At 40.7% G+C, this 552,500-nt stretch overlaps 29 protein-coding genes, 3 long non-coding RNA genes and 13 other non-coding genes across 67 annotated transcripts in view; 18 read left to right on the forward strand and 27 right to left on the reverse strand.

Moving 5' to 3' along the window:
- ubald1a (UBA-like domain containing 1a) overlaps window positions 1-11,675 on the reverse strand; it is a 21,416-nt gene extending 9,741 nt beyond the window's left edge. Inside the window, exons 1-2 of the mRNA XM_031291349.2 lie at window positions 11,397-11,675; window positions 10,643-10,702 (exon numbers count right to left, since the gene is read on the reverse strand). Coding sequence (XP_031147209.1) covers window positions 10,643-10,702; window positions 11,397-11,504 — 168 coding nt within the window. The 5' untranslated portion in view covers window positions 11,505-11,675. The remainder of the gene's footprint in view (window positions 1-10,642; window positions 10,703-11,396) is intronic.
- Window positions 11,676-15,882: 4,207 nt separating this feature from the next.
- foxj1b (forkhead box J1b) lies at window positions 15,883-19,208 on the forward strand. The gene is made up of 3 exons (XM_031291450.2): window positions 15,883-16,286; window positions 16,444-17,106; window positions 17,775-19,208. Exons 2-3 carry the CDS (start codon window positions 16,519-16,521, stop codon window positions 18,651-18,653), a joined length of 1,467 nt encoding a protein of 488 aa, XP_031147310.1. The 5' UTR covers window positions 15,883-16,286; window positions 16,444-16,518; the 3' UTR covers window positions 18,654-19,208.
- Window positions 19,209-73,506: 54,298 nt separating this feature from the next.
- rhbdf1b (rhomboid 5 homolog 1b (Drosophila)) lies at window positions 73,507-126,626 on the reverse strand. The gene is made up of 20 exons (XM_031291299.2): window positions 126,288-126,626; window positions 93,708-93,843; window positions 92,962-93,095; window positions 92,433-92,579; window positions 84,677-84,905; window positions 83,470-83,676; window positions 82,531-82,653; window positions 81,909-82,051; window positions 81,503-81,757; window positions 81,277-81,388; window positions 81,067-81,141; window positions 79,241-79,402; window positions 78,833-78,933; window positions 78,597-78,660; window positions 78,313-78,407; window positions 77,298-77,373; window positions 76,807-76,907; window positions 75,840-75,993; window positions 74,953-75,176; window positions 73,507-73,906 (listed from the first exon to the last, which is right to left on the reverse strand). The coding sequence occupies exons 2-20, from the start codon at window positions 93,813-93,815 to the stop codon at window positions 73,711-73,713; spliced, it is 2,706 nt and encodes a 901-aa protein (XP_031147159.1). The 5' UTR covers window positions 93,816-93,843; window positions 126,288-126,626; the 3' UTR covers window positions 73,507-73,710.
- Window positions 74,023-74,094, reverse strand: trnap-cgg. Its single transcript has one exon. It is a non-coding gene; the product is annotated as a tRNA-Pro (tRNA).
- On the forward strand, window positions 77,046-77,139 carry trnai-uau. Its single transcript has 2 exons — window positions 77,046-77,083; window positions 77,104-77,139. It is a non-coding gene; the product is annotated as a tRNA-Ile (tRNA).
- trnay-aua lies at window positions 95,087-95,180 on the reverse strand. Its single transcript has 2 exons — window positions 95,143-95,180; window positions 95,087-95,122 (listed from the first exon to the last, which is right to left on the reverse strand). It is a non-coding gene; the product is annotated as a tRNA-Ile (tRNA).
- Window positions 97,099-97,192, reverse strand: trnai-uau. The gene is made up of 2 exons: window positions 97,155-97,192; window positions 97,099-97,134 (listed from the first exon to the last, which is right to left on the reverse strand). It is a non-coding gene; the product is annotated as a tRNA-Ile (tRNA).
- Window positions 98,643-98,736, reverse strand: trnai-uau. Its single transcript has 2 exons — window positions 98,699-98,736; window positions 98,643-98,678 (listed from the first exon to the last, which is right to left on the reverse strand). It is a non-coding gene; the product is annotated as a tRNA-Ile (tRNA).
- Window positions 126,627-128,902: 2,276 nt separating the features above from the next.
- trnai-uau lies at window positions 128,903-128,996 on the forward strand. The gene is made up of 2 exons: window positions 128,903-128,940; window positions 128,961-128,996. It is a non-coding gene; the product is annotated as a tRNA-Ile (tRNA).
- A 4,027-nt stretch (window positions 128,997-133,023) lies between these two features.
- Window positions 133,024-133,117, forward strand: trnai-uau. The gene is made up of 2 exons: window positions 133,024-133,061; window positions 133,082-133,117. It is a non-coding gene; the product is annotated as a tRNA-Ile (tRNA).
- Window positions 133,118-134,005: 888 nt separating this feature from the next.
- trnai-uau lies at window positions 134,006-134,099 on the forward strand. Its single transcript has 2 exons — window positions 134,006-134,043; window positions 134,064-134,099. It is a non-coding gene; the product is annotated as a tRNA-Ile (tRNA).
- Window positions 134,100-137,253: 3,154 nt separating this feature from the next.
- Window positions 137,254-137,347, forward strand: trnai-uau. The gene is made up of 2 exons: window positions 137,254-137,291; window positions 137,312-137,347. It is a non-coding gene; the product is annotated as a tRNA-Ile (tRNA).
- A 2,091-nt stretch (window positions 137,348-139,438) lies between these two features.
- zgc:163057 (uncharacterized protein LOC563335 homolog) lies at window positions 139,439-145,892 on the forward strand. The gene is made up of 3 exons (XM_031291473.2): window positions 139,439-139,792; window positions 142,110-142,314; window positions 145,050-145,892. The coding sequence occupies exons 1-3, from the start codon at window positions 139,701-139,703 to the stop codon at window positions 145,176-145,178; spliced, it is 426 nt and encodes a 141-aa protein (XP_031147333.1). The 5' UTR covers window positions 139,439-139,700; the 3' UTR covers window positions 145,179-145,892.
- Window positions 145,893-148,084: 2,192 nt separating this feature from the next.
- Window positions 148,085-149,385, reverse strand: LOC116044342 (hemoglobin subunit beta-1-like). The gene is made up of 3 exons (XM_031291468.2): window positions 149,099-149,385; window positions 148,412-148,634; window positions 148,085-148,309 (listed from the first exon to the last, which is right to left on the reverse strand). The coding sequence occupies exons 1-3, from the start codon at window positions 149,188-149,190 to the stop codon at window positions 148,181-148,183; spliced, it is 444 nt and encodes a 147-aa protein (XP_031147328.1). The 5' UTR covers window positions 149,191-149,385; the 3' UTR covers window positions 148,085-148,180.
- A 3,789-nt stretch (window positions 149,386-153,174) lies between these two features.
- Window positions 153,175-154,901, forward strand: LOC116044343 (hemoglobin subunit alpha-like). The gene is made up of 3 exons (XM_031291469.2): window positions 153,175-153,427; window positions 153,869-154,076; window positions 154,688-154,901. Exons 1-3 carry the CDS (start codon window positions 153,333-153,335, stop codon window positions 154,814-154,816), a joined length of 432 nt encoding a protein of 143 aa, XP_031147329.1. The 5' UTR covers window positions 153,175-153,332; the 3' UTR covers window positions 154,817-154,901.
- trnai-uau lies at window positions 153,703-153,796 on the reverse strand. Its single transcript has 2 exons — window positions 153,759-153,796; window positions 153,703-153,738 (listed from the first exon to the last, which is right to left on the reverse strand). It is a non-coding gene; the product is annotated as a tRNA-Ile (tRNA).
- A 170-nt stretch (window positions 154,902-155,071) lies between the features above and the next one.
- Window positions 155,072-183,128, reverse strand: aqp8a.2 (aquaporin 8a, tandem duplicate 2). Of its 2 annotated transcripts, none has more exons than XM_035997852.1 (5): window positions 182,804-183,128; window positions 180,895-181,021; window positions 179,462-179,676; window positions 178,185-178,319; window positions 155,072-155,379 (listed from the first exon to the last, which is right to left on the reverse strand). In XM_035997852.1, the coding sequence occupies exons 1-5, from the start codon at window positions 183,061-183,063 to the stop codon at window positions 155,376-155,378; spliced, it is 741 nt and encodes a 246-aa protein (XP_035853745.1). In that variant the 5' UTR covers window positions 183,064-183,128; the 3' UTR covers window positions 155,072-155,375. The 2 variants fall into 2 exon arrangements, with proteins under 2 accessions (XP_035853745.1, XP_035853744.1); XM_035997851.1 differs by lacking the exon at window positions 155,072-155,379 and adding an exon at window positions 177,403-178,096.
- Window positions 167,835-170,358, forward strand: LOC116044345 (hemoglobin subunit alpha-like). Its single transcript, XM_031291471.2, has 3 exons — window positions 167,835-168,061; window positions 169,247-169,454; window positions 170,139-170,358. Exons 1-3 carry the CDS (start codon window positions 167,967-167,969, stop codon window positions 170,265-170,267), a joined length of 432 nt encoding a protein of 143 aa, XP_031147331.1. The 5' UTR covers window positions 167,835-167,966; the 3' UTR covers window positions 170,268-170,358.
- On the reverse strand, window positions 169,070-169,163 carry trnai-uau. Its single transcript has 2 exons — window positions 169,126-169,163; window positions 169,070-169,105 (listed from the first exon to the last, which is right to left on the reverse strand). It is a non-coding gene; the product is annotated as a tRNA-Ile (tRNA).
- On the forward strand, window positions 174,795-177,244 carry LOC116044344 (hemoglobin subunit alpha-like). The gene is made up of 3 exons (XM_031291470.2): window positions 174,795-174,954; window positions 176,142-176,349; window positions 177,025-177,244. Exons 1-3 carry the CDS (start codon window positions 174,860-174,862, stop codon window positions 177,151-177,153), a joined length of 432 nt encoding a protein of 143 aa, XP_031147330.1. The 5' UTR covers window positions 174,795-174,859; the 3' UTR covers window positions 177,154-177,244.
- trnai-uau lies at window positions 175,965-176,058 on the reverse strand. Its single transcript has 2 exons — window positions 176,021-176,058; window positions 175,965-176,000 (listed from the first exon to the last, which is right to left on the reverse strand). It is a non-coding gene; the product is annotated as a tRNA-Ile (tRNA).
- Window positions 183,129-185,239: 2,111 nt separating the features above from the next.
- On the reverse strand, window positions 185,240-195,956 carry aqp8a.1 (aquaporin 8a, tandem duplicate 1). The gene is made up of 5 exons (XM_031291467.2): window positions 195,527-195,956; window positions 195,005-195,131; window positions 193,990-194,198; window positions 187,667-187,801; window positions 185,240-186,107 (listed from the first exon to the last, which is right to left on the reverse strand). Exons 1-5 carry the CDS (start codon window positions 195,790-195,792, stop codon window positions 186,065-186,067), a joined length of 780 nt encoding a protein of 259 aa, XP_031147327.1. The 5' UTR covers window positions 195,793-195,956; the 3' UTR covers window positions 185,240-186,064.
- A 623-nt stretch (window positions 195,957-196,579) lies between these two features.
- Window positions 196,580-207,162, reverse strand: lcmt1 (leucine carboxyl methyltransferase 1). Its single transcript, XM_031291407.2, has 11 exons — window positions 206,760-207,162; window positions 206,228-206,319; window positions 205,207-205,328; window positions 204,962-205,038; window positions 203,461-203,522; window positions 203,234-203,336; window positions 201,194-201,314; window positions 200,881-200,982; window positions 200,603-200,694; window positions 198,014-198,111; window positions 196,580-197,249 (listed from the first exon to the last, which is right to left on the reverse strand). The coding sequence occupies exons 1-11, from the start codon at window positions 206,843-206,845 to the stop codon at window positions 197,227-197,229; spliced, it is 978 nt and encodes a 325-aa protein (XP_031147267.1). The 5' UTR covers window positions 206,846-207,162; the 3' UTR covers window positions 196,580-197,226.
- A 2,348-nt stretch (window positions 207,163-209,510) lies between these two features.
- On the forward strand, window positions 209,511-246,450 carry arhgap17a (Rho GTPase activating protein 17a). Of its 5 annotated transcripts, XM_031291331.2 has the most exons (22): window positions 209,512-210,114; window positions 218,533-218,572; window positions 227,139-227,243; window positions 227,470-227,502; window positions 227,957-228,033; window positions 228,654-228,765; window positions 229,553-229,629; window positions 229,801-229,918; window positions 230,915-230,983; window positions 231,189-231,270; window positions 232,390-232,517; window positions 234,654-234,765; window positions 235,133-235,214; window positions 235,375-235,455; window positions 235,572-235,685; window positions 236,440-236,531; window positions 239,074-239,221; window positions 239,573-239,851; window positions 240,743-240,891; window positions 241,887-242,387; window positions 242,486-242,507; window positions 244,353-244,594. In XM_031291331.2, the coding sequence occupies exons 1-21, from the start codon at window positions 210,062-210,064 to the stop codon at window positions 242,488-242,490; spliced, it is 2,457 nt and encodes an 818-aa protein (XP_031147191.1). In that variant the 5' UTR covers window positions 209,512-210,061; the 3' UTR covers window positions 242,491-242,507; window positions 244,353-244,594. The 5 variants fall into 5 exon arrangements, with proteins under 5 accessions (XP_031147192.1, XP_031147191.1, XP_031147188.1 ...); XM_031291328.2 differs by lacking the exon at window positions 242,486-242,507 and having other exon boundaries at window positions 244,353-246,450; XM_031291332.2 differs by lacking the exons at window positions 239,573-239,851; window positions 242,486-242,507 and having other exon boundaries at window positions 209,511-210,114; window positions 244,353-246,450.
- grid2ipb (glutamate receptor, ionotropic, delta 2 (Grid2) interacting protein, b) lies at window positions 246,409-299,649 on the reverse strand. Of its 7 annotated transcripts, XM_035997668.1 has the most exons (27): window positions 299,542-299,649; window positions 298,249-298,397; window positions 294,740-294,993; window positions 293,781-294,110; window positions 292,118-292,272; window positions 276,985-277,263; window positions 274,533-274,618; window positions 272,431-272,500; window positions 270,554-270,706; window positions 270,188-270,343; window positions 269,354-269,505; window positions 269,027-269,161; window positions 268,004-268,089; window positions 267,586-267,736; window positions 266,377-266,717; window positions 265,912-265,956; window positions 264,634-265,407; window positions 263,344-263,496; window positions 262,928-263,015; window positions 262,250-262,339; window positions 258,220-258,416; window positions 257,672-257,827; window positions 257,248-257,334; window positions 257,027-257,156; window positions 256,160-256,278; window positions 249,067-249,231; window positions 246,409-248,795 (listed from the first exon to the last, which is right to left on the reverse strand). In XM_035997668.1, the coding sequence occupies exons 3-27, from the start codon at window positions 294,983-294,985 to the stop codon at window positions 248,724-248,726; spliced, it is 4,416 nt and encodes a 1,471-aa protein (XP_035853561.1). In that variant the 5' UTR covers window positions 294,986-294,993; window positions 298,249-298,397; window positions 299,542-299,649; the 3' UTR covers window positions 246,409-248,723. The 7 variants fall into 7 exon arrangements, with proteins under 7 accessions (XP_035853561.1, XP_035853560.1, XP_035853559.1 ...); XM_035997667.1 differs by lacking the exons at window positions 298,249-298,397; window positions 299,542-299,649 and adding an exon at window positions 295,914-296,384 and having other exon boundaries at window positions 262,250-262,327; XM_035997666.1 differs by lacking the exons at window positions 298,249-298,397; window positions 299,542-299,649 and adding an exon at window positions 295,914-296,384.
- Window positions 296,382-318,515, reverse strand: mlst8 (MTOR associated protein, LST8 homolog (S. cerevisiae)). 2 transcript variants are annotated; one of them, XM_031291339.2, is made up of 10 exons: window positions 318,402-318,515; window positions 317,920-318,097; window positions 317,039-317,090; window positions 316,765-316,927; window positions 316,604-316,679; window positions 316,300-316,452; window positions 315,043-315,167; window positions 314,789-314,952; window positions 313,327-313,452; window positions 296,382-296,407 (listed from the first exon to the last, which is right to left on the reverse strand). In XM_031291339.2, exons 2-9 carry the CDS (start codon window positions 318,046-318,048, stop codon window positions 313,334-313,336), a joined length of 981 nt encoding a protein of 326 aa, XP_031147199.1. In that variant the 5' UTR covers window positions 318,049-318,097; window positions 318,402-318,515; the 3' UTR covers window positions 296,382-296,407; window positions 313,327-313,333. The 2 variants fall into 2 exon arrangements, with proteins under 2 accessions (XP_031147199.1, XP_031147197.1); XM_031291337.2 differs by lacking the exon at window positions 296,382-296,407 and having other exon boundaries at window positions 312,729-313,452.
- Window positions 299,130-302,304, forward strand: zdhhc4 (zinc finger DHHC-type palmitoyltransferase 4). Of its 2 annotated transcripts, XM_031291335.2 has the most exons (7): window positions 299,130-299,287; window positions 299,594-299,720; window positions 299,849-299,922; window positions 300,349-300,527; window positions 301,133-301,258; window positions 301,375-301,619; window positions 301,735-302,034. In XM_031291335.2, the coding sequence occupies exons 2-7, from the start codon at window positions 299,598-299,600 to the stop codon at window positions 302,032-302,034; spliced, it is 1,047 nt and encodes a 348-aa protein (XP_031147195.2). In that variant the 5' UTR covers window positions 299,130-299,287; window positions 299,594-299,597. The 2 variants fall into 2 exon arrangements, with proteins under 2 accessions (XP_031147195.2, XP_035853564.1); XM_035997671.1 differs by lacking the exon at window positions 299,130-299,287 and having other exon boundaries at window positions 299,598-299,720; window positions 301,735-302,304.
- Window positions 304,838-307,614, forward strand: LOC116044275 (phosphoglycolate phosphatase). Its single transcript, XM_031291341.2, has 2 exons — window positions 304,838-305,696; window positions 306,535-307,614. Exons 1-2 carry the CDS (start codon window positions 305,102-305,104, stop codon window positions 306,858-306,860), a joined length of 921 nt encoding a protein of 306 aa, XP_031147201.1. The 5' UTR covers window positions 304,838-305,101; the 3' UTR covers window positions 306,861-307,614.
- Window positions 307,733-312,663, forward strand: bricd5 (BRICHOS domain containing 5). Of its 4 annotated transcripts, none has more exons than XM_031291342.2 (6): window positions 307,733-308,260; window positions 308,701-308,838; window positions 309,060-309,236; window positions 309,319-309,426; window positions 310,750-310,903; window positions 312,132-312,663. In XM_031291342.2, exons 1-6 carry the CDS (start codon window positions 308,207-308,209, stop codon window positions 312,224-312,226), a joined length of 726 nt encoding a protein of 241 aa, XP_031147202.1. In that variant the 5' UTR covers window positions 307,733-308,206; the 3' UTR covers window positions 312,227-312,663. The 4 variants fall into 4 exon arrangements, with proteins under 4 accessions (XP_031147202.1, XP_031147203.1, XP_031147204.1 ...); XM_031291343.2 differs by having other exon boundaries at window positions 310,753-310,903; XM_031291344.2 differs by having other exon boundaries at window positions 309,060-309,209.
- Window positions 318,516-319,051: 536 nt separating the features above from the next.
- meiob (meiosis specific with OB-fold) lies at window positions 319,052-325,739 on the reverse strand. Of its 2 annotated transcripts, none has more exons than XM_031291334.2 (14): window positions 325,507-325,739; window positions 324,985-325,096; window positions 324,724-324,781; window positions 324,396-324,527; window positions 323,966-324,038; window positions 323,588-323,783; window positions 321,881-321,981; window positions 321,608-321,660; window positions 321,322-321,417; window positions 321,068-321,160; window positions 320,611-320,755; window positions 319,804-319,990; window positions 319,493-319,579; window positions 319,052-319,409 (listed from the first exon to the last, which is right to left on the reverse strand). In XM_031291334.2, exons 2-14 carry the CDS (start codon window positions 325,039-325,041, stop codon window positions 319,296-319,298), a joined length of 1,392 nt encoding a protein of 463 aa, XP_031147194.1. In that variant the 5' UTR covers window positions 325,042-325,096; window positions 325,507-325,739; the 3' UTR covers window positions 319,052-319,295. The 2 variants fall into 2 exon arrangements, with proteins under 2 accessions (XP_031147194.1, XP_031147193.1); XM_031291333.2 differs by having other exon boundaries at window positions 324,985-325,099; window positions 325,507-325,559.
- A 3,699-nt stretch (window positions 325,740-329,438) lies between these two features.
- Window positions 329,439-346,875, reverse strand: LOC116044306. Its single transcript, XR_004103652.1, has 3 exons — window positions 346,798-346,875; window positions 335,896-335,901; window positions 329,439-329,450 (listed from the first exon to the last, which is right to left on the reverse strand). It is a non-coding gene; the product is annotated as an uncharacterized LOC116044306 (long non-coding RNA).
- A 2,729-nt stretch (window positions 346,876-349,604) lies between these two features.
- Window positions 349,605-374,186, reverse strand: si:dkey-121b10.7 (heparan sulfate glucosamine 3-O-sulfotransferase 6). Its single transcript, XM_031291227.2, has 2 exons — window positions 372,978-374,186; window positions 349,605-351,152 (listed from the first exon to the last, which is right to left on the reverse strand). Exons 1-2 carry the CDS (start codon window positions 373,505-373,507, stop codon window positions 350,534-350,536), a joined length of 1,149 nt encoding a protein of 382 aa, XP_031147087.1. The 5' UTR covers window positions 373,508-374,186; the 3' UTR covers window positions 349,605-350,533.
- A 21,025-nt stretch (window positions 374,187-395,211) lies between these two features.
- Window positions 395,212-399,149, reverse strand: msrb1b (methionine sulfoxide reductase B1b). The gene is made up of 4 exons (XM_035997803.1): window positions 398,951-399,149; window positions 398,030-398,172; window positions 397,773-397,890; window positions 395,212-395,968 (listed from the first exon to the last, which is right to left on the reverse strand). The coding sequence occupies exons 1-4, from the start codon at window positions 399,003-399,005 to the stop codon at window positions 395,952-395,954; spliced, it is 333 nt and encodes a 110-aa protein (XP_035853696.1). The 5' UTR covers window positions 399,006-399,149; the 3' UTR covers window positions 395,212-395,951.
- A 1,948-nt stretch (window positions 399,150-401,097) lies between these two features.
- neurl2 (neuralized E3 ubiquitin protein ligase 2) lies at window positions 401,098-403,535 on the reverse strand. Its single transcript, XM_031291228.2, has 2 exons — window positions 402,540-403,535; window positions 401,098-401,729 (listed from the first exon to the last, which is right to left on the reverse strand). The coding sequence occupies exons 1-2, from the start codon at window positions 403,324-403,326 to the stop codon at window positions 401,614-401,616; spliced, it is 903 nt and encodes a 300-aa protein (XP_031147088.1). The 5' UTR covers window positions 403,327-403,535; the 3' UTR covers window positions 401,098-401,613.
- Window positions 403,536-406,318: 2,783 nt separating this feature from the next.
- tex2l (testis expressed 2, like) lies at window positions 406,319-423,081 on the forward strand. 3 transcript variants are annotated; one of them, XM_035997737.1, is made up of 13 exons: window positions 406,319-406,584; window positions 411,002-411,080; window positions 411,117-412,397; window positions 415,858-416,058; window positions 416,480-416,810; window positions 417,745-418,022; window positions 418,957-419,106; window positions 419,198-419,297; window positions 419,908-420,040; window positions 420,932-421,069; window positions 421,524-421,733; window positions 422,217-422,337; window positions 422,431-423,033. In XM_035997737.1, exons 2-13 carry the CDS (start codon window positions 411,036-411,038, stop codon window positions 422,605-422,607), a joined length of 3,165 nt encoding a protein of 1,054 aa, XP_035853630.1. In that variant the 5' UTR covers window positions 406,319-406,584; window positions 411,002-411,035; the 3' UTR covers window positions 422,608-423,033. The 3 variants fall into 3 exon arrangements, 2 of the variants coding, with proteins under 2 accessions (XP_035853630.1, XP_031147076.1); XR_004896400.1 differs by adding an exon at window positions 423,067-423,081 and having other exon boundaries at window positions 406,320-406,584; window positions 411,002-412,397; window positions 422,431-422,855; XM_031291216.2 differs by having other exon boundaries at window positions 406,320-406,584; window positions 411,002-412,397.
- A 22,055-nt stretch (window positions 423,082-445,136) lies between these two features.
- On the forward strand, window positions 445,137-449,652 carry LOC116044224 (NADPH oxidase organizer 1-like). The gene is made up of 8 exons (XM_031291246.2): window positions 445,137-445,354; window positions 445,463-445,543; window positions 445,654-445,726; window positions 446,072-446,255; window positions 446,343-446,545; window positions 446,651-446,758; window positions 447,814-447,931; window positions 448,180-449,652. The coding sequence occupies exons 1-8, from the start codon at window positions 445,280-445,282 to the stop codon at window positions 448,847-448,849; spliced, it is 1,512 nt and encodes a 503-aa protein (XP_031147106.2). The 5' UTR covers window positions 445,137-445,279; the 3' UTR covers window positions 448,850-449,652.
- Window positions 449,653-454,597: 4,945 nt separating this feature from the next.
- LOC116044201 (NADPH oxidase organizer 1-like) lies at window positions 454,598-458,425 on the reverse strand. Its single transcript, XM_031291225.2, has 8 exons — window positions 458,126-458,425; window positions 457,917-457,997; window positions 457,742-457,814; window positions 457,185-457,368; window positions 456,895-457,097; window positions 456,682-456,789; window positions 456,177-456,294; window positions 454,598-455,928 (listed from the first exon to the last, which is right to left on the reverse strand). Exons 1-8 carry the CDS (start codon window positions 458,198-458,200, stop codon window positions 455,226-455,228), a joined length of 1,545 nt encoding a protein of 514 aa, XP_031147085.1. The 5' UTR covers window positions 458,201-458,425; the 3' UTR covers window positions 454,598-455,225.
- A 12,494-nt stretch (window positions 458,426-470,919) lies between these two features.
- LOC116044208 (glucose-induced degradation protein 4 homolog) lies at window positions 470,920-477,027 on the reverse strand. The gene is made up of 6 exons (XM_031291231.2): window positions 476,602-477,027; window positions 476,159-476,218; window positions 475,624-475,731; window positions 475,427-475,528; window positions 475,203-475,333; window positions 470,920-472,413 (listed from the first exon to the last, which is right to left on the reverse strand). The coding sequence occupies exons 1-6, from the start codon at window positions 476,791-476,793 to the stop codon at window positions 472,350-472,352; spliced, it is 657 nt and encodes a 218-aa protein (XP_031147091.1). The 5' UTR covers window positions 476,794-477,027; the 3' UTR covers window positions 470,920-472,349.
- Window positions 477,028-477,134: 107 nt separating this feature from the next.
- atpaf2 (ATP synthase mitochondrial F1 complex assembly factor 2) lies at window positions 477,135-484,141 on the forward strand. Its single transcript, XM_031291229.2, has 8 exons — window positions 477,135-477,537; window positions 477,622-477,666; window positions 477,832-477,980; window positions 481,053-481,150; window positions 481,581-481,661; window positions 481,805-481,917; window positions 482,170-482,285; window positions 483,209-484,141. Exons 1-8 carry the CDS (start codon window positions 477,426-477,428, stop codon window positions 483,353-483,355), a joined length of 861 nt encoding a protein of 286 aa, XP_031147089.1. The 5' UTR covers window positions 477,135-477,425; the 3' UTR covers window positions 483,356-484,141.
- A 121-nt stretch (window positions 484,142-484,262) lies between these two features.
- Window positions 484,263-502,356, forward strand: tom1l2 (target of myb1 like 2 membrane trafficking protein). Of its 4 annotated transcripts, XM_031291220.2 has the most exons (16): window positions 484,263-484,508; window positions 484,914-484,998; window positions 485,654-485,732; window positions 486,047-486,196; window positions 488,009-488,143; window positions 488,279-488,425; window positions 489,673-489,789; window positions 489,961-490,094; window positions 490,676-490,727; window positions 491,651-491,659; window positions 492,489-492,657; window positions 495,204-495,330; window positions 495,625-495,700; window positions 496,970-497,029; window positions 501,468-501,504; window positions 501,616-502,355. In XM_031291220.2, the coding sequence occupies exons 1-16, from the start codon at window positions 484,457-484,459 to the stop codon at window positions 501,762-501,764; spliced, it is 1,578 nt and encodes a 525-aa protein (XP_031147080.1). In that variant the 5' UTR covers window positions 484,263-484,456; the 3' UTR covers window positions 501,765-502,355. The 4 variants fall into 4 exon arrangements, with proteins under 4 accessions (XP_031147080.1, XP_031147078.1, XP_031147083.1 ...); XM_031291218.2 differs by lacking the exon at window positions 491,651-491,659 and having other exon boundaries at window positions 492,474-492,657; window positions 501,616-502,356; XM_031291223.2 differs by lacking the exon at window positions 491,651-491,659.
- On the reverse strand, window positions 492,266-500,197 carry LOC116044212. Its single transcript, XR_004103640.2, has 2 exons — window positions 500,143-500,197; window positions 492,266-492,465 (listed from the first exon to the last, which is right to left on the reverse strand). It is a non-coding gene; the product is annotated as an uncharacterized LOC116044212 (long non-coding RNA).
- A 7,507-nt stretch (window positions 502,357-509,863) lies between the features above and the next one.
- Window positions 509,864-515,452, reverse strand: foxl3 (forkhead box L3). The gene is made up of 3 exons (XM_031291230.2): window positions 515,208-515,452; window positions 513,657-513,825; window positions 509,864-512,314 (listed from the first exon to the last, which is right to left on the reverse strand). The coding sequence occupies exons 1-3, from the start codon at window positions 515,312-515,314 to the stop codon at window positions 511,841-511,843; spliced, it is 750 nt and encodes a 249-aa protein (XP_031147090.1). The 5' UTR covers window positions 515,315-515,452; the 3' UTR covers window positions 509,864-511,840.
- A 13,971-nt stretch (window positions 515,453-529,423) lies between these two features.
- The window catches only part of fam20cb (FAM20C golgi associated secretory pathway kinase b), a 51,989-nt gene continuing 28,912 nt past the window's right edge, over window positions 529,424-552,500 (reverse strand). Inside the window, exons 4-11 of the mRNA XM_031291217.2 lie at window positions 537,325-537,417; window positions 533,830-533,945; window positions 532,948-533,128; window positions 532,432-532,541; window positions 532,202-532,283; window positions 531,019-531,078; window positions 530,661-530,811; window positions 529,424-529,772 (exon numbers count right to left, since the gene is read on the reverse strand). Coding sequence (XP_031147077.1) covers window positions 529,656-529,772; window positions 530,661-530,811; window positions 531,019-531,078; window positions 532,202-532,283; window positions 532,432-532,541; window positions 532,948-533,128; window positions 533,830-533,945; window positions 537,325-537,417 — 910 coding nt within the window. The 3' untranslated portion in view covers window positions 529,424-529,655. The remainder of the gene's footprint in view (window positions 529,773-530,660; window positions 530,812-531,018; window positions 531,079-532,201; window positions 532,284-532,431; window positions 532,542-532,947; window positions 533,129-533,829; window positions 533,946-537,324; window positions 537,418-552,500) is intronic.
- On the reverse strand, window positions 534,485-534,557 carry trnar-ccu. The gene has a single exon. It is a non-coding gene; the product is annotated as a tRNA-Arg (tRNA).
- Window positions 540,049-552,500, reverse strand: part of LOC116044211 — a 20,837-nt gene continuing 8,385 nt past the window's right edge. The window contains exons 2-3 of the long non-coding RNA XR_004103639.2: window positions 545,604-545,606; window positions 540,049-540,163 (exon numbers count right to left, since the gene is read on the reverse strand). This is a non-coding gene — a long non-coding RNA (uncharacterized LOC116044211). The remainder of the gene's footprint in view (window positions 540,164-545,603; window positions 545,607-552,500) is intronic.

The following is a 552,500-nucleotide window of genomic DNA, read 5'->3' on the forward strand; positions in this document are numbered from 1 at the left end:
TCTCTCTGCTAAGAACATTAGAATGAACCTATAAGATGTTTGGTTTTTTTTTCAATTTTCTTTCTCTCACTTCCCACTCCCGGCCCTTCCTCTCCCTCCTCCTCCGGTCTGTGGCTTCACACACTGTAAGTCAGCACTTAACAGCAAACTGTGCTGAGAGATCTGTGAGACACGAGAATCACGGCGAAGCATGCAGTCCCGAGCTTGCTGTTTCTGGACAACCTGTCAGCAGATTACTCTTCCCCATAAATCTGACTACATGCAAAATGACACTTGTCTTACACCAAAAACAAATTAAGTTGTTGTCAACATCAAGATCAAGATTAACTTTATTATCCAACAAGGTGGGACATTTGTCTTGAGCACTTAACCCCTGTTGCAGCCATTAATAAAAACAAACACAGACAACATGTACAACAAACAACATGTACAACAGATACTGTACAATACCATGCAAAAAAAAAAACAACATAGTATGGCCCTAATGGTGTGTAAAACACAACATGGTGTCACACAGTGCAGTTAAAAGTTACTCAAAAACAAATAATAAAAACAAATAAGTATCGGTGCAGAGATGACGAGCACAACAATAACAATCCGCAAATCCCCATCGTCAACCCAGGCCTGTTATGGCTTTTATCTGCAGCTATTTAGGAGCTTAATAGACAAATGAATAAATTAATTTTGGAATCGGTTTATTCCTGTGTTTATCAATTTGTGGACTTGTTTTAAGCCAGTTCCCAAACCTTTGAAGAAAGTTATGAAATTTGATATCTGGAGTTCAGGTATCAAAATAACACATGCTGACGGTGACTGGTCAGAAATTGTTTCTTTACCACAGCTGGTCTGTCAACATGCAAAATAACACATGGTGTACAACTGCAAAAACAAGACGAGAGGTCTCCATTATAGCTAACAGGCATGCACACTTCAAAATCCTTATTTGGTCATCTGGTGAACCCCAGGGCAATGTATGGTTTGAGGAACTCTGTATTTTGTTTGTTGCTTAATATAATTATGTTAATAATGTGGCAAAAAAAAAAAAAAGAATAAGAGACAACCTGGGGTCACAGCTCTACATTGTGCTGTACATATATCAAAGCATTCCTCTTCTCATCTGACAGGCCACGTCGTTACCCTCAACTCTGGGAGCATTTTTACTCAATGCTGATGGGTCCTCTCTGCTCGTCTAACAGCAATGTTATTGGAACTGACCAATAGCACACTGTCCCACTGAAACTGTGACTAATAATGGGCAGCTCAGGGGTGTGAAGCTGTACAATACTTAAAAAGAACATGGAGTCAGGTCTAAATAAAAAAAAGAAAAAAAGAGTAGCAAGATGTGGACAGGAGAGGCAAACAGTTGAGTGCCTCTTTTAACTGGTGCTAAGTGCTGGTTGTGTGGGAGGAAGCTTGGGTTTCACCAGCATCAGGTCTGCACCCAAGACTAGTCTTGGGTGCATTCACGTCATGAATGTTTATATGCATCATGAAATATACGCTCCTTTTGTTTGGGCATGTGAAAACAATGCCATTCAAACCTGACAACACTGACAATGCAGGTCTCTGTCCACTTTGAAGAGGGCTGCAATACAGTATGTTAGACATGAAAACAGACACAAACACCAAAAAGCAAAAAATGTTGTATTGGCCAAAGAGTATGAATGTTGGCCAAGGTAAGATTAACAAGACAAATGGAGGTTAAACTGATGATATGAAATGCCTCCTCAATATATCAAATTACTGGCAAAGAGCACAGACAAGTCCATCTTGTTTAGCTAAGATTACGGGAACAGGAATTAGATGCTCGGATGGATGTGCTTCCCAATATATGTAACCTCAAAATATTACCAAGACTCTGTCCAATAAACAAACAAACTTGTGAGTTCGTGTGGCATTCAATTACTGGCATTCACAGCCGGATTTACTTGTAATCTGGCAGTGAAAACCTCAATAAACCACAACAACTAAAATAAACTTTTCCCATTCATGGATCAAACAAATGGCATACTGTAGATGTGACTGCAGTTTAATGCTACTGTTCCTGTAGCTGACTGTGCAGTCATTAATGTAATGGGAAGGCTGAATCTGACTGATGCCCTGTGAGGATTGTGGAAATGAGGGCAAAATGGAAATGCATGACAGATTAAAGTTAATAGGAGTACAAAAAAAAAAAAAAAATAGTGAAAGAAAAATAAAAATTAGGTGAAACCAACAGAAAATGAGAGATGGGGAATGAGGGGGCTATTGGCAAAGCAGGAGGCAGAGCGAGAGATGGAATAAAAGGAGAAAAGGCAGGCTGAATAAACCATTGCTGAATTAACTGTACATGGTTCTGCCTGCCTGTTAAATGTTTAAATAGGGTGTGTATGTAGCCTAGCACTGCTTTTGTTTTGGAGCTGCAGGTCTGCAGTTGAATCCCAATGCAACTAATCTACTACCAAGTACTACTACTAACTATGCTAGCAATGAGTGATTAAAATAAATATTGCAATGTTTTTAATGATACTTGCAATTCAATTAATTATTAATTAATTAATCAAAAATTAAAATATTAACAATGTCAGGCAAACCAGCATATGCTTTGCATTAGTCTGCATCACCAACGAAAACATCAACGCTTAACAACAAGCTGAAACTCTGTTAAGCCAGGGGAGCTGCAGACTCAGGATCATTCTGTGTAGATTCATCACTGCAAGCGACCCCTTTTCACGTTATTTGATGCACTGTTATCATCAAAAAGTCGATTGTAGCCTCTTTAAGGCCTTAAAGCAAATTATTTAATTACATTTTTTTGACCTTTAAAGAACCTGCAAATTCACTGTTTCAACAGATGATTTGACCATGTGTTATAAAGGGAGCATTAACCGTTCTTACGGCAACAACTGATAATAGAAAACTAAAACAAGTGAAACAACTGCTAGCTTAATATATTGACAACTTGATAATACTTCAACAAATGCCACAAATACTTCTAAATATTTCAGAGGTATCCCATGCTTAACTCAGGGGAGGGAAAGAGGGAAAAACAACTAGACCTTCATCAATCTGTTTGCCAACATCCTCCCTAAGCTGTGCATGGGAAACTGCCATTCCTTCACACAACAGTAGACAGTGGAGATTTGGCACTAGTTAGTGTCCCCAAATCAGCACAACAACATCATATCTAAACCAGACATGCAAATATGTGTCTCTGTTTTTATTATTCCATCACATAGCTCAATAACAGTAGGTTTTTAATGGGAGGGGCTGGAACCTAAAGGAGGTTGACAGGTGCTGCTGAACGTTTCAAGTGACCGTCCCCTCCCTTCCTCACCCATGAACCCTCACTCCTTCGTCCTCACCCAACGTCCAGCAGCTGAGGCCCGAGTCGGTGTATGTCTATGTGTGAGTTAATATTTTATACACACCGAGACGTTGTTGGATTTGTGCTCACGAGGGACTCAGTTGATCATTAGCCGGGCTGTGTTCTGTTTTCAAGTGTGTTATCGCACTGTATGGGAAGGAGAATTAAAAAACTAAAAAAAGATAGGAGCAATGACAGAAAAAGAACAGAAAAAGAAAGCAGCACTTGACAGAAGATAGGAGAACTGGGACTGAGTAGAGCATGTGTTCTGTTTGAACAACTGTACACACTGCCCTGCTCACAACAATGGCTAACAGGCTAACAATAGGTGTTCAGTGGCCCACTCATATCTAGAAAAAGGAGTTTGGCCCTGTCGACTGGTAACAGTCTGGCAACAGAAACTACTAGGCCAAAGGTCATAGTGAGGGAGAAAAAAACACGAGTGTGATGCAAACACAGCTTGCCAAAAGATATCTTTCGCTAGGCTATGCATACACTGTAGAACAAATTTACTTTTTCTTTCACTTCACTGCAGTCCATGTATAGGGCTTGGGTGCCACATTGCATTCTGGGACGTGGCGGCCATGTTGATGGCCTTACGAATGTAAACATACAGCAATTCGAACGAGGAGAAGAAGCAGAGTTGGGAGAAAGAAAAGAAGAAAAAAAAAAGATGTTAAAACAGATGTTAAAACAGATGTTTTCAAAGCATCGTTTTGCTTACTTGAAAGCAACCTTAGCGTGATGTTGGCCTTTTTAAGGTAACAGCGTGGTTGTTGTGAGAGCACGATTTCACGCCAATCTGTAAGCAAAGTCACGTTAGATCTAGCTTCACACAACTAGCTTAGTTAATGCAGCAGTTTTATAGTAGGAATTTTTGCTGTCAGCAGAGGGATAGCAACAGAAAGATGAATGTTGAAATTTTCCCGTATTTTGGGTGAGTAACCCGGGAAATTTCCCTAATTTTCAATGTTCACTTGACACACGACTGAGAGGGACGTTACGTCTATAAACAGTGCGCAGTAGTCCGAGTAGCGGTAAAGGAGGCAATCAACATGGCGGCCACGCCAAGTAGTGACGTCACGACGCCCAAGCCCTATTAGGTTTTCTAATCAGTGTCAGCTTCCATTCAATCTGAACCACTGAACACTATAACATAGGATAATCAAAATCAATATTTAGAGATTTAAATGTAGGAATTGAAGAGCAGAGCTGTGAAAGGAGGATTAAACAGGGACTGGTTATAAGTCAAGGGTCATGAATGTGAGTTAAAAAGCAGGAAAGGGATGGATAAAGCTGAGGGAAGTGACAGCACAGAAATAGTAGGACTAGGTAGCAGCAGTAAGGTGAGATGAGACTGGCTGCAGCACAACAGCTAACCTAAGAAAACAGGCCAGGGAGACGCAATGTGACAACACTCCCTTAATGCAACAGACAAGGTTCCCATGTGCTGCACTGCTGCTTGTCATTCCTCCGCCATAGGCCAAACCCCTGTGTGTGTGTGTGTGTGTGTGTGTGTGTGTGTGTGTGTGTGTGTGTGTGTGTGTGTGTGTGTGTGCGTGTGTGCTCAGTGACTCCAAGAATCAGTGTGAAACTCAATCTAACTCCAATGCTCGTAAACACATCTGGTCCTTACAGCCATCCCACATGGATTCCCATTCCCAGAGTCCCTTGAGCCAAGGTTCCTGTGTGTGTGTGTGTGTGTGTGTGTGTGTGTGTGTGTGTGTGTGTGCGTGGTTAAGGTTCTGGGAAGTCATGCTCCTGGAAACATGCAGGGCAACACGCTGGAACATGCAGAGCACAGGCCAAGCCTCTTCAGATGTGGCTAACTGCTTGGCATGGCTGTACAACACACGGGTACACACACACACACACACACATACACACACACACTCTGGCACAGATGCATGCATGCACACCCATTCACAACAGTAACAGATCTAGACATGATTGAATTTGAGAAACATTGCTGCGTGCACACCCAGGGGATTTAAGTGTGCACACATAATGAAACAGACTTATAGAATATACAAACAATGGGAAGAAACAACCTGGATGTCATCTCATTCTGCACTTAATAAACTTCTTTAAGCAATGGCTGCAGCTGGACAGAGAGCACCTTGTTTCTTTTGTGGCAGAGACACAAAGCAGCACTGTGTTATTGTATCTTCTACCCAAATACCTGGCATTGCCTTGCTATTAGCCTATTTCACCTTATGAGCCAAACCCTTCCTCACTTGTTTCCATTGATTCCTCACTGCTAGTTAGACAACAATCCAAGTGTCCTTTATATACTTTGGTTAGCCTTCCTCCATCCCTTTGCATTGTGATGATGAGCGGATAGAGGCTGAGACAGAGAGAGAAATAGAAGCAGACAGTCTTCTATGTTATCACATGATGATTTATGAAAGGTAATTATACCTCTGCTCTTCTGCATGGGCACACCACACACTTCAAATCTCAGTGAGATCTTACATGGATGAGAAAAGTTAGGATTCCTAAAAATCTTTCTTAAAGCCACACCCGAACACCAAAACCAAATGTTTGCAGTTACCAAAAACACCCCCTCAAACACACACACACACACTACTTTCTCCTACGGGGTTTATATTGCCAGGAAACAGTCTTTCAACAACCACACGCCCACTTTTATCACTGCCTTGCAGTGCCCAATGCTATTCTGCTACGTCACTGTGCCCGGTCAGTTGGTACTGAACGTTGCCCTTCATAAAATCCTAGTTTTATTTACCTTGTGCGTGATGCCAGTGACGAACCGTAATTACAGCACAATAAATAAATAAAAGGTGATCATTAAAAAAAATAAATAAATAATTCAGAATTCTGTGGGTTCAGTATGTAGGCCAGGCTGCGCTGTGCCTGGCAGTAGCAGTTCTTTAAATGGATACAGAACAAGATCACACACTTACTGCTTATATGTTCATTTCAAGTCTACAAAGGCCAAGACCAGATCTACAGAACCATGACAACATTTTACAGTGTAATACGACTTTCCAAGAGAGAGCTAAAAAAGTAAAAAGAAACGGGAGCTAAAACAAGAACTAGAAGTGTTTTTCTTTCTTTTTTTACACCAATATGAAACATAATCAGAGTGAGAACCGGAGGGAGATGTACTGTACAAGTTGAGATGTGATTCAAGAAGAAAAGGAGAATGTGAAATATTCTGGAGATAAGACAACATACTTCAACATAACACCACAGACCTGACGTTACTGCAGGGCCGTCCCATGAGGACCTCACCGTATACATTTTTAATAGCTGTACTACTGGCAGAAATTACACAGATGTGAAGCAGGCTTTGTGGCTTAGTTAGGTTGTTTCTTTGCTTAGTCACATGACGGGGTCACATGTTTCCAGACAGCAGTGGAAGTCATCCAGCTTGGCTACTTCCTGCTCTGTGCTCACATGAGGATTCATTCACTTTATTGTGGCTGGATGTGCCCCACATGGAGAGATATTAATCATGGAAACACTGATATAGGTGTAAAGCGTCAGTATTAACACTGTCCAGATCTGATCATTCAAAAGACCGAAATATTTCCCAAAGCTGCTCATGGTCATCTAGTTCCAAGAAAATTTTTCTTGCACTCAAGAAAACATTTTTGCTTTCACATGACCAATGATTGTCTGTCTATTATTATTCTTCACTGAGGAGACAATGTAGAAGAGCATTTTTTTAAACATTACTTTTGGGCTTTTTGGCCTTTATTGGATAGGACAGCAGGACTGAAGACAGGAGGGGGGGAGAGAGGGGGGGGATGATGTGCCGCAAAGGGCCGTGGGTCGGAATCGCACCCGGGCCACTGCAGTAGGGACTGAGCCTTTGTACATGGGGCACGCTCAACCAGGTGAGCTACCAGGGCACACCAGAAGAGCATTTTTGACAATTGGCGTTCCAACTATGTAAGAAGTATCAGAAATAGCTCAGACTTTATATGCACAATTAGTTTAAAAAAGGCCTTAAAATGAGGTTGGCACATTCCTAGAATATGTATGTATGAAAACAAAAAAGGCAGGGGTATAAGAATGTGTGCATAATATTTGCTAAGTGTGATTATCATTAAACAGCCAGAAGCAACGCAAATACAGTAGTACTCATAAGTTTATGAACCCATGCTAAAGTTGACTAAAAAGAAGAATAAAAAAAATCATCTTTTGGAAATTGATCTTAATGCCTTAATTAAAAAAATAGGAAAAATCCAACCTTTAAGGACACCAATTTTCTTTGTGAATGAATAATGGCCTTGGCCTTTGTAATTAAAATAGCCCCACATCATCACAAACCCTTCACCATACCTAGAGACTGGCATGGGGTACTTTCCATAAGATCATCTCTCAATGCAAATCAAACCAGCTATTAGGCTAACTGAAATAAAACCATGCCAATCTCTAGGTATGGTGAAGGGTATGTGATGATGTGGGGCTATTTTAATTACAAAGGCCAAGGGAACTTTATCAGGATGCATAGTATCCTGGATCCATGAAATAACTGGCCTTTCAAAATAAAAATCTGCCTGCCTCTATGGGAATTTAACATAGGGGTGTACTTACTTATGCCCCCTGTATTTTTCCTATTTTTTTTTTTTAATTAAGGCATTAAGATCAATTTCCAAAAGATGATTTTTTTATTCCTCTTTTTAGTCAACTTTAGCATGGGTTCATAAACTTATGAGCACCACTGTACAACTCATGCATTCCAAGTGTGAGTGAATATGCCGATATGCTGTTCTGGCGGTTAGTAACTGCTTTGAGATTAATGCAAAAATAATGATGGGCAGGGCATGACTATAAAATTATCTAACAGGAAACATAAACGACAGAATTGAATTCTAGAGCCTTATGTTTTGTCTATTTCTGTAAACAGAAAGAGACAGAGTTAGCGAGGGAGGAAGGCAAGAGGAGTGAGAGCGTGTAAACTAAAGAAAGATACAGGGTGCTGTGTTTTTAGTTACAGCGGCACCCTGTGCTGTGAAAGGGTCCATTTTGGGCCGGTGTGAGCATTGCATCCTGTAGGAATGTGTTGTGGTTGCAGTGTTAGTAAAGGCAGTGTGTGTGTTGAGGAGAAAACTGGGAGTAGACGGGGAGGGGTTGCAGAGTTTAGAATGATAGAGTTTAGGTGTCTGAGTGTCAACAAAAACAGAGATAATTGGACAATCTGTTCAAGCGCCATCATCTGGCTGTATGGCTTTAACTGAAACGCATGTACTTTACATACACAACTGTAGACAATAACAAACAGAGTCTAAATGCGTGTCTGTGCAGAGATTGTAGCTCTTTTACATTATGAGCCAAAGCACAGGCACTCCCCTGTGTCTGCGATCGCTACTAAAAGGAAATACAATGACAAGAGCTTTATCTAAATCCTCTGCCCTCCAGGGCATTATACAAGACTTTACTGATGAGTAGGCTAGCTCACCTCACCTCACTATTTGATATTTGATACAGAGTATAAACCTCTGACATACAAAGCACAAATGATGTATTTCTTTTACAACAGTGCTTTTGTACCCAAGATAGTTTATTATTTCCCATGATGCCAAAGTTAAATGGGAAAGGTATTTGGTACAGCACATTCAGCTTCATACATTGTTGGGCCTCAAAAACAATAGCATAAACAAGCTCATTGAACAGTATCCATAAACTAACTGACCCACATGACGTACTAAACCTGCCATGCTGCCAAGAACTGCATGTCTACAGGCAATCTGTTGGGGCCATTGGGGCTGGAGCAAGGCTGCTAGCCAAAATAGCAATCTCAAGGATGAGTTCAGTTTGTGTTGCAACACATTGACAAAACAGCATGTGCAACAGAAATGTAACCAAATGTTGTTCACGTTTACTCTAAACTGAAGAGAGAGACAGTGTGTGAGAGTGGGAGCAAAGTGGATTAGATCTGTAAACCAACGAGCACTGTGGCCTGATAAGCTGCAGGAAGGTTGGACACGCTGCCCTATTGTAGTACTGTTGTGACTCACACACATACACACAAACACCCACTCTGTGCACGCACAAAATACAAATGCATGCACGCTAGGTACGCAGAGGCATGTGCATAAAAAGGAAACGTGAACTTGTGATTGCTCAAGAACATGTCTATAACAACACCACAAACACACGTAGGTGCTCTGCGTTCCGACTTCCATTATCCAGTGTCTGCAGCAATCAAGCTCAGCCCTATTTGGCAGACAGAATAGAACAGCTCTTGGCAGATTGTTTACTCTCTAAATTAAAGTGAGACATTTCATGAGCTAAATAGAGAACGGAGATGCTCTTATTTACTGATCAGATGAAGAAGGACTGGCTTTTTTTTTCTTTTAATAAAGCGGCTATAAAAGTGATCCAGATCAGTGTGAGACGTTTTGATTCTGACTGCCGATATTGCACTACTCAGGGGCTATATCAAATCCGCTTTTATCTTAATGTTCCTCACTTTCCTTTGCTACACAAACAGTGAGCCAACACATACACACACAAACAAACAGTGTGAGCTTAAAAATTATCAACAGTTATGCCCCAAATCCCCTCACGTCTATGTCAAGCTCTTCCAAAGGGCAGCTATGGCTGGATGCTGCCATGCATGCAGCTGCAAACAAAGACTTGTGGGCTGCTGCTAAAAGCCCAAATAGTGCTAGTGTTTCATAATGTTCAAGCCCTCTGTGTGTGTATGTCCAGTGTCCTAACGCCTTCCAGTTTACTCTCCTCGGGTTTGTCTGCCCCTAAACGTCCCCAATGTGTTGTGTCAGCGGCAGCAACAACCCAATCAGGGGAAATGTCTGAATAACCAGAGGCAAATGCAACTACATAAGGATCTCTATATTTGTGAGCGGCAGCTGTCCTCTTCCAGGAAGGAATTTTTTTCTGTCTTACCCAGAAACTGAGGGGCCCTTCCTTCCGTTATGCACCTCAATTGATACAATGACAAATGAGGAATTTCATAAATCTGCATCTATCTTCCTCTCTCCCTCTTCTTTGCACACGTACACTACACACACATCTCTCTCTCTCTCTCTCTCTCTCTCTGTGTGGCTGCTGCTGCTGATGCATGCCTGCCTGCCTGTGTGTTTATTTCTGGAAGCTCACAACATGGCCGACATGTGCTTTGTTATTGTTAGTACAACATCATCCCTCTTGGCCTATAAGGGCTGTTTATCCTCCCCCATCCCACCAAAAACAACACAGTATTCTTAAAGATATACTAGCTTGAAATTAGGTTTGTTATTATTAGATAAACAGAACGAACAAGGATATTATCATCACCCCGCTCCTCCTCACACTCACCATTTGATGATGATGGCCGTACGGAATATTTGTTTCTTGAAAAAAGGCACTGAGGGCAGTCTATAATAAAAACACAGAACATGAATGACATTTTGGTGACAATGGTTTTGGTTTCAGGTAAATGCATTGAGTTAGGAGCAAATAAGTCGTCCAAACATGCTCATTTCTGTGTCGATATTTAATAAAAATTAAACAACACAGAACAGAGAGCTTGCAGGGAAGCCCAATGAAATGTTACATTACTAGCAAAATCTATATTCCGTTCACCGCAGACTAAACAATGAAGTAGCCTACTCTTTCGTAACGTTAGGCTAGTCAATACAACACGACGGTCATCTTTATTGCGTAACAACACTCACTGGCCTCGTCTTTACATTGCTGTCATGTGTCGGATTATAGTATTTAATCTAGACTAAAGTCTAGCTAATTGCATATGCTAGCTGTACGCGTCGCCCTGTGTATTCCCTACTGGTTTAGTCTGGCTAAAGCACGTCTATAACGTTAACGTTACTTTAGCTAAATACGGCAAAAGTTCTGGTTAGAAAGTGGGTCGACTTCTTGCGACCTAAAAGACATAGCTTACACTAACGCTTTGTTTTGTGTTGAATTTCAAGAGCCTGAAAAGTGGCGAGAGGCACACAGGAAAGCTCCAGTGAAAACTAACGGTCGGTCAGACATAAACGTTGGCTAACGTTACCCCGCCGACTCTTAACGTTGAAGCTTTTACAATTTTCTCTTTTTCTTTTAACGTTACCTCGAACTGCCAATGTGCCGCTTGCAAAAGCTGCTTCGCTTGGTCTGCCGCACAACCCGCCGTCAGGACGAACTGGTTAATCATGACTTGATGTTTGAGTTCATCCATTTTCGACGAAGCCCGTGTCCTACTCGCGGCGACTGGCTCTAAAACAAACGTTTTTTCCTCTCTTTCTTCACTCTAGTTGTATTCCGTTTCTCTGCCTCAGTCGTCCACCATTACAGCCGGTTGAGCAAACACAAATATTTACTGTAGGAGCGGTAGTGGAAGGAGCATTACGTGATTGACAGAAGGGCGCAGCCAATCAAATGAGGACATCGCCGGTGGGATTTGTATGCTGCAAGCGGAGGGTCTCGGAACAGCGTGTCTTTAACCGTCTGATGCGGGTTTATTTTTATACTTAAAAATACGTAAAATGAAAAAAAGTAAAGCACAATCCGTGCAGTTTAAATGATGGAACATATGGTGTTAAAATCACAGCAGAGGAGGGAAATCCCCACTCGAGTACTCTCAGAGAGGGTTTGTTTTGGACTACAACTCCCGTGAGCACACGCTTTGTTTGTAAAGCTCCAGAAGGCAGACTTTTGTGAATGACGGTCGCTCTCGTCCAATTCCCAGGCGCGCTGTGTCACTATCCTTGCCAAATATGGTAAACAAATCCACCATCGCCAATTACATCGCTCGGAGTTAAATTAGGGACAACCGATAGTACATATTCAGAAGCGACGTGTCTGCTCTGCGCACTTCTTCTTATGAATTACATCTCCCATCAGTTCCGCAGCTTGTGCGGCAGTATACAACCTTTTCGCCTGTCTCCTGACAGAGTGAGCATGGACTTTGTTTACGCTTGCTCAAGGACACTACAGTCGGGTGTTAGGTGGCCTACGGACGCATTAACGACTTAATGACTCTATGAATTACTACATGACATTGTGAATACATATGAAATTAATGAGCATATAATAATAAATCGTTAAACAAAACAGGGCCATTTTTTACAGCAGGAGTAGCATCCAGAGCCAGTTTTTCTCTATCACTCTGCACTTGTCTACCTCTCGAAATGCACGGCGTTGGTTATTTCCATGTACAAGTATTCATGGATGGATTAGGGTCAGTAAAGTAAATATCTAGGCCACTAAATCAGCAATTTTAGTGCAGGCTGTGTGTAAAATGAGCCCTCTGATGTCAACACACACCGCTCAGAATTATGGGTAACTGTAAACTGTAAACATTCTTTATCAATGGCATGTCTGTAGCTGTGTCAATGGTGAGAGATGATAGGAAGGATTGGAAATAGCGACATCTGCTGGTGGAAGGAGGCACCTGAAAAACAGCATAACTACTGTAACACTGGATTGACATCCATGGTTTTTAGATTACACAGAAACTTTGAGGTTTCCCAATATATATATATATATATATATATATATATATATATATATATATATATATATATATATATATATATATATAGTCCAGTGTGACCTTTGATTGGCTTACTCTGGTTTACAGTTCTATGTTACATACAGCTCCCTTGGTGTCATTTAGCCATACGTAACTTAAACCAGGAACCCATTGGATGAGTCTTTAAACCAAATCAAACTGAGGAAAAGACACATTAAGGTTTTGAAGATTACGGTTCTATACAAGCAAACTTCATTTTTTTTTTTCAATTTTCCGATTTCAACTGTTAACCAGATCAAATAACAGGTTGGTCAAAGTTCCATCCATCCTTGTCATCCGCTTATCCGGGGTCGGGTCGCAGGGGCCAGCAGACCCAAACTTCCCTTTCCCGAGCCACATCAATCAGCTCTGACTGGGGGATCCCGAGGCGTTCCCAGGCCAGGGTGGAGATATAATCTCTACACCTAGTCCTGACAGAGTCAGGCTAGCTGTTTCCCCCTCTCACCACTTTTTGTGCAAGCTAACCTAGCTAGTTAGCCTGCTGGTGGTGGTAGCCTCATATCACACATACAGTATATTAATGAGTGGTATCAATCTTCTCGTCAAGCGAACAAGCATATTTTCATATTTATAAGTGTCTAACTATTCATTTTGGGTTTAAAATCATGTAGTGTTTCCCCCTATTTAATCAAGTGTGTCAACATTTGCTAAATTTGAGCTGTAAGCAGAGATCAAACAAAATGTGGCAAAAAATAACATCTTAAACTTACAAGGGGAGTATTCAGGACTTTTATTTTCTGCACAAGTTAGTTTAGTGACCAATGTCTAGTTTAGTATCTTGTATCAGTTGGTCCTCCACCTTTCCCCGAAACTGTAGTTGTGAGTTATAGCCAAAGGGATTAAATGCAAGGACTTTGCCATATATTATGGGTTTTCTGAATTGAAACCCCTCCAAAAGGTTAACTGTACTATTAACATGATATACATAGCCTGGTGTAACAGTCCTCCTTAGCACCCTCTTTCAACCCATTAGATGTACTGTAGCCATACTGTAAGCCTATGTGTGCTTCGTTGCTTCTGAAGGACAGCGGGAAGCCGGGCAACAATAAGAACAGCTGTTCAAACATTTGCCCGCCTCACCAGCAAACCCTTTGTCAAGAACCTGAACAAACCTGGAGACATTTTTAAAAATCAAGCCTCCTTGACAGGGAAAGCAACAGCTGGTCCGACGTATCCAGGATCTTTAAGTGTTGCAGCATTGATTTTGTCACTCATCCATCCTCGGTGCCCTACACTGAATGCCAGCCCTTCTCAGCCTCTGCACTCCAAATCTTTAAGCACAGGAGATGTCTTGACACAATCTGTTTGGGGGAGGAAGCGAGATGGTTGGCACTGCATATTGTAGGGAATCTCTTCAGGCTTTAAGAGAAAAAGGCATCATCAATGCATGTGGGCCTCAGCTCTTGTACAATTACTTCTGTAAAGGCTTTCTCAATGGCAATATTGACAATGATTGTTTTAGTATGTAATCTTTGACTTACCAGATGTTGGCTTTCAGCTTTGTGTATCACATATATGTATAGACAGCAGGGACCATTGAATACCACACAACCAGGTGGTTATAAGGTCATAAATCCACATCTTTTCAATCACATGCCTGCTGCAGTGTTGGCATCTCAAGTGTGTTTGGTATAGTCAGAGAGTACTGAGGCCATGACAAGGCCTGCGGTATGGATGTAATTAGAGGAAGGTACAAACAGCATGAAGCTGTAACAAGTAACTTCTGTTTGTCTAAAAAATGGTTAGTTGCATTCCCTCTTCAGACAGAAAATTGAGCAAACATGCGGAATATGATGGAAAGGTTTGATTTGACATTTGAAGTGATCGGCATCCCTTATTTTGGGGAAAAATAATACTGAACACTGGTTCCCATTTGACATGCAGTCTGATTTGCTTAAGTGCAGCCCTACATTAAACGATCAGTGCTTTCTACAGGTTCTAGAACGTCTTTCTCACCTTCAGGCAGGGGCGTAGCACAAAATTCTGGGCCCTGTAGGAAGGCATTTTCTATGGGCCAATTCCCCGCATTCACAGCTATTCATTCAAGCATATTTTTGGGCCCTCCTCACAGTCATTAGTGGTTTGGTACCCTGGTGTGGCTGCAATGCAGTATTGATCCACTGGGTAGCAGTGTTGTCTCATAATTCACATTGCCTCTGCCATTCACATCTACACACACAGAACTAACGTTGGCCAAATTTCTGTTTTACGTGAACCTGTGTAGAACATCACCACTAACAGTGGCTGCTTTAATGTTGTGATTGTAAATGACATCCCCTTTACTTTTATTAATTTGTTAAAAAATATTGTAAAATGTAATCATGTTGCTATTGTGGAACTAGCAGCATGACAGGGCCTACTTATAGGGCCACATGAATATTTGACAGTTTTGATCACATAGTTTCAGAAGTTCAACATCATCATTTCAGTTCATCATTTTGTTTTAATGCATCTTTGCTCTGCTGTTTTAAATCTTGCACATCACTGATCTGACGTGTTTTTACATTGCCATTGGATTTCGCAGTGGCTTGAAATCCAATGATGGGCAAATTTATAATGAGATTAACTATAGAAGTTAATCATTTAATTGTGCAAAACTGATATTTAGGCCAAATATTCAATCAACATTTGCCTTTTCACGGTTGAAAAGAAAGAATAATCCCTGCAGTGAAAAGACATGGCAAATACAGGCTTATCAGTTGAAGTGGGCTGTTTTGCTTGCAGGTGCAAACGTGCGCTCCAAGCGGGACCTGTGGCGCGTCTTTTTCAGCGCCAGCGGGGGGGGTTTCGACGCGCGCCACAGAGGTCACATTTCAGCCCATTTCCGGGATGGAGACAAAGATTAAACGCAGCGAAACTGACTGTTCTTACTGCAGCGAACCAATGCACTCACTCGACATTCATTTGATTGTACCCCCCCAGCCCCAGCCCCTTTTTTGTGTGTGTGTGTGTGTGTGTGTGTGTGTGTGTGTGTGTGTGTGTGAGTGTGTGTGTGTGTGAGAGAGAGAGAGAGAGAGAGAGAGAGAGAGAGAGAGAAACCTGGAGAAGAACAAGGATAGCGCCAGCCAATCAGAAATCCCCTCAGGCGTTTAAAGGGATGGTGGGCAGTCTCTCGGGGCTTTATGAGCGACTTATTTTACAACCTCCACATATTCTCTCGTCTTGACCTCCCACGGACACTCAAACAGAGCCGAGCGTTCGGATGACTAACAGCCCGTTTCACCTGACTCGGCATGGCTCTGTCCTGAGTGGCGCTTTTCTTCTTTTTCCTCCATGTGAGCTGCTGCTGGATGCTATACTCGCCCTCCCCCCGCCGCACTTGTTGCGCAGAGACTGGATGCGCCGCTGAGTCCTTGGAGAGGAGAGGCAGGGACGGACGGCAACAGGTGCACACAGAGAATCTTTCCTAAAAAGGCTGCACCGGAGGTAGGGAAATTACGCATCATTTGTGGCATTAATATGTTGCTGTTTTGTGACATTTTTAACCAAACAACATTTCATCCGTGGTGATTTATTTGCGTATAAGGCTGATTTGTATTCATTCAATTAACTGTGTTTTTCTTTCACTTTTTTTGACTTTAAGATAAAACACAACTTTAAATGCCGATTTGAAGATCTTTTGTCCGTCTTCAGCCTTCACCGCGCGCACAAAACCAGGATGCCGGTTCTGACGAGCCCCGACATTGCCAACAAGTTCAATGAGAAATGGCTGGAGGTTTACCCCGAAGATCAGGTCACCGGGTCCGACTCTGTCCCCCTGGACGACAGCCTCACTAGCCTCCACTGGCTCCAGAATTTCTCCATCCTCAACGCGGATCCGGAGCGACCCAACGGAGCTGGACCGGGCTGCCCGTCCTCCCAGCAGCACCTGTATCTCAAGCGGCTCGGCTTCCCCAGAGGTGGCACCGACTCTCCGTCCAGCCCGCCGGCCGGGGACACCGCCGCCACCGGGATGCCTCTGTACCTCGGGAGCCCCGTCACCTCTGGCAGCGAGTCCACCGCGGAGCCGCTGTTCGCCAACTGCGCACATCCAGGGAACGGCTACGTCCAGATCCCCATCCAGGCCAGCCCGCCTGTGGAAGTCGACTACAAAAGCAACCCTAAAGTCAAACCGCCCTATTCCTACGCTTCTCTCATCTGCATGGCCATGCAGGCCAGCAAGCAGCCCAAAGTGACTCTGTCCACCATCTACAACTGGATAACGGAGAATTTCTGCTACTACAGACACGCGGAGCCCAGCTGGCAGGTAACCGAGACTGGCAAACTCCCCCTTTCTATTATTGATGAGTCAGATAAATGGCGAGGTGAGGGAGAGAAGGGTGAGCGATTGATCCCAGTGTCACCATCAGACACCACATCTGTATGGTACAGGACATCAGAAAATACCTTTTTTTTTTTATCAACGTGGGGAAACAAAAACCCATCAGATGTAGTGTACATTTTAAATCCTTTCTATTTCACTGGATTAGAGACTAATTTCAGCCTTTGATGATTTCCATGACAAGTGTTTCTTAATGCCAGTCTCTCCATGTTCCGAGAGAGTGCTCATACAGGGTTTTTGTCTAAGGGGAATGGTGATGGGGTGGAGAAAGCACTCTAAATGTATGTGTGTGTGTGTGTGTGTGTGTGTGTGTGTGTGTGTGTGTTAATGAGGGCTCCTGAGAGAGATGGCAGCTAAGCACAGCTGATCATGTTTGAAATGCACAGAGCTGCCTGTTACTAAAAAGCCTCATTAGGTGCATTTGCTTTCCAAACAACAACAATACAACCCCCATCCTCCGCCTCCTCCTCCTCCTCTCCTCTCATCTCCCTACAAAGACAAACTGACACATTCAGTTTTTGCATGACTAACTCATATTTGCTCAAAGCCAACGAGATTATGTTAAATATCCTTTTTTTGTGTCTTTGTCACAGAACTCGATTCGTCACAACCTGTCCCTCAACAAGTGTTTCAGGAAGGTCCCCAGACAGAAAGACGAGCCAGGGAAGGGAGGCTTCTGGCAGATCGATCCACAGTATGCAGATATGTTTGTCAATGGCATCTTCAAACGCAGAAGGATGTCTGCTAACAACTACAACAACAACAGCAGCAGCAGTGGCACTCACAGACAGAACAAACTGGTTCAGGGTTATCACAGCACCCAAAATGGCTGCCCTTACCAAGGGCTGGGCGGCAAACGGAAGCACCTGCCCTCTAAGAACAACAGCAAGGCAATGAGGGCGACTGAGTCCCCTCTTTTAGCTACAGAGGCCCACAAAGCAGACATCCTGAGGGGGGACTTTGACCTTGCGTCCGTGTTCGACGACGTTCTCAGCGGGAACTGTAGCACCTTCGAGGATTTGGACATCAACATGGCGCTGAGCTCCCTGGGCTGCGAGATGGAGGTTTCCATGCAGGGGAGGCAGCAGTCGGCGGGGCTGGGGAGGTGGTGCGGCGGAGGGGACGTCATGGGTCAGAGCCAGCAACTGAACCACCACCACTCCTACGGTTACATGGATTGCACGCTCAATATGGGAGAGCTCCACGTGCCACCGCCGCCGCAGCAGCATCCTCAGCATCCGCAGCATTTGGACCAGGATCAGCTGCTCCAAAGCCACCACCACCACCTGCAGCAGTTCGACGAGCCCTCCGCGCTCTTCCCGGAGCAGCCTGAGGAGGCGGTGCTGCAGCCCTGGGAGGAGATCAAAGAAGAGGCGCAGGCGATTCCTCTGACTCTGGATCAAGGCTTCGGACTATGCGAGAGCTTCTTCACAGAGATGCAGCCATGGGAACGAGTGGAGGCCTATCTGTGACCTTTGACCCTACACGTCATTGACTCCTACTTATCTACTCCCAATGCCCTGAAGTCAATCATGTCTGATTACTGATCCAATATTAACCCCCAAAAGATTACCACCGGTTAGAAATACAGCCAAGCTGCGTCTGCATCCAATCATTCTGCAATACACTGCATCTGTAATTTTTTTTTTTTTGTAACATTTACTTGTCCTTTTGTTAAAAAACAAACATGATAAAGTCGAAATTGTCTTAAACTGTGAACCCAGTTAACAAAGATTCTCTTACCAAAAGACATTGATCTGACTATAAAGTTTGTTGGGCAACGTGATTGGGGATTATTCCCTGGCATATAATCCCATTTCTTCATAAAGGGTGCCAGGAGATTGACAGTAGTGTGTATCATGACACAACACTGATATATCAGGCACAATGAAATGACAATACAACAGAGAAACTTTTATAAACCAAATTAAAGTTTCATGTGGACTGCGGAGGATTATCGCACTCTGTAGAATGTATGGCAGCAAATGTTTTCATCAGAAGGAAGAAAAATGACGAGACTGCGTGCAGAAAACAGGACAAATTATTCATCCTTTAAGTTGGATTTTCTGAAACTATAACTGCTCAAATGTCAGGCAGCGGGTGATGAGAGAATGTGTTCAAATGAATTGGACTGAACTGCAGCTATTTGTCGCTCCGGGTGATGAAATGATGACAGAAGAAAAGTGAAGAAAACCCCATTACCCTCCTTCAAAGCACTCTCCACAAACATGCACTGTCACTATGGGACTGAGAAAACATAAATGATTCTATTTTGCTACATTAGCATTACACATTTTTTTACTAACATGCAGCGAAATCAGCCATTCATCAAGTTATCAGAGCAGGATGGAGACTTTAAACTCATAGGCTGAGATAATAAAATCAGTCATTTATAACTTTGTTATATAGTCAATTTAATATATATATATATATATTCATTAAAGTATATAGCATGAAGCTAGGCAGGAATATTTGCCATTTGTCTACAGTTATGAGAGGAGCAGACCTGAGAAATTGATCGCCTTCTTGTCAGTCATGAACATTATGCACTTTGATAGGCAGCAGTTTAAGGAAAGCAAGAAAGCTTTTATTTCCAGGATGTTTAGTTTAATTTTTTGTATTGTATTAAAATGGTGTTTTCTAAAAGTTTACTGACCATAATGAAAGTGATGCATATGCTGTAATTGTCCATATCAGTTTGTGTTAACAATGAACTCAACACTGCAATAAGTCGACTGGTCAAGTTTTTTTTGTGGTTTTTTTGTTGCTTAAATATACGGTTTTCTGTACAAATATAATAAAAAACAGGGCATTTGTTGATTATATTTCGCCAAATTTGTTAATAAGGAATATGCAGTTTATTGGTGTCTCTGTGTTGATTAATGATAAAATAAGAGAGTTCTGTTTTCTGTCACTGGGTGATGGATTTGTCCTTATTGATTACGTTGGTGTACGTCCTTTTTTATTTGTATGGGTTGTTTTCACAAGTCTTGAATTTCAAAATGTGTCTGAGAATATAATAACTCTGTTGGTTTGAGGGGACAAATGATGAGCAGATACATACACTCAACTCTTAAAAGGCCAGCTTTTCTTATTGTATCATATTGATCAAGTTTGATACGAGCTCTTTAATCCTACCATGTTGTTTTCATTTGTACTTTTTTATGCTGTTTAAAAATGCAATCATGCCTTGATGCAATAAATGGTGTCAATTAAAGAAAGAACAATAACAAAAACATGTATTGTTTGCTTGTCATTGTGAAATATCAGCGATTAAAACACCCACACATGATGAAATGCAGTATGAAGCTCTAGTCAGGATTATTGAGTTAAAGCTCTGTGTGTGTGCAATGAAGAGATACAAGGTCTATCAGAGTTTATCATTAATCAGCACGGGCAGGTCTGGACTTGCTTAGTATTTGAAACATTCAAGGGCTCCTATAATAGCATAAACAGCTCTACAATATAATGCTATCTGATACATTAGACAATAGAGAATTGGACCTTCAGTATGAGCTTTGATTGTTAAAACTGTGGGTATTCAACTCTATTATAGTCTTTGAGACAACAATACTGTGCTGTAGGGATGACATATTTTTGTTGGCCAACCCGGAAGTTAGCATTGGCCTGGTCCCCTTGACAAAAGGCCATTGCGATTTTTCCATTAGATTTTGGATTACTGCAGGATTAAGATATGATATAGTTATGATACTTACGTGTTTTGTTCAGCAAAATAATCTGATTCTTAAAGCGTAAATGCAATCATCAGGTCAAGTACAAAGCTAACGTTAGGTCATAAACAAACTATACCATTGTCACATGACTACAACGTCAACACAACTAGCTTCCAACTTATTTTGCGTGCTCTGCGTTGTGATGTCTAATGTCACCGACAGACCTCTGTAGTCTCATTTAGTCACTTCTTAGTAACCGCCTTTTTAAACCCCTTTAAATTCACGAGTGGGATTTTTACTGACATATTTTTTGTTGTAGAACAAAACATGAAAATCTTTTAAGATTGTGTTAACCACAAACATTATTTCAGGCATTGAACCAAAAATCCATTTAAAAAAAAACAATCGACTTCGAGACAAGGGAACCAAAAGTGCAAAAATGCTAACTCATTTCTGGGTTTTAGGATTCGTTTCTGCAGCACTCTATTGACAAGGGATGAAGGAGCATTTCTCTTTTTTCAATAACTTGTTGCAAAGGGTTTAATGAACAAGAACGTGAACAAGACAAAGAGCCACAGCCATGCTAGCAGCTCAGTGAGGCTAACTGCTAACATCAATGCTAACATGCTCACATGTTGATGCCAAGCAGGTATGTTTACCATGTTTACCATCTTAGTTTAGCGTGTTAACATGCTAACTATTGCACTAAAGCAATGAACATTTTTGTACAAAAATGTAAATTGCAATATGCAACATCAGTTAGAATCCAAAAGTAACCAGACTAAGTATCTACTGCCACGCTAGCAGACTGAGTGGCTGTTCTTATATAGCAGTGCTTTGGGCTAAATGCTAACATCAGCATGCTAGCACACACACAGAGACAGTTAAATATGTTTAGCAGGTATAATGTTTACCATGTTCACCATTTTAGTTTAGCATGCTAACATCCCTCCAATAGTCATTGAGAAGCTTCACTCAAAACCACAAATGCCAATCTCATGGCGGCGCTACAGGAAAAGTGAGGGGATCATGTGCAAACAAATGTCTGTAAAATGACAACATTTCACGGTAATCTATCAAACTGTTGTCAAGATATTGCAGTGTGAACTAGACTGTATAAAAATAGGTCTGAACTAAAGTGGTGGACTGACCGACTGACCCAGGGGCGGAGTGGGACCAAAAAATCTACCGGGACATTTCGTAGACCACTGGCCCTTTGAGTGTTAAACACTTAATTTCCTGCATTCAGGTGAATTTCTGTGGGACCTATTTCTACCTTTTTCTGAATCAGTTTATGCTGGAAATATCTTTATGTAAAGGGAAACATAGGGGACAATTAAAAATATAAAACCATAATGGAATATATTGCGATAAGGCTCTCAGGCATTCTGTATTGCTTTCAACTATTTATTCTCCTTTGGATCGACTTTTCTAATTATATCTGAGATGTACACACATGTAGCCTAGGCATAATTTACTCTTCCCTCCTCTTTTGTGTATTTTGTTGAAGCAATAACCTCCTTAAATGTGCATATGACCTTACAGAGGCCCAAGACTCTGGGTGGAATGGTATTGCGAAACTTCCTTTACTATTACTGGGCAACAAACATTAGAAATCTGAACTATTGGGTTAATTATGGAGATATTGCGGTGCCTCCATCATGGTTGATCCTGGAAGCAAATTCTGTTCATCCGGTATCATTGAAGGTCTTACTGTACTCACCCCTGTCATTTTCTATTTCTGGTTATACTAACAATGTGATGGTGGCCTCCAGTATTAAAATATGGACTCAATTTAGACGTCATTTTGGCCTGCAAACACTTTCTGTTGGTGCTCCACTTGCAGCTAATCCTTTTTTCCCCCCATCGTTATTGGACAGCACTTTCTCTATATGGACTAGGCTGGGTATAAAAACTTTTAGAGACCTGTATGTTGGTTCTATTTTTGCTTCTTTTCAGCAATTGAAAAATATTTTTTTGCTTCCTAAAGGACATTTTTTTAGATACCTTCAGGTTCGAAGTTTTATCCGTAGCTCAATCCCAGAATTCCCTGCTCTTCCTAAGTCCTCCGATTTCGAAACGTTTCTGAAGCCTCTCTCTTTATTAAAGGGGGTAATTTCTTCTATTCATTTAAATATTTATAACCTCTGTCGAGGCTCTTCTACTGTACAAACAGTTTGGGAGACAGATCTTGCAGAGGTGATTCTGGATGATGTTTGGGAGGAGATTTTACGGAGAGTACATAAGTCTTCAATCTGTGCTGGACACAGCTTTATGTAATGTCGAATTCTCCATCGAGCTCACTACACTAAAGCTCGGCTTGCAAAAATATTTGATACAGTGTCTCCCCTATGCGAACGATGCCAACAAGCCACAGCAAATTATTCACACGTTTTGGAGCTGTTCTTCTCTGACTAGATTTTGGTCTGAGATCTTTAGTACTTTATCCAAGGTAATTGGAAGGGATGTGACTCTTAATGCCTTAACTGTTCTGTTTGGTGTATGGCCTTTCCCACTTTCCCCAGCTAACAAGGACTTGATAGCATTCACAACTCCGCTGGCGAGGAGGTTGATACTGCTAAAATGGAAATCCCCAGTCCCACCTACCTTTACAAACTGGGTTAGGGAGGTGCTTTATTTTCTTAAATTAGAAAAAATAATACTGACTTTGATTGGTAAGGCTGTCTCATTTGAGAAGTCCTGGAATCCCTTCCTGTCTTATGTCAATAGCACAAGGTGTTTGATCTCTATGCACTAAGTACTGCAATGAGTTGAGCCTGTGAGTGGGTTTTCTTTTTTTTTTTCTATTTTTATTTATTATTATTACGGATTTATTTTTAATTGGTGTGTATGTATACATGTGTGTATATATGTGTATGCATGTATATATCTTTATGATATGCCAACTTAGATGGTAGTTTTTTTTGTTTTTTTGTTTTTATTGATCCTATTTCTCTATTTATTTGTTTATTAATTTATTTATTTTTAGTATTATTATTTATTTTATCTATTCTTTTTAGGGCTGTCAAACGATTACATTTTCTTAATCGCGATTAATCGTTGAATTTCTATAGTTAATCGCGATTAATCGCATGTTTTATCACATGATTAAAATTCTATTATTTTGCATTTCAGAACTGTTTTTAAGTACATAACAATGGAAAGCCATTCTTACCAGTGTATCTTGATTGGGAATCAAATGAATGCATAGAAAGCGACTTTATGATCATGATTTTAAGATTTGTATTTGTTTATTATATATTTACTCTAGTCACACAATTGAATTTAACAAAACTTTGAATGCACCACGAGGCTGTAAATTACCACTTTCATTGAACGCACCGTCTGTGTTTTTCCGACAACAGCAGCTGCAGATTGTTACATCCCGGTGGAATCCTCTACAGTGAAATACAGTCAAACTTTACACTGTTTAGCGTTAGCTGTCAGCATTGTAACCGTGTTTAATCCAGCTACTACCTAGCGGTAGGCTAACGTTAGCTGCTGTCGAGTGTAGTGTTAACTAGCGTCACGTGCAGCGATGTTTCTGTTGCCTGTAATGTCTGTTTCAGAGCATCATCTGTCCTGTGATATGTTGAATTTACATCTGCAATTACTATTGTATGGAACAGTATTGTTTGCCTGTTTGTTTTATAACTATGTAAAATCCAATAAACAGATTGTTCAAAAAAAAAGTGCATATGACAATTATTCACCTCAATGATACATTAGTTCATTTTAATGAATTAATAAACCCCTGGACTGTAATATTTCAGATGTTTGAGCAAGATTTTTGCTCATGTCCAAAACTTTGTGCACATTCAAAATATAACTCATCCCATCTGTGTTCTCTGTGATTTGGAGGAGTCATGGTATTTTGAGAAATATAAAGTGATAATAGGCTATTACAAGAATACAGTCACTATATTTCAGAAAATAATCTACCTGCACCATAGTCTGCTATGCATTACGTGATTGGTCTGCTGATGCGGTAGATCTCAGACCTTCTGACAGACTCAGAGCCCCGTTTGGGTTTCTGGTCTCTGAATGAGACAAAGTTTAGCTAGGGAAGTGGCTGTAGCCTGCGCTGCTCTACATCGGAGGTGGAAAACTGAAACTACTGCAGAAATACATGGAGCACAAACGCGTCACATCTGCCGCAGCATGTCCACAGCAGACCGCGTCCTTTATAAACCTGAAGCTGCACAGACCACGGAAGCCATGCTGCTCATCGCTATCAACTTTTCAAAATACATTCGGGGCTACAGTGCCATTTGGGGAGGGGCCGCTCACTGATCCCCCTATATATCTGAAAATCCTAGACATGGTTGTGACCTGCACTTCATTAGTGCTTTCTGATTAGCCTGTGCTGTGTTTGTATTGAAATAAGAGACTGCTGCAGCCCGCCGTATGGGATTGAGCAGAGGCTGCATAGTTTGACCAGAGGGCAGCGGCCGCACACAAGGCCGCTGGATGGTGTTGCTAAGAACTTGCAATGTATAACTATTATCAGATCAGATTTTCAGACCCTCACGGCCTCAAAACACTACCGGCCCACCGGGAAAAGTCCAGACTCTCCCGATTGCCCCTCCGCCTGTGGACTGACCGACCGCCCGACTGAGTGGTTAGCCTATCCTTATTTTTACGGTCTATGCTGCCATCCATAGGACCACGCTGCTAGCATGTTTAAACCTGAAAAACATAATATAAAAGTAAAGAAGTTTTAGTGATAAAGAAAATAGAATACATACATTCAAGTTTTTCCTCAGGCAGGATGCCCAAACTGTGGAGCTCTTAGTTCACAAACGTACAGGAGATTTCTGCCCAGAGGTTCATAAGAGGCCAGGAGTTCCAAAAGTTATCTCAGCCACAGAAAGTAATCACTATGTCTGAGTGTAGTGAGTTCACGTTCTTTACAGCTGATTAAATGTTTTGATTGTGCTCCACATGTTGACCTCGTATCTATCAAAGACATGTCTCATAGCTGTTAGTAAATGCCCTCAAAAGTCACCACCACACCTAAGATCACCCTTTTCCAGGATTTTGGTTGCATGCCCTGTATGAAAATGTGCTTTTCCACCTCAAATCTCTTTTTAATTGAAGTTGTTAGATGAAAAAGGGGAGAAATGCATAAGGCTTATCCCTGTCCCTCTGGCTCACGGCTCCCAGCCGCGACAGGTCATGTGTGGAGATCTCCAGGAATGGGTGGAATAACTTAGATTCCTAAAAACAGCAGGAACTGAAGCCTGATTCCAGGCCTGAGGCGTGTGACCACTGGCCACCTTGCCACCAGAAAATCACTCCAGCTGATGGAGAGGCTGATCCTGTGACAGCTGCAAGTCATTTTATACCAGTTATAGGCCTATAGGTGACTTCTATTTGCAGAGGAAATGTGAGTAAGTTAGAGAAGCAACATCAGTGTCACTATCAAGCTCAAGTTGAAGGCTAAAGAGGCACCCTTTGTACCCAAACATGTGTGTGTGTGTGTGTGTGTGTGTGTGTGTGTGTGTGTGTGTGTGTGTGTGTGAGCGTGCGTGCGTGCGAACTTTTACATTTGTCTCTATTTGTCTGTTTGTCTGTGACCGTGTGCACATGTGCGCTTACATTATATACGCCAATAATGTTTGTGTTGCTCCACAGGCTTCTTTGTCTGCACTCGCACTGATGTGTGCGCTGCCCGCTGAGTGTGTGTGTACACGGGTGCGATCGAAGCCCCGTGGCGGCCCAGATAACACTATCTCTGTGGAGCCAGAGTCCCGTGGTTCTATTCAGTGCTGTGGATGAGAGGCTGGGACTGCCCAGCACGCGGACCTGCTCAAAGAAGGAGGAACAAGCTGGCCTGTCACTGTAGGCTAACCTGGCTTATAATGGTTTATAACCTCATCGTTGGTGACCCTCTGGGGGGCTCTGCATCATGTGTGTTTGTGTGTGAGTTTGGGAGGGTTATACAGAAGAGGGCAAGAGACAAGAAGAGGGTGTATTTGGTGTTTTATTGCCATCATGGCACCCTCTGGACAGCTCCTGATTAGAGTCAGGCATGAACAGGGTCAACCAGCTTTGCTAAAGAAGCACCCCTCCCAGCATGACATAGACAGAGGGTTCAGCTTTCCATTTATTGTGGATAGCCACAGAGCTATTCTTTAAGGGAAACGGCTAATAGAAGACACATGATGGGGGTCCCACACTAATTAGATCCTTCATTGTGGCACAGAGCAAAAAGTGGCAGTGGGAAGGCCCTAAGTCTGTTTTATAGCCCCTAAGGAACCCCTGAGAGTGAGTGATTACATGTACAAATAAGTCTTGGATCACACTGATAAATGCAATTTCCTCATGAATCGACACACATGTCAGGAAAGGACCTTCATCAGGAATAACCTTCACCTCTCTGAATTGGTGGGAAATTGTCGTCCATCTCTTGTTTCCAAGCCCTCATCACATATTGATAAGGGAAAAAGACTGGGATGATATTCAGCAGTCTGACCGTCCGTTAATGCTTCTCCAGACTGGCCCGAAACAAGAGGAGGGACTTAGGCAGGAAATACACCTAAATAGTCTTTCCAAAAGCCTGTTGTTTATGTATGAAATGCTAATTAGGTTTCCATTTAGATTGCCTGTTCCATTTTTGAAAGGAATTGCGGATGGTAAATTAGAATAAAAGGACTGAAGTGTGGTAGGGTGGGTGGGGGTTTCTTTCATTTACAGAGATTAGTGGTTTACCTACTTGCATAATTGGTCAAAGTGTACACATGGCCATGTTTACATCCAATAAGAACAGGATCATTACTTGAAGAACTGAATGTTTCCTAGCATTATCCATCCACATCAGTGGAGTTTTTTGTCCAGAAAAGCCTTTATTCTTCCAAATGTGGTGTTGACTAACGAAGACTGGATCGCCAATTTGCCAACACCACATGAACCCACACAGAAACCCTCTAGATTCTGTTTTGATGTGCTAATTTTATTTATTCGGGGCATGTAGTGCAGACAAATGCAGGTGTGCAAATGAGTGCAAACACGACTGCACACACACAGATGGCAATTAGGTATATGTATAGCGGTTATTTAAGGCCAAAGAGGCTCTATTCACCTTTATATGGGTTGTTCAGCGCTTATTTGTCGAATCCCCTATTGTGTTCTTGATGTCTCTCCAGAGATGTAGTTGGAACTTGTGGAACATACACTCGGGATTCGGCATTCGCTGCAGGGTGCAAAAACATCATAAACCATTTCCATTACATCTGTTATGCTCCTGAGTACTCAGAGTGCCTTTACCATGAGGGCCTTGACCTTTACATTTTTCTCGTACCCCACAGAGTAGACTTTCAATGACTGCCTCTTAGTGACAGTGCTGCTGCTCGTTAAGATAAGGAACTCCAGTGAGGTCAACCTCGTGGAAAACACACTCAGTGCCACTGCGGAGCACACTGCACATCTCCGATGCCATCACTCAGTCAGTCAATCATAGGGATCATTTGACTGTGAACGTTGGCCACTGTATACTGTTGCTTTGTGTTGGTGTTGTTTGGAAGATGATGGGTGTCGTATGTCCTATTGTTTCCCATTAGCTCTTAACATGTGATATTTGCACGTGTACAGCTTTATTATATAGTATTGTGTTTTTAGTACAATGCATATAATTGCATCAGTGTGTGCCAATGGTTTTGTATCATGAAATCACATTGCATGTAATTATAACTTTTTATTTCAAAATAATATTTATGTGGTTTTATGCTATTTTGTGTTGTATAATATATCATATTGCATATATAGAGAGAGAGTGAGAGACTTTTTCCTATTGACTTAAATTGTACAAGAGATGGCTATAACCCCTGCAAATGACTAGTTTCACTATCAGAATTTGATACATTTGGTCCAATAACATTTTCTAACAGTGTAAAGAGCCTTTCAGACAAAAGGTGGCACGGGAACCGCTGCGCTCTGAAACCCATTGTTTGCAGGGCACAGCGCGCTGTAGATGTACGCTGAACCCAGCAGCAAGCGCAGCACAAACCACGTTTGGTCTGAAGGTCCTTTAGGAACACAAGCAGTAACATGATCTGACAGGTTGAGGAAAATGGCACCCAAAAAAGGTAAGTTCTTTAAGGCAGTGCTAAAGACCTACTCACAAGAAAGTGGCAATGTAAAGTTTGTCTGCACCTTCTTGTGAAATAGACTGTGCTAGAGGCTTGGAGACATAGGGACTACTTGCAGGGCTAGTTGGTAAACTACTGTAGCTGGAGAGCTAACGGCTAACCTAGCAAACCAGAACATGCTAGTGTAGTCAGTGATAATGTCCTAATAAAGCACCTTTTTATTTTCCCTGTAATGTGCCTTTTACTCCCCCCTTACATTTTATTCTTTTCAATAAAGAGTTACTAAAGAGTGGGGAAAAGCTTTATGAGTTAGCAGGCTAGGCAACGCTGTAAATTTGTGTAAAAGTTCACCAAATTCTAGCGTATCTGGGCCTAAAGAATATGCATTCTTCGTAGCATTCGCCTGGAAAAAATTAAGCTTTCTAAATGAAGAACGCCCATACGCTTGTGTAATATTCATAATATAATTGTATGGATAAGTAAGAAAGCAACCTATGTGTATTAGCATATATGTGTGTTCTTTTGGCTTATGTGTGTGTATGTGTGCATCTTGGCATCCACCACTCGGTCACTGAAAGACATTCTTGCCCCGTGCCTTCGGTCTCTATGGTCGCAGGGAGCGGCTGATTGTCCCACAGGCAGACAGGAGGGGGGCACACAGCTGCCATACATACAAACAAACACACATGGCACAGAGACAATTACGCACACAGATTACTCAGGCACACTGACACAACTGCACGAACCCTTACACTGTCAAGCGTTTGCACACACTCAAGCCCACACATAAAGGGCTAGCCAGAGGGCAGCGTGTCAGGAGGGTGAGCACGGTTGAGAGTGTAGAGAGCGAGCCAGGACAGCGCTGGAGCTCTGCCACTCACACTGCGTCAGTCTTGGTGCCAAGGAGCAGAGCAGAAAACAAGCCTGGACCAACCTTCTCAATCTGGCCTGCTGCTCTGCCTGAATCCCAGCCAGAAAACTCTCGCCAGGTTTAAGTTACGATGTGCAACCTTTTGTACTGTCCTACCTGACTTGTTGATCGTCTAGATCCATGGATCCCAACTTCTTTTTTGTCTACATCCCTATCAGATAAAGTCCCCCTACACTGAACAAACCATCTATCTATCTATCTATCTATCTATCTATCTATTTCAACCATTTATTCATATTTTTAGCTAACTATTTTAACTGGTTATCCATTACTATGAGCTAACTATTTTAACTGTTTATTTATTACGTATAGATATTTCGACCGTTTATTCATAACTTTAAGCTAACTGTTTATCCATCACTTTTAGTTAACTATTTGGTAACACTTTACTCGAAGGTATCTACATAAGAGTGACATGACACTGTCATGACACATGAACCCTAACCGCAACTCTAACCCTAACCCTAACTTGTAATCCTGTATGGATGTTTATATTCTTCCTATACACAAACAAATATGTGGATCTATAGTCTTTCATCAAAATATATATTATATAGCCGTCAGATATAACATGAATTTAGTGAAAAGTCTTTTACTATTTCAGCATCAGCATTTCATTTTTCTCCCAACAATGCCGCTTACAAGTGACAGAGAAAGTCAAGGATATTCAGTGAAAAGCAAAGAAACAGATAAAACATACAAAAGATTCTAGATATGTTGCACTTGAATGCTTCATTTATGTATCTGCTGTCTGTCTGTCTGTCCATGCGTGTGTGTCTTTGACAGCAGTACAAGGTTGTGTGTGTGTCCTTCCACCCCCGCCTACTATCCAGGACCTCTTCAAGCTACTAGACTGCCTCCACCAACCCCCTCCTCCACACACACACACACACACACACACACACACACACACAGTTATTCCATTCTTCTCCTATGTCTGCGCACCGCTGAGGGCTCTTATTTGATTAGCTGCGATTTGCTTTGTGAAGCAGTGGAGCATTTGGCTCACCGGGGGAGCTATACACAGCAAACATACACTTTCACGGACGCATGCAGGGGTTCTCAGATAAAACACACACAAAGACACTTACAGGATACATACACACAGAACATTTCGAATCCAGTTTTTCCTCAAGAGTGCCCCAATCTTGTGTTCCTTCCTTTATGTATGCAGTGCAGTGAGGATCAGAAACATGCAATTATGCACATAAGCTCGTATGATTGACAAATGCATATCCTGACAACAACAACTCCACAATCTCCAAACATGTGGACCGACATGTGAGCGTCACAGGCTTCACTGTAAACAGTTCCTTTAACAGTGACTAACCAATGTCTGTTTACTGGCCATGACCTCATCTCGGCCTTCACAGGACATCACCTCTGATTACAGAAGGATGACTGCGGAGCGACACCCTATCTACCAGGCCTTAGTTGCACTAACCACCTCCTTCAATAATGGATGCGAGGTCAATGTGTTGTGGAAGGCGCGTGTCTTTGGGAGGCGCTTGAAAAAGACACAACACAAACAACGGTGTCATTGTGTCAATGTCAGACTATCTATGCATTTGTGTTCTCTTCATTCATCAGGGAAGATGCAAACAGGGTGACAGATTAAAGGAAACCAATGTTAAGCGTTTTAGTAAGGTGTTGTGTCAGGTGTTGCAGTAGCACTAACATGCTGCTTGGGTTGGGGTTTGTGAATGCAAGGACTCATGCTTTACACCAGCGGTGTAGTCTACGTGATACGCAGGTATACGCAGTATACCCACTAAGAAAGCTCCAGGATTTCCATATACCCACTTAAAAATGCCCAATGACACGCAACAACATACTTTCCATTATATTTATGATATATTTTGAATTGTCATCTGTGTTTTTCTTCTTCACATAGGCCAATTAAAGGTATTTCCAACGTAAATTGGTGCATAAAAGCGTATCTGAATACAGGAAATTAAGTTGTTGATGCTCAAAACTTCCCTGGGGGAGGACAACCAGACCCCCCACTTTGATATTCCCCCCACCCTCCCCCAAAGGCAAATCCTGGCCAATATACAGTACAGTATACCCACTACAATACATTAGACTACACTACTGCTTTACACCATTTTCATACTAGTCAGGATCAACGGAAGTACATTCCCAGGATAAAGCCTGACATCCGGTGATGTCAGGCTTTGCCCCTCACCTTCCGCTCTCTGTGTGTTGCCGTTCTCAAAATCCCTTCGCGACGGGAAACGACGACAACAAACTCCAAGCCAGCAAGATACACACTAAAAATGGCAAGTTTGGAAGAAAATTTAGACCGTGCAGGCCTGCTGTGAATAATTGGTAAAACTTACAAAGAATATGTTTATGGCAGTTGCTCTCTAACTGACGTTTCGGGACCGATTGGCAGGATTGCTGTTGACAAAGTACACACGACGATATACTGGTAAGAGCAAATGACGTTTAACCATGTAACCAGCTAATTTAAATAGCTCACATTACTGTATTGTGTGAACAGTTAACTTCATTTAATATTTGATGTGACGTTTTCTTTTGCAGGGTGCAAATGTTCCACCACAACAAGTTTCTTTCCGAGAGCATTCTGCAGAGCCCCCGTTTCTGCGTCCGGAACTTAGCGCCGCCCAAGACGATTGTGATTGGTTTAAAGAAATGCAAACAACCCAGAGTGTTTTTTTTAATTCATATCCCAGAATGTACCGGTATTTGTGGTGTAGCCAGATCTTACTCTATCTCTGGCTCAGCTGCATCAATTTTGATAGTGATCTTTTTTTAAACCCAAAGTCCAACAATGACTAAAGAGACTGCTAAGGATGAGATATGCAGTCAATTGTGTTCTGAATTTGAAAACAGTATTTTCTGTTATAAAATGCTGGAAAATTAGCCTGGTTGACACCAGACCCTTCTCAGTTGTAACTGAGAGTGGGTCTGTGCAAGCTTCATTCACAGCCCATTTCCAAAGGGGCGTCACCAACAGACGCCGCTCAAATGCCTCTGGGCGTAATTGGATAGTCCTTCAACCAATCAGACCAACAATCCGGGTGACGTAGCAGCGACAGCGGCATCAACGGGTTGCTGCGCTTCGGTGGCCGTCATGTTGAATGTAAACAAAAAGCTGCTTGCCGTCGCTGCGCTATCGTTATCGTGTAAAGCCCGCCTCAACGGTTGTGATTGGTGCCTCGATTTGGAAAAATTGGAAATGGGCTTGAATGGGCTCTTGGCCAGACTGACTTGCAGAGCAAATCTCAAATTTGCTGGAAGTTTGTCAGGGTTTTCCCAGGCTACTGGAAAGTCCCAATTCTCCAATTTTACACATGGCAGATGGTTTATGATCATCCATGTGTGGTCAAGCTGGTTTGAGATTCATACGCACAGCTATGTTTCAATATGTTTAACCAAAGTCTTATGACATGTAAGTAAGTGCAGTGTCATTACAAGAGACACGATTCAAACGTCAAACGGCAAAGCCAAAGCCAAAGCCAAGAGCATTTCAACAGCCAACTCACCAACATTTCGGTGTTTTAGATGTGTGGAAGGATTGCAAACGGGATGATTTTAACAGCACAGAAATTTGGCCCAGTGCTAAGGATAGGTTCTGATAGCGGGTTCCATTTTGGATCTGGCTCCAAGTTGGTAATCATGCATCTAACCAAGCACAAACATCTCTTTTTTGGCTAATTCTGGTCTGTCCCTCATTGCTATTATTGAGCAGTTTTGGGAACGTAACTTTAAAGAAGTAATTAGTTATAGTTACTCACTACTTGTTCCAAAAAGTAACTGAGTTAGTAACTGAATTACTCTATGATAAAAGTAACTCGTTACCAGGGAAAGTAACTGTTTGCGTTACTGTTAAAAAAAAAGTTGCTATATGTCAAAGAATTTGGATTTTTTTGAGCAGTTTTTTTTGTTGTGAGGCAAAAAGATCTAGCTTTTGCTGCTTGGAGGACTTTGCTCCGAGTCCTTCTTTGCTAGTGGATGGCGAGCTATCATCTGTGGTGGAGGTATCGGTGTTTTTGGCCACTAGCTTTGTAGATGCGTGTGTCTATGTGAGATGCTTCATTGAATTAGAGTTGCTTACAACAGATGTCGACAAATTCTTCGCTCCTGGACATAATGTACACATTACATGCACGTTCTTGCCTTTGACCACAATGAATTTGAAGTAGTGCTTATATCTCCACCTTGAAAATGCCAACTTTTTATCGGATTGCTCCTGACTCGCCATCTCTACTGCTTCTTCGAATCTCTGTTTAGATGTTGTGTGTGTGTGTGTGGCGCGTGTGCTGGCATATGTGTAAAAACACTGGCTCTGATTGGCTACCATGAAACATGACTCTGACTTAGCCAATCATAATCGCTTACCTCGTTATTAACCCACCTCCTCACTAGCTGTGAGCCAGGGGTGCGTTCGGATTATACAGTTTATTCAATCAATGCATAGTAACGCACCGCATTTAACGTCCAGTAACGTTAACGGCGTTGTAACGACGGGAAAAGTAATTAGTTAGATTACCCCGTTACTGAAAAAAATAACGTTGTTACCTAACGCCGTTCTTTTAAACGGCGTTATTCCAAACACTGTTATCGAGCCCAAGAATAGTGTCTGAAAATGTGAATGTTTAGTGTTTTATTGAACCTTTACATATTAAAGTAATCATGTTTGTCAACCTTCCCTTTCCAGTAAAACTAGATCTATGAGATGACCCACAAAATCCTCTAAACATCTTATCGATGACAATTTTCAAGGAGAGGTCGCTGTTTTGTTTTTATATGAATTCCCATCTCTCACCCATGTCTCCTGCAATGACAAGCAGAAATGTCTCCTCATTTGAGTTTCTCGTTCTCTACTCCAGATCTCCTGTTTCTGTCCCTCTCTCCTCCACCCCTCCCCCATGCACCCTCCACCACAAGGGGTTAATTAAAACTGATTGGGTCCTCTGAGACCACACCTGCCTCTGACAGGTAAGGTATCAGGCTCATATGAGCCCTGTGCATTTGTGTTTGCACGGATATGTAGTTAGCACCTCAGTCTGTTAGCACATCATGTGCTCTGCTGCTCTGAGTTCAGAGCGGCCCCATTAGAGCACGATGATAGCTATCAGCGTGTACGTGACGGTCGGTTTATACATATGCATTTGCGCCTGGCCTCCAGTATTTAACTCTGCATTTGCATGTGATTTGTGGTGGTAGATATGCATTTCATTTGTGTGTGTGTGTGTGTGCGTGTGTGTGTGTGTGTGTGTGTGTGTGTGTGTGTCCGTCCCTTCTTTTCATAGCCACTTAAGGGTCTCACTTTTGATGTACTGATTGGACTCTGCTGGCTGGAACCAATCGCTGCTATGCTTTAAGTACACGCCTGTCTGCCTGTCTGTCGTGTCGAGAGCCATTGGAGGAAGAGATGTATATTCACTTTGAGTCTCAGATCATCACCTTCGCCATCACGGAGATCACACACACACACACACACAAAATAAAGTATCATCAGTTAGTGTCATTACAGTTCACAAGGATCCTGAAGCTAAGCAGAAGCCTGGACACTATGTAAACAGTCAAATGCATGAATGAAACTGATGAAAAACATGATGGCCCACATTAAGGCTGTGATTGTGTGCATGTGTGTGTGTGCGTGTGTGTGCATATTTGCTGGCAAATGAGGTGTTTGTGTGTAGAGGCAAGAACTAGTGTTGTATAACAGTAGCTGGCAGGGGAGAGGTGCTGCACACACACACACACACACGCACACACACACACACGCGCGCACGCACACACACACACACACACACACACACACACACACACACACACACACACACATCCCGCTGCTTGGTTGGCAAGTAGAACAGTCAAATTAGCCACTGGAGAACAAACTGATCCAAGAGCTCTGCAGGGAAAAGGTGAAGGGAAAAAAAAGCAATAGAACGGGGAGAGAAAGAGATAGCGCAATGGAGATGTAGGAAGAGGTGAAGAAAGAACAGCACGGACATGACAGGGAGGAGGAAGATAAGAGGCAGCACCGTGAGGCGACGGCACGACTGAGAGTTGTAAATGAGTGAGAGAAAATAAGAGTGGAGGGGGGGGAATGATGGAAGTAGAGGAGGTAATTGAGGGAGGGAAGACACTGAGACCAATGCAGGAGGAAAAATGAGCCAGTATGAGCGAGGAAATAGGGTTAGAGGTGGTAATGGTGGTATAACAAGGGGAGATTGACACTATGAAGACAGAAAGACAGCACAAAGGGGACCACTTTGATGATGTAAACTTCAAGTTAAGTTACTTTAAGTGAAGTAATAAAAACACAAAATATGATGAACTTTCATCTGGAAGAAAATGGAGGCACCTACAATTGCTGCTTCAATCGAGAATATGGCGCAATGTATGTCCATGGAGAGATTAACGTATATATAAAAAAATGAATTGGGGGTGTATTAGAAAATATGTAAGCCATGTAAACCAATTTATTAATAAAATGAGACATAGGGGAGCTTCTACAGAGGGAAAATGTGGTACAGGATGCATAAAATTTAAACAAGTGGCAAACCACAGAAGGGGAAATGACTGAGGCATGTCTTGGAGGGTGATAGAAAAGGTGCAATTTTATTTTACTTTAGTATTTATGCATATCATAACTTTGCTAGAGGTACAAATGTTCTGTACATAATTGTACTGTCATATACTATTGTTTATATATATATATATATATATATATATAATTAACTATTAGTGACAAGCTATATAAAAGAGTAGAATATTAAAATGAATAGAGGCGACACAGATCATACATATAGAATTATATATTCCACACTTATGGAATTGTGCATATCACAGATATATGAGAATGTCCTCAGTTATCAGCAGAATAACTTGAGACAAAAACACAAGGTGAGAGTAAACACGTTGTCCCTAATGGTGCAGTATGCCCTTCATGGCCAATTAGTGGCCCAACGAAATGTAACATCGCTGTGACCCGATACTGTAGTGCACCCTTGGGTCAGTCATTCTATTTTTCAACACGCAGCGGTGAATTGCATTACTCATCAAAACTGAATCCAAATTCAGAGCGGGTTTGCATAACGCACAAACTGATCCACATCCTCAAAAAACATAAAATTAATCTCACAGCAAGTGAGCATTTTGCAATGTCAATCTTTTTTAGTTCTTGACTTCACACTTTTGTCAATTTTATAAAGGTATGTGAGAGGTGGTGGTAGTAGTGGTGGTGGTGGTGGGGAGCACTGCACACGTTTTCAAGCATACGTTTTCTGTCCCTCAGCTGCTCTCGCCAATAAAGTGGGTTTGAAAGCGACATGCCGACAGTCAGGGGTGAACAGTTGTGAATGAAGAGAGAGACAGGTTCGAAATGTGCCGGACCGGCCTCCTTAATGACACAGAAGTCATACAAAGTCCACTGTGATGGCATGAAAAAGACACAGTTGTTTTTTCTCAGTCTGTATCAAAGCCCTCCATGCATGGTTACACGCTTTGTACAAGTCCAAGAATAAAAAAGAATTGTCTGTTTCTGTCCTTTTACCATCGGTTTGTCCCTGGTTACATTCACAGACCTCCATGCTCAAATAATATAATATACGATTAGACCATTAGGGAAGGGCTTTAGCAAAGTGTGAATATGTTCTGACTGTCTAGTGTGCAGGAGTAGAGGTAAATGGCTAGCTATTTGAAGTATATTTCCATCTTGTTTCACACACTTCAACACCAGGAGCAATTGCCAGGAGATGAGTTTTCATTAAAGCAAAATTATGACTGGTGTGTTAACTGCATGCCAAATTAATCAGAGCACACAAGGCCAAATTGCAAGTCACCGTATGACCGGTGGCTAACAAGCATTTAAAAAGCTTTTTTTTTTTTTTAAACAGAGTCCAACGCAGTCACTTGACATAAAACACATCAGGGCTACATTCTCTTCAGCCAGGGGCGGGTCTACGGGGGGGCAAGGGGCCTTGCCCCCCAGCTGCCCCCCTAACTTTGGTGTTAAAAAAACTGTACTTGTAAAAACAAACTGCCACTATGCCAACAAGCTTCTTAAAACATTGAAACAATTAATTTATATGTGACGGTTTCCTGCATGTCTTCCCCCTCTCTCTCCCCTTTCACATCTGAGCTGTCCTATCCATTAAGGGCGGAAATGCCCCCAAAAAAATAATCTTTAAATCAAAGGTACAAGATCGTTCCGGCCCACTTTAAACCCTAATCACAGCCAATGTGTCCATGTCTCTGCCTTTGATCCCAGAAAAACTTGATTGTGTCTTTTTTTACCATTTGAATCCACACGTTCACCCGTATAGACCCTGAGAGAAAATAGAGGCAGAGGAGGAGAAGGCGAAGGCGACAGGACAGACATTTTCTGTATTCTCTGTAATGAGCCGGTTTGAGCCTGAGCCAGACTTGGACCAGACCCGCAGCAGCTCGGTCCAGCTAATTATGCAAGGCTGCAGACAGCTCTGGCAGATAGAGGGGGGGGCACAGCGAAAAGAAGAGAGGGGATGATGAAATGAAAGAAGAGAAATGAAGGGAGGGAAGATACAGACAGAGGGAGACTGACACATATAGAGGAAGCAAATGAAAGACGGGAAAATGCGAGAGATGAGGGTAGACTTGCACAAAGAGAGGATGAGAGGGAGCGGGGGAGGGCTGAGGTCTGTCCTCTGGCCGATGGTCAATTAGTGGTGGGGAGAGTAAAAGGCCACGGCGATCTGTGTGTGTCTGCGGCTGCACCGAGCTCTCAGCTTGTTTACTCTTCTACTGAAGGAGACAGCTGGGGCACCTCTAACACTGAGGCCGCACAGCATCATTAGGGGAAATATTAATGAGGTGAATGTGAGATGAAATGTTTCTTGTATTTCAGTGGAGTGAACAAAGGATGTTGCTCTAAAATTACATGACCAGTACTTGAACAAACTGATGTATCTTAGGGGAATATAATACAGAGCTATGCCTAAGGGGTTGCAGGGGTTTGTAACAGTGGTGTAGTCTAATGTGTAGTGGGTGTGCTGTATATATATATATTGGCCAAAATCTGCCTCTGGGGGTCTGGGTGTCCTCCCCCAGGGAAGTTTTGAGCATCAACGACTTAATTTCCTTAATTAGGATACACTTTTATGCACCAATTTACGGTGGAAATACCTTTATTTAGCCTATGTGAAAAAGAAAAACACAGATGACAATTCAAAATATATCAAAAATATAATGGAAAGTATGTTGTTGCGTGTCATTGGGCATTTTTAAGTGGGTATATGGAAATCCTGGAGCCTTCTTAGTGGGTATACTGCATATACCTGCGTATCACGTAGATTACACCGCTGGTTTGTAAGTTGTAACTAATGGCATGGAAAAAACGTGAAGAATCTTGACCAAAATAACTTATAACCAAAGACGTGTCGGCGACAGTGTAAGACCCACACATATTTATTGATAGATTACCAACATTTATGACTGCATTATTACCAAAAAGAAAGGATAAACACCAAGGATATAGCTCATACTATTGGTTGTTTTCCTAGGTGATCTACAACTAACCCTATTGCACGCAAAATGTCCAAGTAATGTAAGTGTTAAAACTTTGGGTAGGTTTCAGACACTTGTTCGCGTTCCAGCATTTTCTCTTTCAGACTTAAGAGTCAGACGATGAAAGAGAAGAAGAAGAACAAGAAGAAGAGAAGCCCCATTTTACTATTTCACTCCTGCAGGGCCAGTTTATGCGTTCCTGGCCAATCTCTATTGAGGGCCGGCTGATGTGGGCAGGCGTACGGTTTGCACCATCCTCTCCCCAGCATTCCTCTGTCTGCCTCTCCATTAAGGACATGTAGTCTGGCCATTATGTGTTTGTGTGTCTGGCAGGCTAGCTGGCTGGCACGGGCTGGGCAAAAGGGATGTGTGGGCAGAATGCTAACTCAGTCTGATTGTTAGTTAGTATCAAAGCGTGTGTGTGTGTGTGTGTGTGTGTGTGTGTGTGTGTGTAGCCATGTCTGAGGACACCAAGGTCAAGATCATAATAATTTCTTTAAAAAAAAAAAAAAAAACTGCATCACATAAATTGTGTTGCTGCATTTACTTTCTATAATTCAGCAAGCGGCCCTGTTGCCCCACTGTGCTTGTATTACTGCATTTTGTTTTAGAATCCCCTATAGTCTACGTTGGATGACTAAAAGAAGCAAACACAAATGAGGCAATGACAAACAAACCTTCTCAAGCTTTTCAGGAAGACGTGAAAGGGTGATGTCAGTAGGCAATTTGGGACAAACTGTTGGGAAAAAAGAGAAGAAAAAGGACAAACGTGTGACGTAGGACAGCGGGGTAAAAAGAGATAGACAATCACAGTTATATGTCTGGGAAATGAGGTCTTTGTTCTGGCTTTGGTAACAGCAGTGCATCTCTATTAATCTTCCATGTGTGCGTTTGTTGGCATACTTTTCGCAGACATTTGTGAACTTGTACCGGTTGCGTGGACGTGCACGAGGTTCCATTCATACTACAATTGAGGGTCCCTGTTAGGTCTGGCGTTCCACGAATGCACATTTTCCGATCCAGAGAAATGCGCGATTTCTCGTCAGGAGGACAAAACACCGTTTGGTTGTCTTTGTATTCCTTCAAAGATGAATGATATATATATGATGAATGATGTGTGTAACGAGGATCTCCCTACACAACCTGTCTCCAAAACAAGCATCCATTTGTTATCTTCTTCTTGGCAAAGCAGCTACAACCCCAAATTTTGAGCTGCATGCGGTTATCCACAAAGGGGTAGAACTGCAAAGTTGAATCGATTATATGTCAACTGTTAAATTAATCACCAACTATTTTGATAATCGATTAATTGGTTTGAGTAATTTTTTATGAAAAAAAGTAAAAATTCTCTGATTCAATGAAATAAGTAATAAGGACAAAACAAGACATTTGAGGACGCGTATTGTGGGCTTTGGAAAACACTGACTGTGTCACGGTTAAAACTGAATTGAACCCAAATGCAGACCATAACACTGAGCCAGAGAAGGTTTAACAGGTTTATTATAAAGTTAAATTGTTCAGGTCTCCAACAATAGGGGAAGAGCAGGTCCAGGTCTACAGAGTGGGAAACAGTTCCAGAGTTCTGAGCAGGAGTGGTACCGTACTGTCCGAGTGTCCGTGGTGAATCCAAATGACGTCCAGTAGTGGAAAGCAGGATGATGGTGGCAGGAGTGAAGCGGAGGCAGGAGTCGGGTTCCGAATAGCTGTAGCACAGGAGAAGATATAAATTGAACAGGCCAAAAACACGAAAGGCAAACAAGCAGGTTTGAGTCAGCAGCGAGACTAACGTGGAAATCTTGGCTATGATCTGACGATGAGTGGCAAGGTTGACCGGGTATTTAAGGCTGAGGTGATTATGGTGAATGAGCTGCAGCTGGAACCCTGACTCCCGCACACCAGACTTCACTCCTGCAATAAAGAACAGACAGAGGGGAGGGGAAGAGCAGAGAGAGAGCTACCTAGCAGCAGTAGGCCTAACAGACTGACACTTTTCACCATTTTCTGACATTTTATAGACCAAAAAACTAACTAACTAACTAATTGATTAATCGATAAAATAATTGACAGACTAATCGACTTTAAAAATAATCGTTAGTTGCAGCCCTACACAGGGGTCCACGCGGACATTGTAGGATGACGACATTTACTTCACCCGGAGGATATATGGTGTGACATATGGATATAAATCATATATTTAAAAATGCAGCACATGTAATCACACCCTAAATATTAAGGGCATTTTCACCACTGCACGTAGACATGGAAGAACCATCTTTCTATTCAGCAGTTCTGTGCATTTACTTGGTGAAACACCGCACATTTCATGTTCTCGATTTCCTGTCAGCAAACAAAGGGGAAACCTGCTTTGTCAAAGCTCCAATTCCTCCGCTACACCCCTTCTGTGCTTCCCTGTGATTAGGTTCAGAGCACATCATGGGGGTGAGGGGCGTGAAATCATTTGTGGTTGTAATTATGGGCTCCCCTCTCCAGAGTAATCATGAGCTATTAAAAACCACCCTCAGCTCAGCCCCTCATCAATGCCAGTTAACATCTATGTTCCTCTGGGAGGCTGAGGGGAAGAGGACAACTAGCCACAAACTGCAGTGGGCACAGAGCTGTGTGTGTGTGTGTGTGTGTGTGTGTGTGTGTGTGTGTGTGTGTGTGTTGTACTTTATGTGTGGAGCCAGCACATACTTTAGACTTTTGTGTGCTTGGAAAGACATGCAATAATACAAAAACTCTAACTCTGAGCTAAAACCCTTAACACACTTTAAAACAAAGAAATACTAACGTAGCAGCCTTTGTGTCTGTACACGGCTACTTCTACTTTCTACTGACTTTGTATGTTACCGTGCTATCGCTAGAATTCACTTTGTTTTTAATCTTAAAATGCTAGACAGACTAATAGTGCTGATGTAAGGTAATGGTTGACCTTGATTATAGCTCACTAATGGAACTTAAGTTGCCTTTTACAAACCTATAGCAAAAATATTAAGCCTTAAGTCTTAAAGTGCCCATATTATGCTTATTTTCAGTTTCATAATTGTATTTTGTGGTTGTACCAGAATAGGTTTACATGGTTTAATTTTCAAAAAACACCATATTTTTCTTGTACTGCACATTGCTGCAGCTCCTCTTTTCACCCTGTGTGTTGAGCTCTCTGTTTTAGCTACAGAGTGAGGCGTCACACTTCTATCCCATCTTTGTTGGGAGTCGCAAATGCGCAGTAGCTAGGTAAGGACTACTAGCTAGAAGCTAGCGCTGCTAGTGGTTAGTTTGTATGCATGTGGAAGCACCAGAGACACAAAATAACACCCCAAATCCCAGAAAAAGTGATTTTTTTCATAATATGGGCACTTTAAGGCGGCAGATACTGTATGTTACATTTTTGGATGAAACCATTTTAAGTTGACTAAAAACATGACCAGGTTTAACTGATGTAAATGCAATGATTTAGCTCATCAGGACATGGAGCTTCAAAGTATGTGGAGTAAACAGAAAGCTAAGGGACTGAATGGAAATTACTGGGGTGGGGAAAGAGATCTAATACAAAAGAAAAGCCCTCCCCAGCATTACTGATATTTTCTTTGGACCCTCCCCTTAACTTAAAAAGAAACCCTGCAATGTAATGTATTGTGTAGTGGTGTAAATATTTCATCATCTTAATTTTTTTGAACAAAAAAAGGAGTGAACAAAATAAAATATGAATCTAGGATAAGATGACGTAAAAGACCCTCCCATGCTCTCCCAAAAATTTCAGACTATGCTTCATTCAGCAAAAAGTAATTTACCCCTCCCTCCCTGAATAATTTTCATACAGTCCCTAACTCAGACTGCTGAAAACTCATATTAGCTTCAGTTGAACTTCAGAAGTTAAGATGGACTTTTTTATAGCACATCATTTTTATAACTTGTCTAAATTGCTTACTTAAATACCTACTATGGAATATGTTCTATATTAGGAATGAGGTCAGTGTCTCTCTTTCTACCCCTCACTCCCTCCTTCTCTCTGACAGTTTCATAGGCTTTGTGCCACCCCTCGCAGCACCCTGGTTGAATGATCACAATCCCATTATCGGTGACAGTCAATTAAACATCTAAATGCCAAATTCTGAATACTTGATGCCGCGACACAGAGGGCAATTGAAGATCGTTGGCCAGAGACTGATTGGCCCATCTGAGTCTGGGAGGGGAGTATTATGGTGATGACAGTGTCTGAATGGATGTTTAGTGTGAAAAATCTAAATATTCAAAAGGTGGCGTTTATACTGTACAAAAGTATTTCCTCAAAGTTCGTTTTTTTGTTGTCCACACTACAATTTAAGTAATCTCTGCATTTAACACACATATGTGCAGTTTTTTTTTTTTTTTTTTTTTTTTTTAAACTTTGTAGCGTGTAACACATTTTTACTTCCTCATCTAAAAGATTCCACGTATACTCCTTTTGCTGATATACATCTTTGTTTTACATTTGTTCTAATCTTTATCTTTGTGAACATGCACATTCCCCTCAGTTCATATTTGCTCTCTCCAATCTGAAACTGCTTCTGGATAGACTCTGGAACCATCCTATTTTTGACTTTATACATTATTTGCACTGTTTTGGCTTCCACCAAGTCTCTAAATTTAAGTTGCTGTTTTTTTTACATACAGTATGTGCACTGGGATTAATGGAAATGTTAACAACAGCTACAAGTGGGTTGCTCTACTTTTTAAAATGTGCTAAAATGTTAAAATAGCAGCATAATGCACTTTCTAGCTAGCCTCTGTGCTAACATAACTTGCAGTTCTACTGAGCTACTTTGAGCCATCTCTTTATAGAAATGTTTCTCAACTCCATTCTCACGTCTCGGTTGCTAATCGGACTAACAATGACCGATGGCGTACAGAAGAAGACAGATATCCGTTATCCACTGGCTACACCGGACCCACAGAAATATTGCTCGATGCCCCCAGAGTCTGAAGTGTCGTCAGACCGATAGCCGATGGGTTCTTTGATCGCAACTTGGGAGCTGTGTCTCACAAGGTGGTCCTACAGCCCACAAAGACTACAGCAAACAACGCAAGTAGAAAAGAAAAGAAGAAGACGACAGAGGAATACAAGACTGGGAAGAAAGGGAAAAGGTCATATCAGCCATGTGTGTGCATGTTTGCTTTATTGAGAGGGAACTAGTGAACATTTCTGTCACATTGTATTGACACAGCAGGGAGCTGAGTGAAAAAAAAAAGAGAAAAAAGTGAGAGGAGTGTTTATTCTCTTTTCCTTCCCTCCTCTACTCAGTCTTTTCCCTCCCTTTTTGTCCATTCAGTGGTGTATGTGCTTGTGTGTAACTGTGTGTGTGTGTGTGTGTGTACTCTCTGGCACACTTGAATCTTTTACTGATTACCTCACACACATCACGTCTTTCTGGAGGGCTTTTACCGGGGGAGGATTATCAGGCAGCCGGAGCCTTTTAACCCTTTCTCTGCCCTCCCTGCTTAGACCAGGCAGCTGACAAATGCTTCCATCATGTCTCCATCTAATAGGTGCAATATGCAACGTTTTTACCTTCTAGTAGGCAGAATGAGCCAGAGGTAGAGAGGCCGACTGGAAATGATGTCATGAGGTCGCTGGTTCAATCCCTGGCGACCAACAGGAGGGTGTACTTCAGTTGTGAGCTAAATTATTATGGAGTACACTTTCGATGCATGTTAGCAGAAGGAAAACCAGTGCCATTCATGCTCCTTCTTGACAGACCTTGAAGGGGAAGTGACAAAGAAAAAAATAGTATTGCTATATGTAGGGCCTGTTGAGTTTAGCCTATCGGAGGGGTGAAAGTCCATGTGTCATTCAGAACACAAGGCAAAATAAGAGTTCACTTGCAAAACGTAATGTTCAAAATAATTGGGTTTTTTTTCTCGATTACATTGTTTGTGAGATCATTAGGAGCCAAAATCGAAAATGTTATTAATTGCACAGCCCTACTTTACATTTCAAGGGTTACTGGCAAAAATTGCTTGTGTGGGTTTGACAACATTTTCATAAAATCAGGCTTATTTTTGCTTATCCTCACTCGTTCGGAAGAAAAGTGAAAGGATTGTACCATGGCTTGTTGGAGGTTTGTGTTTTAAGTATATGCCAGTAAGAACAGGGTGAGTGTAATATATGCCTGAACTGAAGTCCCTCATAAACATAAATGCACGTTATGTGTGCCATCTCTGAGGTGGTCGGGTGTTTGTCTCTTCTCCCTCCCTTCCTCCCCTCCTCATGTTTTCCTCTGTTTTATGTGTGTGTCCTGCCCATCCTCTTCCATTCAATCCCCCGTTTACCATGACAATAGGTGCCTGCCGAGACACCTCTCCCATGTATAGCCCTGGCCACCGCTGGCTACTGGCAGGGGCCCATTCACTGCCGCAACCCACCCTGGACCATAAAGAGCCTGGCAGGGCTGGCTAGCCCCTGTAAACAGCCGACACCACACTTGTTGTGTCTGCCGTCTATACTACCGGGGAAGGATTTAGGATGGTTTATGTACTTGGTTTTGTCAGGGGTAAAAGAGGAGGGGTTTGGTTTTTATGTACCCAATAGGATAGACCTGCACTTTGAATGGACAGGAAAACTGTTAAGGACAAATTGTTCGACGTTTAACTTGAGAGGAAGAATAAAGGAGATGGTGAATGACCAGATTGTTTCAAGACCAGACGTGGTAATAGCAGTCTGAGTGCTACCTATCAGCATGTCCTGTGTGTATTTCATTTTTTTTCATCCAACTTTTCCACCTGTAAGAAATCCGTCTACTGTATAAATCCGTACTTACAAAACAACAATGATCAAAAAGAAGAAATTTGACTGAAAAAACAGCACTCCTTACGTTGATGTTTTCCAGGGGGCATGGATTTTTAGTTTGGGCCGACGATGTCTATTCTGGTAATTTGATTGAATCTATCTGTGAAGGTGGACACTAAAAATTGTTTGTTATCACTTAAGACGGCCACACCGGATGTAACAGCTGGGGACCAGCACTGTTTGCTGTTGCTTCGTGTCATGATTTGAGCTTTCCGTATGTTACTTCATGACTCAGCACATTAGTCACTCCATGTCGTGTTTCAAATCATGGCGTACTGCGAGTGTCGAGGTTACAGGACTACTGGGAGTTTTGATAGTATGGTCATTTGCCATCACCATAACTCGACCCATCAGCTAATGCTAGTTAGACCCTGCTCTTATGCATAATACAGGACGTAGTAGACGAAAGTAGAAGGAGGTGTTAAAATAACATGGACGATAAGCAACACCTGGTGGGAGTCAGTTCAAACTTCAGAAAGCTAAGCTAACAAGATTTAACTTTCAGAGTGGAAGCTAGTCAGCCTAGCACATAACAGCATAACAGACAGGCCCCCAGGAACAGCGCTCAGCCTTGCAGCCAATTTTGTCCAGTGGCCACTTGCAGTATTGCATCGAAAATTCGATCGGCTCAGAAAGGATTTTCCCCATAGGCCACCATTGTAAAAATGATGCCTGTAAAACTTCTGCCAGGACACCTTGGACTGAAAACAAAGTTGGTTACAACTCTTTCTATTCTTAATTTTAATCCATGGACTTTTTATATTTGAAAAACTCTCCTTAAGCCGAGAAAAGCGATTGAAAAACCTGTGACGTCACCACAATGAGCCAGCGGGAGAAACATTACTGCACTCATTGCTCAATTCAAACGGGATCAAATAATTATTTGTCCATCCCCATTCACTACTGTGCATATTTCTTCTGAAATAAGGTCCCATTGTGGTTCCCGCTGGAAAGAGAGCCACTTCGCCTCTCTATGGCTTGCTGCACAGATTCTGGAGGAGATTCTGTCTTGTGCTTATGATTGCCAAATTACGGGGGACAAAATACTGCCACAAAACATTGCCCCCTCTCCTTGGCGATGGCTGGAGGTCAGACGGGTTAGCAGGCGACTGTACTGTAGCCTCTTTAGTAGAAGCCACACATGATTGGCCTCGTCTCAAGAGCTGCGTTCTCTCCAAAATCAGCAATTTAGTTGTGGGGCATTCACGAGGCTTTGATGTGATTGGAGGAGAGGTTGTGTGTGTGTGCGTGTGTGTGTGTGTGTGTGTGTGTGTGTGTGTGTGTGTGTGTGTGAGTGTATGTGTGTGTGAGAGTGTGAGTGTGAGTGTGTGTTTGTGCATGCCTCAGACCTTGGGAGGGATGGCTTTGCAAGCCCAAACTTGCCCGGGCGATGCCACAAAGCCTGTCAGAAATGAAAGATGATGGGAACACAGCGCCAAGAAGCATAAGAGGATATTCACCAGTAATTCTTATAAAGACAAACACACACCCAACTGTCACACAAAAGCTGATATATGATCCAGCCACACTTATTGGAATTTGTCTGTTACTAAATCTGTGCTTTTTAATCGCCCCATTGACAAAGAGATCAGGAAACAAAGAGCGAGGTGCTTATCTTATACCCCGTTTACACGTACATGGTAATTTTGAAAAACGGAGACATTTCCCTTCGTTTGTGCCCTTCGCTTACACGCAAACTGATAATTCGCTTCTGAAAACGATTCTTTCTAAAAACTCCGGCCAGAGTGGAGATTTTGGAAAACTTTGTTTGCATGTAAACTGAGAAAAACTGAGGTTTAGGCAGCTGTTGTTGCTATTTTCGGGATTCTGATTGGCTAACGTGGGCTTGAGCTTCTCGTTACACTGCCAAGTACAGGTTTGGCATGCTCTTGACGGCATATATACACGGGTTTGTGGGTTTGTGTAAACGAACACTTTTCTGAAAACTGACAGGTATGCACAATGTTATTTTTGAAAAACGGAGAGGGTGAGATGTCAGTTTATGAAAATAGCCGACCACATGTAAACGTAGCCTTAAAGGGAAGAGCTGCATCCAACCGTTATTGACGCAGGTGACCCACAGTTAACATATAAAAAGATAAAACAGATGATTATTACAGGTTGTGTATATAGCAGTGTGTGTGTGTGTATTCTCTCTGCCTCACACAGGCAGAACTCCTATGAAGAAACATGATTAAACAACAAACTAAAATGGAGTTTACAGTTGTCTCCTGATAAGCAATGAGAGGAAAGCGCTTGCTGTTGATTTAACTTTAATCCTTTTAAAACGTATCGACAAGAGCTGTTGCTGTTGGCAGCGATTTATTGGAGGTGTGGAGTCACTTGTGGAATTTTCCACTGGTTTCACACAGTACACACAAGACTTGTTCCTCTCACGCCACGTTATCTATAAAGTTGGACACTTCAGACTGATTCCTGACTTATCAGAGGGGGCTCAGCTGATTAAAGTTCAAGATCAATTTCAAACTCTCGGCGAAATGTCTTTTTCACAAAGGAGGGAGACCAATGAACACTGTGGCCCATCAACCTCAGAATATTCACGCAAATTTCAGAAATGGAAAGTCAGGGAGAAAATTGCACTTTATATGGAGTTTTGAAGATTATAGCGATAACGTTGATGACAGTGTTTAGTGTAGGCTCATCTTATGGTGCACCAAAAATATTCATGAGACATTGATTTGGTTGTCAAATTGTATCTCAGACAGGGCAGGCTCTGATTTGTTGCTCTGGAGGGAAACTGAAGGAAAGAATGGGATGTAAGATGTTTGGAGAACTGAAACTGAGGTTGATTTGCATTGTGATGAGCACAAAAAAAATGCAGGATAGATGCTTTCTCTTTGCATAAATTTGTTTAAATATTAATCGAGGCAAACATACAGAATCTGATTCTATTTCACGGTTGTCTTGTCATGGAAAAACGCTGATGATTGACCAGCAAAAAACAACGTCCCTCAGCCATGCTCGGGGAAGTGGAACACCGTGTCCTGCTGTGAGATGAGAAGAACTGTGGAACCTGTAGTTAATATCATTTAGTAGCCTACTGGGGGGGAGAGTTTATGTGTGTTTGCACGTTTGTTAATGTGTGCAAGAGTGCAACAATGCACTCCAACAGTTGTGGAAGAAGTATTGAGATCCTTTACTTAAAGGACAATTCCGGCGCAAAATGAACCTAGGGGTTAATAACAATATGTCTACCTGGTCGACCGTTCTCTGGGATCTGTTTTCATGCTAATCGAATGCGTCTCTAGCTTTAAACAAGCTACCGCAAACCGGTGGTTAGCTACTAACGCTAGCTTTCAGGGCAGAGGGTAAATCGCTATTTCTATATCATTAACAAGGCTCAAAATAGCACCACACTTCCACGGTAGCATAATGAGGGTCCCTACATGTAAACCGAAGCATTGAGAACTTTGTAAGTGTACAGAGAGTTTATTAAAAAGATAGATTATAAAGACAGTATTGTTCATGCTTACATGCGGGCGCCATCTTGGAAAACAGCAGTCAAATCACAAACACTGTGTTTGAGCTATGTTACTGGTTACTGGTTGCACGGCGTTCGTCGGCCTGTATATTGTTGGGTAGTTTAATTTATAATAAAACATCGTATTTCATAAACGACAGTAGTAGAGTAAAAAGCGGCATGAAAAGACCCTAAAGTAAAGTAAGTACCTCAAATTTGTACATAAGTACAGTACTTGCATAAATGTACTTAGTTACATTCTACCACTGGTGAAAAATCAAGTCACTTCAGGCAGCGACTGGCCAGGTGTGCAAAGGTGAGAAAATAGGGCATGATTTAAAACTTTTCATTCTTTATAAAAACAACTTCCATAACTTTTTGTTTGTATAACCAAGTGCAACAACACAAATGCCTTTTATCCCCATTTGTCAATTCATCACAGCTTGTCCCTGTGAAAAGTGTTTTTGCTGTACTTAAAGCATCAGAGTACTAAGTAGTAATAATACAGTCAATGCTCAACTCTAGTTTCAAAGAAACCCAAGTACATGGTAACTGAGATTTCACTTTCACTGTGTGTGTGTGTGTGTGTGTGTGTGTGTGTGTCCTTCTCGTCCACCTGTGCCGAGTCATCCTGGCCCATCACACCATCTCTAGTGACTGCTAACAGCCTCTGTCCAGGCAGGCCCAGACCTGCCTTGTACAATGATTAGTCCTGCTTGTCTTACACCAGACACAATGGCCCCTTCCTCACAGCCATGCATTGCTATTGACCCATCGCTAACTAATTGGAATAGAATGAAACAGAAAGGGAGAACCGGACCGTTTCATTGAGAACAATAAGTAGAAGGGCAATGTGGGAGAGTCACATTCCACTGATGACTGTAATGACTGGAAATGTGACCGTGCTCATTCACTTTCCTTTTACACTGTAAAACTATATGTGTTTCAGATAAGAAATGTAGTTGGAATTCAGCATGAAAGTGTTATCAAGATACTACTAAGCAATATCTGACTTAATTCAAAAAAATATTTCTAACTGGGAATAGAGCTGGAACAATTCCAAATTTTGCTGTACAATTAATTGTCTCAGAAATAATTGCGATTAACAATATAATTGTTGGTCAAATTTTAAAATAGTTATTACTTTAAAAAAAAATGTAATAACTCAAATACACAGCCTATGAAGTAAACAACGCCTCTTTATTTCCCCACATGTAATTTTGTTGCTATGATGGTCAACAACTAACAATTGAAATAATAAAAATATTATAATTACAATTTGGCATATCTAAACTATTTGTTATACGCCTTAAGACCTTAGCTAATGTTAGCAATTAAGTGCAGTTAAACAAAGAAACAGTGATTATGTAAAAAAAAGGACAATTATAGACAATTATGTAATAATTGTTACAGGCCTATCAAGGGAAATGTCTGTTAAAAAAGGCATCACTGGCTATCATTTTGTAGGTTAATAGAGTCCAAAAAGTATTTTTCAACCCAGCTCCAGTAGGACTGGGTATTGTTGAAAAAAAATGTCAATACCAATACCATGACTTCCGTACTGGTTCCTAAACGATTTTTACCAATATTATAAAACAAAACAAAAATTACAACATTACACATTATGTATTTTTCAGCTCCTACTACGTGAGCCCCGTCTCTGTGCGTAACATAGTTTTTTCTGCCTGCTTCGACGACGTGTAACGTTAGACAGCCAATCACAAACATTATTATATCTCGGCAGAAGCATGCTGCGGGCTTATTGGCTCACTGGCGCTGATGAGATTTACTCCTTAGGTATTGAAATTGGGTATTGAATGACGAGGCATTTTTCGATACTTGATACTTTGGACGCAATTCGCTACTTTACAAACTCGCTAATTTACTCATCACTTTTAAACGTTTCCAACCAGCAGGCAGCCTTTGTTTTCTTAACTCACTGAATTAAGCTGCTGTTCAATCTGTGAAATGCAATTTGATTGACCAGGATTACCTTAATTTTGAAGCAAACTTTCAAGAAATAAAATTTCTTTTTTTGGTTTTAAAAGAAGACAGAATAACGCAGATTGGTCCAATAACATCAAGAGAAGTTACACTTTAATCTAGAAATTCTTTGAAACAAGTGTCTGTTGATATACAGCTAGTGATCGACTTGTATTCAGGCTGGTATGAGATTGACCTGCCTCGTGACGCTACCTCATCTCTAAACTCAAGAGACACTTTCCAGTAAATGGAGCCCTGCACGCAAACCCAAATATTACCTGTTCAGTCACATTTTTGTGTGAGACTTGCAATGATAAGATAAATAGCAAGCATTAACACACCTGCATTCCATATATCTTATGATGCATATCACATCATATAAAAACAGACTGAACACACACATTGGACACAAATCATCTTGATTTCTGCACCAGGTATGTAATGGAACAGCAGCATTGTTGCGTATTTGTAAAAAAACAACTGCAAGAAAACTAAACTATTTTCGTTCCTTTTTTCCAAACGTTTTCCAACTGCACTTAACAAGACAAAATGAGTGAAAGTAAGTCTCTTTGATCGTTACATTTCTTATCAATGCTTTGGAATAGTTTTCTGTGCATTCTTTTTTTTGACAATGATTTAGTTCATGTCTAATTTCTCGTTTAATTAGCACATTTTTGACTTTTTTTTTTTTTTTTGTCCACTACAGGCAACCAAAAGGTAAGTTTGTTTCCTTACAGTGCTTTAGGCCTGTGACTAACCGCATGAAAATGTGCACTTATGAAGCCGTTTCCATCTCTTAGTACAAAATGGGAAAGGGACCGAAGCAGGAGGAATCCTCAGGATCTGACTCAGACGGAGTAAGACATCTTTCATCTTACCTTCTCCCGAACTGCCTGAACCGTCTCCATACTCTGAATTATCATGACTTTGACACTGGTAGTTGATCTAGGCATAAACATGGTAATGTGACACAAACCCGATATAAAATAGGCCTACTCTTACACTCTTCTTTAAATTGCAGCCAGTCGATGACAGCGAAATCACACCTGCCGGAGAAGTTGATGAAATCACTGAAGGTGTTGCTGGTAGGTGTTCAGACTGGGAGTGGGGATTGAAACGAGTTCTTCAAAACGCAGTAAATTTAATTATTAGTAAAAATCTGTGACAGAAATAATATGACTGAAATAAAATCACTTACGGCAACCTCCTTACTTACTCATGAACTGGCTTTATCTACCTAGGACTAAATCTGCCTGAGGACACAGAAGAGATGGTATGCTATAACACACCGTTTACACATTATTATTATTAGTGTCAGTAGGAATAAGGCCATGAGTGCAGTTCTACAATAGACTGTATGTAAATGTACCTTTTAGCAATACAATAAATGGAATGACAAGCAAAACATGTTCTTAATTAGACTAATGGTTTTTGAAAAAGTCTGGTCAAATAAGTTATTTTTCTCGGCTGCCTGAATTTACATGTTAACTGAATTGAGAGCCCCTTTAGTTATAAGAACACTAGTTGCAAATCTTCCAGATTTTTGTAATATTGTTGATGCCGTCAATAAATCCCTCTCAGCTCACACCTTCGGAATTTCATGTTCTCTGATTCAAGTTTTCTGTTGGTAGTCATTCTTGTACTACATAAATTCACCTGTTTTATCAAGGTAGTTCTTTTTTTTTATCTGTTCTTACAGATCTGCTTTCCCCCTAATCTATGGATACCAAAGTCGGTTAATGAAAAACTCACAAAACAAATCATGGGCCTCCACACTCAAAAGCTGACTGCATGTGTCTTCACCAAGGAGGAATTGGCAACATCCACCCTGACTCAAAGATCTCGTAACAGAGAAAGACAACAACTTGATGAGGAGAAAGTCAAAAACATAATAGGTAACCACATATTTCTCTTCTTAATAATCTTTTCCAATGTATCTTAATATTTATCTTATCATTTCAGTTTAAATGCTTGTGATACCAATACAAATGTCATATCGAACAGGAGGCTCAGTGTAGGGATGCACATGCTGAGGAATTCATTGATACCTCTCTAAACAAACAAACCATTCAAACCCAATTGTACAGGTGTCTGTCAAGTGACAAACAGTCAGATGCCAATATCTTTGTCAGGGATGGAGCAATACCATTATTTCACAGCCAATACCGATAATAATGTATAATACCGTTTCAGAGTTTTGAAATTAATGGAAAACCTTACCCAAAAACCTTTACTAGATAATCAGTATGTCATGACGTCATCTAATGTTTTTTTTGTTTTTTTTAAATCAGAGATTTAGCATTCCTCTGCTAGTAAAAAGTAGAAAATTAGCTTGTTTATGATTCTTTGTACAGGAAATCCTCCCTGTTGTATTAGGGTCAAAGACGAATAAGGATTTAAAATCTGAAAATAAATGAAAGTGTCAAAATATGCCAACTCAAGCACTTTTTATTTTTATTAGAGAGTCTCAACAACAGGAATTTAATTTAGAAATGCAACTGAATTTTTTTTTGATGAATCATGCAATTTATTCCATGAAAAATGTCCTTCCTGGGTAACGGGAATGGATTTAAAAAAAAAAATTCAATGTCTACCTTTTTAGCATATAAATGTTTAGGCATATCCATAGTTACAGCTAACCAAACACGCACTGCTCAAAAAAACTAAATTTTTAACACAATTAATATGATATATTTGGGTATTTATAATTAAATGGGCTCATCGTTTGATTTTGGTCACGCAATATTTCATGCCAAAAACAGAAAAATGATAGAAGATGTCTTAAAATGCTTTACAGTAAAGGTTATCAGGTTTGTATTGTATACTCAGCTCAGGAAAACATGATTGTGTACCATGAAAATCTGAGTTAAATGACTTGTGTCATTGTTACTCGGGATGACATAATGCAAAAATGCCATCAAAGATTAAATAAATACATATTATTTTATTAATATAATCTAACATTATCAACACAATGCTTGAAAAGTGACAAATACTGATAAAAAACTATTTTCATTAACATGTCCAATCTGGATAACAGAGGACATGTCCTGGGTAACAGAAGATCTTCGTTATCCAGGAAGGACAAAAACATGATTTTCCCACCAAAACTCTGTCAAACATTGCATACTCAGCTAAAATAGATCTTAGCCTTTAAAACATTAATGCCAGATTTCACATGAAATAGGCATTTTTTAAATATCAAAACATCAAATACGTTTTATTAGCGTTGCACCAGTGACCGAAAAAGCAAAATAAAAACTTTTTTAAGAGAGAATTACTAAACTCTCCAGATGTTTTGGGGTTCTCCAAAATCTTCTTTATGATGTAATATCATATTTCATGACTATGCAATTGCATTATGGGTAATTTACCCAGGAAGGACATTAGGGAAATCCAAAAGTAAGGACAAAAGTATTTCTTGAGTAACATTTTAAATACTTACTATATTTGTAGGTATCACTGCAAACATCAACACAATTATGCCAAAGTAGATAATTAATGCTCTTATTATTTTTTTTGACATTTTTGTCACATTTTTATACTTTTATACTATAGATTTTAAGCCCGGACGTTACCCAGGATGGACAGTTTGGCACTTCTGAGTTCAATAGCTCTTTGAATTTTATTTTTTTGCAATAAATACCTATAAAAGTGAGTAAAGTGGGGAGAGTTGAGTAATATGATGTAGTTTTTTTAAATTTATATTTATCTTTTGCATTATGAATATGCTTTGGACACCATAATTGACATGCCACGTCTTTGACCCATTAACATAATTCTAATGGTTGAATACTTGTTCAGCTTGTATTTGTACACTGCATTGCTTTTTTAATTCAGTGCTTGAAAAGTGTAACCAAATGAAGCTGCTTGATCAAGATTTGGCGCTAATGCTCAAATAATTTCTCATCCATTAACTCCTACAGACGCAATTAAGGAGAAATATCCTGGTACAACAGACGAGGAAGTGAAAGCTGCAATACAGAAAAAATGCAACAATGAAGAGGGGAATGCAAATAAGCCTGCAAAGAGGGCTGCCAAGAGGGATGAAGAGAGGAATGCAAAGAGGGATGAAGAGAGGGATGCAGAGAGGGATGCAGAAAGGGATGAAGAGAGGGATGCAGAGAGGGATGCAGAAAGGGATGAAGAGAGGGATGCAGAGAGGGATGAAGATAGGGATTTTTGAGAGGGATGCAGAAAGGGATGAAGAGAGGGATGCAAAGAGGGATGAAGATAGGGATGCAGAGAAAAAGAAGACCGGTTAATTTGGTTGATATGCTACTTTTTTTTGTGTGGATTTGACAAACAATGAAACAAGGATTAGTGATTGCCTTGAGAATATGCTTTGTTCCTAAAACATATAACAATTGTTTTTAGTAGTTTTCTTTTAATGTTGAGTCAACTCAGGTTCTATTTGTACTGCTTAAAGACCAGCATTATTTCTTGCACAATTAAAAGCCTTTGACACACAGTGTTCAGTAGAAATGCTCATTTTGTACAACTAGTGATGGCATCATTTGAATATATTTTACACACTTAAAGGGGTGATAGAATGATTATATAGGGTATTTCACACTGTTCCTTAAGGTCTTCTAATAGGGTATGTAACATTGGTTGGGCTGAAAATTGCTCAAATGCTATTTTATGTGTCCTTAACTACCCTGTGAAAATGGCCCTATTTGGAACAAGAGCTTTTCTTCCAAATATGGTATCCACGCGTTCCCTGGATCCAAATGAATCACGTGATAAACTTTTATGCGTGAAAAATTGAGATTTATCAAAAACCTACTTTTTCGAACTCCTCCTAGACCGTGCGACCGATTGGGAAGGAATTTGGCAGTTATCATCTCCAGATGGGCTTGACAAAAAGTTAATGAAAAGAATTTTGATAGGATAAAAATTGCGCATATTACACACAAACAAATTTGTGTAGCTAACTATGAAAACACCAACTTTGCCATATCTCGGCCAAAATAAATGCTATCAACGCCAAACGCCAAGCTCACACTTCTCAATATTTACTGATGTTTGCCTCCTACGTTACGTTTTGGTTTTCACTTTTGCGTGCTCCTCTGGTTTTTTACAATAAACAAACTTCTTAAGCCACTTGACAAAGTTTCCACAACCTTCACAGTGGACAAATGCAACTCTTTTCGCTCACTTTTTCAATCCAAAATCAACACCATTCATAGGCGCCGATGAAAATACTGAGCACCCATGTGTGCCAGACTGCCAGAAGGCTACATTCATTTACAATTAAACATTGCAGTTGGTGCTAAGTGGAGAGTCTGTCATTGGTTATGTCGGTGGCATTGATTCTTAATTTCCCACGAAGCTGATCGCGGTAACTTGTCAGTTGAACTTTTCATCTCCAATCCTATCCGTATATCATTGTTAAAGGTAGTCTGTATATGCATGGAGGTGAACTGTTGACCGTTACGTTTGCCTCCCCGCCGCCCGGCTTCGGGTTCCGCTTTTGTGCGCTCCCCGGGGCGTCGGGGGCGCCTGGCGTGGGTGGCTTGGGCCCCGTCATAACTGCTTGCAGTTCTAGTTACAGTTTGAATTTAGTCATGCCACTTATATAACATCTAACCCAAGGTCTTATAAAGCTAACAATGGTGTCCAATTTCAATTTAATGCATTTTTGTGAACATTAGGAGTTTTGTTAGCTGCTACTGTCCCTTCAATCCTATGTGTACAGATCGCGGCTAGTTACCTTCAATTTCGGCATAACTAGTATATTTACAGTTTGTTGACGTCAACTCGGTGGCTCGTTGAGATTTGCCCGTTTTCAGAGGCAGTTTCAAATTGTGAGATTTGCAGAGGAAAGAGGTGTCAATGGGATTTTGAGGTTCTATGTATGTCCTATTTACCCACTAAACTGTCATTATTCAACTATGACAAGGTACAATCGGTTTTGCATTCTATCACCCCCTTAAAATGTCCTGTGTATGCAATGTAAAAATTAAGTAAACTTTATACTTTTCTGTAAATAAAGTTTACTAATAGTAATTAGAAAGTAAGACGTAATACATGACTTACCTCAGTGTACTTACAACACATTTACAATTTGCATATGTATTTGTAATATATTATAAAGTGAGTATATTGAGGTGTATTTGTTGAGCACTTCCAATTTTCCCTTATAGTGTACTATTGTACTATACTACTATTTACATAAACACTAAGCTATTAATCTAATATAATTATTTGTCCATAGAGGGAAGAAAACATGTCTTTCGTCTCGCCAATATTGAAATTAAGACATGACCGATCAAACCACAAATCTTATACATTTTTTTTTTATAAATGCTCCCAGTAAAGTAAAATACACAATAAAGCCTTGAGATTGACTAGTTGCTACCACGGCAACCAGGATAGGCTGAGCAGTGTGTATCCATTGCACTGAGTACATTTAAATAGCTGTGAACTTGTTTTTGGGTGTTACAGGGTGTTTCCCAATAAAAGCTAATTTTAACAATTCGGTCACCTAAAAATGTCTTGTTCAGCAGTAGGTTGTACCTACTAACCGGTCGGCCGTTCATTTATTCCGGTAAGTACATTATGTTTTAAGTCTGTTTTCCGAGCCAAAATTAGCATTCCCATAATATATCACAGTGAACGTGAATACAGATGCACCTTGCTAACCAAGCTAGCGCTAGCCAATAACTTGACTCCACTCTCTCGTCCATATATGTTCAGGTCTGGTTCAGAAAAAAGTCAAGTCAATTTTATTTATATAGTCCAATAGCACAAATTACAAGTTTGCCTCAGAGGGCTTTACAATCTGCACAGCAAACGACAGCCTCTGTCTTTGTCCCTCGCATCAGACAAGGAAAAAAGTCCCCCAAAAAACTCCTTAATTGGAGAAAATGAAAACAAAAACTCGCGAGCAACCAAGGAGGTATTCCTCTCCCAGGATGAACAGACGTGAAATAGAGTCTTGTTTTCACAACAGACCAGCATAATGAAATCACAGTAAACAATCCACATGACAAAATGATACATAGAAAGTGAGGATAGAGGCACACACATATATGCACAGAAACAACAATAATAGCACTAACAACTATAATATTAATAGAAATATGACTACTGGTAATAGTAAACAACAAAATAAGACGTGACAGCCAAATTGCCAAACTCAGGGTAGTCCATAAACCAATGGGTGGCGTTACGGTGGCCATGTCCACTTCCATACGGCTTACTTATTTATGGCCTAACATTGATCCTTGAAGTACACCTATTGTGCGCTTCATGTTACTGGACAGTCTATCGTTAAATTTAACACACTTGGGGGACCTGCTCAGAGGCAGCTTGGATCTGGAGACAGTGTGAATATCACATTTACTCTCTTCCCTTGTTTTTGTTTCTTTTTTCTTTCTTTTTTTACATTCTCTTCTCTTTCCTCTCTGGATCCCAAGTGTGCTGCGTGAATATCAGATAACAATTCCATGACAATAAATCCAGTGAGACGTAACCCACACAGAGGGGGAGAAAGGAGGAGGTCGCGTGCACAGGGTGAGCGAGAGAAAAAGAGAATTACCAACCATCAGAGAGATTCTGAGAGGGCATTCAGGGTATTGTTAGAGTGATCGCTAATGAGATGTGTGCACCTGTGTGTGTGTGTGTGTGTGTGTGTGTGTGTGTGTGTGTGTGTGTGTGTAATTAGTGACTGGGAGCCAATGAGTGGAGGATAAGAGCAGGTCTTTAGGACGGCTGGAGGACACATGGTAAGGAAGAGGAGGATTGTCCTCTGGAGATGACAAGGAAATGTGTGTGTAGAGGGAGGGAGGGGGGAACTCAGGAAGTATAAGACATGTCCCATGGCCTTCCCCCCCTGTTAACGCAAATCTCCAAAGAGTATAGTGCAACCGCTTGGTGGTGTTGCTTATGACAAACTCCGCATATAGCTACTTTATGTCGAACAAAGCCTGCACACCCAGTCAAAGCATGTTCGATCAAGACGTATGATTTCAAGATGTTGTCTTCCTTAGGATTAAAAGCCCTTGTGTGATGTGAGGAAGAGACGCTCACTCAATAGATCCTCTCACAGTGTCCAAATGGACGCTGGTTGACTTAAGATGTAGCAAATGAACTGCAACTGAAATTACAGTAAGATAAGATGGAACTACAACGATCCATTTCCCTGACAGGGCAACGGTTAGAAAAAAGGTATCCAAACACCACAACAAACAAGCTGGAATCATATATGGGTTATAACAGTATGGAGTTTGTATTCACATCTACTCATTTCAACCTGATTGATATTAATCATTTATGATTTATTTATAATAGTGAATGACAAGCGCATGGAAACAGGGCTGCTTTGTTCACCCTTATTAGAAAATGTAGAAAATTAGATTTATCTGCAGATATTTGTTTAGATCTTTGTGCTAGATCAATCACATGAATTATGTTATTGTACACAATAAGTGTGGGTTTAAAAAAAGGATACTGTTAAAGCAACTCCTGAAATTCTGTAAGCGTACCTTAAGAATTAGTATGGTTTATGGGAAGCTGGGAAGATTCCCACTTTAAGCTGCAGTGAAATTGGTTATTGGCATCTGTGGGAGGCTGCTAGAAAGTAAAGACACTTATATACACACACACACACACACACACACACACACACATATATATATTCCATTTATTTATAATAATATTATAATAATATACTGGATATTATATAATAATAATAATAATAATAATAATAATAATAATAATTATAATTATAATAATTTATAAGATGAGATGGTTTCATCAAGAGGCATGGCCAGCAGTACATTTTCTTTGTCATGGCACTTTCAGTCAGCCAGCTAACTGTCATACCAGGAGAGCTGAAAGGACCTGTTACTTTGCCCTATCTTTTGCACTAAATCAATCTTACGTAGGTGTTGATCTGCCCTTCCTCGTAAGGAAGACTTTCAAATGGCTTTGCCAAAATCAGGTCGACAATATTAGCTTTAGGCTCGTTTGAGATGAACTGCGCCTCGCCTGTAAAGTGACAAAAATCCGCTGTCAAGTCGGACAGCTTCCAGCCGATTCCAGCGGCCTTCGGGCTGAACAGGAAGTCACAGAAACACTGTGGTCCGATTCCGATTTAATAAAATGTTATCGGACTCATATATCAGCTTGTACACAGTCTCCAGTTGTTTTAATTATGACAGAGTAGCTGTCAAAATTCTCTACATGCGATCTGTTGCTGATTTTAATTAACAACAGACTGTAGATGATCTGTAATCTGAACGGATTTAGTCTCTCTGACTTCTAAACGTAAATACCAGCCACACAACATGTGGATTTTACAGAATAAACCTTTAAATCAGACAAATAGCAATTAAAATCCCTCCAATTCAAAATAAAAGAAAGTTTATATAAAACGTCATCATGTTGAGTCGATTCTGAACCAATCAGCTGTTAGATCAGCTGAGAGGCTGGCGTTTCCCAGCACGCCCTGGGCCCATCCGGGTCTTGCAGTCGGTGAAAAGCAATTGCGCTGCCTGCGTCTCAGAACTGCGGCCGCCTTGATCTCGTGAGGTTATCGTTGCCCACGCGTGCATGACGTCAGAGCAAGTCAAGGCTCCATTACCTCGTACCTCACGTTATGGCTCCGTAGCAGACGTTTTTGTAAAAATAGGCTAATGATTGTGTCATAACCACGGGACTTACTGTCGCATAGTAGAGGAATTACCATATAGTACAGGAGAAGCGCGCAGGCAGTTTCGTCTCACATTAGCTGTTTAAGTGTAATTACTAATGTTAATTAGCATTTTAGTTAGCAATAATTAGCCTGTGCCTATGTTATCTCCTTACATATACTTACGCTCTCTGTCTCTGCAATATTCGGAATGATTGAGATTTCTCTTGGCACAGCTACCAGAAGACTAACAACTTTGACAGGTTGCTCACGACACATTTACATCGTCTCTCTCAGTTGGAGGCTGCGCAGTAACGCTAGCCATCACCAGAAAAGTGCTTCTAATATCCTTCACTGGTCTCCGTCCAGAGCAACGGGATCTGTTGGTCCACTCTTATATACTGTCTATGGGATCAAGTCGTACACAAATCTAACCGGCATGCATTACGCGGCGATCGCTGGTGATCGATTCTGCGCAGACCTGGCTCATCTCGAACGAGCCTATTGTCTGCCATCGTGTGCAGTTTGCTAGCTGGCTAGTTCATCCCTAGGACACTAGCCTAGCCTACTGCATGAATGAATGAATGAACAAACGATCTAACAAAACAATATTAAACTCGAAGGAGGAAATGTGGGACTTAGGTTCAACTGAAACAAGGAATGTGATGTATACTTGTATGAAATATATGATGAAAATTGGCTAGCAATTTCGCTAAGTAAATACCAAGAAATAGGTTGCAGCAGTTCGTCTTTCGACTACACTTGCAAAATCCGCGATGGGACTGAGCTGAGCTCTGCTCAAACAGCTTCAGCGACTTTTTATAGTACAAAATCGCTGTCAATCAAAAAGGGAGATGCAGTCTTTCGACAGACAGACCCTCCAATCATCACGCAGAAGCCCTAGAGTCCAGGCCAGCCCACTCCTCCATTGACCCCCACAGACGCCCGTGGGCATTTATCCAATGACCGTCTAGTTTCGAAGCACTGAAAAAAACTGCTCAAAGCAGCCCCATTGAAGTCAATGGACGGCAGGCTTCAACAGGGAAGTGCACTGTGACTCTACGTTAATGTATGAGAAGGAAATCGAGTCAGTCAACCTGCTATATGTAGCTGATTCTGAATGAACTCATCTTCAAGATGAATGTGTTCTAACGCATTTTTTGTCTATAAAATGTTAACACAATAGTACATATTTGACCATTCATTTTTTGACATTTAAGGGGAAGCTGATCTCCCCTTGCAGTCTTAAAGAAATCGCCACTGATATATATATACACATACATACATACACACATATATATATATACACATATATATATATATATATACACATATATATATATATACACATATATATATATATATATATAGATATATATATATATATATATATATATACAAATATATATATATATATACACACACATATATATATATATATATATATATATATATATATATATGTGTATGTATATATATATATATATATATATATATATATAGTTTGCAGGTTAAGCAGATACTAAACATAAAGGTGAGATTTATACTTGATTTGATTTTTCAAGAGGAAAGAGACTGGTTGGTTTGGCTAATGCACATGTGATTAACTTCCCCACCTCCGATCAAGTGCAGCGCACAGCAGCTTCCCTGAGCTTTTCTATGGGAACCATCGACTGGATGGCATCCAGTGCACTCTGGCCTAAACAGGGTTACCATTACAATACAATACAATTTTCCCCATGATAAGACACTTTTTGTACCCATGTTTTTGAGTCAATGAAATCAGAATCTGGAAAAAAAAAAAGAATGGATGCGCAAGTGTAGAATATGAAGAATACATATAATATGATAATGAACGTAAAATATGAAAGATTTGTTCGGAGTATGAAGCGATAAAATACCTCAAATTATAAAAATAATGTCATTAGACTTAAATACATAGATCTATGCTTAAACTTCAATGGACATGGACACACACACACACACACACACACACACGTTTGTCAGTGTCAGTCCAGGTGGTGTATAGGACTAATGTGGTTTCAGGGGGGCCTATAACATTACTCACCATCAACTCTGCCATAGGTGGGATCATCAGACAGGTGCTTGCTAGGCCTGGCCCCCCCCCCCACACACACACACACACACACACTTTCACACGCACACAAACACCCCTCCCCCCCTTTTGGTCAGCCTCCTTTACCTGATGCCCTGGGTGCTGAGTCTGAGGAGAATGTGCGTGTGTGTGTGCGTCTTGGTTGTTCTAGGCACAATGAAGAGAGAGGGTCTGTCAGTGGCCACCTGTTGGCCAGCTGTCAGGGTCCCATTTCAGGGTCGCCTTTCCATGCAGACACAACAGCAGCTACATCTATCTATCTATCTATCTGAACCCTTCTCTATCTATCTATCTATCTATCTATCTATCTAAACCACTCTCTGCTTTAGTCTATGCCTTAAACAGTCTATGGACTATGACTGCTATTGATGTGGGAAACCTTAAATTTTTTTCCCAAAAAAACAACCATCCATTAAAAGATGAGTTGAGGCGATGAGGAGAAGAAGGAAGAGGGGGAGGTCGGTGGAGTATCTGTGGGGCATCTAAGTGTGTCTCGTTTGATGCCGATCAGTGGCTCGTAGATACCATCCTCTTCATGTCACATTACCATCTCTATGGAAGCTGTGATGGAGAGTCAGGGCTGCAGTGGGGATTGGAAAACTCAAATGATGAATGGGTGATGGAAATTGGGAGGCATGACATGGACAGGAGGAGGAGGACGTGACAGGATGGAGTTAGATTGGAGAACAGACAAGTGTGTGTGTGTGTGTGTGTGTGTGTGTGTGTGTGTGGGGGGGAGATAATTTCCTTTGAGGAGTCTGCAGAGGATGGGGGTGGCTGTGAGTTGGGGGAGGGGGTCTAATGACTCTGGGTGCTGCCTCTATTAGACCAAGCACCCACTAGATGACAGAATGAGAAGTCCTGAGATGATTGGTCGGGATCTATATGTTGGCAGGGTCATTAATTTGTCACTATTAGCTGCTCCGCCAGATTTGACGGAAGAGAGGAGGGGGAACAGAGAATATTAGATCATCACATAGTGTTATATGTGTAGTCTATGACATATATGTATACTCACATGTTGAAGGAGCTGATGGGATTTCATTTCACTGAAACTGTACCATTTTCATGTGACAAACAAAATCGATTGATTAATTTAAATCTCACTTAAAGCTGCTATGGTTGATATTTCTATTATTACAATGTATCCCTTGACAATGTGAAAGGGCTCAAAATAAAGCTGGAAAAAAACTATACACTACCTGCTGAGCACCAAACAGCAGACAGAGACAGTTAGCGACTAGCCGTTGAGCATAGTGGACGACAAAAAAGCCAGCTATTCCCCTCAGGAGTTGGTGGAGACCAAAAACAGAGCTAAAAGCGAGTAAATATTGGACTTACATTCACCAGGTCACCAGAAACACGACTCCGAACAAATGTTAAAATTGCTATTATTACTATACTAGGCAAATGTATGCTAAAGTTTGTCGTATAAAACATAAAAGGTGATAATACGTCAATGTTGTTTTTGCTGGACAAAAACAGTTAATTTAGGTTTACAAAAGAATCAGGCCAGTCACGTTTAAGTCGAAAGCTATGACATTCACACACAGAGTAATGCTAATCTGTCAGTTTATTTATTTTGTCATACTACTTCAACCTATAGTCCAAGTCTATTGATTGTCTGTACATTGCATACTGTCTGTGGTAGTGGTAAACTTTAAATAGAAGGGAAAACCTGGGTTGTCAAAGCAGAGAAGACAACATGTCATGTCTGTGCACTAAATATGTAGCTGGAGCCAGAAGCCGGTTAGCTTAGATTAGCATAAAGACTGGAAACAAGGGGAAACAGCTAGCCTGGTTCTGTTCAAAGGTAACAACATCCACTTACCAACATTCATGAACTAACTAATCAACACATGATCTCATCTTTGTTTAATTAGTACATAAACAAAACGTCTTTGTGCTGACTAAGCTAACTCTTTATGCTAAGCTAAGCTAACTGACCGCTCGCGCTAGCTTTCTTACACTAGAGACACAAGAGTGGTGTTTATCCGCTCACTGAACTCTCAAAAAGAAAGTGAATAAGTGTGTTTCCCAAAATGTCAAACTATTCCTTTAATAAGTCCCATTGTTTCTCTTTTTGATTTCTCGGTCAGTAAATGTTTAGCAGTGTAGGCTACACACTCTTCAGCACACACCGATGATAAGACTTCATAAAAAGGTCACCGCAAAAGTTGGGCAGAAATTCCCGCTCCCCTTAAATAACCTGATGACCAAAATGTCAAATGGACTGACAATCAATAGCACTGGCTAGCCATGGCAAAGGTCTCCATCACTCTCTCTCTCTCTATCTATCTGTGTGAATGTGTGTGTAGAAGAGAAGGAAACACTGCATGTATTCCGTTTTCTGCCCGAATTCTGAAAAGACGATATTCCAACTAAGCTGTTTACATGGCTAATGAAAGTCAATATTCCACTAATATTCCCGTTTACATGTAGCCATACAAAATATGATTTTTTCAATGTTTACCAGCGGTGGCGGACTTGTTGGACCATGCGAACACAGCGTCCCTCTTTCATTCCTTTAACCAGCTTCTTGAAAAGGTTGGCATAGCGATGTGTACGCATTTCCAAAAACCTGTTGATATCCAAGTCTATGATCATGTTTAAAAGTAGCTGTGTTTTTCCTTCTTACGGGTCTGCGGCCTTGCAAACTGTTGGCTGGTTGATTTGTGTACAGCAACAATAGTAATGCACAGAGCTGACCGTAAGCCTGCAGTAAAAACCCAGATTGAGGTGCATATTCCAAATGCGCTGTATACATGTCCAAAGAATGCCTCTAAAACCTGAATAGTACCGGCATATCCCACATGTCTTAATCGGAAAATGGTATATTCGGCAAAAGGCCTTATTTGGAATATCCAACCGGAATATGCTGTTTACAGGACCTGTATCAAATTCTGAATATTGTCATATTCGGAATAATAGTGGAATATTGGTGTGCATGTAAACGTACTGCTGGTTGCAATGTTTTTACACTTTCTGTTTTTTTATTATAACATTTTGAGTGTGTGACCTCTGACCCTGTTTAGATGGAAGGGGACAAGTATGTCCTTTGGATAGATTGTTACAAAATTAAAATCAAATTATTGCAGCATTAAGTGTAAATAAAGAATAAGTTCCGCTGTCATGTTTTGTATGCAGAATGCAGATCAGTGTTGTCTGTGTTTTTGCTCTCACAGCTCCTATCCAACATAAGTACACACTTATTTAGACTCAATTACAGGCAGGACTTAATGAATGCCAGAGCAATCGTGTGTGTGTGTGTGTGTGTGTGTGTGTGTGTGTGTGTGTGTGTGTGTAAACTCAAAGAGAAAGGGAGAGAATGAACAGTGGTACAGTGCTCAGGGAGAATCAGGGATCATCACAAAGAGTTCTGCACGCTAATAAACCTCCTGCTTGAATTAATGACATTCCAATCCCAAACAGCAGCCCAGCAATGTCGCAGTAATTCAAGCTGTATGCCCTAAACAGCAGCCTGGTACCAGGTTCAACCTGTGAGTTATTGGTCTTGGGTTGCCATCTAGTGGATAAAAAGACAAAAAGCCTCCTTGCTTTTCTCATTTCTCTGTTTGTACTGAGTCATATGGTAAAAGAAATGCAGGGGCAGATTGACGTTCTCAGTTATGTAAGATTGTTAGGGGTTCTCAAAAAACAATTTTTATGTTTAGCTGGTACTACTATCCACAGTGCCTTACAAATGCTACAGCAGAGTTTACATTCAGAAATAACAAAGAAGAAATGGAAATAATAATAAGTTTGCAGCCACTGTTCTTTATTTAGGCTAAGTAGCCTACCTACTTTTAAAAGTAAAGCAGGAAAAAATGCCTCAGCTATTGTTCTTACTAACTGTGTTTTCCCACTTGGTCCGTTTCAGCCCTCTAAAAGAACTCAGACCTATTAGTCAGCATTTTTTGCGCATATGCGAACACTCCAAAGGGACTCAGACCCCTCTGGAACCAACGGTTCGCTTCAAGTCCGCGTTACGGTTCTCTTCCCCTGTGCATTGTGAACAAAACATGCTTCAGGTTCGCTTTGCCCTTTTGCATTTTGCCAATATATTTTAGCCCTGATGTCCCATCAGAGCTGAAGTGGACCAGAAAGACAACTGCGTCCTCTTTCAAGTAAATTGACAATGTAAACACAAAAAGAACTGAGTCCCTTTTCTGTTGGTCCACCTTTTGGTCCACTTTAAGAGGACTGAGTTTGGTTCGTTCAAAGAGGACTATATGTGAAAACACCCTAAGCTAATGATTAAAACCACAAGTTACTGCTATGGGCCTATCACTAGTCTATATCCACGACCTTCCACTTCCGGGATTGCTCCGTTGCCACCGGAAATTCCCCCGTATGTCCATATTTTCGGCCAGATGTCCATTACCTTCCGCTTTGTTTGTGTTGGAATTCTAAATTCCGGAGGATTTATGAGGACTATGGTTAACTGCTCCTCAGATCTCTGCAGGGTAAATCCAGACAGACAGCTAGACCTATCTGTCCAATCTGAGTTTTCTGTTGCACGACTAAAACTACTTTTGAACATACACATGTTCCACCAAGTTCCTTCCCGAGGTTCAGTCACGACGATTGTGATTGGTTTAAAGAAATGACAATAAACCAGAGCACGTTTCTCTCCCATCCCTGAAGCAAAATTACGAATCCCACTATGGCCACGCCAAGACCCGCCCTACGAAGCAGCCCGATTGGTTAAGGTTAGGGTTAGGTGATTGGTCGGGGGATAGGACCTGTACATGTAAGCATGGATGCCTGGCCAATTGTAGTGTGTGAATGCTATTGAAGGGCGGGTCTTGGCGTTGCCATAGTGGGATTCGTAATATCGCATCCCTGAATGCTGTGTGGACTAGCCAGGCCCTCCTTCTCAGCGCTGTGGAGGAAGGTCTGGCAAAGCGAGACTAGCCTGTCACTACACCAAACTCAAATCACTTTGCTTATGACTGACAAGAAAAACAAAATCACACATTTAGCTGACCTCTCTGAGAAGATTGTGTGCATACATATGGCTAGTTTTAGCAATCAGTATAGTAGGCTAGGCTATAGCTAGCTTTAAGAAAACCTTGTTTGAAGGAGAGCATTGACAGCAGTTTTCTCTTTCTTGAAAAGCACACACATGCACACCTTTTCTTTAAAAAAGTAGCTGCTGCATAAAGGCCAGTACCCTGTCTTTGTTTTTGTATTCATTATTAAGCCATTTAAACAAGCAGTGTAATTATTGGGACTTACCCGTTTATATGTCATACTCGTCTTGTGGTCAGTGTGAGCTGTCACGCATTCTACAGGTGTGTTTTTCAGAGAATTATTCTTAATCAACCACCATGGTAAAACTACGGAGCCCGGGAGGTGACATGGACGTCTCCTAACAAAACGCGCGACGCTGTCCCGCTGCTGCCCAACGGCATTTCAGTGTCAAGCCAGCCAGCCAGCCAGCCGCCGTTCGGATTTTGATGCGCGTCTATTCGCGCTGTTACGGTACCGGTGCTTCCAAATTTGACGGGTCATTCTAAAATTTCAGCTAACCAAAGTTAAAAAAGAAAAGAAAAGACAATTAAGTGAGCTTACTTTCCCTGTGCAGTTAACGTTTTAGACTGTAACACGATTATTAAATAATATCAACTTGTAAATAATAATTTATATTTGCAACTATATTCACCAATAATCTGTGTGCGTTTTAATTTGTTTTCACACCACGTCTCTGCTGCTCAGTGATACAGTATGTGTGTGCTGTTGGAGTTTGAACTGTAACAGCAGTTGTAACAGCAGCGGCCAGACTGGAACGAGACTCTGTGATCTCATCCACCAGTAACCGGCTGAAAAACCAAACAGTCACTTCCTGCTATAATCACAGCTGCTTTAGTCACACCAACAGCAACATTAACTGACATACTGGAGTGATGTCTCCTTCCTGGACAGATGTTGCAGGGTTCCAACATGGCAGATTTAAAAGTAGGCCCTCAAAACTAGAGTAGGTTTTATCGCGATACGATATTATACCGATCCTTTGGGCAACGATACAATATCTGCTGATACCTGTTTGTCACGATCAGTCTTGTATAAAGTACTTGAAAGCAATACTTGAGTAAAAGTAGAAGTATCTTACCAGAAAATGACTTTGATAGAAGTTAAAGTCTCCTTTTAGAATATTACTTGAGTAAAAGTCTTAATATCTGATATTTACAGTACGTAATGTAAGTATCAAAAGTAATGTTCTGATATAAAATGTACTTAAGTATTAGAAGTAAAAGTAAAAGTAAAAAAAAAAAACTTTGATTATGAACTTTATAGCCAAAGGTGTGTAACGTTATCTTCATCACCACTGTCGTCGGGGTGGTCATCGTCTGTTACTATGGCGGCAGAGCCTGCACCAGGAACTTCCATAACACTATCAGATCAGTCATTATGCTTCCTCCTCTTCTTCTTTAGTTTTGGCCTATGGTTGTTGTTTTTTTTGGCGCTTGGCAACAAACATGTAACAAGCATTACAGTAGGTCACCAACTGGAATGGAGCGTGCAGTATCTTGGCAATTAAGGAGCAATGATTCGCCAGACGTGCTTTTTTTCCAGTGTACTTTCCAGTTTCCATTAACGAGTAACCAAGATGCTTAGGGGAAATGTAGTGGAGTAAAAGTAAAAGTTTCCGGAAATATAAATAACCAAGTAAAGTACAGATATGTGAAAATTCTACTTAAGTACAGTAGCGAAGTATTTGTACTTTGTTACACTACAACACTGGTCACCAAGGGTTAAATTGGGATTTGTTATGTGGGGGGGGGCTCTCCCTAGGGGGGTCTGGGGGCATGCCCGTGTTCCAATTGTTCTCATCTCAGCTCCGCCGAGACAAAATAGACATGCCATTTCAAAAATCTTTCATTTATTGTCAGAAATATCATTTTCAAAAGCATCACTTTCATAAAATTTTAGGGACATATTTCCAGTAACTGACTGCAAGCAGGCACATCCGGACACAAACGAGCAGGCTTACTGTATGTGCCGGAGAGCCCTGACCCAATTTACGATACAATGTCAATTCGATTCAATTGAGGGGCGTGCGATAGATATGAGACCGTATCATATGCCCATTTAACACAGCTACATTTATAGCAACTCCAAAAAAAAAAAAGATTTGACAGGCAGCTCTTCCAGACATTTAAATTAAAAACAAACTATTATTTTTATTAAAAAAGAATAAATATAAAGTGGGAATCTAAAATAATGGGAATCTTACAGACGATATGCATCGATGTTTTCACTTTGCATCGATAATATTGGATCGTGGATCATTGAAACGATATATCGATCCCGATCGATGTATCATTACACCCCTACTCCCAACTACTTGACTGGCTCCAGTGGTGCAGTCGGTCAGCGTGCGGTACTTGTAAGCCAGTAGCCAGCAGAGTGATGCTGAGGTTGTGAGTTTGTACTGTAAAAAAAAAAAAAAAAGGGCTGGACTCTGTTGTTTCTTTGTTGTGTTTATTGTCAGGTGGCTAAAACGCCACCACATTGAATAAAAACACAAATTCACCTTCATAACAGCTATTCACAATGAAGCAGATTAACATACAAGTGTGTTCTTTACAGATGTGACACTGGGCCAATTTTCAAAAAACAATCCATTTGTGATTTTAAGTGCGTTAAAGGCTCGGGTGGAAACTTAGGTTTCCAGTCTGGTGAAAAAACAAAACAAAGTGGTAATTCAGCCACTAAATACTGAAGTAAGTTTACATGAGTTTGTCAGATTGTGTGATGCCGTTTCTACAGAGGTTAAGTAACATCAGAAACTGCCGACACATACTGATACATGGCACAAAAAGACATCGTGTGTGTGTGCTTTTATGTCAATAAGGCACATTTCAGAGTCTCATTTCTTGGTGAGTGTTACCCTTTAGAGATATCCAGTAAATGGACAAAACTGTTTGGACATCAGTGAAAAAGTACAAAACAAAATTCATCCGCTCATCCATTGCAGCTGTCTCAGGTTGTACTGTTCCTCTTGGCCACATAAGCGGTGCTGTTAGTGCCATTTTTTTTTACCACAAAAGAGAGGTAAATTATTTGGCAGGACACAATTGTCTATGAAACTCTCCTCCACTGTGACTGGTCATTGATTAGTCCAGCTAGAGATCAATCACACATACAGTAAGTCAATCGTTTCAGTCCACTTTACATTGATAGTTTTGTTTCCCATGCGCGTGAATATTTTAATGAAATGCCCGGAGGCTTTCATGCATAGCCTTTATTCATACCGGGTCAACACATGATAACCTGAAATACTGGTCATTATTCCAGGAGAAGTTGCACTGCAGCTCCATATGCAACTTTCGTCTTCATTAACATCGAGGCTGCGGTCGAAAAGTCAAAAAAATAACCTTTCCTAAGGTGTGAAGGAGAATTCAAAAGGAATTAGGTAAATACAACAGCGGTGCGAGGGGAATCCGACTGCCCTTACACTCGGCTGCGTAATAATTGCGCCGGCTGATGTTATTGACGAGGGTCTGCCGGTGAAAGTACACTGTTCTGAAGGTGGACTACAGAGAGGCATCTGGATACTTCGCCACCGTGGTGTTTCACGCTGGCTCAATAAACGTGGACAACCCGGTGGAAAATATAACTTCATCACCATTTTATTTCCCATTTTATTCTGCATTAAATGTTGTTTCATGTGAAGCACCCCCTGCGTGTCGTTTTGTTATTATAAAACACTGGGCTGTAGGCTGTTTCTTGTATGAAAGATGCTCAGCAAATAAAGTGTATTATCGTTATTGGTTGCTCAGCTGGGAGCGTGCCTATGTTCCCACAGCCCTATGTTCCCACATTTCTAAGATTGTTTTCCAGAATTAGGCCCTATGTTCCCACATTTCCTTTTTCATGAATTTGTATCAGATTTTATCCCCCTTTCTCTCAATTTGGTAGCCAATTACACCCAACCTATTATCCAGTAGCAATGGACTACAGATGAAATGTAATCCTAACCCTAACCCTAACCCACATTCCCACAAAAAATGTGGGAACATAGGGCTGTGGGAACATAGGGCTAACCCCGCTCACTCACCCTCCTTCCCACTCATTTTTATCCACATGAGTCACATGAATGAGTCACATTAGGATTATTGTATGGAAGTAATTGTTACATGTATGCAAGGTAAGCAGAACGTGTTAGACCTACAGATCTACTGTAGGCTACATATTCTATGTTATAAGGGTTAGATGGTTGCGGGTGGGCGAAAGAAATACATTATTAATGAGGACAACATTCTCTAAACCGTAAACACAGCGGAGCTGTGCGCAATACTGTGTGCGTTTACGCACGAGGACAACAGTCGACAGCGTAAATCCATTGACTATTTCAGAAGCTAAAAGTCGAGTTATGTTTTTTTTGTCAAGTTTAGAACTACAGCTTTTCTTCCAAATATGGTATGCTCATGAATATTTGATGAGCTGTGCGCTGATTGGTTTGAGCAAACCACATATCAACCATAAACCAACTATATAAAGCTCAAATATGGGCTGTTTTACGAAAATTGATGGCTAATTGCAAATTTGGTAAGACGTGTCGGACTTTAGGAGCTCCACACAGTCTGACAAGAAAACGGCAACCTCCATACCCAGTGAAAGTCACCGTTTCTCGGTTACTGGACTACCGGGGCTCGGGGCTCTGCGGAGTATATTTACAGTTTGAATTTCGTCACGCCACTTATATAACATCTACCCCAAGGTCTTATAAAGCTAACAATGGTGTCCGATTTCAATTTAATGCATTTTTGTGAACATTAGGGATTTCGTTAGCTACTACTGTCTGAACTGCGACACACAGTCGGACAAAATTTGCAATTAGCCATCAATATTCGTAAAACGGCCCATATCTGGGGCGTGACAAAGACTAGGAGTTGAGATCATGACGTCAACTTTTAGCTTTGTTCAGATTCGCAGCAATTTCAAAATGTGAGATTTGCATAGTAAAGGGGTATCAATGGGATTTTGAGCTTCTCTGTATGTCCTATTTACCCACCGAACTGTCGTTATTCAACTATGACAAGGTAAAATCAGTTTTGCATTCTATCACCCCTTTAAATATTTCCTACGATATCAGCTACAGTGACAACTCGAACGGCTCTTATCATGGCAGCCACCTAACTACTTCCGGGTCATTTCACTCTGTTAGGAACCGTCCCAAGCTAATTTGACTATTCGACAGCAGCCCCAGTCCAGCATCAGAACACATCCAGAAACAGTCCGGCTGACCACCGTTCAGAGGAGATGTGCGTTCAGGTCGTACTTCTCGCAGAACTTGTCGGTGATCGGGATGCAGGTGAGGTACTCGCACCAGTCACACTTCACAGGGTAGACGTAGAAGAGGACAGCCAGGGCGGAGAGCAGAGCCAGGAAGACCAGCAGGAAGACGCAGATCTGGACCCGCTTACGGTACATGTCGGATTGCCCAAAGCTGAAGAGGAAGAAAGCTGCGTTACTCATCGTCTTATAATGGAAACACATTCAACTCAACATCATTGTACAAGTACTGACATTGTGCTGTGCATTAATATTAACAACGAGAAAGACGGGCTCGTCCGGGATTTGAACCCGGGACCTCTCGCACCCGAAGCGAGAATCATACCCCTAGACCAACGAGCCACATGCCTATTAACAGAAGATATGGAAGATTATGGTCCATAGTGAACTAATTCTACAATCAATACATTTGAGTTAGACACCCCTTTTAGCAATCTAAGGTAATCATTAATATAGTCTGATTATGCTGACTTTTTAGGGAATAAGCTAATTTGCGTACTTGGCAAGAGTTGATGAGAATATTGATATTATTCTTGTATATATGTTCATAAAATATAAACTTAGGCCAGGAGAGTGAGGTTGGTGTAGCCGAAGGCCTGGAGGCAGCATAAAAGGGAAGCCAGGGGAAACAAATTTGAGCTTTAGAGGTGCTGGGTGGGTAGACCTATTTTTCTTCCATTGGACAAAGCGAGGCTAGGTGTTCCCTACTGTTTCCAGTAAATGCTAAGCTAAGCTAACCGTCTATGCCTATGTGCCTATGTTCCCACAGCCCTATGTTCCCACATTTCTAAGATTTTTCTTATAATTAGGCCCTATGTTCCCACAGTTCCCACATTTCTAAGATTTTTTTTCCAAAATTAGGCCCTATGTTCCCACATTTCCTTTTTCATAAATTTGTATCAGATTTGATCCCCCTTTCTCCCAATTTGGTAGCCAATTACACCCAACCTATTATCCAGTAGCAATGGACTACAGATGGAATGTAACCCTAACCCTGTTGAAATGTGGGACCATTGGGCTTTTTCAGAATTTTCAGTGAAAAAAATATTCTTCGAAATGTGGGAACAGAGGGCTGACCCCCCCCGTCTACTGGCTCTAGCTTCCTATTTACCATACAGATACAACAGTGGCATCGATCTCCCCGTCCACCTCTTGGGAAAAGAAAGCAAATGAGCGAGACACATCCCTTTCTTCACTTACCTGATGTATGGCAGGAAGGCAAAGGACAGGAAGAATCCCGAAACAAAACCGCAGATGTGGGCGAAGTTGTCGATCCATGGAAGCAAACCGAAGGAAAAGAAGAAGACCGAGATGGCCAGCAGCTTGGCAAAAGCCCGCCATGGTCGCTCGAGGATCTGCCAGCTCTGAAACAGCTCCACAAACAGACAGGCCAGGATGCCGAACTGACTGCCTGCAGGACCCACCTGAAATAGAGACAAAGCTTCTGGGTAGGAGGGTTTCAAACACAACTTCGGCTACATCCACACTAATACGTATGTCTTTCAAAACACCTCTCTTTTGCTACGTTTAGACCTCGCGCCCACACTACTACGATGTTTCAGAGACCCTTAAAATGAAGACATTTTCTGATGACCCCGGGGGTCACGTTGTAGTTTGGACGGGCAGAAACGGAGACCTTTACTAACGACGCAGACACCCACGTCACTCTTATAGGTAAGGTAGGCCTACATACCTTTCAGTAACGGATCCAACTCGTCATCAGTCCAAGCAAATAAAACCCTGATCTTACTTTTTGCTATTGTTGTTCTGTCTCCAAAGTATTTTCTGTATTTTCAACTCATATCTCCAGGATTTTCCACCAAAGGTTAACGTTAGACAATCTGCTTCCTGTTTACACAGGCACACACATGCCCAGTGTACGCGAATGGTCATGTGATATGCATTTTCAGACGTGATAATACAGACAAAGATCATTTCTGATATGGAGCCTAAACACTGGTGTGGACAGAGATCCTTTTTTGTTTCAAAACTCTGCTAAAAAAAAAGGAGTGTGTAGTAGTGTGGATGTAGCCCGAGTCTCAGATACAGCATCTTGTATACGGTTGGTTGTGAGGCTGACAATGTACCTCCGCTCTGTAGGGCAGGAAAATGGCTGAGGCCAAGTTGCCAGTGATGCCGCTGAGCATGTAGATGATGGAGATTCTCAGCCAGCCAGCCAGCTTCTCTATGTCCCTCAGCACCGTCATCTGGAAAACCACTGACACCATGCAGTGCAGGAACCTACAGACACAGACACAGACAGGCCAAATCCGCCTGCTATCTTACTACTGACTGTTTTAACGAATAAAGCAGATCTGTTTTCACATGAAAATCTTCAGGGTTCCCCCAGGATTCTCCTAAGTTAAATGTAAGACGTAAGACCTTTTGTTATACCACCTAGGATGTAATTTAATGCCAACTTCACGGCCAAATAACGGAAAATCAGTGTGGATTTTTAACCCGAGAAAATGTGCCAAGTAACGTTCGGGGATGGCAGTAGCTCAGTCCATAGGGACTTGGGTTGGGAACCGGAGAGTTGCTGGTTCAAGTCCCAGTATAGACCAAAGTACAGAGTGTGAATTAGTTCACTGCCAGGTGCTCTTGAGCAAGGCACTGTATGCCCCCCCAACTGCTCAGGGTGCTGGTCCAGCAATGGCAGCCCACTCCCTCTGACATCTCCCCATTTTGTGCATGAATAGGTCCTGAGCATGTGTGTGTATTTCAGGTCTGTCTGTTGATTCTAACAACAGAGTGTAAATTGTAATTTCCCCAATTTTTTGGGGGGATCAATAAACAGTATAAATTAATGTTACCTGAATACAAAATAGAGTCAATTTAAAATGTTACCCACACAAAACATGTATTTGAACCTACGAAGGACCTTTGTAAAGGAAATGTTTTCAGAATATTCAATTTAAGACTTGTTTTAATACTTTTAAGACCCTGTAAGTACCCTGATCTTTCATAGTGCTGCTTCAAATTCTGAGGCCTATTGTCAGATGGACAAAAAAAAAAAAAAGAATAGTACTATATTTATTTTAAGACTTTATTCACCCAGCATGAAGAAAAAGAGACAGCCAGAGTCGGGAGAACTGGTCTGGGATCTCCGGGTTCAGGAAAGGCAGCAAACCACAAACGTCATCCATGCAAGCCACCTGGAAAAGACACAGTGAAAAACAACAGTCAGGGCTGAAAGGGCCATCAGTCAGCCTGATGAACCACTGCCACCCTGTGGAGGAAAATGAGAGTGTCAGATTCAGTACAATGTCCTTTTGAATCACAAACAACTGCAGGCTCCAGTGGCGCAATCGGTCAGCGCGCGGTACTTATAAGACAGTAGCCTGCAGAGTGATGCCGAGGTTGTGAGTTCGAGCCTCACCTGGAGCAGTGACCTTTTAAATTCCATCCGTATGCATCTCATATACCCATTGAAATACTGATTGGTGTCTGAAAGCCTTTCGCCGTAAGCAAATATAGCAACTGTTATCGAGTTGGTGAATGAAAAGCAGCAGTCAGACTGATATGAGGAAAAGAAAAGCTCCTACCTGTGAGCAGAGAGTGGCCTCTTCGTGAAAGTAGCCACGCATGAAATCACAGTACTCTCTTGAAGTGATTTCACATCTACAACATGAAACGCATCATCAGCTTCATCAGCAATCACTCGCAGGACAAACCACCAATGAGATGGATACATCTTTGTTTTAGTGTTCAATAAGTGTGATAAAATGTCCAGTATTTTCACCCTGGTTACATAGAAACAGTCTGTTGATCCTGACATTGTACTTTCTATGCACTGTGTTCTATGTCATATTCTTCTGCAGTTAATTATGCAGAAAAAAGGTCTAACATACTTAAGATTTTCTATATCATTTAACCCTTGTGTTGTCTTCCATTCAACCATGCATGGTCCTCTCGGGTCAAAACTTCAAAATCTCACTTTTTCTGACGTTTTTATCTCTTATTTTTTGACACTTTTGGCGCTTTTTTCAATGTTTTTGGCGTTTTTTTTAACGTTTCTTTTCACTATCATGTATAAACACCACTAACACCAACTTATTACCAGTTTTACAATTATTTTTGGAATTCATTGTCAATAAACCTCATTTATAGGAAATTGTACCTAATTATTGATTTAAAAATTAGAAATGATGAATTATTTAGATGAATATTAAAGGAAGGATAATCACAGAAGGGTCAACGTTCAGTTGGGATACTGTTTCGAAACATTTCAATTTTTTTTCAATTTGCTAAAAAATGTAATAAAACTCCCAAAATTCAATGAAAGTAGAGATCCGATCTTTTGTTGTACTTGCGTTGTATGGAATCACACGTGTTAATTTTGGGTAATCAAAATTAGGTATAGTTAAAAAGAAACCTTGTTTTAAGGAGCTGCTCATCTAAATATTTACCGTTTAAGCATAAAATGAGTCCAATTAAAGTAAGTTATTACTAGCACATACTGTATGCACCAACTTCAAATGAATGGTAATAGCTTTATAAAATCTATACTAGCTCTGTACTAGTCGTAATGGCGTGCAGTTCAGTGCCGTTGCTCCTTACCGTCCTTTGGTTCCGATGCAGCAGGGCCGGCCTGTTATGGTGCAGTCTATGTGGGGAAGGTTGGTGTGTTTCCCAGAGTTGTACCTTGTACAAACCTACAGATCATAAAAAGAGGAAACATTTGTTTTTAAACGTTAAATCCAGCCATTATGTGTAGAGGAAAGTGCTGCATTCAGACCTCAGTGTGTTCAAGTTACAGTAGACTTGTATTTACTTACTTTTGTTTTTAAGACAAGTGGCTGACAGCAGCAGAAGATCAACTTAAACGCTTAAACTGTACTTACCGGCCACTTGGTGATGTCATCAGGCCATTCATGAGGCGAAACTGAGGCTGGCTCCAGACAAATTCTACAAAATCAAGAGCCAAAGTTAAAAACAAAGTACAGTTGACATTCCCGTCTTCTGTTGGCGCGACTGAGCCCCAACGATACAGTCCACACGTGCAATAGTGGTAACAAAATGTGTGCTCCTTTAACACACGAGGATAACAATCTCACAGAGAGTGTTTTGGTGAAGTCACCTGGGGTCCTGATGACAGACGGCACCATGTTGACGTAGCGTACCATTCAGATTGGGAGCACTGGGGTGCTGAGGCCACTTTACCCACAATGCCAGGGTACTCTGCAGTAGAGGACAAAGAGGCAGAAGGGAGAGAAATCATTGTTAACATTATGCTGTATCTCTATTCATTTTGCCTGTGCAGTGGCAACTACAGCTATGATAAATGGTGCAACAAAAGCTGCCTAAAGGTGCTCCATGACATGTAACACTTCTATTCAATATATCTCAGATGAATCAACTGTGAAATCGTATATGATACCGTGAACAGTACTTGCGATAAATTATAAACCATAAAACCCTTCAGACAAGAGATGTGCTGGCGACAGACACATTATATGAGTGAACTGGTCAGGTTGCTTTGACTGACCGAACACTCCTCCTGTAAAGTCTGCAGGCAGCCGGAGCGATCATTCCTCACGCAGCAGCCGGACTCTCTCTCTCGCGCTCTCTTCTCCTGGATCATTTTGTGAATCTCTTGGTCTTGACGCATGCACGGGGAAAACTTGGCTCCCAGGTGGATCAGCGCCTCCTGCAGGACAGCGGGGGATGACATACAGCTTGGTGAGATTGTGGATCAAGACCGGTGGTTCCCAATTTTCCAATTCATTTTTTTTTCATCGACACCACTGGTGATTATAAACTGGATGTTATTCATCACTGATCATTATTAAAGTGATATTTGTTACATTTTGTACAATTTAGAATTTTTGTTACAATTTATTAGTAAATGTTTAGAACGGTTAGATCAAGTTTGCATAAGTACCATTATCACTTAGAGAAGTTATATTTATTCATTTATCCTGTATATTATTATTGAGCACTTTTAGCTAACTATTTGAACCGGTTATCTTACTTTTAGCTAGCGTTATGTACTTCAACTATTCAATCCAATCCATAGTAATCCAATCCAGTTTACTATCTCTTTTTTTTTAGCTATTAGTCTATTTCAACTATTCATCAATTATCTGTTTATTCTATTTCAACCATTTATATATTTTCGAAAAAACAAATCGATTCACATTCGAATCATGATTCAAGCGCTACCGATTTAAAAATCGATCCATACAATTCCAAAAAAGTAATTTGTAATGTTTGTAATTTTTTTTTTTTATTGTATGTCTACTACAATCACACGGGAAAACTAACTACATTTACATACTGTGAATCGTTTTTTAATTGAGAATCATTTTTGAATCGAAAATCGATTTTGAATCAAAAATCGATTTTGAATTGAATCTTAAGCGTGAAAATCGATATTGAATCAAATCGTGACATTTTCTGAATCGTGCACCCCTATTTTTTAGCTAGCACTATCTTATTTAACCATTCATCCATTGCTTTTGATAACTTGTCTCTATCTATTTTTTAGGCTATTGAACTGGCTATTATCAATTACTTTAAGGTAACCGTTTAGAGAACTATGTGAACCATTCTCTATTTTAGCTATTTCAACTATTTATCCATTACTTTTCAAGATTATTTTTGGGCATTTTAGGCCTTTATTTGACAGGAGGAAAGGGGGAGAGAGGGGAATGACTGGAATCGAACCCTGGCCGTAGGGCCGTAGATGAGGTGTGTACTCAACCAGACGAGCTACAGGGAGCCCTTTTACTCATTACTTTTAGCTAACTGTTAAGACTTGCTTGCTAACCAGTTACAATTTTTTTCATGTACTCTTGAAATTGGTAAAGTCAGATCTAGACAACTAGAGTTTAATTCACTGGAGCTTTTCCCATGTTGACCCCCACACTTAGAGGTGCACTATGAGTTCCTGCATGGTTTCAGCACGATTTCATTTTTTATCTCAAATCGTAGGCATCTCTCCTTGATCCGCTAGCTGCCTGCCCCCTGAATACACTGTGAAACAGCCCGGTCTCGGGAGACAACACAGGGGTCGTAAACGTCAAACAAACACTAGAGGCACAGGATAGGCACCAAAATACAACAAGCCACTCCAGCCAATCACTGACAAGATGGTTGGAGGAGGGGGTGGGGGTTAGTGACAGTTAGTCAGTTAGTCATGACAGTTACGGAAACATGGGGGGGGGAGGGGGAGCTTGCTCTGTTTTGTTTGGAATTTACTTGGAACTTCAACAGAAGTGACCATGCAGGAACTCATAGTGCACCTTTAAGAGCTGAGTAAAAACACAATCTTAGACAAAAGATGCCAAATGGAAGATAGAACATACTTACTGAGCTTGGACCCACCCAGAAGTTTTGTTGTTGCACAAACTTAACGTTTTCATAAACTGCCTTGTTCCTCAACACCTAAAAACAAAAAAAAAGAAGCAAAAAAGCTGTATTACTAATATTTCTCAGTCATACATTTTCATTGGAAATTCAACACAAAGTATCCACAGACACTATACCAATCTAATAATAAATGCTGTAAAATATACTTACAGAGTCGACAGTTTCATGTTGTGAGAAGCCCAGAGGGGCAATGCCGTAGATGGTGATAGCCAGAATGGTGACGAGCAAATGGACACATGTGATCCAGTAGGTAAAAAAAGGCCTAGGGAGGACAGAGGGACAATTCAGGCTCCGTTATCTGGGGCATTAGCAACAAACTCAATTTAATTTAACATCAGAGGAAAGTCATCCTCCAAAGAACATGGAGGATGTTTACCTGTTATCGTCCATGTCCTCAATCTGCCTTTTGACAAAGCTGTCAATGCGCTTGCGGTACGTTCGGTTTGTGAGACGACCGACCATGCCAAGGCCGTACGGCCTCTTCTCTCGGGCAAACAGCTTCTTAACAGGAACCACTATCCTTTGTCCCCGCTGCTGATGGTTGCTGACGCTCACCACTTCCTGTTTGAGACGAACCTTGGGTTGGACCAGAGAGCCATCTTTTGCCTTCCGCCATCCTCGCTCTAAGGGCCTAGTTTGAGGAAGTGTCAGTCAGGTTAATATAATACAGTACGAAATATCATAAGACAGAAACTTCAGCGATGCAAAAGTTGTGAATTTGTCTCCTCACATCAGAGGTTGACGTGTGCATGTAAATAACACTGTAGACAATATAAACCCACAGCATGAGGTGACTCCTCTCCAGTTCGTTCCTATCCAGCGCGCTTCCTGTGAGCTCGCTCTCGTCCAGCTGTTTGAGGTCGGCCTCCGATGGCGTCTCAAAAACTTCGTCAGCATAGCTGGACAACTCATCCTGCAGGCCGTCCTACAAAGACGAAAACTAAGTCAATAAGAATTCAAAGCTGAAGAACTCAGAATATACTGTTTGAAAGAGGGCACAAAGGGTCCTGACACGGTAAAAGCCAATACCCCAAAAAATAAAGTATTCAGTATACATACCAGACTATATATCAGAGTACAAAAAAAGTGCTTTAAACCAACATATAAGTGACTTGCCTACGAAGCATTTTTGTGAGTGCAGGCAATAGGACATTAAGAATGGCTTTTTGTGCTTCAAGCAAAAGTGGTGATAATTTTGTGCAAACATTTGTAATTATTTTCACGGCCTTTATTTGATAGGAGAGCTTAGACATGAAAGGGGGAATGACATGGAGCAAAGGGCTGCAGGTCTGAACTGCATGCTCTACCAAGTGAGCTACCCAGGCACCCAAATATTTTGAATTTGATACTGTTATTTTAAAAGTTATCCTGGCAGTGGTGTGTGGAAGTGTGTCCACTGCTCACTCTGGTAAAGAAGGAAGTGTCGAGTTCATCAGGGAAGTCCACGGTGTCGTCTTCAAAGAAACTAGGGGGCATGAAACTCCGCCTGCGACGTCGCCCATAGGTGCTGTCGGCTAATGTCCGACCCTAACGAACACAGTCATCGAACACCACAATAACACAATCACACAAACATCATCATTATTATCGTCAACAGATTGAAGTGCAATGATGCCTGACAGTTTATCTGGGGGGAATCCTCTCCTTAATGACAGAGTTTGATGGTTGTGTGTCAGTGGATTAGCTCTGCAACTCTGGAATATCCCGTTTCAGCAGATAGCTGAGCATTCGGTGTGTATTATCACGGACCATCTGCTAGAGAGACCCTGTAACCCCCGGCCAACACACACTAGCAGATACTCTCACTGAACATCCATTCATCCCTTTGTATGTGCGAGTCTGTAGCCAGTGGCCACATGCTTTAGAGAGTCATTACTGTAAAATATTCCGCCTGAGTTTAATCTGCAATAAGACAAGCTGAGCTCATATTTTATATAACATGCCTAAACACACACACACACACACACACACACACATGGATAGAGATAAAACCTATCCATTTATATGTGGATGAGACAGGGACACATTAGACTATAAATGTGTTTACAAAAACATAAGATAATGGAGATTAAAGTGTGCGCATGATAACTTTGCCCACAATGGATTACAAATGCCTTTGTATTGCATAGTTATAGCTGGTCCCAATGTGCGTTCACACTATGCAGAAAAGACAAAGTAATCTCAATTTCAGAACAGTGGCTGCCAGTAGCTTTGAAGTTTAAAAAAAAAAAGAGACAGGACTTCGAAGCACAGATTTTGCAAAGCACAGAATATTTGGTGACTAAACTTAAAACTAGGGCATACTAATAAATAAATAAATAAACAAACTTGAAAAATGAACACCTTCATTAGCGCTGCTGCAGCCTTGAGACTCATGACTGCGACAGACTCCCGCTTGCGTCGCCGTGGCAACCGGTTGAGGGCGGAGCGGGAGCTGGAAAAGGAGCAGAGGGAGGCGGTGCCAGGCGTGATGGGAGTTTGCGGGACACTGAAGCCGTCTACCTCTTCCACCATGCGGAAGGCACGACCCCGGGCCAGGGGGTCTACGATCTGCGCGCACACACATGCACACATACACTGTGTTGGTTCACCGCAGTTTTTTCCATACTCAATTGTAAAGCCACATACAACAGTAAACACGCAGCGACAGAATAGAAAAAGCAGGGATAACATAGATCTAAACTAGGGTTAGATTGATGCTCCAGGTTTCAGAAAGAAGCTTTTTTTTTAAAGAGAACCATGCTTAATTAGTAGGTTTAAGTAATATAGAATTTATATCAATATTAGACAATTAATACACATTATTGTTTACTTGTTAACTTATGCTTCAGAATAGCAGCAGATATGTGTCCACTCTAGATTCCCACCCTCACCCAGTGCTGCTTTCTTAAACATTCAATAGGCTGGATGAGGACTACACTTCATCTGAAACAATTATAATTTAAAATGCTCACATCATACTTATTGTATTGTAATCTGACTGTAATCTGATTTATGTAGTCATGATAAAATTATTATAAAAAGTAATACGGTAAAAATAAAGCCCAAGAGTTGAATTTGCACGTTACTTTAAAACAGCATTTTGGGGCTACTATAGCACTTCCTTATGCTAGCATGCTAAACAGAATTTTTAGAGAACACAAATATTATTTTGAGACTTATTTGTTTGTATACTGTAATATGCATTTCAAATGTCCGCAGAGTAAAATGCGTCACAATCAAAGTTTGCACTAACAGTGCTGCAGTAGTTGTAATGCGTGCCTGTGTAGTAGCATTGTGGGTTTTAGTAGAAAGTTATTGTGGGAAATCATGCATGAATTACTTGAAACATATAAAAAAAACCTCAACACAATTAAATTAGCTTTATGTTTCAGTCTTCAGCCATCAATTAAACCCTAGGCAAGATGACAAAGCAAAGAGGTTAAGCAAGCGCCGAAGATCTAATGTGAAATAAAGAAATAGAGTGAAAAGAGTGAGGGAGAAAATGTGATGGAGGAAAAGGTCAATAAGCCTCATCTGTCCCTCTAACGTGGCCCTGGAGCTGGCCTACCCTCTGCATGCCATAGTGGTGGTGACTGGGGTGGTGGGGGGGGAGGTAGAGGGGAGGAGGGGTCTCAGTGCTGGCCAGGGAGAGGTTGTCCTGGCTGTGGAGCTCCATCTCCCTCATCACCTGCGGCTTCAGACCCCCGTACAGATGGCTGCAGTGCTGCAGGCTCTTCCTCCTCCATCGCTGGGTGCTGTCGCTGTCTTTGCTCACCCCAAACCAGTCAGCCGTACCCCTGCAGAGAGGACGGACTCTGGTTAGTAAATCAGTGAAAACTGAACATTCTAATGTATTTGACTGGACAGACGTCTGCCTTTGGCTGAGTGTCGTTACAAATTTTCAATACCGGTACCGATTCCAATGCCGTGACTTCGATACAGGTTCCTAAACGATACTTTTTTCAATACCAGTTTTATAAAACAAATAGAAGTTACAACATTCCACATTACGGCACAAATCTTTTTAGATATTTCTCAGCTCCTGCTACGTGAGCCTCTGTGTGTAACGTAGAGTTTTTCCTGCGTGCCTCTAAGACATGTAACGTTAGCATTATTAGATCTTTGTAGAAGCATGCTGCATGCTTTTATTATGGAACCCACGCAACTTCTAGGCAAGACCCTCCCTTTTACTACTATTGGCCAGGCATCCATGCTTACACAAGGTAACGGAACCCAATTTGTCCAGGTCCTATCCCCTGACCAGTCGGCTATCCTAACCTTAACTACTCAAGGTTAATGCCTAACCCCAACCAATCGGGCTGCTTCGTAGGGCGGGACTTGCCTAGAACTTGCGTGGGATCCATAATAACGCATGCTGCATGCTTATTGGCTCACTGACTCTGATGAGATTTACTCCTTAGGTATTGAATGACGAGGCATTGTTCGATACTCGATACTTTAGAGGCCTAAAAAGTTTTGAATTCTGTACCCAACCCTATTGCCCAGGGAGCTTTTAGTATAATTCAGGTAGCTATCAAAGAATACATAATTATAGGCTGTCTTACCATTTTATTGCTCTAAGGCAAAAACCCTCAATAAACATATAGTTATTTTTGCAAGTCATGACAACAGGCTGAGCCGCACTTTCATGTCAACTATCAAAGAAAATGAAATAATAATAACCTTGCTGTCCTTGTTGTCTATTTCATTTTTTTTTATACATAATCTGCTTCAGCCTTCAGAGAATCTCGGCCACACTAAATATTCTTTGACAGACTGAGCCGTACATCCTCCTGATTAGCAGAACAATATGCTGATTCCTTGCAGCTGGTTGTTGGGGATTAGTTGACTGGTTCATTTGTTGATTGCTCTCTTGTCTATGCTGTCTTTAAATGTGGAACCTTATCAGTCGTTGGCCAAAATGAACAAACCCATCTTTTTGAATGACTCTTTTTATTGTCCCCTCTGTACCGGGTCAGCTAGCCAAAGCAATGAAGCGAGTGCTTATGAATCCCCAACCTTTCCCACTCATACCGGCCCCATACTCGTAGTGTTATCGTAGGGTACTGCTCACGCTGCCTGCTATGATGGTGCAGTCGCTCAAAACCTAGGAAGCGGGACAACCAATGAATGAACGGGAATTATTGTCTTAAAACGAGTACGTCAACAAGTGACTTGAGTCGAGACAGCCTGGCAGCTACTTGGTGAAGAGATCAAATGAGCCGTTCTCCGAACTAGGACTACTCAGTCAGTCAGTGACATTTCTCACCGTATTCAGCTTACGTAGCCTACCTTCATACAATTGGGATGCTGAATCAATGCATTCAAATGAATATTTTATCTTTATTAATGTAAACGTATACATGATGACTGGTAATGTGTTGATGAGAAGTTTTGCGGGGCGGGCAGCACTAGCTGTCGAACATAAAAGTACTACAATGTGTGTTAAGGAGAAACTGACTAATCATGTTTGGCAAAAAGTATCAAAACTCGAAAGGTTCGATACATTTACATGTATCAACTTGTCTGCCCATCACTAAATATTACACTTTCTTTTTGGTACCTTAAATACTAAATAGAAAGCAAAAATTCATAGTTGGATACTGTTAATACAAAAAATTATTTTAAAGGCAACAAAAAGGAAACTTTGACCAGTTTAAACTTGTTTTGGTATTAAAAAGAAAGACTGAGTGGGGCAAATGTGCAAAATTAGATTTATAACAATAAATCGGCTTGAACTTTATTTAGACAACGAAAGATCAAATATGGGCTGGCATCAACAACACACAGTGAGCAGGTCAGTTTATTAAACTAATGTCTCTTGTGCAACATATCAGACAAAGACGTCATCATTGATTCAGGTCCCTTCTGTTATTTTTCTCTTTCTGTGTGTATGTGATCATGTGGACGCTGCCAACTCAGCTTAGACAGCCTGAATGAAAAATACTGTCTTGATCCTTATACGGCCTACTGCCCTCTGTTCAGTCAGCGGTAAAGAAGCAGATGTTGCCTGATAGTCCTGCAGTTCATAAACTGACTCGGCTGTGTGTGTGTGTGTGTGTGTTTTTCTAAATAAATGTGCATCCAGCATCGAAGTCCCCTTGAAACAGTGCCTGCGTGCCAGGCAGCGTGTTAACCGAGAGGTGGGAGGGGGAGGCCACACCGGGGGAACTGTTTGGAGAGCAGAACACTCAGTAATAAACACTCATCAAGAAAGACACCAGCTGGGGAAGCCTTTTAAGGCTGCACAGGGGCAGGGAGGGGGTTGACTGTTGTCCTTCCAGAGAGGAATGTCTTCGGTTTTGGAAAGCAGAGAGAGATTGGAGTCAGATTGTTGGGCCTCTGACAGAGCGAAGGCGGAGGATAGGCGGTCATAATGTGTAAATAAAATATTTGTTAAATACAGATAACAATCACGCTGAACATAACATCCACTACTGATGGTAAAACGTGAAGCCAACGCCCGCCAACTTTGTGACTGTTTCAAGATAGATGACATTGTTTGTGTGTGTTTGTTAAGATAAGCGGGTGTTTGTCTGTGCGCACATGCAATGACAAGCATGCATGTCATATTCGCCAAAACAGAACCATAAATAAAGTTTTCACAACTGGTTGACGACAGCACAAATCCATCACCCATCAAAGATTAAAGCTAATGTGAAGCCACATGAATTAGCGTTCATATCCTCAAGGTAAGGCTGGTTACACATGGAGCAGCAATCTACTGCACGGTAATTATAGGCTTAGACAGCATTCATTTCATCAGGGAGAAAAGGCAGAGAGGAAAATCTACAGAAATACTATCACCGGAAAAATGGAGAGCAGAATAATAGAGAACATAACTATGAACACTGATGATAGGTTTTGAGTTTTCTCTCGTTTTACCTCCGAGTAATTACCTCTCCTTGGATCCACCAATGAGAGGTATTATTCACCACTGAACAAAAACCTGCAAGGACATAACCCAACTAACTACATGTATTTAAATACTATCCTGAAAAACAAAATTGATGAACTTCCAATTGCTTCTTCATACTTCTACTCCAGTTAATTCCAGAGGCAAATATTGTACTTTTTACTCCAATTGATTTACCTAACAGCTATGGTTCCGAGTTACTTTGCAGTTTCAGATATTACACACTAAAAAAGAATGCAAAAAAAACAACTATACTAAGTAGTTACAATTCGCTCCACCTTGACCAGCTTTAACAGCTTAACAGACAGTAAAGGCATACAGAAATATACAGTAAAATATACAATGTAACCAATGGGCCATTCTGCTGCATAGGTACTTTTACTTGTGATAATTGAAGTACATTTCACAGTGCTAATACTAATATGTACCTATACTTTTTTACAGTATTTTTACACTGTGGTATTGCTAATTTTACTGGTGTTTTGTTGGTGTCGAGTGGTATCGGTCTTCTCATGGTAAGCAAGCAAATAAGCCTATTTTCAAAACTATTCCTTTAAGTATCTGAATACTACCTTCCCGACTGATAAAAAGAGAGGGCCGGCAGTATTACATGCAATCATAAATCCCAGTTTATCATTGTTCAGAAAAACACAAGATTCACAGCTATTTAAATATGAGCCACCAGTCTCAGCTAAATCTTATATTCTATTTCAAGAAAACCTTAATCACTCTGCAATAACTGAAAAACATCAACAAGGGCTTTGTTGAAATTGACTGAGAACTCACCTGTCCAGAGAGCTCCCTTCCAGGGTCTGGGTCATACCTGAGGGGGGGAGGGACTGTGGAGCTGTATATCCTCCATCATAAGCATCACAAACATACTGTCCCCGCTTACCCCAGGACCTGTATTAAACCCTGATCCGCTGAATGCAAACTGATCCTCTGCAGATCACACATACAGCGATCCATAAGGGGATTTCCCAATATCCAGGCCAGCAGTACCTTGCCACACTCGCTGTTACGCAAAGAGAGGATGATCACAACATGTCCAGACTCCGTGTAACATCCCTGTCCGGCTCAGTGAGCTCCTGGTTAATCAAAAGTCAGAGGAAAGCCGGCGTTGATTTCCCCGGTCAGACGGGAATCAGATCTCTACACCGTGATGTAAAGAGGACTTCCAGTCTTCCAAACAGCTAGAATTGCTCATTCAACACTCTAATGAGCGGGAGGATTTTACATTTTCTGACCCTGTGTCACCCCCAGCACGCAACTAAAAGTTCCCATACGCCTGTGTGTGTGTGTGTGTGTGTGTGTGTGTGTGTGTGTGTGTGTGTGTGTGTGTGTGTGTGTGTGAGAATGTGTCAGTGTCTGGCAGGCCTCCCAGTATCCCTCCTCAAGAGTTTTTGCATAAAAGGATGTGACCAACTGGGCAAAAAAGACAGCAGCTCTGGTCCTTGTCGAACTAAATAACCCTCCCCCCCCTCCATTCAGAGCCCCAAAGATCACTTTCAATGTGACCCTTCACTCTCTTTCTCTGGCTTGTTTTGCAGGAGTGCACCAGTTCCACACCAGCACTCCACAGGAAATGGGAGATTAGAAGGAGGGAGAGAAAAAAGATGGGACATCATACACATTAGGAGGGAGGAGAGACAGAGGGAGGGCACTGAGACATGCCTGGACATGACAGACACACACACACACACACACACACACACACACACACACACACACACACACACACACACACACACACACACACACACACACACAAGTACCACAAAGGTTTACCTTGAACCCCACCTTGCTTTGCACAGCGATATATTCGTGTCAGCAGTTTAAAAAAAAGTCCAATGGAGCATGTGAACCTTACTTTAAACACCTATCATTAGGAGCATCAGCGTGACTGAGACAAATGATTAACTCTGTGGTCTGATCTGTCAAAATGAATGGCTCCTCAACATGAAAAGCTTTTTTTCTGTTTTCCGCCAGATCAACAAACATCAGGGTGTCCTCCTTAGTTTCCCTACAAGCCAAAAGTTTGCAGCAAATCACCCTCTGACATGCACTTTGTTTGAAGAGTAAAGATTTATGTGCACTCTTTTGAGGAGGTAATTCCTCTATCCTCCTATGTAAACACACACACACACACACACACACACACACACACACACACACACACACACACACACACACACACACACACACACACACACACACACACACACACACACACACACACACACACACAAACTTTCTCTGAATCCCATTAATTCTCTCATGAACATCAAACGCATTAGTTCAGTTTCTCGCATACACACATATAAAGGCTAGTAGAACCTCGGCATGATAAAGTTAAGACATTAAGACACTCCTTTGAAGACAGTGTCTCTAGGTTTTAGTCTTGGCTCCCGTGTTCCAACATTTACATTGAATTAAAGGCTTTGATGTGGCCCACATGCTGTGTTAGGCACATAGATAGTGCGTATGAGTAATTGTGTTATTTTGTCTGCCTCAAACCATGTGGTCCTGTGCGCCACCTGGACTGATACTGATACACTGTGTGTGTGAAAGAGCTTACTGTATGTGTCATAGTCTGTGTTCAAAGCGTCACATCTGTGGCACAAAGAGACTACAACAGGCTAAAGGGACTTTGTGCAAAACTCAGTCAGTATAGACATTAAGGGGAAAAGAAATTGTAAAGAAAACTGTATTTTTAAACAGTTTAAGGTGTATTTACTTTTCCTCAACCTGCCTTGGGGGCAGCAGAAACAAGCCGTAAACATTGACATATTGACATATAACCTTCTAAGTCAAAATGGCAGACTTAAACTGTTGATTATTTACACATCAAGCAGATATGAAGCACATTCAGAATTGATTTGGAGTCATGTTTCTGGCTACTTGATGAAATTGAAGTCCAATATTCCAATAAGTCCAATACATTTTAATCTCCACCAAATACTTGGCTCTTTAGCTGCTCAAGTGCTCAATCTAGAGAGAAATGTACACAGGCCGTATTCAAAAACGGTGCCTTTAAACGAGCCATCATGACTTCCGTACGGTTGTGATGCCACAACTATACTATACTGTATATTAGAGCTGGGTGATATGGAGAAAATCAAATATCACAATATTTTTGACGAAATATATCGATATCGCAGTGATATTGTAGGGTTGACTATTGGTGCGTACACAAAATATTAACACAATGATATTTTTGATAAATAATCATCAGTAATGTGGATATAATGACTAAGTGGTTAAAAGCAAATAACAGAACAGCTTAAACAGTGGTAAGTTCAGAAAATGATATCACTTTACTGTAATGCAGCCTCTAAAACCAGGAAAAGACAACACTTGTGTCATATTACAATATCCAAAATGTAAGAACATTTTAGATGATATCAAGCCTCATATATCAATGTTGATATAATATCGATATAGCCCAGCCCTACTATATATATAGGTAGAAAGTGCTGCTACAGTGGCGTTACAGTCATTCCCTGGCTGCAATGACGGTGCAGAGACTCCGAGAGCGCAGAGTGGAAGACCCAGAAAAGCTGATTAATCAAAGCAGACTGGGCTTTTCGGCAGGGGGGCTTTAAATAGGCGCTAAAACTGAGCGTTTTAGACAGAGGGTAAGTACAGATATATTTAAGACAGACAATATGAGAAAAATAATGTTGCTTTAACATTAAAGTATATAAACATGTTCTAGTTGAAACCCATAATACAAGTATGAATCTCACAATAATCACAATGTGTCCGCTTGTATAAAAATGTTGCTTATAGCTGCTTTAAAGTTGGGCCATATTTCCAGTTGAAAATGTGGTCAGTTAAATGCCACCACACAACCAAAAAAAGCCCAGAGATGTGAGCTTGTATACATTTACTTTAGCTGTTTTGGCCAGTGCTTAAGTACATTTTATTCTCTTTTACGTTTTTGGGTGTTTTTCCTTACATATTGTAGGTGCATCTTGATGGCTGGAATATATTTATTTTATTACCATAACATCCAGTTTTCCCCTTTAACTTCCCCTTAAGTAGCTTTAAGGTTGGAAAAATCCTCTTAGTCCACTCTGTCCGACAGCATTATATAAATTGTCTCATTTGACCTCTTCATTGAAGCGGTATTTAGTGTACTGAAACATGCAAAGTGAAGACTAGTGCACCATTCCATCCATATCACATATTTGATATTTTTGAAAACTTCTGGCTCGTCACTAGAATTTAAAATAAAGTGCTGTGGGTTAAAAATGACTGGCCCAACCGGTGGTTGAAGAATTTGTGACAGCTCCAGGTTAGGCCAAAAATAATTTTAACAACATACTGTTTCAACTAGAAACATCAGTACCAAAACAGAAAACCTTCAAACTGTTATCAGCTCCCTGCTCCACCTCTCCTGTACCTGATTATCTGTTTGGGTATAGATGAACGCCGTCGGGTCAGTATTTTGGGGACGCAGGACCGCCTTCGGATGGTTGACACCCTCCTGGGCCCCCTCTTGCCCTTTGGGGGAACTGTGTTGACCCGCTCAAAGCGCACCCTTTTCTCACTTTACGCACAGTGCAGCATGTGGAGAAGAGGACAGGGAGGCAGTAGGGGAAAGCCAAAAGATGAAGGAAGAAGAAAGCAAAATCAAAGAAAAAGGACAGGAGAGAAGAAAAGAGAGCAAGATTAATTTGTGTTAAATCAGAAAGGAGGCTGCAGCTTAAAATTGTTTTGTTAAAGATTTATAAGTGGAGAAGAATTATTAAGATTAGAAAGTATATGACAGGCTGAAGTCATAGGGAATTAGCAGCTGGAGGAAATCAGCAGAGAGGAATGAAGAGAGCCTCTTATGAATATATGTGTGTGTGTGTGTGTGTGTGTGTGTGTGTGTGTGTGTGTGTGTGTGTGTGTGCGTGCGTGTGTGTATTTGTGCGTGCATGTCTTACCTCTTGATGGACTGTGTAAAGGAGGGCAATCTCTCCAGAGGAGGTCTGAGGTAGTTGTTGGAAGTTTCCAAGGCAGCGATGCGTGTCTGGGGGTTTTCACCTGGCATGCTGACACTGCGCAGGCGTTTTACTGGCTGCAACACACACACACACACACACACACACACACACACACACACACACACACACACACACACACACACACACACAAACACACACACACGCACAGATGATGCCCTCTGTGCCAAGTTATGTAAAAGTCTGAGAAAAAGAAAAGCTTTTTGTCAAAACTGAGAATGCTTTCATGTTTACAAAGTTTTAGTTACACACCAAATTTTACAATTCCAAGAATTCAAGATTATGCATTGCTTCTGTTGGACTCCCTCCAGATTGTTCAGACTTGGTTTGAAAGACACACCAAATTGTTGGAAATGTTAAGACAGTGGACGGCCAATTACTTCATGTCCTGTGATAAGGTCCAGGAATTTTGGACTGGGATACATGTTAACCTATGTCAGATTGCAGGGAAACAGGTTCCATTCAGCCCAAGATTATTTGTTCTGGGAGATGGGTTAATCCTAAGCGGGATAGATAAGCACATAAAAAGGTGGGTCCAAACTAGTTTAATGATAGCCAGATTGTTTTAAGAGGATGGAGGAATGAAGGGGTGCCATCAATCCAAGAGTGGGCTTGTGAAATGGCTAGGGAAAAGAAAAGATGTATTTTCTTTTTCTTTTTTTTTTCACCTGGGTGAGTGTGTCGTCCGGCGTCAGCTGTATGGTTGGGATGTCCAGTTTTAGCCATGGTGGCTTTTTCCTCTGCAGGCTGCTGTTCCTGCTGGCGGGCTCATCCATGCTCGCTAGCTCCCCCTATGCCTGCCAGCTGGACAACACAAACAGAGGAAAATGTCAGAATACATTTCACAGAGACATGATGGGCAAAATGATTCCAACCATCAAAAGCCAAACAACTGACCAGCTTGAGTAATTACAGACACTGGACAGAGTGAGCAACAGTAATCCCCGTCGCTCCACGTTGTTGGCTCAGACAGATCAGCGTGGAGGCAAAATGCCCAAATAAACAAACTGCTTGAATCCAAACGTTTAAAGGTACAAGTCTGCCAGCCGCCCTCGGCATCTTTTCCAAATAACCTGCATAACAAGGCAGAGTGACTGGTAAAACTAACTGCTCTGACATGACAACAGGAACGAAGCAGTCACATCAGTATGAGCTGCCATGTACCCACAGCTGGTGTTTCACAGTATGAGCCAATGGGTAAATAAAATGTGGATTGAGCCAAATGTGCTGTGACTCAATAAAAAGAATGTCTTTAATAATTAAAAATTCACAAAGATGCTCTTGTTTTGAAAAAGTCGATCATTTCACAATGTGGAAATTAAATAATAAATATAATTTAATTTAATTTAATATCAATCCAGGTGGAATTAATACATTTAAAAAGCACCAGCGCTGCATTGACATGTGTTTGGTCTAACTCAACAATGACAAGTCCTGTCTGCTCTTGATTCATGTTGAATAATCTCACAGAGACGATCAGCATGTCTGACTCTACTCGCCTTTTTTGGTTTTCCATTACGAAAAAAAGTCCCTGGTTCCTGCCAACAGGTACTTTTTTTTTAGTATCACCTCCGTCGAGGTTCCAAGCGAGCTGAGCCGATACCAAAAGGATCACGTGAAAACCTGCAGACTACTGATTGGTCGGACAGAATCATCACTAATCACTGCGTCATCATTGCTAGCGACAGACGGGGGTGTCCTGAACAAACCCGCCATTTTTAAATAGTTTAGCCAGCTGTGTTTTTTTTTTGTGCTGCCTCCAGCTTCTTTTGAAACAAAATTTGTCTTCTGGCAACAGCCACATGCCGAGAATCAAAAACAACACACCTTCCACGTTCTGTGTGTGTGTGTGTCGCATTAGCTCACGGCAGTTTCCTGCGGCGTTGCTATGTCGACCAGCCACGCTCGCCTCAGGCATGAGGCGGTACTAAATCTGCAATGGAGGATGGGGCACCACGGCCGAGTCGAGCCGAGTAGAGTAGAGTAGAGTAGAGGAGGTACCATGTAATGCAAAAACACCTTTTGACAGCCTAGTTTAAAAATGTTCTGCTCCAGGTGAGGCTCGAACTCACAACCTCAGCATCACTCTGCAGGTTACTGTCTTATATGTACCGCGCGCTGACCAATTGCGCCACTGGAGCCTGCAGAAAGTGACTAATTAGGGGTAGGGCTGCACAATGGGAGGAAAAAATGCGTTATGCGATAACATTGTTGAATATCGCGATACCGATGTTACTTGTGGAAAAATTTAAAAAATATTAGAGTGTAGTCAGTTCTGCGTTTCTGCTGCTTTCAGTATTTTGCTTAAATACAACAAATTGCTTGTTGAATTTAAAACAAATGAATTAATATTCTTTTATTGAACAAATTAAACATTGAATTGAATATAAAAGGCACTAAAAAAGAATGACAGTTACATTTTAAAGTGCAGTTTTCTACTGATATTTTCTTTCAACTAACATAAAAAATCTCTGACTGTCTTTCGCGATACGTCGCAGCCTTTTGCGATGGGTTTATTGCGACAGTTGATATCCCGATGACGATAAAAAAAATGATTTATTGTGCAGCGCTAATTAAAGGTAACTTGTGAAGGGCATCTTTAGCTCCACAAGATGGCATCAGGATTCTCAAAGGTAAGGCTCTCTTCTTACACTCAGACACACACACATACAGTATGTCCTCAATGAACAGACAGGCAGAAGAGGACGGGATACTAGTACTCGCTGATGAGTTTGCTCATATCCTCTTCAGACAGACTATCTACAAGTATAAGTGGTCTGAGTGTAGCGGGCACCTACTAACAGACAAAGATATCCTGATAGATCGAACAAGTGAGCTACACACACAGAGGGAAAGGCCAGAATAATCGGCCAAAGCCTCCACTCATCCTGTTGTTTACTGGTTAATGGGTCTATGGGTAAAGGAAAGCATTTGGAGAGAGAAAGGGGTTTTCCTGCTCAACCATTTCAGTGGAAGTATAAACGCGCCATCTCTTCATCTCTGTAACAGCCAGCGAGCAGACCAGTGCAAATGAGGCAGTTTGCAGTGACATCTTTTAATATGAAGTGTCAACACAAACAATAATCATTTCTTTTCCCATGGGGTTATGCATTTGACTGTAAAGCTGCTGAGCTGGTCAGGTGAAGCACAAACTCAAAACCTCAGCACGTTTCTGCTTCTTACTGGTGCCACATAGCAACAGTAGCACTTCATCATGCACCGAATAACTCCTTGCCTAATTGTATTATGTGCTGAGGCTTTGGAATTCACCAGCACAAAAAAAACCTCTCTTTTGATGACCAACACCAAGTCAAATTGATACCTCTCCGTTCTCACGCGGCACACAATGCTGCTTACAAAGATCATGGGGGCACATTTACCACTTGGAATTCATGGTAAATTTTGAAACAATGGGTCATTGACTTTACTCAGATTCTAGATACATAAGCCTGAGTCACAAGGCAAAGTGTCGCCATGGACACTGAACTTGAACCTGTGCTCGTCTGGTGGGAGGGGTTTCGGACAGAGAAGGAATAGATGCAGGAGGAGGGCTGTACTTTCCCAATCTGGTGGTTGTTTAGCCTTTTCCCGAAAACGGCATAGCCCAGCTTTAATAGACCAATTGTTTGTTCTCTAAAAGGTAATTGCTCCAAGTGAGGCTCAAACTCACAGCCTCGGCATCAAGAAAAAAACACAAAGCTAATGGTGGCACATTTAGCACTTGGAATTCATGGTGATTTTTATAACAATGGATCATTGACTTTAGCCAGAGTCTATACACAGAAGCCTGCGTCACAAGGCAGAGTGATACCAACAATATTGAACTTGCCCAATTTAACTCCATACAATAGATGATTTGTGCCTATTGATCCTCCAGTCGTTCCATAAGTGCATAAAGCACCCAGGGGCTTTATCCTGAATGGTCAATGTTTTTCCTTTTATTTATTCATTAAAGCAAGGGGTACAGTTTGGTCTTCCTCAACAATGACAACGTTGGATTCTAATTCATTCTCATGTCTGAGTATCTCCTGGGATTGACAGCCCAGGTTAAAACTTCACTGCTCCAGGTGAGGCTCGAACTCACAACCTCGGCATCACTCCGCAGGTTACTGTCTTATAAGTACCGCGCGCTGACCGATTGCGCCACTGGAGCCTCTGCAAAGCAGCAGATTTAGTGGTCTCTTTTGGAGGGCAGTCATGCATCTTTAGCACCACAAGATGGCGTTAGGATTCTCAAAGGTAAGGCTCTCTTCTTACACTCAGACACCACTCACACACACATACAGTATGTCCTCAATGAACAGAGACAGACAGAAGAAAAAAGGGATGCTAGTACTCGCTGGTGAGTTTCCTCACATCCTTCTATGTAGGGTCTATGGGTAAAGGAAAGCATTTGGAGAGAGAAAGGGGTTTTCCTGCTTAACCATTTCAGTGGAAGTATAAACTAGACATCTCTGTGAAAGCCAGCGAGCAGACCAGTGCAAATGAGGCAGTTTGCAGAGACATCTTTTAAGGGATGCTGTGATAGCACTTTTTTTTAAGATCAAGCACAAGTACAACTACTTACATTTGGGTACTTGCCGATATGAGTACCGATACGAGTACTTAATAATCCCTCTGGGGTCCGAGGGTGTTTTCAGACACACAGATGATTTTGTCCTCTGATATTGTTTGTCAATTAGAACAAAGCAGTATTTTCAAAGTGCCATGCCTTTATTTCTATTCAAAGCTCAGTGCCTGGGCCTAGACATGTCCCCAGGCTAGTGTCAATCAAATAAATCATATAATTCCTAATATCAAAATACTGAGTGAAGTTTAGAAAGAATGAGGAACGCAAAGTCCGATGACGTCATTCACGTGCATATTAAGTACCCATGTAGATTTACCGATCCAGTGGAGAGGATGGTGTGTTTACGCCAGCAGCGAAGTTCACGAGATTTTGTCCAAAATGTAAAGACTTGCGGCAAATTATAACAGTTAAAACAGTTAGACTACACACCGAGAGCTTTCGTTTGTGAAAAAAAAGAGCTATTTACAGAGTAGCACTGTGGTTGTTAAAACAGCACTGTGTAGAAACTGCATGCAGACGGACCAGAATGGAAATATCACTTTCTTCATGTTTATGCCCGTTAAGCTGATGCGAGACATTGGGCTAACACCGCTACTCCAAATATCAGTGGTGAAGTTTACGGGCAAAAGGCTGCTGATGTGCTTTGTTCACAAAGCAGCTTAGGAAACACGGTTTCTGTGATGTGGTGACGGCTGGGAATCTCTCGGCTCCAGTACACCGAGGAGACATCGAAACCCAGTATTATTAACGACTGACAATGGCTGGTCGACAAGTGCAATCATGCATTGGGCAAGAGCCTAGTTATTTTTTTACAGCCAAAAATCTCCAAACGGGTGGCAATGCTCCTCTTCCATCGCCTATATCGCCTTGATGGAGAAGTTATTGTCACATTGCTATGAGGTGGTATCGGGTGTGGTAGTATCGGAGTAATTTTATGACTACAAGCACGAGTACATGCTCACGGCATCGGACCGATAATTCATTCTCATGTCTGAGTATCTCCTGGGATTGACAGCCCAGGTTAAAACTTCTCTGCTCCAGGTGAGGATTGAACTCACAACCTGGGCATCACTCTGCTGGTCACTGTCTTATAAGTACCGCGCGCTGACCGATTGCGCCACTGGAGCCTCTGTAAGGGTGTAGATTTAGCAGTCCCTCCAGAAAAACGCGATTATGCGATCACATAATTCAATGCATAATCAGCCAAAGTCCTACTTTTTTAAATTGACGATTTCCGCGAAAAATATGCGGGGCTTGCATGATTTCATAATCCCCGCATTTTCGTTGCAAAAAAGTCACATACATCTTAGCAGAAATTTGAAAAATGTTGCGTTTACTTCACATAAGAGCAGCCATTTTCCCCTGTTGCCATGGGAACGTTATGAAGTGATGTAATTACGCGACGTGAACATCATTGAAAAGCTGCACACCCCGCGATGAAGCCAAGATGAAACCTCAGTTTTTGCAAGTTCCCGCAATTTCATGGCATAAAATTGCATAAACATCCTGCATATTCCATCGCATTTTTTAAGAAAATGTGCCGCATAATCAAGGATTTTTGCCCGCAACAATCACAAAAAAACTCACCACAAGATGGCGTTAGGATTCTCTAAGGTAAGGCTCTCTTCTTACACTCAGACACCACTCACACACACATTCAGTATGTCCTCAATGAACAGAGACAGGCAGGAGAAAAAAGGGATATTAGTACTCTACGCTGATCAGGGTCCATGGGTAAAGGAAAGCATTTGGAGAGAGAAAGGGGTTTTCCTGCTCAACCATTTCAGTGGAAGTATAAACGAGCCATCTCTACAAGAGTACATGCGCACGGCGTCGGACCGATACCCGAAACTGGCATTGGTATCGGTGCATACATCTTTTAATATGAAGTGTCAACACAAACAATAATCATTTCTTTTCTCATTGGGTTATGCATTTGACTGTAAAGCTGCTGAGCTGGTCAGGTGAAGCACAAACTCAAAACCTCAGCACCTTTCTGCTTCTTACTGGTGCCACATAGTAACAACAGCACTTTATCATGCACCGAATAACTCTTCACCTAATTGTATTACAGTTTTTGCAGATTGCTTACACACTGAAATCAACTATCAAAACCTTACACACACAAGGAGCAAAACATTGGCCCAGATGTGCACTACTATAAGCACAATGTCAGCCTCACACTGTTTGCAAAACAATACACACAGTGATTTGCAAAACACTAAACACACTTGTATACATTAGACACAGAAGTATATCATGATATCACTTCCTTGCCATTCCAAAGCACTGACTGTCAAATTACCACAACTATGAGCCGATCTGTGATTGCTTACAGTTTCTTCTGATTGCTTACAGTTTCTTCTGATTGCTTACAGTTTCTTCTGATTGCTTAAGCACTATTTTGAAAGCAGGGACCGGTTTTTCAGAACAATACACACAATTAGCACAACCACACACAATTAGCAGAACACCTCAGACCCTTTGCAAAATGAAACACTCTTTATAACACTAATTTATAAAAAACATATTTTGTTATATGAAACACACACATTTCATATGACTTAATTCAGTTTGAACCAGTTATACACTGCTGTTGCTAACCTAAAACACTTAAAAAAAAAAAAAAAAAGATCTGAAAACAAACTGAAAATACAGTACAGAAAATACTAGACTTACCTGCTGCATTTTGATAGTGCTTAAACCTGATTGGTGTGTCTACAATTAAGCAATCATGTGTTTGGTCACCTGATGGCTGTGTTTCACAGATCGGCTCATAGTTGTGGCAATTTGACAGTCAGTGCTTTGGAATTGCAAGGAAGTGACATCATGATATACTTCTGTGTCTAATGTATAAAAGTGTCTTTAGTGTTTTGCGAACAGTGTGAGGCTGACATTGTGCTTATAGTGGTGCACATCTGGGCCAATGTTTTGCCCTTTAGTGTAAGGTTTTGATAATTGTGTAATACTTTAGATTTCACTGTGTAAGCAATCGGCAAAAACTGTAATTGTAGACACACCAATCAGATTTAAGCATTATAAAAATGCAGCAGGTTTTTTTTTGTACTGTAATTGTAACCTGTACTGGATACAGCATATTATGTTTGTCTGTTGCTGAGCTAAGTGTTATGCACACTACTGTAGTACTGTAGCACGAAAACTGGGACATGTTGTTGTGATTCTCCATGTGTGTAGTGTTTGGTGAGCTTATTGTATATTTGCACTTTCTTCATTTACAGTACTCTAATCACTAAGAAGTAGAATTGCTAAAAGTGTTTTAGGTTAGCAACAGCAGTGTGTAACTGGTTCAAACTGAATTAAGTAACAAAATATGTTTTTTTTTATAAATTAGTGTATAGTTTTGTGTTAGAGTGTTTCATTTTGCAAAGGCTCAGAGGTGTTCTGCTGATTGGGTGTGTGGTTGTGCTAATTGTGTGTATTGTTCTGAAAAACCGGTCCCTGCTTTCCAAATAGTGCTTAAGCAATCAGAAAAAAACTGTAAGTGCTGAGGCTTTGGAATTCAGCAACACAATCTTTTTTTTTAATTTTTAATTTGTCATAACCAACAAAAAGTCCAATTGACCGTTGCCTCTCTGTTCTCACGCGGCACACAATGCTGCTTACAAAGATCATGGGGGCACTCTTACCAATTTTACAGTGGAAGTGCTTTTGTGAGCAGGGCTGTTTTTACTGTAACGTAACCAGTAAGCTCACAAAATGTTAATAGTTAACTAATGAAAGGTTTCTTGGTTTCAAAAGTAGCACTCGGTTACCACTGTAAGCTAGTTAGCTAGGCATGCTAACATTTGAAGCTTACGTTCAAGAGCACATCACTGCATTACATTAGACTGAAATGGTATAGGTATCTGCATCCCTGGGACTATTTTGAGGCCAATAACAATACAGTATCAATATTACAATATATCGGCCAATACTCATTTGTTATTCATTTTAACACGTATCATAAAGAAACATTTTCCGATGCCTTAAACTTGGTTATTAATGGGTTGTGACAGTGTTTCTAAATGACCTCAAATATTTCTGGTACTTGTTATTTGTTTTATCTGTACTACAGTTTCCTCTTAATAATCAGCTAACATTTACATGGATACCAATATACCTGCAATAAGCTAAACTTGGCTGACACACAATTATTATCATAATGTTTCCTATGTGCTTCAAATTGCCCCCCGTGGACATATACATAAAGTCTTTTGAATTAAAGTGAATTGGCTTTCAATTTAGGCTACAAGACAAATAATGAACAAAGTAATTCATTCAGTAAATGATTTCTCTTGAAGGCAAAGTAGGTATCATTAACCAGGCAAAAGGAATAATGGTCTACCTCTATTAAAGGCCTGTAGAAGTGGATAAAGGCTTTCATTGGTTACAGCATGTCTGCTTCTCTCTATCATCCATCTATAAACTTGGTCTTTTCCAAAAATGTATTACCCTCATTCACTTTACTAAAATGACATTTAGTGTGAAGAAATGTGTCTGTGCTGCAGCTCAGCTTCAGACAACATGAGTAGTTCTTTGGGTTGTAGCTCAGGCCAAGGGGAAGTCATTGAGCAGGAATGGAGCGACTATTACTGGATAATAGGACATCTGCATGGGGCTCTGGAGAGACGTAATGAGCGGCCACCAACCAGGAGCTGCTTTACATCGCAGCTGTGAATCATTCTGTCATTCATTGCTGGGAGTGAAATTACTGGCTGCCACTCTCTTTCCATAAAGCCATCAGCCGAACAATAATCTCCTCCATCATACGTGGTGCTGGAGTCGATATACAAACTTCTGGCCAAAGCCGAGTCTAACGAGCTGAAAGATATTCAACACCGGCAGCTGGATCACTTCTTCATACATACTGGCTCGGACAGAACGGAATGTGCTTCCAAATGTCCACACACACACACACACACACACACACACACACACACACACAGAATAACAGTTGCACTACATTATTAAGGGACAAATCCCCCTTTGGTTACTCTCATTTGTCAAATGCAATCAGTTTGGGTGCCTATTTTGCACTAAATTATATCATTTTCTATTCTGGTGTATCAGTTCTCACGCAAATGGCTTTGTCTATTTAGCTAGTGAGCTCCTACATTTCCCAGAAAGCGGTGCACAATGCCTACAGAACAGGTGTGAACTTGTGGCTCTCAGCGAAAGGTAGGTGTTGGGACAAATCAAAAGTGTGATAACTCAGCTATATATGGGAGTAGTGGCACACAGCAAGAGCACATGTTTCCATGCAGCTTAACAAAGATGTCAAACACATCATGGCTTGTTCCTGACATACTGATCTACTGAGGTTACTAGGGGTGTGGACGTTTGTATTTTTGTCTCCTACAATTTGACACTGAATTTAAAATTAGAGTCTCATACTGAATCGCTTTATTTTTACAGTAGACAAAATCTTTTTAGCTTCCTGCAGTTCATCACTTTCTATATAAAACAGGTGTAGGTCCCCAATATAGGCAATATTGTCCTGAAATGTCTTGACAACTGTTGGATGGATTGCCATGAAATTTGGTACAGGCATTCATGTTCCCAATAGGATGAATCCTAATAATTTTGTTGATCCTTTACATTTTTCCTCTATTGTCATCATCATTACCTCCGCCAAAGCGGTTATGTTTTCGGCTGGGGTTGTCTAATGGTTTGGCTGTCTGTCAGCAGTATTACGGAAAAACTACTAGCCTAATTTTCATGAAACATGGTGTAAAGGGTGTAGCATGGGATAAGGAATAACCTTTTAGCGCAAATCTGAATCACGGGGTGGATACGCTAATTATTTTTCACTTTTGTTAACATTGCGAGATGAGGTGTCGGAATAATCGTAAAGATAAGTTCCGAATGGAATAATTCACACTGCATTTACATTGTGAGATGAGGCATGCCTTGGCGAAGGTCTGCGCTCTCCCAGTGCCATTCTAGTTGTCCAATATCTTTGACCAGTTATCTGACAAAATTAAAGACATTCCCATGAGCCTCAGCTGTACTTTGTGTTTAGTGCTGATTATCAAAACTAAACTAAGATGGTAAACATTGGAAAATATTATACCTACATAAAAAGGAATATGCACAGTAACTTTAAACTCTGATCCCTGATCTAAACAAATACTTTTTAATGAGACATTTGTAGCATACATTTGTTCATACACTGTATATATTGTTTAAATACACACACGTAGACCAGCCCTAAAGGCAGGTTACAGAAAGTTGACTTTGATTCCTTTTGCCTCTCAGTTCCCCTTGTCAGTGTGTGTGTGTGTGTGTGTGTGTGTGTGTGTGTATGTGTGTGTGTATGTGTGTTTTGGTCTATGTGGTAGCCAGTGTGTTCTCTTACGGTCACAGAGGATAAACACACCCCTGCAAATAGAAACCTTGCTCAGAGCAATCTATAACCACATCCTTTGCTCATTCTGCAGTGACGATACTCAATGTGTGTTTGCGTGTGTGCACGCTGAAAGAAGCGCAGACTGACATGTACTTACAAAATAAAGCATGATGCACATGCAAACCCGCACACACGCTCACATGCATGCAGTATAGACAGCAAACACTCACTTGACAGCCTTTGCTCCAGCTTCACACGTCTCGGTTCACACGGTTTTTGCAATTCTCCATAAAGAAGAGATGCTGCGTGGTCCAAAAATCAATCTTTCTTCATCTTTTTTCCAACATCCGACATTTGTTATTCCATGACCTCTCTTTTTTTTTCCTCTCTAGTTGGGTTTTCATGGCAGACAGATTAAGGGCTGTAATCCCTGTGCTGTACACCACACGATATCGCTCCTTCTGTCAGTCCACAGAGGCTCATGCCGACCCCTAATTGGACGCCTATATCGCAGTGATGGTGTCATCAGCACCCAGCAGGAAGTTATTCATCTTCAAAGCGAAAGAAGTGAAAGTCATCACAAAATCGTCAACTGCTGGGCTTTAACATCAGGAAAAAATGTCGTTTTGGATTCTACTTAGGTTGAGATTGATCAGCCAAGGATCACACCACTATTATCTTATGAAAGATAAGATATCTCTTGAAAAATATCACAGGAAATGTGGACTTTCTAGCGCAGCGCTGAAGCCCTGACGTGCCTATAGGGGACTGTGGCAGAACAGCGGCGTAATTGGATCCTTTTTACATAGGGTGACATTTCCTGACATGCCGAGACAGAATGAAACAAGAGCATTCGCTTGGCAACCAAGCAAGACTTGTCCTGACACCCCTCTCCGACTCCGGTCTTTGAGGCCGAGGCACCCAGTTATTGTGGCATGGAAACTCGCTGTGACTGCATGTCAATAAGCTTTAATATTCAGTAGATAGATGAATGGATCTTTATGTTAAGCAGTCCAAAACCTAGTCTCTGCTCTGTCTCCTTTCATTCTCTAAAGCTCCCTCCCTCCCCCTCTTTCTTTCTTCTGTCTCTTTCTGTCTTCTCTTGTTTCTGCTCCTTCTTGCAAACTGGAGTTTTTTTGTTTTGTTTTGTTGCTTAACATTTAATGTACTGCCAAAATGATGGTTTGACAAATCGCTGCGATTCAACTGGAATTAATTGAATAATAATACCAAAATTACATACTTTGTACTGTGGGAAAGCCTGACAAAACAACATGTTGATGAAACAGATTTTTTAGGTTGGCTGAGGCTGGTTTCATTGCAGCTTTTACTAAATGCTCCGTCTTAAACTATTTCGTCATTTAGTAAGTTTGCCACTGAGCAACAACCGCTGCAAAAATCTGTTCACTTCTGAAAAGCTAATCTTGGCCCTATATGAGCCAAAGTTAGTCAGAATAACCATGGTTACTTCATTTGTGCATGCTCTGTTAAAAAAAGCCAGGTATCTGCTGAATTTGAGGTCCAAACAAATATTTATTGTCATTTGGCAGGTAAATAGTATATTGAGGGAAGAGTTGTGCTCTTTTCTCTGCTCTTCAAGATGAAGGTGCTATAAAACGGACTGCAGTAGATTAATGCTCAGACAGTCCAGGTAGGTGTGAACTTTATTACGCTGCATCGCTCTGCTCTAATAGGCACTTACAACCTGCCCAACAGCACCGCTGGGTCCAATTTAACCTAGTTAATTTTCGGGACAGTGCTTTCAGGCTTTGTGGTCATGGGAACTGACCGACTGCAGCCCTAAGAAAATTGCCTGCTCCAGGTGAAAGCTGAAGTCTTGAAAGCTTTACAGTGGTAAGCACGCTGCATGTAGCATGCACCAAAGTATTTAAAAGGAAAAAAAATGTGAGGCAAGCTTTCAGACATGTGACTTGCTGGCTTTTTAGGAGATGGTTTAAGAGATGGTTTGTATGATCCTCTTAAATATGAATTCATTACTTCCTGTGGACAGAGAAACGACCATATTTTACACCAGAAACTGAGCAGGGCATAAAGAAATAAATCTAAAGCTTCTGATTTGGAAAAAATGATCCTACAATACCCTGCTTCCGGAAGCTTAAAAAAAAAACTGTACATCTGCATTTTTTTTGTTGGTTTCCTGTGATGTAACAAAGCAGAAGTAGATCTCATAGATTAACAGTGAGTTCCGCGGTGCGCTTTTATTCTCCACCCCCGACCATAGGACCACGTATGCTCTGGGCTCTCATCTGCGCCAGATGTTACAGTCGTAACACAGTAGGTCCTTTCGTTTCTGTTCGCAGAGTCCTGCAAACACTAATGAATGATTAAACATCTGCCCCAACAGGTCAGTTATGGAAATCATCATCTCAGAGAGAAAAACAATAAATGATAAATGGCATTGACAAAGAAAAATTCGACTTTGACTTCTTGACTTCGAGGCTTTCACACTATCATCCTGTTCATTGTATCACCAACTGTTTCCTTTGATCACACCAGGATGGGTTTGGGGAACAGTATAAGGGAATGAATGAAGCTTAACTCCACTGCAAATTCCTTCATATGATAAACAAAAAAATAGCCACCGACTGTAGGGGTGGGAATCTCTTGGCACCTCACGATTCGATTGGATTCCGATTCAGAGGCCAACGATTTCTTTTTATTTTTTTTATTTTGTAGTCATTCCATGCTTAAGCCTTAAACATGCTTGTGAAAGTCACCTTCTCTCCCTTTAATCTTCCATGTCAGAGGCTCAGTCATGTTTAAAGGTGGACAATTGGCTTCTTAAAACAGGAAACATGTCAGATGTAATGTGATAAAGTAGATGAACAGCCTATATGTGTTTTGCCTAATTATTTAATGTGTGTCTTATTAGAGCATGTGTATATATACAAAATGTAATTTTTTTCTTCCTTTTGGCCATTTTTGTGTGTTTTTTTTTTTTCTACACTCTTGCCTAAACTCTAAGTTGTTGTCCATTATCCCATCCTCTTTCAGTCACTCTGTTTTCTGATTTGTACTTGTCTGGAGACAGTAACTTTTAAATAAAAATCAACACTTTTTTTTTTTTTTTTTTAATCGGTTACTAACTTATCTGCATCGAGCATCGAATCGTTCTAGAGAGAATCGCGATGCATCCAAGAATCGATTATTTTTCCCACCCCTAACCGACTGTAGATGATAAAACACTGGCTGCTAAAACATCCATCTGTAGTTTAAAGGGTTTGACAGACTCACACTGGGGGGGGGGGGGGCCCTAATGACTTGAAGCCATCTGTCTAAAAGACTGCTTTGATTGTCTTGTGTTGTCTGTCATTCATCTCGTTACTGCAAATTACACGAGAATGAGCGATTCATTAGTCAGACAGCCGCTGGGCTGCTACGACTCGAATCACATCGGTGTGCAGGAATTCTTGACACGTGTCCCACCCACTTTGACACACATACTTTACAAAACCACACACACACACACACACACACACACACACACACACACACACAGGAAGTAGCTACTTAAAGCTACTGTATATGTAGCATTTGCATAATGTCAACAAATCTTCAAATCTGACATTTATATATTTCTGTACAAGCCAGTATCTTTGTCGCAGCTTCTTAAAATGAAGACCCCTCTTACTTCCTGTCACATAAAGGCCTTTGAAACCTTGTATGCCCTCCCGGTTACCTGGTTTTCTCATTCACTGTACTAAAGTGTCTTTTCCATCTGTCTTCCAAAACCATTACACCATCTGCCATTGTGAGAAACTCTCAAAAGCTTTGAATCCATTTTAAGTAGAAAACAAGTGCCCTCACCCTGTTTCTGTAAAGCAATCTCCTTCTGTGCCATAAAACGGTAGAAATTCAAACGTGATCTTGTGGCATTGTAGGAGATCCAAGTCAATTCATCGGCGGTCATTTGTCATGGTTTACTGATGTTTAGATGCTACATGGAAGCATACGAAAAAGCTGCAAGCTAACAAGAGTAAAATGCCGTCTGCTATGTCACAATAGGTCAGAGTGTGGTACCTCGGTTGAGTTCAAGCTTCCCTTGACAGCCATCAGTTATTTACCCTGCAACATAATGTGATGATGAGTAGTTGTGCAAGTTGATAACTTCTCTCTGCTTTCTTGCTAAAGTACTAGAATTAAAATGCGCTGAGATTAGCTCAGCGGTTAGTTGCAAAATATGTTGCTTTTTTTGAATTTGGGTGAACTGCATTTGAAGCTTAAATGCTTAAGAAAGATGATTTTTCTCCTCTGGTAGAATGTCCTTTGGCCTTAATAAATAAGGGAACAGCATAAAAAGCTGCTTAACTATACGGAGATAAAACAGTAGCGCAGACAATCAGAGCAGATCAAAGGTCAGGCCTACATTCTTTGTCTGCCTCTAAGCGCAATCATCTCTCTCTTTCTCTTTCTCTCTCTCTCTCTCTCTCTCTCTCTCTCTCTCTACTCTAATACTCAGAATTGTCAAACTTCCACCACTCTCGGTTTTACATAATCTAAATTAGCTCTGTGGCCGATCATCGATTCCTCATGTGCTGCAACCTGTGTCCAACCTGCCTTACTGTGTGCCACAGTAGGTAGGAAATACCTCACATTCCTGTAAGGTACCTTGCATCCCATTTCACTGTGTTCACTCCTGCCTGCTGCAGCATGACAGACACGAGAACCGTGATCGTGGAGGTCAGGCTGGTTGTAAAACAGTATAGCCCCTGAATCTATCCCCCCCCCCCCCCCCACACACACACACACACACACACACACACGCACTTTATTATCTATGGCTTATTTATCCAGCGTACAATGTCAGTGACTTCATCTCATGAATGTTAGAGACCTGCTTACTTTGGTTCCTATGTGGCCAAGTGTGTGTTGTTCAGGTTGTATATGAAGCCATACAGTGGCGTAATGTATGGGTCCATCTGCGACACTTGCCATTGAATAATGAATGATGAAAAGTATATGAAATATTTACACCATGAGGAACAAATCACACATAAACTGTAAGCAAACTGTACCATATATATATATATATATATATATAGGGTTGTCAATCGATAATTTTAATCTAATTAATTACATACTCTGTGATTAATTAATCGAAATTAATCGCATACATAATTAACGGTGCCTGAACCGATACTTTTTAAGAAAGTAAAAAAAGAAAAGAAAAAAGAAGGGTACTAAACAACAGTCGGTGACATTAAAGAACGGCTTGTTTATTGCTAAGGCCATATGGTCAAAATTAAATGATTTAATAATAATGTATAACAATAACTTATTTCACTAGTAAATTGCTGTTGAACGACAAAACCAACCGCCAGATGGGAAAAGGACATTTACAATAACATCAAATGCACCACGACGCTGTAGTTTACCAGTTTCATTGAACGCACCGTCTGTGTTTTTCCGACAACAGCAGCTGCAGATTGTTACATCCCGGTGTCGGAATCCTCTACAGTGAAATACAGACAAACTTTACACCGTTTAGCGTTAGCTGTCAGCATTGTAACCGTGTTTAATCCAGCTACTAGATAGCGGTAGGCTAACGTTAGCTGCTGTCGAGTGTAGTGTTAACTAGCGTCACATGCAACGGTGTTTGTGTTGCCTGTAACGTCTGTTTCAGAGCATCAGAGATAAGTGCAGACATATAAGTGACACCAGATTTCGGTAGCCAGGGTTGGCAGGAAGAAGATTAAGTAAATGTTCCAATTAATGATCCAGGCAGCACATTCTCATCTCCCTCCTTAATTTTACAGTCCTAGAACGGCTCCAGGTCAAACGTCAATATGGAATGGATTAATCTGCGTTATTATTATTTATTTTTTTTAATGCGTTATTTTGACAGCCCTAATAACATAATAATATATATATATATATATTTGCAAAATATAGATTTGCAAACAGCTGCCTAAGAAAAGCCAATGCATAATTCAGTCAGATAATCTGGTTCAAAACACAGCAGCTTAAACACATTCAAACGGGCAGCGGTGAAATGTTAGAGACCGTAGGATTGCAGTTTGAGTACTTGTAAATAAAGCTTTTTCATTCACCTCCCTAGGTAAAAACATCTCCAATCTGAGAATTGTGAATTCAAATGGAAGTTTGCAGATACATTTTATTTTTTCCCTCCCCGTTTTATTCCATTCAAGCAGTAGTTTAAATGCCAAATAATTGACAGTCCCAGTGCATTATCTGGAGTAAACAGGACAAGTCTCGGGGACAGATGTCTCAAAACCTCATCACATATAAAACTGAATGTATGTGCATGGCTAGATACAGATAAGAGAGAGAAGCTGTGGTGAGTCAATGATTGATTAGTCCACTGACAGGAAATTAATTGGCAACTATTTTGTTAATAGATCATTTTCAAGCATAAAATGCCAAGCATTTCATGCTTCCAAAATGTGAAAATGTACTGCTTTTCCTTGTCTTAGGTTATAAATATATAAGTTGAATACCTTTTGGTATGTTGGTCGGACAATACAAGACATTTTCATAATTTTCTAATGTTTTAAAGACCAAACGATTAATCGAGAAAATAATCGGCAGATTAACCGATAATGAAAATAATCGTTAGTTGTATGCTTTTTAAAATTTGGGTGAACTGAATTCAAAGCTTAAATGCTTAAGAAAGATGATTTTTCTCCTCTGGTAGAATGTCCTTTGGCCTTAATAAATAAGGGAACAGCATAAAAAGCTGCTTAACTATACGGAGATAAAACAGTAGCGCAGACAATCAGAGCAGATCAAAGGTCAGGCCTACATTCTTTGTCTGCCTCTAAGCGCAATCATCTCTCTCTCTCTCTCTCTCTCTCTCTCTCTCTCTCTCTCTCTACTCTAATACTCAGCTCTGCCAGCAGGAGAGATATAATTGGCAACTTGAAACCAGGGCAAAAGCAGAAAAAGTTCAAATCCTCGGCTAAACGTCCACCACACCCTGTTTTGCATAATCCAAAAGTCTCAGGTCTTGCTTACAGTGACACATGTCTCACATGAAAGCCATTTTTAAGAGATGATTAAAGGATTGGCATAGGCTCCTGCTCGCAAGTGCTTCCGATACTCTAGATTGACGTGTGGCCCGAGGGAAAGCAGCTTTTGAATCTATAATATTCAAACATTGACTCACTGAACTTCACTTCACGCCCACACATTTCTTACAAAGCAGTCTGCACAGGAAGACAAGAAAGTCAAAGTGTTATGATCTTTGAAGGGCTTGCTATCAAATAAAACCTCAAGGTAACTGCTGCTGGCTTCTGTAGAGATCTTAAGACATCAAAAATGTTGACAGTCAACGCTGGTGACATAAAAAAAAAGTACTCAAAAAGTTCTGTGTGCATGTACGCTATGATTGGAAATGTTCTCCCACAGTGTTAACACGACACTAAAGCTGTGGCCACAAGCCTCAGGCTGCCTCTTTTCTGCAGATGATGGCCTAGGGCTGGGCAGTATATCGACTTTTTAAGGTAACGATATATTTTCAAACGAGATATGGGATGAGACAATAACATTTACATATAGGGGTGCACGATATTGAAAAAATGTGATATTGCGATATCGATAATGAATATTGCGATATCGATATTAATTTCGATAAACATATGTAAAATTACCAAAGTTATGGGAAAACGCATCAAAATAGATTTATAACAAATAAAACAAGTTTTCTTACAACACAAGGTTTATTTCAACTGACAGTCATATTGGACTGGTCCAACATGTGTCTACAGAACAGGACATGTTTTACTGCTTGGACAGTATAAAATAAATAAATAAAGAGCATGTCTATAGAACAGGAAATGTTGTACTGGTTGTATATACACGACTACAGTATAAAAAACAATGCAATGCACATCTGTTGGCTTAAAACCAAAGTATTTCCAAGCTACCGAGGAGGAGGCATTACCCTACAGTAGGGCTGAACGATTAATTGCATTTGCGATAATATCGCGATATGTTAAAACGCGATTTCCTAATTGCAAAGGCTGCGATTTGGTCACATGACTCGCGAGAGCAAATCAGTCTGCACTCCGCAGAGAAAGCATCAACTAGCACGCTAACGCTACACTGTACCTTGAGCTGATTTCTGTCATTCAAACAACTCTGAGTTGTAGTTTAAAACTTTTACAGCCATTTTAATAAAATGAAGGGTTTTATTCTGGTTCGAGTCCATACGTGCAGTTAATGGATACAGATACGCAGAACTGAAGGCTCGGTTGGCAACTATTAGCTAGCTCTGATTAGTGGTTAGCTCCGTTATAAAGATATGGAGTGGAGGAGCTGCCACTGAGAGGAGTAACAACCAGACTCTGATAAATGACGTTTGGGGAGCTTTCACAGCAGCGTGGCCGCGGTGTTTCAACAGTTTTATTAGTACAGTTAATCCCACGGAAAGAACACCAGCAACTAGCTAACGCAAAGATAGCCTCTCTGAACAAGTGCACACGGCAGCAACTTCACGAGGGGGAGGGGCTGGAGGCAGCTCCTCTCTGTGCACTGTAAAAAAAAATACACTGTTGTGTGTGTGTGTATATACTATATTTTTACTTTTTTAACTGTCTAGTGTGTAATTGTGTGTTGTTCATACTATAAAATGATTTATTGTTTGTCTTTGTTGAATAATACAGAAGACAAAGAGCTTAAAAAATAATCGAATCGCAATCGCAATATTTGGGAAAAAAATCGCAATTAGATTATTTTCAAAAATCGTTCAGCCCTACCCTACAGTCACATTAGCTACAAGAGACAGCTACTATTCATTTTTAATGGGAGTGGCCGTTTGGCCACGAGCGACTGCCAATCAGAGTGAAGTCGAAGAAAATAATTCAAGATGGCGGACAACGCTTCAGGACATCGTATTTATGTATATATCTGGTATGTTTGGCATTTAATCTCATATATTGTGTTACTTTTATCGAGAAATAAATACTTTTAAATCCAAAAACATCGTTCTTGTGACTTAACAATACCTCTGAAGTAACTTTTAAGACGTGGTTTAAGGTAGCACCGGAGAATTTCTGTTTACTGTTGCCAAGCAACCAGGGGTAGGCTAGGCACGCCCAGGAGCACCCACAAGCGAGTGAATGTCGCTCTCTTTTGTAGCTAATGTGACTGTAGGGTTACTTTTGGCCTCTAAAGTTTCCTTTCAGTCTCTGTTATTTCGTCGTCTCCCAGAGCAACACTCATTTTCTTACTTTTGTGTTCTTTTTGCTCCACTCTTCGCTCTCTCTTTAGCTCCTTTCTTTTCTTTCGCTTCGTTTTATGGTTCTGCGGAGGCTCCACGCAGCTGATGTTTATACGTGCTCTGGTGTGTGCGTCGAGCATGTGGGTGTGTGTGGGTGTGTGTGGTAGAGCGAAGAAAAGGTGAGAGAGTGACGGCGATTTTCTTCGGAGCGAATAGTGACCCTAGAGTGTTAGTGAGAGAAACTTAAGTGTCTCCTCTGTTCTTTCTGACCACGGTGGAAAATCTGTAGCAGGAAAAGTGAACCCTCTCCTTGATTTCATGTTGTTTATGGGGAAGGAGAACCAGGAAATGAGTCGGGGGAAATACAATGCTACCAAGTGTATTTTTCGAGAGGTGCATCAAAGAGTATAGACGTAACAAGAGGAGAAACTCAATGGAACTGCAGCTCCGCCATCTTGGACTGAATGTAACACAACGTTCTATTGAGTTTCTCCTCTTGTTGCTTCTATACTCTTTGGGTACATGTCGGGCGGGATGCAACGCAAACAAAATATCACGTAATTATCGCAAGACTTTCGGTATAATATCGAGCAACGTGATATCGCGATAACGATATTGAGTCGATATATTGTGCACCCCTATTTACATATATTAAATATATTTTCAAACAGGGAAGGAAACCCTGTCTTTGCATTTTATTTTGAAGACAGTCTATTTTAATAAAAGTGCTTGTGATGGGGCGACCTCTAGCTCACCCAGTAAGAGCGTGCGCCCCATGTCTGAGTCCTTTGCAGCGGCCAGGGTTTGAGTCCGACCTGAGGCCCTTTGCTGCGTGTCATCCCCCATCTCTCTCCCACCTTTCCTGTCTATCCATTTGACACTATCAAATAAAGGGAAAAGCCCCAAAAAAATAATCTTAAAAAAGTGCTTGTGATATCTCACATGTGGCTTTGACTTGACACTGTGCTATGACACTGTGTAGAGGGGAAAAGAGAGATGGGTGTGCAAGAGACACATTTTCTATCTAAATCAAAAACAGCATGGGACAAACATTTGCGCAGTTTCACAGTGTGTGCTTATTGCGTCGTTGAAAAAGCCACGACTATGTGTGTGTATGTGTGTACACGTTTGTGCTTGTTAATTTATACCTCTATGCATGTGGTGAGTGTGTGGGTCTGCGTGCATTTCCATCTGTCTGCTATGCCAAACATCTGCATTAGTTTACCTGTTTCTGCCACTGAGCCGAAGGCTAGATTTAGTTTAGGGGGAAGCTTCAGAGACAACAGTGCAAGTAACCCTGCACCAGGCTGTGTATTAAAACGAGTGAGTGCTGACAGATAATTCAGATACTTTTCTAGACACACGCCTGCAGAGCAATTGTTTTGGCCACATGGAGGGAGCAGACACAAGCTGTTAACACATCGTTGACACGTTATTATGAATCCCACTCGGTTTCTTGGCAAGACCTGCCCGGCGTCCATGCTCGCATGAGGTCCCACAATTTTCTTTGGGTCCTATTCTCTTACCAGTGAGTTATCCTGACCATAACCACTCGAGGTCAACGCCTAACCTCAATCCAATCAGGCTCCTAGGGCGAGTCTTGCCAAAAAACCAAGTGGGATTCATAAAAACACACCGTTGACATTTATCACCCTTTAATTTGATATGCTAAACTTGTTAGCAAATAGTTGTTTATTTACTATACTATAACTCATTGTCAAGTTAAACAGTAAATAATGACTGGCAAGTGGAAACTGCAGGACAATACAACATAAATGACTTGATGGAAAAACTTCTTAAAGAAAAAGCCAGCATTGCCATTCGTCCCTCCAACTGTTCCAACACCTCACGGCACATTTGACGGCCAAAAATGCCAATGGAGAAAGTGAAACGGTTTCTCAGCTACTGTGCCAGGTATAGGACTTGAGAGGATAGAGCAGAATTTTCTAAGAAGAGAGGACGTCTGGTTCCTGTCTAGCCGCTAGAGACTGCAGGATGATGTGATGGAAGATGAGGGAGGAACGAGAGAGAGGACCAGAAACAGGCTCTCTTTCACTCTTTTTGTTTCTGTGTACTATTCAAATTTCTTTGACTGGACTGTAGGACCAGCACTACAACCTCAAAACTTGCTCCGTTCTACAATTGGTCGGAATGAGTGTGATGACGTCAGTCGGCCATTGCCCTTTAAACTGCATTGGACTTAGCAGCACGGGCAGAGTAGGCTACATGCAGATGAATAGAGCACTCATAGCGGTGTGTGTGTGTGTGTGTGTGTGTGTGTGTGTGTGTGTGTGTGTGTGTGTGTGTGTGCGTCTGTCTGCTCCTCTCTGTTGCTCTCTCTTCAAACATAAATGAATTTGTGGAACAAGTAGGCCCTACGTAATTTAGAGGAAAGAAAACAATCACAAACAGCAGTGGCATGAGGCTATTTCTGAAATGAATATAGTGGATGGGCAGGTTTTTAATATTTCATCATGTAAAAATCAGGGGAACTGAAACTCCAGGAGAACAGCAGGGATAGAGGCAGGAACATCAAAACGGTTGTCAAGCAAGGGATGCATATTTGATCATATATCAGAATCAGATCATTTATATCATATATAACATGTGTTCTATATCATTTTATTAGTGTGTTGTCCTGCAAGATTCACTCGCACCTAGCCGAAAAAATTGATGATCGCTGCAACAGCACAATTGCTCAACATGAGCGCCAACAGGAAGTTTGCGGGCAGCGGTTCGGCAGACGGTGAAATATAAATTACTCAAATAACAAAAAGGAATAGGCCTACAAATTATAAAAGGAGTAATCATCTTTAAAATAGAATCGCAAAGGAAACGATGCCATTGGGACTTAAGTTTAAGTTTAACTTTCAGTTTCCAGCAGAAACTAAATGCTGTTTGTAGACATCAGGCAATATCAGTCATTTATCCTGTCCTCCTCCCTCCGCTGAGGTCCGATGATGCATACAGATTAGCCATGTGGATTTACCGCTCAAAGAGGGAGGAGGGGCTGGTTCTCAGCAGCAGCTAAGTTTACAAGAATTGGCATATGTTAAGATACGTGGCAAACTAAGATACAGAGTCAGACATCTTTTGTTTTAGCTTTTTACAATTAGCAGAGCTAATTAGCTTTTAGCAGAGCTAGATAGGTTTTGACCTAGTCTTGTTTTTTTAGTTTCCCACCCATTATCTTGCCCAATCAAAACAAGAATGGCCTTATCAAGCATGAAAGATACACCTGTGCTGACACAGCACAGAGTAAAAGCAGGTTCATACATGCATGCTATTTTTACTTCACCCCAACTCAACTCATTTTCTCTTCTCCTGTTGCTACAACTGGGTATTTTGCCTTAAATAAAAATGAAAGTTACTGTTTTAAAATATTCAAATTTTGGTACTTACTTCCTGTTCTGGGAATATTTTGCAGCCACAATTTCAATTTTTTTTCACTTTTCACTCAGCATGTATACCTTCCTATAATAAAGGGTGACTGAGGCCAAAGTGTCCGGTGGGGAATTACAAGGCATTATATATTATATTATAGGTGCAAATTGAATGACAGTAGAGTCTTTCCTGTGTAATACGGCACATTTAATGGACATTGTGAAGAGTGCATAGCTGCTGAACTCCATGTACAACCTTCTGGCTGGCTGCTCTGCCAAGAACTACAGAAAAACTGACTTCCAAAACATCCACGAAGAACACTAAAAGGCCAAAACACTTTTGTAACAAAACAGGGAAAACTAAACATATAATTATGAGGTTTAGGCTATGTAATTAAGTTCAAGTCTTTTTTACAGTCTGAGCATTACCATGTTTGTGCTAAAGTCTAACATGACTATCAAATCAACAGTATAGCAACAATGTCATGTTAGTTGACTACAGGCATTATCAATCTCAAACTACTGCAGGTAAAACAATTCTTAGCCAAAATGCAAAAGAAGATAACACTAGAGGAGTTGATTGGCCACATGTTGACCACATCTGTAGAATTAGGAACATTGTAGCCCCATGAGTCATTGAGAAACAATGTTCTTATATTCTTATATATTAACACCTGACTTTGAAAATCCACTCTTAATTGCATACTGCTCATTTAAACATGTTTTATCCAATAAAGTTGCCTGAGCAACGTAGCAAAATCTCCCTCATCAACCCTGTCTTCTAGAAATCCTGTTCATATACTATAAATATATAAGTATAAATATATACTATAATATTTTCTAATTTGGAACAACAAATGTGCAATATGTTTTGAGAAAAAATGCAATGCCACGCACGTTACTTTTTTTTGTCAACATGTTCTTGCAACACAATATCTGCTTCTGGCAACTAAAACATTTTTAAAGGTTTTTGTGGTTAGGTTCAGGCACTCTGGCAGCTCTTGGTTATGGTTAGGGAAAGATCATGGTCTCAGTAAAATATGAAAAATCAAAAATGACTTGAAGCTAGAGAAAGGATGTATTTATTTTATTTACACTTAACCCAAAACCAGAATCATTCTTTAAAGTGCTCATATCATGCTTTTTGGCTTTTCCCCTTTCTTATATATCTTTTTTTGTGCACGGTATAGGTTTACAAAGTGAAAAAGCCCAAAGTCCACCCCAAAGGGACTTACCATCTCCAACAGAAAACACTGTTCACAAACTGCTCCAAACAGCTCTATTGTAGTCCAGCCTTTACTTCAGAGACAAACATGCGTCACTTTGTAACACGTTATAATGCTCGCCTAGCTGCTAGTGTGGCACTCCCTCATACTCTGCTTCTGACTGGCTAGTAGTCCTTACCTAGCTACTGCGCATGTGCAACTCCCAACAAAGATGGAATAGAAGTGAGATGCCTCACTCTGTAGCTAAAACAGAGAGCTCAACACACAGGGTGAAAAGAGGAGCTGCAGCAATGTGCAGCACAACAAAAATATGGTGTTTTTTGAAAATTAAACCATTAATTAAACCTATTCTGATATAACCTCTAAATACAATTATGAACCTGAAAATGAGCATAATATGAGCACTTTAACTATAAAACGACAACAAACCATGTACCTATTCATAGTTACAATAGATCACACAGTGCTCTTGCGTCTTTCAGCTCAGTGTTTTGGTTTTACGACCCACAATTGCCAGCCATGCAAACCGAGCGACATAATAAGGCCACTGTAACAAGCATTCCGTTTAACTACATCATAAGTAACGTAGGTCCATTTTAGCTAAATGTCTACAGCGTTGTCTCAATTAGTCTCATGTTCCAAAACAAACACAAAACCAAATTGCTTAATAATGTCTTAGTTATGACATTATTAGCCTAGCTATTATTATCTTAGCCTAAAGTAAATGGAACCATCATGGGCTAACGTTAATGTTAAGTTAGCTGGCACTTTGGCTGAGGAGCTCAATGTCGTAATCATCGGCAAAATGATAACGTTAGTAATGTTTATCGAGTAGTCCCAGAGCTCTTATGTCAGTAACGTTATACAAGTGGAATTTGGAATAACAAGTACGTATCTTCTAACTAACGTTAGACTCCATGACAATAAAACCTAACCTTACATCCAAATTGTGATGGCCAGCGTTTGCTAAATCAACTCATACTCATATCATCAAATCATATCAGGCTGAATAACAGTCCCAAGCTTGACATATCGTCATATACACCAATTAGGGTTATCATAATGCAAGATACTAAGTATAAGAGATTCTTACCTTAAGGCATGCATGCAGTCAAACACTGACCTCAATTCATTCCATGTTACTCTGTCCTTGCAGACCCAGACCAGCCCAATAACTAAGCCTTTCCTCATCCAAAAGAACTTACTAAATTTAAAGTAAATAAATGTAATTTCTAATATACAGGTAAGCCATCGTACATTTTCACACAGTCTAACACTGGTTACTGTCTGATATGATCCACTGCCGGTTTCTCAAGGACACAGTAAGAATGGTAAGCATCTCTAATTGGCTTTCCCACTGTAGTCATTTCTAGCCAAAGATTTAAACCAGACTACTGTGCACATTGGACTTGGCTTTTGCTGGAAGTGACAGGACATCCTCTGAATATCACACATAAGGTTAAAGGTCATGCAGCTACTCCTCTTGTCACAGCGTGAATCTGAATATGAGCCGTTTCAGCCATAAACGCTGTAATAATCACCTCATCAAGGTTTTCCTTTGTATTTTATGGGTCTTTGTTTTGTAATGCAAGTCAGTAAACCTCACCGTGCTAATTTGCTTCAATCTGTCACTGGAGAATTATAGATGTCTGTTTGATAAATAATGAAGAGAATTCAAAAAATGAACATTTAAACCACACAGTGAGTAGCGACAGACATGGAAAGAGAGACAGAGTGAAGAGCTGACAGAAAGGAAGAGAAACAAAGAGAGCAGCTCAGCTGACCCTCACGAGGCTGCTTTGTGTTAGCTGCATGGTGACAGGAAGGTCACCGCCACAATAAGAGTCTACTCAAGTATTGCCTCGCCTGGAGACATGAATAGACCTCCTCAGCAGCCATCCCTCACCCCCACCATCCCTCCTTCCTGCCGTCCCTCCACGCAGCCAGCACACTCATGCTGAGAGCGCCAACACAACAGCTTTCTCTGTTGGCTGGCCTTGTATGAAAACGTAATGGTAATTGCCCACAGATGCCACATTAGGGTAAGATAGTGGGTGGAGAGAGAATTGGCTCTGAAAAGAATATTCAAAGGGAAAAATGGAGGTCATAATTGCGGTTTCAAGGAAACAGAGAGGAGTCATTCAGGATCTTCGTGGAGAAGTCTGAAGTCCCTCAAGAACTCTGGCCGAGGGACAGCATTGTCATCAAGCGGGCATTGAATTTTTGGAGGCCAGTATATGCCGCATGATGGGCTGATTAAAATTCCTTTTTGATGGACAGTATGCTATTCATCCAGACTTTTTGTTACAAGTTCAAGAAAAAGAAGATCTGTTCCTATTCAAGAATTTCTTATGCAAAATTTTAAATTAGAAAGGCTTAATGGAAGAAATCTGTCCAATGGATACAGCTGTCATTTATTGCACGTATTTTTACACAAATGTCAGGAAAACGCTCAAACCAATAGTTGGTCTACTTCGTTTATCCCTCTACAAACATCTGTGACTGGCATGTAATTTCCACTGGACAGTGTAGTTACTCAAAGACTCCAGATGCAGATTAATATAGGATTGGTCCTTAAAATAAACTAGTGTATGTGTTCATGGTAGTGAAAAGAACATGTCATGATTGTGCAACAATGTGGTTCATTTATGTCAAGCTTCAGGCAGCTGGGATCAATTCATTGATGGTTTTTGGTCTTGTCATGGTATTTGCTAACAATAAGTACATTTGGAGAATATTTGTTTTGATTAGAGCTGGGCAATATATCGATATTATATCGATATCGTGATATGAGACTAGATATCGTCTTAGATTTTGGATATCGTAATATCGTAATATGGCATAAGTGTTTTAAAAGCTGCATTACAGTAAAGTGATGTCATTTTCTGAACTTACCAGACTGTTCTAGCTGTTCTATGTTATATGTTGTTTGTATATGTTGTTTGTATACCTGGAGTGGTAACAAAAATAATTTCCCCCTGGGATTATTAAAGTATTTCTGATTCTGATTCTATTATTTGCCTTTACCCACTTACTCATTATATCCACATTACTGATGATTATTTATCAAAAATCTCATTGTGTACATTTTTTATTGAAATCACCAATAGTCAACACTACAATATCGTTGCGGTATTGATATCGAGGTATTTGGTCAAAAATATGGTGATATTTGATTTTCTCCATATCGCCCAGCCCTAGTTTTGATGAAAAATATTGTTTAGTTTGTTGCAGAACACACAAATGGAATTGTACAATTGTTCAAACTAGCGATTTCAAACTAGTGATTCAAGGTGACACTTTTGCAGTTGTCGGGGGTAATGGAAAGATTGTGAAGACGGAAATTACAGAAATCACTGAAAAATCTGCATATCTGGTTGCCAGATTCATTTGAAGGGCGTTACAAAGTACAGTACGTCTGCCCATTATTCCTTACTGCTATCATAACCATAATTCAGTAATCCACTCATGACCGCTCAGCGACCCATCATGGCGTACTTCCACTGTACATACTGTCACTGATTCTTCAGTTGAACCCTGTTGGATGTACTACAGTTCTATTTCTGTCTCTATCTCTAAGCTGGAAGAGGAAAATTAAACCAAACAACAACATTCACCACAGAGAACAGATAAAAGTAATTATGGGTGGGTGTTGAAAAGATGATTAGTATAACTGCAAATGTATAGTTATGTCCCAGAGAGTAACAGAACGATCCCCCATATAATCCCTGAAATATAGCGATATATTGTTTGGTTCTCTATTATGTTCTTCTGTAATGCAAAAAAAGCATGCAAGTATGACTCTTTTCTATCATCTGTGATTGACTGAATTGTTTGACTTAAGTATGTGTCATGCTGATAAGGCCATGGTTTACATTCAGCGCGACAGTGTGAGGGAAAAAACTAAAAAAACTGAAAGAGAAAGGATGAGAGAGAGAGAGAGAGAGAGAGAAAGCTGGCATGTGATCACACAGGAAACATTCAGCTTTATTTTAATCATGGTATCAATGCCAGAGAGAATCCATCGAGATTAATAAGTGAGTAGCATCTGTCATCCACGACAGCTATACCATAGTGACGGCCTTTCCTTTACACATGGTGTCTCTCTTTACAGCCATCTGTAGACAGCAGTTTTCTTTTCCATCTGTTCTCCCTAAATGCACTGATGTTGTCACCGTCAAGCCACAATTAGGCACGGCGGATCCGCTGGTTACATTTGTGCAACCAACATCTGATAGTTGAAAAATAACCACAGGCTTACGTACGGTATATTACAAACTTGTTGCAATGAATTGTTCTGCATAGTTTTCTGCTGCAATGTAAACCAACAAGCATGTTGGAGATGGAGACTGATAAACTGGAAACAGTCCCACGAGTCAATTTAAACTTCCCCCTCCCTTAGGGCTGCAACTTACGATTATTTTTATTGTCGATTAATCTGTCGATTATTTTCTCGATTAATCGATTAGTTGTTTGGTCTATAAAATGTCATAAAATGTTGTGAGTGTCCATCAGTGTTTTCCAAAGCCCAACATGACAGCCTCAAATGTCTTGTTTTGTCCACCAATTTAAAGATATTCACTTTAATGTCAGAGAGGAGTGAAAAAAATATTCGCATTTAAAAAGCAGAAATTCAAGAATTGTTACCTTCTTCTTTTTTAAATGACTCACACCGATTAATCAAATCGATTACCAAAATAGTTGTCGATTAATTTAATAGTTGACAACTAATTGATTAATTTTTGCAGCTCTACCCTCCCCTAATAACTCCCTCAGGACTCTCCATGACCATACGCGGACTGGCAATCTGGCAGTTCCGGCAAATGCCATACGGGCCGACGAAACACTATCCTTTCACACTAGTTTGACAAAAATATGTAAGACTGTACGGCTGCAGCCTGCAGCCTCCTGTCTGGTGCCGTCGGGCTTCTACTTTTCAAAATAAAAGCTTGTGTCTGGTCCGCTATGTCTTCGTAGTTTGGTGTTTTGGGTGTTTAAGATGTACTAAATATGCAAGCATTTCCTTTCTATTCTAAGATGGTGCCATGGTAGTTCATTTGAAGGTTTTTATGAATTGCTCCAGTGTGTGTATTATTTAATTATGAAAACCTGTAAGTGCGACTCATGCTGCTGTTGCCATAATCTCACGTGAGACTTTCTTTTGCAAATAATGGCCCCATCTGAAACCGCAGCTTTCCATGACAGTGCCATCTTCAAGTTAACCATCTTAGGTTAAAGGTGCACTATGAGTTCCTGCATGGTTTCAGCGCGATTTCATTTTTGTCTCAAAACGTAGGCATCTCGCTGAAACCATGCAGGGACTCATAGTGCATCTTTAACATGTAAGAATGCTAACATTTGCCAATCAGCACTTAACACAAAGTAGACTTGTGCCGATTGGCAATCACATCGTATATCGACGACTGATCAACGGAATGATCATCGATTAGTTTTTCCTACGCCGATATTAAGGTGATTTTAGCTAACTTACTATCAGAACAGAGATGTTCTGAAACAATCTGTAGAATCTGCAACCTACTGTGCATTTAGAGACGTTTCCGGTGGAGCAGCATGTCCGCCCGCTGAGCCCCGTTAAACAAAACGAGTGACAATTGGTAATTTCTAAATTTGCCCTGATGATCGCGCTAAAGGTAAATAAGGTGTCAATTATTACAATTCATCCTTAGGGGAACATAAATGTCTGAACAAACTTAAATAGCAGTCCGTTCAATATTTAATGAGATATTTCACTTTGGAGCAAAGTGGTATACCGACCAACAGACCGACATTGCCTTCCTTACAGCCGCGGCTCTAGCGTGGCTAAAAACGTTTCAAAAGACGTTCCCTTGGATCTGCAAAATTGTGATGGGCATTTTTTCCACTGTTTTTCACTATACACAAGTTTTGACAGCTTCCTGCTGTGGATGTGAAAACTACTTGCGCAGTGACAAGTAGTGGCATAAAACACAAGCAGGAAAGATAAACAGTACAGCTTGTAGGCATTGGAGAAGATCCACTCATGGGCAAACTGCCATGAAAAATGCATTGTGAAAATGCTGGAGGGCTCCTGGAAAACCAAACCAGTTTTCCACCCTGATGCACCCGTCGGAGAGCTCCATATAAACATGAAGGTGCATTCAACTCCTCAGAGCAGCGGCCCAGAAATAAACCAGCTATTGTCGCTGCAGCTTTTCTATCCAACCTGTTCAAACACGCTTAACACTGTGGTGCTCAGTGTGCCAAGAGAAAAAGACAAAGAGATCAAAAAACCCACCTTCAAAATGCCACCATGCTCACAGATACCATCAGATACCATACATTCACGCTTACAGAGTGGTTGTCAGCTTCCTGTCTAGAGCTGTGTTTGTGTGCGCGTGTGTGTTCCCCTTTCGTCTTCAGACCATGTGAAGCAATTTCAGTTGTAATTTGACAATGTGTCAAAGTCAGGACATGTTTTATTGCGAAGCAGTTTACAGTTAAAATAATCAAGGTCAGTTTTAGGTTCCGCTATAGGGACGGTTAAAGGTCCATTTCAAACCTTTAGTGTGTTAGAGTTTTTTTTTTGTTTTTTTTTATTTAAACCATTATCTAAATCTTTCTAAATGTTAATTTTGACTAAAGCTGAAATGACTGGGCGATGTAACACAAAAGCAGCAAGTTTTTGTTTTCATGAAAAGTACTAAACATTACCTAGTTCCAGTTCTTAAATGTTTGTTTGTTGTGTTTGTTTACATGATAATAAACTGAATATCTTCTGTAGATCAGACAAAACAAGACAACTGAAAATGACGCCTCGGGATTCAGGAAATTGTAAAGAGTATGTTTCACTAGTTTAAATACCTAACAATTAATTGATTAATCGAGAAGATCGGCAGCAGGTTAATCAACAACAGAAAAAATTGTGAGTTGCAGTGTTAATTGTAACACCTTTTGCATGCAACCAAACTGACCCTCTCAGGCCATTCACCCCCATTTAGTTCCTAAAAGCAGAAAACAAGTGGAGATTTAGTTCTATTCATCACTGACAATGGAAAGCCAGCAGTACAGTACAGCCAGCAAAGTTTCAGAAATGTGAATACTCAACATATAACAAGACGCTTTCACTACCACCTGTGGTACGGTGAGAAATGAAAAACAAAGCAATGCGAGATTTTTTTCAAGTTATTGCTTCTTTGCTGGAAGTAACTATTTTGGAGCAAGAAACATCTCATAATGAGATATTGTAGTGTTGACTATTGGTGCTTTCACAAAATATTTACACAATGAGATTTTCGATAAATAATCATCAGTAATGTGGATATAATGACTAAGTTGGGTAAAGGCAAATAATAGAAGAGCTAAAAAAGTCTGGTAAGTTCAGAAAATGACATCACTTTACTGTAATGCAGCCTTTAAAACCAGGAAAAGAGAGCAATTATGCCATATTACGATATTACAATATCCAAAATCTAAGACGGTATCTAGTCTCATATCACGATATCGATATAATATCGATATATTGCCCAGCTCTAGCTAAAAGCACGAGAAATAATCTACAGTCACTAAAAAAAGTCAAGCAATGCTGGTCATGAGTAGAAGAATAGAGTCTGGAAGGTCCTTGTACAGTCTCAAGTCTCCATGTAGAACTGCAGGCCGCAGGTTCAAACCCAGGCCACTAATCCTGTTTCCCTCAGTAGGAACTCTAAACGGGTGTTCCAGGTGTGTGTGTGTGTGTGTGTGTGTGTGTGTGTGTGTGTGTGTGTGGTGCATGAGATTGTGTGTCTGTATGTGCTCCTGCCATCTGGCCCAAAAGTCTGTTTCCTACCACCTTTCCAAACAGGAAGTCAAAACAAGTCCTTGATGACAAGGGTCAGTAGTTTAATTGTCTCAATGGGATTTCTGTGCAGCCAGCAACCAAAACTGCCCCCTTTCATCTCAACAACACTCTCAAATCGATCTATCTCTCTTATAACCATGCGTGGGTGTGCGTGCAATGCATCATGTAGCCTACTGCACGCGCATGCAACTTTGACTTGATTTACTACAGCATTTTGGAGTGTAATATATAGAGGGAATTTTGCCTGTTGGTTATATTATAATTTAAGTATGCATGCCTCTTTTCTCTCTGACACATACATGCGTTAATAAAACAAGGTGAATCATGGTAAGGAGAAACATATAAGTTTTCATCTCAGTCTACCCCTGGAAATAAGACGTTATGGTTGGGTGCATACACGCACGCGCGCACGCGCGCGCACACACACACACACACACACACACACACACACACACACACACACACACACACTTTAACTGACTGTCACCCATGGCTCTCCCATGTTAGCCTCGGTTGGGAGACCCACCCAGAGACCCCTGTGTAGTGTGTGCTGCAGCGCCGTTAAAACCCTGCATACCTGCACTGTGAACGAGATGCTGACAGCTCGTGGTCCCGCCGTACAAACAGCGACATGTGCACACACTGACAGCCTGTGTAAAAAGCGGCTCGGTATGATAGCCTATCCAGTGTTTCCTCCCTTACCTTCCAAGTGAGTCCGGTTCCTGCAGCCCAGCAGCGACGGCTCCACCGGTGAGATGCTAACACCGGGTCACTTCATAAGTTAGCCCTGCCACACATCACGCGAGCACGAAAAGGAGTAGTTTCACTATGAAGCGCGAGCTCCAGATGTTAGTGAGGGCGGTGTTCGCGTCCCATAAAGATTTAAAATATCAGGCGAATGAAACCTCTTTTCTCTGTATGAAGCACACCGGGTCCTCTGCAGCTGTCCTCCCGCCGCACTGGTGAGAGTTTCAGTGTCAGTGTAGTATTCTCCCGTTCCGCACAGGCTGCTGCCGCCGCCGATAGATGAAAGGACACTGACCGATTGACTGACTGCCTCTCGCTGCCTGCCTGCTTCTCCGCCGGGCGACCTCACACCGCCGCCTACCGGTGATACAGAGTAACTGCAGGTATCTGTTAAAGTAACTGTAACCTGTAAATCTGCAGGCTTGTTGTAATTAAAAGGTTTTACATAATTGAGTAATAACAGAGACATCCATCTGGTCACACTGTTATGTAAGCTGTTTGTGTTTTTAATTATTAAATACACTCACAGCTATTAAAGAATAAAAGCCAAAACAATGCCAATTATCCAGATTACCCTGTATAATGTTTTTGTTTTTTGTTTCTTTGTTTCTGTATTTGCTCATTCACTTGTTAATGATTGAGTGTTTTAGAATATCAGCTCATGTAACTATGTTTGTTTTTTTTAAATAGTGAATATTAAGATATTTTTATTATGGATTACACTTTTTTTTTAAAGGATTATTTTTTGGGGCATTTTAGGCCTTGGATTCCACAGGACAGATGAAAACACAAAAGGGGAGAGAGAAGGGGAAAGACATGCAGCGAAGGGCTGCAGGTCGGAGTCGAACCCCCAGCCGCTGCGTCAAGGAGGAGACCTCTGCCAACTGAGCTAACCCGGCCACTAGATATTGCACTTCTTGAAATATGTTGTGTAAGGTTAATGTTAAACTTTCTTGTATTAAGAAAGACAAGAACAGGCCACCTGGTGTTCGTTTATTTCCCACATCCCATTATTCCCAGTCTGTCACAAAAAACATTCTCGCAATACGATACATTTAATTACAAATATGTATAGGCCCTATGTTTTGCGTCATGTTTGCTCTGCATGACAACATCATGGTAATACTTAACAGTTGAGCATGCGCAGGTGAAAGTTGGGCACTTTCTAGTCAGATGCCTAAGGAACTGAACTGCTGCACACACACATTTTGACACATTATCTGTCATTTCTGTCTTTCTCAAGGACACTACGGCAAGACAACCTTGTCAATATGAGGTGGTACCCTTACTTCTTTGACTGACTCTTTGAGGAAAATTTACCATTGCAAAAAGCTCGGGAGGAGTAGCTGCTGCTGATATAGTGGCATCAGTATTGATGTGGGACAGATTTAGAACCGGTTAAAAACTTCTTTGTTAAATAGTGGTCTACTTTTGTTTTGGTATGGTTTTTTTCCCAAGTGGACTCGGGCACGGATCGACCAACTATGCTACTATGGTACGCAGTGTTTCAACTAATGAAACAAACTGGACTTTGGGGTCAAGTGTACTTGGATCCGGGCCCAGGTCCCTAATGTAAAAGCCCCCTTACTGCATTTTATTCCATTGTATTTTATTACATTTTGAATTGTCACCTGCCTCCTGAGTTGTTTTCCACCATATTTTGGTGCATAAAAATGTATCAGAATGCAGGAAATGAAGTATTTGGCGCTCAACATTTCCTGGGAGGACCCTTAGCTTGATGTGTGTGCTGAATGCTGACAACGCTGAAATATGCATATGATAGGGAAAGAGCAAGATTTTCACTCATTGCATCATGGGAGCTTTGGCCTCATAATGACTGAAGTACACAAGGTAACTGAATGGAGCGTTATCATTGAGAGTCATACTCTTACACAGGCGAGTGAGCTGGACCTGCGTGATAACTAATGGCTAGCTGGTGTACTTACTTACTCTTCTTCATCCCCTATGGGACATAATGCTTCAATGAGCACTCACCATTGCATTCTGTCCCTGGCAGCATGTTGGGCCTCTCCCCATGACAGGTTCATCTGTTCCAGCTCTTGTGTCACAGTTCTGCGCCAGGTGGTTTTGGGCCTCCCAGGTTTTCTTTTGCCAGGTGGTGTCCATCTTAAGGCGACTTTTGTGATGCGGTCCTGCTCCATCCTCAACACATGTCCTAGCCATCTCAGGCGTCTGTGCATAATCTCCTTGGTGATGCTCCGGCTTCCCGTTTTCTTGTACAGTTCATTGTTGGAGATCTTATTAGGCCAAACGATCTGGCATATTCATCGGAGGCATCCATTATGGAACACTTCCATTCTCTTCATGTCTGTTTTGACAACTTGCTAGCTGGCGTGGGATGATATTAATCTTTTCTAACAAACATTGTGTTGTCATCTTCTTCAGAGATGCTAAGGTCTGTATACAAATTACTCAAGGGAGGGTGATCTGAAATGTTTGCGATAAGCAACCTCTTTACTCAGGCTGTAAGACTCCTCAACTCATCCTTCATACTCCACTAATAAAGTAATCAGTCAGATTTTTCAGGAACTGAATATGGGAACATGCAGGCTCCAGTGGCGCAATTGGTCAGCGCGCGGTACTTATAAGACAGTAACCTGCAGAGTGATGCCGAGGTTGTGAGTTCGAGCCTCACCTGGAGCAGCATAGTTTTACCATAGGGGTTGAGTTAAAGTTATTTGTACACAAACAAACCCTGATAATCAATCTACTCGTTTGAATAACTAAACTACTCTAACAACAAAGACTACTACAGGCTTTGTCCTTCAGGCAGCAGCTGCTTTGATTATATGAAAGGTGTGCATGTGGTTGACAAAAAATGTGAAATTTACTTTCATTCATTCAGTAAATGTGCCAGTGTTAGCCAACTAGCTAATTTACAACTGCGGTCCTTTGGCGATATGTTTTGAAACCAGTGATCACACGACTCAACTGACACAATCAAAATCACTGGTAAATCCTGATCATCACATTAATTTAAAGGGATACTTCACCTCTGTCTTCAAAGATAGAGAGTCTGGTGTGGGGAACGGAGAGCAGGCCAGCGTCTGAGGACCGCAGGTTTCGGGGTGGTGTGTATGATGTGAAGGTTCTCAGTCATCCATGTCATAGTTATCCAAGGAAGGTTAACAACCAAGGGTAACTGGACTTGGTTAAAGGTGCTCAAAGACGTTTCATCTCTTCCCAGGAAACTTAACAAACGCTCACATTTGAATGCCAACGATGGTCGTTCAGACTTGGCCTATGGTGTTTCCAACGACCATAACCACTGTCGTTACAACAGCCAAGAGCACTAACGAAGGAGGCGGTATCGATCATCTTGACAACCACCCCACAGAGGTTCCCTCCCCTACCGTTCAGTCAGAACTGATCAGTCTCTCGCATGAGAGACCAAACTTCTTCGAGCATCTTTAACCAAGTCCAGTTGTCCTTGATTTTTAACCTTCTTTGGGCTTCGGTTGCATGTTATAAAAAGTGCATACTGTTTTGGTGTTCTGCATCCAATACTGGTCATATTGTAATGTGTTCAACATAATAATTAAATTTTCGCCTGCTACGGAGACCAGCACCTCAGCCTGCGGTTTTGCCCGATGCCGCTAGCCGGGGAAAGGGACCTTGACAGCGGTGTGCAGGAGTGGAAAACAGCTAGGTGGAAAGCTAACGTTAGCCGGCCACCTGTTCCATCAATCCTGCTTTCAAGTGTCCGCTCATTAGACAACAAACTGGACTACATCCAACTTCAACGAAACTCCCAACGCGTGTTCAGAGACTGCTGTGTTTTTGTTGTTGTGGAAAAATGGCTGAACAACAGTGTACCGGACTGTCCAGCTACCTGCTGCTCTGTCGCCGGGTAAGACTAGTGGAGGTGGGCTGTGTTAACACAGACAGGTGCAGAAATGGGGTGCTTGTATCCAACTAACTGCTAACTGCTGGTGGAGTTGTGACTGTTAAATGCCGACCATTCTCCATTCCACACAAATTTACGGTTGTGTTTGTACTCTGTTTTTACAGCCCACCAAGCGCTAATGCTAGCATGTGTTAACTGAACTTTAGGGAGTCTATGTGTGTGCATTAAATGTAGCCTGTTTCGTTTTTATATAATGTTGTTTTTATATATTTTAAATGTGTAACACCACTAGAGCCACGGTGAAACGTTGTTTCGTGTATATGGTTGAAATGACAATAAAACACACTTGAGTTGAGTTGACTGTCTCACTGTCTGTCTGTCTGTAAACGGTAGGCGTGGCTTGAGAGTGGACTCTAAAGCAGCGAAGCATTCTGGGATTTGGTGTCTTTCATCCACTTGAGCAAAAAACACATTTTCTGTCTTTTCTCGGCCTAGAAGCCAACAATTTCTAAAAAACAAATCACATTTCTACTACATAAGTGAACCAGTTAAAGATATATTCATCCTTCCAACGGTGAAATATCCCTTTAAGTTAAAGTGGAAAAAATAATTTGAAGTAAAAATCAGTTTAGCTTAAATTGGGAGAAATACATAATTCATGCTGTGTGGAACGTTTCAGAGGGCAGACATGTCGCCTTCATAAAAAGCACAGCTGGTGAATCTTTTTGAATTATTGGAATAAGTTACGTATATGTTGCATTTCGACTTGGGTGTTTGCACATAGCACATTTCCTCCTGCTGCCTGTTTAAATTGCTTACATGCACCACGTCACTTTAAAGCTGATTTCCTCCTGGTGCAGTACTGCTCCTGGGACAGGAAGCAGTACTGGTAAACCTGACAAATGGGCCTTTGTTGGGAGGGACTGGGTCTGAGCTTGTTATACATGTGAGTTACTAATAAAGACCGGAGGAAAGAAAATTGAATCTCAGCTAGAATTTCTTTAGAGATTTGGTGCATTTTTGTGTCAATTCGTTGTGTCACTTGTACTTTCAGTATGTTTAGCATGTTGGTATTTAAGCTATTTACAATTCACACATTTACACAGATACATATACTCACAAATATCTGCCTCCATGCAACCTACAGTATACGTGAAGGCTCGTTTCTAAATACTATTAACTGCAACACCCGTTGCTCTTTGTTGTGTTGCACACTGTGAGAGTCACATTACGTGCAGGACATACAGAGAACTGCTTTTGTAAAAACTGATTATAATGCGTAGCTGCAGGAAACAAGCTTTAAGGATAAAAAGGATAGAAAGGATAGAAAATTGAAAGGTGTATAGACTCTACAGGGAAACAAGTTAATTCAAATGAGGAATTAATTACCCTTTTCAACCTGCTGTCCTTTGATTGTCATTTTTTGTCACATAAATGTTGGTTTAGGTTGTGTGCAGAGGATTTAGCACAATGGGAAAATCAGGCTGTAATGCTGTCCAGTTACATTAAAAGGACCATACTAAAATGTGTTTGCATGTTGCAGCTAATTTTCAGCAAATTATACACTTTACTGCTGACCATTTAACAAAAACAAACATTGTTGTTTTAAAATGATAAATGGTAATTGGTGCAGACTTTTGTTTTTAAATTAAACAACATTTTGGGGAGTAAATGTTCACTGCAACGGATTAGAGCAATTGTTATACCTCCAAATGTATGGTCAAATCAATATATCAAACTAAATCAAACTTCATTTCAAAAAGTATCATCAGTATCAACATCAGAAGAATATATATTACAGAATCTGAATACTGAAAAAACACTGGTACTTGAAGAATCTGTATTTTCTTATATTTTCTACCTCGTAGCTCCACCTTGTGGAGTGATAAAGAGATTACAATTAGGAACATATTTTACAGGGGTTGGGTTGTATTTGTTTGAAATGTGATGAATGAATCTGTCCATTTCTTGTGGTGTTCTTATGATGCCAGTCTGCTCATAGAAAGAGAACTTTCAGAAAACAATAACTTCCTCATGAAGACCAGCTGCTGCTGTTTAGACATGTGGAGACCAGCAGGTGCTGCTGTTCCTGTGAGCAGCTGTTACTGAGATGATAGGAGCCAGGAGGTGTCATCAGTTCCTCACCAGTCATGGTTGCTATGTTACTGGTTTGCTTTCCTGGCCAGTTCCTGATGGATGAGATCATAAAGTCTCTCTACAGACCGGCCACTGCTTTTATAACTTCTGTTAGAACAGGAAGTGTTTCAACCATGGTACGAGCAGGCATTAGTAGTGTTCTTGGCGTGGCAGGAGCAGCAGTTTTTTGCAATAGCCCCGAGGGTACACTGCACTACAACTTAGGAAAACACATGCAAATAGCCCACAACACAACACATTAAGAAAGCACATGCAAATAGACAACCCAGTCTCATGGAAAAAAAAATGTGCTGACCATCACAACAAAAAACAGATCAACGTGTCCGTGTACACGAATCAATATATTACATTACGTGAAAATTTTACGAACTGCCGTGAGACTGGGCTGAAATAGACCACAACACATTAAGAAAACACATGCAAATAGACCACAAATCAACGGAAGTGTTTCCACAGGACACTTCTAAGTGATGCACACATCTCTTCCACGGCTGAACTTGCAAGATACAAGTTCTAGAGTTTGAGTGCAAACCTGCCCAATGCATAACAGAAGCTCTACTGTATAATGCTGTGTCATGTTCATCAAGGTTTGGCAAGGGGGACTAGATGGCTGAAGCATTGCTTTCATGTGTGGGTTTAGTCAAGATAGTGATACACTGTATAGGAGCTCCAGTGGCGCAATCGGTCAGCGCGCGGTACTTATAAGACAGTAACCTGCGGAGTCATGCCGAGGTTGTGAGTTCGAGCCTCACCTGGAGCAGCTGAATTTTACCTGCAGCAGGTGAGGTGAACACATATACTCAGACAAATCTGCCACTCCGGTCATTCGTTAAAAAAAAAATCTTTCATGTGAAACAGCTTTAGAATGAATTACAAAATATCAATCGACCTTATTAAATAATGTTAGGTCACATAAGAGTCTTTTTACTAAAACTGGGTAACAATGCTTTCCTTTTACCCGCCTACCACATTGAACCATAAAGCATTTTATGTTAAACTGCATAGCAAGAGGCCATGAGATCCCCTTGTTATGCTGAGTCAGCCCACATCACTCTGGGTAACAGTGAAGGTCTGGCAATGTTTGAAATAAATAAAAACCAAGTGAAAACTATATTTCAAGGATAAAACACTGCATGTAGACCACAACACATGAATAAAGCACATGCAAATAGACCACAAAGTCTATGACTCTTAACCTGTGCTTTCTTAAGTTGCAGTGCAGTGGCCTCTCATGGCCACCATAGTTTTTACTGTTTTTGATGTGGTATTGTGATGTTTTCACCTCAGCACAAGGAATATTTGTATTATTACTACCATGGGGAGAGCAGGAATGGTCACAGTTCTTGTGGTAGGGCAAGCAGTAGTTTTCCATGTTTTTTTTTTTTTTTTTTTTAAAGATTATGCTTTGGTCATTTTTAGGCTTTTATTTGACAGGACAGTTGAAAACATGAAAGGGGAGACAGAGGGGGGAATGCCCGCTCTACCAACTGAGCTATCCGGGCCCCCATAGTTTTCCATGTTTTTTGCCCAAGCTGGAGCAACCACTGTGGAGAGACACAGCTAAATGTCTTTCTCCTGCCTTTTTATTGACCTGTCTGGCCAGAGTAATCAGTCTGATTTCCCAGGAATTTGATAGCTGCTTTGTTGTGCTCCAGTGGCGCAATCGGTCAGCGCGCGGTACTTATAAGACAGTAACCTGCAAAGTGATGCCGAGGTTGTGAGTTCGATCCTCACCTGGAGCAGCTAAGTTTTACCACATAGGGGATGACTTGAAAGTTCTCTGTTCCAAACAAATCAAGCTTTGAATAACTGAACTGCTAAGTAAGCTGACTTAAACTACTACAGTCCTTGTCCTTCATGCTGCAGCTTCCTTGATTATAAAAAGATGTGCATGTTGTTGACAAAAGTTGTGATCAATAGCTCACCTTCATTTATTGATTTGTGAGAACCTTAATCAAAATGTCTGAAATGTGCCAGTGTTAGACAGCTGGCTAATTTTCAACAGCACTCCTTTGGCGAGATGTTTTAAAGCCAGTGGTATATCTCTTCAACGGCTGAACTTACAAGATACAAGTTCTAGAGTTTGAGTGCAAACCTGCCCAATGCATAACAGAAGCTCTACTGTATAATGCTGTGTCATGTTAATCAAGGTTTGGCAAAGGGGACTAGATGGCTGAAGCATTGCTGTCATGTGTGGGTTTAGTCAAGATAGTGATACACTGCCTAAGAGCTACAGTTGTGCAATCGGTCAGTGCGCGGTACTTATAAGACAGGAATCTGCGGAGTCATGCTGAGGTTGTGAGTTTGAGCCTCACCTGGAGCATCTGAGTTTTACCTGCAGCAGGTGAGGTTAACACATACACTCTAACACATATGTCACTCCAGTTATTCATAAAAAAAGAAATATTTCATGTGAAACACCTGTAGAATGAATTACAAAATATCAATCGACCTTATTAAATAATGTTAGTTGACATAAGAGTCTTTTTTACTAAAACTGGGTAACAATGCTTTTCTTTTACCCGCCTACCACATTGAACCATAAAGCATGACTGTGCATTTTATGTTAAACTGCATAGCAAGAGGCCATGAGATCCCCTTGTTATGCTGAGTCAGCCCACATCACTCTGGGTAACAGTGAAGGTCTGGCAATGTTTCAAATAAATAAAAACCAAGTGAAAACTATATTTCAAGGATAAAACACTGCATGTGTTGGGGATGTGCCCTAGATGTTACATGTTTTTAAATAGGCCACTACATTTTGAAAGTCTTTTTTTAAAACCTGTTACTGATGTAATCATTATGCGATCATTGTAAACAGTAATAAACAGTCATTTTGTTAATCTGTGAGATTGTACGACATTAAACACAACTGTCCAAGCATCATTACTGATATAAAATCTCACAGGAGCTTTAAAAGAAAAAAACTGCTGCGTGTCTTTGGCCCATGCATGGATGGGGGGGGGGGGGGGAGTCATGCAAGGTCACCATAATTACTAGATCCTTCTAGAGGCGATGTGAGGTGCACCACCCACTCTCCCCCACCACAACCTTTTACTCTCTTGTTTTTTGCACGGATGACCTTAGATGACTTTCCTCTCGTGAAAAACAACTGAAATTAGTTGTTTCTGCAACTGTTGGAATTGTTGATGATGTTTTCGGCTCTCTGTAAAACTACATTTAAAGGCAGAGCTGACCCACTGAGAAACAGTCACAGACTCAATAATCCATTTGTATAGTCCAGAATCCGGATGAAAGAGGACTCAGCTTTCTTAATTTCCGTTGATATGCGTGTAGTTAAACATCAAGCAACATCGAGCTTCAGCTACAGCAAAATCAGTCCAGTCTGTTTAAATAATGTCTTCAATTTTTCATTCCAGCACTGAAATACATTTTTTATTTTACATAAAATGTCCTTTATTGTGTTTTAATGTAGTCTTTGAATAGTCCAAGTGACAAAAAGTGGTTCATCAAATTGTCACATTCCTGTTTGGTCCAACTCCAGACAAACCGGAGCCTATAAATCAAGGCTGAATCATCAATGGAGCAAAGTGGGCAACTGCGTTGGAGTCTTGCTTCTTCTAACACTGAAAAACCTCTGCCTGCTCTCTGGCTCTGGATGCATGATGTATGATGTCGGTTCAAATGTATTATAAAAGGCACATGATGTGTCACAGAAAAGGTAAAGTCCTCTGGCCAGTGCAGTTCCATGGTTCTTCACACAATAGTATCTGATGGTATCTGTGGCCTCACGCCCACTGTCCCTTGACCAGCAGCGCATGGAGCTGCAGATAGCAGCAGATGAACAATTATCTAAAAAACCTTCTCCACACTGCAAAATATATTCCACTGTGAAACCTCTGACTCACATTTAACATGCTTTTTTTTCTCTTGCCATGGTGTGGAATAAGAAATGGTCAAGAGTTCTATATAGAGAAAATAATGAAAAATAACGTCTTTATAGTTTGATTTGTATTCACTTAGTTAAGTGTAAGCAACTCTGGAGAAGATGAGCACCTACACCTGCTAAAATACCCATAAACAAACAAAATAAGAATAATGTGAAGGCCCCGAAAGGGCCAGCATCGGACACTGGTGGAGGAACTATTCAGATTCTTTACTTACTAATATCACACTGTAAAAAATCAATACTCCACTGCAATTAAAATGTTACTTAAGTAAAAGTACATAAGTTCAATCAGAGAAACATACTTAAAGTATTGAAAGTCAAATGACTTAATGCAGAGAAATGTCCCCTGTGACTGTTATACTATATCATTAGGTTATTGTTACACATTCATGTAAAAGCAGGATTTTACCGTTGTATTTGGTTGGAGCTCATTTTGAAATAGTTTGTATCGGACTGCAACTAGGCTACTGATTATTTCCATTGTGGATTCATCTGCTCATTATTTTCTCAATGAATTGATCGATCAATTAAAATTAGAGAGAAATGTCATCACAATTACCCAGAACCCAAAGGAAAGAAAAGATTCAAGAGCCTCAAAATTGTACTTAATTACAGTAGCCCAGTGGTTCCCAAACTTTTTTACTTCAAGGACCCTTAAACTGATAAATTTAGGCAAAGGACCCCCATTTACATGAATATGTCCTATGCAGGGTCCCCCATCTGACAACAACCTCTATATATGGGCGTCCGCTCTACCAACTGAGCTATCCGGGCCCCCATAGTTTTCCTTGTTTTTTACCCGAGCGGGAGCAACCACTGTGGAGAGACACTCACCAACTGTGGTCAAACTGGTCAGCTTGTTACTGGTTGACCTGCTGGACCAGTTTTTTGTACTCCTGCTAAATGTCTTTCTCTGCCTTTTTATTGACCTGTCTGGCCAGAGTAATTAGTCTGATTTCCCAGGAATTTGATAGGTGTTTTTGTGTGCTCCAGTGGCGCAATCGGTCAGCGCGCGGTACTTATAAGACAGTAACCTGCAGAGTGATGCCGAGGTTGTGAGTTCGATCCTCACCTGGAGCAGCTGAGTTTTACCACGTAGGGGATGACTTGAAAGTTCTCAGTTCACAAACAAATCAAGCTAACATTTGAATGACTAAACTGCTAAATAAGCTAACTTAAACTACTACAGTCCTTGTCCTTCATGCTGCAGCTTCCTTGATTATAAAAAGATGTGCATGTTGTTGACAAAAGTTGTGATCAATAGCTCACCTTCATTTATTGATTTATGAGAACGTTAATCAAAATTCACTTATTCACTTAGTTAAGCGTAAGTGTAACATAGTTGAATGGGTTCAGGTTAAATTCTACTAAATTGGCACAACTACGCCATCTACTGTTAAAAGCCGTACCTGCTTCGAGTAGTTGTAGCGCAGCATTATGGGAAATTCCTCACAACAACGGAGGATTTCCAACGAGGTAACATGTCTGTGAATGCTTGTGGACAATATAGTGTTAACTACTTGAAAAGCACTTAAAAGTTGCCCCAGTTTGTTTGGTTAGATATAATAATTGTCTGAAGCTAATTTGGCAATGGTTGTATTTAGTTACCAGCTGTTTTATTCATGTTTAACCACTCGAAAAATATTTTCTGCATGCTAACTAGCACCTACATGTGCCGTCTTTCCAGACAGAGCATGCTAGCTGTTGTCCTTTGAGATGAGCATTCACACACTGTTGACTTCCATTGTAAATGCAGGTACGTTGCAGTATGTTGTATATTGCTGTAGTCTGTGGTGAAATGTTTTGTATTGAGATATTTACTGTTGTTTTATACTGTGGGAAAAGTCCAGTACATAATTATTATTGTTAATGGTTAAAATACTGAAAAGGATATAAAAAAACAGTCCAGTATGAAGAAGCCATATTGTAATTTTGTTTATATATTGACTCCTTGTTAATTTGCAAGAGAACTGCTTCAATTTTGTTTTATTTCAATTACATTTATTATTCATGTATATTGCTTTGCTAAAGTAAGTGTCAAAGTTTTGCATAGAGAAAATTTGGTTGTAGAGATGGGAAATTCCTCACAACAACGGAGGATTTCCAACGAGACAGAGCATGCTAGCTGTTGTCCTTTGAGATGAGCATTCACACACTGTTGACTTCCATTGTAAATGCAGAGGCTGAATAAACTGGCTGTTACCAACTCGACTGGCTCCGAGTGATACCAGAGACATCTCGCATAGGTCACATAAGCAACTCTGGAGAAGATGACCACCTACACCTGCTAAAATCCCCATAAACAAACAAAATAAGAATAATGTGAAGGCCCCGAAAGGGCTCATTTTGAAATATTTTGTATCGGACTGCAACTAGGCTACTGATTATTTCCATTGTGGATTAATCTGCTCATTATTTTCTCAATGAATTGATCGACCAATTAAAAATAGTGAGAAATGTCATCACAATTACCCAGAACCCAAAGGAAAGAAAAGACTCAAGAGCTTCAAAATTGTACTTAAGTACAGTAGCCCAGTGGTTCCCAAACTTGTTTACGTCAAGGACCCCTAAACTGATAAATTTAGGCAAAGGATCCCCATTGACATGAATGTGTCCTATGCAGGGTCCCCCATCTGACAGGATCTTTACTTTTAGATGCTTTATTATGGATGATACCCATGATCAAAATAGTCATGCATTCTGTCATTGTGTTATGGATGGAATAGACTTTTGCTTTTGATGCTGCCTTTTTTAAATCAAGTGATTGTTACTTTCTTACACTGCACTGTAATTTGTATTCTTGTATTTTATACCTGTCTTATTCTATTTTAGCTATATTAATAAAGCTTCTCTTTAATGAATGTTTGCTCATTCATGTTTTATGTAAATCACTCTAAATTGCCTTGTTGCTGAAATGTGCTTTATCCATAAGGCTGCCTTGCCTTATAGTGAACATAAATGATTCCCCCTTTCTGGGGACCCTCTGGAACAGGATCCTGGGTCCCGACTCCCAACTTTGGCAAACAACGCAGTAACCAACTGCACTTTGTGGTCGACCACATGAATGTGGTGTGAATGCTTGTTATGGTGGAAAAACCCAGCGTGACGCACGTAAAAGCAGCAGATAGCGCAGTGGCGTGGAGTCCCCACCCCACCCTGCCCTGCTGCTGCTGCTGCTGCGGCTGTCTGATAACACCGGGCAGGGAAACAGCACGGCCGTGGACACCTTCAGCTTCACACGTCGTCATCTTCACACAGAAGTAGCCTAATTTTTAAAAAATTCTTTAATCTTTTACTCGCCTTTTTCGCGTTTTGGTTAACGGCGTTAATGTGGTGTTAAGATGGTTTTAGGCTTTAAGATGTTGTAAAGTCATCTCACACTCTGGATATTCGACTACAGTGAATTCTCTAACGTCCAGTGCGAGAGGCTGCGATGCTCTCAGCGAGGGAGAAAGAGCTCATTTCAGAGATATGGGAAAGACTGACTCCCGTGGCAGAAGATATTGGAGCAGAGGCGCTTCTTAGGTAGGTCCATACTCTGTTGTGTAGTCATCTCCGCATTACAAAAACGTCTGTTTGTGTTTAATGTAAAGGCTTGTAAAGAGATTTTTATCTTAGCTCTTCAGTCAACTTAGACTCACGGAGAAGCTGTGGTATGGTCGGTGACCATACTCATACTTTGGGACTGTCCGAAAATACAAATATTTTGGAAAAACGTTACAAAAAGAAATGGAGAAATATCTGGAAACATACTTTCCCCCATGGCCACCTATTGTTCTTATTGGAAGTACCACCTAAACACCTTTACTACAGATCAGTGGTATACATTGTAATTTTTATTGATGGTTGCAAGAAAAATAATTACTAGGCTATTTATTGAATGAAGCCTAACCTTCCAATGATTGTTCAATGGCTACAAAGAGTCAAACATGTTTCCATGATGCAACACATGACTGCCCAGCTGTGTGTGTGTGTGTGTGTGTGTGTTTGTTCTATATTTCCTGTGAATGTGTGTTAATGGCAATAACGTAGATCTAAGCCCCTTCCTTATTAGAAAGTGAAAACCCTTCATCAACATGTGTTCATGAAGAATTGATGGTGTATTTATTATTATTATAAATGAGTAATTGACATTTATAACGGTATACATTATGGCCATAAAGCATTGGTAAATGATTTATCAACTATCAGGTGGCTATTAGTTACCTTTTAAATTCTATATAGGATATCATGGATGCAAGCAAATTGAAATGACTCTAAGGCTATGTTCACACTTGGTGCCTTTTTTAAGCTGCCAGCATCTGTTTTACATTATAATCCTATGGAGTAAACCCTGTTTCCAAAAAATTCGTGAGCGCTTTTTTAAACGCCAGCTTCAAATTTCTTTTCTGCAGCTTGGAGCGTCTTTTTGAAGTTGGAAGAAGTTCAACTTTTCTAAAAAAAAAACGCCCTACGTCAAGCACTTTTTTGACCTGCCGTTTTCATAACAACAAGAAAAAATGGAGTTCCTGTACAGGGAGCGAAACATTTTTTGCAGGATGGTAGGGGAAGAACCCGCCCTACTCTCCCTCTGAATGGCTAGTACTCGTTGCCTGCTCTGGTGGGATTGGTTATGTTTAGGCTAGAGGAGTGGGATTGGTTATGGTTAGGGTAAGAATGTCAGGGTTAGCCAATCAGGGATGAGTTCCCTAATGAATATTTATGAGTCTTCCCTACCATCCTGCAAAAAAAAAAACTTGCGTATAGGGAACTCGCTTTGTTTTATGTAACGGTAGTAGCACCGCTCTCTCTCTCTCTGTTCTTTCTCTAGCTCGCTCCACCACTTTGTTTTATCTAATGTTAGCACTGCTCCACATATCGCTCTAGGATACTGTAGCAGTAGCTGTTGTTATAGCAACAAAAGACGCGCTCGGCTGCTTTTTGGAACCAAAATACGCTGCCAGCTTCTTCTTTTTTTACTACAAAAGTGCAAAAAAAGACGCCAAGTGTGAACATGCTGGTGCATTACTCAGAATTTGCTTAGTCATCAAACTTCGGACAGTGCTATGATCCAAGATCAGCGAAGTGCCATGTTTAAATGAGTGGGCCGTGTGTTCACACCAGGGATGATGATGATTATGATGATGATGATGATGATGATGATGATGGCAGAAAAAGGAGTGGCCAGTATCAGTCTCCATATCTCACCCACTCTGATCGTCGATAATGTTTTCTGTGACTACATTTACAATTAGTTTTGTTTTAAAAATGAATATCTTTTGCTACGTTTATGCCTTCACACAACTCCGGCGTTTCCAAGCCCCTAAATCGGAGAAATTTGGAATCACCGCTGCCCCGTTTTGGTTTGAAAACTCAGTGGTTGCTTTGTAGTTTAGACGAGCATAAATGGAGACCTTTGGAAATGATGATGCACGTCAGTCAGTCTTATTGGTTAGGTAGGTTTAACTACCTTTCAGTAACAGTTCCACCTCGTCGTCGGTCCAAGCAAATAAATCCCTGGTCTTACTTTTTGTCATTGTTGTTCTTTCCCAAAAGTATTTTCTGTATTTTCAGCTTGTACATCCATGATTTTGAACCGCTGAGTAACATCGGACAATCTTCCTGTTACCACTGTCACACGCTTGTATGCGAATGGTCATGCGATGTGCATTGTCAGGCGTGTTAATATGATTGGAGATAAGTTCAGCTATTGTAGCTAAAACTCTTGGGTGGACAGAGATTGTTCTTGTCTCAATACGGCGCTTAAAAAATGAAAACATAGTAGGGTGGATGTAGCATGTCTTTCAATTACGAATGTGCATCATTGCAACACTACTGACAAGAATTCCCAATTCCTCCACAGGATGTTTGCTACTCAACCAGGTTCCAAGACATACTTTTCCCATCTTGACATCAGCCCCAGCTCTGCTCACCTGCGCTCTCACGGACAGAAGATTGTTCTGGCCATCGCAGAGGGAGCCAAAGACATCAGCCAGCTGGCCATCACCCTGGGTCCTCTGCAAACCCTGCACGCTTACCAACTCCGGATAGATCCCACCAACTTTAAGGTGCCTTTACAAGAGCAACAGTTCTACTGATGGATCATACTGAGGAGAATAACACTTGTGAATGGTTACTGATTAATTGTTTCTTATTAACAGTGATGGGGGAGGTATATCAATAAAAGTACTACTACACTGTAAAGAATACTTTGGGTTTTTAATAGAACATGTTTACATACTTATAATATTAAAAAAAAAACTTTATTTTTCTCATACTGTCTGTCTGAATATACCTGCATTCACCCTCTGTCTGAAATGCTCAGTTTTAACACCTGTCTCTTTAAGCCCCCCTCTGATTGGTCAGTGTTTCCGGGTCTTCTGCCTCGCAGAAAAATGGCCCCTGTGACTGATATAATATTATATATTATATTAGATTACTATTACTTGTGCATTAATGTAAAAACAGGATTTAACTTTTAAAGCAGCCATATTATGCTCATTTTCAGGTTCATAATTGTATTTTAAGGTTGTACCAGAATAGGTTTACATGGTTTAATGTTCAAAAAACACCATATTTGTGTTGTACGGCACTGCTCTCTCTCACTGCTGCAGATCCTCTTTTCAGCTGGTCTCTGTTTTAGCTACAGAGTGAGACCTCTTTTCTTCTTCTTCTTCTTCTTCTTCTTCTTCTGTACTATCTTTGATTGCACTGCACATGCCCAGTAGCTCAGATGTAGATCATGTCAGCTAGCTAGCTCCATAGACAGTAAAAGAAAGGCTGTTTCTACAACTTTGGTCAGTTACAAGGCAGGATTAGCTGAGAGACTTCTAAATTAGGGCGCACATGTAAGTAGTTCTTTTGTAGATTATGGTGAACTTGTGTGTGTTGTAGCAGTGCTTTGCTATTGAGAACGAGGTAGCATGCTAGCGTTAGCATGCTAGCGTTAGCCATAGCGTTAGCATGCTAGCGTTAGCCATAGCGTTAGCATGCTAACGCTACGAGCTAATGGTTGCTAATTAGCTAATAGCCTGCTCGTTTCGGCTTGTGACGTTACAAGCCGTGCCGATTTTGAACAGCTCACCCAGAAACTGAAGGCAGGACACATTCAGAAACCGTATCTCACTCTAAACAGCATGGATGGATTTTTTTCAAAGTTTGTATATGTGTGGAAGCACCAGAGACACAACATAACACCCCAAATCCCAGAAAAAGTGTTTTTTTCATAATATGGGCACTTTAATTCAGAGGGTGGGGCTCATTTTTAAGTATTTTGTACAGGATTGCAACTAATGATTATTTTTATTTATGGTTTAATCTATCAATGTTTTCTTGATTAATTGATGGATTGGTTTGGAAAAATTCAGAAAATAGTGATAAATGCTGTCACAATTACCCAGAGCCCAAAGCGACTCCTTTACAATACTTGTTTTGTCCAACCAAAAGTACGAACCTTACAATTATTTAAAAAAATAAATAAATACAATTAGAAAAATAATTTAAAGCAGATAATTGTATTGTAATACAATATTTCCCTCTGAATTGTAATGGAGTAGAAATATAAAGTGGCATGAGAAGAAAAAACTCAAGAACAAGTTCATCAAACTTGTACTTCAATACGGTACTTGAGTAAATGTACTTAGTTACATTCCACTACTGCTAATTAAAATGTTTTAAGGTTTTCATGGCAGTATGGTATTGAGTTTTGAGTGGTGCCAAAGTGACACCATCTCAACTCCATATCAGATCAAAGTCCACTGACGTCAGCAGGAGCAGCTGTTTCAAGCTTCAAAACCAAAATGGCTGCCATATTTCTCCCAACAGCTCAAGTAGCTTAACACATACTGTTGATGTTTCTGCAACACATATATATTTTCCATATATGGAAAATAAAATATTGTGGAAATAACCAAATAATATAATATAAATAATAATGTATATGGAATCTATTTATATGTCATATCTCTCTTAACACATTATTTAAAATATGTGGCGTATGATTTTATGTTTATGTTAGATTTAAAGCTAAATGCATTGAGTTTTCTTGGATGTATTATTTTCATCATAATCTCGAATATGATTTGATATGCATGATGAGGCGTGTTGTGCCGTGTTCTGCACCCCTGCCGAGAATTGCATCCACTAGGGCAGCAACAATAATTTCTGCCTAATAATGCGTCCCTTTACACTCATCGCTACCGAAAATTGCGTGCACCTCGAAGGCAGCATGAAATGTTACTACTGAGTCTAATAAAACATTGATGACTCCAAACATTCCAAAAATACAGACTTCAGATCATTCATCATCATTGATGAACAAGACAAAGAAGTTTATTCAGTTTTTAAACAAATGTGAAGGGACTGTATTTATATAGCACTACTCAAAGGGCTTTTACATATTACAGGTACCATTCCCCATATTCATACACTGTGGCCTGTGGTATCAGATAAACATTCACACACCAATGGCACAGCATCAGGAGCAATTTGGGGTTTAATGTCTTGCCCAAGGACACTTTGACATGGGACTGCAGAGAAAGGGGATCAACCCACCAACCTTCTGTGTGATAGGCGACCGCTCCACCACCTAAGCTAAAACTCCCTTTTCCTTGCGTGTGCAAGTCTCGGCAGGGATGCAGAACTTGGCACGACAGGTGTTACTGAAAGGACTTTACTTTGAACTAGCTCCATGTTTATTGATATCTGAATAAGTTGCAGTGAATTTTATATTTTCTTTATTTTAAATTAAAGGCCCAACTGGAATCAGCATTGAGTCAATAACGATTCTTTATCTCCTCTGCAGTTCTTCTCACACTGTATGCTCGTCACCCTGGCAGCTCACATGCGCAAAGACTTCACACCAGTTGCACACGCAGCAATGGACAAGTACCTGTCGGCTTTCGCAGCCGTGCTCTCCGAGAAATTCAGATGAGACCCAGCCACGGGTTTTTAGGAAGTATGTGAACCATTTATGATGCCATATGATGTGAGGTATTTATTTATGTATGTGTTGTTGTTATAATGCAATATTTTGTAATAATAAAAATGTGAAACTAACAATTTTCCTGTTGTGTTGTACCATATAAAGTCCATATAAAGGACCAACCATGGGCCAAACCTGTGTTTTTGCATGTGTTATCCCATTTATTACAAATGATGTAATGATGACCATTTTCAAAACATAACGTACATTATTAGATTGCAATACTGTGTGTAATTCAACTCAAAGGAATTTGAAATCCCTGCAAGTTGATTTGTATACTATACTAGCTTAAATAGAAAACAATGACAACTTGAAACATAGGGAATCTGATGTATTTATTTTTCAAGATGGGCAGTGTTTTTGAAAATTATTTTTGAGTAATAACGCCAGATTTTTGACCATTTTTGTCTTTAAAATTGTAATCATTTTTGAAATTTAAATTAAGCAACAGTAATTTGTATAAACTTAAAACAATAGGAAAGCTGCAATGCAAGAAGTCATTGTGGAAATGTGTGAGGCACAGTAACAGCATATCTACATCTTGTTAGGGTTGCAGTGGTATACGGTTTTCATGTATACTATAGTATAAAAATTGACGGTTATCATTTTGTGTACATTCTCATAGAGCTATCCCTACTGCTGAAATAAATATCTAATACATTAGGAGCTGTCTGTGGTGCTGAAATAAACAGTATGGGGTGATGCCCTCTAAAAAGTACCATACTTTTAATAACTTTTTAGTATGTTATTTCTTAGTTTTCCTAGAATTATTGAGTTATCACAACAGGATAAGAAACCATATGAACCAGTGAAATCGGATGACAAGATGGTGTACTGGGATTTAGTAGGCCTGCATTATTTTGATTCTGTGATAGCATAGGATACATGTCATACTGCAAAAAGAAATGATGCACAAATATTCCTTCTTTAATTTTACACCTTGGGTCCTGCTATTGGAATGAGTCAAATTGACGAACTGCAGTGTGAGATAGTCGATGTGTGTGATGAATTCAAGACGAAAAACAAGACCTCAAGACTGAAATCCACTTTGTCCTCACATGAAACCAAAAACCATATTGCAATCATGGGATACCTTTAGCCCAGTGGTGGACTCAGACTGTCTGAGGGGCAAGGGTGAAAAAAAATAATGAACGGTCATGATGCTTTTATGGTGAAACTACTCCAAACCCCTGGTTAAGAATACATTTTTTTTTATTATGTGTCTCAGATTTGAGTAGATTGCACCTTATCATTCACAGAGGTCATTCAAAGTGCTTTAAATTGGGCCAGTACTCACCAGTACTGAGAACCAGCACGTCTGATTTTTGTCCACATGAGTACCCTTACTTCTAATTGTTATTAATAGGCTGATTTTTATGCTAAATAAGCTATGTATCATGATTTATTAGGAGAACATCAGACATTCAGCGCCCCCATATAGCCCGAATAGATCAATCCTTTGTTTCATAACCACATTTTCAGACAATTAGGCTGTGAGATTGGTCGAATCAGGCTCGTTAGATCTAATAGTCGACCCCTACAAGACATATGTATGGATATAAATATATTCAAGACACTGCAATGATCATGCCATGGAACTGCTGAATCAGGGTACTGGCACCTGTTGTGGTCCAATTCAGGCACTGGATACATGTTTTTTACAAAAGGTGCAGACAAGTTTAAAACCTAATAAATAAAAATACTAACTAATTAAAAACTGTGGAAAAAGAGAACAGTCTTTAGCTTAGTGTTTAAAATGGGTACAGCTGGGGCATGTAGTTCCAGGGGTGCTCATGATTCCAGCAGTGGACAGCATAACGGCTTAAAACCGTTTCACCACACTAACTGACCAGTCCCTGCAGATCTAAGAGATCCACCCGGCTTGTAATCATGCCTGCAATACGGGGCGGCCTCCAGTAACAGCGTTCGCCCCCATCTCTCTCCCCCTTTCATGCCTATCCACTGTCTCTATGTAATAAAGGGAAAAGCCCCCCAAAAAAACATGCCTGCAATATAAGTCAAAAACTGTTAGTAGTCAACATGATTTAGTGAGGTATAATCTGTCAAATATAACCATCATGAGTGAAATCATATCATTTTGAGACAGAAAAATCCTTTCAGTCAATAAGGAGAGGCCTCAATCACCTTTTGGCAAGTAAAAAACTATAATGTTACTACTTATATTAGCCATTTAAATATTTTTCAGAAGGTAAACATGATTTGCTGAGCTAACAATTTGTTAAATATAACGCTCATGAATGAAAGCAAGTCATTTTGGGCACAGAAAGAACCTTTCAGTAATAAGGTGGGAGCTGCGATCACTTTTTGGCAAGTGGAAAACTGAGTTATAGGCTATATTTTATCTGACAAAAATGGCTGGACTGGTTGACACAAGTAAAAAAAATCTTGCACATTTGGGCCACCGCAGAAGGCACTCTCTTATGTTTTATTTACCATATAGGGGCATCCAAGAGGGCACTTTTGAGGCGTTATTTTCGAACATTGAACCCACATGACCTCAGTTGGGTCATGCAGCACGTGAGAATAGCCTAGGTGCTGTTCTGTTTACAGAGAGGCTGAGCCCATGCTTGGGTCTGAAATGAACTTGTATGTATCTGGAATCCAGCTGATTTGGTCGCATGTCAATTCCGAATTAACATTCCTCAATGAATGATCTGTTAAGTGTAAACTAATCACGTAAAGTCATCATTTGTTAATGGTGAGCAACAGAAATTCATGAGTAATCCTGCATTAATTCATCAATTTAAGCAGCTAACAGAGTAGCATTAACTCAGTACCAAATGTAATATGATGCCGCATGCGTAATTACGCACGCACGAAAGAAAAGAAAAATAGACTTTTCTTTAGTTTGACTTTATTTCTTTATTGAGGAGACATGTGAACAGACGTCAGATCTCCTTCATGGTATCCAGGTGCGGAAGCTGCTGGGTTTAGTGGTACTGCTTTCCCAGAGCGGACACCACCACGCACAGGAACTTCTGGAAGATGACCTGCGTCGCCGCTGTGAAGGATTCTCCCATTTTGGCGGCGATGGTAATGGTCAGGCAGTCAGCCAGCAGCTATACGAAGGGAAAACAGTCAGTAAAGTTAAAGTCCTTACATTGTGTGTGTGTGTGTGTGTGTGTGTGTGTGTGTGTGTGTGTGTGTGTGTGTGTGTATACCCTGAAGTTGTCGGGGTCCACGTGCAGCTTCTCCGAGTGCAGGATGCTCAGCTCGGTATAAGTGGCCTTGATGTTGTTCATGTTCTTCAGAGCCCGGTCCAAACCGTGCAGCACCTTGGTGCCGTGGGCTGCCACTTTTTCGTTTTTCATGATGGCAGCGGCTGTGGTGAGGTCACCGAAGGAGCTGAAGTGCCTCTGGGTCCATGGGTACACGACCAGACACCTGCAGGGGGAGAGACAGGTAGGGTAAGACCGGAAGGATTCTGTCGGATTAACTAGAAAACTTTATTTCAGACATATCAGTATGTAAAACACAACAAAACAGGCAAGAAAACATTGAAGTTCATAAGATCAAAGTGATTTAAACACATACAAACATGCCAGTGTGTGGGGTCAGTTAAAGCCAGTTAAAGATTTTAAATAACTTAAGCGACACATTCATTTGTATACTATTCCTCAACATAGCATGAAAGGTGGGATCATAGTCACATATTGCCCTTGTCCATCTTTGAGCCAGTCCATCTATCTTGTCCAGTTTGAGAAAGATTCTGAACGCATCATTAAATGCCACCTAAAGCTTTTTCATGTTTGCCCTTCTGTAGCTGCACCACAATTGGGCTATTTAGAGGGCTTAACTTTACAATTCAGAGCAGTTGGGTTTTAGTTTTTTTTCTTCCTGTAGCCTACCTGCGCAGAGCCTTGGGGCCGATGTCATCATAGTCCAGGTTGGAAAAGATGCTGCTGATGACTTTGCGCTCCTCGTCAGTCCACTTAACCATGGCGCCTCTTTTTTTTAATTTGTGTCCAGGCTTTACAGAAAAAAAAAAAAGCTGAATAGTTTTCTGGCTGCTGCTTCAGCTCGACCCGCGTTTATTTAAGCCAATGCCCCCCCCCCCCCCACCCGCTCCCCCAGCTGTGATAGGCTGGAGATGAGGGTTTCAGATAAACTGTAGACTCCTCCAGGTGTTTCTAGAAAGTTGGACAAGTGTCCGGCTGCAGACCCTCACATGCACGTCACCTGAACCTGTCCTACGCCCATCTCGCGCGTCACCCTTATAACCGTCACCACACTTAGGCTACAGTAACTGGCCATTGCAAAATGGGCGCGGCGCCAGGAGACTCTCGAGGTCGGCGCAGCCTATTAACACATTTACAAAGATCGACGTCGATTTTTCAGGCTCAGATAAAATAAGTCAATATGAGCTATTTGTTTTCAGCCTCTACCTTTATAAAGATGTGAATGACTCTTGTCGTACGCGATTTTAGGCAAGTCAAAAAGGTGTGCTGGGAAAGGAAATGTAATGGCCTGGGTGGTCATGTGGTAGAGCGCTCGCCAATACATAGTGGCTTGGTCCTCGATGCAGGTCCTTGCTGCATGTCATTCTCTCTCTCCCCTTGTTTGTCCAAGCTGTCACAAAATAAGTGCCTAAATGCCAAAAATAAAAAAAGAATCTTTAAATAAAATGAAGGTGTGAAATGATTTCCACTGTTCTGATTTAGCTAATTTAACCTGGACACGTTGGGCCTTGTTTCCAGCACAATCCCTAACTGCTTATTAACTGATGTCTTTTGACTGGTTGCCTACCACCCATCATTAATACATAGTAAGTTGATATTTTAGTTCAAAGCTATAATGTTAACAAACACTGAAATGATGATGTATAATAGTTTGGTGCAAATAGTTTGTTAATAAATTTATATATAGCCTATACTTGTGCTTATGCACATTCGTTATGAATTAATAAGCGGGTTATAAAGCTTCAAGTATAACATTAATAACATGAATCTGTACGGGGCCCAATTTGTTTTGTGATCTATACAAGCGTTGGTTATTTCATTATTGGGCACTGATAATAGCTATCTAAATCATGTTTATAGATGCTTTACAGAGTATTTATTATTAACCATTAACAAGGTATTATCATCATCCGTGGACACTTTAATAGCCATTCAAATCATGTTTGTTGACAAACCATTTCTTAAAGGTTTACAAATCATTTGGTAATCATTAAGAAATACTTGATATATTAAATGATGTGTGCAATTATACACCGTTAAAGGTAACACTTATAAAAACATTCATTCAAAAATGGTGTTATATATTGTAATTATATATATATATCATTTGGCCTAGGTTGACCCCCATTTTGGCTTAAAATGACTGGACTATTAAGCTAAATTATTAGGCTATTATTTTTATTTTTTATTTTATTGTTCTTTTTTTTTTTTTATTACAAAAACAGTATGAAGATATTTCATACATAAATCTCATTATTCATATTTCAAGTCCTTCACAGTAGGACCAAACAGACAAGACATGCAAGAAACATAAAAAACAAAACAAAATAAATAAAAACACAAAACATAAAAAACAAACCCATCAAACAGATCGAACAACATAATAGATAACACTTGTGTCGTAATCCCTAACATTAATGTAAAAATTAATCAAATCAAATTCTTTATAAGACTGCCATATCTTCAAAAAGTCAGAGGTTCTGTCTTTACTCTTATAATAAATTCTGTCCAAAACAAAGTAGCTTGAGAGTTCATTCCACCAGTGGACTATTGCTGGGGGGGTTTGGAAGCATTCCATTTTAAAGCTATGCATTTCCTAGCTGCCATCAAAGCAAGATCTATGTACATACTTTCATATTTATTCCACTTGTCAGACATATTAATTCCCAAAAGACATAAACGTGGTGAAAGGGGAACAGATACATTTAAACACTGAGATATCAACTTGGTAACAAATTTCCTAAATAACGAAAGTTGTTCACGTGACCAAAGCATATGAAAAAAAGTACCTTTATATTTCTTACAACGCCAGAAGAGGAATGATAGCTCACTGTTCATTTAATTTAATGTGAACAGTAACCTGTGCATTATCTTAAATAGTGCTAATTTATGCCTTAAATTATAAGAGCATGTATGTACTTCCCTGCAAATAAAAGACCAATCTTCTTGCTGTATTTCCATACGAAGGTCTTGTGTGATGTTCTTTTCGCGTTCTCTTCCTTCTTTCCATTTTGACATTTCACATGTACTTGTATATAGCACCTTAGTGCTTCTTTGTACAGCCCTTTGGTCGGCCTAAACTGTGTTTAAATGTGCTCTGGAAATAAACTTTAGTTACTCACTATTAAATCATTTTTAAGTGTTAAGTGTTACCAGCAAAAAATGCAACAACAAAAAAAGAAATACAAAAGTACCTCAGTAATATTCTTGGATAAAATAGGAAACAGGAATAAAAAAAAACGAGTGTAATTTCTGATAAATTATTACTTTATTTATGTGTATTAGACTTCATGTAAAAACAATGTGACCGAATTTGCAAGAGCAGCTGGAGAGTGTTTGATGCCAGACCGTTATCTAGAAAAGCACGCGCGGGTTATCTGCAGCAGCCACCACACACGTTATGAGCGAGTGACTCCCGAAGTCAATAATTAAATATTAAAAAAAAAAAATTAATTTAAAAAAATAAATAAAAATGCAATCACTGCTAAATATTACACGGCTTTCACAGCTGCAACACCATAACACTGTTTGTTTATTTAATTTCAGAAAATGATCCATCACATCCTGTTTACAAGCATATAGGCTAGAACGTCTAAATGAACTTGTGTTACTAAATTTGGAGTCATTTCATCAAATTCATCTCATCTGATTTCTTAACGCCATCCTTAAAACACGCATTATTTCTCCTACTTGTTAAATCAAATGCTTTAAATAAATTGTGAAAATTAAATTAACCCTTGTGTTATCCTCAGGTCAAATTTGACCCATTTTCAAAGTTTTTTTATATCAGAAATATGGGGTTCTTACAACTACATTGCCCCAAAAATAACTTGGATACATGCATCATTCATTTTACCTGCGAAGAATGTTGCATGGAAGCCATACAACATTCTTCGCAGGTAAAATGAATGATGTTGTATGGCTTCCATACAACATTCTTCATTTTACGCAAAATTAAAATGAATGATTATTTCCATTGAATCTTGGGTGTTTTATTCAATTTCATAGCATTTGAAAAATGTTTTTAAATGGTTTTAAAACAGCATCCTGACTAAACTTTGACATAAACCAGTCTGTGATTCACTCAACATCCTCTGATCTTAACTATTGGTCATCAACATTTCTGGGGGTTTTTTAACTCAAAAATTAAGTATAATGTCATTTAAATTAGGTTTCTTGACCATGAATAAAAGAAAGCGTTGAAAAAAGTGACAAAATCATCAAGAATAGCAACAAAAATGTCAGGAAAAGCGCCAAAAAATGTCAATTTTGAATTTTGACCTGGAAGGACAACAAGTTAATGGTCGACAGGAAGACAACACGAGGGTTAAAAAAAAAAGGCCTGATTGTGTCGATTTTAGTCTCAATCTAAACCTATAGGCTACTGTCTTGTACAGGCCAGCGTTTGAATAAATAAGCCTGCCAAAGGAAAGTCCTCACACTGTGCAAAAACAAATATCGAACTTTTCTTCTGCGGTGCGAGAGACCATCTATTTCTAACATCAGGGTTATTGATATTAACTTGACGTCACTCATCCTTCCTCCCTGCTCCATTCTCCTGTGACCTGATATGTCTTTGCTCTGCACGTGCTCAGGGTAATCTTTTCTTCATCCTTCGTCAGAAACAAACCACAGCAGGACCCCATGTGGGGGGACTCATTACGCATTCGTTTTACGCAATTGGCCACCAACTGACGCCCAATGCCTCAAGCAGATACCGCCTCGCGTGCTGGCATGCGTCCATCGAAATTTCTATCAGGCCGGGAGGGGGGCTAAGATAGGCGGCTTGGCATCAGCCCCCGTGGGTGCGGCTCTCCGGCCACATGAATTTAAGTAGAAGTCCAAACTGACCGAGGATCATCATCCGACTCTGGTAGAGAAAGAGAGTGAGAACCAAGCCGACATGAGTTTGAACAGCAAAGACAAGGCTGCCGTCAAGGCCCTGTGGGGCAAAATCGCCAAGTCAGCAGACGTTATTGGCTCTGAAGCTCTGAGCAGGTAAGTGTCACGTTTACCCGTGAGTTTTCAACTCCATGTTAGAGAAGAGTTTATGACGTGTTTTGACTTTATTTATGATGCGGCCGATCCGGTCCGTTTTATTTCAAAGCGTAGTTAGGCCTACCCCGTTTAAATGTAACGCAAAGTAGGCTTAGGTGACGTGTTACAAAGCGGCCTAACTTACAAGTGAGACTGCTTTTCAGAACACAGACGTATGCGTGTCAATTTAGAAATGGTTCCAGTGCTTGTGGAGCTTTACCATCCACGTAAGGAGATGCTCCAGGTGAGGATCGAACTCACAACCTCGGCATTACTCGGCTGCATACTGTCTTATAAGTACCGCGCGCTGACCGATTGCGCCACTGGAGCCTTTCTTAAACTCGCTCAACCACGGTAAATCAAACAAATATTGAAAGTCAGACGTCTTCTCCACCTCCACAGGATGCTTGTCGTCTACCCGCAAACCAAGACCTACTTCACCCACTGGCCAGACATGAGCCCCGGCTCTGAGCCCGTCAAGGCCCACGGAAAGAAAGTGATGGGTGGACTAGGTCTGGCTGTGTCCAAAATTGACGACCTGACAACGGGCCTGATGGAGCTCAGCGAGAAGCACGCCTTCACGCTGAGAGTGGACCCGTCCAACTTCAAGGTGAGACACCGTTTATTAACATAATGTAGCAAACATTATGAGATCATGATATGTGCTGAGATTACTTTTTTTTTCTTCTTTTCTTTAAATATTTTAAAAATATGTAGGTTCTTTTGCAAATTGGTGGCAAATATGTACAGCTGTCTTTAATTTCACTGTAAGGTGGGTTCCTTTTACAAGCCCTCAAGTTTATTATTATTATTATTATTATTATTATTATTATTATTATATTTCTTAGTTTTTATTTTAGTTGAGCCTATATGCACAAAGAAAGAAAGAAAGAAAGAAAAACTCTTTAATTCGCTCACCGAGGTTAGGATGACTTGTGCGTACTGTTACGCACGAAGTTATTTTCGCATGAATTACGCATGTGTGCTTTACAAAAACTTGCCGTCTGAAAATCTTAATTTCTCTTAAATCTAGTTAAAAGGAGACATCTTTGTTTTCAAAGCCGCTTCACCAGTTTTGAAGCATCTTTCTTTTGCAATACACTGGCATTTCTGATGTTGGAGCTACATGGGAGGACAGTGAAAATAGCCAACTCTTCTCTCTTTTTTTTTGCAGTGTTAAACATCTATTTGCTTTATAATTGTGTCCGCTGTCATCCGCAGATCCTGTCCCACTGCATTCTTGTGGAGCTCGCCACCATTTTCCCAAAGGAGTTCACCCCTGAGGAGCACCTGTCCTATGATAAATTCTTCGCCGCTGTGGGCCTGGCTCTGTCTGAGAAATACCGCTAAGCTGCCCGCAGTGCGAAATGCGGTCTGCCACCAGCGATCATGTAACTCATGGTGCAAAAATCATAAAATAAACAGCATGCCGCCATTTTTGTTATTTATTTATTTATTTTTTACTTCACACACACACACACACACACACACACACACACACACACACACACACACACACACACACACACACACACACAATTAACAAAACAAGCATTTATTTGATCTGCATGGGTAGGGCGAACAGATGAAGAGATCATCTACATATTTTGTTCTTTATCTTTTTAATACTGAAACATTCACAGTGATCACAGTTTGGCATGGAAGAAAACCAAAGAGAAGTACAACAGCATCAAACCGACCACACGTCACTATGACGCCACATGAGCCAAGAGTGTAGCTGATATGGTGGGACAGAAATGTTCTGCTGCATTGCAATGGACGAACAATAGAGGCTGTAACCAACTTATCATCACCCAGAATGAGCCTGAAAGAGAAGAGATACATTGTGACTCTTATCATGCCATGGTGTATTATTTATTTGAATTCAGCCAATCATATCTGGCTTCTCTCACCTGAGCAAGGCAGCTTGTCATGACAAATTATGTTTAGGGTTAGGTTTGGGTTAAAACGCAACGCCCGGGATGGCCGCTGCGAGGGGCACGGGCACAAGGGGACAGGGGCGCAACTACCCAGTGTCAGAGGGGTATGCAGCAACAATTTTGGCGCCCCCCCCCAAAAAAAAATAAATAAATCAACAACAAACAACAACAAGTAAATAAATAAGTGTGCCAGACATTATCATGTATGGGGTTTAAATAATAAAGGTTTATTTTAAAGTATATCAGCCACTGTAGGCCTAGCATAATTATAAATAATTATATGGTGTATATATATATATATATATATATATATATATATATATATATATATATATATACATATATAAATGTACTTTAATTTCATTACAATAAATAAATCATCATTGATGGCATTCCAGCATATGTGTTGCGGATGTTTAAATTAGCGTTCTGATTTGTTTACTACGTCCCCGCTGTCAGACATAAGCTAATTGTTGTATTTCCCACATGTGCCGGGTTTTGATACAGAAATGCATTTTTCATTCGCAATGGCAAGATTAGCCTAATAGCATATAACAAAACATGTTAAATTATTTCGATTTGGCATTAGAAGTAATCAGACTTCATCTGTAAGCAACACTAACGTTAAAGTGCAAAATGAAACAAATGTGAGGAGGACTCAGAGCTTGAACTGGACATTTAGTTTTGTGTGGTCTAACTAATAGAACTCCTACCTGATGTCATCACTGGTCTCATCTCTACGTGATGCCATTGCCGACCTCATGTCTGTCTCATTCACTCCTTGCCTGTGTTCTTCTCCACTAAGACATATTGTCAAACAAACGTAATATATTTTCTGTATTAGTTTTTTACGGTGGCCCTGAAGTGCAAATCACAACAGCAAATAGAAAAACGCAACAGCAAATCATAAAACACAACGGCAAATAGGAAAACATTTCAACAAATCATATAACACAACGGAAAATAGGAAAACATTTCAACAAATCATAAAACACAACGGAAAATAGGAAAACAAAATGGCAAATAGAAAAACATGACAGCAAATAGGAAAACACGACAGCAAATAGGAAAACACTTCAACAAATTTTAAAACACAACCGCATTAACTTCTATCGGAAAAGGTAGGGCCTATCTAGCAGAGGACGGACCCTCCTGATTGGACAGACGGACTGTCTGTCTTTTAACAGGAAGGAGAGGTGAAAAACATGGAAAAGCGCCTACTTTTAACAGACAGTCCATCTGTCCAATCAGGAGGACCCGTCCTCTGCTAGATAGGCCCTACCTTTTCCGGTAGAAGTTACAGTTTTTTTCAACTGCTTACACACAGAATCTTTTCATGTCACACGATTTTTGAAACCTCTCACTCAAAGTGCAAAATTACACACCAAATCTCCAAAACCATAAGCTATTTCTCAGCCTTTCACTCAGTTTTCAATTGCATAAAACACTTTTTTCAAAACATTACACACAATTCTCCTCCTAAGACACAAAAATCTAACAGGAAGTGACTTGCTTTCCTTTTCTAAACACAACCAATCAAAATGCTACACTTATTTATCAGGGCACACACACTCCTCACATTTGCAAACATATTATGTCATAACTGAACACTAACCAATCACTGCTTTAGTATAGGCCTATACATAGGTCAAAGGTCACATTACCTGTTTTGCACAATGGATGCCAACAATAGACAGAGAGCAAGGGGAGTAGGAGGGAGAGACACGGGACAACAACGAGGAGGAGGAGGAGGGAAGAAGAGGAAGGAGGAGAGCCATCTCTGATGAGATCAGGGCCACACTTATTCAACATGTGATCAACCACGGATTGACCATCAGACTAGCCCATCTTGAGTAGCTTTACAGTGGTGTCCATACTGCATGCAACTATCTAATGACTATTTCAGCATTACAAATCAATCAGACTTTGTTTTTCACAAAGTGCATACAATCCCCCCCTCCCCCCTGCCCCGACACACAAGCACGCACAAACACACACACACACACACACACACACACACACACACACACACATATTCTTTATTCTAAAAATGATACCTTTGGTTTACATATGTTTGTACTTTTGTTTTCTTGTTTCATGCTACTGTATACAACACTGTGCTGCTCTTACAAACGTGATGTTTTGCCCAATAAATATTTTCTGTTTTACTGTAACATTACATTGTTTTTTACAGGGCACTTTTCAACCACTTTCAGCAGATTACTTTCTCTCTAGAACATTGTAAATATAGATATAGGCCTTATGAAAGACAAAAGAGCTTTAGATTTATAACAACAGTGTGTACGTGGTATAGCCAAAAATTTACTATTATGAAAAAAGTGTTTGTTTGATGCAAATGCTTCATTTTGAGATGTGTTTATGGTATTTTGAATGCAGTGTTTCATTTTGAAGGAGATGTGAGCCATTTTGCATTTTGTGTGTGCAGTTTTGGGAATTGTGCGTAGAGTTTTGAAAAAAGGAGACATAGTTTTGAAAACATGTGTAAGCAGTTGGAAAAAACTGTAATGCCGTCGTTTTATGATTTGTTGAAGTGTTTTCCTATTTGCTGTCGTGTTTTCCTATTTGCTATTGTGATTTGCACTTCAGGGCCACCGTAGTTTTTCCATATTAATAATATTAAGAAATTAATCTGTTGGTATCAAGTGGCTCCCCCTAGACTTCAACCTAATGTTAGACCTTCCTGTTGCCTTCCCCGTCTTTCCTGATCCACCATCCTCACACCTGAATGAAATGAACTCACTGTTAAATATAGCAGCCTAAATTCAATTCTTATCAGCCTAGTGATGGCATCTGATAAGACAGCTATTATGCAGTAAGGTTATGCTGCTGTTGAAATTACATTCACATTTTGGATTTTAAAGCAGCCATATTATGCTCATTTTCAGGTTCATATTGTATTTTAAGGTTGTACCAGAATAGGTTTACATGGTTTAATTTTCAAAAAACACCATAGTTTTGTTGTACTGCACCGCTCTCTCTCACTGCTGCAGATCCTCTTTTCAGCTGGTCTCTGTTTTAGCTACAGAGTGAGACCTCTTTTCTTCTTCTTCTTCTGTACTATCTTTGATTGCACTTGCACATGTGCAGTAGCTCAGATGTAGATCATGTCAGCTAGCTAGCTCCATAGACAGTAAAAGAAAGGCTGTTTCTACAACTTCGGTCAGTTACAAGGCAGGATTAGCTGGGAGACTTCTAAATGAGGGCGCACATGTAAGTAGTTCTTTTGTAGATTATGGTGAACTTGTGTGTGTTGTAGCAGTGCTTTGCTATTGAGAACGAGGTAGCATGCTAGCATTAGCATTAGCATTAGCGTTAGCGTTAGCATGCTAACGCTATGAGCTAATGGTTGCGGTTAACCTGCTCGTTTCGGCTTGTGACGTCACAAGCCGTGCCGATTTTGACCAGCTCACCCAGAGACTGAAGGCAGGACACATTCAGAAACCATATCTCACTCTAAACAACATGGATGGATTTTTTTCAAAGTTTGTATGTGTGTGGAAGCACCAGAGACACAAAAGAACACCCCAAATCCCAGAAAAAGTGATTTTTTCATAATATGGGCACTTTAAAAAGTACAAATATGGAGAGCCACTTAGCATAGACCTTTAAAGAGAAAGATGTGACCCTGTAATTACAGCTTCCATGTCACCCAACAGATGTAACGATAGCCTGTATGTCTGACACCACAGCTAACATCAACAGCTAATGGTAAAACTAAATCTACCATGGTAAACCAGAGTTATTGCATAATTTATGTTTTCCAGCTTCTTGTCATTTATTGCGCATGCTACCTTATATTTACCAGTTGTTATTTTACCTTAATAAAATTAAGATATGTCATGCATGGGATTGGTACATATAGAAAATACCCCCCCCCAAAAAAAAAAAGACAAAAAAAAAAAAAAATATATATATATATATATATATATATATATATATAGAGAGAGAGAGAGAGAGAGAGAGAGAGAGAGAGTTATGTAAATAAATAGCCCAGCAAAGCAATACAAAAGAAATTCTATCCCAATATTAAAGACATATTATTTAACCTCAAAAAATAAAATACTATAAAATACTGTCTGAATTACTTGCCCTTGAGGTTAAAAAATACACATACCATTAAAAATTAGTAATAAGTGCTGTGTTTAAAAGTGCTTAAAAAGTAAAAAGTGCCACACAATAAATAACAATAAATAATTTAAAATACATCATAGAATAAAACCACACTGTTAGAAAAATGCATAAAACCAATAGCATGTGTATTATCATGTTAAAATCTTGAGGCAAGTAATTCAATGTGTAATAATAATAATAATAATAATAATATTAATAATATTAATAATAAATATTAGCAATAAAGAAAGAAGCACAATCAAATTATTAAAATATAGATATGGCAGAATAAAAGTTATAAAGGACAACCAAGGCATCTTTAAAATATTTATTAAAAAAACGCAAAAACATATTAACATATTAGGTAGGACCCCCCTCCGCAGGTAGAAATTAACCCCCGAAAAGGAAAGAATAATAAAATCTGACAAGCATGCTATAAAAGACATAAATATGGAAATTTTACAACAAATACAGTTATTATTAATCATAAATATGGATTAAAGCAATAAAAAAGTCATATAAAATTGAAAATGAAGGAAAAACAAGGAAAAGAAAAGAAAGCATGCAGGGGGGTTAAAAGGTTGGGTATGATGCGCTGCAGAGGAGGTCCAGATAAAACCTGAGGAGAGAGGAAACCAGAGCAGTGGGAGGTAAGTATTTCTAAAAAATACCCTGTAAAACTTAGATTAAAAAGAGAAGCGGATCCATTTCAGTATTTTTCATTTAGACCCATAGGGTCTATGGTTTTTAAAAGATGGATCCACTTCCTCTCCGCCGCCCGACGCTGAGCCGTGGTCCAGGCTCTGTTGCTCTCCAGGCCCACGCTCTGAACATTTGGAGTTTAAAATGTGCATATAAAACAGTTGTGGCATTGCCCTTATTTAAAATATATTGGTGTTGCTTGATGCTCCTACACTGTAAAATCCAATTAGTTAACCTTACTTAAAAAAAGCATGCAAACCGATTGCACTTAAAAAACTAAGTACAGTAGAATAGGTATTGCGTGTTGTATTAACAAATCCCTGTTTAGTATAGTATACTTACTCTTGAGTTTAAGTAACTAAAAACAATTTGTGCGGTGTACTTGACAATTTACTTTAGATGTGCTCCTGACTTAGTATAGACTACTCAGAATTACTATTTCAAACAACTAAGTAATGTCATGTGGACTTTACTTTGTGTGTACTCTTAACACAATTATTTAAGTTGGGCTAACTAATGTGCCAATTCCTGCAACTTAGAATTTCTTGTTTTTAGTTACTTGAAGAGCGATTCTGATTTACTTGTTTAAACCATGCAAACCGATTGCCTTGAAAAGACAAAAGACCAAGTAACTGTTATTTGTGTAAATTAAGTACTTCAAACATTCATTTTACCTTATTCCATTTACAGTAATCAATTAGACATTGCACCAAATGCTCACCTATATGTTAACTCTGTTCTGCCAACTCACTATACACTTACATAAATGTACCAGAGAAGAAGTATAGAAGTATCATAAAATAGAAATATTTAACAGACAACCACATTATAGTTGAAACAGGTTTATTCCTTGAACCTCAACCATTTATTATATAGTTATTTAGTTTACAATGTTAAAATCAAAGTCTCTAAACCCTTTGAATCTGGTATAAAGTACGCATTACCTTGACATTTGTAATTTTATTCTGATTGTATTTTATCATCTTAAAAATTATTATGGTGTGCTTGGCCCAGATAAACCTTGTTATTTCAATCAATCAAATTTTGGCACAGGATTTCACAATTTTGAATTCTTGACTTGGCTGATAAGTAATTTTATTGTTAATTTTTTTTTTTTACCAGATTATTTATAGTATGAATTTTGGGGTAATATACTTGATTTTATGAGTGTATCCGGTACAGAGATGTTTAGTGGGAAAACACAGTCAAATCTGCACCTTAGACAGCTGATACTAATTAGTTTCGAGGAGATTAAAATGTTAGTCATTACTATAAGTGATCACTACCACTTGAAGACAACATTCAGACTAAAATGATCAATGTCAAGGTATTAGCGCCAACCACAGAATATCTCTTCTCACAGAACCAGAATGCGCACACGCGCTTATTACACTGCCATAAAATATAAAAATAAAAACATTCTTCAAAAGTACAGAGTGAAAGCAACACCAAGGGGTGTGAACAACGGACTCTGTTAGACTGAATGTTTGCCTATCTGCCCATATACATCGGTACCAAAATTGTTCTTCAATAATCTTCCAGTAATAATTGGCAGCCTTTTATAAAAAGACATACATTTGTCATTTGTGGAAAGAAATTTCCAACCCTGACCTTTAATTTAACATAATCCTGAACAACTGCTTTACTTTTGAAATAACAACAAAGTTTAAAGACCAAACTGCTGACAGAATCAACCTGCTGACAAGTACAAGTGACATCCAGTTAGTGTACAATAATGACTATGGCAACCGATCACATGTATGAATGACCATACGCCTGCAGCCTCTTAATGTAACTTGCTGATGAACCAAGTGGCTGATATAAAACAATATGAAAGGAGTGCCTTAATTTAGTAAACAATTAAAAGCAACTGGACCCACTTTTATAAACAAATAAGATTGTATGACAAATGTCACTCTTGATTTTTACCATTCTAACTCAACAGGAGATTTTTAAGAGTTTGAAGTTTGGGGGGGGAGTTTGTTCTCTCCCAGGCCAAGCATCACTCGTTGAATGAAGTTGAATGTGTTCTTCATGGCTTTAGGGTAGTCCAAGTGTAGTGCATAGGACAACCCAAACAAGAGGCAAAGTGCTTGAGGTAGGTTCTGGAGATTGTCCATTACAATACCTCCTTCAAGAATGATGGCAGTAGACACTGGGTCAAGATGAGATGATTTGGAGAGAGACGCACATCTTCACTGATGACAGTCAGCAACCCAACAGATACCTGGGCCCAGGCCTCATCACTGTCAGAATCCTGTATACAACCAAACACAAACATTACAACAGGTAAATGTTGATTGGCATTATCAATTGTCATCAAGTCATCTGTCCTGCCAACACTTCCCTCCAGACTATTTTTATTAAGTTTTCACTTTACACCCAGCTTACAGACATCCACTAAATAACATGAATGAAATTAAGCTCTGATGTCTGTCCTAATATAAATGTATTCAGATGTTATTGCTGTTACAGCTAGTGCATGTGAGGGAGAGAAATGTTCTACCTCTTGTGCAGCATGGCAAGTGGGCTTAGCATTGTTGCACTCAGCAGTGCAACCCTGTGACATGGACTACAAATGGAGTTAGTTGAATGGCTGCTTCATCGTTTGTTTAGGGTTTTTGTTGTTTTATCTCTTTTTTATCACCCTGCTGGCATACACTGAACTGTCACAGTTAGCATGCAGCCCATCTTTGTTCTGAACTCACATATACTCGATATACAGTATGTGCTCTATTAAGATATGAGAACTTACAAAGGAGGTGTTGTAGAAGTTACTGGGGTCATCACCAAGCAGAACAGGGATGCCTTGGAGAACAAGGGTACGCACTGCTGTCACATCTGGTTTCTAGAAGTGGATAGAACAAATAAAGTTCAAGATTATGCCACATTCAAAAGTTACAATACAAACCCATTTTTAAAAGCGCCTATGAAAAAGGTGTCACCCTGTATGCTTAACAGTGCAGAGAACAGTTGCCGATTGGAGTAGTTATTTGAAGATCTAATCCACAGCTAAAACTTAACAAGTCTGTAGTCGACTGACCCTTGAATCCATTTGCTGCACAATCTCAGCCAGTTTCTCTCCAACACTTCCTTTCTTGGACTTGACGATTGTGACAAAGCGTGGTGTGTAGCGTTCAACAGCACCAAAAAAGTCATCATCTTCAGGTTTGTCGTAGCTATCCTGTTGAACTCAGCAAACACCTACAAGACAGAAAAAAAATGTGAGCAAGTAGACTGGCTTGAGCCAGTGTGGAAATTTTGGAAAACCTTTGTTTACCAGTCCTAAAACCTAAATGCACACTTTAGCATAGGAGAATACAAAAAAAGTATATCAATATCAGTACGTACTTGTCTCTCTGTAAAAAGAGCTGGCCAGCGCTCCTTCAGGGTTTTCACTGGAGGTTCAGCCTCCACAATCTCCCGTCTCCGCAGTGGGAAGGTCTAGTCCATCTAAAACCAAGAGTAAACCCTCCATGTTTTAGGCGATAGTGTTTTAACAACTGTCCTCTTTTGTCTGTAGAAAAAATACACTGCTTACAGGTCCACTGCATCTGCAAGAAATTATTTTAAGTGGAAATTTTAGGTGTAAGTTGTAAGTGTGTGTGTGTATATATATATATATATATATATATATATATATATATATATATATATATATATATATATATATATATACCCAAAATATTGTACTGAGGCCCACTAACAAAGCAGCTGTGAAGAGCCCTCAAGGCAGTTGCCACAAGCACTTCTGTAGGACAATGTAGGACAAATAATGTCTTAGTTAAAAGAAAGTTCCACTTATAGTGATGTGATTTGTAGATTAAAGACACATATGTGCATACTTTACAAGCATTACAGGAGAATGCTTGTTTTCCAATATAAATATAAATCCTTATAGATATATCCTCTTATATGAATATTTTAAGATTCTGATTGAGTCATAAAAACAATTCGAAGCATAATTACAGCAACATTAGCAACTGCATTTACTTAAAGTGCCCATATTATGAAAAAATCACTTTTTCTGGGATTTGGGGTGTTATGTTGTGTCTCTGGTGCTTCCACACATATACAAACTTTGAAAAAAATCCATCCATGCTGTTTAGAGTGAGATACGGTTTCTGAATGTGTCCTGCCTTCAGTTTCTGGGTGAGCTGTTCAAAATCGGCACGGCTTGTGACGTCACAAGCCGAAACGAGCAGGCTAACCGCAACCATTAGCTCGTAGCGTTAGCATGCTAACGCTATGGCTAACGCTAGCATGCTAACGCTAGCATGCTACCTCGTTCTCAATAGCAAAGCACTGCTACAACACACACAAGTTCACCATAATCTACAAAAGAACTACTTACATGTGCGCCCTCATTTAGAAGTCTCCCAGCTAATCCTGCCTTGTAACTGACCAAAGTTGTAGAAACAGCCTTTCTTTTACTGTCTATGGAGCTAGCTAGCTGACATGATCTACATCTGAGCTACTGGGCATGTGCAGTGCAATCAAAGATAGTACAGAAGAAGAAGAAGAAAAGAGGTCTCACTCTGTAGCTAAAACAGAGACCAGCTGAAAAGAGGATCTGCAGCAGTGAGAGAGAGCATTGCAGTACAACACAAATATGGTGTTTTTTGAAAATTAAACCATGTAAACCTATTCTGGTACAACCTTAAAATACAATTATGAACCTGAAAATGAGCATAATATGGCTGCTTTAAAGAAATAATAGGGGAGAGGGGACGTTGAAACACTTTTCAGATATATGTATGTTATTTTAAAAGAAAACGTTACACACAAAAAATATTTGTTGTTGTCATCAACAACTCACGTGTGTGTTCTATCAATACCTGAGGCCTGTACTACGAATCCAGATCAACATGTCCTGGATTTCTTTTAGTTCCCCGGCTTCACCTAACCTAACAACCGCGGTCCCGCATAACCTGTGTCACGACGCTGGTTATCAACTAGTTCAGTCAATCCAGGGTTTTCCAATCTAGAGACGCGCACGTTCACATAAAAGAGGCGGTGTTTGCGCACCACGACCAATCACAAACATCTACCAGAGCTGCATATTTTACATAACAAGAGCAAACTATAATTCTACATAAATATGAAGAACACAGACACGGTTTTACAGGCAAAATGCAGGAAGGAAAGCTGGCAAAAAAACCGACGCTGTTATGCGTAAATCACAACGCTTAGCTTATCAATATCCAGTGGTGTAGTCTACGTGATAGTAAGCTCCAGGATTTCCATATACCCACTTAAATATGCCCAATGACACGTAACAACATACTTTCCATTATATGTTTGATATATTTTGAATTGTCATCTGTGCTTTTTTCTTCACATAGGCTCAATGGAGGTATTTCACTATAAATTGGTGCATAAAAGTATCGGAATGCAGGAAATGAAGTCGTTGATGCTTAAAACTTCCCTGGGGGGGGGACACCCAGACCCCCCACTATGATATGCCCCCCTCCTCCCCCAAAGGCAGATTCTGGCCAATATACAGTACACCCACTACAATACATTAGACTAAACTGGTCACTTCCCCATCAGTCAGGCACAAGATATGACCATATATAATTACACTTTTGCTTTCCATAAACTGTCGTTGCTTTAGGCTTTTATTTCAATTGCAACCCCAGCAGTGGTATACGATCGTGAGAGAAAATTAAAAAAAAAACATAAAAACATAATTTAAACCGATGTGCGCATTGGCAACACACGGCTCCAGAAGCCAACAAATAGCCTATATGTAAATCCCTCCGCTGAAAATCTATATATTTCATAAAAATACCCATCAGGGAATGTTAACGGGGTTGTCGGTCTCTAAACGTTTTAACTTTTCTGAGCGCACCTCTCTCTCTCTCTGCCCACCGAGCTCCAGCTGATCTTCTAAGAACAGTGAAGCAGTTATCAGTCGAGTACTGATTGGTCAGTAGGCGGTGCTTTAACACCAGTTGATCTCTAATCTCCAACATAACCTGCTCCCGACCAGGTTAGGTGTTCAGCATAAGTTACCACGGCCATTAAACCCAATCACAAGTGATCCACCTTCGTAGTACAGAAAACCCTGGGTTGAACCTGAAGTTAGCTCGTTAACGCCAAATCTCGCTTCGTAGTACAGGCCTCAGGTGCTATCTTGTAAAAATATGGAACGACTTCGGTTTAATTTGACTGTGACTGAAAGGTGCGCATGTTCCATCCGCCCCTACTGTGTGGGACGGATTAGCTTATGTTGAGGCAGCAGACATAAACACAAATTCACACACACATATTAACCTAACTTGCTTGAAAACTTACCTTATTGTTCCAAAAGCGATGAAATCTCCAGCAAATGTGTTGGCACAGTCCGATCGGCACCACTCATGGTCCTGAGCAGGAGACTGAACGATGGTGGCTTCTACTGCGCATGCTCACACCCAGCCCTGATTGCTCTTAGGATGAGTTCCAAATAGTCGCTCTAAGCAAGTTAAGATAACTTCAAACAAAGTTATATTCACTCAAAACAATACGTAAATAGCTTTTTTCACCATGCAATTAACCGTTACTTTGTAAAACCAATTAAGAAGCACATATTATTGATACCCGACTACAGCTAACTCATTTATGCAAGTTATGACAGCTATTGGAATTTACAGTGTAGACATGCCCAACCGGTCTACATGTGCTTTGTGGATCTGGAGAAGGCGTATGACCGGGTCCCCTGGGAGATACTGTGGGAGGTGCTGCGGGAGTATGGGGTGAGGGGGTCTTTTCTCAGGGCCATCCAATCTCTGTATGACCAAAGCGAAAGCTGTGTCCGGGTTCTCGGCAGTAAGTCGAACTTCTTTCAGGTGAGGGTTGGCCTCCGCCAGGGCTGCGTTTTGTCACCAATCCTGTTTGTAGTATTTATGGACAGGATATCGAGGCGTAGTCGAGGTGGGGAGGGGTTGCAGTTCGGTGGGCTGGGGATCTCATCGCTGCTCTTTGCAGATGATGTGGTCCTGATGGCATCATCGGCCTGTGACCTTCAGCACTCACTGGATCGGTTCCCAGCCGAGTGTGAAGCGGCTGGGATGAGGATCAGCACCTCTAAATCGGAGGCCATGGTTCTTAGCAGGAAACCAATGGAGTGCCTTCTCCAGGTAGGGAATGAGTCCTTACCCCAAGTGAAGGAGTTCAAATACCTTGGGGTCTTGTTCGCGAGTGAGGGGACAATGGAGCAGGAGATTGGTCGGAGAATCGGTGCAGCGGGTGCGGTATTACATTCAATTTATCGCACCGTTGTGACGAAAAGAGAGCTGAGCCACAAGGCAAAGCTCTCGATCTGTGCTGCAGGACCTGTGTTGTGTGCTGCAGGATCTGCCCCGGGTTAAAACCAACTCTGCTGTGGGGGTTAAAAATGTGGGGGAGACTCATAAAACCAACATCCGAACCTCAAAGCGCCTCGTCAGAAACAAACCACAGCAGGACCCCATGTGGGGGACTCATTACGTATTCGTTTTACACAATTGGTCACCAATATGGAAAGCCAACCGACGCCCAATGACCTCAAGCAGATACCGCCTCGCTTGCTGGCATGCGTCCACTGAGATTTCTATCAGGCCAGGAGGGAGGCTCTGATAAGCGGCTTGGCATCAGCCCCCGTGGGTGCGGCTCTCCAGCCACATGAATTTAAGTAGAAGTCCAAACTGACCGAGGATCATCATCCGACTCTGGTAGAGAAAGAGAGTGAGAACCAAGCCGACATGAGTTTGAACAACAAAGACAAGGCTGCCGTCAAGGCCCTGTGGGGCAAAATCGCCAAGTCAGCAGACATTATTGGCTCTGAAGCTCTGAACAGGTAAGTATTTTTTCAACTCCATGTTAGAGAAAAGTTTATGACGTGTTTTGACTTCATTTATGCAGCCGATCCGGTCCGTTTTATTTCAATTTTATTTATTTTAGTTAGGCCTACCTAGTTTAAATGTAACACAAAGTAGGCCTAGGTAATGTATTGTAATGGTACTAGTTTGTTTAGCGGATTGTTACATTGTGGGTGTGTTAGAGTCTGGGGATGAGTTCTAGGGCCAGAGAGTATCAATATGCGGGTGGCCGACAGGTTGATTAGTGAAGCTCATGTGTTTCTGGACAGTTCTGCAATATAGAGTCCGGATCGGGCCGAATTTTTCTGTCCGAGCCCGGCCCGCGTCCGACAGAGCCGTGACCGAACCGCCCGAGCCCGACAGGCATTAAGACATTTGTGTCCGAGCCCGACCCGAGCCCGACACAGTTAAAATCTCATTTTTTTTCTCATACTAATGACACATGTACGTTTGTTTGTGTGGAAAGCTTTTATTAAGCAACTGTAGGAAGGCATTCGGAAATGTCAACAGATGAGCGTATCAGCGCACGGGGCAACAAGCGCATGTTAATAAGCTGTTAAAATGTTCAATGTGTTAACCTTTCCTGATTGCTTGGTTTCCGACCGTGATCAGAAAATCAGGGGAGACTCGTTACCTCAGGGGCCGGCGTTATAAAATGAATAACGTGGGGGTTAAAATCCCGTTTCTGGTGAGCAAATGAATGAACTTGGCTTTCAGTCTGGGGTTCATCTCGGACACCACTGTGTACAAAACTTGTTCCACCAACTCTGCTCGGTCGCATCTATACGTCTGCATCCTCTTTTCTCTATCTCTCTTCTGCTCTCTTAAAGGAGCCACCACACCATTTTACAACAAACGCCATATCGCGCTGATGTGACCGAGCCCGAGGCGAACCCGACCATAATTTCTAAATATCTGTCCGAACCCGGCCCGTCGGGTTCTGTTCGGGTATCCATGTCTTACTGCAATAAAGTCAAATACATACATGCTCCAGGTGAGGTTCGAACTCACAACCTCGGCATTACCCGGCTGAATACTGGCTTATAAGTACCACGCGCTGACCGATTGCGCCACTGGAGCCTTTCGTTAAAGGAGCTCTCAACCACGGTAAATCGAACAAATATTGAAAGCCAAACCACTTAACGTCTTCTCCACCTCCACAGGATGCTTGTCGTCTACCCGCAAACCAAGACCTACTTCGCCCACTGGCCAGACCTGAGCCCCGGCTCTGAGTTCATCAAGGTCCAGGGAAAAAATGTGATGGGTGGACTAGGTCTGGCTGTGTCCAAAATTGACGACCTGACAACGGGCCTGATGGAGCTCAGCGAGAAGCACGCCTTCACGCTGAGAGTGGACCCGTCCAACTTCAAGGTGAGACACCGTTTATTAACATAATGTAGCAAACATTATGAGATCATGATATGTGCTGATATTACGTTCTTCTTTAAAAATATTTAGGTTCTTTTGCAAATTGCAAACGTACGTGTACAGTTGTCTTTAATTTCAATGTAAGGTGGGTTCCTTTTACAAGCCCTCAAGTTTTTTTTATCCCACCTGTGCATTTGATTATGTTATTGTATGTGTTGTATGTTATTGTATTTGTTTATTATTATTATTATTATTATTAGTATTAGTATTATTATTATATTTCTTCCTTTCTTTTAATTTTTGTTGAGCCTATATGCACAAAGAAAGAAAGAAAGAAAGAAATAAAGAAAGAAAGAAAGAAAGAAAAACTCTTTAATTCGCTCACCGAGGTTAGGATGACTTGTGCGTACTGTTACGCACGAAGTTATTTTCGCATGAATTACGCATGTGTGCTTTACAAAAACTTGCCGTCCGAAAATCTTAATTTCTCTTAAATCTAGTTAAAAGGAGACATCTTTGTTTTCAAAGCCGCTTCGCCAGTTTTGAAGCATCTTTCTTTTGCAATACACTGGCATTTCTGATGTTGGAGCTACATGGGAGGACAGTGAAAATAGCCAACTCTTCTCTCTTTTTTTTGCAGTGTTAAACATCTATTTGCTTTATAATTGTGTCCGCTGTCATCCGCAGGTCCTGTCCCACTGCATTCTTGTGGAGCTCGCCACCATTTTCCCAAAGGAGTTGACCCCTGAGGAGCACCTGTCCTATGATAAATTCTTCGCTGCTGTGGCCCTGGCTCTGTCTGAGAAATACCGCTAAGCTGCCCGCAGTGCGAAATGCGGTCTGCCACCAGCGATCATGTAACTCATGGTGCAAAAATCATAAAATAAACAGCATGCCGCCAAAAACAGTTTGTCTCCTGGAATGTTTTTTTTATCATTTATTTATTTTTTACTTCACACACACACACACACACACACACACACACACACACACACACACACACACACACACACGTGTATGGACATGGGTAGGGCGAACAGATGAAGAGATCATCTACATATTTTGTTCTTTATCTTTTTAATACTGAAACATTCACAGTGATCACAGTTTGGCATGGAAGAAAACCAAAGAGAAGTACAACAGCATCAAACCGACCGCACGTCACTATGACGCCACATGAGCCAAGAGTGTAATGTAGTATATGAACATTCTATAACTTTCTATAGACTTTGACTTAAGAGTTGGTATAAGGAGATGCATGAACTTTATCCCTCTTTTACTGAAAACATCTGGAAACTGTTAACATGAGCAGAGGGTCCCTCCAAGACAGAAGAGTCCTTTTTTGGAGTTATGCCAGATAAAAGGCATGATTGGTCAGTTCCCTGCTCCAATCATATACTTACATATATATTGTCTTATGTTATGTTAAATTGATGCTGAATCTTTGATTGTAATAAACCTTTTTATAATCAGATCAGTGTCAGCGGATTCCTCTTCATACAGCATCACAGCATTACTATTAAATACACTACAATAGTGTAGCTGATATGGTGGGACAGACATGTTCACTGCCGTCTGCATGGCAATGGACGAACAATAGAGGCTGTTATGATTTCATAACGACTCGTAACTTATCATCACCCAGAATGAGCCTGAAAGAGAAGAGATACATTGTGACTCTTATCATGCCATGGTGTATTATTTTTTTGAATTCAGCCAATCATATCTGGCTTCTCTCACCTGAGCAAGGCAGCTGCCACCAGCCCCCCCCCCTATGGGTCCCACCCAGTAAACCCAGTGGTAGGTCCAGTAGTTGGTCATCAGAGCTGGCCCGAAAGCTCTGGCAGGGTTCAGACACGTTCCGGATATGTCACCCCTACGCCGGCAATAAAGTACAAGTTTAATTAGCCTAATAATTAAGTTGAATTATTAAAACAATTTGAAATTGTTGTTGGTTCAAATCTGATACAAGTGATACAGCAAAACAGAGAAGTGGATCCATTTCAGTATTTTTCATTTAGACCCATAGGGTCTATGGTTTTTAAAAGATGGATCCACTTCCTCTCCGCCGCCCGACGCTGAGCCGTGGTCCAGGCTCTGTTGCTCTCCAGGCCCACGCTCTGAACATTTGGAGTTTAAAATGTGCATATAAAACAGTTGTGGCATTGCCCTTATTTAAAATATATTGGTGTTGCTTGATGCTCCTAGACATGCCCAACCGGTCTACATGTGCTTTGTGGATCTGGAGAAGGCGTATGTATGAAGGTAAATATGGTGCAAAAAGGGAGAGCTTGTAGAATACAATGTGAGAACTTGCAGAACAAAAAATCTGAACTTGTATGTTAAAATTTGCACTTGTAAAAATTTTATTTGCACTTGTAAAAATAAAATTTGCACTTGTAAAAAATATTCACACACATGTGATCTGAATTTGAAGTCATACAAAGAAAAAAAACATGAGAGCTTGTAAAAAAAATCTGAACTTGTAAGTTGAAATTTGCACTTGTAGAAAATGTTCACACACCTGTATTCTGAATGTGAAGTTACAGAAAAAATATTCACAAATGTGTAGATTGATATTTACATGAACACAACGACAGCTGCAAACTTATAATGCAACATTTACTCGTATACTTTTTTTTTTACTCTGGTTCATTTACCATCACAACCACAACTCAGTGATTACAACCTCTCGAATCTGTCACTGCAACTTCACATATGTGCTCTCTCGCATCACAAAGTGGCCAATCTGCGCACCTCGACTTTCACAACACTCTTGACGATACATTTGGTGCAAAACTAATTTGTACCTGTGGACTTAGGCTGTGGAGCTCTGAGCTAACAGAACGGGAAAAGCCTTCTTATATACAGTCTATGGGAAAAGCAGGGTTTCTATCGCCAGATGAGGGACAACTCTGTCCGGCTTATTTATGTAGCATGGAAACTTGGTGGAATAGAATGCTAGCGTTAGCTTGCTAACTAGCAGCCAGCCCGCTTCTAAATAAATACCTTTTAATTATCTAAACACTTTTTAACAGTCAAACTAAAACACTGGCGGTGAGCTCCACGGCCTGCAGCCGCAGACGGACCGTCATCAGTGGGGATCGACCAGCGTAGCAACACTGCTTTTGCCAGAAAGCTTCGCTGCCGACCTCGACCTGCAGTCGGAGCTCCAGCGGGACACGGAGAGCCCCACATCCGGTAGCAGCGGCCCATCCCCCGGCCATGACCAGAGCTTGCTTTGCTGATGTTGTGCATCCCTGCTAAGAATTGCACCCGCTTGGGCAGAAACAATAATTTCTGCAGAATTCATTGCTGCCGAAAATTGCATCTAAGTAGCAAGGAAATGCTACTACAGAGTCTGATAAAACATTGATGTCTCTCTAAACCTTCTAAAATCCTAATCATTATTGATGAACATGACAAAGAGATTTACTATTGCCTAGTTTTTAAACAGTACATTGCCTTATAAAATCATTATTTTCCCTAGTGGATGCAATTCTCGGCAGGGATGCGAAACTTGGCACCTGTTACCCACTGATGACGGTCCGTCTGCGGCTGCAGGCCGTGGAGCTCACCGCCAGTGTTTTAGTTTGACTGTTAAAAATGTTTAGACAAAAGGTATTTATTCAGAAGCGGGCTGGCTGCTAGTTAGCTAACGCTAGCATGCTATTCCACCAAGTTTCCATGCTACATAAATAAGCCGCACAGAGTTGTCCCTCATCTGGCGATAGAAACCCTGCTTTTCCCATAGACTGTATATAAGAAGGCTTTTCCCGTTCTGTTAGCTCAGAGCTCCACAGCCTAAGTCCACAGGTACAAATTAGTTTTGCACCAAATGTATCGTCAAGAGTGTTGTGAAAGTCGAGGTGCGCAGATTCGCCACTTTGTGATGCGAGAGAGCACATATGTGAAGTTGCAGTGACAGATTCAAGAGGTTGTAATCACTGAGTTGTGGTTGTGATGGAAAATGAACCAGAGTAAAAAAAAAAGTATACGAGTAAATGTTGCATTATAAGTTTGCAGCTGTCATTGTGTTCATGTAAATATCAATCTACACATTTGTGAATATTTTTTCTGTAACTTCACATTCAGAATACAGGTGTGTGAACATTTTCTACAAGTGCAAATTTCAACTTACAAGTTCAGATTTTTTTTACAAGCTCTCATGTTTTTTTTCTTTGTATGACTTCAAATTCAGATCACATGTGTGTGAATATTTTTTACAAGTGCAAATTTTATTTTTACAAGTGCAAATAAAATTTTTACAAGTGCAAATTTTAACATACAAGTTCAGATTTTTTGTTCTGCAAGTTCTCACATTGTATTCTACAAGCTCTCCCTTTTTGCACCATATTTACCTTCATACGTATGACCGGGTCCCCTGGGAGATACTGTGGGAGGTGCTGCGGGAGTATGGGGTGAGGGGGTCTTTTCTCAGGGCCATCCAATCTCTGTATGACCAAAGCGAAAGCTGTGTCCGGGTTCTCGGCAGTAAGTCGGACTTCTTTCAGGTGAGGGTTGGCCTCCGCCAGGGCTGCGTTTTGTCACCAATCCTGTTTGTAGTATTTATGGACAGGATATCGAGGCGTAGTCGAGGTGGGGAGGGGTTGCAGTTCGGTGGGCTGGGGATCTCATCGCTGCTCTTTGCAGATGATGTGGTCCTGATGGCATCATCGGCCTGTGACCTTCAGCACTCACTGGATCGGTTCCCAGCCGAGTGTGAAGCGGCTGGGATGAGGATCAGCACCTCTAAATCGGAGGCCATGGTTCTTAGCAGGAAACCAATGGAGTGCCTTCTCCAGGTAGGGAATGAGTCCTTACCCCAAGTGAAGGAGTTCAAATACCTTGGGGTCTTGTTCGCGAGTGAGGGGACAATGGAGCAGGAGATTGGTCGGAGAATCGGTGCAGCGGGTGCGGTATTACATTCAATTTATCGCACCGTTGTGACGAAAAGAGAGCTGAGCCAGAAGGCAAAGCTCTCGATCTGTGCTGCAGGACCTGTGTTGTGTGCTGCAGGACCTGCCCCGGGTTAAAACCAACTCTGCTGTGGGGGTTAAAAATGTGGGGGAGACTCATAAAACCAACATCCGAACCTCGAAGCGCCTCGTCAGAAACAAACCACAGCAGGACCCCATGTGGGGGACTCATTACGCATTCGTTTTACACAATTGGTCACCAATATGGAAAGCCAACCGACGCCCAATGACCTCAAGCAGATACCGCCTCGCTTGCTGGCATGCGTCCACTGAGATTTCTATCAGGCCAGGAGGGAGGCTCTGATAAGCGGCTTGGCATCAGCCCTTGTGGGTGCGGCTCTCCAGCCACATGAATTTAAGTAGAAGTCCAAACTGACCGAGGATCATCATCCGACTCTGGTAGAGAAAGAGAGTGAGAACCAAGCCGACATGAGTTTGAACAACAAAGACAAGGCTGCCGTCAAGGCCCTGTGGGGCAAAATCGCCAAGTCAGCAGACATTATTGGCTCTGAAGCTCTGAACAGGTAAGTATTTTTTCAACTCCATGTTAGAGAAAAGTTTATGACGTGTTTTGACTTCATTTATGCAGCCGATCCGGTCCGTTTTATTTCAATTTTATTTATTTTAGTTAGGCCTACCTAGTTTAAATGTAACACAAAGTAGGCCTAGGTAATGTATTGTAATGGTACTAGTTTGTTTAGCGGATTGTTACATTGTGGGTGTGTTAGAGTCTGGGGATGAGTTCTAGGGCCAGAGAGTATCAATATGCGGGTGGCCGACAGGTTGATTAGTGAAGCTCATGTGTTTCTGGACAGTTCTGCAATATAGAGTCCGGATCGGGCCGAATTTTTCTGTCCGAGCCCGGCCCGCGTCCGACAGAGCCGTGACCGAACCGCCCGAGCCCGACAGGCATTAAGACATTTGTGTCCGAGCCCGACCCGAGCCCGACACAGTTAAAATCTCATTTTTTTTCTCATACTAATGACACATGTACGTTTGTTTGTGTGGAAAGCTTTTATTAAGCAACTGTAGGAAGGCATTCGGAAATGTCAACAGATGAGCGCATCAGCGCACACGGGGCAACAAGCGCATGTTAATAAGCTGTTAAAATGTTCAATGTGTTAACCTTTCCTGATTGCTTGGTTTCCGACCGTGATCAGAAAATCAGGGGAGACTCGTTACCTCAGGGGCCGGCGTTATAAAATGAATAACGTGGGGGTTAAAATCCCGTTTCTGGTGAGCAAATGAATGAACTTGGCTTTCAGTCTGGGGTTCATCTCGGACACCACTGTGTACAAAACTTGTTCCACCAACTCTGCTCGGTCGCATCTATACGTCTGCATCCTCTTTTCTCTATCTCTCTTCTGCTCTCTTAAAGGAGCCACCACACCATTTTACAACAAATGCCATATCGCGCTGATGTGACCGAGCCCGACGCGAACCCGACCATAATTTCTAAATATCTGTCCGAACCCGGCCCATCGGGTTCTGTTCGGGTATCCATGTCTTACTGCAATAAAGTCAAATACATACATGCTCCAGGTGAGGTTCGAACTCACAACCTCGGCATTACCCGGCTGAATACTGGCTTATAAGTACCGCGCACTGACCTATTGCGCCACTGGAGCCTTTCGTTAAAGGAGCTCTCAACCACGGTAAATCGAACAAATATTGAAAGCCAAACCACTTAACGTCTTCTCCACCTCCACAGGATGCTTGTCGTCTACCCGCAAACCAAGACCTACTTCGCCCACTGGCCAGACCTGAGCCCCGGCTCTGAGTTCATCAAGGTCCAGGGAAAAAATGTGATGGGTGGACTAGGTCTGGCTGTGTCCAAAATTGACGACCTGACAACGGGCCTGATGGAGCTCAGCGAGAAGCACGCCTTCACGCTGAGAGTGGACCCGTCCAACTTCAAGGTGAGACACCGTTTATTAACATAATGTAGCAAACATTATGAGATCATGATATGTGCTGATATTACGTTCTTCTTTAAAAATATTTAGGTTCTTTTGCAAATTGCAAACGTACGTGTACAGTTGTCTTTAATTTCAATGTAAGGTGGGTTCCTTTTACAAGCCCTCAAGTGTTTTTTATCCCACCTGTGCATTTGATTATGTTATTGTATGTGTTGTATGTTATTGTATTTGTTTATTATTATTATTAGTATTAGTATTATTATTATATTTCTTCCTTTCTTTTAATTTTTGTTGAGCCTATATGCACAAAGAAAGAAAGAAAGAAAGAAATAAAGAAAGAAAGAAAGAAAGAAAAACTCTTTAATTCGCTCACCGAGGTTAGGATGACTTGTGCGTACTGTTACGCACGAAGTTATTTTCGCATGAATTACGCATGTGTGCTTTACAAAAACTTGCCGTCCGAAAATCTTAATTTCTCTTAAATCTAGTTAAAAGGAGACATCTTTGTTTTCAAAGCCGCTTCGCCAGTTTTGAAGCATCTTTCTTTTGCAATACACTGGCATTTCTGATGTTGGAGCTACATGGGAGGACAGTGAAAATAGCCAACTCTTCTCTCTTTTTTTTGCAGTGTTAAACATCTATTTGCTTTATAATTGTGTCCGCTGTCATCCGCAGGTCCTGTCCCACTGCATTCTTGTGGAGCTCGCCACCATTTTCCCAAAGGAGTTCACCCCTGAGGAGCACCTGTCCTATGATAAATTCTTCGCCGCTGTGGCCCGGGCTCTGTCTGAGAAATACCGCTAAGCTGCCCGCAGTGCGAAATGCGGTCTGCCACCAGCGATCATGTAACTCATGGTGCAAAAATCATAAAATAAACAGCATGCCGCCAAAAACAGTTTGTCTCCTGGAATGTTTTTTTTTTTATCATTTATTTATTTTTTACTTCACACACACACACACACACACACACACACACACACACACACACACACACACACACACACACGTGTATGGGCATGGGTAGGGCGAACAGATGAAGATATCATCTACATATTTTGTTCTTTATCTTTTTAATACTGAAACATTCACAGTGATCACAGTTTGGCATGGAAGAAAACCAAAGAGAAGTACAACAGCATCAAACCGACCGCATGTCACTATGACGCCACATGAGCCAAGAGTGTAATGTAGTATATGAACATTCTATAACTTTCTATAGACTTTGACTTAAGAGTTGGTATAAGGAGATGCATGAACTTTATCCCACTTTTACTGAAAACATCTGGAAACTGTTAACATGAGCAGAGGGTCCCTCCAAGACAGAAGAGTCCTTTTTTGGAGTTATGCCAGATAAAAGGCATCGATTGGTCAGTTCCCTGCTCCAATCATATACTTACATATATCATGTCTTATGTTATACAATGCACAAGATATATACCATGTGTTAAACAGCAGAACTTCAGAACGACTTATTGGAAGAATTCGAGTTGGTCGTCCTCCAAGCTCTCTGCAGGAGTTTGTAAAATTGATGCTGAATCTTTGATTGTAATAAACCTTTTTATAATCAGATCAGTGTCAGCGGATTCCTCTTCATACAGCATCACAGCATTACTATTAAATACACTACAATAGTGTAGCTGATATGGTGGGACAGACATGTTCACTGCCGTCTGCATGGCAATGGACGAACAATAGAGGCTGTTATGATTTCATAACGACTCGTAACTTATCATCACCCAGAATGAGCCTGAAAGAGAAGAGATACATTGTGACTCTTATCATGCCATGGTGTATTATTTATTTGAATTCAGCCAATCATATCTGGCTTCTCTCACCTGAGCAAGGCAGCTGCCACCAGCCCCCCCCCTATGGGTCCCACCCAGTAAACCCAGTGGTAGGTCCAGTAGTTGGTCATCAGAGCTGGCCCGAAAGCTCTGGCAGGGTTCAGACACGTTCCGGATATGTCACCCCTACGCCGGCAAGAAAGTACAAGTTTAATTAGCCTAATAATTAAGTTGAATTATTAAAACAATTTGAAATTGTTGTTGGTTCAAATCTGATACAACTGATGCAGCAAAACATAAAGTTATGTCGTCGTATTATTTATATGAATGTGGTTATTAAAAAGAACATTTTTTACATTAGTAAAAACAGCCAGAGTTGGAATTTCATGGTTACACCATTTGAAGTTTTTAGGAGATAAGGTCAGAAATGTTAATAACAGATGAGGTTAAAAAACAAACCCAATATGGAAACAACCATGGACTGTATAAACCAGATAACAACAGTGGAACCTAAATTAATCTACATTGACTTGCATGTGAAAACTATGTATTTCATGTGTAGATTCAAGTATTGGTTAATCGATTCCAAAATGATGATTTAAATAGTGATTTTTCAAATGGGCTATTAATTTGAATTTCATTTATATTTTTATAATGGGCTAATTTTGTTTTGAAATCATTCGACAGGATGGAAACTAGGCCATTTGGTAGCCTACAACAAGCCTGGATTAGTATTTTTAAATGGTATCCAAAAAGTAACTTTCAAATAAAAGAAATAAAAACATAAGACTACGTTAAGAAAAAAAATAACAGCAATTCTCGGCGCCCGGCTAGATTAGTTGGTAGAGTGCCCTGGTATTGTGCATGCTGACTCACTGAAATAGCTTACTGGAACACTTGATGGAATTGAGCCATCGTTAAGGTTATCAATTTCAGCAGTGCTTTTCCTACAATGACAAGTCAAAATGTCTGCTGTGAAAAAGGCCCAGTCCCCCTTGAATATCTAAGCGGTCCCAGTGATTAAAAGCAGAAAAGCCCCAAAAAGTTATCTTTAAAAAAAATAACTGCTGTCCCAAAAACATACGCTGACTTCCATGTCAAAGAAACTTCAAATGTAAAATGAATTATCGTCACTTTTATCATTACAAGTGTTTTTTCGTTATACCTTTTCGTTTTGGAGAACTTTATTTTGAAACTTGTTTACTTTGAAATGCCAGTTATTATCACAGTGCTCAAGCTGGATCATGCAGCTCATGAACGAGCTGGTCACTTCCAATTCGGTGTAAATGTTTAACAGTGTTGGCCATCGGCCTGTTTGTTTATCTCACCCTGCCAGGACGTTGATGATAACAGTAGAGCCCACCAGGAACGGAGCCAGCGGGGTTTTGGTCTTGTTGTTGACCGCCACCAGCAGCACCACCATGGTGATCAGGCAGGTCATGGCCACCTCCCCAAAGATGGCTCCAGACAGCTGGCTCTCTGACTTGAGGATATCAAACGCTGCTCCCGTTGCGTTTAAGTAGCGGTCTGCAGGGGTCATCATCTATGTACAGAGGTTCTCAATCTTTTTTTTCAGCCAAAGACCCCTATACCTAACTGGATAGATAAAGAACACACTGGGGACCCCCTCATGTACTGTATGTCCTTTGGAATAAATTGACGTAGCTATTTTGTTACACCTATATAGTCTTATTTATGTTATGTAAAAGAACAACACAAGAGAAATGCCTATTAGACATGTAGGCTATTAAACATATTTGCAGAGTCTGAGAGTTAAAGATAGACTAGATAGAAACATTAACAATATTTGTTTAATTATGAAGCCTTTTGTAAAAAAAGAAAACAAAATATCATGATAATGTTAATGAATGAATCTGAAAACTTTTCACAGACCCCCTAGCAAGTGGTGGAAGAAGTATTCAGATCCTTTACTTCAGTGAAAGCACTAATACCACACTATATACTCTGTTACAGTAAAAGTCCTGCATTGACATTTTTACTTAAGATAGAGCATGTAGGTATCATCGGAAAAATGTTAAAAGTAAATTGTACTCAATGCTGGAAACGATCAAAACAGTTATGTGTTTAATGGTCTAATCATTTCAGCTGTACTTGTAGGCCGTTATATTGTTGGGTAGTTTCATTCATAATAAAACATATTTTATAAACTACATGTGTTTTGTGTGCCAAGATCTTAACTAAAATAATGTAAAGTAACCAGTAACTAAAGCTGTCTGATTAATGCAGTGGAGTAAAAAGGACAATATTTGCCTCTGAAATGTAACCGAATAGAAGTAAAAAGTGGCATGAAAAGAAAAGACTCAAGTAAAGTACATCAAATTTGTACTTAAGTACAGTACTTGAGTAAATGTACTTAGTTACATTCCACCACTGTTTGCAGAGTCTGAAAGTTAAAGATAGCCTATGTTAGATTAGAAAGTAATCTATGAACTACTTTAGATAGAAACATTAAAAATAGTATTTGTTTAACTATGAAGCCTTTTGTAAAAAAAAAAGTCAACAACAAAAAATTATCATGATCATTTGAATGAATGAATCTGAAAATGTTTCACTAACCCACTAGCAGACTGCCACAACGCCTGCGGGTCCCCGGACCTTACTTTGAGAATCACTGATCTATGAAATGCATTTTTAAGGATTTGATTATTGGATTTTACATGTTTAAGTGTGAGCAAAAAAGGACCTACGCATGCATCCTTTCAGAATATTGTGCACTTGAAGTAGTTCACTTTCAACACACCTTGGCCATTCCAGCTCCCAGCACTCCTCCAATCAGCTGGCTGACCAGGTAGGGTCCCACCATCATCAGCTCAATGCCTCCACACAGGTAGATGGCGATAGTGAAGGGAGGGTTGAAATGGGAGCCGCTAGAAAAAAAGAAGCAGCAGTGAGGAGCTGGGACGCGTTCAATCTACGGTTTCCGGGTTGAACGACCTGTTTCCTCAGATCGTTGTGCAACTGTGTGCAACAGGCTTTGAGGTATGTTTCCTCTAGCTCGGTGGGTGTGTCACAGGTGATACCCAATCAGCAGAGGTGTGTATGTAAACTCATGGTAATAAAAAGGCGCTGGCACCCTGTGTTGCTACGTTTTGTCAGGGCTGAACGTGGCCCTGAGATCAGATGAGAAACGGTTCTTGCGTTCCAATACATACTACCATACTATTTAGTATGCCAGAAAAAGATTGGTTACACTTTACTTGACACTGTCATGAACGTGTCAAAAACATTATAAACAAATCATAAACGTTTAGAACATAACGCTTCTTTTAGTGTCATTTGGTTTTTGTCATTACAAGTTAGAGTTAGTGTTCATGACAGTGTCATGTCACTCTTATGTAGATACCTTCAAGTAAAGTGTTACCAAAAGATTTAGTGTGTCCCAATACATAGGGTGCATCCCACTTCCCTTATTCGAAAGATTCTCGCTCCTCAATCCTCGGTTGAACCGGAGGTTGTTCTGTCCCTCCTTCGTGAAGGCAACTAAAATCTCTTATTCCTGCCCCGAGCAGCGAAGAGCGAGCTTTGAGGAGGGATCTCTGAGGAGCTATATGAGTCAGGATACACGAGAGCAGCCTTCCCGTAAACTGTGCAGCTGAAAGCCGTGCCTGGGTGGCCTAGTGGTGTAGAGTGCACCCATATATAGAGAGGTTCAGTCTTGACAAAGAGAAAAAAACATGCGAAAAAGACGTGAGGAAGGGTAGCATTTTGTCGCTCAACATGGGGGTGGTGATGGCGCAGTGTATATGACACATGCCTTTGGTGTGGGAGACCTGGGTTCGATTCCTGCTGCGATACATCAACCAAAGTGTACCTGAGCAAGACACTTAACCACTAGTTGCTCCAGAGGCATGTGGCCTCTGATATATATATATATATATATATATATATATATATATTGTAAGTTGCTTTGGATAAACACATCAGCTACATGACATGTAATGTAATAATGTAACATGGAAACAGTGGCAAAACAATGCTCACCGTTTTGAGATTGAACGTGTTACAGATTGTAAACTGTTTCTGCATTCCAATACCAATACTACCATACCATACTATTTAGTATGCCAGAAAAAGATTAAGTATGTCCCAATATATAGTGTGTCAAATGTAGTATGCCAAAAGTACCAGGTCGGATTTTTTAGTATGTACGCCAGCATGCTTTTCTGGCTATTCTGACCCACAATCCTTTGCTCAGCATATATGAGCAAGAGGGTGAAAGTGGTTGTGGCTAGAATGGATACAGCTACAGACATAAATTAAGCAATATCTCGCAAAATCTAATCTAATCTAATAATATAATTTTAATTATTTCACCCAGGAAAACAAATGTTTGTTCCTCAGGTGGGTTTTAATCCAAACCATGACCGAACTAGTTGTTTGGTGCCTAATCTTAACTGCTGTCGCCGTAGCTGTTTACCTTCTGCCACAACAGGTCAAAGTTCAAGGCGCAATGTTATGAAGTGTCCCAATTGTATTCATACTGCATACAACAGTACATACTTTGTAAGGGCAGCTGCAGTACATACCAAAAGTGAAAAGAAAACGTATGCAATTTGGAACTCAACTTTTTTTCCTTTTACCTATTCCACTCAAATATATATGATTCTGCCAAATGCCTGCATCTGACTTTCTATTCTTTACACCTTTACCTGATGTTATCCATGACCGCCACCATCACCGCCACAGCCAGTCCATGCACCAGGGCTGGCTGCAGCCGTCCAGCCGCCGGCACATTCTCAATGACAGACACACAGCCGACAAAAACGAAGAACATGGTCCCCACTATCTCGGCCAGGCAGGGCTGGAACAGAGTCTCATATTTGTTGGGAGGTTTGGGCGTGGGTGGCTTCCGTCCCTTCTTCATCAGAGTAGAGTCTGTGTCTTCCATTTCCATTTTCTCCTCTCCCATTGCGGCTTTCTTTTTATTTCTGCCTAAAGGAAATTCTGCACCTCCGGCACCTACACCTGACCAAGACTGCACACTAAGTCAAGGGAACTGATAGGTGCTGTGGTTATTTATATTTATCTGCAGCAGCTGGCACACTGAACTGGAATTGCATCACAGGTCATAAAACAACAAAGGTGAAGGATATTCTAAGATTCATCGTATCTATATAATCCCCACCCCAAACCCTTTGATACATGGCCAGCCCCATGTAGGCGTTCTCAAGGGAACTTTTTGTAAAGGGAAATAAGGTTTCAAAATAAGGCCCAAGCTGTTCAAGGTTAACCTCAGTCAGTGGGGTGAGATAAGTACTTGTTATTAATCATCATTACTTCTTTACTTGGATGCAGGCATGCATGGAACAACAGTGGCCATATAGATAAGATAGACCTTGACCATAGACTTTACACTGCTCCATATGGGTTTGTGCCTTTGTGCACTCTACACACCTATACAAATGGGATTATATCAGATCAGGTCAGGTCAGGTCAGGTCAGGTTACTTTATTGGTACCTGTAGGTAAACTAGGTTTACAGTTTAAGAGGCAGGACATCCTTACAACTTTGTAGACCACCACATAAAATGCAACACAAAAAAACATTAAAACATATAAAACATAAAACATGGAATAAAAAACAGTACATGACCAAAGTGCTTGTGCGTTGTGTGCAAGTAATTCTACAGTTTGTTTAACAGAGTGATTGCTGCTGGGACAAAACTGTTTTTAAATCTTGTAGTTCTACAACCAGGGACTCTTAGCCTCCGTCCAGAAGGGATATACTGGAATTCCCTATTCAAAGGGTGTAGGTTATCTTCTAAGATGGCCATAGTTATCCGCTGTACAGTAGTTGTTTAGCATACAGGGATGTGAGATGCAGCTGGGACTCACCAGTCAGCTTACTTGACCATCTTACAATTTGATTTAGGCTATTCTTGTGCTTAATGAGACACACCCAAACCATGACACTAAGGAAAAAGATACGATGGATTCGATAAAGGCATGATAAAATAATGTCATCATGCTCTTGTCTATATGAAAATGGTACAATTTTCTCAAGCAGTATAGACGCTGTTGTCCTTTTTTACAGACAGCTTCACAATTCTTTTTTTATACTCGAGTAATTAGGTTCACCAAGTAAAAACGTTACTTGAGTACAGCAGTGTAAAATACACTGCTGTACTCAAGTAACGTTTTTCTTATATTTCCATTTTATGCTACTTTATACTTCTACTGTGCTACTATTGAGAAGGACATGTACTGTTTTACTCAACTACATTTATTGAACAACTATAGTTAGCTATAGTCACTTTGCAGATCAAGATTATTATTTTTTTTTAAAGGAGTACAAATACAACACATTCTTACAAAAGATAAAATCCAGTGCTTCCTAAAATTTCTGGCTTTTCCCAAGATGACTTTTTTAAAGATTACCTTTTGACGCTTTTATGGCCTTTATTTGATAGGATAGCTGAAGACAGAAAAGGGTGAAGAGAGAAGGGGGATTACATGCAGGCCGTTGCCTGAGTGTTTTTTCCCCTATTTATAGTATTAGTAATAGTAATAGTATTTCTATTTGATGCTACTTTACTCTTCGTGTCAAGTCGTGTTAGTCTTAATTGAGTCCTTGTAGTCTTGTTTTATTTTCTATAAAGAAAAGTGAAAACATCTGCCAGTGCCATAAAGATATCTGTAATATTAGATATTTTTTCAATGCAAATCCCTTTCCCTTTGACTACTTTCCAAAATAAAGTTTTTCATAATTCTAATGCAGCTAGCTACTTTGAAAATAAGTAGTCAAACTTAGCTCCACCTCAACTAAGTACAACAGTAAAAGGCTACTTACACATTAATACATCAGTAACCCTATAATAATGCAATATGTATCATACAACATGTAACAATGTATCATCAAACGAGTCATTTTCCTGCATAAGAAGTACTTTTATTTTTTAAGTACATTTTGGCTGATAATAACACTTCTTTGCTTTTACTTAAGTACACTTTTGAATGCAGGTATGTAGTATATTTACATTGTGGTCTTCTAAAGTAAAGTATCTGAATACTTCCTCCACCAGTGACACCAGATAATATCCCGTGTAGAATTCATCCCTCTGGAGGCCGGTAGTGGCCTAACACCTTTTGTATGTTGGTTTGTCTTTGTCCATCTGTTTTTAACTATGTGCCTTTTTATTCATATTCATAAATATTTTTTGTACTGCAGAACCTTTATATGTTGTTTTTGTAGGTATATTATTCAAATCTCTTTTTTGCCATCACTGCATGCATTTGATCATACTACTTCAAAGAAATAAAAAATGTTGTATGAAGTTTCTATGTGTGATTTCTACTTTCCTGTGCCTGCACACTAAGTACAGTGCTGAGCTTCCATCTTTATCATTGTTAAAACCATCATCATCCATTATTTAGGATGCATATGTATAGTTTTGAAATCCATTCCTGTTTTTAGAAAGCTATTCATTCTACCTTACTGCTTTGTTTCAGCTGATCCAAGGACACCAGTTTATGATTCTTTTTTGTAGTGAAGTGTCCTGGCCATGTTCCATCTTTTAAGTAATAATTCTATCAAGGTCAGGGTACTAAAGTATAATCCGTTTTTCATCAAAGCATGGTTTTCCACTGAGTACAAAAAGACTGTTAATAGATAACAGAAAGTGTAATCATTTGTATGAAACTTTTTCCAGCAGTCATCGAGCATGTAAAGTAAAGTTAGAAGTAGCTATCAGATCCCTACCATCAAACACTTTTTTGAATCTTGTAATAAAAACATGTCATTGAATAGGTTTCAATAAGTATAACTGGTTCAAGGACGAATATATTTGCACCCATTTAGCTGACCAATTGAAATATTACAGTCTAATTGTTGAGTAATGTAAATCCAAATGGAAACGCTGTCATCATGTCAGCCGGGACGTCCTGTCTCTTCCTCCTTTATAAATAACACATTCACTTCAACACAACTCGAGTCTTCTGGTCACCAAACAACAACCTGCAAAAGAGTGATATGTACGTCAATTATTGGTCATTCACAAAAGTATGATTTAATATCATGTTAAGAACATGGATGGACTACTGAACGGGCCTATCGGGCACAGGCAAAATGACTATAAAGACACAAAATGACTACAATTGTTTTGTGCCACTTGAAGTTTTTTATTCATGTCTGTGGCTGTGCCCAGGGGCCCACTGTCTCATAAAGCTATAGTGCATAGTTTCTGTCGCCCCCATGAGGAATTCTAAGTAATGACAATAACACTGTCAACACGATGCAATCCTTCCGTGGTCGCGCACCACCCCCACTCCACCCCCACCCCTCCACCACCAGTTGCTAGTAGCTCATGGAGGAGTACACGGTGGATTAAAAACATGATGAAGTCTTCAGAAGAGGTCATTATCTTGCAGTTTTTATGTCCTCTTCGTCTCCAAAGCTGACCGTTAACTATTGTTCTTTCTCAGCTGTGACGTACAGTAAAACGCAAGTCCCTCCAGAAAAACGCGATTATGCGATCGCATAATTCAATGCATAATCAGCCAAAGTCTGCATATTTATGCAGGGGCAGCATTTTTTCAAATACGCCACACTTTCGCCACATTAATTGCTGATTTCCACGCAAAATATGCGGGGCTTGCATGATTTCATAATCCCCACATTTTCGTTGCAAAAAAGTCACATATATCTTAGCAGAAAGTTGAAAAATTTTGCGTTTACTACTTTACTACACACAAGAGCAGCCATTTTCCCCTGTTGCCATGGGAATGTTATGAAGTGACGTAATTACGCGACGTGAACACCATCAAAAAGCTGCAAACCCCGCGATAAAGCCAAGATGAAACCGCAGTTTTTGCAAGTTCCCGCAATTTTTGCAAGTTCCCGCAATTTCATCGCATAAAATTGCATAAATATCCCGCATATTCCAACTCATTTTTTAAGAATAATAATCAAGGATTTTTGCCCACAACAATCACAAAAAAACTCAGCATTTTTCTGTAAGGAAACAGTTGCACGCTACAGGTTCAATAGTAATATCTGGACTGAACTAAAAGGCAAGTAGTTGGGAGGTCAGACTGTAATAAAGCTAAAGCTCATTGGGTGGAGCTACAGGAGCACAGTTTCTTGGTTCTGTGTGAGGTTAGACTGAAATCCAGTGGAAAAGGAGGGGAGATGTTGCTAATAACTAAAATAAATCAATTAAGTAATGGAGTGGAAAGGTTTTAATCCAGCCCCTCATCTATTCCCCTGTCTATCCCCTGCACTGCTGACCTTTCAGCATCACATGTGGCATATACATTAAAAAAGAATTCACCATTGCCATCTCTGTATTCTTCATTTATATGCACCATTATCAGGATGGGAACCATAACCCCCCACAAAATGTCAACCACTTGTAAAAACATTGCTCTGTAGCACCACTAGTGTTTAAAAACTCTACAGGGTACCTTTAGGTTTCAACAAAGGTTAACCAACTTAAGGTTGTATCACATTCACAATAATCTAGAAAGCCTTTAGTAACAATGAAAAACTACCACTGTGTTCTTAACTATACATACCTGATGAACATGACAGTAAGCAGTGCACCAGAAGCGGGTCCCACCCAGTAGATCCAGTGATGGTTCCAGTGGTTGGCAGCCACTGCAGGACCAAAGGCTCGGGCAGGGTTCATACAGGCCCCGGACACAGTCCCTCTGAAACAACAGCAGGCACATACCAACACTGTCACACAGCTGGGGACCACAGTGATGCAGCTCAACAGTATGTATGGAAGTGGCAGTTAGATTTTCAGCAACAGAGACACCCAAAACAGAAGTAATGCAATAGTAATTTGATTGTTTAAATGCACTTTAAAATCTCAAATTCTTCCCATGATTTGTTATTTTACAAATTAGAATGTTCATTCAATCAAAATGTTCCCTAGATAGTTTATATGGATACATGAGATAATGAGACCTTATGAACTATACTATGAAGGTAATACATTAACCTTGGCATCCATTTGATAACTGATCATAATAATAAATACATGTGTGGAGGAGGGTTGTGGCCAGAGCTGTAGCTAATATTGCCCTCTGTAGCTTTTTAACGGTAATCTGGGGGGTTAGCCGTCTGCCTGTTTACCACCTGTATTCTTTTTATGCTGATTCCAGTATTTACAGACTTAGTATATTTAAATTTGGATACTTATAGGCCACCATAAATGTAATCTATTTTTATGGGTCCATAAGTCTCCTGGAGAGAATTATATATCATCTACTAGTTAATAGTGGAGATAACCATAACAATTGTGCATTTTATGAGAAAAGAATGACATTTTTAACATAGTTAGTGCATAGCCTAAGGTTTATTTTCAGATGTGGAGGGAAGTCAGATTTTACCTCTGAGGACCATTAAAAGGTCAAATCCAAGATGGCCGGCAGTCCCCCAGGTCTAATGTTCAAAAGCGTTCAATTTCAATCACGGCACGATTTTGATGCTTCAGGGAGAGTGGTTTAAAGTGGCTGTCACCCAGTTGTTTCCTTTGTCCAGCCCCAGTCAGATGGCTCTGGCATCTATGGACCATCGCCTGGTTCCAACAGTTGGCCTGGTAGCAAGTGCACTTGATGTGCTGCTTAAGTGCTGCCTGGGTTGGAGCAATGTTTTCCAGAGTTCTAGACTGCTATGTGAAGAGCTGTGTCCTTGCATCGCTCCCTTTTGTGGTCTCAGTGGTTTGGTCGTACATTAGCACTACAAATCACTCTAGCAGTAACATCAATCCTTTACTGACCTCACTTGGTATAGATAGGAGTTCATTGAAAGCAGCAGAGAAACTCCACTCCCACTCTATCTGTCTCTAAAGATTCATTCAGTTACACAGAGGGCTGGTTAACACTGTTCAATCTGGGATTGTGTGTATGTGTTTCCCATGACAGGCTGTTGCAAATTACATCAGACATTGCCAATGGTGTCTGCCTGTACTTAAGGGTGGAAGATGTAGTGTGCCCACCAAAGTTGCTTCATGGACTGTTCACAACAGGAGCTGTGGACAACATTGACCACAATCCAAGTCCCGCTACAAAGCCAAAGATTCCTTCCATTGCACTGGAATCTCGCTTATGCTGCATCCATCACACACAAATGGCGAAACTGATCGTGGTGTAACAGTGAAAGGTCAGGGTGGCTCTTCCACCAAGTCAGTGACACCTCTGCCATCAGCCTACACAATTGTGCCACCAGCTGCTCCAACGAGCTTACTGTGAAGACTGCACATGATGATTCTGACGCCATGCAACCTGATAGTCTGCCCTTTGAGGAGTGTTGCATACAGCAGACAAAGTCGAGTGTCCACTATGACTACTGGCGTGAAACTTCCAGCTGCACGTGGAATCCCTGACACAGATCATGCCCTGGATTTTTGCCCTAGATCACACTCACTACTCCAGATGACTTCCAGTACACATCCATGCCATTGTAACCAGGTTAAAAATACCAGACATTGTCATAAAAATTATGTTAACCTAAAGGTATTTGATAAAATACAGTATGTGACTTGGTTAAAAACCAAAACTAGGCAGTGTTATACATGGTTAAAAAAGTTATTTCATGTGGCTGGGTTGGTTCGGTGGGTAGAGCAGGCGTCCAGGCTGAGAGGCTTATGCCTTGACGCAGAGGTCCAGGGTTCGAGTCCGACCTATGACGATTTCCTCCATGTCTTCCCCCTCTTTCTCACCTAGCTGTCCTATCAATTAAAGGTGGAAAAGCCCACAAAAAAAAGTTAAAAAGTACAATGTAATAAATAAGTTTAAAATACACAGATGTATAGTTTTAAATATCTTGTTTTATTTTGAAGAGTTCATGGTTGTAAGACGAATTGGTATTCATGAATGATACTGGTTAAGGTGGGTGGAATCATCACACGTAAACAGGAAGTAAAAGTGTGAGAACGTGTGCAAATGGTATTAAGAGTGACGGCTTGACTGAAAAAGTAGGAACACGAGGAATGTAAACGTTTTTACATTTACGTTTTTTTTACGTTGTTGTCTAGACTATCTATTCGTCAGTCTTCACCCAGATATTCAGTCTACATATCTTATCTGATATAACAAACTCAGGGCCCTCCCCTGACTAAACTGGGGATAGGTGGGCTATAACTCTAGCTGAAAAACACCCAGACGTCCTAGCAGAATTCAAGTCTGGAAAATTTGTGGTGCACAAAACTAGCAACAAGTTCTCTGCCATGGCACTTGACCAGTGCCTCCAGCAGAACAATGCAATTGTGAAAGGCTCTGGTAGGGCTATAGAACTGACTGGCAATCCAGAAGCACTCAGACGCTGGATGCTAGCAGGACCAGAAATTGCCAGGATCACTACAGATTTTGAGCAACAGGCAATAAAGCAACAGCATGGTGCTAGTGACACTGGACATCATCACCATGACCAGCAACCTGGAGTGCAAGCATTATTCCTGAAGGTTAAGACACTTGTGACAATGCTTGAAGAGCAGTGTTGGGCAAGTTACTTCCAAAATGTAATACATTATAGGTTACTAGTTACTGTCATTTGAGAGTAATTAGTTATATTACTGTCTCTGAATTGTAATGCTTTACGATACTTTTGCATTACTTTTGAGTTACTTTCACCAAAATAACAGCAGAAATTTGAATGTATCTGTCTCTGCAGTTATCTCAACCATCGGATACAGCAACAGGAAATAATACTCACGGTTTTTTTTTTCTTCCTGTTAAGAAATGTTTCGCGGCGTTGGTGAATTCTTAAAAAAAAAAAAAACACCACTAAATGTTGCGTTAAAATGCGTTGTAACTCGCGTTACTGATATTGTAATGGGTATTACCGGAATTTAATTAGTAATGCGTTATATTACTGCGTTACAGCAAAAAGGAATACATTACTGTATTACTGTTGTGTCATTGACACAAGGGACATCATGGACACCCAAGTGGCTGAAACTGTGAGAAAGATTGAGACCCTTGGTGAGGAGAATATCGTGTTGCACTTTTCTTTTTTTGCACTTCTGGTTGGACGCAAACTGCATTTCGTTGTCTTTGTACTTGTACTCTGCACAATGACAATAAAGTTGAATCTAATCTAATTTAGAAGTACACCAAGTTTGTAACAGAAAGGCTAGAACAGTTTAAAACACTTGTCACGCAAACAATTCAAAAGAAGTTGCCCTTGTTCAGTAGGCTACTGTTGAAGATTAATTCAAAACAGAAGGCACAGCTCTCTTTTTGAGACTGTACATCTTCTGTCAAACGTGAGATGGAGACATCGACAATTTCTTCTCCCATGAAAACCATGCAGAGCACAGCCAGCTCTGTCAGCTGGAGGAAACATTCTGATTGGGGTTAAAGCAGATTTACTTCACTTCCTGGAATCATATCTCCTCTCAGGCTGTTGCTGATGCAACAATTCTCGATGGTGTGCCTTGGTTCAAATGCTAAATCCTGGAACATTGTGACGGTATAAACCAACCCTGTAGCTGTTTTCTCTCATTGTCTAGGATTTTACCAGAGATTGGTTACAAAACGCTTGAGCTCTGCCAATGGTGGGCGCTATTACACCTCACACCGGAAATCCCTTCTTCTGTTTCCTTGTCATTTTCCCTGTCGTTTTTTGCCCTTCGACCCAAGCAGGACCACACCTACTCCCCAGTCAAGACCGTCAAGTAAACAACGGTTGGGTCATAACATCACAAAATCAAGAACATTTGTGATTTACAGTATGGAGAACGAGTGTTTGCACCATACATCTCTGCTCAACTTGAGAAAACCAGCCGCATCGATCTTGTCTGGGATGCACTGTATGTACATACCTGCAAACCTAAAAGCCTCAACCAGAGAGAAAAGGGGAAATGGCATCAAGAAACAGGTGGGTTCTTCGACTGGGATGCCAAAGAACTTCCTTTGATGCAATCAGAACAAAACCACATTGTTTGCTTTCCTTACACACGGAGCTATTCATCTTCCACTAGCAGAGGGCAAAGAACTGTACAGCAACAGATGGAAGTCCTCTGCTCTCCTGCGGAGTCATACTTGGCCTGCCATGCCCCATGTTCGCAAGAGGAGTCTGACACTCGTCGTCTTCTGTAAGTGGCAGATGCTGTGCAAAAGGGCTGTAAAAAGGTGACCATATGTACTGTTGATACTGATGTGGTGGTCCAACACATTGGTCCAGCACAGTGTCTGACTCTCCCAGTCCTTCATGCTTTCACCATGTGTGACACTGTATCTGCATTTGCTGGCAGAGGAAAGAAGACTGCCTGGGAAACTTTGAAATCTTTCCCAGAAGTGAATGATGCTTTCAATGAGTATGCCAAGTGAGGTCAGTGAAGGATAAAGGTTACTGCTAGAGCCATTTGTGGTGCTAATGTACGACCGACGAAGTGAATGATCAAGTGTGCCAAAGCTGCACTTAAATGCAATGCACTGTGCTTCTGTTCATTACTATTATCATCATTACTGTTAATATAGTATTAACATAGACTAGCACCGTTGGTCTATTCCCTTAATTGTTTTATTTTATCTCTATAGTGTTAAACTAAAAGTGAAGTTTCACTATATTGCATAGGTCCAATTTGCAAGCAAAAATAAACGTACTAGTAAAAGAATGTGAAGTTTTTAATGTAATTTGACCTTGATATAAATGCACTTCCTTAAATTCTGGTGATCTCAAAAGTATCACCAAATGAATGGGCACCCCCAATTTGGTTGAAAAATACACCTTAAAGTGCCCATATTATGAAAAAATCACTTTTCCTGGGATTTAGGGTGTTCTTTTGTGTCTCTTGTGCTTCCACACACATACAAACAATCCATCCATGCTGTTTAGAGTGAGATACAGTTTCTGAATGTGTCCTGCCTTCAGTCTCTGGGTGAGCTGTTCAAAATCGGCACATCGAAACAAGCAGGCTAACCGCAACCATTAGCTCGTAACGTTAGCATGCTAACGCTAATGCTAACGCTAGCATGCTAACGCTAGCATGCTACCTCGTTCTCAATAGCAAAGCACTGCTACAACACACACAAGCTCACCATAATCTACAAAAGAACTACTTACATGTGCGCCCTCATTTAGAAGTCTCCCAGCTAATCCTGCCTTGTAACTGACCGAAGTTGTAGAAACAGCCTTTCTTTTACTGTCTACGGAGCTAGCTAGCTGATGTGATCTACATCTGAGCTACTGGGCATGTGTAGTGCAATCAAAGATAGTACAGAAGAAGAAGAAGAAAAGAGGTCTCACTCTGTAGCTAAAACAGAGACCAGGTGAAAAGAGGATCTGCAGCAGTGAGAGAGAGCACTGCAGTATAACAAAAATATGGTGTTTTTTGAAAATTAAACCATGTAAACCTATTCTGGTACAACCTTAAAATACAATTATGAACCTGAAAATGAGCATAATATGGCTGCTTTAAGTGTTTTACTACAATGTTTGGGTCCAAAATTAAACACTTTTGAACATTAGACCTCAGGGACTGGTGGCCATCTTGTCAAATCTGACTTCCCTCCACATCTAAAAAAAACAACAACCTTATGCTATGCACTAACTATGTTAGAAATGTCTATGTTAGAAATGTCTAACGTAGTTGATGAAATATGCTTTTCTCATGAAATGCACAATGTTTATAATATGAGAGCTTGTCCGCTGTACTATAAGGAAAATTGATAATGTTATGAAAGTTATTGATGGCCAGAGGAATAAGAACAGCTTCATTTAATTAAACTTGCAGACAATCTAATTGAACTGCTAAATAAACAAATTAAATATGGAAGATCCATTTTTAACACTTTCTTTTTGCTGTCATGACCTCAGTATTTCAAAAGTTTTGGCTTCTGCTCTGGCTGTGATCTGAAAAACTTATAGACATGGACGAATTTCTTACCCAGCAAATATGTTGGCTGTCACAGTGAGGCCGATGCAGAATGGAGCCGACGGTGAGCGGGTTTGGCCGTTGACGGCCCCCATGCACACCACAGTGGTAAGGAAGAGGGTCATCATCACCTCTGCCACGGTGGTTTTACCCAGATCATCGTTGACAAAGTTAAAGGCCCCTCCAAGGGAAGCATTATACACATCAGTGGGGTAGATTACCTAAAAGTACAACCAATTAAATATTTATCATCCAGTGCAAGATAAAATTGACGGACGGCAATAGTTTTCTTTCGTTTTAAACCTTTATTTTCTTTCTACCCAACAAAGCATGCCAGGAAACCAAGACCATCAAGGGTTCATATCCAACCTGTGGCAATTTCCTGCATGTCTTCCCCCTTTCATGTCTAAGCTGTCCTAATGATTAAAAGCAGAAATGCCCCAAAAAAAAAAAAAAAAAAATCTTTAAAAAAAAAAAGCTACAAATTGTGTTTTATTGATACACAATTTCAACAAAAAGTCACAATAATGAGATAAGTCACAATTGAGATATGTCAAAACGTTTACCTTACTAAGTCATAATTGCAGATAATAAGTCAAACATTTGACTTGCAGTACTGAGTTAAAATTACAAGATATAAAGTCAAAATCTTGAAATACTGAGTCAAGATTTTAAGATATTGCGTACCTTTCACTTACTAAGTAAAAATCATGAGGTAGTAAGTCAAAATTTTAATTTATTATCTAACATTTTAACTTATTTCAAATGTTGGACTCACTATGTCAAAATTTGTATTTCTGATCTAATATTTTACCTATTATTTCAAATAAAAAAAAAAGAGAAGTCAACATTGCAACTTACTAAGTCAAAATTACGTAATGGTAAGTCAAAATAATATTTAAACCTATTATCTCATATTTTTGACTAAATGAGTGCAAGTTAACATTTTGGCTTACAATGAGTTTTATTATAACTTTTATATTTTGTTTTCCTTTTCTTGGCAGAGTTGGGCTTCCATAGATTTCACCTTGGTCAAACCAGCACCGATCATGCCTCCACACATCTGAGCCAGGATGTACGGCAGCAGCAGGGAAAGCCCCATCCCTCCACACAGGTAGACGCTCAGAGACACCGCAGGGTTAAAGTGGCCCCCACTGCAATAAAAATAATGAACTTTACTCTGTCTCTAAATGGTGTTATAAACTGATAACGGTGACACCTATCCATAGAACATGGGGTGAAATTAATTTGCAAATGATTCTTTTGTATCTGTACTAACTTTCTTGTATCAAATAGAAGTCGGTGACGGTGAAGCTTAGTATTGCCTACTTTGATATGGTTGAATGCTATCTTAATCTCAGTAAACACACTAACATGTTATGGAAAAATCACTTTAAAATAAGAATTATACTTTAAATAAGTCAATGTATGTTATCTTTGGCTCCACACATGCTTTTGGGAGGAAATTAAAACCTTTCTGATATTGTAAAAACAAGACATGATCAGTCAGCTCAAACACATACAATATCAAGCATTTAACATTGTTTACCTGATTTGCCCGAGGACCATGATCAGCACTCCCAGAGCCAGTCCATGTGCCACAGCGGGCTGGATGACGCCAACGTCTCCCACATTCCCAATAACAGACGCACACCCCACAAACACAAACAGGCTGGTCCCGAACAGCTCAGCCATGCAGGGCTGCACATATTGCTCAAAGATGCATCTCTTCTTGTTGGTGTCGCCTCTCTCTGCTGACGGCTCTCCCATCTCAGCTATTGTGAAGACCTCTGTCTTGGTTTTTGTCCCTGCCATAATGAAGAAAAACAATTCTACCCTGTGCGCCTTGTTTCTCTGGTGGACCACAGCATGCACTGGGTGGTCTGATGAGTGTACACTTATCTATATGAGTTGTTAGGATGATCCATAAAGGACATACGCACATCCCCATTTTTTTCTCTGATGCCCCACCTTCTTGCAATTGTTTTATACTCCAAGGCAATCTGGAAAACCTCATAAAATTATAGTACTGTTAGTTAGTTTTAGCAGAACAACAACACATAGTTAGTTTTAGCAGAACAACAACACAGTTTTCTATCTTTTAAATCATTGTAATACACCTGAAGAGTGTAAACTTGTTTTTTCATGTTAAACCTGCAATAACTGATTTTTTTCTTTTTCTTTTGGGGAGCGGAAACAAGCTATATACACGACACTTGATACGTTATCATTTTTAAGTTGATATGGTGAACATAGTAGCAGTGGTGAAAGAGGTATTCAAATATTTTACTTAAAGCTGCAGAAGGTAGAATTTAAAAAAAATAAATAAAAAAACACCAGAATTGGATCCATTAGTATAGTATAGTATGGATTAAAGCTGCTTTGAATTCTGAGAATAACTGAATATAAAGATAGATTTCTATATAAATGTAGGGCCTTACAACACAATCCAGTTTATAGCACACAATTTACCTTAACACACAAAAGCATTCACTCAGTGTACATAGTGATATCAGCGTGTCCCTCACACTGCAGATAACCCAGCTGATAGTTAGATTAAAAGTCCATGAGAAAGTTCATGAATAAACAGAGCTACACAATCTTACACAAAAGTACATTTTTATTCAAGTACACTTAAACCGCTATGATCAAATATATTCTATCATAAACTAATGTGTCATGTCCTCTTGCAATGTAATGCATTTCTTGCAGTTTGACACTAGTTCTATCGCATGCATGTATGTGTGTTTTGTAAGAAAATGAGTCTGGAAGTGCAATTGATTAATAAATAAAAACAAAATGGCAAATAAAACCCAGAAAAGGACAGATATATGACATCTGAAAACATCATACATTCATTGACATCCAACACAAGCGAGCAGATTTTGAAATGATACTTTTGTTTAAGTGATTGCGTAGTCACAGACAAAATATGTCTGTAAGCAAATTAATAAAACACACTTTCCATTTTACAGTTGGTAACTCAGTGCCAGTGTAAAGACACACCTCTTCACAGTTCTTAATCTAATCATCTCTTATCTTCCAGATGTATGGGGTTACAAAGGTCGCTTATCAAATCACATTCTGCTGATGCTGCGAGTTTTCATAGCGGAACAGCTCCCCGACAAGGGCTTGATGGAGAATACGGGCTTCCTTTTTCCCCAATGTCTCCTTTCGCACCTCTTCTCCGGTTGTTGATTTTGGTGTACATACAGGTAACGCATGTCCAACAGTGGGGCAGTTTCACACTCAAAATGCCAACTGTGACAGACCTGAGGACACAGAACATGACCCGTTCTTGTAAATGACCACACATCAGACATTCCAACTGGGAGGATGGGTGGAAATATAAACATTTAAGACATGTAAGCAGGGCTGGGTATCGCCGCTGATTTCCTGAATTGATTCGATTGCAATTCACAAGGCCCCTGTTTGATACAATATCAATTTGATTAGGAATATTTTAGTTACAATACAAATTTTGCTTGGATTTAAAAGAGATTCTTATAAAACTAATGTTGCAAATTATACAAGGAACCCTCTAAACCTGGTGCATTATTAAAAAATATTAATAATAAGAATCGACCCCCCAAAAAAGTTACATAGAGACAGAAAAAAATTGTACAAGGGCTTTCTTTCGGGCAAGGTGTGATGCAGAGACTGTGAAAATGGCCATACCAGTTTTTCCCTCACCAAAATGTAGCCTAACTTTCGTGCGTTATTTAGCATAATATGGATTCCTTAGATCATCTAGTTTCATGATACCAATATCGTCACTCTAGATTTTTTTTACGGAGCCTCTTGAAAGATAGATCTCTATCTCTCTCTATCGATATCGCATCATTCAAATGAAGATCGATTTGAATCAGAAAATGGATTTCTCAAACCCAGCCCTACATATAAGTAACGCAAAGCAAATAAACCAACATACTGTATGGCGCAGAAGACCCTGAAACTGACTCATAGTTTCTTCTTTCCTACTACAGCTAACGTACCCAATTCATTTAAATGGAAGTGTAACATAACTGTGCATTACCCAGATTGAGTTTGTCCTTGGTGGCCCAGCAGATGCTGTAGTGTTGAAGCAGTTGTTGCAACAGCTCCTTCTCATCCAGGAACTCCAGACGCTCAATTCTGCAAGAAATAAAAGAAATATTTCATCATCTGTTCAGGATTGTGATCTTTCATGTCAGGCTATATACATATATGACATAATCATTCGGCAGGGTTTGCAACTGATGCACCAACACTCAAGCTTCTAAATTACCAGTGTGAAAATATATTTTGTATTTTGTTTGTTTCACCAAAGGGGATGTTTTAGTGTTTCAATTTCTACTGGTTGTTGATCAAAGTCAGTGCAAGTCATCAATCAGTAACACTAACTTTAAGGACTCATATTTAAAAAAAGTGAGTGTGCTATATAAATACTGTTAAAGTATCAAAACACTTAATCCACAGAGAAATGCACACAGCCCGTATTCCGAATTGTTGCCTTAAAACATGCAGTCAGGACTTCCGTACAATTGCGATGTCACAACTTTACTATATGTAGGTAGAAAGCGCTGCTACAGGGCCGTTAAAGTCATTCCCCAGCTGCAATGACTGAAGAGACTCAAGGCAGCGCAAATGTGGAAGACCTGGAAATGCTAACCAATCAGGGCAGACTGGGCTTTTTCGGGATGGGGGCTTCAAGAGACAGGCGCAAAAAAAAAAGGTGTTTCAGACAGACATTATAAGAAACGATAAGAAGAAAAAAAGTGTTTTTTTTAACATTAAAGCATGTAAGCATGTTCTAGTAGAAACTCAAAAGTGTGAACATTGAATGAGCATAATACGACCCCTTTAAGTCTGAGATACAGTATATAACTCCATTATTAAAACATTCCTAAATCAGAGTATAGGGGTATTCTAGCAATTTAGTTTATATTCCAGTACAGGACTCTCACAAATTTGGTGAGCTAGCGAGAGACAGATTAAAAAAAGAATAGCCACAATTGATGCAACAGAGGCTGAGATATTCTGATTTTTAGTTCCTATGGTTCAAGCTCCAAAAATCCAGATGCTACACTTCCCATAATGCAACTCTGTAACATCTTTGGTTGGACCCTCCGCCTGGTATATGCCCACTTCCTTTAAACTCCACACCCCCAGTTAATGACGCAGCTTTTATGTTAAAAACGTTTCTCCAAGCCAAAGCTGAGATACATCTGATGACTCTTAACAATCACACATGATACGATTTGACAGCAGGTGGTGAGAAGATAAATCTAAATCTAATGCATAAGACGATAATGTGTAGATGTGCAAAATGTAAATCTATCTATAAATTGCAGGAACATCTGTCTGTCTGTCTGTGTGTGTGTGTGTGTGTGTGTGTGTTATGCGCATATCTCTCTCGCTCCCGTTAGTCCGATGGATTTCAAACTAGGTGTCTTGCTACGGGCACGAGTAAGTGCAGTGCCAAGTTTGACGTTGTTTGGATTAGAAATGCAAAAGATATCGTTAAATATATATCGGTAAAAGAAGCACACATTGGCTTTTGCCCTAGCCGCTGGTCACTCCCCCTCTCGCACTGCACACTGTTTGAGCAGAGCGCAGGACAAGAGACAGAGAGGGTCGAAGAAAGCAGCAGAGCTTTGGCAGCTAAAATGTGAAATACATCTCATTGCGACTGTTGTGTGGAATAAGGTTGGCGAAAAAAAGGCGCTTCAGATTATTCCTTCACAGCGCTGTGCAATGCGAGAAAATCTCAGAGCTTAACTGGGCAGCCACAGCACTTTTCATCAGACTCAACCCGGGTTAATTAAGTCTTAAGTCTACTGCTAACTAATAACATTACCGTCGCCAAAATGCCCCCGCGAATCAAATCCCCTACTTCACCGTTAACTGTCAAGCCACTAAACCTGTATGGAAATTAACACCTCTGCTGAAATGTTAAATTCGTTAATGATCATACGATCTCTCTCTCTCTCTCTCTCTCTCTCTCTCTCTCTCTCAAAACACACATACACAGTCCGGTTCTGGTGGTTGATTAACGCAGATATGTGCTGTTTAGCTCTCATAACGGCCCGGGTGGGTTGCGCACTGCCATGAGTCTAATGTGTGATTACTACACATTTTCTTTTTTTAAAGATTATTTTTTTGGGCTTTTCCACTTTTATTCGACAGGACAGCTAGGTGAGAAAGGGGAGAGAGAGGGGGAAGACATGCAGGAAATCGTCACAGGTCGGATTCGAACCCTGGACCACTGCGTCAAGGCATAAACCTCTAATTATATGTGCGCCTGCTCTACCCACTGACCCAACCCGGCCACATTACTCCACATTTTCATTGTGATATTTTGTGATTACATTCTGAATCTGCGTTCTCTGTCAGGTAAATCAGAAAGTTAGTAGTAGGGTATACAGGGGAGTTGCATATGAAGTGGTTTGGGGTCCTTCTGTAAGTCATTTTGGGGTACAATTTGGTTTTGATGAATTCTACAAGCAGCAATACCACAGGCCAAGCAATCGGCCCGTTCCAAACAGGCACATTTTCAACGGGCACTGCACTAGTCCGACAAATACTGCCGCTTCTGTAGAACTGGATTAAATGGAGTACTAAGTAGTATTTTGGCCTGCATTACCTTCCCACATCATGCTGGGGGAGCATACTGTAGACCGTCATCATGTCCAGAGCATCAGCATGCTCCCAGCCTGTCTTAAGAAACCGCTCCTTCTGCAAACACACATTAAAACACTTTACTGATCTCTCGAACATCAGACCCTCCAATCATTCTTACAGTTTGGATATGACAGTTACTGGTCTCACAGAGCCGCTCAACTCATCAAAAACCTCGGAAAAACTATGACTTAATTGTTGATTTGGTTGTAAAAAATATTGCGTTTGAGTATTGGGGGTTACCTGAGATTCCAGAGACTGGCAGGCCTCCGCTCCTGCCAGGATGCACTGGCGACGCTGCAGGTTCTCGATCATCACCTGGCCAAATCGATCGCTCATGTTCAACTGGACACAAAGATCATGTTGAGTGGATGAAGCCATACGTTAGGCTGCATTATTAAATCTCAGCTCAAATGCACACGTTCTACTTCTGTCCATTTGAATACCTTTATATAAATATAAAACCCAAGATACTTGCATAAGGTGTCACATGAATAACAGAAGGCAACAACTGTGTTCTTTTGCTGTACGGGATGAAGTCACTGGTCTTGTTTACCTGTTCGTAGTTGATGAACATGGCGGTGTGGAAGGTTTCTGCAGCCCAGTGAACTACATTGGAGGACTGGGCGGGCGTCATGTAGACCAGCACACACTCAGACAGGAGCAGTGTGGGTAATCTGGGAGTGAGAACAGTAGTACACTTAACCACAACAACATAATCAGAAAGCACTCAGAGAGACTGTAACTCTACCAAGGCCAAACAAGCCTCTAAATCTGATATTTTAATTATTTGTTTTCATTTTTATAATCTTTTATTCTGTTATCTGGATCCAAACACGCATCAATGTTGAACATAATGCACATTTTCTTATTCAGCTAAGCACAGTCGAAAATAGTGAAATTGTTCATAAATCTTGCAGTGTTGAAAACATAAATGGATCAGGAGAGACTTTAAAGCAGTTCCCCTTTGCACCAAATTCCATTGAAATTTGTAATGTTTTTGAGATGTCTTGCTAATTACTAACAAAGAGACTAAAAACAACTGTCTCCTTATCATCTATGCAAAATCTATCATATCCACAGAGGAATATTACATTTTCACTCCAACCTTTAGTGTGGGCAGGCAGAACACAAACAAGTCTCTCGCTCTTAAACAATCAGGACTAATACAAAAAAAAAAAAAAAAAAAAAAAAACTACATTTACACATTCATTTACACATTCATATCTGGCAGCTTAATGAAAAAGAGAGCCTCACTCTTAGTCAAACTTCCCTGGATAAATAAAGGTAATAATGTGTGAGTTACGAGCTGGGGCCATAGAAAACATCCCATCATACAAAAAAAAAGGATATCTGTGCCATCCAACTACTTTAAAATAGCCATGTGGATTGGACCACTGCCACCTAAAAACATTTAGGAATCCAAACATTCAGCCCCTTGAAGTTTAAAAGGTGGCTTTAGGATGTTTGTCGTTTGCTCCTTCACAAATAACTCAATCCATGTCAGTTACGGTGGATTCTAGGGGTGTAAGAAATCGCGATAGTATTGCGATATTTTATTTTGCAATACTGTATCGATTTTCAAAAACGCAATATCGATTTAAAAAAAAAAAACAACTTTAAGTTTACGTTAAAAAATATTCATGTAAGACAGTGGTTCACGTTATTTTTATGTTTAAACCCCCTACCGCTAGATGGCTATGCTGAGACACACCACTAGTGTCCCTGCCTAACAGTGCCTAGCAGTGCCTGACTTTTTGCTAGAAGCTAACAATGTAGCTATGGCTGAACTTTGGCCTACTTATTCCTAGCATATAAAAAATTGCTCACTAAGAACCTGTGAACCACAATCCCAAACTGACAGTTTGATTTTCTGTGTACTGAATTGTTAACCTAAAGTAAACTTCTTTGACTTTCATGAACATCATGTCTTTTTTTTTTTAAATATTAGTTTTTCTAAAATTATACTTTAAAGAAATCCCAATATATCACCTTACGCGAAATACATTGCAATATATTGAATCGTGACCTATGTATCGTGATACGTGTCGTATCGCCAGATTCTTGCCAATACACAGCTCTAGTGGATTCCAATAGTTTCACAATGGAACAAATTATCAAAACCTCCACAGAAATGTCTCAAAATGTGCTTGAATACACTGCTTACATGTCATGCTACCACTCTCCTTGAAGTCGCATATTTAGCAATATCTTAGCCACATTTCAGGTCACCAGGAGGTAGAGTGTTTGATACTCATAACATACATTTTCGGTGGGGTATCTTTTCAAATTGGGCTCCAGACGTCAGAAATGATACAGTATCTGCATTACAGCCATACAGACGCTCACTCGAGTGACTCGGTTATCTAGAGTTACTCACTGTGAGAAAACACAGAGATAAGCTTCAATTCTTGGATTTCTAAAGACATGCTGGGAAAACTGATAACTGACAGATGGACTTAATCCACCAAAATAAAATATCAACCTCGGGTTAGTATACGCTTTCTTCCAAAACTGAAATCGTTTGCCTAGCATGACTAGTATGAAGCATGAAATTGAGATAAAACTAAGATGAGAAAAATATATCTTCACATACTCTGGATTAAGCTGGAACTTTTTCAGTTTTTCATCCAAATTAGAGATGTCTCTGAGGTCTGCTCCAATGATACAGTAACGGTCAGAGTCAAGGCTGTGGGCATCTGAGCGAACAAAAAACAAAAACACACATTGTGAGGACGTTGGAAAAGATACTAAACAGCCCCACAGAAAGAGTCCCTGACCTAAACCACATAGATATTAATGATTGTAACTTTTGTTCATTACCTAGTAGTAAGGAGTCTGTTGAGTGGGTTTCGATGAGAGGTTTGGATAGGGGCGGTTTTGTCCTAGTTAAAGAAAAAAAAACACCATTAAAATTCATAACCCAAACTGCAAAAATAAACTTGGCTAGCTACACTACAATCAGGCATTTTACATGCTATACTATCTGTTGATAGTTCAATGCTACTAAAAGCATAATATACAGTGGCTTGCATAAGTGCTAAAGTTGACTAAAAAGAGGAATAAAAAACAATCTTTTGGAAATTGATCGTAATGCCTTAATTAAAAAAAATATGAAAAATCCAACCTTTAAGGAGACCAGTTTTCTTTGTGAATGAATAATTCACAATGAATTGTATGTGCCATACATGAACCAGATCAGCCACAATCTACATCGTAGAAGATCTGGTTTTGATGGTTATATATTATGCAATACCTCACTGCATTCAAAATGCATATTGATGAGGAAAATCTCATTTGAATTTAAGCTTTAGGTAGTTAGTATAACTGTCATAAAGAAGTACAAGTGCACAAGTGTTTTTTTTTCCTTCTTTTTTGGTATTGCAATGTCGGGTCAAGATCAGTAGAGGGAGACAGAGCTACATGTACAGCTGCTGTACGAAAAAAATCAAGGAACAGTGGCAGTGTGTTTATACTGCATGTTATCACATGTATGTAAGGATGTCTATTATATATTATATGTAAATTCACATTAAGCTCAACATAACTTAATAATATCCTAGCAACTGAGTGTATGTAATCTATACATACAGTGGCTTGCATAAGTTTACACACCCATGCTAAAGTTGACTAAAAAGAGGAATAAAAAAACATCTTTTGGAAATTGATCTTAATGCCTTAATTAAAAAAATAGGAAAAATCCAACCTTTAAGGACGCCAATTTTCTTTGTGAATGAATAATGTATCGTAAATAAATAAATGTTCTTCCTTAAAATACAGGGGGCATAAGTAAGACCACCCTATGTTAAAATCCCATAGCGACAGGCAGATTTTTATTTTTAAAGGCCAGTTATTTCATCGATCCAGGATACTATGCATCCTGATAAAGTTCCCTTGGCCTTTGGAATTAAAATAGCCCCACATCATCACATACCCTTCACCATACCTAGACATTGGCATGGGGTACTTTCCATAAAATCATCTCTCAATGCAAATCAAACCAGCTATTAGGCTAACTGAAATGAAACCATTTTTACTGATCTTGACCCGACATTGCAATACCAAAAAAGAAGGAAAATACTTCTTTATGACAGTTATACTAACTACCTAAAGCTTAAATTCAAATGAGATTTTCCTCATCAATATGCATTTTGAATGCAGTGAGGTATTGCATAATATATAACCATCAAAACCAGATCTTCTACGATGTAGATTGTGGCTGATCTGGTTCATGTATGGCACACGCTATGGGGGATTAAAAATAAATTAATAATATTAATAATAATAATAATAATAATAATAATAGTTAGCATGGTCGTCTTACTTGATATAGTGTATTTTCCTGGCCACAACTGTTGGAAAGTCAACTTCAAAGAACTTCCGTGGCATGAGGTTTTCATCCTATAAAACACACACACGCACACACGCACACGCACACACACACACACACACACACACAGAGTATTACTTTGAGGATAGTCCAGTGTATGTGCTGCAAAAAGCCACATCAGACCAATGGTGAGTCACATTTACAGCAGAGTCCTGGCAGTGAGCTGCAATGCTGCAAACCTTAAGTCTCCAAAACGTGGTGTCCAGCCCAGCACCCAGGTTGATTACTTGACAGTCACACTCTGCTTTCCTTATAAACGCGTCAAGGAGATGGTTAACTCCTTGAACACGGGCATAGTAACCTGTCAAATGAGATAAGGAGACAGTAAAATAAGCTAATAAAACACACACATGGGCTACGTCACATACAAATAGACATTCCTTAGACCATTGTGCAATGCAGCTCAGCAATGTAGCATTTTAAATACTATCATTAGGGGTGTTGAAGTGAATTGTATCGATGCATTGCGATGCAGACCTGGACGATTCTGCATCGATGCAGTGACAGACCATAATCGATTATTGCCTAATGGTGTTTCTTGTTTTCGGTCACTGCCTTTTTTTGTTTTTGCCTATTGTCTGTCTGCTGTGTTCAGACTTTGAGGAAGTGTCTATTTTAAGAGCAGATACGATACAAAGCAGAGTGTCCCCAAAGGAAAACATCTGTTATATCTAAAAAAAAATATTTGCTTATCTCACCCCTGCAAAATGCGATTGTCAAGCAGATTTTATTTTTTTTTGTACGAAAAAGTTAAAATTCTCACGTGCAATTTATATAATAAAAGATCGATACTTGTCTATCGATACCGTACTTGACATGGAAAATATGGTGATACCATGCTGTATCGATTTTGATCCCCGCCACTAATCACTATCACTAATGAGATCACAAACATTACAGCTGACAACTTCTCACCAACCACACTGTAAAGGGAGGTGTTTATAGCTGGTCAAATAGACAGTTGTCATCACTACTTTATGCACTGCCTGCACACGTTTTTTTTAACCTTTAGTATGGCGCTTATGAGGGACTTGCTGCAGACGAGATGTTCATTTCATGTACTGTTGATCTTGTGACTTGTAGTTCCACCCTGAAGTAAATATGATGATGACATCATGATGACAGGACTCAAGTTACCAAGTTAATGAGTTACTTAGGAATAAAGTAAAAATGTGTGTGAAAGAATAGTGTATCACTCACCTCTATTGATTTCAGGTGCCTTCCGCTCCCCTACAGATCTTACAAAATACTGGATATAGGGGTCCTTCCAGTAGCTTTTACTGGTAGCAAACCTAGTATATGAATTATAAATGTGATGAAGAGGGGACATACATATTTCAAGCTCTAATGAAACAACATTTTTATTATTATCATTTAATCAAATTACCCCTTGAAAGTTCTGCTGATTGCACTAAGGATTTAAGACCCAGCTCTATTATATCTGTGTACTTTTCTGCTCTATTTTTGGTTTTGCTGTCTGTGTGGTATATGTGGTATGTGGTCATACTAGTAACTTACATAAATTACAACTGAGATCTTTCATTTAATGTTGGAAAACGTTACTTGATTACTATGTACTATAACGTTAAAGTAGTAGGTTAATTGTTTCATGCAGCATTACCTTAAATATGCATTTACTACTTCACTTCTTATCTTAAGTCACCTTAACATGATGCAATTAAAGCCAAAGGAATGTAAAGTTAAACTTTGCTGCTGCATATCCTGCTGTTACCTTTTGCATATAGTTGCATCGTCACAGGTCGCCCTCACTGCTTCATCAGCAGTATCCGAGTCTGTGAAGGGTTGCCGAGCCGCCATTAATGATCCTTTTTCTATCGTTATGTAGTTAACATTAAAACTGTAAGCGTTGTCTAACCTCGTCCCCCTGCTTTACACTGGCTAGCTACAACAAGCTAACTGGCTAGCTCCATTTTGACAGGTGCGTGTTATTTAACGAAACGGGGAAGAAGAAGAATAAAACTATGAGCGTAGTCGGGTTGCTCAACTACTTGTGTATAGTAAACAAACTACGAGTTGGGTGGAAATACGCAGAATTTAAAGAGGGAGTAATATTTTTCCTAATAACAACTCGTAGCAAAAAATGTAAGAACACTTCCGCCCATATGATAAATACTTCCGGTTCGTATTTTTCAGATTAAAAGTATCACAGCAAAAGTTCTCATTTTGCACACGAATAAAATAAACCTACCACACAATCCCAGCAGTGTTTTTTTAATGTAAAATATGTGTCTAAATTATAAGCCAATTGCACCTCCATTTATGTCTGAGGTGCTCATTACTGTTTTGCACTAAGCATCATCTTTTGGTAGGCAGAAATAAGCGGTTTTAGCCTTGCAACAGTATTGACCTGAAATTGACCAATATTGTCATTAAACCTGCCAAAGCAAAGACAGATGGTTTGTGGAGTCTGTCTTATAGATACTTACCATGTGTATGTGACGATAAAGTACCTTTACCTTTACCTTACATTACTTGCTTAGGGTCACTTTGGTTTCTGAATGGCATTTACATTTAAGCCATTATTTGTAATGATTATTTACCCTCTTCTTGTCTCTGTTAGTAGGTATCTTAACCAAATTCAGAATACAGAAAACGGAGGTTAAGAGATTTTGCTGTCAGAAATCTACTAAACTAGTAAACGATGCACCAGAATCAGCTGACCACCTCCATCTGTTTTATTCTGAAGAGAGCAAAGACAGCAAGGATGATATAAGTGAAAACACAAAGGGGGAACACATTAAAAAGGCGCAGAACAGTGACAGGACATTCATCAAATCCCATGTGAAATATAGAATTCAAAGTCACTCTGGCACATTTCCTCGCAAATTTTGTGGGGAAATCCTGCCATTATAAAGCCAACCTCATTGAGGACGCCTTGTGTCCCTCTGACAATCAAGAATTCCTGTGTGGCATCTGTAGAGTGTGTCTGAATCTCTCAAGAGAACATGCAGCATGTACAAAGCCACATGAAAGAGAGAGAGACCTGTCCTTCTTGTGGAAGAATCTTCAGCAGCTTTATTAAGAATACATTTGAGGATCAACACGGGGGAGAAACCATACAGCTGCAAAGCCTGCGGCAGAGAATTTTGTAAGACCTCAGCTCTGAACAGCCACATACAGAACCATACAGGCAATGTCATACGTGCTTCATGGACTGTTGCACATGTTGGCTGTACACAAAATGTGTGTCTCCAATAATATATGAAATCTGACATTGCATTATTTTGACCCAAGTAATTGGGAAGCTGACAACCAGCTTCAATCTTCCAGAGGCATAATGCATTTGGCCTCTGACAGAAGCCTGTCTGAGTCATTTTACTGCATGCTATCAGTGAAAAAGAGTGTACTGACTCTTGTTTCCAGTAAAATGTTTTCACTGGTACTTTGTCTTTGAAATCATCTGATTTGATATAATACCATAATTTCCAGAACATTGTATGGCCATATTAAGAATGGTAATCTGGGTTTTTGGTCTCAGATAAATCAGTGTTCAAAAAGTGTCCAAAGTGTCAAACAATTTGTTCCACATAATATCAACACATTGGAGATGGTAAAATGTTTATCTTTAGTCTGGCATACTTTATAATGGATTTATATAGGATTAACAAATCAAAACAGCTACTGTAAGTGTTTAGAGGTGATCATTGTGTAGTTTGTAGCTTGTACTGGGGACTATAGCATATTGTAATATTAAATCTGACTTTCTTCTCTCGTGGCCCATTATGCTTTTTGAAATATAAAGTAGCCTACTGTTTCTGAATTTAAATGCATGATATATTTTACACATATTTGATAATTTTTCTAGCATTGCCACCGAGTGTCTGCAATCAAAATGATTTGAGCTCATATTATTATTCCATTTTCCACTTTTCAGGTGTGGATCTCTGACAGATTTTCTGTATGATGCTGCTGACTGTCACACTGATGCATCAATCATTACAATTGTGTGTAGAAATCTAACAGAAAGTCTTCATTATTCATTCAGAAATGATGGGTAACTTGATTCCAGTGTGTGCAAGCAATTATTACCAATTGTTGCATGTTACCAATACACTGGCAGATAAAGTGTGCACCCCTACCTTTTTTTTGTACAATTATAATGTAATAGTATAATTTTGAGCTATGCTAGAACTTTTATTTAGTATTTCCTTGTCAATGCAAAATATGTTACTTTGCTCATTATCTGATATGGTATGCACTTTGCAAAACAGGAGCTTAAGCCTAGCTTTTTACATTTTTTTTAAATTTTAAACTTTTTACACTAATTTAAAAAAACAACAACTCATATGCTACTTTGTTAGAGTTCAACCAACAAAATAAGCAACATTAGGAATGCAGGATTTTTAATTCGGCAGTATTTTTTATGATGCCACTTTTATTTTATTATCATTGTAGTACAGGAGTTTTTCCATCAGTTCTACAGTGCTCCATATCTGAGCGGGGTTGTCCTGTCAGTGTCCAGGGGGAGGTGGTGCTGTCTGGCAGATGCTGCTGTGCACTAACGTTACTTCCTCTGCTCTCTGTGTGCTGGCAGTGGCAGAGGTGAGCCGCTGCTGCCTGCTGTTCACTCGGCCCCTGCTCTGCTCTGCTCTGGTCTGGGAGAAAGCGGCCGACGGATTATCCAGTTCGGTAACGTTAGCTCGTTGGCTAACGGGTCAAGACCGCAACCGAGAAGAGCCATGAAAAGCCGCTGGAGCCAGTGAAAGCTATTCAGGGCTTATTTCGGGACTTTAATGTACGGAAATATACAAAGAAGGAGGTTCGCGGATCATGCCGTCGCCCCCAACGGGAACTTTTCTCTAGAATTTCCACTTGGGAAAGGCTAGCTCAGGGGCTAGCGAGGCTACAAACTATTTTTAATTGGCTTTGGGCTCAATGGCTCCAGCTTGTTTTTCCCTGTCATAGCGACAGCTTGGGAAATTAAAACAGGGAGAGGCCCTGTGAACTTCATGACAAACCAAAGCCCGGTTTTGAAGCGTAACTTCGGAAGACTAGACTGACAAGGGACCGAAAATGAAGAAGCAGTTCAATCGGATGAAACAGCTCGCCAATCAAACAGTTGGCAGGCAAGTATTGAAGTCAGCGTTGTTTACTGTTCTCCAGAAAGCTAACGTTAGCAAACGCACTTTCTTTTGGTCTTTCTCACCTGACCTCCAAGGCTTCTCAGTTCAATTTAACTGTTAAACGTCCCCTATACTTTTCCTTAGCTTGCTTCCTATCAGTCATGGCAATGAAATGAAAAGAGAAAATCACATTATCAAATGTAACAATCTAATCAGTTGGCTGTGTAGACAGACCGTCTTTCATGTATGAATCACTTGATTTTAATGGCTGAAAACAAGCTTTAAGGACATGCCACTTAAATTAAATAAAAACTTGATGTGGGAATGCTTTCCTTGATGTGTGCAATACTCCACACTGCTCTCTGAACCCAGATGTCCTCAACAACAACACAAGTATCACAAAAATGCTAGTTACCCAACAGGCCAAATATTGTCAAAAGTTACAAATATTATAAACCCCTTTTCACGGCAGACATTTTGATATGTGATATTAGGAAAAGCACAGGTGTATTCAATAACATTAATGATAGCTGCATTCCACTTAGGGGAGGTCCTGGTATTGTGCATGCTGGCTCACTGGAGTAGATACTGGGACACTTATTAAAACTGAGCCATCTTTAATGTTATCTTTTCCTACTATGAGAAGTCAAAATGTGTACTGTGAAACAGATCTATTGGGATAACACTGATTAGATATAAGCTGATAACAGACACCAAATTATGACAATATATTGGGGCCAGACCTTTGCTGTCCAGTAAATGGGGGGGGGGTGTAACAGGACTAATATGCTGCAGAAGTGGATGAGCTGTTACACTATACTCTGCACCATAAAGAAAGGTTCACTTTGAATCCGTGCTTATAAAGTTGCAGTAAGAGCCTTCTCCATTTGTGAAACACTAGACGCTCAGCTTCAACCAGACATCAAACTTAAAACATATAAAATGGATTAATGTGTGTAAGTGATGGATAAGTGTCTGTCTCCACTCCAAGCATTCTCTCCCTCTGAACTCATAACACACTGCTGTGTCTGAGCTATTAAGTGAATGAATCCACCCTCTGAAAATATATAAATCCGAACAATGATGATGCATTCAGCAGTGTTTAAGCTTATTAACTAGAGCCACCATGCTGCTGTGTGATGACACACAGTGTCCCTCTGTGACTGGATATCTAAAGTAGCATGGCTTCCAGCCTGGCCTTGTGTGGACAGGAGGGCGAGACACACCAAATGATGTTTTCATCATGACAGTTTGGCTCTCATGATGTGTGGCATTTTGTGTGTATGTCTATTTTGTTGTTGTCAATGACAGTGTGTGTTTATGGTAGCCAACAGTGTTTGGCACCTCAGGCGGACAGCGGGTGCGCCCGAGTACTGTCTGAATGGTAACAGATAAAGCTACCAACAGGCTGAAAACAATAATGTGTCATTTCGAATTAGGCAAAGGCAGCGTTGCCACATAGATTATAGTTTCCACATTTAAAAAGCATGAAATATTTCCGTGTTAACATAGAATTTCAGTTGCCTTTTATAGGTAGAGAAAAGTTGCTTTATCTTTGAGGACAAGATGCTGCTAGAATAAAAAGGCATAACATTTGCAATGTAAAAAGTATAGCTCTATGTATTTATTAAAGCAGGATGTGTGGGCTATGGCCTTTCATCAGCGGTACAAACTTTTTTAAGAAATTACTTTGGGCTCTGGTACTTTGGGGCACAGCTGGAATACTCATAATTTCCTCACTGCAGTATACCAGCAGTAAATTAGAACCGAAGACAATGTAATGCAGAAAACAGACGTGTGTGTGTGTGTGTGTGTGTGTGTGTGTGTGTGTGTGTGTGTGTGTGTGTGTGTGTGTGTGTGTGTGTGTGTGTGTGCGTGTGTGTGCGCGCGCAATGCATGCAGTAGTGCCTTGCTCGTGTCTCTTGTATACTCATATAGGGTTAAACCCTCATGCACTCATATACATGGCCTTCTGAATAAGCGTGCATACTCTGCTTTGTCCATTAAGTTTGTGCCTGCTTGTGTATCTGCATCTGCAAAAGTTTGGAGTGCAAAGGCCCTCTCAGCTGCCCCCTGGGTTCCTGTGATTGTGCAAAGCCAGAACACTGTGTCCAGCATGCAGCCGCTCTGAGGAAGTCTCTCCTTCTTCTTCTGCAAACAGGAAACTGCCTCCCAGAGACGGCGCTTTCTAGAGAACAGGAGAGAGAAATCTGGGGAGATTGATGTGGAGAGAGAGAGTGTAACTGAAGTGCAGGGAAAAAAACAGCATGTGACTCATGCCAGGGAACATGTCAAGGATTTTTATGTCTTTGTGGAAGCAAATTTCAGTTTGCCATCTTTTAACTCTCTGGCCCTATAAATGCATGTTTGCTGCAGGTTAACATGGTCAGATAGTTAACCCCTTTTAAAGAAGATGGCATATACGTAGGGTATCATAGGCTATAACCGATATCTGCATAAAGATAAACTAACAGTCATGTTCCACAGACTGAGAATAAGCTCATTATTCTGCACTTTAAATGTGATGTTACGTTTGCTTTTAAATTGTCTCTGTTTTGCTTGTGACAGTGACATCACCACTGACTATCCGGAAAACCGCCTTAGATAAGTTTTTCTGTAGCTGAGGAAGGTGTTTGATAATCTTCCAATCAAGAAGTATGGACAGAGGCTTCTAACAATAGGTGGTCCAAAGGTAAAGGGTACAATGGTCAAGAGAAGGAGGAGGCCTTATAGCTGTCGGACCTAATAAGGTGAACCAACAAAACACATATCTGAGATTATTTGGGGCGCCTGAACTGTTAAAATTGTCTATCAAGCTTAGTTCATTATCTCGCTTTACTGGCAACTAGTAGAAGTCACTCTGCAGGTTGGTTGCAAACATTTCAGAGTGGCATTTTGTGATAAATTGCGTTTCCCGCCATGTTCTATAATGGAGGTTCCCTGCCTCGCCTGAAATAAGGAGGGCCTCCATAGTTTTTAATTTTCAGGAAAATATGACGCTACAGCCACTTAGCATAAAGACTGGTAACAGGATAGATGCTAGAATGGAGTCACCAAACAAAACTAGCATACCGTGCAAGTGTCAACACTTGGGCCTCAACTTGATTATTTGAACCCTTTTACAAATGCTTTGAGTTTAGCTGGGTTGGTTGCCACGTTAGAGTAACGCCAATCAATTCATCAATACAGACATGAGCTTACAGCAATGTGATGAATGAATCTCTTTTAACTACAGGTGCCCCGTTCTGTAGCTCAGTGGTTGCCAAAGTGGGGTCAACAAAACCACAAATGGTTGAATTATCAAACCCCTGTACTTCAACCGAGAGATGTGACAGAATATATACAGTTGCATCATTTTGCCATATCTAATAGGGGTGGGGGGAAATAATTGAAAATTGTATATATCGTGAATTCTTTACCCTAGAATTTGAAGTTTTTTTGTTTGTTTTTTTCAACCAATGATTCACCTAAATACTTTCTGTTTATACGGTACCGCTCATCATAGACGGATATGATATGATGTATTTTGTGCATTTTCTGCTTTCGGTCTGTTTTGCGAAAGCAGAAAATGCAGAAAATATATGTTCTGTACTTCTTTACAAATGAAATCAATTTCAGACTGACTGACATGTGATGTGCATTCTTCTTAGAAAACAATTTTTTTTAGAAATGTCTCATGATATATTGTTTCTAGAAGTGTATTATTCAACTTTTGTTTTGGTTAAAGAAGGAAAAGAAAATCTCAATACTATCGAATGGCAAACCTTCTAGAATCGCAATAAATGAAAATCACAATACAAATCGAATCATGAAAGAATCGAATCGGGACAAAAGCATATCGTCCCAGCCCTAATATCTAAAAACAACAAGGTTCTTTCTGGCACAGTGTTGTGCTATCTAATGTGGACCTATTGTATTTGGAAGTCCTTGATTCACTCAAAGGGGAGTTGTGTTGAAAAGCCACTTTCCCCACAGGGATCAGCACAATGTCACTGTTGAATTAACCAAGACAGGTGACTCTGGGCGTTCTCCCTGTGTCTCACCAGGCCAGTGCCTCAAGAACAAAGATGCGTGTCAGCTGGGATCCCTTTGTGGTGCTGCTAGTGATAGACGAGACCTACAGTATGAGCCAAGGCTGCTGTTGTCTGTCTGCTGTCAAAGTCACTTTTGCTTTCCTTCTAATTTCTAAATTAGTAAGGCAGAAACATGTGGCATGACTATGGCAAAAATGAGGATGTTATAGTTATTATAATCATGATAACATCAATATGCCTCAGTTACAGGAAGCTAACGTACTATTGGGCTGTCTTCCAAACCAAAGTATCCTCAACAAATGGTGACAGTGTTTATGAAACTGAACACATCTCATGTTCAAAGGATTTTTTAAAATAATGTTTGAGAAATTGTCACGATAATAGAGCTGAAACTATTTGATTAAAATGAGTTGCCGACAATTTTGATAATTGATAAATTATTTGAATCATATATTACACAAAAATGTGAACTATTTGCTGATTTGAGCTTCTCAAATGTGAGGATTTGCTGCTTTTCTTTGTCTTATACGACCGTGAACTAAATATCTTTGGGCTCTGGCTGTTTAAGGACATCATGGGGTGTTTTGGGAACGTATTATCGACTTTTGTTCAATTATATCAGTGTTTTCCCTAGTTTTGTGGAAGATGTATTTGGCATAGAGTTTAGAGGTCCTTCCCTTAAGAAAATGTTAACATTTGTCAAACAAAAGAAATGCAATTACACATCATTTTGGATACAATTTATTATCATCTTTGTGTCTAAAATGTTGGAAAAGCTAGAGCAGATAATAAATAAATAACACTCAAAAAGCGTAAAGACAAAACATGCTAAAGAAGTCCACTGGGGAGCAACCGCAATCATTAGATCTAAATGATCAATGAGTTTTACATTCATTCAGCTTAGGTGGTGCCCAGAACGGCTTTGGTGCTGCTCCTAAATGCTTTATAATGGAAGGGAAAACCCTGTATATATTTATTAATTGTTAGAACATTGTGCCAGGAAGCAAGCAGCCTGCCTTGTACTGATGCACAGGTTTAGCTTAGCCTCGCATTATCTTTAATCTTTTGCTCGTTCTTGCCCAGGTCTAATGTAAGAGTAACAGCTCACATAATCAGCCGCATTACGGAGGTTGTATGACTTGAGTCACTCTATTATTCTCCCAGCTCCTTTTATCTGGGTCCAGTATCCATTACCTTATGCGTTAAGCTGCCAACTGTTGCAGCCATGAGAGGCAGACCCTCCCTAATTTTCAGCCCGCTGATTGTGTTGGGTGGCCGCTAACAGCCGCTCTATTGTGCTTATGGCTGCAGTATTCACTTACTCCCCTTTCCACTTTAATAGTAGATCGCCATGGTTACCATTCTGATGTAGTTGCCGCGGCTGTGCAGCGAGGATCTCATGTTGTTAAGAAGTCACATGCGGTGCACAGTGACACACTTTCTGTAAAGGCTGCTGCTCCGGTGAGGCACGATGGGGTCAGCTCTATTCGCTCTAGGTCAGCTGATGGCGGCAAAACAATTGTTGTTTGTTGTTGCTCGTCATCACAGCCTATTTTTATTTTTTGCCTCTGTGACACAGTGCTTTTTTGTGTTTTTTTTTCACACGAGTGAAAGCATAATAAAAGTGTTGCTTTTATTATGCTATTAATCTAAGTGTCTTCACGTGTGTTTGGATCATTCAATTACATCCAGGTTAGGGCAATATTTGCAGATGCCATGGAAACACCCACACCAGGTTCTCTTGCTCACATTAACGTCCGTAAGCAGAGCTCAATTAATAGTGAAAAGCCTGTTATGTTAGCTCCATTATTCTGGCATAGTCCTATTTGCTTGTATCCTGTAGTCTGTTAAAAATCCCCTTGGATGTAAGATCAATTAGCAAATAGATAAGTGAAGTTATTTGTGTGCATATAAACATACTCAATGAGCAAAGTGCACAGGCGGTGTATGATCCATGGGCGTGCATTCATGACAGGATAAGTCTGCTTGATGTATGCACTGGTTTTTAAGATTAGGTTCATGACAGGACCACATAAAGAGTTCATCAGCATGTAGACTACACCAGAACATGGATTCCATATTGTGGCTTTATAATAACGCTCTGCATGCGTGTGTGCATTACAATGTGAGTGTGGCTCACATTTTTTTTTCTGCAGCTAGCTGGAAGTCTTGTCTGTAGGTTTTTGTGGGTTATAGGTCCACACTCGCTCACCCACATGGCTGTGGCTGTCCTCCAGAAAAAAATCTTTCCATTCATTCCCGGCCGTCTAGATTATTCTGGTTTGGCACTTTTAGGAGTCTTTAACCCCCCCCCCCCCCCCCCCCCCCAAAAAAAAAAAATCTCTGTATTTGTATTTCTTTCCTTCGAACCCCCAAACTATCATCTCGTCTCTTTCTGTTTCTCCCGGCTCCCTGCCGCTGTGTTTTAAATTGAAAGCAGCTGTGACAAGGTTACTATAGTTCATAGAGAGCAGTTTTTGGAGGAGGGCCCAAGCTTCGTTTAGAGCTCAAGTTTCCCAAAATGCAGGCAAGCCACTGTCTACACGTCACTTCAGTCGGAAGGCTGAACTTGCACTTGGAAAAGTTTGCACATTAGTTATACACAACAATACCTGCATTGTCTTCATTGTGCGCAACAGTAAAGAGAGAAAGTTTGTTCTACGCTATACGTTTAAAAATCCATGTAACATGTGGCCGGGTTAGTTCAGTGGGTAGAGCGGGCGCACATGTACTGAGAGGTTTATGCCTCGATGCAGAGGTCCAGGGTTCGAATCCGACCTGTGGCGATTTCCTGCATGTCCTGCAAGCCCAAAAAATGATCTTTTTTAAAAAAAAAAAAAAAAAAAAAAAAAAAAAATCTAATTATTATGTGGAACACTTGACTACTTCTCCAGGTAATTTACTTACACATAATTTTATACACCGTCTGATGTTGTGTGCATGTCTTGTACCCCGACTCGTGTTCGGGAAATTATTCATCTTTAAATCTTTGTTTAGCTGTGATGCAAGTCCTCAGGATGAACTGAGATATCTGAGCCAATACAGATAAAATTAAGTGTTTCCACCATCAGTTCATTACAGAACATTCATTAAGTTATGGCTCACTGTCAACTCATTTCAGCTCCACATCAATCTTTGGCCTCATGTTATATTGGCAGTTACCCTGAGTTGAAGTATCAGAATTGGCATCAATGGAGTAAAAGTTGGATCGGTGCATCAATTCTCTGATGAACAGGCCGATAAAATAAGTGTTTGCCCTCCTGCATGTGCACGATTGATGTAGTAGATGTATTTGCTTCATAATATAACATCTGTACCTGCAAAAAATAACAGTACAGCAGCTGTTAAAGTATCCGTCTGCTAAACGAGTCTGTCTTATAGTTAGACAGTAGAGCTGGCCAATATGGAGAAAATCAAATATCAAGATATTTTTTACCAAATATCTTGATATTGTGGCGATATTGTAGGGTTGACAATTGGTGCTTTTACAAAATATTTACACAATGAGATTTTTGATCAATAATCATCAGTAGTGTGGATATAATGACTAAGTTGGGTAAAGGCAAATAATAGAACAGCTAGAACAATCTGGTAAGTTCAGAAAATGACATCACTTGACTGTAATGCAGCCTTTAAAACCAGGAAAAGACAACACTTGTGTCATATCATGATATTACGATATCCAAAATTTAAGACGATATCACATACTGATATGATATCGATATATTGTCTCCAGTCACCGACCATCTTGACTGCAGAGTTGCCCCCCAGTAGCAAGGAGAAGGTGTTGATAAGCAGTAGGAGCTGAGTCTGTGTTTTCCCAGTCTTCTCCCTTTAAGTGAATATAATCTGTCTGGCTTCTTCAAGTCTAAGTATTAGTTTGCTATTAATAGGCTCAGGCAGTACAGGGCTGCTTGGCTGCCCTGTGCACCATGAGCCTTGCTAGCTGTAGCTTAAAGAAATCAAAAGTCGTTGTGCAGCAGAAACCATGCCTTCTGTGTGATTTAGTTTACCAGATTCTTTGCGTTTGTAATGTTTTATAATGATCAAATATAATTCAAGCTTGTCAATTCATGACTTTAAAAAACAACAACAACTTCATGCAGCAGTGTAGTCTGAAGAGAGACATGTTTCCCCCCAGCCTGTTACTAGGCTGGTTGAGCCATGGCAACAAACTAGAGAGACTCACCCTCTCTGAAAACATTCCCACGGATGCCCAGGTCAATACCTGTCACTATTTTAGTGTTCAAGCTTGAAACCAGTCTTTCAGGCGCGGTGTCATTTGTCTCGCAGATATTTTCACAGTGAAAGGTGTACACAACTATGTGCTCTGGTTGTCTGTCAGTGCTAATCTGTGTGCTCTTTGTTGTTTTTTTCTCACTCACAGAGCGGAGAAAACAGAAGTCCTCAGCGATGACCTCTTACAGGTAAATCATTAATCTGACTGTAGAGCTCTGACCAGCTTAACAGTGGAATGGCTGCATCTGTTGGGCAGTGGCTATGGGTACATGGTACAGATTTTGTCCCTTCTGAATCAAACCAGTTTGGTTGACAAAGCTCCCAAAGTATTTACATGTGGGATTAAATTAAGTCATTGGAAAAGTCATCAAACTGTTGACAAGCAGTCCCCCATGCCTGTTTTTTTACCACCTGTAATTTTCTGTTCCCAAAATTTTCTTTTTTCAGAGTTTTCTTTTTTTCCCAGGAAATTCTGCATTTCAAATTCTGCACTCTGCATTTACTTGTCCTAATATTACAATATGACCAGTATTGGATGCAGAACACCAAAACAGTATGCACTTTTTATAACATGCAACAGAAACCCAAAGAAGGTTAAAAATCAAGGACAACTGGACTTGGTTAAAGATGCTCGAAGAAGTTTGGTCTCTCATGCGAGAGACTGATCAGTTCTGACTGAACGGTAGGGGAGGGAACCTCTGTGGGGTGGTTGTCCAGATGATTGATACCGCCTCCTTCGTTAGTGCTCTTGGCTGTTGTAACGACAGTGGTTATGGTCGTTGGAAACACCATAGGCCAAGTCTGAACGACCATCGTTGGCATTCAAATGTGAGTGTTTGTTAAGTTTCCTGGGAAGAGATGAAATGTCTTTGAGCACCTTTTAACCAAGTCCAGTTACCCTTGGTTGTTAACCTTCCTTAGATAACTATGACATGGATGACTGAGAACCTTCACATCATACACACCACCCCGAAACCTGCGGTCCTCAGATGCTGGCCTGCTCTCCGTTCCCCACACCAGACTCTCTATCTTTGGAGACAGAGCCTCGTCCCTCTGGAACACCCTCCCTGCAGATATCTGCAATGCTACATCCCTGGACATGTTTGAAAAACTCCTCAAACACCACCTGTTCACCACAGCCTACAACCTCCCTTAGTTTAGCTTAGCCCCAGTAATTCTGTAAAGTGTCCTTGGGTTTTGTGAAAGGCGCTATATAAATAAAAGAATCAGAAGATGCAACATTTAGTCTAGATTTCAACTTCAACTTTCAACTTTATTATCCCAAAGGAAATTTGATCTGCAGCAGGCATCAAATCACATCAAGGATCGTGACAAACATAACATTTTGACAACAGCAACAAATAACAGAAAGATTCCACACCACAAATGAAAACAAGGTACACCTGCCATACTGAACCAGAAGCTACAAAACAAGCTAAAAACATTAGAAACAGCACAGTAAAACAATGCATGTTAAGTGCTGTACAGAGACAAGTAAAAAAATTGAATGGCATAAATGAATAAGCAATCCAAACTAATCCATCTAACACGGATACACATAAAGCAAGCAAGTTAATGAAGTAAATTAAGCTTCTCAATGGCTACAGGGATAAAAGAAGCCCTGGCATGCTTTGTGTTGCCTTCTTGTTCTGGGCATTCCTTCTTTAGGAAAGAGTCAGATTGAAGCCTAAAGAGCAGCAGGACCATGTGCTGAAAAAGCCTAAAAGTATGCAAGTTTTCATGCCAATTAAACAGCAGCTGATTAGATCTTATAGACTTATTAGATCCTCCTCTCAGGTTGAAGATCGCTAATCAGTGGGTGTAGCGCTTGGTTCAAATTTGCGCTCATGGGAATGTTGCTGACACTTCTATAGCAACAATTAGGGCTCAACGAGCTGCACCGAAGTCAGTGAAGCTGTGGATGTACCTATGCACGTATGTCTAATATAGCTCCATGTGTGTGTGAAAGTCACTGGTGCAGGGATTTCCCCTGGGGAAAATCTCCAGCCCCTGAACCTGTCTGAGGTACACAGCAGGTGGGGTTGAGACAAATTATTGGCTGCTCAGCAAAGACATTCCAGGGATAAAGATTGTCTTTGTGTTTTAAGTATGAATGGGAGGTGTCCTAGATGTTAAAACAAACTCCGCTGGCTTTGCATTACTCTTTGAGAACAGCCAAGGCCACAATGTCCGACACCCTTTATTGTTGTTATTCTTCTCCCCATCCTCTTTTGTAGCCTGTGCATAAATAGACAGCACTAACATAACATTGAATGCCTTATTCTCTCTCAGGTGTTGTGAATATGGGCCGTATACGGGCAAAAATATATTTGAGCGACAGCTAGAACATCTGACTCAGAGCCAGCATGAGTTGTGTAATGCAAGCGGACAAGCAGTGACTAACCGCTTAGGGTGCTTTTCACCGAGGAGATGACGTTATATTATGACTGACAAGTGACTTTCACTGTTCCTCAGAGACACAATTGTTCTGCCTCTGTCTGGAAATCAGCCTGAGACTGAGACGTTTCTCATTTCATAGGAACATTGCTGTCAGATGAAGGTAAAGGGAGGGAGGGAAAGAGAGATTGAAATCACTCGACCCCTTAATCATGAGACGGCTGTGTCGCTCCTCGCCCTCAAAACCAAAACTCTGTTTACACTGAAGAAAAACTCATCCTGGAATATTTGTGCAGTGTTTGTCTATGTAAGCTATTTTTGACTTTTAGTTTAAATTTAGTGGCCTCACTTTTGCTCAGCCTCCCCTTTCTTTTCCCACTTTTTCTTCAACCACACTCCACAACAAAATATTCTTGGTTTCAATTAAATTTTATTATCAAAATAGTATCAAAGTAGTAGTAGTATCAAATCACAACAAGAGTTAATCTCAAGACACTTTACAGGTAGGTCTAGACTCTAGACCATACTCTATAATTTACAAAGACCCAACAATTCCAGTAATTCCCCCAAGAGCAAGCATTTAGTGCGACAGTGGCGAGGAAAAACTCCCTTTTTAGGTAGAAACCTCGAGTTGTGAGGAAAACTTCCTTTTAGGGAGAAACCTCGGCCAGACCCAGGCTCTTGGTAGGCAGTGTCTGATGGTGCCGGTTGGGGGTGTGATGAACAGTGGCAATAATAGTCACAATAAAGATAATGGAACTATGACTTGAAATAGTAGTTGTAGTAGTTCGTGGCGTAGGGCACTGCAGGGCATTACAGGGCGTAGCAGGGCATTGCAGGGCGTAGCAGGGCACGGAGCAGGACCATGGCGACAGCTGCAACCATGATTTAGGTGCCACCCTAATCCAAGGAAAACTGCGTGGCGAAAAAACATAAGGACTCAGGGGAACAAGTGGAGCTAAGTTAGTAACAAGCATTTCTGGGACATGGATGCACACAGATGGAAAGAGAGAGGACAGAGGAGCTCAGTGTGTCAGTCTAAAACTATAACAGCATAACTAAGAGCAGGTCCAAGGCAAACCTGAGCCAGCTCCATAAGGGTTGGTAGATGAATCTGACGACTGAAGAGAAGCAGAGAAGAGAAGGGGTGCCGTGTCTGCAGCTATCCACCCTCCCCCGCCAGTCTAGGCGAACGCTGCAACTCATCACTCCCTAACTATAATCTTTATCAAGAGGAGAGTTTTAAGTTTACTCTTAAATGTGGTGACGGTGTCTGTCTCCTGAACCCAGACTGGGAGCTGGTTCCACAGGAGAGGAGCCTGATAGCTAAAGGCTCTGGCTCCCATCCTACTTTTAGAGACTCTAGGAACCTCAAGTAACTCTGCATTCTGGGAGCGTAGTGCTCTAGTGGGAAAATAAGGTACTATGAGCTCTTCTAGATATGATGGCGCCTGACCATTAAGAGCTTTGTAGGTCAGGAGAAGGATTTTAAATTCAATCCTGGATTTTACAGGAAGCCAATGCAGAGAAGCTAAAACAGGAGAAATATGATCTCTTTTCTTAGTTCTTGTCAGCACATGCTCTGCAGCATTCTGGATCATCTAGAGAGTCTTAAGGGACTTAGAGCAACATGATAGTAAGGAGTTACAATATTCCAGCCTTGAAGTAACAAATGCATGGACTATTTTTTCAGCATTGTTTTGAGACAGGATGTGCCTAATTTTGGCAATGTTATGCACATGAAAAAAGGATGTATCCTGATCAAAAGTAACTCCAAGATTTCTGACAGCAGTGCTGGAGGCCACGGCAATGCCATCCAGAGTAGCTATATCTTGGATAATGAGGTTCGGAGGTGTTTAGGGCCCAGCACAATAACCTCGGTTTTGTCAGAGTTTAACATCAGGAAATTGTAGGTCATCCAGGATTTTATTTCCTTAATGCGTGCTTTAAGTTTAACTAACTGATTGGTTTCGTCTGGCTTGATTGATAGGTATAATTGGGTATCATATGCATAACAGTGAAAGTTAATGGAGTGTTTCCTAATAATATTGCCTAGAGGAAGCATAAGGTGAATAGAATTGGTCCAAGCACTGAGCCTTGTGGAACGCCATGGCTAACTCTAGCGTGCCTCGAGGATTCATCGTCAACATTAACAAACTGAGATCGATCTGATAAATAAGACTTAAATCAGCTTAGTGTGATTCCTTTAATCCCAATTAAATGTTTCTGTAACAGGATGCTATGGTATTGTAATATTCACAAGTACAGTCTCTGTGCCAACATGCACTCTAAATCCTGACTGAAAATCCTCAAATAAACTATTGTTATGTAGAAAGTGACATAACTGATTAACGACTACCTTCTCAAGGATCTTGGAGAGAAAGGGGTTATTAGATATTTACCAGGATTTTCACACAGTACTCTTCCTTTTAATCACTCCCATTAAGGACTGAATGATTAATTGCATTTGCAATTAAATTGCGATATGTTAAAATTAGATTTTCTAATCGCAGAGGCTGCGATTACACCCTTGTCACGTGACACGCGAGAGTAAAACAGTCTGCAGAGGAAGTTTCTGCAAACTGTCACGTATTGTGCAAAACGTGCCTTGCTAATGTTGCTACCTCACGGGGCAACACCACTAACCTGTATCACCACTTAAAAAAACACCACAAAGCCATGTACGATAGTTGCATGGCTAAAAAGCCTAACACCAGGGTGTCAACTGTCAAGTAAGTGAAATACCACCCGACAGGGATCACTGACCGCGTAACTCCATATGAACATACTTCAGTAACAGAATGTGGAAATTACTCAAGCAGTAAGTTTATCGCGAAAGAAAGGATGCACATCAGTACTGTGACCAAGCCTGAGCTGACGGCTTTGATAAATACACTGGATAAGTGGTACAACATGCCCTCCGCACATATTTTAGCCAGGTCGCCATACCGAAGCTAAGGTTGCACAAAAAATGTAAACAGAGTCGCAGCGGAGCTGAAAAAAAAGAGTATTTTCCGCTGCTACAACTGACGTGGTCAAGCCTTAGGATCACTGCGTCTGGCACTGCCATACTCGTTGTGCACATACATATTTAAAGACTGTCCAGTAAAGTTCACAGACACAGTCACAGTGTTTAAAAAGTGCTTTTCTGCAATGCGCTTTAGTAAGTGTGATTACTGACTTTAATATTAATGTTTACACCAGGCTTATTTGTCAGTGCTTTATGTTGTCATGGTAATTATTACATGTCATTGTATTATAAGGCTGAACGTTCAACAAATCAGTCACTGTGATTAAAGTAGTTTATAAATAAATGTCATTCATATAAATTCATGCATCACCTAATTTAATCAATATAATAACAGTGAAGAACAGTTTGTTTAATCCATCTAATATTGTGTTAGTCATACAATAACTTTTTTGTCTTTGTTAAATAATACAGCAGATAATGAGCTTAAAAATAATCGCATTTTAAATCGCAATCGCAATATTGGTGAAAACAATCGCAATTAGATTATTTTCCAAAATCGTTCAGCCCTACTCCCATTAGATCTCAAGACATTTTTTGTATGTGGTCCTCCAGGGTGCCAAAGAGCCCCCCAGCATTCTTGTGCCAGCTGTCCGTTCCTTGCTGCTCCTTTACATAGCAGCTCATCCACAGTGGGGTTACCACAGAAATGCTCCAGAAATACCTGGGTGCCTGCTTGCCCTCACCCATCTAGTTGGGTGTAGCTTTTTTTTTTTAGGTCGCAACCATCTGCTTTTAACACTTCTGCCATATATCCCTTATGCAAACTTTATTAATTTGTCACTGCATAATGACACACTTTATCAATGCATAATTCCCCCCTTAATGCGTCATGTTATGCTATTTTGGTTCATTCTGTACTTGTCCAGACATGTAACATCCTCTCTTAGGAACCAATAAACAAACACAGGCCCACAGACAGACACCCTCTCTGTCTGTTATTGTTGGGATTCCCTGCTCTATGACGCATCATGGGATTGACCAAGTGTTGACCTCATCACATAGCAGGAGGAAAAACACACCCTGCTGCCTGTGTCTGGAGTTCTTGGTCTAGGTTCTCCCAATCCTCCGCATATTTTATTTTTTGGCTGTATGGCGTTTCTAACCCCATTTTGTTACAATGAAAGGAAGAGGTATACTCCCAGTACCATGTAACCAAAACATTTCCAATACACCCACACAGGAACTTCGTTCCTCTTAGAGCACAGGGAGGGGAATCCCCTGCTTTTTTTGTGCCAGGTACTAACTGGGCTAAGTGTGCAACGCCCATAGCTTATTGAAGGGCTATGAGGGAATGCATGTGTTTGGCAAGTTTATATGTGACCTAGCTGTTTTGCGAATGCCAGGGGCCACCAAGGGTCGGGAATGATGTAAGAGCGCGAGAAAAGAAGAAGGGAAAGGAGGGGAGGGGGCGACCTACGGAGGCCGATATCTGCTGTGGAATTCCTGAGTTCCCACTCCATTCTGTTTTTGGAACACAATTGTCTGGTATTTGGTTGATCCTCCCTCTGCATTTGTCTCACTCCATTTCTGCACATTTTGCCCTCCAGACCTCTGTGTTCCCATTTATATTTGGAACATTGTTTGTCTGAAGTCTTGAGTACATGTTTGTCCGTTTGAGACACTTAAAGACTCCTACTTTCTCTCGTCAACTGCGAGGTTTGGTATGTTTAAAAAAATCGAAGACACACTGCTTTGGACTTTCTCACAAGCGCTGCCAACTTACACCAGTTGTTTGCATCGTCAGACTTTTAAGTAGACCTGAACAGTAACTTGCAATCATCAGTTCTATTCACGGACTAATGACAGCCAGCCTAATGTTGACACTGACTGTCCCAGTCAGGCACCTGGCCTGACAAGGACAGTGAATAGTCATCCTGCAGAGTTTCAGTTGGTCTCTGTCCTTAAGCCTGAATAGCTGTGACTCCCATCAATGACAGTATTATATCTTGTGAGGCTAAAAGCACAGAGTGGATCTGTGTAGTTAGGCTAGCAGACAGGAGAAAGCCTGTGTAATCAAAAAGGCCTTTTTTTAAAAGCCAAAGAACCCCTCACTCTCTGTCACAGCCCAGTGATTGTTGCCCTAGAGACACTTCCGATGAGTCATGTGTTTTTAAAGATAACATTCCAGCGTTGTTCCGCAGGGACAAGCCTTATCAATCATGCATGAACTTTGACCCCTGTCTCAGTCATGGACCTCATCAACCATCAACACTGCAGGCACACTGTTGTGATGGTTCATAGAGACACAGAGTCAGTGGTTGTGGTAATAAAGACTGCCTGCCATGTGTGTGTTTTCGTGTACTTGTTCTTTGTACAGTACCTGAACAAACCCAGCAGGATGTAGTCCAGTTCAAGTACTTAGCTTTATCAAAATAAAGCTTGTGTTGTGATTTAATTTTTAAAAAGCAACATTTCTGCAACAAAATGACTTATGATGACCTATGACATGTACAGTGTTGGGGAAGTTACTTTTAAAAAGTAGTGTTTGCTCGTTACTCTTTACTTCTTAAAAAAGTAATCACTTACTTTACTTGGTTACCCCCAATGGAAAGTATCTTTTTACTTTAGTTGTTACTTTTACGTTACTTTTAAAAGCAGGGGTCTCTGGCAGAGACTGAAGTTAACTATATAAAAACTATCTTTGACCATAAAGCCAATCTATGGTTTATCAGTGAAGTGTCTGAACTACACTGCAGACTGGATTCTCTACTCACAGAGTGACGGCTGATTGATTATGAATGAGTCCAGCGCGGGTTGAATGCACGTCAGCAGGTCATTGGCGTTACACGGTGTTAGTGTATACTATGTAATGTCTGTATCGACTTGTACCGGTTGGGCAGCCACAATGGTCCGTGCATTGTTGTAGACACATGTAGCCTCTTTTCTGGAAATCCTTGCCTGTCCATGCAACCGACATGTACCGTGTATGTATGAGGCCATCTCCACCGCATCCATCTGTGAGGTTGTCAGCTTTGTGTCTGCCTGGCTCAGAGCGCCGTCCAGCAAAAAGCCACGAAGCTTAAAACGCTCTCAAAAGTTAGCTGTGGCTGCTTCTCGCTTGCCATGATTACTCTGCTACCAGCCTCTGTCACGTCCTATGTGGAGCTTGTGAGCGCGCAGCTGAGAAGGCAGCGTCGCTGTCAAATCTGTTCCTGGGAAAAGTAACGTTGCGCCGAATTGAAAAAGGAACTACGTTTCGTTACCAAATTTTCAGTAGTAGCGCGTTACACTACTTTTTACCTGAAAAAGTAGTTAAGTTACTTTGTAACGCGTTACACGTATATAGTAGATATTTGTTGAAATTGCATTTCTTGTCTTCTGCACAGATTGAACGGCGCATGGAGTTGGTGCGCGTGGTGTCCCACAACACACACAAGAGGATGGTGTCATGTCTACAGGGACACATCGGCGCAGACGCAGAGAAGAGACATGTAAGACATCAAGAGTGTTACAATAAAACCTTTGTCAAAGCTCCAGTCCTTTTACACAAACAAACTAACCAGGTCAATGAACTGTTGCAGGATGTGTAATAACTTTATTTTTTTTTATACACACAATTGTTGAGATGTTTTCATTCAAAGTGTCCACAGTAGGCCTACAGTCCATGATTTCTCCCTTTGTGTTCTTTACCCCACATCACCCAAAAACGCACTACAGTCCGTACCACGCCTCTATACAGGAAATGGTCAGGTAAAAACACTGATTACTTATTCCTCCTCTCTGGTTCTCAGCACCACTTGCTCCATTTCCCATTCAGACATCTGTCATCTTTATTCACTATGCATGGCACTTTGGGATTCTCTGGTCAAAAAACAGGATGTTGCACACTCATAAATGTTTTGCACAGATGTAAACCGTGTGACAGTAAAAACGAGCTCCGGTGGTGTCCTCTGATAGACGTCTCACTTCCCTAGTTTGCGACTTATTTCCCATTTAACATCTATGTTTTCCTCCTTTGCTCAGAAAGCTCTCTTCCTGACTGTATATTTTCTCCTCAATGGAAAGTCCTTGAAATTCCAAATACTGTCAAACGTCAAATATTGAAACTGCTGTATAGAAATTAGTACATTTCTGCAAATTTTGAAGTAGTTTATGTCTCGATGTAAGCCTAATCATTGTCTGCATCTGTCCCTGTTCCACACAGAAAAAGCTTCCTCTGACTGCACTATCCCAGGCAATGGTGGAAGGCGGAAACCAATTGGGAGAAGACTCCTTGATTGGGTGAGTTTGTAATTGAATGACGGGCCAGATAACCAATTGCTCCTCCTTGGCAACTGTTGTTAATGGAGCAGATGCACCCCAGAGAGCATGAAATATGAGGCCACGTATCCAAGGGCAAGCAATCTGCCCAGTTTTGTGTTGACGACACTTTCACTAGTTCCCTTTATAGATCATTCATCGTGACCGAGAGAAACACACCAAACAGGAGCAGACAGTTTGTAGTTGAGGATCTAGAAAGTGAATGCCTCCAAATCTTCACAGCGGCAATGTGTCTGTCTGGAAGTAATGAGGAAGGGAAAGTACGTCAGTTGTTCTGCTAGTAAATGTGATGCATTCATGTCGACTATCAGCCGAGACTTAGGGGTCTTAGTCTTAGGGGTTTCATTCCTGGGAAAACTGTGGCCCAAAACCCTGATTCATGATGGCAGATGAGGTGTCACTAGGCCACTATGCTCCAGGCTTTTGCAGCTGGAAATAATCACATCACAATAACCTGGATTTGTTTTCATTTATTGACTAGGAACATATTGTCTTCCTTCTCAGTTGTTATGTTTAGTCAGGAAGATTGAATGCTAATTTGACCTCTTTCTCTTTCTTTGTGCTGATGTGTGTGTTAACAGCAAGATGATGGAAGTGTGCGGCGAGGCAGAGAATCGCCTGGCATCTGAATTGATGCAACATGAGCTGCAGATAGAGAAAGATGTTCTGGATCCCCTCAGCCAGTTAGCTGAGGTAAGAAACCTCACACCTGCTGGACATAACAGAAACAAAACACAAATTAAATATTTAAAGTTATTTCAAAGCGCTTGGCTTGTTTTTTTTAGTGCAGTCACACACACACACACACACACACACACACACACACACACCCCCTAGTCTCGCTTTGCCAGACCCTCCTCCAGCGTGCTTTGGAGGTGGTTCGACGAGCTGGTTCATTAACTACATTTATATTGTGCTTTTCTAGTCTTAACCACCTCTCAAAGAGCACCGCTCTGTCGATTACATCAACTAATCGATTAATCGACAAAATCATATAAGTGTTAGTCGACTAAGAATTTCTTTAGTCGAGGACAGCCCTACTGTTAATACCACGTTTTTCAAACATAAGTAACTGTTGGCTATCTGACATCTTTTTTTGTATCTACTGTATAAACCTTGCATTTTTCGGTTGTTTTTTGTACAAGCTACACTGTTGTTTGGTTTGGAGAGGCCAAGATCTCTGTTACAGGTGTCTTGCTGTAATCATTTTGTTCCATTTAAGTGTAAATGTCATAATATCACTTACTGTACTCAACAAACTGAAATAAGAGTAAATGTCCCAAGAGTTTAAATCAACCTTTCCAAACTTGCAAATAATTGTAGGTTTTTTCTTTTGTTTTACTGTAAAAAAAACAGAAAGAAAGGCTAATCAGGAGAAAAATACTAGGAAAGTCATCCAGGAAGAACAATCACATCTTCACTGTCATTATAACTTGTCAGGCTCATTGACTTGTGGGTGTTTTGGATCAAATTTTTGTAGGTGGACATTCCCAACATCCTGAAGCAGAGGAAACAACTGGCCAAATTGGTGCTGGACTATGATTCTGCCAGAGCAAGGTTTGTCTGTCTACAGCTCGCTCTCTTTCATCAGGTTCTATGTGTGGAGTTTTAATGCCGTGTCAGGGCATGCATCCAGACAGAGTAACAGTTTTGTTTCAAGACTTAAAACAACTCCAGGTACTAGTCTCATTCCCTTTTCCAATGTGCCCTTGTATTTCTCAACTCAAGATGGTTGCAGGCAACCAAGTCAATAATCTCAGGAACAAACACTCAAGCACTGACGGCCAAGGCTGACCTACTCAAGGAGGAGATGGATGAAGCCATGAACAAAGTGGAGCTTTGCAAGGTAACCAGCGTTGATATACTGTACATCACTCATCATCAGTTTGTAGAAGCTATTGCTTTATTATAGTCTTGTTTAGCAAGATCATAGCAGGCCAGGAAACTGGAGTTAGGTCTCATCAGAAGTTTATTTGGGAAAAGAATAGCCACAGCAACAACTGGACTTCCCAAGACCCTTGGGCCCTCTGACCTAGTTTGCTGACGCACAACACTGAAAATGCCCCGTCAGCTCAGCGTCTGTGTGTGTGTGTGTGTGTGTGTGTGTGTGTGTGTGTGTGTGTGTGTGTTGAACTGAATCACTGGATAGTTTTAGTGTGTAGTAGCTGCGTGATGCGTCAGGTTTTCTATCCAGTAAGGGTCCAGTCGTGTGTTTCCCCTCAGAAGTTCTCCCTCCCAGTACCACTGAGTCCTGCCAACAGGAGGATTAATGACTCATGTAGCGCACAGACCAGCGGCTTAGCTGACCGCTAACGTCTGTCCTTGTGCCACCTGAAATACACATTCATTTGATGGATGCCACTGTGGAGAGGGGATGGAAGATCTTTAATCTCTATAATTACTAAAGAGTTTACAGACTGTCTGTGACTGTGTTATGATTATGGCTATCATCTTTGATTTGATTTTTTTATTCATCTCGAACAAACAGTATGTTGTAAAAGAAAAAACAAAAGAAAAACACAAAGATAAAAACACAAACATAGACAAATCAGCTTTTACCAAAGTCCTGCCCCTACTTCACAATATCCTATTATTATTATTATTATTATTATTATTATTATTATTATTACAGGAAAGAATCCAATAGATATGCATATACAGCATACAAAATTGTAGGTCATACAACACTTGCACTTACAACAATAAAACGACAACTATACACTTACATAACATTTCAGTTCCTATATTCAGGTCTCCTCCTTTCTGTATTGGTCAAGTATTGTTTTCTATAATCTATTTTTGAATTGCTCTAACTGTTGAAAATTCTGCTTTTATCATCCAGGATCAACTTGCTGCAGACATGTACAGTTTTTTCTCAAAAGAAGGAGACTATGCCCGCTTCTTCGTAACAGTAAGTACAGCGTGTCATCAGCAAGCCAAAAATGTGTCTGCATGAGTTTTTTTTTTGTGAGAAAGCTCACAGCTGCAGAGTAATGGGGGGGGGAACACAGATGTTGGCCAGCCATTTTATTTACTTTGCTGTCATGTCTTTCACGGCTGGTCTTATTCGACTCACCCCCCTAATCTATTTCTCTCTGTGGTTTTTGTTTCTGTAGCTCTTAGAAGCTCAAGCTGATTACCACAGAAAGTCTCTCACTGTTCTGGAAAATGTCTTGCCAACCATCCAGGATCAGCAAGGTATACTACATGCAAACGCACCTTTATGCAAACATAGTCATTTAACACTACAACTTTGTAAAAAATAATTACGTACAAGAAGGCTCTGTGCGGCACATAATATGGGACCTCCTTTTTACGCATTTCCTGAAGAAAGCACCTTTGACTACCCCTGTTTTTCTTTGCTTCCTGTGTTGTTCGGTCCCTTTTAAACAAACCTTTTCCTGTTAGGCACCGAGACGTTTGAGAAGCCGTCCCAAAGGTGTGCCGACATGTAGTTGCTAGGAGGAGAAACACTTTTCTTATTCACTCTTCCAACTGGCTTGAGAAATTAAACCCAGCTACTGTACCTTTCAATTACATCACTCTGGTCTGTTTCTCTAACTACCAGAAGTTACATCAGCTAATTGGCAAAGGCCACAACTGAGGTCCAGATATTAAAGAATAGCCTTTTGTTTCCACCGCTCTGCTCTCCAGAAATAATCTGATTTTCTTTTTTACAAATGTAACGTCTCCTCTCAGAGCCTTTTTGCAGTCCTGACGATGTCTTATTCAAGAGCTTGTTTGTTTTTTCTGTATTAAAGGCACGTGGTCTAAACCAGACAAGCCTGGTCTCTGTGTGGCGATGACTCACGAACTCCACAAACCCCCCCCCCCCCCAACCCTTCTCCCATCACACCCACCTGGGTTTTGCAAGCTCCCCCCCTCCTCGCCCCCCTGCCTCCTTGTTCACTAGCAAATTAGCTCACTCACTCACTCACTCACACACACACACACACACACACACACACACACATGCATACAGAAAGAGGATTGAACAGTCACCCCTGCTGACGAGGAGCATGTAGTTATTATTTGACAGCACCCTGTAGGGGGAGTGAGGACTGGTTAGGAAAGTGGCGTGAATGAGAGTTGTTGACCCAGAAATCTGCCATCCAGACCAGCAACAGGCTTGTTCACTGAGTCCTGGGCCAGTGCGGTTTTATTTTTTTGTTCATTAAACGGGTCCTACAAATAATCTGCAGCCTCTTTATTACAACACTTGATTTATGTCTCTTCAGATTTGAAACCATGCGAATGAAACTACAGTCTAGCATCGCTGCCACTCTCTTCACCATTGATTGCTCTCTTTGTGTTTAGACTCGTGGACAGAGAAGCCTGCATTTGGCACTGGGCTGGATGAACACCTGAAAAGGAGTGGAAGGGAGATCGCCCTGCCACTAGAAGCCTGCGTCATGATGCTCCTAGAGACTGGCATGAAGGAAGAGGTAAGGAAGTTAAGAAGTGAAAAGAGATTAGACAGGAACAGTACAAGGAAACCTGCCCTGTTCGTAGCATCCGACATGATTATTCTACTGTGTGGGTAGTAGGGCTGAACGATTAATTGCATTTTCGATAATATCGCGATATGTTAAAACGCGATTTCCTAATAGCAAAGGCTGCGATTTGATCACATGACTCACGAGAGCAATCAGTCTGTACTCCGTAGAGAAAGCATCAACTAGCATGCTAACGCTACACTGTACCTTGAGCTGATTTCTGTCATTCAAACAACTCTGAGTTGTAGTTTAAAACTTTTACAGCCATTTTAATAAAATGAAGGGTTTTATTCGGGCTTGAGTCTATACATGCAGTTAATGGATACAGGCACACAGAACTCAAGGCTCGGTTGGCAACGATTAGCTCTGATTAGCGGTTAGCTCCGTTATAAAGATATGGAGTGGAGGAGCTGCCACTGAGAGGGGTAACAACCAGACTCTGATAAATGACGTTTGGGGAGCTTTCACAGCAGCGTGGCCGCGGTGTTTCAACAGTTTTATTAGTACAGTTAATCCCACGGCAAGAACACCAGCAACTAGCTAACGCAACGATAGCCTCTCTGAGCAAGTGCACACGGCAGCAACTTCACGAGGGGGAGGGGCTGGAGGCAGCTCCTCTCTGTGCACTGTAAAAAATTACGTGTGTGTGTGTGTGTGTGTGTACACTATATTTTTACTTATTTAACTGTCTAGTGTGTAATTGTGTGTTCATACTATACATTATTATATTATTCTTTGTTGAATAATACAGAAGACAAAGAGCTTAAAAAAATAATCGAATCGAAATCGCAATATTTGGGGAAAAAATCGCAATTAGATTATTTTCAAAAATCGTTCAGCCCTAGTGGGTAGAAATGCAGTAGAAGTATTGATCTGAAGATCTGTAAAATGAAATTGATATGGATCATCCTTAATATTAATATAGCAGCAAACAACTTTTTGCAAAGCAGGGCTGTCACAATTTCGATTTTAAATTGGGAATCGTTCAATGTGCACCTCGTTAAACTCTAAGAAACTAAAACATTATTATTGCAAAGTAACCTTCTGCCATCTAGTTGGTCTTATTGTGGCATTGCTGTCCCTGTTGGAAAAAAAAATGTTTAAATAAAAAAATTCTAAGTCAAATCGAATCCTGCATTTGGAGAATCGTGTAAGATATAGTTGAGTAATGGCATCCTGTGCAGAGATTGAAGTCCCACTTCCTCTTTGTGTATTATTCAGTATTTTGAGTACAGCTCCTTTAAATGATAACCAGCAGACATTCATGCTTCAGAGGTCTGTTCTTATATAACGCCAAGCTATTTTCTCGCACAGTACTTTATAGCATGACTTGACTGCTCCTTTGTTTTCCTTGCCTTACCATGTAAGTAAAAGAAGTGCTGGCGTAGCTCATTAAAAGTCACATGGAGCTGTGGCTGCGATTAGCGGCTCCGTTGGTTATTGACATAATTGAAACCAAGACTTAAAACTGTTTGTTCACATGCACATCTTAAGACTCAAGGAGATGGGCAGGAAGGAGACAAACTATAAACATCTCTGCAATGCTGTTCCAAAGAAACTGTTGCCCTTTATGCTACAGTTAAGATTTATGAAATGTTTGTGATGCCCCTCCCCGATACAAATTTAGAATACAATGGAATCTACTTGTCTCCTGTTCATAAATCAGTTTCATGTTGGTGTGTGTACGTGTCTGTGCAAAAAAGAGCGAGAGAGAGAGTGCTAGTGTTGACTGCAAAGCACATTATTTGCCGGCCTATTCATTCCCGGGTGAGTCCAGTCTGTGTCATTATGGTGTGAAGACGGCCTTTGTTTATGTGTCAAAGTAAAGAGATCGCTCTGCTGTGAGTGGTGGGTGTGTTTGTTTGCCTGCTTTTAAGGTTTCATTATTTGCAGCTGGCAGGGGGAGTTTATGTTGTGGATTCATACCGAGTCTATCTGTAATTGAGTGTTAGGAAAGTGTGTACAAGTGTGTAGGTTTCAATGAAACCACAGTGTCTTGTGTGCACACTGAATGCCTGCTTGTATTTTTGTTGTTTGCCGGCAATGTTACAGTGATTTTTGGCCTTGCGCGTGTTTGTGTGTCAGGGTCTATTCAGAATCGCAGCAGGTGCGTCCAAGCTAAAGAAGCTGAAGGCAGCACTGGACTGTTCCACTTCCCAACTGGAGGAGTTCTACTCTGACCCCCATGCTGTCGCTGGTACGTCCCAAACCAGAATTAATTTCTGTATTTCTTGATGTATTACTTGGACAAATTATCTGATTTATTTTCATTTGAAATCTAGAAAAAACAACGGTTGTTTAACTTAGGGCAGTAAAATGAATTTAAACGTCAGTATTTGTGTTGTCATGTCATCTCACAATGTACTAGCCACTGTCTCAAACCTGCCCCCTAAAATGTTTGAATGGCGTAGGAATTCCCAATTAAAAATGGCTGAACTGTATTTGATATTTTACTAAATTAATTTGATAATTCACCAAACAGTTTGAATGCTATAATGCTATTTGTTTGCCTGGAAAAAAAGTGGTTAAAATAATTAAAAATATCTGTGGATTTGTGGTTTCAGGAGCACTTAAGTCCTACCTGAGGGAACTCCCTGAACCTCTAATGTCTTACCAGCTTTATGATGAATGGATCCAAGCATCCAGGCAAGGCTCATACCATTTTCACTGGGAATAAAATGTACCAATAATGAATGGGTCTATCACTGTACAGCAATGAGAAACAATGGGATGATTCATCTGGGGCGTTTAGTCATCTGGAGACTGGACTAAAAATGTGCACTGCTTTAATTTTCTATCTCTCCAGTGTGTCAGACCCAGACAAGAGGCTCCAGGCCCTCTGGGTTGTATGTGATAAGCTACCAAAGAACAACAAAACCAACCTGAGGTTAGTTGTTTAAACCTACCAGAGAAAGGTCATGACGGCAATGCTTAAATTCCCTCGGTTGTATGAGACAATGTTTACACCTCCCACAGCTCATTAAATACGTTGTTTCCCTGCAGGTATCTGGTGAAGTTTCTAACCAAACTGGCTCAGGACAGCGAGGTCAACAAAATGACTCCTAGCAACATCGCTATTGTCCTGGGACCCAACCTGATGTGGGCCAAGACTGAGGGGTGAGAGGGGGTCGAGAGGAACGGGACGATAATGTTGCTAATACTGTATTACATGTAGTGACTGTTTAAAGGTCCCATATTATGCTCATTTTCAGGTTCATAATTTTGGGTTTCCACCAGAACATGTTTACATGCTTTAGTGTTCAAGAAATACTTTATTTTTCTCATACCTGTATTCACCAAACGCTGAAACGCTCCGTTTTAGCACCTGTCTCTTTAAGCTGCCCTCCTGAAAAAGCCCAGTCTGCTCTGATTGGTCAGCGTTTCCGGGTCAACCGCATCTGCACTCTCTGCGTCTCTGCACCGTAATTGCAGCCAGGGAATGACTGTAACAGCACTGTAGCAGCATTCCCTATATATATATATATATATATATATATATATATATATATATATATATATATATATATATATATATATACACTATAGTATAGTTGTGACATCACAACCGTACGGAAGTCCTGACTGCTCATTTAAAGGCAGTGTTTCTAAATACAGGATGTGTGCATTTCTCTGTGGATTGAGCGTTTTGATACTTTTACAGTATTTATATAGCAACTCGACCTGATTCATAATTTAAAAACATGGAAATCTCACTTTTTACAATGTGGGAGCTTTAAAACAAGCAAATCCAATAAACTCTTAGTTTCTTTCTTAGTCTAGGGTGGTGGAGAGGATAGCCTGGTATTTTAGCCTGTCCCTCATTTTGTTAGAAACCATGTCATTTTTGCTCATCTGTACGTGTCCACCCTAGGAGTCTGGCTGAGATGGCTGCAGCTACCTCTGTGCACGTGGTGGCCATCGTGGAGCCCATCATCCAGCACGCTGACTGGTTCTTTCCTGAGGGTAGGTTCTGTGTTTTCTCTGCAGCAGTCGTTTTCAGTCTGAGCTGCTTTGTTTTGTTTTGCTCTGTAGCCAATCAGGGCCTATTTTACACCAGGGATTCACGGTGGATATGATTGATTGTAACTGCCGAGCAAGAAAGAGAGTCAGCAGTAATCAAAGCTGCCTAGGACCAATTAAAATCATTGCTGTGTCTGCCCTGGCTCCAACTGTGGTTTGCACTTTAGAGGGTCAGCTCAAAGGCTACAATGAAAACTTACAAAACAGATGTCACATATTCCCCCTAATTCAGCTTCAAGAAGTCATTCAAGTACCACTAAGCTGCCTTTTTCAAGATATTTTCCATAAATCCAATTTGTTTGTAACCACCATTATTGGATGAAGACTGTTTTTTGTTTTTTTATACCAAAGCCTGCGTGCTCTTCTATAAATTTATCACAGGCTGCAAATTACACCTTCACCTCTTTGGCCTAAACATTTTGCTTTATGTCATTTTGTATCTAGCAGGCTAATCAAAGCCAGTGTGCCTTTAGTCCCTGTATGTCAGGCCAAGGTGATGATGGACCGTCTGGTGCTCATACAGAGAAATATGATTTGTCAGTGGCTTGTGCTGTCATGTTAAAACAATAAGAACCTCAGTTAATTACTGGCTATTTCTGTGTCTGAGATTCTTTCAGTCTCTAGACCATTTCAGGATGTGAGCCTTATAATTGGTATGAATCTAAGCATGTCTCTTCTGTGGTATACTGTTGACCTGTGACGGATATTTGCACAAACAAGAAAAAAGGAAAATGAAGGAATACATAGTGTTCATGCCAGTTAATAACAAAGATAAAGCTGATGATGAACATCTGTCAAGATCGTGACTTGACTGCCTGCCCAGTTTTCATTTAGTTTGAACTCTAACTGGCCGTCTGATGTCAACTCATTTTACCCAGAAAACCTTGTGTTTTGGGGTTTCCTGAATTTAGACACACACGCATGGTCTAGTGTTTAATAATGAGTTGCCAGTGCACCCCTCATGTTGAGGTGTCCTTGAGCAAGGCTTTAAACAACCCCAATGGATCTGAACATTAACTTAAAATTAGGGCTGTCAGCATTAACACGTTAATCGCGATGCGATTAAGGGCCGAGCATAACGCGTACATTTTTTTTAATCGCATAAACCGCATGCCGCCATTTATTAATTTATTTTTCACTTCACTCGGCAACGCCCCTTAGCTGTTCTAAAATCACTAGAATCTAGCTAGGCTACTATTTTGACCCTTTGCAGCACCGTTACTTATCATCAAGCTGCCACTTACTCGTAACACATCCTGCTGCTGCAGGCTGCAGGCATGATGGAGAAAGACAGCAGCAATGAAATCCTAAATGGAGCTTTTTATTTTCCAAAACTCCCAGACGGCTCGTAGACAAGTCGAAAGCCATATGCACATTGTGTAAAGCCAAATTAAAATATCACGAAGCACGTCAAGCTTGAGCTACCACCTACGGAGCTAATCATAGTAGTACAGTTAACGTGACTACATTCCTTATTAGAAAAATGTAAAGGTTACAAATGTCATGCTGTAGCATCCGTTTTTTGGACCATTTTGTTTGTATAAGTGTTAGTGTTACATCTCAGTTAATTGCTGTGGTGTAAGGATAGGGTTTTTTAGTTAGGTACTTGGAGGAATTGTGCAATAATGACAAATTCACACATTTTTCTTTTGTTTACAGTAAATAAATAATAAAGAAATACAAATCTTAAAGTCAAGTTCATAAAGTAACTTTCTTTGCATTCATTTGATTCGCTATCAAGATACACTGGTAAGAATTGCTTTCCAATGGTAATATGTACTTAAAAACAGTTCTGAAATGCAAAATAATAGAATTTTAATCATGTGATAAAACGATTAATCGTGATTAACTATAGAAATTCAGCAATTAATCGCGAGTCAGAAAAAAATATCGTTTGACAGCCCTACTTAAAATATCATCGTTTGCAACAAAAGGAGGCTATCTAAGTTCCAAGTCCATGGTCTTTAATGGCACACTCGATTTACATATGTAGCGTGCTTTTTTTTGCGACGATTTTGAAAATTGATTATTTTCCCTAGAATCAATATTTTTTATTTGTTTATTTTTTACCAATGATTCACCTAAATATTTTCTGTTTATACGGTACTGCCGACGACGACTACATCATATCCGTTTTCTCGCAAAACGGACCGAGAAAATGCAGAAAATCCATGTTATGTACTACTTTACAAATAAAAAAATGTGATGTGCATTCCTTTTAGAAAACAATTAGTTTTTTTTAGATATGTCTCATGATATATTGTCTCTAGACGTGTATTATTCAACTTTTGTTTTTGTCAAAGAAGAAAAAGAATATCGCAGTACTCAATACTGTCCAATCGCAATACTTCTTCTAGAATAGCAATAAGTGAAAATCACAATACAAATTGAATCGGCACCGATGTATCGGGATAAAAGCCCATCATCCCAGCCCTAGTATTATAGTAGTTTGTATTGGTTAAATCTCGTCTTCTCTTTCCTGCAGATGTGGAGTTCAATGTGTCCGGCATGTTTGCAATGCCTACACCTGCATCCAACCACAACAATCACCTTGATTATGACTGCAGCACCATTGAGAGGAAGAGGCCTGGCAGTATGGTCGGACCAGAGAACGACACGACGCGCAAAGACAAGTAATCAACCTGCAGTTCCTTAGAACAGTTAACCTCTTTGGAAACCTCCTTGTTTCTAAGACTTCTCTGCCCCCCAGCATTTCATTACTTACTCCAATTAATTGCTTTAGAAATAATTTTGCCTTTAATCCAGTTGCTTTTTCTGACCCCGTTTTTTGCTTCTTGTACATTTTGGGGTAGATTTGATAGAATCCTTTTAATGTGATTCTTAACACTGTTTTTATTTGCTACTCTCTGTATGCTCTGGACTTACGGTGATTCTCTTTCCTGGTCTAATCTGTGACTTTTTGATCAAAGCGTTGGTGTTTTTGTTTCTTTTTCTCCTTCACTGTCTCCCCGCTCTCCGTGTAGCACCCCTAACAAGCACTCGGACCACACCCTTCGTAGAGGCAGTAACACCTTAGGTAGAAAGCAGCACACTTCGCCTGCCTTCCAGCCTCCTTTACCCCCTGTGGAGGCTCCGGGGCAGGGGCACGGGGCTGCGCAGGTCCCCCAGCCCTCAGCTGAGCCCCAGCCACAAGCTCCATCAGGGGGTCCGGGGCCTGATGCTGCCCAGCAAAGCTTGGCACAGAGTCTGGCTGCTCTGGCAGCCGCTCAGCAGCTTCTAGCCCAGCACACAGAGGAGCTGAGGTAAGGGCTGCATCTCTGCTGCTGCTGCTGCTGCTGCTGGGGGATGACACAGCATGCCATACAGACACACAGACACACACACACACACACACACACACACACACACACACACACACACACACACACACACACACACACACACACACACACACACACACACACACAAACATGCACATTTATACTTTCAGTGTTGATGTTCTAGGAATTAGTGCATTCTCTGTGAGGTCAGTCTGATCTGGCTTCTTGAAGTATAGTGGATTAATAATGCATGTTTCACATTCACATTTCCTCCTCTTGGTCACTATGGTTTAGCTTGTTTTTTCTCTTTGCAAAACCACAAGTTTTCTTACACCACCACCAGGTCCAGCTATGCAGACTTGTCTGAGTTCAGCCCACAGACACGGCACAACAATAGCTGCTGTCATTCTTCTAGTAGTCACTCCCAGGGCCTCTCGGCTTCCCAGTCCCTCTGCTCTCCTCCCCAAATCACTGGAATCAGCAGGAACCTCACGCTAACTGGTCCAAACTGCTTTGAAAAGCCTGGACATTGATGCCTGTTATGCAGCGACTGAAGGGTGCCTTTGATTTAGCTGGTGAAAGGGCAACCTTCATATCCCGACAGATAGCATAGCACTGTCCAGTTCAGCATTCTTTTGGTCCTACAGACTCTGTTGGGAAGGTAGATTTAGATGAGACACCCAGATTAGATTTGTGAGGTTTATCATTGTAGCTGTTTAACATCGGGCTGTATCTAATGTACCTCTAACCTTGAGTTAAAAAAAAAAAAAAACATTCAGCAGGAGATGATGTTATATAAGCAACACCCTGAATTTCAGAAAGCTTGCCGGTTTTAAAGACCTTATTTTTTTTTTCTTCCTTTCTTCTCTAAAGCAACCCAAAGCTACGTGACTCTACACCGGCCCCGACCCCTCTGCTCCAGAGGAATGGCTCCGGAGGAGGGGGCCCCGCTGCAGGGCAGCTGGGCGCCGGGACCCCCGGGGCTGGATCCATGGGGCCCAGTCCGCATATGATGCGCAGAGGTAAGAGTCCATTTGGCAAATCTCTCCGCATGTTTTAGCATTTTTATTAGAACCTTGGAATGCTAATCCATCATTTGAGTTAACCCCCGATGTTCTGCTGGAACTCGACACTGCTCTTAGTCCCAAAAACCTCCCCACACGCCGAGCTAGTCCAGCACGTGGCTGCCAGACCCAACTGCTCGGATCTTTTTTTTTACTTCACCGTCACGTGCACTTTCTTCCTCTTAAAACAGAAAATTGGTTCTAAAGCCTTTTTGATCACTTACAATGCTATACTATTGTATATCCCCAGCCTACATCTGTGAACTCAGAAGACCTTCTGACACACTTTTTATTTCACCATTCATTTATTTATTCACATTTGTCTTTTTCTTTTTTTTAAGCTCTTAAAGAAATAATTTGACATTTTGGGAAATAGTCTGCCACCTTGGTGAATTGTTTTTACACTTCAGTTTTTGTACGGATTAAACAAACGAGATGTAAAGTGTTAAGAAGTGAGCTTTAGAGGTGCTGGTAGGCTGATTTTTGGACAAAGAAAGGTGGCTGGACAGGCTAGCTGTTTCCCCTCTGTTTCCAGTCTTTATGCTATGCTAAGATAAGCTAACTGGCTCCTGATGCTAGCTTCATAGTTACCGTTCAGACATGTATGGTCAATCTTCTCATCAAACTCAGCAAGGAAGTGAAAACTCAACATGTCAACCTATTCCTTTAACACAGCTTTTATTGTTGGCTTCAATTCAAGTTATTGTTGTATTATTTCATTTTTTTTAAATTCTCATAAACAAACAATTCTCCCTCCTTTTTTAGTTTGTATTCATATTTCTGGTGTTGGTATTAGTATTACAGTGGGAGCTTTGTATGTAAAGAAACCTGTCTTATTCATATAAATATTCTAAATTGCATCTGGTAACATTTACAGACGGCTGCATGCTGTCGGAGAGCATCTTTGTTAATGTTTTCCACCCATAATCACAAGGTTGCCCATCAAATTTCAGGTACCAAGAAGCAGGCTCCTGCTCCTCCCAAACCGATGAACCCTCCCCCCAGCCAGCCCTGTAACTCCTCCTCCGGCTCGTCCCTCAGCCCCTCCCCCAGACCCCTGTCCATCCACTCGCCCAACTCGCCCACCTCTCCCACCTCACAGCCGTGTGCCACACCCAGACGCCACTCCAGCAACCAGCCCCCGATCCAGGCGCCCAGCCACCCCCCTCCGGAGCCTCCGTCACAGGCCAGCCCGCCGCCCCAGCCCGGCGCGGACCAGCAGAGCGCCGAGCCCTCGCCTCCAGGCACCCCGACCCCTCCAGACACCCCTCCGCCCTCCGCCGCCACCCAGAATGTCGCTCCTCCCTCCCCGTCTCCCTACCAGTCGGGCTCCCTCCCCCGGCCACGGCCCGTCCCAAGACCCCGGAACAGGCCCAGCGTCCCACCCCCACCGCAGCCCACCGCCCTGGCGGCCGACAGCAACGGGATCTGCCCGACTGCGTACAAGATGATGGGTGAGCGTTTCTCGTGTAGTTATCGCGTGTAGACTTTTTTTTTTCTGTTTTATTCACTGCTGAATACTAACCGTGTTGCATTGTAATACCCTCCGCAGGTTAAAGAGGCACTTGTGAGAGGTTTGTGGTTAATCGGCCTTTTCACGAGCAGCACCTTCACCGTTTGCCTCTAGAAATCATACCAATCACCAAACAGCCATTTTGTTCTGCCTGCTGCCTCTATCAGATATTGTGTACCCAGCCCTGATGCACGACTGTCACACTGTGTATCACAGTGCTGGATGGCTAACCTGTTTCTGATGTTTAGTACTACTCAAAGTGTACAATGGAATAAGCCCCATCCCTTCAATGTTTGTATTGCTTTACATACTCCTTACATTGATGTTATATCTCCTGAACCAACGCCTCCAGTGGGTTTAGAAAGCAGCCGTCTAATACAGTCCACCACATGCACTATGACATGTCTTCCATCAGGGCTATCTATCATTTATGGTCAGTGTAACGCTTATCAGTTCAATTTTCAAAACAGAAAAATGGGTTCAAATATCCAATTTTTCATTTTTTTCCACCTTGACAAATTAAAAAATTGGATCTTTAAACTATTTTTCCAATTTTCTGTTTTTATTCAGAGGATCAGAAATTTTGAAAATTGCGTCTGGGCTCCAATTAATCAATACTGCAATGGTATTCTCTCCCTCGTTCCGCCTAGCTACGCCCCGCCCCCCCACTCGAAACCATCACTTGCAAGCACCTCTGACCCCAAAGTCTATCAGTTTTTTGTTTTTTTTGGTCCATATGCAGTTAATGACCTGCATATTCCGCAAAGTAGAGGAAGAGAATACCATTGCAGTATTGAATAATTGGAGCCCAGACAATTTTGTAATTTTCTAAATTTCTGATCCTCTGAATAAAAACAGAAAATTGGAAAAACAGGTTAAAGATCCAATTTTTTGTCAAGGTGAAAAAAAAAATGAAAAATTGGATACTTTAACCCATTTTTCTGTTTTTCCAAATGTCTGTTTGTGCTTAGAACATTGAACTGATAAGTGTTGCGCTGACCATTTATCATTCCCAGTCACTGTAAGCGTTTGAAACCGAGACCAAATCCAGGTTTCACATGCAGAACTGAACTTACAAACTGGTCATTTTCAAACCCCGTTTTTTTTTTTTTTTTATATATGTGAAGCATTTCATATTGTTTGTCCTTGTAGGTATTGTGATGATTCTGATTTTTAAAAACCAGTGTCCCCGTATGGAGTATGTGTAACTCTGACAGACATGCATGTTCTCGTCTCGTCTTGCTCAAGATGATGCACATATTCCGACTGTACAACCAGCTTGTATCCAGCACGCACGTTCAAAGTTTTAGCTCTTTTGTCAAGCAGTGTATTCCAATGTAAACCGGGGGGGGGGGGTTTCCCAACACCATTTCCTCTATAATTCTGATCACATAAATTCAAAACTGGTCCCTTCAAATTACCCCACACTTCACATTTTCCATCCACATTACCCTGCTTGCCTGGCCAAACGTCGCCACCTGCTGTTCAACCATTGGCCCTGACTGCGCTGCTGTTTCACTGCTGAGCCCCCCCCCCCCCCCCTCCCCCCTGCTGTTTAAGCTATGGAAAATATTACACAGCTTCATTGGCTGCCATAATTGCAACAGCTTTAAATGTTTTCATACACCAGGACATGTTTGCCATTACGGCCGCTGTTTGTATAATGTGTGCTTAAATAGTGCACTTATCTTTTGAGGATGTTTGTGTCGTGTTCTGTGTGAATGCCTGCAAGCATGACAAACATATTAACCGTTACTTATACTAACACTAACTGAACCGGTCTTTTCTAGTTGATTTGATCACATTTTTTTCCGAGTGCAATTAAGAAAAAGAACATGTTCATGATAGTAGTCCCTGTATACTCAATGTGACTTATCTTTTCCTCATCTTTTGTGTCGCTCTCCAGACCCGGCGATGTCTTTCAAAGGGCTGAGTCGAGCTTTGGTCCCTGAGCTCGCTGTAGAACAGCAGCTGGCGGCGGCGGCGGCGGCGGCCTCCTGCCTGCTTCCTCTCAAAGACTGTGACCTGGACACGGAGAGCACTGTCCTATAGGGAGGAGACCACCACCACATACCCCGCCCCCCCCGCCACTCCTCTCCTCATACACACACCTCATTTAGTCTGCTCGGGTTGTCGTCCCAGCCCCGTATCTGCAGCCCTCCTCTGCCGCTACCACGTTCTGCATGACGGACTTGTATGACAAAATGTGACAAAATGCACAAAATGCACCTTGATGGAGGTCCGCTGCTCCTGTTAAACAATGGCTATGTAAGTAGATTATGTTTGTAGGGCCGCCACGACAAAATTGATGGAAACTGCTCACTTTCCTACAGTAGTTACAAATCTGATGATTTATGGGTTTAATTGTCAGCATTTTAACTGGAAAACCAATTACTGCACATATTACCATCACTAGCTAAGTTAGTTGGATTCCAAAGTCAAAAATCCATACCTGTCAGGTTATCTTTATATTATATATGTTATGTAACTTATGTAAGTCGATAGATAATCAATCTGCAACAATTTTGATAATAAGACATTTTTAGGTGGAAATACCCCAAAACATGCAGCTTTCATATGTAAACTTGGATTTTGGGAAATTGTGACTGGCATGTTTCACCATTTTTGGACATCTTATAGACCTAATATTTAATTGAGAAAATAATCAGCAGAATAATGTGAATTGCAGCCCTTCCCATCACATCACCATATTGGGCTTACTTCACCTGTAGCCACGCCACCACGTTCTACAGCTGTCTCCCATTTCCAGTCGCGCGGTTGAAGCGGTCACTAGCCATTGTTGACGTACAGAGAGTCCTCCTGACCTCCATGATGGTGCCAGATGTGGTCATGAAGAGACTTGTGACACAAAGCCTCGACACTGCAACTCTCCCCACGCCACCGCTATCTTTATACCGCGCGCCAGACAATCACACGGCACAGGGCCGTCAGACAGCTGTCCTATAAAGCACGGGAACTGGCCGAGGGAATGCCAAAATATGGACTGACGAGACTCGTTTGGAATTTGGTGTGAGGTTTAGTATTTTTCAATGTTGAATAATTGCCTTAGAACAAGAAAATGAAAACGAGGGAGGGGGAAAAGGTCAGCAGGTGACGTAGAAACCCAAACTGTTGCTTAAAGTGTAGCTGGTGACTGCAGGTTTCCAGTCGTCTCCCAACACTTGATTTTTGTATGGAAACCCCATCTTTTTTTTTCTTTTTTTTTTTCTTCCCCCTCCTGTATTTATTTACCGAGTTAAAAACACACATTCCCTGTGGCTTGACATAATTAATGCAGTCTTTAAATGTAAATCATGCCTTATGGGTTCCTCCCAGAACCGTGTAATAAGCATTATATATTTACTGTATGGAGGATATACTTGGCTCCTAGTACTACAGTATTTCCAAGAAGCTGTCTTGGCAACGAGTTTGTTTCAGGGACGTAAGGAAGGTGATTTGACCCTCTGCAATAGAAGTCTTGTATGGTTCTGTATTGTTCCACAAAGGTTGTGTATTTAAATGTGTTTTTTGGTTGATTTCTTTGGGTTTTATAAGCAGAAGTAGCAGGGTTAACCACGCGCCCAGCCTGAACACAGTCAGTATTTTGCCTTTCTGTTTTTTTCCATCGATCTTTGTGTTTTCTCCGGTGTTCGCCGGGGAGGGCATTAAACGCAACAGGCTGTGTGTGAGTGAATGTAGCGAAAAGGACAGTTCTTACCAGCCTGAACAGAAAAGACGCATAAACAGCTGATGTTGCACTTGAGCGCAGGCCAATGAGTGGTTTCCCAGTGAACTGGTTCAGAGGATTGTTTTGTTGCAGTCTTTCCCACTGAGCTGAGAGCACGCAGCGCTGTGAAACCTCAGTAGTGATGTGGTGTTAGATTTTTGCCAGGTCAAAAGATAAATGCTTTGTTGTATTTTCTGTGTAAGCTTTTGCTTTTTGGCCTCAGATGTAATGCAGAGTGTGGTTCCCAGAGAACTGACCCAATATGGTACCAATGGAGGAAGTCTTGATGGATGCTGCAGTTGCCCTGAAAACAGGGTTTTGTTTTTCAGAGTCAATCAAGCAGTTTAATCCCCTCCTATCTCTCTGCTCTTGTACCTCGCTGCCTTATCCCCGTGCATCAAGCGAGCTCGGTATCTCGAGGCTCTGTAAGACGAACAAACGGCATTAAACTAGAAATGATAATGCTGCATTTTTAAGCTCCATAGTTTTGTATGTATGCCGTCTGGTGAGCTAAAATATGGAGTCAAAACATGTTATATGAATGCTTGGTTATACCCCCTTTCCAAAGAAAATAAAGTATATGAAGAAATTAATCCTGATTTATATTTTTGTGTACAAACTTCAACAGCAGTTTTTACTTTCAAGCATGATATTTTTATAGATCAAAAACATAGCCTTCATTTGAAAGCATTGAACAAAACATAAAGGTCAAACAATTTCAAAACATGAGTAACTTCCCATGAAAACATATAAAACGAATATAAAAGGGAGCCTGTAGGCAACCGATACATAAACCTAACTAGACCAACAGAACTGTATTTATTTTAAACTTAAATATCCAGGGAGGGGCAATGCTACCAGCTGCACATCTTAATACATGAACTGCACCAACATGCAATCGATTTGGACAAAAAACACCATTACTACACTAGTAGCAGCTAGAATTGCATTTTTACGAGATCAGTCACCTCGTAAGCCTGACTAAAGCTGTGCATAAATAATAAATAAAATGGTACATTTCCTGATGACACTCTTGAATAGGAAAATAAACTAGGACTTGTAGGACACACAAGCATACAATACAAAAAAATGATGAGCAGTGCATAGCAAAAACTGTAAATTTACAATCTCAACAATAGTTAATTGACAAATAGCAACACAGCTACAGGTACACTGTACTGTAGATGAGTCAGGGGATCACCATGACGACTGGAAAAGCAGGAAATGACCATTTACAGCAGGATGTTTTTTTCTCTCCCTACATGCATTTGACATTCATTCAGCAGCTAGATACTTGCTGAAGCCAGGCTGTGTTCACAACACTCGAGAGATACTTGACAAAGTGCAGAACTATTAACAGAAGCAAACGGCTCAGCTGCCTCTCAACTTTCTGTACTGACAAAAACAAGGCATTCCACCCACACGGTCTATTAAACAGATGATTCCTAAGCCACATTTCACCATGTGCTGATGTAGTCAGTGTTGCCTTACTGTGAAAAGTGTTCTAAATGATGTTTTGCAAATAAATATGTGCTATTGGATAAATTTAGAGTCCTCGCAGGCAGAAAACTTACAATGCTGATGCTGACTCAAACCTATTGTTTAGAGGCTTTCCAGTTGATGCGCTGCAAACTGGCCTGATTGGACAGATTTCAGTGGCTATGTATGATCAGGATGGAGTCCAGTTGGGATGTGATGACTGGAGTCTAAATCTTAACGGCATTGTTTTACTTCCATAGAAATGACTGACTGATCATCAAAGAGAATTTAGAAATGTAATTTGCAAAGGACAAAGGTGAACCAGAGCTGGTTGCGGATTACTTTTATCTCCCTGTGTATGGAGATGAAAACTATTATCTTTGTGTTTTATTATAACTCCCATAATAGATGCCTTTAAATTCACAGTAGGTTAGATGACCACATCTGTAAGTCCAGACCAGCAATGTTGGAAAAAACTCAGATATCTACTTTTTTTTTTTTTTTTTTAAATCAAATCGTGCTGTATGGGAGGCAGTGAGCGCACTACTGTATGAACTGTCTGGCTCTGTACACACTAACTAAACTACACCTTGCTTCTAGATAACTGTCGTCTGTCTACGCTTAATCTTTACAATTTTCAAATATGATCTGATAGAAAATATAAACTTTATATAGTCATGTATTAAACATAGCAGGTAATCTAAATATCCAGACCAATTGATTTCATGACTTACATCTCATTGTAATGCAATGAAATGTATATGGATGGCTTCTGTAATGTATCTTTTACTGTGTAATGTTTGTGCTAAAAAGATGTACATAATGTAAAGCCGGCTCTACCCAGCACCTGAAGTTACAGTAATGTAGCACACGGGGCACTCACTAGCCGTGATTATCTACAAATAGATACAGTGCATTTCCATTCTGTTTGCTATAGATGACGTGGTCTCTGTTCCCGTTGGTCCGAGTGTCTCTGTGTGTGATCTTGGCACTTTGGTTGTGGAGAGCAGAGTGAAAATGGAGCCGACCGGCCTGTCGGTTTGGCCCGACGTCCGCCCGCGGTTCTTGCTTCTACCAGGCCAGAGGGGAAGATAGTCTGGGGCTTCTGGGGTTTTCTGGAGTCTGGGTCTCACTGAGAGCTCTCTGCAAGACCAAACCCATAATCACATGAGATTTATACTCATTTTACCATATTATTTTCAGATTTGGAGCACATTTAGTTATTCCACAGACGGCAGCACTTTGCAGCTTAATCATTTTCTAGCTGCAGGCTGCTGTCAGTCTGTTTGAGAGCTCCAGCTGAATACCTGCTGCAGATATCCAAATATAAGCTGCTCACCTGCAGGAACAAGTCAAATTGATCCAAGCTGCTTCCACTGACAGAGCTGAGGAGAGCAGTACTGTATTAGCTCACCTCAAACTTGCACATGAACTCCGCAAAGATGCCGAAGAAGGACTCCGTGTTGGCGGACTTGCTGTCCTCTCCGAAGAAAGAGGCCACCTTAGAGAACTCCTCCATGGCTCGGGTCTGCAGGGACTCCAGAGACTGGATTGCAGGGTGGCTGTTCTCCAAAAAGCTCTGTGGTGCAAAAGATCACAGATCAAAGAGGCACACCGCCCATGTTTAGTCAGTTTACATGAGGAGGAGTTCTACTCAGCTGGTATAAACAAATGTCTCCTATGGCTCTGAAGGAGCTTTCTAAAGTCGGAGAAGAAATAACCCTGATGATATCATCAGATTATGTCATCAGGGTTATGTCTTCTTATCTTGGGTTTGCAGACCAAAAATCAAACAAATGTTATTGAGTTGCATTATGGGAAATGTAGTATCCAAAGTTTTGGGGGCATGGCTCATACCAGGAACTAAAAGTCAGGATATCTATTGTTTGCTTTAATTCTTACCGTTCTTTAAATATATAGATATACATATTATTAAATATATTATATTATTAATATATGTGTCTTGTGATTCCCTCAACTTTATGGAAGTGCAAAACTAAATTGCTGAAGAACATGACACCTGAACTGAACATGTGCTGAACTGTATCCCATCTCATTTACGTTGAGTTACGTTGAATTGTTATTCAGAACAAACTTAATCATAAAACTTTCAATCGGTTTAAGTGTCCTATGATGTTGTTTTAGAGGCTTTTCCAACCTTACAAGAATATAGTTTGTAAATCCTTTTTATGGTAGCATGAAAAATGGTCAAAATATATCAACAAAATAGTTTATATAGACATTGTGCGAAATTCGCTTATTCTCTTTCTTTACTGAGAGTTCAGTGAGAAAATGTATACCGCTCTCACATCTGTCTGTTAAATATGAAGCTGGAGCCAGGAGACAGATAGCTTAGCTTAGCATAAATACTGGACACATACTGTGTCTTGTTTGATTTAAAAACGACAATTCAGTTTATTACAGAGATGTGAGAATACACTACAGAGTAGTGAGAATAGTTGGAAAAGTGGGAATGGTTTTAATTAGTATGAATTTCATTGAAAAGTAAAAAAAAAAAAAAAAAACAATCATGTAAAAATGTGGAATATTTAAAGATTTTTTGAGTCATAGTATAGCGTGTCGAAAAAAGTAGAAAAAAGTCATAGTATATTGTATGTCGAAAATTGTCATAGTATAGTATGTCAAAAAAAGCAAAAAAAAGTCATATTATGGTATGTTGAAAAAAGTGTTAAAAAAGTCATAGTATAGTATGTCGAAAAAAGTCATAAAAAAGTCATAGTATAGTATGTTGAAAATTGTCATAGTATAGTATGTCAGAAAAAAGCCAAAAAAGTCATAATATAGCATGTCGAAAAAAGTCATAGTATAGTATGTCTAAAATTGTCATAGTATAGTACGTCGAAAAAGCCAAAAAAGTCATATTATGGTATGTTGAAAAAAGTGATAAAAACGTCATAGTATAGTATGTCGAAAAAAGTGATAAAAAGTTATAGTATGTCAAAAATTGCAATAGTATAGGATGTCGGAAAAAAATTCATAAAAAGTCATAGTATAGCGTGTCAAATAAAGTCATAATAAAGTCATAGTATAGTATGTTGAAAATTGTCATAGTATAGAATGTCAGAAAAAAAGCCAAAAAAGTCATAGTATAGCGTGTCGAAAAAAGTGATAAAAACGTCATAGTATAGTATCTCAAAAATTGCAATAGTATAGGATGTCGGAAAAAATTCATAAAAAGTCATAGTATAGTATGTCGAAAAAAGCCAAAAAAGTAATATTACGGTATGTCGAAAAAAGTGAAAAAAAACGTCATTGTATAGTATGTCGAAAAAAGTGATAAAATTGTCATAGTATAGTATGTCAAAAAAAGTGATAAAAACTCATGGTATAGTAGGTCAAAAAACAGTTATAGTATAGTATGTCAAAAAAAGTGATGAGAAAGTAAATGTCAAGGGAAGTCTGAAAGAACATTCAAACTCCACAGCCTGGACTGGGCATTGAACTAGAGTCTGCAGTGCCTATTTTCTGGTGCTGTTTGGAGCGTTGGTAACCCCTACACCACCGTACAACCAAAAGATATTTGCTGAAAAGAGTCATAAAAAAGTCATAGTATAGTATGTAGAAGAAAGTCATAAAAAAGTCACAGTATAGTATGTAGAAGAAAGTCATAAAAAAGTCACAGTATAGTATGTCGAAAAAAATCATAAAAAGTCATAGTAAAGTATGTAGAAAAAAGTCACAGTATAGTATGTCGAAAATAGTCATAGTATAGTATGTCGAAAAAAGTCATGGTATAGAAAAGTAAAAAAAAAAAAAGTCATAGTATAGTATTTAGAAAAAAGTCATAGTATAGCGTGTGGAAAAAAGTCATAGTATATAGTATGTCGAAAATTGTCATAATAGGTCATAGTATAGTATGTCGAAAAAAGTCATAGTATAGTATGTCGAAAAAAGTCAAAGTATAGTATGTCGAAAAAAGTGAAGAGAAATTCAATGTAAAGGATGTCAAGAGAAGTCTGGAAGAACATGCAAAATCCACAGCCTGGATATTGGGTATTGAACTAGAGTCTGCAGTGTTTATTTGCTGGTGCTGTTTGGAGTATTGGTAACCCCTATACCACCGTACAACCAATTTATGTGTGCTGAAAAGAGTCATAAAAAAGTCATAGTATAGTATGTAGAAAAAAGTTTAAAAAAAAAGTATTAGTATAGTATGTCGAAAAAAGTGATAAAAAAAGTCAATGTATAGTATGTCAAAAAAAGTGATAAAATTGTCATAGTATAGTATGTCAAAAAAGTGATAAAAACTCATGGTATAGTAGGTCACAAAAAAGTAATAGTATAGTATGTCAAAAAAAGTGATAAAAACGTCATAGTATAGTATGTCGAAAAAAGTGATAAAAAAAGTCATAGTGTAGTATGTCGAAAAAAGTCATAGTATAGCGTGTCGAAAAAAGTAAAAAAAGTCATAGTATAGTATGTAGAAAAAAGTGATAAAAACGTCATAGTATAGTATGTCGAAAAAAGTGATAAAAAGTCATAGTATAGCGTGTCAAATAAAGTCATAAAAAGTCATAGTATAGTATGTTGAAAATTGTCATAGTATAGTATGTCGAAAAAAGCCAAAAAAGTAATATTACGGTATGTCGAAAAAAGTGAAAAAAAACGTCATTGTATAGTATGTCGAAAAAAGTGATAAAATTGTCATAGTATAGTATGTCAAAAAAAGTGATAAAAACTCATGGTATAGTAGGTCAAAAAACAGTTATAGTATAGTATGTCGAAAAAAGTGATGAGAAAGTAAATGTCAAGGGAAGTCTGAAAGAACATTCAAACTCCACAGCCTGGACTGGGCATTGAACTAGAGTCTGCAGTGCTTGTTGTCTGGTGCTGTTTGAAGCATTGGTAACCCCTACGCCAACGTACAACCAAGACATGTTTGCTGAAAAGAGTCATAAAAAAGTCATAGTATAGCATGTCGGAAAAAAAAGTCAAAGTATAGTATGTCAAAAAATGTAATAGTATAGTATGTCGAAAAAAATCATAAAAAGTCATAGTAAAGTATATAGAAAAAAGTCACAGTATAGTATGTCGAAAATAGTAATAGTATAGTATGTCGAAAAAAGTCATGGTATAGCATGTTGAAAAAAGCAAAAAAAAAGTCATATTATGGTATGTTGAAAAAAGTGTTAAAAAAGTCATAGTATAGTATGTCGAAAAAAGTCATAATAAAGTCATAGTATAGTATGTTGAAAATTGTCATAGTATAGAATGTCAGAAAAAAAGCCAAAAAAGTCATAGTATAGCGTGTCGAAAAAAATTCATAGTATAGTATGTCTAAAATTGTCATAGTATAGTACGTCGAAAAAAGCCAAAAAAGTCATATTACGGTGTGTCGAAAAAAGTGAAAAAAACGTCATAGTATAATATGTAAAAAAAAAGTGATAAAAACTCATGGTATAGTAGGTCAAAAAATAGTCATAGTATAGTATGTCGAAAAAAGTGATGAGAAAGTAAATGTCAAGGGAAGTCTGGAAGAACATTTAAACTCCACAGCCTCAACTGGGTATTGAACTAGAGTCTGCAGTGCTTATTTTCTGGTGCTGTTTGGAGTATTGGTAACCCCTACACCACCGTACAACCAATTTATGTGTGCTGAAAAGAGTCATAAAAAAGTCATAGTATAGTATGTAGAAAAAAGTTTAAAAAAAAAAAGTAATAGTATAGTATGTCGAAAAAAGTGATTAAAAAAAAGTCATAGTATAGTATGTTGAAAAAAGTGATAAAATTGTCATAGTATAGTATGTCGAAAAAAAGTTTGAGTTTAGCTTCTTATGGGAATCAAACTCCCAATCTTGGACTCCCAAACCAAAGTCTTCTTACAGACTGAGCTATAACAATTGCCAAAGTATATTATGTCGAAAAAAATCATAGTACAGTACGTCAAAAAAGTCATAGTATAGTATATCGGAAAGAAATATAATTTTAGCTCCTGATAGGAATCAAACTCCCAAACATGTCTTCTTACAGACTAAGCTATACCAATTGTCATAGTATAGTATGTCGAAAACAATCCTAAAAATTCATGGTAAGTATTCTTACAGACTGCGCTATAACAATTGTCATAAGTCACAAAACATTCATAGCAGAGTATGTTGAAAAATTTCATGTATAGTATGTTGAAAAAAATGCATAAAAAGTAATAGAATAGTATGTCGAAAAAGTCTTCTCACAGACTGTGCTAAAAGACTGACAAAAAAGTATTCTTACAGAGTGAGCTGTAACAATTGTCACAAGTCACAAAAAAGTCAGTATGTCGAAAAATTTCATAGTATAGTATGTTGAAAACAAGGCATAAAAAGTAATAGAATAGCATATCAAAAGGAAACATGATTTTAGCTCCTGATGGGAATCAAACTCCCAACCTGTCTTCTTACAGACTGAGCTATACCAAATATCATAGTATAGTATGTCGAAAAAAAATCATAAAAAGTCATAGTATAGTATGTCGACAAAAATCATGAAAAGTCATAGTATAGTATGTGTCGAAAAAAGTCATAGTATTCTTCCAGTATAGTATGTGGAAGAACGTGATAAAAGTCATAGTATAGTATGTCAAAAAAAGTCATAAAATGTCAAAGAAAGTCATAGTATGTCAAAGAAAGTGCGGAAGAACATGCAAACTCCATACAAAAAGCCCCAGCCCACATTAGGGATTGAACCAAGTGTCAGAGTCTGCAATGTCTACTTGCAGCAGATTTTATTGTCTGATGGGAATCAAACTCCCAACTCTGGACTCCCAACCCTGTCTTCTTACAGACTGAGCTATAACAATCGTAACAGTATGTTGAAAAAAAGTCATAGTAGAGTATGTTGAAAAAAGTCATAATGAAGTATGTAGTATAGTATGTAGAAAAAAATCATTAAAAAGTCATAGTATAGTATGTCGGAAAGAAATATAATTATGAAGAATTGTAAATGTCTTCGTACAGACTAAGCTATACCAATTGTCGTAGTATAGTATGTAGAAAAAAGTCATAATAAAGTCATGGTATAGTATGTCGAAAAAAGTCAAAGGATAGTATGTCGAAAAAAGTCATAAAAATGTATAGTATGTCAAAGAAAGTGCGGAAGAACATGCAAACTCCACACAAAAAGGCCCAGCCCAAACTGGGGATGGAACCAAGTGTCAGAGCCTGCAATGTCTACTTGCAACAGTGCTAACCACTGAGCCACCTTGCCACGAAAGAAAGTTTGTTGAAAACAGTCATAGTATAGTATGTTGAAAAAAGCAAAAAAAAAAAGTCATATTATGGTATGTTGAAAAAAGTGTTAAAAAAGTCATAGTATAGTATGTCGAAAAAAGTCATAATAAAGTCATAGTATAGTATGTTGAAAATTGTCATAGTATAGAATGTCAGAAAAAAAGCCAAAAAAGTCATAGTATAGCGTGTCGAAAAAAATTCATAGTATAGTATGTCTAAAATTGTCATAGTATAGTACGTCGAAAAAAGCCAAAAAAGTCATATTACGGTGTGTCGAAAAAAGTGAAAAAAACGTCATAGTATAATATGTAAAAAAAAAAGTGATAAAAACTCATGGTATAGTAGGTCAAAAAATAGTCATAGTATAGTATGTCGAAAAAAGTGATGAGAAAGTAAATGTCAAGGGAAGTCTGGAAGAACATTTAAACTCCACAGCCTCAACTGGGTATTGAACTAGAGTCTGCAGTGCTTATTTTCTGGTGCTGGTTGGAGTATTGGTAACCCCTACACCACCGTACAACCAATGTATGTGTGCTGAAAAGAGTCATAAAAAAGTCATAGTATAGTATGTAGAAAAAAGTTAAAAAAAAAAAAAAAAGTAATAGTATAGTATGTCAAAAAAAGTGATTAAAAAAAAGTCATAGTATAGTATGTTGAAAAAAGTGATAAAATTGTCATAGTATAGTATGTGGAAAAAAGTGATAGTAAAGTTTGTGGAACCAAGTGTCAGAGCCTGCAATGTCTACTTGCAACAGTGCTAACCACTGAGCCACCTTGCCACGAAAGAAAGTTTGTTGAAAACAGTCATAACAAGTATGTCAAAAAAAACATTAAAACACCATAGTATGGTTTGTCGAAAAAAGTGATAAAAAAAAAGTCTTAGTATAGTATGTGGAAAAAAGTGATAAAAAAAAATCTTAGTATAGTATGTGGAAAAAAGTGATAGTAAAGTTTGTGGAAATAAGTGATAAAAAAGTGACAGTATGATAGTATTGCCCGGGAAGATTTTCTAAACTTCAGACTGAGCCAGGCTATCTGTTTTCCCGTTTCCAGTCTTGATGCTAAGCTAAGCTAACCGGCTGCTGGATCCAGCTTCATATTTACTGTACAGACATGAGAGTGATATCGATCTTCTCTTCTAACTCGCAAGACAGCAAATTTCCCAAAATATTGAAACTTTTTCTTTGATGACACAAAATATCAGCAATCAGTAGCTTCCATGAACATGCGTGTGTACTGCTTTGTGTTTGAAGTGTATTATATTTAAAGCTGTTAGCGTACGCTCATGACGGAGGCAAAGTGGTCTTCGGAGGTGGGCGGGATCTTAAGACAGGCCTTCCTGATGTCCAGGATGGTGGAGTGCAGATCACTCAGCTCTGCTGTGATGGCCCTTTGGTTCACTGAACAAGAAATATTAGGTGATGAGTTACCAAAACATTAGCATTAATGAAACACCCATACACGGTTTAATGAGCAGGGAAATGTGAAAATTAGAGTTTTTAACAATAAGGCTATTATAAAGACATACAGTACATTAAAACAGTCAATTGAACAATATAAATCAACATTCAATTAGATGCTTTTAGCAGAGTCTGCCTGCCCTGCAGCGACACCCAGCACACTGTGTAGAAATTAGCATTTCAAAGGATGGAACGACTACATTCTGCGAAGCACTTGGGCGGAGTGATTAACACAACACCTGAAAAGCATTGCTGTTACTCTCTGCTCCTCACCACGGGGTTTCTCAGGTGCTGCGAGCAAATCACTCCGCCCAAGTAGCAGAAGTAGCAGTGCTTCACCTTCTGAGAATATAGTTCCCAGTTTGTATACGGTTAGAAGATGGCTGTGTCTCATGTGACCTTGTTATTTGTACATGCTGTGACTATACAAATCACAACATGTAAATAGGAAAATGTTGGCGTTATTTTGTCAGTTATTGGGAGCAGTAGGCTAGATGGAGCCGGTTACCTCCAGGATCTGTGCTAAACTAGGCTAGCGGTGGGTGCGTCAGACAGAGTTACGACACGCACGGCGATGAGAAGGGTATGTATGGACTTATCTAACTCTGGGGGATATGGTGAATAAGCTGAAGTCCCAATAAGTCAGCGTGTTCCTTTAAAGAGCTCTGCTGCTGTAGCGGCATCGTACCCTTGGCTGCCAGAGGCACTGTTGTCAGGTCTCTGGAGAAGTTGAGCAGCTCAGGGAAGTGTTCGCACAGAGACTTGGCCAGAATGTGCAGAAAGGTGGATTTCCCGTCTACTGTTTTGGTCGTGCTTAACTGCGAGATAGAAAATGAAAAGAATGAATGATTAAAAAAACCCAAATTAAGATAATATAATGTGGTTGAAGTACAGGTGTTATTGCTGTACCTCAGTTAGGAAGTTGATTTTAAAACTGGTTGTCCGGTGGCTCTTGGGCTGACCATTGTTAAGGTAATTCCCCATTGCAAGTACAAACTGTGGGCAAAACAGCACTTAATAACCACTATTAATATAAAAACTGGTTTAGTAACAGCTTCATGGGTAACACTTGAAGGTATCTACATCAGAGTGACATGACACTGTCATGAACACATGACACTGTCATGACACATGAACCCTAACCCTAACTATAACTTGTCATGACAAAAACCGAATGACACTTGCTGAAAGAAGCGTTATGTCATAAACGTTTATGACTTGTTTATAATGTTTATGACACGTTCATGACAGTGTCATGTCACTCTTATGTAGATACCTTCAAGTAAAGTGTAACCGCTTCATGTTCTTTTTTTTCCCTGCTCTGGAACTTTACCTCCAGTATTTTGGCCAGTTTCTTGCTGCTCTTTAGCTCCACCGAAGCCTTGTAGATGTAATCGTACGCAACCTTCATCTCCTCCGTCCTCTCCTGCAGGGTGGTCTTGAAGTGGAGGCTCCGCAGACGGGTTTTATACTCGGGCACCGTCAACATCTGAAACACACAAAACAACCACTCAACTCAAATCATTCCATCGTGTAGGGCTGTATTAAAAATGTTAATCGCGATTAGGATTTCTTCTCCTAATGATCACAAAAACAGAGTAATCGAGAAAAACGATTATTTTGCACATTACAATTTGCAAGTAAACTGTTTTTGTCTTGTGTTGTGAATGAAAAAGGGAAGGGAATTTTCACAGTTCAAGGGGTTTCACTGGTTTATAAGTTCAATAACATATTTCCAAAAGACAATGAGTAACCGTGGTAAATAATCATGATTTCAATATTGACCAAAATAATCATTTATTGATTATGATTTTTTTCCATCATCAAGGTGCCCTACCATCTTGTGTTTTTTTTCAAAGTGTTTTAGTTTTCTTTGTGTACCTGGAAAATGAACTGGTCGGGCTCGCTAAGTTTGGCCGGATCCTGTTCAAACTGCTCAAACTGTTTGACCTCGTCGTCGTCCGGGGCGTAGAGCAGCAGCTGCTTGATGTGAGCGGGCTCAAGCCGGTCGGTCGTCATGTTCAACAAGATCTGACGCAGCTCGCTGGTGGAGAGCTTCAGATGGGCGATGAGGATGGCTGCCGAAAGAAGGGGGGGGAAGAGAGACGCGGAGGTTTTAGGTCTGTTTTTTTCACGTTACAAAGAGGATCACTGTGTTCCCGAATGCAGACAAAACCTTACACCCCCCTCTGATGATGTGTAATTTCCCACTGTGTGTTATTCATAATTCTTACTATGTTTCTGTGATGCCAGATTAATTATTAAATCCAGAATCTCAGTGTAAACCTGGTAATTAACAACAGCAAATCAATAAAAAAACAAACTAATTATGGGTGTGATAATAGCAGAACAAATCCTTCTTACACAGAGAAATGAACCCATCACCCACAGTATAATGTAGTATAGTCTGCATAACATAACAGGGTCACATCTGATTATCTTGAAGAGAAGTGACTTTGCAAGCAAGATCTTTTTTTGCCAAAATAAATAATTTTGTTATATTACATAGTATGTTATTTGTACTCCCTGTATAAAAGGGCATTCAAGATATTACCACTAAGAAATAAATCCTAAAATTAAGATATACCACTTTTATACAACTCTGTTGTTGAAACCTAAATAAATTAAAGAGAATATGTTTTTTACTTGTATTACAGTATTTTACTGTTGCTTTGGCTTCAAATTGTAAACCTCTTAACACACTCTTTTTTTTTTATCAGAGCATCATGTGTTTCACTCAATTTTAATCAGTGTTGCATTTAAAAATAGAATGGTTTATCTCATATAATGCTGGTAATTAATGTTCATCAAAACAGTTTTATTTCCTCAAAGAATGTACAAATAGTGTAGCAGAGTTAATGATTTCACTTGCCATTACTGTTAGATTAATGTATTACTCACTGTATTTATATTAGCCTCCCATCTGGGCCCTGTTCTTTAAAGGCCTACCTAATTCAGGCTAACATGCTGTTAACAGGCTAAAAGAAAAAATCCTGCTTATTTTTATTTAGCTAATTAGGTTCATTGAGCACAGTTTGAGGACTGATTTGTTAATCGTGGATGAAATTATCTTGAATAACAGTGCGCTCTTATTTTGAAATAAAGGTAAAATGAAGTTGAAATCATGATCAGCATTTATGAGTGGCTGAGTGCTGATCATTTGATTGCACTTACACAAGGTAGGTGTGATGGGAAGCCTCCCAGCATGCATTGGGGCAATAGATTCAACATAACATAAGTGTCATTTAATGTGTTCCTGCATTGTTACTGTCATCACTGTTAAACGGATATTAACCTGTAAATATGCTTAGACTATACTAAACTACTACTGATGTTGCATTATCGATCCCATGGATGTATTAAGAGAGAGCCTGGTACAACTTTGTAATGAGGCATGAAGAAAATGGTAAAGAATAGGCTCATTATTATTATTAATTATAAAGTGGAACTTGTTATTACTCTTGTTTTTGGATCACCAAGTGAAGACACGTTTTCATCAAGAGAACATATTTATTCTCTCAATCACAGGAAGAAGAGGATGACAGCAGTGAGTAGGGCTTTGCCGTTCTCAATATGGAATAATGAAAGACATTTTACAGTAGAGGAAGAAACTGATACAGCAGGTCAACCAGTATCACAGACACAAGTACAGCATTATTGACAGTTATCTGGACCATGATCGGATCTCCATACATGAACTCATTTTCAGATACAGATGGCTCTCCTTCTTAGATTTATAATGAAAGAGTGTTGATGTAATTAGGATTTTAAATGAGAGCATGCAGGTTATTGAAACATCATCATAATCTGTTGGTGAATTATCACAATTCAATTGTCATAATATAGATGCACCTATACCTATACACGATAAAATACATAGAAATATATTAAACAATATATAACAAAATAGAGTCTGTGATATTGTGAGCAAAAAGACATGAACTCAACTGAAAGATTCAGACTGTTTAAAGACCAATGGAGGCACAACATCTGGCATTTCATTTGACATTAAAATGGGAGTTTGTAAACTAAAAGTTAATAAATAATTAACTGCAGAACTGAAAATAGTTTGTGCAATTAGAGCAGCTTTTCACGAGTTTAGTTTAGTGGGTTTCATTTTTATAATAGGCTTATGATTATCACTAAAAAGTATCTTTCATGTTCAATGGGAACCTCCACCTATCTTGCACCAACATCACTTGTTGTCTGACCACATTCACTGGTAACATCTAACTGTTTACCAGTGATGAACGTGTGGAAACTTTGTGCAGCACAACGTAGAACAAAATAACACCAGTAACAATGCAGGAACACATGAAATGACACTTGAATATATTGCCCCAGTGCATGCTGGGAGGGTTCCCAACACACCTACCTCATCACATGATGTGCAATCATATGAACGCTGATCACGGTTTCAGCGCTCTGCTCATTTAGCCTTTATTTCAAAATAAGAGCACTTATTTAAGATAACTACATACAGGATTAACACATCAATCCTCAATCTCAAAGAACTAAATTAGCTGGTTGAGAATTAACAGGATGATTCTTTTAGCCTGATAACAGCAAGTTAGCCTAAATTAGTTACATTTGAAGAACAGTTTTGAAAAAACTCCTCAGTCAAGACAGCAAAATGACAATAACAACCTTTTTTTTCAACACAGTGCATCTAGTTCAAACCTGCAGTCATGTGGTAGTTATAAACATAATATAATTAACAAAATAAGTGTTTGTTTACTGCTCAGTATCTTTAATTGTGTTATGTCATTTACATCAGGTCATAGATTTTCATCCGCATCACACCTAATGTAATATGTTTCCTGTACAGACACCTTGAATAGAAAAACTTTGTGTGACAAAATCCAATCTTGTCAGGACTGCAGTGATGTCACCACAAGCCATGACCTATGTGTAACCTGAATTGGAAATTGCATAGTGTTTGTAAATTTCCAACACTGACAAAAATAGTCTCACTTTCATAGAGTAAGATTGCCAATTGTTGTTGTCGGATGGGCTTTGAATCTCTCCTGACATGCTGCACTTCACTCTGTTTTCATTGAGATTAAGAATATTGTGAGCCGACTGGACACTTCAGAGTTCAGGGCATGCACTTGTGTTTTGTCAACCATTTTTCTATGTGATAGTTGTGTGGAAAGAAATGAGAATTGTGTGGAGAGATCCAGCAAGCATTACAAGTGAATGTATTTGAACTTGCAGTCTTAAAGGTCCCATATCATGCTCATTTTCAGGTTCATACTTGTATTTTGCTTTTTTACTAGAACATGTTTACATGCTTTAATGTTCAAAAAACACATATTTTTTCTCACACTGTCTGTCTGAATATACCTGTATTCACCCTTTGTCTGCTAGCTCCATTTTAGCGCCTGTCTCTATAAGACTCCCTCCTGAAAAACCCCAGTCTGCTCTGATTGGTCAGTGTTACCGGGTCTTCCGCATCTGCACTCTCTGCACCGTCATTGCAGCTGGGGAATGACTGTAACGGCACTGCAGCGGCACTTTCTACCTACATATAGTATAGATGTGACGTCACAACCGTACGGAAGTCTCATTTGAAGGCACAGTTTCTGAATATGGGCTGTGTGCATTTCTCTGTGGATTGAGCGTTTTGATACTTTCACAGTATTTATACAGCACATCAACCTGCTTTATTATCAAACAGACATGGACATCTAACGTTCTACAATATGGCACCTTTAAAACATACTGTAGTTGGCAGAAGTGCATCAAGTCAATGGAGAAAAAGTAGTGTTTTGCACTTTAAGATTTTAGCGATTCAGTGCGGCTTTATAAAACAATCGTAAAATACTGTAATATGTGTTATTTCGCGGTCACAGCCTTGAGCCTAGACCTTTTTAGGTGTGACCTGCGGCCATGTTTTTGTGGTACTCACAGGCGTTGTAGGCTTTCTTATGAGACAGAATCTCCACCACGTCTTTCTTTTTAAAGTTCTCTGGCAAGAAGGTTGGCTCTGGAGGAGAGACTGATAATATTAACAACAGTTTAAGGATGTGTTCTCCAGGCACCGGGAATCAACAAACACACAAACACACACACACACACACACACACACACACACACACACACACACACACACACACACACACACACACACACACACACACACACACACACAGCTGTCTATGTGGCAGGTTGATGTGTTAATAACACAGCTCTTCCATTTGAGTCGCTAGAGGCCAACATGTCTGGGAGATCTACAATAAATAACAGTGAGGTGTGTGTTTCCTCTGGCAGAGCTGTGTTATTACTGAGCTCTGTCAAGACAGGAGAGGAGTGGGGGGGGGAGGTATGGTGCCTTATGGAGAATGGATTTGATGAACAGGTGAATGGAGCAGCTCCAAAACAGGTTATGGAGAACATCATAACTGTAAAGGTACAAACAAAACAGGAGATGTCAAACGATAATCACATCACTTTCACGGTGAAATAGTCCTCTCATAATCCATTTGATGGTATATTGTCACTGTATGACATCCAGCGTGATGTAAGTAAAGATATGACGATGATGGTGCGTATGATGAAGGGTGATCACATGTACACGACTACTTACTAGATCGGCGTTGAGTCCCGAAGTGAAGATCGAGGTCCAAGAACTTCACCATGTCAGTGAGCTTGTCATAGTCTGAGTCCTCTCCGAGCTAAACATAGAACAAGAATACACTCTGTACTCTTCAAAGACACAGTCAAAGTTTTGCAACTTACAAGTAGCTGTCGAAGCATTTGAGATTTGTGCTTCTCTGCTGCCATGACTCATCAGAGACACAACAGACTGGATGAGTAGGTCTTTCCAAATATGGGAAGAGAAATGTAGGAGTGAAAAAATTCACAGCCAAGGTGGGAAGATTCACAAGTCATGATATTGTTTACTGTATTTACTGTATGTAAGGTTTTTTTTTAGGCAGACCCATGCATGCTTTTTTTTCTTCCCAAATCACATCTTATCTAAGACTAATGTGACAGACTCACCTGACCCCATATTGTTCCCTCGGAGTTCTCCACCTGCTCCCAGCGCAGCCTCTTCACACTCATGTGGTTGGTGTCCGAGGCGTGGTTGCCTGACTTAGGAAGCGGAGGCGGGTCACAGGGTGGGGGCAGTGGTGGAGGTGGGGGCGGAGGAGCCTTGGGGATCAAAATATATATATAGAGATTTTTTTAAATTACAAGATATTTAAGTCAGTAAATATTGTTCAGCTCACAAGCTTTCACCAAGAGAGTTGGGAGCATTTTGTGTGGTAGAATTATCTCCCCACTACACGCCAAAACGTCAGGGGATGCAGTGCACTCATAGTTTGTTTTGATACTCTCATAAGCAGAGATCGCGTGGGTGCATTGGTGCGGCCGACCCAGGGACCCCGACTGAGTAGGGGGCCCCCGTCAAACTTACGTCACTTGATGAGACCCCTGCAAGAGTAAAGTTGCAGATAGATGGCTTAATGAAGCTCATTACCGCACAGGATAATACGTTACGACAATTTAGCTGTTCTTATCAAATGTAACAGTCACTTAACTCATGGTTATGATGGTAAACCAGCACAACAATGACAATTACCAACAAAACACTATATTCTAAGCAGACACATTTAAAAAAAAAATCATAAAGTAACATTTGTATTCTGAACAAGCGGCCAACTTATCAGCAAATTTTAACACAACTCAGTTAGTTAATCAGTTAGTTAGTCAGAGAGTTGGGAGCATTTTGTTGAAACGGTGTTGGAATCATTTCCCCACTACACGCCAAAACGTCAGAAGATGCAGTGCATTCATAGGTCGTTTTGATGCTCTCCATCAGTTGCAGTAAACTAAATTTACAGTATGTCCAAGGTGTGATCATGCTCAATACTGCACACTGATGTTTAAGCAGATGCTGATGTTTGCTTGCTTTAACTTCTTTCTGTAACACTTTTCCTTTTTTTTTTTTTTTTTTTTTTTTTTTTTAAATGTAAGATTTTATCATGTTGGGGTGAACTGCCAAAAGATGCAGTATGGTTTTTGTCCTGTCCATCTCAACATCTTTCATTTGCATGCACATATTGTATGATGCCAAATATATATTTCACCAAAACTTGAAAAAATTATAGCTTGCATGATACCAATTCTTTTCTGTGACACTTCTGTCACTCACTGCTGTGTAATTGCTGCACTCCCTGTGTTTCAAGTTTCCATGATTTTTCTGTTCTGGCTGAAAACTAGTCAGGTTGGAGCAATATTTATATTACTCATAAATGTTTTAAAAACTACAGTAAATGCAGATGTTACCTGCTGTGTCTGCTGTTCCTGCTTTGGGGTTTCATAGGTTTTAGTGTGACTGGGGAGGGTGGAGTAAGAGGCCGGAGGCTTGGAGTGCAGCGGGGAGCCCCCAGGGCCTTGGCTCGGACAGTGGGACGAGCTGTGATCCTGGAGGGAAGGCGGCAGCGGGCCCTGATAGCTGTGTTGGTGGTGGAGCTGGTGATGCCTCTGGAGGACGAGCTGGCTCGGTCTCAGCGGCTGAGGGGAGGGCTGGGGGGACGGCTGCAGGATAGGCTGGGGCTGACTGAACTGCCGGGGGAGGTAGCAGGGGCGGGACGGCTGGGAGGAGCGCAGGGTGCTGGAACCCAGGGCGCTGTGGCCGTGCGGGAGGCGGGTGGTGGTGGTGGTGATGGTTGTCTGGAAGCGCTGGTGAGTTTTCTCTACTTCTTCTCTGGCGGGGAGCACTTTGTGCAGAGGAGAGCGGTTGGACAGGAGGGACCTCGGAGGGGGCGGCGGAGGAGGGATGATGGGGTGCTGCGGCTGGAAGGGCATCCGGCTGCGGGGGACGTGCTCGGGGGAGAAGCGGACTGGCGGCACGGGGTCGGTGAATTGAACAGGGGGCGGTATCAGAGACTGGAAAGGTGGGGGAGGCGGGGGGCTCTGGGTGGGAGGTGGGGGGATGAGTTCCGATCCTGAGGAGTAGCAGGGAGAGGAGGCCTCGTCGCTGCTACTGTGATCCTCACTGCTGCCACTGCTGAGGCGCCGGGGCATGAAGCCCATGTCCTGCTCCTCCTGGAAACTCATCTGGAGGGAGGAGAGGGGCACCATCACACTTGATAATCACAACTTTCCCCTCCACATGCTCTAATACAAATGAAAATTAAAAAAAAATGCATTGTGCCTCTTTGTAGTTTTACACTTATCAATCTGCAATCTTTTTTTTTTTTAACCTACTTATGGGAGAAAAAAAGCCACACAAAATAAACTAAATAACCTTATTTTAAAACACATGCACTTAAATATGATCAGTACTCCAGCCAAATCCATCTATTTATGGACCACAAGAAATTTAGATGTAATATATGTGAAGTTTACTGTAAAATACTGAAAAGGATACTCAAAAAGATCAGTTTTAAAATACGTGCAACCAAGTGAATTAAGTACAATACGCTGCATTCCCCATAAAACCAACACAAAACAAAACCGCCCTGACAAAGACGGAACATGATTTAACGTCATCCAGCATCTTATTATAACCTTAGATAAAATTAGACTATACTGTATAACTGAGTATCATGTTTTACTTACAGGCATCCCTCTTCTTCTGAAACCATGACAACCACCTTGATATATCTGTTCATGTGACACAAGTGTTCATTGTAGCGTACATTAGAGCTGCTCTAATGTAAACATGCAACACTACAACGTAATTACTTTAGTGAAATGTGAATTTGCTTATTATGTGATAATAAGCAAATGCACAACAGTAAGACTGTCTAAAAATGCTATATTTTATACTTAATAAACTTAATAAAACGTAACTATGAGACAGTAGTACAGTTACTATGAACGCCATTACAGTAACTATCCGCTTCTATAGTGCATCTTACATTGTCTGCAACTGGGTCAGACTGCACGGCAGACCCAGGGTATTTGCTCTACAGCACACACCAGATTAACTCTACAGTAAAAACAAATAATGCTCAAAAACAACTTGAAATCACCTTAAAATAAAAACATGTACTCTGTGTGTGTGTGTGTGCGCATAATTACAGCTGAGGATGCAGTAGATTGGAGGCGGGTCTTCCTCACCTCCTCATAGTCATTCTCTCCGTGTACAAAGTCATCCACCAGAGTGACCCGGTGGCCCAGCTGCTCGCTCAGAGAGTCCAGGAACTTGTCTGTGTCCCGGCTGCGAGGTGGGCGGGAAAAGGTGAACAGCTTCTTGCGGCGGGTCAGTGTGTTGGGGCCGCCATCCGAGGGCTGAGGGGAGGCGGGGGGGCTTTCCAGGCTGACGTAAGGGTTGGAGTCCACGCTGCTCTGGTGGTGGATCTCATACACAGGAGTGGGGAGTGGCTCTTTCCAGGACAGGGACAGGCCGGATTTACGGCTGCCTTTAAAGAAAAGAAATCAAAGATGGTTGCTGTCAGCATGGTGGTGCGTGCGTGCGTGTGTGTGTGTGTGTGTGTGTGTGTGTGTGTGTGTGACGCTCACGCTGCACATGTTTCGACCTGATCATTTTTAATTGGACAACATATAGCCAACATTATGCTACCTATTCCCTCAAGAAATTATGTGTGACATTCTTGGCCATGTTGTCGCCTTGGGTATCCGTTCTTCTGAGGGGTTACCATGGCAACAAAAAGATAAACTGCAGATAAACTGCTCATGGTCGCACATTTTTAGACTGTAGATTTCGAATGAGTTCTAACCTAAACACATTCAGTGGTTCTCGTGTTATGTTCACATGATTAGATTGGTAAAACCAACTCATTTAAACATTCAAAAGTTTGTATGTTTTCATTAATGTTAAATCAACCATAAACACAAGGCTGCAGATGAGAGGATATGTATTTCCGTAGCGTGGACTTCTTCACGTGAACATTACTAAAACATGTGCCATTTTTAGTAGGTCAGTGGATGTAATGCCATGCCTGTCACCTTTAATGACCAATGTCCATCACATTAGCATTGTTCCCTATTCTGCAGCTTGTATTTACAGCAAATCAAATGTGACTTGAACATGGCTTCAGTCGTGTGCTAATGAGGCTCAAAGTGATGCGGTTGTCATTCCTGCCAAATACCACAGTATATCTGAATTCAATAAGTCATTCTGCAAATGCATCAAGCCTAAATGGAAGCGACTGTGAACCAATGATGAGAGCATGCGTCTGAAAGCATGCGCACACTGTGTGTGTGTATATGTGTGCATGTGTGCATGTGTGTACGCGTGTTTGGGCGTGTGTGTCAGCCCCAGAGTACCTGTTAGAGGGGGGAGTGTGAGGGGGGAGAGAGAGCGCCCGTAGGCCTCAGTCTGTCCCGGCCTCTCGGGCTCTGCTGAGGAGCCCCCCCGCAGTGGTGACACACTCTTCCCCGCGTACACGTTCTCCAGCTCCGTGTACACCCCTGTCATCTACGGGTGGAGGTATGATCAGCTGGTTAGCACACAATCGCTGCGACACATTCGCTTTGAAGGCCGGCTGCTTTTCAAGCGTTTCAGGAACAATTTGCACACCGCAGGTTAACTGCAGCCACGAATCAAATTGAATATGTTTTGAATTGCGGTCATCTCGAGCAGACCTTCAAATGATGTGAGGCCGGAGAGCACAGATAACATAACTAGCATTCATTGTGCCAGTTGCTTAACAGCTTGGTGCTGAAAAGCTGCCGTTATACCTACATGATTGAGGTCAGGGGACTCGGGGAAGGAGGTTCCATCTCCTGACTGCCTCTCCTCCGGGCTCCCGGATTCATCCACATGAATTCCTAAAGCACAATAAGGCATGAACAGTGACACATGGACGTAAGCCTCCTCCTTCCATCCACCCCCAGCCAAGAGGGGAGAGAGGATGAAGCAGAGAGGAACAGCGTGGAGGAGCAAAAGCTTGGCTCCTGGTGGAGGAGTTAGCAAATGGTTGATGTAAAACAGGGGATGCCCATGAATGAAATCTGCTGGAAATAAACACTGTATGTGTTTCCAACCTGATAGCTTGGGGACACTATCAAAAGCACAGCTGAGATATGGAGTTAATGTATGAATGTAGAATGGCCATTTCTGTCTTATGTAGCCTTCAAATATCCACAAAGGATTTGCTGAGCACACATCTTTTTCAGCAACAGTCTAACAATTACACACATTCCCATCTGGGAGCTGACCAGTGCGTACGCAGCCTTATTACCGAGCTCTGAGCAGTTCAACTGGAGCGACTGGGGGTTAGATTGCCTTTCCCAAGGGAATATTATTAGTACAGTAACTGCTGAAGGAAGCACATTTACAATCTCTACCCAGACTTTCATTGCATGTCCAGGGATCCCAACCCCAAAAAAGATGCAACAATACTGAATTAATAATGAAGAGGAGATTTCATAAGAAAAGCAAAATAACCCACTCACTTTACAGTTGTTTATAAAACCTGTCATAACTTTTTTTGTGTTTTCTTGGTGCCGCTTGGGGGAAGCAACAAGATGTGAACACAATGCTGACATGTCATCACCTTTTAAGGTGATGATATCTGTTCAACTCCCATTCTGTAAATTCAGGAAATCTATAAACACCCATTTGGGTGACAGGTTTTTGATCCAGAATTGAGCAGGAAAGCGATAGAAACCTTGGTGTAAACCGAACCAACCCTGTGGAGATCACACTGATTTTGTGCTACAGGGCAGTAAATCCTTGTTGTTGTTGTTGCCACGTGCAGCGTACCCATTCCCAGGTGAGTCCCGATGATGCAGTCGTCAGAGCTCCTCTCTCGGACGATGCCGCGATAGGACGACCCCGTCACGCGCATGGAGCTGCTCCGCCGGTGGTGCTCCGGGCCTACGTCAGGCTCCAAAGCGGCTGCAAAACACACGCATACAGCATCGCGTTTTTTGTTATTTACAAGCTAATTGCTCTTTTGTGCTTGTGTTAATCTATTGCCAGGTGGTTAATAATAAAAGCTTGATATTCAATCAAATCCAACAAGCAATTTATTGATTGTGTGCTCAAACTGTATGTGAATAATTTCCACGTTGTGTGTTTTTGGCTCACCACTGCTCTTGAAACCCAGGAAGCGTGACAGCTTGCCCTGGCAGCGCTCCTGTTCATCGTATGTCAGTAGCTGGGAGATGAACTGCCAGATCAACTGTTTGGCCGGCGTGTCCAACACCGGAAACACGTCTACTATCAGAGTGTCCACATTCCTGCAAACACACACACACACACACACACACACACAAAATGCATCCTTAGCACACATCTTTATATAACCAAACCAACCCCTGTTTACTGCTGGGTAATTGGTTAGCATATGATGTAAGGATTTAGTACTTAGATTTAGATTCTTTGCATCTGTAATGACACGTATAGCTGAGAATGAGATACAGGATGAAAAGAGATGATGAAAAGGTGGGAGGATAACAGGGATGTCAGTTACGGTACAGTACATTAGGAGGCCTTCGGTGGTTTATAGTGTATGCACGTACTGTAGAATTCAATGGGTATTTTGCTCATAATCCTGCAGCATCACATATCTGCATCATCTGCAGAGATATTGCTCCATCCATCTTCCTGCTTTGTTTTTTTTTACTGCTTTTTCTCTCACTGTCCTATCACCATCATTAACTCCACGTCTCTCTCTTTGGTATGCATTAAGCTATATTGAGTATGGTAAAAGAACAGTTTCCCAGGCAACAGCTACACCTATGTCAATAAAAGCTAGCTAGTTAACAAGATAGTTTGACAAATGCTGAGAACTGAACTTGTAAGCTACATTATTTTCTGCTATAGACTGCAGACCTTTGTGTTTCTTATTCCTCATACATCCTTCCATGTGCTCTGTCTACTACTTTTTATAGACCCTCTCTCTCCCTCTGTCCCACTGACCTGTGCTGGAAGAAGGTCTCCAGGGCCTTGCAGACTGTGTATCTCTCCTGGATGGTCAGCAGGTGCTCCAGCTGCTGGCTGAAGGTCCGCCCGTGGACTTTGATGCTCGGCGGAAGAATCTCTGCCACCCACTGCAGAGAACTGAGTGCTGGGGACCTGCACAGCGGGCAGAGTGGGAGATTACCATTATTTGGTTAATTCATACATATATATATATATATATACATACTTACTAAAGTATTGTTTCTCCTTTGACATCTTTATTGAAAAATGCAGCGTCACTAGACAGAGGGGTCTGATGATAGTTTGCTTGTAGCTATACAGACCATGAGCTGCTGGAAATGTCAGGTTTGTTGGTGTATTAACCTGGAGCGCGGTAACGTGGTGGGGGCCAGGCTCGGAGACTCCTCCGGGTCGGTTTGGTCTGAGGAGTACTCAGACGGACCCTCTTCCACCACCAGAGTGGGCATTGCCCCACTGCCCTGTAGCATGGACACCACCTTCTCATGGGAACAGTTCCTACAAAGAGACAGACAGAGAGGGAGGGGGAGAGAGAGAGAGAGAGAGAGAGAGAGAGAGAGAGATGAAGAAAAGGAGGGACAGATGTAAATATTGGAGGGTTGATGGACTTTTAGCTAAAGCAGATGGAGTGGAGTAATGAAATCTATTGCATGACTTCTAACAAACGGAGGAAATAACGTAATTAATATAAGACTGGTTGTTCTTTATACCCTTTAAAACAAAGATATGTCTCTAGTTACAAAGGTAGATCCCATACATACACCATACATATGTTCCCTTTGTAAACACAAAGCTGAAAGCTTCAATATATCTTGTACTTTATTTTCTTTCTCTCTCTGGTGAACTACTCCCACTGTTTTTGCTGGTTACCTCCTACTGCTGCAGGGCTGTGTTATCAGGGAGAACAGCGAAATTATACGGTGCCAATCAAATCAGTACATTAGGCAGCCATGGGAACAGCTCTTCTTCTCTCAAATGGCTATCAGAGGGGGGGGGGCAGAATGAGTAAGACTGTTTTCTTCACACAGCACTGGGTAATCTAGGCTTATATTTCACTCAGTACACTTTATTTGGTCAGTGCGTATATGTACAATTCAACTTCATCCACGCTGGATTTCTTATCTGCACTCCTACACTCACTCTCAGAAAATCAAGAGGCAAAAGGTCAAGAAGTTGTAAAGTCCACACAAGACAAGGACTACTCCCACAAGAGAAGATTACATAAAGGCACGTGCATCGGCCCATACATACATACTGTGCCTGCACTGACACACATGCCAAGGTTCAAGGAGAATACAGCGACATTCATAGTTTATTGAATAATTAAATATTCTGGGTTAAACGAGAAGATGTCAAGAAGTAAATCTTCAATATCATTTATATTACGGTTAATTACTTTTGCTATGTTATTTAATTACATATTATTCGATCTAATTTCACGTCAATTACTTACTTACATTACAAAAATTTTCGTACTATGGCCACCTCACTTTACTTTACAATACTTTTTATATAATGCCACTTTACATTCATTCAGTACTTTTTGCACATTGTCTGTTGTTTGTTTGGTTGTTTGTTGGTTTGTTTTTATTGTGGAAAAACTGCTGCTGTAACAAATGAATTTCCCCATTGTGGGATGAATAAAGTATTATCTAATCTAATCTAATCTTATCCTTATATATATATATATATATATATATATATATATATATATACCTTCTTAGCTTCAGCCTATTACCAGTACATCTGTCCATGTGTTCAACTTTTCCCAGATTATTTTCCAGTTAGGTTCAGGATGTAATTAAGTTTAAAATTGTACTTCATCCCATCCAAATACTCCCCAAAGTAAAGCTACATATGTTTGAGGGTTTATTTCATAGCTGAGACTTTCATTTCTCCTGACGATGACTGACCTGCAAGCAGCTCAGCTCAGAAACAGTAAAATCATCATTAAAGGGAAAACTACAACCAAAATAAAAGCGTCATGTGTTCTGTGATGGATTATTTGGCACTGTGAAATATGTTTTTCATGGTAGCAGCAGATGGATTCTCCTGGAGGAAAACAAGCTATCTCTAAATATACTGCCTCAGTTCAAGAACTTGGACAGTAGGCAAAGACAAAATACTACTACAACTGCTGCTGCTGCTAATAATAACAACAATAATATTAATATTAATAATAATAATAATAATAATAATAATGTTATCCATTAAAGACAAACCTCATGTCCAGTCCATTGAGAAAGAGGATACGGTCGCCTGTTTTCAGTCCACATTCCTCAGCAGGGCTATCTGATAAGGGGGAAAAAAGATGGCAGCAACTCTAAATGAATCTGGGGTTGACAAAGTGATTCTGTCACAACCTCACCAGCTAACAAGGTCCACTGAACAGAAGGGAAAGATGGTGACTAATGTGATTCTGTCAATCTGACATCCAACAAAGCCCATCAACAAATGGGATGGTCTCCATGCTAAATTCTTATTAAGTAAGGAAACTGTCAAAACAAATCCCCAGTGGAATCTGTTCTGACTACACTGTACCCATCGACCATCGCCTCCTCATCTGTCAACTCACTGCTACATTTTCCTCAAACTGAATGTCATGTCATTGTTGTTGTTTTTTGAACACGAAGTTTGGATGTGACAAACTCTGCACATTCACGGGCCACGAGACAGACTTTGAATCACGGGAGTTTATCAGTGAAGGATCTGCGTTCAGATCACGATGAGAGACATGCTATCCGCCCCCACTATCTCCATATCAACCTCCATAAGGCCCACTGAGTCAGTCGGCTCGGGCTGCTTCAGCACATGATGGTGGGTGATGATGGTGGGCGGGAACTGTGCTGTCATCATCCGCACACACACACACACACACACACACACACACACACACACACACACACACACACACACACACACACACACACACACACACACACAAACACACACAAACACACATCTCCCTTATCACTGGAGGAACCTGGCAAATTCCCTCAACAGTAGCTTCACAGCCTCTCTTGTCTGCTACATTTATTTGGAAAAACAATAACAGTTAATTAAGGAAAATCACAAAATGGAAGTAATTAACATTTTCACCAAAAGGTCTTAGTAGCAGTTAACCCGACAAATACACTTTACTGTAATGCAGCCTTTAAAACCAGGAAAAGACAAGACTTATGCCATATTACGATATCCAAAATCTAAGACGAAATCTACTCTCATATCACGATATCGATATAATATCGATATATTGCCCATCTCTAGAATATACCTGTATTCACCCTCTGTCTGAAACGCTCCGTTTTAGCGCCTGTCTTTTTAAGCTCCCCTCTCAAAAACCCCGTCTGCTCTGATTGGTCAGCCTTTCCGGGTCTTCCGCATCCACACTCTCTGAGTCTCTGCAAGTCATTGCAGTTGAGTAGTGACTGTAACCGCACTGTAGTGGCACTTTCAACCTACCGTATATATAGTTTCGTTGTGACATCACAAACGTACGAAAGTCCTGATGGCTCGTTAAAAGGCAACATTTCTGAATACGAGATGTGTGCAATTTTCTGTTAAATTGAGCATTTTGATACTTTCACAGTATTTGTATAGCACCTCGACCTGCTTTATAATAAAAAAAGACATGCAAATCTCACTCTTTGCAATACGGTAATATGGGACCTTTAAATAAATTATTTTGATATCTCTACATAATGGCATCTTCTATTATATCTTGGTTGTCTGTGAATTTAAGGTTGTAGAAGGATTACAGAGCATGTCCATGAGTGTCCATTAGATAAACCCAAGAAATAAAAAGGTAATCAAGCTGAAAACTAAAAAGCTTCTGAGATTCTGTGAAGAAAAATCACAAGTTATGTGATGTTTATAGAACATCTAATTTGTTGTATACGTCATTTGTAAAAGTTTTGAATTTGTATTTGCTTTTCTAAATGATCAATTTCTACAAAACAATAATGCACCATGTGAATGTGATCATCATTTTGAACATAAAAACAAACGTGAATGTAACTGCGTAGCACTGACTGCTTTTAAGTGCCTGTTCCTGCACAAAACAGCCTGTTCTAAGTGTGTTCCTCTTAACATTTCATTGGTGAGTCAGACTAATCCACTTCCTGGTACACTCATAGTCACACACACACAAACACCTCCTGATCACCTTTAACCCCCAGCGGCTGGCACCACAACGGGCTCCCCCACATAAAATACATCTGCCTTCGCCAGCCAACGCAGAACAATGTTTGGGTCAAACCACCACACACAGAGAGGAGGCATCTATTAGGAATGTACTGTACGGGTTTTAAGATAGAAGCAGTACCTGGGATAACCGAGTCGATGCAGACGGGGGCGTGACCTCGAAGCGTGAAGCCAAAGTTCTTCTTCCCTCGGTAGACACGAATTATCCTGAAAAAAGACCGGAAGTGAGATGAACATTTAAACAAAAGATTTACAGACAGCGTCTTAAGTGTAATTCTTGACTTTTTGATACCAATGAAATAATACATTTGAGTACATTAGTTCATTACAAAAAATGTTTTTTTCCCAACTTTAGCCGACACACAATATCACAAAGTTTGTTTTTTGTGTCATATTTGGTCAATAAAATGTCAGAAAAGAGTGAAAAAGACCAATCAAAAGGTCTCCAAATTACTTGATTTGTCCAACCAACAGTCCAAAACCCAAAGATATTGGGTTTACAATTATAGAAAACAATGTCTCACATTTGAGACACAGGAGCCAGAGACTGTTCGGCATTTGACTGATTTAACCAATAATAAGTTATAACAATTGTTGTCATTAATTGTTTCAGCGTAAATTGTGACATCATTTATCTATGCTGATGCTTCACAACCGTTCTGTGAATGGACGGGAAGCCCAGCTGTCTCTGGATGACGGAAGATTCGCTCACTGCTGCTCACAAAGCTGTTTGTTCTTCACTTTTGTTTAGATGCGTCACTTCCTGTAGGTGGGAGTCTGAACAAGTGGCGGCATGACGTCTGTCTTTACTGCAACCCAACTTTGTGATTTAGGCTGATAACCTGGCTTTTTTGACTTTTTTTACACAACAATCCCAACTAGTGCCACCTCGACTCCAGATCACTCCACACATCTTTCTGTGTCTTTCATTCTCCGGCTTCCGGCCTAAACAAAAATGATTTAGGATATACTCAACATTTAAAAAAGCTTTGACATTTTGCTGATGCTGGTGCTCTGCTTTAATTCCTCCCAGTGGAGGAGTACACAGTGGAGCCTCCCGTAACATCAAAGATGAGACACTTATGGTGTCTATCCACCAGTGTGTTGCCATGGAAACGACTCAAGGCAACACTGCCTCGATATGTAAACAGAGGGAAGACAAAAAAGACTAAAGTGGGGGGGGAGGGAGAGAAAAAAAGACAGATCTGTTCTTTGATAGCCGCGATTACTGGTGTGTTATGTAAGTAGAGCTAAATGCAGATCGGCGCATTGTGTGTGTGTGTGTGTGTGTGTGTGTGTGTGTGTGTGTGTGTTGGGCTGTGCAGCCACAAAAAGAGGCAGCATCAGCCTTGAGCACACTTGACAAACTGATTCCCATAAGTCAACACCAGCTGCACTTAATACTTTGACATGATTTCACATGAACTATGCAACTATTGTGCTGCGGCACAATGAACCAGATGCCAATTTTCTATGTAGGCCAATATTGGCTTAAATAGACAACTGGCAATCTATAGTGACTGATTTTGAGTATCTATATCAATGGGCCATTTTGTAAAAATGAGTAAATGTTATGATCTATCTATCTACCTATCGATCTAGTTTGTTACTGTGGAGAGACAACAGTGTAACACAACACTCTTGAGGGGTATTGTTTAGCCCAGGGAAGGCGTGTAGAAAAACTTCCTATTGTGACTGTGCCATGACGTAAACCCCCCCACAAATCAATCAGCTTGCATCCTATTGTTGTGTGACCTGCCAATATGATTAGACTTCACATATATCATGCATATTCAGCCACACATTTTCGTTCGATGGTGTTTTAAGCCCCCAACGTCTCCTTCCAGGCAGCGCTGCGACCGTTGACTTCAAGGCACCTAACCCTAACCCTAACCCTAACCATTGCCTAATCCTAGTGCATTCCAGGTAGCGCTGCCTGGAAGGAGACGTTGGGGGCTCAAAACACAGATAAACCACATTTTCACTCCCATGTGGATGCAGGAAGATCTTGGGATTCAGTGTGTGTTGATTCTGTGTGGGATCGTGGGAGTGACCTGCCACCTCTGTAATCCTGCACTAAGTCCACTGTGGTGTTATTAACTGGAGAGTCGTGTAATCAGCATGTTAGTGGGTGGAGGGTCAGCGGCCAGGGGCTCGAAAACAGCTCAGGATTGACATGTTCAATAGATGAGGAGATGCAAACAAGCAGATGGCAGTTTCAGTTTAAAGGAGACGTGGTTATTTGGCTAAATAAAAACTGCAACTGGGCACTTCCTAATTTATATTTTAGGGTGTAAAAACATCTTAATATACACAAATTTAGGGTTTTCTTAGTTCAGCTTGGTGATGAGACTCAGAGGAAAACACGAGCTTTAGGATGGAAGAATCCGGAGATGACAGGAAAACAGCAAGGATGGAAAAAGAGACACACTTTCATCTGTCTTGTACACACTTTCAATTCAATGTCTGAATAATAAAGTCAATTTTTAGCTGCTGCATTATGTGTGGTATCAGGTAACAGAGCCAAAGTGACTCCTTTAACATCATATCTCATACTGTACATGTGTGCTCACCTCTGATTGGGTCCGATGGGGGGATGTGCGGGTATCCCAGAGACGGACTTCCTTAAGCCTCTGTCTCTCTCCCCCTCCCCCCTCCCCCCGGGTTCTCCATCTCTGGGCACTGAGCTGGCCCGTTTGGACCCGTGGTGGCGCTCAGAGTGATCCTCACTCCGACTGCGCCGGATTCTGCCATGCGGCTCGCTGATGCTCTTGCTGCGACACAGTCGGTTGATCACGTTCTGGGACACGGCCTCGTCGAAGCGCTGTCGGTGCTTCTTCGGAATGAAGATTCTGGCGAACATGGTGGCATGTGAGGGAAATAAAAGGTTGTGATGTTAGTTTTTGTCCACAAGAGTCCAAAAAAAGAAAAAAGGGTAGGAAAGAGGATGGAGCTACATCACAGATCCACCTCGATCCATTTTGAGTCCAGAACCAAAAACTTTGGATTCCAGTGGAATAACAACAGTAAGTCAAACCTCCAGCATGAGCAGAGATTACAAAGTGACGTTGCTGAAATAATCTTCACAATCGCAGTCCACACTAATTTAAATCAACAGGCTCCATCTTTCAAGACTCAAAGAAAAAGGCTTATGATGGACAGGTGAGGGGTCTTTCCCTCAGAGATGTGACTGCTGTCCCCAGAGACGAGAAGGAAAAAAAGAGAAGTTGAAAGGGAAGCCAGAGAGAAAAGATTCTTTCTCTGAGGAGAGAGAGCGCGAGGAAATCTTGGCGTCACTCCCTGCTTGCTGGTGTCTCACTGCAGCGGCGTGAGGTACCAGAGCCAGAATACAGCAAGAGGAAAAGGTGTGGGAGTGAGTGAGCGAGCATGGGATTCCTCCTCCGCTATCTCTCTCTCCCTCTCTCCATCTACAGTATGTCATTCTCCCTCTCTCGCTCTCCTACACTTCCGTCCACGCTTCACCTCTGTGTCAGCGCAGAGCAGGACGCTTTCATCATCTAATCGATCTCAGACCTTACCATTTTGAAAAAGACACTCAACGCACTTTTGTTTGTTTTTTGGCTTTATGAGGTAAAAGACCTAATCAAAGTGGCACTCAGTAGGTGGATAGAATTTAATTAAATTGATCATTCCCATTTAAAATTAAGAGTCCAGTATTTTTCCAGCGGCTTCATATCTTAATAAAAAAGCTCAGCTGATGAAATTTCCATTACATACTAACAACAACAAGGGGAACAAACGGCTCAAACACCAGACTAGAAGCTTCATTGTGTTATATTTTCTTAAAGAGGTAGTCCAGAGATTTTGTATTGCACATCCATACCTCACAAGAAACACATTTCAAAACAAATGGTCCAAATTGGTACAGCAGAGCCCGAGACATGCTGACTTTTAGTCCATTGTATGGGTCAAGCTCCAAAAATGCTGGAACCTACAATTCACATAATGCAACTTCACATCTTCCAGATCTTTCATTACACCCTCCCTGCTTTTTGTGCCGAGAGTTAGATAAGAAGATTAAAACCAGTGGTATCAATCTTTCCTTGCCGTGAGTTAGATAAGAAGATGTATCAATCGTTACACTTTAGTTGAAGGTATCTACACTACCGGTCAAAAGTTTGGGGTCACTTAGACATTTCCATTCAACTCCATTATAGACAGAATACCAGCTGAGATCAGTTGCATTGTTTTTCTAACCAGGGCAGCAGTTTTCAGATTACATTATGTGCTTACATAATTGCAAAATGGTTCTCCAATGTTTTCTCAGTTAGCCTTTTAAAATGATATCAGATTAGTAAACAGAATGTGCTTTTGGAACATTGGATGAATGGTTGCTGATAATGGGCAATGTAGATATTGCATTAAAGATCAGCCACTTCTTTCTACAACAGTCGAGAACCCTTTTGCAATTATGTAAGCACATAATGTAATCTGAAAACTAGAGATGGTCCGATACCATTTTTTGCTTCCCGATACCGATTCCGATACCTGAACTCGCGTATCTGCCGATACTGAGTACCAATCCAATACCAGTGTGTCATATATTTTATTATGTTTTAACAGCTGTATACTACTATCCTTGTATGGATGTGATATGATTTCTATCTTTGTTGTCGGTCTGGCTCAGGTTAAACTCTTTGTTAAACATGAACAAACTCAAACAATGAATGCCACAGAACTTTCTTTTATTATCCAGTTTGACAGTCAGTTATAACGGAAAAAGAACATAAATAAACTACTTTAACGTAGATTTTCTTTAGGGCTTTATTACGTGGTATCGGATCGGTGCATAAACTCCAGTACTTCCCGATACTGATACCAGCATTTTAGGCAGTATCGGAGGCAATACCGATACTGGTATCAGTATCGAAACATCTCTACTGAAAACTGTTGCCCTGATTAAAAAAACAATGCAACACCAATGAGCTCAGCTGGTATTCTGTCTGTAATGGAGTGGAATGGAAATTTCTAAGTGACCCCAAACTTTTGACCGGTAGTGTACATAAGAGTGACATGACACTGTCATGAACATGTCATAAACATTATAAACAAGTCATAAACGTTTATGACATAACGCTTCTGTCATTAAGTGTCATTTGTTTTTTGTCATGACAGGTTAGGGTTAGGGTTAGAGTTCATGTGTCATGAAAGTGTCATGACAGTGTCATGTCACTCTTAAAAGTAAAGTGTTAACCAATCTTCTTATCTAACTCTCAGCAAGAAAGCAGACAAGAGTATTTCCCAAAATGTCAAACTACTGTATCTGTCAGTAGTCATGTTTCCATCAACGTATTTTTATGCACATTTTGAAGTATCGCATTAGAAAATGCTGATGGAAATGGCAAAATTCTCAAAAAAAAAGTCCTCAAATTCTCAAAAAAAAAATGTTTACGCTCTCTTGAGGTGTTTTTTGCCTTTTTCGAAAAAGAGTTCATGCGCAAAATGGGAGATGGAAACAGCTTTGCCGAATAAGTTGTGACGTAGCGAACATGTAACTCACATGACTATAGTCATCCATCGGATGAGGGAAGGATCGGGATACGGGTCCCATCCAGTGCGCCGTACACATGTGGCACAAGGTGCTTAGTGGAGTTGTGGTGCGCTATAGCCTGTGCCTCAGCCACGTCGGTTAAATTGATGAATTGGTTCAACAGCTTAAATTGTATGGCGCTGCACACCACATATACACAGCGGTGAACGGTTGTCTCGCTGACATCAAATGTCTCTGCCTCAACCCTGTATTCTGCACAGGTGGCTAACTTGTACGATGCTACCTCTCCCCATTTAGCCAAAGAACTTAGCTTCTAAACTCTTTGATTTAGCAAGTCGGTTTGCAATCTACAACCATGCGTAACGTCTACTTGTGACGAGACTACGCTTTGCGGCTTTAAACCAGTTGATGGAAACACTTCTAATTCGCATTTTCTTTTTTTTGTCTTTTTTGCGACATTTTAAAAGTTCGCTTAAAATTCGCTTGACAATTAGATGGAAACATGACTACTGACAGTTTAGCCAACAATTGGACAAAGAGTTTGAATATGTTTCCTGACAATTTGTGATATTGCAATGTGTATGTTCTTTTATGTTTTTCCAATACCTTACTTTGCAGAAAGCCAAACTTCTCAAAAGTTGCCACTTTTTTATTTAACAATAGAACCCAAAATTCTAATGTTAAATCCTGTCTATACACAAGCAGCCAATGTGAAAACTGTCTAAAATCGGCAAAATTAAGATTTAAATTACAACTATCTGATTAAAAACTATGTAAACAAGGCAACAAATCTGACTTGAAGTTCTCTGAGACACTATGTTACAGATACATTCTGTTCAAAAAGTATTGATGTTCGATACCAAGCCCAGTAAACACACTGAAACATGCATTTTGTGGCACCATAAACTAGCAAAATGTCGAAGAGGGTGGATGAATGTGGACTGTACTGTTTCATACTGAGGCCTGGCTGTTTACCAAACAACAGAGCAGACTATGAGAACAAAACAAAATGAGTCGTCCCACGCACACAGGGACTCAGCTGACAACAGAAAACAGTTCATTCATGTGATCACAACTGCTGCAAAGAGACAAGGCAACCACCCACACATGCATGCACACACAATATTTATAACTATACCTGTGAGGACATTCACACTCTACCACTCTAACAGTAATCTTAATTTCTTCTAAGGCATGTGTAACCTTAAATCAATAAATTCACCGTTTTTTTTATGGTGGGCACAAATAGTGATGTAACTGCATTTCTGGGTAATTAGTTTCATCAGTAGCCTAATAGACAATATTGCAATGTAGACGAAGATATGATTCCTGAGTAAAAGGTTACAGTCATTCTGGGAAAATAAATCCTGAGCTGAAAGCCAACAGAGTAAAACACAACATAGGGTGGTAATGGCGCAGTGGATAAAACACGTGCCTTTGGTGTAGGAGACCTGGGTTTGATTCCCACTGTGACACATCAATGTGTACCTGAGCAAGACACTTAACCCCTTGTTGCTCCAGAGGCGTGTGGCCTCTGACATACATAGCAATTGTAAGTCGCTTTGGATAAAGGCGTCAGCTAAACGACATGTAATTCATTCACTATCACAGACTGATGATAGATGGTATGAGAGGACAAGCTGTTGTTCTTTAACCTGAACTTCTTTATCATTCATTTCAATATAAAAAAAAATGTGACATTTTGAGACATTTGCTTTTTTTGCCCCGAGTTAGATGAGAGTCTGTACTGTAAATATGCAGCTACCGCCAGCAGCCGGTTAGCTTAGCATAAAGACTGGAAACGGGCAGAAACAGCTAGCTTGATAGTGGGTGGATTTTGTTATCATCGGACAGAGTTGTTCCTGGGTCTTTATATGCTAAGTTAAGATAAGCTAGCTAAGCTAACTGTATGAGGGTGGTATTAATCTCTTTCATCTAACTCTTGGCAAGAAATGAAATAAGTACATTTCCCAAAATGTCAACTATTGCTTTCAGCCCACTCAACTAGCCCCTTCAGAAAGTGAAAACTGGCTAAAAATCACCTAATTTTGTAGGATTTATTAAAACAATGACGTGTTCTCCTAAAAAGGGAAATAACAAGAACATGTACAGTAGCCTACACATAAACACACAGCATGTGCGATATATCAACACCATGTATTTTTCAAACCAAGACCTAAATGAAATGTGAAAAAAAAAAATTGAAACCAGTAAATAATTGTTTATAAATTATTAAATTACTCAAATGTAATCATTCTTTTCACTGGTAATGTGAATTAAAGAGAACCCAAAATCCCAGCTGATACATTAGTCAGAAGTTAATTATTTGATTCCATGTTTGTTGAATCACAGCTGGGTTAAGTTCCTGCTGAGATCGGAGCCCCAAACAGATTTGCACAAACTGTTTTGAGTTACACCTACACTAGTCTGCTGTGTTCTGACTAAGTTCATTTGCTGTTGAATAGATGAATCAGCCATAAACAGACAGGATGTAGCTCGGTCTGTGAAGATAAACAGGACCAGTGGAGTAATTAGCAACAAACACGCTGATAGAGACAATAGAGAGACAACAGCTACCACTGTACATGTCTTGGAGAAGCTAATTAAGCCGCATAGAAACAACTTTGACAGCTAAATAAAGCGTAAAGTACAGAGAGAAGGAGAGAAAGGGGGAGAGAAAAACTTCACAGCATTTTATCATCCAGAATTGTATCAAAAGGTATTCAGGTAATACTGTATAAAGCACCTCCAGCCCTGTGCTGTTCCTGCCGCGTATAATGAAGTCTCAATCCCACGTGGAACCTAAATGTCACAGCTTCTGTTAACAACACTGGTCGCCTGTATGAAGAGCTTTTTTTTTTTAAAGAAGCTGTACACCAGATTTTCACTCTTTAGTAGCTGTATCTCTGTAGGCCTATAGAGATAGAAAGGATGTACTTAGAGCCTGAACTATTGTGTCTTTGTGAAGCCGATACTGCTCACTATGTTTTGACTTTGAATGATAGTTTCCTTTTTTTATGTACCAACTAACTGATCTCTTTATGCGATGTATGTAGATGCTGCCAAAAGGTCTGATATATTCATAGATCCCATAGATGATGGACTATGCAAACTGAAGACAACTCCTTCTGCTTGTCACTGCAGCTGAGCTCAAGCAAGTTCACTTTTATTAGATGCTGAAGGTAATCAGACAGAGGAGATACTGTACCTTGCAAAATGCTACATTACAGATCTGTTGAGGGAAAATGTGCAATATTCCATACCTCAAAAGCATAGAGAATGTACAGAATATAGATATTTCTGCCTGTGGGCCCCCCAGTGGTAGTATTACTAAATCCACTGCGGTAGACAACAATGTGCTGCTCCCCTCTTTGCAGAAGCTTTCCATTCAGCACCACAACAACACAAGACAAAAGATCAGCAAAGCAGCAGCCTATTATTTCTGACACGTTTCCCCTTGCTGCTTGAATTATGTATTTTTTCTTACTTTACATGACTCACAGCAGGCCCAGTGTAGTGCAATATGATTAAAGGAGCCAATTAAATACTTATGAAAGGGGCACTTCACCAATTGTACACATTAAGATCTGTGAAAATGTCATGGGGAGTGCTACTCTTCAAGTGAAATCGTTATGTAATCTGCCTCTCATAAGCCCCATAAGTGTATGGAAATGCACCTTTGAAGAGTAACTTAACACCAGGCTTAAAGACAGTGTTTCTCTGCCTACTCTGGTTTAAAGTTTAAAGGGGACATAACATGAACTCACTTTTTCAGTGCTTGTGCACATATATTTGGGTATCTGGAGTGCCTACCAACCCACAGACTGTAAATTAAGACAACCCGGTCAGTTTTTTGGTGGACTGCCTAGTTCAGAAAACATGGGATTTAACAAGCCATTCAGATTTGGCTTCCCTTCCTCTGTCACATGTAGGCTCATTAGAATATACTGCCCTCCATCTGAGTATCTCCACCCAGGGTTTGAGAACTACCTTTGCAAAGGTGCTAGGGCTGAACGATTAATTGCATTTGCAATAATATCGCGATATGTTAAAACACAATTTCCTAATCGCAAAGGCTGCGATTTTTTAAAAAAAAGAAGATGATGCGCAGCTTCAGGTATTGTGCAAAACCTGTCTTGCTAACGTTGCTACCTCAGGGGGTAACACTACGAACCTGTATCAGCACTTAAAAAAACAACAACACAAAGCCATCTACGACAGTTGCGTAGCTAAAATACCGAACACCAGTTTGTCAAGTAAGCAAAATACCATCCGACAGGCATCACTCACCGAAACGTTAACTCCGTATGAACGGAAATTGCTTTAAAACGAAACGAGGAAATTACTCAAGCAGTAACGGAGTTCATCGCCAAAGACATGATGCCCCTTAGTACGGTCACCAAGCCGGGGTTCACGGCTACACAGAGCGTCTGTTTGGCACCGGAGGGAATATAGTGACTTGCACTCGCTCGTCATCTAAACCAGCAAGAGTGGATATGCTGGTTTTCCAAGCAAAAAAACCTGTGAGCTACTGAGAACCATACAGTAATAATAATAATAATAATAATAACTTATTTATATAGTGCCTTTCATGAAACCATATGAGGGTTTCTGCCAGGGAGTCAGAGAGTGATGGCCAGAGTCAGGAGATGTTTTTAAGATGAAAAAAGGCGGATTTGGTGATAGATTTGATGCGAGTATGTAGTACACTGACCGTAGCTGGATCGGAGCGGGAGCATGGATGTATTGAGCGGGAGTTGCTAATGGTGAGAAATTGCTTCCTGTGTGATCAGGATCACTATGGCTGGTAGTGCCATACTCACTGCACTTTTTTAGTCTGCGCTGTGTGTTGCTGTTACTGACTAGAGATAAGTATGATTAATATGTACATATTAATGTTCAGACAGTGATTACATTTAACTTGAGTTACCTAAATATTAATTTATATTATAATAAGAGGTACAGACAGATATTTCTCTCCTTTTATTTTCTGCATTTTTGTTTTTTTACTGACTGGAGATCAGTATTATATATTATACACTAAATACACACACATACACATATATATATGTATATATATATATATATATATATATATATATATATATATATATATATATATATATATACATACATGTATATATATACATATATATATGTATATATATACATACATGTATACACATATATATATATATACACATACATATATATATGTATATATATATATATATATATATATATATATATATATATACACACACACACACACACTATATTTTTACTTATTTAACTGTCTAAAGACAGTGTTTAAAAAGTACAATCCACATGTCTACTTATGTTTATTACAGTAAACAATAATCTAATTACTACTAAGTGTGGTAAAGCCACATATTTGTTTTTATATTTTTGCAATCTGCACTTTAGTTTGTGTGATTTGTTTCTGACTTCCATATGAATGTTTACACCAGGCTTGGTCAGTGCTCAATATACTACTGTGACTGAAGTAGTTAAATAAAAGATGTCATTCATATAAATTCATGCATCACCTAATTTCATCATCACATACAGGCCTGGCCTCCAGGAAAGAACAGTTTGTTTAATCTATCTAATCTTGTGTTGTTCATACTATACAATGATTTATTGCTTGTCTTTGTTGAATAATACAGAAGACAAAGAGCTTATTTTACCGCATATTAAATCGCAATCGCAATATTAGTGAAAAAAAATCGCAATTAGATTATTTTCCAAAATCGTTCAGCCCTAAAAGGTGCACCATATTTAACTACGACTAATCTGAAAGATGCTAAAATTACAGAATCTGCACAAAGTGGCCAATCGCCAAAAAGATATTAAAATGTCTATTGTATCTATTTTTCTATATGTTTCTATCGTGATGTTGAAAAAAAGCTTAGTTTTCAGCTATCCCTTTAAAACATAAACCGTTTATTTAAATTTAATGCTACCACTCGTTTTAGAATAGCTGCCACTTTTTTTAGAAATGGTGGGCATTATGTTTTCGGAACAAATCTGTTCAGTTGAAGATATAGGCCACATATTCTTAGCCTGCTGTCACTGTCTCTGCAGATTCTGATTTGAGGTGTTGCATCTGACTGCAGCCTGAGACAGTGTTGCCTGAGCACAGACTACTGGCCACAATCAGCAGACTCCTGAGATATAAATAAATGTTCTGTCGTGATGTAGGTGTAGCAACCCACATGGCTCCTCTTTGTTTTCTATCTTCCCTTCTCTGCTATTTGTCATTTATTCATATCACAGCACTATTATTGTCTCTGTCTCTCACACTGATACAGAACCTGTCTGTGAAAATGTGTGTGTGTGTGTGTGTGTGTGTGTGTGTGCGTGCGTGCGTGCGTGCGTGCGTGTGTGTGGCTGCTTCTATCAGCATTATGCTTTCATAAATGCAGATATTCATCCACCTCAAAATGCACAACCGTCAGTTGAAACAGCCACCTCATCGCAAAAAGTTTTTCCGCGTCAACTCTTGGAAACTAAATGAGTGCTCTGATTTGACCTCATTTATAGAGAATAGAGATCTATAATTATCTGAAGGAGGGTTGTGGAGGAGGAAGCAAGCAGGGAGAAAGGGACTGATTTCTCAAAAGGGAAGAATGACAAGCAGAAAACCACAAAGAGGAGACCTCATTTCATTTCAACTGTCCAGATGTGGCTTAAATGCTTGTGTAATGCTAAAGTGTGAGACTGAGACCATGTCTAAACACACATAGAGATGTAACTGTGTGTGTGTGCTTTAAAAAACAATGTAGAATGTGTTGGAAGGAATCTGTATAACATGATCTATTTGTTATGCTTCTCTTGAACACTGCCAAAAAAAGCCCAGTGGTGGGTCCCATTTAAGGATGAAGCCAGTTGAATTAAAAGATAATGATATGATTTCAAATCCGTTAGGAGCATCGCTGGGTGCCTGGTCTGTGTCCAGGAACTTATCAAAAGTAGATGATTAAAAATTGTGCTAGTAAAAAAATGTCAGCCATATCTGATCCACTGAATAAACATGACCACACTGGATAAATAGGCTTAACAATATGTGTGATCAAAGTATGAATTAAAAAAGAATGAAACAGAAAAACTTTATCTGAAACTGAGACTGATGGTGGCGCTAGATGAAAAGTCAGAGGACCATGAAAAGTTATAGTAATTAATCCTGAGGGTGACATGAACGTGTGTATACGTGGCAATCTATCCCTTAGCTTTCAAGATATCTGACTGAAATGGATTGAGTCTCCGTCTGTTAGGGGTGGAACGGTACACTGAAGTCACGGTTCGGTTCATACCTCGGTTCAGACATCACGGTTTGGTACGATGGAGGGAAAAGCATAACAAAAATGCAGAAGGCAATTTTTTTTATTGTGCATGTCTCAGGCTGTACCACCTAGTGTCATCCAGTCTCTCCCCTGAGCTAGCTGCAACAGCCTGAAGCGTATAAAGTAAGATGTAAACAGTAAACAATACGTAGGCTACCCCACATCATCTCCAGACTCCATCTGGAACTTGTAAACAAAATAAGACAATCAGCTAGTAGTGTGATATGGGAGACAAGCGCTGCTCTCATATGTGAATGCACAGAGCAGGGGTGTTAAAAGAGCAGCTTCGGTTACACAGAGCAGTTGGCGAGTTGTGGCGTTAGCTTCACACGCTAACAGCGGAGCTAGCAGCAAACAGCGAAGCTAACGGCGGAGCTAACAGCTAACGGCGGAGCTAACAGCTAATGGCGGAGCAAACAGCGAAGCAAATGGGCCTGGAAGCCATTTGTGGTCGAGGCAAGAAGGGATACAGCTACAGTACATCCGTGTTTGGTTGTATATGGAAGGGACTAGTTTGCTTCGTGTGGACTCACTCATTGACATATATATAAGGACTCACTGGACCGACTCGACATGTAGGCGGAGCTTGGGAGCTTCAGAGCTAAGGCGGGGCTACAGATTAGATGTCCCTAAGAAACGCGTATGTAACAGTAGTTCCACATTACATTAATTCATTTGCACATGAGTTTCATTTATTTTTATACCGTGTATTCTCCGTGTAAATTCATGTACCGAACCGAGATGCCCGTACCGTTTCGGTTCAATACGAATACATGTACCGTTCCACCCCTACTGTCTGTCCTTTGATTTTCGACTTTACACTTGGCGGGTATATCGCTTAGGACCAAAGTAGATGCAGTGTCAAGCGCGAGCTCTTTAGATCTACGAGAAGTATTTATTAGTAGTGCGTTATGTACACACTGTGTTGTGTATTGAGAGGGGACCCCTATTAACGAAGAGTCACTCGCTACAGTACATTGAAGAACAGATAAAGAAAGAAAGACCGGAGATGTTACATTGTGGCAAAGTCAAACGTTTCAAGCGTCAGAGATGTAACTTTTGGAATGAACGCTTTTGTTCCCGGAAATAGCCTGGTCCCAAGCTAGTTGTTTATAGATAATAGGATTGATGACTAGCATCGCTAGGGGACACTATGTCATGGCAGGTGTAATGATCAGGACCCAAGGAAGTGCAGTGCTGAGCGTGAACTTGTTTGGATGAGCGGTTCTTGAGAAAGCAGCAAGCAGCATTACCGGAGGCCTAGCAATCGACCCGTTCCGAACAGGCACGTTTGGAACAGGCACTGCACTAGTTTCCCTAAAAGCCAAATATGTCAACCTCGTAGTGGCACTAGATGCAAAGTCAAAGGCACAACCAATGTCAGTAGGATTCATCCTCTGGGACCATAATTACCCAAACAAAATTGAAAGGCTGTGGCCGGGTTGGTTCAGTGGGTAAAGCAGGCGCACATGTACTGAGAGGTTTATGCCTTGACGCAGAGGTCCAGGGTTCGAATCCAACCATCAGATTTCCTGCATGTCTTCCCCCTTTCTCACCTAGCTGTCCTGTCAAAAATTAAAGGTGGAAAAGCCCAAAAATGCTGCACAATATGTCTTTTTTTTTTTTTATCGTTATAGCGATATCAACTTGCGCAATAAACCCATTGCGAAAGACTACGACATATCACAATAGACACTTAGAGATTTTTTGAGTTAGTTGAAAGAGACTATCAGTAGAAAACGACACTTTAAAATGTAAGTCATTCTTTTTTTTAGTGGTGCATTTTAGGTTCAATTCAATTTGTTCAATAAAATAATGTTGGAAATTATTTTCCTTCGGTTTTTGAATTCAACAAGCCATTTGCTGTATTTTAGCAGAATACTGAAAGCAGCAGAAAGGCAGAACTGAGAACATTTGTTATTCGTTATTGCAATGTTCAACAATGTAATAGCACATCGCATATTTTCCTCATATCGTGCAGCTGTAGTAGATTTATAGTCTGGACCACAGTGGGGGACCGACTGACCGACAGACAGACCTGCATTGCCGTCCATAGAGCCACGAGCCTGGCTGAAAAGCAAACTGTCATGGATGATGCATTGTGGTTTTTGTTCTTCCTTCAGTCTGAACAAGCTGGTCACAAAAAAGCAGCTCCTTATGTCACCAACAACCATAAAAGACAACCTATTCCACTCCAACTTATGAATGCACTGGCTCTAGCACCGTTTGTGCTCATCATCGCCCACTTTAATGCAAGCCGTTTGTGAGCTACTAATGTTTCTCATCTTGTGCAGTTTGTAGCAGCTCAGCAGTAGTTGCAAACAAGCTCCACCGACTCCTGCAGTTAAGATTAAACACCATCATTATCAGCACTATTGAAGAAGAAAGCTTTGTGCACAGCGTGCACTGTCGGATCAAGTGGAGCTGATAAACACAGATGTGGGGATCATTTAGACCCACCATGATCATACTGTAATCACTCATTTATTTTATATGGAACGACTATCACTGACTGTAGTAATAAAGATAGTTAGTTGATTTCTACATAGCTCAAAAGGTAGACCTACACCAGTTACTGGCAGACATCATGTTGGATACAAAAGCCAAACGTGCCAGACACAATCACACACTTATACAGGCAAACAGAGAAATTTCAGCTCCAAAGCAGGCACAAACATACACAGATACACACACTCAAACACGTGGCGAGAGATTACATCCTAAAAGCAGAGAATCACTCAACCTAATGACTCCAATACCTTAAGAGAGGCAGGGACAACGAAATGCATTTGTATTGCTAACTAGAGCAGTGTCCATCCTAGTGTCCCTTAAATTCATAAATTATAGATTTAAAGCCTTAAGTTACCTTGAAGAAAGTTTAGAAAACAACTACTGTAGGGAATAGAGGATTTCGGAGCTAAAAACATCAAATATCAAACATCCACAGCAGCCATTGTCTCGTTCTGTTTCGGATTGCGTTAAATATTCACTCATTCCCCACATACATAATTACACTGATGGCAAAATCGGTGCAGGTGTAGACCCAAAGGAGCTGTTAATATGCACAAATTCTTTCAAAAAAATAAACAACCAAACAAAACCACAGAAAAGCATTCATTCAATTAAAACAGAATGAAAAGGTATACTCACCCCAGACAATTCATGTTCGTTTTAGCAGTAACCCATAGCTCAGAAATAAACTAATCACTAAGTTGACAGCATCTAATAGTAAGCAGAATGGCAGACACACCTAGTGCTTCAGCGCTGCCTGAGGGGCATAACAGATATGGTGGGACCTTGGTGCATGCAGGAGGCTGTCTTCACGAAGTGTCAGGGGAAAACGGTCACCACAGAGAGTGAGCAGGAAACAGCCCGAGCGCTGAGCGGAATAATGAGAAGAAATCCCATCAGAGAAAAAAAACAGAAAAAGCCCCTCAGAGAGAGGGAGAGAGAGGGAGGTAAGAGAGTTGTGAGATGGGTGGGGGATGGAAAAACCGAGAGAGAGAGAGCATCAATTTTATTACTGGGGCTCGTGCAAATAGGAGCGTCCTTTATTATACAAATACCAATGAGGAGTGTTTGAATTATTCATAATAACCAATTTAAAGCAGAAAAATCCCGTCGTCATTTCAGGATAACGAAAACTACCTCAACACTGACCGCACACTGCTGGAAAGTATTCTTACAGTATATTAATACCACTAAAAATGGTTCAAAGTGGCGTAGTAGTGGAGGGGAGCCAGTGTAGTAAGAGAATAAAAGGCTTGATTGGCTCTACTTGTGGAAGAAGTGCAATCTGTGGACAAACTGTCTGGGGGTTTAGAGAAAAGGCAGGAATGCTGGTCATTTTGGCGCATAGACAACCACTTACAGTAACTGGCTACCTGAGTGGTTTTTCATGTTTAGTTATCTGGCATTATTCCACTTCATGGAAACACACACCTTAAAATAAATTTAAAAAAACCTGTTGGGTGTAGCTCCAGGTATTTTTTTATATTTTTTTTTGAAGGAGATACAGAGCGGCATGGCTACCGCTATTAAATTATGTTTTCACAACTAAATCTGTCTGTGGCACATCATCACAGACACCTCCATGCTGGGAATTCGGTTCACGCTGCCAATCCTCATTTACCACTAAAAACTCTTAGCTCGGGCCTCTCCACGTCAGTTTAGTCTCTCAGTTTCACTAACACTTTAAGCGACTTGGAGGGGTCACTGTGGATTTACCCCGGGTGGCAGATGGGGCCAACCTAAAACCTAAAGCGAAGCTCTGAAATGGCTGGCGGAAGCCGAGACCCCCTCTAATCCATCCTGCAGAATGAGCAACAAGAAAAGCCTGTTTACGCACTCATTATGATTTAAAATCCCCGCAGATTATTTTACTTTTCACTGGGACTTGAAAATGACAAAATGGGGATGTGTGTGTGTGTTGGATACAATACCAAGAGTGGGAGTTATAATTGAACAACACTGGAAGCTTTGCAGAAGCACAAGCTGTCCTTGGCTTTAATGGACAGTTTGGCAGCTAAGAATAACAGGAGACTAGGGGAGAGACAGAGAAGGGGATAACATGCAAGAAGGGTCCTCCAACTCCAGAAATATTCAGACAAGGGATGTCTTGGCTACATTACATGTGCCTCAGACTGCCCAGAATAGTTTCTTTTTATAGACAATGGTTGGCCACTTTGATAAATTTCCACATGGTTTCAAAAGGTGGATTAGAGAGGCCGGGCCAGAAACAAGCATGCAGCTATCTTTCATGTCTTTCCTCTACTTTGTACCAGCAGTTTAATATATACTATGTTTGGCAATCCAATGAAATTGGGAACTGAAACGCCTGGCTCTTACCTGATGCTGGAGATGAGCTGCCGATGCTCATCAGTGGTGAGTATGTCGGGCAGGACCGAGGCCAGCCACTCGACTCTCTTCTCGGCTGCATACTGCTTCAGCACAGTGAAGAGTTTCTCTTTCACTTCGGGGTCGTCACCTAAAATCTGGTCAATCTGATGGAGAGAGGACAACGATGTTAGAGGCTGGGAGGAGTTTGAGGACAAGTCGGGGAAATGAAAAACAGGGTAGATGCTGTCACTTCATAGTTTTTACACAGTGCCACATTGTTACCTTAAAAGTCCCATGGCGTGAAAATTTCACTTTATGAGGTTTTTCAACATTAATGCGAGTTCCCCTAGCCTGCCTATGGTCCCCCAGTGGCTAGAAATGGCGATAGATGTAAACCGAGCCCTGTGTATCCTGCTCTGCCTTTGAGAAAATGAAAGCTCAGATGGGCCGATCTGGAATCTTCCCTTTATGACGTCATAAGGGGAAAGGCTACCTCCCCTTTCTCTGCTTTGCCCACCCAGAAAATTTGGCCCACCCATGGGAAAGAGAGAGATCGTGGCTTGCAAACCAGCGAAGCATGGCAGTTGGTCAAGGCCCCCCCCCTCTCCTCCTCAATAGCATTTAAAGCTACAGACACAGAAATGGCACGTCCTAAGTAAAGCTCATTGTGGGACTCTAGTGGCTGTAATTCTGCACCAAGGCTGAATTTCGGGAAAGAGACTTCAGATACAGTATTAGGGGACCACTAAGGCCTATATAAAAGCATCCAAAAAGCAGCATGTCATAGGACCTTTAACACTTCATTTGCAGTTCAAAAAAGAATATAGCCTTACTCAGTTTTATATTCGTATAATTTCCCATCCATGCAGAAAGTTTCAACTTTGTGGGCCTCTGTTTTTTTTTTCTTGCACTATAAACTTTTTAAAGGCTCACACCTGTGCATTGTATGCATGTCTGCACATGCACTTGTTAAATGTTGAAGAATTTAGCAGAGCTACTGTATTTTAAGGAAACTCCAAATATTGCTATAACATTTGCCCCACCACCCCAACCCCACAACCCATGCTGTGTTCACACCAAACACAAAGTGAATTTTCACGCAAGTTTGACCGCAAGATAGCCAAAATAACCATTATCACTGCTTTGTACCTGTTGTGGAAGTCCCCGATACGTCAGAAAACCTAAAAGGCCTTCGTGTCTGGGTTCATCACATCATCCGGAGGCATAGAGCTCAGGGTGCCCACAGACGGCTACACTACATTTTTCCTCCACGTTTGATTGAACACATTCAGGGCGTCAGGAGAATCACTGATAGGATTTCGCGGCACATTTCTCGCACCAACATGCAAATGACGTGTTTTCGCATCTTTGCATTGACTTTGTACAGATTCAAATACAGTATAGCTACATTTTGATTGGTGCTCAGAAATGCCCCTTTTCTAACTGAGCCCCGCCCACTTCAAACCAGTAAGAGGAGCACAACAAAAACCTTGTGAAATAACCAAACTGCTCTAACTTTGGTAGAAAGCGTGTTTATGTAGGACTCCATTGCTCACAGTCAGAAGGTGATTGAGAAAATGTGTATTCAGGGCCTTTAAACTGCCCAACTCAACTGGACCAGGTATAGGAATGAACCTGGACTGAGCTGTGATTGTGTATTATTGAAACATACCCTCCTGTTGAACTCCAGAGCTTTATGTTTACGGTCCAGTCTCGCCCCCTCTCCTCCCATCTGACTCTCCTCTACGCTGATGCTGCGTTTCTGTCTCGGGCCGAGACACAGCACCCCCAGACGGAGCGTCCTACCCTGTGAGGCCTTGATCAGCGCCGCGGCCGTCTCGTGCTGCCTGACGGGGATGCCATTGACCTCCATGACGTAATCCCCGGCCCTCAGACCTGCGCGGCCGGCTGGAGAGCAAGGCGAGCAGTCCTCCACCAGCAGGGGGCAGTCTCCCACGATGGTGAACCCAAAACGACCGTCCGGACCTGGTATGATGTCCATCTGCAGGAAGAAATAAACATGAATATTATTTAATTTAAGAACATACCCGCAAAAGGCTCTGGATCAGTCTGGATGTGAAGTTACAGCACTATGACATTTGTCTGGATCGACGAAGGATTAGTTCCGGCACCGGTCCGGTTGCATCGAGGAACATTAACCGCAACCTCCAAGAACCTGGGACGTTTTGGGACCTATTGGCGGGGATTTGCTATGGACAAAGTACACACGGCGATACACGGGTAAGAACAAATTACGTTTAACCATGTATCCAGCTAATTTAAATAGCTCACGTTGTGTGAACAGTTAACTTCATTTAATGTGATGTATGTGGCGTTTTCTTTTGCAGGGTGCAAATGTTCCACCCAAACAAGTTCCTTACCGAGACCATAATGCAGAGCCACGCTCGCTGCGTCCGGAGCTTAGCGGCGCCCAAGACGATTGTGATTGGTTTAAACTAATGCAAACAACCCAGAGCGTTTTTTTCTCCTATCCAGGAGTGTATGCTCCTGTTGCCATACCTTCCTCCGCAGCGCTGTGGAGATAGTCTGGCAATGCGATATGACATGAAACTCTCCAGGCATTAACCCACATATGCATTATTGCTGTGATGGATTCAAAAGCTGTGAGACCTGCTGTATGCGGGACACCACTCCGATACTGGGAGGGATGTTCTTCTGAGTCTGGGCGATGGCGACGACAGCTTGGGGACCCAGCGTCGACACATTGTGGCCCTCGATCTCCAGGACTTGGTCCCCAGCCTGCAACCCCGCCAGGTGGGCGCTGCTGCCCTCCTCCACAGACAGGATGTAGCTGGGTCCATTGCCACCCAGCTGGAAGCCAAACTCCTCCGGCCAGCCCTGGTTGGACGACGGCATGCTGAGGACTTGAGGGATGAGAGAATGGGATAAAATAGGTGAAGATTTGATTTTGATGGGGGACAAGTAACTACTCATAATCCAAGGACTTCACAGAGTGGGGTCCTGCACTTTGGAGCTTCACTGCAAACAGAAATCTGTGAGGTTAGGAGACATTATGCTAAAAAAAAAAAATGGAAAAAAACACAGAGACATTTAAAACACAAGCACTTACCCACTGTGGCCAAAATATTCAAGTCTATTGACATCGCAAAAACACCTTTGGATCAAATCATCCTTTGCATGTTTTAAAAGAGCTCCAATTCTAAGAATTCCTGCCCTGTCTCTTCTCCCTCCTGCTAACTCCCGTGTCTCAAGTTGTACTATCGAGTGTAGCTCTGTAACCCTCTACCCTGAACCATGACACACTCAGGGGGGCCGTGACCTGGTTCACAAACTCCAAAGCAGCCAATAAAATGAAAGTGTTGCAGAGATTGTGAACCTAATTAGCTCGAGTGACTAAAGTTCCTCCAGCTATTTTTTTTTTTTTAATCAGTGCACATTCAAGTCTATTCTGTTAAATGGTAATTATGCAACAGAGCACACCACTGGCTGCACTGATGATGTCTAAGCAGGTAAGAGATACAAATTGGCATCAAATAACAACCATATATGAGTTAAATTGGCAAATACAGAGGCACTTTTGGCACTTCAAGGCCAAACTTTGGAATGAAATATTAAAATGAGAATGAACTAATCCACATGTGACAGACTAAAAAAACATCTCCAATATGACAAATACTGAATTACAAAAATGGACATGTTGGCTTTTGCAGAATATAATCAACTATAAACCCTCTGGCTAACCCCTCTGGAAGCTAATGATGTGCTCCACAGGCCACAACGCAGCAGGATTCACACAGTGGACCAAGCTGACAAAAAGACTTACAGAAATCTTTAGATGGACACCGAGAGCCCCGCCGGAAAGAGTATCTGCCTTTTTTGTTTTGCAAAAATCTCTTCATCTTGAATGTCAAATAGCAGGCGGCCTGCTAGCAGCCTGTTATCCAATCCAGCCTTCTCAAATGTAACGTTTAAAAAAGGAACTAGAACCAACCCAAAGTCAAACAGAAAGGTTGACGAACTTAAAACATTGTCCCATTCTTCCACCCTTAAACCACAGCAGTGTCCACATGAGCAAAGGGTGAGTGTGCATGAGAAGCGAGCGCAGTCTCTGTGTGAGTGTGTCAAGGAGTTAGTCCTGCGTCTCATCCCAGATTCATCCTAAGGCCAGCCTGCTTGCACAGTGTTAATCAGAAAACTGGGACGCATGCACCCGCGCACCTCAGTTCCATAATCATTCTCTCTCCAAAAAGGGTATTGTGAGGCCTCATTTTTCTATAAATACACCAATGTGTCTTTTTCCTCCTCCTCCTCCTCCTCCTCTCTTGGCTAGGTGGCTCTCGGAGGGACCGCTCCTGGCCCAGAATCGCTCTGCGTCGCTGCAAGAAAGCCTGATGAGTACTAATTGGAGCGTCTGCATGCCTGGAATGCTGTGTGTCCATGTGTGTGAGCACACTGGAATGTTCAGTCCATTGAGAAGGAGCAAGGGGCAATCTGAGACTTTAGCCTGTAGGATTAGTAGGATTATGAGCTGAATCTTCAGTGTTCCTCCAGCCCCCCTGTCATTAATACTGCAGGAACACATGCTCCCCTGCATTAATGAATAAAGGAATTGTGCATACAGCATGAAAAGTATTACCTGGTGGTACGTCCGAATGAATGACAGAACACGCACAGTGTGAAGATACAGTCTGTATCAAAGGCTGAGTTTAGGTCAAAGCTGGAGAGTAAACATTCACAATTTAAGACTGACAGCACACAGCAGGTGCAACAGAAGCCACTATGTGTATTAGGTGAGTATACAGTAGCATCATCCAAATTCTTCTGATTAAATTTGTTTGTAAAAAAAAAAAAAAAAAAAAAAAATAGAAGACCCTGGTGAAAATTGGTGGAGTCTATGCGTTGATTTCAGCCTGTTCATTCTGTATCCCTGAGTTGGATTTGTGAGCTGGTAGCAGCTTTGCATTGTTGTCTGACTGACAGCCTCTTTTTTTAACTAATCCTTCTAATCCTTGTGATTTTAATGTTGTAAATTACCAAATATTGGGGGCGCCTGGATAGCTCACCTGGTTAAGCGTGCACCCCATGTATGGAGGCTCGGTCCTTGCTGCGGCCGCGGACCTGTTGCCCTTTGCTGCATGTCATTCCCCCTCTCTCTCCCCCTTTCCTGTCTTCAGCTGCCCTGTTTAATAAAGGCCTAAAGTGCCCAAAAAAGTATCTTTTTTTAAAAAAAAATTACAAAATATTATACAGAACAAATAATAAGGAGTGAAAGAGTATAAGCTGTAGAGCCCTCACAATATCCCTGCGGTAGTAAAATCATCATGTCATAGAAAAAGAAATTAGTTAAAATGAGATTTGTTTCTTTTGGCAAGGTGGTGGAACAATGTCACAATGCCCTACTCAAGAAGAAATGCTTTAACCTTATTGATATTTTACTTAGAGCTCAACTATCCTACCTCCACCTTTAAATATGAGCGATTATGTAGAGGGAAAATATATCAAAAACAGGTTATATCATGTTATTGTTAGGGCACCTCAAATACACTTCTCCTATGATGTTAAGTCAGTAGTAGGTTTGTCAATAAAAGCAGTTAACATGTTGCAGTCAGTAATTCATTTAAATGGGAATTCATTACAGCTGAAGAGAAAGTCCTAAGGAAGCACGCAATAAGGAGCAGGCAGTCTGGTACCATCTGAATAATTAAACACAAATGGCTGTTTCTACAAACAGACACTGCTCACTCCAATCAAACGCTTCTCTTACACTACAGCCAAGACAGTTACTCATGTGTGACCAGACAGAAAACTGACATTTCACAGGCAATAGAGTCTGATAAATCATTTCACTCAGTTCGTAATAAATAAGTTATTCATTCTTCCTCAAATACATCAGTCATACATTTGAGCATATCTACAGCATAGTTGAGATGTTTTCATAAAAAAACAAATAAAAAACAAAGGGACCTGAAATAATGTATCTTCATACCAAGCAAAACTGGCACTTCATTAGTCATAAATGGGCTATTATTTTGAAACGCTTCTCAACCTCAAACTGTAACTGCAAATACACTCAATGCATTGTGACCAACCACAAATCTAACATAAGGAAAATCTAAAATGATCAACACGCCCCCGCAGCACATGCACACCTCTCATACCTTTTTAAACAGCATCCATAGATGTCCATGCACAGCTCCAGAGTAATGCTCCCCTCTCCAGCACTGCGAGTTGTAATATGAGTGCTGGGCCATGTCGGCAACTAGATCCAACAGGTGTCTTGTGATGCCTTGTTGCATTGTGTGGAGCACTGGATGGCAGTGACAGAGAGAAAACAATACTAAGTAGCTGGAGCCAAAATGCTGCTGGATTTTAAGTCTGACTTGGAGGAAGTAATGTGATCTTTGCAGGTAATAAACTGAACTCCTAAATCCAAGTGTAAGCTTACAGTAAGTGCATCAAATCTCCTCTTTATTCAGAAAACAACCCAATTTTTCGATAAACACATGGGAGACTGGCCACTTTTGGCTGTGATGGTGAATATGTGATGGTTATAGTTGAAAGGGGTTTTTTTAATCAGAGAAAAGGCTTCCAAGACACTCTAAAATGGGTGAAAACATTAGTCTGACTATTCATTATGAATAAGGTTTGAAAAAGAATGCAGGGTTATGTAATTAGTGTGGATCTTATTAGCATTGTATACAGTATATAAGGAAAACTATTAATATTTGGACATACTTCACATGTATATCGACTTGAAGATAGATCATACTGACCAGGGTTCAAAATTAACTTTTTCGTCCACCAGCCAAATGGCTAGTCAATGTTCACATTTCACCAGCCACTCTATAGATTACCAAATAGATACCATTGTTTTTTTGGCTGGTGAGTGTAGTGTGTATAGCAAATCTACCAGCCACTTGCATATTTTACCAGCATTTGGCTGGTGGATGGTGTTAATTTGGAACCCTGATACTGACACATCCTTTCACCCACCCTCCTGCAGCTGTGTCAGCCTCAGAAGGTTAGCACAACCCCTCAGCTGTTAGCTTGGAATTTAGCTACATCGATGCTAAGGAAGTAGCGTTGTTTACAGAGCAGCACCAAAAGTGATGCTAGTGGTCCTAGCGCTAACCAAACCTACTATGTTGTCATGAGATAAAACACTAAAAGGCAGCTATGCGTGACCTCGACTAGAAGGTAATGGGGGAAATGAATGAGTTTATGGCTTCAGGAAGTAAAGAAAGCGGGAATGGATATGCAGCTTTGCTAACGTAGGGGTTGGGTACGGTTGGGTACTGACATAGGTTAGCTGCTAACGTTAAACTTGTTCATCTGAGTAGTTTAAGAAGACACCCTAAGCTACATTATTTCGTGTACGAGTCTTTGCCGTGTTTAAACAAACACAAACCCCTAATAGTAACACTACTATAGCTTCTTGTTGAGTTTGCTACCTGTTCGTGGTGAGTTTGTACCATAAACACCTGTTGTGTCGTCTCTCTGTAGCCGCATGGATTTCCTCACTCTGTTCGCTGTCTACGTTGTAGTGGTGCTGACATGTATAGTCCTAGTCTGCAAATACTCAGGCCAGCAGCAGACTCCCTTTAATATCATCTTCAACTATGTAGGAAAGGTAAGAAAAGAAGCAGTTTAACTGTACTTCCACAAACTGACACTGTGTGGCGCAGTTAGACTAATTAATCACAATACAAAGACAGCATGTCCACTGCAATTAAAAGCTGCTGACACTTCTCTTCACAGGTAGTTGCACCATTCACGCCAAAATGGCTCCAAAAGTTTTCACAATGGACCTTGCACAGGCTGTTTCATCAAAGGTTTGTAGTTGAAGTGTTTCCAGAAATAAATACACTGTTGTAATATATTTTAAGTCTGTATCAGAATCAGTTTTATTGGCCAAGTATGCATACATACACAAGGAATTTGACTTCGGTAGATGTTAACACTCTATATATTCAACAAATAGACATGTAGTAGTAGTAACATACTGTACAATAGAGACAACAATATACATATAGGCACATATCAACATAATATACAAAAGTACAAATATACAAATAAGACATAATATCAAGACAAGTACACATGGAGTGGGATGTAAAGTGCAAAAAGTAATAGTGCAAAGTAGTGTGCAAGATGCATATTGGAAATCTGTATAATGGCCTAATATTGTATTTTTCATTACAGTATCAAACAGTCCTGTATATTTGCATTCATTCTTTGTCATTTGCTTTTAATTGCAGGAACAACATGTTCATCTATCTGCATATCCTGCTCGAGGTTGCTGTGTGTGCAGAGTTCACCTATGAGGTGTTTGGCTTCTGCAGGCAGATGGACACCACTCTGACCAGCCTGTGTGTGCCTTACGTCCTGCTGACCATCAAGACCTACTTCTTCTACCTCTGCATCAAGAAAGATCCAGGTTTATATTATATGTGCTGAAGTATATTCAAACCTACTTGTTATTGGCTGCAATGTTAGGACATAGTATATGTGGCTCGTTGAGGTGTGGCATATGTAACACTTTTACACTTTGATTTGAAATGTATTCTTTGTCTGTGTGATGCCATATTTTAGAGCCTTATGAGTAATAACTAGGTATGTTGGGAATTACATATCACCCATGTACATCAGTAATTTCATTTTGACACGTGGAGGGTAAAACTGTGTTTTGGAGGAGTCTGGTAATGAAGGGACAGGTATACACAGCATCACCCATGGTGCAGTTAAATAGGCTGGGAATGCCAGATGCAGTGTGCTCATTTCCACTCTATTGAATGTTTTGTTATTGGCTAATAATTTCCCTACAAGGACCATTTAATTTAGTCTTGAAGAGTAACGCTGGTCTGCCTTACAACTGGTTATAAGGCCCTTGTAGATTGTGGGGATTCAGAAAAGCAGTAAAGTAGATCATTTCAACTGGTGTTTTACAAGAATAGCCCAAAAGAAGAATCACCGACAAGTTAGTTCTCAGACAGTGTTTTAAGTTATTACACTTATTCTTTTCTCTCCTCTCGGCTCTGGCAGGCACAGTGACGAAGAAGAAAATCGCTGGACAGCTGCACATCTATCCGTATGACAGGAGACTGTTTCACCCGGGAGTCTCCTGTGAAACCTGTCAACTCGTCAAACCAGCTCGCTCTAAACACTGCAGTGAGTAAATAAATAGTAATACACATGCATCATAGTAAATAGTGTGTATTTTATAACACACTGTAACACAGAATCCTATTCGGTGCTCACTGCTGTAAACGCTGTCTGTATTTCAGGGGTCTGCAACAGGTGTGTCCAACGTTTTGACCACCACTGTGTCTGGGTGAACAACTGCATCGGTGCTCAGAACACTCGTTACTTCTTGCTTTACCTCTTTAGCATGTGCGCCATGGCGGGAGACATTGCCGTACTAACAGGAGACATGCTGTTACATGCCGTACTGCAGTCAGGGCTTCTGAGGGCCAGTTATCTAGATGAGTATGGCCAGCAGCAGCCAGCAGGGCCTCTGTTTGTTGTACAGGTGAGACTCAGCACTGCTGACATATTGTGTATCAAACGCTGCAACCATGTTTATTTCCAAGTTTAATATCTCATGTTGAAGAAAACTTATGTTCTTTTTCCTTCTGTCCGTCCAGCATCTGTTTCTGACCTTCCCCCGAATCATCTTCATGCTGGGATTTCTGGTCTTTGTCTTCTTCCTCCTGGCGGGTTATGCCCTTTTCCATTCCTACCTGGCTCTCGTCAACCAGACCTCCAATGAGTGGTACAAAAGTCGAGGTTACGTGTGTCAGCACTGCCACCCAACTGCAACAGCAGACCATCTCTCTAGCCCAGCGCCAGACCACTCTAAAAGGTACTACTACAGCAGAGGGCTACTCCAAAATCTGGGAGAGATTTTCTTTCCTCTACAACCTGTTAAGAAAAAAGACAACTGAAAAAAAAAAAAAAAAAAAGATACTGCCGTCTGTGTTGTTATGCTGCATTTACTGTACATCCCCTTGGATTCCCTGGGGTTTATTGTCCCTAAGAACTGTTGCTGACTGAAGAAATAAAGTTTACGTTAGCGATTTCTTTATGGACTCCCATGTCTATCTCTCACAAGGTGTCATGTATTGGAAAGCTCAGGCAACCTTGGCAGCAAATACAAAATAATTCTTGTTGGATCAAATCATCATCGGTAATTAAATGTTCTAACCGTAAGCCTTTTTCACTCCTTTTTATTCTTTGCCTGCCATCAACTAAAGCATGAACGCTTCCAAAGCTGTAACATATGTCCACCCATTGTCGTTTTCTCAATACTTGATCATGGCATTAGGACTCGGCTTTCGAATATGTTTTACTTTATGTATTTTTTTTTTTTATCAGGGATGGGTGTATTTTAAGGTTAGGTAGGGATTTAAAATAAATTATGTATTGAAATAATTTCTAAAGTTCAAATTCTGTGTCAGGGGTCAACAAAGCCAGCAGGGGGAGCTACACTGACGTTCATTACAATTCAACAGTGTTATTAAACAGGTGTGCTAGTTGGACAGCCCAGAAGCAAAATGGTACTCTCATTTACATGCTACGGGATAGGGACGGTGGCCCTGAGATGCAAAACACAACATTGAACAATACACTGACAAAATAAAACAATATTTTACAAAAGACAGCAACATTACAGAAAACACATTGACATGTTGAGGTGTTGTCTAATTTGTTCATGTGTATATTCTTTTTTTGTGTGTTTTCTGATATGGTTGTGTCATGTACTACTGTGTTGGGGGTAGCAGCTTTTTTCTTACATTTCTTTAGCATCAAACATAGCTTCCATTGGGTTTTGAACACTTGCCCTTAAGACTTACGGGCAAGACCGGGTGGTAGCTAGGGGCAGGGGTGGGCTCATCCCACCTAAACGTGAGTCTTGCCCACCCAATCAAAAAGTTAAGAAAATGTGTTCAGCCAATGGAAAAAATAACACAGAAAATACAGTTTTTAACTTCTGATTGGGTGAGCAGCCTTCGGTTTTGTGGAAGTCATACATGCAAAAAAATACTATAACTGTGCTTGGCAGGACTTGAAAAGAAGTGTGGAACCAGAAAAACAAGCAGACCACACCCACACAGTGCGTCTCACTATCTTTGTGGGGACCTGTCATTGACATAATGCATTCCCTAGCCCCTTACCCTAACCTTAACCATCACAACTAAATGCCTAACCTTAACCCTAACCATAACCTAATTCTATCCCTAATCCTAAATCCAAGTCTTAACCCTCAAACAGCCCTTTAAAGTTGTGGGGTCCAGCATTTTGGTCCCACAAAGCTGTCCAGACCCCACAAGTATACTGTATTCCCAGTTTTCAGACCCCACGAGTTAAACAACAAACACACACACACACACACACACACACACACACACACACACACACACACACACACACACACACACACACATACACATACACATACACACACACAAAGTGTTCTTTGGAAGTTCCACCTGCAAAAGAATAATAGTTGAAACACACACGCACATTTATAGTACATATCAAATCCTAGCATCATTTCAATTTTAAAGAAGAATTTCAAAATTACTGCATGAACTTTCTTCATGCAACATTACTGGTTACAATGATACATAAAAAAAAAAACTTTCGTTTGTACATTCAAAACAAAGCATTAGCTTTAATATTGTGATTTTGAATGTGCCGTGTGGCATTGCATTAATAAAGGGAAATAACAAAAAGATGTATGATCTGTTTGCCCTCCAGCTTGCTAAGGTATGATGAGATGACATCATGCCTTGAATAATATGCTTTTAATTCAACCCCCCACTTCATGTGTCCCCACCAATGTTGAAATGAAACCTACCACACTATAGGCCGGCTGTCATTTAAACCTGCAACCTTTGGACTACTAGTCTGTCTCTCTAACATTTGGGCTGCCTACCGCCCAAGTTGCCCACCTAGGATTTCTACCAGCCCACCCTAATATAGCAGCTTAAAAGGGGCCCTGCTTATGGGAGCTGTAGTTTGATGCTAAGAAGATTACTTAAAGTAGTAGCTGTGTAGCTTAGAATATTATTCATTCGGAGACTTGAAAGCGGAGGAAGTACACGGGCCTCTGTAAAAGGGGACTGTGTGATACCACTTAGACGCACCACTTTTGGACAAAACGTATTGTCAATAATAGGAGGTCAACTCTGGAATAGCTTGCCCCTCCCAATAAGAGTGTGTCTTTTAAAACAGTGGCTTCTAGAAAACCAGAGATGCACTCACTTTTAACAGTCACACATTTCTTTACCCATACACTTTCACTGGTAAATCGAATGCAGTATAGAGGTGGATGAATAACGTCTTTGTCATATATCATGCATCATGTATTTGTGTTTTGTTTTGCTTGTTTGTTTTGTCATGTCACTATTATGTGTACCTTTTTAATGTATAGTGAATGAGTGCTGTATGACTGCTGGTTGTCTCGGTTAGTCTTATGTTACCTGCCTAGGGACTGCAGATGGAAAGTAGTTATTTTAACTAATTCTGGCATATTTACATGGTGTTTTTATACAACAATGTTCATAAATATGCATGGTCCCTATCAAATAAACCAATAAAATAAAAGGTCTCAGGGTTTTTTTGGAAAGAAAAATACAGGTTGTGATTGTGAGAATAGACTGTAGAGTTGTGAGCAGGGGTTAGTGACAGAATCTTGACCGGAAGTGAGGACTTGTTGGTATGTTGTTCCTGCCCCTTTAAGCCGGTGCGGAAGTAACCGCAGAAACGATGCAACCAATGATGCAACCAACCTACATCCAGGGATGTAACACGCAGTGGAAGGTCAGGTTTTTATCTCCGTTGCATTTCAACACTTTAAACTTATTAAACCAAACAACTGCTACAAAAGGCAAAGCTAGGCGTTTTCGCATACAGTAGTACTGAACTTTATGACAGCTCTACGTGCGTGACTCCTCGGACAGCAGCTAACAGTTATTCATTGTTAAATCTGACAGCGCGTCTGCCCTGATGTCTGGGTCAAAATGTGCACGGCTGAGCGCGGCGCTCGCTAAACAAGTGCTGGACTCGGTGGACAGCGTTCTGTTTGACTGCGACGGGGTCATCTGGCGGGGGGACCAGGCCGTCCCCGGCGCCCCTCAAGTCATAAACCTGCTCAAGGAAAACGGCAAGAAGGTCTTCTTCGTCACCAACAACAGCACCAAGACGAGAAAGATGTACGTCGACAAATTGTCTGTGTTGGGGTTCAACGCGAAAGAAGACGAGGTGTTCGGGACGGCGTACTGCTCCGCCATGTACCTGAAGACTGTGTGCAAGCTGGAGGGCAAAGTGTACCTGATAGGAAGCAACGCAATGAGAGAGGAGATGGAGGCGGTGGGGCTCCAGCAGACCGGGGTGGGACCTGACCACGTCCTCGGGAAGCAGACCGACTGGGCCAACGTGCCTCTGGATCCCGAGGTGAAGGCTGTGGTTGTCGGTTTCGACGAACATTTCAGTTACATGAAGCTGAACCGAGCCATGCAGTACCTGACCCAGCCGGGCTGTCTGTTTGTGGGAACCAACAGGGACACCAGGTTGCCCCTGGAGGGAGGCAAGGCTGTCCCAGGTAGGAATACTCATTATGGATGCACACACATTACAGATTAACACAGTCATTAGCTTCTACACACTTAAGGCTAAGACTCAACACAATTGAGCAACCACTTGTAGCACCCTTCCCCCTGCTATATACTCTCAAACCTGCACAGACTCTCAAGGAAATCATGCTGAATACTCAGTCAAACTATAAAATGCCAAACACTTGTCAGATGCATACTTGAAAAAACAAAACTAATAAAGATTAAGTCTTATTCCTAGTACTTCCTAGTTTTATTATTATTATTATTATTATTATTATTATGATGATGGGGACCCACAGGCCTATCTGTAAAATGTGTAAATGATTTGGCACCTACATGTCTGAACCTAAATGCTCCACCCATCCAAAATGCTCTTAATAGTTGACACTTCAGTATATAAAGTTTTTAACTGCAAAACAAAACAAGGCCTAATATCTCACCCAAACATATTCAGGAGCCTTTTTAAGGCCAATTGGAATTAAATAGATTTTACGTTTTGAGCTCTTATAGTTGAGGTGAATGAAACATAATGTCTGCACCACAAGCCAAAATTAAGTTTCAAAACTTATCAGAAATTTGAGCTTGATTTGATCTACCTGATGCAGATGCTGTGAGCTCAAGACAAAGCAAGTATTAGATCGCCCGACCTAATAAGTTGTAAGAAAGTTCAAGCTCCACAAGAACTTATATATGCATCTAAGTGGATTGCTTTCCTCTTCACAGGTTAATGAAACTGTCCATTAATAAAACAGGTAATGAGGTCAAATAGCTGGGATGGGTAGGGGGAATTGAGTAAAAGGTCTCCTCACCTCCCACTCCTCCCAGGTACAGGCTGCTTGCTGCAGGCTGTGGAGACTGCAGCCCAGCGCCAGGCCCAGACGGTGGGCAAACCCAACCACTTCATGTTTGACTGCGTGGCCTCCCAGTTCGGCGTGGACCCCGACCGCTGCCTGATGGTGGGCGACCGCTTGGACACGGACATCATGCTGGGCTCCAACTGCGGCCTGAAGACCCTCCTCACCCTCACGGGGGTCAGCACTGTGGCGGACGCCGAGGCCCATCAGAAGAGCGGCTGCGCGGAGAGGCAGGGGATGGTGCCGGATTATTACGTGGAGAGCATCGCGGAGCTTCTTCCAGCTCTGCAGGGATGAAACTGCTGTCGGGACCGGAGTGTAGCTGCGTGATGATAGCGTATCGGTTTCAAACCTGAGGGATTTGGCTAGCCTGTCACATGCCACACTCCACTGTCTTCTAAAAGGGAATATTTTTCATGAAGATTTATATAATTAAAATGATTTCTATAACAAAGTCACAACCATGCAGCTGGCTGATGCGCGACAGATGAGAAAAAGACTAATTTATTTAACTAAACCATTATTAAAACATGCTAATTTAACACGATATAAATGATTGATTTATCATAAATAACATAAGAACAATGATTTACAGTATTGTTTCAATCGTTCCTTTTTTGAGGAAAGGAGTAAAAAAAAAAAAAAAGTGTACTTTAAAGACCCAGTCTGTGATGCAATCTCCCCTTAAGCAACTCCAAGTCAAACTCAATGAGGGAAATGAGCACACAAAATGTGCTAACAGTTTGGTAATATACTATGTGTTCAGGTTTACAGCTGTTTTAAAGTCTAGAAATAACAGGCACATAACTTGAGCTTTCTGTTTTTTTATGTATTTACACACCTCAGCAGAAAGTGCAAACATTTGCAGTAACATTCATGGGATGGTGCAATGATACCCAGTTTTGTCATGTCAGTACACTAGTAAAAACGTGATTAATAGAATGGCATAAATGTTTTTAAGGTAATCCAGTCTTCCTTTTACCTTTCTGTGTTCTCTGACTTGTCCTTGACTCACCCAATCACTGAAAGCAATGCTTAAATCTGTAATAAAAAACACAAACTATCTTTACTAAAAATCAGCGTCTGCTCTCTGTGGCTTTAAGTTCAAAGTGAACGCGGCAAACTTCCTTCTAAGTCCCGTGCTTAAAGTCACCCTGGGCTGTCATCGGCTGGATGCTGCAACAGTCAGAACCGAGTATCACCTCTCACCTGATGAGAGAGGCTTTCCAAGTTGCACCTGCCTCACCCCTTTGTCCATTGTCTGGGCCTGGGGAGGGAGGCCAATTCCTCTCCTGTAAGTGTGTGTTTGAGTGAGGGGGGGACCCAGGGGCTATGGAAAGATGGGTACTGTTAGAGAGGCATATTAAGTCATATTAGACTTTTTAAAAAGGAGGAAATTGCAGGAAGACCAAACCAGAAAATTGAGTTTGGCAAGATTCAGAGATTCTGTGTGAAGTGGGTGACTGTTTTGGTAGGGAGACAGGGAGACCAAAGGAGGAGGAGGAGGCGGGGGGGGGGGGGGGGTCTGCAGGGACAAAGACAAGCAGGCCAGGTGTATTGAGTCTCAGTCATGACCACAGCTCAATGCCGGTAGCTACGACAAGGGAGCAGACAGAGTGAGAGGAGCCGTCAAGGGACACAGGATGGTGAGGTGTTGGAAACATTCAGAAAACCGTTTGGAGGAAGCACAGTGCACGGTAAGCAGATGGCTTTTAATTTAACTTCTCTGGCCGGACTCTTTGTTTTTGGCTTACAAACTAATCCATCCAGTGGGGTGGAACTTCCAGATATTGCATAATGTAAAAAAAAAAAAGTTACACTTATACTTGAAGGTATAAACATAAACAAGTCAAACATTTATGACATAACGCTTCTTTCAGTAAGTGTCCTTTGGTTTTTGTCATGACAAGTTATGGTTAGAGTTAAGAGTTCATGTGTCATGACTGTGTCATGACACTTATGTAGATACCTTCAAGTAAAGTGTTACAAAAAAAAAATCTCAGCTGCCAGTCAGAAAGCGCTTAAATCCGGCTGGTGGCTTGTGTTGGTTTCTCACCCTGCTACAGTTTGACGTTTTATGTCGAGTACTGTTTAAATAGCCTGTCACTGGTTCTTGCGTGTGAACACTTCTCTTCAGGATGGGGGCTCTGCTGCGTCCTCCCAGTCCCACTTCCCACACAAGGCATTCTGGGTCAGCCTCACCGCCTCTCTGCTCCTGGTCATCATCGGCCTCGGTTTGACGGGGCACCTGGGGCTGTCGCAGCCTCACTCTGAGGTATGCTCACGCTAATGTACTACTTCTGTGGGATTCTTGCTGTTCTGAGTTTGTACCTTCGGGGCTGAATGCACTTATTGGAAGTCACTTTGGTTAAAAGCATCAGCTAAATGAGAGATGTAATGTATACTGTATGACTGTCACCACACCAGATATTGCCTACATCATTTCTGACCTAAGGTGGTCATTGCTTGCATTAATCAGAGTCTGCTTTTTTGAAGTCTTTACAGATTGTCCGAATCACAGTTCCAGATCAGACCGGGGTTCTGATTAACCAGTCAGCCGTTGTGGACCAGCAGAATGACCTGGTGACTTTCTCTGTCACCTCACCTGCAAATCAGACGTCCACTGTGCTCTTTGATGTCAAACGTGTACGTCCAGGGGATATGCACCAGATTGTAATGTGTTTTTATTGGTAATGATCTTTTCTGACTGTGTTCACGACGGGAGAGATGTGATTGTCTTGCTGTCCTGTTGCAGCGTTTGATATGTTACAAACCTGTCGACCAGGACAGCTGCTTCCTGCGAACGATGGAGAAGTCCGACTACGACAACGTGCAGTCCCTCCTCCACGAGTCAACGCACAAGGTAACGGCGACATTTCCACACGAGAGAACTGAACGCTCGTGTTATATTACAGGGCCTCCTTCGCTGCGTTCAGGACATGCGAGACTGCAAAGCTTAAGATTGAAAAAAAAATGCACCTGGGCTAATGAAGAAAAGGGAAAGTTAAGGGCTTTGCCCTTTTAGCTGTGCCAGGTGATTAAAAAGCCACTGCCTCACTAATGTGTGAACTGGCATTTTTGACCGTGACTCATAGCTTTGTCCCAGAAGCACCACTGAGCCAGGACCTGTTGGGTTTCAGAGGTTTTGCATGACTTCCCCGCCGCCCTACAAAGAGAGGGGTCAAGCATACACTGCCGTATGAAGAGTCGTATAGTCTCCCTCTCTCGCCTTCCACGGCTGAATTCCTCAGCACATTTGATCCCTCCAGGCCCCCCTCAGCGTGCCCGGGATCTGCTTACAGGAGGCAGCGAGCCTGAGCCCTGGAGTGGGCACAATGGCCACTCTGTGTGAGGGCTTTTTAGCTTTTTAAGACTCCTCTGTTGGATTAAAATACAGTCTGAAACTGGTTAGTGAGGGAAGGGCCTGTGTGTATCTGCTCTGTGACAAATACCTGGATCTCTCAAATTGATTCGGTTCTGAATTAAGCCCCTCAGATATGATCTGTGAATAGCCACGATGTGGGGCCTTGCAAGAACGCTGAGATGAGATTTCTGTTTCTCTGCCTTATCATCTTTTTTTGCACAATAGCATTATTTCCACCCGGGGTTGAGTCTCTTGAGCATTTTTTTTTTTTTTGTGATCCTGTCTCGTGGTGTCACATATCTCATACAGCTCCTCAGTGTTGATGGCGGTCATTTAATCTATGATAAGAGGGGAAGGGCCCTTATGGATGGATGGAGAGTAGATGTGGTCTGTCCCTCTATTCTGCAGCACAATGGTCTTCTTGGTTGTTTTCAGCAGAGGAAAACTGGTTGTTACGTGACCCACTCAAGCACAACAGTGCTTTAAGTGGTTCACTATCAGAGCCAATCAGAGGTGTAAGTGGTGCAATTACACCCAGGCTTTGTGGCGAATAAGAGGGCAAATGTGCGGCCGTGTTGATCTCATCAGCGAAGATGTCAGGCTAGCAGCAGCTCCAGTTTCAATCTTGGTTTTCTTCTTCATGTCTCCCTTGCTTTGACTCCAATGTATTCATTTTGCGTTGTCACTGTGATATGATTTCTCACACTTATTAAATGACACGGCAGCTCTGGAGTCGCCATTCAATTCCTGCAGGGGACAAAACTCTTTGGTCTGTTGTGGATTTTTTTTTTTTCTGTTGAGATGTTGTGATACTGTCCCTAGCAGAGTCAGTTCCAGCTGTCGGGGAATGAGACCCGGAGGCAGACGGAGTACCTGGGAGTGCTGGCAGCCAGTCAGGTGGATGTGTCCACGCTGGAGGAGCCTCTCCAGGCTCTGTGTCAGGACAGCTCCATCCACTGGACCCGCAGGGTCGAGGGTGAGAACAGCCAGACTTGTATTCTGGAGAGGTTTGCTCCATTATTGTTGTTCAAAAACAAACGAACACATCAGTGAGTCACAACATTGCAATGGGTGTTAGTTCCTTCAGTAGCATGAACACGGCCACTGTAAGTCAATCCCACATACACCATCCTGCTGCCGTACTGTAAATACTCATGAAAGAACCAAATGTGTTTGTCCGCCACTGAAAATAGTCCCCAACAAATGCCCTAGTTACTCCTGTTTAACTGCTGTTTGCTAAAAGCTAGAGTGCCCAGCTGTCTCATAAGCCTTAGTCTTTTTAAAATAATATACTTTATATGTAAATATAATATATACTATATATTTTGACTTGTTTTCTTTGAGATTTATGTATTTAGTAGACATAAATTGGTTTCATGTTGACTGCTAGAGAAGTCAGAAAGTATTTGGAGATAGACTAACACTATGAGGTTACAGTGGGAACAATTATGATGATATACTGTGTTTTTATTTTAGCTGTACACTGACATTTTGGAGAAAAGTGTCGAATGGCATGTTCTCTTAATTATCAGTAAAGTATGCGTGGTCGTATTACGCAGCAGAAGTTCAGGATTTATTTGTCAGTACAGTACCCACTGACACTGTATGACGGGAGCTTTTAAAATAAAATGAGCCAGCTGGCAACTCCATAACGAACCAACTTGTCAGACTGAAACCTAAAACTAATTTACAGTATGACGTACAGTGACCTTTCCACTGCTGCAGTAAATGAATGGCTGGTAAAAACATTATACCTACAGTATACTCACTCAACAATCTACATGTGGTCACATTTTTCAACATACAGAAGTAGCATTAATATCATACTTTAATCAGGCTGCTGTTAAGACCATAAATTGTGTGTCTAAATCGTAGGGGACATGACTTTCGTGAATCTGTTATATAATTTGTATAAGCTTTACTGCCAAGAAAAACAAATGTATTTTCAATTGTTATTCATACCTTAAAGTTGTGACAGATAATTTAATGTGTCAAGGCAAGTGGGGTACGCTTTTCTCTATAAAGTGTGACATTTGGGTAATGTTTGCAAAATTAGATAATATTTTGAATTCAGGTTATTCCATCATTCATAGTTTTCTACCATTCAACAGTAAATGCTGCGCTGCATCCACAACAGTGACCTGCGTATTGTCAAGGATTCTGTCATGTTCTTTTAGTCACTGTGTTCTCCGTCTTGTTTTCAGGCCCGGGGAAACAGAGGCTGGTCTACTTCTGCATCGACATCTGCTTTCCCAGCAATATCTGCGTGTCGGTGTGCTTCTACTACCTGCCAGAGTGACTGTGTATTCTCTTCATCTCCTCCCAGCAAGAAGATCAGGGAAACAAAAGTTGTCTTTTAAGCTCCCTCTACAAGAAAAAAAAAATAGAAAAAGATAGCAGAACAAAAGCCAGCTTTGACTGTTTCCTCTGTGCCATACAGCTGCCAGTAAACCAGTGAAGCAGCCAACCCTTCCAGTCCATTTCCATCCTTCCGAGAGAGAAGAGATGGAGACAGGCTGTCATGGTTATTGCCAAAGCCCCATCGTCACTCTCTTCATCTGTAATACCCTCTCTGGTGGACACTTCAGAGATTACAGAAGAAAGATCCGCTTTTTTGTTTTGGTGTACGTGCCTCTAATTGTATTTCCTGTAACCCGCTGCTGCAGTATAATTATGTGTAACCGTTCCAGTCGCAACAAGAGTGTTTTGATCCGTCTAATAAAAGACTGTTGTGTATTTGTGGGCAATTCTTCTTCAGTAGACTAGATAGAAAAACAAAAAGAAAAGAGGAATGACTAAACTCAAAGACTGTAAGGACTTTACTGCGGAATCAATTTCTGTACATCATTTTCTCTTGACACTTCCTAACGCACATGGGATTATTAAGAATAGCACAACCTAACTTGGAATAAAGAGTATCGAATGAATTCTACATTATCACACGAGGAATAAATCGATTCCGCTGCACATCCAAGATGAAGTGAAACGTGGTTAACACAATAAATATGGTGCACTATAAAAACAAAGAGTTGAGAGGCTCTCCTATTGTGCACAGAGTGATGAGGTTAAAAACATGAAGGGTTGTTGATGAATACTTCATATTTGAATCCGACTTATACCGATTTCTACACCCTTGGTGCAGACGTTTTCCCATACAACGGCTTAGATTTGGTGCAAAATGGTGTGCTTGGCCCTTTAAGATTTTCGACTTTGCTGCTATGCCGAGTACTTAAGGGCATCTGGCATGAAAGAGCACTGTAGAAATCTTGGAACACACAGCTGAGATTCATCGTGATGTTCCCAATTGAGGCACATCCTGCAAAGAGTCCACACTTTTCTGTCCTTGTTTCACCTCTGCACAGACTGCCTGCAATCTCCGGTCTCTTCATCTCTTTCCTCCTCCTCGTCAGCCCAGCACGCTGTCATTGAAGGCCAGACACACCACGGCCTTCTGGTGGCCGCTGTATTCCCTCTTGATCTCCCCGGTCTCCACGCACCACAGACGGGCCAGGTTGTCTGAGGAGGCTGTGGATGGAAACAGGAGTCAGAAACCTGAAATTCACCTCAAGTGTATTGGAAGTTTTCAAACATTTACCTGCTTCTCTCTAAAAGGCTCTCATCGTCATTTAATCTGTGCCTAAATACACAGTAGTATTTATGGAAAAAACATCTATATTGATGAAATATAGGACGAAATATAAGACATTTTCACGGCAAATATACTGTGCTGTACTGCAAATATTCATAAATTACATTAATGAAAGCAATGTGAGGTTATATGTGCATGCCTAACCCTAACCCACAAAAAAACTTTATGACCGAAAAAGACTTCATTAACTTACAAACTGTTCCAAGGCTTCCTCATGAAAATCTTTTTCAATTGCAACTTTAAAGACAGCAAATGCATATAACAGAACTCAGTTTGCATTACTGCAGTGTAAAGGCCGATTTATGCTTCTGCGTTAAATCGACGGCGTGGGAACGTATGTGTTAGGGGTGTGCATCTTTCCCTTATAAGACGATCCGATACGTATCTAGGTATATGGGCTACGATACGCTTCACGGACAATACATTTTAATAAGGAACGATGCAGTGCGATTCGATTCCATGTTGGAACGATTCGGTGCGATGAGATACAATTCATTCTGACAGATAGTTAATATTCGTTTTATGTACACACATTCATTTCCAATTATAAATAAAAAAACAAGCATTGCCTATCTTCAAATAAATATATACAGTGCTCAGCATAAGTGAATACACCATGCTAAAGTTGACTAAAAAGAGGAATAAAAAAAATCATCATTTGGAAATTGATCTTAACGCCTTAATTAAAGAAATGAGGACAAATCCAACCTTTAAGGACACCAATTTTCTTTGTGAATGAATAATGTATCGTAAATAAATAAATGTTCTTCCTTAAAATACAGTGGGCATAAGTAAGTACACCCCTCTGTTAAATTCCCATAGAGGAAGGCAGATTTTTGTTTTTAAAGGCCAGTTATTTCATGGATCCAGGATACTATGCATCCTGATAAAGTTCCCTTGGCCTTTGGAATTAAAATAGCCCCACATCATCACATACCCTTCACCATACCTAGAGATTGGCATGGGGTACTTTCCATAAAATCATCTCTCAATGCAAATCAAACCAGCTATTAGGCTAACTGAAATAGAACCATACAAATGACTTTTATGACTCTTATGTGTGATCCTTGCGTTTATTGTCTCACGGCGAGTAACGCTGCTCCGATTGCGAGATGATCATTTAGGATCTCATTGTAGAAATGGTGTTGACGCGAGCGTATTGACATTGCCATGTAGTGATAAAAAGCCATTCGCCAGGGCTCATGTACTGACCAGTGACAATATACTGGGAGTCTCCGGAGAAGGCACAGTCCCACATCCAGCCTCTGGACGTCTCTCCGGGATTGTTGCTCTTGATGCTCAGCTCCGTCATCAGGGAGAAGTTGGACGTCCTCCAGATCTTACAGGTCTGGTCTGCTGAGCAGGTGGCCAACAGGCTGGAGATGACGACGAACACAACAAGTTGGGTTACGTCGGCGACGGCATCGGAGAACAATTCATACTGTGTAGCGGAGGAGGGCACTCACGTGGAATCAGGGCTAAACTTGCAGCGGAGGGAGTAGCGTTTGTGTGCGGGGATCTTAGTCTTGGGGATGAGCTGAGTCACCTCATCTCCGATGCCTCCAGCAAGGTTCCACACATAACAGTTTCCCTGTTAAGGAGAACAGAGATCATGTTTTAATCATTTCATATAATTCTTTTTTAGGGCTTATTCCCTTTATTTAGAACAGCTGAAGGGAGTCAAGAAATGGGGGAGAGAGAGGGGATATGACACGCAGCAAAGGGCCTCAGGTCGGATTCAAACCCAGAGTTTCACCAAGTCAAATTTAAGAATTTTTAAGACCTTTTTAAGACCATTATGAAATGTAAGACCTTTATCACATCAACTAAACCCTAAATTCAGGTTTTTTTTTCAAGCCAAGTATCGCTAAAGAATAAAATCTGTTTTATGTCTGTGGTACAATCCGAAAGAGACTCAAGCCAATTACACGAAAGCTGATTGGCTGCAATATAAGCTGTATGTTGGTCTCATTTGTAGTCGTAATACAGAAAAAATTATATTTGGACTATCCGAAGGAAGAACTACAACACCACAGAACTGAAATAAAGAGCATTAGAGGTAGCGCTGCACGGACGTAGGAAATGTAAGACCTGTTTAAAATCATTTAAGACATAGAACACAATACTTCAACGAATGTAAGACTTTTTAAGACCCAGTGGAAACCCTGGAACCTGGGCTGCTGGCAAGGACTGAGCCTACATGGAGCGCGCGCTCTACCAGGTGAGCTAGAGGCCATCCCGTTATTTAATATAACTTAAAAGGTGCTCTAAGCGATGTCACGCGTTTTTTAGGCTACAACATTTTTTGTCGCATACAGCAAACATCTCCTCACTATCCGCGAGCTGCCTGTCCCCTGAACAAACTGTAAAAAAAAAAAAAAAAAAAAAACGTGGTCTATGTAGACAGCCCAGGCTCTACAAACAGAAACAAAAACAAACTGCGGCAACCTGCATCACCAAACATAAACAGTGTTCTAGCGTTCCAGCCAATAACAGACAAGAAGGATTTTGGGGTGGGGTTTGGGGGGGGAGGGGGGGGGGGGGTTAGTGCGCGGAAGGGAGGGGACGGGATGAGGAGGAGGGAGGGGCGAGCTAGTCTCAGTTTTGTTTGACAATACTTCGAACGTCAACAAGAAGTAACCTCACCCAACATCGCTTAGAGCACCTTTAACACACCAAAGTATCAATACACAGCACTCTTTTCAGACTGTTTGGGTACTGACCGAGCTGTTGACAGCTGCCATGTAACTGGCATCTGGGTCAATGTGAACTGAGTTGACCGAGACCTCTGGCTCAGGAATCAGCTGTTCGTTGTGGTCAGTCTTCAGATCCCAGACATGAATCACTCCACTCTGGTCTCCGACAATGAGCTCTGCCTGAAAAACACACAACGCTGACTGTTGTCTTGACATTTTCCAGCAGTTTGCACATACTCTGACTTATAATGAAACATATCCTTTTCCACTAAAATAACAAGTAGTAAACAAACATATTACAACCAACTGATGAATCAGTTTAATGTATCACCTGGTTGGGATGCAGGCATACACAGTTTATTGGAGCATTGACCTGGAATATCCTTTGACACTGTAGGTTTCTTGACCTGGGAGGAGCAGTAGGGATCAAAGTTAGGTTCGTTGAACGCAGAGCGAATGTGTTTTTAGCACAACGAGCGTCCTTTGCAGTACCTAAGGTCCCATATGCGAGCCATGCAGTCCTCTCCTCCTGTGTACATCCAGCGGCCGTCTTCGTGGAAGCCCACGGACGTGATGTTCTTGCTAACGCCATCGTAGTTGATCACCGGGTTGGGGTTGTTGGAGTTCAGGTCGTACATGCGGATGTGCTGATAACCTAAAAAAAAAAAGCAGAGTGGAAATCACTGTGATATACTGTATAGCAGCTATGCGTTTAATTATCCAATCAAGGAGAAGGAGAAGGTTTGAGAGAGAATTCTTAACCAACCTGCAGCTGCAATCATGCTCCTGTCAGGTGTGACCTCAAGTGAATTCACTTGCTGGGAGCAAATGTTAAGGAGTGGATTGTTTAGGTTATTTCTATAATATTTCACAGCTTGGTTACAAGTAGTCCTCTCCTTATACTTAAAACCAGAGGGACACACTGTAGTGATGATGCCATCTAAAGACACATCCTGGAGCTGCTCCAAAGACAGTAAACAACAGCTCCTTTGAAGGCATCCATGTTGATTTTTACACAATAGTAGAAGGTTATTTTATATAGTCTCTTTTCCCGCTGTTAATTCATAAACTCCAAAGAAATATGTCAGTGGAAACTTAAATCTTCGTTTCCAACTAAGCAGCGGTGTAGTCTACGTGATACGCAGGTACACGCAGTATACCCACTAAGAAAGCTCCAGGATTTCCATATACCCACTTAAAAATGCTCAATGACACGCAACAACATACTTTCCATTATGTTTTTGATATATTTTGAATTGTCATCTGTGTTTTTCTTCTTCACATAGGCTAAATAAAGGTATTTCCACCGTAAATTGGTGCATAAAAGGGTACCTGAATAGTATTCAGGTACACTTTTCCTGTATTCAGTGAATACAGGAAATTAAGTTGTTGATGCTCCAAACTTCCCTGGGGGAGGACACCCAGACCCCCCACTTTGATATGCCCCCCCCCCACCCTCCCCCAAAGGCAGATTCTGGCCAATATACAGTACAGTATACCCACTACAATACATTAGACTACACAACTGCAGCTAAGACAACCATGTATGTGTTTGTATGATCTGCCAACTGTCCAAATCATTTAAATATCACAGTATAAACTCTGTTCCAGATTGCATTTGTCAGAGCGCACTGTTTGAGAGGATACAGAGTCCTGGTGCTGGACTGTCCTGGTGCAGATCCCGCTGTGAGCCTGCCAGAACCGGACAGTGTGGTCGTATCCAGCCGTGGCCAGAATGACCGGGTCGCTGCCCACCGTCCCCGGGTTCACATTCATGGTTGACTGCTGGCTGTCAGTGCTCAGAGTGAGGCATGTAGCTATGACACTGCAGGGAAATACAGGAGACAGTCAGCTGCTGCAGTTTTTCGAACGTTAAATTAACATTTTAAACAGGAAAGTGGTTTATTTTATTGTCATATTGTGGACATAAAAGATTCAATGTATAACGTGCAGGCTAACATTAGCAAAGTAGCCTAGCTAACGCTATGTGTAAGGGCCATGCAATGCAGGCAGTTAGCTAACGTTTCTACTTTACAAGCTAACACATTGTGACTGTAAGGACATTTCACTGCAGGATGTTACGACCACTTCGACTGCTCAACAGAATAAATCGGACAATTTTAGATTACCTTTGGTGTTGACGACAAATCAGTACGTCCCCGTAAAGTTTCCCTTAGCAACATACGACGATATTTCAATTGTTCCGTTTTGATAACCAGCGCTTTGCAGCCATCTAGTGACTTATTTTATCATAGCAGGACAAATGGACCACAGCCATGTAACGACTACTTGGGGGTTAAAATGATGAAAGTGTTATTCTAACTCATACATAGTCTGATTCAACTCTATATAATATTCTGTTGTTTATTGTGCTGCCATGTGCATTAGCGCCCCCTGGAAACAGGTGGATATGACATTGTATGATTCTCCTGTTGGTAAAAGAAGTACCAAAATATCCAGGTAAAAAAAAATAAACGTGTTGCTAAACTGTTGCCTTCATTTACAATTGGTTAACTTACTGGTGTAATGAATAAATAACTGGTGTTGTGAAAATGTTGTCTAACCATACTGACATAGCACTAACAAAGTGTGTACTCTAATGTGGATACTATTTTAAATAAAAAACATGGTAAACACAGGATCTCATTATAGATGGTAAATGGTAAATGTAACAACAGTAACTAATAAGAACAGTCTTATCATTGTCCTATTATGTGTGACAGTGGCTGCTTATTAAATATCCTTTCATGGAACAAAAAAGGTGGATTGATACATATTGATACGTACAAGTTAGTTTATTTAACAGTTTTAAAAGGCAATCAAGCCAACAGCACATTCTTTAATATATGCACTGAAATAAATAAGTATAATAAATAAATAAATAATGCAGATTTACTATTCACAAAACAAAGCATGTATAAATGACTACTGCCTTTGTTAACACCTCAGAACAGTACAGCAGAGCAGGTAAAGCAGCCAACTGCAACATAAGTGCTTTCCTGCTCCGTCAGTGTGTGTTGTGATCACAGCCGCTGCAGCAGGGCAGACATGTGCTGTTTCACCTCTCCGGGGTCAGCCACTGAGCAGGCCAGGATCAGGCCCCTGATCCCAGTCCTCATTTTAGTGGAAGGGAGTATCTACAACATATTCAAAGAACATTTCAACTTGTGGTTTGCTTTTAGTGCTAACACACACGGCACAGAACCAAAAGCTGCAGTACCTTCACATGTATTTTGCATCTCTCCAAAAGAAATTTCCACTTCATTGCAGTCCGCTCGTCATCAGTCAAACTGGTAAACTCCTCTGTCTGCAACAGATGAGATGAAAACGCTGTTTTATCTAATCTGAAGATGCTAAATCTTTCATCAAATTCAATTTAAACACATATACACGGTGTAGTGTTGTTTGTATTATTTTCAACCTGTACTGGTATTCATGTCTCTTCTCTCATGTTCTTTAATTCCTTCACACAGGGGCTACTGCGTGTAGAATTGAGGCTGAATAAACATCCTTGTGTGAAGTGGTACTGACCGTACAGCCAAGTGTCTGTTCTGCCACTGGGCTTCTGAGCGCGCAGGAATGCAGGGTGCCGGTGTGGTCCGTGATGTCCACCAGCAGGTCAAAGCCTGTGCTGGATGCTAAGGCCTGATCCCTCCCTGGACACAACAGGTTGGTGCAGCTCTGCTTGTCCTCAGTCACCTGAAACTTACACCTGGAGCTGAGACAGGAGAGAAAACAGACTGATCGAGGAACTGTTCGTCAGCTATAGCTCATCATGAGTGGCAAACAAAATCATTTGAATGTTGTGTAAGAGCCTGTTTGTGCCCTTGGTATAAACAGTAACCAATCTTTGGTTCCTCAGGTGCAACCCGGAAGCACATACCGTTTTACTGAACCAATGGTTTTAACTGCAAATATGATTTTAACTTTCATTGATCAAAAAAGATTAAAAAAAGAAGTGTGTCAATAACTTTACCCGTGGAACAGCACCTCAGGGGCTTAAAGCTCAGGTTTAGCCTCTACAGTTAATGTTCAAATAATTGAAGTGCAACATCAAAGTTGTGAGGGGAAAAAGTTTATACAGCAACTATTTAACAATGCATCCAAAGTCTCTTTATTAGTCTCCCTAAGGAGAAATTTGTTTTGGACACAGAGAAATTGCTGCAAGAGTAACAACAGAGACACACATCAAACACAGGGTTAAAACATCTAGGCTACTCAAATAGCTGTGCAAATTACAAATTACCATTTTCTAAAGGCCGCTAGTAAAAAAAAAAACATTAATTTATCCATTTATAAATATAAATATCCACTCTATGCACTTGTGTGGGAACTTACCACCGCGTCTTGATGACTTTTGAAACAGAAGAGTCGAGGTCGAGCTTGGAGATGAAGCCGTACGTGATGCCAAAGAAGACCTCAGGATTCTCCTGGGTCTTCTGCTTCACCTGGCTCACTGTGTACACGTCAGTGATGGAGTCCACTGCAGAGACAAAAGCAGCACTACATTTACATGCCTGCAGTCTTTTTTTAATCTTAAAAACAACTACAAAAACTACAAGACTCATTTTACAGCAAAAAAAACAATAAATACAGTACATAGTGCACCGTCTATTAACATTATGACCCAAAAGGGAAATTTAAAAGAGGAAGAGAAAAGACAAAAATAAGAGAAATAAAGAGGTGAGGCCTAGAATACAAAGAACATTTTACATGACAGTAAGATATAGCAGGACTTCTACTCATTCTATTACTCACAGTATCGGACTGAAGGGATTTCTTCACTATAACCTACCAGGCATGTCTTCTGGCTTCTCATCATGATCCAGAGCACCAGACTCCGATGCTTCTTTTGCGTAGCTGAACAGCAGACTGGCCTCTCTGGTGTCTGAAAGCACATTGCGATTGACTTGGACAGCAACAAACTTGACAATATTCTACTTACACTGTACACCATGGCTGCTTGGTTTGTTTCAACCAAGCTTGTTTTTGGTCAATTGCAGTTATAAGATAGACTATGTTTATGTAAATGTCGCTGTGATATCTTACCGGGATTGACAGTGATAATGGTTTTCGAGTTAACGGATGCTGTCATGCCGTTGCGAAAGCTGTCAAAGCTTATCTTTGCATCAGCGATGAAGAGCACTTTGAATGAAAAGTAAAAGTTAAAACAACAGTGAGCTATCTTTAACATAAACGTGCAGTTAAATCTCAGATATCCACTTCCATGTTTCTCTTCAGTACAGTAGGGTGATGGGACGTGACAGGCAGGAATAATTGTAGTTAAATAAATATTCATTTTGTGGTGGAGAATGAGCAGCAGCTGCTGACCTACCCGTCTCCTTGGGTATCAAAGTTTGCACGAGCTGAATGGCTTCTCTGTCCCAGCTGTGAGTGAAACAGAGGTCAGGGAGTTACTCAGTGAAAATCAAACACACATGGAGTTCAGCAAGTTAATCTAAAGCTTCATGTCACCAAAGTAAATTTGTGGTCACCTAAAGATAAAAAGCAGTGATCCGAAGGGCCAATAAGATGGAACATGACACAAAGGCAACAAAACCCATAAATCTTTATTCATTTTCCAAATGAATAAAGGAAAATGACGCACCAGACGAGAGGGAAGGAAGAGACAGAGTCATCAAAGAGCTTCACTTCCAGCCTCTGCCCTTTGCGACTGTCTGAAGTGGTGAACTGCTTCAGCTCTCCAATCTGTAAATGTAAACAGAATCATCTAAAGTTCCTATCGCAATATCTCCCCTTCTTGTAAAAAATGCAGTGACGTTAAGTGCAGGGTCTGGCCTCTCTCTGAACTCGGAGGCATGTCTTCGGGGCCATTATTAGACAAACAACAAGCATACCACCATAGAACCACAAAGACAAAACAAACACAATGTAGTTTATTGGGACATTGATAAGCTATGAATTCAGTAAATTTAGAAAACCAAAAACATTTTTGCTCCGCATCCACACTCATTGTCAAAAATGTCCCACTTCATGCTTATCAGGCTTTCCACCGCGGCCTGAGTGATAGGTTCCGCCACTTTTCCACGACTGACCTTCATAATGTTACATCAGACCACCTTTTAACAACCCTCCCCTTCTTGGTAAAGTTGGTTTAAAGTTCAGGAAACTTTAACAGCCTACTTTCCACTATAGTTAAGCTTACTGTGGAGAAAATGGCAGCTATAAAGCCACCATCTAATGCAACCAGTGTGTGAAAAAGTTGGAAAATATATTTATTGTTTCTCAACGAGTTTATGGATTTTCTTCTCATTCCCTGTTTAAAAAAACACCTCTTGAAAATCAATGATATACCAAGAATTTCATCACCAGTGTGAACTGTGATTCATTCGACAAGCAACACTAATTTGATAGCCGAGAAAAGCATTCTAGGAAATGTAGTAAATAACTAACATAGTAAAACTAAACAAGACAAAACAAGTAAAAAAAAACCAAAACTGATATATCAAAGTGTGAATGTATTCAAAGGTGATCTTCTCCTTTAAAGGAACACGCCAACTTATTGGGACTTTGTCTTATTCACCGTATCCCCCAGAGTTAGATATGTCCATACATACCCTTCTCATCTCCATGCATGTCGCAACTCTGTCTGACGCACCCACCACTAGCCTAGCTTAGCACAGATCCTGGAGGTAACTGGCTCCATCTAGCCTACTGCTCCCAATAAGTGACAAAATAACACCAACATTTTCCTATTTACATGTTGTGATTTGTAAAGTCACAGTGCTTACAAATAACAAGGTCACATGAGACACAGCCATCTTCTAACAGTATAACTATATTCTCAGAAGGCGAAGCACTGCTACTTCTGCTACTTGGGCGGAGTGATTAGTGCAACACCTGAAAAGCACCATTGTTACTCTCTGCTCCTTACCACGGGGTTTCTCAGGTTCTGCGAGCAAATCACTCTGCCCAAGTAGCAGAAGTAGCAGTGCTTCACCTTCTGAGAATATAGTTCCCAGTTTATATACGGTTAGAAGATGGCTGTGTCTCATGTGACCTTATTTGTACATGCTGTGACTATACAAATCACAACATGTAAATAGGAAAATGTTATTTTGTCACTTATTGGGAGCAGTAGGCTAGATGGAGCCAGTTACCTCCAGGATCTGTGCTAAGCTAGGCTAGCGGTGGGATGCGCCAGACAGAGTTACGACATGCACAGAGATGAGAAGGGTATGTATGGACTTATCTAACTCTGGGAGATACGGTGAATAAGACAAAGTCCCAATAAGTCTGCGTGTTCCTTTAATACTATTTCAGGCTGAAAGACTGCGACCTTAAGGTGCCCTACCGATTTCACTGCAGCCAGTATATTTATCAGTGTGCCGTCCAGGCTCTGCCCGTTGGCCATAATGTCTCCCAGAGAGTAGAAATCTGCACAGTCCTTCACTGGCAGGTGGATGAGTGGCAGCAGCCTGTCGATGGTGTCCATGTCAGCACACAGACTCACCTGGGAATGAGCCTCCGTCACCAGCAGCCTGTAGAGGCTGAGACAGCAGATACAGGCCTTTGAACCAGCAAGTCCTGTGACACTGTCATCAGACATTGCACACTGTTACATCATGTTTTACACAGCATTACACTGTGTTCACCTTCAGCTGTTTAAAGCACCACAGGGTAAGCAGGACTAACTCTTCTACAATATCTGTATTAAAAGTGGTAATTTTACCTTGGTGTTGTGGGACAGAATTTGTCCCCTTTCTCCGGGTCTTTGTTGGTGACTAAAGGATTTTCAATGATGACTGGAAAAACAATAAGAAACCATTTTATGCACAAAGACATTAAGTGTATCTTTTTGTTTTAGATTCAAAACATGTTTTAAAATAAAAAAATATTTTTTTTTCTCGTACTATTAAGATCTTTTGGGTAACTTGACTATTATTCTACAACTATGCCTAAAGATATAGGTACATCACAAGCTGGACATGGCCAAAGCTTAGTTTTGTTCTACTGATATTGATTAATCTGGACACTAGATATTGATAAAAAATAATAATAATCTAAGCACTTCTGTGTCAATCCATCGAAAAAACAAAAATCCACAAATTCTCAAGGATTTTTTAGGCTGCGTTCTGGGACTTTGAGGGTAACTTCCTCACCACAGTCTCCGGTGCTGAAGCTGCTGGAGAGCCCGTTGATGTATCCACCATTACCCCAGGATGTCACATTAATGAAGAAGTCAGGTGAGTCCTTAATGGTGAAGCTAAAAGTGAATCTGTCTTCACCAATATCTGAAAATCAGATGTATAGGTTCGGTTAGTGTTGCCGTTCTGTTCAATGGAAAGGAAGAGGAGCAAAAAAAGCTCAGAGAATGGATATCAAATCTCCAGCAGAGGGAGATGGTATACAAGACACTGAGGTGCAGTGATACAAAAATGAGTCATTGAAAGTAACAGCTTAGATGCATTAATATAAAAAGCTACTAACTTTTTCTGTCAGGAAAGCTTCTGACATCAGTTTTCCCAATAACGATGCCTGCCACTTTCTGAAAAATATTACGAGGGCAATGACAGACATTTGCAGTTCAATACAGCTTACAAAGCCAACAGAAAAACAGGCCTGAAATACATCCTGAGTTCCACAATTGAAGAAAGGTATTTCTGACTATTAGACACTGATTTGGAGGGCTGCTGCAGGAACAAAACGATATAACATTGCTGTAATTGGCTGAAAATCATCGGAACTCACCGGATGAGAGAAGTTGGGATGCAGTTCAGAGATAGCAATGAAGGTCTGAGCAGCCATGTTAATTCATAACTTAAATCACTATCCAGTCCAGTTTTAATTCCATGTACAGACTCTGTAAAATGAGGAAAAACAAATAAAACAATGAGAGTTACGAGTTATGAGTGTCACGTTAATTTTATTCCACCTGGATAAGTAGAAGTAGAAGTAGTAAGCCTATTTCTCGTTTTCTAGCATTAACGTTACCCCAGACCTAGCTAATACTGTAGCTTAAAACGAATACACAAAGAACTTTGTTAGCTTTTTTTATTAGCTAGCTAAGAGTGAAGGCTAACTTAATGTTAACTTCAGCTAACGTTAGCTAGATGACGTGTTCACTGTTATCACACCTCTAACATTAACTGGCAACATGGTGTGAGTTTTTGGAGAGATTCTACTTTGTCGTAATTCATTATTGATTAAAATAGCTTCATTTCAGCTATACCTAAGACCTTTTTTTCTGTTTTAGCTAGTTTTTTTTCTTACCTGCTCTGTTTTCCTCACAGTATATTCGAGTTTATCGCGGCAAAACTGCCGCACGCGACAGAATCTGTGGAGCTCAAATGCTGCCTTCAAATGTAGTTCGGAAAAAGAAAACACAATTTTAAATCGGGTTAATCAAAGAAAAAAGGTCAGTATCGCAGTAAAAATGTCTGACAATGACAATATCGTGGCTTTGTTACATAGCCCTACTGATGGACATTTTTTAGCAATATATTGTATATGGTGATTATGGTCATTAGATCTATGGTTACGGTCCTTAGGAGCTAGTAGATATTGCTATTATCCTACAGGCAAAAATAAACCTCCATAACACAAGATTAAGTAATTTGCATCTCAACTTCCCTTCTAAAGTAAAATAAAACATCCACCACCAGTTACTATAATTACTTACTTACTAAACCATTACTTCTCTTACAATATTATTTTTGCATTACATGCTCTGAGCTGGAGTTCACTCATGGATGGAGCAAGACATTTTTGAGAAGCACACAGAGGGAAATATGCTTTCACTCATTTTCCCAGTTAATCTATCTGGAAGAAAAAAATATAGGGGTGTAGTTTATGGAGTTATATTATTTTTGTGAGAGTGCATGTATGAAAATCAATTTTTTTTTTACATTTGCTAATATCCTAGTAAAAGTGCATAATTTGCCCTTGCTAATTTAGACATTAGAATGTACTTAATTGGTTAATTGATGAGTTACAACCTACAACTACGATCACTTAAAATGTATTTTCTAATCAAAAGAGAGAGATCCAATGTTTTGGCAGACTTTACATGATGTTGCCCAGGATGGAATCGACAATTTCAACACACATTCAGTACAGTAAACATCTGTACAGCTGTGCAAACATGCATGATATGGGACTGAACAATACAACTGCTATCACTGACTGCTATCTGTCAATTATACACACATTAACCTCACAGACACAAATTATATTTGTACACTATGTGAGTCATCTCTTTTAAACTCTCTACTGTGAAAGGTATCCCTGCAGCTCAGACTCTGATATCACCTTGCTAATCCATCCCAGTCATCATCCACAGCATGGGATTTGTTCTCAGACAGCTTTGCTGAGATGAATTTTACAGTTTCCTGGTTTGTTTTGATAGCACAAAGCTGTATTTGAAGTGAGATACTGTCTCATACACCTAACCAGGAATCAGATGGTGTAACAGTAAACCCTTATTCAGCTTTGCACAGCCTTGTTCCTCTTCCACTGTGACTAATCCTCGCAGTCGGGCCTTTGGATCTGATATCTCATCCCTGTGACAAATGTTGATTTTCAGGCAGTAATATGTCTGTTGATGTAATTCTACAGTCAATGTGTTCCTAATCGCTGAGGGAGCACAGTGCAGTAGCAGCAATAAAAGCATTTTCAACACAATAAGACAGCATGGTGAGATTATTTATCAGCGGACAGCCTGGTGTGTAATGTTCCATCAATGTATTGATAGACTTTGTATAATGTTGTATAATGTGAACTGATTAAATACATTGAACATGTAGCTATACGCTGAGGAATCGATTTGCTATTTGCACCAGTGCCTGGCTATTCAAATGAAACCAAATTTCAAATTGTAATTTCATTAGGTTTTTCTGACTACAGTTTGTGAGTCCATTAATCACAGCAGCACTGTAAATCCTTATCAGATAAATCAAGTGAAACTCACTTTTGCTTCAATGACTTATCCATAATGAATTCACGGCCTCAGTCATCAATCACGCTTTCTTCCGATATTCAGTTGGTTCCTTTGAAGTGATTTGAATAAACTATTTGAATTTCTTCATGATAAGCAAGCAGCCACATCAGGTCTTGCTTGTCGCTTCTGATGGCTTGACTTTATTCAGAGCCAAGCAGGAAGTACCTGCAGGGTGGCGTATCTGCAGGGCTGCAAACACATGCAGTCACTGCAGGAATGTGTTCTGATTGGGTGGCCTCTTTGCCACAGGTCGGCTCCCTGGAGGGCCTGCAGCCGTCTGACCACTCCTCGGCTATTAATCCATCATCTCACTGTATGTGTGTGTGTGTGTGTATATTCTTTTCCATATGCATGTCAATGCATAAGGTTATGTGTTGTGTGTAGACCTACCAACCATGCTCACTGTGACACAGGCATTATGAACACAGGGCTGTTTTTAGTCTCCATTGAACGTGAGCCAAGTATGATAACTGCAATCAGAAGTGATACTTTTTGAAGTTGTAAGATTAAAATACTAGTAGTCCTTAGAATGTACATTAACACACCTGCAGGCAGCCATATTGGAGGTCCTAAACACTTAAGCTGATTGTGTTATGTAGCTTGTCCATCTCAACTAAACTAAGTAGATATCTGTGCTGTTCTTTTGAGGGAATTAAATATTATGCCACTGATACATCAATCAACGTCTTATTGTGAAAACTGCATTGTGCGCTGCACACCCTGGGCTTGGAATAATAAGATAAACTTTATCTGGGAACGAAGGCATAATACCAGACATTTAAACACCACATTCAAAACATGTTTCATGAAAAATATGGTAGTTTTGTAACAGTTAAGTTCTCTTCTTTACACCTTATCTTATTGCTTTATATGCTTGCTACATAGCCTATAAGTAATTTTATTTTTATTTTGTTAGGTGACTAACTGTACACTGCTTTTTTGGTCCAGCCTCTCTTGTAAAAGAGAAAATGTATCTTCCTCACCTGGGTATAAGAAATGTTTTTAGAAAATATAACATAAAAAGTATAGCCAATGTCAAGCCTGCCTTCTCTCCAATATAATGGAACTAGACGGCACTCGGCTTGTGGTGCGCAAAGCGCCAAAAAATACACTTGAACAAATGAATAGCAATGTCTCTTTCCAGAAATCATGAGCCGGTTACTCAAGTTAATTCACAGACCTGGTTGTGAGCAGTTTCATGAAGGAACTATAAATCGGGGTTAGTGCATCAGTAGTAAAAACACTGACAGGTCTGTATCGGCCACCAGTGAGACTTAAAGTAAATTTTGCTCATCATACATACATTCTTGTAAATTTTAATGTAAGAATTTTACTTGTAATGAAGTATTTTTACATTGTGGTATTGCTAGTAAAAAGTCTAAATACTTCCTCCAGTACTGTTCATATTTAGCAACTGTCCATTGGACCTCCACAATGGCACCAGACAGGAGATTTGTGGTTCAGCTGCACATCCTGTGTAAAACATGAGAAGAGAGAAGGAAGCAAAGACACCAGCGAGTGCTCAGAGGCATGGCAACACAAAGACAACACAAAGCCAAGTCCTTTTAGAGCTGCAGGGATTGAAAGGATGTGACAGTTACATATTCCCTCTGTAGTCTTCTGTGTGTTCGGTCATTGTCTAACAACCGAGCTGCACAGACTTATGGTTTGATCTAAATGACCATTTGTAATCAGGAACTCTACAAACCGGTGTTTACATTACATCCACATGTGATGTACCAAAAAACCGTACACAGGAATACAGGTAGTGGGCAGACAAGTTGTAGTATTTAAGTTGGTGAACCAAAGGGTTTTAGTTCACATGCAATGGACAATAGAGCTGTTGTTTAATAATGAAATACGTTGGTTTTTTTCAGTGCACCAACTCTTAAAAGAGATATTCTGTACGGATCTAATGGAACCAATCGTTATTATTTTACTGAACCTGATCATTAAAACATATAGTTCTGAATGGTGAGCAATACCTTGGCATGGCCCAAACCTCTACATCCAAGTATAGCTTTTGCAGTCGTTGGCAGCAGTCTGTGCAGTCTTTATTGGCTTCCAGAAGTGGAAGACGTCCAAACTACAAGTATGTGTGTACACTGTAATTTCCCTGCCACCTGTGTGACTAACTATACTGTAGCTGCTGCTGCACCGCTGGGTCTGCTCACAGCCATTGAATCCAGCTGGGCTCTGGTGGAACAATGCAGTCTGTCTCCTCATCCCCGTGGCCAGTGAGAGGGGGTGTGTACCACTGTGGAGGAAACGTTAAATGATGTTAATAACGTGCTGTTGAAAAGCAGGACAAAGACAGAAATCAGTGGCATGCATGATGTCAGTTTCCATTATTACTGTATGCCACCATATTGAGGTAATGTTAGGAACACTGGCATTGGTCATGTTACAGTATTGCTACGAGTCTTAACCCATGAGACTAAAGTGAGACAGGAAACATTTTACATGACATAAAATAACGATAAACTAAATGAGGGGGAAATGACATTTCTGTCGCAAAACATGACTGAAATGATACAACTCTTTTCAGTTGTAGTGCGTTTTCAGTGAACATTCCCACGCTGTAACTGAATGTTAAAATGAAATGAAAAAGAGAAATTCAGTCTGGCATTGCTTTACAAACCTTTCAGCAACCACTGCTAGTGCCATCATGGAGTCAAGAATTAGCTGTGTAAAGATAATGGAGAAAACAATGTAATCAAAAAAATGGCTATTGAACTCATTGAGCTCGCCTGCATGCATAAGTCATAAGCACATCAACACTGTTTGTGTAATTACTCTCACTGCCAGACGGGGGAAACAAAAGTTCTACACTCCAGATTTAAAAGGAACATGCCGACTTATTGCGACTTTAGCTTATTCACCGTAACCCCCAGAGTTAGATAAGTCCATAGCTACGCTTCTCATCTCCGTGCGCGTTGTAGCTCTTTCCGACGGCTCCACCGGTAGCTTAGCCTAGCACGGATCCTGAAGGTAATCGGTTCCAACTAGCCTACTGCTCTGAATAAGTGACAAAATAACACCAACATGTTCCTATTTACATGTTGTGATTTGTATAGTCACAGCGTGTACAAATAACAAGGTCACATGAGACACAGACATCTTCTAACCGTATACAAACTGGGAACTATATTCTCAGAAAGGCGAAGCACTGCTACTTCTGCTACTTGGGCGGAATGATATGCTTGCACCTGAGAAGCACCGGACAGAGAGCAGAAATGCTTTGCTTTTCTGAGACTATAGTTCCCAGTTTGTATACGGTTAGAAGATGTCTGTGTCTCATGTGATGTTGTTATTTGTACACACTGTGACTATACAAATCACAACATGTAAATAGGAAAATGTTGGCGTTATTTTGTCACTTATTCGGAGCAGTAGGCTAGTTGGAACCAATTACCTTCAGGATCCGTGCTAGGCTAAGCTACCGGTGGAGCCGTCGGAAAGAGCTACAACGCGCACGGAGATGAGAAGCGTAGCTATGGACTTATCTAACTCTGGGGGTTACGGTGAATAAGCTGAAGTCCAATAAGTCGGCGTGTTCCTTTAAGGAATCACCAAAGTAGTTACAATTCATCCCATCGGGAACATGAATGTCCGTACCAAATTTTAATGACAAACCATCCAACAGTTCTTGAGCGTTTCAATCTGAACCACAAATGTCAACCTCATGGTGGCGCTAGAGGAAAGGGAATCACTAAAGTCATTAGGATTCATCTTCTGGGGATCATGAATGTCAATTCATACAATAGCTGTTGAAATATTTCAGTCTGGACCAAAGTGGTGGGCCTGCGGAAAACTATAAAAAAAACTACGGATCTTGAAGATAATATATATTTAAACAGATGTGTTTTTTTCACATATGTAACACTTTCCACACACACACACACACACACACACACACACACACACACACACACACACACACACACACACACACACACACACACCTTCAGCTCCTAGTACAGTATATCATTTCTTTCCAATCTGAATTTGGAACATGATGTTTGGTATGAGATATTTTATGGACAACAGTGGGGTATGGTTTACTCGTCCTGAATTAGACTTTCGGTGTGCATGTGAGTGTGTGCATTTTGTCATCCACATTATGTTTTAAATATGTGTATGTGCATGCGTGCACATACATAGTTTTCGGTATCACTCTATTCAAACTTTTTATCCACTTGGACAAAAATCCTGCCTGATATACTGCCACTGTCAATTTAATGTTACCCAGAGAAGTTTTCACCCATTCATCATTTTTAACTGTGGAAGGGCCCAGAGCTGTATTTCAGCTACATCAAAGCCCGCCCTGCTGTCCCAGTCTATCACAAACGCCTTCACAACATCCACTGTTTAGGTATAGTTCCCCTCTGACAAGCCCTGACAGAAATATCTCGCTCCACATTTGACCCCAAGAGTCTTTTTTTCCTCAAAATTAAAATAAATAAATCTTTGAAGTGTTTTTTCTTCCTCAAATGAGTGGAGAAACACATTTCTTCAATTATTACAGAATGATATATGAAACAGAAGCTTTCATTTCTTTGCCGCATGTGTTCCACTGAACAATGAAATCATTATATTCTGGAGCATCGCTCCTAAAAGTGGTAGAAAGCAGGTCACATTTCGACACTGTAAGGACATTTATGAGCTGAGCGTTAAATGATTTCAGTGTTGCTTTGTTTAGGTGCTGATTTTATGGTATGTGGGACTGATGTTCTCTGTAAAGCATCATCTGTGTGGCCTTGACATATGCAGACAAACGTCTTTTCTATTATTTATAATGGAATATTGCCTTGTGAGAGTTTCATTAGAGAATAAAGTATGCAATGTTTGAATAACAGTGACATCAAGTCTAGTAAAGTGCTTACTGTTTGTAATATAAAACTTATTATGGTGCATTATTGGACTTATTGTACGAGTTTGACTATCCAACCAATTTCCAAAGAATGAACACTGGAATTTTTGTCCTCTAATTTTCTAATAACCCAGTGAGAGGTTCAAGAATATCATAGTAACAATATAAAACAAAATATAATTGATCAGATCTGTATGTTTTATGCAGATCCATTGTTTATGTTCATAATGTGGTTAGAAGTGTCTGTTTTTCTCTTCTTTTGTCTTTCCCTTTTACTTATCATATCTGTTTACTGAAGGATTTACTGTAATATGTAGGCTAGTAACAGAGACAACCAAATCCGTGGATATTTTTGATTTCTCAAGATCTCAAGCTTATTCTGTCTATTAACAAGATATCTCTGCTGTTTCTTCAGTACACCATGCCCTGCAAGCTCTCATATCTGTCCGTTAAATATGAAGCTACAGCCGGCAGCCACTTAGCTAACAGTTAGCACATAACCTCCCATACAACCACAACCTGTCACTTTTTCACTTAGTTTTTTATAAAGTCTTAAGAAGTAAGCTAGCCAGGCTAGCAGGTTTCACTTTGTTTTCAGTCTTCTAAGCTAAGCTAACCCTCTCCTGACTGTAGCTTCACATTTGACAGACACATATGAGAGTGGTATCCATCTTCTCTTTGATATCTCCGTAAGTAAGCATTATTCTATTTTAATTTATTTTATTAGATATAGCCTAGTTGTCTTGCCTGTAATAATACAGCTTCACCTGGTTAGCTTAGCATTAACTTCCCACATATGCCCCTATAAAACCACAGCTTGTCGTTTTTACACTTCTGTTTTTGTACAGGTTAAACTAATCAGATTTAACGTGTTTAGTGAGCTTTAGAGGTGCTAGTAGGCAGACTTTTTACCTTTGGACAGAGCCGGGCTAGCTTTCCCCCCTGCTTCCAGTCTTTATGCTTAGCTAACTGGCTGTAGCGTCATATTTAGGGTGTGGCTTGACATGGTATCTATCTCCTCATCTAACTCTCGTAAAAAAAAAGCTAATACATGTATTTCCTAAAATGTTAAACTATTCCTTTAACACCTATTCCAAATAGAGAAGGAAGTGAAGCAGAAAAGTATTGTAAAGTTTAGCAAAAAATATTGATGTCACTAACAAAGTCTATTTTTAGATCAATATTTAAACATTTTTAAGAGTAACATGGGAAAATAAATGTTTTCTCGTTTTCTAAGACACCACAAATTCTGTAGCAGTGAGTAATCTGAGAGATGTGTTACCTTCGCTAATGTGGAAGTACAAACTGTAATTTAATACGATTGTAAGACAGATGCAAGTGCAATGCATTAAAGGCACACTTCTTTAATGCCAGTAGGCCTATGCCACTGCAGAAATGTCCATAATGAGTCTTGCATTGCAGTGCTGCACTCAAGCATTAGACGCCTGTAAGAGCGAGCCATGCCACTCCGAACCCATATCCTGTTGGATGTTACTTAGACCTTCTTCAAACCAAACTCTGCCATTAGAGGGAAAAGGCTCCGTCTCATCTGTCTCTCCCAGCTCTCTCCACTTGGGATGGTACTAACATCACATATGGAAGACATCATGCTGTTAAAGAGCAGCTCTCCTCACCAAGCACTAATAACAGTGTGGCTATGGGTTTAATAAAAAGGAATGGAACGAATTATGGCCCCATCCCAGCCAGGGCCATCATGTACTGCAGCGCATTAGCGTGACCTAAGCAGCAGGATGAGGGGGAGAATGTGAATGGGACGGGCCAAGTTCCCCAGCAATAACCAGTAAGGCTCTATGGGTTCGATGCTGTGGTGGAGAGAGGGGGAACACACAGAGAGATATGTAGAAAGAGTAAGCCTGTGGGCAGTACAGAGACAGGCTCTGCCAGGGGTAATGAAACGTCAACAGCAGTTTCACAAAGGATGTTAAGCCGAATCTTGATTAAAATGGAAGTCAGAGTATGTCATGCTCAGCTAAATAAGTGAGTCGCATGGAGTCTCTGGTGATTAAATAGTGTAGAACCCACCGAGAATGAGAGGAAGATGTAGAGCTGCAGGAATGTAAAACTGGAGACAAGACATATTAAACTGAAGGCGGAGTTGATTGACTTGCTGAATAAGTCATTGATCAAGAGTGACTTTAAATAATAATAGTCAAAAAGAAGAAAAGAACGGGATCTACTTGCTTTCATTTAAAATCTCATAGAGTAGTGGTTCGTGTTGAGTGTATTTGTATTATATAATATATATATAATTATAAATCATTTCTCAACATGGTTTTTCAAATACTTTAAATCCTGCTTTGTTTACACCCATATTGCGGTACTTCTGGTCAAACACTCCACAGGGTACCTTTATTATATACCATGCTAAACATGTAGATATTGCTTTGTTTTAAAGGGAAACACAAGCCTTAAATAGTGGGAACCACTGCTTGTCATCATGGGCTAAGATCTACTAAGTTCATATACAAGTAGGGTAAGCACTTACAAATCTCTTCTTGCAATTTTCTTCTGACTAAATCAAAAGCAGCAGCCCACTTACACCCACAAGTGGGACAGGGACACACATATTCACATAAAAATGTAAAAGTATTATCTGAAGTCACAAGTAAGCAGGACAGGCACTCACAAAGTTCTTCTACAATTCTTCTTTTTATTAAATCACTAGCAACAGGTCACTTGCACACATACAGTAAGTGGACTGTTGCTAATGTTTTAATACAAAAGTAAAATGCATAAAGAAAATTTTGCGAGTGCTCGCCCCTACTTATTTGTGAATTAAAATAATATTCAATGACATCTGGATATAAATTCTGCATATACCAGTTTGGCAGCCCACAAATGACAAAATAACAGAAACACCTCATAATATAATACAATAACCATGCAGTAAATACCAGTTAAGACAATGTAGTTTGTGGTGTTCACATACAAATTGCATTTCATTTAGTGTAGGCAAAATCATCCTTTTATTTTATTTGACACAATTGTCTTTGCCACTTACAGTGAGCGTCACCCTGACATTTCACCTCTCATGGGGGTCTCAACCCCACCACCGAGGCCACCTCGGAGTGTCACCCCACCACCTTAATGACCGTATTGCCTCTTGTCTATTTATGTATATGTGAAAAGTCAATCAAGCTTGATTAAGAGAATGACAGAGCAGATGAAGACATGAGCGGAGCAGTTGGCAGTGAAAGTGGGTGCTGGTGCTTCCTGGGTGGGCAAACCTGGCCTTAACCCCGGGCTCAGTATGCAGTGACACGTCTGTCCTTAGATTGGCTGCCAGCGCAGGAGATGACAGGTTAGTTCAGACCTACAGCAATGCAGGGAATTCTAATGGCTCCATCAGGACAAGTGCACTGCCTGTTATGTTGTATTTTCTCTGAATTTGACCTGTATGTCACCATTTCAATCTCTGCCTGAGATTCAAGGCGGCAGGCTTATATTTGGCCGGGGACTGTCTGGGCTATTTTGGAGCTCAAATGCAACAATTTTGCTACTGTCTCCTTCTCCGTCACCCTTTCACTATGTTTGGTCACTTGATACAGACCTCCATGCCAGCTCATCGTCTCTGTCTGTCTTTAAAACGGGTCTGTTTCATTGAACCTACACAGACGTCTGTTATAGTTGGATTAGAAGACACCAGCTCGCCTGATTTGCTTTCCCACTCTCTTTTTGGGACATTTATTTTGACCTCTAAGTCGTTTTCCCCTTCACTGTCAGTGACGTTATACTCTGGACCACCAGAGTCGGACTTCTGGTATTTCACTCTGGCCTTGGGATTACATACAGTATATGTAGGAATAATTACAACTAGAAGGATTTTCAATCAAAGCGTTCATTGCTGCTCAGTCCTGCTATTGCACACTGTTGTGATGAGAAAATGATACAGAAAATGTTAAGGAATAGTCGCAGATTGTTGTATACAACTGAACATTAGTGACTTGAAAGCTTATTCTTCTTTAACAGATTATTTGGGAAATGTCCCTGCTTGTTTATTTTTCAATAACAACTGATATCTGTGTAAATGGGCAATCATGTGCCATGCAGTCCTGATATTAACAGCACAGTCGCTGTATAATTGATTTCCTTTAGGCTTCATGACAACTCCAGTGTGTCAGACTGATCAGCCCCAGCGAGCTGCAGCCTGGAAAGTAGCTGCTCTGAATGCATGTCTTGGCATGTCAAGTTGGCTAAAGATACATTTGTGTTGTAAAAAGATATATTAACTCAGACACACATATGCACGCATTGGCGGTTACAGAGCTACCACATACACACAGACATAAAATCACATACATCTGCTCCCCATCCTTGTAATTGTGGCTCCGTCAATATCATATTACCTGTTCCTTTAGCTGCCTATTGATCACGCCTGCAGCGGCTGTTCATGTGCTGGTTACGATGTGCTCTATTACCTGTGTGTTAGTGTCAGCCTCTCAGATCGGGGTGGTGGGATTGAGTGTGCATCATGGGAGGGCTGGAGTGGTGGGGGTTGATGGTTTGTCCAGCCTACACATTCATCTCTGGGAATGTGTCTTTTGGTGCAGATGGACGCCTTATGGCATTTGGAGCATGTTATGGTGGCCTGTATAGGATGTATGGATTAGGTTTTGACCGGTATGGATTTCTAAAGGCTCATACTAAAAGAGATGGCTTTGTGTGGAAGGTGGCATTCAATTCTAACAATTATTATATTTTAAAATGACCATTACAATACCGAAAACAACGCAGATTACAGCTGTGTCTGAAATCCCCCCCTTGCTCACTAATCCACTATTCAAACCATGTGAGACTCTCAATACAGTTTAAGGAGCAGTAAATTAGGGTTTTGGACACATTATCACAGTTATTTTGTAGTGTCACCGACAGGTACAGTGTTGCATGATAACATTAATTTATATGTTAAAAAAAGGAAGGAAGAATTACATTATAGGGTTTAAGTAAAACCCTAAAGAGTTCGCCATTTTAGTTTAGACTGTATGCTAGCAATTGCGAATTTGCCCAAAACAAAAAGTATAGCTGACGCTGATGGGAATGTCACTAAATCTGATTTGGTACTACATTAAAAGTTAAGGGATAACCAAAGTTATTACAATGCATCTAGCAGGAGGCATACATGTCTGTACCAAATTCCATGGCAAACCATCCAACAGTTAAGACATCTCACTAAAAAACACAAATGTAAACCTCATGGATCACCAAAGTCAATAGGATTCATCCTCTGGGGACCAAGAATGTCTGTTCAAAATTTCATTGCAATCCATCAGATAAGAGCTGAAATATATACCGACCGACTGATACTGCCATTCCTAGAGCCATGCTGCTAGTGCTGCTAAAAAACTTGTACATGCTAACGGCACTACATTTTATTATGGTTTCAGGGCACTATATATGACACTATTCCAACACTCAACTAAAATGGTGGAGAGTACATATGGGGCACTAGATAGCAAGGAGAGAGTGACTTCAGAGAGGAACAACCTCTTAATATTTTGTAAGATTGAACAGCCCACTAAAACCAAACTCTATTGATTAAAATCTTGATTTTAGATTACTCTGGCACATCCTGACCGAATGAGGACTTCATGACTTCTTCCAAACAGCTGAAAAATTAAATCTTAACCACTATCATATCAGTGAGGAATGACAGTCACTTGCCAATATCAAATTTGTACTGAAAGGTCTAACATATGTCAGGTCTTGTGTTTTTTTCCAGACCAGACTTCAAGATATATAACATATCTTATAGTATGAAAATTAACCTTAATTGTGGAACATGTGCAGCGGTATCAGTGCCTAGTGTTGTGGGCCTACTGATGAATTAGACCCGAGTTGACCCTCAGTAACCAGTCATTTTTAATGAAAAAATAATATCAGTAGTAATGTTTGTCTTTCCAACCTTTTCTTATTTGCTAAGTGCTACTTAAAGTCATTGGGCTTAATGGCAGAAAACATGGCAATGTAATTTTGATCTTTGTTAATTTTTTGTTTGTCTTATTCCTCAAACCAAAGGATGTCCCCAGAGTAACACCAATAACAAAACTGCAGTGTACGGCCATTATGGCTGGAAACAATGTGATATTTTCGAGTAGATGAATAGTAATTAGGTTGATATGATAGGTGACTATATTGTCAATGCATTCATATTCTTTTTTAATAATTTAAATTGTGAATGATGACCACATCTGTTTGTAGTTATAGTTGGTGATTTTCTATCTCAGCTTGTGTGTTTCTTATTGTGAAGGGAAGGGAAAAGAAAGATGGAAAGTGTGTGTGGCCAAGCATTTCTATTTTTCTTGGGACCTCTCGTCTCATTTCTCTCCCCGGTGTTGAAGGCCTGACCTGGACACTGGACTCATTCCCCCTTTCTCCATCCTTGTCTTATCGCCCTCATCCCATCTTTTTTGCCCTCATCCCATGTTTTTGCTCTGCTTCTCTTTCTCAGTTTACCCGTTTGTGCTGTCTTGAATCTGCAATAATCTGTAATAGTCTTTCTCTCTATCTCGGTATCTCTTCGCCATCTCTCAGGCACAACTAGTTTCTGTAAATCATAGGCTGGTGTGTGTGTGTCTGTGTTTGTGTTTTCTCATGTGTGTGTGACATGCTTCTTATTGAACATTGACAATACATCTCTGACCTCCTTGCAGCCTCTGAGTAAAGCACTCTGATATTAAATAATGAGACTTGGGGAGGTGACCTGGTCCCCTGTCAGGCCCCCGAGGGATGAGATGTGATATTGTTCCCATCTCTGGCTCCAAAATGGGAATTAACTGCAGCTTGGCTCCCAGCAGTACACAGGAAGAGGACACTGTCCTCTATGTGCTCGGGAAATCACTGGAGATAATAAAGCTTCATAATCTTTTCTCATACTGACGGGTAATATTTACTCTGACTGAGCTACTGACATTTAGTGAGTACACAGTGAGTCAGCATAAGAAGCCCTACACTTTGACCAATATGGGAAAGGTAAAATAATACTAATATGTATTATAAAAAGCACTGATAGACAGTTGTGGTCTTGAAAACAAGAGACATGCACTTGAAAATGGAGATAATGTTATGAAAATGGAGTGTTGGTGAACATCCAAGTAGCGTTAGCTAGCTAACGTTAACTTTGTAAGTGTTAGCTTACTGGCTAAAATACTTTAGTTACTGGTACAAGAGTTGTAATGTTGTATGCACTGCAGAACGCAGGATACGGATGAGTAACATTATGTGCATTGGCTGGTGTAGTTTTATGACAAAAGTTAACTTCAGCTTGATAGCTAGCTGAAAAGGCTAGTCCTTATTGTGTTTACTGTAGTGTTTTCAGTTAAGCTAGCTAACCACCCACTCTTCTCATTGGTCGACTGATATAACACACACACACACACACACACACACACACACACACACACACAAAGTGAAAATAAAGTGAATTAAATAAAATATGAATTACTAACCCTATCAACTGCTTAGGAGTACAAGAAACAAGATAAAACATATTTTTTTAAGGAAAAGTATGAATCCTTACAATTGATTTTATACTCTATTTTAATTATCCAACCAACACTATTATTTACTGATGTATTCAGTATTATGGGTTTGAGTTGCCTGATGACCTTTTACTGCATTTTGTCAGTTTTAGGACCATATTTTGGGGCTCCATAGCATAGCATCTGAAAAAGCATTTAAACCATCATGGGACACTAAATCCATCATCTGAAATTAAAACATACTAAAAAACTAAAATCCTAATTCAATAGAAAATAAACTAATGACAATTGGTTAAAAAAACTAAACCCTAAGACAATTAAATCAAACATTAAATGAATTAATAAATTAAAAGATGGAAGTAAAATGAAAACAATTCAATCTTGTTTTTACCATTTCACTATTGTCAGGTGAGCCTCTAATAACATACATACATCAATAACAGCAACAGCATATTTTCCGAACAAGTAGGAGTTTTTAGTTTTCCTCTCTGCAGCTTCCCCCCCGAGCTGCTGAAAGACGATCAGGTCCTTAAGGACATGCTACTTCTCCTCAGTGAGAGGGAGAGGAAACTCCATCTGACCTGAGAGAGCCTTCAGAGAGAGACTTCAGCGTACAAGAGCAAACCTGACTCCCCAGACATCTGTTATGTGGAATGGCATCTAATTTACCTTTTGGTGCAGAGGGAAAAACAAAGGACAGTAGGGGAGGGAGGGAGGTGGAAGGGAAGTATAGGGTTGGGAATGGGAAATAGAAGTCTGTATGTGTGTGTGTGTGTGTGTGTGTGAGTGTGTGTGTGTGTGTGTTAGACTCCATCTTTGCTACTGCCTAATGCCTGCCTTTGACATTTATTATAACCATGTATGCTCCATAAAAAGTGATTAAACCTACACAGGAAGTGAGATACAATAATGTATAGAAAGAAATGAAACAACACATCACAGCCCACACACGTTCCATTACAGTCCAGAAACACGACTCCAATGAGCACTTGGCACTGAGAAATGTATCTTGCAGTGTGTGTACTGACTAAAACAAAGTCTCCCATGTTGTCTGGGAAGTAAACTGGAGTGAGCAGCCTGTTGGATTGTCCAAGTGCAGCCTACAGAAACAGCTGTGTAATGGCAGGTCCCTCACATGGAGTAACTCCCTCACAGCGACACAGCAGTCTAATGAACACTGAGTAAACTATAGGGAAGAAGAACACTGAGCAGGCGAGGTGGGGGGTCATTCAGGGTTCTTAAGTCTCACATTGATTCAACTCTTCTGTTATTCAATTCAATTCAATTAAACAAAAATAATAGATTAAATGTAATAAATCTGAACATTCTAACAATTAAGTAAATACATTATTAAGTATTTATTTAACAAAACTTTTATTTAAGCTTAAGTTTATCTATAGCGTTGTTTTTTTTTTTTAAGATATTAGTTTCCCTTTCTGGACTGTCTATGTCAAGCTGAACATGTAGAATATTTTATTTTACGTATGTTATGACTACATATCTTATAGAGAATAACCGTATTATCTTTTCCTATATGCTTCACTTAAATTCTGGCTTTGATCAAAGGGCTACCGCACTGAAAATATGTATTAATCATATTCAGTTTAGTATGCAAAACATTGTGTTGTTTTAAATTATTTTATTTTTTACACAATCATTCTATAATTTCAGAAAATCACCAGTAATGACCAATAAATCATTAATTATTAATAGCCATAGTTCATTATCAAAAATAACTGCATATTCCCAGTGGGACAACTAGCCTTTCTCTAAGAATTTGCCTGCTTCAGGAGTTTGACATGCACTTTAAGGGTCAAAGGTCATCCATAGATACCCACTATGGGGTCAGCTTCATTAGGTGTTAATGACCCTCCCTGAGGGCAAGTTGTCAGCTGTGCTTTTATACCTATACATTATTAACTCAGCTTCTTTCTTTTTTCTTTTTTTTTTTTTTTATAATAAAAGACAACCTGTTCTCTGAGATCTCTTCATGTGGCTGTTTCTCCATCTCCTTCTTTTCCTGAGACGTTAAATGACTAAACCACCAAACATCTTGGATCCCAAACAACACAAAACCTCAATGAACTGGCTCTGCTGAACATATGGTGGAATCAATGAGAGGGCCCATTCATTAAGCAAACTGTCATCAGTTCAAATGGAAAATAGCATATACCAGCATGTAACACAGGAACTTGGATTTGTTCCCAGTGATTTGTAATTAATGTATGGTACGTGTCTTTGTTCCTCCCTTGATTTGTTAATTAGAGAGGAAACACGGGTGCAAATCCTCTCCGCTTCGCTGGAGGAATGCGGCTCTTGCAGCCAGAGAACCAAGTGTTTGCTCCTAATTTGAAGCTTGCTTGTCAAAGCAGAGAAGGCCTCATATTAAACCAATCACAGGCTGTATGATTTGGCGTCCATTCAGTTCAGTTATGATAAACAGACAACAGCAGGACTGAGAGTTTGAAGGACACCTTTTTGATGTTCAAGGCTTTGATTCTACTTCCCTCTGGAGCTGACCAAGTTCTTGTTTGCAGGGTACGAGCGAGATTCAACAGTCCTCTTTCACAGAACTGGCCTCTAATTCAATCACTTTACCGCCAGTGTGGTCCCTCTAGGGGTATGTTTAAAAATCTTTGAATGTAGAGCACATTTTTTAAAAGTAAAGAGTAACTATGTGTTAAGACTCAAATTTAAATCCCTTGTTCTTGACAATAATAAACTGTACTTTATTAAACGTTTCATTGTTCAGTCAAATAAATAAATGCCAAGTACAGTAAGCAACTTTAAATATTCTAATATGAAACTATATAAATAACTAGCTGCTGTTTGTTACCCCAAATACCTTACAGACGTAGACAGATAATGAGACCATGGGCCCCAGACACATGTAAAACCCACACCCCTCCTGCATAGGAAAGAGAGACAAAATGACTACTAACGGCTGTGTTTGTAGTCGCTTTGCATATAGCTGTACGTCTTTGTAGTCATGTTGCATCTTTTTGTGGTCGTTTTGCATCTGTTTGTGGTTGTTTTGTGTCTCTTTGCAGTCATTTTGGGTCTCTTCGTGGTCATTTTGCAAGTATTTGTGGTCGTTTTGTGTCTCTTTGAAGTTATCACGCATCTTTTGTTGTCACTTTGCATCTTTTTTAGTCATTTTGCACCTCTTTGTAGTCGTTTTCCAACTCTTTGTTGTCTCTTTGCTGTTGTTTTGCATCCCTTCGTGGTCATTTTGTATCTCATTTTGGGGTCGTTTTGAGTCTGTTTGTAGTCATTTTGTGTCTCTCTGTAGTAGTTCTGAGTATCTTTGTGGTTGTTTTCCATCTCTTTGTAGGTGTTTTGTATCTGTTTGTAGTCATTTTGTGTCTCTAGTAGTTGTTTTCCAACTCTCTGTAGTCTCTGTGTAGACATTCTGTATTTCTTTGTGGGCATTCGATTGACTGTTAAATTGGAATGGAAATGTTAACAGTCACTTCATACAGAGGTTCTGGTCCAGGCCCATATAAGTAATCCACCCCTAATACTAACAAGCCAACTGCCTATCACCTCCTGACTCTGGTAGGCGGGGCACGGCATAGTTTCTACAACAGAGATGCATGTTTTGATGTTCGCTTCTTAGCCAAGATTCCTTAAACTTTTGACAGAAACTTAGTAATTATCTGAGAATTGTTTCAGTCTGTGGTCAATCAGTGGCCGGTGGTATATCCTCAGAAAGATCCTTTGGTTTCTGGCAACAATACTAAATAGAGGAACTGGATATTTAATGCTTAGCACTGAAGAATTTGCCAAAATCAAACAAGTGTCAGACAAAATGTGCTACATGTTAATAAAGGATCTTAGTGTTGAGAGTGATAGAGTTAGGTGTCAGACTAATGTCTGGCTGACAGCAGACTTTCCTCTTCCTCACACTTCCATACTTTGAGGTCAAAGGGCAACAGATGACTCCTCTATTAAATGACCACCATACACACCCGAGCCACAGAGAAATCACTCTGGTAGGCATTTGTTTCATTGAATCTCTGCTTCTTTTCAGGTTATGTTTCATTGATCTACATTTCAGATTGATATATTGTTGTAGCTGATTGAAATCCAACCACACTCACACTACAATCTGGCAAAACATAAGGGATCATACATAATAATATCAATAATGGTACTCCCTGAGCAATTTCCACAATAATGACCAATTTAGCTCTATCATTCACAGTAAATGAGTCCATTACACGGGGACGGTAACAGATCGTAATCTCTTTCCCCTCATCAGTCTGAGAATAACCCTCTGCATATGGGGGTCAAATGACCATAAGCGACCCTGGTGGTAGAATGCACTTTGAACTCTGACCTCTGGGCAGGCCAGGGGGCTGATCCTGACCTCCACAGAGAAGAGCAAGCGGTGGAGCGGAGCAGTGACCAGTTGCTCAAGTCACTTCAGGAGTGAGAGGAAATGTTGTTTCGGACATTAAAGAAGAATGTGGACAGTAAATGGGAACAAAATAGGCCTGTTGTCAGTTTGGTTACTGAAAACAAGTATGGGCATTTTAGTGCTTAGTGGGGTCCGGGGACCGCCAGGGGTCCTTGAGCGGGTCCCAGGGGTTCCCCAGCAAAAAGGGGAATCATTTGTTTTTACTATAATTCCATCCAGAAAATAACACAGAATGTATGACTTTTTTGGGTTATAGGTTTCGTTCACTTTCTGTAATAAAACATCCTAAAGCAAAAACCCTACCAGACAGGGGACCCTAGGACATCTTCTCAAATGGGGGTGCTTGGTCTAATTTGTATCAGTTTAGGGGGGGCTTGACCTGAAAAGGTTTGGGAACCACTGAATTAAAGAACTTGGAGTCGCACATTTTCAAAGAACACAGCTGCCACTTTATTTCCCTTACACTAGTGTTTTATCAAAATTGTATATTCAAGTCCATGTTTACATAAACTCTGTTTTACATTTATTTTATCGCCCAATTCAACTTGTACATTTTTTGCCACGGTAATGGGATGTCTGTCAATCTGTTGGTCAGACAGTCCAACACTTTGGTCCCAACTGAAATAGCTAAACTATCTAATGAATCGCCCTGAAATTTGGTACATATATCCATGGTTTCCAGGTGATGTATCCTTCTGATGTTGGTGATAGGTATTTCAGAATGAATGGTGTAATTTCACCAAATGAAATAAAGATTAATTTGCACCAGTGTGGACATGCATAGGCACTGTGGTAAGTTGTGTAACTGCCTGGCAAGTGTTGTGGTTTCCATAAACTTCCCCCTGTCCTCCAGCTGTTCCGTGCCTGATTAAACCCATGCAGTGGCCTGTAAGCAGGCTGGCAAACTGGCGGGCAGTCCTCAAGCAGCCATTCCTCTCCCGCCCGAGTGAGGACACTTGACCTACCCAACAAGGGTCACCAGTCACTTTCATTAGGGGTGTAAAGATCTGAAGGGGTGACATTCGCCCATCCATCCCAATATCCGGGTTTGGTCTAATCCATACAGGTTTGGATCCCATGCACCCTCAGTGGAGCCAGACGCTCACATGGACCATTGACAGGGAGGTCATTGTGTGAGCGACAGAGAAATGTATCAGGAATGGAGCCTGGAGTGGAATGGAGGCTGTCTGGATAAAGGCCTGTTTTGCAGACCAGCAGCTGAACCATCCTGTTTGCATATCAATACCTTCAGGCCTGAATAACTTCAGTCAGCTGATGAATGAGAGATTTGCTGCTATCTCAAGTCTCAGAGCTCTTTGATGCAGAGAGAGACATAAAGGAAACTTTTCACCAGCGGGAAGCTCAGCGACACAGCTGGCTGGTTCCCTTTACGCACTCCTCACCCATGAATGGGGTTGTGTGATTTGAAGATATTCTATAACTGGAGAGTACGCAGGGTGGAAAATGAACACCATCCACCTGTCAAATGCAAGCAAGTATTAGTAAAAATTTACCTGATCATCATCTAAAGTCTATTTTGAAAATGGAGTTGGCTGTAAAAGTGGCTGCTGAGTTCTGAAATAAAAAAGTTACTTTTCTTGATGTGAAGCTATGTTGATATTAAAGGTTTTCTGACCCTGCTTTCAGTTATTTTGCTCTTTGGGGGCAGCAGGAACAAACAATCCAGAATTAGCAGAATTAACATTAGCTGTCATTTGGAGTCATGTTTCTGGACACTTGGCAAATGTAAGTCCATTATTGACCCTCCTTTTAGCTCTGGTTTTGGTCTCGATTAAATAGCTATCTAGCTCTTTCGGTGCTAATGTTCCATTACGTTCAACAGCTAACGTTAGTTGCTAAATTTGTCTCCTGTTTGATGCTGGAAAAGTAGTATACAGTGGGTTCATCAGAGCTTTTTCTTTGTACTTTTGGTAAAAACAGCTGCCTGCTGCAGCCGAAAACATCAAAACTGCAAAGGTTTGAACTGGAAAACCAAAACAACAAGCTGAAACTCGCTACAATGCTCTGTAGTGCTGAGGGGAACTGGGGAGTTGGGTAACAATTATAATCATTTATAATTATAATAATAAAACTAAACTAAAACTGATACCTCCACTGATATGTAATGAAATGAAACATGAACTTCAACAACGACATAAATAGCAAAGTAGATGGATGGAACAGAAACCATGGAAAGATTAAAGTCATTCCCTGGTCCAGCATCCATGTGCGCTCCCTTGTGTGCATTTAGGCCCTGCATCGATTACCGATGTATGGAAGATATATCAGGTGTTAAATAATATTTTACAAATGTATGATAGCGACCCACGCTCGACCCCTGAGTTAAATCAAAGTGACAGTGGGACATAGTACGTATAAGCACATATCCCCGCCGCCTATAAACTAAACAGGCAGTTATTGATCCGGACCATCTCCCTTCAGTGGAGGTCCCAGAGGTTGAGCATGCAATATTAATGGATCAGGGTGGAGTTGTTATGTGTGTGTGGTTATTTGTGTGCAAGTGTGTGCATGTGTGTGAGAGCATGCATCCACGCTCATAGCTCATGCAGGGCGACTCCATTACCCAGCGTTGTGGTAGCGGTCAGCAGTTTATGGCGGCCAGGCTCACAGGTCAAAGGGGGAGCGAAGAGGTCAAAGATTGTCCAGTCCCAAAAGGTCTCCAATCACCCCAGTGAATTGACTGCTTACACATCGGAAAAGCCACTGTTCTATGTTAACTTCAAATTTAGCCCCTGCAGCCATACGGAACCTGCCATGTCTGTATGACAAAACCAGCCCAATGGCCAATCAAAACCAGCCCAATGGCCAACCAAAACCAGCCCAATGGCCAATCAAAACCGGCCCAATGGCAAGTAAAACCAGCTCAACACCAGAACTAAAAATATGCCCCTGCCAAAACATATACACTGCTTTAAAAGTCCAACAGCATTAGAGATTAGATTCTCTGCCTGAGCGTGGGGAGAAAGCTATGCCATAATCATGCGCAGCGTCTCCTCCACTCGCAGGCATCACTCGGGGCCTGCTGTGCTGTATTGTGTAGTTTAAGTGCAACATGGAGCTTGAAGATGAAAAGAAAAAAAGAAAAACAGGAGAATTAACTTTGAGCAAGTTTGGAGGAAAGTCGGAGGTATGGAACCATTTTAAACAAGTCGTGGGCAGTGACAACGTGTTGGCTTTGTCGAGTGCATTAAGTGCGGCACGCTGCTCGCCTATGACAGCGAAAAAACGGGGACTTCGACGATGAACAGACACATGAAGCAGGCTTGCCATGGCAGAAAAGATGATAGTCATCCTTCAATGTCCTCTTTTGTTACTTCTCCAAGCATACCCCTTCTAAACAAATTTCTGCAGTTCAAACAACTCGGAATTGTAGTTGAGAACGTCAGTTATAACGGCCCACGTATTAAAACATTGTCGGGTTTAAATCGGGCTCGGGCTCATAATTACAGTTAATGTGTCAGGCCGGGCCGGGCTCGGACACAATGTGCACGGGCTCGGGTAGGGTCGGATCTAAGCTTTAAACAGCATTACTAGAGTTGCCAAATGTATTGTAATATCTACAAAGTAACACCATAAATGTTTAGTGTACCAGCATTAAAAGCAGTTTTCTCTAAACATTAGTTCACCTTGGTCCTCAATGTGTCTTGTGTAAATAGATACAGACAGTATGTTAACATTAATAAATTAATATAGCTCTGTACAGCATTTCACTGACCCAAAACTAACCTGTTGCTGTAGCTTTGCTAGCTCAGTTGTCCTCCGTTATCGGTCCGCTAGTTGTAAACTGCTTACTAGTCCGTTTGCCACCTTCGCTAGAGAGGCAGGACCCGGTGCTGTGCGCTGTGCGTTTGGTCTACCCAACCAGCGGACAAAAAAATTCAACGCGCAGCAACACTTCAAAAGTAGCCCAATTAGCAGCCCTGCCTGACATTTAGGTGCTGGTTGGCAGATTTTGTTGCCTTGGTAGAGAGCCAGGCAAACTTTTTCCAGTCTTTATGCTAAGCTAAGCTACCTGGCTGCTGGCTCTTGACAAGGGCGGACTGGCCATCTGGCATACACTTTCTCGGTGGGCTGACGTGTTTTTTTGGCCAACCGCCGACACTTATTTCATTTTTTTTTATTTAATTTTTTTTTTTTGCCCGGCCCATGAACCAACCCATAAAAGTGGTAGGTCTAGATCGGCGGCCCATTGTTTTTTCACTTGACACTGGGCTGGCCCAAAACACTTCAAAATATCACATAGGCTAGGTTTTTTTTCCCTGACAGACGCGGCCCATGAAACACGTAGCTCAGCGGCCCATTGGTTGTTTTCTTAATTGACACTGGACTAGCCCAATCATATCTTTAAACAGCACCCTCTTTGGGATTTCTGCCTGCATGCAGTTTCAGTGTGCATCTGCCAGGCTAGAATAGTGATAAAAGATCATGGAGAAGAAACGCAAAGGAGGTGCAGAGACAGACATGTTTTCGGCAGTAGCAGGACCTTCATCACCTCCCGTGGCTGTAGGAGACTCAGGAGGAGAGGGACAGAGGTGAGGGAGTGAGGGTAGAACCTGCGGTAAGCAGAACTCCCCTTAAAACTCCCTTTATAAAACAAGACAAACCAATAAACAATAAAAGTAGGCATGCTATACCGTATGATTTCATTAGTTTGGCTAATGAAAGCCATAATGTCAGTGTTACAAAAGGTCGGAGCAGCTAGTTAACAAGAATCAGTTGACCTTTAAGCTAGTTCTTTTATATCTTCCCGGCTAAGTAAAAGTAAGTACAAAAATGTTTAATATATGATGATGATCCGTTGTATTATTGTGAAAGCCGTGTCAACTCTCACTGATTTTTGCTTACTCAATACATGGCGTTAGTAGTTTTAAGGAGTAGGAGTTGGTATACATATTCAGGGGAGCGCAAGGACAGGTGGTATTTGTGATCTTATGTGGTGGGCCGGTCTGGGCCAATATGCCAGGGACGATTTTTGGTCCCAATCCGTCCCTGGCTCTTGCTTCAACTGTTGATGTGAATAATGTTCTTTATTCATTAAAATCCTTAAATAACCTCTTTAGTCATGCTGTTTGTGAACTTAACACTTGCTTTTATAAATACGCAAAGACTAAACTTTAAAGTAACAATCCATTGCATTTTATAGCACTGTAAATAAATATCAGCTTAAAATCACGCAACAGTGATTAGTTCCATTTTCTTTTCTAATAATCCGATGTCTTGTAGGTCGCTTTCAAAAAAAAAAAAAAATCATCTGCTAAACAGATGTATTTTAGATTCCCGGCAGCAGCAACATCGGTTTGTTTGGAATAAATACAAAGAGGATGAACTAAGTGCCTCTCAGAAATGCAGAGCCAAAATGAGCCCAAAACACATGTTTCAGAATACAAGTTTTAGTCAGAACTTCCAGCTGAATTTCAAATACAAAAGTCTTAGAGAAAACATCTTAACAATAGTTTGTCATCTTATAAATTAAGCTTTCAGAAATATACAGTTGCATGTAAGTACCGTTTGTGGAGGTGAGTGTTGTTTAAATGAAGTAGAAAACAATCACAGATGTACAGGTGTCGTCTGTAGAGAACATTTTATACAAGCGTTGTATTGGCAACATAAATAACAGCAAATTTACAGCACATAGTGGACTGTATTTTACATTTCTTTTTTCACCAGTACCAGGTATCCTCCTGCATATGCTACATTTTCATTTTTTATTAAAGATAGCCCAGAAAAGGAGCTTGCATTAAAAGAACTGAAGAAAAAATAACTGCATACACGGTAAACATGACAGAGGCGAACTGTACAACGCTGATGGAAATTAAATGATTGTGAACAATTTATTTGTCTCAAAATCCCACTTTTACATTTATTTTGATTGTGCCATTGTGCATAATTCAAAACCCTTTGCTTCTTTCCTTGCAGTCTGTGTTGTTGTTTTTTTTAGCAGAGCTCCCGTGTCGTGTCACTCTCAAAGCTCCAATATGTCATTTGGTTTATCTTAGCTTTGCCAGGCTGTCGAGGCTTGTTACTCTTTTGCCATTTGGTTTAACTTTAGGCATCTCTTTGCAGTGTTGGCATATTTCTGGTGTAATTTTCAACATAGAGGCTGTGCTGTTAAGTGTTCTGGACAGCAATGAGAGCTTAGCATACTTCTGGCACTCGGGGGTGCCAAGTGCAAGTATGCTTCAATCCGGCTTGCGCCCATCACATTGCTGCAGCAACCAGCGCTTTTCACAAGCTTTATTTTAGCATTGTTTGCTAAAGTGACTCAAATGGATTGAAGCTCTCACAAACTGTGTTAGCATGGATGGCTGTTATCGATCTGGAGGAAGGCAGGTGCTTTCATAGCTTAAGAAATGAAGGAAATGCATATGTTGCAGAGTAAAAGCTTTGGTAACACTGAATTTCTTCGAGATATACCTGGCTGGTTTTGGCAGTTGGCTGAACAACAATGCTACTAACAGTTTGGAAGAACTTTGGCGAGTAGCCGTTCAGTCCCAACCAAAATTGTGGCCGGTCATTTGGTAAAACTTTAGATTGAAGGGTCTGTAGAAGTCTCTGAGTCTATGCAGGACCTCAGAGGAGATCTGGGGATGGGGCCTGCCCTTTGACTTCCCCAGGCAACGCGGCCTGCTGCTCCCCTCGGGCTTCTTTAGGCAGGGGAAACCTTTGGTCTGGTTGAAGTAGAAGTGCTTGTCTGTTACCACCCGTTTGAGTCCCAGGAAGTCCTGAACCCGGCCCATCTCGCCTGCTGGGTCCGTCACAAGGCGTTCGCCGCTGACAAAGAGGAGGCGTGAGAGCGGGAAGAAGCGCAGCCAGTTCTCTAGGTGCTTGGCGTAGATGCCGATACGCACGGCACTCCAAGATGTGTCAATGAGGCCTGTGGTGGCATTTCGGAAGGCCAGGCTCTGGAAGGACGGGAGCCCGGGGGATTTGGATAGAGTCTGGGTGTAATCAGAAACAGCCCGGGTCACGGGGTCACGCACCACCACGATGAGCTTGGTGTGGCGGCTCATGGAGAAGACGCGGCGAGGGGCTTCTTTGGTGATAAAGTAACTGGGCGTCTTCTCCATGGTGATCTGACCCTCCAGAGTACGAGGCATCAGGTTCCTGCATGTCAGAGAAAAAGAAATTCTGCCATTAATAAAATATTCCATGAGAGTATACTTAAGAAAATGCCAACATACTGTATGTTTATTACAAAAACACCCTCTATATATTAGAAGAAAGTAATACATTCCCTTGATTTTCTCATAATTCCATAGCATTCCTTTGATGATGCCTTACTTGCCTTGAAGGCTTTTTGATTTTGCTTTGTAATTAGTTGGCTAAATCTGTGATTAGAGGGAGATAAACATGACATTAGCTACTGGCACTGATGGAGTGACCATGTCAGCACAGACTGGGAGGGAGTCTGTGAGCGGCTACTGTAGGAAAACTGCATGGCTATATTAACCTCAGGAAAGTAATTTCCTCACATCCGCTGCCTCCTCCTAAACAGGCTGGACTCTTTCTCTGCTTTTAGTCCTTGAAGCTGGGGGACCATCCCGCAGGACTGAAATAATAGCCCCATTACTGTCATACCACTGGTATTTGTAGTCTTACAGCAGGGTTGTTACTTTCAATGTACTACATTTATTCACTTTAATTCCTTCTTTTCCCCTTTTGTTTAGCTAGCTACAAGCTAATCCGTATCACGAGTGTTGATGCGACAAATTGCTTGAAAAATGTAATAAATGACCCATGACATTTTACTCATTGAAAAGGTATTTATGCTACATTGCTAATTACTCAACAGGAAAAATAATTAAAGTTAGCTACATTATATGTTAGCCCTGCTCTGCCTGAAGTGCCTTTGAACAACTCCAAATCCTCAACATCCATCACATATTCTGTATTATATTTCCTATCATATCAAAAAGACGGAAAAACAGCAGTTAGTAGTAGCAGTAACCTACTTAACTACACAAGAGTTGATTAAGAGTAGGGTTGCAAAATTCTGGGAATTTTCAAAGTTGGAAAGGTAATACTTAACCCATTGCTGTTAACCTATGTGTGTTAATTGTATAGCCCACTTGTTCTTGATAGGCTGGAAACAATAGACAGCGCTGCTAGCACGCATATAACCATAACCCGAACCATAGTAAATCAAAGGCAGCATGCTAGCTACCTTCATATGTTAAGCTAAAGGTCAATGGTTTGGGCTTCTACTTAGCCTACTGCAGGGCTATTTGAGGCCACACCCACTGCACAGATCATTTCTAGAATCCAACATTCTACAGCAGATTGAAGCTGACTGAAGACAGTACTGCATTTGCCTGTCTGCTTATTACAAAACAAAATGTTTGTATAGAGATGGAGTTTGTATGAATTACCCAACATTTCCAGCAAATAAATTTCCAGTAATTCCCATAATTTCTATTAATTCCCATTAAAGTTTCCAAATTTGAATGTTTCCAAAATTCCCCAGCTTAACTTTCCCTTAAAATTCACTCCCCTTTGCAAACCTAATTAAGAGTTTTAAGAATAACTCTGGTTTATAACAGCGAGGATCCTATCTTATTCTTGTAATTTTCCTAGAATTGGTAATAAAAAGAATGTTCTCCCCAAGCTGGTCGGCCTTTTTCACAGACATTTTGACTCGTCATATAGTAGGGGAAACCACAGTGTTACAACGCAAGGATGGCTCTGTTCTATCAAGTGTCCCCGTAAGCCATGACAGGGTGACAGAGCCAGCATGACCAATGCCAGGACTCTGAAACCAAAGCAGAACATGGAATTCAGCCATTATTTTATTAATTACACCTCTGCTTTTCCTGGTGTCAAAATGTCTTCAGTGAAAAGGGTTCATTGCTGACATATGGATGCTGAGGAACATATTGCTAAAAAGAAGTCAGGCAAGCAACATGAGTAGTCAGACAATCAGGCAGCTTTTAAACAAATCCCCGGCCAAACTTTGGAAGAAAAAACACTTTAAACTCCGAATAAAGTGGTTTAGATGATTTGGCAAAACATTTGGCTATTGATAACCTGTCTGATTGTCTGACTGCTTGTTTGCCCCATCGTATTTTGTTACAGCAAAATGCCACCCTTCCAGAATTAATGTAGTGAGTACAATGTTATCATTGCTGATTTAGGAAAATAAGACCAAATGCAATACATACACAACATTTTGGCTGCAGTAATTCCTACTGAATTAACAGGCAAAAGTCCAAAGGTATTCTGTAACAAACAGGTTAAGTGAGTATTGTCTTATGGTAGCCATGTGTTCGCATTCAATCCTGGCTGTTGCCTTTGGCCCACAGATTGTTATTATCATCAGTGGTAGAGGTATTCTAGGCGCACTTTGGCTCTAAGAGGCCATGCTGCCCTCTTCCTTTAGATCTTTAGCCCTACTTAGATGACTCAGAGGCTGAGAAGACGTAGTAGTACCTCTAAAAATTCAACAAACCCTGACCAAAGCCTGCGCTTGACTCAGAGTCCCTATAACGTGCCAGAGCAGATTGTATATACGAACGAGGGAAATGGAAGGGAAAGGAAAACCTATTTGTCTTGTGTCCTTTATTTCATTCAAATGCTACTGTAACGCTAAAATGGAATTTAATAACCTCATTTGTAAAAAAACATATCCTGCCACTTTTCCTCTCTTAAAAACAAAACACAAAATATAGCCCATTTTGTTGAGTTTAAAGAAGAGATTCAAATCTCATGCTCATTTTGTGTTATAGAAATCTAAGCAATGAGGAATGCCAGTGTTGCAACTGTGAAAGATCCCTCAGCTAATTTCCATGCTTCCCTCCTCCCTCCTCAGCAGGCATGTGGTGACAGTTGGGTCGGAGACTAGTCTTCGTGGTTGGTCTGTACTCTAAGTGAAGGGCTTATGGGGCTCTGAGCTCTGGTGTGTGGTGATGGAGCCGACTCCATTCCCCTCTCTCTCTTTCATCCAACACACACAGTCAGATCCAAGTTCTGCATGTCCCCCTGGCATGAAACTACAAGGGTAACACCAAATACACAATTTATGGTATTCATAAAAAAAAAAAAAAAAAAAAAAAAAAAAAAACTGAGCTTTGTTTAGCCTGGGCTATACAAAAATGGAGAGAAATACAGCAAATACCAAAGGAAGCAAAGTTTGGATACTCAATACTGTTTCTATGGCTAGTCTTAACATTGGGATGTATTACAATGAGCATTTCAGGCCAAAGCGTAAGCTGCAACCTATCGCTCTGAAGCCAAGTTTCTGAGACTGTGGGTCAGGGGCTTACTTCAGGTCACCACATGACGTGAGTGGCAACATAGTTCTAAAGTGAATCTAAAGCTACATTTCTCATTTGGATCCAAGAGCAGGTTTGGCTTTGAGAGGGAATTCCGGCCTTGGATACTCTCCAACACATTCTCACTCCCAGCGCGTCAAAAAAACGATGCTTGGTCAAGCGCCTTTTGCGTCATTATTCAATGCCGTCAGGTGCCTTTGGTGACATTTTTTGCACTTGGTTGGGACTGATTTGGCGTCATTTTTTACCGTGCAGGGTAAATCCACTTGGTTAAGGTTTGAAAAAGATCGTGGATGGGGTTACAAAATGTACGTTTCAGTGACACGCGGGACAAGAACAGGACACATACCCCGGTCTCCTGGGTGAAAGTCCTGTGTTGTTTGACCCATATATACTACCTGCTACCATAGTTGCTCTCAACACTATAGGCTGTTTTGTGCTTCTGCGTCGAATCGACGGCGTACCCCCGCAGACCCCTCTGCGTCGCCGCGAACCCCTCTCCGAGCCCTCCGCCGTAGCTCGACGTGCACCTCCAAAAATATGTAACTTTGCGTCGAGGCGACGCCGACCGCAAGGACTGTGATTGGTCAACTCGTCCTGTGTGGTGATAGTCGGTGTTTCAAGCAGCCTACTGTGGGGAGTAGCAACATGCTAGTTCACTGACATAAGCTTTGCAAATTTTGGTTACAATGACAGGGTTATCCGTTTGTAAAGTGTCTATATGTCAGTAACGTTTTGAAATTAGCACTTCGCCAGCAAGCAGTACTTTGTGGGCAGTTTGCTTGCTAACATAACATAAACTGGCTGGCAGACACCTTGCAAATAACCTCAGACTTATCACCCCCTAGCGTTATGGCGGTGAAATGCACCGCGATGCAAAGCAACCCCGACGCAGAACTCCGAAAGGGTCACGAGTTGACGCAGAAGCATAAAACAGCCCTTAAGTCATCTCACAGCGCAGTGGTCACGCTGCTGCTCTGCCCGGTGCGGCCCATACAGAGGCTAAAGGGTGATTTTTGCGTCTGAATCTGACGCTGAGAGCCACTGACCAAGTGGCGGTATTTGACGAGTTGGGAACGAGAACGGTTTGTACTCTCATGTGTCATCAATCTAGGAGGTTACTTTGTGGTAACTGCATGCTGGTTTGGTTCACCTGCTTCTGCTCTACCTGCCTCGTCTACCTGTGTTTCCTACATTTTAGAAACTGACTCCCAACAACCACCGAGAGAACATGCCTAAGCAATTAAGTATTTCCAGTACAGCAAAAGGGACAGTTGCATCCTTTAATCAACATATTTTTGGCTGCGATGAACTCGGGTCCCTCAATTTAACTGTCAGTGGACTCTCAGTGCTTAGTTTATGATGAATTTCTCCCAGTATGACTCGTGTGCATCAGTGCAAAACAGTGGCTGCAGAAATAATCTCTCTGGTTTAAAGGGACTGGAAAAACCTCGATTGGCATCATCTGTTTTTTTATCCAAAGGAATGCAAAGAAAAACACACTACAGAAGAACAATATGGGCCCAGATATGCAAGGTATTTTCAGTATTTTTGTTTTTTTCTGTGGTTGCATAATGCAGTGACATCCGAAGCCCACAACCAGATCTGAAAGCAAACACAACTGAAGTGCCGGTGTGTTTGCGAGTGTGTTTATGGCACTAAATGGATGTTTGATTTCATCCAATCAGTCTAATGGAAGCCATGGTGTTCCATTCGAGGCCGAGTGGGGCTCCCATTGACATCATGTTTACATTTTGAACCACTAGCCTGTAATCAACAGAACAGCCCGGCTACAACAGAAAGCCCAGGAGGAGGCCACACAGTGGTGGACTAAAGGGAGGAGGGAACAGAGGGATAGAGGAAGAAGAAGAGGAAAACGAAAAGAGTGGGCATGAATAAAAGGAAGGAGGTAATGAGAGGTAAGAGCACAGATGGAGAGGAGAAAAACAGCAGTAACTTAATCCTCTCATTAACCTGGAGTCGCATCTAATCTCATTTTCTCTTATGAAGATGAAAACATAGTGTTTGTTCTTTTTATCTGATACCAGAGTGTTTAGGGAAACCTATTGACCTGATGTTTGTTTTCATCACACCTTTACCGTTAGCATCTGGAGCGGGAATGCGGTCGGCTTTGAAAGTGCTCAGATGTGCGTTTATCTGTGCATACAAATGTGTCCAGACACTCTAACTGTGCTCTGTGTGGGTGGGCTGAGCTTTATTAGGGCCTGTTTAAAACATGGCTGGCTAATAGGCCACTGTTTATGACTAGAATATGAGTGAGCTGTGTACACTGACCCGCGTCTGCCTCTCAACAAAAGCAACATGTCAGGTGACAAGCAGGGGCTATTTCATGTGATGTAGACAGATTGTTTGAATAGCATTTTCCATTTCTGCCCTACAAGCCAAGTTGAGATAACTACATCAGGGCTCTTCACCGTTTTTTAAGCCAAAGACCCATTAACTGAGAGAGCCAGATCAGGTAGATTGTATAAAATTAAGTTGCATATTAAACTTACAGTACAATAACGTGTGGGCGGCCTAAAGCCTTTATACATACCCTTTTAGTGCATAGAATACTAAGCTATTAAAATAATAATTGTTGGCATGATTTTATAAATCATATTTTAATATTAAACATACATGTTGCACAAGGAATCTTCAGCATTAACTGGATCTGTGGGTGGCTACCTTAGTGACTACCTTACCTATAGGCTAGTAAGCACATCATTAATGTGTTTGTTTTTTACAAAAAGATTAATTTCTATTTGCTAATAATATGTTGGATTCATGTTAAGAATTTTTTGTTTTTGAAAAAAACGTACCAAAAATTACAATAATTTGGTGCCCCCCCCTCCCCTGCAGAAACTCTGAGCACCCCCTAGGGTTCCCGGACCCCCTGTTGAAGATCTCTGAACTACATGGTTAAAATTGAGTTAGACGGGTTTTTTTTTCTCGTGAAAACACATTTTTGAATTTGCAGTAACTACAGTAAAATACAATACTGCACTCTGGCTTGGTAAACTGCGGCTATATCAAGTCAAAGCTAGCGAGTGGCGAGATAGCCACAGCTAGCCTTAGCTAAAGGTATAATTAGTTTATTTGCCTACCACTAGCTGTTATCTGTAATTGAAGAATATCAACCTTGATGAACTGCCATCTTGATACACGTGCAGTTGCTAAATTCAATCACAACTGAGAGAAAAAACAGCTAAAGTTTAACTAGTCCTGCTAAGGAGTAACTAGCCTAGCATAGCAGAGTATTAGTAACTGCTGGCTCACCTTCTGGCTTCAAACTAAATTCACACAATTTGATCTTGTTAAAAGGGGCATTCCATCAGTTCTAGGGAGTACTACTCAGCCGAAAATCCCTGCAATTCACTTCACTGATTCTGTAGTTATTGCTCTATGGCTTTGCAGGGCATAAAAGGGTTCACCCACTATAGTGCTTCTCAAATGCAAGTGTGTGTGTTTATTTTAAAGTAAAAAAGGGCACCTGCAGGTACGAAAACACGGTAGCTATTATCTCTTCTCTAGTGGGACACACACACACACACACACACACACACACACACACACACACACACACACACACACACACACACACAGCTACCACAGGATGGTTCCACATCTGGGAGTAATGAAGTCCTCAGTTTGAGTGTGTGTGCGTGTGCGTGCGTGCGTGTGTGTGTGTGTGGGGCGGAGATGAGGGAAGTGTTTCTGAGTTAGGAAGTTTCCCTCTGGTGCCGGGGGTTCGGCGCTCCGAAATCTGTGATCCATACCAGCTCTGCTGGGCCGAGGCCAGACCCCCGGACCCTCCTAATCCCCACCAGTCTGCACTGCGCCGAAATGGACTCCTCCACCCTGACGGTCAGAGGCAGATGGTTGTGATTCAGAGGGCGAGACCACCAGGGATCACAGGGGATCATGTAATGCAACATGTCATCATGTGCAGATTTCTCTCCCGTACATGCGATGTTACCCCCTTCTTTTCCTTCCTCTATCCCTCCATTTCTCCTTCCCTCACCTCAGTTTTTTTCTCCACTTTTCTACATCTCCCTCTTACAATTTCAAAGCTTCCACTTGGCCTCTACTGTATCCTTCAAAGTAAGATTGTTATGAATACATTTGACACGTCTGAAAGAATTTTACTGTAAGACACATCGACAAATACAGTTTGCCTGTATGTGTTCAAAGATGTGTAAAAGCTGCTGCGTGGAGGGAGAGGTTTGTCATTACTGACGACAAATACAGGGCTGAGGAGCTTCTGTGGGCTGATTAGAAGTCATCGGGGACTGTAAGCAACTCAATAAAAGAGGAGGTAAAGTACAGTACTTCTCTTTGTGTCTGTTGGAGTCGGGCCATTACATTAGGTGGATGATGTTTCTGGCCAAAATTTAGCTTTTTGATAATGTATCCATTGCTATGTAAAAATAGAGGAAAACGTCTTTCTTGGACATTTCTTATTTTTTCAGGTATTCTGGTTAAAGTAATTAATGATAAGTAATTGCATCTGGTTTTCATTGCAGAGTTTTTGTAACTACCTACAGTTTCAGAGGCTTTTCTTGTAAAGAAGAACACTTAAATGAAAATGGTCTAAACTTCAAAATTTTAGGAATGAAGAGTCAACTTTTTACAAGGTTTCTGCAGTGTTAACACAATTAAATTTAAGACTTTTAAAACCTTTTAAATACCACATAGAATGCAATTTCATACCATTTTTACGGTCAAAGAATAACAGAAAGCCAGTCACGACAATAAGGCCTACATTCATTTATTAAGTATATTAATTGATGGACATACATGTCACATCTGTGTTAGTACTTCCCAGTGCTGTATGACAATAATTCCTAGTAATATCATTAAACAATTCACGTGACCTGGACCCAGATAAGCAGCAGAAAATTGATAGATTGATCAAAAATAATGTTACTGTCTATAGCAGGCTTACACGGCCTTATTTGAGGGAACTGATGTATTTTTATGTATTTTATTTATTTTTAAGACTTTTCAAGACCTGCAGATACCCTGTTCTACACTGAATATTGGCACAGGATATCATCCAACAGCCCCTTACATAATATCTGTATTACATAAACCCATATTGCCCACAGCTCATGTTACTGTATCTCGCTTCAGCGTGTGTGTGGCGGACCATTATAAACTCCGAAGGTTACCGTCTGGCTGACGCACCGGGGTGGTGAGGAGTATTTTTACTAGAGGAGGTTTGCATCACTGGGGTAGGTCGGTAGGAAAGAGATGAAGAATGTGTCTGGCTGAGGGGAAAAATAGAGGCGTAACGGTTAATAGAGACATCACAGGGCCTGAGAGCCGTTAGTGAGTGAGAAGTGGTCAGTCAGAGTTTCCTCTGAGAAACCAGGACAGCCCTAATGACAGAGGGAGATCTATGTGTCTGTGTGTATGTGTGCTTTTGTGTGTGAATTTTAACAAAAAAAAAAAGCTAATTTTACGCCATTTGAACCTTCAGTACAGCTTGCAATTGTTCGAACGATCTCTTACTTGCTGACTGATGTAACACAATAATGATTTGTCTTAAAGCTTTAGTGCGTAGCATTTTTATATCAAGGAATGTCCGTTACATTCAAGCCATTGCCAAATGAGTTGATACAAAGCTAATTAAGCCTATCAGCTCCACACAACTCTCTCTGTATTTCTCAGTATGGCTATGTTTAAAAAATTATGTCGTCCGGTGACTTTGGCGCGCAGCAGCTCGAGTGAAGATAATTACCTAGTCCATCATGGTTTTTTAATCATCCGTGTCCTCCATAAACTACTAGCAACTGTGTGGAGGAGGGGTGGGGGTGGAGCGCGACCACGGAAGGCTTGTATCATGTGGACGCGCCGACAGTGTTGTTGTCATTACTTAGAATTCCTCATTTAAAGGACATGTTTGACATGTGGGCAAATATGCTTATTTGCTTTCTTGGTGAGAGTTAGATGAGAAGATTGATACAAATCTCATGTCTGTAAGCGAAATATGTAGCTGAAGCCAGCAGGCGCTTAGCTTAGCTAAGCACAAACACTGAAAACAGGGGAAACAGCTAGCCTGGCTCTGTCCAAAGCTGACACGTTATATTTGTTTGTTTAATACAAAAAGTAAAAACAGCAATTTTCCGTACATAACCCCCATAAAACTGCATAAAACAAGATATAAAGTGTTACCATAAAAAGTAAGCCTTAGAGGAGCTGTTAGGCAGATTTTGTTCTTAGGACAGAGCCAGGCTAGCTTTCCACCCCCTATTTACAGTCTTTATGCTATGCTAAGATAACTAGCTGCTGGCTGTAACCTTATATTTACCATACAGACATACAGTGATATCAATCCTCTCATCTAACTCTTGGCAAGAAAGATAATATTATTTATCATCCAAATATAAATTATGATTAGGTGGCAAGTTATCTCTGGGAAGTTAAGAGCAAACATATCAACGCAATGATTACGAGCATCAAACATATTACCAGGGAACTTTATACTTTAAAATTACCACAGTAGGAAAAGAAGATAAAATGAAGAACAGGAAGAGGGGATGCAGTGATTTTATCTTTCTGATAGCGTAACAACCTGTAATGACAGAACATGGAGTAAACCTGTAATGTGTGTAACATAGTATAGTGCACAGTGTATATGCCATATGAGCGAGTGTAAGTGTGTGTACAGTATGTGTGTGTGCGCACTGGTTGCTCCCCCCCCCGGTCCTTACTTATCAAATGGGAAAATCTGCAGTCGTGTTCCTGCCAGGCCCATAGTGGCCTACTTGTGTGGCTTTATCTCCGAGAGCTGCCGGGGGCCCCGGGGGCCCCACCCTGCCTTCATCCGATCTACCGAATACAGGATGGAGGGAGAGATAGATCGGGTAGATCCTGACCCCAGTGATGTCACAACGTCCTTCCCACAGTTACATAATTGGGCTGTTAGTAAGATGAATGTATGTGGACATTTAAATTTAAAAATGAATCAGGAAGAGGTCTTTTGAGATACAAATATTTAAATGTACCCTGAAATCAACACATTAAAGCTGAAGCAATTAGTCAGTTACTCAATAGTTGACTGACAGAAAATTGATTGGGAATTATTTTCATAATCGACTCATTGTTTAATTCATTTTAAGCAACTTGCTTAATGTCAACTTGGGTTCTTGGAACATGTAATGGCCATTTCTTTTACATTTTATGGACCAAATAATTGATCAATTATTTGAGAAAATGTCACATTTGTTGCAGCCAGAGCACATGTTCATGTATTAAACATATTAAGAATCTTACATAGCAGCTAGGCTATGACAGTATACTGATTGTACCTCACTGTTTTTTCTTAGATTTAAATACTTTAGTTATGAGGAATATGGAATAACATGTAATACATAGTACATGACAAGTGGGAATATTCTGAAATATACACATATTACGTTCGTTGCTATTTATATTTGGAGGAACTCACCATATTTTGTAATACACACAGATACATTGTCACCTTTCAATATGATATTATTTTATTTTATTTAACCTTTATTTTACCAGGGAAAAATCACATTGAGATTGAAATCTCTTTTACAAGTGAGCCCTGGCCAAGAATTAATAGATAGTTAGATGGATAGATAGATTGATTGATTTTGCAGATTAAACCTGAGTCAACATGTACATACTTTAATGTTTACCGTCCTCTCTGAGTTCGCACAGGCGACAGAAAACAACCAGCTCTTCACTGTAATCAACTCAATATGGACTTTTGCACGTCTGGCAACTACTCAGGTCCCGACCAATAAGAACACTCGATACTGTCCGATGCTGAAAACCAACTTGCGAGCAGTTTCAGCCTGCCACTTCTTGTGGTTTCTTAGCTCATTGTTAGCAGTGTCTTAAGCTAAAAACGGAAATAACTGCTGGCAGAGGCACAGCTTTTACAACTGGAAACAGTCCATTCAGCGGTCTGCTATTAGTGCCATCTATCACACTCATCAGAGTGGACTCAGCAGGCCTTGGCTACGTTTACACACATCAAACATACAGGACACAGTCAAGTTTGGATGGACATGAAGCGGGAGCTGGTGTCGGTTTCCAGTTTTCCTCCCATCACTGCATGTTGTTTGATGTGTTGCTTGTCCTCGAATTCAGCTCCAGCTCTCAGTGCCAGAGTTTCAGGCATAATTAATCTCATTTCCTCTCGAAGCCAACACAGGCATCACTGACAATTAACCAGTTCAAGTTGGTTGAGTCAAACCGATGGGAGTTTTCTAGGAAGGTTTTATAGCAGACAAAGAAAGGTGTGTTTTTTCTGTCAGATTCTCAGGGTGGCTGCCAGGTTCTCACGACCCCCCAGCCACCCAGCCAGCCAGTCAGACATTAAACAGAGATAGACACCAGTGAGAGGTCTACGGCCACACACACAACACACAACACACACACACACACACACACACACACACACACACACACACACAATAATTACGTGGCTCTCCAGACAGACCAGATCAAAACCAACCAGCAGTAAGTATGAATGTAACTGTCAGTTATCTATCTCTTTACAGTCATTTCAAAGTAATTGACGTAAATGGAGAAAGTGAGTTTGATATTGTATAAAAGGTGCTCTAAGCGATGTTGGGTGACATTACTTCTTGTTGACGTTTGAAGTATTTTCAAACAAAACGGAGGCAAGCTCGCTCCTCCCTCCTCCTCATCCCGTCCCCCTTCCCTCCCTTCCGTGCTTCCGTGCACTAACCCCCCCAACCCCCACCCTCAAATCTTTGTCGGTTATTGGCTGGAACGCTGGAACACTGTTTGTTATGTTTCGTGGTGCAGGTTGGCACAATTTGTTTTTGTTTTAGTTTGTGGAGCCTGGGCTGTCTACAGAGACCGCGTTTTTTTTACAGTGCAATTTATTTTAATTTGCTGGTCTACCGCCGCCTGGATCGGTTAGTTAGTTAGTGATACTGTGTGACTTGGTAATCCGTACTAACCCTTTACAGTAAAACACCAAAGTCACACAATAACTTCTACTGTAGGTAATACACTGACATATGGAAGTACCTGATACTACCCCATTTAAAGAAATCTGAACTATCCCTTTAGTGGCCAGAATGATTACAGTGATCGATAACTCTTACATGAACATGCGAGTATTGTTTTAAGACAGACTTAAAAAAATGTACCCTTGTGTTGCTCAATCAGGACCAGAGCTATACTGCTATTTGTTCAAGTTCCGGAACGCAACTATGACGCACATGCATACATACACACGCACGGTTAAATTGTGGCTTGTTTGGAAGGTTATGTTACTACTGTTCCTACGGTGGCATACAGTATTTACATATATTAGTCAACTATAACTATTAAATGAAAGGATGTGTTGCTGCCTTGTCATCTTTACTAGTTAACAGTTACAGTAATAGCTATAGACTGAAAAATAATTTCATATCCGGCAGCCACCGGTAACTTTTAAGGTGGAATGTTTTCTTGCGTTGTTACTCAATGCATGAGCAGATGTCATGAATCAACCAACACACCTGACATATGACAACTTTGATCATTCCATTTGTTTTTATTGTCCCTCTTGCATGACATACGCTTTAGTGATGACTGGATCGTAAGCGCTTTATAAAAATATGAATTGTAACCGTATAATGCGATCGGAGAATATTCTATTTCCTCACTTCACAGAAAAAAAAAAGTAGCAGAGAGTTGTTCCGGTGTGCTCCGGCAGCACTACAACCCCGATCAGGACATCATGTTTTATTATCCGATCATCAGTATTGCAAGTATTCATTTGAAAAAGTAGTAACTATAGTATAGGAGTCAAATAAATGTATTGGAGTACAAAGTTAAAGTGACAAAAATGGTACTAATAACTGTACAACACTTTAGTCTGTTACTGTCGTGTAACATTTTTTCCCCATTTTCTATTCCTCTTTCACCTCGTCTTCTTATGAGTATGTACTTACTTACTTTACTTACTACTAATTTCTTTATAATCTTTACTCATTTCCTGTACGCACACTAATCCAAAACAAAAGGCTGATGACCCAAAGCAAAGAGAAAGAAAAAGAGAAGAAAAAAAGAGGTTTAGAGGAAACGAAAGCAAACGACATCGACAAGACAAGATGGAGGAAGTAGACAGAAGATCATTTTGTTGTGGTCCATTTAACATTGGTGGCTCGTCAGTCATCCTGATCTCTGTCTGTGTCACATAGAAAAGGCAGGCTTTGATGAGTTTGTGGCTCAAACAAAAGTATGTAACAGCAGTTCTTGAGTCTTCTTTAAATGCCTCTCAGCCTGACTGTCTGGAATTAAAACCCAGACGGCTGAAATTGAAACCAGCCACAGTGATGGGCGACACAAACCGTCCCTGCGCTCTATAACTGATTGAAGTGTGGTGAGGTTTAGAGTTACACCAGTGGTCCTCTCACCGTGCATCTGATTGCATTACTTCTGATTGGACGAAACGCCGCGTGCTGGGAGTCGAAAGGTCAACCAATGACGAGCTGTCAAAATATTGATGACCGAGTTGGATCAGACCTTTTTTTTTTCTCCGAGTAAAAATCCATATCTGTCTCACACCAATTTATCAAGTCATGTTTGAGTTCATCCTTATAGTTTTCCAACTTCATTTACATATTTATTCTGGCAAAAAATCCCTTTACATGTAAATAGCAGCACGTGTCATGTCATGTTTATTGCCTCTGACAGACATGCCGTATAGTGCTGCTCATGTTCATGCATATGTATAACCGACTAGTTTTCCCTTCCTGCGCTGATGCGGCTTCAAATACTCGCAAAGCATTCAACCCTGTCTTAGGCACAAAGCCTTCTTTCTTCCAGCAAGATCTGTACATTTCCCATTTTTCCAAATTCTTGTCTGGAAACCTCTCTTCTTCTCCAAAACACCCTTTGTCAGGCTGAAAAACACTCTGCAACATGCAGCTTCCAAGAATGCGAGCACAGAGGAATTCAACTGGAGAATCCCCCGTGATTGGTAGAAATGTCTGACAGGATATAAAACCTGGACATTCCTGTGTAGGTAGCTGAATCATACAACGTGCTTCCTGAGAGAGAGGAGACTATGAGGCATAGAAAGGAGTCAATGAGGAAAGAGATTTAAAAGACAAGAGAGAGAAAAAAAACATTGACTCTATAGCTAACAGGAGCGAAGACACGTCCAGTGGCTTTGCGTTACACACTTTGAGTAACCTGAACAAGCCAATAAATCCAGCCCCAGCAACACTCACACTGTGGGGTATAAATGTCAGCTGTGGAAGGGAATAACAGCTCCTTGTCAACAAGATTGAATATTCAGAAGTGAATTCATCTCTGCTGCAAGAGCGTGATAAAGGCAGAGAGAGAGAGAGAGATCAATAGAAAGAACCTATTTTGGGTGATCGATATCGGGAAATGACATTTATATCTCCTGGATATTTATAGTGTCAAGAAAATGCGAAGCGACGCCGAGAAGAACGGGGGCAGCGGACGGACTTTCAGGTAGAGCTGGAGCAGTGTGAATGACTCCGACCTCACACACACACACACACACACACACACACACACACACACACACACACATATATGCTCACACTCACTCACTTTGCACACCATGGCTGTCTAAACCCTCATTCTCCACCACCAAACCACACAATCGTTTCCAGTAGATGGCAAAGCCAAGGCTTTTCCACATATAAGCATTTTTTCGAAAACAATTTGCCAAATGCTTCCTTTAAGGATGTCCATGTGTTTTACTTGGTTACCAGCTAAGGACAGGGGCCAAGGATCACTCTCTCTTTCTCTCTCTGAGCTCAAAGACACAGACATGATGCATGACTTTGAGATGAAGAGCTCTGTCAGAGAATAAATGTTTAAGAGATACTTTCCAGCCCGGTTTCAGATGATATTGTTGGCTTCACATACAGCGATTCTGTTTCAAATTGATATATGTGAATCATTGGGTACTTAACATGTGATTACACTAAATGAATAATATTTTTATAACTGTGATATCTGGAAGTACGGGATAGACAGTAGGGCAGAAGGGGAAGGAAGAAAGGACAGTAGGAAGGCACAGGGAAGTCTACTGTGCCGACTGATTGTTGATTAGCCACAACATATGGGGAGCCAATGTTGAGATATGCCCGTCAATACCTAACACAATATTAAACTAAATTAATACTATTGTTACAACTATGTGTGATGGGTTAGGTCATGTGATGCTAATAATTACTTAAGCTAACTACTTCAATCAATCCATTTATTTATTTGTCACTTGAAATCATTTAAAAATACAAATTCAGTAAAATGCGATCTGTGACTACTTTGTTAAGGTTTTTTGGACCTTCGTTGTCATGGTTACAGTAATAACTACAGGGTTAAGTGTAGAAAGTGGTTGTGGTCATGCTTAAAAAGAAACCAAAGTTGACTGTCGGAAGGAATCGGGAAACGAACAGAGGTCTCTCACGGAGACGTCAGGCGTTCCGTGGAGCCATCGATCCACCCCGACTACATCCCTCTGTCGACTTTATCCTCAGGGTCTAGAGTCACAATACCTATGGCCGCTGGAGGGCTCTGGCACCTGAATGAAATGGCCGATTCTGTCCTTGTCTTGGGAGGACAGTCCTTGAGGTTACATCTGACTCTATATCCACGACGTTCCACTTCCGGGATTGCTCCGGTGCTGCTGGAAATTCTGCCAGATTGCGCTCTTTTCGCCCGGATGTCCGCTACCTTACTGCTTTCTTTGTGTTGGAATTTTAAACTCCGGTGGATTTATGAGGACTATGGTTAACTGCTCCTCAGATCTCTGCAGGGTAAATCCAGACAGCTAGCTAGACTCTCTGTCCAATCTGAGTTTTCTGTTGCTAAAACAACTTTTGAACGTACACATGAAATCCACCAAAACAAGTTCCCTACCGAGGCTATTTTTCAGCGGCACCGTGGCTCTGTCAGGCGCTTAGTGCCGCCCAAGACGATTGTGATTGGTTCAAAGACATGCCAATAAACCAGAGCACGTTTCTCTCCAATCACGGAATGCTGTGTGGACTAGCACAGACCCTCCTAACAACAGACCCTCCTCCACAGAGCTGCAAAGGAGGGTCTGGCAAAGCGAGATTACATCTGACTCAATACGTAGCTATAGTTTAAAAAATGAAATCATACAATAGTTTCAGTTTTATTTTCAAGTAAGTTGAGCCCATTCCACAATCTTTCCACGTAGCCCCTGGACCAGAGCCGCGGGAACATATTTTGAATTGGGGGTGCTGACAAACTTTCCAGAGTGAAGTTTTCAGCCAAAGTCAACCACCAAACTGCATCCATCACAATTTATTGATAGAGATTCAATTCATATAAATAGCCTATCCAAGACCGTAATTAGCCTGCCGTGGGCTGCTGATCCTGAAACACCGGGAAATAATAGACCGTTATCGCTATTTAACCAAGTTAAATTTCTTTCATACCCATACTGTCAAGATGAAGACAAAATATCTCTACTTATTAAAACAAAGGCACTTCGTGGTGTCAAAACAGTACTAAGGCTTCGGTAATAAAACTGGAACACAGGTACACGCTCCACAAGCGAAAAAACAAAAACAAGAATAAAGTCCAAAATCCAACACAGAACAAACTAGGCACGGGTAACGCAGGATATAGGCACAAAGCTACGACAATGGTACAGAATATGCCTACTACAAGCTCAAAAACGGAGCCACAAAACACAACACATCACTGAATAACAGTATATTAAATCAAATCAAAGTGAAGCAAGCGAGTCAGTCCTGACACAAACACTGAAATAGAGAAATGCTGCCTTAAGTTTTTGTAGCACAGCAATAGCAAATTAAAGGCATAAAGATATTGGGCATAATGTATCAGAAGTTATTAACGCGCGTTAAGCTGGACCTAATAATTTTATAACAATACAGTAGGATAATAAAAAATAGGTGTGGCCTCATTCTGGTTTTCCAATACGTAGACTAAGAAGGCTTTACACAAGTGTAAAAAAACACAATTATCTCCAATAATTCGTATAAACTTTCAGTTGAAATGTTACTGAACAATTGATAAATCATGCCAATTTACTGCAGCATAATAATAATAGTAAACCAGCGTTATTACCTTGTGTTGCAGTCATAACACACAAAAACAAATCCTCATCTCCAAAACGTCTACCAGAAAAGTGTGACCCCGAGGCTGGCAGCACTGAGTTGATGTTGATGTTCCCTCTGCGGCTACCCTGGTGCTGCTAGCTTGGTTTACAAGATTAGCTCCCTCGTCGTCTGTTGCTAGCAGGGTCGCTACTTCATTCAGTTACAGTTGCTGAGTTTTCTGCCTCCGGTCTTTTACGCTTTTTAGCTTGTGGTTGATCTATAAAGAAATCCAAAATGCGCTTTTGTGCCATGGCTAGCTAACTTCTGTACTGTTGTTGACCAGCCGGGAAAGTTTCCACAACTATCTTCACCACTCATGAATGAGCGTCAGAGGCGCACGGCGCGCCTCGACACTTGGCAAAATCGGCAGATTCATTCTAATCACAAATTATGTGTTTATTTCTTACTTACCAAATTTTAAAATGTATTACATTTAATTTGTAATGAAAGGGATTAGGTTTATATTAATAATCAAAGTATTAAAAATAAATGTGTGGTTTTTTTTTTTATTATTATAGTTGTAGTAGTTTCTCCTTTCGCTAGGGGGTGCTGCAGCACCCTCCACACCCCTAGTTCACGCGGCCATGCCCTGGACTATATGTTACTTGTACATGCTTCGAACAATTCCAACTGTCTCATATTAAAATAAAAAAGTCCCAGTGACTCTTGTTGATTGTCTTTAAGCCAGAGAACTACACAGCCCCTGGGTACAATAACCTTCCCCTATAGCACTAAAGGAATAGTGAAGCGCTCATCCTAGCCCAGTGCTATACGAGATGAGGATGTGGCTGGGTGGGGGTCCTGAATAATACTTCATAAGGCCTTGTTTAACTGCGACTGGGGGCCTAATCCCTCTCAGCCACTCTGCATGTCCCTGAGCTGTCCATATTAATGCCTGACCTGTCATTACACCGGTCCAATTCACACAGTGTTGACAAGAGCTGTCGGCGGATTAGGACAGAGCAAAAACACACGTTTCATTAAGCCTTCAGAAGAGAAAAGGAGAAGAAGAGAAAAAAGAGAGGTGAATAAATCATGTCTGTGCCAAGAGAGTACAAGGTAAGGTCAGTTTAACATCAACACAAAGCCATAAAATGAACACGTAAAGGTTGCTCGTCTTCTCACCTTTCACTTCTGCTTTGTCACCTTTCAGATAACTAACTACAGATCCTAAAGAGTGTTGCTTCAGCTGAAAATGCATGTCATTGTTTGGGTATTACCGTCACACACACACACACACACACACAAAAAATTATATTTTGTCACCGAAGATCATATGTTATGCATTTTAAAGTTTCTGTTTGCAGTCGGTCCCCTATACCTTTAAAAAGTACTCGTATAGCATTGTGAAAAGCAAAGCCGTTAAACCCGATGGAGAGAGTGGCAACGCAGGCCTTTGTGGTGAGCACCACGCCGTTTTTCCGACAGGCCAAATTTGAACTAAATTGAACTTTGACCCATGCCGACCACAACATGCGTCCAATGGGATTGTGGTATTACTGTAAAAGGATTGGGAAGTTATGACGGCAATACTTTTTACTGAAGAGAAGACAGTGGAATCTCTGAATTCACAGTGTTCTGTAAATCTACTGTCCGACTTGAGTTTAAATCTGAAGCCGGGCGGAAACTATTAGAGAGGATAGGGATCCAAGGTTCAAACATTTATTTTGAGATTGTTTAATATTATGATGTAGTCCATGGTACCCTATAGTTACTGCTTTGTAGGATTATTTCCTGTCGGTTATGTCAGGAGAGACATAAAGGACAACTAAAGTCTCACAGTTCTAGTCTCTTGAACCCTTAAGTTTCCCTAAATATCCCCTTACATCTGCTAAGAATAAGAATAGGACAGCAATGTTATAATAAAAGGGCACATTAAGTAAAAAAATAATTAAAGAGTTCTCCTTCAAAACAAATCATGCTTGTTTGGGGTAAAACATGCGCATTCAGGAACACACTTTTTACAACTTCAGGTTTATATTAAATGTTGAAATTAGAGATGGTTTATGCATCATTTTATGAGTTATTAAGTTATAAAGATCCAAAACAGTCTATTAGAGCTGAAAAAAAATAAGTCAATTCATTGATTAGTTGATACACAGAAGATTTGATTATTGATAAATCATTTCAGTTATTTTACCAGCCAAAATACCAAACATACTCTAATTTCGGTTTCTCCAATGTGAAGATTTTCTGCTTTTATGATAGTAAACTGGATATATTTGGGTTATGGACTGATGGTGGGATAAAGAAAATAATTTTGAAGCTGTCATCTTGCATTCTGGGAAATGATGATATCCATTTTTTAAACACAATTTTCTGACATTTCTTTAGACAACAGTTTGCTAAAATTAGTCGGTTTCTTCAACGCTTCGTCCTGTATTCTTGCATTTTCGCCTCTATGAAAACTAATTGTGATGAAAACGGCTGTCTTACAGATGTTACAACTACTTAATATGATATGATAAAATGTACGTGTGTTTGTGTCTGTGTTAAGAATATTCCAGGGGATACAGTTTTAGTAATTCATCAACTCAAAGTTAAAAACTGCCTTGAGCTGCTGCTGTATCATCGCACATGCAACGGAAATGTTGATATAGCTTGCATGCAAGCAGAAAAACCACAGCCTCCTACTCCTCCTGAAAAAAAAAAACCATACTGAGTAATAAGAACTAACACACACACACACACACACACACACACACACACACACACACACACACACACACACACACACACACTTTGATCTCTGGTGTCACTTAGTGCTGTTCCACCTGAGCCTCACAGAGAACCGATCATTACCCGGCTCTATTGATCTCTGCTTCTCCTCTCACCCGACATTTTACTGCCATACCTCTGTGTTCTCCTCTCTCTTCTACTTGTCACTTTATCAAACCGTCATTTACTCCACCAGATCTTTTTGACTCATCCTTCCTCTGTAATCCCACGTTCTATCTCATCTCGGTGCAGTCATGTCCACCCAAGACATGAAGATTCTTCTAACAATAGCTACTAAAAAACACTCTTAACATTGCAACAACAACAAACAAAAATCACCCATTTCATTTATCAGTTTAAACATTTTAGTCCATAAATTCAGTCTCGTGTCTCTCTGCGTGCTGCTATCCCGGTGGAAAAAAGAAGAAGTCATGTGTCTGGGTTTCATTGGAAAAATTAAAACGGAGGCTATTTGTGACAAGAGAAATATCGTGGTCAGCCTTCAAAAGCCCATTTCGGCTGATCCTCAAACAAACACCTGACTGCGGGGTCATCCACACTACCACCATCCACAACAACCCATCCTCCCTCTGTGATCAGGCCAGCGGCCAGGCCCTCAGGGGACCAACATGGGACACTTAGGGAAGCAGCATGTCAGCTCAATAAACAGCAATTTATTGGCAGGGGACTGAATACGCTGCCATCCTTGGTAGCTATCAGCAGAGCCTCTTATTGGTGCTGAGGGATATTAATGAAGAGAGGAGAGGGACTGATCACAGCACGCATGAGATGATGTGTTGGCCTGCACAAAAACATGCTTCATGTGGACTGATACTGTAAGTGGGGAGTGTATTTGAAATGTTGCTGTTTTTGTTACATCATGCTCAGTCACTATGGCCTACGTCATTCATTATTGACTGTTAAAAGGGAACTAGAAAATACATAATGATCTGACGACAGCACATGAAAATGCCACCTTTTCTTCCACTGTGGCCCCAGATTGGTTAAAAAAAAAAAAAAAAAGTATGACAAAAAGTCATTTATACATATGGCACTTAAAAAGTGTAAAAACTGCCCACTTCTCAATTTGTAGTCTTAAATTCTGTATCATTTATTTCTACATTTTTAAGTCTGAAGATCAAACGGATTCCAAAGAAACTAAATGAGATGGAACTTTGTGTACATCTGCCTGATCACACACCTCAGCATCCAACCCATCCGACGGGATCTATGAAAAACATTTATACAGTGACTCAGTATTGAAGATAAAAGATATGTCATGCACGTTTTGCAGTACAGAGCGAAATTCATAATAATCAAAAAGAGAAGAACAGGGGACTTTTTTTGGGCACTTGTAGTGGGGGCCGTCTTCTACTTGCCCTGCGTGACCTGGTTTTACTACTGCACATTAACACTACTGGGCCTATACTACAATGTATAACCCAACACATTAATACTATCATTACATTTTCTGAGTTAATTCATCTTAAATCAATGCCTTGGCTTAATAAATGTAAGATACAAATGCTTTGTACATGTTTATACGCATATTGAGGAAGAAAATAAGAAAAGTCTGGAGCTTCTGGAAAGGGACAGTAAGCAGATACCTTTAATCACGCGTCCATGACTTCTGCCCTGAACTTTGACCCTTCCAGTTCATTACTATTTCAGTCACTTCCCCGTTTGCGGAAAGCAGGAAAACTCGTTTTAATTAAATGTAAGCCTATTATTATTCTATTTAATGACTTGTTGTATCATTAAGTTAAAAAAAAAACAAAACAAAAAAAAAACAACCTGCTTACCTGTACCAGTCCAGTCCCTTCTCGTAGAAGCGGTCAAAAAAGTGCGGCTCGGAGCCGACGGCTCTCACGTCCGGATGGATGCGCAGGAACTCCAGCAGAGCCCGGGTGCCACCTTTCTTCACCCCGATGATGATGGCCTGAGGGAACTTTTTGCTGCCGAAATTATTCGCTATAGAGATGTTGTTAGATGGAGCGTCGCTGTTCGACAGGTCCGACAGCTGTTCCCGGACAACCTGAGACGCGTTATACGCGCCGAGCTGCTGCTGCTGCGGCGACGACGCTCCGTGTCCATCGTTTAAGAGGATTTTGTTTTGAAAATGACTTTGTTGGTCATATACTGGCCTGGGCAATGAGTCACAGTATCCGTTGAGGCAGTAAAAGAGGTAAGTGAAGAGAAGGATCATGGTAAAGAAGACGGACAGCTTGGACTGCACCCTCAGGTGTCCAAAGTTGAACGCAGCTCTCCATTTACTACATCCCATGAGTCGCAATCCTGAGCACGGGGACACAACGCAGGAAACATGCCACATCAAAGGACTGCATACTTTAAAAGTCACTCAAAACTGAGAACGCTTTTTAAATAATCACCGCGCTCGTGCCACAACAGCAAGTGGCGCAAACCTTGGCCCCCGCGCGTCAAAAAGCTCCACATGTTCCTCGGCTTATCGCACTCGCCCTTTGACTCTCTCTCTCGCCAACTCCTCATCAACGCACAACTTGTAGATGTTTAAATAACTTGAGCCAAGTCCCAGCGATGTTTTAGTTGAAAGGTGTCTGTGAATAACTACGGTAACGTCCCGCAGCGCTCCGTGCCTTCTGTGCGCTCCCGTGCGGCTCCCTGGCAGCAGCAGCAGCAGCAGCAGCAGCGGTTCTATAGGAAACCCTCAACTACCCTTTCCCATCTCACTGCCAAATCCACGCCCTGTTTATCAAACACACGCCCCTTCCATCCTCAGCCCGGGCCACACTAAAATAACACCGAGGAATAATTGACAATGCACCCTCTCCAAGCTGTCAGAGAGGGAGAAACTCTCATGTCAAATTGTTGTTATTTTAGAGAAATACAGTCATTAGTTTAATTGTATTCAATGCATTGGAAGAGGAGGGGAACATGATGAAGAGGGGGTATTAGTTTCTGATTGCAGACCGAGGATGCAATTTCCCCTCATTTCCCCCTTTAAATCACCACTTCTGCTGCCTTACCGGTCTGCATGAGCTCCAGGTTGTGACTGTCTTTGCCCAAATTGTTTGGCTGTAGATGGGGCTGGTAGTGGCCACCTGCTGTCTGCTAGCCCTCCTGACCACACACCCCAATGGAGCCAGCTACACACACACATTTAACCTTTACACTCCTGCTCAACATGGACAGACAGGTGTCATTAGCTTTCTCTAATTCCTTTCTCCCTCTCTGTGTGTGTGTGTGTGTGTGTGTGTGGTTGTGTGTGTGAGTGTGTGTGTGTGTGTGTGTGTGTGTGACCACAGTTCTAACAACCCCGGCTCCATGGTTATAAACATGAAGTAATCCAGACCACCCTCATTTTCTCTCATCACTTTTTTTTTTTTTTTTTTTTTATATATATATATATATTGTTCAATCATTAAGACAAAAAAAGAAATAAATAACCATTTTTTAAAACAAACATTCGTAACTGATTAAAACCGTTTTAGCTGTCATTTGAGGCTTTTGCTGATGTGCAGGTTTTTGGAACAAAATCTTTGTATATGGCATTGAAATCTATCCATTTGTTCCTGAATCTTGCCAAGAAAGCCTGCGGACACAGATAATATTTTCAGCAATGACACAGACAGATAAAAATGTCCCGATCGCTCCCTGGAGGTGTAGCCTACTGCTGCACTGATCATCCTCACACTTTACAGCTGTTTTAGTTTATTGTGAACCCATATGATTGCAATATTCCCCCCTAAAATCCCCCCTTCGAGTGGCTTAAAAGCTGTAGTAACACAAGTAGGCCTACAAGATGCCATGCTGCATGGCTACACTGTTACATCCATTACAAACACTTCTTTGGAATCATTTTGTGCACATATTTTTGTCTTTGTTCTGTTGGTTTGTCGAAAGTTACCAATTCAATCACTTTAAATGTTGCCATATCATCTGTTGCTCCCCCCAATTGTGAGATACAATATGAAGTCATAATTGAGATTTGTGTTCCCAAGGGATTCTTGGCACTTACAGACATATGTATCCGGAGTAGTGGTCACATTTCGCACTCCCTGCTGCAGCAAAACAACCAATAGACAGCTAAAGCAACAGAGCTACTGTATGTAAAGTGTTGAGAGTGCCCTCACCCGAAAAACTCCCACATAAGTCTTTTGTTTAAACCCTTGTGTTGACTTCGGGTCACATTGACCCGTTTTAAATTTTTGTTTTATATCAGAAAATATGGGACGTAGAAATAAGCGCTGAAAATGTGTAGAAGAAAAATTTAAAAATGTAAAACGTTGGAAAAAGCAAAAACAAACTGTGAAAAAAGGCGTCAAAAACATTGAAAAAAAAAGAAGTGTTTTTTTCAAGGGTGAAGGGAAGACAACACAAGGGTTTTAAGCAGCAATTACGAACCATATTTACGTTTGTAGTGGTGGCGCCCACTAGTGGCCATAGTAATTATGACGGGAGAAAGCACAAAGTAAGGTGACAAGGTATAAGAGCACCTAGTATCGCTTTGCCAGACCCTCCTCCAAAACTGCAACTGGAATCTGATTTGTTGTTAGTGGAGTGCAAATCTCTGTTGTCACATAGATTTTCAGTGTCGTTCTCTCTACCGTACATAGAGAACCATCTTTGGGTCCCTTGTACTGTCTAGGGAGATGACATTATGTCTGATGTACTGTGGAATTCCAGGTAAGATTCATTGTACCATAGTGGAGTAATCCTAAACTGACCAAACCCATAATGAGCCTTCAGTGTCCATGTCAGACTGTTCTGAAATGGATGCTTCTGGATACTAAACCCATTTTCCCAATATAAATGTGTTACAGTATAAATCACAATTTATTGACACTTTCACCCTATACGTATGTTGAAATATAAGTGAGGTGCTACATGGCAACACATCCATATGGATGATAAATCTGAAGGGGATGACAATATCTATCGACCCAGGCCTCCTCCAACCTGGCAGTACGTCAATTTCCCCCAAGTCTCTAAACAGAGAAGGCATCATTTACCCTTCATACTCTCCGAGCACTCCTCCATATTGATCCGCTGGGATGTTGAAAAACAAATCGGAGATGTGCCACTCTGTAGTCAACGTGATCAATAATGTGGGCGTGCGTTGTTTTGTTTAATGTGTTACAGAGCTGTGTTCTCTTTACTATAGGTGCCGGCTCAAAGGATTTAGGTGTTTGAAGGCAGTTTTACACTCATATGTGTTTGTTTGTCTGCAAGATCATTTTAAGAAGGGCACTCTGTAATCTATATGGGATGCAAGCCGAAAATGAAAATCAACAAAAAAAACAAAAAGTGTTTTGTCACGCTTGTTCTCCATTTTCTTTATTTTGATTGTATTTTGATTTTGTATCACACTGGTCATATTTGAATTTTCATCCTGAGTTGAAAATATTTACTTCTATTTACTTGATTTTTGTTTGATTAATTAATACTGAGACATTTTAGTCAAACTAAATTTGTATATCCACATGTGCAAAGGGGTTGCTGGTTTATTGTGTTATACTATATTGTAGCTGCTGCGGACATAACGAAGCCGTCATATCTGCAATGCGTGTTGTATATTTAGGCCAAATCAGCCATCATGTACAGTATCTGTCTAATCCTGAATGACAGTCTAATCTCTAATGTATGGGAACTTTGCTCTTTGTGGCAGTTTACAGTGGAACACACACACACACACACACACACACACACACACACACACACACACACACACACACACGTCTGAGTGACATCCTCGGTGCGGAATACCTGTGTCAGGTCTGTGGCTGTGGGAAGGCAGACAGCTGTACAAAGCTCAGCAGTGACTGTGTTCTGTAATCCTCGGTAAAGTCCCTGTGATGACCCGCGGCGGCTGCTTTAAAAACAGAAGGCCTTTCTCAATACACATACCAAACAACAACAACGAGCAGGTGTTACAAATATAATCTCAACTCAAAAGTCCAACTATAAATGACTTTTTTAAAACAAAAAAAAAAAAAAAAAATTTAAACCGTGAGTTGCAGATGTTGTACTGTCCAACAAAAACCTGTAGGCCAGGCAAGGCAGCTTTATTTGTACAGCACATGTCAGCAAGGCAATTCAAAGTGCTTTACATAAAACATTAAAGGTGCACTATGAGTTCCTGCATGGTCACTTCTGTTGAAGTTCCAAGTAAATTTCAAACAAAACAGAGCAAGCTCACCCCTTCCCCCCCATGTTTCCGTAACTGTCATGACTAACTGACTAACTGTCACTAACCCCCACCCCCTCCCCCAACCATCTTGTCAGTGATTGGCTGGAGTGGTTTGTTGTATTTTGGTGCCTATCCTGTACCTCTAGTGTTTGTTTGACGTTTACGACCCCTGTGTTGTCTCCCGAGACCGGGCTGTTTCACAGTGTATTCAGGGGGCAGGCAGCTAGCGGATCAAGGAGAGATGCCTACGATTTGAGATATAAATGAAATCACGCTGAAACCATGCAGGAACTCACAGTGCATCTTTAAAGAGCAGTTAAAAACAGTTACAAATATAAAAACAGCTTGACTTTACCCCCAGACAAACCAGTGTGGCTGCAACAAATATATTTCTACCTCTGAAACCGAAACCAAATTTTATCTTGTAAAAGAATTATATCATTTATCAATGCTACTTTTTTTAAGTTACGGTCTGCACTTTAAATTTCCGGGGCGTAACCGTTAGCGTTGGGATAGCAGAGATTTTCCTCAGAGGTTGAGAAATGTAATGCATTTTAAACCAATGCATGTATTTCCACTGGTATTTTGCTCTGTCTCTTTTAAAGTTTATTTTTTGGGGGGCATTTTCAGGCCTTTATTTGACAGGACAGCTGAAGACATGAAAAGGGAAGAGAGAGGGGGGGAATGACATGCAGCAAAGGGCCGAAGGTCAGAGTCGAACCCAGGCCCGCTGCGTCGAGGAGTAAACCTCTATAAATGGGTGCCCACTCTACCAACTGAGCTACCCGGGCTCCCCTTTGTGTCTCTTTTAAAAGGCTTTCTGTTTTGTGTTCCCTACAATAGCTAATCCCCTCACCGTTTCAGGTCAAAGTGAGTACACCAGGCTTCTCAAGTTGTCCACAAGGGCGTTGCAGTCATTGTCCTGCAGGAGAATACAGAGCATTGTCCCAGCATTGCACTGGATCACTGAGGATACAATACATGCGACTATCTACTGAAGAGCTGCTCTTCAAATGGCCTGTTAAAACACACACACACACACACACACACACACACACACACACACACACACACACACACACACACACACACACACACACACACACACACACACACACACACACACACACACACTTTTAAAGGCCAGCACGGATTAAAGGAATGAGTTACATGCAGGCTCTTTTTTTTCAGTCCAAGTGAATTAATCCAAAATTCAGGAAAAGCTGTTACACTTTCAAGGGGATTTTTTTTCCAAGTGATTTTACATTTCTAATCTGCTGCTACATTATGAACCACCCAGACCTCTCTGGTCGTCTGGGACACGTCTGCTTTCTGTCTGCTTTCAGTCTGCTTTCAGAGTCAGAACTAAATAGGGGGAAGCAGCGTTCGGTTTTTATGCTCCACATATCTGGAACAAACTCCCAGAAAACTGCAGGTCCGCCGCAACTCTCAGTTCTTTTCAATCACGGCTGAAGACTTTTCTTTTTGATGCTGCCTTTCTTGAAATACTTGTTTATTTCTTATACTGCACTGTAACTTTTATTCTCGTACTGTATCCGTTTTTATCTGCTCTTTATTGTTTTATGTTAAGCACTTAAGACAGGTTCCATGGAAGCAGCTGCTCTCACCTTTTCCCTCTGGAATGACTCAGCTTTAAACTGATAAACAGATTTTATAATTAAACATGAATTAGCTACGCATTTGAAACAGTTTGTTAAACAATGAAACCAGAAATACTGTTAAGTGTGTAGCTTTTTTTTTTTTTTAATTCACTGAATTGATTGTATTAGTGATAATTATGGGTTTCATATGGTGTTGGCTTTTCAACGATTTTAACACCAGTTTGTCGACACTACTTCTTTTCACCAAGAGGGAGATAAGCTGTCAAAAATTCCTGATATCGCTGACGTAAATGATTATTCCCTCTTTGGAAGAAGAAACTTTACTATTTGTACAATCGTACAGTACAATGAAGTGAAATTCAATATCTGCATCTAACCCATCCTGAGCATTAGGTGTGGCAGTGGACAGCTATACATACAGGTCCGGGGGCACAACTTGGGGTTCAATGTCTTGCTCAAAGACACTTTGACATTTGACCGGAGGAGCCTGGGATCGAACTGCCAATCTTGTGTAAGTGCCATAAATAGGCTAAAGCCATGCTAGCGGCTCAGACTGACATTGCTGTTCCCAGAGCCATGCTGGTAGTATAGATAAAAATAACACAAATTAACAATAGAAATACAAAATAACAATATAAAAGACAAATTATTGACCTTGTTTGCTGTTTGAGGTCCACCCTGTCTTTAGAATTCTGACCTTTTTGTCCAAACATTTTTTTAACGTTTTTTAAGTCTAATTTTTTATTTTTTATTCTCAGAATTCGGACTTTTAACTCAGAACTCCATACATTTTTTCACATGTGGCCCTAATCCTCATCCGTACGAACGTGATTCGCGAGCACGGCTTAACTTTCTCACTAAGGTATGCTGTGTTCAAGTCGAGTTAAGCTAAATTACAAAAATTGTCAGACTGATGGATTTATAGGCACACCCCCTTCCACGCATCATAGCTACGTCAGCTTGCTTAAAACACCCTGATTTGTAGGCAAGTTTTGTAAAATTACACATTTATGCCCATTTGTTCTTGTGGTTATGTCTCGCATATGATCATTTTCGTTCAAAATACGATCATTTTAAGTCTCTGGTTGTATGATAGTGAACGCTTGTGCTGCTACAGTGCTGAGCCACTCCTGGGACATAAACTAGTCTGGACACACCTTATACTTCATCAACAAAACTTTAGAGGTATAAAATGTTGCAGGAACTACTGGACAAAACTCTTTGATTGATAGCTACTCTCGTTCAGCAGAAAACACGCAGGGATTTGTGCTTGGCACCAAAGATGTCAACATGAAAACAAAGCTCCGGCTGACTGCCATTTTAAAACTCTACACACAAACACAGCGCATGCACCAGCCAATGAGAGAGCCCATACAGTAGCATCTGTGCACTGTTAGCCTGTGTGTTGTGTGAAAGCCAGTGGCAGGGCCATATACTCTGCCTTAACTGCAGGGCAGAGCTCTGCGGCGAGCTGGGTAAGTATAGGGCACGGCAGCACTGTGCATTATCACATGGGTGTGGCTACGAGCCCGCTGCTCAAAAAATGTTTTCAATTGAGGAGTAAAGAAAGAAAGAAAGCACGTAAAGTGCCAGGCATGCCTGCACAGGATTCATCACCTCACTGTGTGTGACATGGGGAAATTTGAGGTTAATTATAAAAACTGTTTATCAGTTTAAAGCTGAGTCATTCCAGAGGGAAAAGGTGAGAGCAGCTGCTTCCATGGAACCTGTCTTATCATATTTCCACATTTACTGCAGGTCGTTGTGGTTAACCAGTGGCCATTGTCTCTAATAAAAACCACTCACAGGTTTTCTGCGCTGGTTGTTTACAGGGAGCAATAGCAGCTTGCTGTTTATGTCTTGTCTGATTGTGTAAACTGTGAAGAAAAAAAAGGACCTTGGATGAGAGAAAAACTGGACGGGAACAAATGAGCTTTAGATGGTTCCTCCTTAGTGGAAACATTCTGGTTTTCCACTAAAACAAATATTTTGACTCTCATTTAGAGCTGCAAAGATGACTCGATTAGTCTACTATTAAATGAATCGCCAACTATTTTGATAATCGATTAATCGGTTTAAGCCTTTCAAGAAAAAGTAACAATTCTTATTCCAGCTTCTTAAATGTGAACATTTTCTAGTTTCTTCACTCCTACATGACAGTTAATATATCTGAAATATCTTTGAGTTGTGGACAAAGCAAGATATTTGAGGATGTCATGTTGGGCTTTGGAAAACACGGATTGTCATTTTTCACCATTGTCTGACATTTTAGAGAACTAATTGATTAATTGAAAAAAATAATCGTTAGTTGCTGCCCTACTGTCATTCAGTCATTTTAAGTGAAATCCATAATGACCAGGGGTCTCATTTATAAAACTGTGCGTAGGATCCTTACTAAAAGTGTACATATACGCCCAAAAGCCAAAAATGGCGTACGCCAAAAAACTAAATTCAGATTTATAAAACCGTGCGTACGCACATCTGTAAGCAATGTTCCCTTTATAAATCACAGATTACCCACAAGTGTGCGTACGTGAATCAGCCTCTTATCCTGCCCTGTACACGGCCATTTTTAACCATAAAATAGTAGGGGTGTGCAAAAAAAATCAATTCATATTCGAATCACGATTCAAGCTCTACCGATTCAAAATCGATTCATAGAATTCCAAAAATCGATTCATATTTAAAAAAAGTAACTACATTTACATACTGTGAATCGTTTTTCTTTTTAAATCAAGAATCGTTTTTGAATAGAAAATTGATTTTGAATTGAATGGTGACATTTTCTGAATCGTGCACCCCTACTAAATAGTCAATGCAAAGCACCTCATGAATGCTGATCAGTACGTTAATGACCCTGGCAGTTGTTATTTCGTTACGCCGAATCATGACGACTGGCGGGGGAAAAGCAAGGTTTTTTTTTTTTTTTTTTATAAATAACAACCTTTGTGTGGGAAGTGGCGCACGCACATTTTCAGCCCCGTTTTGTGCGTACGCCACCGTTTATAAATCAGACCCCTGTTGATCTGTGTTGACAGCATGCTGACCAATCACATGCTTCCAGCTTTTTGGGCCCAAGTTCCAACCTTGTGGAGAAACAACGCAGGACGAGATAGGGCTGCAGGCGTGTCATGCAGTGTTGCGAGGCAGACAAAACAACATGGAGAGAAATCAGCTTATCTCCTGACATCTGACATCTCTGTTGCTACAAGATCGAGAGAACGGGTGAAACCAAATGTTACATTCAGTGAGATGACGGGTCGTTTGGGAAAGGGTATACCTGTGTTTCGCTAATATGACAAGGTTCAAAAGTTATATTTTCTTCTCTTTTCTTTTCTTTCTTTTCAAACAAAGATTCAAGAGACTTCTGTTTACAAGTGGTCAAAGGCTTTCAAAATGTCCACTTTTCAGGAACTGTGTGCATGTTTGAGGCTGTTGAGTTTGAAAAGGTTGCGTGCGCCAAAAGCTTTTAAAAGTCCTTCAATTAATAAAAACACAACTATTTCTAAAACGGGAATTGCAAAGGCCTTTATCTGACTGCGTTACCAGGAACTGATCCTTATCTGCAGGAGCAGGTGGTACATTTTTCAAGTAGTTCAGTGTTTCAAATCTCACTCTCTATTCTTGAAACTAATCCAGGGAAGACGGGTAAAAGAAAGATCGTTTTGGTACGTGTGGACGTGGCCTCAATCACACAGGTAGTCTGGCTCTATCCAGAGGCAAACCCCCCCCCGCCCCCCCAAAAAAAACATCCCTTTATAAAACCACAAATTGGCCTGCTCCCCTAGATGGAATGTGTCTCACACACACACAGAGAAACATGTCCGAGTCTCAGCAAGAAAGCTAATAAATGTATTTCATAAACTAGTCCTTGACCTGAAAACCCTTCTCTTAAAGTTGGACAAAAACAAGTTAGGTCATCAAACAGCCAAGATCTAAACACAGGAGTGGAGTTACAGCCAAGGTGACGTCAGGCTCTTTTAATGACAGCAGAGCTATCAGCTGATCTGTGCTGCACTTCACAGCAGTAAGCAATCAGCTTCCTTGATAGCTTATCTGACAGCTGTAACTCACGGTAATAAGGCCACCATGTAAAATGTGCTGATCAGCACTCCACTATACTCCCAGGTTATGTGAGTACAGTACACGTGTGTATGTGTGTGTGTGTGTGTGTGTGTGTGTGTGTGTGTGTGTGTGTGTGTGTGTGTGTGTGTGTGTTCTTGCGTGCAGGCATCCCCTCATTGACCTTCCATTTTCCTCTGCATCAAATTCAAACATTTAGCCAAGAATCTTGGATTGCACGCTACAGCTCCTGTGCGATTTACTGCACCGTGTATAGAGGATTTCCAAAACCATACGATTCCATGATCTACAGTCATGATGTCATTCATGCAACAAAAACTGGCCTATAATCATTCTGGTCCCTTCTTCTCTCTGCTATGAAACTCCACAGAGGAGGATGATATATCAGATACTGGATGCGGCTGTAAATATAGACGCACACACAGACACACAGCGCTGGTAGACCGTCTGATAGGTACTTGCAGAACCCAAGGACAGAACAAATAACTAATGCCAACATCGGCCTCTGATACGGCGACTGTGTAGATGCCGAGCTTTTGAAAGTTCTAACTTTCAAAAGCTATAACTTAAAGATTCGTCAACATGTCGTAGAATCCTCCATTTGATTTTATTTATTTTTTGACAATTTAAGCTATGGAAATCAATGGACTGTGGAGCACGAAGGGCTTCGGGAAAACTCTGAAAACTAGTAAGATCTTCAGCAGTCTCACCACAGGATTATACCTCTATGAGCCTGAGCCTGACCCACTGAAAGAGACAGGCAGCCTAAACAAACACGACCCCCTTTAACCACACAAACACACACACACACACACACACGCACACGCACGCACACACACACACACACACACACACACACACACACACACACACACACACACACACACACACGCGCCTGCTTTCAGAGCGTATCACAGTTCCTAGGTCTGCAGCTGAGGCCAAGAGAAAAGCTCCTGATTAAATAGTTTGGGAGCGTGCGTCGCTCAGCAGCTTTGAAGCCAGTCGCTGTGTTCGGCTGTTATCTGCTCTCGGGACTGAAGATAACGCAGTTAGACAGAGCTCAGAGACGGTGTTTACAAACAGTCCGCAAGGCTGTCAGGAGGTATCCACGGTGATGCAGAAATGTGGCTGAGCAGAAGGCAAACCAGACGGTGATGGCTGGGCAGATGTAGCTTTAAGCCAGGATGTGCTTCTACCTGCTGCTGCCAGACACGACATAAATCACTTTGTGTAAACTTTGAATCGGCTCGTAGCTGTCCCTGTTTTGCATTTGATGTCTGTTAACGCAAGTTACGTAGAGACCTATTTTCTCACTATATTTCACCGATTTTACGACGTCTCTGAAGTTTCTTCTTTACCCCAATTGAGGTTAATAGAACTTAATTTCTGTGGCTCAAAGTATTAAAAAATGACATTTACAAACTCAAACAGTGGGTGGCCTCCGCGTTAGGCTGCATGCACACCAAATCCGGCGATTATTGCAGGGTTGTGCGGTGGTGTGGGAGTGTCACTTGGCCTTTTAGTGTCACCATTTTGTTCCCCACTTCATTGTGTTTTGCCTGATCATAGGTTACGTCATTGGCCACCGCAGCCTGACGTCGGGTTTTGTTTCTCCAAAAGTGGATTCTGTTTCTACTTTCAGCATCCCCTGCGATCCCCACCACCATGGCCTAAACGCATATCCACATTCAAATGAATAGGAAGACTGGGATTTTTGCAGCAACGCCTGATTTGGTGTGAATGCAGCCTTACAGCTGGAACACACCGCACGCGTAGCGTAGATACGTGCCTGATCGTCACGATCGGTTCTCTCTCTCTCTCTCTCTCTCATAGAAAGAGACAAAAAAACTGAAACTGTGGTAATTGTAGCCTATATGCGTTTGTGTGTGTGTGTCTCTCTCTCTGTCCATCCGTTGGTCTCTCTCTCCTTCTGTGCCTGATTGTGTGTTTCGCTGTGAGAAGTCAAGACAGCCAAAATCACCATAAACCTGGCTGTTTTATTTTGAAATGTGTTTATTTTGGTAAAATATCCGGCTGCACTGTGGTCTTCCTGTATGTGATTACCTACCTGGCTTGACACATATGGTCGCGTATCACGCAAGAAATAGAGGAGACACCGAAACTATCGCTGAAGCGCGCGGGCCTACGCGGACGCTATGCGGACGCTACGCGCCCGGACAGATTGGATAACCTGGGCGCCGAAATAAAAATAGCTGCGCTGCGCTACGCTGCTATACGCGACACTTAAACGTGGGGTATACTTGCCGCAGCCAGGCTGTCGAGCGCCAGTGTGACGTCATTGGAGCGCCGTAACTATTTATACTTGCGCTGGTGGTCGCGACACTAGTTGCAGTCTTCTCCTGAACAGAGGTGGCGCTAATGAGGAAAGCCTACCGACTTTGCTATTTCTACGGACTAGAAGAAAAGAAAAAGGTAAACAACGGCAGAACTGGCAGCAGCATTGACGTCAATGCTTTGATTTGATTCGATGACCTACTTCATCGGATCGAGCCTTTCATTCACCATAAAAGAACTCATCTTAACCCAGTAAGTTTACAAGAGAGACTTGCAGTCACTCTGAGAGTCCTGGCATCCGGTTACCCTCGAGCTCGTTCATGCTTCCTGTTTCTGCTTTGTCGCGCGCCGCTGAAAAAAATAAGAGTGGCACCAATGTAACGTCAAAATAACGTAGATCTTGCTGGCGCGCCAGGATTTTGAGTGCGCGACCAGAGGGCACACGTGCGGTGTGTTCCAGCTGTTAAGGTGTCAATCATAAACCCCACTCTGGTAACTACACTATTGGTTTTGTAACTCTCGAGTATGGTCATTTGGGATTATGCTAATAGACATGGCTGGATGACACTTCGTACTAACTAGTTTGTGTCAAGCACACCTGGATATACAGTAGTGTGGTGGCTTAGAGCCTAGAGCATTGTAGCCTATAAAGACACATGTATAACATTTAAGACTAACACTGTTTACACAAGCAGAGTCATTGTGAGAAATAAAGGCAATAAGTCAGTAAGTCCCTTGTTGCTTTCTAACTCAAATCCCATCTATAGCTAAAAGGTGTCGATACCTCGCTGTCTGTGGCGCCCGTTAACTGGCTTATTGAGCGGCAGCTCAATGCTCTGGCTCTCCGAATATGATGCATGGCGATGCGTGCGTGGGGCCTGCAGGGACACGAGAGATGCCGCTGACACTGGGGACACACAGCAGACCTGGCGAGCTAGGTGCTGCAATCTACAGGCACCACATGTCAGGACATCAAGATAGATGGTCGATATTTGCTCTGTGTCCAGAGGACGCATAATTTAGCCCAGATGTTAAGTGACTCTTGTCCCACTGATGGACTGGTTACTTGTCTGCGGGATGATGGTGGTTGCAGACCACACAATCCTCACACATCAGAAAAGGATGACAGAACACACTTTTCAGACGAATTAACAATTAAATTTGTTTTTGTTTTTAAAAAAAACCCAATTATTGTACTAAAGTCAAGGCTAGCACTGCCTGAACACTGTAAAGAAACAGCTACTGATGAGTGACCTTGCAAGTAGGGGCTATTTTTTCTCTTAAATTGCCAATAACATCAACAGTTCAGGTGTCTGAATCTTTGGAGATTTTACACATGTAGGTCAGTTTACTCATCATTTGGAATACTACTACTAACTCTAACCCCAAACACATGGAGAGAAAAGAACATACAACAAAGGCCCCAGGCTGGAATCAAACCAAGGACGTTGTGGCTGTGCGAAGTGGAAGGAGCTATTTTGGGTGCCCCTGGTTCCCGGAAGTAAAAGTCCAATTCGTTTTTTGTTTTTTTTCCATAGACAGTTTTATGGGACTCACATGTGGAGCTCTTCTACGGCATGAAAGTCTCCCAGTTAAATCATATATATATATATGCAATATTAACAACTGGTTAGAAATGATCTGGTTCTATGATTAAAAAAATCAAAGGTACAAGCTTGAGCAAAGTTGAGAAGTTAATTCTGACTCCCAAAGTGCAAGAAACATCCAATCACAGAGCTTATATTTCTGTCACATGCAGGGACGTGCACAGTGGAAAAAAGGCAATTCCCCCCCCCCCCCCCCCTTTCAAAGATGGAGCCATTCTATAATGTAGCTTTAAATTAAGAATACTATTGTCCGCAGCATCTATCTTTCTCTTTATCACACTTTTACTGACGTGGCCCTTTTATTGGAAAACTCACCACCCTCATTATGTACCTGTTTCATTTGTTGTGCGATGCTCCACATGCTCTCCCTCCCTCTCTGGTCTGGAGCCCTGTGGTAGGGCCTCATCTTGAATAGACATTTTAGAATCTAAATTAAGCAACATACAGTACTATACTGTACTTTTCACTGCTAAAAAACGCACTGACAAGACACACTGAAACTAGTGCGCCCAGTTGATTTGTCATAAACTGTGGCTCCACTCAATGATTCTGGTTGAGATAACTATTGTTATTGTTAGGGCTGCAACTAACGATTATTTTAATAATCGATTAATCTGTCGATTATTTTTTCGATTAATCGATGAATCGGATAAAAAAAACAAAAAACAAAACAACATTAACTTACATCAACTCAATACATACTTACATGTATGTTGTTTTAGTTAATAGTTGTGTAAAGGTTATACCCAAAGAGCAGATACAGACCCCCCCCCCCCACACACACACACACACACACACACACACACACACACACACACTTGAAGCTTATTCATTAAATTATTACCATCATTGTAGTAAGTGCGAGTTAAGTTCATTTGTACACCACATTTAAACACAGCTTAAGATGACTAAGTGCTATAAAAGAACTTTAAAATGAAATTAAAAAGTACAACACACACAAATATATACGTCAACAATAACTGATATGGGACAAAGCACAGAATATATACATGACAATAGATTGAAAAATGAATGGGCCAAAAAAGGCGAGTGAATAAAAACGTGTCTTTAGTCCTGCCTGCTTTACTACTGTTATTAACGAGCTAACGCTAGCTTGTCATGCTTGTCAAGCTGGATAACGAGTAAACACCACACCAGCACCAGAAGAGGGTTACGTTCCTCACTTCAAAACGGAACAAAAGTAGGATTCTGTAGTGACTTTACCCTGCTGTTGAACTCCCTTCCTCCTCATCAAGGACTCCAACATGTTTACGTTTTAGGTGCTGAATCATCACCGTGGTGCGCCCGTGCCATGCCGTGTCGCTTTTGCTTATCTTGCAATTAACATGTTTTTGATTTATTTAGTGTGAATGCTCCCACACCTTGGATGACTTAGGTCGTACTGATTTCTCTGCCTCCGCCGTGTGTTTCAGAACAACGTTAAGGGTCTCTCTCCGTATTTCCTCTACCCCCGCTCTGCTCTTTTTCTTTTCTTTCGCTCAGCGCCACTCCGCACGGCACTCAACTCAATTGCTTTTATTTCCGCGACTGAGTGGCGTGTCGCAACGAATCGATAATGAAATTCATGCCAACTTTTTTAATAATCGAATTTTATCGATTTTATCGATTCGTTGTTGCAGCCCTAGTTATTGTTACTAATATTTATAATATTTATGTTTATATATATATATATATATATATATATATATATATTTATATTAAAGAACAATTACAACTTGACTACAGCTAATAAAAAAGAAGACGGCTATTCAAACAGGCTTTTAGTTAGACAAGAGCTTTTATGGCTGTCTGATTTTATGTACCTATGTTTTCCTTGTATTCTTATGTCTTCTATTTATCATATTCCAATTTTGTAAAGCACTTTGTGATTTTTATCTGTGAAAAGTGCTATATAAATAACTTTACTTACTTAAGTATTTTACTCGATCCCCAGTTTCTCAAATGCTCTGTGAACTGGAACTTTTGGGGTTCGCCCAATACATAAAATAACTAATTCACAATGCTATGGACAGACACAATGTACTGTGCATTTATTATTGAATGAAACATTTGTTTTTAATGAGTCTACTCTAACTTAAAGAAAATACTTCTGATAAAATAGGCCTGCTTCACATTAAATGTATAATGTAGGATGGTTGCTTGACATTATCAAATGCTTCACCTGCAGCTGGCCTGCTGACAGTTTTAATCCAGCTCTGCAAAGCTGCTACTTTAAGCTTTCTCTCACTTCTTCAGTCGTCTTTGTTGTGAAGGCATACTTAAGCACACACAACTAACATTAGGCTATATATTTATTTAAAAAAATGCAAAGCTTATTACATTAACCAATTGGGACATTAATGTATAATCTCATAACAAAATAAGCGACATCTATCAGCTTTCACTAACGTTACATCTGCTTGTTGGTTGAAAATTCTCGTTAAATATTGACTGTAAACAATGTTTAATCTAGCATGATTCAATAGGCCAATCCGATCCCATCCCTGAGCCCCTCTTCCCTACGAGCGCACACTAATGTAAGTTAATGGACGTAACGTGCATGGCTACGTTAGCCTGCTGCTGCTACTGTCATTAGCTTTAGTTGATAACGTAGCATTATACGTTAATATTGCAATGCTACACGACGTGATGCAAACGTTACAAGCTGAAGCTGCACATTATTCGATGCTCAATCGGACCAACTACTTGGTCGGAAAGCGGCAAAATATGTTGTAATTGACATTTTTGATGTATTTTGTCTCTCAACCTGTTATGTCCTACATTCCCCAGGCCTCAATTTGCTTTCACTCAAAGATATGTGATGTAAAGGCAATGTTCACAAAGGCAATTATATTCTGCTTAGCTTCTGTGGGCAGCCAACTAGTGTTTTAACAGCAGGTTGTGTCTGCCGCTTTCTGACCAAGTAGGTACAGGAACGTAGTTATAGGAAAAGTCCACTTCTAAACAGATCTACTAACTACTCTCCCCCAAAACCGTTTTTTCCATTTGCATTCGCACTGGCCAAGTGGCCATAGGGACTAATAGGAGGGGTAAGGGAGTGATGCAAGCACAGCAACATCTATATAGCGTTAAAATCTGAAAACAAATTTTTGCCTACACCAAAAAAAGTATGAACTAAATACTAAATCTAATGTATATAGCATATTTGTCATAATTTAAACAAGTCTCCCAAAGAGAAACAAGTATCTCTCTCTCCCCCGCCTCTGCCTGCTGCGCTGTGGACGTGTGTGTGTGTGTGTGTGTGTGTGTGTGTGTGTGTGTGTGTGTGTGTGTGTGTGTGTGTGTGTGTGTGTGTGACGGCTGGCCAGCCACAGGACACACTTGTGGACAGTTAACCACAGGTTCCCGTTAATCTTATGATGGACATGTGTTGTGATATTTAAACAAACGAACCGTCAACGGCGAAATAAAAGCCTCTTATTTACGAGAGCGGTCTGAGAAACCTCCAGCTTACAGCGGGGTCTCTGAGCATAACTGGCCGAGCAACGAGCTAGCGGCCGGGGCAGGCTGGCTGTCGCCTCACTTCATGGAGCTTCTCAACTCCGAAAACTTTGAAGCAAATTGTCAATTCGGCATCAATTTTCGCAAGACTGCCTATATTTATTTATTTCTATATTTGAAATCTAAACAGTTAATTTCTCGCCTAAAACGTTGCCAGAAGTGAAATCAGTGATGAATAAGATGGCGAAAATTGTTAAAATTGTCCCGTTGTTGGTCTGTCTGTACCGGAAACCCGACCCTCGTTGACCTAGGTTCATATGCTGAAAAGGGAAAAGAGAAAAGACCCTGCCCTGAAGTAGGAGCTGAAAGAGTTACAGGAACTGTGGCCAGAGGAACTTAAAAATCCCCAAATTGGTCAAGTCGGAACACGAGAAAAAAAGGGTTCTAGGAATTTTATGTTCTAGGAACTGCAAAAATCCCTCTGGTCGGAAAGCGGCTGACATATCTACCGAAATAAGATGTCTTCCTGTTAAGACATTCAAAGGCCCATTAACCGTTGCTGAGGGTTGGTGAGGGAGTGGTGGCCATTTCATAATAACACCAATAACCTGCTTAACCAGGTTAGATTCTGTATAATACTTCTGAAAAAGGAGATTAGACTAGTCTTCCTGTTGGACAGGATACCACTAACATGCCCTGATGCTGGTGTGGTAAAGCTTTCAGTGTGTAGCAGTTGCCCCTATGAGTAGGCATATACATGAATGTTTAATGGTTTAATCTTAATCTAGATCTAGAGAATAGTGCTCCACTGTCCCATAACAAAACCATTGTCTGTGTGTGTGTGTGTGTGTGTGTGTGTGTGTGTGTGTTTTGGCACGACATCCTGCTCTAATATGCCTTAATAACCATGATGTCACCCACCTGTTTTTTGGCTCCGGGGCCGTGATGACTGATGGGACAATTTTGAATAATCATCTTATCTGATCAGGAGCTCATGAGCTGAAACCCAAAGAAATTACAAACCATAAATGTGAAAAGTCGTCTATTCCGAAATACCCCGGGGGTTTATCCACTTTGGGGATAATGGTACACCAGAGGGTTTTCCATCAGTTTCTCTAAAATAATGTTTATCAAGTCTGAAAAAGTGTTTGTTTTGTAGACCAAAGCATTTACTTTCGTAGAGTACACTAATTTGGTTTCATTTACCCTTTCAATCATTTTGTGTAAAGGGGGACTTCCACCTGAACTGTTCACTTTTAATGGAAGATTCACCTGTACAGCTGAGAAAAGGAAAGGTGTGGGTCCTTGAATGCAACAGTGCAATGAAAATGACCTTTAAGAAGATGCAGCTGTCCTCTGATTACCCTTTCTTTTTATAACATTGTGTATATAGCTCTTTCCTGCCTATACTCAAACATTTCCCCCCATTGAATCAAACATTAACCCCGCTTTAAAACGTCTCAGGGCAGCTGGGTTAATGCAGTGCCCATGTGACCCGGCAGCGTACTGTCTGCCCTCTGCGGAGATTCCCCATTAACCTCAATTTCAGCGGTACAAAAAAAGGTGTCTTGAATTTACACTGCATTGACAAAAAAGACCTCTCTTCTGTAGATTTTTTTCATTCCATCAAGGGAAAACACAATGTGAAACCCAACATGCTGCTGAAAATAAATATGAGTCATGCAGTGGGTAATGTCAGTGACGAGAAAATATCACTGATGTATTTGTTTCGTAGTTCAGCATAAAATGCACGGAGGAAGCATTTTATGAACCGCATCTCCGTGCAAATCAGTTGGTAGTCAACATATTTATGGTCCTGACACATGCCACTTTGTTATTGCCAAAACAGTGGTTTTCTGGGAAATAGAATTATAAAGCACTTGACAGTAAGGTGACTATAATTTACCTACATCAACCTGAAAGGAAAAACAATTAAGCACAGTCTCAAGGTGTGTTTTCTTTACCCCGAGGATAACATTATTTCATAAAAAATATAGCCAGGTGTCAAGTCAGGCAAAGAAAGAAAGAAAAGGAAAACCATTTGAAGGAAGGTTCAGTCTCTGAATACAGCAACAGGTTTTAATCATAGTGGCATGAATGAATCTTCACAAAAGTACAGAGCTGAGAGGAGAAAGTAGAGACTGGCGGGAAATAACTGAAAGAACAATAACATGCACACACACACACACACACACACACACACACACACACACACACACACAAACACGCACGCACGCACACACACACACACACACACACACACACACACACGGTCATGTTGCTAGCTAGCTTACAGCTAACATCGGTACAGTTGGAAAGCTAATGTGGGAAGCATGGTTGAAGTAACCTAGCATAAATGACGAGTGCTATTCCCTAGCTCAATATTGTTTTAAAATGACACATTAAGGAGACATTTTAAAGGGTTTTATGTTGTCAGCAATGTTTTTTTTTTCTCAAATTTGCGGCGCAAGACATTTTTCTTGACTTAAGATATCAATATTTCCACAGTGGCTGAATGTATTGTAAAGGACTGTGTTTAACTCTTCCCTGCTTATTATTTAACTGTTCCCTGCTTATTGAGGGACATTACCATATTTTTACCATTCAAACTACATTTAAAAAGACCATCTCCCTTTGTTCTTTTGCAATTTAAACTGTGAAGATAGCCCTTACCAATCTCACAATGTCAGGTTATATCAAGTACAGACCCTAGGAACATAGGACCCTAGGAACATGGGGACGACCCCATAACGGACATGTTAAAATCAAAAACATCAAAATTACCACCGGAATGCAGCAAACCTCACGCAGACCGATGTAATAACAGTGCAAGATGATCCAAGGGTTGTTTCTTTTATTTAATTGGAGTTCACCTCACTTATCAGACGTAGCAATCACATTCTCATCTCCCTGTATTTGTTTTATGCTTATCAGACATAGACACTCTTGCACAGTTTGACGGGCAGAGGACTACACAACCACTGCCAAGGCTGTGGGTTAGATTACTAGCGGGACCACCTAGCTCAAACTGCACGCACTCCCAGTAGCCTACAGTAAGGAAGCTTGGGTAAAAACATCCACCAAATGTTAAAAGAATAAACTGCTGAGCGTTTGCCTGCCAAGACAACATAAGAGGAAATTTACTCAGCCATAACAAGCTCAATGCAAGGTCAGGCTTCTCCACCACACTGAGGGCTGAAATTCATTTTGAGTACCTTTGGCAGCGCTTGCAGAAGCGCAGTTAGATGGATGTGGAGTGGTACTCCAGAATATTCAAATTGTTGATGATGAGAGTTCAACGACATCTACGACTGTTATGATGACCTCTCATAATTGCACACTACAAGAAGTGATGTTTTGAAAGAAAATAAGCTTCAAACTTTACTTGTCTGTGGTGAGACCATGAGACCAATAAAATAGAGGACAGTGTGTGTCTTTTTGTTTGTATTTCGGCGTGTGTGAATGCTGTATGCAGTGTGTAAGAGATCAACCCATGTCATAACATAAGGTGAAAAGAGACTTGTGAGATGTGTGTGACATTCAAGAGCAATGTGTTGATTGGCACACACGTCTGTCTGTGTGTGTGTGTGTGTGTGTGTGTGTGTGTGTTGTGCGTGTGTGCTTCCTTTGTAATGACAGCCCTCATTCTTTCACCAGGCAGCCAGCCTACTTTTCTGAACCTCATGGTCTTTGCCAACCCCTGGGGCCAGGGAATATGGCCTGCAGCTGGGCCACAGAGAGAGCCTAAGCCCCTGTTATAGGCCTGCACAATTCGGGGAAAAATATGAATCACAATTTTTTAGCTTAGAATTGATATCACAATTAGTGTAATGTTTATTGCACACATGAACCATGACAAAACAAAACAAATTAGCAGTACCAAACATAGATTATTTTGGCACCTATTGCACATTGCGCATCACCACAAGCCTGTAAACATAGAGGCTTCAATGAATAAAGAAAATAAAGTAAATAAAGTACATACTGGCCATTAGTACAGTAGGCTACCAAAAATAGTGACATATAACACATTGAACTAAATATGGCCCTGATACAGGCTCTATCTGAACTCCTTGAACATGTCTTTATATAATTAAAACATGTTAATGTCAATGTCAAATGCTTTCAATAAATTAATTGAAGAAGAAAAACAAAATTAAATAAAAAAAAATCAATAAAAAAAAAAGTCGTAGTCATTTAAAAATTAAATCGTGAACAGGGGTCAATCAAGATCGCGATTTTATAACAATTTATCGTGCAGGCCTACCCTGTTAGCTACTGAAACAACCAACATTCATAATTAATGCAAGACAACAAACATATAAATACATACAGCTTGTGTTCATATCAAGCAAGCTTTTACATGTGCTGGTAGTAGGCTACACCACAGATAGTATCACTAACTGTATATGGTTAACATCAGACTAACTGGAGAGGATTGAATGGGATCCAGCAGGATGACAGCTCCATCTACAGGTCCGTCTGGGGAACAAGAAAAATGGTCCCTTATATTTTGGTATTAGGTTATAATTACTGTTAGAGTAGCATTTTACTGTTATAGTAGACCCTGACATTAATAATTAATCATACTGTTGGTAACAAAGACTTGTTTAATCTACAACAATGCATCATGCTTTAAACGTTCATATATGTTTGGAATGTAAAACATATATTTCCCTCTGAATTGGATTGAATTAGAAGTTTAAAGCAGCATAACATAGAAGTACTCAAGTATTTTACAAGGTTAAGTAGACTTGAGGTTACCCCGCCGCAAATAAAAAACAAAAGACAAGAGAAAATCTATCAAACTATAATTTACTGTTTGTTCTTTCATGTGAGCATCAATATCCTGTATGGAGCATACATGTGCAAAATGTGCGTTTGTCCACGAAACTCTTGACTCTAATGTGAGCTTTTCAAAATAAAATGCAAATGTACAAAAGTTCTGAGACATTGACTACTTTTGCATTTTCGTATCTGTTCATGTACACTGGCTTAGAGTAAACAAAAAAGGAGGGAACATGCTGATTAAAACAGTTAGTTATTAGTTTCTTTGCTGTTGCATCATCTTAAAATAAACATACAAAACAGATCATCAGAAGAGCAGACTGACTAAAAAATGTGAAATTCTTCAGTGCATAGATAATATGGTTACATTTGCCCTTGGGAAGTAAATAGGAGTAAAGGATAACAGCAATATAATGTAAAAATCAACAGAAACAAAAACCTAATTCCTTGCTAAAATGATGTGAATCTACTTATATAAGATATAAGATCAAGAAAATCATAACCACAGAGTTAAGATGTTTTAAAATATGAGGTATTCCAGGAATGTAACATTTGTTTTTATGTAAAGGAATATTTGCAGAGGTGTGGTCCTGTCACAGTGTCACAGGCTGGTCAAAGATTCCTCAGTGGACAGGATGTCCCTGTCAGGCCTTTGCCCCGTCCACGTCACGCACTGACCCGACCTGTTCACTGGTCCTGGACTGAGCAGCAGATACAGCAGCTGGAGTCAAAACTCATATACCTCGCTCTTTACTGCTTGTCCTTGCCTGGGAGAGAGACAAATGAGAAACATACTTATGTGAAGCCAGGAAAATGTTGATTCCCAATTACACAAAAACTTGCTATCAGTCAAGCAGTACAAAAATAGATGAATGTGTAGTGTTAGCAGAACGTTGCATTCATGGTGAGTGGACAAATTGGAAAAGAGAGACACAAACTTTTCTTAGTTAAAGGAGAATTCCGGCCAATTTTTACATTAATCTTGATCGCTATAAATATGCGAGTACAGTCGATAGAGAAAGTATGCTCAGATGTCACAAATATAGAATATAATGGAAAGTTTCTGAACACGTTTACTTAAGCTTACTTTAAATATTCTGCTGATTATTATTATTAATAATAGGATTTCATAGAAAAACATTTGATCTGCTTCTAAAATATCATGTAGTGGTCAGTGACAAAAACAAAAAAATCTCCCTCTAGTCAAGTCATTTTACTCTGGAAGAAGTTGTACTTTCTTATAAAAAGGTAAACACATCTGCCATTGTAGGAGAAATAGTTCAACGTTTTCAATGCAAATCCACTTTTATCAAAAGAATAAGAACCGAAACCTTCTTTTTTTATATACTTCTGGTGCAATTATCCACCTTGTAATAATATTGATAATCATCCTATAATATACTACAGTATATACCACTATGAAAGTGGCCATTCCGCATAATGAGTACTTTTACCTTTGTTACTTTAAGTACATTATGCTGTTAATACTTACTGTATTTTTACTTCAGTACGCTGTTGAATGAAGGACTTTTTTTACTTGTAATGGAATATTTTTACACAGATGTATTCATACTTTTACTGAATACTCCATCCACACCTACTAAAATGTCAGTGAACTTATATCTTTTACTTTACCCTCTGCCCCGAAGGCTAGCGTTATAAGCTAATCACCGGTTTGCGCTAGCTTGTTTCAAACTAGAGACACATTCGATTAGCATTAAAACATATCCCAGAGAATGGTCGACTCTGTACACATATGTTATTAACCCATAGGTTTATTTTGCACCGGAATTGTCCGTTAAATCACACAAAAACACTTTTTCACTTGCTCCCAGTCATATTTAGCCATGTATTTTGATATTTGGTTTTAAGGCCTCTGCCCCAGAGAAATGGAGGTGAATGGAATTCCATTTATGCTTTCTGCACACAAAAAAACACACCCTCAAAATAGAATAGAATCCCTTTATTGTCATTGCACAACGAAAGTATGTAGCAATGCTGACAGTGCATTTACACGTTTCGAAAAAAGAATTAAAAATAGAGAAAAATCAAAATATATTTAAAAAAAATATGTATTTGCTGTGATCTATAAAAACAGTATAATAGCTGGGAAATTGCACTTCTGTATATTGCACATTTGCTGAATTGTAGTGTAATGGTACCCTGGAAATCCAGAGTTCTCGCAAGAGCACAATTTGAATTTGCTCAGCGAGTCACTCTGGCATTGAGCTCATTAACTATGCCCTTGTAGCCAAGCTGCACCAATCACATCGGTGTATCTGATATAGAGGGCCAGAGGCGAGCTAAACAGATGACGACAGTTTAATCTACCAGTTAGCTCCGCTAGTAGCTAAGCGTATGGGGCTCTGGATACGTCACCCTGTGTATTGATGTGATTGGTCGTAGTGTTATCCAACTGCGTGCAGTGAGATTTTCAAATGCATGCTTGGTGCCGCCCCTCGAGTTGGGCCATTTTCATTTCTCAATGCCAGACCCTTAATCTTTCGGATTTGGGTCTGGATTTCCAGGGTAGTGTAATGGCACAATCGCTCATGTCTGTGTTCATCTTACCTTTGTTGGGGACAAACTTGAGCGAGTGACTGAATATTCAAAAGCGTGAGACTCCTTCCTCTGGGCCGTCATTTACAAACTCATGGCCTAGCCCACTGCCACACTTCCCACACAGAACCTGTGTACGTGAAACACAATCTCATCAACCTCCTGGGTCACGTGATGATGGAACATAAAAAGCAATAGGGTGAAATGTTTGATCCGTGTGCATGATGCAGCAGCAGCAGTAAATCAAAGAGGGCCCAGAAGACTCTGACCTTGTAGGCAGTGAGAGACTCCATCATCCTGGTGACGCTGTCCTCTGTGATGGTGTCAGTGAAAGCCGGCCAGGGAGACGAGTGGGCGAACTTGGACCGACTGGAGAACAGTGGATGGTTACACTTGGAGCACACGTACATACCTGCAGGGGACAGTGACTTATGATTAAGTCATCGCATTGTTGTTTCATTTCCAAGCTGAGAAACAAACTTAAAAAAAAAAAAAATGTAATTGTGCAATGAAGCTAAAGGTAAAACTGAGGAGGCCACAGCCATTATTAAAGGGATAACACAAAAACAACCTAATTAATTCATTGTTTTCTTATTTTTCTGTCACTTTGCTTCCCTTTCTTTGAAATGTTCAATACATATATATCAACTGACTAATCTGAGACTGAAAAATCACACTTTGGTTCAACAGCTGAAAACGTGTGTCAACACAAAGGCTATAATATGTGATGAGGGGGTCCCGAATTGCTTTATTTTAAGCAGTCACAAGACTGAAAAAAAAGGTTGGAAGCACTGTAATAAGGTCATTTTACTTAATTATAGTACAAGTTGATTTCAGTATGACACAAAAACACTGCTGTGTTTTACCACAATCATTAACAGCACCTTTATTATGATTATACTTACTACTATTTCGATTATAAACTCCCCTTAAATCTTACAAATCTGAAATATCATGGAATAATACAAAGTATGGCCAATAATGCCACACCACGTGCCCTTCCTCTCTACCCATCACTGTGATATTACACAATAGTTGAATAATAATAATTGTCCATTGAAAGTGGTTCATCTGAAGGCAAACCTAGGCCGAACATAAAAAGGGAATGTTAATTGTGTCCTGTGTAATCCAGACTAAAAGGGAGGCAGGTTACATCACAGCACTGCTCTGAGCATTTAGCTCGTGCTTACCTGGTTTGAAATGATCCTTGTAGACCTCCCCGCCGGAGAAGTGACAGAAAGACATGCTGTTGTGTCTGCACGGATCAGCTGAAAGCCAAAATGACTCTCAATCGGATTCAGTGTTTCTTCCAACGGCAGTGCCAGATGATGTGACGCTCTTCTGTTTTTCTTCCTCTCGTGTGAAGAGATTTAACGGGAGCTCCGCCCACTGCAGTTACCTGCATCCACACTAGATGGCGGTGTCGGACAACAGGAGTGCACGTGGACGCACTGGGCTCTGTCTGGGCTCCATGGAGGCATTTTACTGGCCACAGCAGTAGTTCAGTCAAACACTGAATGGAAAGTTGACCCTAAAACAGATTTTCTACATGGCATCATCACCACAGTCTGTCACATTTGACATATCATGGGCGATTTTAGACCCTTTTTAGGGGGGCTCAAACCCCCCTAAAAAGGGTTATTTTTATTTTATACATTTTTGTGCTTCAAGTTAGAGCTTGCGAACTTGTCTGTTAGTGATAGAGGACAAACAATCACAGGTTCAAAGGGCTTGAAACAGGTTTAATATCCTGTGTGTCTGTAGCCGATGCTAAGCACCTGTAACCCAGTCAAGGAAAGGGTTAACAGAAATGTAGTTTGGGCCTATGGGAGGTGGTTGTGCCAGACTTTCACCTTTGGCTGAGTCTCTATGTAATCTGTCAGAGGGAGAGCAGGAGACGGTTGTGAAGTTTAACGTCGGTAGTCCCCGGAGAAGAAGTTGGTCATTTCATGGCGCAGATTAGAACCCAAATTGAAACGTAAGCAACTAAAGGCAAGGCACTGTATCCGTGTCCCATTCTCATTAGGGGCTGAGCTAAAGGTCTGATCCTAGACTCGCCCCTGGACATAGTCTCTAGCCTATACATTATACTTTGCACATTCGTGCATACACAGCTCTTAATTTTTAAAACAGACATATAGTACATATTTTTTTGTACAATATGTTTTTCATTTTTTTTTTATTGTTAAAGGTACACTGTGTAGTGTTTTAAGTATTTTATTAGCTAAAATCAATGTCTTCATTTATAAATATGTCCTCATTGGTGTAAAATTACCTCTGCCAATGATCTGACTTATCCTCGTAAACGAAGAATTTCTTATCTGTATTTACATTGGACGGGCAAGTCCAAGGAGGCTTCCATGTCGTTCCACCATTTTGAAAAACTATAATCGCCTACCTGTCCGGCTAATCCACAACGCGTTTTCATTCAGAGCCAGCGTCACGTGACTGAAACCAGCTGAAACGGAGAAGGAGATCAGTGAGAGGCGCTTGTCACTGCCCCGGCAAATTTGAAAGCCTGCACTGCACTTCAGTTCATAATGGAGGATCATACTTATGCCGAGCCACAGGAGAAGGGAATCCTCGTCACCAAAAAAGCGAAAAAGGAAATTAAAAAGGCAACGTGACACATAACGGCTACCGTAGTTGCAACACGCATTTGAAAGTATTTGCTTTTCTCTTTAGTTTTCTCTTACTGTGTTTATTGTAACACCAATACAAATTCCTTGTATGTGAAAACCTACGTAGCGTAAAAACCTGATTCTGAGTTAGGCGGAAGAGAATGCATGTTCAAATGGAAATGAATGAAATGAAAAGTATCAAAAGATCTCAAAGAAATAAGTCTGTTTTTCCTCTTAAGTCACCGTTTCATCTCACATTCTAACAACCGGGACTTTGCTTCGTTCATACACTATTTTGTAAAAACCCAAACTCAGGGGACATCCCAAAAAAAATGTCAATTTGGATTCTGTCGTGTTGAGGTTTTCTGATTTTTCAACTCCTGAGAAAATGTATCGGTGTGATCCCAGTAGACACATAAGACTGCAGTTATGCGTAATCTGAGGCGAAGCCATGCCCATTGCTACAACTTGGATGATTTATTTGTTAAATTATACAGATCGTTTAAAATCACAATACACACAGTAGACAATTACATGGCTCACTTTTTTTGTAAACTGGTGTTCATCAATATATCTTTTCATTATCATCATGTAACTTACAAGTAACGTGAACTCTGTTCTTGAGGAAGAGAAAGTAATGACAAATCATACCATAGTTCTTCCTAACACTTACACTGTGAGGAGAAAGAAGATGCACAATCACACGGAGAGACAACTTATGAAATAGTGTGAATTTATTTTAGTTAGCAGTTGCCATCTCAGAGAAATGATTCCAGCGTTATCAAGTATCTGGCAGGTATCAAGAGCATAACTGTCAAAACACTTTTAGCTTTGTTTTATAAATGAAACACAGACTTCCATCATACAAATAAATGTCCTTTTCATAGAAGAAATTGGGAAAATTTTCTTTATTATTATTTTACCTTCACTTTTAGGTTCATTAAGAGAAAGCCTCTCTTTTGCAGGATCACCCTTATCACATTCACAAAGTTACACATTCATACCCTTACACGAAGCTGCCCAGTACAACTACAGTCTGAGAAGCTCCACTGGAGCGGTTGGGGTTAGGGATCTTGCTCAAGGGCACCTCAGTGGTGCTGCTCTTTCACTTTCCCCACCCAGATTTTATCACGTTGGTCTGTGGATTGAACCGACGACCTCCCGGACACAAGCTCGCTTCTCTAACCTTTAGGCCACCACTGGAGTTTCTGTCCACTGCAGGTCTGTATCCTTTATTCATACTTGCAGTAGTGCTTCAGTGCCTCTGGCAGCTCCAGCCAGTCAATGGCCATCCTGTGGACAATGTGCTTCTGGATGGCCTTCCTACACAACGTCTGCAAGGATGAGACTGAAGCAACAGAGAACGGAGACAAAAAAACCCCCACAAAAGACTGGATTAGTAGAATAAAAGTACTGAAGAGAAATTATGAAGAAATATGCATTAAAAAAGCATGGATGGATGGACAGGTCCATTGGCCAGAATAAATTAAATAAAAGATAAAAAAGTTAATATTTCTTGTTGGAAAGCCAATCAAACGGCCACAAAACAATGCAAAACGACCACAAAGTGAGGTAAAGCGACCACAAAGAGTCTCAAAACTATTGCAAAGAGACACAAAGTGACTACAAAAGACTCAAAACAAATACAAAGAGATGCAAAATGAATACAAAGAGATGCAAAACAACTTTAAAGTTATAGTGCGTAGTTTCTGTCTCCCCCATGAAAAATTCTAAGTAATGACAACAAAACTGTCGCCGCATCCACATGATACAAAAAACATGATGGACTCTTCAGAAGAGGTGATTATCTTGCGTTTTTGCGTGGGAAAGTCGCTGGACGACACAATCTTCTGAACATAGCCATACTGAGAGATACATTGAGAGTTGTGTGGAGCTGATAATCTTAATTAGCTGTGTATCAACTCATTTGGCAACGGCTTGAATGTAACGGATGTTCATTAATATCAAAAAGTTACGCACTAAAGCTTTAAAGAGACTCAAACTGATCACAAAGAGGCCCAAAATGACTACAGGCACTCTAAGTCGTTTTTGTCTAGAGTGGATCACCTGCAAAATGTTACACAGTTACATGCCTGTGCCTGGGGCTCCCTTTGTTTTACAATCCACCTATGATTAAAAGTATCACTATGACACTTACATCCATACTCCACCTGGACGATTCGGACACACTTAGTAGCAGCAAAGACATCGACCACAGCATGGAGAGGCTGGGTGGAGGGGATCCCCTTTGCAGAAGCTCCCATGTCCTCACCGTTGATGACCATGTGCATATCAGCCAGGTCTTGCCCTTTAGGCACATACAGTACTCCTATTCGGCTGCGTCTGGCCGTGGGAGGCAGGCAGTTGGTCTTATACAAGTCATCCAAAATGTGGCTGTAGCGTCCGGGCCTGCTCCTACCCACCAGCTTGTCTCTGGGGATCCGAATATTTTCAATGTGCAAGTGAGAGTCAGTGAAGAAAGTCTTTGGTTTGTTGTTGTTGCCGCCTCCTCCTCTATCTCCCTCGCCTACAGCTCCATCTTCAACCTCGCCTCGCCCGAGCCTCCGGCCCCCAGCCAGTCCTCCGTCTCCAGCCTCTTGACCCCCTGCTCCAGAATCCTCTATGATCTTGTTGTGGTTGCGGGTGATGGCAAAAATCCAGCTATCCCCTGAGTCTGTCAGGTCTGGGATGGAGTATTCAGGTACCTCCTCTAAGCTCCTGGGGTCCTTGGCAGTCAGGCCAACTCGGAGGTGGCCGCACCAGCCCAGCTCCTTATCCTCGATCTCTATGAGAAAAATCTCCCCGGGCTTCAGAGGCCGTTTGCTGAAACACACACCATTTGCGAAGCTCTCCACCCGGGTGGCCTGGGTTCCTGAGTGGTCCAGTCTGACATTTGTACCATGGATCGGGTGGAATTCCATGAACTGATCAGGAAAGGGCTCCATTTTCAGTTGGATAGCTGTCAAAAAAAAACCCAGAACAAACAGGCTTACTGAAACTTGCCAATCAAATAGTCTTGCAGTGGTGTCGAAGTATTGCCGGCCAACACGTGGTCATCGTAGAGACACATCAACTTGCAATGCCACATGGAAATAATCCTGCTCTGCTTATCTGTGGGCCACTCAGGGAAGCTTCTGGTAGAAGGCTATTTTTAAAAGTTGCACATGTCAACAGATGGCAAGGTATGTGTTTGTGAGTGTGTGTGTGTGTGTGTGTGTGTGTGTGTGTGTGTGTGTGTGTGTGTGTGTGGGGCAACATGCACATGCCCACAGTCACTCACTCACACCAGACATGCACAGAGATTGAAGTGGGGTTAAAGGGAGCGACAAAACCCGCCGGGCCCTGGCGCCCATTCAATTTCACAAACCCATGTGCTGAAGTAATAGCTGCCTAATTATCATAATACCATATGCCAGGGAGATATATTAAACAGCAGGCTTTTCATAGCTGCACTCTAAATATAGTCATGCAACGCAATATACAGTCTGGATTTCATTCTTATGTAAAGCAGCAATTAAAGTCATATACCAGGATAGAGAGGGCTGTGGAGATTTATTATGATAATGGCATTATAGCATAAGAATATGAAGAGGACTTATATTTAAACCCTCAGCAGATTCTTTTTTATATTCATTATATATGAGTGACAATAAAGGTTCTTGCACCCCGTGTCACTTTGTGCTGATTCACATTAGTTCATATCATTTCAGTCCAAAGGTATCAGTCATTTTAATCGGCTCATATTAATTATCCAGTATGTTAATTAGGAGCTATGGTATGGACCTCATTAGTTACATAACACGTCTAATTAGAAATAATTCTATGCAGGATGTGCGACAGCGATCACTGATGAAGATTGGGGCTTTAAAATGAGACTACATACCGGTAATAAAAAAAGAAATAAAAAATAAATAGGCTCAGCCTCGTCAGAGTCCATTATCACTATGCAGGTGTCAGGATTGGAGCTCTGAGGGAGGCTGCGAGTAAAAAAATGGATGCTGCAAAACCTCTAAGAGTTTGATCATCTATATTCCGACCAGATCTAGGAATATAGATGCTGGGCCACAGTCCATCTTCATCACCTGCACAAGTTCACCAAGATGCTTGAGCTGGAGGTATTTTGTCTCTTGAGCTCATAATGAAACTGCTCTCATTTTTTTTTAAACTACTGTCTGTTCCTTTTCCATGGTCCAGCACATAGTCTGCTGGCTGGCCCTGAGTCTCTACGGTAAAGCTCAGCACGTCATAATCCATCTCCCCAGGATAGAGCGGGCAGCCAGTAGCCAGCTCTGCAGCTACTATGCCCAGAGACCACATGTTGATGGCCTCATTAAATGGAATATGCAGCGTGAGCTATGGTGCTCTGTGCTAGGTGGTCTGCGCACAGACACCAGACTGAACAGCAGACACAGGACGCACCAGGTCAATACGTTTGACTTTCAGTGGCTGCTGCTGGCGGCCCACATTGTCCGGTCTGAGGTCAGCATGTACAGGGTCGCAGCTGTGCCATGGGAACACCCTGGTTGTTTCTGTGATCCATATAGGCTTTGATCCATGGACCTTGAAGTTGAGGCAGATATGATCTTTGTTGAAGAAAAAGCCATTCCTCCTCACGATGTTGCAAGTGCCGACAGTCAGTGTGAAATCTCTGCATATTTCAGTCCTCTTTTCTTAACATACTGGAGTGACTGTAAGACTGTGTGAAGCTCCCACTGTGAGGATATCAAAGATTTTAAAACATGAACACTAGCACATGTCAAATTTCCAGTAATTCCAATAATTTCCACTCCAGGCTTTTTGAGGGTCTCCTCCATGTTGGGGCCCTGGGTACTTGGTTTCCCTATCCCCTTGCTTTGACACAAATAAATGAATCTATTGATATAAAGGCAAATCAGCAAAGTCTAATCATACAAAGGCAGCAGTAGGGGTGTAACGATACATCACTCTGGATCGATATATCGATTCAATGCCCGACGATCCAATATGATCGATGCAAATTGAAAATATCGATACCTACATACATATTTAAGATGCGCCTTTATTTTGAAATTCACACTTTGTCACACTTTACTGCTTCTTCTATTATCTTTTACAAAATACTTTGTTTTTTTTATTTAAATGTCTGGAAGAACTCAGTAATAAAATTGCAGGCTACTGCATTGAATCAAATAGAAATCGTAGAGTGGCAGACTTTGTGATATCAGCAAATATTGTATGGTGTCCAAAGAATCAACATAATATTGTGCTGTATAATTTGCGATTTACACCCCTAGGCAGCAGATAATAAAATAGGTATAATAGAGGGTGTTCTGTAAATATACAGTAGGCCTACTTTACATTCCCATATCTGGTCCTGGGCAATATTGTCAGTCATGCAGCCAGGGTGTTCAGGAACTCCTCCTCCAGTCAGTGATGGATGGGGGTTATTGTCTCTCACCCCAGCTGCAGCCTGCACACCACAACCCTGTTCTTTATTTTGTCATTTCTAGGGCTTCCGGTATGTTTTATGTAGGCCAAGATGGAGGGAGGGAGGGAGGGAAGAAGAGCGAGAGATGTGGGGTCAATTATTATATCCTCTTCTTTATCTTTTTATTGTCACCAGAATATTTCAATTTATTTACCATGGGACACAATAATGAAGACAATAGGAGAAAAAAAGTAAACACCTATTAGTCAAAATTTGGATACTGCTGAACTTGATTATAAATTGAGTATAGTTTTTGTGTGCTCACCAGAAGAGAAAATAACACTATTTAGCCTACTCAGGCTGAACTTTTGCTGTCGCCATGTTGTGTGTTTGTACAATTAGACAACACTCTGGATGCACAGTTGTGTGGGTGAATTCCATGCTTCTGTTGGGGCTGCAGGACTCTTAATCTGGATTATCATGCTTTTCATAATCAGTTTGGCGAGCTGTGATTCTCGGCAGCGCATGACACATCTGGATGCAGCAGGCAGTCGGTGAAGGGGAGCTGTGTGCGTGAGGGACTGTGTGTGTGTGTGAGAGAGAGAGAGAGAGAGAGAGAGAGAGAGAGAGAGAGAGAGAGAGAGAGAGAGAGAGAGAGAGAGAGAAAGAGAGAAATAGAGCGTGTTGAGACTCCTCACTCCGCAGTCCTTGCGCACACAAATGGAGAGGGAACCAGCAGAAGACATCCCTGACCGGCGGGTTTAGTCACATTTCCATGCACAGCATTATTTTTCGTGTAAGTAATATATTCCTCATCTCCATTCATGTTGCCATTCTTTTTTTTCTTCTCTTTTTTGTTGTTGTTGCAAAACATCATCAGTGCTGCACACATTTGCTGTTCCATTCATTTCTATTGGCCCGTAGCGCTTTGCAACACTTTCTTACTCACTTTAACTTCTGCTGTCATGTCTGCATGTCACACTTGTCTTGTGCATGTCCAGAATAGAGAAAGAGTGCAGCTCTGGAGGTAAAGGTGGAGGTGTTACACTACATTCTGTGACCTGCATTTTGCTGTAAATAGTCACTGCACAAGTTGAGGGGCCACGTGCTGTTTTGTGTACATTTATATTGTATGGCCTAATGACCATATTTGATTTTGGATCGGGTCACATATTTTGGCAGTTGTGACAACATACATTTTGTTTTGAGTAGCTTAGAGATCTGTCTCTCTGCCCATACTTTAACCCTTCTGGTGTAACTAGGGCTGCAACAAATAGTAATTATTTTCATTATGTATTCATCTGTTGATTATTTTCTCTAATTATGTTGTCTATAACATGTCAGAATATAGAGAAAAATGCCCATTACACCTTACCAGAGCCTATGTGTCACATTTAGTTGCATGTTTTATTTGACTTTATTTGTCTTGTTTATTTCTCTAATATATGACAAAGAAAAGCAGTAAATTCTCACATTTAGTGAGATGAGCAAAGATTTGCTTGAAAAATGACTGATTAGGCATATCTCATTTTTCAGAGTAGTTGCAGATTAATTTTTCTCTTTCTCTCTCTGTTCACCTGATCCGAGCTCAGCTTTTACATAAAATTACAGAATATATATATACCGTAAAAATAGTATAGGAAAAATAGTATAAGCAATTCTGATTTAGCAGTTAATGTGCTTTGAGAGGACCTAGGTATAAATGACACTGGAGGTTTTCTTAAAATGACCCAGTACAAATTAAATAGTTAGGGTGCTGATGGGGGACTTTCTATACAATACGATATAATGACTTTCACTGTACACACACTCAAAATAATAATAACTTTTATTTATAACGTGCCTTTCATGAAACCTAAGGACCGAATTACTGGGGCTAAGAAAAGCTAAGGGAGGCTGTAGGCTGTGGTGAACAGGTGGTGTATGAAGAGTTTTTTAAACATGTCCGGGGGATGTATGTATGCATTGTGGATATCTACAGGGAGGGTGTTCCAGAGGGACGGGGCTGCAACACTACAGGCTCTGTCTCCGAAGGTACAGAGTCTGGGAAGGGGAATACTTCTCATGGTCCTTCAATAATAATAATGTAGTATATGTTTGATAGTAATATGTTCCCAAAACACTATTGAAATATATTTTCAAACTCATCAAACCATTCACTGACCCCCCCACCCCCGCATCCTGTACATAAGCATCTGCATCGGACCTTAAGCATAAAGGAATAGCACTGATAGCAAGGGACTCTGGATTGTGATGTTACTAATAACTACAATCAACACTGGGTCACAGAGATGAGCTAGCTTGGAAACACACCCCACCAAATGTTGGCTTAGCCCATAATCCGGCTGTGTGTGATTTGTCAGATTTCACAGTAAAACCCAGCATTAAATTAATCTGAGATTGTTAGTCTTCGTGTCTGATCAGAAGGTGGCAAACAAACACACACACACACACACACACACACACACATACTCTTTCACTGATTGAGAATGTAAAGATCGAACACGTTGCAGTGCACTTAGAGCAGATGTGTGCTGTGTTTCGTGCTACAGTCCTCACACATCACTATGTACTTCACATGCAGCCTTATGGCACAGTTAACAGCTCTCTTATAGGCTATTACAGTTTATCATTAAGCATCACATGCTGCTTGACCCGAAATGACTCCCCACAAATAGAAGCTCAACCAGGCGACAGAGCTCCAAAATTCTAGCAGATATTACTAAAATAAACTGATAAAAAAAATGCAGATTTAGCTGAATGCTTGCTTTCAACAACACAGTTAAACCAAAAACCCAAAGGACAGTTGGGGGAGTCAGCCCCGGTAACACACACACGCTTTGCAACATATTAGGAGTTTTTGGGTGGATATCTTTAAGAAAGAATTCTGCTAATAAAACATTTTAAAAAAGGACCGGTATTCTATGCATAACATACATCGACTGGCAGCCAATCAAGTATGGCTATATGACTCATTCACTTACTGTAACAACCTTATTTGGATTATATTTTTAGCTATGCTAGCAGCTATGCTAGCAGTAGCCTATGGCTCTATGGATCAATGAATTTTGTACACACATTTGCGGTCTCCAGAGGGTTATTCCTACTGACTTGAGGTTTGTGGTTCTGAGTGAAATGTCTCAACAACTATTGGATGGATTTCCATGAAATTTGGCACACACATTCATGTCCCCACAGGATGAATTATAATATTAGTGATCAAGCTGCACCATCTTGTCGAAACTTTGTTCTCTACTATTGCTTATTATCAAAAACTAATACCATTCCCTCAGTTTTATCATGTGTTAGTTCGCAAAGTTATTTTAGCATGCTAGCACGCTAAACTAAGATGGTGGTCATGGTAAATGTTGCTAAACATTAGCATGTTTACATTGTCCTTTTGAGAAGTATGTTAGCAAACTGATTTTAGCATTTAGCTCAAAGCACTGCTGTACATAAGTCTCACAGAGCTGCTAGCATGGCTGTAGACCCTTAAGGGCCTTGCAGACCACAGGCTGGAACCCATTGTTTCAGTGGCTTGCGTCGGGCCACGACGGCATTTCAATGCCTCGAGCAAAGCGTGGGCACAGGTTCACTACAGGTCTGTTGAGCTCTGTACCTAGGGTGCTGTAGATGTGTGGTGAACCCAGCTGCATACACAGCGCAAACCGCGTTTGGTCTAAAAGGCCTATTTAATTGGTAGCTAAACCAACATGTTAAGTTTAAAATTCTCCACAGTGGATATTATACCACTCAATGCCAAAAGATGCAAATCCAGTTGCAAAGAGGTTATGCAAAAAAAGCAGCAGTTATTTGATATATGACCATTTGGATTAGTGAAAAGAATACAGCAGCATCTGGAGTCCAAACAGAGCTTCCAAACTGGCTTGATAATATGACAACATGTCCTCTTAGTGTTCTAAAATTAGCTTGGACAAAACATTGTTAGCTTAACAGTGGTTTAGCCTGATGGCGTGTGAGTGCATTTGTGTGTTTTCGGACACTTGTTTTCTTCCCACCCTGTGAAAAGCTGTAAGGAAGGTCTAATGTCGCCTGGCTGCATGTGTGTCTGTGAGGTTTATCTCCCCACCATCCATTTTGGGCGAGAGCAGATTAGTCAGAACCCACCAGCTGCTGTGGAATTGCTTGAAATTGTGCCACACAGCACTGTAATACAGTTACATAAATGCGACCAGTCAGAGGTGGGCTTTAACTTGCATAAAGAGCAGGGCACTTGACCCAGAGAGACAGCGAATAAAAGAGTCCCTACTGGGCCTTTGTGCTGTTTCCCAGCTTGTGTCCGGTGAAGCAGAGCTGCTCTTTTCTCCCACAAAATGAGAGTGGATAACACACATCGCCTCTCTGTTCTATGTTAGCATCATTTTGACAAGCCAGTAGGTGATGGCTGTATAATGTGTTAATGCTACTGACACTCAAAAGCCACAAGGGGGGGAGGGCATCTTTGAACTCCCCTCACTATTTCTTGCAGGATTGAATAAGTAACTCTTTAAACAGCTCGAGAAGACACCAGAGGGAGTGTTGTGGCTCGTCTGACAGTTAGCTCTGTAGAGGCTGAGACTGGAAGACACTGTAGTTGTTTCCTTGGGGAGATGGCGTGCTGAATACCAGTTCAGGGAGTGAGTGTGGTAATGCCTTTTTCCTTTGTTCGGAGATAACAATTTTGACAAAGACAAAAATAAACTCTCTTTGTTTAATACTGAAAGGTCTTTACTCAAACTATGCCTTTTTCATTTCGTATTCATGTTCACAGAGGGCACAGAAATTGACTGAATTCTATATACAATAGACATCCAGTCAGCCCCAAAAGACATTAGATCCAAGCTGCACTAGTTTGTGCAACATTTGGGGGAGACTATCTTGTCTATTTTTGCATGCCTCTAAAGCCCATTTACTATGTGGAGCGGCAGCTATGGGAGAGGTGCTTATTTGGATCGGAGTCATTCACTAGGCTTCGGATTAATGTAGATTCCACCAACTCTTCAGAGCCAAACTACGTGACATTCACACAATAATACGGAGTTGGCACTGGTAAGCAGTTTCTGTAATAAATGAGGCACAACTGTAGAAAAGATGCCCGTCCTCTCTTTCTCTCTCTATGGCTCATTCCCTCAAAGCTTTTATTTGTTCCGCCTCCGAGGCTTAATAATGTAGCTGACCGTGTTCTTTATTTATTCTCTTTCACTGACTCTTAGGTGCCTTGGTGCACAGCCGATGTAAAGTCAAGAAATGGCAGAGCTTGGAACAAATGGGGAAAGAAGAAGTGAGGATAAAGGAAGAGGAGATGGCGGACCTCTCCAGGAGCCCCACGGCTTGGCAGTTGGCCTCTCCCCAGTGGGTGGGACCAAGAGGCATCGAGGGATTGTGATCCAGCTGACCAGGACAGAGGGAGAGTGGAACAGTCTGGATGACAGTGAGCTCATCTTCTCCATCGACCACGATGACGACTACCCCTCCATATCTCTCTCCAAGGAGAGGCAGCTTTCTGTTGAGGATGACAGAAAGTTGCAGTCCCAAGCTTTCCACGTCCCGCTTTCCCCATCGTCCCCTGGCTCGTTGGGCAACTGCTCCACCAGCGGCTCCAGCTTCCTCTCCCCTGGCACTTCTTCACCCACCCACCGACCCCTCGCTAGCCTGGTCAAGTCTCTCTCCACAGAGCTGGAGCTTAAAGAAGGCTCCACCCTCAGACCTAGGCCCCTTCTCAACCTCGTAAAGTCCATCTCCACGGAGATCTCCCGCTCAGAACCCGAGGTGTCGCAGTCTAAATCAGACTCCCGCCTCAACCTCCACCTGTGGAAGCAGCTCACGCAAACAAAAAACCGCAGCACTGGGGACTCTCGCACCGCTCCCCCTTCTCCGAGCTCACACTCCCCTAGTGGAGAGAGTCTGAAAGGGAGCTTCTTCAAAATGGAGTTAGAGGACACCAAGAGGAAGCTCTCGGAGGCCGTGCACGAGCCTCTGAGCAGCATGTTCAGTAAGATCATGAGAGAGGAGAACGCAGGCAGCCCCAAACACCAGTGTAAGAGCCATGGGGCTCATCATGTCAGCTCCAGAGCTTTGGGGCGTGAAGGTAGCACCGACACGGTTCTCTCTGAGTCTCCGGTGAGGAACACGAGAAAAGCAGATGCGGATGTTTTGCCTGTGTTTGACTGGCCTTCTGTCAGACATCCAGGGAGCAGCCATTGTGGCCCCTGCCCTGTGCATCACAACAGGCAACATCACAGGGATGAGGAACTGGAAATACGTACAGACGGTGACGTGATGCAAGTGTTAGCCATGGAGAGATCACCTACCCTTGCAGCGCCCCTGGTTAGGACTTCCCCTCTTTCTCAATCCCCTCATCCTCTGCCACGCATGAGTTTATTCTGCGTGGCAGTGCTGTCCTATGGCTATTTCATCCTACCTCTCAGTCCATACTTCTCTGGCCTGGCTCTGGGATTAGCACTGGGCTTCTTGTTAGGACTGTTGCTCATTAGGATGGGTTCCCGCAGGACTCGCCGCTCAGCTCCTCCATACAGATCAGCACAGACTCTGTTGGGTGAAGGCATTCTGACAGGTGGCACTGTCAGCACTGAGCCTGACACCCTCAAGGTAAATCTGAGAAAGAGCGCTTATGCAGAATCATCAGACTTTGAATTTAATGTTTTTGTTGCACCCAACCCTTATCTGTTAAAGCAATAGTTTGCATTTTGGGAAATACATGTACTCGCGTTGTTGCCGAGAATTAGACGAGAAAAATGTATACCACTCTCATGTCTGTCCGTTACAGACAGTTAGCTAGCTTAGCACCATAACGTCTGAGAACAGGGGATAAAGAGCTAGAAACTTGGTAAAGGTAACTCACTTCTAAATTAACTTAAGCATGTTTACTCCAAATACAGTAACAAGGCCGTGCTAATTTGTTCTAAAAGAACAGTGTCAAGTTAACGAGTGACTTAAGCACCTCTGCTGACTGTTTCCCTCGCAGAGTAAAGCTTCTCAAAGTGGCACGCCACTACATAAAGATGCCCAGAATGCAATTAAAATCTTCAATAATAAAAGCTGCCTGAGCTGCAGTGCAATTACTGTTCTCCTACTGGCTACTGAGCTCGACAAGGGGCAACCGGAGAGGACGGCTACCACCCAGACACTGTCAGTTCCAGAGGCAATTAGTGGGGAGACAGGCAGGAGGAAGCTGTAATTTGTCAGGGCGCGAGGCAGGGTAGGGGGAGTGAAGAGTGGTGGTGATGGTTGGAAATGGGGGTTGTACTGTCTCAATGTTTGGTCATTAGCAGGTTTGGTTTCAGTCTCATGGCTGTTGACATGTGAAAGTCAGAGCCGCAAGGTTTGTGAGAGAACAGCAGAGGCTAACACTGCTGTATGAATAAAGTACAAATCCAATTTCAGTTTAAATAATAGATTGTTTATTAGTTAATTGGAGCATTAGGAGGCAGCATCAAGCTCTCAAAAGGGACCATACAGTATGACACCATTCAGCACACATGCAGCAGTCCTAACAGGGCCGGAGTGGGACTCACTTTCAGCCCTGGAGTTTCTTGCCTTAGACTGGCCCACTTTACTTCACGACTGACTATATTAAAATAATGTAATTAAAACCTTAGTATATAAGTTTGCAATGGCGCACTGTTCTCTTCAGCCTTGTAATTCAGTGTATTTTTTGTAAAATATAATTTCCAATTCAGTGCAAATACAGTAAGTGTTGCTTCACAATGTAGATTTATTAGAAAAGTTAACGGTATTATTCTTTACAACACAATGTAATGTTTAACAATATCAGAATCTATTTTCTAATAATCATTTTAAATACGAGTTCACAAATATCCAAACCTTAAAATAAAATAAAATAATGAAGTAAAATATAAAATAAAAAGAAATTAAGAATTTAAATTATATTAATATTAATTAATATATTTAATATTTCATTTAACGTTCTACTGTATTCCCTTGTAATCGTGGGCTTTGTATATTTGCTATCCTTATTTCAATGATAAAAGGCATAATGGATCAATATTCACACACACACACACACACACACACACACACACACACACACACACACACACACACACACACACACACACGCTCTTTCACTGATTGAGAATATAAAAGATTGATCGAACATGTTGTAATGCCGAATAATCTGGCATCATTGATTATCTCAGGGCATGTTATGGTATAGAACAGGTCTACACCATACTCTTCATTAATATTAATTGTAGTTATTATAATATTCACTCAATAAGCACTCCTACCTGCCTACTCTGGAGTTCTGGGCTCATGGCTGGTGCTTAGTAATGACTCTTCATTGTCACCACAGCAAACTGTCTGTGGCTGCAGCTGCGGAGCTACAACAAAAAGTTTGATTCATAAACACGAACATGTTGTATTATGTTTTGTACAAATGCTAGCATCTTGCACTGCTCCTAACTAGCTTAGCTTATCAGTCTCATCGTCTTCATTTGGCATTTCACTCTCGCTGGTTTTAATGAAAAAGTTGCTCAGTTTAGCACATCTGGCCACGTTATTTTCTAGAGCTTTCCTTTTTTAAATTGTCGCCTTTTCAGTGCTGTTTTTGCGCTTTCTATTATCTGTTTTTATAGTTTCTTTTAGCTCGCGGTGTTTTTGTTATTTAGCTAGCAAGGTGCTGTAAATACGTCATCATTAACCAGGCTACACTCTGCGAGTGGGCTGCATGAATGTAGAGAGCTGTGGGCTGCAAGGAACAATACATAACTAAAAAGAGTGGGCTGCGAGTTCAGGCAGCCTAGAGACATCATCCATGATTTTCAACTTTGATTTCAAACCAGTGCCTGCCATGACTGAACACCGGCCCTCACGACCAAAAAAACAGACCGGGGAATTCTCCCGGTGCTCCCGATTAGCCAATCCAGGCCTGAGTCCTAATGAACACTTCAGCATATACTGAAAAGGCATAAAGTTTTATGTTTTAATGCTTCCTCATTTTTTAATTTCACAGGATTTTAAAGCCAGCAAATTTATACTAATTATGCTTTTATGTCTATCTGATTATAGAGTTGTGTTCAAGCATATGTTGACCCAATGTAACTCCAGATATTAAGTAATAGTTTTGGAAAATGTACGTTCTTGCTAAGATTTAGATAAGAAGACTGATATCTCTCACAGTTTTGCACACTAATTATTAATGGTAGAGCCAGGAAAGGCTTAGCATAGCATAGCGAAACGATTAGCTTGGCTCTGTTCGAAGCTCAAAAATACAACTACCAGCACATCTAAATGCTCACTAATCAACACATTAAATATTGTTTGTTTAATTCATACATACACAAAAATGTTAAAAACACTGATTTGTGGTTTTCCAGGTCACTGTGCCATTTCTCAATACATATAAGCTGTAGTTAGCTCAATACTTTGCATACAACTTAGTCGATTAAGCTAGCTTTGTCAAGCAAGAACTAGAATCTCTTAGCCATTGCAGTGACATTGAATGTATCATGTATATGATGCTGAGGGGTGGATTTGCTCTGATTTCATTTTATTAGGATCAGTTTACACACTAACCGAAGACCTGCATCTAATTCAACCTTTACCATCTGTAACCTGAAGTCTGTGATTGGTGGAGGTTGTTGACAGCAGCATGAAGCCAGAAAAGGCACGTTACCTTGAAGGCCAAATCCAGGAAACAATGTCCCTTTAAACTAAAAGCTATTTTTTTGTTATATTCCAGAATATTCTCGATTACTAACATTATTATGGATGACTAATCCTCTTACCCCTCAGCTTGCAGACTCGCCTGCTGTACTGCTTTGGTTTCATAACTAATTCAGCCATATTAAAACATAATTTATGTTGAAATCCATGAGAGGAGAATTTACTTAATTTATTTTATTTAAGTATGATAGTTTGGACAAAAAGACACACTTACAATCACATTTACTTTTCGCTGTTTACTGCATTGTTAGGCTGATTACAATCATCATAGCATTATTTTCAAGATCTCGTGTTTATAACTCACTTGAAACACTTGTGCATGGTGTTGATTGAAATTAACACTCACTTTCTGCCTTTCCAGGGCTGGATGAATGAGATACATGATTACGACCCAGAAACCTACCATCCAGCTCTGACTCACTCCGTGTTTGCTGCCCTGGAGGGCTCTTGTCTCCGTCTGGACTCCCCGCGTAACAACATCAGCCGCAGGGCCACGTACGATGAGAGAGTTCAGGAGACCACCTTCGTCAAGTCACGCTCCTTTCAGCTCGCAAAGAGCAAAGTATGATGACTAAGTAACTGTGTTATGGGAACATTTGTTTTGTATTTGAGGCTGTTTTAAAAAAGAAAATTGGGATCTACAAAGGAAATTGAAGGTCTGATATATTTTGATGTTCTGGGGATGTTCTGATGGTGTATCTAGGGCAGAGCTGCAGTAAACTTAGTCTAACTTTATGTATCATTCACTGTCTTACTAATTAATGCATAGGATTTAGTACATTGCTAGTAATACCTGAGAGAAAATAAACAAATATAGTGAAAAGCAAATTTGAAATCAAGTTTAATGGCAAGAAACAGTTAAATCAACTTCTAATGTTGGTTCAGCTCTTTAGAATTCATTTCATGAATCTGACTGCATTGCTCATTTAACGGTTGCCTTTTGCTTTGACACAAAACAAAAACTCCGCCACTGTTCCCCAAAGGTATTCCTGCTGCCATCTGTGTTGGCTCGGAAGCGGATGTGGAACCCAAAGTATCCCATCTGCATCCAACTGGCCGGGACAGAGAACTCCCAGGAGGATGAGGGAGGAAGGTCGGAGGAGAGTCAGGGTGAGGAGCCGGGCGCTGAACCGGCAAGTCCACAACAAAGTTCCTCCAAACACATCCATGACCTTCCCACCACTCTTTACCTCTTCGGCCGCACAGGAAGAGAAAAAGAAGAGTGGTTTCGTCACTTCCTGTTTGCATCTGTGGAGACAGAGAGGGAAAAGGAGAGGGACAGACAGAAGCCTGGCAGATGTGTGTCCAGATTGGGTACGAGAAATGTTAATAATGCATTAGAGAAGAGAGGGCTTCCTGATAAGGCATCTATACAAATGCTATATATGTGTGGATTATGGATTACATGCTCCAATTCTTTGCATTTCAAAGCCAATCCCTTTCAAAAGAACATGCGGATCTCATAGTTGTTTCATGACAGGAAAGGGCTAAGGCATCAGACAAAACAGCTTTGTTTTTACTGTATTTTATAGAAAATTACTAACATATATATATATAACCCCGTTGTGCAAATCTGACATTTGATCTGGCATCTGTCACACCTCCTTGTGACGTCGCCACACTCTTGTTTATGGCATTGGTTAGAAGTAGCACTATATATAAAAAAAAATAAAGTTGCTGCGTCACATTCTTGGGAATTGCTGGCGATTGATAAAAGTGGTTTAGTGATTTTAAGGATTTTAGTTTGACATATTACCTATATTTGTTTTCTTTTTTGTAGAGAGTTAGAGGAGAAGATTGATAATTAAGATTAAGATTAATGTGGATTAAGTATTAAGCAGGAACAGCGGGTTAGCTTAGCTTAGCATAAAGACTGTAAATAGGGGGAATCAGATGGCCAAAACTAATAAGCTCACATAGTACATTTTGTATAATTTCCACAGCACTAATTCACCATACCAACATCAGAGACATTTCATACTTACCACTCTGCTGCGCTTAGCTTCTCTTTTTTAACAGAAATATTTTCATACAAAACTTAACGCGTTCCTCACATTAAAAGTGTACCTATGAAAAGAATGCTGCAAGACTTTTAATGTGAAAATGAAAGCTTCATTCATAGTAGCCTAACATTGTTTGGTGAAACCAAAATGGAACGCCATGACTCTTGCTGTGCTGATGGAATGAACTTATTTTCTGTGAATGGTCGTTATTACCATAACCAACAATGCTGCCTGTGTTCTCCCAGGTGACCCAGCATTGGCACAGAGCGCTAATGCCCAAGGTAATGTCCTAAGCAGCAGAGGATCCAGCGGAGTGGACAGCTGTGAGCATGACGCACCCTTCACACCTCCAGTCCCCTGCATCCCTGCAGCTCCTGTCAGTCAGACCTCCAGTAGCACTGGGGGCCTTTCCCTGCTAGACTACCCCGGATACATGGCTTGCCTCCTGGCCACAGAGGAGTTCACCCCCCTCTCCAGATCTGGAGCCAGCAGCACAGCAACAAGCCCCACCTTTAAGGGAAATGTAAGTCATGCTTGCAGATACAATTAAGTGAATCAAATGAAGCGAAACTGTAGGGACATTCCAGAGCTGTACAGTTTACATGTTATCTTAAAGTGCCCATATTATGAAAAAAACACTTTTTCTGGGATTTGGGGTGTTATGTTGTGTCTCTGGTGCTTCCACACACATACAAACTTTGAAAAAAATCCATCCATGCTGTTTAGAGTGAGATACAGTTTCTGAATGTGTCCTGCCTTCAGTCTCTGGGTGAGCTGCTCAAAATCGGCACGGCTTGTGATGTCACAAGCCGAAACAGCAGGCTAACCGCAACATTAGCTCGTAGCGTTAGCATGCTAATGCTAATGCTAACGCTAGCATGCTACCTCGTTCTCAATAGCAAAGCACTGCTACAACACACACAAGTTCACCATAATCTACAAAAGAACTACTTACATGTGCGCCCTCATTTAGAAGTCTCCCAGCTAATCCTGCCTTGTAACTGACCGAAGTTGTAGAAACAGCCTCTTTTACTGTCTACGGAGCTAGCTAGCTGACATGATCTACATCTGAGCTACTGGCATGTGCAAGTGCAATCAAAGATAGTACAGAAGAAGAAGAAGAAAAGAGATCTCACTCTAGCTAAAACAGAGACCAGCTGAAAAGAGGATCTGCAGCAGTGAGAGAGAGCGGTGCAGTACAACAAAAATATGGTGTTTTTTGAAAATTAAACCATGTAAACCTATTCTGGTACAACCTTAAAATACAATTATGAACCTGAAAATGAGCATAATATGGCTGCTTTAACAGAGTAAAGTGACACAGCACAGTGGTATAAAATGGCATAATTATTCCACTGTTCTTCCTCTGTTTTTAGCTCTAAATTGGACTAAACCAGCACTTTTCTTGTCCTTGCTCAGCTTTTACTCAGGTGTCCTTTTTTCTCCTTTTTCTCCAGTGTACCTGTGATCTAGCAGAGCACCCTGGGACGAGCCAGACTGCGTGGGCTAACGCTCTAATTGGTCGAATCTTCTGGGACTTCCTGCGAGAGAAGCACTGGGCAGATGTGGTTTCCCACAAGATCCAGAAGAAGCTGAGCAAAATCAGAGTGCGAGGAGCTTTATTTAAAGTTACAGTCAATTTGACCATAAGTGTGATGCATTTTATATCATTTAAAAACTATGCTATATTCTTTACAGCTGCCTTACTTTATGAATGAGCTGACTCTGACTGAGTTGGACATGGGCTGCTCTATGCCGCAAATCACCACTACCTCCAAACCAGAGGTCAACCACAGAGGTTTGTACAAAATGGAGATGAAACACGGAGAGATAAAGAAAACCATACACATACCCAATATGCAAACGCACACATATGCAAGACATGAGTAAGGAGATGGCCTGCTCATGTGATTACAGCTGAGTACTGCAGAGCATCAGATCAGAAGTTGTTATCCTGTTGTAATCTCACAAAGCAGGAGAGCCATTACGCCACGGCCTTCAGAATTTGGAGCATATTGGCTTGTGTGTGTGTGTGTGTGTGTGTGTGTGTGAGTGTGTTTGTGTGTGTTTTAAAATCAGAGAATCTGGCAGACAACACTCCTAATGACGAGCGAAATGAAAGTGTGTCAGCATGCGTCTGCGTGTGCGACCTCATGGTTTTTCCGTTTCTCCGCCCAATTCGCTGTTACACAACTGCCCGTCAACAAATTATCCTGTTTTCAGCTCCTACAGGGGATTTATAATCCCTCGTAATTTGTTAGAAATTTAATTTCAAGGCTTGATAATCACTGTAAAAGCTGTTTAATCTGCCCACTAAGCAATGGGTGTCCAGATTGAGCTGTGTGTTAGTGAGTTTTGTCTTGATTTCGCTGGTCTGATGTTGACCTTTTCCCACCACCCCCCTGCAGGCCTGTGGGTGCAGATGCAGCTGGTCTACACTGGCGCCCTACAGATGACCCTGCAGACAAAGTTCAACCTGTCCAAGCTAGGTAAGGAGGGCGGTCAGGATGCAGACTGTACGGCTGAAACCGGTAGCCCACGGTCAGTACCACACACACACACACACACACACACACACAATGCAAACATGAACAAAATAACCGTTTGGGAATGTCTGTTTTCAGCTAATCCAGTGATTGAAATACCTGCAAATAAAGATTCCCTGAGAGATATTACAGGGTTTTTTCCAGTGATTTAGTATTGCAAAAATAATCTTTAAAAAAACCCCACCGAAGCCTCCAATCCCCATCATGCAACTCAATAACACCTATTGTTGGACATTCTCCGCCTGATGTCATCATCAGGGGTATTTTCTCTCTTTTGAGAGCTCCCTCCAAACAACCAAGGAACACATCATACAGCTGTTTTTACAGGCTGAGTAGTACTCTTGGTGATGAGTGAGCTGCCCTTTATGTGTAAAATCTGTGGAGTGCCCCTTTAAAAAGAAATCATTTGAAGGTGTATTTCATCATATTGCCCAGGCCAAGTAGCAGGAGTGATAGCCCACATAACACAAAAACCTGTATTTTCATTCTCATCATAGCATGAATATAACCACCTACACAGCCCTCTTTCTATCCCTTTATCCCTCTGGTCTCTCGGCTGATATTTAGAGCAGAGCTCCACATTACACTGATAAGCGTAGCCCTGCCTGTCATAGACCTGCAGCGGTGGGGATTACAGTCCAGGCAAATCTTTACATTAGCTCTCTGTCATGCATCTGAAGCTTTACACAGGGAGAGAAAACTTGTGTTTGTTCATCTGTTCACTTTTACAGAAATTGCAAGATTTGTTCTTAAACAGAAGTCAATCTGATGGTTAAATGTCACTTTGTTTTAATGCAAAAAAAAATATTTTGATGCTTCCATGCATGTCATACATTTTGTCACCCATTCGCCCGTTCCTAACTTGTCTGCCCGTGCATCCTACCAGCTGCAAGCCCATCTTCAGCGTGTTGGCGGACAGTGATGAGGAGTCCTCCAGCGCTGGTTCATCTGATGAGGAAGAGCTGCTTCTTTCTGAGCCTCAGGGTCCAGTGGGGGAGAAGGGATCCACGCCAGCTACTGATGGGTAAAGTAGTGTAATAAAAAACTAAATTCTGGCCATGTGTTTCCTTAGTACAAAAAAGGCTGTTTATTACAATGCTAAGTACTTATTTGACTCTTTTCAAAAGATGTTCAGAGTAGGTTTTGTTAATTAAAGATTACAAATGTACCACCAACTGCTTTTGTATGATATGCAATTAAAAATACTTTTACATAAACAGCTACTGAAAAAGGCAGAACGTGTAACCTTTAGTAAGCAACACCTTCAAGTGTTACTTCTACCCTTCTGTGTTGTGAATGCTCATTTTTCCAAAGCAGAAAAGAACCTGCGCTGACATCACACTCCAGATGGCTGCCGCTTTCCTTTTAATTTCCATTTCAGACTCTCAGCTCCCCTCAAATTTAGACTTAGCATCTAAATACTAAATCTCTCCTCTCCTCTCCTCTCCTCTCCTCTCCTCTCCTCTCCTCTCCTACAGCACAGGGGGCGGAAAGACTGGACGGAAGATTTTGAGATTTGTGGACAAAATCGCTAAATCCAAGTATTTCCAGAGGGCGACAGAGAATGAGTTCATTAAGAAGAAGTTTGAGGAGATGTCCAACACGCCTCTGCTGCTTACTGTGGAGGTTCAAGAGCTGTCAGGGGCTCTGGTGGTCAACATCCCACCGCCCCCTACCGACAGGATATGGTAAATACTGAGGCATTAGAGCAGTTTCTGTCCAGACAATGTAACGGTGACACTGTAAACTACCTCAAACCCAGTGTGGCATTTCTGTTATGCAATTTCTTGCTGCCATAAGCTCAAAGCAAAGCTTGGTCTAGCTCTCTGGATATAGACACTGATATCACCTTCCACATTTCAGACTAAATTGTGGACATTCATTTCACTCGGTACCAATTAATGCATGTCATAAACGCACCGCAACTTCAGAAACAGAGATTTTCAAAATCAAATCAAATCACAGTGTTCAGCAACATGTTGTGTTTGTCACCATTTGCGTGTGACTCATTTTTCACACCTCATCTCCTGCCAATTTAATTATTCTACCAATCCATTTTGAGTTGAAGCCCATTTCAAGCACTGAGGCAACAAACAAGACAAAAACGTGACTGAAAACAGCAATTCAATAAAGATGTGATAGATTTGATTCTGTTATGATGTCCTCTGTAGGTACAGCTTCTGCGTGCCCCCCAAGCTGGATCTGCACGTCTGTCCCAAACTAGGGGAGCGGGAGGTGACTTTTTGTCATGTAACCGAATGGATTGAAAAGAAACTACAGGATGAGTTTCAGGTAAAAAAAAAAAAAAAAGGGATAACAACATCTACTATCTACAATGCTGTCATTCTCTTAGCTTTCCTTACAATCATGTTACTTCTTCTCCAGAAAGTGTTTGTACTGCCGAACATGGACGACATCTACATACCCCTGATGCATTCTGGGGTGGACAACCCTCAAGCCTCCCAGCCCCTGTCCTCTCAGTCCCAACGGTCCCAAAACTCCTCCACGGAGTCCATAGAGAGGATCCCACCTGAGGTCCCTGGGGCAGAGCCGCACTGTTGATGATCAACGGAGCGCTGACCCTGCAAAATGGATTCAGTACGTCATATATTCACAGTGAGAAAAGGGGCAGAAGAAAGAGAGCATAGTTACATTAGCCCCTATAGACTTCAGTAGCAGACTCACTAACCCTTGTGTTTATCTCTTAACCAGGAGTTCCTGAAGCTCTGATGTTCAGCGCTGCAGGCCGTGTTGTAGTCGAGTCCCCAACTGTCGAGTCCGAGTCAAGTTGCGAGTCCCCAGCGTTCTGAGTGTCTGAGTCCAACTCACCAAAGAAGAGTCTGAGTCGAGTCTGAGTCGATTCTGAGTCGAGTCTCGAAACCAGAGAACAGCGACTGGAGTCCAAGTCCAGGACTCGAGTACTCCATCACTGCCTATTACACGTAAAAGTAGTCAGAAACTTCATCCAACTTCCTAGTCCTATTTCATGAATGCTCAAGTCTGATTTCATAAATCCTCGAGTCCGAGTCCAAGTCATGGTGCGTGAGTCTAAGTTAAGAAACTAATTCTGAGAATAGTGACTTGAGTCGCAGTCCAGGACTCTAGTACTCCATCACTGGCTGCAGGTGTTCAGGTGACTGATGCAGAGAGATGGAGGTTTCTTTACTGTACAACCAACTACAATGAATACCTTTTTGCAAATGTTTACATGTGAATGATCCCTATGAGAGCATATATATATAATATATATATGTATATATATTCATTCGCTGCTTTGATGTTTACAGCTCAATGTCACTTTGGATATAAGATGATAGACATTAAATAGAAAAACACTTGCCAGTTTTATTCTCCTTGCGCACAGAGTAAATGTGAACTTTCATGAGACACAGTGTTCTCTATAAATCTTTTATTTCCCTATGAACTCTTTTATAAAAAAAAACAGAAAAAATGAAATCTTTGAAAGAGACCTTGTTTCAGTTCCTTCACCTACTTGAATTAATACATGTGCAGAACGTTCATAGATCGCTCTGTCTCAGAAAATCAATTAAACATAACATTGCTGTATATTCAAAGGCATCGTTAGTGTAGGCCTAATTCATTTGTTGCTTATGATTTGCCATCCTACACTGTCCTCATACAAACATACTGTTCACAATGTTCATTTTCCAATGAATGCCAAAAGCCAAAAACTAGGGATGCACCGAATCCAGATTTTGATGTTTCGGCCGAATACCGAATCCACTGGTTAAGATTCTGCCGAACCCAAAACCGAACCGAATCCTACTCCCATCCTCACTCCATTAACACAGTAAACACATTAATGAAGTAAACAACGTCCACAGCAGTGCATTAAATGCCAAAGCATGTGCTTCGGCAATGTGTGCTTGTATGCGGGAAGTGGTGGACTCGTACATTTCAGGGGTGATTTTGTCAGTAAAAAAGCACCTGGAGGGGATTTTGTAACGTGACTCAAGCAGATGGAGTAGCTTGTTGACTCCAGTGTCTTCCACTATGCTATAGGGCTGCAAGTCAGTGGCTATCATTTTCCCAGTTGCTGCATGAATAGCTTTGGCTCGTGGGTTATCTGATGCCCACTGTTTGTTCGGTGTAGGGCTAGCAAAACTGGTAATGGTCGTCTGGTTAACACAAGTTTTTAGCTGTGACTGTCCTTCCTTTGCCGTACCTGAAGTTGCTGCATTTTGGCTGCTGTCTGTCGATTCCTTCATGCACAACTCGTATTCTTACGGATGTTTCATACGCAAATGTCTTAACAGCGGCGATGTTGTGTATTGTTTTGGGTCCTTGCCACCACGAGAAAAATTGGCATTGCAAATTGAACGTGTAGCGCGACTTGAATGGCCTTCTTTTGACTGAAAGTACTGCCAAACAACACTTTGAGTTCCATTTTCACTTTCTCACAGCCTACTGCATTGAACGGTCCACCTACGTAAACACCTTCCCATAATCAACAGTGGCATCATTACGTCGACCAGCGTAGCGCGCATAGTGCAAGCGTAGGGTTCGGTTCGGTGGAAAAAAATTCTAAGATTCGGCCGAATCCGAACCCAAACCCTGGATTCGGTGCATCCCTACCAAAAAGCTGTGTGACAACTTCTGGACTGATGCTGGCTCCTTTGTTGGTTAATATCTACAGTATGCATATGCATCTGCAAAACGCCTAACAATTTAACCCTATTAACCATCATTAACAAGGCATTATAATAATCGAAAGAGATGGGGGAAACAGCATGTAATCTATTATCAGACTCTTAAAAATAAAGCAGAAAGTAATTCATTTTATTATACATTTTTTAAATGCAATATTAAGGCTGCATTAAGAAAGGGTGGTATGATCTTAGCATTCATTGGAAGGGAAAAGCTTTCATCTTCCACGCAAATAAATAGTAAGTTAATTTCGCGCAATATGATATACTGTATCGTTGGGGATTTATTGTACAAATGCTCCGAAAAGACACTGACGTTCCAGTTGGATTTAGAAGCTTCTGGAAGGCCTATAATTGCAAGAGACACCTCATTGAAATGCCGCAGATCTCAGCGCCCGGATTGTCTTAATTTGGGATTTTCCCATATAAACTGGAGAAAAAGACGTGTAAATATACTAAATATGATGAACAGGAAGTTGTTTTTCTGGGTTGTTTAGGATGAGTAAAAGAAGATCATGGCTCTGGATCACCTGATCTAAATAATATTAATATTATATTATTCATATTATAGTATGAACTGACGAAGTTTGGGGTAGAGATCAAATGACAGTCCTCCATCATCCCATAGGCCCAGCCTCATTTAACAGGAGAGAGGAGGTGAATTGTAAGAAGTAGTCAGTCAAACAGAAAAGCTCGTAAAAGAGAATATATAAAGAGGTCTGGCTGGCTGGGATTGGTTCTAGCATCGGATATTGCAAATACATTATAGTAATGGTAATAATGGTAACCTATGCTCATCGATTAAAGAACAAAAAAAGTAAATCAATGACACAGATGTCAAGATGGAAAGCAAAGATTCAGATTAACTCTTCGACAAAACGACAGCAGAACATGAAGGGAAAGCAGCCTGTACAAAATGCAAGGTCCTGATGCATAAAATGAAATCACATGGGAAGGAAGTGCGACAGCGTGTGGGAGGGTATGTGTGTGTGTGTGTGTGTGTGTGTGTGTGTGTGTGCACATATATGTGCACACGTCGCTCTGTGGGACACTGTCGAGTTATTTGCGGTATGCATCATTAGACAGGCCCTAGGTTTGTGTCTGACGCTCTTATGAGATGCAAATTCGTTGCTGCAGTGCCTGTTATTATTCCACAGTGGAAATATAAAGTCATTTATTGTAACGAGTTAATAACCGTATTTGCTGGTATAGTATGGCCCTCTGACTGCTGAACATGATACAAAACGAACTGCACCATAGCCATATTATTATTTATTTGTATGTCTGATTACATCCAAGGTTTTATTTGATGAACACTGAGACATGAACATATAGTTAAAGCAGCATAATGCTGTTTGGATAAAGAAGAAGTTTATGAAACGGGCAAATCTGTGCAGGCCTTCTCCTTCAGGCTGTATGGTGTGTGCTGTAAAAATACATTACAGTAAACTGTTGAACATGTGTACTGATCATACATCATGTAGATTCTCCAGGGAAACATTAGAGGGCAGCACCTGTTCATCATTTAGCAGGGACTTCTACGGCTCTGCTGTACCTGCCAACAGCATACAGTATGACTACCATCTCACTCTCATCCTTAAAGCATTTCCAAGGTAAGTCATGGGGGAGCAAAAGTGCCTATTTTCAAACTTAAAAAGACAGTAACTTTGGAAGATATGAAGTAGATGTTGTCTAACTAAGACTTCTGAAGTGTCAAATTATCTTTACGATACGACACGCGGTACGACTTTATTATCAATTTACACTAAAATTCATTTTGCGTTCCCGAGCAGCTCCACTCAAATGAAAAAAGGTACACACGGAGTTAGACAACAATTACTCATATAGTACAAAAGATGAAAGCGCATCACCAACCATGACAAAGTGACAAAAACATGTTTCATGATATCCTCGGATCCAGATCTTAGTAATTGACAGAAGACTGATTTTGATTTAGCATCAGGATAGACTGATGTATAAAAGAGTTATTGGGCCTGTTGTGTCAAAACGAAGGGACTCCAAATCGCTTGTTAGAAGGCACAGGTTGGTATTTATAGTTTTAAAACATGCATGGAGTCAGAAGAGATGCTGTTAGCAAGCCTGAGCATGCTTTTCTTGTAGGTTGTTGTAGAATGTGTTGTTTGAAAGGAGTGTGCAACAAATTGACCAATGATCCAAGCACAAACTTTGAGTTCATTATATAATGAATTGTGCAGATAGGCTGCTGAGCCAGGCTGTACTGCAGTACAACATGACACTCTGAATCACTGAATAAAATAAATAAATGCATTTTTCACAGAACAAGGACTGTAGATTTTGGCATTGTGTAATAACAGATGTACAAACCAAATGACAAAACTGTGATGCATGCCTTGTTAAGGAAAACAACATGTAGTTCAAGTGAAGAAACCAAATCACAAACATAATTAAGTGCTGAGATCAAATTTGATCTCAGCACTTAATTATGTTTGTGATTAAGCTGCAGAAAGAGCATTATTTTTTGCAATATTAGAGCTAATAATCATGCTAATCTTTGAAAAGGCTGCCATTAAGATCTATGAGTCTATGCCAAGTACCTCTTAGAGAGCAGATCACATAAAAATTGTAGAGTTAGTTGAATCTGCTTGGTTTCTCAAATGCAAAAATGATTCTTAAGACAACAGAGATGAAGATAAGTTCTGCAATAAATCTTCCCGATCTAAGGGACTATGAAAATTATGAGTGGGGGTTTAGAACATTCAGAGGGCTGTAAGTACTGTACTGTAAGTACATTTTTTTTACATACCTTCTTGACTCTGTAGCCTTGACGCTGTAGTTTTGTGCTGGATCCTGTGCTTTTATTTCACTAAACATTCAGACTAATCAGTGCTGACAGGCGTGTATGGGGTGTTTCGTGCGTTTCATAATGTTGTTTCATCATTGTGAATTACCATCAGAAACATTTTTGGAGCTTATCCTTGTGGCAAATAAAGAGGCAGTGAGTGAGACTTGGTGTAACTGAGATAATAGTAATGTTTGACTGCAGGGGTTGACTGTGTTGCTGATCCACGAGAGAGAGAGAGAGAGAGAGAGAGAGAGAGAGAGAGAATATTTCCATGTCTGCTTCCTACCAAATATAGTATATAGTATATACTTTACGTGAGTTTTGTTTTACGAGTGAAGTTTTTGCCCTTGTTTAGTTTTTTTCCCACCTTTTGTTCTGATTTCTTCCCATGCTATAGCACTGTGACTCAGGGCCAGGGTGGGACTCGTTTCCCAGCCCTGGAGTTTCATGCCTTAGACCGGCCCACTTACTTCACGACTGACTATTAAAATAATGTAATTAAAACCTTTGTATAGTAAGTCTGCAATAGCGCACTGTTCTCTACAGCCTTGTAATTCATATAACATTCTAGTGGTGTCAACAATAATCGATTCGGCAATGCATCGCAATGCGGGGCATGCACGATTCAGCATCGATGCGGCAAAGTGCCATAATTGATTATGTCACTAAAACCTGCCACACTAAAATCAAGCACGTTGGCAATACAACTAACTTCACGAACCATGTTGATCGTTGGCATCCTGAATGGGCTTCAACAACAACAAATCATCACTCATTCTAAGCACTGAAAGCAGTGATTTATGTTTTCTTTTTCAGGTTTGAAAATGCCATATCCAATACCCTGTACCATTCAATTTTATTTTATTTAATGGCATTTATGTCAAAGATACAGATGAGTGAAAATACACACATAGCAGCAAATAAAATCTGTTGTTCAATATCTGACTGCTTGTATTGCCTCATGACTGATGAAAAATTTGCCTTGTTGTGTGCAGTAGAATTTTGATGCATTGCAATGCATCGTAGAATCGAATTGAATCGAATCGTTACCTGGTGAATCGTAATCGAATCGAATTGTGAGGGCAGTGCCAATGCACACCCCTATAACATTCTATTACCTTAGTCATGGGCTTTGCGCTGGTTTTCAGGCAACGTTGTAGCCTATTATGTTTTGTACAAATGCTAGCATCTTGCACTGCCCCTGACTAGCTTAGCTTACCACTATCATTTCACTCTCGCTGGTTTTAATGAAAAAGTTGCTCAGTTTGCACATCTGGCCACGTTACTTTCTAGAGCTTTCCTTATTTAAATTGTCGCCATTTTCCCGCCATTTTTTGCGCTTTGTATTATCCGATTTTATAGCTTCTTTTTGCTCACGTTCACATCCTCCAACAAGCACAGCTGACTGAAGTGTACAGGTTGTAAATACGTCATCATTAACCAGGGACGTCTACGGCTCTGCTGTACCTGCCAACAGCATACAGTATGACTACCATCTCACTCTCATCCTTAAAGCATAACCAGGCTGCACTCTGTGAGTGGGCTGCATGAATGTAGACACCATGAAGTTGACATTCGGCAGGGAGGTAGCCTGGTTAACATCAGACCCTTCTCAGCTGTAACTGAGAGTGCAAGCTTCATTCGCAGCACATTTCCAAAGAGGCGTCCCCAACGGACATCGCTCAAATGCCTCTGGGCGTAATTGGATAGTCCTTCAACCAATCAGACCAACGATCCAGGTGACGTAGCAGCGACAGCGGCATCAACGGGTTGCTGCTGAAGCGGTGGCCGTCATGTTGAATGTAAACAAAAAGCTGCTTGCCGTCGCTGCGCTATTGTCATCGTGTAAAGCCCGCCTCAACGGTTGTGATTGGTGCCTCGATTTGGAAAAATTGGAAATGGGCTTGAATGGGCTCTTGGCCAGGCTGACTTGCAGAGCAAATCTCAAATTTGCCAGAAGTTCGTCAGGGTTTTCCCAGGCTAGCAGGGAGGAGATTTTTGGCACGAACACCGGTAACGCTAACAGAGGTGTAACGTTACGAATGGCCGCTGTTCTGACTCGGGTGCCTGGGTCTGTTCCCCGACGGTTCAGTAAACCGTAATGCCGTTAGGGACCGTTTGGTATTTATGGAATGGACCACCGGAGGAAAATAGGGGAGGTTCATGTCTTTTTATTCTTTGTTGAGGGGAGGGTCACCCAACGTTTTTTAGTCCAACTTTTGTATTCATGAAAACAGCAAAATTTCAAAGTGGCTTGTTTGGTGCATATTTTTCCCAGTGGCGTAACAAGCCAACACCGGGCCCTTATGCAGGATTATCAAGGCGGGCCCCCCTACTACAGCATGTGATGACAGCGCAATGTCCACGAGTAGGCTACCATGAATAGGACAGGATAGGATCATAGAGACACAGCATATAAGAGATGAGATGACTGACAAAATCAGCCTATGTGCACCACAACAACAAAAAAACACTGGTGAATGCGTACCATAACACATGAAAAAACACACAAGGGCAGTCCCTCCAGGATTTTGCGGCCTTTTTTGAGATTGTTTTGTAAAAAATTGCGATAAAATTTTAGATAAAAATTGCCCCGGCTGTCAATCAATATCTTCCAGTCACGCGGGCCCCTGATTGGTCCGGGCCCATAAGCAACCGCGTACCCTGCTTACCGATAGTTACGCGTCTTCGGCCCTCCATCGCTAGCAGATGGGTCTGACCTTGTTTCACCTGTCGGGTGAGGAAACATAAACGTAAAATTTGTGCTGATCCTTCCAGTCTGAGCCTTTTATGAAAAGATAAAGAGAACATATGAGTTTGTGACTGAAGGAGGCTCCACTGTCTGCGTGCTGACGCACGGCACAGGTGCGCACCCGCCCAAGCAAAACACGTTTGTCTTTTTGAGATTCTGCAGTCCTCCTGAGTGAAGCCGTCATGGAGAAATTGAAAAACTTCCGAATTGACGACCTGCTTGCTGATGAGACCAACCGTGTGAGCCGAGACCTCTCCCCTGGTCTGAGCAGCGACAGCCCAGCAGGCAGCCCGTTATCCTGCCGTCGCGTGGACACCCCGTCTCCGCATGCCGCACAACTTCAAGGAATAATACACAAACCGGGTGTCCTAAATCTCCCGCATCCAGGTCTCGCTTCAATTCCCGGCATGTATCATGCCCCTATGTACCCATTATCCACGTTGGGTGGACATACACCGTTTTCACACAACTAACACAGACCTACCCAGAGCACCTAAAGGCAGCTGCCTTGGTGGGATCCACGCCGGTATCAACATGATGCCACGACTTCCAGATTACAACAGTAGGCCTATATGATGAAATAAAATGATTTTATAGGCTGAAAATATCCAGACTTTAAAACACAAGAGAATTAGTACATACATATTGTTTATCCTGACCAGATTTAATTTTCCAAACACAGGCACACATCTGTCACTCAAGAACCGATTTCCGATTTCCGTTTTCAGAATCAGCTAACATTATAGACCAAGCATTAGCATTAGCTACTTGTCAACCAGCACCTTTATAGTAGGCTAACCTTAAGCTGGATCGATCGATATTGAAATCAATCAACATCAATAAAAGGTCTCTATTGTATTACTGTGTTGCAAAGTGGCATGTAATCAATGACAAAATGATGCCATGTGGCAGAAAAAAAACCCCGCACCCCCCAAATAAATAAATTAAAAGAATTGAGGTTTGCATCGAATCGTGGGTTTGGTGTTACAGCCCTACTATAAATAGATTATTGGAACGTGCGAGACATGCTTCCTTCAAGGAATCACATTCACGTTTGAACAGGAAAAAAGGCTCCTTTTTGTACCTAACAATAGTCTGTTATAGTCTGTTATTATAGCTGTAATGACAATACTGTGACAAAGCTGCAGTCTGGGAATTTAATTGTGATGGGAAATAAGGTGTTGTTCGATTGGAAAAAAAATCCATTCTCACGTGAAGATTTAAAATTCAGATGGGTGTTGTGATGCAAAAGGCAATTTAAAAGTTTGAGCTTTTGTTGAGTAAATGCCTGAAATTAATGTAAATGGATCCAACACTTTGCTTTATGACCAAATACCAGCAAAGCTAAGAACAGTTCCATCAGCCTCAGCTGTACATTTTTGTTTAGCACTAATTAGCAAATGTTAGCATGCTGAAATCAGAATGATTAAACATTATATCTGCTTAACGTCAGCATGTTCGCATTGTCAAAGCTTAAAGCACCACTGTGCAGCCTCAGGGATCTGCAAGCATGGCTGTAGACTCTCATTCTAGAGTCTTGTTTTGTATAAAGTGGAGAAATATATAAATATATATGATATATACTGTACACATGAACATTTAAGAGTTTCTTCAACCTTCCAGCCTTTCAGGACTTAGTCTTTTAGTCATGCAGGTTTGCAAAGCCATTCCTCAAATGCAGAACTCGTCAAAATAGTTGGATGGAAACACGGTGACGTCAGAGGAATTGGATTTCAAGTCAAACAAAGAATCTCAGCTGAATGGTGAGCCGTATCCAATCCTTTTACTGTAAACCTGTGCAATGATTGGAAGATTGAGCCACAATGAGCCATGGAAGCATTACCTAATGCCCCTTTAAAACCCGGTCACAGTCAAACAGCAAACACAGTAGACGGCGTTAGATAACATTTGACAAAGGGATGATATTGAAACGTGTGATTCAGCTTTAGTTTCGTTTATTTTGGTTTATTTCAATCAATCAATTACATAAATACACAACATCACTTACATAACATAAATGGTGAAAAAAAAAAACACCAACCAAAAACAAAGTGTCACCTTAGTTCGTTTATAATCAATACTGATCGAAAAGATGTAGGTTGAAGCATTTGCTTATTACACCTACCCTTTTTACATTCTATTTTATTCTTCTTTTGTTCTTAGGTACCTCAGGATATTATCAATTTATATAAAATGTATTATCATTCATTTCTGTATTTTATATACATATTATCACACATATGTGCAAAAGTAAAAAAAATAAACAAAACAAAATGCATTCCCATTCATATACACATTACCATTCATGCCTCGCTTTTATATTTGTTAATCATCCTACTTTTTAGTATTTTTTTTTTTTAATCTTTGTAGCGTGTGACACATTTTTACTTCCTCATCTAAAAGATTACTCCTTTTGCTGATATACATCTTTGTTTTACATTTGTTCTAATCTTTATCTTTGTGAACAGTTCATATTCTCTCTCTCTCCAATCTGAAACTGCTTCTGGATAGACTCTATATATATATATATATATGTATATAGGATAGACTTGGATTCTGTGGAAACTTTTAGAAAACACCTAAAGACACATATGGTTTTGTATTGTATTTTATGTGTTGTTGTGTTTTTGTTTTTACTGTAAAGCACTTTGTGACCCCTTTTGTCTGTGAAAGGTGCTATATAAATAAAGTTTACTTACTTACTTACTTACTTACTTACTCTGGAACCATCCTATTTTTGAATTTATACATTATTTGCATTGTTTTGGCTTCCACCAAGTCTCTAAATTTAAGTGTGTGTGAGTTTATAAATAATCTGTTTGTTGGTTCAAGCTTCAGGTCAGACACAGTGTTTTGGGCTTCCCCCACTTTCTTCACTGATCTGTAGTGAGCTAATCTACCGGCCCCCAAATAAAAGGGATTGCTTTAGTGCTTATCTGCTAAAGGCAGAAACGTCTCTGAGGAACAGATGTAGTGTATGTAGTGCCTGTTGTTCCTGTATTGCACACAGTATTACTGTAAATCAGTTTTACATTTATACATGCATGAAGATTTAGTCAGACTAGCATATGCATACATCATTATATTATGTTCTGTTGGTTCAATAAAATGTGGCAGCATTTTAAAAAAAATATTTTTTATTTTATTTTGCGTAAACAGTGTAAAGATATTTCCAACATACATCTCATTATTCATATTTCAGATCCTTCACACTAGGACACAATAGACAAGAAATGCCATAAACATAAACAAACATATTAAAATAAAACAAACTGAATAAAGACACAAAACTACAAAACCTACAAATCAAACAATATAATAAATGCACTCAAATAACACTTTTGTCGTAATCCCTAACATTAATGTAAAAATGTATAAAATCAAATTCTTTATAAGACTGCCATATCTTCAAAAAGTCAGAGGTTCTGTCTTTACTCTTATAATAAATTCTGTCCAAAACAAAGTAGCTTGAGAGTTCATTCCACCAGTGGACTATTGCTGGGGGGGTTTGGAAGCATTCCATTTTAAAGCTATGCATTTCCTAGCTGCCATCAAAGCAAGATCTATGTACATACTTTCATATTTATTCCACTTGTCAGACATATTAATTCCCAAAAGACATAAACGTGGTGAAAGGGGAACAGATACATTTAAACACTGAGATATCAACTTGGTAACAAATTTCCTAAATAACGAAAGTTGTTCACGTGACCAAAGCATATGAAAAAAAGTACCTTTATATTTCTTACAACGCCAGAAGAGGAATGATAGCTCACTGTTCATTTAATTTAATTCCTCTGGACTATAATAAACCCTGTGCATTATCTTAAATAGTGCTAATTTATGCCTTAAATTATAAGAGCATGTATGTACTTCCCTGCAAATAAAAAAACAATCTTCTTGCTGTATTTCCATATGAAGGTCTTGTTCCTTCCTGTCTTAAATAGTCTGTATTTACCTTTGAGTTTGTAATAAGAACACTATAAATCTTTGAGATAATTTTATCCTTATTTTTCTCCGTATTGTTCATTATAAAATCAATCTTTGATGGTTCAGGTTCTTGCAAAGAACCGTGCTCTAAGTTGGCTACATGCCTTATTTGAAAATATCTAAACAAATGGGAAGAAGGAACTCCATATTTCTGCTGAAGCTCAATAAATGAAAGAAAAATCCCCCTTTCAAACAAATGTTTCTCTTATACCTTTATCATACCAAAGTTTAAAAGTATCATCCCCACAACAATAAATACCTGGATTTCTCCAAATTGGGTAATGTGGCAGCATTTTTAAAAATATGACACTAGATATGACTTTTATTACAGTAATATTAATTTGCCACGCAGTAAAAGGAAATAGATCTGGGGTTTTTCTTTTTAACAAGAATCACAGGAAGAAAGAAAGGGTTTGTTTTGTTTACAGAGAAAGACAAGGAAGCCAGGGGGGTAATAAAAGTCAGATAGGAGCTGCTGATGGGAAAAGATAAAATCCCCAAAGAAGTTGTATGGATGAATGACTGCGTGTTTGTGTGTGTGTGTGTGTGTGTGTGTGTGTGTGTGTGTGTGCGTGTGCGTGTGCGTGTGCGTGTGCGTGTGCGTGTGTGTGTGTGTGTGTGTGTGTGTGCCGATCCGATACAAGTGTGTCATATAATTTATTATGTTTTAACAGCTGTATACTACTATCCCTGCATGGATGTGATATGATTTCTATCTTTGTTGCCGGTCTGGCTCAGGTTACACTCTTTGTGAAACATAAACAAACACAAACAATGACGACAACAAAGAACTTTGTTTTATTATCCAGTTTAACAGTCAGTTATACGGAAAAAGGAACATAAATAAACTTGAACGTAGATTTTTTTCTTTTTAGGGCTTTATTATGTGGTATCGGATTTGTGCATAAACTCCAGTACTTCACGATACCTTATCTCTAATAAGAACAGGACGAAAAATATTACCACAGAAAGAATACAATTCCTTCATTCTGTACAGAATACGTATTCAAGAGCTGACCTGTAAGATGTCTGTAACACGTGCAGTCAATCATGTAATCCATGATGATCTTATTAATGGATTATTGTTCAAACGTGGACATAACATTAACACAAACTCGGTGGGGAGATATCACAACAAATCTGAAATGCCTCCTTCCTCTTCTCTGACTAAAGGCTGTTTTATGGTTCTGCGGAGGCTCCACGCAGAGCTTTCGCCGTAGCCTACGTAAGTGGCCTGATGTTTATACTTGGTGGTGTGTGCGTCGAGCCGGCATGTGTGTGTGTGTGGGGGGAGTGTGTGGTAGAGCGAGGGAGAAGTGAGAGAGTGACAGCGATTAGCTTCGGAGCGAGTACTGACTCTAGAGTTATAGTGAGAGAAACAAAGTGAGTCGCTGCGACGTGTAGTTACATTTTTCGAGAGGTGCACGTCAGGCTACGGCGTAGGGTCCGGCATAGGTTTGTGTCTTCACGTACCTACGTATGTAGCAACGGCGTAGATTTTATGCAGAAGTATAAATCAGTCTGTCACTCTCTCTGAACTCCACGGCAACCCCTCGAGTCATACAGAGCAAATAGATCCACTGATGATCTCCACAGCCCTCCACACTGCTCTCAGCCACCTGGAACATCCATCATCGACATAGAATGCTCTATGTCGACTACAGTTCGGCCTTTAATACCATCATACCGACATCCTAGTGGACAAGCTGGCTGCCCTGGATTTCCCCCCTGCCACCCGTGCCTGGATTAAAGACTTTCTTACAAACTGCCCGCAGACCGTCAAAGCTTCTCCACACTCACGCTCAGCTCCGGCTCCCCACACGGTTGTGTGCTGGGCCCACTCCTGTATGCCATTTACACCCATGACTGCACACCCACCCACCCCACCAACACAAATGTTAGTTTATATTTATTCATATGGCAAATCCCAAATATTCTTCATCCTTCCTAACCCTTAAATTAAACCCCCAAAAGGATCAACTGAACACTGTCTCTGTAAGTGAAGGCAGCATCTGCTAGTCTTTGTCGTCAGGGTTTTCTTGTGATAGTGTTTTTTGAGCTTTTTAATAAACCCCTACATGGCTCGAACTCTCAACCTCGGCATCACTCTGCAGGTTACTGTCTTATAAGTACCGCGCGCTGACCGATTGCGCCACTGGAGTCTATGTGCCATGAAGTTCAGTTGCTGGAAAATGACTGAATGGGTGGAGCTATGCTGGAAGTTTGCTGAAGTCACCTAAAGCAACAAAGATAAAGATGGAATAATATTTCCTTACCGAAATAAGGAGAGGCCATTTAGGCTGTATACCAGGAATCCATGCACATACTCCACTATTACCTCACACACACACACACACACACACACATACACACACACACACACTTGTCTGTGTGCAAGCTAAAAAGTTGTCTGTATGCAAGCAATAAAGTAAAAGAAATGTTGTTGCCACACAAGCTAGTCGGAATGAAAAATGTCAAACTTATGTAATACAGGAACAACAGGCACTATATCACTTCTAAAAAATAAGTAATAAATAAACAAGTTGAGGTGGATGTTGTTGCCTTTAGCACCATTACCTTTAGCACTATACTACCTTTTAAAGTCCCATTTCATTTAGCTCCGTTTATTTCTTCCTTTTCAGTCTGTGTTTGTGTTAGCCTACTATTTGCTTTTCCCATGTCCACCTGTACCTGTGTAAAGCATCCTTGGGTTTCATGAAATGCGCTATATTACAGTTTTTTACAATTGCTTACACACTACAATACTTTCCCACAATTAGCAAAACCTTACACTCGAGCAAAACACTGGCCTAGATTTGCACAACTGTAAGCACATTGTCAGCTTCACACTTTTTGCAAAACATCACACACAGAGATTTATAAAACACTAAACACACTATGCATTTGACCCAGAAATTTATCATGATGTCATTTCCTTGCAATTTCAAAGCAAAGGCTTTCACATGAACACACCCATGAACCAATTGGTTAAACACAGCCACCAGGTACGTAAACACATGGTTGCTTAATTGTAGACACACCAATCAGGTTTAAGCACTATATAAAAGGAGGGAGAGGGAGAGGAAGACCTGAAGCCAGAGAATATGCTCAAAGAAGAAGAGGACCAAATTTATCAAATGAAAGTCGCGCAATACTAGTGGACCATGTTGTGAACCACGTACCGACGCCGAGGGAGGCTGGACTAAGAGTTCAGCCAAATCTTAGCAGATATACAGTGGCATCTGTCATAAGGACATTTCGACAAGAAAACAGGTAAAAGAAAATCTGTCTACAGTTACAGTAATCAGCTGCTCATTGTATGCACCATATCAGCACTTTTGATACCCCTCCCTGTGACATTTGAGGATTGAGGGTCGAGAATGACAAGGAGGAAGGGGGCCCATAATCACGTGAGGGTTTACGATCTCCGACCCCAGGCTCAGGTACCCCTCATTCAGACCATGGAGGACGCCTGTGACCAAGTCAACGCCCCAGCTGTGCAAGGATGGATTCGACATTCAAGACAGTTGTCTTGCCAATGAGGATATTGCCTGTGATGTTGATGAAATTCTCTGGCCAGATCCAGTTAGGCGAAGACATAATGTCTAGTATTTTCTGTACTTTTTCAGATCATTTTTTTTGTTTGTTGTTTTTTCTGTGATTGTAACCTGTACTGGATACCGTATTTTATGATTGTCTGTTGTTTGCGGAGCTAACAGTGTTATGCACACTACTGTAGTACTGTAGCATGAAAACTGGGACATGTTTTGTTGTTGATTCTCCATGTTGACATGTTGACTGATTTGGGTATATGGAGATAAATAAATTATATTTTCCTCAGTCTGCAGCATTGATCTTGTGTAGTGTTTGATTAACTTATTGTATATTTGTACTTTCTCTGTGTACTTCATTTACAGTACTCTAATCACTGAGAAGTAGAATTGCTAAAAGTGTTTTGGGTTAGCAACAGCAATGTGTATCTGGTTGAAACGTAATTAAGTCAAATGAAACGTGTGTGTTTCATATGGTAACAAAATATGTTTTTTATAAATTAGTGTATAGTTTTTGCAGAGTGTTTCATTTTGCAAAGGGTCTGAGGTGTTCTGCTAGTTGGGTGTGTGGTTGTGCTAATTGTGTGTAGTGTTTTCAAAAAGACAGTCCCTGTTTTCAAAATTGTGCTTAAGCAATTGAAAAAAACTGTAATATAAGTTATTATTACGTTGGTTGCTGCAACAAACTCTTCATGCTTTGGCTCGTGACACAGTGATAGTGATGCCTGGTTTAGCTCACTATACATCCACAGTAGGTAGCCGTATGCAACACTTGAAATGCAATGATGCAGAACTTATTCTTTCATTGTAAATGAATGATTTTTTTGTCTGAGCTAAACATTCATCGCAACTTCATGACCTCCCTGTAAAGCTAACACTAGTGCTGTTGTCCAAAGCTGCCGCCAGAATCCACACAAACTGAATGTTACATGTTGCCACTATAAGCACTAAAATGTAAATGGACTTTGGCGCCTTTCTAGTCTTAACGACAACTCAAAGCTTTTTACACACTACAGTCACCATTCAGACACACTGGTGTGCAGAGGCTGCCATTCAAGGTGTCATAGTTAAATAAAAATAACTCCTGCACATTAACACCCGATGGAGCAATTTGGGTTTGAAGGTTCTGGTTTCTTTGGCCAAGGAGACTTGACATGTGGAATGCATGGGCCAGGGTTGGAACGAGCTACCTTCCGATTGGTAGATGACCGCTCTATCACCTGAGCCACAGCGGCCACAAACAATCCCTTTATTTGGAGGCCGGTGCATTAGCTCACTATTGGTCACTAATGAACGCAGGGGAAGCACAAAACACTGTGTCCAACCTGAAGCTAAATCACACGTTCAAATACAGTATTTTCTATTTGTTAGATGTTATCTAATGCCGTTTACATGCATTGTGTTAGCTGATTGACCATGACTGCAGGTTTCAGGGCATTAGGTAATTCTTTGATTGTTCGGTTGTGGCTCGATCTTCCATCTCTCCTTGGGTTTAAATAGATGGAACATGGATACGGCTCACCATTCAGCTAAGATTCTTTGTTTGACTTTTGGAATCTCAACAATTCCTCTGACGTGACTTTGTTTCCATCCAACTATTTTGTGAATTCTGCATTTGAGGAATGAGTTTGCAAACCTGCATGATTAAAAGACTGAATCCTGAAATGCTTTAAAGGTTCAATATACTCTTCAATATTTTCTATATGCTTTACATTTTCCACTTGATAACGAGACAAGACTCAGAAACAGATCCCTGAGGCTTCACAGCCGTGCTTTGAGCTAAATGCTAACATCAGTATGCTAACATACTCAAATGACAATGCTTACATGCTGAAATTTAGCAGATATGTTTAATCGTTCTGAGATCAGCATGCTAACATTTGCTAATTAGTGCTAAGCAAAAAACAACAGCTAAGGTTGATGGGAATGTTCTTAGTTTTGCTGGTATTTAAAGCAAAGTATTGGATTCACTCAGTTTTTTGTTTCAGACATTCACTGAACAAAAGCCCAAACTTTTAAATTGCCTTTTGGTTTTGACAAAACCCATCTGAATTTTAAATGTGAGAATATGTCATATCCAAACAAAAACCTTTTTTTTCCATCACAATCAAATTCCGAGACTGCAGATTTGTCACCGCATTGACATTACAGCTATAATTAGGCTATTGTTAGGTACAAAAAGGAGCCTTTTTTCCTGTTCAATATGAATGTGATTCCTTGAAGGAAGCATGTCTCGCACGTTCCAATAATCTATTTATAGGATCATTATGTAATGATTGACTGCACATGTGGCAGACCTCTTACAGGTTAACTCTTTATGACCTATTCTGTACATAATGAAGGAATTGTATACTTTCTGTAGAAATATTTCCTTTTCTGTGCTTATTGACAATATGTGCTCTGTGGGGTAAATGAATATCTGCACCAAAATACTTTTCCAAATATTTCACTTAAAGCTACAAAAGTTAACTTCATGGGGCTAAAAAAAAGTTAGAAAAGAGTTACCAAAGTCAGTAAGATTCATCCTCTGGGGACATGAATGTCTGTACAATATTTAATGGCAATCCAATAGTTATTGGGATATTTCAGTCGGGACCAAAAATACATTATTGACCATTGTCTGTTCTATTCTATAAATAATAAAGGAATTGTATACTTTCTGTAGAAAAATGTTGCTATAGCATAGGGAAAAAATCTGAACAAAAGTTGGAAAAAAAACTAACAAAGAGAAAACTTAACTCATAAAACACATAAACACAAAACTCACATACAAGCTAAAATATTTGGTGGGGAGCAGAAATGAAAATATTCTCTGGATTATTTAGATGTTACGACCCTATACATCAGAGATTAACCATTGATGTAAAAAATAACTGAAGGAAGGATGAGAGGCGCTTATTAATAAAATGATCAGTACAATTTATTAACAAAACAAGCAGAAATGTGCAACGCTGCTCCATGGCAGCTGAGGTCAAAAACAAACAAAGGCGAGCTTGCCACGGCCAGGCAGAGGCCCATCTACAATGAAACAGAGCAACAGCGTTAGTAAATGACAAAACCAAAACCTAAACTACTAACAAAGGAAAACGGAGTAAAACCTACTCACACATGCTCTGGATGGCACTAAAAACCGCACAGAGCCACAGTGCTGCTGCAAAATAGCCTCAGGAAGGAACTTGTTTTGGTGGAACGTGTATGTTCAAAAGTTGTTTTAGTCATGCATAAGAAAATTCAGTTTGGACAGATAGTCTAGCTAGCTGTCTGGATTTACCCTGCAGAGATCTGAGGAGCAGTTAACCATAGTCCTCAGAAATCCACCGGAGTTTAGAATGCCAACACAAAGAAAGCGGAAGGTAATGGGTAATGGGTTTCCGACAACACCGGAGCAATCGATAGACTATAAATACACTGACTGGTTACTGGATACTCTATCATCTCAGTTCTAAGTCTCACTCACTGCCTCTTTATTTGCCACAACGATGCGTTGCCCAAAACCCTCCAAAAATGTTTCTGATGGTAATTCACAATGATGGAACAACATTATGAACGCACAAAACACACCATACATGCCTGACAGCACTGATTAGTCTGAATGTTTAGTGAAATAAAAGCACAGCACGACACAAACATACAACTACAGCCTCCCAGCTACAGAGTCAAGAAGGGATTCAAATCGGTTTAATTTCCTGATAAGTACACTATGAATAGAGAATGCAGGGTTGTTTTAAGGTCATGTCAAAGTTATTAATGTAATCATCAGTCTATGAGCTGAGCGGACTACAAATACCTCCCGCTGCCAAGTTGTATAATTGTCCTATTTACTGAAGGAGTGAACAACGTTGCCCTTGCATAAGAACCTTATGGGACGTAATGATTGTTCCAGGTATTAGTCAAACCCGCAGCTGTTACCAGGGAAACTGAGTTTTTGCTTGACAGTTTTTTTAAGTTTTTAGATTTTGATGGCAAAACGCATGAAACAGAAATTACTAAAAAAGGGTAGGTTTAGGCGCAAAAACGACTTGGTTATTTTTAGGGACAGATCATGGTTTAGGTCCAAATATGCGCTTGGTTATGATGAACACGTTACTAAGGTAAGCAATCGTGTTCATGCTTAAAAATCACTAAGTTGCCCGTTGGTTGGAAAGGAAAAATGAACAGCTGTTTCCTGTTTCCGGCCTCAAACCTATGCAGACTTTTGTCGCTCTATGATGATGTCACCTGATTTCATCCTTTGCTCCCGTCATAATTACTACGGCCTTTCCGATCAGCAGAAAGAAAAGAACATAACCCTGTAAAATGTTCTGAACCCCTTCCCCCACTACAAATTTTCATACAGTCCCTTAGATGGGGAAGATTTAACGCAGAAATGATCTCCATCTCTGTTGTTTTAAGAATATTTTCTTTTGCACTTGAAAAACCAAGTAGATTGAACCAACTACTGCACTTGGTCCAATCTTATTTGATCTGCTCTTTAAAGTGTATTGGACTTGACCCTTCAAAGGTTTGTAATCGCCTGTCACAAACTTGATCTGTTAACAATCACATGGCTGAGGACTAGGCTTTATTTTATTTTTTATTTTTTTATGAAGTGTTTGCAAAGAAAGCAATGTTTTGTCCATGGAGAACACAACTCAGTACAATGATTCAACCAGACTGACAATTGAATGAGCAGAAAGAGACAAAGAATCCGCTGAGACAAGAATAGAATAAACCAGCAGTCATTGGTAAAAAAAAAAAAAAGAAGGAAAAGCTTGGCATCAAATGGGATTTGAAAAAGCAACAGGTTCCTGTTTCAGTGTGCAGTGCACAATACTGTGTTATGATTTTTACAGAGACCAAAACGCAGACTCAGCAGTAGATTAGGCTAATGAAAAAGGGATTTACTGTACCCACAGTAGCTAATGGTCTGGCGGTGTGTGGCTGAATGACCGGGATAGATACTGAACTTAGTCTATATCCACGACGTTCCACTTCCGGGATTGCTCTTATTCTACATTCTGCCGGAAATTCAACCGGATGTTTCTCTTTTCGCATGTCCGTTTTCGGATGTCCCGTTACCTTCTGCTTTCTTTGTGTTGTAATTTTAATCTCCAGTGGATTTCTGAGGACTACGGTTAACTGCTCCTCAGATCTCTGCAGAGTAAATCGAGACAGCTAGCTAGACTATCTGTCCAATCTGAGTTTTCTGTTGCACCACTAAAACAACCTTTTAAGGTACACATGTTCCACCAAAACAAGTTAATTTCCGAGGCTATTTTGCAGCGGCACCGTGGCTCCACTCGGCACTTAGCACCGCTGTCCACGACGATTGTAATTAGTTTAAAGAAATGCCAATAAATCAGAGCACATTTTTCTCCCATGCTGGAATGCTGTGTGGACTAGCCAGACCCTCCAGCGCAGTGGAGAAAGGTCTAACAATGCAAGACTGAACTTGATGAACTTGATACCAGGAAGGCAGAGGAGCACCACACGTACAGACACACACAGAGACAGACAGAAAGCACAAGGGAGGGGGTAAACCTAGAGGAACAAAGAAGACCTCCAGGGTCATGGACGTGACTGTGACATAACAAGCGTGTTGCTTTAGCAAAGCCATTACAGGCGCCTGGATAGCTCAGTTGGTAGAGTGGGCTCCCACATGTAGAGGTTACTCCTCCACACAGCGGGCCGGGGTTTGTCTCCGACCTATGACCCTTTGCTGCATGTCACTCCCCCTCTCTCTCCCCTTTCATGTCTTATGCTGTCCTGTCAAAATAAAGGCTGAAAATGCCCCAAAACATTATCTTTAAAAAAAAAAAAAAAAAAAAAAAGCCATTACAGTTTTTTTTAATCGCTGGTACCATTATTGCAACTATGTGGTACAATTTAAAACTCTTGGTACAAAACTCCAAACTCATCACACTTGTAACACAGTCTTTCATTCAAAACTTGCCATTGTGCATTCATTTGGATTGTAAACATCTCTCACCACACAACCATTGATTCAAACTATTTTACACACGTTTTTTTGTGAAATGTCATGAGAACATGTGGTTTAATCACCAAAACGCTACATAATGATATCTTTTCAGTTTAGTCATGTTAACTACCAGTGAATCCAGTAACAAAACAATGCAAGATACACATGTGAAATTGCCGTGAGAAGTGCTGGATGTAATATGCTATGGTAGTGGAAAAGACAGATTACAGTTTTCACATTACGTATTAAAACTTTGCAATAGAAATAGAAGGTTAGTCTAGGGTTAGCACTGTTGGTACCTGATCAGGGAATATCAGATGAACATATGAACTGACAATTCCCAGTTTAAAAACTATTTCATCTAACCACAGAGCAGACTGCAGTGACCCCAAATCGAAAAGTTTTTTGGGGAAAAAATTGTGACAACAGTATTCTGCCCTGTAATGCAACACTGTGAGGCCATTTACTAAATGGAAGTTATACCCATTTAATTCTTCTACTTTTGGGACCCAAACTATTTAGTGTCATAAATTATACAGTTTTATCTGTTAAAAGCATTGCCATTATTGAAGGAAAGGAGAAAAAACATCAATATAAGTGATTCCAAACTTTTCAACGGTAATAGTGGATCTTACATAATGACAGTCTTCAAATATGTGCATGATTATGAACTATAACTCCCTGCAGCTTTGATCACAGCAAATATGCTTTTGCAATTATGTATGGTTCGGTTTCTTCAGCTGAAGTACGTGTTGATTTCCTTGACAACGGGACGTGCGTCACACTTTTTGTATATACTATGTTATTAAAACACAATGCCAGCTCGGTAATTACCACTTGTTTCCATCTACAATTCTACAATTCAATTCAATCATACAATTGTTGCAGCTGCTTAATTGCATGAGACATTCACATGCAGAATATGTGTGTGTGTGTGTGTGTGTGTGTGTGTGTGTGTGTGTGTGGGGGGGTGTCATACAGTGTCATTCCTTATAATGTACTGATACATTAATAATACCGCAACTGCTGACTATACTGTAGGTCATATGGGAAAAATGTCAAATATTTTCAACTGATCTCATGCAATTATTAACAAATACAACACATGCATTGCAAAAAGTGGATTAAAGTGTGAGTTGTGTGAATAATTGCCTGTTGTCGTACAACTGAATCCAGCAATTAATTGCTTGCATAAGATGTTTTTTGTTCTTTTTTTAAGGGAACCGTGCCAGTCACTTCATGATGTCTGTGATACTCATGGGTGTGACATAAGATCCAGTTACACCTGTCTTACATGCATGTTTGGCATGCGTGTATCCTTTTTCCAGCCCTCAGGCATTTTTCACTCTGACTACGCCTCCGTTATGTGAAGCCTATATCTACAGCAGCAGACTGTGTGATCTGGCAGAGCAGCAGAAGCAGTTCAGCAGGAGACCGAAGGTCAATAAAGCAGCTATTCATCCTGAGAGCTGAGACACAAACAAGAGCACAATGGCCGGTGAACAACGCTTTGTAATCAGTGCCCGCATTATAGGAGCCGTCCACAGGGACACACCAAAACTCAGGGTGGGTTAAGATCTCAGATGTTATGGGTTATGTTAATCTCTTTGATGTATTTGTGTATGGGGAAGCTTCCGGTCTCTCATCCTTCTATTTTGTTCTCTTTCTCCACAGATGTTCATGATTTCTGTGTTATGGTCTGATGAGACTGAAGTGATTACCTACAGGTCCTTCCAGGATTTTAAGGATTTACATGTAAGTTAAAAAAAAAAAAAATTCCCACTCAGTATACTCAGTGTGCTGTTTATTTTGAAGGAATAATAAATTCTAAAGGTTATTTTGATGTTGTCGTTTTTGCCAAACAGCGGCAGCTGAAAAAGAGGTTCCCTCTCATGAACCCTTTCAGGAGAAACGACAGAGTGATCCCCAAATTTAGAGGTAAGATTATTTCAACTGTGTGTTAGTGTAATGAGAAACTGTAGCCAGTAATTAGAGGAATAGCCAACTAAAACAGTTTTACTTCTCTATTTAGCTTGCTTGTCCTCTGGGTTCAATGTTGTACCCTTAGAGCACCATTTCACTCTGCATTACTGTTGTGTTCACTTTGATGTTTCTTTGTTTTATCTTTGTTGAAAGAAATAAGCGTGTGAGCATTTAGAAAAGCCCATAGAAACGACATTTAGCTACTTATAAGAAAAAATGCTTAATAAATACATTTCTTATGCTCATCTTCTTCTCAGTTAATGTATTAATCCTGAAAGCTTTTTCCTCTCCTCTCTCCAGGGGGGTCCAGGAAAAGCAGCCTCCAGCAGAAAGGATCCAAGCGATCCGTCCAACGAATGAAGTTCCTGGAGAGCTACTGCAACAAACTGCTGAAGTGCGAGCCAACTGTGACTCAGAGCTCAGAGGTGGCACAGTTCTTCATGCCCAAAGACCATGACCTGCAGCCAGACTTCACCAAGAACAGGTTGGTTGTCATGTCAGTGTGTCAGTTCAAATTATGAGGCAAATAGGAGTTCTTGATTATTAAATGTCTGACTTTTCGCTCACACAGCATCATGATCCTGCTGTGTGAGGATCTGCCCGATGGTGAAGGAGGCGGTGATGTGACTCGCCAGCAGGCAGGAAACATCACTCACCCGTTTGTCACCCAGACTTACCGCTGCGTGGCTGCGTACGAGACAAAGGATACCAAGAACCGTCCGTTTAAAGTCGCTGTGGATGAGAAGCTGGATGTGCTGATCAAAGACCCTGCAGGTCAGTGCTTTAGCTTTCATGCAGCTGCTTACTGAAAATCAGCAAAAAAAACACGAGCTTCTCCCACACCCATTTCTCTTATGCTGAAAGTGATTTCCTCTCCAGGTTGGTGGCTGGTGGAGAACGAGGATAAGCTTTTGGCTTGGTTCCCTGCTCCCTACCTGGAGTTATGGGATGGAGAGGACGATGAAAACGCTGGATTCCAGCTTGCAGGTGTGTGTCTCTTGTTGTGACAGTTGAACGTTAATGTGCATGAATGTGTGTGCGCATAGAGAATGCACTCTAAAGACATGCAGAAAGAACTGATCTCATTTAACAAGCTTGATCCCATAACTGTATCTGTGTGAGCCTGACATTAAAATCAATCAATCAAAGCATGCCAGATGCACATACTTCAAATTAGAGTTTAGATTCGCTGCCCGAGCCCGAGCCTGACCCGAGGTCCGGTCGGGCTCGCGCCTTTATTTTCCGCCACATCCTTTTTTTTTATCCATTACCTTATTATCCTATTTGGGTGGGGAGAAAGCTATACCATAATCAGAAATATTATAAATTTGTATAGGCTCTATAAGAGTAACAAATGTGTACAAAAGTTAGGCTGCAGTTACAAAATGCAGCACGTGTCATGCGCGGAGTCTCCTCCTCTCGCACGCATCACACCGGGAGCTTGAAGATGTAAAGAAAAAAAGAAAAACAGGAGAATTAACTTTGAGCAAGTGTGGAGGAAAGTCGGAGGTATGGAAGCAGTTTAAACAAGTCGTGGGCAGTGACAACAATATGTTGTTCATAATTGTTTCTTTTTTTTTTAACGTTTCTTCATTCGGATCCACTTGCGATCCGTTCCATTCTAAACAAACAGTGCAGTTTACATGCTTCGTCCTTGTTGTATTATTCTAAACAGATTTCTGTAGTTCAAACAACTCTGAATTGTAGTTGAGAACGTCAGCGGCCCACGTATTAAAAAATTGTCGGGTTTAAATCGGGCTCGGGCTCATAATTACAGTTAATGTGTCGGGCAGGGCCGGGCTTGGACGCAACGTGCTCGGGCTCGGGCAGGTTCGGGCTTGATTTTTTGGACCGATCTAAGCTCTACTTCAAATTATTATCAAGGCTATTGTTACCGTAGAAAACAGCCAACGCTGGGGAATGCTACTTAACCATTGGAAGTCAACATGGATATATTTCCCTTTGCTAACACTCACTTTTATGAAGATGATCTTTAGATCTACAGCAGTTCCTAAACTAGTTTTCTTCTTTGCGACCCTTAGGTGCCCTGTACTGTGCCGTGAGGAGTTACTCGACTAAGAAGGATGACGAGGTGTCTGTGCCCATTGGCTCTGTGGTAGAGGTGCTGAGGAAGTCTGACAACGGCTGGTGGCTCATCAGGTACCCCAATCCTATCTGTCTGCACTGCAAACAACAGAGAATAGGAATAAATTCATGCCTCTTCATTGTCTTTTCATGCAAACACATCACAAACGTACCATTGTCTATGTAGAGAGTTAGAAAGGTGCTTTTAAATGTGAAATATTTCTGCAACATGGCCAAATGTCATGAAGTCTAAACTTAATTTAGAGTGTTACCATAGTTTGCAATTGTTGAACAAAGTTGAAATAAATTCCATTTTCTTTCAGATTCAACGGCAAGGCAGGTTACATCCCCTCCATGAACCTGCAGCCTTACAACAACCCACGGGCAGGCCTCTACAGCCTGCAGAGAAAGCTGCACAGCTCCACTCTGAACCTGGCAACCAGCAGGGAGCCTCAGGCTTCTCGTGCACCCAGCGTCAGTGAGGAAATCAGCCCACGGCGGGGTTCTGCAGGTCAGTCCAGAGGAGAGCCTAGTGTGCTCTGGCGTCTCCACAAGGCCCGATCCCTGGACGTCCTCTCTGAGACCCGCTCGCAAACACAGATGGAGAGGGACGTCTCGACCTCAGACCACTGTGCACGCAGCACGAGCAACACAAGCAACACAAGCACTGAGACCAGCTTCTCCAGCTTCTTTTCAAGCAGTGAATTTTCCTTAAGTCCTGCAGCCTCACCCCAGCCCGGTGTCAGCGACAGTGGGAGCAGCTTCCCTGATCTCAGCCTCTCGGACCGCCGCAGCTCCAACACTAGCTCTGAGAGCTCTGGATCTGTCAGCCCCAAAGGCAGTGAGACGGCCTCAAACGCTCCCAGGGTGCCACCCAGACCCAAAACCGAGGAGATCCTGACCCGCTGCACCACCATGACCCGGAAGGCAGCCCTGGCAACCAAGACCCGGCTTCAGATTCATCCAGATTCATCGTCCATCCACAGCCGCTAGGGAATCACAAGCCTCTGATTTATAATGTATTCATGTAACATACTTAATCTGTTCGACCCCACAGGGTCTGTCAGTCAAATGGGTTTTGTGCAGCATTGTTCATATCTCTATATCAAATTCTTGTCATACCAAAGATGGGAGAGAAAGCAACTTTGACTAGATAAATGTATGCTGAATACTGTAAGATGATGTTTAAATATGTCCCATTTGTTCAAATAGAACATGGCATATTGGGTTTGAATATTTCACTCAGTGTAAGAATAATAATGTAGCTTCAGTGAAGCGTTAGTAGAAGCAGGTACAAGAAAATGTATGTGACGCTGCCATACAGTAGTAAACAGATATTTTATATTATATATTTTATGTTGTATTTGATGTATCTCTCTTTACTGTTTGATAATAGAAAACTCACTAAAATATTATGCACCTTTTATTTGTTTTATCTTTCCCAGCAGTGATGTTTAGTTTTTACTATGTTATATTTGACAGTTTCTCCTAATGGAAATAAATGTATAGCCTAGGGAAGGCCACCCTTTTGTAAACAGCAGCATAGAACCCGTCAAAGAATAGACTGAATGCCAGAGTTAAGGCTGAAAGATGAAATATGATGGGCGTGGTTAACAAGCTGTCAGCTGACAGAAAGGAATTCCAGTTTCCAGTCAGAACATGTTCTCATTTCATTATTGCCTTCTATTGTCTGTTGCTTATTTAAAATGTCTTTTGTTCTCCCCTTCATGTTCAGTATATGTATTATAATGTGGATAACATGAACATGTCAATAAAATCTAACTTTCACCACCAAAGTCACCAGATGTCATTTATATGTTTGTTTAATGAATGAGTCATCTTTTAATGAATAGTGGCAGAAATAACACTTAGAAATGTCATTGGTAAAAGAAGCTGGACATTTTAGGGACTAACTAATCACAGTTTTGACTACAGAGGGCCCAAAGAAAAATGGGTTCCCAAAATAATTGGAGAATTCAAAACTGAAATGTTGGGGGGATAATGGTTACAACAGAATTCTCCCCTGCCCACATTGTGAGGTCATCGACTTAATGGAAGTTAATAATCTGCTTCTCTTACTTTTGGGGCCAAAACTTGGTGTCTGAATCATACACTTTTATCTCTGGTAAAATAATGGGGGTGGCTGTAGCTCGGTCCATAGGGACTTGAGAACCGGAGGGTCAAGTTTAAGGTTCAAGTCCCAAGTACAGAGTGTTGACTGGTAGCTGGAGAGGTGTCAGTTCACCTCCTGGGCACTGCCAAGGTTCCCTCGAGCAAGGCACCAAAGTACTCTGGGCGCCCCCTCACTCTGACATCTCTCTCCATTAGTGCATATAGGTCCTGGGCATGCATGTGTATTCTGGGCCTGTGTGTTAACTAACAACAGAATGAAAAAGAATAATTTCAGTTTCTGTTATTATGTTATTATTATTCACATGCAGCATATTTTCTGTGTGTGTGTGTGTGTGTGTGTGTGTGTGTGTGTGTGTGTGTGTGTGTGTGCATGTGCATGTGCATGTGCGTGTGTGTGTGTGTGTGTGTGGCATATGTAACATTTACCGGAATGACACACACACATGCAAGTCAAGAATTTTGGCAGGTCAGTAATGTTGAAGAATGTACTAGAGTGTAATTGTCAATGGGTGTGGGCATCTGTGTGACATGAGTGAGCATGTGGGTGAGTGCATAACATGTAACAAGAATATGTGTATATATATATATATATATGTCAGTTAAGACATCAAACAATTACATTTTCTTAATCGCGATTAATCGTTGAATTTCTATAGTTAATCGCGATTAATCGCATGTTTTATCACATGATTAAAATTCTATTATTTTGCATTTCAGAACAGTTTTTAAGTACATATTAACAATGGAAAGCCATTCTTACCAGTGTATCTTGATTGGGAATGAAATGAATGCAAAGAAAGTGACTTTATGAACTTGATTTTAAGATTTGTATTTGTTCATTATATATTTAATCTAGTCACACATTTGAATTTAACAACAATTTTGAATGCACCACGACGCTGTAAATTACCACTTTCATTGAACGCACCGTCTGTGTTTTTCCGACAACGGCAGCTGCAGATTGTTACATCCCGGTGTTGAATCTTCTACAGTGAAATACAATCACATTTTAGACCGTTTAGCGTTAGCTGTCAGCATTGTAACCGTGTTTAATCCAGCTACTAGCTAGCGGTAGGCTAACGTTAGCTGCTGTCGAGTGTAGTGTTAACCATAAACAGTATATAAGAATGGACCAACAGATCCCGTTGCTCTGGACGGAGACCAGTGAAGGATATTAGAAGCACTTTTCTGGTGATGGCTAGCGTTACTGCGCAGCCTCCAACTGAGAGAGACGACGTAAATGTGCCATGAGCAATGTGTGTGAAAGTTGTAAGTCTTCTGGTAGCTGTGCCAAGAGAAATCTCAATCATTCCGAATATTGCAGAGACGGAGAGCGTAGGTATATGTAAGGAGATAACATAGGCACAGACTAATTATTGCTAACTAAAATGCTAGTTAACATTAGTAATTAAACTTAAACAGCTAATGTAAGTCAAAACTGCCTGCGAGCTTCTCCTGTACTATACGGTAATTCCTCTACTATGCGACAGTAAGTCCCGTGGTTATGACACAATTGTTAGCCTATTTTTACAAAAACGTCTGCTACGGAGCCATAACGTGAGGTACGAGGTAATGAGCATTGTCGTGTTTCTTTAGAAATAAACAGTGGACAAATAAAGTCTTTAAACGCTTCAGATGTAAAGTTATTCGCTGTCAAAGTGGCGTCAAAATGAATGGCAGTCAATGGAATGCTAACGGGAGGTGATGGCTTGGTAGCATCAAAATGGCGCCACAGGTGGTTCGCGGTCTGAGGAGAAGCTTACCCCCTTGGTGTTAACTAGCATCATGTGCAGCAATGTTTCTGTTGCCTGTAACGTCTGTTTCAGAGCATCAGAGAGAAGTGCAGGCATATCATTGGCACCAGAATGAAGCACCGAAATCGACGTTGCTATTCCTGCAGACTGCAGTAGGAGGATGTGTTACGAGGAAGTAAGTAAAATAGTAGCCTGTTAGGCACGACGCAAAGCCGAGTGAAGTGAAAATAAATTAATAAATGGCGGCATGCGATTAATACGATTAAAAAAAATTAACGCATTATGCTCGACCCTTAATCGCATCACGATTAACGCGTTAATGCTGACAGCCCTAATATATATATATATATATATATATATATATATATATATAGTCTTGTTTCTGCTTGTCACTCTTCTTGGTTCAGAAGGACACCAAATTGTTCTTTTCACACACAATTACACACAAATTTCCGAAAATGCTTCCCATGCAGAAATTGCTTTTAAAACCGCATTCTGCCATAACAATACATGCACACCTCCTGACATAAACAATCAGTGTTTCCTCTTTAAGACAATAAACCTCATGTATACAGAAGAAAACATATATTTATATTTATATTTATATTATTGGGAGCTACACTAATACAGTAAATTCAGCTTTAGCTCCCCCACCCCATTCACCTCCGGTCTCCATCACAACCAGTCTTTCCAGTTTTATTGTCCAGTTTTAGCTTATCAGAACTCCTATTCCACATCTCATCAAGCAGCTCTTCATCCCTTCATCCCCTCCTTCATCCCAGCTCATGGCATCATTAACCCTCAAAATATGACGTCACAATGGGGTGTCGTTGCCAAAAAAAAATTCTTCAACGTTCCTATTTTGCTATGTCGATACATTTTATAATTTAATCATCACACACACGCACGCACACACACACACACACCCACACACACACACACACACACACACACACACACACACACACACACACACACACACACACACACACACACACACACACACACATACACACACACACTCTCAAAAACACACACATTCTCTCCTGATTGAACTATAAATGTGGATGACTTTTAGCAGACAAGTAAAAGGGATTGTAAAATCCAGCATTGTCCAGTTTAGTAATATTTCAAAAATAAAATAATTTCCTTTTCAAGGATGCCTTGACACTATTACCGTAAATGACATCATTTTGTCTCTTCTGAATTATTGCAACACGTTATACTTGTGTCTTCGACAAAATAGCAGGCAAAATATAAAACTGGGGCAAAATGAATCTCCAGGGCTTTAAACCAGATCTGAGAAAAATATGGATTTAAAGCTGTAGTGCGTAGTTTCTGTTGCCCACATGAGGAATTCTAAAGGCCGTTACAGACCAACCACACAGCCGACCGTTGGCAGAAAAGGCAGTTGGACTGATCAGTCTCCCCGAGTTGGTCAAAAAATTGCCTCGGAACTCACCAAAGCGACGAGACGTAATACGTCTCCATAACAGCAGGCGGCGCTAATCTGTATTGTCGCCCAAAAAATTAAAATCGGCAGCTGATTGGACGAACACGTCACATGGTTCTGGCTGCTGCTTCCTGATTTTGGATTTTTCAACCGGCTATTAATGGCGACTCATTCAGAATCCGATCTCATATTGTACTAAAATAGTTCACCGAAACATGTTTCTGAAAACATTTTAAGCAAGAAATAGACCATGCAGTTGTTGAATCTGTCTTCATTTCAGATCGACAAAGGTCAGTTTAAAAGATTTTCATCAGATTTTGAGAGGCTTAGTAATGCTCATCCCGCTTGCCATTTCCGGGTGAGTCCCGATTGCCCTGTCTCCGACTGAGCATGTCAGGTCGGCCAAAACGACGGCATGGAACACACCGAACAGACTCGAGTCACTGACCTCGCCAGACTGTCCAACGGCCAATTATCGGCCCGGTGTGTAGCTGCCTTTAGTAATGACAACAAAACTGTCGGCACGTCCACATGATACAAGCCTTAAGTGATCGCACCCCCCTCCTCGACGCTTTTACTTGTAGCCAAGGAGGACATGGAGGATTAAAAAAACATGATGGACTCTTCACTTGAGTTTCTGCACGGGAAAGTCACCAGACGCCACAATCTTCTGAACAGCCATACTGAGAGATACAGAGAGTTGTGTGAAGCTGATAGTCTTAATTAGCTGTGTATCAACTCATTTGGCAATGGCTTGAATGTAACGGATGTTTATTAATATCAAAAAGTCACGCACTAAAGCTTTAACTTAAATTTACAAATTAATTCATGATCCTGCTCCTGCTTACATTAGTGACCGCTTACGTAACCCCGAGCTCATCAGGGCCACCAGGCTTTGGAATAGCTCACCAGGTTAGCTAGCTCTGTATTTGCTTTGACCTACTTTTTTTTAAAGCTTTTACAGGGTGATTATTTTCATGTGTTTAGTGTATTTTTCACTCAACTTATGTATTCTTATGGTGTGATTTATTATTGTTGTTATCTGAAGTTTGACTCATACCTCATGATGCTACTACTTGAATTTTGTTTTAACTGTTTGTTGCTTTCATTTATGCAATACCTTAAAACCTTGTTAAAAGACACACAATATAAATAAAGTTTATTATTAATTACTTTTGGGCAGTCATACCCATAGGAATAAAGTCATCACCAAATAGCAAACTGTGGCCAGAGATGTATAAAGCATCACCTGTAGCTGTGGTGCAGCACAGTGCATTCAGATATTTGAAAAAAATAACAACATATTTTTAAGGTAGAAATACCAGAAAAGTTATGGTTACCAAAATACATACCCACTGTTATATGCCCTCTGTCTATATTCAGGGACAACTTGTTACTTTGGTCGTGTAAATGAGATTTTATTGACATGTTTATGTTAAAGTTACATAATGAAGCTGCATTGTGAACAGGTTATAATGCAGCACATACCGTGGACAATATACGCAAAATACATATTCATACAATAAAGCAACAAAAAAGAAATGTAAGGTAATCATTGATTAAGAACATGTTCTGACAGGATAATTCTTTCCATACACAGATTTCAATGTCCTAACTTGGAAGTTGATCAAAAAGCCTTCATACTGGCATTCAGTCTATTCATCGAGGTGTTCTTAGCTGTTGTTTAGCCTACTTCAACTCCAACAACCCACATAAATTTACCTTTAAGTGGCTTCAAAGTAAGAGAAAATAATTTTTCATGACAATGTCACATACATCTTCTTGTACCTGTTCCTTCTAACGCTTCACTGAAGCTACATTATTATTAATATTATTATTTTTCTTACACAGTGAAATATTCAACCCTAAGGTGCCATGCTCCATTTGATCAAATAGGACATATTTAAACATCATCTCACAGTATTCAGCATACATTTATCTTGTCACCCATTTGACTGACAGACCCTGTGGGGTCGAACAGATTAAGTATGTTACATGAATACATTATAAATCAGAGGCTTGTGATTCCCTAGCGGCTGTGGATGGACTCCGGCTGAATCTGAAGCCGGGTCTTGGTTGCCAGGGCTGCCTTGCGGGTCATGGTGGTGCAGCGGGTCAGGATCTCCTCAGTTTTGGGTCTGGGTGGCACCCTGGGAGCGTTTGAGGCCGTCTCACTGCCTTTGGGGCTGACAGATCCAGAGCTCTCAGAGCTAGTGTTGGAGCTGCGGCGGTCCGAGAGGCTGAGATCAGGGAAGCTGCTCCCACTGTCGCTGACACCAGGCTGGGGTGAGGCTGCAGGACTGCCTGTGCAGCTCTCACGCTGCGCTTCCTTTTTTAAACTTGAGGATGAGTCGCTGCTGGAGGAGAAGCTGGAGAAGCTGGTCTCGGTGCTTGTGTTGCTTGTGCTGCTCGTGCTGCGTGCACGGCGATCTGAGGTCGAGACGTCCCTCTCCATTTGTGTTTGCGAGCGGGTCTCAGAGAGGACGTCCAGGGATCGGGCCTTGTGGAGACGCCAGAGCACACTAGGCTCTCCTCTGGACTGACCTGCAGAACCCCGCCGTGGGCTGATTTCCTCACTGACGCTGGGTGCACGAGAAGCCTGAGGCTCCCTGCTGGTTGCCAGGTTCAGAGTGGAGCTGTGCAGCTTTCTCTGCAGGCTGTAGAGGCCTGCCCGTGGGTTGTTGTAAGGCTGCAGGTTCATGGAGGGGATGTAACCTGCCTTGCCGTTGAATCTGAAAGAAAATGGAATTTATTTCAACTTTGTTCAACAATTGCAAACTATGGTAACACTCTAAATTAAGTTTAGACTTCATGACATTTGGCCATGTTGCAGAAATATTTCACATTTAAAAGCACCTTTCTAACTCTCTACATAGACAATGGTACGTTTGTGATGTGTTTGCATGAAAAGACAATGAAGAGGCATGAATTTATTCCTATTCTCTGTTGTTTGCAGTGCAGACAGATAGGATTGGGGTACCTGATGAGCCACCAGCCGTTGTCAGACTTCCTCAGCACCTCCACCACAGAGCCAATGGGCACAGACACCTCGTCATCCTTCTTAGTCGAGTAACTCCTCACAGCACAGTACAGGGCACCTAAGGGTCGCAAAGAAGAAAACTAGTTTAGGAACTGCTGTACAGCTAAAATCTTCTTGTGGTAAAATAAGGACAAATACACAGATTGTCTTTATAAAAACAGTTAGAACCATGCCCTGGTGTTGGTTGTTTGTACTGTAACAATAGGCTTCATTATATGATGAAGTATGGCACAATGGATTTTACAGCTCACGCCAATGTCAGTCTTACAAAAGTACAGTTGTGTAATCGAGCTTGAGATGAGTTATTTCTGTGTGACAAGTGCATGCTCTATGCACACATGCATTCTTACACAATAACTTCTGAATTTTACCATCGTGGGATTAATAAATTAATTTGAATTTTTTTTTTTTATCTTAACATTCAATTGTGACAAGTGACACACACCTGCAAGCTGGAATCCAGCGTTTTCATCGTCCTCTCCATCCCATAACTCCAGGTAGGGAGCAGGGAACCAAGCCAAAAGCTTATCCTCGTTCTCCACCAGCCACCAACCTGGAGAGGAAATCACTTTCAGCATAAGAGAAATGGGTGTGGGAGAAGCTCGTGTTTTTTTTGCTGATTTTCAGTAAGCAGCTGCATGAAAGCTAAAGCACTGACCTGCAGGGTCTTTGATCAGCACATCCAGTTTCTCATCCACAGCGACTTTAAACGGACGGTTCTTGGTATCCTTTGTCTCGTACGCAGCCACGCAGCGGTAAGTCTGGGTGACAAACGGGTGAGTGATGTTTCCTGCCTGCTGGCGAGTCACATCACCGCCTCCTTCACCATCGGGCAGATCCTCACACAGCAGGATCATGATGCTGTGTGAGCGAAAAGTCAGACATTTAATAATCAAGAACTCCTATTTGCCTCATAATTTGAACTGACACACTGACATGACAACCAACCTGTTCTTGGTGAAGTCTGGCTGCAGGTCATGGTCTTTGGGCATGAAGAACTGTGCCACCTCTGAGCTCTGAGTCACAGTTGGCTCGCACTTCAGCAGTTTGTTGCAGTAGCTCTCCAGGAACTTCATTCGTTGGACGGATCGCTTGGATCCTTTCTGCTGGAGGCTGCTTTTCCTGGACCCCCCTGGAGAGAGGAGAGGAAAAAGCTTTCAGGATTAATACATTAACTGAGAAGAAGATGAGCATAAGAAATGTATTTATTAAGCATTTTTTTATGATAAATAGTTAAATGTCATTTCCATTGGCTTTTCTAAATGCTCACACGTTTAAAACAAAGAAACATATACTGTAAGACATCCACAACACTAATGCAGAGTGAAAGGATGCTCTAAGGATTCAACATTGTACCTCAGAGGACAAGCAAGCTAAATAATCCATGTTTGTAGAAATATTAAACTGTTTTACTTGGTTATTCCTCTAATTACTGGCTGCAAATACACAGTTTCTTAAATGGGACCATTTAAATACACCTTGTAACACAGCTGAAATAATCTTACCTCTAAATTTGGGGATCACTCTGTCGTTTCTCCTGAAAGGGTTCATGAGAGGGAACCTCTTTTTCAGCTGCCGCTGTTTGGCAAAAACGACATTTTTATTAATTATTATTCCTACAACATAAACGCACACTGAGTAGACAAAGTGCGATTTTTGTTTTGCTTTTTTGTGACTTACATGAAAATCCTTAAAATCCTGGAAGGACCTGTAGGTAATCACTTCAATCTCATCAGACCATAACACAGAAATCATGAACATCTGTGGAGAAAGAGAACAAAATAGAAGGATGAGAGACCAGAAGCTTTCACACAAACACAAATACAGCAATGATAATTAACTATTAAAATATCTTCTCATAACCCATAACATCTGAGATCTTAACCCACCCTGAGTTTTGGTGTGTCCCTGTGGACGGCTCCTATAATGCGGGCACTGATTACAAAGCGTTGTTCACCGGCCATTGTGCTCTTGTTTGTGTCTCAGCTCTCAGGATGAATAGCTGCTTTATTGACCTTCGGTCTCCTGCTGAACTGCTTCTGCTGCTCTGCCAGATCACACAGTCTGCTGCTGTAGATATAGGCTTCACATAACGGAGGCGGAGTCAGAGTGAAAAACACCTGAGGGCTGGAAAAAGGATGCACCCATCCACTCATGCAGAGGCTGAGTCAGAGAGGTGTAGCTGGATGTTTTGACCCATGAGCATCACAGAGATCAGGTAGGAGAATGTAATAGAGCTCTCTGGAAAAGAATAATTACTGGCAGGTGTCCTTGGACAAAAAACCCCAGATGATGCAAATGCATTGCTGGATTCAGTTCTACATTAACAGGTGATTTTTTTACACAAAGGACTCACTTTTAATCCACTGATTGCAGTGGACGACTGATGATGTTGCCTAGGAAGTAAGATTATTTTGTGTTGATTTGCTAATAATTTTATTATTCATCTTCAGTTGAAAATATGCTACATGTTTCCAATATTTGCCCCAAGGTCACCAATTACCTGTCATAATTCTATGTTATAAAATATTTAAAACATAGGCTATTTTGTGACAAATTGCCAAAGTATCAGCAAAGTGTGGTACGAATCTGGCATACAGTGCGCAAGTGTCGACACTTAAGTTAGCAGCTAGCTAGCTAGCCATGAGGGCTAAGGTTGGGTTAAAAAACAGGTTTTGGTTACATCGTATTACTTATAAAGTGAGTCACATCACATTAAGTGGGCTAGATTATTGCTGCATTTGGCCTCATAATTTTTCACTACAACGTAGCGTTGTCGCAGGGTTCAAATAACCGTCTGTGTGTTGTTGACCATGGTTTATGGGGTTAGCCCAATGGTCCCACAGCCCAATGGTCCCACATTTCTAAGAATTTTCTTTCACTGAAAAGTAGGCCCTATGTTCCCACAGCCCTATGTTCCCACATTTCTAAGATTTTTCTTAAAATTAGGCCCTATGTTCCCACAGCCCTATGTCCCCACATTTCTAGGACATTTTCAAAATTAGGTCTTGTTGTGTTCCTACATTTCCCTTCAATTCAAGCCCTATCCTCCCACAACTTATTTGGGGTTAGGGTTAGGGGGATACAATCTGATACAAATTTACGAAAAAGGAAATGTGGGAACATAGAGCCTAATTTTGGAAAACAATCTTAGAAATGTGGGAACTGTGGGAACATAGGGCCTAATTTTGAAAAAAATCTTAGAAATGTGGGAACATAGGCACACTCCCAGATTTATAATAAAAACCTGATACAGTGTTCGTGGCGGAGCGCTGTTAATACTTAGAGAATTGCTCAGTGGCGCATAATGCCCAAAAAGTTCAACTTTCGCTTATAAAATGACCCAGATGATCAGCCCTGCTTACGCACCATGGGGCCCATTAAGCAGGCGCGCTAGAGGCCTCCGACGAGCTGACGTGCTCCCGGCCAAGAAGTCCAGCACACAACTCCTTGTAAAACCACAATATACCATTTTTACAATTCAATTGAGGTATGAAAAAAACAGATGAGATAGAACGTGTTAATTATAAAGATTGTGTTAATTGACAGAGCCAGGCTACCTGTTTCCTCGTTTCCAGTCATTATGAAGTTACTAAAGCTAGCTAACCGTCTCCTGACAGACGGACGTGAAGGTGGTATTGATATTTTTATGTAGTAACTCCTTGCAAGACAGAATATAACCATAGTTCCCCAAATGTTGACAATTCCTTTTATATCATCTGTTTACGGTAGGGATATTTTTCTCCACAATGCAAACACATTTAATAACTTTTCATTTTGATGCACCAGCTACAGTAAAAACAAATCTATCGCCTTGAAGCAAAAAAACATGTTATTACTTTCTCAAGAATTTATTACATCAGCTGCTGTCGTCCTTAATCGCTTCCCACCATCTCCTGCATCCTCAACTCCCATAATGAAAACTTGTCACCTGGCAGCAATATCCCTTATCAGGAACTAGTGCAGATAGCTGTGTGTGTGTGTGTGTGTGTGTGTGTGTGTGTGTGTGTGTGTGTGTGTGTGTGTGTGTGTGTGTGTGTTGAAACTGACTAAATAGGCAAGGGCATGCATGTGTGTGTGAGTGTGTATTTTTGTGTGGGGGAGCAGGTGTTTCTTCAAAGTGAGGATTGCATGAGAGGGCCAGAGTCAGAGGGGGTTATCCCAACCACATCAGATGGACGCGGGTGTGGACTCCTTGTCTGAAGTGATGCCAGTATTTTATCGCACACCCGCACACACACACACACGCACACACACACACACACACACACACACACACACACACACACACACACACACACACACACACACACACACACACCCAGCGTTTTGGTGTAAAAGGTCAGGACTGTCCAGCTTTGTGTACGACCTGCGGAGATGTATGTCAACACCTGTGTGTAAAGCCACATGGGGTTTCCCACTCTGAACAAGAGGACCATGACTCTGGATTCCGTGGGCATCTTTTGATGACACAATACATAATGTGTATTGGGCACAGAACACATTAATACACGCGTAATACGCAGTCGTTTAAAGACACAATCACTCAACTACTAGCTCACACATTCTCACAAAGCATATTGTGATAGCACATTAAAAAAAAGTATCAAATAAATAACTAGACGGGCGCTTGGAGCGCCGAGCTCTGCCAAGGCCAAGCCCTGTCTTGCAATTTTGCAAGACAGGGCATGGCCAACATGGCCAACATAATCTGTGTATCCATAACGTGGTTATTCTGTGATCCATGCTACACCCCTCCCACCAAGTTCAATGGAAATCGGGCCAGTAGTTTTCCATAATCCTGCAGATAAACAGACAACCAAACAAAAAGCTTCCTTGATGGTGGTAAAATGTGGGTGAAAATGTATGTGCTCTACCGCATGAGCATTCATGGCATGACTAAAATCTTTGATATGTCCCGATGTCCCGATGTCCCGATGTCCCGATGTCTAGCAGGCAATTTTGTCACAGAATTTAGCGTTTTGTAAATGAACTGCTGCACAGGGATGTTGGATAGGTTGTTTCAAACCAGCAGTACACAGTCAGATATACAGTACATGATTTGACGTTGGGGGCTTAAAACACAGATAAACAGATGATTTACCAGTTCCAAGCAATTCTATACACAAAAGCTATGGATATATGAAATCTAAATCAGACTAGATATGTGGGAATTACACCATACTGTGTCAATAAACCAGTATCTACATTTTAAAAGTATTTATATGTGCATAGAAATGACCACTAATGAATCAGTCATGATTAACTTCAATCAGGAACGATAATAAGTATAGTTAAAAAAAAACAACTAAAAAAAAAAACGTGTATTTTATCACCTATGGTCTCGTTTTTGGGACTAAAGACTTCATAAATGTCTTGTGTGTAATGTGTTGCAATTCATTCTATATTCATTCATTCATTCTGCCAAAATAAGGCTTGTTCGAACACATACAACACTGAGACACTAAAGAAATGAGGCACTAAACGAGACTTGTTCGTGTGCATCAAAGTTAATTTAAACTAGGCTGATAATAACAAGAGTCTTTGTGAGAATCAGTTCAGAGTTTAGCCGTGCAGTGGATTTCTGTGTGCCAACAATTTTATAACTGGGATTGATAGCTCTGTCATAAAGACCTTCCTTCTTGTCTTAAACAAAAAACAAATAGCACATAGCACCACAGAGCATCATCTTTTTTTGATTTTGCTTCACAATCACTCCTTTGTTTGGCTTGCCTTGAAACTGACAATGGATATGTCAGAGAAATTGCCCAGGTGCATGGCTCATCGCTTTGATTTCCTTCTATCTCTACTAGACATTTCCAGAAATGCTACCAACTTGCAAAATTTCATTAGCTGAAAACAAAAATGTTTTATTACCCTGACAGATTCCTTTGCATCTTGAGCGTGAAAAGATGTCAAATATTACAGATTAGGTGCCCTAACATTGTCCATTTTATTTGAAACGTGACTCTGATTACAAACAAGGAGAATGAAGCATAAATGTCTTTCTGTTTTTTGTAACGAGGAAGGAAGTAACTTGTGTTGTTTGTTTAGTCATGTTTGGACACGTAATACTGTACTTGCTAACTCAACTCAGTTAACCGTAAACCGGTGAGGACGTGACCAGAAGCACACTTTATGGTTCTCAGACACAGCCCTTGTCAAACATTGTCAAATTTTTCAGGGTGTAAAAGCACTGCAAGACCTAGAATGTGGATCTTTTCGGGAAATAAGTGGGACATGGACTTCATATTTTCTTTCAATTACTCTGAGATTAAGCACTGAACCACTTTTCAGTGTTTACTCATAGAAAATAAAATTTTAAAAAACAAACATTGATGGTCTTGCACATACTGGAGAGAAGAGAGTAGTAGTATTCTAGACTTCATATCATTATTCAATCTGTGATAGTATAGCTCTAAATACTGAAACAGAGGTGTGTTGCTAGCCAAGAAAATACTGATTAGATCACAATGTTATTGAGCCATAAAAGATAAATAAAAAAAATTAAAAAATTAAAAACTTTATTACAAGGAAGCTGCAGGCGTGAACTTGACACTAAACTCGCAACATAGCGGGAATGCTGTAAATTAATGCAATTATGGTAAAGAAAAAAGTATTTGATGAATCCATGAGACGTGGCTGAAGGTTGTCCAGTAGTCTGCACAGAAGAAGGTGGAGTCAGTCGGGAAAAGGGTGTACAGTTTCTGAGAAACGTTATCATAGAAGGAAGTTGTGCAGCTTTGAAAGAAACCCTGACTGTAACTGTAAGTGCCAGGAAATCAAGTCCACAGATACTGTATATAAACACACGTGCACACCAACAAGTTGAAATGTATCTGCGTTTGTTGTGCCTGAAACACCCTCTGGGAAACATGAGTCATCCATAATGTAATAGGCAACATTGAAATCACTCATGCTGTTCCCAGTTATTGTAAATGATCAAATCGAATCAAATCAATATATATATATATATATAAATAAAAAATATATATACAACTTTTTTAACTTATTAACTTAATTTTGGCACATTTCTATCTTCTGGAATGTAAGATCTTTAATTAGACATTTGCACGTTCTGCCAAGCAAATTTTTTTGCGTTGTAAAACATCTTACTCATGGTCTTTCTCTTGTGTGTGACACTGCGAACAATTCAAATTATAAACTCACTGTAATAACTACACCTTACTCATCCATCACTGACAACACCTTAATCTGGTTTGACAATCCGCAGATGAAAGCCAACCAGAAGTAGCTCTAACCTGTTTGCATGTTTTCCAGGTGTTATTTTGCCTTTGTATATATATATATATATATATATATATATATATATATATATTTTTTTTTTTTTCTTCTCCAACTTTTTAGGCGTTTAGTTTGGTTTGGCTCTTATTTGTTGATTCCTACGAGGCGTTACCTAGGTCTAACACTTGTCCTTAATGAACAACCTAACACATTTTCACTCTATGATGGTACCAATGCAAATTCCATTCATCCTGAGGAGAATAAGACTGTGTGCGTGGCAAATTTCATGGCGATCCATACGATAGTTGTCCAAACATTTCACTCAGAACCACAAATGAGAACCTCAAAAGTTACAATCAGGGCACCATGAATGCCTGTACAAACCTCTATACTCTGTATATTATAGCAATCCATTCAATAGTTGTTAAGATATTTTAGCTTGGACCAAAGTGGTGAATGACCGACCAACATGCATGCAGCAGCTAGCATGGCTAAAAACTCACAGGACACATTCAGTGTTAAGGGTGTTCAATATATATTATAAAATATGTAAAATATTTAAATTTGCAATCAATTTCTTGAACTTTGTGACCTACAAAACCCAAATACCAGACTCCAAGCAGTTTTTCAATAGTTGTCAGTGACTATGAGAGTCAGTGGTGGAAGAAGTACTCCAATCATTTACCAGTACGTAGAAGTAGCAATACAACATTGTAGAAATACTATACAATAATATAGTAATGGTAATAGTAATTGAAAGAAATAATAGTAATAGTAATAGTAATAGTATAGTACTGGATGTTTAACTGGTACTTAGTAGAAGTACAAAAGTATTATCATCAAAATATACTTAAAACACACAAAGTAATATGCAGCATGGCCCATTTCAGAGTAATGTATGTTATAAGTATTATTGAATTCTAATTATTTATGCATTAATATGTACATGACTTTAATGTTGCAACAGGTATGTAAAGGTGAGGCTTATTTTTTACTATACTGCCGGGTAGCTTCGGACTTTCACCAAGGCATCAATGAAGTCGTATTGTATCTGATTATGCAAAGTACAGTAACTAAAGTCATCGAATAAATCAGTAGCAGAAAATAGAAATACTACTAGTAAAGTAACAAAATTGGACTAAAGTACAGTACTTGTGTATGTAAATGTGCATGTACAGACATTGACTTTTTTTTTTTTGGCAGTGTATTTGCTATTCATAAGGCAAACTGCCAGCCAGCAGTTTGGAAATACTTTACTAATCACAAGAGGTTGCTTTCACTTCTATTGTTAGTGACGCTCCTTGCAAGAAAGTGGCTGTCTCTGTGCCATAAGTATTGCTTTGGTCTGGTGAATATAGACTACACACACTGCAACCACACACAGATTGGCACATGTTCAAAAGCTCAGTGGCAGTTGTGGTTATGTAAGCAGAAAGATTTTAGTTTCCATTTTACAGAAACTAGAACTCGGTCTCATTCCCTGAAGGTTTTGGCTAATGCGCCTCCTGTTCTTTCACACTTGATTTTATCTCTTTAAGCATTTAGCTGACAGACGCGCACGCACACACACACACACACACACACACACACACACACACACACACACACACACACACACACAGGTTGTCAAACTCAACATTTCATTTGCTGCCATGAGACTGAGAGTCCCAATGGCTGATTACAAGAAATCCTTAATTCCATCAGATGTGACCGTTCTCAGAAAGAGCCTGTTTAAATAGGCCCCATGGAACTCTGCTTTTAAATGTTTAAATGTCTGCTGTTAAATACTGCTGTGTATCATTCATTGCTGATATGTTTTGATAGACTTACAGTACATGCCAGCGAAAGGACAATCCACTCATCATTTACTGCCACTTGGTCACTTTAAGATTTAAAGATGCATAATTGTTGTGCATTGTTGTGTATGGTGTGTTGTCTTATATGCCAGTGCTAAAGAAAAAAAATCCCATTTATGCAAATCTAATGGAATATAAAGTAATCTGAATCTGAGTACAATGTGAAAGCAAGCAAAGAGAGCACGGGCCAAAGCCACATCATGTCTTTTGTGTTTTAACAGGGATTGCCGACACTGATATGGTACCAAAATGTTTGTATTGTATTATTGGGCTGCTGCCAAGGCAGCTTACACCGCCAACCAAGGATCAAGGTTCATGGTTCAGGGGGGCCTTTATTATCACGTGCACATCTATAAAGGCTCCCTCCATCAGTGCTCAATGAATAACTAAAAAGAAAATCACACAAGTAATAGCAAAATCTGAATCTAAGACAAACATAGTGCAAGTTAAAATAAAGGGCTAAAATAAAACAAATACAATTTAAATGAAGTAATTTGTGTACACAGTATTGCAAATGAAAAAACTGAATGTAAAAAGAAAAGTAAAAAAGGAATGTAGTAATATATATGCATGATAAGAAATAAAAAAGTAAAAACAATATATATATATATATATATATATATATATATATATATATATATATATATATATATATATATGAAGCTCAGCGTAAGTTCATTCTGGAAGACTACTTTGCGTCACATTTCTCTCTCTCCCAACCTAATCAGCTGCATAGTCATCAGCTGAATGTGGGCATTTACGCTTTCAGTTAAACCAACCAGATTTTTCCACATTCTCTGTGAGCTATCGCGTTGTTGCATTCAAACTTTAAATCTATCTACTCTTTGCTGCTGTCAGTTGTCATTGCAGGCAAAATCGATGTGACCCTCCTCCATCCCGTTCACCTCCAGTTCTCATCATTCCCAGCACCCATCAGAAGCCCCGCTTCACATCACATCCATCCAGATCTTCAGGCTTCCTCTATCCCTTCATCACCCCCACCAGTGTCTAGACTCCATCGGGGGGGGGGGATATTCCTATATATACCCGTTATAATTTAACATTGCGATGAAGTCTAATCACCAAAAACTCTAACATGTCAACCTATTATGCACCATGTTCATTAAACTTATTTCAGTCTTTTTTTTTTTTGTTGCATTTTAGCCTTTAATAGACAGGTCAGCTGTAGACAGGAAAGGGGGGAGAGAGAGGGGGAAGACATGCAGCGAATGGCCGCAGGTCAGACTCAAACCCTGAGCCGCTGCGTCGAGGACTAAGCTTCTGCATATGGGCGCCCACTCTACCAGGTGAGCTGATTGAAATATACACACACACACACACACACACACACACACACACACACACACACACACACACACACACACACACACACACACACACACACACACACACACACACACACACACACACACACACACACACACATACATACATACATACATACATAAAGTGACAGTTAAAAGGTCAAGTGACAAGTGAAGCTGTCCCTGAGCCTCAGGCTGGTAGTGCGGTCTGCGTCTGAATGGCAGCAGGCAGAGCAGTTTGTGGCTGGGGTGATTAACATCTTTGATAATCCTGTTCTCAGGTGCACCACAGCTTTTGAAAGTTAAGCCAAGTCCTTGTAAACTCCCTATTCCCCAGAAGACAATGGAACAGTCATTGCAGTAAGATATGTAATTATAATTGACCCACATTCCCATCTGGTTACATTGCAGCACATTAGGCCTGCAGGTCACATACTTCCTTTCAGCAACCAAGCCTAAAGAGCCAGTAGCCTGCTGTTTGATTTTTTCTTACTTTGATTTTTTTCTTGATCTTTCTTTATAGCACTTTGGTAAAACAGACATGTACTTAAGTATTGTGCATCTAATTTGGCGCTGTCTCAAGCTGTATGTGTTTGTGTGTAGTTTTGACTGAAATGCCGGCACAAGACCAAGGATAGTTACAAACTCTGCAGCGTGGTGGAAATGCTTGCATCCGGTGCTTTGATTGTGAACTTACAGAGAGGTAAGAAATGTGAGAGAAATGGGCCTGTGGAAAATTCTAAAGCAGAGAGCTAAATAGAAACTTTAGATGTGTTTTTAGCAATGCCAGCAGCAAGACTTAAAGCTATAGTGCGTAGTTTCTGTCGCCCCCATGAGGAATTATAAGTAATGACAGCACCACTTTTGTTGCGTCCACATTATACAAGCCTTCCGTAATCACGCGCCCGCCTCCCATACCTCCTCAACACAGTTGCTTGTAACCAAGGAGGACACGGAGGTTTAAAAAAAACAAAACATGATTGACTCTTCAAAAGAGGTCATTATCTTCACTCAAGCTTCTGCGCACAGACGTTCATTAATATATAAAAAGTTACGCACTAAAGCTTTAAGGGATAGCATCGTCGGTAGCCAGTCAGTTGGTCCACCAATGGGTCCAGACAGATATCCATGGTGACTTCGCTGATCCCTGATTTTTCCTCTGGCGCCACCAGGAGGCAAACCTTTAACTTATCCTGTTTACAGTTTTTATGAATTGCTAAAACACTCCCACCCCACACCCCCTTCTCTGAACCAAATGCTCAGTGGCCTAAACCCATTTGTCGAATCAATCACTCCTTTGGCAAAACTCTAAACAGTCTCACTCGCTAAAACACATTTAACACAGTTGTCATCGTTTACACACAACAACTCAAAATTGTACACACACGTTTCTAATGAGGTGATCCTTTAGCCAGACCCAGCATCACGTCTGTGTGCTGGGTCTGGCTAAAGGATCACCTCATGCATCCGGTGATGACAGAATACATAACAAAAAAAGTATATTTCTTGAAGCTGCACTTTCCTATGGCTCTTTGTAGTTTTGCTTATTTAAAGCTAATGCCCTTGCGCTTACTATTTGTTGTCTGGAGTTTGTACCTTCAGGGTTGAAAGCACTTAATTGGAAGTCGCTTTGGATAAAAGCGTCAGCTAAATGACATGTAATACAGTTTTTCCTCAATTGCTAAAACACTAAAACCCATTGGCTGAACAAAGTTCTCAGTTGCCTGAACTCATTTAGCTAATTGTGCAGTCTGTTGTCAATACCTTAAACCATTTCACATGGTAAAACCCAATTTGTAGATCTCACTTAGACTTTTCTGTAAAACTCTAAACACATTCTCATTCTCAAAACACATTCTGCACTCTAATGCACATGTCATCCATACTGGTAAACACAAGTGGCAACAATCAAATACAAATAGAGAACACATGTCATTGATTGAACACAACCACTCAAAATTGATTTCACTTGTTTCAAATGATGTGACACATCAATCATCAAGATCACACCAATATAAGCCAGTTCAGAGAGCAAACAGGTTGTTGAAGGTGGGAAGGAGAAAGTCTGAGAATGGATAGAAGAAACAATGTGAGAGGACGAGGACGAGTGCGTATGCGTATGCGAGGTGTCAGGGCTGGATACGGCACACAAGAGGCTTCTTCCCCCGTTGCCTCAGGAGGGACAATATTGCTTGTGATGTCGACGAAGTGCTCTGGCCTGACCCAGCCCAAAGACAAGAAGAAGCACATTGATCACATGTTTACTCCATTAAACATTTTTTTCTGTAACTTTTGTGTTTGAGGTAATGTCTAATGAATGCTCTGTAGTGTTAAGTTATTGACTGGCTGTGTTTAGGATCTGAAAGCATTGGTTGATTTGACCAGCAGTCAGGTGTTTTGTGAATATAGTTTGAGAATTTGGTTTTGTGTTTACAGTTTTGAGAAAATGGGTGAGGGTTTCAACAAATGTGTCTTAGCAATTGAGAAAAACTGTGTTAAAGGAATTATGATTCTTTGAGTTTTGTTAATCATTTGAACATTTTTATGTATGCATCATGTTCAGAAATGCTCACACTGAGCTGTGAAAATGTAGGAAATGTAGTCAGAGGCCCATATGTCGTTTTATTACCTCCGGTGACAGGAACTAGGCATTTCGTAGACCGGACGGAAACACCATGTATGTGGACTGAATGTGAACTGATGTATATGTCAAGGTCACCAGTGGGGTGGGAAATTCTGTTTTCTTATAGGACACAGAGGAGTGTTGCGTGAGGACTTCTGTCCAAAGATACTAGAGTATTCTAGAGAGACTATTTCCCATAGGATAAGGAGAGATTTGTTTTTGGCTGCATTCTAATCAGAAAGGATTTCTTTTGTTCTGTGACAGTATAAAATTGATGTGCACAAACTTCTCTGGGGGAGTTATTGGGGAAAACCCCAAGATCTTGACACTTTTCCTCTGTAACTTCCCTTTAATTACATACATAAACTTTTGCTATATATCACTTTAACCATCTCTGTGCTTCTATATTGAGTCTTAAAGTGCATCACTGGAGAGGTCAGAAAATCTCCACAACAACTGTAATAAATCAACATCTAATGGATAGATTTGATACAAAAAGGTTTTTTGGTGATCCCCTGCCTTATCCTCTAGCGCCACCATGTGGTTTTGGGTAAAACTATTGTATGCATTGCCGTGAAATCTGCTACAAACTTTACATGCATGCCCCCCTAAGGATGAATTGTATGAACTAAACCGTTGACTTTTCACCTAGCGTCATTAGGTCAAGATTTCAATTTGTGTAACAATTTGTGCTATATGACTAAATACCTGAAAAACACACCTTCCCATCAGCCTCATCTGCACTTTGTGTGTATTGCTAATTAGAAAATGTTAACATGCAAACACGCTAAACATTATACCTGCTTACCATAAGCATGTTAGTGCTGCCATTGTGTCATATTTTTGTTCTATTGACTCCTAATGCTAAAACACCAGAAGACTGTATGAAATGTTTCAACGCAGCAGAGGGCAGTGTAGGGTAGAAAGTGCCTGCCAGTGTTGTTGTTGCTATTTAAATGTTCAGCCAGGAGCAGCACCATGGCCCTCCTTTGTTTGCATTCCAGTACACTATCAAGTTTATTATATGAGGAAATAGATTTGTTGCCAACGGTGCTGTCCAATTTTTTGTATTTTAACTGTATATGATGCAGTTTGTTTTACTCTATTAAATTAGTAAATAACTTGATAATTGATGTGAGGTGTGGCATGAAAACATCACTTAAAGGTCCAGTGTGTAACGTGTTTAGTTGTTCATTATCAAAATCTCCATATTCATGTGCCATCTTGAAATACGTTAGCCGGTAAGGGACATACAGGACATACTGCTCCGTCTTTCGCGTTTTAGCTGTCACATGATAAACTCACAGGTGCTGCTAATGCTGCTAATGGGTATCGTCGCTTCCCGGCCCCGGCAAGTTTGAAGAAGGAAACATGGAGGATCACACGTATTCAAAATCCAAATTTCAGAAACAGGAGTCTTCTTCTTCGCCCAGAAAAAGAAAAAGGATATTGAAAAGAGCAAGAGACCGGCTTTTTGAAGCGTGAAGGCTACCGTAGCTGTAATACGTACTTTGAACTGCGTGGCGCGAGAGAGTTGATTGCGATATATGATCTCAACGCTAGATGGGAGAAATTCCTACACATTGGACCTTTAAAAACATGATGCATTGGTCAAAAAAAGGCAACACACAGTGAAAGATGTCAATATGATTTTTTTTTTTTAAATCCATTATCCATTCTTTACAATCACACCGTCAATCAAATCCAGGCTTATTCTCAAACAAACAAACAAACAAACAAACAATCAATCTGTTAGAATACAACTCTGATGAGCTTTAGAAAGATGGCACCATCACGTGGAAGGGGAACATGATCAGGGAGTGTTTTCACTTTTCACAGGCAATTTATTAAAAATATTTCCTTTTATGAAGATAGATTCTTTTCTTTATACACTATAAGGATAGAATAAAATGTCTCTGAAAACTGAAGGTTTTATGTTTGAAGAGTGCTATGTTGAAAGTGTTGCATAGTTGAGGGGACAGAAATGTAGGGATAGTGGGGGAGCTTAATTTAAAATGACACATAGGGAAGTAAAAAGCTCTTTGTTAAATGCAGAGTGCAGGGTAAAAATACTCTCTTTTTTAATACTTTTCTGTGATTGTTTTGGCTCCGAACTCCCCACGCAGTCAAACCTTTAAAAACTAGTCAAAAAGCTTGACCTGTCACCTTGTGTACTGGGCATGTGGGTGTAAAATCCTGACCACGAACATTAGTAACATAGTATAGTCCATCTTTGTGCAAATGTAACTCAATAGAACAAGATCCACAGCAATCACATGTGATAATATTCTCCCAAGCAGTTGTATGAATACGGGGGGGGAAGCTCTTCTTGTGTGTCACTCACATTCGCAGCCTTTAAAAGTGCCACTCTGCGTCCATCATTTAGTAAAATAACAAAATATCTTCTTGGCAGGCAGACAAAGTTTAAAAAAAAAAACAACCAATACTGTCAATCTAGCTTATGGGCTGATTAAAGCTCCAATCATTGATAAACCCATTGATAAAGTCTTCCACACAGACTTGGCAATTTACTTCTTTAGAGATGGTGTTAATGAGAGCAGGCTCCTCAGAGGAGTCCTTGTCCGGTAGTCAAATGTGTGTTTACGTTGTTCCCTCGGCATCGGCTGGATGAAAGCTGGAGACGTTTCTAGTCGAAAAAACAAGAAAGGGGGAATTCCCAACTCAGCTTATAAAATGTCTCAAGATGCTGCGCCAAGCGTTGTTAAAACGAATGAAAAAAAAAAAAGGGGTACACTATATGAGCCACACCCAGTCTCTGCTGCTGGTTCTAACTTTACAAGCTCCAGCCAGGAAGAACTGCACTTTTCTTCCTTCCTTTCTTCTCATCTAATCCATACATTCATTTGTCCGATATCCCGTCCCCTGGTCAATCAGCTGTCCGTCCACCTATTGGGAACATGTAAGAGTTTGCACTTCTCCAAAGCCCAACTTCTCATCCCTAGTCGTCGTTCTCCTTCTCCTCCTCAGCAGCATCTGCAGACCTCTGCTTTCGCCTTAAGTCTCTGTCCGTCAAAAAAAAAAAGATCCATCATGCCGGCCGGGGTCACCGGAACTCATAGATGGCTGCACTGTGCTCGGGAACGTGGGTGAGGTTTAGAGACTGGTACCTGCAGCGTAACAACACAGTACATGTTAGGATGTGTATATGTGTAAGAAGTACATGGCATAAACCGCTTTCCAGCTTTGTGATAATGCCTTTCTCAGATAATCCAAATGATTTTTTTCAGTGGTTTATTTAGTTTAAAGCCATAATTAATGAAATCAAACCCCTTTTTGATACTACGGTCAGCATTTTTTTTTTCTTTCTGCAAAAGCCATTCAGCAATTACCTCCTTATATAGTATATATTAGTTATCAGTGTTAGCGGTGGAGTCCGTCATTCCCACACTGGATTCAAACTGCCTTCACGTGCACGACGTGCATATACTCCAGTGTAATTTCATCTCATTGATGTGAGCCTCGCTGTTTACTGTTCCATTCCATTTACACAATATTAGAGCATTAAAAGCATTCATCTGGCGAAAACACAGCGTCACTTTTAAAATGAAGAAGCCAAGAAAACACAATATCCAGTATTTGTCACTGAGATTAATGCTGACCACGGGTGGTTCAGCATTTCTTGATTCTAACAGCCGATCAGTTGTAATCTTTGCGGAGAGTAACGAGAAGAAAACAAGAGGGAGCAGCCACAGTGCACACCTCTAACTCTTCAGCAAGGTAACCAACTTTTACTGTGCCCTGCTGTTGTGCGGAAAAATGACTGTACAGCATGAAATCAGATCTCGGTTGCTCACAGCATGATGGGAAAAAAGGCAGATGACTGAGTTATGAAATTTATCAGTGTGTCTGGCTGTTGTGTTTCTGTAGCTGGAAGAGTGTTTTCTGTAGTATTCAACAGCACATGCTGCTAATCAACCAGGACTGAAATCTTAAGGATTACAACTAAAAGAAGCTGATTTTTTTTTTTTTTTTTTTTTTACAACCAATAAAAGGAATACCTATCAGTTTATCTGAAAAAAAAAAAAAATCAACTAAATCGGAGATACATGGTTTTCACCTAATAGAGACTTAGGGCCCTATTTTAACAATCTAAGCGCATGCGTGAAGTGCCTGGCGCAGGTGCGTTTAGGGTGTGTATGAATCCACTTTTGCTAGTTTGACAAAAAAGGGTCCGTGCACTGGGCACATGGTTCAAAAGGGTTGTACTTAGTGTCTTCATTAATTCATTGGTGTGTTTTGGGGCGTAACATGCAATAAACCAATCAGAGATCATCTCCCATTCCTTTTAAAAGCCAGGCGCGTTTGGACCTTGGCGCATTGCTATTATGATGGAGGACTTGCACCGCAATAGTTTTATTTGTAATCTTTTGCATGTTTGTGTGCTGCTGCGCTTCCCTGTGTGTGTGTGTGTGTGTGTGTGTGTGTGTGTAACAAGCATAATGTGCGCACGCTGTGCATAAGCCTAGGCGCATTTTACTAATTTGCTGTTAAAAGAACAATGAAATGCTGCGCTATTGACTTTAGACCAGGTTTTTGTTGGTCAATGGCGCGATCACTTCCCGCTGCCTCAAGACAGCAATACGCCAAGAATGCACCTGAACACACCTGAACACACCTCCCTGTAAGACCAGCATGCCCATGGGCGCACAGATGGGCGCACAGATGGGCGCAGGTGCATTTGCTATTTAAACGACGTGGGCGCTGGACGGGAAACTGACAACTGTGTCGGTCTTAAACTAGCAAAAACACTTGCGTCGGGTTTTACGCCACGCTGCGCCGGGTGTAAGATAGGGCCCAATAAGTCATCATCCTCTATATATTTTTTCAGGGAAAAATGAAATTTGTCAATCATTTTTGAAGTTTAGCAAAAGTCTGAAGCATCTATTCCTTCAAGTTGGTTCATCAGGTCAGGTGAGAACAATACCAAGCACTCATGTGTTGCTTTGAAATACGTATGCCTGATCCGATAGCTGACTTCACTTGAGTCTTCCAACACAACTGTCAAAAACAACCCCAAAATAAAAGGCTTTACTAGAATAAAAAGATGGATGTTGACATCTGAAAGTCAGTAGTTGGAACAAAATGAACTAAGGGCAAACCACAGTCATATTCAGCCTCCCCATGTGTGGTTTGCAGGCTTCACACCAGAGGTGGTAAAAGGCAGCAACGAGCACAGAGTTGATCCTATAAACAAGCTTAATTCATAAATTTACAACAACATTCACATTGCAGTCAATACAGTTTTCAGTCCAGGCAAATACTGTTAAATTAAATGCAATCATCATAGCATAAGTATGAAACAAGCGCTGGCTGTTAGTCATTTTTCCACTTTTGAAAACAACATGAAATAGAGGCATTTTGCGATCAGAGAGGGGAAACAAAACTGCTTCCAAGTATTTGGTCAGAGAAGGGAATAAAAAAAAAAAAGGAATGGAATGAAATCAGAGGACTTTTGTAACAATAGCCAAACCAATAAGTGCAGAGGGAGTTAAAAGAAAAGCCAAAGAATGTCAAATAAAAATGAAAACACTAAAGATAGAGACCAAGCAGGTCTAAGTTTGCTTGTAACCAGACAGTACGGCCATATAAATCAAATGCAACACAGGAAGGGTGTTATTTGTTCTGCTTCATCCATATAAGGTTATACACAGTCTAACTTGAAGCGGTTCAGAGCAACATTCATTCTTGATTAATCATCTGAGCAAGGGGACATTTAGAATTGAGGGCACCTTGACAGAAGCTGCAGAAATCTGGAAATGTTGTCTGTTAAGGACTTTCCCCATCCAGACTTTCCATCTAGTCTGGGCTTTGATTCCACAACCTTTCAGTAAAAAGTCTGCTAATTTGTTAAATTACTCGACTTCACCTCACAGTAACTAGTGTTGTGTTGCGTTACCATTCAGAGCTCCTGTGGTAGTAGTAGCCCTCGATCGTTGCTGTGGATTTCTGGAAGCATATGTAGTAGAATCCGGCAAAGGAAGCTCCGCTGATGTCTTTTATTGTGTGGTCAGGGACCAGAAACTGCTCCTGCAGGAGCAGGGTGAGAAATAGCAGCAGCTGAAGGTTTCAGAGGTGACTTACTACGACATATGGTCAGGCTCAATTCAGGCAGTACCTTACCTTCCACCTCATGAAAATAAAGTCAGAGTTCTTCAGATCCTCGTAGTCAAAATCATCCGAGTTAAATGTCTTTGCATACTGGTAGAAGGCCTGGAACTTGCCCTTGACACAAAAAGTAAAAAAGGATTTATGTCACGGTAAACCATCCTGCTGTAGAGCACTTGTGCCGATTACGAATGAGCAAGCTTTCACCTTACCCAGTGTTTACGATCCACATCTTCATCTGCATCCCATTTCCGGGTTAGAAACGGCCGCTTCCTGCTGATGATCTCTCCAGCGAAGAACGTGGTCAGAGTTGGGTATTCCTGTGAGAGAGAACACGACAGAAAACGGTGGTGTTTTTGTTTGCTCTGGTGCAGCCAATCTGATACATGCCGTTTGTCTTTTCTTCTCTTTGTATGTGAAAGAATGTCACACCCAATGCTTATGGTTAGTCTGTCAGTTCAATGTTTTCATTCAAAAACTAATCATATATACTGATATTCATTGCGTGTCTTCAATCACTGTAGTCATATTATGTGATTTATACGATAGTGTAAACTACGAGTTACAGTTGTGTACAGTAGGACAATATGTAGTCGTTTGACATGACACCCTCTATAATTTAAACAAGAAAAAGGAGCTTGACTTTACCAGTCTCTTGAAAAGGACACAAACGAGTAGTGAGTAAGGGCCAGACTCAGCTTAAACTATTTATGTTTGTGGCTTGATAAAGGGAATAACTCCTCTCACCTCAGTCAGTCCTTTTATTTTCAGGTAGCCACACAAGTAGGAATCCTCCATGGTGACATGCTTAATAAAAAAAGACAATAAACAACAGAGAATCATTTTAGTTTCGTCTACATTCAAAAGACATTTATAATATCCTCTCACACAAAACAGCCATGAGCAGGTTTGTAAGCCTCTTTCTACAAATGCAGAAGCCACATGATTAAACCTCTTCATTTGTATTTTTGATGATACCATTATATAAAATGTCTCCTTATAGTTGAAAAGGGTTGCTAGTAAACAGTCGCTAGCACTGCTACATCTACAGCTAGCTAAGCGAGTTACTCAACCAAAGGCCAGGGCTCATTGATTTTCCAGCTGTCAATCATCACACCGCCCGTTTGACAGATCACCAAATGCCCCTGACAGCTGGCCTGAATAGTAAAATATCCGCCTAACAGCCCTACCTGCAAAACAACCTCCACGTCGTAAGAGTTCCCTTTGCTCTTTTGGTGGCCCCTGAACTTAGAGCCGCTGTACAGCAGCGAGGTGACAACGCCGGGTTGCTGGGTGTTTATCGGTGGCGGTGGGATAAGAGAGGCCGAGGATGTGAAGGCCGCAGCGGGGGACTCGCTGAGGTATCCAGCAGGGACAGGCATGGCTCCCGCTTCGCTGGCTGGGCACCGACCGCGGTCAATTGCCGTCTGAGCGATGGACTCTGTCAGTCTTTTCGAAGAGGTGGGAGAGGACTGAAGCGGTCCAGCAACATTCAAACCCCCACCGATTCCTCCACAGTTTACTTTACTAGGCGCCGTGCTTCCAGAAAAGTAAGTGGACTTCGCTGTTGGCACCAGAATCCGCCCTTCTCATTGGGCAACTGAGTTTACATTACTAACATCTGCAACGCTCATTGGTTCAACTTGCGGAAGGCTTATGGCAATATGCGGGTGTAGTTTGTTCCTGTCGTTTTACAGTGCGTAGAAGCACTTTTAAAACTACATTTCCCACCTATAAACAGTATTTGCGACGCACAGAGGTCACACGCGTGCTTTTGAACCACAGGACAGGACCTGCTGTGTGAAAGCTGAGGGAGAAATGTGCGGTAGTATATAGCAACTTTACACAGTTAGCCAGTACGGTATAAACAAGAATTGATGCTAATACGAAAAACATTCACTCGTATACAAATGTGGCGTTTAATAAATTAACGAACTGCGGTCAGAAACAGGTAGCCTAGCCTGTCAGCTAACGTTAGCTTATCTTACAAACATATCTTCACATAACTGTCGCTATGTTTAGGGGCATTGCTAGACTTCAGAGTCAGTTTGGAAATATCCTTTCTCCCAACAAAGTGCGCAGTCCGCACTTTCGGTTTGCTTTGAAATACTCCACAGCCATAACAGGTAAGATACATCTATTTTTCTGCTGCAGTACATTAACCTTGTTGTGCGAGTGCTGACTGATGTGATGTGTTCTGCTGTTTCTAGAAAGAAAAAGATTTTATCAAGATGTCAGTATATCCCAAGGTGAAGGTAAGTGTCAAATGTCAATGGATCGAGTATGGGAATTCTGTGATTGGGGCAAAGTTAATTTGTTGGTAATAAAAGCAAGTTTTTGATAATATAACCGCTTAAGTAGTTGTTCATTCTCTGTGTCATTTTCTACTTAATTAATATTTTCATAATATTTTTATTTAGGTGGTTTATATGAGATAAACCTAGACAGAAAGAAACTGAAAACTCCTGGAGGGAAGCTGTTCACAGTGCCAAATGAAGTCCTGGCCATCGCCGTGGCAACAGAGTGGGATGCTCAAAGAGACACACTCAAGTTCTACACTATGCACCTGGTATGATCCTTAACTGGGAACTGGAGAGGCTTTAGTTTCTTATCCTTGTGGTCAGAACCAATTTAGGGTTGCTTGATATGTTTTAAAACAGCTATATGGATATGTTTGTAATGTGTTTTCAATTACAAACAATAAATTTGAACACAATACTTTTTAAACCTCCTCCATGCTATTGAAAAATATGCCATAGGCCAATTGACATGTCCTAACAACTTGACAGTTCTTCTTGTGGGAAGGTGGTGAGAGTTTGGGACCAGAAAACTAGGTCACGGTTTCCAAAAAGTATGAAAAGCCCTGACTTGTTGTATACTATGAGCTGCTGCAACCCAGTTTGACACAGACAGAGATTGCCACGCGGAGGTTTACTCCAGAACTAGTCTCGCAGTGCCAGACCTAACTCCACAGCGCTGTGGAGTAAGGTCTGGCTCAGAGGTGTGGACTCGAGTCACATGACTTGGACTCGAGTCACCAATTGGGCTGCATCTCATAACCTTTATTTGATAGCTCCTCGACTCCTCGGTCCTCGGCTGAACCGGATGTTGTTCTGGACCTCCTCGGTGAAGACCGTCTCAAAGCTCTTATTTCTGTCCCGAGGAGCGAGCATCAAAGAGGGATCACCGAGGAGCCATGAGCAAGGATACACAAAAGCAGCCTCCCCGGAAGCCGTACAGCTGAAGGAGTTGCTAACTCCACCCAAACAGCTGACGAATTCATGTGACGTCTCATCCCTCTAAAAACACATTTGCTCATTGCCTCTCTCCCCCCATGATTTCTTCGCGCCTCTCCCATGCCTCCTCAGTGGAAGGGAGACAAATGGAGGAGTCGAGGAGGCAATTTAAGGTTTATGAGATGCACCTATGGACTCGAGTCAGACTCAAGTCGCAAATTTGATAACTTTAGGCTGTACTCGAGAAAATCAGACTTGCAGCTCGACTTGGACTTTAACACCAATGACTTGTGACTTCACTTGGACTTGAGCCTTTTGACTTAAAAAGACTTGATACCTTTCCCCTTTATTTAAAACATATTTTACAAATTAATTAATGAAAAAAAATACTTTTTAAAAGCTATTAATTCCCAGCAAGTGATGAACACAAATGAACGCATCATTTCCCAGATCCACTTTAGCCAATCGGACAGACCGGAGAGCATTATGCCGGAGAGAAGCATGAAGAAGTGAAGTTATGTCGCTGAGTGCCAGTTGGAAATGATGACACCAAAGATAAAGACTATATAGTGGTCAACAAAAAACAGATGGCAATATGCAAAACACGAGGCTCGAAAAATTACAGATAAAGATGCAACAACTTCTTTTGACATTTGAAGCTGCTGTTAACCTGAAACGAGATGACAAATCAGCTTTGAAAGTAAACGGCTATGCGCTGCAATCTGCTAACGTTACAGCAGCGAAATCGTGGGTTAACTCTAAGTTACAGAAAAAAGCACAACCTTGTGGGTGAATAAAACTGTTTATGCCTTCCTTGATGTTTTATGCAAATTGTTATGTTCTCTCTCACACACATGCACGTACAGATTATTCATCCATAAAGTGAGTAACTTTAATCTAGAACTCTAGGACCTATTTGTGGCAGACTGCCACACTATGATTGTTTTTTTTTCTTCCATTGCATCTATCTTTTTGTTTCATTTAGACATAAACATGAAAGTGCAGTGCCAGTGTAAGTTCAGTAGCAGTTGATAAAACTTGTTCATGATATTCGTGATTTGTTGCCTGTCTTGACTTGGGACTTCACTACAAAGACTTGAGACTTATTTGTGACTTGCAAAACAGTGACTTGGTCCCACCTCTGGCTCAGCACACGTACTGTACATTCCAGCGTAGGAGGAAAAAAAGCTCTGGGTTGTTGCATTGCATTTCTTTAAATCAATCGTCTTGGGCGCCACTAAGTTCCGGACGCAGCAACGGTGGCTCTGCAAAATGGTCTCGGGAAGGAACTTGTTTAGCTGGCACATTTGCACCCTGCAAAAGCAAACGCCACATATAATATTAAATGAAGTTAACATTACAGTAGCGTGAGTTATTTAAACTAGCTGGATACATGGTTAAACGTCATTTGCTCTTACAATTGTATCGCCGTGTGTACCTCATCCATAGCAATCCTCTCCAAATCGGGCCCAAAACGTCCCAGTTCAGACTGATCTCATGAAATGGCGTATGTATGACACGCAAATCCGTATGCCATTATTGGCGTGTTATCAAGACGCATACTCGCTTTTCAGCGTGTTTATCAACACCGTTTGTCCTCCATTGACTTACATTACCTTGCGATTGCATGTGAATTTACGCCGTAGCGAGTAGTATGAAAGGGTGAAAATCCGCATAGGGAGGTTGGTGGATGGGTAACAACACAGGACTTTGACCCAGGAGATCGGAGATCGTGTCCCGCGTGTCACGTTTCCTCTTTTACTAAACCCAACCGGTTCTTCTTTTCCTAAATCCAACCCGTGTGTCACGTGTCCTAAACTCAAACGTCGCTTTCTTCTCACGATAACACGCCAAGTGGCGTGTATGTTTACGTCCGCTGTATACAGCGTAGACATACACGCGGATAGCTCAAAATGCGTACAGATAACACGCCACTTGGCTTAAGAAAGTGGGCGTGTATGTTTACGCAAAGTCATGATGTCATGTTGCCCAGTTAGATAGTAAATGCCGTAAACATATTCTTTGTAAATCTTTACAATCATTTCCCGAAAGAACGAAGCAGTCCTGCATTGTTGCACAATCCAAATTTTCTTCAAACTTTCCATTTTCAGAGTATAGCTTGCCAGCTCAAAGTTTGTTGTTGTTTCCCAAAGCAAATGGAGTTTGAGAACGGCAACACACAGAGAGCGGAAGGAGAGGGACACGGATGTCAGGCAATTATCCTGGAAATGTTCTTCTGTTGATCCAGACTAACTCTGATTCTCAGAAGAAAAACATTGCTAGCTATTGTTTTTGCCATGAAGCTCTTTTCATGCTTTTAGTTTTTTTTTCCTGGCACTAGTAAAGGATGTTTAACTAAAAATGTAACTGACCGAAAGAGTAATGTTGGTACACTCTTCCTGCAGACTACACTGTGCAACACAGCTCTGGACAATCCCACACAACGTAACAAGGAGCAAATGATCAATGCTGCCCTGAAGTTTCTGGAGACTGATACTGTCTGGTATACTCATTATTTTCTTATTGACTTAACCTTTTTATGAAATTATTAATTCTTTTTAGAACAGGGGCTTTGTAGTTTCTTTGGATAAGAAGCATAACTCATTCAGTGTTCTGTACATCCATATTGCCAGAGCTAAATTCTAACAATACTCCCTTAATAGGGATGTAAGGTCATTATAATCATTGTTTAATGCATACAGCAAAAAAAGAGAGAGATTAATACAATGACGACATAGATATTAAATGTCACGTCACATTATTTAGAACTTGATTGCTGCAGAAAAGATACTGCATTTGGACAAGCTTGTTGAATTTACATGTTGGTTATTTGCTGAGATATTTAGTTTTTTTTAATTATTTTTTTACATTGTTTAAGGTGAGTTGCTTGCAGTTATGGCTTTACATGTTAATGGTGTTTATGTCTTGTTTAGTTACAGAGTAGATGAGCCTCACGGATTGGTTGAGCTGCAGAAGAATGAGTGGGACCCGGTGCTGCACTGGATTGAAAACAGGTAACAGCAGCATTATCTTTAGTCACAGTCAAGGCGCGTCGGCTGATATTAAAGCCCCTAAAATGGCGATGTAGCCGTTGTTAATGTAGCTACCATATTAAGCTCTCTCCTAATTGTCTTTATCTCCCACAACTCAATTACAGATATAATGTCACTATTGGCTCCTCGTCCAGTATTTTGGGTCCCGAAATCCCAGAGGCAACCAAGGACACGTTTCGGCAACACTTGAATTCTTACAACTTCTGGTCCCTGACAGGTAAAACATCTCCAAATTGATCCAAGATAAGCACAGCTCTTTTGAAACAGGCCTTGGTTTAGATGATTTACCTGTAGTGCTAAATAGTATCATACGTGCTCTGATGACAAGATTACATGTGTAGAATATTTAGGTTGTGCGGTAACTGTAATAGTTGGGGTATTTAATCATTTTGCTTGGGTAAACGGTGTTATAATAAGCTTTAACAGTAGCAGGACAGAGCTATACAGTAATACGGTTTCTCCTGTGCAGGGCTTGAGTTTGTGATCACCCAGCTGAAGTCTGTTGTGCTGTCGATGGGGATGATTGACAGACATCTGAGTGTGGAACAGGCTGTGTTGCTCTCTAGACTGGAGGAGGAATACCAGGTAGGAGAGTGGCAGAATGGTGTTTCCATCAACTTCTTTTAGTTGGTATCATTGGCCATATTTCTTTCCTGTGATGACCATAAACAAAGCCCTTGGTCAAGATGCTTGGTGGCCTCTGTCTTGTGACACTGTTATTGTTATAGTGTTTTTTATAACATTTCCCAGAAATCTCAGAACTCCTCTTGCAAAGAGAATATTTGCTTCTTCAATCTTTATTGAAGAGCAGAATATTTTTTTTTCTTCCGGTTATTCTGCCAACCCATTTGAAATTGCAAGAAACTCAAAAGGATGGCTTCATTTACTCTGGAAAAACAATGCCCTCTTCTGTTTTTTATCATATTCCCCATAAAACCTGAGCCGTTAGCACACAATTACTCCATAACGACGACGTTACATTTATGGGATTGTTCTGGTGCCGCCAGAGGTACCGCCGGATGTCCCTCATTTTCGGCTGGATGTCCCTCACCTTCCACTTTTTTTGTGTTGGTATTCTAACTCCAGTCGATTTGGGAAACACCCTCCGAGCTAGAACCGACAATCAAATTATATATATATTTTTTGGAGTAAAATTCTCATCACACACGATTGTGATTAGTTTAAGGAAATGCCAATAAACCACAGCACGTTTTTCTCCTATCCAGGAATGTTGTGTGGACTAGCCGGAGGTCTGGCAATGCGAGACTAGCACACAATGTACAATGCAGTGTAGAAGCTGACTTTGTTCTCCTGAGTCTTGGTTAAACTTATTTACAGAAGTTCTTCAAATTACTTTGCTAATGCAGTCATGTATTTTTTTCTATCTTGCACTGCTGCATGTAGTGCCTTCAGTATAACAATTAAGAAACACAAAGTTTAACATGCTGCTCATCCTGCAGGCAGTGTTCTCTGTTGTTATTCTCTTAACATGTTTTTCTCCTGCACAGATTCAGCACTGGGGAAACGTGGAGTGGGCCCATGACTACGACATGTATGAGCTGAGGGCACGAACCGCTGCTGGAGCTCTTTTTGTTCACCTCTCGTCTGAGAATTCAACTGTCAAGCGCAAACTTCTGCAAGACCGAGAAGGATAAGCTCAAACATAAAACTCTTAGTAAGCACACATCAAATGTGCCCCTCAAACTGAAAGCACCTCGGGTTTATCCATGCTTCCACATCCACGCAGACAAACACAACACATTCGGTTTGTTCTATTTAGCACTGACAGCTGCTTTGTCATCTCACTCCAGTAAAAAACAAAAACAAACATTGGCTGTCTTTTTGCAGTGTTTATACGTGGCAGCTGCCAAGTGTGCCACCCCTCACCGAGTTTCCTGCCGGTTCTCAGTCATCCGTGATATTTTGGACACTGTGTATGGTTTCAAGAGAATAGTGACTACTGTCGTCTGTGTGGTAGTGGAATGTTAATTCCATGCCTGCTTTCTCTGTGTGCCACATTTGAATAGTGCACAGTGCATATGCTATCCAAATGGCACACTATCAATACAAACTGTGCTGTGTGTAGTATTGCAATAGGTGAAACATACTGCATTTAAATTATTTTTTTGTAATTAAGATGTCATTATCCATGTTCTATGTACTTTGGCATATTTAGTGTGGTAAGGATGTGAAAGAGTGAATGCTATTCATCAGTATCACCTCCACTGCACTCTGTTCTGTTTCTTCAAAAAGTATAATTTTAGCAGTAAAGTAGACTGCATCCTCATCCAGTAGTACTTTTCACGTACAAAGCTCAAGGTTTTGTTGCTTTTAATTTTCAAATTAAATTTAAATAATGACTCGTATGTCTGTGCCCTTTCCACCTACTGTAAGCAAAATGTCATTTTATTGTTAAATTAAAATCCAAACAAGTCAAAACATTTTTACAGATGTCTGTCATGTTTAATTACCATATGAGCATACGCCTGATATGATATGCTATGCCTGCGATGCATCATCTCTTATCAGAAGAGTGCTATAGTCATAAAATAGCCAATTATACTTTATTGATGCAACCTTTGCTACCTTTTATTTACAATCGCCTGACTCTTGTGTTGGATATTCTACCTGTCCAATCATGCTAAAGGTCAGGATTTCTTGGCCAATTACGTTGCTCTGTGGGCGGAACTTTATGGACCTTTCCTCATGTATAATCACCATCATCCCATGGACTGAGTTGTTTGTTGTCGAGCAAGATGGAGTTCCTTTTGGGAAATCCTTACAGTACCCCTGTGGGGCATTGCATTGGTATGTAAGCAGATGTTTAGGAAGTGACACTGCGTTAAAATAGATGTACATCCTGGGGATGTATCTATGTTGTGCGATAGTCATTTACGGGCTTACTACCTTTAGCATGCTAACGTCCCTGAGTGAGTTCTCTACAGCTGGACCGTTAGCCGCCTAGCTAACTAGTAGTTACGGTAACATCTGTTATAATTGTGCTAGCAATATCGTTAACAAACTTAATGTCTTTTGTGTCGTTGTCAATTATTAGGTCAGTGCTAAAATATTAACGAATACAATTATATCTTAAACGATGACTAATAGCTAAGTTAGCTATCAGTGAGCTAGCCATTAGTCACCGTCTTATAATTGTCTTACTGAGACGTCTTTATATGTCAATTTCTTAACTAACGACTTGTGTCCTTTTAGAGAGAGCCACCGATGGCTCTCTGCAAAATGAAGACTGGACCCTTAACATGGAAATATGTGACATCATCAATGAAACAGAGGATGGGTAAGTACTAATGAATTTCCATGTCCGTTATTGATTAACTCTCACATATGCAGTAGCTTAATTCTGTCTTCCTAGTTCCTGTGCTATTTACATACTGCATTGCTGCAGCAAGATAAACTAAAGTCAGCCCTTTTCTCTATTTATCTGTGCCATACTAAGAGAAGAAGCCTAGCTCTGCCTGTCCAAGGTGGATTTATGCCAGGCCTTATTGCTTATCTCGTTCCTCCATTTACCTTGGACTGTGTGTTTTAAGCTCGTGTGTGTGGTGTCCAGGTCTTGTTTGATTAGTGGGTTGTAAACTGCCTTTGGTGAGACCAGCCTAGTGCAGTGTACTGTACATCAGCAGCCTTTAAAAAGAGATCTGACTTTTTTCTTTTCTGGGGAATGTAATGGGGTGTTATATGCAAACTGCTGTGAGGCTACCTTAGAGTTAAATAGACACGTTGTCAATGCAACGATTGTGAAAAGTCAAAGAATCATTTACATGCGCTTGTTCCTGGTATTAAGCTTCAGTTTTGTCCATCATCCTGTCAGTTCCATTCATAAAATGTCCCTTAAAAGCCCTCGACCATTAAGTTATTGGTAATTGTGCTTGTTCTGCTTGGAATGATTTACCAATCAATTTAAAAGCTTGTGTGTGTATCTGTGTGTGTAGGCCAAAGGATGCCATTAGAGCAGTGAAGAAGAGGCTGAATGGCAACAGGAACTATAGGGAGGTGATGTTGACTTTAACGGTGAGTTAAAAATGGGCAAGAGGAGAGCAGCTACACATTATTTACACAGTATTTATTCACAGTCACAGTATTAAAAACATTATTCATGTCGTCTAATTATCCTCATGTCATAATCTGAGGAATAAGTCACTAGTGAAATAGTGTTACTGTGACCCTTCTCTCGCATAATGTAAAATTACAGTATGTAAAATTTGCAATCACAGAGGATTTGTAATCCAAAATATCATGTACATTCTATGTCTGAGTTGCCAAACTCTTAACATACCTATAACAGAATTTGATTCACACAGCAATTTCTTCTCTGCATCCATCAGGTCTTGGAGACGGGTGTGAAGAACTGCGGCCATCGTTTTCACGCTTTGGTCACTAGCAGGGACTTTGTTGATGGTGTGCTAGTTAAAATCATCTCCCCTAAAAACAACCCGCCCACAATCGTTCAAGATAAAGTACTCGCCCTGATTCAGGTAAGATGACAAGAAAATAGCTTTCGCCTGGTGATGGTTCATTGCCTTGTGTTGTGTATCACATTAGGATAGTCGGTGCATGACATAAAGCTTAAAAGGTTATTCCCATGACCGGTATTGAGTCTTTAAATTTTAATTTTTTTAATGCTGTACATCAATGTGAGTGAAAGCTGGTGTTTGTGATTGAGTCAGTTAGTGAGAGCTGAAGTTGGGTGTTTGCAGTGTAGGTGTTAAGTAAAGTATGTGTGGGTGTGTAACCGTCCAAAAGGTGTCCTGTCATCCCCAGGCAGAGCCTCAGGTAAAGTACAGTGTCTGCAGGGCCTGCAGCAAGGAGCAGCTCTAGTTACCTGTCACAGCTCGGGTAATGCTGCTCTAGGCTCATGTGGGCTGCTCTTGTTTCCATCAGGGAAAACAATGAGACTACAGCTTACAGCATGGATCCAGGAGAGGGGGTGGGGGGGGGGGACTAGACGTGAGGGAGAGGGGGTGAATCTAATTGGTTCTTGTTTGTCTCGTCATTAGGAAGGTCAGCTGGAAAAATGTAGAACAGCACTCCCTTCACACAACCGCAAGAGTATTGTTGTTTTAGCAGACTGTGGTTGGGTTAAGCAGCTCCCTAACCACCATCTTTCTTTCTGTTATGGTGTGGGGTGGAGGGGGCAAGGAGAGCGTGATTTACAAAAGCAAAAACGTCAGTCTTCTGGACCCCACAGCCCGTTGCTTTGAAGCCTGGCATCACCACACAGCCAGCGTACGGTACCAAATCTACCGTCGGGTATTAATAAAGTTACCTTACCTTTCCTTTACCGCCTTTCATGAGTTCACCTGGAACTCCCAGACAGCAAGCATGTTTAGTTATGTCTGTTTCTCTCTGCCGTTGTTGTTTTTCACAAAGAACTGGGCTGGTTAAAGTTAACTGATGTTATAGAGGTCCATTAAAACAAGTGCTATCAGAGCACACGTTAGGTTGTGATAGACAACGGCAGAGAGAAATAGACTCACTTGCGGTTTTGGGAGTTCCAGGTGAAGTTGTGAAAGCCGCCGCCGTAGATGTACGGTAAAGCCAGAAGCTGAATGCGGTCAAGCCGTACAGGGAGATGAGGGGCTATTTGCTGTTTTTCCGTGCTGGTCGGTGTTCTTCTTCAGCATTTAGCGGCAGTCTAGAACTTTTTTAACGTTAGGCGTAGATACTGCCCCTGTCAGGTCCGGAAGGATTGCATCCCCCGGTACCTATGGTACTGTGGAAAAATTAGTTCCAGCACGTTTTCAGAATTTTGGCACCGAGTTGGTACCGAAGTATCGGTTCTCGTGACATCCCTAGGCCTTATACCATTTCAGTTTAAAGTAAGTAAGTAAGTCTAAGTTCATATATTCCAGATAAACACTCAACAGCCTCAGTCAGAGTATTGGTTTTGCATTTTTAGACATATGTGAACCAAAGTAAGGGTGCTGTTTTGGAAATTTGAATTTTAGATCAAACTGGCTTGCAGTTCGAAGTGACCAAATTGGATAAAAAAACAACCTGTCTTAGTGGACTTGTTTTTTGTGTGTCATGTGTTTGAGCTGTTGTAATGGCCCAGTTTAGCTTTAACTTTCCCACTTGTGAGAGTGAGAAGTCAAATGCTTTGTGGTTTGCTGACAATGTATTCAAGGCAGACAAACAGAAATGATCAGAGAACCGGCCTCTTTTACTATTCTCACGTCACTCGCTTTGTTTGCTGTGTCAGCCCTCCTTTTACCCATGTTTTTTATGTTTGTTCAGTCTCTCCCTCCCTTTCCTATTTAATTATTTTCTTGCTCTGTCTTCTCCAGGCATGGGCTGATGCATTCAGGAGCAGTCCAGACCTTACAGGTGTGGTCCAAGTCTACGAGGAGCTAAAGAGGAAAGGCATTGAGTTCCCCACGTCAGACCTGGAGACCCTGTCACCTATAAACACACCTCAGCGGGTAGGAGGCATCATATGAAGCAGCTTAAATGTGTACACAAGTTTCTGTACAAAGACCAAGCAGAGTGTGATTATCTTGCCAGATATTTTTTCCACATACTGTTGTGTATATTCTCTCTTTCTCTGTTGCTTTTAGTTGCCGTCTGCTCCAGAGGGCGACTCCGCCCTACATAAGTTGAGCACCATTCCTCAGCCTGCACCACATGTTGTCCCACCAGCCTACATCGCCCCTCAGGTCCCCAACACCCTCGCCTCTGGATCCATCAATCCTACACCTGAACAGGTATAATGTTACTCCCATAAACACACTGAAACTGAACCGTTGGTTCAGATATGTATTGTACAGACCCCGTAGCACCCAGCAGTTCCCTCACAAGAGCACAGGCGTATTTACATCTGCATCTGTCCAAACAGACCAAAGAAAATTATTAACACTTCAGAGTATGAATACACTGCTGCAAACATTCTTGGTGTGACAATCCCCTAAGCCAATGTTTTCCTAATCCATATATTTTTTTGTCAGTGTTAAAGTGCTCATATTATGCTTTTTGGGTTTTTTCCCTTTCCTCAATTGTGTTATATATCTTTTTTTGTGCACGTTATAGGTTTACAAAATGAAAAAGCCCAAAGTCCACCCCAAAGGGACTTACCATCTCAAACAGAAAACACTGTTCACAAACTGCTCCAAACAGCTCTATTGTAGTCCAGCCTTTACTTCGTGACAAACGTGCATCACTTTGTAACACGTTATAATGCTCGCCTAGCTGCTAGCGTGGCACGCCCTCATACTCTGCTTCTGACTGGCTAGTAGTCCTTACCTAGCTACTGTGCATGTGCGACTCCCAACAAAGATGGAATAGAAGTGCGATGCCTCACTCTGTAGCTAAAACAGAGAGCTCAACACACAGGGTGAAAAGAGGAGCTGCAGCAATGTGCAGTACAACAAAAATATGGTGTTTTTTGAAAATTAAACTGTGTAAACCTTTTCTGGTACAACCTCTAAATACAATTATGAACCTGAAAATGAGCATAATATGAGCACTTTAGTTTTTGGTGTTTTGGTAAGTTATTACCACTAATGCCATTATTATGGCTATTTGAACTGTTTATACATTATTTTAGCTAACAATTTCAACTGTTTATGTATTACTTTTTGCTGACTATTTTATCTGTTTATCCATTGTAATGGCTAACTATTCAAACTGTTTATACATTACTTTTAGCTGAATATTCTTAATTAATAACTGTTTATTCATGACGCATGGTGTTGTTGTGAATGTATTTTGTTACAACTGACTCAGGTTGATGGGTAACTTATGTGTTATTACCAAAGGTTTGTAATCCCTTTTGGCTTTCATTGTCCTTTTAATCAAATCACAATTTTTATTTTTAGTTGAGTAGAATTCTTTCCATGTACCCCTGGTTGGGATTCACTGCCAGCAATACTGTCGGTTGCAAGTATATTTTTTTAATGATTAGTTTGTATAATAATAGACTAACTGTGGATGAATTTACCTCTGTGACACCCAGATTAGCCGGCTGCGCAGTGAGTTGGACGTAGTTCGTGGAAACACTAAGGTGATGTCAGAGATGTTGACTGAGATGGTCCCGGGACAGGAGGATGCTTCAGACTTTGAGTTACTACAGGCAAGAAGAGTGTGTGTGTGTGTGTGTGTGTGTGTGTGTGTGTGTGTGTGTGTGTGTGTGCGCGTGTGTGTGGCCAAAATATTTTAATTCTTTGACAACAAGGCCAATTACAATTATGTGTCTATTAACAGTACTGCTAGCTTTCTTTTGCGCGTGTGCATGTGTGTTTAGGAGCTGAACAGGACTTGTAGAGCCATGCAGCAGAGGATAATGGAGCTCATCTCCTGTGTTTCTAACGAGGCAGTGACTGAGGAGCTGCTGCATGTCAACGATGACCTCAATAACATTTTCCTACGCTACGAAAGGTTAGAACACACAGAAAAATGCAGGCGCATGCTTTCTTTTAGTGTGTTTATATAATTTTTTTGTGTATGTAATAAATGTATAAAGTACAAAAAAACACATTTCACTGCAAGTAGAGCTTTCTCTACCACAGACAGCACTTTTTCTCAACTGCTTGAAACGCCTCACGCACATTCCTGTTTGAAATTCCTCAATTTGTGATGTCATTGATTGAGAAAGCCACCCAGGTTTTTTATATGCGTTGCCTATAGGTGCTGCCTGAGCAAGCACAGCCCGCCCAGTGGCTTGTTCGATTTTTGGTTGACTAATGACAACAGAGTGGGTCAGCTGACCAATTAGAGCAGACTGGGCTTTTCGGGAAGGTGGGCCAAGAGCTCAGACCGAGCGTTTCAGGCAAAGAAGCTGCAGCATTAGGCAGTATGAGAAACATAATGTGTTTTGAACATCAAAGCATGTAAACCTATTCCAGTAGACCCCAATAGTACAGATATGAGGCTGAAAAGGAGTGTAGTAGGGGCTCTTTAAATTAACTTTGAGAGAGTGTCTTTGTCATTTCTTTTATGTTGTCCTTTCGTTGCCTCAGGTATGAGAGGTTTAGGTCCGGGAGATCCTCAGCTCAGAGTGTCAACAATGGGGTGAGTCAGCAGTTAGTAACTCAGGTGGTTGAACATCCAATGTTTGCATCACACTTCACACTCCTGGATTACCTGTCTGAATCTGCTGAGCTAGTTCTGCCATGTCATGGTGTTTATTTTCTGCTCATGTTGTCTCACCCTCTGATCTGGTCGGCACCTTTCAATGTCAGTAATGTGGACTGGCATGTCACGTTGCCAGTCAGGCTTTACTGTACAATGTCTTTCACGACTTGACATGACTTACCAGATGTACATGCCTAATTAAATGGAAACCACACAAAGACTTTTACTTTCATTATAAAATGCAAAGCAAATGTCATTTATTTACATTTTAATTATTCATTTTTAATATTCTGTCTTCCATTGGTTTTCTACAATGCAGTCAGAGCAGGCCTGGTGCATTTAAGTCCTGTCCAGTAGAGGGAAACATTGGCTGTGACAATACAGCAGTCAAAGCAAAATCATTGCATTTTGGGTTAGTACTGGAATCGAGCCGATTGAATTTAAAGATCCACTTGTTTTGGTCGTGCCAGAATGAAATAGAATCAACAGTCCAGTCACAGCTTTGGAGCAGTCGTGTATGCCAAAAGGGTTCTTTAGGATTCATCAGCCAAAAGACAGCAGCTGCTTACAGTAGAGGTCTTTGTTGCTTCATGCCTTTTGTCAATTTCCTGTTGTTTCCATCTCATGATTCATATTTCCTTTATGTTATACACCAAAATCTACATGGACCAAAAACATTGCCAGGAATCTGATGAATCTGCTGGAACATACTTACCTCTCCATAGGGTTTCCAGTTAATCAGGCATGCTATATCTTCCGTAGTTATCATACCATTACGTTGTGTCCCTGCACAGCCATGTTAATGGTATTCACTGTCTCTTCCTTTCTGTTCTTTTCTGTTCTCCTGTTTCTGTGGCTAGCTGAGACAGGCAAGTATGAAAATATTGTCAACCTCCCTCAATGACCAGCGTCACCCCACAGCAACTGTTGAAACATGGCTAAATAATATGGGCCCTGCCTCCACCAGTATCTGTCACCCCCATATGGCATGTTTTGACTATGCAGCCCCCCATAAATACAGCCAATGATACGCTGAACCAAGGTAGACTGACAGTGACACTTTAGCTTTAAGATTGCACCAATGTGAATGTGTCCCTAGAATCACTGTCACGTTGTGTTTGCACTGTCTCAAACAGACAGGGTTTGGGTTTTGCAAAGTGGTCTTGGTATATTAACTCCTCCAGAGCCCAAAGATTCAATCGTCCCTCTTCATTTCTACCTTCTTAAGGGGATAGTTTTGTCCTTGGATACCAGCACTTTTATAGTTAATAACAACATTATCACTAATTGGTAGACACCACTTAGACTTATACATGTCTCTAATGTAGAGCAATATTCTTCGGACCCCCTTAAGAAACAGTTTTTTAGAAAAGTTACTTAATTTCCTTCTACGTTTTTATGCTCTCCTGAAGCTAACCAACATGTTTTCCAAGATTGTACTTATTTGTATCATGCACCCCGCCCTTATTGTTTTATTTATTTCCATCACAATTTTTGTTTGTTTTTGTCTTTCATTTTTTTTCCCAGACACAGTCAAGAAACTACTGTATAACCCTGCCTTTCCTTAGCTTTCCAGATTTGTTTTCCCTGCTCATGAGCCAGAAACCCTAAATCTCAGCTCAGCTTCTACATTAAACAAGAGCAATAGTGTGTGTGCGTGTGTGTGTGTGTGTGTCTCATCAGTTCTTTTTTCACCAGGTCCTGAGTGAGGCTACAGAGGACAACCTCATAGACCTGGGCCCAGGCTCCCCAGCCGTGGTCAGCAACATGCCGAACGCACCCCCGACCAGCTTGCCTCCGACAATCACGGCCCCAGCAGGAAGACCCTCCTCCCCGGCCACCTTGGCCTCCCGTCTGGCTGGCCTTGGTACGCACACCCTACCTTCGACACTAGCCAAGCGCTCGCTCTGAGATAACCACAATGCTGTTCTTCTTCTGATACAACATATTGCAACTGTCAACAATTATAATTGGCTACAAGTACTTAAATTACATGTATATGTTGTATTGCCAAAAGCTGTGAAGAGCTGGTTGTGTTTCTGAACATATGCAAGACACCAACATGAGGAGCTTTTGCTTAATTCACCTGCTGGCTAGTTAGCTATGTATTAATACAACCAAACTGAGTCTCCTTATGCTAGATGTGTTTTGGAACAAAGAATGCAGCTAAAAACAAGACAGTTTAGAAGACAATCACTTATGTTACTGGAAGTACAGCATATCACCTTTTGTACTGTGAGTTGGAATGTGAAGATTGATACCGCTCTCATGACTGTGTTAACTATGGAGCTAAATTTCAGAGGTCCCACCCATACACCTGCTTGACCAGTCGCGTGTCAATCACAGCTGTCAATCATAATGTTACATTCTGTTTTCATAGCATGAGGTAACTAATGAAAAAACAAACTTATCAGAAAAAAGCAAATGAACAAACATCAGCATGATAGAACTACCTAAAATGACAGAAACCATCTTTGTAAAAAAAATTATTTGACGTATACTTTGATTTTTTAGTTTGACCCATGTCCCATCCGCTAGTCTCTCATTGCCAGACCTTCCTCCACAGCGCTCCGGAGGAGGGTCTGGCTACTCCACATAGCATTCGGGCATGGGAGAGAAACATGCTCTGGTTTATTGGCATTTCTTTAAACCAATCACAATCATCTATGCGCCGAGCGGAGCCACGGTGGCGCTGCAAAATAGCCTCGGGAAGTAACTTGTTTTGGTGGAACATGTGTTCCTTAAAAAGTTCTTTTAGTGGTGCAACAGAAAACTCAGATTGGACAGAGAGTCTAGCTAGCTGTCTGGATTTGCCCTGCAGAGATATGGGGAGCAGTTGACCATAGTCCTCATAAATCCACTGGAGTTTAAAATTACAACACAGAAAGCGAAAAGAGTGAAATCCAGCAGCAACGGAGCAATCCCGGAAATGCAAGATCACAACGTTCCACATCTGGGATTGGAAATTGCGCCGGATTTTACTCTTTTCAGCAAGTTCCTTCCCGAGGCTATTTTGCAGCGCCACCACGGCTTTTCCCGGTGCTTAACGCTGCCCATAACAATTGTGATTGGTTTAAAGAAATGCCAATAAACCAGAGCACGTTTTTCTCCCATCCCGGAATGCTGTGTGGACTAGCCAGACCCTCCTCCACCGCGAGACTACCCATCCGCTAACAGGGAGGAGGCAGGGTTTATGACATATACTGCAGCCAGTCACCAGGGGGCGATCAAATGTTTTGGCTTCACTTTTGGGGAGCTGTCAAGCCCTCCTTCTTCATATACAGTCTATGATAAAGACTGTGCCTAGTCCTGCTATTACTCTGAGGTTGCTAGGCAACCTGCAGAGATGTCAGGAAGCCACTAAACCTGGCTGCTGGTTGCCAAGAAATAGTTCCAGCTTTAAGCCCCCCAGTAAAACCCAAACTTGTCGTTGTGACATTTCAAAATACAATCTATTAATTACTAAGCTTTAGAGGTATTGGTAGCGATACTTGTGAACTTTGCACAGAGCCAGGCAAGCTGTTTCCCTCTGCTTCCAGTCTTTATGTTAGGCTAATAAACCCCCGGCTCTAGCTCCATAGTTAACGTACAGATATCAGAGTGGTAGTAATCTTCCCATCTAACTATTAGAAGGAAGTAAATAAACGTAACTTCCAGTCCTTCCAGAAAAATGTGGAGTTTTTTTGTGATTGTTGCGGGCAAAAATCCTTGATTATGTGGCACGTTTTCTTAAAAACTGCGATGGAATATGCGGGATATTTATGCAATTTTATGCCATGAATTTGCGGGAACTTGCACAAATTGTGGGAACTTGCAAAAACTGCGGTTTCATCTTGGCTTCATCGCGGGGTTTGCAGCTTTTCGATGATGTTCACGTCGCGTAATTACGTCACTTCATAACGTTCCCATGGCAACAGGGGAAAATGGCTGCTCTTGTGTGAAGTATACGCAACATTTTTCAACTTTCTGCTAAGATATATGTGACTTTTTTGCAACAAAAATGCGGGGATTATGAAATCATGCAAGCCCCGCATATTTTGAACGGAAATCGGCAATTTATGCGGCGAAAGTGCGGCGTATTTGAAAAAATGCGGCCCCCGCATAAATATACGGACTTTGGCTGATTATGCATTGAATTATGCGATCGCATAATCGCGTTTTTCTGGAGGGACTGAACTTCCTAAAATGCTGAGCTGTTCATTATTCCCTCTACCTGCACCACCACAGATTATGGTCGACTTAATTTAGCCCCCAGCTGATTCTGCTTCTGACCTCCATTTTATCCTTTGTTGACATAATTGCAAAGCTTCTGTACAAAATATATGAAAGAATACTATTGCTTCAGCTTTGTAGTTTATGCAGTGGAATTCTGCTTTTATGCTGTAGACAATCAAGTGTATTTCTTCCCTCCAGACATGGGCGCTGACAGTGTGAGCAGCACCTTGAGCTCTCTGTCCAGCTGTAAGCCTCCATCTGGTCAGGATGACTTCGATGTGTTTGCTCAGACCAGGACTGGAGCTCTGCCTGAACCAAGCAAGATGTAAGGACGCAGTGATTTTACTCAACATTCTTATTTCATGCATCTGAATTTAACTAACTAAACTGAACTAAAGTTTGGTCTGTTTTTACATGCAGAGTGTAAATTGAGTTTGTTTGTATTAGATCCCGCAGTCATTTTGAGAATGAAAATAATTGATTATCAAAATTGTTGCAGATCAATTTTCTGTCAACCATTGAATGGACTGATTGTATTCAGCTCTAGTCAATATTTTCCATTACGAAAAAATGCTGCAAAACAGGATTCTAAAAGCCCATCTTTACCTCTTTGTCTCAGCACTACAGCAGCAGACAGCAACGCCTCTGACAACCTTCCTCCCACTCTGGATGTCCAACAGCCGACTGCAGGAGCGGTGAGTCTCCGAGACAACCTTAATGTCCAGTGTGGGCTATGATTTTCAGTCTGTGTTTTCGTAACCACTCAAAGAACATTTGGAGTGTGTGTTTGTATGTGCACCATGCAGTTGTACCAGACATTTTCGCGTTATGCTTTAACGTGCGCTGCTGGATGCTGCTGATCGCTAATTAGTTAACATATTGAGAAAACAAGCTTGAAACTCGTCTTGGAGATTTTAGTTTTTGTCCCTTTGTGTTTCTAACCGAGCCTGCAGTTTTAACAGCAATATCTTTAATATTCAGGCTACCTTTTCAGCTGTTTTATTTGTCTGTGTGGCTCTCAACTAGCTTCCAGTGCATTTCAATTTTTAAGTCCTACCCTCAGCTGTTGTTTTCCATGCATTACTAACAAGACTGCCATAGATTTTGTCTTGTCAGTTGTAAGTGTGTGAAGCTTTGTCTTATCCCTGCTAACTAGTAAAGGGAATAAACAGCAGTCAAATGTTGCTAATCAGTAGGGGGGTGGGAATCACTAGAGGCCTCACAACACAATATCATCACGATGCTCATGTCACGGTACGATATTATTGCGATTTTAAACATAATGCAATATTCTGCGATATATTGCAATTTATTACCTTAAACATTTTCCCAATTTGAAATGATGTCCCCAAAAGGAAACTTTGTCAACATCTGTTTTATCTAAATAGATACATGTCTCTGTTTGTTCATCTCACTTCAATTTTATTGCTGCAAAATGGGATTGTCAAGCAGACAAACTGACCAACACATATGATAATAGATCGATTCTTGGCGTCTGTGTGTATTTTTTTTTCCCCCACCCCTACTAATCAGTTTGTTTTATGTGCTCTGTGGGTTGCTGACTGTGTAAAATGGTCAAATTTAAATGATAAAGTTTGTATTTACTGGCTGAAGCGACCTGTCGTGCTGTCAGATATGCCGTCGCTCGCTATATTCAACTTCACTAGCTTTACACTGCATCCCCATCTTAACCTTGTGTGATGTGCATTTTTTTTTGTGTGTTTAAGTGTAAAAGTTGATTCTCCCTCATATCGACGTGACTCCTTGTCACTATTATCACTGCCACGCCGTCCACAAACACTGATCTTCATTCCATTTCTTTATTTTTTTCCTTTACAAAATAAGTTTAAGTTGCATTTGAGTTAACACTGAAGTTCATTTAAGTCATATTTTCTGTTGTTGGGATTTTTTTTTTTTTTTTCTGTTGTGGCATTGATGCCCCTGGTCCTGATGCTGCTCCGTAGGGTGTCGGAGGCCAGTCCTCTGTCATGGATGACATAGAGGAGTGGCTGTGTACTGATGTGGTGAGCCCATCATGATTTTTTATTTCTGCCTGCAGTCTTCTCTCCCTTTCTCTTTCCTTTTTTCACTTTGTTATATCCCCTTCTCTCATTTTTAAAGTATTTTGTAAAACCAGAAAGTAAAACATTTCTCTTACATTACATTTCCTCACTTTTTGACCAATCACACATTAATATCCTTGTTTACTTTCAGTTACTAACGGTGTGTTGTGGGGACAAACTGACTGGACTAAATTGTGTAAAATGAGCATGAGGTTTTGAATGTAGGTATGGGTTGCTGCATACATTGTGAGACAAAGCTTTGCCTCCACCAATGGACACACTATCAAGTGTCTATAATCTGGTTGTAGTCTGGCATTTAAACATTGCAGTGGACATTCTGAGTTATGAATAAAAAGTATGTATCCATCTGGCTTCAGCTCTGAAAACCAGCGATAAAGTTTCTTCTACTGTGTTAGATTTTGAGTTGCAGCTGCACATTTGATTAAATTGCTTTTGTTGCCTAAACTTAACTTTATCTTTAAAGGCTCTGACACACCAACCCGACCGTCGGCAGAAAAGGCAGTCAGACTGATCAGTCGGCTCCTGTCTCTCAAAAAAGTGCCTCGGAACACACTGAAGCGACGCCGACTTGAGCGTACGTTCTGCGCGTGCGCAAGACGTAATACGTCTCCATAACAGCAGGCGCCGCTAATCTGTATTGTCACCCAACAAATGAAAACCCGGAAATGAAGGAACATCTCTCTAGACCTAGTTAACACAGAGCACGCTGTCGTCAGTCATTGTTTTCATCAGAGAGTGTTGATAGTAGTCAAGAAGGGTCGTCGTTGTCATTACTCGCTGAACGGAAGAAAATACGGTGGCTAGTAATAAGAAGATACTGGCGTTGTCAGCTCTCTGGCTTCTTCTTGTGGAAGAAGCACTGATTCGCTAGTCAAGATTCAACAAGTCAAATCGGCCAAAATGAAGGCCGACGGCTCCTCCGACTGACGACAGCACGGAACACACCGAACAGACTCCAGTCACCGACCTCGCCAGACTGTCCGACGGCCGATAATCCAATAAACCAATAGTTTGGATGTTTTGAAGTGGGGTTGTATGAGGTACTTATCCATAGTCAGTGTATTACAGTAGATTGCAATCGGCATGCCCCCAGTTTGGAAAAGCAGACAGGAGTCCCGACACAGAAGCTAAGCAATGTACTGCTGTGGACAGGGGCAGCAGCAAAAACATATTTTAGCCACATGAATAAAAAAAGAAAAGAAAAAGAAACACCCTAAAAAATCTATATCAGTTAAAGTGTACACTATATTTAGAATATTTTCACTGCTTTACCCTGCTGTCAGACAGCCCTTTTCCGATAGGAACTGAAGCCGTTATCTATGCTCTTTTCAAAGCCACCAGACTTCTTTGTCATAAACAGTAATTTTACCTTGCAGAACACGGGAGTTGCTGCCTTGATCCGTTAGTTAGTGTGTGTTATTGTGTGACCTAGGTGTTTTTAAAAGGGTTAGGAACTAGCAAAACTAACAAACTAACCGATCGAGGCAGCAGTAGACCAGCAACTTCTTTGTTTTGCGAGGTAAAATTACTTTTTTTGTCAAAGCAGTCTGGTGGCTTTAAAGAGAGCAATATAACGGCTTCAGTTCCCCGTCGTAAAGGACTGTTTCAAGGCAAGGTAAAGCGATGAAAATATTCTAAATATAGAACACTTAAACTGATTTTTTTTTTCTTAGGTGGCTAAAATACGTTGTACAGTCCATTGCTTAGCTTCTGTGCCGGTATTTCTGCCTGTTTCTCTAAACTGGGGCCATCTACTGCAGGTAATAAACTGACTGTGGATAAGTTCTAGGGCTGCACAATTAATCGAATTTTAATCATGATCACGATTTTGGCTTCCCACGATCAAATTCACGTGATCGAGCGATATTTAAAATGCGTCATTCCGTTCATAGAACGCTCAGTATCAATTTTTTTTTTTTTTTTTTTTTTCAAAGCTCCGACTCAGTCGGTCATAAGTCATCACGAGGTTTACCAATTTACCAGTAAACGCAACATTTTGTTCCTTCAGTGTTGTTTTTCAGACAACAACAGTGACCAGTGCTAGTTTGAGTCTTTTAGCTCATAGCTTTAGCGGCAGACTGTTGTACATCCCGCTGTTGGAATCCTCTACAGTGAAATACAGTCACACTACACTGTTTAGCTGTCAGCATTTTAGCCGTGTTTAATCCAGTTACTACTGTAGCTAACGGTAGGCTAACGTTACCTGCTGTGTAACGTGTTATTAGTGTTTACTAGCATGACATGGAGCGATGTTTCTGTTGCATCTAACTCTCTCTGTTTTGGAGCATCAGAGCGCAACGCAGACATTTAAGTGGCACCGTAATCCACGATGCTATTTCATCCGGTAGATACCGGATTTTAACATGCGCCGTTAACGTGAACAGAAAATTGCGTTGCCTGTATCTTTTCACGGCAAACGCACATGTTTGGAAAGCGGTCGCACAACAGCTGAAATGGCATACTCCTTCATAGTATCCTTCAATAAAGGAGGAATGTAGCACAATATGGATGTATTGGCAGGAATGTAGCACAATATGGATGTGAAAGCAGTTATAATTAGCCTATTTGACAATAAAATTTGTTTTGGTTAAAATCAACAAATAATTGTGATAATTAATCGTGATCTCAATATTGATCAAAATAATCGTGATTATCATTTTGGCCATAATCGTGCAGCCCTAATAAGTTCCTTATACGACTCCACTTCAAAAGATCCAACTATCCCTTTAAACAACAAGTGTGTCTCGCCTAAGCTTATCAAACATTTTAATGTGACAAAAGGGAAGAAAAGGCATGTGTAATATTGTGTTTGTGGTCCAGAATGAGTGATGAAGCATTACAAGAGTTCATGCTCATTTTATTCAAATTTATGAGACTAATGTTGCATTATTAAGTGGGAATATCCAGCTGTTTTAGTTGGGAAACAACTAGTTCTGGTATTTATGGTATTTTCTATAAACGGGTACGTTATAACTATTTCCAAAATTATTTGCACAATTGTGGGTGAGTGGTAATGACTGAATGGTAAGTGGCTCCTTGTTATATAATAAAACGTGTGTGTGTGTGTGTGTGTGTGTGTGTGTGTGTGTGTGTGTGTGTGTGTGTGTGTGTGTGTGCTAGGGATCGACCGGTACTGGTTTTTGAAGTCTGATACTGATTATTAGTAGTTAATGAAACCGATAATCGATATTTGGAACCGTTATGCATTTACAGTGAAAATGAAAATCTTTAAGTCAAAATTAAGATTTTGGAATGTTACAAACTCCCAACACAAACCTTTGTTTTCAATGCTTTAAGCTATTATTTAATAAATAAGAAACGTTCAGATAGTGTTGTGGGACATTAAAGGTCCTATGACATGGTGCTCTTTGGATGCTTCTATATAGACCTTAGCGGTCCTCTAATACTGTATCTGAAGTCTCTCTCCCGAAATTCAGCCTTGGTGCAGCATTACAGCCACTAGAGCCAGTCCCACAATGAGCCTCCCTTAGTATGTGCCATTTCTGTCTGTAGCTATTGAGGAGGAGGAGGAGGGGGGGGCAAGGTGGAGGGTGGGGCTGTGGCCTTGACCAACTGCCACTTTGCTCGTTTGAAAGCCATGATGTCTCTCTTTCTCATGGGTGGGCCAAATTCTCTGGACGGGCAAAGCAGAGAAAGGGGAGGTAACCTTGCTCCTTATGACCTCATAAGGAGCAAGATTCCAGATCGGCCCATCTGAGCTTTCATTTTCTCAAAGGCAGAGCAGGATACCCAGGGCTCGGTTTACACCTATCGCCATTTCAAGCCACTGGGGGACCATAGGCAGGCTGGGGGAACTCATATTAATGTTAAAAAAAACCTCATAAAGTGAAATTTTCATGCCATGGGACCTTTAAGTCAGACTCAGGGGGAGTGAAACCGAAGCAGAGGGACAGACACAAAGCTGTAGCAGAGCCAAAGTAGCGCACTTTTTAAAGCAACACTAGGTAACTTGGAAGCGGAATTGTCCATTACATTACATGATGCAAGTTTGCCAGATCGGGTAGCGGATCTGTAGTTCGAATGAACTGGACAATGTAATGTAATGGACAATTTCACTTCCAACCTGTAGGGGGACCGAAGCGGGAAAAGTTACCTAGTGTTGCTTCAGTTAATTAACTTTATCAGTTATCGGGCAGATAAAACGCTGATACAGATAATCAATATCTAATAAACTGCCAAAAAAGGGATAATCGGCCAGGGTCGATAATCGGTCTATCCCTAGTATATACAGTACAGGGTGTGTGGTGGTTTTGGGCACAAACCAGGATCAGAACTGGGTTTGCAGTGGTTTGCAGTGGATTAGCTTTAGCAGAGTCAACTCTCAGGTGTGACATTGTTGTCTTTCTTTTTTCACCAGATAGGAGATGAAGGTGAAGAAGGCGTGACAAGTGAAGGTAGGACATCATAAATCTTCTTTATTTTTTCCAGCTACATTTTAAACACATCTCCTCCTCAAATTCACTTTCCCCTTCTTTTTGTTTTTGTTTTACTTCCGATGCTCCCAGAGTTCGACAAGTTCCTCGAGGAGAGAGCCAAAGCTGCAGAGATGGTCCCCAGCCTACCGTCGCCCCCTAGTGGCGAGCCGGGAGCAACGCAGGGAACCCCCAGCCGCAAGAAGCCAGCCAGGCCGGAGGACGCTTTGTTCGCCGTGTAGACCTTCCACCTTTCGGCCGCCGATCCCCAGCCTAAGACCAGACCAGCCGAGCAGCATCACCCAAGAAAAGACTGACCTGACACTAAAACACATCCACCTCCGCTCTGATTCAATACTATTCAGTTATACTACAGAGATATGTACATGCTCTCCTTATAGAAGGGAGTTATTCATGCTCTCCGTTAATTTCTCACAAGAAAGGGTACACCAAACAAATGGCTTTATTTCTTGATAAGCCATCAGACGATGGTGTCAGAGACTATGAGGCAGCCTGCTCCCCCCCCCCCTCCTCCTTCTGTGTGGGTAAAGAATCTCCCTCCGCCTGTTGTGGACTGCAGAGCGTCGTGTTGCAGCTAATCCTTAACAAAAAAGCGAGTTTTATAAAAGAAAGTTCTGCTGTGCTTGTCAGCAAGGACAAATCAATTTCTTACCCAATGCCCTTAAATCATGCATTAACACCACCAGACCTGATAATTTCAGTCTTTAAGTGCTCATATTGTGCTTTTTGGCTTTTTCCCTTTCCTTTATTGTGTTATATATCTTTTTTGTGCACGTTATAGGTTTACAAAGTGAAAAAGCCCAAAGTCCACCCCAAAGGGACTTACCATCTCCAACAGAAAACACTTTCACAAACTGCTCCAAACAGCTCTATTGTAGTCCAGCCTTTACTTCCGTGCCGAAGGTGCGTCACTTTGAACACACGTTATAATGCTCGCCTAAAGTCTTTAAACGCTTCAGATGTAAAGTTATTCGCTGTCAAAGGGACGTCAAAATGAATGGCAGTCAATGGAATGCTTACGGCGGGTGAGTGCTTGTTAGCATCAAAATGGCGCTAGAGGAGCTACGGGTTGTTGACAGACGCTTACCCCCTTGGTTATAATGCTCGCCTAGCTGCTAGCATGGCACACCCTCATACTCTGCTTCTGACTGGCTAGTAGTCCTTACCTAGGTACTGCGCATGTGCGACTCCCAACAAAGATGGAATAATGATGTAAAAGTGTGATGCCTCACTCTGTAGCTAAAACAGAGCTCAACACACAGGGTGAAAAGAGGAGCTGCAGCAATGTGCAGTACAACAAATATATGGTGTTTGAAAATTAAACCATGTAAACCTATTCTGGTACAACCTCTAAATACAATTATGAACCTGAAAATGAGCATAATATGAGCACTTTAACATTTAAAGAAACCCCAACGGAACCGTTATGTTTTCTTTATTCAGGAAATGCCCATTACAGGCTGCAGCAATGAGCATACCTCCGAGGAAATTGTTTTGGTATTTGTATCGGTCCCTTTTGCAAGTCACTCCCAAGTTGAATTGTAAATCTGTAAATGACAAATGTCAAGTTTATTAGTTGTGTGTATATTTAAGCTACAGATGTATGAAAGAGATATTAATTTAATGTAGATTTTTTTTTTTTTTGAGAAGGGTTTATCTTCCAGCTGCTCCGACGACAGGGATGTACCTCACTGTGGTCTGATTTCTCACAGGAAAAGAGAATTGGTATACATCTGATAATCTACAAACACTAATTTTTAAAGGAAGAGGAAGAAGGGAATGTAGTTTTTTGTGTTAGGCATAGTTGCGCACCACACCAACAAATGTGTCTTTTCACCCTCTTCTAGGTTTCTCTTTGACAAACGTAACCGCAATTGTTATTGAGATTATTTTACGGAGATTTTAGTCGCCTGAAGCTGCTGTCTGAATTCATGCAGGTAGTTAACTCCGTCTGCTTTCTGATTATTCTATTCTTTGAATATTCTGTCTGATTCATGTAATCATCTTTTTACTGAACACCGACACTTTGTGTCATGAATTTACATTTGGTTGAGTGGTAGTGTTATTTTGATCAGAATCCCAGTCAGAGTTGGTCTTGCTGGTCGCTGAAGAGACACACATGCTGTCATTGGTGAGTTTTTACTCACTGGCTGTAGGTCTGAACTCCTTTTTGAGTAGATTGCGCTGTATGATTTTGTTGAGTTTCGAGGACCAACATTGTGCAAGGAACAATCTTGGATAATTGGGTCGTTTATACATAATCCGGTCCTGTCTTTGATTTCCAGCTTAAAGGGGTAGTTGGGATATTTTGAAGTGGGGTTGTATGAGGTACTTATCCAATGTCAGTATATTTCCTACAGTAGATGTCGGTGGGCACGCCACCAGTTTGGAGAAACAGGCAGGAGGACACGGAAGCACAACATTTTTTTTAGCCACCTAAAAAAAAAATCAATATCAGTTTAAGTGTACGCTATATTTAGAACATTTTAACTTCTTTACCTTGTTGTCAGACACCCCTTTCTGACGGGGAGCTGAAGCCGTTATCTATGCTCTTTCTCGGTTAGTTAGTGTGTAGTCAATCTTTGCCAGACCCTCCTCCACAGGAGCGGAGGAGGGTCTGGCTTGTCCACACAGCATTCCGGGATGGGAGAAAAACATGCTCTGGTTTATTGGCATTTCTTTAAACCAATCACAATTGTCTTGGGCGGCGCTAAGCAAAATAGCCTCGAGAAGGAACTTGTTTTGGTGGAACATTTGTGTACGTTCAAAAGTTGTTTTATTCGTGCAACAGAAAACTCAGATTGAAAGGAGTGAAAGGAGTCAAATTCGGCGGAATTTACAACAGCAACGGAGCAAGCCCGGAAGTGGAACGTCATGGATATAGACTAGTTAGTGTGTGTTATTGTGTGACTTTGGTGAAACTAAACTAACCCCTTTAAAAATACCAAGGTGGCTTAAATACATTGAGCTGCTGCCCCTGTCCACAGCAGTACATTTCTTTGCTTCCGTGCCGATCGCCATCTACTGCAGCTAATACACTGACTTAGCAGCACCCCATGCAACCCCACGTCAAATAATCCAAACTCTCCCTTTGATATCCAGGGATGTAATGAGAATTCAATATCACACTACAGAAGCTGTTTGCACATAATATTTGTGCGTTTTCCTCCTTTTTAATTTTTTTCACGCTGACATCTTAAAAAGCCTGACCTTTCAACATGACATTTGTTTTCAGAAAATGAGCTGGCTGCAGACACAGCACTACAAATGAGACATTTTACTCCTTTGACAATAATAGAACCAACATGTTACACAATCATGACAAGCTCCAAACAAGCGTGCACTTTGACAGGCGCATAACCTTTTTCAACCTGTACTGTAAATCAACACTTAGCCAGATGGAATTAATGACAACTGTTAGGACATATTTGAGCAGAGGTGTAGAAATAATTTGATTCAGCACTATTATTTTTTTTTTCCTCCAGATCAGTATCTTAAATCATTTTATCGTGCAAAAGAAAATGGGAAATGTTAAAGGAACAGAATGAGAAATTGTCATAATGGTGTGCATTTTAGTGTTTTTTTCTTAATGGAGTTCAGATTTTTCCGTTTAATAACATGGCTAATGTATGTTATGTTTCATGGTTATGTGGATATTCTTGTTGGTTGAATGTGTTCATACAGGAAGAAAAATGGACATATAGTAATGGCAGCCCATCACTGATTCACAGCTGAAAGAGAATCGCACCAGTTCTGTCATATTATCTAATGAAGGATATATATTTTAATAGTTGCACTCTGACTGACTAGCACATGACAAAACAGACTTAATAACTTACTTTAGACACTTTTGACAAAGCATCAATATTGTACATTTTGAAAAGGGAAACCTAATTTCTCCTTCCGTTTCCTTGTTTTAGTGTTCAGCGTGTGTGTTTGTGTGTGTCAGCTGTTCTGTAACGCAGGACCGTTTTATCACAGTTGATATAGGAAGAAAAAAAGAAGCCTCCAAATGTGTGTTTCAAAGAATACATGTTGTTACTGTCCTGTTTGATACCACCCAGGATCGACTTGGTTTATATCGGTGTGAGCTCTGTCAGTGATTTGTAACTGAATCTCAGCATACCCACGAGTCATCAGACCAGTTCTGCAGAGGAACAGTACGTTTCTTTGTACGTCGCTGGATGATATGAAAAGAGATGCTGATAAGGGAGGCTGTGTTGTGTGACTGCTACTTTCCTGAGTTGCCTCTCATCTCCCATTTCTCTTTGTGTTGTTTGACTTAAGCATGAACTCTAATAAAACATTAGCAGTGTGTCTTCGTCCTTTGTGGGGGTTTTTTTGTCTTTATTTTGCGGTCTTATGTTTCTTTCAGTATGTAACTAATTATTTGCTGCACTGCAATTGTGCTGTCCTCTCCTTGGCATACCATGCCTCGTCTGGCTCCCCCTTCAGATGGTAATAGCTAAAGCTGACCTGCAGTAAACCCTCTGTGGATGCCCGTGGGCCCCACACCAGGGGCTTCCCCATTGGTCGTCTGGAATCGCCTCATCCCACAACATGGGCCCCTCACATTCAGCCTCAGTCACTGGAGCGTTTTTCCCGGTCAAAAAGAAAGGGGTGTGTCTGTCGGACAGTAGATTGCTATACACTAGTGCACAGGATCCCTGTTTGACTCAACGTGCTGCTTTTAAATGAGTAAGTGCTCATAATCTCTTAAAAGTCATATTGCACAGAAGAGCTGCTGGATTTCTCTTCAAGAGGTAAATGGATGCTTTTATGTTTTCAGGTTTTTTTTCTTTTTAGAAATGTATTCTATTTCTTTAGGAGAATTTTAATTTAAAATGTGTGTGTGAGTGAGAGTGTGTGAGTGTGACCATAACTGCTGCTATTACTGTATGTGTTGATTATGAAACAGTAACAAAAGGACAAACTAAATCTAAATGCAACACTGCTGAATTTAGACACAATTGTCACATTGTGGCAAGCACATAGACTGTATATACTATATTAATATTAACAGTCCATGGGCAAGCATCACCTTAAACCTAATATCATTACATCTGTTGCAGAGGCCTGAGCGTGTGGAGCTGTTGGACTCGCAAGAATCTGTTCTACAAAGAGCAAAAATATACAGGATCCACTTTTTCTCATGCTTCTACTCCCGAGATTGAAACCCCACCCTGGTGTTTGTGGACCCCGCCTCTCCACACGCAGTTAGTTGGCGCACCCTGGTGGTTCGACTACGGAGCCTGATCAGAGGTTACATTGAGTGGAAAAGGATCTGGGATGATTAGAAAATAAACCATCAATGACAATACAACATCTACCAAACGTACCCAGTGAGAGGGAAATGCTGGCCAGAGCTGTGGTGCATTGTAGTTGCATTGCATGTAATGCTAACAGTGCAATGGGTCTGCTTTGCAACATAGAACTCGGTCGTATATCAACCATGAGCATCAACAAGCATGATCAAAGCATAATCCATTATTGCACAACTGACATTTGTCACTTAACATAAGAAATCATCAACATTGTAAAATACTGTTGTGAGGGAATACACAAAGTTGCCCATGTATTCTGACTACTTTTAGATTACTATTTCTTTATTTACCATATAGAGTATAGGTATAACATTTTGTCAATATAAGTTACGGGAGAATTGTATGGCTTTTATTAGATAGTTGAAAGTGGATGGATGTTGCATTTGGTTGGTGCCTAAGTCCAGAGGCCGCTAGGCCTCACCTATATAATTCTTATATTTTAAAGAGCTATAGATCATCTGAAGATGTCTTCAGTATGTCAAGAGGAAATATTTCCACACATGTGATCAAACTACATTATATTTGATCTACTTTAAGGGAATTCCGTGACATGTTTTTTTTTTTCTTCTTCTCCTAGCCCTATCTACTGCATATCTAGTATCATTTTTCAGTGGTGGAAAATCAATAAATACATTTACTTAAGTACAGTTTAACTGTGACTTTACTTGAGTATTCCCATGTTCTGTTATTTTATACGTCTACTTCACTACAATTCAGACGCAAATATTGTACTTGTCGTGCTCCATTACATTTATTGTCTAACTTAACTTAAATCCACAAGCTACCCAGCAGTAAATACAGAATTTAAAAGCTCAGCTTTACCAGCTAATGTACAAATTAATGCAATCAACAATTATATATTTGTACATTATTTTGAAATGCACCATTCTGCATAATGAGTACTTTCACTTTGGTTAAGTTATATTTTGATGCTAATACTTATACTACTACTTGAATGCAGCACCCTTACTTGTCTGTGGTATTGCTACTTTTAAAGTAAAATATCTGAGTACTTGCAGTACCACTGGCATTTCTAAGCTTCAGAGCTTTTTTTAGGACTTTGTCAGATTCAATATGGCAGTCCTTGAGCCTGTTGTATTGATATGATATGTATTGTAAGGTGTTACTGTTAGTTGTCTAGTATTTGGCTGCAGCTGATATCAAACAGTGGGTCAAGGGTCAAATCGTGGCCCTCTGGTGTGAGAACCATAGACTGTGTTTAATAAGAACCTTTCCTGAAACTTTACCACAGGTGAAGTGTTCAATAAGAACTGACAAATTAAAACAGATATCTGGCAGATTTCTGAGTTATATTTTCATTTGAATGTCAAAGCCCTTTCCTTTATTAAATGTCCTATTTTCCATTTTCTTTGTGGAGAAACCCCTTGTGGTATTCCTTGCAGGGACATCCCTCTAACAGGCCAAATGTAAACACGTCTCCCAACTGCCATTGATTGACATGCCGTGGTGATTTTTTCTCATTACTGACCAACACTTGAAGCCATTTAAAAAAAGATAATAGCATATTCCAGCCTTAAAGTGCATACTGGCTGTATACCTGCAGATGTGTGAATGTCAAAGGCCTGAGGCTTTCACTGATCATCATTAGCTGGTAGCTCATACTGTCTTTCCAATGTGGATCATTCATATACTCCTCCAACCACAGAGGAAGAAAACGACACACTAATATTCATCTTCATCGCCATAATTCTCACCAGAGCCTCAGCGAAATCCTAAACAAGCGCTCAAGATTAAATTACCTATTTGTGTTTATAATTTACTTTATATTAACGTTGCAGATCAATGGTTTCCCAATTTCCTCCACCTGCGTTGTTGCTGTTTCTCGCCCTGAGCTGCTCATGTTTTATAAAGTCTCAAACAAAACACATTTCCACACTCCTATAAACGAGAAATTTTACAGTGAACGTAATTATAAACAAGATGTATGAAGCATTAACTAGGAATGAAACCAAACGGATGAATTTAGAAGAGTTATTTTAATGGAGGCCATTCATTGGGACACTGCGCCAGTAGCTACAGTCTCACATATTCATTGACAACATAATATGTGCATTGACTTTTCGGGCCTGACTGGTGCTTTGCTTTCTCTTTAGCTGCCTTAAAGGACCCCCGTAGCCTCGGAGCACTTTATGCTAAGTTAATTTACCCAAATATATCCGCGGCATCACGGCAGCAGCAGCCCCCGCTATTCAACATCAACAACTTTGTTAATGGAAACTTGCTGATCCATAAACGTTTGTGCCGTCGCAGACGTTTGCTGGGGGGCAGTTCACATATGAATGTTAAAAACCCACAGATCGATGAGGGGCATTTGCAAAGGAGGCAAAAGGTGTGTTTAATTATAATTGCGTCAAAGGGTTTGTGTGTGTTTGTTGGGGGAGGTACTGCTGTTCTAGGCAGGGGCCTCTGTATTTAAATAGGGTCACATCTCTGCCTCACCTTGCAAGTGTTACGCTATATTAAATGCCACTCATGTTAAGTGCGTTGAAACCCTCCTCTGATGTAGTCAAGACATAATATAAAGGTTAAATTGAAAAATGTCCCTTCGACGGCACAGGAACACGCCATGATTGATCTCCCTTGTACAGGCAAGGAAATGTTAGCCAGACCTCTGTTTCGTTAAGCCTCTTTTAAAGCGCGTGAATATGATTTGTTATAATAAGGAGTGACTGGATTAGAATTTAAGTGTCAGTCAATCAGGATTTTCAAAAGGTCATTGGCAAAATTAGCAAAATGTTTGCAGAAGGTGGGTCTGAAACGACTGAGATCATTTAGAATAACACCATTTTATTTTTTACAGCAGACATGTCATAGTAGCAAAAGCATTGCATTAACATGGCTCTGTTCTATTCAAATGTCCCAGTAAGCCATGGCAGTAACAGCTGGGCCCAAATCCATACTCCATACATTCTAAGATTTTGTTTGTTTGTGTGTTCACATTGGAAAACTGACAAATATACTTGAACTAGACAGTATGCATACTAAATATGATTTGTATTTTTTTATTTTACTGTTAATGGACACTATTGCAATGCAATGCACAAAGGACATGGAGCAGCTGGAAAAAATGAATTGTGAGTGCTGGTGTTACACCTGAGAAAAAAACATTGACTTTGCTGCAATTACATGCTACAATCTAATGTATACTATATACTATGTGTTATAGTATGCTGTTTTAATGCAGTCAGCATACTCAATTAATAAATACATTCTCAATTAAACATAGAGTCAAGTTTTTGTTTTCTGATGAACTGGGGCGATATCACTATCATCTACATCTAGTTTGAATTTCTTTCTGCTGTGAGCAGCTCCTCCATTTTTGTGTGTGCATTGCATTGTGGGAGAACTACATCAACAGCATACTTTTTTTCAGTGTGCATACTGACTGTTTTGCGTGAAACCGGCTTAGTATTAGTATGTAGCATGGAGTTACAGTTTGACTGAATGAATGACAACATTGCACATCTTGTACCATTTCCTTGTAGTACTAAATTGTAAAGTATGGATTTGTTTAGTACATTAACTGCTAAAACTGTATACTTTGATGTAGTATATACAGTACTGTATAGTATGTACAGTAAGTATGGTCTATGGATTTGGGATGAACAGGACCCTGAAACTGAAGTAGCTATCATTGATTTCATGCTTTTCCTAGTGTGACATGTCAACAAGGTCTGTTGCCAACTTTGTTTGAAAACATTTGCAGAAAAAGAAAAGGCATGCAGGCGTCACGTGAAAACCTCATGAACACATTTTGATGTTGCTCCTACCGTGTGTGGTTTGATAATAAATCTATTACAATTAGAATTTTGGAAAAAACTACAAGGATGTCAAGCTACTTTGTAAAACAAGACAAATAATTTGCTTTTTTTCTGTTGAAATTGTTTCTAATTTTCAGAAAATGAGAAATGTGATTTTCTTTATTCCTGCTTTACGTGGATGTCTGAGCATCACTGTGCAGAATGGCGTATGTGCGAAGTTTGCCACTGGAAAGTTGTCTTCGCTATTGTATTCATCTGCTGGAGGAGGAAAGAGGATGTGAATGTACAAGAATGACTTTGTGACATCACAAGTGGTTCGGAAGCCAATCATGGTCCAATGTGTATCAATATTTCTAATGTGGACAGCAGACATACGAACACTGGTGAATGGACTTTTCGGTGAAATAGGACACAAATATATCGGCACATTCAAAAGTTCTGGATTTCTCAATGAGGGAGAGGGAAAAGATTGAATTTTAGTATTTTTAGAATTACATATTTAATGAGGGAATTTTTTTGTTGTTTTGTTTTTATCAGACTGAAATAGTTGTTTCTGTTCAGAAGGGGATCTTTGTGCTGCTGAACTCATTTGTCTTGACATTCACTAAAATAAGGTAGGAGAAATAAAATGACTAAATCTGCCATTCAGTCATTAATCTGAGAAATTACATAGATCATATTTAGGTTTAACAGGCGGCCAAAAGAATAACAGGGAAAACCATCTGAATAAATTCTTCTTTTATGAAGAAAAACCATCTCAAGTTCTGATCTGATGATAATCCAGTGACTCTTGTTTTACCTGATCAGTTTTTGGAAGCATTTTTAAACACGTCATACGTGTGCTCACAGCTCCCGTGTATATACATATAGAGAACCTAGTCTATGTCAGCACTGCACATACAGTATAGTGAGAATATGAACGCTTTACTGTATTCTTCCCATTTTATCTTTTGGATGAGTTCTATGTCAGCATGATGGTTTCTTTTGACTTTATTCCATCCTAGACCATCACACAATACTGTACCTCTATACTTTGTTCCTCATTTACGTTTTCATTCTTTTCAAGTCAGTAAAATTCCTCTTGTGGAGTTTTTTCTTCTGTCTTTGGGTGTCCTTACAGTACTTCCCAGTTTTGGACACAGACAATAATAAATTAGACTGAATAAATTCAGTCTTTGCTTTCCTCTTTTCTTACAGAGTCCAGAAGTGCAGGTTCAGATGTTGTGGCTCCAGGACATGTATGGGAGGCCCTGTGGGCCCTATGTGAACGGGGCCGTGAGAGGATCTGAACCCAGGCAGGGGTGGATCTGGAGTGGATAGGATGTAGTCAATACTAAACTTGATCTCTGACTCTGGTTTGCCCTGCTGGGTGGGGTTAGGGATGAGGTGGTTTTGCCGGGGGCCCGGCCTCGGCCTCTCAGGGTTCAAAGGGCAGAGGGTGGAGTCGGGTTCCAGGTGCCGAGCTGAGGGTACGTGCTGATTGCTGTGGCTCTCCAAAGGGTGGAAAGGGGTTTCTCCTGAATCACGTAAGCTGATTTTCATGTTCCTCCTGCGCCGGCGACGTCGAAAATTGCCGTTTTCAAAAAGGTCGAGCATGGATTCACAGCCAGTGGCAAAAGTCCAGTAGTTTCCTTTTCCCTTCTCATTGCCCTCTGTCCGAGGAACCTGTAGGAAACATCAAAAACACTTAATAATGATTTAAAATGTCACAAAACAAATTAAAAAAAAATGATTTAGCTGTGTCTGGTCTAATCGTTGGACCCTAGGCTCTGTTGTTTTGCTTTGTGCTTTGCTTTGTTGTTCATCTTTTTGCTTCTGTGCTGTGTCTTGTCTTCAGCCAAGTTCTGCGTTGTGCTTTGTTTTGTTGCTAATTTTTCTGCTTCTGTGCTGTTTTGTGCCAAGTTTAGTTTTGCTTGTGTTGTCTTTCTTTTTGTCTCTTTGTATGTTAAAAAGCCTTTTTTGACATCGAGGGCATGGGACTACAGATGAAAAATAGCCTTTTGGCTAATTCTGGCATTTTTAACCCATGTAAAATCATGCATTTTATTAATTTGCACTGTCCCCTTTCATAAATAAACTGAATTGAATTTCTTCTTCTTCTTCTTCTTCTTCTTCTTCTTCTTCTTCTTCTTCTTCTTCTTCTTCTTCTTCTTCTTCTTCTTATTATTATTATTAATAAAAAGAAATAGGGAAAGGAAAAAAGAACACTACACTACAGCAATCTACTATTTTTCTGCTAGATAAAAAGATAAAAATATATAAAAAAATAAAAAATAAAAAAAAAAGGGAAATACTTAAAAAACATCCTCATGTAAAATTGATTCCTTAAGTCAATTTCCCTCTTGCAGGCACAAACACACTTTAATATCTTGTTAACATGAGATCATTGGTCTCATCATTGCATTGCACTCGCACGCCCAAACGCTCTGACTTACCAGAACTACCAAGCCACGCTATTGCATTTTATTTTCAGATTCAAAAATAGCACTTCACCAACACTTGCTGCACTTCTCCCGACACACAATATGAGACCAGCACGCCTCACTAGGTCAGTCTCACAGGCATTCATTCCAGTCCCCCCCCCCAATACAAAAACAACTGTGGTCAGAAATCCTTTTTTCATACATACACCAAAATTTGGAATGACATCACATCAGAACACTACCTACCATCCATTACATATTTCAAAAAGACATACAAACTGTTCCTTCTCAACAGTTACACTTGCACACACTGATTGTTCATGTATTGTCCAAGTCTTGTTTGCACTGTCTGTATTGTTGTTTTCAGTTGTCTGTATCTGTCTAGCCCATGCTAATGTCCTGTACAAATGTTTCTGTCCTCATGTGCCGTAACTATGTTCAATGTTCTATGTTTCTGCAGAACAGGAACCTGCTGGAAACCAGTTTTTAAACTGAGTCAGGCCCGTTTATATTGTAACTTAATGTTACTTTTAACTTTCCTGTATAATAAATGAAATGAAACGACATTTCCCAGTGTCCCCTACCTTGATGAAGCAGCTGTTGAGAGACAGGTTGTGTCTTATGGAGTTCTGCCAGGCTCTCTGGTTGGAGCGGTAGTAAGGAAATCTCTTCATGATGAACTCGTAGATGCCCGACAGAGTGACCCGCTGCTCGGGGCTCTGCTGGATGGCCATGGCTATCAGAGCTATGTAGCTGACACACGGACACACACACACACACTTTCATCAGCCAACACATCAGGCAGGCTCTTGACCTTTGTATTTTGTTGACATTCATGTGTAAAAATGGTAATAATTGCCAAATCTACCAATTATTTCCCTTGAATATGTTTCTCTTTTCTTCTGACCTTATCAAAGCCCAATATATATATAAAAGTGGTATCCCTTCCCTTTTTGCCACAAACTGGACTTAATGTGATAAAAGTTCTTCTCTTTTATTGGGATTGTTTACTTAGTTTTGTTTTCCTGTGTATGTTCTGTGAAGCACGTTGGATCAACTGTGTTGTGTATAAAGATATATATAAATAAAGTTGATTTGATTTGAAGGTGACACACTAAAAATGAAGAATAACCATACTGCACTGCTATTATAACACCTACAATGTTCAGTATGAACAAATTGTTATAAGACTCCAATATCAGAAATATAAATGGGCTTGTTTTGGTTTTGTTAGTGGTAGTTCTGCACAAACAGAACAGCAGAACAACAATCACAGATATCGAGCATGTGAAAACGTTTTAAAGCTGGCATCTGTGAGCAAGTAACGCCCACATTTTAAAACATTTCATCAGTTCATCATTATGTTTATGAGCAATTCTAAAACAATCTCATTAATTAGTAATGAAACAATGTTAGGTATGTTTTTTTGAAGCTGTTAAATTCAATTCCATTTTATTTACAGTGTCAAATCATTACAGAAGTTATCTCAGGACAAAAGAAACCAAACATAACATTGTGGTTAACTTAGTGAGGATGGAATGGAGGGTTTTGAATATTATCTTTAATTCTATTTGAACAGATGCATGCAGTCACAAGAAACTAGGCTGCTGTATAAAAACACATTTACATTTATATTGTTGTATAACTCTGACAAAAGTCTATGAAATAATCATGAAAATGAATGAAAAAATCAACTGGATAATAGCAGAAAATCCAAAAATAACAGAAGATCTACAGCCCCCCGCTAAAGGGAAATGATACAACTTACTAGAACTAAAACTACTGTATAAATAACACTCAATTGTACACTTTCAATCGAACTATGCCTCCCCTCTAAAAGCATAGTATATGTGTGATTAGTTATATTTTAAAAGCTACTTTATTATATTGTGTACACCGGTAAAACTACAAAAAATATTTTTGTTTTGTTTTGCCAAAACTGCCAAACTTGAGGAGGTTAAAAAAAGAAGCTCAAATCAAATGGAAAACACATTTGAAAAGAGAAAGAAAAATATAATTACTGTATATCAGATGTTTTAAAACCTACTAAATGTATATGACAAAGTGATGTAACACAGCTTTGTCAAAGTTACACTGACAAATGAAATTACATTCCAAATGAAAATGGTCCATACCTGTAAGCGGGTCTACACATTTTCTTCTCTTCGTCTGTGCTGGAGGAAGGGTATCCGTCTCCATCGTAGTTAAAACAGTTGAAGGGGTAGTTGGAGTTATCAAACATAGCTACACTTTGAGGAGTCAGATGTGTGATCCAAAGTGTTTGGCTCCTCGGACTCTCCTGGCCAAAGCCCAGCAGCAACCCCCCTGTCCTGCTGCTCTGCTCAGCATGCAGCTGACACCCATGTCTGAGCTGTGCTGCTGATGACGGCTGCCTCCAGCCCCCCTCTCCCCTCCCCACCATCAGGACCACCTCTCTGACGCCTTTCACTTCACATTTCACATTTCATTTTCATTGTCTTCTATTTATTTTGTCATCAGCACTGCGATGTCCAAGTCAGGGCCAATTGAAAATCTGAAGATATACTACTAATCTACTGTATGTCATCTTTCAAATTAAGCTGTTTTGTGCAGACTATACCATATTTAAAACTGGAATGTGCTTCAATCTTACATTAATGACCCCTGCATTTAAATGTTTACCTAAATGAAATAAGTGAAATGTAGCGTACAAAAAGTAGGCAATCAATCAGGACAAAACATCTTAGTGTTAAATTATTGCAAAGGACATTTATTCAAATATTTTAGATGCTTTAACTGTGTAGTTTCTGACAATGCTTAATTCTCTTATCTTAATAGACAATGTTTTTCTTCTTCTATTAAAAACCTTGTTCCGTAAAACGACAACCAACACGTACAGCTGTTAGATAAATTTAGTAGAAGAAGAAGAAGAAGAAGAAGAAGAAGAAGAAGAAGAAGAAGAAGAAGAAGAAGAAGAAGAAGAAGGATGTTTCCCCTCTGAAGTGTAGATCCAGCAAACAGGAAACAGCCGGTGGGCTTCAGTGCATCAAAATTGCCCTGGGCAATGTACATATAGCTGTTGGGCTGGGCAGGCTGAGCAGGTTACTTTGTTCCCTTTCATATCTGTATTTTCAGCAGTTTACAACAACTCTGGGCTGTGGGGGCTGTTGGCCCTTGTTGAGCAATGAATTGAGGCTGTCTTTGGTCAGTTTCCAGATCCTGATCCAAATTAGACAAACTCTTTAAAAGTGGCTCCACAGATTTAGCATTGCACTTCTAAAATGTTGTCGTACTCAAGTTGGATGGCTGATGCAGCAGAGCCAGAGATATTGTCTTTTTTATTCCACACATTCCTCTTCCTTGTCAACTTGACACCTACATTACCCACAATGCACTTCAACCAAAAGACAGTTCTGTTAGAGATGCAGGTGTGTTATGCTTGTAGCTGCTAATGTAGCCTTGAGACGCTAGCATCAAGCAGAGATGAGGAGCGGGCTACAGAGGTTTGCCAAGCTCACTTCTTTCTAACTCCACACCTTGTAGTCTTCAGCCTCAGATTTCAGGCAGATCCTTTTGAAGCAACTAAAGACTTTATATCATTTTGTTTTCATATATATCTGTACTCCTCAACACCTGTAAACAGACGCTGTCGTGAGATCAGACTTGGCTAAGCTTGGCCAGTCTCACAGTAGCAGCCTGGTCGTCATTGTGCTGGACAGACCGCTCCTCTCCCCCACCTCCAGCAGAATTCTGGGTGGTCCGCTGGGCTCTTAGGCCGCCTTCATGTTTTATTTTGCTTCTTTTATAGCCTAATCTCTCTAACTGTACTTAAAACAGCTATCCCCAAACCAACAAACAAGATCCTTTGCATCTTTGTGTTCTTTTTTCTCACTGTTAACTCTTTGGTGTGTGTGTGTGTGTGTATGTGTGTGTGTGTGTGTGTGTGTGTGTGTGTATGTGTGTGTGTGTGTGTGTGTGTGTGTGTGTGTGTGTCTGGCAGACGTTTAGTCAACAACGGGAAGTTTTGTAGATGCTATCTATAATGCTCTATAATGGCTATAAATTGTTTCCGTGTCTATGAAACAGGGGGATGTGTATTTTGAAGGGATCTAAACGGGGCAATTGGAGGTCTCCCGTGAGGCGACAGAGGCCGGGAAAACAGCCTGAGGTCTGCCAGGCCTCTGTGTGTGGCCCCACTGGTGCAGGAGGAGCCTACAGGCGCTACATCCGTCTACACCGAAAACATTAAAGCTATTCTCTCTTTATTTCTGACAGACTAATGAAGCAGCTGAAAGGTCAACGCTGTACTACATTTTAGGTGCAGGCCCAGACTTTTTAAGTGGCTTTATGAAAAGCTGTAGTGCATCTTGAAACATTGAAGCAAGGATTGATATCTGTGTCATCTTGTATCCGTCCTAATGATTTTTTTCTTCTTGTCTGACTGTATTTAAGTAATAATTTGAGGAACTTGAGTAGTAATATTTCACAGCACTTGACACTGCACTACAAAAGAAAAATATGCAGAGTACCACAGAATTTATTTTTATATATTTATTATAATGAATTATTTGACAGCTACGGTATAGCTTACTTTACAAATTAAGATTTTACATAACCAAAATATGGTGACTTTATAAAATACGATGTATTCATTTGGATTCAAATACAGCATAACATTAGCCTATAGAGATACTTAAAAGTACAACAGCAAAATGCTGCTTACACACTGATGGAGCAACACGGATCTAATTTTAAAATAGTGTGAGTGTTTTGAAAGTGTTCATTTTACGTGTAGTAAGTACTTTTGATACTCAAGCACATTTTGTTAAACATATAAGGTCATAAAAATACAAAGTATAGTATGCAAATGTCATAGTTTGTCGGAAAAAAAGCCATAATAAAGTCATTGTGTAGTATGTCTAAGAAAAGTCATAAAAAAAGTCATAATATAGTATGTTAAAAAGAGATTTTAAAAAGTCATAATATTGTATGTTGAAAAAAGTCACAAAAAGTCATAGAATTGTGCATAGTATGTTAAAAAAAAGTCATGAAAAATCAGAGTATAGTATGTATAGTATGTTTTTTATCACTTTTTTAGACATACTATACTATGACTTTTTCGACATATTAAACTATGACTTTTTTTCACTTTTTTGGACATACTATCTTATCACTTTTTTATCACTTTTTCAACATATTATACTATTACTTGTTTCACTTTTTTCGACATACTTTATGATTTTTTTATCACTTTTTTCAACATACTATACTATGACTTTTTTTATCACTTTTTTCAACGTACTATACTATGGCTTTTTTCAACATACTATACTATGACTTTTTTATGACTTTTTTCGACATACTATATAATGACTTTTTTATCACTTTTTTGGACATACTATACTATGACTTTTTTAATCACTTTTTTGGACATACTATACTATGACTTTTTTCGACGTACTATACTATGGCTTTTTTGGACATACTATACTATGACTTTTTTTGATGTACTATACTATGACTTTTTTTGATGTACTATACTATGACTTTTTTATCACTTTTTTCAACATACTATACTATGACTTTTTTTATCACTTTTTTTTCGATATACTATATGACTTTTTTATGACTTTTTGGACATACTATACTATGACTTTTTTATGACTTTTTAGGACATACTATACTATGACTTCTTTATCACTTTTTTCAACATACTATACTATGACTTTTTTAATCACTTTTTTTGATGTAATATACTATGACTTTTTTATCACTTTTATCGACATATACTATGACTTGTTTAACACTTTTTTCGATGTACTATACTATGACTTTTTTATCACATTTTTGGACATACTATAATATGACTTGTTTATCACTTTTTTCATTATACTATGCTATCACTTTTTTATCACTTTTTTGGACATACTATACTATGTTTTTTTTCGACGTACTATACTATGGCTTTTTTGGACATACTATACTATGACTTTTTTGATGTACTATACTATGACTTTTTTATCATCTTTATCAACATATTATACTATGACTTTTTTCACTTTTTTTGACATACTATACTATGATTTTTTTTTATCACTTTCTTCAACGTACTATACTATGGCTTTTTTGGACATACTATAATATGACTTTTTTCGACATATTAAACTATGACTCTTTTTCACTTTTTTGGACATACTATCCTATGACTTTTTTATCACTTTTTCGACATATTATACATTACTTGTTTCACTTTTTTCGACATACTATACTGTGACTTTTTTATGACTTTTTTCGACGTACTATACTATGACTTTTTTATGACTTTTTTGGACATACTATACTATGACTTTTTTTCACTTTTTTGGACATACTATCCTATGACTTTTTTATCACTTTTTTGACATATTATAGTATTACTTGTTTCACTTTTTTCGACATACTTTATGATTTTTTTATCACTTTTTTCGACATACTATACTATGACTTTTTTATCACTTTTTTCGACGTACTATACTATGGCTTTTTTCAACCTACTTATACTATGACTTTTTATGACTTTTTTGGACATACTATACTATGACTTTTTTTTATCACTTTTTCAACATATTATACTATGACTTGTTTCACCTTTTTCGACATACTTTATGATTTTTTTATCACTTTTTTCGACGTACTATACTATGGCTTTTTTGGACATACTATACTGTGACTTTTTTATCACTTTTTTTTGATATTCTATACTATGACTTTTTTATGACTTTTTTCGACGTACTATACTATGACTTTTTTATGACTTTTTTTGACGTACTATACTATAGCTTTTTTGGACATCCCATACTATGATTTTTTTATCACTTTTTTGGACATACTATACAATGACTTTTTTTATCACTTTTTTGGACATACTATATTATGACTTGTTTATCACTTTTTTCGTTATACTATGCTATGACTTTTTTATCACTTTTTTGGACATACTATACTATGACTTTTTTCGACGTACTATACTATGGCTTTTTTGGACATACTATACTATGATTTTTTTTATGTACTATACAATGACCTTTTTATCACCTTTATCGAGACATTATACTATGACTTTTTTATCACTTTTTGGACATGCTATACTATGACTTTTTTTATCACTTTTTTTCGATATACTATATGACTTTTTTATGACTTTTTGGACATACTATACTATGACTTTTTTATGACTTTTTAGGACATACTATACTATGACTTTTTTGATGTACTATACTATGACTTTTTTATCAGCTTTATCGACATATTATACTATGACTTTTTTCGCTTTTTTTGACATACTATACTATGATTTTTTTATCACTTTTTTTTATATACTATACTATGGCTTTTTTATGACTTTTTTGGACATACTATACTATGACTTTTTTATCACTTTTTTGGACATACTATACTATGACTTTTTTTCACTTTTTTGGACATACTATCCTATGACTTTTTTATCACTTTTTCGACATATTATACTATTACCTGTTTCACTTTTTTCGACGTACTATACTATGACTTTTTTATGCCTTTTTTCAACGTACTATACTATGGCTTTTTTCGACATACTATACTATGACTTTTTTATGACTTTTTTGGACATACTATACTATGACTTTTTTATCACTTTTTCGACATATTATACTATGACTTGTTTCACTTTTTTTGACATACTTCATTATTTTTTTATCACTTTTTTCAACATACTATACTATGACTTTTTATGACTTTTTTCGATATACTACACTATGACTTCTTTTTGACATACTATACTCTGACTTTTTTACTCACTTCTTTTGACATACTATACTATATATAATATACTAAACTTTTATTTCAGGTCAGATAGCTTAGGGTAATAAGAGAATGATTGAAGATTGAAGATGAAGATAGAAGGTTCTGTGTTCTAATCCTACATGTTTTAGTAACTTTTGAGGTCTGATACACTAAGTGAAAGAGACAAATTTGCCATAAACATAACATTTTCTGTCAGGTCATATAACTTAAAGTTATAAAAGAATAATTGGAAGACAGAAGGTTGAGTTTTTTAATCTGTTTCATTAAGTTTTGAGGTCCAATATACTACATGAAAGAGACAAATATGCCAAAAACACAAACTTTTCTGTCAGGTCAGATAGTTTAGAGTGATGAGAGTATGATTGGAAGCCAGAAGGTCGAGTTTTCAAATCTTGTGTTTTGTTAAGTGTTGAGGTCCAAGAGTGAAAGAGACAAATATGTGAAAAACATCAAGTCTTCTGTCAGGTCAGATAGCTCAGGGTGATACGTGCATACTTCGAAAATAGAAGGTTGCATGATCAAATCCTATGTCTTTCAGTAAGTTTTGAGGTCTGATACACTAAGCGAAAGAGACAAATGTGCCAAAAACATAAACTTTCTGTGAGGCCGGATAGCTTAGATTGATAAGAGAATGCTTGGAAGACAGACGGTTGAGTCTTTAAATCCAGTCATTAAGTTTTGAGGTCCAATATACAACATGAAAGAGACAAATATGCCGAAAACATAAGCTATGTGTCAGGTCAGTTAGCTTAGAGTGATAATAGTATGATTGGAAACCAGAAGGTTGAGTGTACAAATCTTACATTTCATTAAGTTTTGAGGTCCAATATGCTGAATGAAAGAGACAAATATGCCAAAAACATCACTTTTTTGGACATACTATACTATGACTTTTTTGGACATACTATACTATGACTTTTTTGGACATCCTATACTATGACTTTTTTAAACAAACTATACTTTGACTTTTTATCACTTTTTCGGACATACTATACTATGACTTTTTTCAACATACTATACTATGACTTTTTCGACATACTAGGTGTGAGTCTGAAGGTTGATAAAGGTAAAGTTTCTAGTTCCTTCTTTAAATTGGAGTGGAAGAAAGTCCAGTGGTTAAGGTCACTGACTGGGGATGTTAAGTAGCAGGTTTGAACCCAGCCTAAGACAAAAAGTGATATTATGTATGTTGTTAAATGTGTAATACTATACTATGAGTTTTTTCGACATGCTACACTATGACTTTCTTTGACATACTATAATATGACTTTTTTATCACTTTTTTCAACATACGATACTATGACTTTTTTGACATACTTTACTAGACTTTTTTAGGAATTTTATCGACATACTATAGGGTGACTCTTTTATGACTTATTTCAACATGGTATAGAATTACTTTTTTCGACATACCATACTATGACTTTTTAATGATTTTTTCTTTTTTCATCATACTATGCTATGACTTTTTATGATATTTTTGGACTCACTATACTATGACTTTTTATGATTTTTTCAAAATACTATACTATGACTTTTTTGACAGACTAGGTGTGAGTCTAGAGGTTGATAAAGGTATCAAAGAAAGTCATAGTGTAGCATGTCGAAAAAAGTCATAAAAAGTCATAGTATAGTATGTCGGAAAAAAGTCATTAACAATATACATAACATTCACTTTTTGTCTTAGGCTGGGTTCAAACCAGCTTCTTAACATCCCCAGTCAGTAACATTAACCACTAGACTATCTTCCACTCAAATTTAAAGAAGGAACTAGAAACTTTACCTTTATCAACCTTCAGACTCACATCTAGTATGTCGAAAAAGTCATAATATAGTATGTTGAAAAAAATCATTAAAAAGTCATAGTATAGTAAGTCGAAAAATATCATAAAAAGTCATAGTAAAGTATGTTGTAAAACGTCATGAAAAAGTCATAGTATAGTATGATGAAAAAATCATTAAAAAGTCATAGTATAGTATGTCGAAAAAAACTCATTGTATAGCATGTTGAAATAAGTCATAATAGAGTCACCCTATAGTATGTCAATAAAAGTCATAAAAAGTCATAGTATAGTATGTCAAAAAAAATCATAGTATAGTATGTTGAAAAAAGTGATAAAAAGTCATAGTATAGTATGTTGAAAAAAGTGATAAAAAAAGTCATAGCATAGTATGACACAAGAAAAGACACTTAGAAAAATACATTACATTTTCATTTCACCTTAGGAAGGGTTTGAACTTGCATCTAAACATCCCCAGTCAGTGAGCTTATCCACTGGACTATCTACCACTAAAACTCAAAAAAGGAACTAGAACCTTTAGCGTTATCAAACTTCAGACTTACACCTGGTATGTTGAAAAATGTATAGTATAGTATGTTGAAAGAATCATAAAAAGTCACTGTATAGCATGTTGAAATAAGTCATTAAAGAGTCACCCTATAGTATGTCGATAAAAATCATAAAAAGTCATAGTATATAGTATGTCAAAGAAAGTCATGGTATAGTATATAGACACATTTAACAATGTTCATAACATTGACTTTTTGTCTTAGACTGGGCTCAAATTTGATTCTTAACATCCCCAGTCAGTGACCTTAACCACTGGACTATCTTCCACTCGAATTTAAAGAAGGAACTAGAAACTTTACCTTTATCAACCTTCAGACGCACGCCTAGTATGTTGAAAAAGTCATAGTATAGTATGTTAAAAAAAATCTAAAATGATCATAGTATAGTAAGTCGAAAAATATAAAAAGTCATAGTAAAGTATGTTGAAAAAACTCATTGTATATGCTATACAATGAGTTGAAATAAGTCGTAAAAGAGTCACCCTATAGTATGTCGATAAAAGTCATAAAACGTCATAGTATAGTATGTCGAAAAAAGTGATAAAAAAGTCATAGTATAGTAGGTTGAAAAAAGTCATAGTATAGTAAGTCGAAAAATATAAAAAGTCATAGTAAAGTATGTTGAAAAAAGTCAGGAAAAAGTCATAGTATAGTATGTCGATAAAAGTAAAAAAAGTCAGAGTATAATATGTTGAAAAAAAGTGATAAAAAAGTTATAGTATGTTGAAAAAAGTTATAGTATAGTATGTTGAAAAAAGTGACAAAAAAGTCATAGTATAGTACATCGAAAAAAGTGGTAAATGTCATAGTATAGTATGTCGAAAAATATCATAGTATGTTGAAAAAATTCATAAAAAAGTCATAGTATAGTATGTCGAACAACGTCATAGTATAGCATGTCGAAAAGAGTTATAAAAAAGTCATAGTATAGTATATCGAAAAAAGTCATAGTATAGTATGTCGATAAAAATCATAAAAAGTCATAGTATAGTATGTCAAAGAAAGTCAGTGTAGCATGTCGAAAAAAGTCATACAAAGTCATAGTATAGTATGTTGATAAAAGTCATAAAAAGTCATAGTATAGTATGTTGATAAAAGTCATAAAAAGTCATAGTATAGTATGTTGATAAAAGTCATAAAAAGTCATAGTATAGTATGTCGAAAAAAGTCATCAAAAAGTCATAGTATAGTATGTCGAAAAAAGTGATAAAAAAGTCATAGTATAGTATGTCAAAAAAAGTGATAAAAAAGTGATAGTATAGTAGGTTGAAAAAAGTCATAGTATAGTATGTCGAAAAAAGTGATAAATAAGTCATAGTATAGTATGTCGAAAAAAGTGATAAATAAGTCATAGTATAGTATGTCGAAAAAAAGTCATAAAAAAGTCATAGTATAGTATGTCAAAAAAAGTGATAAAAAATTCATAGAATAGTATGTCCAAAAAGTCATAGTATATTATGTCAGGTCTATGTCGAATTGGTCAGGTGCTGCCGATATTCCACCAGATGACCCTGATTTTGGCTGGATGTCCCTACCTTCCGCTTTCTTTATTTTGGCATTCTTAACTCGGGTGGATTTATGAGGACCATAGTTAACCTTTGAGAGGTTAACCTGTGCTGCCAACTGCCCAGGTTGCCCACCTATTTTTCTACCACCTCACTCTAATATAGCAGGCTAGAACCGGCCCTGAAACAGACCAACAGAGAAAGGCATTATAGAGGAGAAGAGGAGGTCAGCGTATCAGGTTGGTCTGAACTGAGATCAGATAAGCACCTCATGGCTCACTCCCATGACGAGGCTTCCTCTGGCGTCCTGTCTGCGGCCGCCCGGCCGCCGTGATTACAGCCCTTAGTTCTCCTCTGGTCACTCTCTGTCCCTCTGATGCTTGTCTCAGACTTCCTCCATTCATAGCTGTCTACTTGTGTGTGTATGTGTGTGTGTGTGTGTGTGTGTGTGTGTGTGTGTGTGTGTGTGTGTGTGTGCGTGCGTGTGTGCGTGTGTGCATGCATTTATGTAAACCAACCAAGTAGCTTTTCCGGGGGCTGTTCTGCAAGGAAAGGTTATCAAAACACAACAGTGCACTTGGAACTGTAAACATGCTTGTGCACAGAGCTGGGGCTGAGGGCCATTTTCCTTTGCACTGTACTGTGCAGCCATCCTCACTGCCACCATTCACTGTTGAATTACACTAGGTTATAGATAAGACCTCCAGAACAGGCCTGTGATCGCCTGTACGCAGCAGCCAAACCACCATCCACTCAGACTCATGGGGTCTGTTGTGTTTATTTCGATTAGAGCTAATAACATGTTGTCATTGTGCTGCTTTTTTCACAAGAAAATGACTATTGCTAATTAAATCCCTGATTTCCCATTATTGTTGGATGGCATGAACTCCAGTTTCCATGAGCTGAAAAACAAAACAAAATTGGTCCGTTACTTAACTTTGGTTTGTACAACAATAGCATAAAAACGGCTCTATTTTTCGGTTTGGTTTAAAAAAAATAAAAATAATTTCCGTTTATTCTTTCACTGGTTCAAAAGAAAAAATAAATCAAACAAAAAAATGGACCCAATTTGTCAATGTTTCCGTGTAAAACTTGTTCCTTAAAAATTCAAAAATCCACATATTTGACAATCTGATTGTGATTTCTTCAAATGTAAAGCTAAACTAAACTAAAACGTGTTTTGTTTATTGTGACTTTATTTGGATGTTTGAGCTTTGCTGTGCAGAAAGATGAAGGCTGTAAAGTAAAGGGGGAAAGTTTCTCTGAGTTTAGGGTGTGTACATAGGAGATTATTTAGTGACATCACAACTAGTTTTGAGCCAATCATGGTCCAGTATGTAATTTACAAAGGTGTGATGTGGAAACTTGAGTACTGAAGTAGGACACATCTTGTGTCCAGCAAAAAACACATCAGAAACAAATTATTATTTAAAATTGGTCAAAAAAGAAGCATATTAAGTGTATATGATTGTTAAAAATTTGACAAAATACACAATACAGAGACTTGTATTAAAAGTTCCTTAAAAAATAAGAAAAACCCTGTCTCTGATGCAATATTCACAGGAAATAATCTGCTTAAAATTCATCCAAATCACTCCTTCTACACAAACTTCCGGCAGTTATCATTTGGGTTACCGTGGATTTCCACAAGATGCAGAACATCTGCGGACCGGCTCCGCTGCGGAACGGCTACGTGCTCCGCCGTCCGTCAATACCATGGATGTATTAAGAGAACCACTAAAACAACTTTTAAACGTACACATTTCCACCAAAACAAGTTCCTTCCCGTGGCTATTTTGCAAAGGCACCGTTGCTCTGTCCGGTGTATAGCGCCGCCCCTCCTCAGCAGCGCTGTGGAGGAAGGTCTGGCAATATATGTTATATCGCGCGAACATACGTGAATTCGCGAGATCTCGTGGTCGGCTGGCCGCAGCCGTTACGCAAGAAATCCGGACCTGGTGGGTATTGACGGACGGCGGAGCACGCAGCCGTTCCGCAGCGGAGCCGGTTCGCAGACGTTCTGCATCCTGTGGAAATCCACAGTTAGTCTTGCATTGCCAGACATTCCTCCACAGCGCTGCTGAGGAGGGGCGGCGGGAAATAGTGTTCCCGGACAGAGCAACGGTGCCTTTGCAAAAAAGCCACGGGAAGGAACTTGTTTTGGTGGAAATGTGTACGTTTAAATGTTGTTTTAGTGGTGCAACAGAAAACTCAACTGGCAATGGAGCAATCCCGGAAGTGGAAGGTCGTGGATAAAGACTACATTTGGGTTAATTGCACAGTTTATCAGTTCTTCTGTGCTGTTATTGTAATGCATTAAATATAATATGAAATATCCATAGTATTATGTCACTTAGTCAGGGGTTGTCAATTTACTCAATGATAGAAAAGGGGTCTCTTAAAGGTGCCCTGCCACACGTATTTCATTACTTTGTGGTAATGTCTGAGGTTCTACCATGGACTCTGTAACATTTTTTGTGGAATAAATGCCTTGGTTACCTTGTTTCAAGCCATTCTAGTGTGGTATAGAACGCCTGCAGGAAGACTCAATTTGTGCCAGTTCTCATTAATATTCAACGAGCTAAGCTGCTTGACTCTGATTGGCTAACAGCTAGCCAATGAGAGCCTGGCTATCAGCATCCTTTACCCAGCGCACCTGGGCGAGCTCATTAATAGTAATGAGCTCAGGCAACACCACGTCAGACTGACCAGCTTTTGTAATTGGCCTGATTTCTTCGCTTATTTCTTTTCAGTGGCTAGAGCTGACAGAGGAGGTAGCAGTTCATTTTCACATTCACGCCATAACACAAACACATATGGACCTAACATATTTCAAAAAATGCAAGTAAAAACGGTTTTGTGTGGCAGGCCACCTTTAAGGAAAAAGGTGGGGACCCACTGCTTTAAAGGGTAGAGGTCTTATTTCACATGTCCAAGTCAATTTACTAGTCATATGATGTACTACTCAGCCTGTCAAGATTGCTCCTTCCTAAGGGATGTCTAAGTGCAACTTCCCCCTTAAGCAGCATCCTCTCAATATTTTCCTCAAACACTCAATCATGAATGATTTCATTTCTACATCGCTTTACAGGCTGTAAGAAGGACTATGTGGTTGAACTACTATACACGGATTATCTCCCATGATGATGAAACATAAGATGTATATTAAACAAATACAATTCAGATAAAAACATAGACGTACTATGATATTCTGCTCATTTTGTTTTATTGCACTTTTACCATGATGCAAAGAAATGAAAGAAAATTCCACAGAAACAGAGTTGAATAAAAAAAGAAGCATTTTCACTTTAAAAACATCATCTCAAGGTTCTCCATGGATCCACACACACACACACACACACACACACACACACACACACACACACACACACACACACACACACACACACACACACACACACACACACACACACACACACACAGTACTGACCTAACACAGGACTTTGGAAACTTTGACTGTAGAATTAAACCCTTAATGGAACAGATGGAGTCAGCACACACATATATGTAGACCTCCATATCTTACCTGTAGCTCGTACCTGGGAGGAGTTGAAACCTTTCCGCTATGAAACCAGACATTCAAGTATTTCTATCATTGCACAGGCACTAGATTTTCCTACTGTATATATTAACTATCAGCCAGCGACTGAATCGTTAACAGATAAAAGCTATCAGCTGTTGGTAATGAATGAAATATACATCCTGAAAAATAATCTCTCCACAACAGCAACATCTGAAAATCAAATATATTACAAAGAAACAATAATATAAAACTATTAGCATCACATTTGGCTTTTGGTACCATAACTTTAACCTCACATCTGTTGCACTGAAAGAATAAAACGGAAACAGTAGTTGGATGAAAATCTTGTGTTGAATGTCTAATCAAGACATGTGAAGGCTTCATTAAAGCAATTTGAAAGCGAGCTTGATACTTGGAATGGCGAGGGGTAACTTAACCGAGAGGCACGGACCTGGCAGCTACTTTTCCTACACGTGCTCAGTTTGCCCTCTTTTGGACAAATGAAGAAGTGCACCACTGTGATGTCAATTCCACTGATTAGTATCCATCTCAAAGAATAAATATGAATTTCAATAAATACTCTCTCAAGTACAAATAACATTTATGGGCGAAATTAAGGGACAAATCCAGGAGTAAACCTGCACTCCAATAACATTTTTCCATCTTGAATCCCAATGGTAGAAGCTCAGCAGAAATCAAATAAGAAATAAAAGACACTATGCAATAAAACATTTCTCAGCAAATCGATAAAACATCATTTTGATCATTAAGACAACAGGAAGTCAACCACCACCTCCTCCTACTCCACCCCCGGGAATGTTCAATCGAAACACTTGCAATACCAACGATACGTATAAACACATAATTCAGCTTGTGAAGAGAGGGGAGGGGAAGGGGGGGGGTTCGTCGGAATCGTCGGGAGGTTCTTTACAAGTCCCTCAGAATTCACTGAATTCAAAAAAAGGGTCCTAACCAAGACAGAGAGAAGGCGTCTCTTGCAAGGCTTTCATGGTTTGGTAGTGCTGCGGTGGGTCCTGTCCTACACAAGAGTCAGGGTTGGATATTTTAAGGAGTCTAGGTGAGGCGAGGGAGGGGGTTGGTTCAGTTCAGTTTGTAACCCAGCCCCAGATCCATCCAGAAGTGTTCGACGTCAAAGATCAGTCCTATCCAGCAGGCTTCCACTTCCAGGCAGCTCCTATTAAACCTCAGGCAGACGGGCCTCCCTGGAAGTTCAGCAAAAGAAAATCAAGCCCTCTGAGAAATTCAGTACAGATGGAGCTCGTCTGTGTTACGGGATGCCAGTTCAGTTTTAAGGAAAAGACTGGATCTCCTCCTATCTCCAGGGAGTCAGTCCTATCCAGCTGCCAACGCCCCGAGACAGCTACCTCCGCCGTGGGCCGGTGTGGGCGTGGTCTGTCCCTTGGTGCCCCTGCAGGTCGTCCTCTACAACGTAACTGTAGCCCTCCTTTTCGATGCATTCTGACAGCACATTCAGCACCTAGCGACAAGGAAATACCATGAGACAAGAGAAAAGGTTTAATTGTTGAATAGAGAAGACATTTGTTTGTAGTCACTATAAGAGGTCAAATAAGGTTTAAAGAGAGACAATGAGTGACATTATTTCCCCGAAATGTTTAAAGGAATAGTTCAACATTTGGGTAATTTACTTTCTTGCCAAGAGTTCCTAGAGTACCTTACTCTCTGCAGGAAAGTGACTACACACAGAGCTGCAAAGATTAATCGATTAGTTGTCAACTATTAAATTAATTGCCAACTATTTTGATAATTGGTTTGAGTCATTTTTTTTTTTTAAAGGAAAGGAAAAATTCTCTGATTGCAGCTTCTTAAATGTGAATATTTTCTAGTTTATTCACTCCCCTGTGACAGTAAACTGAATATATTTGGAAACACTTTACTTGAAGGTATCTACATAAGAGTGACATGACACTGTCATGACACATGAACTCTAACCCTAACCCTAACTCTAACTCTAACCATAACCATAACTTGTCATGACAAAAACCGAATGACACTTACTGACAGATGCGCTATGTCATAAAAGTTTATGACTTGTTTATAATGTTTATGACACGTTCATGACAGTGTCATGTCACTTTTATGTAGATACCTTCAAGTAAAGTGTAACCATATACTTGAGTTGTGGTAAAAACAGGACATTTGAGGACATCATCTCGGGCTTTGGACATTTTTCACCATTTTCTGACTTTTTATAGATCACTCAATTAATTAACAATGAAAATAAGCATTAGTTGCAGCCATAATACAAATAATTCCAAAATGTTGAACTATTCCTTTAAAGGTTTGAATTAAAAAAAAGACAAAATCCAACAAGGCACCCTGTATAAACTGAGTATGGAGCACTGACCTGGCGTAGTCGTCGGTCCATGGCATCCAGGTGTGGCTGGATAAGGATGGGACTGAGGCGGTCCCTCACCAGGGATTCTGCCATGAGCATGGACAGCTTGTATTCTTCCTTAGCCAGCAGCTGCAGACGCAAGTGGGTCGACTTCCTTACCCTGCAGAAAGAGCACAGCGAGGGGGGGAAAACAGTCAGTGTGGCTTCACGCACAGTCATACCCATATGCTCGGCAATACTGATAATGTAAACGGCCAACTGATTCACTGATTTGAAAATCCTGTTTATATTCTGCACTGGGATCAACAAAGCCATTGCTGCCTTCTTATCAAGCAACATGAAAAAACACCAGCAAAGAAGACCTTACCTGCAGCACTGGGTCAACGGCACCAGAATGGATATCTCGTCATGGGAGTGCTTTCCAAAGCTAGGGGGAAAGATAGAAGCATGAATGGTTTGAAAAAATTATTCCTCTGCTGTTGAGCAATTTGCTGTTTGCCTGCAACTTTTATCGAGTCTCTGTTTTGATTAGTGACATGTTTTGTTGCGATTGCTGTGCTGCAGCTTATGCACTTCTGTTATTATTGTAATTATTATAATTTTTTGAGTGGCAGTAGCTCATTCTGTAGGGATTTGGGTTGGGAACCGGAAGGTTGCTGGCCTGATGTATCCGGTACCTTCTTCCTAGTGTATATCTCCTATGGTTTGGAGCTTTAATGATTCTCTTAGCCTTTTTCTTTAAAAACGCTGGTGTAAATAACCTTTAGGCAGGGTAGGGCACCACCTATTGTGTGTGTGCCACTGGGTGGTAATTTAGGGAGGATGGTCTTGTTTTCTTGGGCACATGAATGATGGTGGACTTCTTGAAGCATGTGGGTATGACAGACTGAGCCAGTGACAGGTTAAATATCGTTGTAAATACTGGCGCTAGTTTGTCAGCACACAATTTAATGAGCTATTCCTTAAAAAAAGTATTTTTGAATGCTTTTTTCATTATCTAAATATTATTAGCCATTGAATAGGTCAAACCCCAATTTAAAATGTTCAGTATTACAAATGTAAGTTTATTATGATGACATGATGACAAGTATTAAAGCCTAATGATGATGTTTCTTTAAAGCCCCCATTCACTATCATTGCATCGATAAATTAGCCAACACATTAAGGTTAATGAGTTTTCAAATGATTATAAGTCATCCAGTAAGTCCAGTAACCATGAGCAAGTACAGCAATGGTATGCATTTTCTTCAGAAAATGTTTCTTTAGTTTTACTGCATCTTTATCACTAAATGTAGGCATTATTTAAAAAGAAAAGTGTTTTATTTGTTATTGTTTATGTTGTAGACGGCTTCATAAATGATTTCTGAACATTGAGACACCTGCACATCATGTATTTGTTTTTATAATTCTCTCATTGGTTATTATTTGTATGGAGATATACACTACAGAGGAACCAACAAGTGGAATAATGAAAGTAGCACAGTTCTGAATGACAATCAGTTTGACAATCTTTGCATTATAACCTCTTGAGTTACAATGCAGGGGCTCACCCTCTGCCGTTGTCCAGATGGATGATAAAGGTCTCATTTCCAAACTTTTCGAACGTCTCATAATGGTGGCGATCCATGTTTCCTGTGTTGGAATACAAGTAAGCAATTCAGCACATATGTGTGTGTGTACTGTAGTACACCTACTGTGTGTTATATACTGTGTTGCCCAACATTGCCCATTATTGACCTCTGAAACCGTGCTTAGACCACCAAGGGACATTGAAACTCACCCATGAGGAAGTCAAAGACGGTCATGTCCATGATGTCCAACAGTCGTGTCCCACTGTCATAAGGTGGAGTCTGTTTGACTTCCTCGCAGTAGTCCGGGTCCACCTCCCATCTGAAGAGTTTAAAAATATCGCATAAACATCTTGTTCACATTTTCATTAGAATTCATGGGTCACCAAAATCCAATTTGTTTCGCCTTTTAACATGTTTTTTTCCCCAATTAATTCTTGATATTATTTTGGGAAACTAATATGATTGCAATTAAATGTTTTCTTCCGTGGCATGATCTGTACAGGTTGTTTTTTTCTACTTGGATGCCAGACAGCTTTAACTTGATTTACGTGATATCTTGCACACCGCAGATCTCTTGCTCAGCTCCCATGAGTTATTGCCCCTGGCACAGTGAATGTAATAAATATCCTCTGAAAGCTGGACCTACATGACTCTACAGTGAATCCCTCTGTGTATGCTTCAATCAGTGAACGCAGCACTGTCTGAGTGCAGGGTCGATCTCTTACTCTGCCTTCTTGCGTTTGTGGTAGGAGCGTCTCCACGGGTTCCTCCAGGTCTTGCGTTTGGCGAGGGCTAAGTCTGGGAGGAAGGCAGCCAGGGATCCTTCTATCTGGTCTGGTTTCCCGCACAGAGCGTGCTCAGTGGAGCAGTAGTACGAACACTCTCCGTAGAAACACACGTTGTTGGCTGAGATTTGGAGAAAGAACACAGATTGACACAAAACATACAACGTAAAAAGTAACTGTTAGATATAGTCTATTATACTACTCAGTGTTAAATATTTTAACATGACTACACCCTGTTTCTGCCCTTTTGAAATGCACACCATATGTATTTAAAGGGCAGTTTTCACAAGATTAAAATTACCTGGAGACATTCAGTGACTTGTATTAATTGCTAAGTTTTTCAGTCATTTTAATCCTGTGAAAGTTTTCCATGTGTATAATATATAAAATGTAAAAGTTGCATCGCTAATTAACTGTGCTTTGGCACAAGCCAGAGTCCCCTGATAATACTAATCCCATGCAAATGAATATCCCAGTAATTCAGGGCACAGAACTAGCTTCGCTCTACATTATGAAGAAGGAAACTGTTCATTTTTGCTTGGCTTTAACTTTTGCATGATGACATTTGTTTGTTGAAGACTGCACAGATAGCATTTCATTATTATGTTGTCTTCTGAGATCACCATGTAATCTCGATTAATTGTTGTAAAACAGTGTTTGTCCCGCAGTTTGGGGGTACACATAACAGGAACTAAAAAGAGAACTGAACTGGAATTTGTGCAGCATTTTTAGTTAATTTTGATCTCATGGTATATTGATTAAAGTTTTCCCTTCTAGATGTGTCTCTGAAAACCAATAACTCTGCCCTTTTTCAATTTGTACCTGGTGAAATGAAGAATGTCCTCCAGAGCTTTTTGTCTCGTGTGACATCTCGGATTTCCTTTGTCATGTTGACAAGCCTGCCGGCCACAGGAGGGACACGGCGGAAGTCCAGGATCCTACAGGACAGAGACACATACTAATGGCTTACATTCTGTCTTCAGAATACAGCACACATTTTCAAACAGTGGCTGTGACACACAGCTCATGGAGGCAATTAACGTACTTTAAGCAAATTGCTGCTCAAAAATCGCACTCCTTCACTGAGTCATAACTTTGTCAACACAGACATGACACACATATTTTTAGATACAGTTTGACTTACACTTTCATTATGTATTGTAGATGCCCATCACAAATAAATGACTATAAATCAGTTTAGAAATTATAGAAAAATACGCTACTTAAAACTCTAGAACTTGCTTGAGAATCATGACATTTTTAAGTGTTCTAAGTAATCCACTGATACTACTACTAATACTTTTAATGGTGCCAATTTGTCAATAACCTTGGTGGAGCTTTATTTTACATATTTAAAGTATGTTTGAGAGTTTTACTGTATATGATCACCTAAAGAGCTATTTGTGTACTTAACAACAGTCTGTAGAGTGTTGCAACAAGGATGAGCTGTTTGTAGATTTAGGAAGAAAAGAAACATCACCCCAGATGGGACTCGAACCCACAATCCCTGGCTTAGGAGGCCAGTGCCTTATCCATTAGGCCACTGGGGCAGACACACTATACATCTATGCTATTGTAATTCACTGTCACTGCCAACAGGGGGCACTGTGACACAAGTCCTGCCCTGACAGTTACACCACATGGTGGTAAACCTCTGTGGTTTTTATGGCTATTATTCTGCATCACACACATTTTTAACTTCCACACAGCTTTCTGGGTTCATGTATTTCGAGATGTAGGTTTCACTGACAGATGACGTGACTGTCTTCCTGTGTGCATGCCACATGCCTATTTTATGCATGCGCTGCCCCTGTCGTCAATACCACCTGGCTACAACATCAGCACAGGCTCTTTAAAAATTGATACCCCTGACAAGACCTAATGGCCTAGGCCTGAGGACAGAGAGACACAGAAAGAGAGAATGAGATTAAAGATGGAGCCAGTGGAATAAGAGGAGAGAGAGAGGTAGAGCGAGATATGGGAGAACCTGGTGGAGAGAGCTTGTCGTATAAATGATGCCATCAAGTAGCGTGGCGGCGGGTGGAATGAGTCTCTTTCCTCGGACACAGGATGAAGCGCCGCACTGCACCGTCTGGCCTGCTGGGCCTGGGCCTGCTGCCATGCTATAGGGAACAGCTAGGGCTGGCTTCAATTCTATTCATCACTCACACTTTTTCTTCCATCCTTAATAAACCTTATTCCCACAGTGGCCATTTAAAACTTGAGTTATATTCAGGGTGGGACAGAGAGGCCTGCTAAGAGCTGCGCATGAACAACAGTGGGAATCATCATTTCATATACTCCCAGCTGAAAAGAGTATAAGACGCCAGTGGGAATTCAGAGCTATTTCGTTTAATATTTTAAGGTCAGATCAGTCCTTGTATGTCTTTGTATCTGCTGACTGCTTGCTCTTTTTTCCCCACCTAATGCAGCAACACCAAGTGCACATCCCATTTAAATCCAATCACATAATTAATGATGCTTACAGAGGTGTACCCTATATAAGAAAAGACAGTGGCTCTGTGTGTGTGTGATGTGTGCACATGCCGGTGCGAATGCTGCTTTTAAAAGAGCCTGTGTGTGTGTGTGTGTGTGTGTGTGTGTCTGCGGGTCCCCTGGGAGGCAGTGTAGCCTAAGCCTCTGCACCAGCAGCAGCAGCAGCAGCAGCTCTAGCCAGGCTCTAATTTAGAACAGACAAAATAAGGGGAAAAAAATAAAGCACTGCTTTTGGCAAACCCTGCCTGGCTTATATTTAGAATAGGCACAGGGCCTTTCATGCCTTTGGTTTCCTCCTCTTCCCCTTAACCCACACATATGCAGGGAGTGTGTATTTTTCATGTATGTGTGTGTGTGTGTGTGTGTGTGTGTGTGTGTGTGTGTGTGTGTGTGTGTGTGTGTGCATAGAGGAGGACCAGATGTGTAGCAGACTGGTGAAGAAAGCTGCTGCTAATGCAATTGCTGCTGAACTGTGTCATTGTGCCTGAAGGAAAAGCAGATTCAACATCCCTACCCGCTGTGGCCCCAGCGTGTGCGTGCACGTAGATGTGAATGGACACGTGTGTGACCTCGGTATCATCAGCAGTTGCACTACAACACAAGCCCTCTGCTCATAATAACATACATCCAGTGATGTAAGCTCGACTTTAATAGCAACACCGGCGCTAAAACTCATCTCTTTTTCTGGTCGATCAGAGAGCCTCATGAGGTTTTCTCATTTCATTAAAGTCTCGCCGACCGGCTGTAAAGGTTTAGCCTTGTAAAGGCAGTGAAGTCAGAGAGCGTGGTGGTTAGCTAAGCAAGGAGGCTGCAGTCATTGTTCAGTCAGATGCTAGCTGCGGGAGGGCGGCATTCATCCTCTATGACTCATGGCCTCTCTGAGCTCACAGCCTCTACTGTACGGGCTCACACTGCTCGCTGTGTTTGAAAGAGAAGAGTTTCTGAGGGTCAGAAATGGTGAAAAGGAGAAGCACATGTACAAACAAGCGCAGAGTAAATGTGGAGTGCATGGAGGATGTTAATGCACACAAGAGAAATGGGTATGCCTGAAGTCCTGCCTGCATTCACACACATGGATCTGTGTTGCTATACTTAGGGAGGACCTTGCAAACACATTATCTTATCACATTAAAGCTTGACTGTATAACAAAAAGGTACCCAATTCTGCAGGTTTTTGTTCCTCCCGGGTGGTTAATGAGCTAACACGAGGAGAAGCAAATTAGCAATCAGGGAGGAACACAAACCTGCAGGACAGTGGCCCTCAAGGATGGAAAGAAGCACTTGGGCTTGAAGGAGTTAAAGCACATTCAAGAACATCTGATTTTTTTTTTTGGGCCTTTATTTAGTTGAAATGTTTGTAACGTTGGGGCCGTATCTGGACCGGACATCCACTGCTGCCCCTGAGGGTAATGTAGCCACCAGGCTTTGACAAGGAAGAAGAATGTGTGGAATAAAGATTATATCTCTGCTTCTACTGCATCGATTTTGATTCTTAAAAAAAAAAAAAAAAACGTGATTCCAGCAGTGTTATATATTAGTGCAATTCTAAAATACTAATGTTTTAACCAAAAAGCAGCACTGTAGAGGTTTGCTCACCTGAAAAAATGTCTCTGAAATCGATGCAAAACAAAAAAAATTGAAACCCAGAGTAGCCAAGCTCACACTTTTAAAGGGTATTATTGAAATTATTTACAAAATTCTTTACCCCTTCAGCTTGGGGGCACCTTTGGCTACCAGAGAAGACGGGCTGATGACATGGCAACGTGATGTCCCAGATATCATGTACCACACATCCCTGAAACGGGCACAATGTTGACTTACTTGTCCAGATGAAAGGCAGCGATCTCGGCGTTGTGTCTTTCAAAGTCAGAGAAATAGAAGAAGTCTGGTGGGGTCTCCTGCTCCCGGGTCTGCCTGCAGAGGCACAAGGAAACAAAGCATAGCGGTCAGGTTTAACTGTCAGGCAAAGCCGAGGTTTTGACAGTCAGCAATATGCAAAATGTTCTGTGTTAACCTGACAATGCAACATATTAATAGAGCTGATTTTACAGAACAAAGCAGGTAGCAGGTATGCAAGACGACATACTACAGCATATACAGACAGTGTTTGCTGGGTACACATTGATATATAGGTGCATTGGATTTAAACAAATCCATGTCTTCAACACAACTTAAAATTTCCAAAGATGTCTCACTGCAGAGGTGATAAACCACTTCAGCTTTACACCTGTGTACCTAATACTGCGAATAGCGTTTGTGAGCAATAACCGAGACACAATAAACTCGTGTCCTTGCCTCACAAAAAGGCCCTTGTTCAGAGTTACTGTGGGTGTTTTGTGGGGCAACAAGAAGCGGGGACAATCGGAGGTCAGAGACTTCCTCCTGAAGCGCCCACTCCTATACTCTATCTGTACCTATTTCTGTCCAGCTCTGATCCTTAACCAAAAAACTGCTTTCCACACACATTCTGCCTTAAAGCTCTTACTGAAGGGAAAAGAGGCTCTTAAAGGCTTAAATCCCGGAGCTGATGGAGGACGGCCAGGATGGGGCAGGATAGACAGGACATACCGGGGTGAAGAGGCGAAGTCAAAGGAAGTGGAGGTGAGAAGAGTCCCTGAGGTGGTGCAGCGTTTAGAAAATATGTCTTTGATAAAATGCGAGGGCGGCAGTGAATTCTGTCATCAAATTGCTATCTTTGTATATTTGAGTTATTTCTCCTTTTATACACACTGCCTTCTCTTTGCTTTTTTTATTGACAACAGTAAATATTTTCCAGGAAGGCAGCTGAGTGTAATTATTTGGACTGCAGCCTCTGCCATTTCTGCTTCAGCTAGTTGACGGAGGATGAGAAGAATGGAAACTATCTTGGCAACTTCTCATTCTCTCCTTCTCTGTCTATTCCCTCCTGATGCCTCTCTCTGTTTATTTCGCTCAAAAACCCTCTATCTCACCTCCTCTGCTTTTCCGCTCTCCCTCACGCAGAACTGTTTTCTCTGCTTTCCTCTTAATACTTTATATATGGGTGTTTTTCTCTCTCTCTCTCTCTCTCTCTCTCTCTCTCTCTCTCTCTCTCTCCGTTCCATCCGTTGCTCCCTTCCTCAGCTGGCTGGCTGATTGTAACTCCACAGCTGCGTGGCTGACATATGCACCAGTCATTAACTAACCCAACATGGAGCACAGAAACACACTCATCCACTAAAAATTCCCCCAATTTCCTCCTCTCTTTATCTGTATTTCTCTCACCTTTTTCCATCCCCGATCTCCCTGCAAGCATTTGACAGACAGCCACATTTTGACCAAATTTGAATTTGACCAAAGTAAACACAAAATTATATTCTGATGTGGTACATTTTGTGTCTTTTGTGTTATCAGAAAAGTAGTTAGCTCCCATTTTCACAGTAGACTGCTATAATCAGCATCAACATTTAACCTTTTCCTCTTTTTAAAATTTCTAAATCTCAGTCCCGTCACTCCTCTCCTTTCTCCTGCTCATCCCTCACTTCCACACGGTCAGTGGCGGTAAAGTCCGAGCACCGTCTGTTGGTTGTATCGCTCTCTTCTCCTGGATAGCCTTACTTCAGAGACACAGCTCTCCTTCCACATCAAGGAAAAATTATACTGCCTTTGAAAGCAGAGAGAAGTGTCTATTTTACACCAGTGCAGCTCAGGCCCAACAACAGGAACAGTATCATTCAGTCCAGCATGTGAAGTGACTACAACTGTTTAATCGAAGGGGACAGATGTGCTAAGGCAGGGCCTGAAGTTATTTCCTGTCAGAAACAGTATAAGGAAATTAGTCCTGGGCAAATAACGCAGTGAAGCTATTTGGAGACAATAATGATACTGATGAAATACTTGAAAGGTTAAAAACACCATGTTTAAGAAGCTCTTCACTCTCCATTAAAAAAATGTTTTTTGTCCAGTTGAAGATGGCTGGTCTATGGCAACTTAGTTTGACATGTTGGTAAATACACAAATTAGCTTTCTTGCTGAGAGTTACCCGCAATTTCCACCAACTGCGGAACGGCTGCGGATCGGCTGCGCTGCGTGTCGGCTCCGTCTCCGCAGTCCTTCAATACCCACCAGGTCTGGATTTGTTGTGGAACTGCGGCCAGACTGACAGCTGAAGTCACAAGGACCCACGAGGTCTCGCGAATTCACGTATAATCGCGTGATATAACAGGATGTAGTTTATATACACAGAACCACAAAACCAACAACAGTTTGTTTCCATCCAGATGAGTAGAGGGGAAACAACTCTGTGCTGACCTGCAGCGAAATATGATCCGCCGTGAGCACGATGTATTTGATTTTAAATTAACCGGATGTTTTATTTTGTTTCTGCGCTCGACTTCCTGTCTCGCACAATCTGCCCTGTGCTGAATTGCTGCGGAGCTCTGCGGATCGCCGGAGCTGGGACGGATTTGGAACGCAGCTGTTCTGCAGTCGGTGAAAATACACACATTGACTTTAATGGAAACCTATTGACTCCGCCGCCGTTCCGGAGTGGCTCCACAGCCGTTCCGCAGTTGGTGGATACCACTCTCATGTCTGTATGCTAAATATGAAGCAACTGCCAGAAGTGGGTTAGCTTAGCTTAGCATAAAGACTGGAAACAAGGGGAAACAGCTAGCCGGGCTCTGTCCACAGGTAACAAATACTTTAGCACCTCTAAAGCTCACAAATTAACACTTTATATCTTGTTTGTTTAATCTGTACGAAAAGTGAGGTGTAAAAATTACAACTTCTGGGTTCTTTTTATTAAACAGTGTCTTTTTGTGCAAGAGTATCCATTTACTGCAACAACAAACAAAAAAACAGCAACACTGGTGCAGTGGTAATTTAGTCAGTCAAATTGATATCACAAGTATTTGCTTAGCATGCATTTAGTGACACCCTGGATTTACATGAATACAATACAAAAATGATTGTGCTTTCACACAATCATTTTTGTTGTTCAGTGAACATTTTTGCATTAGTACTAACAGCCACAAATCATGACTTTTCTTTTGTTATCCAAGGAACGTTAAGTAAAAACTTCTTATGTTATGTGTTGGACTATTTCTTGGCGAGCGCAGGGACTTTCTTGAGTCTTGCAGTCACCTTGAAGTTGCCAGGCAACCAGTGGAGACTTTTACAGTAATGCATCCCTGTGTTTTGGCCCTATTTGGAACAAGAGCTTTTCTTCCAAATATGGTATGCTCATGAATATTTAGATGAGCTGCACGCTGATTGGTTGAGCGAACCACATACACATACAGCGGAGACGAGACAGCAGGTCTCATATTTCAGACACTGAAATGTTACACATTGTTGCACAATGTGCATACATTTCATTACTAAATTCACTTTTGAGACTTTTAAAGTCTTAAAGTTTTAAAGAAGTAAAGGTCAAATATGGGCAGTTTTACGAAAATTGATGGCTAATTGCAAATTTTGTTCGATTGTGTGTTGGAGTTCATGAGCTCCATGACAGCTACCTTACAAAGCCAACACTTTTGTCCGATTTCAATTCAATGCATTTTTGTGAATTTCAGAGGTCTCGTTAGGAGGAGGCTAGCTAGCTCTCATTGATAGAGCTCCATCCAGCTCACCACGGGCTCTATCAATGAGACTCGCGGACAAGAGGCGTTTATTTCGTGAATTTAGTGATGAAATAGCAGACGAACAATGTATACAATTTCTGAGATCTGCGCGACCTAGAGTCACAAGACAAACTGGTCCCAGATCAGTCAGTGGCCTATGTAAATTTTGGGGCGTTACAAAGATAGAAGATAGAGCCAAATAAGGTAGGAGTTGAGGAGTTGATTTGCTGTTGATAGCTTTGTTGAGATTCGCCCATTTCCAGCAGCAGTTTCAAATTGTGAGATTTGCATGGGAAAGGGGTGTCAATGGGACTTTGAGGTTCTCTGTATGTCCTTTTTACCCACCGAACTGTCATAATTCAACTATGACAAGGTAAACTCGGTTTTGCATTCTATCACCCCTTTAATGACCTTGCTGACCGTACAGGAGCGTCGTCATGGAGATTTCTTGGGGAATAAGCATGAGCAAATATTCTGGTGCAATGATTCATGGCCGTTCAGCCTTAAAGAAATCCAAAAGCATACTTCACATAGCCCTACTACATCGCTGTCTCTATAGGGGAGGACACCACAGTAAGCTGCTTTATTCATGCTGCTATTCTTAAGCTTCAATACGCACCAGAACACAACTCAATGAGGCGTGCATGTTATGTGTCACTGCTTTTCTGTGAGTCAGTAAATGCTAATATGAGTGAAGAGCATGTGAATACAAGCATGCGTTTGCATTTTAGACAAATTTCTTTGCCTGTGGCCCGGCTGCACCGACGCTCTCCTCTCACTGCATGCCAGCCAAGAAGCAGGAAGGCTGGATAATTACCGTGATCCACATCCAATTCAAATGTCAATAAAGTTATTTAGAGCATGGCACGACGCCCCCCCCTAAACTGACGGGGAACTAAAAACTGAGGAAGTGACAAAGGCACTGAGTTAAATGGGGAGGATAGCCAGCGACAGTGAAGAGGACAAACTACAGAAGATGCCTCTTAGTGTTCTTTGAACTAACAAATAAGCAGCTGTTATGCATTTCGTAACATTATGTCTGAATCCTCTAACAGCAGCACCTGTGTTCCAAATCTGAGCGTGTTCTGATCAAGCAAACCATTAGAGGCATGTTGTTGCGAGGAAGCTGTGCCGCCAACGTAAGGCAGGGGGAAACATACATAAATGTATGACCACATTATAAAGACTATAAATGTTTGAGTACACAGTATGCTCAGAGAAAACCGAGAGGAGGGCAAAGATGCTGGTTGCTCAAGAGCTACTCGTCCCTTTCACATTGGACCGCCTGGTCAAGCTTAACCTTTAAAATATTTACAAATCATAGCCGATTTATGCTGAATGATAAGTAGATATCTTGTACCAGGCTGCCAAAAGAAGCATACATTTATTTTCCTCTTCAGCAAGGCATAGTAGAACTGCCAAATGCTGTTACTGTATGTAAGCACAGAAGAAATAGTGTGTTTTTTAGGGTTCGGTAGCGCCACTATAGCCGGCTGTCTACACCGACATCAGATCCTTTATCATCGGCAGTAGGTGAGACGTACTGAGTTGAGCATGCCCAGTGTGACCCTGGCCTTGCTGTAAACACATAGTTTACACTGGGTGGCCAGACAGTTTCTTGGCTCCTCTCCACGCTCCGAGGGGCCCCAGCAGCCATTGGGGCAGCGGAGGTCTAGCAGCGAACTAACAGCAGTGTGAGAATATAAGGGTGAATGAGAGTGCTGCATCTGGAAAATCTACCTGTGAATACAGTGCATAGCTGACCTTTGCAACACCAGCAGAAGAGAGAGAGAGAGAGCGAGAGAGAGAGAGAGAGAGAGAGAGAGAGAGAGAGAGAGAGAGAGAGAGGAAGGAGGGAAAATAAGGAAGAGGCATTTCCTTTTGCTCTGTTATTGACATCAAATAAAAAAAAGGTATTTTTCCTCAAGCTACAAATAAAAATACTCTCCAAATTCACTCTGTCCAAATAAACATCTGGTGTTGGTCACTTTCCTGCCTTCAGTGATGAGTTGGAAGTGAAAGATACTCCTACACAGCAAAGCGGTCTTGTCCCTTTCCATCACAACCATCACAGATCAACTAGGATGGTAAACCTGTAGCATGAGTCTGCTGTGTGCAGTTCAGTGCAGGATTTCTGGGTATCAAAGTTTAGTTACTCCAGCCATTTAGTATTCATTTTTTACAAACCTGGGAGGCTTTAGGCAGATTAAAAAGGTGGTGAAAAATTGTCAAGAGGCACTTCGTATTGATCCGTATTTTGGTCAAGCTCCAAAAAGGCAAGATACTACATTTCCCATAATGCAACAAAATAGCATTTATAAGACTTCCCCTGCCTGGAAAATACCCATGTCTTTCAAACTCCATGTCCGTTTGTTAGCCAGGCTTTCTGTTAAAGATGTGTAGTCTTCAAACCTAAACCCAGATTGCACTGATGATGTCATCAGAGTCATTTTCAGATTTTAGGAAGCTCCTCCAGAGCCACAGAAAAAAAAATGATTCACCTTCTTTTCACAGGCTGCTCAATATTGGTGCTGCTTACAGTAATTTCATCCACGAACATGTGATATTAAAGCGTAGCGACTTGTTCACCTCGCTAGCGGTTTCATGTCATATTATACATATTCAACACAACTCTAAATATGTACAAAATGCTTCTTTAGTTGAGCACTTCTGGATGCTCACATCCCATGTGTCCCAGTGGCTACAAGTTATCCATTATGAAGAATCTAAAAGTTCTAACAGCTCAGCATTACGCATAAAGCATTTCACTGCGAATTCCTTCCACACAACTGAATATTATTTTCATTCTCTTTTCATCTTGTTCACGGTCCAACCTGCTTACTTTTGAATAGTCCTCACTCACGCTCCAGTATCTTTCTCCAGTATTCTGTTTCATATGAGCTGAATTATGGAAACAAGACATCAACATGTTTCCTTTGAATTTACAATAAGAGTGAATATCCAAGGTGATGAATAAAAAAGTATCAGCGTGACAACAGTGTCAACAGTGCAGTTGGGCGAAGCATGGTAGAGAGATTTATCTAGTTTCAAAGTCAAACTGCCAATCGATCACCATAAGCCTATAGCCACAGTACAGGCCACAGCGTGCACACTGGAGGACTAAAAAGATACGCTGTAAAATATAGAAAGACAAGGGCATCTTTCAGCCTCAGCGGGTTCCCACCAAAGGGCTGACTCCACACACTTGTCACACATCATCCGTCAAACCCACGGGCATGGCAAAGAGTGCATGCTCGCACATACACACAAAACTTGCACGGCTATACTCATATACTAATATAGGGTCATACTGTACACACACACACACACACACACACACACACACACACACACACACACACACACGCACACACAAAGCAGTTTGAAATAGTTGTTTAAAACCTCAACAGATTGGTGATGAGCTGCGAGGAGGCAGGTGAGCATTGAATGCATGAGAGGGTAAGATAGCGAATCCCATCCATGGGTCAACAAAAAGAAAAAAAAAAAACGCCACAGGGAGACTGGAGATGAGAGGAGGCGGTGCATTGTTTTATCTCACACATGTGAAGGCTGACCTTTTGAGCATTGACATTTGATAAATTGAAAAAAAAAGCCCTTCACAGCACATGAGACAGGCGTTTTATTTAGGAGTAAGTGATCTGTTGATGGTACATGGAGATGGCGTCTAGTTTTTGACTGTGAAAGGATGGGCACAGAAAGAAAGAAGGAAAAATAAAGCAAGGAAAGTAAGCAGGAAAAAGAAAGAGGGAGATAAGAAAAGAAAGGAAGGAAGAGAAGAAAGAGTGAAAAAGAAAAGAAAGAAGGAAGGAAGAAAGCAAAGATGAAAAAAAGAAAAGAAAGAAGGAAGGAAATACAAAAAGAAAGAAAGAAAGAAAGAAAGAAAGAAATTGAAAGTTTTCTTGTTGGTTATCAGCCAGCTGTTATCTGCTGAGTGAAGGGTTAGTGAAGGCTCCTCCCTGACCACAGCAACATCACAACACTCCATTAAAACCCAAATCATATCCTTTAAATGCTTAATTGATTATTGCCTATTGCAAAGCAATTCTTCATTAGATGCCTACAATAATATATCCTCCAACACTAAACACAACAAATAGTTTAGCTGAGCAATGATGGTTGTTTCAAAGGCTTTTTCAAACCCAAAATTTGAATCTGAAAGAAAAACAAAAAACCTTAAATATTGAAAACATCCGCCTCTGCCTTTAAACTGTAGTGTGCATGCAGCCATAATAGGGAAAAAAAACACTCAAGTATTTTAACTAGCACACAACAAACACCCAGGGGCTCTCAAAACAGCCTTCACACCGTGATCCAGGTGTGTGTGTGTGTGTGTGTGTGTGTGTGTGTGTGTGTGTGTGTGTGTGTGTGTGTGTGTGTGTGTGGTTTGGGTTATGTGTCGCAGTTTCTAAGTAGTGTGATGGCTGTCATAGCTCCCTGGGCAGTGCAGTGCTATGCATCCTCCTCCTCCTTCTCCTCCTCCTTCTCCTCCTTTACTCCCTTACCCCTTCAGATCCCAGGCCTGACATACAGAGAGACAGCTGTTTCCTTCCAGCAAAGTTCTCTCTCTTTCTTTGACACACACATACACACACACACACACACACACACACACACACACACACACACACACACACACACACACACACACACACAGGAAGGTGCATACACACACAAAACACACACACACACACACACACACACACACACACAAACACACAGGTAGGTGCATACACACACACACACACACACACACATTATGGAGAGACAGATTAGGATAGACACAGGAGAGAGCCACAAATAGGAATATATAGACAACACAGACACAGATTCTCACATACACACACTGGCAAGTGATGAAAGTATAGAGAGCTAGGATACTGACAACTACAATAACACACACACACACAACCAAACACACCCGTTGTAAAAACCACCGTTACGGCCTTCTAGAAATTCTCCATGGACAACAGTTATGTATTCATGTTAATTGTACCCTGCTTCTGAGAGCAATTCATGTACATAACCATGATTCACATAAATTGCAATGTGTATGAATAAAGATAATGTCAACATAATGATTTATGCAATGGACAGGATTTTAAAAATAAACTACATCCTTTTTCAAGTTCAGCCTCTGAGTCCTCGGGGGCAGCACCATGTAAATGAAGGCATCCTGAATAAATAGCCAATGCCTTCACAACACAACAGACTTTTTTTTTTTTAATCCAGAGGCACTTCAAAGAGGCATGTGATTCAGTAAAGAATAATTCCTAAATGCAAATCATTAAGCAAAACACAGCTATTAGAGGTTTAGCACGTGGCAAGACTCCATGAAGAGTGTTCAACTAGATTGTTATTGAGAGGCTTTTTAGATGACGGCAAGAGACAAGGGACAGAAAGGTGAAATGTGTGTGCCATTACTCTTTGCATTAATCCTTTATGGAGAGGCACGCCTACATACAAGCATGTAAACACACACACATCCAGCCTCCTCTTCTTCTCCCACTGCCTGAGCTGTTGTCATTCGGCCTGTTAATATCCGTTGCAGATAAACAGGCCACAAAGATCAAATCATCTCAACATCTGAGACAGATATACTGCAGCAGGATGCCTCGTCCAACAGTAAAAGTCCTAATATGGCACCACCTCTCATCTCTGCATCTCTATCTTCCTTATGATCTCTGTAGGAAAAAAAAAAACACATCAACCCCTCTACATCTCGCTGTCTGCTTCTCTCTACGTCTAGATCTACCGCTCAGAAAAAATAGGAGCATGCCAGGCCTGATGCTGTTACTTTCTTTTTGGAATATGTTTTTCGTGGTTTGACTGGGCGGACTGAGCACAGCATCTCTTCTACATGAGAGAAGACAATCAGCGAGGCACTTCCAGGAGTCGTCCTTCCAGTGATGGAATATTTCCTAGGAATTTCCAATCACATTTCATTTCAAATGCATTAAAGCCAGCAGGAAACCAGGAAGTTAATTAAATTGTCTTGGATTAAAACGCAATTACAGTAAGCATTACAAAACGCCTAATGCCATCCCTTTACTTGGGGGGTTGAACAGAGTGAGACATGGATGGATGGATGGATGGATGGATGGATGGATGGATGGATGTTAAAGAGACAAGAACATTTCTCTGCTTAGCCATTCAAATATTTCGGAGTTTCCCACAGGGAGATGAAATCCCATTTTCCATGCACCAAACCAAGAAATGCCACATGAAGGCACGATAAAATGTTCTGAAGATTTAAACTGAGTCTCTTAACCGAAATGTAAACATGCATCATTGGATTCCCATATAAGCCATATAAGAGGACAAGTGAACTGTTTTCTAATCTCCATTTCTAAAGCAGAGGTGGATTACACATGTGTGTGTCTCAGTAAGTGGGAAGGGGAGATGATGAATTTCCCAGAATGGCATAAAAGATGATCCTTAATCTGCACCGTTCATTCAGCTATAAACGAACAGCATCAATGAAGAGCCGCGTGCCACCATCAGAGCTGCTAAGGAGTGCAGCATGCAGGGCTCCACATTGACCAAATAATCACATTATGCTATACAATTGTATGGACTGTGAATGTACCTATAGAGAGCTGAATTATGCCTTTGAAATATGCATTGTGATACATGGGAATAACGTTTGCATCTTAAAATGAGCCAATGGGAGAAAATAAGACAATACAGCAGTTATGGTTTGCACGGTTTGAATAAATCAGAGATTTTTACTGTGATTTAATTTTTGTAGGTGATTTAATTTTCTACAGTGCAGGTTGGTGATTTTCACTCCCAATTCCTTTTAAGGAAACAGTTACAACTGTACTTCTTTTGATTCAGAATTTGAAAAAAAGTATTCATTATTCTGACTGATTAAAATAAGGGTCCAGTTCCCTCGTCTTGAGGTCATCGGATTTTTTGAATGGGTTTTTGGTTAGATGCTTGAAATAAGGTCTGGGGTTAACACAAGCTTTGAAGATTTTCATGTTTTGCTCTACGACATAAAAGACGTAAATACCCCACTCGTGAATTTTTAAGCTTTTAAATGTCTTACAAAAAAAAACTAGTGGCAGAGGTTGTTGGACACATTAAATCATCGTCAGCTTGGTAGTGGTGACGTTGAAGTCATGCGACCATGGTGTAGTTTGTTTATAGCCTAACCTCTGGCGATTGCATTTGCGCTTCAAAAATCATAAGAGTGGTGTTCATTTGTGAAGATTATCTTGCTGAACAAAACGTGTAAGTATCATAAACCTTTTCTGCAAAAATCCAAGTCGATGCTAACGTCCAGGTTGGCTAACGCCCTAGTGGATGAGACTGTAATTGAACTGAAATTAAACAGTTAGCTTAAAGTGATTCATTACTTTTTTCTGCAGTTTGTCACAATAACCACCAACCAAATGTTCCTAAATGATGACTACAATTACAGCTGCAATAACAACAATTTCAGATGACTGATATTGCAGTTGAAAAGTAAGTACAGTAAGTAAGACTGTTGTATAATGCAGACCTTTGGTTAAACAAGATCTCTCTGAGGCAGAAACAATTTGATTGTTTGAGTTCAACCTCAATGGTGGAGAGAAAGCTGCTACCGTGTTATTATAAGGCCTCACTCTCTTGATGAATGCTAGACATGTTTTGATCCGGGTTTTTTATTTGCCATTCAAGCTTGCCAGCTAGCATTCTGTGGTATTGGCTGTGCTCGTTTAGGTTTAACTCAAACACTGAGATTTGCTGCCTTGAGTATTGTTACATTAATTTAAAGTCGGACCTGCTGCCCTAACATTTATATTTTCTAGCGGTAAACAACAAAAGAGTGTCAAACAGCAGCAATGCACAATCATGGTTTACGACAGACAGTGAATGTGTCATCACATTTAATTATCCACAACTGTAATTGCTGCATATTTGACTTTATTGGAAGTGCTTCAAGTGCCAGTTTGTAAAAATAGCCTCCATTCAGAATAAGAATCTCTACTGGATGATTAGGGGACAGGCTGGGCTAAGACTGATTGCTGTGGCCTTTCCAGGGCTATTCTGGCTCTGCTGAGTGTGTGCCTTCCACTCAACATTGATCTATCGACCCACAGTCCAGTAAAACCTCGCTCAGACCAAAAGGTGAATCTCATTTCTAAACACACACACACACAAACACACACACACACACACACACACACACACACACACACACACACACACACACACACTGTCGCAGCCAAGCCCACGCATACACACACAAACACACAGACTAACAAGCATGTTGATTTTTGATGACAAGATTGATGTAGCCTCTCTGAATTCTCCTTGCGTCTACAATAGCCAGCCACTCTTGCTCTCCAGTGCGTGTGTGTGCGTGTGTGTGCGTGCGGTCGTGCATCGTTGAACATGCTTTGTAGGCTTTGTGACGACGTTGCAATCACCTCAATGTAATTGGAATTGAGCAGCTCATCCATGTAACTGTGCGGCTCGGTGGATAGGTAGGGTTAGAAAAAAACGATTGCTATTGTATGTTATAATGAGATGCAGGTTAACGGCTCGGGGTTAAAGGTCAGATATAGAACACGTCAACACAATAATGGGAAAAAATATCTGGATGACCAAAATGCACTGCTGCTTTCAGAAACTTTCTTTTCTGTCCCTCATCTTGTAAGAAAAACACTCTATCTTTATACTTGTGCTATTTGGGCGTTGATATATTCTATCAAGATGTATGTCTGAATAATTGAAAAGATTCTCATTAAAGGTCCAATGTGTGGGAATTTCTCCCATCCAGCGCTGAGATCATAGATCGCAATCAACTCTCTCGCGCCACGCAGTTCAAAGTACGTATTACAGCTACGGTAGCCTTCATGCTTTTTTCTGATGACGCCGGTCTCTTACTCTTTTCAATATTCTTTTTTTGGGCTGAAATTTGGATTTTGAATACGTGTGGTCCTCCATGTTTCCTTCTTCAAACTCGCCGGGGCCGGGAAGCGACGATACCCATTAGTAGCACCTGTGAGTTTATCATGTGACAGTGAAAACACAAAAGGCGAAGCAGTATGTCCTGTATGTCCCTTACCGGCTAACGTATTTCAAGATGGCACATGAATATGGAGCATCTACCCCAGTTCATGCAAATGCAAATGTAAAATTTCAAGCCAATAGGAATACTTGGAATTGACGGTGGTGGTACATTTTCATGAAAAAGGACAGGTTTGTGAATACAGATTTTGATAATGAACAACTAAACACGTTACACACTGGACCTTTAAGAAGCTTAAACCTTAAAAGAGAGCCCCACTGAGAGCTTTCCTCACTTTGTGTAAACGGCCTGCTGTGTTCAACTACACTGCAATTTTATCCACCATATGAGCTCACTCACCTACACTGACTCTCCAGCGTGCAACAACAAAAAGTGTATGGCCCTGGCTTTGATGTAACTACATACAGGGCTGCTGCTTTACAGCTCTGTCATGGCCTTTCTCTCGCTTTATGTCTTCATTTCACCTTTTCTCCCCCCCCGTGTCCTTGTCTTAATTGTTCAGTTATCCTGCATTTTATGCCAAATATAATCTCACAATTCCCTTTTTCTTATAAAAACAGAGTAACACATTAACATATTTTGGAGGGCTCATCTTCAACTCTGGGGCGTATACATAGCTTTATCCAATCAAATGTGATGTTGGCGACTAATATAGCACATCATTGTATAGCATATAGCTTGCATATGTTTGGATCCCAGTCAAACATTTTTTCATTACCAAAGAATGTGGTTGCGGTCTAATTAAATGCATTTGTCCATGCTAAATGAGAATGTATCTCACTAATCGCTAAGCCACGCGTACTTTTGAGCAACCCAATCAAATCTGAGGAAGGAAATCCTTCTGATAATTATATACAGTACGTCACATATATCATTAAAGGTAGAGAAGCTCTAGCTTCCGCCTCACTGAGACTTTAAAAGCTCCTACATTATTTGTCCATTTTAGAGGTGATTTTGTTCTAGCCAACTGCAAGAGCATGGGTGAAATTTGGCGAACAATTTGAGAGATCTGAACTGCACAGTATGTTTTTTGTAGTGTCTACATGTTTAATTTTCACATCTCTAATATAGGACCTATTAACAACCACTCATACAGCCCTATCTACTGTACTGTACCTGAGAAGCTACTTTGGTAAGCAGATCATGAATGAAAAGCTATATGACAAATAATAAATACATAGAGCTGAAACGATTAATCGATCAGTCAGTCGGTCGACAGAAGATGAATCAGTCATTTTGATGGTTCCAGCTTCTTAAATGTTAGAATGTGTGGCATTCGAATGTCGTATAATATAGTAAGCTGAATATATTTGGACTGTTGTTTAGACACCTGGTGACATCACCTTCTAGGAAATTGCACTTACACTCACACACAGGCTACATTTACATTGCTACAATTTGGTTTAAAAAGAAATATCTTTTGCTACGTTTGAACCTCGCATTCACACTGTTCTGGCGTTTCATGGTCCCTAAACTGGAGAAATTTGAAAACACTTCCGACCCTGTTTGAGTTTGGAATCTCCGGGGTTGTGTTGCAGTCTCAACGGCCGCAAATGGAGACCTTTGGCAACACCGACACTGACGCCAATGTTTGGCCGCCTTATTGGGTCATGACGTCGCGTTCTCTGAGACTAAGCTACTAACGTTACCATGGCAACTACCAGCAACGGGCGTATGTATGCTGCCTTCTGTTTAGCCTATAGCACGCGCATGCCCAGTATACCAGAATGTTCATGTGATATGTGGTTTGGGCGTGATAGTTCTTCTACTGGAGCTAAAAACACTTCGGAGTTCGCTTTTGGCTCAAAACTCTGCTTGAAAACCAAAACGTTGCAATGTCAATGTAGCCACAGACTTTTTTGATATTGCTGGCATCACATGAAACATAACATAAAATCATTTCAAGCAAACACAGCAGAGAAAAGGAAAAACTCTTCGACATAAACAGAGAAGCACCTGAGATGAAACCTAAACCAATTGCCTTTTTTTTCCCTCCCTCCCTGAACAACAATTACGGCTAATTATCAGCTGCTCTGCCCTCCTCAGCTCCTGCCCTTAGCACTCAAAGCACGTAGCACACATCCATCCGCTCATGTCTCAGGCTATTCTTCTTCTATCTCCCTCTCCTTCTGCACACACAGCCCTCATCTGCCTGTAACCAAAACAGCACAGGAGGATGCCGGGGTGTTGCTGGGCCTGATGGGACAGTTCTGCTGCTTTTCATTATTCATGCCCGGCCCTCCTCCTCGTCGCACTCTCTTCGTTCTTACCTCAATCCCCTCATCCGCCCTTGTGGTCTTGCAGCGTGCAATGGATTTATTAGGAGGCATTACCAAGAAGGCCTGGCGTTAACCGTTCTTACATTCTGA

The sequence above is a fragment of the Sander lucioperca genome, chromosome 22, assembly GCF_008315115.2.
Source record: "Sander lucioperca isolate FBNREF2018 chromosome 22, SLUC_FBN_1.2, whole genome shotgun sequence".
Lineage (NCBI taxonomy): Eukaryota > Metazoa > Chordata > Actinopteri > Perciformes > Percidae > Sander > Sander lucioperca.

Bases quoted from the DNA above. Each gene is read 5' to 3' on its own strand.
- foxj1b (XM_031291450.2), top strand. From the start codon at position 16,519: ATGCCGGTTCTGACGAGCCCCGACATTGCCAACAAGTTCAATGAGAAA. The intron at 17,107-17,774 runs GTAACCGAGACT...TCTTTGTCACAG, and splicing joins ACGCGGAGCCCAGCTGGCAG to AACTCGATTCGTCACAACCT.
- rhbdf1b (XM_031291299.2), bottom strand. From the start codon at position 93,815: ATGGATGAGCCCGCCAGCAGGAACAGCAGCCTGCAGAGGAAAAAGCCA. The intron at 82,052-82,530 runs GTGAGCAGTGGA...TCGTCTTTGTAG, and splicing joins ACACTTCCTTCTTTACCAGA to GACGGCCTGCAGGATGAGTT. The intron at 78,661-78,832 runs GTGACTTCACCA...TTGATTTTGTAG, and splicing joins GTCTGTCATCAGGACCCCAG to AATTTGTCTGGAGCCAGCCT.
- zgc:163057 (XM_031291473.2), top strand. From the start codon at position 139,701: ATGCTCTCAGCGAGGGAGAAAGAGCTCATTTCAGAGATATGGGAAAGA. The intron at 139,793-142,109 runs GTAGGTCCATAC...ATTCCTCCACAG, and splicing joins GGAGCAGAGGCGCTTCTTAG to GATGTTTGCTACTCAACCAG. The intron at 142,315-145,049 runs GTGCCTTTACAA...TCTCCTCTGCAG, and splicing joins TAGATCCCACCAACTTTAAG to TTCTTCTCACACTGTATGCT.
- LOC116044342 (XM_031291468.2), bottom strand. From the start codon at position 149,190: ATGGTTAAGTGGACTGACGAGGAGCGCAAAGTCATCAGCAGCATCTTT. The intron at 148,635-149,098 runs GTAGGCTACAGG...CTCCCCCTGCAG, and splicing joins GGCCCCAAGGCTCTGCGCAG to GTGTCTGGTCGTGTACCCAT. The intron at 148,310-148,411 runs GTATACACACAC...CCCTTCGTATAG, and splicing joins TGGACCCCGACAACTTCAGG to CTGCTGGCTGACTGCCTGAC.
- LOC116044343 (XM_031291469.2), top strand. From the start codon at position 153,333: ATGAGTTTGAACAGCAAAGACAAGGCTGCCGTCAAGGCCCTGTGGGGC. The intron at 153,428-153,868 runs GTAAGTGTCACG...CCACCTCCACAG, and splicing joins GGCTCTGAAGCTCTGAGCAG to GATGCTTGTCGTCTACCCGC. The intron at 154,077-154,687 runs GTGAGACACCGT...TGTCATCCGCAG, and splicing joins TGGACCCGTCCAACTTCAAG to ATCCTGTCCCACTGCATTCT.
- LOC116044345 (XM_031291471.2), top strand. From the start codon at position 167,967: ATGAGTTTGAACAACAAAGACAAGGCTGCCGTCAAGGCCCTGTGGGGC. The intron at 168,062-169,246 runs GTAAGTATTTTT...CCACCTCCACAG, and splicing joins GGCTCTGAAGCTCTGAACAG to GATGCTTGTCGTCTACCCGC. The intron at 169,455-170,138 runs GTGAGACACCGT...TGTCATCCGCAG, and splicing joins TGGACCCGTCCAACTTCAAG to GTCCTGTCCCACTGCATTCT.
- LOC116044344 (XM_031291470.2), top strand. From the start codon at position 174,860: ATGAGTTTGAACAACAAAGACAAGGCTGCCGTCAAGGCCCTGTGGGGC. The intron at 174,955-176,141 runs GTAAGTATTTTT...CCACCTCCACAG, and splicing joins GGCTCTGAAGCTCTGAACAG to GATGCTTGTCGTCTACCCGC. The intron at 176,350-177,024 runs GTGAGACACCGT...TGTCATCCGCAG, and splicing joins TGGACCCGTCCAACTTCAAG to GTCCTGTCCCACTGCATTCT.
- aqp8a.2 (XM_035997851.1), bottom strand. From the start codon at position 183,063: ATGGGAGAGGAGAAAATGGAAATGGAAGACACAGACTCTACTCTGATG. The intron at 181,022-182,803 runs GTAAAGGTGTAA...CTTTTTTTCTAG, and splicing joins GCGGTCATGGATAACATCAG to CGGCTCCCATTTCAACCCTC. The intron at 179,677-180,894 runs GTGTGTTGAAAG...CTCTGTACATAG, and splicing joins TGGGAGCTGGAATGGCCAAG to ATGATGACCCCTGCAGACCG.
- aqp8a.1 (XM_031291467.2), bottom strand. From the start codon at position 195,792: ATGGCAGGGACAAAAACCAAGACAGAGGTCTTCACAATAGCTGAGATG. The intron at 195,132-195,526 runs GTAAACAATGTT...TTTTTATTGCAG, and splicing joins ATGGTCCTCGGGCAAATCAG to TGGGGGCCACTTTAACCCTG. The intron at 187,802-193,989 runs GTAAGAAATTCG...CTGTTGTTTCAG, and splicing joins ACAGCCAACATATTTGCTGG to AGGGACTGTGTCCGGGGCCT.
- lcmt1 (XM_031291407.2), bottom strand. From the start codon at position 206,845: ATGGCGGCTCGGCAACCCTTCACAGACTCGGATACTGCTGATGAAGCA. The intron at 203,523-204,961 runs GTAAGACGACCA...TTCTTTAACTAG, and splicing joins AGGAAAATACACTATATCAA to GACAAAACCGCCCCTATCCA. The intron at 198,112-200,602 runs GTAATGCAGGCC...TATTTCTTGCAG, and splicing joins CCCCAGCATGATGTGGGAAG to AATTGAGCGTCTGGAGTTCC.
- arhgap17a (XM_031291328.2), top strand. From the start codon at position 210,062: ATGAAGAAGCAGTTCAATCGGATGAAACAGCTCGCCAATCAAACAGTT. The intron at 227,244-227,469 runs GTAAGACATCAA...AACGCACTACAG, and splicing joins CAGACGCAGAGAAGAGACAT to TCCGTACCACGCCTCTATAC. The intron at 234,766-235,132 runs GTACGTCCCAAA...TTGTGGTTTCAG, and splicing joins TGACCCCCATGCTGTCGCTG to GAGCACTTAAGTCCTACCTG.
- grid2ipb (XM_035997666.1), bottom strand. From the start codon at position 295,989: ATGAAGAGATTTTTGCAAAACAAAAAAGGCAGATACTCTTTCCGGCGG. The intron at 270,344-270,553 runs GTTAATACACCA...CCCGCTGTGCAG, and splicing joins ACCACGTTACCGCGCTCCAG to GTCCCCAGCACTCAGTTCTC. The intron at 266,718-267,585 runs GTACTCTGGGGC...TTTTCTTTAAAG, and splicing joins CACACTCCCCCCTCTAACAG to GCAGCCGTAAATCCGGCCTG.
- zdhhc4 (XM_031291335.2), top strand. From the start codon at position 299,598: ATGGATTTCCTCACTCTGTTCGCTGTCTACGTTGTAGTGGTGCTGACA. The intron at 299,923-300,348 runs GTTTGTAGTTGA...TTTTAATTGCAG, and splicing joins CACAGGCTGTTTCATCAAAG to GAACAACATGTTCATCTATC. The intron at 301,259-301,374 runs GTGAGTAAATAA...TCTGTATTTCAG, and splicing joins AGCTCGCTCTAAACACTGCA to GGGTCTGCAACAGGTGTGTC.
- LOC116044275 (XM_031291341.2), top strand. From the start codon at position 305,102: ATGTCTGGGTCAAAATGTGCACGGCTGAGCGCGGCGCTCGCTAAACAA. The intron at 305,697-306,534 runs GTAGGAATACTC...CACTCCTCCCAG, and splicing joins GGGAGGCAAGGCTGTCCCAG to GTACAGGCTGCTTGCTGCAG.
- bricd5 (XM_031291342.2), top strand. From the start codon at position 308,207: ATGGTGAGGTGTTGGAAACATTCAGAAAACCGTTTGGAGGAAGCACAG. The intron at 308,261-308,700 runs GTAAGCAGATGG...ACTTCTCTTCAG, and splicing joins TGGAGGAAGCACAGTGCACG to GATGGGGGCTCTGCTGCGTC. The intron at 309,237-309,318 runs GTAATGTGTTTT...GTCCTGTTGCAG, and splicing joins CAGGGGATATGCACCAGATT to CGTTTGATATGTTACAAACC.
- mlst8 (XM_031291339.2), bottom strand. From the start codon at position 318,048: ATGAATGTGAACCCGGGGACGGTGGGCAGCGACCCGGTCATTCTGGCC. The intron at 316,928-317,038 runs GTTGGTTAAGAA...TTTTTTTTTTAG, and splicing joins GAGCATGATTGCAGCTGCAG to GTTATCAGCACATCCGCATG. The intron at 316,680-316,764 runs GTACTGCAAAGG...TGCTCCTCCCAG, and splicing joins GCTCGCATATGGGACCTTAG to GTCAAGAAACCTACAGTGTC.
- meiob (XM_031291334.2), bottom strand. From the start codon at position 325,041: ATGGCTGCTCAGACCTTCATTGCTATCTCTGAACTGCATCCCAACTTC. The intron at 319,991-320,610 runs GTAAGTTCCCAC...CTCCTGTCTCAG, and splicing joins AAAGTCATCAAGACGCGGTG to CTCCAGGTGTAAGTTTCAGG. The intron at 319,410-319,492 runs GTACTGCAGCTT...AATATGTTGTAG, and splicing joins GATGCAAAATACATGTGAAG to ATACTCCCTTCCACTAAAAT.
- si:dkey-121b10.7 (XM_031291227.2), bottom strand. From the start codon at position 373,507: ATGTGGCATGTTTCCTGCGTTGTGTCCCCGTGCTCAGGATTGCGACTC. The intron at 351,153-372,977 runs GTAAGCAGGTTG...TCTGACATGCAG, and splicing joins AAGGGACTGGACTGGTACAG to GAACCTGATGCCTCGTACTC.
- neurl2 (XM_031291228.2), bottom strand. From the start codon at position 403,326: ATGGAGCCCTTTCCTGATCAGTTCATGGAATTCCACCCGATCCATGGT. The intron at 401,730-402,539 runs GTAAGTGTCATA...CTGTTGCTTCAG, and splicing joins CGTCCAGGTGGAGTATGGAT to TCTCATCCTTGCAGACGTTG.
- tex2l (XM_031291216.2), top strand. From the start codon at position 411,036: ATGGCAGAGCTTGGAACAAATGGGGAAAGAAGAAGTGAGGATAAAGGA. The intron at 419,298-419,907 runs GTTTGTACAAAA...ACCCCCCTGCAG, and splicing joins ACCAGAGGTCAACCACAGAG to GCCTGTGGGTGCAGATGCAG. The intron at 421,734-422,216 runs GTAAATACTGAG...TGTCCTCTGTAG, and splicing joins CCCCCTACCGACAGGATATG to GTACAGCTTCTGCGTGCCCC.
- LOC116044224 (XM_031291246.2), top strand. From the start codon at position 445,280: ATGGCCGGTGAACAACGCTTTGTAATCAGTGCCCGCATTATAGGAGCC. The intron at 445,727-446,071 runs GTAAGATTATTT...TCCTCTCTCCAG, and splicing joins AGTGATCCCCAAATTTAGAG to GGGGGTCCAGGAAAAGCAGC. The intron at 447,932-448,179 runs GTACCCCAATCC...ATTTTCTTTCAG, and splicing joins AACGGCTGGTGGCTCATCAG to ATTCAACGGCAAGGCAGGTT.
- LOC116044201 (XM_031291225.2), bottom strand. From the start codon at position 458,200: ATGGCCGGTGAACAACGCTTTGTAATCAGTGCCCGCATTATAGGAGCC. The intron at 457,998-458,125 runs GTGGGTTAAGAT...CTTTCTCCACAG, and splicing joins GGGACACACCAAAACTCAGG to ATGTTCATGATTTCTGTGTT. The intron at 456,790-456,894 runs GTCAGTGCTTTA...TTTCCTCTCCAG, and splicing joins GCTGATCAAAGACCCTGCAG to GTTGGTGGCTGGTGGAGAAC.
- LOC116044208 (XM_031291231.2), bottom strand. From the start codon at position 476,793: ATGCCTGTCCCTGCTGGATACCTCAGCGAGTCCCCCGCTGCGGCCTTC. The intron at 476,219-476,601 runs GTAGGGCTGTTA...TTTTTTATTAAG, and splicing joins ACGTGGAGGTTGTTTTGCAG to CATGTCACCATGGAGGATTC. The intron at 475,732-476,158 runs GTGAGAGGAGTT...TCTCTCTCACAG, and splicing joins AAATAAAAGGACTGACTGAG to GAATACCCAACTCTGACCAC.
- atpaf2 (XM_031291229.2), top strand. From the start codon at position 477,426: ATGTTTAGGGGCATTGCTAGACTTCAGAGTCAGTTTGGAAATATCCTT. The intron at 477,667-477,831 runs GTAAGTGTCAAA...ATTTTTATTTAG, and splicing joins CAGTATATCCCAAGGTGAAG to GTGGTTTATATGAGATAAAC. The intron at 477,981-481,052 runs GTATGATCCTTA...CTCTTCCTGCAG, and splicing joins AGTTCTACACTATGCACCTG to ACTACACTGTGCAACACAGC.
- tom1l2 (XM_031291218.2), top strand. From the start codon at position 484,457: ATGGAGTTCCTTTTGGGAAATCCTTACAGTACCCCTGTGGGGCATTGC. The intron at 486,197-488,008 runs GTAAGATGACAA...TGTCTTCTCCAG, and splicing joins AAGTACTCGCCCTGATTCAG to GCATGGGCTGATGCATTCAG. The intron at 501,505-501,615 runs GTAGGACATCAT...CGATGCTCCCAG, and splicing joins AGAAGGCGTGACAAGTGAAG to AGTTCGACAAGTTCCTCGAG.
- foxl3 (XM_031291230.2), bottom strand. From the start codon at position 515,314: ATGTTTGATAACTCCAACTACCCCTTCAACTGTTTTAACTACGATGGA. The intron at 513,826-515,207 runs GTATGGACCATT...TCCGTGTGTCAG, and splicing joins ATGTGTAGACCCGCTTACAG to CTACATAGCTCTGATAGCCA. The intron at 512,315-513,656 runs GTAGGGGACACT...TGTTTCCTACAG, and splicing joins TCAACAGCTGCTTCATCAAG to GTTCCTCGGACAGAGGGCAA.